Raw genomic sequence first — 576716 nt, 5'->3', positions numbered from 1 at the left:
GAATTAATATTATGGAAATGCAGAAGGAAGAGGATGACAGTGTTAAGGAGTTTTTGATTAAAGTAAGTGGAGTTATTGTAGAAAGTGAAGACGAGGAATCAGGTCAAAAGAAGAGGAAGGAGTAAATTATTTTGAAAATTCTGACAACACCTTGGAGAGGCTTCCGGAATTAGAGGTTATTAAAAAGGGTGAGAAGCTAGAGAAATATTTTGATTTATCAATAGTGGACAGGATAGTTAAAGCTGCCGCTACTAAGTGAAAGAGGACACAGTTAAGGTATGTGTACTTTCCACAGAAGGGGTAGGTTTTGATAAGCATGAAGTAGTGCAGGATTTACTAGATGAACCTGAGTCTGTAGTCAGAAAAGAATATATTGGACACTTTATAATTGAGGTGACAGTGTTTGAAAAAAAGGTTCCTTACTAATTGTTATTGGTTCTGAAGTTTGTGGAGTGTCCCAGAATTTTGTGAATGCTCTCCCTAAAAGTAAGCAAATTGTTATAATGCCTGTGAGTGGACTGAAAATTGTGGTGGCCACTGAGAAAAGTAAGAAGGTGGTTAAACAGGAAATATTGCTGCCAATCATAGTAAGTGGAGTACAAATAGAATTAAATTTTTTGATTATTAATGGACTTACTATTGAAATGTTGGTTGGTGTTCATTTCTTATACAAATATGAAGGGTGGGTTAATTTTGGGACAAATGATGTGATTATTAGAGTACATGGAAAACCTGTAGCTATTCCATTCATTGAAAAAACACAAAGTGTAAACGAACAACAAAGTGACATTCCAATACGGTACTGCAGGGCGGCTACATTGATCGAAGGCTATAACGGATACGGTGAAAGAAAGGAAGTGGAGCCTTCTGAGAAAATGTCAGGATTAGGATCGACGACAAATTAGAGGAAATAACGGATTTGACTGACGTACAAAAGGATGATTTGAGACAAATTTTGAACAATCATTGTGAAGTGTTTTCAGAACAACCGGGACTAGTTCGGAATTATGGGTGCTATTTGACTGTAATAGAGGATGCACATTCTTTCCGAAAGCCATTCGCTGTTCCGGAAGTACATAAAGAGGCATTTCGAGATATGATTCAGAAAATACTCGAATGGGGAATCATAGGGAGGGTAATTAGTGTATATAATAACCCATTGGTTGTAGTACCTAAGAAGGATGGTTCCATTAGGCTTGTTTTGGACGCCCGAGCGTTAAATAAAAGTATATTGCCAGAAAGTGATAGGCCTAAGAACAAAGAAGAATTATTACAAAAATTTAAAGGTGCTAAATTTTTTACGTCTATAGATGTAACGTGTGGTTACTGTAACCTACCTTTAGCAAAAGAATCTCGAAAGTACACAGCTTTCCTGTTTGAGGGGAGATGTTATCAATATAAGATTGTGCCTTTTGGATTAAACATTAACGTTTGTGCATTTGTTAGGGCAATGTCCCAGGTTCTAGGAAACCAACTGCTTAGGAGAATTATTGTTTAAGTGGACGATGTATTAATCTCAACTCCTACCTGGGAAGAGCACAGTATGTTGTTAGGAAAAGTATTAGACGCAATTAAAGAAGGGGGAATGAAACTGAAACTGGACAAAACAGTATTTGTGAAGAAAGAAATTACATTTTGGGACATATTGTTAGTGGCAATGGGATCATGCCCAATACAGAACAGATAAAAGCTATTAGAGATTATGCAGCACCGACCACAAGAAAAGAGATAAAAGGTATGTTGGCCTTTTTGGATTTTATCGAAAATTTGTACCTGGCCAGTTATTTAATGCACCTTGTCTGAGGGAACTCTTAAAGAAAAATATGCCCTATAAGTGGACTAATGAGTGTCAAAGGGCATTTTAAGAACTCAAAGAGGAACTGGTGAATAGTCAGATTTTATACCATCCTGATTTTTCCAAGCCTTTTTGTCTTGGATCTGATGCCTGTGGTTATGGTCTGGGGGTAGAATTATTTCAAATTGAAACAGTAGGAGAAAATCAGGTATAAAACAATAGCCTTTGCTAGTTGGTCATTGCGACAAGCTGAAAAGAATTACAGCATTTCAGAGTTAGAAGCATTAGCAATCATTTTTGGTTTACACAAATTTGAACGATACCTGTTGGGCCCTAAGGTTTTAGTTTTCAGTGACCATAGGGCATTACCTTACCTACAGGCGTGCCAACTTAAACACAGCAGATTTCGGAGGTGGGCCATGTGTATCCAGCAATTTTGATCTTCGCATAGAACACATTAAAGGCTCCGAAAACATTGTGAGGGATGCATTATCTCGATATTTAAAGGAGAACGAACAGGATGGAGATTTCTTAAGAACACGGGATTGCTATTAAGTTTTACTGGCGGTCATTCAGTTACAGGAAGAGGGACCAATAAAACTTTTTTTGTAAAAATCTCAGGTGGGAACAAAACCAAGACGACAATCTTAAGTTGGTAAAAAGCAGGTTAGGTTATTCTGACTTTCCTAAGTTAACAGAGTATTACCAGATACACAACGACATACTTTTTAGGCGAAGAAAGAACACTGATGAAAATTGGCGTATTTGTTTCCCAGAACAACACGTGGACTTACTTATTGGTTATATACATGGGAAATATGGACATTATGGAGCCCAGAAAGTATTGCAAAGATAAGTGAGATAGTAATTTTCGATAATATGTGGCGAAGAGTACAGAAAAGACTGTACTCTTGTGATAGATATCAAAAAGTGAGAGCAAAAAATAGAATTATTCAGGGGCAACTGTATTCAGTGGAACCTCAGAATAGGTTGGATTTATTAGCTGTGAACCTGTTTGGCCCTTTGCCAGTTTCAAGGGGAGGTTGCGAGTACGTATTTGTGCTAATAGATGGTTTCACTAAGTACGTGAGATTTTATCCTATTAAAAAGGCCAATGCTAAAGTAATTGTGAATAAACTAGAGAAGGACTATTTTATAAAAATTGGGGTGTCGAAAGCAGTATTATCTGATAATGGGCCACAATTTATTTCTTAGCGATTTGCAGTATGCTTAAGCAAAAGAAACATAGAACATATAAAAATTTCTGCCTATTTTCCACAGGGGCATACGTGTGAAAGGATCATGAAAGAACTAAACCGTCTCTGTAGAACATACTGTCACAAGAAGCATTCCGCTTCGGCCAATTACATAGAATATTTCGAAGAAGTGATTAACCATCTAAAATATGAAGCCACTGGTTTTGCTCAAGTAGAATTAATGTGCGGATGTAGACATAATAACCTCTTATTTGACCCGATAGTTGCCTAATCTTACTGAACTGGCACTGGAACATAAGAAAAAATCAACGCAAGAAAAGATCAGAAAAAAGGCTCTGGAGAGGAAAAGGAGACATGATGCGAGGGCAATCCCAACTAGTTTTCAAATTGGTGACCTAGTGCTTGTGAGAAACAAAGAGAAATCAAAACACTTAGAGCTGAGACGAAAATTTTTGCTGATGAATATGTGGGACCTTTTAGAATTGTAGCCAAACCTCATGCCAATGCTTACAGACTAGAGTATGTAAAAGCAAAAACTCATTGGGTTTAAGAAACATTATTGATTTAAAAAGGTATGTACTGAAGAATCAATTAAATAACAGTAACTAAGAAGCCCAGAGGGCGTTGCACTCTATATAATGCTAGGTGCTCCAGTTATTGACAAATACTATTTCCGTTTCTTTTCGTACTGTCAATCTTCGTCTTCTTCACTCAGAACTTTGACTATCGTCTTTCCTTCTCCCCTATCAGTAAATAGTGTACTAAAGTAGTACAAAGTATACAGAGAGTGAGTGTCCCAGTAGAAACTAATAAGTGACTAATCAGATGAGACAGAATTGCCAATTAATGACACAAAAGATTACTTTAAGTAATATAATACATACGTTTTTGGAACCTGTAAAAACGTTGCAGTGTAAGAAATGTGTTTGAGGCAAGATAGGGCCTGTTCAAGGAAGTAAAGTATAAAATGTGATGTGTTTTGAAAGCCACAAAGGCGAGCTTAAGATGTCTAATTTTCCCGAAGTTTTATGAAACTGGTAATGTGTTCAGAGTCTGTCTGCTTAACGAGTAAAAACAAGTTTTGTATTTGAGATGATTTGAAAGCCACTGAGGTTGGATTGTTTCAGTAGTATGTTTTCTTGAATATAGTGAATGAAGTGTGTTGGAGTGCCACACAAGTTGGCTGGAGTTAGTTTCAGTAATGTGTAATAAAGAGCCAAAGTAGTTTCAGTACTTTACTATAAGGCCTTTTTGTATTTTTCTTGAATATTGTGTACGAGAAGTACTGAGCCACAGAGGTGGCATAAGTTATGTTCAAATTTCCTATACAAGGACTCTTGGCAGTATTTGTCAGTAATTTATATGCTTTATAAAATATGTGTCTACGGTGTATTGCTGGAAGCCACAGAAGCTGGCATAAAGGATTTTCAACCTGTTACCACAATATGGTAAATTATGTATATAGGATAAATGTGAGGACTTTGCTCAAGCCACAGATGGTGGGAAGGATTTTTCAGAGGTTCTTATGAGGACTTTTCTGCAGTATAGATGTTCTTTGTACATAGTATTATGTAAGATGTGATTAATATTTCAGTCATTTCATAAAACTGTTTTTCTCTTTTTCTGAGATGTATATAGAAGAAGCTGCAGAACTGCAGGAAGTTAACTGAATGATTTTCAGTGCTCAATAATTTTGTATTTCTTTACGTAATGTGTAATGATGTTTTTCAGTGCCGCAGATGGTGGCAGAGATAATTTTGCAGGATATTTTATGATGTTGTATAGTCAGCAGAATTTGTAACAGTAAGTTGCTTAATGATTAAAACAGATTTTGGAAAAAAATTTCAGTAGTAGTGCCAATATTGGGTACTGTTGATTTTTTGAGTGACAGTTGATTCACTTTTTACTGAGATGATTAATACTGAATTTAACTACTGTATATAAGATGTTGAGTTCTGATGAAGTATGAATTTGTCTGAGAAAAAGGCTTTGTGTAAATAAGAAGTAAATTGTGGAGGACAGTACAGTTTTCGAAAAATTTTTCATGAAGTTCTTTGCTTTTGAATTGAGAGCAGCAATTGCTCACTGAATTATATATGTGTGTTAGGTTTGTATGTAGATATTAAGCGTGGATACTTAGGCGTACTGTATTTTGCGGGTACAGAAAAACTGTACAGAACCTGATACAAGACAGAGACAGAACTCCAATGTGTAACTAAGAGCTGGAATTATCTGGTCCAGTGAAGAGACATGATGTGACCTATATGTAAGTTTTGATTAGAAGTGATCTGAACCTATTTTATTCATCAGAGACAGTTATCAGAACCCCAACGTGTTGTCGGAGAAATTTTAGGTAAAAAAAAAAAGACAACCCCCATATCGAAGCGAATATATTCTGTTAAGGTTCAGGAAAGGGCACCCTACACAGTGCCTGAATTGTATTTCACTAAATTTTTGAATGCTGATAAGCGACGTAATAAAATTCCTATTTTGGCTTAAAGTCAAAGTGACAGATTAAGCACTCTTGTTCAGAGAAGATTGTAATTTCAAGAAAATTTCAGTGTAAATATTTTGCTAATTTAATTTTGAGAAAAATGTGATTTTGGAGAAAGATGGAAATTTTCTGTAAATTAATTGGCATGTATGCTATTCAGTCCTAGTCTTTGATATTCGATGTATTTATAGCAGTAAAGAATTCAATAATATCCAGTGAAGTTATTAGCGAATGCGAATGTGAAATAATCTGGGTTAAGTTAAGTATCAAAGATGGGTCAGATATGATAGTCGGATGCTTCTATAGACCACCTGCATCAGCAACCGTAGTAGTTGAGCGCCTCAGAGAGAACCTGCAGAACGTCGTGAAGAAGTTTCGTGATCATACTATTGTAATAGGGGGAGACTTCAATCTACCAGGTATAGAATGGGATAATCACACAATCAGAACTGGAGCCAGGGACAGAGACTCTTGTGACATTATCCTGACTGCCTTGTCCGAGAATTACTTCGAGCAGATAGTTAGAGAACCAACTCGTGAAGCTAACGTTTTAGACCTCATAGCAACAAATAGACCGGAACTTTTCGACTCCGTGAATGTAGAAGAGGGTATCAGTGATCATAAGTCAGTGGTTGCATCAATGACTACAAGTGTAATAAGAAATGCCAAGAAAGGAAGGAAAATATATTTGCTTAACAAGAGTGATAGGGCACAAATCGCAGAATATCTGAGTGACCACCATCAAACGTTCATTTCTGAGGAAGAGGATGTGGAACAAAAATGGAAAAAATTCAGAAACATCGTCCAGTACGCCTTAGATAAGTTCGTACCGACTAAGGTCCAAAGCGAGGGGAAAGATCCACCGTGGTATAACAATCATGTACGAAAGGTACTACGGAAACAAAGAAAGCTTCAACATAGGTTTAAGAGTAGTCGAATCATAGCTGATAAGGAAAAGCTGAACGAAGCGAAAAAGAGCGTAAAGAGAGCAATGAGAGAAGCATTCAACGAATTCGAACATAAAACATTGGCAAACAATCTAAACAAGAACCCTAAAAAGTTTTGGTCATATGTAAAATCGGTAAGCGGATCTAAATCCCCTATTCAGTCACTCGTTGACCACGATGGCACCGAAACAGAGGACGACCGAAGAAAGGCAGAAATACTGAATTCAGTGTTCCGAAACTGTTTCACTGCGGAAAATCGTAACACGGTCCCTGACTTCAGCCGTCGCACGGACGCCAAAATGGAAAATATTGAAATAAACGATATCGGAATTGAAAAACAACTGCTATCACTTAGTAGCGGAAAAGCATCCGGACCAGACGAGATACCCGTAAGATTCTACAGTGATTATGCTAAAGAACTTGCCCCCTTTCTATCAGCAATTTATCGTAGATCTCTGGAAGAACGTAAAGTACCTAGCGACTGGAAGAAAGCGCAGGTCGTTCCCATTTTCAAGAAGGGTCATAAATCAGATGCGAATAATTATAGGCCTATTTCGCTTACGTCAATCTGTTGTAGAATAATGGAACATGTTTTATGTTCTCGTATTATGATGTTCTTAGATAATACAAATCTCCTTCATCATAACCAACATGGATTCCGCAAACAGAGATCATGTGAAACTCAGCTCGCCCTATTTGTCCAAGAAATTCACAGTGCCGTAGACACTGGTGAGCAGATTGATGCCGTATTCCTGGACTTCAGGAAGGCATTTGATACGGTTCCGCACTTACGTTTAGTGAAAAAAATACGAGCTTACGGAATATCGGACCAGGTTTGTGATTGGATTCAGGATTTCCTAGAAGAAAGAACACAACATGTCATTCTTAACGGTTCAAAATCTGCAGATGTAGAGGTAATTTCGGGTGTACCGCACGGAAGCGTGATAGGACCTTTATTGTTTACAATATACATAAATGACTTAGTTGACAACATCGGTAGCTCCGTGAGGCTATTTGCAGATGACACGGTTGTCTACAAGAAAGTAGCAACATCAGAAGACTCGTACGTACTCCAGGAAGGCCTGCAGAGGATTAATGAATGGTGCGACAGCTGGCAGCTTTCCCTAAACGTAGATAAATGTAATATAATGCGCATACATAGGGGCAGAAATCCATTCCAGTACGATTATGCCATAGGTGGTAAATCATTGGAAGCGGTAACGACCGTAAAATACTTAGGAGTTACTATCCGGAGCGATCTGAAGTGGAATGATCACATAAAACAAATAGTGGGAAAAGCAGGCGCCAGGTTGAGATTCATAGGAAGAATTCTAAGAAAATGTGACTCATCGACGAAAGAAGTAGCTTACAAAACGCTTGTTCGTCCGATTCTTGAGTATTGCTCATCAGTATGGGACCCTTACCAGGTTGGATTAATAGAAGAGATAGACATGATCCAGCGAAAAGCAGCGCGATTCGTCATGGGGACATTTAGTCAGCGCGAGAGCGTTACGGAGATGCTGAACAAGCTCCAGTGGCGGACACTTCAAGAAAGGCGTTACGCAATACGGAGAGGTTTATTATCGAAATTACGAGAGAGCACATTCCGGGAAGAGATGGGCAACATATTACTACCGCCCACATATATCTCGTGTAATGATCACAACGAAAAGATCCGAGAAATTAGAGCAAATACGGAGACTTACAAGCAGTCGTTCTTCCCACGCACAATTCGTGAATGGAACAGGGAAGGGGGGATCAGATAGTGGTACAATAAGTACCCTCCGCCACACACCGTAAGGTGGCTCGCGGAGTATAGATGTAGATGTAGATGTAGATGTATATAATACGGTCATTAAGTTTAGATATTTGGTTAATTGAGGGAAACAAAGTTTGATTAACAGTCTCATGGTAGTTAAAGATTCAGCTTTTGTTTGCAATAAGAATCAAAAAATACGCTCAGGAGAAATTTTAGGTTCTTAGGGGGTGTGTGATGTCTTGAGTTAATGCACGATAACAATTATTGCAGTAAGTTACATTGCAGTACAGCCCGCAGTATTGGAGCCGGAGGCTGTGACGGAGACAGCAAGTTGTGTCCCACCTATGAGTCATATACACCTGCTGCTACTGCAGCGTGAGAACGGCTCCTGTGTCACTCCAAGCGACTGTATATTCATGCCACCTACGAACCTAAATAAATGATATTAAATATTATTCAATCATTTTCAAAATCTGTACACTACCTTCTGTTATTCAGGAAAATTTCCACATTGTAATTATCATAGTTTCGGAGAAAAAAAATTGCTAAAAAAGTCAAAAACCGACATTTAGGGAACTAAATTCAGTTACGAAATATAATAGTTTATCTTTTGGTATAATTGGAAACACACACAGAACTCTCAGTGTGTAGAATTAATTAATTGAGATTTTCATATTGTAACTTTAATTACTTTTCGTTTTCATAATATAAAAATCAGACAAAATTATTATTTGAGTCTAATATTGTTGTGGGAATAAGTGTGAGAAAATGAGAGTGTGTACATGGGACATTCGTCAGATTTAATTGTTGCATGATATACCGTCTTAAGTAACCTGCAAGAGTTACACAAGCCTGTCGTGGGAAATGATCCTAGGGAATTTACCCACTTTTCTGATGACGAATATCTAGGTGTGATTGCTATTGTAACAGAGCAGCCAGAAAGTCAGCTGGAGTAAAATCAGTATCTAAAGAATATTTCCAGAATTATCGCCTTTTCGTTTTCGTTTATTAAACATTACTTTAATATTTGTATGTCAGAATGACGTAAATGCGTCTGTGTATAAGGATTAGTGCAGGCCAGTTTTTGAGCGAGTGTGATCATGAGCGAGCAGTCTGATTGGCAGTAAGTATGGTCAGCCAATCAGAGTTGAGACGGTTCCCACTCTTTACCTGATAGTTATACTGGGAGTGAGGCTGCAAGAAGGAAGTCGCTCGCTAGCTCTGAACGCGGACGGTCATGTTGCTAGTGCCAGTCAAACTAATGTGTAAAATGAAGAAATAATTGGCTTCTCGCGTCCAGATTGTGTGGCCGTAATAGCAGTTGCATTTACGGACAGTTTTGTGAAGTTTGGAAGTTTTGGAATTGTTTTGTTGGAATGATATTCGCGTGTGAAACTTTGGCTTTCATAGTATCCGCGCGGCATGTTTCAGTATTCAGCCACTGAGCATTTTTGGCGAGCAGATTTCTTTTTTTAGAAATCCACAAGAAGGACCAAATTTAATAACTCAAGTTAGTGGTGAAATTAATGACTGTGAAAACGTTGTTTAACTGGTATCGGGTTTGGACAGATTTCTGGCTGCTGTGCGTGTGAAATGTATGTACGAATCACGAACCGGAAGGTAATAACCAATAGTTTAAATGTGGACTGAATAGTACCTTTTCTTTGGCTATTAAGGACAAAATAAACATTTTTGTGTTGAAATTTCGTATCTTATTTTGCAGAAGCCAATCCATTTTCTTACTGCCTGATAAAATTGAATTACAGTATTTTTCTACAGTTCTTTATTTCATTACCCGAGATGCGCAGCCTCAGTAATTGTGGATATTAGATGGTGTTTTTTATCAACGCTAGTTTTACATCATCTTGTAAGTATCTACGTTGCCGAGTGAAGGGACATCGAGCAGACGCCTGCACAGTGAACAAAACCCCGCCCCGCCGCAACTTATGTTCGTGAACAAAATCACATGGCGCAAACGTCGCTTCACTGGTTATTAACTCTGCCAATTCCCCATCTTCACGAACCGTTTTCGAACATGAGCTGCACGTTCCGATGCCCTCGCTGATGCCTTGCCAGTCGACGCACGTTAGTATAGGATAGTCGAGCAGGAACTAACGCATACAACTTCCGTCGCCGCGGCTGTACACCTCGCCACCAGGTGCCGAATCCAGCGCTCTGCTTGCAGCGTGCGTCAGTGCCCAGCGGCACCAAATACTGCTAGGTTTGGTGCGTCCTCTCTCGGTGACCGCAGTTACTTGCAGACAGCCATGCCAAGCTAATTTGATGACGATGATGACGTTTTGATTTTGTGGAGCGCTCAATTGCAAGATTATTAGCTCCCGTACAAATTCCCAACCTTTGCTCAGCCCAATCTCGCCACTTTCATGAATGAGGATGAAATGATGAGGACAACACAAACACCCAGTCATTAAGAGGCAGGTGAAAATTCCTGACCCCGTTGGGAATCGAAGCCGGGATCCCGTGCTCGGCCACGCTAGTGCTCGTCGCTATCCGCAACACCACTCTCCAGCTCACCTCCCTCTGCCCCCCCCCCCCCCCCCACCCTGTACAACACTCAGATACATTAGGTCGTGTCTCTGAAAAACAGCAGGAAATCTACGCATTGACCCCGATCTACCAAGATCCATACATCGACGCGGCTCAAAACACATTTGCAGTTTTCACATTTTTAATAGTGGACATCACTCTCTTTTCAATCCATTTATTGGTTTTTAAATTTCATTGCCAGACTGAATAAAAGCGTCTGAGTCGGAACGGAAACGAAATAACAACTTTAATCTGAAACGCGTTTCAGTTTATTCTGTAAACTTTTCCAGGGCTCAAAAGCGTTACAGACAGTTTTGTATAGCTGGCATTAATACCGATTACAAGTTATAAGCGAGTTTGCACCTCTTTGTGCAAGAAATTGCTGCTGAGGTTACGTACAGTAGAGCAACCATTCTACCAACGTTGCGTATCGCTTGCGAATTATTTCGTTACTTTACAGCACTGGAGTACAGTAATGTTCTGTGCTTCATATTAGTGAGCATATGTTCATATTTTCGAGGAACATGTACAGTACATAACCACGTGAATGTAATAGACATATTTTTCTGTCCAGAAGACAGTCTGTCAAATTTACATATACTCGGACAATTCTCTTTGTTATTGGCGTAGACATGCAGCTACAGGCGTTTTTGGGTAACATAGGATAATCACACTTGCGACTCTTGGTATCTCTTTGTAGCTATCCAATTCCGGCACAGTGGTTTGTATAAAATAAAAATAAAGAGAGAACGAAAATATTTCTTTGCAATGTAATGAAATATTGAATATTGAATACTCATCATCATTTTCATCATCATTGATTCGCAAGTCGCCGAAGTGGCGTCAACTAAAAAGGACTTGCAATACGGCGGCCGAACTCCCCCCAATGGGTCCTCCCGGCCAACAAAATTATATTTATATTTCAACCTCAAATTATTGTTATTTTGAATCATTCTTTGTAAATGTTGTAGATAAAACAAAAGGAAAGAAAACTGTAAAAAGATGATAAACCAAAATTGTAAGATGTACGACCTGTTTTAAACATCAGGTAACAGGTCTATAATTTGGCAATAAATAAATAAATAATAAAAATAATACGATCATTTCATTTCATTTCATTCGAAGAGTAATATACCTGACACCAGATTTAAAAAAATATAAAAACACAATTCCCGACAAAGTATTCGTGTTCAAACTTAAAAAAAAAACTGAAAAGAACAGAACGTTTGCTATAGTTTGCTGTAGCGTTTCTGTCACGCTTTAGGTGTGACCCAAGGCTCTATATTCTCTCCATTTTTGTATTATCCTTGCACTATTGATATGCCTAAATACCCTCCACCTGCCCACCTTCTCCAGTTCGTGAATGCACCGTATTTCCACCGCTGTACCCTGTTCTCCAGAAATACCCACGACCCGTTCAGTTTCATGTCTGGCTAAACCGTTCCAAGATGTAGACTACCATAGTACAAACCACCCGCAGCTACCACCCCATGACTTCTACCTCACCGTTTACAACCGTCATGTCCATGTAGCTAATACACTAAGATAGCTCGGACTAACCCTCGGCCTTAAACTAGCATGGAAATCCCATCTACTAACCATAAAACAGATAGCACACAACAAACTACACATTCTATACGACCCAGCGTCGGGACTGCATCCTTCCTCCATACTGCGCACTCGAACGGCACCTATAAAACCTTTACCTAATCTATCCTCTCCTATGCCAATGTCGCCTTCTTTTTCAGTGCACTGTATTGCTCCCTTGAAAAGCAAATTTGATGCATTTTGCAGATGATACAAGTTGGGAATAAAAATAGCACCAGCTCCTAATGCAAATAATGAAATATTCGAAAACAAACAGATGGTTGTAGGCAAAAGGTTTGTCATTGAGCTGTATCAAGTCTCCGTACAAACACTTCAGGACTTCCCGCAGAACTCCAAAAGCTATAAAAATAAGTTTCCCAAACAATGGAACACAAGAAGTAGAAAGTATTAAACTTTTGAGACCACAGACAGATCACGCCCTCAACTGGCAAACCCACTGATTAAAATCAGTGAAGCGCCCTGATTCAGCTATGTTTTGCAGTACGCATGATGTCCGCTCTAGGCGATTTAAAAATGAAGAAACTAGTTTATATTGGATATTTCTATTCACAGATTAATTATGGAAACATATTCGGGGGTAATCAACTTACAGGGTCAATACTTTCAGAATACAACAGCTTCTTGCAAGAATTACATCTGTTGTTAATTCTAGAACTTCCTACAGAGACCTCGTCAAGAAACTGGATATTTTGAAAACTACTTCGCAAAATATGTATTATTAATATGTCTTGGCATTTTCAATAGTTCTATTTTCCTAAAAAATAGTGACAAGTATGAATCTCTATAAAGACTTTAAGAGGTTAACATTAACACGCAATGGAGTCAAATACGTGGGCATAAATGTTTTCAAAAACCTAAGAGAGCATATAAATAGTTATATAGATAATGAGGTGGAGTTTAAGACTGAATTAAAGATCGTTTTCTTGTACTACTCCTTATACTCAATTGAAGAGTGTCTTTGTAGAAACTCTTAAACTGACCATTTTTGTGTATAACGTTTAGTCTCGAACTACCATTAGCACTGGAATAAAGTAATGTGCACTCATTGCAAATGGTTCAAATGGCTCTGAGCACTATGGGACTTAACTTCTGAGGTCATCAGTTCCCTAGAACTTAGAACTACTTAAACCTAACTAACCTAAGGACATCACACACATCCATGCCCAAGGCAGGATTCGAATCTGCGATCGTAGCGGTCGCGCGGTTCCAGACTGTAGCGCCTAGAACCGCTCGGCCACTCCGGCCGGCGTCATTGCTCTGAAGTTAAATTAAATGTACATCTCTGACTTCTTTCCACTTCGATCATGGGAAACCCAACCCTAACTTTTCTAACGTGACATGCTGAGAGCGTTGTATCAAGCCAGTCAGGTAGATGCAGTGCTTCTCGATTTATGAAAAGCATTTTACTAAAAACTACGTCTACGCTTATTACAAAAAGTACAATCGAAATTTCTGACTGGATTGAGAATATTTTTGATAGGTAGGACACAGCAAGTTACCTTAGAAGGAGAGTCATTAACAGTTGTAGAAGTAACTTCGCGTGTGCCCCCAGGAAGTGTGTTGAGACCCGTGCTACTTATGTTGTATATTAATGATCTTGAAGACAATATTAATAGGAAACTTAGACTTCCACTGAGGGTGCAGTTATATATAATGAAGTAGAGCATGAAAGAAACTGCACAAACATTCAGTCAGATCTACATAAGATTTCAAAATGGTGCGAAGATTGGAGACATGCTATAACAATTCAGAAATGTAAAATTGTACTAGGGAAATGTAATCAGTCTACAAAGGAGATGGTTTACAAATGACTCCTGCGTTCCTTCCTAGAATACTGCTCAAGTGTGTGTGTGTCTCATACAATATAGGACTGACAGGGAATACCCAATGCACACAGCACCAATGGTGGTTTGTTTGATCCGTGATAGAGTCTGACAGACATGCGGAAGAAACTGAACCGGCAGTCACTTGAAGATAGACGCAAACTAGCATGAGAAAGCCTGCCTACAAAGTTTGAAAAACCAAATTAGAATCATAAATCTAGGAATATACTAGAACCCTCTGTCTGTCGCTGTCGTAGGGCTCGTGAGGACAAGATGGAGTAATTACAACACGCGTGGTGGCATTTAAACTGTCATTCTCCCCGAGCTCCATTCGTGAATGGAATGGGAAGAGACCCTAATAAGTGGTATAGTGGGAAGTATCCACTGCCATGCACTTTGCAGTGGTTTACACAGTATAACTGTAGATGCAGATGTAGATCCCAGAGACTACTCTCCGAAGCTTCCAAGGAACGCTATTGAAGTAATGTAAATGTAAATCCCTGAATGCAGTGCACTTCACTCAATTCTTTGCATTTCATTTAGGGGTAGGTCGTCCATGAACGAATGGGTCCAAAGGAACGGTTTAGTTAAGTGAACAGGAAGGCAGAAGAAAGACTTCTAAAGAACGGTAGTTCACTCTTCACATCAGTCGAGGTCGGTCTTGTTCTCGGGAACGGTCATTCACTTCATTTCCGGTCAGAGTCGTATCCGGGAGCGATCGTTCACCGTTCCCTTCAGCTGGTCTCGTTCCCTCCTTGGTCTCGATCAGTTGGTTTCGTTCCTTTTTGTGTAGTCATTCGTTCCTCATTCCAGTTGAAGTTTTTTACAGTTTTATAACTTATGGACAGTGTCCTGAAAGGAGGATACAAGAATAAACATCAAGAAAAGCTAAACAACGATAATTGAATGTAGTCGAATTAAATCAGGTGATACTGAGGGAATTAGGTTAGGAAATGAGACACTTAAAGTGGCACATGAGTTTTGCTACCTGGGCAGCAAAATAACTGATGAAGGTCGAAGTGCAGACGACATAAAATGTAGAGTGGCAATGGCAGAAAAGACGTAAAAAGAAAAATCTGTTAACATCGAGTAAAGATTTAAGCGTCAGGAAGTGTGACTGAAGGCCACAACAACAACAACTCATATAAAAATTAAGTTGTATGGAATACATACACACTATTCTGCCAACAAAAAGATAAATCTTCTTACTTCTTCGTCGATTTGATCAACTGTAGACACATACTTACCATAGGGCAAGTTTTTTTGTTTTTGTTGTTGTTTGACGAAGCGAAACGAGCAGTAATTGCTTTTTACTCTCAGATTTTTTAAGCTTCATCTGCTTCATTTAACAACCAGTTTCTAAGATAACTCTTAATCATTTTTAATTGTAGTGTAAGGAAGTTTACATAAAACTTGCGATTTTCGGATTTCTGCCAAAAATAAAATATGACACTTACGAGAGGCTCTTACTTTTCACGTGTGGTTGTGTTTCTTGTTGGAATTCCTGGCTTGATTTCTTTGTACAAATAACGAGTTGCCCGTTATTTCGGCTCAGTATGAAAAGGGAAGCAGTGCCTGTCCATTTGGAATATCACAGAATGACATAAAATCTTTCTTTACCCTTTAGCTCTAAAAATATTGATCATAAGTAGCATGAAAACAAAATACTGTTCTACTTTCGAATTAGCAGCAGTCAGGAATTAAATCTATATTTGGATCACACCTCCTTGACTCTTGTGGAGAAAGGCGTGCAGCATTCTGCTGTATCCGTTCTCAAAACCTACCACAAGTATTAAAAAAGCATAGCTGTAACCCATACATTTCCACGTTCAAACTGAATATTTTCCTCAAGGTTATTCTAGTCTGTAGGGGACTTCCTGGAAAAAAGTTAAGCTAATTCCTGTGTTATATTGTCGATTACGCAACGTAAACTTGTATCTTGTCGTCTGCATAGGGTTGGTGTACATTTTTACTATTATCACTTTTCTTGCGTTAATTTCATGTATTGACTCATTCCATGGCCATGGATATTTGCTCCCCATTTTGGTCCCCGTAGGACGTGCAAAATAAAAATGTCTCATAAGACATTGCTGCAGTTTACCAGAGATACTGAGCAACCAAAGTAAAAAAACGTAAACTGAAGTAAATGAGACGACTCAATACACCGTGAATGTGGTAATGTCTCTGTGCTAAAAGATCTAAACCTAGACAGCAAAACTACGGTCCTAATCAGAGAAAGTTAAATTCAACGGAGAACTCTCCGACCATTCTGAGATAAAATTGATATACGGTAAGGAGAAGGGCTTTTCTCACTGATATCTGACTACGCCCTAGAAAAAGTATTCAGAGAATGGAGCACGATGATCCATAGTGGGATAAGACTAGGAGCAAAAAACAAAGGCATCAAAGTCCATTGCCTAGCTTTTGTAGTTGATATGGCCCTACTAGGCAAGAACTGGAAGAAGCTAAAGAACACAAAAATAAACAGAAGGGATAGGTGTTAAAGTCTCCTTCTAAAAGTCCAAAATAATAACAAACATAAAAAAGACAGAAACATTTTAAAAGCTGGAGGACAAAAAATAGAAATCGTCAAAGAATTCAAATTTAATGAAGACTGAGTCAGCTGAAGTGCCCTCGAGAAAAATGCAATGAAATCTGAAACAAATAAAATTGAACAGGCCTTCCAAGTCACCAAAAAAAGGTATAACAGGAAGTCCGTATCATGGAATGGAAGACACTATAGTACGTTACTCAAACTGGAAGTCCTATACGCAGCCGAAACACTGTCCATCACCAATCATGGGCTAATTGAAAAGTTGGAGATCAAAGGAAGGAAAATACTAAGAAAAGTCCTAGGCCCTAAATTCCACAAAAATAACCTAATCCACTTCAGGAATGAAATACTTACCGGACGCTGTGACCGAGAGGTTCTAGGCGCTTCAATCTGGAACGGGGCGACTGCTACGGTCGCAGGTGCGAATCCTGCCTCGGGAATGGATGTGTGTTATGTCTTTAGGTTAGTTAGGTTTAAGTAGTTCTAAGTTCTAGGGGACTGATGACCTCAGATGTTAAGTTCCATAGTGCTCAAAGTCATTTGAACCATTTTGAATGAAATCCTTTAGCAAATAAAAATTCTCATGACACAGTGAGAAAAAGAAGAATGGATTTTTATGGACATACACTCAGAAGGAACCCAAATAACTAACCCCCCCCCCCCCCAAAAATTAACTACTCCCGCAAAGAAAAGAAAAAAGCAAACCAAATTGACTGAAGGAAATGGAGAAGGACTTAAAAGAACTTCAAATCATAGGAAATATGCTCACAGAAAAGAAATGGAAAAGAAAGAGAGAGATTACACTTCGAGATCGAAATCGCTGAGCAGTAAAGGAAGGCAAGATCGGAAAGAACCAAACAATACCGGGCTAAAAGAACGGCACAGAACATTAAAAAGTGATTGGCCCAACGCACTCCAAAGCCTAGTGAAGGCGAACGAGAGTCGCTTGCAGGCTGGATTCTGGTTTTGTTTCAAAAAGTAAATTTTCAATAGAAATCCATTCCAGATACGAAAAGACATATCTCAGGTTATCTGACTTTGAGATGACAGAACTTCAGTGCTTAGCTGCGGACCACCCACTGATAAGCAGTCGATAGCTGTCGTGCGTTAGATGTTCGGTAAACATGACACCTCAATATTTGCTGAAATTCCCTTTTTTTCCAGATTCCACGGATTTATCCACATCTGACTTTACTTGACAGCGTGAAAATCTTCCTCTGTTTCGCACTACACTACTTCTCACAAATTTATGCGGTTAGGTTACAACGGAATGTTGTGGCGCAACAGACACTGATTTGATTTGCCAGAAGTAGTCAATTTCTCTACAGTTTGTTACTGTTAAGATAATGAAACCTCTTTCTGTAGTTGAACTGCAGAATTTCTCACAACCTCATTAATTAATTAGTTGCTTATTCATCCATAAATCTTTTACAAAATGAATTTTATTTCTAAGAGAATTGTGTAGCAACATTCCCGGCAAAGTTTTTGCTAATAATACACTTAAACAGTAGGTGATATACCCAAGTTCCCATACTCATCGGATATGTCCACATATGATTTTTCTTCAGATACTAAAACTTTTGTTGGTGCTGTGCTGTACAATTTCACCAAAATTAACGAATTTTGATTCCAAAAGAATTGTAGGGCAACTTCATCCACACAGCAGTCAGTACAAATATTACGAGAGATTCTTGGTAACCATGTCAAACATTCGCTGAGGCTTTTTGTTTACAGAGTTAACCAAATAAGATGACATGTGGTGGTTCTGGAATTCATGACATTTCTATTTGGTGTTCCATCGTGTAATTTTCCACAACTTTATAATTGTGGGTTCCAACAGAATGATGAGGCAAGAACCATTACATAGCTATCAGTGCAAGTTGTTGTATGGCCCTTGATAATCATGCCACCTGCACGCTTAATGACATTTACTGCTCTGCAGTTTCACCGAATCAACCAACATACTGAACCCCTACCTCGGAGTGGCATTGCACAATTTTCCGCAACTCCGTGATGTTTAGTTCTAACAAAACAGTATGGTAAGGCAATAAAAACAAGTCGACGTCAGGTGGCCAAGATATGTTTTGTAACCACACCGCCTTCACATTGAAAGACGTTTACTATTCTCTAGGGTCACAAAATTAGTCAACACGTGATTTTCCTTAGATGATGATTCCTTTTCCTGGAATTTCATTACACAACTTCCTACATCGTGATGAGGCCTGGTTTCAGAGAAATGACTTGGCTGTGCACACTCAAACGTAGACAGTGGCTGTTCTACGAGGCATTTTTCGCAAGCATGCCGTTTCAACGTGTGGTGATATGACTTGTTCTCCTTGCAACTCGTTTGTGGATATGCGATTTTTCTTAAGATGACAAAACGTCTCTATGTTGTGTTGCATGAATTTCCCAGCTTCAATAGGCTTGTTGCAAACAGAATGACGTGGCAACACCCGCTGAAAAGCACTGAATGGTGCCTGTATGAGAGATGTTCTGTAACCAAGACGTCTGAACATTTAGTGACAACTCCTGTGCTACAACTTAACTGAATTAGTCTGTTTCATGAATTTCTCTTGAACTTGTATTGCACAATTTTCTGCAATTTCACGATGCTTAGTTCCAACAAAATTGTGTGACCACACGCTTGAAACAGACTGTCGGTTATATTAGATATGTTCTGGAATCATACGACCTTAGCATTTAACGATGTTTTCTGTTCTGCAGGTTCATGGGCCTAATCATTATGTGGCTTCTTTTGGATGAAGTTTTATTTTCTTTTTTTTAATTTCTTCATCATCTGCATAGCAAGTTGGCATATATACTCCTACTATTGTGCTGCGTCGTAGTTTTTGTGTCATTCGTGACTATAATGATCCGTTCACTGTAGTGTTTTTCCGTGGTCATGTGTCTTCTTACTGGTTTGATGCGGACCACAACGAATTCCTCTCATGCGTCAACCTTTCCATCTCAGAGCAGCATTTGTACACTATGTCCTCAATTACTGATTGGATGTCTTTCAGTCTTTGTTCTCCCCTGCAGTTTTTAGTCTCAAAAGCTCCCTCTAATATCATGGAAGTTATTCCCTGATGTTGTAACACGTGTTCTAGCATCTTGTCCAATCTTCTTGTGAATGTTTTACTAATGGTCCTCTCCTCATCGATTCTGAGGACAATGTCCTCATTCATAGTCTTGCCAGTCCACCCAATTTTGAACATTCTTCTATAGCACCATATCTCAAACGTTTTGATTCTCTTTCCCTTTCTTTACCACAGACAGTGTTTTACTTCCATACAATGCTGTGTTCCAGACGTAATTTCTCAGAAATTCCTCACACATATTAACTTCGATGTTTGTCACTAGCAAACTTCTTTCTGCGAGGGATACCATCTTTCCTTGTGCTAGCCTGCTCCTTATGTCCTCTTTGCTTCGTCCGTCACGCGTTATTTTACTTCCAAGGCGACACAATTCCGTCACTTAGTCGATGTTAGGTTTATCGCTAATCTCACTTCTGCTCTCAGTCCATAGTGTATGCTTATTAGACTGTTCATCCCATTCAACAGATTCAGAAAGTCTTTCACATTTTCGCTGATGGGCAGCAATGTCACCAGCAACTCTTATGATAGATAATTTTACACTCTGGATTTTAAATGACGCTCGTGAATATTTCTTTTATTTCCATTTTGTGCTCCTTCGATATGTACACTGAACATAAGGGCGGAAGACTACATCCCTGTCTCATACCTCTCCTACCAGATGACTTTCTTTTGGTCTTACACTCTAATTGTTTCTTCTTGGTTGTAGTACATATTGTATAGCACCCGTTTTTCGCTATACTTTACCCCTACTTTTCTCAGCATTTCGAACATCTTGCACCGTTTTACTGTGTTAATTACATAATATTTTTTAGTTCCGTATCTTAATCTTATTTTGTCGTAGAAAAATGCATTGACCACCAATATAAAACTTTCATTCATAAACTCTGATCTCAAGACTGAAAAGGTTAGTACAATGTACAGTATTTGATACTCTGGCCGTATTAGCGGCAACAATCGACGACGACGATCATTAAATATAATTCTACCAACCGCCATACAGGGATGTCGGTTAACAAGTTTACTTTTGAGTTGTGCAGCGCTATAATGCCCTCGTTTGTTACGAGTCTCAAATGACGTCAAAGAGAAAGAAGGTGATAAGTATTCATGGACAAAAGGTTTGGTGGACAAGAGACGATGGGTAAATGAGAATTGTTGAGAAATATTGCTGTTGAATTTGATGTTGGATATTCGACGACGTCATACTGGAAGAATAATAGGAAAGAAACAAAAGACTTCTGTTTCAAAATGATTGTTTCTGATAAACAAATTATCGCTGTCTGTGTGCTTGAAGAGAGTGACGATAGCGATGATTTAGTAGCTGGTGGGAGTACGCACTCAGTCTGAAGATTACGAGACTCGCAGAGGTAAATAATGGTTGGTCTGGAACGCCAGGGCCGGCCGGCGTGGCCGTGCGGTTCTAGGCGCTACAGTCTGGAACCGAGCGACCGCTACGGTAGCACGTTCGAATCCTGCCTCGGGCATGGATGTGTGTGATGTCCTTAGGTTAGTTAGGTTTGATTAGTTCTAAGTTCTAGGCGACTGATGACCTCAGAAGTTAAGTCGCATAGTGCTCAGAGCCATTTGAAGCATTTTTTGGAACGCCAGGCGGAAACAACTTCGACCGAAATAATGCAGGTGAAACTTCTGCGTGATTGCTATACATAAAAGAGATGCAGGTCTGGCTCAAAGGAAACTTACTGATTATTTCAGAGCATTAGACTCACTGTGTTTTTTTCGGCATCTGCTCATAATTTATGTGAAAGTGGTGTATAACCATTAACACCCCCCTCCGACCCCGATTCTTTAAAGAATCGAGCTCCCACGTATAAAATAGCTTCAAACGTCTGATTACATTGGAAATGACCTAAAGTGTTGCACGTAAAACCTTTATGGCTGAAGACGCAAAACTTTGATTATAGTCATGAAGTCGTATCTCCTGAATTACGTTTCATACACTGACATAGGTTTGCAGGCACATTCAGTGGTACGTGGGGACACCGTCCTAAAACTGTGCCGCGAATAGAATTAATACTAAACAGGTAATAAATTACAACGTTATGGGCGATGCTGCAGTTGGTTGCATGAATATCGGAAATGTAGTAAGCAATAAACTTTTTTCCTGTCATTATTTTGTGGGGGAGGGGGAGTGTAGCGTCAGAAAGAAGAAGTTTCGAAAAGGTTTCAAATTAAGTTTAAAGTTTGTTGGAAGTGCTAAGTGTTTTCATTGCCAATTATTGGATGAATGCAATCTTTGTAATTTGTACGCCGTGAGTTACGCTGCCTGAAGACATAGACTGACGAAAAAGAAATTGCGACACCACAAAATAATTAATGCAGAATAACGAAATTATGGGAATACATTTGTCTACATAGCATATTTAAATGATTAACATTGGAAGATCACAGCTGAATGAAAGTGCAAGATATATCGCTACACATCTGAAATGCTGGTACATTGATAACTGTGGTAACCGCTATGATGTTGCATACAAACGTGCATACATTTATTTGTACAGGTACCGAGTGTCAGTTTGTGGGATTGAGTTGCATGCCTTTTACACTTGGTCGGTCAATGCGGGGACGGTTAATACTGTTTATGGATGACGCTCGGGTTGTCGTCCGATGATGTCCCATATGTGCTCGGTTGGAGAAAGATCTGGCTATCGAATAGGCCAATGCAACATGTCGACGCCCTGTAGAGCATGTTAAGTTACAACAGCGGTATGTGGGTGAGCATTATCCTGTTGGAAAACACCGGCTGGAATGCTGTCTATGGCTCAAATGGTTCAAACGGCTCTGAGCACTATGGGACTCAACTTCTGAGGTCATTAGTCCCCTAGAACTTAGAACTAGTTAAACCTAACTAACCTAAGGACATCACAGACATCCATGCCCGAGGCAGGATTCGAACCTGCGACCGTAGCGGTCTCGCGGTCCCAGACTGCAGCGCCTAGAACCGCACGGCCACTTCGGCCGGCTGCTGTCTATGAATGGCAGCACAACAGGTCCAATTACCGGGCTGACGTACGAATTTGCAGTCAGAGTGCGATGGATAGCCACGAGAGTGCTCCCACTGTCATACGAAATCGCACTCCAGACCGTAACTCCAAGTCCAGTGTGTCTAGCACGCAGACAGGTCCTCAGCTGACCTCCTTCTAAGCAACCTACGGCCATCATTGGTACCGAGGTAGCAGCTTTGATCAGAAAATACAACAGACCTTCACCCTTCCCTCCGATGAGCTCTCGCTTGATGGTGGTGGTTTGGGGTCAGTGGACTGCACGCTACAGGACGTCTGGCTCGGAGCTGTACTTGAAGTAACCGATTTGTAACAGTTGTTCTTGACTGTGGTGCCAACCGCTTCTCAAATTGTTGCTGCGGATACAGTACGATGGGTCAGAACCATACGCTGAACACGACGGTCTTTCTTTTCTGTATTACCACGTGGCCGTCTGGAGCCCGGTATTCTTGCGACGTACATTCTCCTGACCACCGCTGCAAGCAGTCATGTGCAGTGGCTACATTCCTACCAAGGATTTCTGCTATATCACAGAAGGAACATTCAGTTTCAAATGGTTCAAATGGCTCTAAGCACTGTGGGACTTAACATCTGAGGTCATCAGTCCTCTAGGCTTAGAACTACTTACACCTATCTAACCTAAGGACATCACAAACATCTATGCCCGAGGCAGGATTCGAACCTGCGACTGTAGCAGCAGCGCAGTTCCGGACTGAAGCGCCTAGAACCGCTCGGACACAGCGGCCGGCAACATTCAGTTTCTCGTACCTCTATTACAGGACCTCGTTCAAACTCAGTGAGGTACTGATAATAGCGTCTTTTTCGCTTTAAAGGCATTCTTCACTACCATCAACTCACCACGTCCAATCTCAAAGGTATCTAACGTTACGACCGTTACAGCATGTTTTTAAAGCCAACTTGATTCGCATCCTCATAATGTCGCTACTAGCACTACTTTTACGCAAGTGACGTGAAATTTAAACAGACATCGTCTTTCAGATGTAGACACATGCGTATCAAAATTGAAATTTATGGTAAAATCTTATGGGACCAAACTGCTGAGGTCATTGGTCCCTAGGCTTACACACTACTTAAGCTAACTTAAACTAACTTACACTAAGGACAACACACACACCCATGCCCGAGGGAGGACTCCAACCTCCGACGGAGGCAGCCGCTCGGACCGTGACAAGACGCCTGAGACCGCTCGGCTGCCCCGCGCGGCCACGCGTATGAACTTTTGTTTATGTCGCACATTTCCTTCTTGTGCTGCGATTTCTTTCCGTCAGTGTAGTTTCTGCCTTCAATTTTAGACATTGTGTAAACCTTCATGAGTAGATTGTGACAGCACTTTACATTTTTAAATTTGGTTAATAATTATGTGATACACTGAAAATCAAATTTGGCTCCTGCAAGCCATTAGACATGCAATGTACAGCTGGGATTAGGTGATCGGGTGATGGTTTTAGCCATTTAGTGACACAGGTTCGTGTATTTAACGTGATAATATTGCTTTTTGCTGGATTTCAGGATACCCAAATTTTCGATAGTGCAGATGACCTACAGTCGTATCTAATTCTGAGAAATGAGTTTCTACTGTACTGCAAATGTGAGCAGCTCTTAACGTCAGTTCTGCATAGCATATTGTCGTCCATGAGCAACATTCTTTCCCACTTATGAAGTTTCGAAAACCAGTATAAAGTGCTTAGTTTAAGAATAAGCTACTGTACAGGTACCGCTACCGTAGGGATGCCACTAACTACAGTATGCAAGGAGGCTTTTAACCAGTCATTTTTCCTGCGAACTGTACGTGAATGGCACGGGAAGTAAGTCGTGTAATGGTAGGTACCCCTTCCCATGCACTTCACAGTGGACTGCAGAGTGTAGATTGTGAATTTCATTTTCTTTAACAGGAACGGAGTGTCTAGAACTCGACACTGATGGACTGGAGCGACTGAGCTTCGGCCATCTAACGCCATGTTGTGCAACTCGCACCGCGGCTCCTGGCACCCAACGTGTGTGGGCCGAACGTGTTCTTGCTTGCCTGACTACACTGCTCTCTGTCGTGGTGCCTCTCTGGCAGTGGAAAAACTGCCAGAGACGTTATTTATCTCATCACTCATCCGCTACGCGTCGCACTTGTTTACAGTTATTCATACGTTTCTGTTATCAGACTAAGCCCTGCCCTTATGATGAATGAGTATTCAGTTCACGTTATCTGCACTCCTCCTTACGTACGAGGGACGTTCAGTAGGTAACGCAACACTTATTTTTCTCGCCCAATTTCCACTGAAAAAATGCGGACTTTGTTGTAGCACAACGCGGAATATTCCCGCTTCAGCCCCCACAGCTTCACGAAGTTCCGATAGGCGGCGGCGCTATACGTTGCCTTCAAACTGGCGTCTGTAACGCAGGTGCGATCCAAGCAGAAAGCTGTCATTGAGCTTTTTTTGCGGAAAACCAGAGCATCATAGATATTCATAGGTTCTTTCAGAATGCCTACGAAGACTTGACAGTGGACAAAAAAGTGCGGTCAGTCGTTGAGCGAGGCGTCTGTCATCATGTCGACAAGATCGTGCAAACCTGTCCGATCTCCCGCTTGCTGTTCGGTCGCAACAGCTGTCACTCCTGCAATGTTGAAACGTGCAGTCACTCTTATTAGAGGTGATCGCTGGATCGCAATCAAACACCTCCCTGCACAACTGGACGTTTCTTTTGGTAGCGCTGACACACTCGTGCACCAGAAGGGTACTTGCGAATGTGGACAACCATCAGCTGTAGAATGGAATGACGACAAGGACTCGAACCCGAATTTCCCGTTTATCATGAGCGCTCGCCTTTCATTTGACTATCTGTGCGCGACTGACAGCCAGAGCCAAACTTTCACATGTCGTCGACCATGCGTCTGTGAAGGATTTGGTCTGGCAGTTAGTCGCGCACAGATAGTCAAATAGTAAGGCGACCGCTCACGATTAGCGCGAAATCCGGGTTCGAGTACTTGTTGTCATTCCATTCTACAGCTGATGGTTGTCCACATTCGCAATTGCGAATACATTGAATGGATTTCATAACGGCTGCAGTCGCCGCAGTGCCTGTTTCTTTCGACATGCATGCATTCCACACCGTCTAACAGAAGACCACACCATCTCTCCTCCGAAGAATAAGTTCAAAGCCGCCCTCTCAGCCAGTAAAGTCGTGGCGACGATCTTCTCGGATTCTGAAGAGGTTATTCTGTTTGATGTCTTCCCTCATGGTGAAACGATGAACTGTGAAGTGTATTGTAGTACCATCAGGAAACTGAAGAAACGACTCGAGCTTGTTCGTCGCCATAAAAGTGCAAACTTGTCCTTCTGCATGATGACAACGCAAGGCTTCACACACTCGTAAATCTGCGCGCACGAGAGGAGCTGCCAAAACTTCATTAGACTGTTCTTCCTCATCCACCCTCCAGCCCGGATCTCGCACCTTCCGACTTCCATCTGTTTGACCCAATGAAGGACGCACTCCACAGGAAGGAGTATGTGGACGACGGGGAGGCTATTGATGCAGCAAGATGATGGTTCCCACGTCGACCGTTAGAGTGGCACCAGGGTGGCATAAAGGCCCTCCCAGTAAGGTGCCGTACGGCCGTCGCATTGAGCGTAGATTATGTTCAGAAACTGACCATCAGCGAGTAGGACTTGCGCACTAAGGGTTCCGTACAAACTTATATATGGTGTCTCTTCCTTCGGATGTGTCCGAAAGAATAGAAACAATTTTCGATCCTGCAGTCATTACGAACCGGTTAAGATACAAAAGACTTAATAATATTAGTTGCCAGTGCACACTGATTTAAACCAATGGGGAAAAAAACAACAAAGACTGCATATATGGTTCAAATGGCTCTGAGCACTATGCGACTTAACTTCTAAGGTCATCAGTCGCCTAGAACTTAGAACTAATTAAACCTAACTAACCGAAGGACATCACACACATCCATGCCCGAGGCAGGATTCGAACCTGCGACTGTAGCGGTCGCTCGGCTCCAGACTGTAGCGCCTAGAACCGCACGGCCACTACGGCCGGCCACCGCATATATAATTAAGGTGAGAACGACCAATTGATCATTTCAGTATGGATGCACTCCATTCTCGGGAGGCTTAGAGATTCGACGAAATGCAGCGAGTAATAATGAGTAAGGGGCACTACATTAGCAGGGAGTGGATAAGTTGAGAATTTGGGTCTGATAGGACACATACTAGCGTGGCCTGTACAGCTGCCAGGATAGCAGCCTCACAGTCACCCGCCGTACAGCCCGACGACCAGAAGTCACGGTCTGGAATGCCGTTTTATTTCACAGCACGACTCCTTTGGTTGTCATCCTCGGCACTCTTACAGCACAGCGCAACTTCGGCGACATTCTACGCCTCGTTTTCTTGCCCTTCATGGCAAACCATCCTGGGCTTACATTTCAGCAAGATAATCCCGGTCCGCACCCGGCGAGAGTTTCTGCCGCTTGTCTTCGTGCTTCCCAAAGCTACCTTGGCCAGCAAGGTCGCCGGAATTCTCTCTCCAACTGAAAATGTTCGGAACATTATCAGCCGGGCCCTACAACCAGCTCGGGATTTTGAGGATCTAACGCGCCAATTGGACAGAATTTTGCACTATATCCCTCACGACAACACCCACGCCGAATAAGTGCTTGCGTCAGGACCAGAGGCGGACCAACTCGTTATTGAGTTGCTACGTTTGTGAAGCTCGTCCTCTTGGACGAATCATCCTTTTTTTAAAAAAAATTGTAATCATTTGTTTGCCTGTACATCACATCTACCTATTTTCGACCAATTCTGATAATTCCTTCGTGGTTTGTCTTTTTTTTTTTTTTCTTAGAGTCTATTACAAATATTTTACCACTTTAAAATTACGAATGTCTTAATTGCAACATAGACATATGTTACATGGTTAAGTAGGGAGAAATACAGGAAGTATCATATTGCGTTCATTTGCTGTGTAACTACGGAGAATATAATGCTCTTATACATTTACATAACTGAAAGTTTATATAAAAAACGTAATACCTTATTAAACAACATACTATGATGACAGTCACAGTCCTAAGATGTTTGTTAAGATTTAATGAACTCTTCAGCGATTATTAATTTTGTAAGGTTTTTTGTAACAGTATTCATTTAATGTGACTATCTTCTGTAGTTTTCGTGATACTTAAAATATTAATTTCTCAGTAGATGCACCCCAGTGCCGTGAGTATACCGATATGATTGGTTTTGGAATATGGAATTATCGAATTACTATTGAATTCAGAAGCAATATTCTGTCTCATTTTGAACGCCACCATCTTTAGAGTAAGTTTCCACATCCACGGGCTGATAGGGGCGCCAGCCGTCTTCTCCTCACTCCACTGTACCTGGATAAAAACCAGCTTCCGTTCCCCCAACTCGCTCGTCGAGGCGGACGCTCTGGCGGCTGGCTGTGTCGGCCCACTCGCAGGCCCTTGCCTCCGCCAATGACTTTAGGACGATGATAGCTCGCCATCATATATACGTTACAGTACTAACTTGGAAACACTCATATAATCTGTGTCACAGCTAACTCACTGTGCTCATAATCAACGAAAATCACTCATTAAAAAATAATAATAATAATAATTAAATGGTATCCCCAAACACTGCGCCAAGGATAAGGTACAAGAGGTGCCATAACTCATTTGTAGTACACTTGACGCCCTTTAGCTTTTGTGCTTTTACAATACTGCAAGTGTGTTCCTACGTCGGAAGACATCTACATCTACCCTCACGGCCATTAAAATTTCAGTACCATGATGGCAGCATGTAAGAAATGCCAAACTGGCATGAAGTATTCTACACGCTTGGGTATGCAAATGATTAGTATATCAGCGCAACAACGTGGAGTAGGTAACACCATCTACTCTACGCAATACAATCGGAACATAACTTTCTTTAACCCCCTAATTATCTCCCATCGCGAAGTTTGAAATTTGGCTAAAAGGTGCCTACAGCCTTCCTTTGTAATGATGCAAAAGGGCGGCGGCCTACGACATCACCCTTGATCACGGCGATGCATTAACTAACAAGGAGTCCGACACGTGTGAAAAAAAGACCACAGCATCACCTTGGACGTGGCACACGATGAGAAGTGGAGGTCAAACTCGCGACGTCCGACGCTGAAAGCTCCCGGTTTATCATGGGTGGCCAAGGAACACATTTCAGACACACAGCCGCTCAGAGTCGATTCGGAAAGGGGATGGCATAAAGGTTATCAATGAAACCATCCCTTTCCCTGTGGCGTTGAGTCCCACACAGTTCGCGATCGGAAACGACAGTTAGCAGTGCGCTGAACAACAGGACGATGTTCTCGACAACCTCTGACACTGCTGACACCCCCAGACGCCTCAGGCCTTCTCTGCCTTCTCTGAGTACACTGTGGGGCAGCTCTTGCATCAGCTAGTAGGGCACGCGAAATCGGATTTTTTTTACCTTTTTTTCCTTTATTAAAACAACCATATATGTACATAAGCACAATAACAAAATATTTAAGTGCTGGAACTGATTCAACACGAATTGTATCCTACAATAGACTGAATAACACATTTCAATATAGTGCCATTTGTAAGCTTACAAAATAGAACATAAATAGTAAACTGACAATAGCCTCTTCAGTCCAGACAGAGACATAGAACCGAAACGCTGGATGGGTGTTAGGTTGGGTTGGGTTCTTTGGGGTAAGAGACCAAACAGCGAGGTCATCGGTCTAATCGGATTAGGGAAGGAAGTCGGTCGTGCCCTTTCAAAGGAGCCATCTCGGCATTTGCCTAGAGCGATTTAGGGAAATCACGGAAAACCTAAATCAGGATAGCCGGACGCGGGACTGAACCGTCGTCCTCCCGAATGCGAGTCCAGTGTGCTAACAACTGCGCCACCTCGCTCGATGGATGGGTGTTAGGCACTGCCTGTCTGCCAGCGCCTGGGACTCTGTCTCAGTTTGTCTCTGTGGAGGTTCTGAACGGTCCATAGTGGTTCCAACCAATACACGAGACCATAAATTGCAGTTGCGTTGCATTCCAAAGGTGTGCGAGCCTTACACTGGGTATGCAGACTCACAGCGTACTTAGTGAAGGACTGAAACCTGTGAAGGTGTCTACATTGTCAAGAACGTCATCTTGTTACTCATCGCACTGTGAACTGTCCTTCTCGACCGAGAAATGTGTGAGAATCAAAGACCCAAGGCAAGGGGTGGTTTTATTGACGCCCTTTATGCCACACAAGGAGCCACACGTAAAAAAACCGCGTGATTTCAAGGCTGGGCATCACGGTTTTGACTTCCACCGCAGGGGTATCAAAAGAAGGAGTGAAGTGTGGGTAGCCACCACGCGTGGTAGCCGTGCGGTCTATGGGCCCCTTGCCACAGTTCGCGCGGCTCTCCCCGTCGTAGGTTCGAGGCCTCCCTCGGGCATGGGTATGTGTTGTCCTTAGTGTAAGTTACTTTATATTAATTAAGTAGTGCGGAAGCCTAGGGACCGATGACCTCAGCAGTTTGGTACCATAGGTACTTACCACAATTATTAAAAAAAAAACGTGTGGGTAAGAGGGAAATGACTTTTTCATCGGGTGAGACGTCCACGGCGGCGCTCTCCAGAATTGTAGTGAATATTGGTGCCACCGTACACGACGCATGAACATCTGAGCTGTGGTGTTTTCTTTTTCTCGTATATGTCGACATGTTGCTGTTTGAAGTGGCGTTGACCCCGAGGGTGACGTCACAGAGCGCCACACTTTTGCACCATTACAGAGGAAGATAATAGACACATATCAGACAAATTTCAAACATCCACTTTGCAGTGGGAGACGCCGGCTTACGAGAAAGTCATCCTCCTGTTGTGTTGCGCTTTATAACAATGTTATTTGTTTTCTGTATGATTCATCACATTATCAGATTCACACATACACACATGTAAATATGTGAAATGGCTACACGTTTTCCACATGGAATTTCACGATACGGTGTTAGTGGGACACTGACATGTGTATAAAGTCTCCATGCGTTGTTGGTAGGACTACGCTCTAAAATTTCCACAATGTGTTGCTCTTCCTGCACAGGTCGCTGAACTAGATGTTCAGAAGAAATGTGGAAACTTGGAAGAGTCCGTGTTTACGCAGTGTGCTGAAAACTCGGGTAAAAACTCTACGAGCAGCAATGCAACGTGTCGGAAAACGCCGATGGTACTCTTCGACAGCAGCACGAATAGTCCGATCCCAGAAGCTCAGTGGGATAGTTTAATGGCAGAAAGACATCCCGAGCAAAGAGGTTGAATGCAAGAACATAAGTTCGGCTAGAATGAAACACCAAAGATGTTGGGCGGTAAGACACATACACGTGCTTGCTACTAGCCCATAACCAAATGTGCATTAAATGTGCTCCATCTCGGAAACCATTTGGCAAGGACATTTGTCTACGTGAGGTTTTTTGCTTCAAATGAGCGTTCCTGTCATATCCCTGAATACTAACCATTCCTCCTGACATACGCTGTATACAAGAAAAGATTATGCAGCGTGTTCCTCATTCAGAAATTGCATTTGGGTCTTCCATGTTTGTGTGAAAATAGTGCAAGAATGAGAAGCATCTACCAGGACGTGCCGCAATGCAGGATGGTGGCCCATCGAGCTGCTGCCACTGGTCGTGATCCTACAATCGTCGTACGAATATGGAGTCACCGGCTTCAGGAGGGCCATACGCAACGCCGTGCTGGATCTCAACGGCCCCATACGACTAGCGCCCGAGAAGACATACTGTCGCTTCGCTGTGCAGCAACGTACTGCCAAGTCGTGTTCCATGAGTCAGGAAACGGGCTTGTCTGCAACAAGGCAGATACCCACAACGCCTGGAGCGCCACGGACTGCCATCACGACAGCCACTGTCGCGGCATCCTCTGACGCGACGGCGAGGGCACCCAGCGACCGTACTGGACACACGAGTGGCACTACGGGGGAATGTGTGCGAAAGTGACCGAAAATTGATTTTTCGATTTTGTTTGCAATCAGTAGTGAACGTTATTGACAGCTACTTCCCCAAGTTTAGTTTTCGAAATCGTATCGGAAGTTATGAAGAAAGAAACTACATTGTTCTATGTTTTTCCAGCCAGGCCTCTTTTCGCAGCTGTCTGTGGAATAACAATTTCAACACGGACAGGAAATGCATTCCTGAATGTGTAATGAATGCTATCAAACGACCGTTTAGGTTCCTCGCAAATCGTGGCCTGCGAAGTTTTGTGCCGAACGAAAATACACTCGCCGGCACGACAGTGGTTTCTTTGGTTTGCTCTAGGAGGAGACTGAGTGAAACATTAGTTGACTTTATTTCAATACAGATATGAATGTTTACTTAACTTTGTACAATCCATTTCGACAGATATGTTCTGAGTATTTACAACTATCACGGAATATTAAAGAATCATTTGATGCAGACACCTTTACAGGACTCTTCACTTGAAGAATAGCTGAAGTATCGTGCACTTTAAGTTCTGCCTAAGACATTTAATACACTAGTGGCCAATCTAAGATGATGGTGCTATCTTGGTCATTAACTGCGACCTGGGGCGAGCGTTCGTCCGCTGAGTCGTAAGTAGACGAGCCGTTGCAGTGGCGTGGAGAAGTTGTAGGAGCCGTGGCTACGCCAGCGTTTCTCATTCGGCATGCGATCATTATACACCTCTGTTGTTTCGGGGCGAAGTGCCAACCTTGGTTTAGCAGCCCGCTCCTCAGACGGCACCACACTAAGGAAGTGTGTTCAAGGCAAAACTCTAAATTCAAATGTGTCCCTCGAAGTGCTCATCTGGAAACGTTGCCCGAAGACAACATTTTGATTATCCGCAGTTGTAAAGCTTGCAACATATGATCCTGTAATTATTTTCAATCTTGAGAACATGAGGAGAGTAAAACGTTATAGCGTTTGGGCTTCAGGGCTGGTGTCATCACTGTAACCATGCTTGTGGAGTCTCATCGCCATCGTGTGTCTACATCTGAAATGTGTAATCTGGATCTAGTAAAAAAAAAAAAAAAAACAAGACAAAAGAAAAGAAGTTACAAGACAAGGAAGATCCTGAGTACACTTGTCGAACATCTGGGAACGTGTAATTGAAGTTAATACAAGTTTATTCTTAATGTTCATTTTCCCAGAGATTACATGTTGTGACACTTATTTGCCTTTTTGTCAGGACATCTGTCATATAATGTCTTGATATTTGGTCATTATGTTTCTCAAGGTGCGACAAAGAAACACCCAGAGCTAAATTTTCAATTTTTATTTTAAGCTGAGTTATGTAGACGAAAATGGTGAAATTCCTGTACAAATTCTCACCGAAAATACGTAAAATGTGATAAACTCCTTCTTAACCAAAGATATTGAAGAGTGCTTATGTGTAATTTTCTATATTGGTCTACAAATAACACAGTTACACTTTGGTAGCGATACATTTAATGGGTTATGAGGAAAAGGAACAGTACTCATTACCCACGGTCGAGTCAAATTAATGTGACCATCACCTATGTTCGACGTCTACGTGCAATAACCACAAACAGACGACAACTGGCAGCACTAGTAGTCGAGAATATATAAAGCTTGTCGGGGGACCCGGAAAACACTGCAGTCGTTGTAATGCGAAAATGTAGCGATTTACCTGACGTCACGATTATTGGCTTTCAGTCCAAGGGTGGAAGCATTCCCGAAACGGTTAAATTTGTAAACTGTCCGCTGGCCGCCGTGACTAAATTATACAGCGCATGGCAAAATGTCGCTATCTAAAACCGACGCCGAAACAATTGTGGTGCTCCACAGACCTAGATGACAAGGGTGTGCCGGCCGGAGTGGCCGTGCGGTTCTAGGCGCTACAATCTGGAGCCGAGCGACCGCTACGGTCGCAGGTTCGAATCCTGCCTCGGGCATGGATGTGTGTGATGTCCTTAGGTTAGTTAGGTTTAATTAGTTCTAAGTTCTAGGCGACTGATGACCTCAGAAGTTAAGTCGCATAGTGATCACAGCCATTTGAACCATTTTTCTTGACAAGGGTGAACGGCAGCTGCGGATATGTGTAAGCACGAACAGTCGTGCAACTGTTGAACAAAATGAAATGAAATGTCGTGTGACGAGGGCCTCCCGTCGGGTAGACCGTTCGCCTGGTGCAAGTCTTTCGATTTGACGCCACTTCGGCGACTTGCGTGTCGATGGGGATGAAATGATGATGATTAGGACAACACAACACCCAGTCCCTGAGCGGAGAAAATCTCCGATCCAGCCTGGAATCGAACCCGGGCCCTTTGGATTGACAGTCTGTCGCGCTGACCACTCAGTTACCGGGGGCGGCCAACTGTTGAACAACTACCGCCCAGTTGATCCAAGGGATTACCAATAGCGTCTAGTCAGCGATTGTCCAGCGAAAGTTGCTGCGTATGGACCTGCAGCAGGAGCCTCGTTTATGCACCCATGCTGACTGCTGTTCATCAGCGACGAAGATTATAACTTATAAGCCAATACCGCAACTGGACTTCCACTGAATGGCGACAAGAGGCCTTTTCAGATAAATCACATTTTATGCTCCATCGGTGTGAAGTTTCTCAAAGCAAACACCCTGAAACAATTGCCGGAAGGGTCCAGAACGGAGGAGGGAGCGTTATAGTTTGGGGAATGTTTTCGTCGCATTCTCTGGGTGCTCTCTTTATTCTGGAAGTCACAATGCATCAACACAAATAAGCATCTATCCTTGGCGACCATGTCCATCCCTATATGCAGTTTATTTTCCTGGGCATGATGTCATCTACCAGCAGGACGTTGCAGCATGTCACACAGCTCTCAGTGTATGGGCATGGTTCTAGGAACACCAGGCTACCAAACTCCTAGGATTTAAACCCAATTGAGAATCTGTGTGTCCACCTCGATCGGGTTGTATGCGCCATGATCCTCATCCGAGAAACCTGTTGCAGCTGGCCACAGCGATGGGATCGGCATGGCTCCTGTCGGTACCTTCCAGAACCTGCAAAGGGCACACCATTTGATAACATGAGACTGTGCATTTCATGCACATTCCCTCTTTATCAAACTTTTCAGTCGAGTCGCTGTTCTGCCTACAGCACCACGATGGACATACTCTCTGAGGAGAACGGACATCGCCAGATTCCATTCGTTATTAGCTGCCGTGGGAGTGGCACGCAACCACTCGCTGTCAAGTACTATCCATAATTAGCATAAGTAGTGTTCCTGTATATGTCATCCAAGCTTTGCTCAACTCGCTGCCCACGCGGGTTAGAACCATATTTGCTCCCAGACATAACAGCACCCAACGTATCCCCACAATTCAACTACAAATTTAATGACCTATTCTCCCTACTATATTGTATACACACAGTAAGTAAAATTCCGTTATTTGCTATCCCTCCTGGTGTTAAAATTTTAATAGCCAGCAACGTATTTGTCACTTTTATAACACGAGTTTGAAAGAAACGAGCAGCCATGCCACGAATAATTTAATTTAATTTGTGGACTAACAGTCTTCCTGGATTCTTCCGGCAACCTCCTTTAACTGACCACGTGCTCCTTCTTCTACGAACCCACTGAGTGGGGATGTACAGTGGTAAAGTTCGCCTCGCACTAGAGAGGACAGCCTTCACAACCCCGTCTTACAAGCCGGATTTAGATTTTCGATGCGTTCACTAAAATACTACGCTAAATATCGATCCTTTGAAAATGACACAGTCAATTTCCATTACCATGGTTTCCTACTCCGGTCTTGTTCTTTATCTCTAGCCACCTCTATGTCTACGAAACGCTCAATTATAACCTTTTTCGATTAGTTTTCGAACTGGATAGTCGAGTGGCCCACGTAACTTATCATTCTCTCGTAATATTTGACCAACTGACTCCACTATCTCGAGTATTTCCTGAGAGTGAATCTAACCAGGAAAACATTATGCCAATCGGGTCACGTTTGATCCTCTACAAATTTCACGTAAGCATTAAGATAAACGATACAAGCGTGAAACTCATTTACCCAGTAACATTCAGCCGTCTATCTATTTTACTGCATTAACTCCTTCAAGGCTGTCCGACAAAGATAAATCGCAAGAGATTACGGGTACTCTGATACACTGCTGTTACAGCTCTAAGCGTGAGGAATTACTATCTTATCTCTTATTTGCCAATATAGCCTCATTTATCACACCTTGACGTAAGATTTAGAGTGCTGATCTCCTGAAGCTGTACAAAATTATCAAAGTGCTTTGGTAACTTCTTTGGGGAACAATAAAAATTACATCCTAATTTCAAAGAATGGTTTCTTCCTTGCCACTGCATTTTTATTTGTTTCTTGTCTCAGAAGCATTCGTATATCAAAGAGCTACATAGTAACTTAGTAACATGTGTCATATTAGCTAAAACAGAAACGCACAATAGGTTATGTACTGTATGGTTATCATTAAAGTGCAGCTACCCACGGAGGCCCATTGTGGGCTCAAATTATCGCATGGCAGTGCAACTTTGTGGATACGCTAATGCGTTAATGTGGAACCGATTTACAATGTAAAAAAAATTAGTATCAGCTTTGGGCACCAGCTGCAAATTTGGCACTGCACAGCATCTCGTCAACGTCTCCGGTGCTCATATTCAACAAAATGCGTAAGTGGCTATTAATAATAAAATCAATATTATGGCTTTCGCACTTGTGTGATCTTTTCTGCCCACGTCTTGTTCCTGATCCATTACATATGGAAACATTTCTGTACGTCTTTCTTGTATTCACAGAGCCAGATTTGCACCTGGTGGCCAAAGTTGGAACTAGTTTTTTCCAGCGTAAATCACTTTCGAAGTAACGCATTAGAAATATCTACTAATTTCGCTGTCAGACGATAACTGCAGCCCACACTGGTCCTCTGTGAGTAGCTGAACTTTAGTTATGACCACAAAATAGAAATAGATATTACACGTGTACTGACCAATATTTGCTCACAGAGAGTGCACTGGCTGAAGCTTTGGCCAGATCTTCGGCAGTGCATGTAGCTAGGCACAGACTGCATTGCAAGAGGTGGGCTGCAGCCTGTTCAATACCACACTCGCAGACCGTTGACTCCACTGTGTAGCCCCATCTGCATCTGTTAGGTCTGCAACTACTGAAACCTCTTCCAAGTCGGCTGAGTGTCCTCCAAGTGGCCCAGTCCTGTGTATGATCAGTCTCGTCCGGTACCAGTCAGTCTTAGCCGTGCTGGCTCCTGGAGCGCCACTTCTGAAGTCTTCCTTGCTCAGATGGTCCTGCAGTCGCCTAAGTTCTTCTGAAAAGGCTGTTCCTCGACTTAAATCTTGGTTGTGCTGGCTGCTGTCCGAACAGCGGGCGGCCTATAGAAGTTTTGGCTTTCGTCCTCTCTTTCCTTATTACACCTACATCTACATATATGCTCCACTAGCCACCAAGCGGTGTGAGGCGGAGGTCATTATTCACGCCAAAGTCAGACCCCCCCCCCCCCCCTCTATTCCGCTCGCGGATCGCGCGAGGGACAAACGACTGTCTGTACGCTCTAATTGCCCTTAACTTTGAATGTTGATCATTGCGCGATTTGAAAGTTGGTGGTAGTAATATATGCTCTACATCTTCGGCGAAGATCGGTTTTCGGAATTTAGTGAGCAGCCCCTTCCGTTTAGCGCGTCGTCTATCTGCAAGTGTGTCCCACTTCAAACTTTCTATGAGATTTGTAACGCTCTCGCGATGGCTAAATGTACCAGTCACGAATCTTGCCGCTCTTCTTTGGACCTTCTCAATCTCTTGAATCAGACCCAACAGGTAAGGGTCCCATACAGACGAACAATACTCTTAAGAATGGACAAACTAAAGTTGCTGTAGTTGTTGTGGTCTCCAGTCCTGAGACTGGTTTGATGCAGCTCTCCATGCTACTCTATCCTGTGCAAGCTTCTTCATCTCCCAGTACCTACTGCAGCCTACATCCTTCTGAATCTGCTTAGTGTATTCCTCTCTTGGTCTCCCTCTACGATTTTTACCCTCCACGCTGCTCTCCAGTACTAAATTGGTGATCCCTTGATGCCTCAGAACATGTCCTACCAACCGATCCCTTCTTCTAGTCAAGTTGCGCCACAAACTCCTCTTCTCCCCAATTCTATTCAATACCTCCCCATTGGTTATGTGATCTACCCATCTAATCTTCAGCATTCTTCTGTAGCACCACATTTCGAAAGCTTCTATTCTCTTCTTGTCTAAACTATTTATCGTTCATGTTTCACTTCCATACATGGCTACACTCCATACAAATACTTTCAGAAACGACTTCCTGACACTTAAATCAATACTCGATGTTAACAAATTTCTCTTCTTGCCATTGCCAGTCTACATTTTATATCCTCTCTACTTGTTAGTGTATCTGGCTGCAGCCCCTACGTTGTTATTGTGATCTTCCGTACAACATTGTTTCTTGCGACCACATCAACTTGATATTTTTATGCAATGTTTCATAAAGGTCAGCGCGCGGTCCGAAGAGACCCCCGGATATTTAGGGTCTGTGAAGTGTTAGCAGAGTTCTTTCCCAGGTAATCTCTAGGCTTCTGGCGGCCTCTTTATTCTTCAGGTGGAATGCATACGTTTGCGTCTTAGAAGAATTTGGCTTCAGCTGGTTCGTCTTCGAGTAGGTGGGCAACAAGTCTACGGTCTGTCACAGCTTTCGTTTGATACTGTCAGTCTTTACCCTGAGCGGTGATGGCGTGATCTTCTGCATAAATGAAGCTTTGAGTTTCTTCCGGTAGGGGCTGATGATTTGTACTGATACTGAATAGAGCTGGTGCCTGTACGCTTTCTTGGGGCAACCCGCTTTTCTTTGTCTTCTCCACCTACTACTTTGTCCTTGGAACTCTACGAAGAAACTTCGGTTCTGGAGAATGTTCCTGATGCTGAAAGGAGTCTGAGTCTGATTCTGGCTACTTAAAGGAAACTATACGTCCAGGATACCTTAAACTGATCAATAATCATCATAAACATTACAACAGCAGTAAGGATTCTACAAGTAATTTCCACATAAAAAGGCCATTTGAATATTCATTAAATATCTTCAAATAACATAAGCAACGGTCATTATACGTTGGTGATTGGGTCGGAAGGAAAACTAGCAACGTGAGATGTCACTTGGAATGTGTTCGGCCAAAACCTAAGCAACGAGACGTGACAGAAACAAGCCCTGATGAAATGGTGCTATAGAAATGTTAGTTAAACGTGCGTGAGGTGAAATTAAATCTGCACTATCGCCACCTCGTGAGTTAAAGAGATGTAGCTAGTTAAGCTACGGGAATGAAGCTAAGTGAAACCCATGCTTGATAAACTCGGCTCGAGCATAGCGTCCTATTTAAGGGTGCCAAACTTACCAAATTTAACACACACCATCGCAAAGTGGAGACAGCATCAACATCCGCCGGACTCTGCTTTCAGAGTTCTGCTTTGGCAGACGACATGCCATCAATGTTAATGGATATGGACGTTAATTTTGGCTCTAAAAAGTGCCTAATGTTTTGTCTCATGCATGTGAACTGCAGTTATGGTTGAACAGGATGATACAAGAATAGTTCTTGATTTCTTAATTAACTGAATGTCTCAGGCAACTATGATTTCCGTTGACATAATGACTGTAAAACGCTGTCCTGATTACTATTTTTCTATTAAAGATGACTAGTTTCGATCTGACAAGTAGATCATCTTCAGATATAAGGAAAAAATAGAATGTGGTGCGACAATATAAGAATTATATAAGAGCAACATTATCAGTAATACCGTCAATACTACTACAAATGACATTACAACATCACGAACCCGTTGATACTTTGTGCTGCAAGGTACAGATTGCGAGTGAAGGCAAGAAAACTACGTAAAAGTACGTAAAAAGTACAGATCATACAATGCGGTAGGTTACATAGTCAGTCTGTTGACGTGTGCACAAGTCAGCGTGCTCACATCAGTGACAACTACGTTTATACAGTGTAAAGGAGATTCTTTCATCATAAAATAAAGAGAATTATTCACATAAACAAATACAGCAATGAGAGAACTAAAAGCTATCCTGGATCGAGTTGCAGGAGTACTTTGTGCGTTCGAAAAAACGCTGGCGTAAGTGTGTAATATGTAATAGAGACTACTTGTCAGGGGATTACATTGATCTAGACGAAAAAATAAAATTATTTTCAAAAAAACCTAAATTCACGTATTTTTAGAAAATTTATGTCAGTCACTGCAGAAAGCCGTATACCAAGTGTTCATTCGATATAATCAGGGGTAATTTCGTTTACGACAGTAATTGCTGATCATTAGCAGCTGTATTTTGTTTATCTCGTACTTACTTGCCTAATTATCTGCTGCTATCCTACGCCAAGCCACTTTGTTTTGACGGCTTAGTAGAGGATGGAGAGTTGTTCAGTTTGCTTCACTGTCGTCGTGGTGTCGCCCCTCTGTGACATTCTGTCTCTTCGGTTCTTACACGCCTGCTTTTAGTTTTTTTGCGACCTTCCAGTTAGCTCGAGACTGGTTCCCACGTTCGAATCGCATCGTCTTATAGATAATAAAGCTGGCTACGTGGTATGTTAAAATGATGCCGAAAGGCACGTTGCGTTTCCACGAAATTCTCGCTATTCTGATCATATTGTTTCATCGCATAGCCGTGATTTTCACCCGACCGACAAACTCGTTGCAGCTGAAGGATGGGCCGCGCAGATGTTGGGAAAAGTAACTTTCATGTCCCCCATGTGTCTCACAGCCATTTGAAATCTTCTCGTTGTATTAGCTAAAGCTCTAAATCAGTAATCAATAAACAAATTACATTCGTTCAGGAATTGATACTTAAAGCCTGCCATGGCAAAATGTTTGCCACATTTCAGTCAGTGAGGTGTCTGTATTAGCCAATGTAAGCACGCACTGTTAGCTTAGGCAGAGCAGCTGTGGGCGTCTCGTGATGTAACGCGGGGTCATCTACGCGCGACATCTTCTTAACGTCATGACCAGGAGCTTTCTAACGACTAAATATGCACTGTATACACCCCCCCCCCTCCTCAGTAAAAAAAAACTGCTCAAGGCTTTTGAGTTAATTGTTGGTGACTCATACATATGAAAAATCCTTATATGATTACCTGGAAGATGAAACGCTGTACCTTGCAGCAATAAAACGAGACACAATACTGACGTCACATTCCAGATAGCGCAGCCAACGAGATATACGGGCCCTGCAACGAACTTGTGATGTCACACTAGTCGACTTTTCCCCCACACTTTGCGAACGCTCGGCCCCGTGCAGGGCCGACGGGAAATCAACATTTAATTGAACAGGTACCCACTAAATCTCTTGACTCTGCTGTGTGGTATCGAGAGTTTGCATGCATTTAAAAGCGCAGTCAAGAATTGTTAATTTCATCTGAAATAGTTACCCGCTGCTCACCAGAGACGGCTGCTAGCACTAGTAAGAGCGCAGTGTCGTATGCTGTGGCGTAGGCGCCAATGCCTGTCTTTCTCGTGGGCCTTGCCAGATAGTTACCTACTCACAAGAGGACGGCAGCTACTTGCTACCACTGATTTCCTCCAGATTTACGGTACCTGCAGGACTTGGCCAGAAATAAAACTGACAGAAATGGGAGTTCCAGATGGCCAAGCGTTAAAAAAAAAAAAAATTAGCATCTGGTCAGGCAGCAATTGGCATTCAACGACCATGTGATCCAGTAGCTAACTGTATTTTTTTTGTTTCATATCACTTACATTATAAATAAACAGAAATAATGTTCAATATATTGCATTTATTAATATTTTCATAAAGAGCATGAAAAGTAAAGGCAAAGGAAAATATTGACCGAGGATTCAAAAAAACGAACGATGAGCTTGCGGAAAAATCTCATCATCACTTTATCAAAATATGGGAAACTTAAGACAGGCTTACAAAAAAAAAATTGAGTAATGTGATGAAGCAGCCCTAACCGCAGGAGAGCAGATTTATTCTGTTAACTGACTCATGGGGAGGACAAGCAAATCGACAATTATACGACGAGATTTTTAGGGATGAAGAAGGATTTTCATCGTGCATTATTAATGTACTCCGCTAGTGCTACCCTGCAATGTGTATTTCCATTGTGTGGTAATGAATTTGATCAAAAAGCTTTTAAATTTCTCTTATCTCATAGACATTCAGAGAAGACGGCATCAAAATACATTCCATTGTACATCATCCGCTATCCTCGTCAATATTTGGAGAAAAGATGCGTTACGTGTGGTTTGATACCAAACTGGGCGATGAAAGAGAACATTTTATCAATGTAAATCAAGTTTTTTTTCTAAAGAAAATTAAAACAATTATGTAACAGTGAAATTGAGACGATTATGATATGTGCAAAATGCCGAGAAAATGATTGCTTTCCTGTTTTTACGATGAATATCACCCCAGCACGTGTAAATAATCAGCTGTAAAATAATAAAAGCATCAAACTTTATGGAGAAATTTCTCGTGTACGCCTTACAATACCGTACTTGAAACTTATTTGCAGTCTCAGATTCTTCCTTGCCTTTCCTTTTCGTGATTTTTATGAAAATATCAATAAACTCAATACATTGAGCATTTTTTCGATTTATTTGCAGCGAAACGTGGAAACTGAAAATAAACGAAAAATTTCCGCATAGGGGCTCGACCTAACCACCCGTGGATTACCGTTCTGTACTCTTTCAGCATCGGCAACCGCTGCCTGGAAAATACGTTTACATAAATGGCTCATACCTCGCTCGAGCCGCACCTAAAACGCTATTTTTAGGGTTCTGTAGCTCAATAAGTATAAACAGAGTCACTATGTTGTCTGTCTGTTTGTCCATCCGACCGCTCAGAACGCATTTATCAGGAACAGATAGATGTATGAATTTCAAAATTTATGTCACACGTTAAGGTCTATGGTCACTTGGTGGTGTAAAAACGCGAAACATCTAAGTCAATGTAACCAAAAGATACGGCCATTTATGCCACATATTTTGACACTCGCAGACTCACTCATCAAAACCTACAGGATACGTCTCTTTGTATAGAATCATCACAGAAAGGTTTCACAATACGAGTAAAGGAAATAATCCGAAATTGTTAATTTACAATTAAATCAGACGAAAAAAAAATGTTTGTCAGATGTTGTCGCAGTGTCTCTCTGTCCCTCTGGCTGTTAAGCTCCTTTTTCAGAAATGGTAGACGTATCAAGTTGAAATTTATTTCACATACTGGGGTCTATAGCCTTTTGGTGGCGAAAAAATGTTAAGCGTCTGAGTTAATGCAATCAAAAGATACGGTTATTTGTGGCACGTATTTCGACACTCGCAAACTCACACATTAAAACCTGTAGGGTACTTCCCCTTGACGTAGAACCATCAATTTTGGCCAGAATAAAAGTTTCACAGCACAAGTAAAATAAAATTTCAGAAAATTGTTAATTTATAAGTATATCACAAGAGAAAAGTATTTCTTTTGTCATTTGTGATTCAACTTCAAACTTGAAATTAGAACATTGTCCAGTCTTGCCAGTTATCAATATTGATAAAAGGCAACAATCGTCGAGATACCCGATTCCAGGAACGGATGACTTGTCTATACAGGGTGGTCCATTGATCGTTACTCACATAATAAGCGTCAAACGAAAAAAATACAAAGAACGAAACTTGTCTAGCTTGAAGGGGGAAACCAGATGGCGCTATGGTTGGCCCGCTAGATGGTGCTGCCATAGGTCAAACGGATATCAACTGCGTTTTTTAAAATAGGATCCCCCATTTTTTATTACATACGTAAACAAATATGAATGTTTCAGTTGGACCACTTTTTTCGCTTTGTGATAGATGGCGCTGTAATAGTCACAAACAAATGGCTCACAATTTTAGACGAACAGTTGGTAACAGGTACGTTTTTTAAATTAAAATACAGAACGTAGGTACGTTTGAACATTTTATTTCGGTTGTTCCAATGTGATACATGTACCTTTGTGAATTTATAATTTCTGACAACGCATGTTGTTACAGCGTGATTAACTGTAAATACCACATTAATGCAATAAATACTCAAAATGATGTCCGTCAACCTCAATGCATTTAAATACGTGTAACGACATTCCTCTCAACAGCGAGTAGTTCGCCTTCGGTAATGTTCGCACATGCATTGACAATGCGCTGACGCATGTTGTCAGGCGTTGTTGATGGAACACGATAGCAAATATCCTTCAACTTTCCCCACAGAAAGAAATCCGGGGACGTCAGATTCGGTGAACGTGCGGGCCATGGTATGATGCTTCGACGACCAATCCATCTGTCATGAAATATGCTATTCAATACCGCTTCAACCGCACGCGGAGCTATGTGCCGGACATCCATCATATTGGCAGTACATCGCCATTCTGTCATGTAGTGAAACATCTTATAGTAACAGCGGTAGAACAATACGTAGGAAATCAGCATACATTTAGATTGTCATCGATAAAATGGTGGCCAATTATCCTTCCTCCCATAATGCCGCCCCATACATTAACCCGCCAAGGTCGCTGATGTTCCACTTGCCGCAGCCATCGTGGATTTTCCGTTGCCCAATAGTGCGTATTATGCCGGTTTACGTTACCGCTGTTGGTGAATGACGCTTCGTCGCTAAATAGAACGCGTGCAAAAAATCTGTTGCTATCCCGTAATTTCTCTTGTGCCCAGTGGCAGAACTGTACACGACGTTCAAAGTCGTCGCCATGCAATTCCTGGTGCATATAAATATGCTACGGGTGCAATCGATGTTGATGTAGCATTCTCAACACCGACGTTTTTGAGGTTCCCGATTCTCGCACAATTTGTCTGCTACTGATGTGCGGATTAGCCGCGACAGCAGCTAAAACACCTACTTGGGCATCCTCATTTGTTGCAGGTCGTGGTTGACGTTTCACATGTGGCTGCACACTTCCTGTTTCCTTAAATAACGTAAGTATCCGGCGAACGGTCCGGACACTTGGATGATGATGTCCAGGATACCGAGCAGCATACATAGCACACGCCCGCTGGGCATTTTGATCACAATAGCCATACATCAACACGATATCGACCTTTTCCGCAATTGGTAAACGGTCCATTTTAACACGGGTAATGTATCACGAAACAAGTACCAACCGCACTGGCGGAATGTTACGTGATACCACGCACTTACACGTTTTTTACTATTACAGCGCCATCTATCACAAAGCGAAAAAAGTGGTCCAACTAAAACATTCATATTTGTTTATGTACTACACGAATATGTAAGAAATAATGGGGGTTCCTATTTAAAAAAACACAGTTGATATCTGTCTGACCTATGGCAGCGCCATCTAGCGGGCCAACCATAGCGCCATCTGGTTTCCCCCTTCAAGCTAGACGAGTTTCATTCTTTGTAGTTTTTTCGTTTGATGCTTATTTCGTGGGATATTTGGCCCGTTCACTATCAATGGACCACCCTGTATCCATAATTTAAGTTGTACGGAACCTTCAGTGAGCATGTTCTCTTCGGACGCGGCTACTTTTTTCTTTCTTTTTTCCTAAACACCCACTTCTGTCACTTTTATTTCCGGCCAGGCTCAGCATGTACCACAGATTTGGACGACGTCGGTGATGACGAATAAGTGCGGTCTGTTGTCAGACGAGTTCACTTCCAATCCGTTCCCAGTGAGAAATGGCGCTTAGCAGTCAGTCTCAGCCCGGTCTGTGTGTCTGACTGCTATACGGAGGAGCTGGGTTCATTTCCTGGTAGTACGAGGGATTTTTTCTCTAGGTGGGAGGTCTGGATGGGGTTCTCTCAGCCTGTGATGCCAGTTGAGGATCTACTTGAGCGAGAAGTAGTGGCTCCACATCTGGGAACTCAACAATGGCCTGGACAGCAGTGTGCTGATCTCACGCTCCTCCCTACCATGCTCGAATGACGTCAATGACAGAGGATGATACGGCGGTCGTCAGCACAGAGTGGTGTGACACGACCGATAGGCGCAAGTTCAGCTGTTGACGGCCAGTTCCTTGTTTGGCCAAGAGCGCCAAAGCTTATGTGGTACAGCATTCTTGTTGGTAATTGCAATCTGGTCCCAATGTGGCTGCGCTTTTCATTCACTTTGCGCTTGAATAGCGGTTCTTCTTCTAACGCATTAATAATAGCTTATCTAACACTCAACCACTTTCATACGACGCGACTACATAAAAATTCTTTGATTTCCGCTTAAGGGATTACGCGGAAATCTAATGTTTACTTCTTCTAGTATTTAGAGTGTGGTACAATGACTAAGTGGATAAGTATCACACTACAAACCGAAACGTGCATCATACAGTCATCAGTCCACCTTACGATTTATTTATTCTGTTACTTAGCGTTTCTTTCCCATCCCAGCAATGACATGAAAACAGAGTGTTTCACTAATATAAGTACAAACGAATGGGGCAGTAGAGGACATTGAAGCAAGAATATAATCCTTACAAACGAAGGTACAAAAACCGATGGTTTCTCCGACATAACGTATGAATAAGTGTAACCATGTCAATTTTACAACGGTGTTGGCACTGTAGGGCTCCAGCTAAATTTTAGGCACTGCTGTAGGAATAGCAACTCTGCTACGACTTTGTTGAAAACTATGGGCAACCAACAGGCGCTGAGTCAGCAGCAAGCCGATTTCATCAACAGGCCTGTTTACCTACCACAAGGCGGGCTCAGCCACACCTCACGATTCTGGCGAAATAGCTGAAGTGCAGTACAACTCTGAGACGGGCCAGCGGGTTTCTACATCATTGACCCACATGGGTGTCGATTCATACGTGGCTGGAAGCTGTGATTGGCATAACAAACGTGTCATTAACCAGCGTAAATATTCGTTGATACTAGCAGAGAGATGCGCAGTCTTGGCGGCACCCACCATGATACGAGCTCCACGCCAGTCACCACCTGGTTATGGGTCGACGACGGTCGAACCCAGACGGGCCGCCACCACTGCCATACTAATTCGGATTTCTAAGTACGCCACCTGTAGAGCTGGTGCCACACGACGGACGAGCCGCTACCAGGCCGTCTACAGCAGCAGCCCAACTTCTGCCTTGGAGGTCAACGGTTCTGCGCTCCCCCACCTGAACGAGCATCCCAGCACCCGCTATCGTTGCCCCCACAGACGAGCTCTTCTTCTGGGTCCCGATGCCTCCACGAGAATTCTGGAGACGAACACGCCACTGACACTTGCCGCATGCGGCCACAGCGCGTAAAATAAGACACATTTCGCTGAGCGGGGAAAATAAGTCTCAGCAAATCAGGATGTGGTCGTAACAGCCAGAAACACTACTAGCAATTGGTTTCCTCTGTGGTCAGTAGGTTCTGCAAGCCGAACGCCCATTTCGGCGTTACTGGAGCGTCATCGCACTATGAACGTCGTATCACAAGTTGAATGAAAGTCTTCTACCTTCGTCACCACCAACCAGCACCACTATCTCCACCCTCCACCACACTTCAATCTCTGCACCACGGTGGCCCTCGCTCCCAAAGCACTACAATACCTAAAAGAACATTTATTTCGAAACACCGCAAGTCAGTCATCAATTACAGAGTGATAAACTGCCCTCGCTTGATTTTACCATCATTCTAGATACTGGTAACTTGCATTTTGACAACAAGTGTATCGGTAATGGCAGACGATACATCTCATTCTATCGACTATTATGGCTTCGTTCAACTATTGGTAATCAATCGCCTTCAGAAAAGACTTTCTACAATCGGTTTGCAGGATTTCGACGCAGTCATGCACCGGACAGCATCCGTGAATGTTGATAGAAAGCAGTTCTTGTTCCAGAAAACATCGCTGCTGTGCCCACCATGATTGAAGAGGGCTGGTATGTCGCTTCTGTGAAGCAGATTCAGCTTTAATACGAGGGTCACTCCAAAGTAAATGCACACTATTTTTTTAAATCCATCTTTTATTCTAGATGTCTGAAAGTTTTACAGTGTATAGATACATCCTTTAGGAACAATATTTTCATTTCTCCACATAATTTCCATCCCTCTCAACTGCCTTACGCCATCTTGGAACCAGCGTCTGTATACCCGCACGGTAAAATTCTGGACCAACCTGTTGGAGCCCTGTTTGGCAGCGTGCACAAGGGAGTCATCATCTTCAAACCTTAATCCACGAAGAAAGCATTTCAGTTTCCCAAAGAGATGATAGTCACATGGAGTCAGGTCAGGACTGTAAGGCGGGTGTTTCAGTGTTGTCCATCCGAGTTTTGCGATCGCTTCCATGGCTTTTTGACTAACATGTGGCCGTGCATTGTCGTGCAACAGCAAAACATCCTGCTTTTGCCGATGTGGTCGAACACGACTCAGTCGAGCTTGAAGTTTCCTCTGAGTCGTCACATATGCATCAGAATTCGTGGTGGTTCCACTTGGTATGATGTCCACAAGCAAGCGTCCTTCGGAATCGGAAAACACCGTAGCCATAACTTTTCCAGCAGAAGGTATGGTTTTGAATTTTTTTTTTTCCTTGGGTGAATTTGCATTGTGCCACTCCATTGATTGCCTCTTCGTCTCTGGTGAAAAATGATGGAGCCATGTTTCATCACCTGTCACAATTCTTCCAAGAAATTCATCTGCACCATTCTCGTACTGTTCCAAAAGTTCGCTGCATACCGTTTTTCTTGTTTCTTTGTGGGCCACTGTCAACATCCTGGGAACCCACCTGGCACAAACCATTTTTAACGCCAACACTTTCAGTATCTGCAAACACTTGCTTCCCCTATCCCAACGTAGTGTGATAATTCGTTCACTGTGATGCGTCTGTCAGCAGTCACCAATTCGTTAACTCTCTGCACATTGTCTGGAGTGTGTGCAGTACGAGGCCTGCCGCTGCGAGGACAATCCTCAATATTGCCGTGTCCGCTTTCATCGCTTAACCTGCTTGCCCACCGACTAACTGTATGTACTGTGATCGACAGCAGCGTCTCCATACACCTTTTTCAACCTCTTGTGGATGTTTCCCACTGTCTCGTTTTCACAGCACAGGAATTCTATGACAGCACGTTGCTTCTGACGAACGTCAAGTGTAGCAGCCATCTTGAAGACATGCTGTGACGGTGCCACTCACGGGAACGGTTTGAACTAAGTTTGAAAACAAGCAGGAAGGATGTATCTACACACTGTAAGACTTTCACACATGCAGAATGAAAACTGTATTTTTACAAAAATAGTATGCATTTCTTTTGGAGTGACCCTCGTATATGTAATATGGCAGTACGCTTTCACATGAACATTCACCTCCGACAAAAATTTCTTACCGATCGATTCTGCACAATGTAACCATGTCAATTGGTGTAAGGAATTGATCAAAAAATTAGAACGAGGAATGCGAAATATGTATTGGAACAGAAGGCCAAATCCGGATATATTAGTATGAGGTGGAAACAATGCAAAAATCAATTTGGGTGTTCAAAGTGTGGTGCTAGGTTTATCCAATAACTGAATGCGAATTCAGGTTTTAGATCGGCCATGTTTTGTAAGTCACACTAAAATTATTTCCGTTGACAAAGAATATTAATGCCTTCTTTGTATGTAATCTTTGTATCTGACTGAGCTTTCTTTTGGTGAGCGTAGGCAGTTAATGGATCTAAATTCATTTTAAAAAATAATTATTGCAGGTTCTTCTTTTTATTCAGCATGTGAGAGAAAACTTGGTAGGAGATTAGCAGTGAATAAATCCTCCAACTTGCAAGGCCATAAGTTAATTCAAATATTCCCTTCAGACCAGCAAAGAATCTTCTTTTTCCTGGCCTTATCCCGTGTCTTCACAGAGTCGACATGTTACTCTGTCTGACAATGTTGGTGATAGAGTGTGATCACATGTCTGAATGTCCTTCCTGTCGTCATACCCTCCCCACCGGGATGGATACTGTACATGCCATCTGTTTGTATTTAGTGTTACCCTTGTGAAAACATGAGAAAATTTTGTCAATGTTTCGAATCGTGTTATTGTGGTGGCGCACGTGCCTCATTAAGGCTGTCTGACACACCAGCCTTGCCGTTATTCCGCCGGACGGATTTGATCCCTCGCTAGCTGCGTGCTAACGCATGCGACTATCAGAGCAGATGCATCAAAGAATAATATAAAATCCTTACCTCGCGTGAAATACGTTCAAATTTCCCATAAAATTAACTAGTACTTTCTATTGTTAAAATATTCTCTGAAGACTTCATCTAACTTTGGAGCATGCTAAAATAAATCATTCACTGAAAATATTCATCGTAACATTAAAAAAATCTGAATGCTAATCTGAGATATTATTTAACTGCTCAGGAATAAGTATCGCCAATTTGCAATCAACATTTAACTTTTGTTCATATTGTGACTTAACAAAAGCATATCAATAACTGAACTAATATTATCCACCAGTAACAAGAAATTATAGAGTTTCGATATTATAAATAAAAGTTCTTATGCCACAACAATGATCGGAGATTCCTGCGACAATAAAGTTTATTAACTTCTAGATGATGCCGTATACAGGAAAACGGAAGCAGACCCAACAAGTTGCCTCCAGAGAAAGAGCACTGAAATTCTACGCAGCACCTTTGATGCAAAAACTGGCAACAAACTTCGCCCCGAGCTGTTGCTCTGCCTTGACTGCATGAGTAGTCAAAAGGCCATAAGTAGGGCCTCCGACTTCGGCCCACAGTTATCAACATAGAAGCACCAACATACGGAATAGTCAGATACCTGACTGGTCTCCTAAGTCCCTCTGTGAGGAAAGCTAACATCAAATCTGGAATTCAATTCACTTTGTACAACTGCTACAAAAACTCTGCCTCAGTGAGAAGGCAATTATCACTGAGACAGAGCAATCGGGTATTTCAACCATCTATATGTTGCTGCTTCTATATCGACAACTATGGGCAGCAGTGCTATGCCCTTTCTATGGCCTTTTGTTGGTAAGTTGATGTAGGTCCCTTTTCAGCAGGATACCTCTTTAGGACTCCGTGGAATTTATAAGCAATAAATTCGAGATCAACCTGACGAGACTGAGTTCATGCTCACCTCAACTTACCTTTTGTTTTGTGGAAATTATTGCGAACATACGGACAGTTACCCTACGTGTCGTAGCGAATTTGTCCACGGAATATTTCGAGCAAAAAGCCACGGAGCAAGCCCATCAAAAAGCAGCCTTTTTCCGTCGTTATATGGATGACATTTTCGTTGTCTAGGCGCACGGTCGCAACAGATTAGGTGAATTTCTCTTTCATCTCATTTCCCTTCAGCTCGACACATAGTTTAGCATGGAGGTGGAGCAGGATGATGTCCTCCCATTTCTTTTCTTCCTGGTGAAAGGGATACCAGATGGCAAGTTGGTACACAGTGTGTACAGAAAGCCTACACACATTGATCTATATCTACACACCTCCAGTACCCACCACAACTGCCAGCAGGAGAGCGTCTTATATGTATTTGTTGACAGGGTGCCATGCATCTGCGATGAATACAGCTTTGCAACTGAGCTGTAGCACCTAGAGCCAACAGTCCGAAGATGGATACAGCAGCAAGCAGATAAGTCTTGTATTTAGACAGGCTGTACCTAGAAAACAGCAGGAAGAGAAAGAGGCTCACAAAACACTACCTTACATCTACATTTCTTGGCAGGAATTCCAGAAAAGTTGCTGCAACATGAGACGACACAATGTTAAATGTGTCTTTCACTAACCCCCCAAAACCTTGACTACTAGTTTCAGTAAAGGATGTATGCTTTCGCAAACTAAGAGTCTACCAAATCCCCAGCCAATGCAGCATACACTGGGGAAACTGTGCCTATGGCAGAAGAGAGGTGTTCTGAACGCACATGTCACACTGAATTACGCCAGATCATCAAATCAGCCGTGGCTCGCCATAGTATAAGAAACTGGAGATACTATATACTGCAAAAAAACCAAAATACTTAGACACTCTTCCTCTTCCTGGGATGCACGATCAAAGAGGTCACTGAAACTAGGGTCCAAGGCGATCTACTTAACAAAGGCAGTGTCCTGCAAGTGAGCCAGCCATGGAATGCTGTACCAAGTCGATAAGAAACAGAACATTCCAGTACAGTGATGTCCGCCATAAACTACGATGCCGCAAACGCTGGAGAACAGAGTTCTCAGCAGGGCGTCACTACTCCCTCCACTGCTACCACACACCGTGGTGGCTACACACGTAGTGAACGGTGCGAAGTAGCAGACTGAGTAATGGCTAACGTACACAGTACGTGTGTACATGGACAGAGCAGCAGTCATAAGGAATCGCCTGAGGATGGCAATGAGTCTGTTTACCAAAATATCGTAAAGAGCTTATGTGACCTGGCTGGACTCCTGTGATATCAATGTTGATTTAAGATTAACTAAGTCAGTAAATCTTCGTTCTTGAATGATTGGTGTTCCGCATATTTAACATATTTATTAAACTATATCTTCTATACACCATGAGCTGCACTATAAATGTTTATTTGCCAAAACATGTGTTCAGGTTGATAACCCATCATCAGTAGCATCTGATACAGAGGAATAAACAACCGTATCTACTTCACTTTCTACACAATGACAACTGCATACACAGTATCAGAAATATAAATCTACTAATATTACGTACCTCTATAGCAGTGATATACCTGTCAGTTAATACAACAGTGTATGAAATCTGTCTTATCACATAGTATAAAGGTTGCCATGTACGTCAGTGCTGTTAGTTCCATGTTTACACTATATGACTGTCATGTCAAATGTGATCAAGAACAGTCACTGTGTAACATTTGATAACAGTAGCATACATGACAACCTGTATATTATGTGACAGGACAGATTTCATGTCCTACCGTACTTTTAACACATAATAATAATAATAATAATAATATATACAAATATGTTTAAATACACTGGTCTTCATAAAAAAAAACTGCGCCCAGAAGTAGAAGGCACATTGTAAATACTGTTGGTAGATATACAGGTAGATAATACGGCACATACAAAATGAACACACTTTCAGCTTTGAAGGGCCGACAACTATACTGCTGCATGACAACAAAATGTATGTGTTTGTACAGTGTTGGCCCTCATGGTTGTGAATACAAGTGTCAAGATGTCATGGCGTGGGGTTGTACAGCTCTTAGATGCAGTCCTGTGATCCTCCATCCCATGCTGCTTGCACGTAAACACACGGTGGTTGGAGATGGTGTCCTGAGATGCTCTATGGCATCCTGCACATACTCAAGTGGGGAGGTATCGAGTGATGCAGTTGGCCATGGCAGAGTATCCACAGCTGCAGGGTATGCTGAAGATGTGGCAGCAATGTGAGGATGAGTGTTGAAATAGGAAGTTCGAGAATGGCAGAGACACTGGTTGCAGGACCTTCTATGTGAACCGTGCGCCTGTCATGGAGCCCGTAAGGAACACTAATGGTGAACAGGCACCATAGGATATCATTCCCCACAACATCGCAACAGGCTTGCAGGGCATGTTATAGGAGACAACAAACTACTTTTTGCGGAGCTCTTCACTGCGCCTCCAGACACGAACTTGGTAGTTGTCGCTTCCAAGGCAGAAGTGAGACACACCACTAAAGATGGGCTGCTGGCAGTCTGTAGTGCCTACCTCTGTCACTGCTGACACCAGGCAAATCAGGCGAGAGTGCGAGAGGGAGGCGTTGTAAAAGTCGGCGTCCGGCGAGCCCTGAGTGAAGCAGCTTCCTGCCAATGGTAGTAGCACTTAACACAATGTTGCAGAAAAGGCAGGACAGCCCACTGAATGGCCCCTATAATTGTCATTGGAAGTGATCTCGCATGGCGAACAATCTATTGGTACTCCCTCCTTGTGGTGCATGGGGGAGATCGGATCCTACATGTCGTGCATGTGTGGTTCCCTGCACCCATTGCCACCAACAAAGGCAGTGGTTGTGGCTTTATAAACAGTGTGGCATGCAGTACAAAAAAAATTCCTCCCAGCCTCCCACAGCCCCACTATATGGCCCCTGCTGAACTCGTCTAGCTGGACAGCCTGCTGTCAAAAGTGTCACCTGGGCATAGTGATGCTCTGCAGAGGCTTGCTGCACTCATACTGGCTAGCAAGGCCGTTTGGGGCCCTCTCATTTTAACTGATGGTCACAACATCATGGCCCCACACACGTCTCCCATGTGCACATCCAACAGTGCCAAAGTAATCATTGGCATACCTGATGTGCAACATATCCACCCACTTTGCAGTGGATCGATCGGATGCTTCTGGATGCGGCTTCTATTACAATTGGGGTATAATAACAATAATAATTAGTTTATATTAGTGTTCAGTTCATTGCTTTATGCTGAGGTGATAAAAATCATGGAATACCTTCGAATATCGTGTCATACCTTCTTTCGCCCAGCGTTGTGCGCCAGATTGACTTGGCATGGACTCAACAAGTCGTTGGAATTCCCTTCAGAAATGTTGAGTTGTGGTGCCTCTATAGCCGTCCATAATTGCTAAAGTGTTGCTAGTCCAGGATTTTGTGCATGAACTGTCCCAAAAATTTTCGATAAGATAAAGGTCGGTGAATGTGGACTGCCAAATCATTCGCTCGAATTGTCCAGAATGTTGGTGACATGGCTCATTGTCATCCATAAATATCCCGTCATTGTTTGGGAGCATGAAAACCATCGATGGCTGCAAACGGTCTCCGGGTAACCGAACATAACCATTTCCAGTCAATGTCGGTTCAGCTGGACCAGAGGATGCAGTCCATTCCATGTAAATACAGTCCACACCATCGAGGAGCCAACACCACTTTGTACAGAGCCTTGTTGAAAACTTGGGTCCATGACTTAGTGGGGTCTGCGCCACGCTCGGATCCTACCATCAGGTCTTATCAACTGAAATGGAAACTCATCTGACCAGGCCACGGTTTTCCAGTCGTCTAGGGTCCAACCAATATGGCCACGAGCCCAGGAGAGGCGCTGCAGGCAATGTCGTGCTTTTAGCAAAGGCACTCGCTTCGGTCGTCTGATGCCACAGCCCATTAAGGCTAAATTTCACCGCACTACCGTAACAGATATGTTCGTCGTATGTACCTTCATTTCTGCGGTTATTTAAGGGGACCACACCGTGGTTCAGGTCGAAAGCAATCGATTTTCGGTTTTCATCATACTTCGATATATTAATGTTTTATCTAAGTACTCTGAAAAGGATTTTGCTGAAAAAAATTTTTTTCGAGCATTTAAAGAGTGTGTTTATGTGCCACGCCCACTTTTCTGTCAACCACTTTTGCGCATATATTTTAGATCTTTATATCACCTACATTGCACGTCAGGGATTTTTTTTTTTTACTCCCGAGTGTGTTGGCTATCCTTGGAATGCAACGGTCGGTGTTCTTTTGTTTCTGCTATTTGTAAACAACACGCTTTCAAACACGCGGTTAGTTTTGTCCAAGTGTGATGCGAGTAGTTGTTATAGAAAATTTGCAGGTATACTATGGGCAGGCAATTAGGAGAAATAAAGAAAATCTGGATGCAATGAAGAAAGATGTTTAGGTCATATTCTTCCATAAGTCCTCTACTGATATAAGCCGTGTAATGGATTGTGTCCATCAGGAGAAAATTCGTGGTGCAACTGGAAAATCTTATTCTCACCAGCATTCTCTTCCTGCTTCTGTTATTACAGCAATTAAACCTATTTTCAGAGACTTGGCTCATCCTGACCTTCTAAGGAAATGTCTGCTTGGGCAGACACAGAACCCAAATGAACGTTTCAACAGCATAATTTGAAAACGCCTTCCTAAAAACGTATTTGTAGGCATGCATACAATGAAACTAGGAGTTCATGATGCTGTTATTAGATTCAGTTGTAGTAATATTGGAAAGTGTTGGATACTGAAAAAGCTGGGAACTAATTCTGGTGAAAATATGATCACTGGGCTGCAACATCGCAATAAAATGAGGATAGCTGATGCAGACAGGTCTGCATGTAATTGGCCAAGAAAGCAAGACAAACATCCAGGAAGGTGAAAAAGTAACTGGAAGACCTTCTAGAGGCCAAAGAAAGGCCATTATATGCAGCAGGACAGTTTTAATTAACTGTAAGTACCAAATTTAAAAAGTTTTTTCTTTAAGGTCAATTTCCCACAAACTAAAATTTTCAGTATATATGCCCCATTATATCAGAAACTATCATAGATAAATGAATGAAATTTTCAGAGATTCTGCATAACATAAAAAGCCACCTCTGGTACTACATTCATTAATATTCCCCCATCAGGAAGTTCACAAAAAAAATTAAATGCAGAAAAATCATAATACTTCTTTTTAATAAGTTTAAAAAAGTATTTCTTAAAAACTATAAAATGAATAAAGCAGATTTTAGTACAGTTGACTCTATTAGCATCATGCAACGGCTGAAAGCAAGGGGAAACTACAGCCGTAATTTTTCCCGAGGGCATGCAGCTTTACTGTATGGTTAAATGATGATGGCGTCCTCTTGGGTAAAATATTCCGGAGGTAAAATAGTCCCCCATTCGGATCTCTGGGCGGGGACTACCCAAGAGGACGTCGTTATCAGGAGAAAGAAAACTGGCGTTCTACGGATGGGACGTGGAATGTCAGATCCCTTAATCGGGCAGGTAGGTTAGAAAATTTAAAAAGGGAAATGGATAGGATAAAGTTAGATATAGTGGGAATTAGTGAAGTTTGGTGGCAGGAGGAACAAGACTTTTGGTCAGGTGAATACAGGATTATAAATACAAAATCAAATAGGGCTAATGCAGGAGTAGGTTTAATAACGAATTAAAAAAAAATAGGAGTGCAGGTAAGTTACTACAAACAGCATAGTGAACGCATAATTGTGGTCCCAAGATAGAAACGAAGCCCATGCCTACTACAGTAGTACAAGTTTATATGCCAACTAGCATCTGCAGATGATGAATGAATTGATGAAATGTATGATGAGATAAAAGAAATTATTCAGGTAGTGAAGGGAGACGAAAATTTAATAGTCATGGGTGACTGGAATTCGAGAGTGGGAAAAGGGAGAGAAGGAAACATAGTAGGCGAATATGGATTGGGGGGGGGGGGGGGGAGAAATGAAAGAGGAAGCCGTCTGGTAGAATTTTGCACAGAGCATAACTTAATCATAGCTAACACTTGGTTTAAGAATCATGAAAGAAGATTCTATACATGGAAGAAGCTTGGAGACACTGACAGGTTTCAGATAGATTATATAATGGTAAGATAGAGATTTAGGAACCAGGTTTTAAATTTTAAGATATTTCCAGGGGCAGATGTGGACTCTGACCACAATCTATTGGTCATGAAGTGCAGATTAAAACTGAAGAAACTGCAAAAAGGTGGGAATTTAAGGAGATGTGACCAGGGTAAACTGACTAAACCAGAGATTGTACAGAGTTTCAGGGAGAGCATAAGGGAACAATTGACAGGAATGGGGGAAAGAAATACAGTAGAAGAAAAATGGGTAGTTTTGAGGGATGAAATAGTGAAGGCAGCAGAGGATCAAGTAGGTAAAAACACGAGGGTTAGTACAAATCCTTGGGTAACAGAAGAAATATTGAATTTAATTGATGAAAGGAGAAAATATAAAAATGCAGTAAATGAAGCAGGCAAAAAGGAATACAAACGTCTCAAAAATGAGATCGACAGGAAGTGCAAAATGGCTAAGCAGGGATGGCTAGAGGACAAATGTAAGGATGTAGAGGCTTTTTCACTAGGGGCAAGATAGACACTGCCTACAGGAAAATTAAAGAGTCCTTTGGAGAAAAGAGAGCCAGTTGTATGAATATCAAGAGCTCAGATGGAAACCCAGTTCTAAGCAAAGAAGGGAAAGCAGAAAGGTGGAAGGAGTATATAGAGGGTCTATACAAGGGCGATGTACTTGAGGATATTATGGAAATGGAAGAGGATGTAGATGAAGATGTAATGGGAGATATGATACTGCGTGAAGAGTTTGACAGAGCACTGAAAGACCTAAGTCGAAACAAGGCCCCCAGAGTAGACAACATTCCATTAGAACTACTGACGGCCTTGGGAGAGCCAGTCCTGACAAAACTCTACTATCTTGTGAGCAAGATGTATGAGACAGGCGAAATACCCTCAGACTTCAAGAAGAATATAATAATTCCAATCCCAAAGAAAGCAGGTGTTGACAGATGTGAAAATTACCGAACTATCAGTTTAATAAGTCACAGCTGCAAAATACTAACGCGAATTCTTTACAGACGAATGGAAAAACTGGTAGACGCCGACCTCGGGGAAGATCAGTTTGAATTCCGTAGAAATGTTGGAACACGTGAGGCAATACTGACCCTACGACTTATCTTAGAAGATAAGATTATATCATTTGTAGACTTAGAGAAAGCTTTTGACAATGTTGACTGGAATACTCTCATTCAAATTCTAAAGGCGGCAGGGGTAAAATACAGGGAGCGAAAGGCTATTTACAATTTGTACAAAAACCAGATGGCAATTATAAGAGTCGAGGGGCACGAAAGGGAAGCAGTGGTTGGGAAGGGAGTGAGACAGCCTCTCCCCGATGTTATTCAATCTGTATATTGAGCAAGCAATAAAGGAAACAAAAGAAAAATTCGGAGTAGGTATTAAAGTCCATGGAGAAGAAATAAAAACTTTGAGGTTCGCCGATGACATTGTAATTCTGTCAGAGACAGCAAAGGACTTGGAAGAGCAGTTGAACGGAATGGATGGTGTCTTGAAGGGAGGATATAAGATGAACTTCAACAAAAGCAAAACGAGGATAATGGAATGTAGTCGAATTAAGTCGGGTGATGTTGAGGGTATTAAATTAGGAAATCAGACACTTAAAGTAGTAAAGGAGTTTTGCTATTTGGGGAGCAAAATAACTGATGATGGTCGAAGTAGAGAGGATATAAAATGTAGACTGACAATGGCAAGGAAAGCGTTTCTGAAGAAGAGAAATTCGTTAACATCGAGTATAGATTTAAGTGTCAGGAAGATGTTTCTGAAAGTATTTGTTTGGAGTGTAGCCATATACGGAAGTGAAACATGGACGATAAATAGTTTGGACAAGAAGAGAATAGAAGCTTTCGAAATGTGGTGCTACAGAAGAATGCTGAAGTTAGATGGGTAAATCACATAACTAATGAGGAGGTATTGAATAGATTTGGGGAGAAGAGGAGTTTGTGGCACAACTTGACAAGAAGAAGGGACCGGTTGGTAGGACATGTTCTGAGGCGTCAGGGGATCACACATTTAGCATTGGAGGGCAGCGTGGAGGGTAAAAATCGTAGAGGGAGACCAAGAGATGAATACACTAAGCAGATACAGAAGGATGTAGGTTTCAGTAAGTACTGGGAGATGAAGAAGCTTGCACAGGATAGAGTAGCATGGAGAGCTGCATCAAACCAGTCTCAGGACTGAAGACCACAACAACAACAACAACAACATACAGTAAAAATATTAAGGTCTTGCATCAAATAGTTTTTTCAGAAATGTGTCAAATACTTGCCTAAATTAACATGTGTTAGATAGGAAGGGTGTAGTCCCCTTAACGCAATGGTGCTTGCCTGTTAGCGCTGACAACTCTACGCGGACGCCGCGGCTGTCGGTCGATAAGTGAAGGGCGTCGGCCACTGCGTTGTCCGTGTGAGAGATAATGCCTGAAATACAGTGTTCTCGGCACACTCTTGACATTGTGGATGTCGGAAAACTGAATTCCCTAACGATTTCCGAAATGTAATGTCCCATGCGTCTAGCTCTAACTATCATTCTGCGTTCAAAGTCTGTTAATTCTCGCCGTGCGACCACAATCACATAGGAAACCTTTTCACATGAATCATCTGAGTACAAATGACAACTCTACCAATGCGCTGCCCTTCTATATCTTGCGTATGCGATACTACAGCCAACTGTACACGTGCACACCGCTATCCCACGTCAGGGTAGCATAATTTGCAAGAAATCGCATTTCAGAGAACTACGTCATTTGGAAAGCATTCGCCGGAAATTTTTAGAGGTATGTACCATGCCATTCATTTAAAAACTTTAGTAACGACAAACTGACACAAAACTCATAAAGTCATAACTTACACAATGTAAAACTGAAATGTGCACTCACTATTATCAGAGCTGCAATTAGCACAAAATTGTGAACCCAAGCCTGCTGACTATGACATTGTGAGCTTGTAAATGAAGGGAATACCATTTCTTTCTGTCGTTTTCAGTTCCGATCGGGTAAGTCTTTCTGTCATGCATTTCTTCATGGAGGGTCTTTCCGTTAATATCAGTCTTTACTCAGCTTCGTGCGGTTTGCTGGTTCTACCTATAGATTCACGAACTGTGTCATATTTTAGTATTTTACCCATCTTCTTGAACTGTAATTGTATACATCGAAATAATTAGCAGCCAGTTGCATAAAAGAAATTTTATTTCCTTAACTGGTTTCAGGCGCTTATTGCCCTTATTCATAAGGTTATAACTACTGCATTATTTATGAGTTTATTGCGACACGCCCTGAAGAAAGGCACTAGGCACCTGAAACCAGTTAAAGAAATAAAATTTCTTATATGCAACTGGCTGCTGATTATTTCGATATTTGATAGATTTGTTGTTGACATCAGGTACGGTCAGCCTTTTCCTGCCTAGAATGTTTTCTGAGGATGTAAGCGCATCCACGTGGGAAGTTTCTCGGGAAAGCAACTGAAAAGTATCATGTGTTAAGCATAAGATTGTAATTTTTCTAGAAGCTCTGCTATTTTTAAACTTTTTTCATGCTACTTTCTTCCAAAAATAAACAGAGAAACTTAGAAATTGATAAACATAAACGCTTACAGTAAAATATTTCTTGGGAAGCGAGGGCGGGGGGGGGGGGGGGGGGGAGGTGGTCGGGTCGATCACGTCCCACATGATGCTCCCCTCCCTCACCCTCACCAAACTCAAATACGCGCCCTCTTCAATTGCAGTAATTCTAGTTCTCCTTGAAAATTCCATTTTGCAGCTCTGCATTATGGACGTTTTTTTTCTGTGGTCTCATACCCAAGCACCAGTGTGGGAATTCGTTTGTTTTTGCAAAATCGATCCGTGCAGGACAGTACACCCTACCAATATGTTGTTCCACAAAGCCGCGCGCGGAAATGCGGTTTCTCAGGGGATTATCTCGGGTTCTATTGATCACAAAGATAAGGGATCCTGTATTTTGGATAGGGCTTGGCCTAGTAACCATTTTTGTACCTCTCGAAGGAACATGCGTACTGTAATGTCCTAAAGTACAGGGTCAAAATTGAAACATTACACACTTCCTTCAGCCCAGGTAAACTGAGTAACTCGGTTGATTCCTTTGCAGTAAGTGTGGTGTAGGGTGGACCTTAGGCGGCTTATACAAGCATCACTTCTTCACGGGCGGTTCCTTAGAAAACTCCGAAAAACCATGATTTTTGGGTACCAAAAGAAACAGTTGTGGGTATGTCCATTTCTATTCATGGTAAATCGTCGAAATTTTTGCTATATGTTCTTAAGATGAAGTTATCGTAGAAGCTTGAAACTTTTCTTGATTACCGTATTTATGCACTTAAAATATGCACGTAATATCCGTTTTCTGGCGTAATTATGGTTTTAACTGACGTAGTGAACACGCGGCAAGAGTTCTAGAGTTTTCGCAGGCGTTTTGAGATCATCAGATTACGCTTTCGATTAATATTTTTTACCAATAAAACTATATAACGTGCTGTCTCTCAATAATAGGTATTTCAGCCTATAAAATATGCCCAATGTAATACGGCATTACAAAAAAATAGCCAAGTAGAGTCATCATCTGCCTGAAAAGAACTTAAAGTGACTGCCAAAAATTACGTAAAACTGGAAGGACCAAAAATTCAGTAAAATATTTCTAATAAACTTTTTTACGATTTTAAGACACTTAATCATAAGCCTGACGTTCTCGCGTGTATTGTCATCGATGAACAAAGTAACCAGAAAAAAACGAAAGCGAACGATTTTGTGTTAATCTTATACTACGCATTTTAATTGTTGTTTACAAGTATCAAAGATATAAGATAGTACATAAATAAAGCGTCAAAATTTTACTGACCTGTGGAATTCGCTTGTTATGAGTAGAGCACCCTGCTGTAGCGGGGAAAAGAAGCGAACCAGAGGAAAAATTCTCCTGTCGGAACACAAAAAAGGCGAATATTTTTCTGTCTAAAAGACTTTGACAGAAAAGTGGGGAGCCGGTCGCCTCAATCATCATTCCGCATACCTCACCAAAAATTTTGGCATACTACATATTCGCGCTTTTATGTGCTGAAAGAGGGAGCAGACAGTACCAGTGAAAGAAAAAGAAAGATGAGACTGTGACGATGGGAGAGACAAAGTGGCAGTGAAAGATAAGAGAGATGGATGAAGACAATAACAGCGGGAGACAGAGAGGAGATACTGATGGTCAGCGAGAGTCAATGACAGTAAAAGAGAGAGAGAGGGGGACGAAATAAAAGCAATGTGTGTGTGAAATCTTATGCGACTTAACTGCTAAGGTCATCAGTCCCTAAGCTTACACACTACTTAACCTAAATGGATGAAGACAATAGCAGCGGGAGACAGAGAGGAGATACTGATGGTCAGCGAGAGTCAATGACAGCAAAAGAGAGAGAGAGGGGGACGAAATAAAAGCAATGTGTGTGTGAAATCTTATGGGACTTAACTGCTAAGCTCATCAGTCCCTAAGCTTACACACTACTTAACCTAAATTATCCTAAGGACAAACACACACACCCATGCCCGAGGGAGGACTCGATCCTCCGCCAGGACCAGCCGGAAATAAAAGCAAAGGGAGCAAAAGAGAGAGGACACAGTGGAAACGAAAAATACTGATGCTTAGAGGCCATTCATAGGGTTGGGGAATCTGGACCCTTCCACACTGGCAAACTTTAACACAAAGGGATTGGGGACGACGCATTTTTGACCGAAATTTTAAACACTTGGGAGTAGGGAAAAATTTAAATCGGACCTACCAGAATTTTTAAGCTAGCAAAGTATGGTGGAGACAGTGGCAGTGAGAAAGAAAGACAAAAACAGACACAGAAAATGAGAGAGACAACAGTGACAGTGGGACATAAGATAAATCAATGGGAGAAAAAGGAGGCAGTGAAACAGAGACATATGAAGACAGTGAGTGGGAAATGCTGACGATGACTGGGTAAATGGGGATATCCGTGGTAATTATTTTGAAAATACTGGTCCACACTGTTGTGGAAATCTGCAGTAATAATTACTTTGCAGCTAAATGTTAGAAGACAGTGTCAAAACATACACACGATGTATAGTAACTATTATTACTGTTTTAAGACACTATCATCACCCATTCGAGGTGGGGAGCCACAATGTTTACTGGAATGTCAGGTGTCCTGGAGAGAGCAGATACGTTTTTGATATCTGCAGGGGCTAAAGATGGCGACATGCCCTGGTTTTCTGAATAACTGCACGCACATCCTATTTCTGTCATATCAGAATATGCTCGATAGCTGAGTCATCCCTGTTTCGTTTACGGTATCAGTTGTAAGTTAGGCATTTACCGATATCTGTCACAAAGGAGAAGGACGCTATTCTGGGACACTCCACCATCTGGAACCTTCAATCCACGTTTTGACGCCTGTTTGTATTTCACATACAATATAAACAATTTTTCTTAAATATATTTACAAGCACAAATGCAACACATTCAGAAGGGTAGCACGTTAACGTGATTTAATACTGTTTACGTCTATATCTAAATTCTATAAACCACCATGAAATCTATGGCAGACGGTACTTTTTTTCTTTATTGTTAATTTCACACCTGATACAGGGAGGCCAGCAGCGGCATACTACGCCGCTCTGCGATCACAGATAAAACTACTGATACAAAAGAAGACAATCACAGAACAGACATGTTGGATATACAAACGTAGACCTACAAAATTAAAACATACGGAGCCGTTCACGGGCGCAGAGTCCAAAATAAAAATGTTCAGACACGTGGACACGCACAGAGATGACAGATGACACACGCGAACATTGGAGCACAAACGATTAAACACTGGAACACTTGAGCACGAACACGACGGCACACACAAACACTAGGTGATTATCTCCGGCGCGCGAAAGTTCACTATACGTGTACGAGTCCGGGGACCTGCCAAAAGGAGAAAAAGGGGGAGAGGAGGGAGAGGGGAGTGTGTAGATGCCAGTGGCAGAGGAGATGGGAGGGGGAGGAAAGAAGGTACTAGGGGTAGGGGAAGCCTGGAGGAGGAGAGAGGGAGGGAGGAAGGGAGAGAAGGGAGAAAGGGTGCCCTCAGGAAAAAACACAGGGTGCGGTAGAGGAGGATCAAATTGGTAGGAGGGATAAATGGAGGGGATGAGGGAATCATTAAGGAGGGGGAGTTGTAGGAAGCCACCTTGGGCGAGCGTATGGAGAGTGGAGAAATGGAGAGCAGGTGGGATTTGGGAATGCAGGCACGGCAGTGGACGAGGGTGGGAGAGGATGGGAGAGACAAGCGGGTGAGTGGGATCACGTTTTTGCGAGGTGTAGAGAATCCGTATCCATTCAAGGAAGAGAAGGAGGTGCGGGAACGGAACAAGGTCATATAGGATCCACGTGGGGGAGGGGAGACGGATGCGATAGGCGAGGCGGAGCGCATTGCAGAGGATAGGGCGGATAAGGGATTTATAGCTGTGGAGGTTGGTGGAGGGGTCCAGACCCCATGTGCGGCCAGATGGGGCAGGTGGTACTTCTCACTGTGCCATTTATTAGGGCATTTTCTCATTCCATCTGCGTATGCTTAGGGGTAATGATTGCTAAAACACCTCTGTGCGTGCTGCAAGTAGTCCAATCTTGTCTTACGCAGTTCGTGATAAACACGATGGTCCATTGATTGTGACCGGGCCAAATATCTCACGAAATAAGCGTCAAACGAAAAAAACTACAAAGAACGAAACTTATCTAGCTTGAAGGGGGAAACAAAATGGCGCTATGGCTGGCCCGCTAGATGGCGCGTTTTTTTATTACATATTCGTGTAGTACATATTACATATTCGTGTAGTACGTAACGAAATATGAATGTTTTAGTTGGACCACTTTTTCCGCTTTGTGATAGATGGCGCTGTAATAGTAACAAACAAATGGCTCACAATTTTAGACGAACAGTTGGTAACAGGTACGTTTTTTAAATTAAAATACAGAACGTAGGTACGTTTGAACATTTTATTTCGGTTGCTCCAATGTGATATATGCACCTTTGTCAACTTATCATTTTTTAGAACGCATGCTGTTACAGCGTGATTAGCTGTAAATACCACAGTAATGCAATAAATGCTCAAAATTATGCCCGTCAACCTCAATGCATTTGGCAACACGTGTAACGACTTCCTCTCAACGGCGAGTAGTTCGCCTTCCGTAATGTTCGCACATGCATCACTGACAATGCGCTGACGCATGTTGTCAGGCGTTGTCGGTGGATCACGATAGCAAATATCGTTCAACTTTCCACACAGAAAGAAATCCGGGGACGTCACATCCGGTGAACGTGCTGGCCATGGTATGGTGCCTCGACGACCTATCCACCTGCCATGAAATATGCTATTCAATACCGCTTCAACCGCACGCGAGCTATGTGCCGGACATCCATCACGTTGGAAGTATATCGCCATTCTGTCATGCAGTGAAACATCTTGTAGTAACATCGGTAGAACATTATGTAGGAAATCAGCGTACATTGCACCATTTACATTGCCATCGATAAAATGGGGGCCAATTATCCTTCCTCCCATAATGCCACACCATACATTAACCGGCCAAGGTCACTGATGTTCCTCTTGTCGCACCCATCGTGGATTTTCCGTTGCCCAGTAGTGCGTATTATGCCGGTTTACGTTACCGCTGTTGGTAAATGACGCTTCGTCGCTAAATAGAATGCGTGCAAAAAATCTGTCATCGTCCCGTAATTTCTCTTGTGTCCAGTGGCAGAACTGTACACGACGTTCAAAGTCGTCGCCATGCAATTCCAGGTGCATATAAATATGGTACGGGTGCAATCGATGTTGATGTAGCATTCTGAACACCGAAGTTTTTGAAATTCCCGATTTTCGCGCAATTTGTCTGCTACTGATATGCGGATTAGCCGCGACAGCAGCTAAAACACCTACTTGGGCATCATCATTTGTTGCAGGTCGTGGTTGACGTTTCACGTGTGGCTGAACACTTCCTGTTTCCTTAAATAACGTAACTATCCGGTGTTCGGTCCGGACACTTGGATGATGTCGTCCAGGATACCACGCAGCATACATAGCACACGCCCGTCTACATTTTGATCAAAATAGCCATACATCAACACGATATCGACCTTTTCCGCAATTGTTAAACGGTCCATTTTAATACGGGTAATGTATCACGAAGCAAATGCCGTCCGCACTGGCGGAATGTTACATGATACCACGTACTTACGCGTTTGTGACTATTACAGCGCCATCTACCACAAAGCGAAAAAAGTGGTCCAACTAAAACATTCATATTTCTTTACGTAGTACACGAATATGTAATAAAAAATGGAGGTTCCTATTTTTAAAAAACGCGGTTGATATCCGTTTGACCTATGGCAGCGCCATCTAGCGGGCCAACCATAGCGCCATCTGGTTTCCCCCTTCAAGCTAGACGAGTTTCATTCTTTATAGTGCTTTTGTTTTTTGCTTATTTCGTGAGATATTTGGCCCGGTCACTATCAATGGACCACCCTGTATATAGGGGTCCTAGATTCGTCACTTAATACTGGTTCTTGAAACTTCATAATTAGGCTTTCACGGGATATGATGTAAGAGAAGTTGACAAGTAAAATCCAGAGGTCAAGGTGAAAATTTGTACTGGACCAGGGTTCGTACCCAGATTTCTTGCTTTATGCAAGTGGTCACCTTAACTGCTTCAGTTATCTGAGCACGTTTCCATCCAGCCCAAATTTTCAACTTTTCACACGCGAACACTACCGACTATTGTGCTCATTGCTCGCAGCTTCACCTGATTCCAGGAAGAGTTCAGACATAGTCTGCAACGCACTGAAGGAATCATTACTCATGATCAAGGTGCATACAGGTATCTATACACATGTGGTGTCTATTCTTTAGAACGTGTCCAAAAGAATGGACAAAGTTTTTTGATGATTCAGGGCCCCTACATACACTGATCAGACAGAACATTGTGGCCACTTACCTAATATGTCCACCCTGGCACGGATAACAGCGGCGACGCATCGTGGCAGGGAAGCAATGAGGCCTTGGTAGGCCGCTGGAGGGGGGTGGCACCACCTCTGCGCACACAACTCACCTAATTCCCGTATATTCTGTGAAGAGGTGTGATGGTATCTGAAGCCACGTTCGACCACATCCCAGATGTGTTCAGTTGGGATCATATCTGTCGAGTTGTGGGGACAGTGCATCAACTGAAACTCGCCACTATGTTCTTCGAACCACACCATTACACTTCTTGTTGAAAAATGCCACGGCCCTCAGGAAACACTATCGTCATGAACGGATGTTAGTGGTCTGCAATCGCTGTACGATACTCCTTGGACATCATCATGCCTTGCACGAGCTCCACTGGAGCCACGAATGCAAACGTGAATGTTCTCCAGAGCATAATGGAGCCGTCGCCACCTTGTCTCCGCCCCACAGTACAGGTGTCAAGCAGTTGTTCCCCTGAAAGACGACAGATTCGCGCCCTCCCATCAGTATGATGAAAAGGTATCGAGATTCTACAGACCGTGCGATGCTCTGCCACTGCGCTAACATCCAGTGATGATGGTCACTTGCCCATTTCAGTCGTAGTTGCCAATATTGGGTCGTCAGCTGCAGAGGCGCATTGTTAAGTGTTCAGTGCATTGTGTGTTCAAACACACTTGTATTCTGTACAGCATAAAATCTGATGTTAGTTCTGCCACAATTAGCCACCTGTCCTGTTTTATCAGTTTTCCCAGCCTACGACATCTGCCATCTGTAATGAGGGGTAGCTGCCCAACCCCACGACGACTGGACGTGGTTTCACTTTGGTATCGCCACGTGGTGAAGACACTCACCACAGCACCCCTAGAACACCCGACATGTCATGCAGTTTCCAAAATGCTCGTTCCGAGCCTCTGGGCCATTACAATCTACCCTCGGTCAAACTCAGGTGGATTGCATGCCTTCCCTGTTCTACACGTGGACAGCACACTCACTGATACTACATGAACCGTGCGTGTGTTTGATTAGCAGTCATTCCTCGCTAGGTGAGACTGCTTTCGCCTGGACTGGTTTGTGTCGACAGTAGATCGTGGTCATAATGTTCCAGCTGATCAGTGTATACATGTTGTAAGAGAAATTGAGACTTTAGCTACAATTAGGCATTGAGATAAATCCAATGGCGACAAGTGAAAATTTGTCTGAGATCTGAATTTCTCTTACATCATGTACATATACAGCCGCTGAATCAAAAATTGGTGTCTGTTCTTTCGGACATATGCAAAAGAACACGCACCACACAAATATTTTCCCGTCATAGTTTATGCCTCTCTTCAAGTGTCCGCCATTTCAGTTTCTTCAGCACTTACTCGAGTCTCTTCCACAGGTCAGTCAAATCTGTGACCATTCTTCCCTGCTCTTTTTTTGTATAAGTTGAAACATCCCCTTAGAAAAATTTATGAATTACTGTGCTCGTAAACCTCTTACCTTATTTGATTTTCAAACAGCTGAGCAAAACAGAACGTACTCAGATATTTCTCTCTTTACTTATTCTGATCAGCACTAAACTGATACACAATACTTCTTTTAGCGCAACGCAATCTGTCAATAATCCCTAGAAAAGTATGGCCCTGACTAACAGTAACCTATACCTCTCATGAATCACTTACCTCACAGAAATCTTCGTTACTGAAACTACTGCAATACAGCGAGCGCCAATACTGTCGTTCATAACATCCAGTCTTAAAAATTTCCTTTTTCTGACGTACACACGTCCAGATCATCCGCTCTCAAAATTCTGCCATACCTCTCCCCACATCCACCACTGCTGGCGGCTCACCACCAACTACGCAACGCTATGCGCTGTTCACATCCAACTGCCCAACACTACAATAGCAAATATTCCAACAATGCAAATCAGCCACAGACTGTACACAGCACAGTCAGTGATTTTCATACAGAGCGCTACGTGGCGTTACCAACATAAAAACCTAAACAGCCTACTTACAAAGATTAATATCTCCCGCAAGTCCTAACTGGAATAGGTCACACACATTTCAGCAATATTCTGGCAGTGGTCTCAGGAGTGTTTTATAAGCAGTCTCCTTGATAGACTGGTTGCATTTTCCTAGCATCCCACCAACGAATCGAAGTGTACCACCTGCTTTACCCATGGCTGAGCTTTTTCTTTCACAGCTCAATTTCATAATTATGCAAATAGTTAAACTAGTTGATTAACGCACATTTGATAAACGAACTGCATTTATTAAAGGACGTCATCCAAACACCATGAGCTGAATTTAAAATTTTTATTAGCCACACCATTATTCAGGTGTATAGCCCATCAATGGCATCTGATACAGAGGAACAGACAACTACATGTACATCAGTTACTACAACATGACAATTGTATACATAACAGAAGAAACATAAGTCTACTTACGTTATGTGTTCAGCTTGATGTGCATCTAGGAAGCAAACGACTATGTGGGTACCTAGAACACAATTACATTTATACGATAGGCAATGAAATTCGTCCTACCACACAGAACACAGGATGTTGTGTATGTATACCTTTTGTATGTTCTACCCCATATATTAATTTGACATATATGAATGCATGTCAGATATGTATATGAATATGATCTTAGAAATAACAAAAGACATGTAATGTAGACTCTTTAACCTGGCAGGTGCATGTTTATACTATATGACAGTTATGTCAGATATGATCAAGAATTGTCAGTGCCTAAGATTTGATAGTAGTAACATGACAACATGTGTACTGTGAGGTAGGACATATTTCATATCCTATTGTATTAACATTCACTAGGCTGAAATTGGGTTCTAGGTATTCACATATTTGTTTGCTTTCTACACTGCCCAGACACATTAATGTGACCCCCTCTCAAAATCCTGAATAACCTCCTGCAGGAAGACAGTCAGTGATGTTCTAGAAGTACCCAAAGAGATGTGGAGCCAAGCCGATTCCAATGCCGTGGCTACCTTCACTAGGTTTGTCAGCTAAGGATCCATAATGAAAATAGCCCAATCGAGGTGGTGCCACAGATTCTCGACTTGGTTTAAATCCAGGAAGTATGGTAGCCAGATGTGTATGATAAACTCATACTGGTGCTTTTCAAACCAAGAGCATACACTGCAAGCTGTCTGACATGTTGCGTTGTCCTGCTGGTAGATGCCATCAAACTGAGGGTAAACAAAACTACATTTATGGGTGGACATGGTCCCCTAGTATAGAGGCATACTTGTTTGATCACCCTGTGAATGCCACGAAAACATTTCCCAAAACATAACTCCCCCTCCTCTGGCCTGGACCCTTCCAAGGACTATTGCAGGATATTCGCTTTCAGACACTTCACTCTGTACACACCAACAGCCATCTGTCTGAAGGAGCATAAAACGTGTTTCATCCGGAAACTACATCCGTCACCACTCAGGGGACGTCCAGTTATGGTAATGGCATGCAAATTCCAGCCTTCAGAGCCAATGAACAGCAATCAGCATGGGTGCATGAACCAGGCACCTGCTTCTGAGGCCTATACATAGCAACGTTCGCTGAATAGTCTTTGAGGAGACACTTTTGGTAGTACCTCAGTTGATCTATTTGGGTTTTTGCCTTCTCAACAGTTGCATAACTATTTGCCCATATGAGCCTCTGCAGCCATTGTTCACCCCTGTAATCTATGGCCTGTTGTTCAGCACAGTTACCTCGGCGCCAGTTTCGGACACTGCCATTTTACCATGAACAGTACTTGAACTGTGGCACCACACATTTTACCAACTTAGCGGTTTCAGTAATGCTTGCACCCTTGTCCCAAAACCCAATAATTATGCCCTTCAGCTGTCAGATTAATTGCTCCATTACTGCATTACGATACAACTGCACTGTTTTCCATATAGCCTGCCTGATATGCTTTATATGCCCTCCACTGCTAGTGCTGCCACCGGCCATGCGTGAGTGGTTATGTACGTTGACAAATATCGATGTTGGTTTCATAAAAGTGGCTGAACTGTGTAGATGCACATAAGCTGAACATCGTATAGTGTTTATAACCGACGTGCATGTCATTGATGTAGAGATAAATAATGTAAGAACATTTATGTTTCTGCTACTATGCATACAGATGTCATGTTTTAGAAATACACTCCTGGAAATGGAAAAAAGAACACATTGACACCGGTGTGTCAGACCCACCATACTTGCTCCGGACACTGCGAGAGGGCTGTACAAGCAATGATCACACGCACGGCACAGCGGACACACCAGGAACCGCGGTGTTGGCCGTCGAATGGCGCTAGCTGCGCAGCATTTGTGCACCGCCGCCGTCAGTGTCAGCCAGTTTGCCGTGGCATACGGAGCTCCATCGCAGTCTTTAACACTGGTAGCATGCCGCGACAGCGTGGACGTGAACCGTATGTGCAGTTGACGGACTTTGAGCGAGGGCGTATAGTGGGCATGCGGGAGGCCGGGTGGACGTACCGCCGAATTGCTCAACACGTGGGGCGTGAGGTCTCCACAGTACATAGATGTTGTCGCCAGTGGTCGGCGGAAGGTGCACGTGCCCGTCGACCTGGGACCGGACCGCAGCGACGCACGGATGCACGCCAAAACCGTAGGATCCTACGCAGTGCCGTAGGGGACCGCACCGCCACTTCCCAGCAAATTAGGGACACTGTTGCTCCTGGGGTATCGGCGAGGACCATTCGCAACCGTCTCCATGAAGCTGGGCTACGGTCCCGCACACCGTTAGGCCGTCTTCCGCTCACGCCCCAACATCGTGCAGCCCGCCTCCAGTGGTGTCGCGACAGGCGTGAATGGAGGGACGAATGGAGACGTGTCGTCTTCAGCGATGAGAGTCGCTTCTGCCTTGGTGCCAATGATGGTCGTACGCGTGTTTGGCGCCGTGCAGGTGAGCGCCACAGTCAGGACTGCATACGACTGAGGCACACAGGGCCAACACCCGGCATCATGGTGTGGGGAGCGATCTCCTACACTGGCCGTACACCACTGGTGATCGTCGAGGGGACACTGAATAGTGCACGGTACATCCAAACCGTCATCGAACCCATCGTTCTACCATTCCTAGACCGGCAAGGGAACTTGCTGTTCCAACAGGACAATGCACGTCCGCATGTATCCCGTGCCACCCAACGTGCTCTAGAAGGTGTAAGTCAACTACCCTGGCCAGCAAGATCTCCGGATCTGTCCCCCATTGAGCATGTTTGGGACCGGATGAAGCGTCGTCTCACGCGGTCTGCACGTCCAGCACGAACGCTGGTCCAACTGAGGCGCCAGGTGGAAATGGCATGGCAAGCCGTTCCACAGGACTACATCCAGCATCTCTACGATCGTCTCCATGGGAGAATAGCAGCCTGCATTGGTGCGAAAGGTGGATATACACTGTACTAGTGCCGACATTGTGCATGCTCTGTTGCCTGTGTCTATGTGCCTGTGGTTCTGTCAGTGTGATCATGTGATGTATCTGACCCCTGGAATGTGTCAATAAAGTTTCCCCTTCTTGGGACAATGAATTCACGGTGTTCTTATTTCCAGGAGTGTAGATATATATGCGGCTGTTTGTTTTTCTGTATCAGATGACGCTGACAATGGTTTATACATCTGAATACCAGTTTGCATAATAAACATTTTAAGTGCAGTGCATTGTGTTTAAAAATATGTCCTTTAAGATATGTTAAAGCTGTGGAGCACCAAGCGTTAAGTAATTGCATTTATGTATTTAGCATATAGTACTACATACCAAGTACATTCAAAAATACAAGAGGAAAAACATAAATTCTGACTTTAGAAGATTAATTTAGGTGTGAATTTGATTCCATATGCTAACTGTGCTAATTGTGCTAAACGAACAATAGTGATGTGACAGCCAGACTAAGTTTCACTGTAAGAGCTCTTGGTTGTAATACACGAATTACGCTAAAAACATTTGAAAGTAAGGATTGTTGATATCTTGTAGCACATCATTTGACTTCCCAATGTTGCGGAAGTATTCTACAGAAAAATCTGCAAAATTGGTTTTAATAATGACGACAGAAAATAACATGACAAGCTATGTTGTACTCAAATGCGCTAGTGATTGACTTCTATGTTACTATTTAGTGGAAAATAAATTATGAAGTTCGATATAAGCAAACGAAAATACAGGCCAAGTGCAGCCTATTGTCTCAGCTCCGGCGTATCGGACAGATTGTCATCTATAAAATTTTAGTATCTACGGATGCAGGTGCCGATAATGGACTTGAAGATGAGGATAAAAGCCATTGTACACGAGCGACTTTCTTTTCTCAATTGATTATTCGTGGTAAGTTAGTCTACTGCCGTGACCCTGACGTATCATTCCTGTTCTAAGTCTCGCCTGTTGCGAGTGGTCGTTTTCGCTTAAAAAACTGTGTTGTGAGGGCTGTCTTACGGCCAGTTTACCACCTGAACGGCGAAAGTGAGGTTATGAGGAATCATCAGTTTTACAAAAAAATCGAAATATAGTAACAGAAAGTGGTCTTGTCGTGTTATAAATTCTCCACACTGCTAAGAACTGAAACAGGAAAAGTGTCGTCCAAATATATCGAAACATCTACGTTCATCTTTCCGAGAAAATATATGGTTACAAACACGTCAAACAACATTTGGAAAGCAATAAATGGCGCCTTTTTTAATTAAAAATTGGAATACATAGTATTCAGTCATGGATTGTTATGCTTGTCTAATAACTGCACTGTCGATGGAAAGTTATATTTTAATCTTCCTCCCTTCTTCCTTCACAATATTTTTTTGTACAGTTTTGTGAACCTCCTTTCGGATTTTTAGTTATTTCTCAGACAACTTAAGGCTAAACAGATAGTTCAGACAACACCAGTGAGAGTTTACAGCTGTACAAAGATTGTTTCTCCAAACCTTTTACGACTACACGCAAAATGGAGGAAGGAGTCAATGATATGTGGATGAGAACAGTTACACAGTTTACAACAAGCATATTATCATTTGGTGAGAAAGATACAGTATTAACTAGGTGCTGCTACTTAGCACCATAAGATAATATGCTTGTCGTAAATATAAGTGGAGATCCAAAAGTTTCTGTTCGAGGGCGTTGGTGTAGAGCGACTCCGATGCGGATGTGTAAGCACTAACGTGTAGGTAATACATTGGTGTGGCATTCGTGTCTATCTGACGTGTGTGCGACAAATGCGAAAATGTGGCGATGTTATTACCAAATCACCCGAACATGAACAACGTGATGTTATTATTTTCGTAGTGCCAAAGGACAAACGCCAGTAGACATCTTCGGAGAATGAAGAACGTGTATGGGACTGCACGTCCGTGAAAAACCACCATTGTGGAACTGTGCACCAAATTCTGTGCCAGCCGTGATTTGGCACAGGTCGCCGGTCGATCTGGGAGTCCAGCTACATCCAACTCAGGTGGGAGGCACTCAAGCCGAGTCTAGAGTATTAATCTCTCCCCATGCGATTCACAGCTTCGTTCCCTCAAAACGGTCTTGAAAGATCAACGATTTCTGCTGGACGAAGATGAACAGCAGGCACTTGCGACCTCCTTCACGCAGCAGGACGTGGTGTTTTAGGAAACGGTTATCTTCAGTCTGGTGAGTCGTTGGGATGATTGCCTCAACGCTCACGACGATTGTTCCTGATTGGCATACAGATTTTGGGCTGTACGGCCATCGAAAAGAAGCTTTTTGATCGCTTCTTATAGTATAACTGTTTCCAACCCACATTCCATTTATTCCTTTCTCCCTTCTGGCATCCCGTCCCACTTTTGCCTGTTCACCACATTCACCACTTATTTTGTCTGTATACCGATGTAGTCTGTGCCGTTACTCACATGTTTACTGTTTTGGTCTGTACTTTTAATATTTGTGTATAGGTAATGTAATACGTATAAAGTACATTTGTCCATAACTTTTTTGTGTATTTCATTATGCTTGCGATTTTTCTATAGACATACAGTTGTAAAAGGGTCACATATCTTTGTAAAAAACCGAGCGAGGTGGCGCAGTGGTTAGCACACTGGACTCGCATTCGGGAGGACGACTGTTCAAAGCTGCGTCCGGCCATCCTGATTCAGGTTTCCGTGATTTCCCTAAATCGCTCCAGGTAAACGCCGGGATGGTTCCTTTAAAAGGACACGGTCGATTTCCCTCCCCATCCTTGACACAATCCGAGCATGTGCTCAGTGTCTAATGACCTCGATGTCGACGGGACGTTAAACTTAATCTTCCTTCCTTTGCTTCATCTTTGTAAAAACAATCTTTGTATAGTTATAAACTCCCATTCTTGTTCTGAGGACTATCTGTTTAATCTTAAGTTGTGCGAGGACGGTTTGAAAGGCCGTAAGCCGGTTCACAGCTAACTACAAAAATATTATTGTGGAACATCAGTTTTGTGTACTTCAGTTTTAAATGTGTGTCTGTTCCTCCAAGAATCGACGGAATATTCCATGAGCGCCTTTTTACTTTATCGTTTGTTACTGTTATCTTCCTAAATGCCAAATAACATAAAAATTATATTTCTCGTTAAACAGGACGGATTTATTCACTGTTGAAACAATTTCATGAAAAAGTTTATCTATGTTCTTATTTGTGTATAATGTAGGCTGTTTCTTTGTCCAGATATTGTAAAATGTAAATACGTAATTGCTTTCAGGTATTTCGTCTCTCTTGTACGAGAACACTAGCAGGAAAAATACCATATTCTCGTGAAATCTTTGAAGCGTGTCACGAAAGTTAAGCAAACAACAAAACCAGCAGAAAAATGCTCCTATCAGAGCACAAAAAAGGCAGACATGCTCATGTGTACTTAAAAGGCTCTAACTGAAAAGTGGGCTACCAGATGCCTCATTCTACCTTCCTCAGGACCTTTTGGGCGTGCAGCTCACTTCACAATCCCACACGCTTCCCTGATTGTAACTCGCTGACACCCACTAGTCAGTCGCTCACACTCATACACTCCGACTTGCCCACTCTCACTCACTCTTTCATCCGACTCGCTGTCATCGTCTCTTTGTGTTTCTGTAACTGCCACTGTCTCTTGTCTCACAGCCACAGTCTCCTCTGCTCTGTCCTATTACTGCCTCCTCCTTGCTCTCTCTTACTGCTACTACTCTCTTCATTCGATCCCATCGCTGATGTCTCTTTCGCTATCTTTCTCTTCCTCGCTGTCATCGTCATAGACCGTCTCTCATTATTCCTGGCTCTCACCCACTTCCACTTTATCCTTCTCTTTATTCCTCTCCCATAGGCACTGCTTGCTTCACTCTTCTCCTAGCACTGTTCTGTTACTGTCAATTAAATTCCACCGGCACTGTGTCCCTCCCTTTCTGCCATTGTCCCATTCGCTCTTTCTATACCAGAACCACAATCTTCCAGTATTTATTGCCGTTTCGTCTCTCTCCCACTGCCATTCTCTGCTCCTCTCCAAGCATAAAAAACACTAATATGTTCGCATGCCAAAACTTCTGGGCAAAATTTTAAAGGTGTTGAGGCAGGCAGAATGCGGCAGGCAGCTGGTACACCACTTTTCAGTCAGTCTTTTGAATCTTTTAAACAGGACCGTATTCGCCTTTTTTATGCTCAGGTAGGAGAACTTTTCCGGTGGTTTCCTTCTTTCCCCTGCCACAGTAGCGCATATGAAGAGATCTTTTTGGATCAGTATAATTTTAATAGTTTACTTATGTGAAAGTGAAGTAACGCAAAATTAATTTTACATCTCAGACCGGATTTTACGTGCAAAAAAATTTTGCACTTGCTTCAATACTAAAACTACTGCTTTCAAGATCTCTTCTGATGATAACTGAGACACTACAGCAAATTTCTCCGTGCTACATCACTTCATAAACTGCATTCACCCCTCACGTCAGATTTTACGTGCATGGTTTATGTGTAGCAGCAGGGTAACTTTTATCTCGGAAACGGATAAAGATATTGTAACGTATTACTCTCTTTACGACGTTTCTCATCGAGCCATATACGTTATCTCGCATTTCTAGCTGCTTCTCTCACACAAATAATGATATAAATTAAGAAATTCGAGGTCGCCACCAGACCAAGCCCTTCCTAACCATTTAGAAAAGAACTGAGCTGGAAAATTATTAGTTTAATTACTTTTATAATTTAATTACAAGTATGCAAATTTCTTTAAGTGCCCAGATAAATAGCACTCCATGTCGTGCATAAAGCAACTTGATTAATTCAGGATTGGAAATCTGAGTAAGTGGGTAAGATCAACACCACAGAATTTATCTTTCACGTAGATTATTTATTGTATCTAAGTATTTGGTTGCACATCCTAACTACACATAACTGGTGCCTGCCTAGAAATATTAAAGTAAGAATTACGTGAGAATTCAACAGACCACAATTTAACTACAGCAAGAAGAAACACATAAAACGGGGGTGGGAGACAATGATACTATCATCTCCTTTGCATTCATACCATAAAAATATCTCAGTGAGATTCGCATTACGATTCTACGCATGCACTATTCTGGTCAGAGGTTTAACGATTCCCCGAGGCTGTGCGATAATTATTCAACAAACTAATTGCGCCTGCTGCTTGCAAACTGCCGAACTCTTAGAGCACGTGGTGCATTCCGAATCAAACTGTTGTGCTACTTTGTAGAAATCACACGAAAGAACAGATATTCTTGCAGACATTATAACTTATTAAACAAGCAAACTGTTAAAATAAAGCCGGCCGGTGTAGCCGCGCGGTTCTAGGCGCTACAGTCTGGAACCGCGCGACCGCTACGGTCGCAGGTTCAAATCATGCCTCGGGCATGGATGTTTGTGATGTCCTTAGGTTAGTTACGTTTAAGTAGTTCTAAGTTCTAGGGGACTGATGACCTTAGAAGTTAAGGCCCATAGTGCTCAGAGCCATTTGAACCATTTTGGTTAAAATAAATCCTACTGCGGTGCCGTGGTGGACCAGAAGGGTCATTGCTTACCAACCACGTGGCACAAAATCGACACGCAAAGACAAAAGCAAATTCCACAAAATATAAGATTATAAATCATTAAAAATCATACTCGCTTCGACACAGTATTACACTAACTTATGGTTGAAGTGATCATAACCAGCTTTTCCTAATCAGATTTACCGTTTGAAATTCTACTTCATCGTTGTTCAAATGAACAAAGTAACTTCCACACTTTTAAATCAAACTCCCAAAAATCGCCTATTTAAAGCAATCTAATTATGGCACATTCGGAAAAATAACTTGTCTCATACGCTTCTGTTAAGCTGAAGTTCTTGAGTATTTCAACAGTTAACCATAACGAAGTCCTAACTCAACCTGTTTCCTATCAACTGAAACCCCCCTTAAGAGCTACGATCCGTAATCACGAAGCTTTCACCGAAGAGTGCCCCTTTCTCTTTCGAGATTACGTAGCTCGCCGTGCAGCGGAAGCTACCGGAGGGGTAGCCCTCCGTCACCAACCTCACTCACAAAAACAGCCTTCGACTAAGATGGATAAACATCTCTATTCAGGTATTGGAAACCTAAGTTGGTCATCCTGTGCTCTCCTTCGAACCAGAAGCAACATCGTCTGCTCCCAGCAGACGATGACCAACTCAGCGTTTCCCACAAAACAAAACCGAAACCTCACATTAAAACACACATATAATATTAAATAGGCCTTATTTGAGTGCTCAGTCTTTATGGAAGAGTTCATGAATTGAGCTAAAACCAAGTAGTAAAGTGAATAAGTTGTACCGAATTCGACAAGCGTCTTATGAAACGACTTCACAAAGACGTTTCAATATCAAGAATTTTTCATTGTTGTTCGAGATTAGTATCTTAACGAATATATCGTAAAAATTACAGCTATTTTGGAATCCGCGACTCGGTTTTGGTACCCAAAAACCACGTGTTTGGATTGTTACTCGATAACGGATCAAGAGTTTTGAAAACGGGGAGATGGTACTTCCAGATAAATCACTAGAGATTAAACCGTTAAAATGGTACATCCATAAACCCCTTACATGTAATGTAAAAGAATTAGCCGATTTGTTCCATTTGCCTAAGCTAGAGGATATTAAAAATTGACGCTGTACTGTAGCATAGTTACAGTAACTCGGTACATCTATTGAGTATACAAATCATTCCTAGCCCAAGGACTATCCATAACAGTTGACCATCTGAAAAAAAAAATATATTCATACATGGCGTTTTCGAACATATTTGGTAGTGCATGCTGTCGCTTGCGTACCGATGAAGACTGAGAAGTCACAAGAACGCAATTTATGTATAGAGCAATACCGTCTTTTGCGACTATAATAACAGTCTTAAGACGAAACGCATTTAGTTTTATTTTAAATCATCTTCAGTGGTCACTATAACAACAAGACTTTTCTTACAAAACTGTTTGCTAGGTCATGAACAAAAACCTCGAACTTTCGATGACTATCTCCGCCATCGTCGTCAGGAGTTCACTGACTGCTCGGGCTGCTACGGTTTCTCGCTTACATAGGCGTGATGACATCATCAGCAGCCAATCAGATAGACCCAATGTGAGTCTATCTGAGAACGTTTTATTCATGGATGCCGTCGCGAAAGACTCCGAGGACACAGGTCATGAACAATTAACTTACTATTATAAGCAGTAGCCAATTATTATCGTTACTCATTTTTTTGGTTCCTTACTCACGTATGTGTAGAAGAAAGTTAAGAATGATGTGAGAAAGACAAAAAGCATGAGTAATGATTGTAATTTAATATTTTTCATAGTGTTAAAAGCATGAGAAATGTTCATGATCCTAGCAGAGAAATTTGTAATAAAAGCCATATTGTTACAGTGACCACTGAAGATGCTTTAAAGTAAAGCGAAAGGCTTTTGGTCTGAAATAATCTCCTATTATAGCCACAAAAGATGGTATTAACCTACATAAGGTGTCTCTGCTAAGGGTCTTCAGGAGCATTTTCTCTGGTATTTCGGCAGATATTTGCAATTTCGTTTTTGTATTGAGTACCTGTAGTCAGCCCAAAGAAATATCGTCCACCATGTCTTTCATGCGGCGCCCATTGTCAACGGAAAATCCAAGTTTGTTTCCCGAGACATACAAAATTATTTTTAAAGCGGAATTTTTACGTGCGCATTCGACGAAGCGGTCCCAGGTTAGCCTAGTGCGATATTCGTTGTATCGATATGTATTAGCAGAGACAGCAAAACCCGAAGAATAGCCGATACTTCAGCAACGACTGAGCAGCGCTTTTGTGTGACGGTAGCAGGGCAGCGCTACTCATCCGCTGCTGGAATATCGATTATTCTCCGAATTTTGCTGTGCCTGACAAAACTTATCACTAAATTGAATATCGCACTAGATTAATGTGGAACCACTTTATCGAATGGCTGCGTAAAATTGCGGTTTAAAAATAATTTTGTCTGCACTGGGAAACAAACCAACACTTTCCGCTGACACTGGGCGGCGCATGAAAGATGTGATGAGCTCTGTTTGTTTGGACTGAGGCCTGCTAGACAATGCAAAAACGAAATGGCAAATATCTGCCGAAATACCAGAGAAAATGCGCCTGACGAGTCTAGGAGTGATACCATATACATAACTAGTATAACTGCGACTGAGGAAAAAGGGGTCCTAAAAGAAACAAGTCGTTGTTGTTGTTGTTGTTGTTGTTGTTGTGGTCTTCAGTCCTGAGACTGGTTTGATGCAGCTCTCCATGCTACTCTATCCTGAGCAAGCTTCTTCATCTGCCAGTATGTAATGCAGCCTACATCCTTCTGAATCTGCTTAGTGTATTCATCTCTTGGTCTCCCTCTACGATTTTTATCCTCCACGCTGCCCTCCAATACTAAATTGGTGATCCCTTGATGCCTCAGAACATGCCCTACCAACCGATCCTTTCTTCTAGCCACGTTGAGCCACAAACTCCTCTTCTCCCCAATCCTATTCAATATCTCCTCATTAGTTATGCGATCTACCCATCTAATCTTCAGCATTCTTCTGTAGCACCACATTTTGAAAGCTTCTATTCTCTTCTTGTCTAAACTATTTATCGTCCATGTTTCACTTCCATACATGGCCATACTCCATACAAATACTTTCAGAAGTGACTTCCTGACACTTAAATCTATATTCGATGTTAACAAATTTCTCTTCTTCAGAAACGCTTTCCTTGCTATTGCCAGTCTACATTTTATACCTTCTCTACTTCGACCATCATTAGTTATTTTGCTCCCCAAATAGCAAAACTCCTTTACTACTTTAAGTGTCTCATTTCCTAATCTAATTCCCTCATCATCATCCGATTTAATTCTACTACATTCCATTATCCTCGTTTTGCTTCTGTTGATGTTCATCTTATATCCTCCTTTCAAGACACTATCCATTCCGTTCAACTGCTCTTCCATGTCCTTTGCTGTCTCTGACAGAATTACAATTTCATCGGCGAACCTCAATTTTTTTTATTTTTTCTCCATGGATTTTAATACCTACTCCGAATTTTTCTTTTGTTTCCTTCTCTGCTTGCTCAATATAAAGATTGAATAACATCGGAGATAGGCTACAATCCTGTCTCACTCCCTTCCCAAGCACTGCTTCCCTTTATAACTGCCATCTGGTTTCTGTGCAAATTGTAAATAGCCTTTCGCTCCCTGAAGAAACACGTCAACATGTACAAAAAGACAAAATCCTTTAGTATAACAGGAGTAAGCTAGACGAGAATAGCTTAACTTCCGATGTTAGGACTCCACACTCTGCACAATCAGCTGACCAACGACGTCACTGTCCCATTCGCGACTTACTGATTTACAGGCAAGTATATGATAGGTACCCACGAGGAATAGCCGATTTTGATAAGAAAGTTGCTCGAGTAAAACTGGTGTAAGGGACTTGCGCATGCCGTTCGGATTCGAATAGTATTTTATCGGCACGCCGCAGGCCCCAAATTTCTGCGGCCTTGTAGGTGCTAGCTGGCAGCTTCCTCGTGCCCGCGGCAGGGAGGAGAGCGGTGGGTGTGTGGTGGTGGGGAGAGGGAAGATGAGGTCGGCTGCCGGCTGCGGCGTTTGACAGACAATGGCCGGGACCCGCTTACCTGCACCGTTAGCCCAGGACCGGTCCCAAGGAACGGCTCTTAGCCACCCACCGCTCAGACCCGTCAGCTGCGCGACGTCTTCTTAGCGCAGAACCCTCTCTTCACGATTTCGTGTGAAGTTTTAAAAAGTCTGCACAAGGTCAGCATTAATTTTACTGAGCACACTAATTCGTCAAACATTCAGTATATTGAATCAACCCACCCACCAGCTATATGATTGTCAATATTGTCCGCTGGCAACGAGATTTTTCAAGGTAATATTAGCTGCAACAACAGAAAACAACGAAAAAAAAAGAAACTGGTCAGAAAATTACTGAAAAAGAGGAGCAACTTGTCGCACGTTAATTTAGTGACTGAAATCAGAATCACGTTCCCGAAGGATTTCATAAACTACTATCGGATGAATCCTACGTTGTACAACAAATTGTTAATGTCTATCGTAATGTCGAAGAAAGTACCCGAGCCAATGATTAATCGCTGTCGAGGAGAGATTAGAAACAACTTCCATACCTTTGGCAACAGGCAGGTCATTCGAGTGCTTGAAGTTTTTTTTCTGTAATATCTGCAAACACAATTAGTAAAATTGTATCAAAGCCTGTGAAGCAGTAATATCTGTTTGAGAAGGATACGTTCGGGTAATTAAAGAAAAACTTTTTTCTTGTTACTTTTTATGATAATTAAGTGAAATTTAAATGCATTTCGTATACCTCTTATTAGTCATTGCAGATATGACTTTTGTCTGAAATAGGAGCGTTTTTCCAAACTCCGACCTAATTCAGCTACCTGTATTATATTTTCAAATTAATAACGCAAGCAGCGTCATAGAGAATCTTCCGTTGACCATCCTAAAGTGGTGTATACAATGGTTATCCTTGGACAGGCCTATAAAAATTGTTTTGCGTTTAAAGAGTGCTTGTAAAATTGAATCTGAGGTATGATATGCACAAACACGAATTGATAACATAAACAAGGGCAGACAAACGCCGTATGGCTGGTTTGCGCGGTTCAGTTAACACGTGAATGAAGAATATTGTCAAACTGCCAATACTTGACTTCACACGTTCATTGTGTACTGACAACACAGTGCTTGTCAATATTTCTACTACTGACAATACGCACTCTCAGACAGTCAGTATATTGGTGGTTTGACAAAATCAGTGGGTGTGAGGGCCCCTTTAGCCGTGGTGTTCCTTTAAACATTCAGTCATCCATTTATGGCGACTTTCCGCTTCACCTGCAGACATCAGTTAATCTATTTCTCCTGACTTTTCATCTCGACTCATATCTGCTTTTGACGTTGAACACATCAAAAGTTAAATTAATATTTTGTAGCTGAAGTTGGAAGAGACCGATTATAGACCAGTAAGATAGCGATTTCGCAACCAGATTTTAAATTGTAAGACGTTTCCAGGGTCTGGTGTGCACTTTGGCCACAATTTATTGTATGTGGACTGGGGATTAAAACAGAAGAGATTGCAGAAAGCTAGAAAATTGAATAGAATAAATTGAGAGCACCATAGTTGCTGAGGCTTTCAGAATCAGAATTTGAAAATAATTGACTGAAACAGGGGAAAGGAACACGATAATCGACGAAGGGCTAGAGTTGAGATAGTGAAGGTAGCAGACGATCACATAGGTAAAAAGATAAGGCCTAATAGAATTCCCTGGATAACACAGAAAATATTGGGTTTAACTAAAGAAAGGAGAATATATAAAAAGGACAAAAATTAAGTAGGTGAAATAGAATACAGACGTCTAAAATAGTCAGAGAACGAGCGTGGTGAAGCAGATGCAGGAATCCTACATCGCCGTTCTAGGCAACGTCCTAGTGGAGGCAGTTTGCCTCTGATCTCTTATGAAGTGTCAAGTGTGTATTCGTGTAGAGTGGATGTCAGTGACGAGTGCTTGCACACTGTACTGTTAGGTTTGTGTTCTTACGGATGAAAGGAAGCCGGCCAGAGTCTACTGTGCTCGCTTTAAGTCCGCATCCGACGTACGGATCACCGTAATCAGCTTCACATGTCCTCTCTTCATGAGACACTGCAGAAGGTTTGTAATTTAAGGCAGGGCACTGGCTCAAATATTGGTGACCAGGAACTTTACATCAACACCTCTTTCCCCATAGTCAGCTATATACTGACGTGAAAACTTTCCAATATTGAAAACGCCTAAAATATGAGATTTGCAGAAAATGTAAAATTGCTGAGCAGGAATGGCTAGAGAACAAATTCAAAATTATAGAAACATGTATAAGTTGGAGAAAGATAGATGCTACCTACAGGGAAAATATAGAGACCTTTGAAGGAAACAGACGAATTGTATCAATATCAATAGCTCAGATGGTAAGCCGGCACCAAGCAAGGAAGGGAAGGCTAAAATGTGGAAGGCATATACAGAGGGTCCATACAAGAGCAAAATTGAGGGCAATGTTATACACTCCTGGAAATTGAAATAAGAACACCGTGAATTCATTGTCCCAGGAAGGGGAAACTTTATTGACACATTCCTGGGGTCAGATACATCACATGATCACACTGACAGAACCACAGGCACTTAGACACAGGCAACAGAGCATGCACAATGTCGGCACTAGTACAGTGTATATCCACCTTTCGCAGCAATGCAGGCTGCTATTCTCCCATGGAGACGATCGTAGAGATGCTGGATGTAGTCCTGTGGAACGCCTTGCCATGCCATTTCCACCTGGCGCCTCAGTTGGACCAGCGTTCGTGCTGGACGTGCAGACCGCGTGAGACGACGCTTCATCCAGTCCCAAACATGCTCAATGGGGGACAGATCCGGAGATCTTGCTGGCCAGGGTAGTTGACTTACACCTTCTAGAGCACGTTGGGTGGCACGGGATACATGCGGACGTGCATTGTCCTGTTGGAACAGCAAGTTCCCTTGTCGGTCTAGGAATGGTAGAACGATGGGTTCGATGACGGTTTGGATGTACCGTGCACTATTCAGTGTCCCCTCGACGATCACCAGTGGTGTACGGCCAGTGTAGGAGATCGCTCCCCACACCATGATGCCGGGTGTTGGCCCTGTGTGCCTCGGTCGTATGCAGTCCTGATTGTGGCGCTCACCTGCACGGCGCCAAACACGCATACGACCATCATTGGCACCAAGGCAGAAGCGACTCTCATCGCTGAAGACGACACGTCTCCATTCGTCCCTCCATTCACGCCTGTCGCGACACCACTGGAGGCGGGCTGCACGATGTTGGGGCGTGAGCGGAAGACGGCCTAACGGTGTGCGGGACCGTAGCCCAGCTTCATGGAGACGGTTGCGAATGGTCCTCGCCGATACCCCAGGAGCAACAGTGTCCCTAATTTGCTGGGAAGTGGCGGTGCGGTCCCCTACGGCACTGCGTAGGATCCTACGGTCTTGGCGTGCATCCGTGCGTCGCTGCGGTCCGGTCCCAGGTCGACGGGCACGTGCACCTTCCGCCGACCACTGGCGACAACATCGATGTACTGTGGAGACCTCACGCCCCACGTGTTGAGCAATTCGGCGGTACGTCCACCCGGCCTCCCGCATGCCCACTATACGCCCTCGCTCAAAGTCCGTCAACTGCACATACGGTTCACGTCCACGCTGTCGCGGCATGCTACCAGTGTTAAAGACTGCGATGGAGCTCCGTATGCCACGGCAAACTGGCTGACACTGACGGCGGCGGTGCACAAATGCTGCGCAGCTAGCGCCATTCGACGGCCAACACCGCGGTTCCTGGTGTGTCCGCTGTGCCGTGCGTGTGATCATTGCTTGTACAACCCTCTCGCAGTGTCCGGAGCAAGTATGGTGGGTCTGACACACCGGTGTCAATGTGTTCTTTTTTCCATTTCCAGGAGTGTATAAAGAGATGAGGGACTAGGTGGACATGAGGTGAGAGATGATTAGGATGCTGCAAGAAGAATTTGACACTGGACCGAAAGGTGCAAAATCGAAACAAGGCCCCTAGAGTGAACGACATTATCTCAGAATTATTGAGATCCTTGGGAGAATTAGCCAAGACAAATATATTCCACCTGATGTGCAAGGTATATAAGACAGGCGAAATACCCTCAGACTTAAAGAAGATTCTAATAATTCCAGTCGGAGGTTCGAGTCCTCCCTCGGGCATGGGTATGCGTAGTCCTTAGCGTAAGTTAGTTTAAGTTAGATTAAGTAAGTAGGGACCGATGACCTCAGCACCTTGGTCCCACTGGAACTTACTACAAATTTCAAAAAAAAAAAAATCCTGTTTCAAAAAAGGCAGGTAGTGACAGGTATGAATATTACCAAACTATCAGTAATGGTTGCGAAATTCTAACATAAATTGTTTAGAGAAAAATGGAAAAATCTGGAACAGGCAAAGCTCGAGAAAAATCAATTTGGGTTCTGGAGAAATGTGGGAACATTCAAGGCAATACTGACCCTTCACAGCTTACCTTAGAAGAAATATTAAAGGAACTTAAACATACGTTTATAGCATTCGTAGACTTAGAGAAAGTTTTTGACAATGTTAACTCGAATATACTTTTTGACATTCTGAAGATAGTAGAAAGGGAGCGAAAGGTTATTTACAACTTGTACAGAAACCAGTCGGCAGTTGTAAAGGCCGAAGAAAACAGTGGTTGAGAAGGAAGTGAGACAACGTTTTAGTCTACCCCTGATGTCACTCTGTACATTTAGCAAGCAGTAAAGGAAACCAAGGAGAAAGGGAAATGGAGTCCAGGGAGGAGAAGTAAACACTTTGAGGTTTGTAATTATGGCAGAGACAGTAAGATAAGTATCAACAGAAGTAAAATGAGGATAATGGAATGTAGTTGAATTAAATCAGGTGATGCAGAAAGAATTAGATTAGAAAATGAGACACTAAAAGCACCACATGAGTTTTGCTATTTGGGCAGCTAAGTAACTGATGATGGGAGAAGTAGAGAGAATAAATAAATGTATAAATGTCGTGTGAGAAGGGCCTCCCGCCAGGTAGACCGATCGCTGTGTGCAAATCTTTCGACTTGACGCCACTTCGGCGACTTGCGCATCGATGGGGATGAAATGATGATGATGAGGACAACACAACACACAGTACCTGAGAGGAGAAAATCTCCGACCCCGCCGGGAATCGAAACCGGGCCCTTAGGAGCAGTATTCAAGCAGTGGGCGAACAAGTGCACTGTAACCTATTTCCTTCGTTTTCGGACTGCATTTCCTTAGGATTCTTCCAATGAATCTCAGTCTGTCATCTGCTTTACCGACGATTAATGTTATATGGTCAGTCCATTTTAAATCACTCCTAATGCCTACTCCCAAATAATTTATGGAATTAACTGCTTCCAGTTGCTGACCTGCTGTATTGTAGCCAAATGATAAATGATATTTCTATGTATTCGCAGCACGTTACACTTGTCTACATTTAGACTCAATTGCCATTCCCTGCACCATGCGTCAATTCGCTGCAGATCCTCCTGAATTTCAGTACAATTTTTCATTGTTACAACCTCTCGATATACTACAGAATCATCCGCAAAAAGCCTCAGTGAACTTCTGATGTTATCCACAAGGTCATTTATATATATTGTGAATAGCAACAGTCCTACGACATTCCCCTGCGGCACATCTGAAATCACTCTTACTTCGGAAGACTTCTCTCCATTGAGAATGACATGCTGCGTTCTGTTATCTAGGAACTCTTCAATCCAGTCACACAATTGGTCTGATAGTCCATATCCTCTTCCTTTTTCGTTAAACGACTGTGGGGAACTGTATCGAACGCCTTCCTGCATTCACCTGACCAGAAGGCTTGGTCCTCCTGCCACCGAACTTCACTAATTCCCACTATATCTAACTTTAACCTATTCATTTCCCTTTTTAAATTTTCTAACCTACCCGCCCGATTCAGGGATCTGACATTCCACGTTCCTATCCGTAGAACGCCAGTTTTGTTTCTCCTGATAACGACGACTTCCTGAGTAGTCCCCGCCTAGAGAGCCGAATGGGGGGCTATTTTAGCTCTGGAATATTTTACCCAAGAGGGCGCCATCATCACTTAACCATACAGTAAATCTACATGCCCTCGGGATAAATTACGGCTGTAGTTTCCCCTTGCTTTCAGCCGTTCACAGTACCAGCACAGCAAGGCCGTTTTGGTTAATGTTACAAGGCCAGATCATTCAAGTATTAAGTTTACTGAAGAAAAATGTACTGTGGGTGGGGACAGACGATTTTTTTGATGTGGGATAGGATGCCCTAGTTAACTTTGACATTTCACACCATCCAGACATATCCAAAGATTTTTGCCTGGTGACTGATGCGTCATTTTCTAGGATAGGAGCCTACTTATATAAAGTAAATGAAGAAGTGGGATGTAAGATATTCATTCCGCTAGCTATACGTTGCCAGAGTCTGAACGTGTCTAGTCTGCTGCCAAGTTGGAAACTGTAGGAGTAGTATGAGCGTTTACAAAATTCAGTTATTATATTTATGGAAAAATATTGACGTTTACTGTGATCATCAGGTGTTGAGCTACCGTGTGTCCGACAAATAACTCCATGCACACTTAGTGTGTTGGTCTTTGTTCCGACAAGAATATAATTTTGATATCATTCACATTTCAAGAAAAGATAACAGCTTGGCAGATGCTCTGTGACGACTATCACAGGGGATACCGGAATACACAGAGCTTATAGAACAATCCACTGATTACCATGTTTTGCTGCTGAATGATAGCAATTACTGCGAATAATACTTACACATATGTAGAAACGTGGGTGATTTACAGAATGCAGAACGGCATTGGTATAAAGTTAAGACACTACTTTCACTAAATACTACAGTTAAGCTAAAACATCATTACTGGTTACAGAATGATATTCTATTTTATAGACACGACACAAAATCTGACACATGGTGTATTTGTATTCCAGCTGTATGAAAATATATTAATTTGCTACACACATAACACATGGTGTCACTTCGGTGCATCTGAAGGTATCAGAAAGATCAGTTTATATTGCTATTTTCCTGACACGAGAAGAAGCATAGAGCAACTAGTTCATCGATACTGATCAGTAGGTAATACTAATATTGTGCTGCTCCACTGGAGCATTAATATGTTTGTGCTTAGAAGAGAAAATGAAGACCCTAACGTGTTTGTATGAGCCAACTTTCCCAAATATGAACAATAAGCTGTGATGTCTGCAGTATTTAGTAATAAAACTGCGTGGCTTGTAACCAAATGTATTCTTCCAGTGCCTCTAGGAGCAATAGAAGACGGAGTGACGTTAAGTATGAGTGCTATAAATCGAAACCATTTGTAAATATTAATTTGTTGCTATTAATACAAGGTAGCTCTAAAAGAATACGTTGTTTTAGTACTCTTCAAAAGCACCTAAACATTAGCTTCTTAGAGTAAGCTGGTGTTGAATGAGTGCAGTTTTCATAGTTCCTTACAAGCTGTAAGTATGTGTATCGCTCAGCTTTGAGGGTAAGTATTCTTTTAATGTCACTTTGTTTTTCAGAGTTCCATTTCTTGAATTGATGTAACACTCTATGCAAAGGTAAAGTTTTATTCTATAAGTGTACAATGTTGACCTGATCGGTACAGAATGCTATCCTTAAACAATGCAGGAAAGCATAAAGTCAGAACAGACTCGTACATGAAAGACATTCAATGATTGTAAACCCACTTTCGCCACAGTATATGGCTACGATTCGTACACAAATATGTAAACAAATTTGTACTACAAATATATCGTCTAACTACGTTTTATTATGAACTCTTGAGATATGGGTGAAACACCGAAGTGCAGGGACTGTAAAAAACAGACTAATGATCAGTGATATAGCAAACTCGCTTTCTAAAGACAAGGTTACTGCGTCAGTGAACCTGTGACGCTAATATAAGAAACATATCTACAGCAGTTACGGCACGGTCAACTTAACACTGAGTTAAGGCGTGTAGATGGGGACTACAAAACTAGACCACGGGCCCACGCTTTACGACAAAGTTGCATTTACCGCGGATGAACTCAGTAAAAGGCCATCCGCTCCTGGTGCAGTGCAGAATGACGGTGATGTCACCCAAGCGTGAGACGCGGCGATCGATCGCGCACTTCACCGCACTTCACAACACTCACACGACAGATTCGACGCGCTGGAGGCACTTGCTTGTAGGGATGAGAACAACCGACCAGTTAAAACCGATACCGGTATTTTAGTTCTGAATAATCTGTATTTTCCGGTATTTGTTTTTCTTGGCTATAAGATCTTTTAAATTTTTTTACCGACAACAGAGTAAAAAACCAAAATATCAACTAACCGTAGCAGCAGTACTAAAACTTTTCATTTTGAAATGAATCTTTTTTAAAAAACGAGTAATCTTTATTCATAGATTTTGTATTGGTTTGAAATATTGCGTTATTACGGAAAATGGGAAAAGCCACCAGCGCTTATTTTAATAACAATGCCGACAAAAAAGAGCAACAGGCACATGGCATAAGAACTGGTATAGCATTCCTCGAGCAATACTGTCCCTGTTGCCTGCAGTCTCGTCGCCGGACATTCGTTGTATTGCAGAATGGCACCAATCCTAGTCTGGAAATATTGTTATAGAGTGAAGGTAGGAAATTATGGTAACTGTACTAAATTAAAAACTTAACAGTTAATTCACAGTATATGCTGAAAATAGAAAGTAGCTGACATGCTACCTGTGACTACATAATGTGCCTCTTTGTGCTTGCAGCCCGTGAAAACGAACAAATTAAGTCCTTCAACCTCAGTTTTTTAGCACTGACTACTCGTAATGTCTAAATCGTGGTATGATCTCCAATTACAACATGATTTCTGAGCAGAGTTTCAAAAAATTAGAATCAAGAGAAGAATGTTGGCAATTTTTTGTAGCATTCAACCACTTACCACTTTTCGAGAAAAGCCGCGAGCAGTAGATGGACTATGTTTTCTTTTATTTGCCTGTTTAATTTAATATTTTGATTCTATGTATCTCGGAGCTGAGAGAGTCAAAAGTGTTCAATTCTTGTTCAATTTCTACGTTCATTACAGGAAGGAATAGGAATAACAAACCGAAAATCGGTTATTTCAGAAATCGGCTGTTTTGAGCGGTTTTAACAGTCAGGTTTTCTGGCGCGGAAAAAAGGAAAAACGATATAACCGAAAACATATTGTTTCAGCGATAACCGCTATCCCTACTTGTGTTCTAGCTCTCTACAAGCTGGAACGCCTTATTGTCGCTGCATATACTCGATGCGCCGTCATTATTGCTCTCAACTACGTGTTTGAAAACAATAAGACTTGCCCAGCAGAGACATTAAAAATGTCCATGTTGTGTACATTACCTGCAAAAGTGATTCTGACTCTATGAGGTCGTTTATCACAAACTTTGTTAGTTTAGACACCACGTATCGGACAATGAGTGAAGCAATTTCCACGGATCGGAACGTGGAATGTCAGATCCCTTAATCGGGCAGGTAGGTTAGAAAATTTAAAAAGGGAAATGGATACGTTAAAGTTAGATATAGTGGAAATTAGTGAACTTCGGTGGCAGGAGGAACAAGACTTCTGGTCAGGTGAATACAGTGTTACAAATACAAAATCAATAAATAATAATGAATAAAAAATAGGAGCGCTGGTAAGCTACTATGAACAGCATAGTGAAGCAAAAACACTATGATGATGGCGTTTTCTTGCGTAAAATATTCCGCAGGTAAAATAGTCCCCATTTGGATCTCCAGACGGGGAATATTCAGGAAGTCGTCGGTATCAGGAGAAACATAACTGGCGTTGGTGTGTATAAAGTACGGAGAGCCACTCCGGCCCCCATGCTAAACACAGATCCATCTGATGTGTTATAAATATGTTTTGTTCTTTATGTTTATCTACAAAATTTTACTTGTGTCCTAAGAAGAACCTCTTTCAGTGTAACCTGTGTAGGGCCTCTACGTAACAGAAATTCCGTCGTTTCATTTAACTAGGTAATGTTGAACGGTCTGAGTTAACCATAACATGCATGGGGAACTGATAGGATGCTACCGTTTACTGTTCCATTTGATGACCTTCATGTTGAGAACCTGTTCATTAGGGTTCTACCACATCCTTCGGTCCATCACACCTGGTCATCTTCTGCTGCAACATCCAACCCGTCCTATAACACAGCCTCTGATAAACTGGACCGTACAACGTTCGTGAAACAGGAACGAAACTTTTTTTTATTGTGACTGTTCCGTATACAATACTCTCGTGACGATATGTTGTCTACAGAAACAGATGAGTGATAAACACCTTTATGGATGACATGACATATGAAACATTCGTATGTGAAGAACTCCAAAACTTTCTAAAGTCAAATACATTGGCTTGTATCAAATAATGTGAACTGTGAACTAAGGCTAGTCGCCTTTTCAAAATAACTGTATTTATCAAACTATCGCTCAGCAAAGTGTACCGTATTACTTGATTCTGAGAATGTAAATGAGACGCCCTCTAAACCCACAAGACAGGACAGGTAGTTTATGTCGTGGGAAGGGGCCGAAATAAGCGGCTGTCAGTTACACTCGATCATACAACCTTTTTTTTATCAAACATTACAAGAGCCAAGAAAAATTTAAAAAAAAAACACACATCTTTAGTTTTGGAACTTAATTACCGGCTGAATGCGCCGCACAATCTCATACCTTAAGGGCAAGACCACTTTAATTTATAAACGGCTGAAAGCCAATAACTTAAAGCTCAACCAAATCAGAAATTTAAAAGGCAAGGCCTTACCTTAAAACAGACCCTTAATTAGGCTTAAATTCAAAATCGGCTGTAGGCCCAACACTTCAGACTCAATAACGTTAATTTTAAAAATTCCAAAGGCTTTACGTAAAACAGTTCTTAAATTAGGCTGAAGGCCCAAACCATCTGATGCCTTAAGGGCAAAACAACCTTAATCTAAAAATCGGCTAGAAGCCATACAAGTACAAATAACAAAAATAAACAAGAAAAGATAGTACACCCAAGGGCATTCAGAAGTCCCGAGGGTCGGCCTGGAATTCAAACACTAATGCTCGCTTAGGTGATACAAGCAGTCGGCCCAACCATTGTCGATCCGACGACAACCCAACAGACAGTCAACGGACAAGATAACCTCCGCTTCACCCTACCAGCACACAACAGGGAGTTCAATTGAACAACATAGAAGGTATTGGCGCCCTACACACCGTGCTGGACAGCGACAACACGATGAAGAAAATACACTGCCTGAATTTACATCAACGGCCAGGGCAGGTAACCGGAACGTTACCGGTCACAAGGCAGAAGATTCCGCTGGTGCACTTCAGTTCCAATAACCAAGTACAGTTAAACTCTATGGGAGTGTGGCTAAAATTTGTCAAGTTGAAAACACACGTTGTTGCTCATGGGAATATCCCAACAGCGAACAACGAACTCCAAACGACACAATGTGAACAGTCGTGACTTGCTGGTAGTAACTCAAAACTCAACTTTCATGTCCAGCATCGGTGAGCCACGAATCTCGTAGCAATGGGAACAGCACCACACACTCCGAAACCGCATAGATGCCACCAGCGGTCCCGGCCAAACCACACGCCATGGAGATTTCCTTGCTGCTCCACGCCAACTGACCAATTGCCCAGGCGTGGAAACGGTGAATGGACCAAGTATACGTCCGCCGATGGGACGACCAACCGAACAGCTAACCAACGAGAAAGCCTGCATTCTCATATAACCAACAGTCGTCCCGCTCCAATTGGACAGTTCATGTGTGTCGCCAGCGGTCGGCGAGCACTGGCTGTCGGCGCCTCACCAGCGCTTCGTCCCGACTGCACTGCTGGTCCGTCCCGAACTGACTGGCAGACACACGACGACCCGAAAATACTGTCGGTTGCTCCAGAGATGGTACGACAGTGCACTTATCGATAAGCGCTGCTGCTGCCGCTCACGGGCAAGTAAGGTTGGAAGTTAGTGACGCCAGTAAATGAAATAAGAAAACGAGGCGGTAGTACGTAATAGAAGATAACAAACAATAAATGGGACAAACGCGAGCCATGCACGGCTCAGTAGTCATTTCTGTTTCTTGTAATTACTGTTGCCAGACTTTCTTTTTGGCCTGTAAGGGACAAATGTTCAGTTGGGGGAAAAAAAACGGGATTTCATCCTTTTGCCCAGGGCAAATGAAATACAAAATTATTTCTTATGATTTATTGTTCTTTATTATATTTTCATGAAGAATGTTTTTGTTTGACTTAACGTACTTAAAGAAACCAATGCGTTATAATCATAGATGACAATAGTCATTAATTTACTTTTTATCAAACTCTGGGTACATATATTTCATAGGTCCATTTTAATGCCATCTGTGAAAAATCCTTATCGAGCAAGGTGGCGCAGTGTTTAGCACACTGGACTCGCATTCGGCAGGACGATGGTTCAAACCCGCGTCCGTCCATCCTGATTTAGATTTTCCAAGACTTCCTTAAATCGTTTCACGCAAATTCCGGGCTGGTTCTTTTGATGGGGCATGCCGACTTCCTTCCCCAGCCTTCCATAATCCGATGGGAACGATGACCACGCTCTTTGGTCCCCTCACCCACATCAGCCAACATGGGAAAGAAACTTTTCTACGAAGCAGTTGGAACTAGGTATACTGAAGATGGAAGATAAGATGTGAAAAATACTAGGGATCTCATTCTTGAAAAACCTTTCCATGATTTTCTTTCGTTTCTCAATCGCACCCTTATGTTTGTCATCAAAAGACTGTGCCATGTCCAGGATTCTTCTCATTTGAAATTCTTCACACAAAGAGTCCACGTTCAGTTAATCCATCCTGAGAAGTTCTGCAGATTTTTGAAAATAGTTGTAATTTATTGGTGATTTTAAATTTAAAAACAGTGTCTTGGAAAAGATGTTTTCTGAAAAATCATATCGCGGTGACAAATATCCTACAAAATGGGTGTAGAGCTGCAGAAAATCGTTCCAAATAGATTCTTTTGCATCAGTGCTTCATTCACCTATTATTTCTCTTGTCTTACTTCCGAAAATGTTGTCTTTTATTCTTTGCTCAATCTTTTTGCGAATCCCGTGCATTTCAGCACGCATATAAATAACTGACGGAGAGTGATTGAATCTTCTTCAGTATTGTTTCTGCCGAAAACATTACGTTACGCAGAAACGACAAATGCGCCAAAGTTCTTTCTCTTCTTCTTCTTCTTCACATGTGATTATCTTTTCTTACAGACGAGGACATTCATTGCAGAATTCCACAAAATGATATATTTTAGTGAAGGTAATATTTTAATACTCTTTCGATAGTAGGACCAAGAAATGAAAATATCGTGGCAACATATTTTATTATTCCTTCCCAATGCACCTCATTCGCTTCAAATTGGGGTTACAGGTCAGCTCTTGGCTTCGCAAATCTATTGAAATGACTGCAATTTTTCATTATCAAACTTTCTACATGCACTTCCAGTTTATCAGTGCTGTATTTAGCAGCAATGTGTAGAATACGAAAGGGGCAACCAGTTTTGACAGTTTTATCATTTTCAGCTAAAAGAAGTGGTTTATGCCGAAGTTTATATTAGTGTTGTCAACGGCAAATGCCGAAACTTTATTTAAAGAGAATCCATTCTTCTCCAGTGTGTCTGTTAATAACCTCGAAACTTGATATGTACATTCATCGTTCCATTCTACATATTCCAGAAGACAGTTTACAATCCCAGTATCATAATAAAAGACTCGTAAGCAATCTGGAAACATTTATATATATTTTTTATTACTTGCATCTGTCGCTATAGGAAAGTATAGGTTTTTTCGTTGGATGGTCTTCAAAATATTTTCTCGGATTCTTTGGCCAATAATACACAAACAACATCTTCCGCTTTTGTTCTTCGCAGCGGAAACTTTTAGCAATTTTTGAATCACTGTAGATTTGTGATAATAATTTGTGTGAATAATCCGTACTAATGTGAGTAAGAGAATGCTTTACCGTGAGATAAACAGATGTGAATTCTTCAGCAGTAATCTTGTCCCTCTCCGTAGCAGATGGTTCAGGCTTCGAGAAATATCTGGATAAGATACTTGATGCTCTATTGTTGACAACAATCATGTGAGATTTAGTAGTAGCATGTTGGTTTTCATCAGCAAAGCCTCCATGAGCACACGAGAAACTTTTATCGTATAGGTGATAGTACGCATCGTACGAGTTCTTTTTTTTTTTACGTGTTTTAACCAGGAATAACTATTTTCCCAGTTCGGATTATACTTAGTAAACCTTTTGACTGCCTTAGAAGGTATTACGCCAGTTCAAGAAGAATTACCTATGTTATTGTCACTTAAATCACTCATTTTCTCAATTGTTTTTGAAATAATTCACAAGCGTGACACGTTCAACACACAGCAGTTCTCATAAAACAATGAACGAACTTTTAAACCCAAAACGACAGTTACGAATGGAATTAAAAAATCTTTCCAGTATTGTTAACATCCGTTGACATAGCAATTACACGAGTTTGCAAACGAGCAAAAATGTTAAACAAAAAATTGTAGAAAGAAAGTGAGACGGATAATGAACAAATAGAAGAATGTAAAACAAACAAGAAAAGGCAAACATAGACACTTGGCGCCGCGCTTGAGAGTGGTAATCGGTGAACATCGGCCCCGCTCGGTACTATCATAGACTGATAGCAGATCAAGTCGTATCTTCAGCGGTACGTGCGTAGATAATAGATACTTGCCAGCTGCAACGCGAAAGACTTCGCAATAACAATCGAACAAGGTTGAAATACGGGACAGAGCCTGTCCTGGCGGGACATTTAAAATTATGCCAGAAATACGGGGCGTCCCTGGAAATACGGTGCATCTGGTAATAAATAATATCTGTAATGTGTACGCAAGTATGAGCAAATGTTTATGTAAGTAGCCCTGAGCCACCAAAATAAAAATTCCAGCCGTTCAGACTAAGTCACAATGCCTCATTTTTACTGGCAGAATGCTAAATAATATGTGATGATTATCTGCTTAAAAAAGTATCATTGCAAGAAGACTGCATCATAGGAAATAATTCTCGAATACTACTCACAAAATGTCACAAGTACTAGTTGACAAACTAATTTCACATCTAGTTCAATATAACTCCATAGTTACTACCATGTAACAATACTGTAAAGAAGGGAGTATTGTAATAAACCACTGGCGACAACATCGATGTACTGTGGAGACCTCACGCCCCACGTGTTGAGCAATTCGGCGGTACGTCCACCCGGCCTCCCGCATGCCCACTATACGCCCTCGCTCAAAGTCCGTCAACTGCACATACGGTTCACGTCCACGCTGTCGCGGCATGCTACCAGTGTTAAAGACTGCGATGGAGCTCCGTATGCCACGGCAAACTGGCTGACACTGACGGCGGCGGTGCACAAATGCTGCGCAGCTAGCGCCATTCGACGGCCAACACCGCGGTTCCTGGTGTGTCCGCTGTGCCGTGCGTGTGATCATTGCTTGTACAGCCCTCTCGCAGTGTCCGGAGCAAGTATGGTGGGTCTGACACACCGGTGTCAATGTGTTCTTTTTTCCATTTCCAGGAGTGTATTTTTATAAGGAATACATTTCAAAATCTATAGATTTTAATTGTAAGTCTAATTAACTGACTATTGTGACAGTACCTTGTAACATTTGCATTGTTAAAATTTTATACAATGTGCGGCCGTGTCAGTTGTGTGTGTGTGCCAGCTTTTGGTCATATTCAGAACTAAACTACGTGTCAGATAATGTGATGAATGTTTTGGAGATTTATTAAATCGAGGTGATAAACTGAAAATGTAGTGTTAGTCATTTTCTGAAGATCATAAATACGGTTCTGTTAAACTGAAGTCCAAGGCATTGAAGAAAGCATCGAGCGGATACAGTCACACATTGTCAGCTTGGTAATTAAAACCACTGTATCATTTTGCTACCATTTTATCTGTATTCGTGGATCGCTTGGTATTTAATTGGAAGCAAAGCACAATTTATTGATTTTAAATGTAGCTACAACGCAGTTGGTAGTAGCTTTGATTACAACGACGGCTTGACCGAAACTGGCCTTAGTACATAAATACACATTACAGTTTCCTTTGGTAGTTCCGTAAAGCCGTTATTTAAGTACACCGAAACTGCACACCGCTATTTACATAACACATTTTAAAGGAAGAGGCGATGCTGTCAAATTAGGAATATTTCTTGCCAGAGTCTCTGCGTGCCCTCTCGGCTTGAAACGGTCGTTCACTCAAGATCGATGCAGGCGAGACAGAGGTCACTTCGTCCAGGGCGTGTGTGCGCTGTCCGTTGTCTGCCAAACATGGTAGAGACGAGAGCAAGCGAATTTTCTGTCGGCAGTCTCGTGGAATGGCGGGTCGGTATTATCCCGTGGGGATAACGCCGACTGCAGGCACATCACAACAGTGAGTATAAAAACAAGCACATAATTGTGGTGCAAAAGAGACAGTCACAGTTGCAAAAAAATGGATGTTTATTTAGTGGGCGATCGGTTTCGGGCTAACTCCATTCTCAAACCAACCAGTGTTTGCCAAGTAGAATGTCCGTCAAAATAGCAGTAAAGAAAGTGTGTGTACATGCGTATGGTCTCAGCTAATGTTCGTTAACGAATGAATTGCTGTCCCATTATACCCAGTACGCTGGAGTTATACACCCACATAATTCCTGCCTAAATGAGTCTCTAATGAAAAATGTTATTAAGAAATTTACTGATTGGCGGGTATGTAATCACCAAGGACCTAAGACGAAACCTGTTTCCGCAGCAGATTGTATATGGCTCGTTTCTTACTGCGTCTTGCGTCAAGGTGACGGTAAAATTTCTACATTGCGTGACCGAGACTGGAGTCCAGTGTCGGTCGTACAAAAGGGAAAATTTGAGGTCTGTCCTTCATAAAGAAGTATATTCCGAATGGTTGGTATCCGCATAAAAAGTGCTACTAAAGTGGAGTTGATGTCTTCTACTATTGCTGAATGCCGTGCCCGCTCGATGTGTACAGTGGTTATAATTGAATTATAGATGCTTGTACGCCTCCGAAGCGTAGTGGTAGCGTTACCGCCTACCACGCAGCCGGCACGGTAGCTCAGCGTGTTCGGTCAGAGGGTTTAGCTTCCCTCTGTGACAAAAAAAAAAACTGAGGGAACGAATCAACGATCAACCTGAACGGGCGTCATCGGACATCCGCCACGAACAAATTCAACGAACAATCTAGAACAAAAAAAAGAAAAAAAGAAAAAAACGCGCAGGGGGGCCGGGTTCGATTCCCGGCAGGGGACTGGGTGTTGTGTGTCCTTCAGTTTTATCATCATTGACTCGCAAGTCGCCGATGTGGCGCAACTAAAGAGGACTTGCAATACGGCGGCCGAACTCCCTCGAATGGGGTCTCCAGACCAACAATACCATACTCTCATTTTTGTAGCTGCTTGAGAGGGCTCCACGAAACACGAGTGATCGTAGGGCAACGACACTTTGAGGAAACATTTGTGTGGACATGCGTAAGAGTAAGCTATTGAAAGAAATACGATTCTGAATTTCGACATGAGAAGGTTCAAACCTGGTAATCTTGACGGTTACGCAGTCTGGAATGATCAGCCAATGATTCAGTTTGTTTCCGGGAGAGGCCAAACGACTACCACAAATTACCGAAGTTACTGTTCCATTGTGGTGTCTATGCCACATCGCTGGCCATGTTTATTACATTTTTGTTCCTATGTTTTACTGCACAGTGTAGGAATATTTTGCTACGAGAGATTAAAAAGTATATTGGATCACAAGGCAGACTCATCGAACGACACGCCAGATGGTCGCATAGCGTGACATCGACAGAACGAGCAAGAGCTGTATCGTACTGGAACGGAGAGAGACATTGGAGATTCACTATCACGCTGGGTGCCAAGAAACGAATTTTTATCATTTATATTTAGCTCCAAACGTGCTGATGATGTCACTTGCACTGAGAACTTGTTAACAATAATTGCAATATCACTCAACTCATCAGTAAGTGATGATTACAGATTTTACTTGCTCATAGTGCTTATTGATGGGAAGGATGAATCAGTCACAAGGGCGACCTGAGAGGGCAGGCACCAAACTGCTGATGTAGCTCACTATTGATCTACGATCGGTTTCTGAAGAGGTAATACGTGAACCTGTGTATAAAATCTGATCTCATGTAAACTCGCAACAGTTTGTTCAACAATTTCCTCGGAAGATGTGCATGTGCGATGTTGTGTTGGGCAAAGTTGCCTCGGAGAACATATTTGTGCAGTCTCGTTCGACTTCTAAGATGGTGTGAAGCATTTTGTGTCTTTTGCGTTGCTCGTGAACTGATGATTGGTGGCAGCTAATCCTGTTATTAGTCCGCTGCTCGTGGTCTCGCGGTAGCGTTCTCGCTTCCCGAGCACGGGGTCCCGGGTTCGATTCCCGGCGGGGTCAGGAAGTTTTCCTGCCTCGAGATGACTGGGTGGTGTTGTGTCGTCTTCATCATCATCATTCATCCCCATCACGGTCGGAGGAAGGCAATGGCAAACCACCTCCACTAGGAACTTGCCTAGTAAAGCGGTGCGGGTCTCCCGCATCGTTCCCCTACGCTCTGTAAAGAAGCATGGGACTTCATTTCATTTCATTTTTCAATCCTGTTATTAATATTAACGATAGACTGGCTCTAGAAATGGTTTTACTAATTTTGCAATTGGACAAATGAAACAAAATTAGTTGGCATCCTAGCATTTTAAGGTTATTATTATACGAGGTGCATTCAAGTTCTAAGGCCTCCGATTTTTTTTCTCCGGACTGGAAAGAGATAGAAACATGCGCATTGTTTTAAAATGAGGCCGCGTTCATTGTCAATACGTCCCAGAGATGGCAGCACCGTACGGCAGATGGAATTTTACCGCCAGCGGCGAGAATGTGAGAACTGTTTTAAATACTTAAAATGGCGACGTTTTCCTTAGTTGAACAGCGTGCAATCATTCGTTTTCTGAATTTGCGTGGTGTGAAACCAAATGAAATTCATCGACAGTTGAAGGAGACATGTGGTGATGGAGTTATGGATGTGTCGAAAGTGCGTTCGTGGGTGCAACAGATTAATGAAGGCAAAACATCGTGTGACAACAAACCAAAACACCTTCGAGCTCGCACAAGCCGGTCTGACGACATGATCGAGAAAGTGGAGAGAATTGTTCTGGGGGATTGCCGAATGACTGTTTAACAGATCGCCTCCAGAGTTGGCATTTCTGTGGGTTCTGTGCACACAATCCTGCATGACAACCTGAAAATGCGAAAAGTGTCATCCAGGTGGGTGCCACGAATGCTGACGGATGACTGCCCGTGTGGCATGTTGCCAAGCAATGTTGACGCGCAACGACAGCATGAATGGGACTTTCTTTCCATCGGTTGTGACAATGAATGAGACGTGGATGCCATTTTTCAATCCAGAAACAAAGCGCCAGTCAGCTCAAAGGAAGCACACAGATTCACCGCCACCAAAAAAATTTCGGGTAACCGCCAGTGCTGAAAAAATGATGGTGTCCATGTTCTGGGACAGCGAGGGCGTAATCCTTACCCATTGCGTTCCAAAGGGCACTACGGTAACCGATGCATCCTACGAAAATGTTTTGAAGAACAAATTCCTTCCTGCACTGCAACAAAAACGTCCGGGAAGGGCTGCGCGTGTGCTGTTTCACCAAGACAACACACCCGCACATCGAGCTAACGTTACGCAACAGTTTCTTCGTGATAACAACTTTGAAGTGATTCCTCATGCTCCTTACTCACCTGACCTGGCTCCTAGTGACTTTTGGCTTTTTCCAACAATGAAAGACACTCTCCGTGGCCGCATATTCACCAGCCGTGCTACTATTGCCTCAGCGATTTTCCAGTGGTCAAAACAGACTCCTAAAGAAGCCTTCGCCGCTGCCATGGAATCATGGCGTCAGCGTTGTGAAAAATGTGTACGTCTGCAGGGCGATTACGTCGAGAAGTAACGCCAGTTTCATCGATTTCGGGTGAGTAGTAAATTAGAAAAAAAATCGGAGGCCTTAGAACTTGAATGCACCTCGTACTTATGCATTTAAACCTACCCGCTTGCCACATTATTATGCACTGTTTAAAGCATAAGCGTTAGAGCTCGCAAACGACGGAGAAGAAGCCAATTGAAGAAACGTGTACAAGAAGCGAGGTAAGCAAATTGGAAATTGGCTACAATTCAATTACGAGAAGTGGAGGGGGAGGGGGGGGGCGGACGCACTGGTCTTTCGTATGTAAATCATACTTAGTATCATTCCCCTGTGTACCGTGATAATTTTACACTGGGGAAAACGATAATGTTACACTAGGCATCCCTTGTGCGTGGAAGAATACCTTTAAACAGCGGTTACTTTTAATAGGATGTGTTATTGTGTTACGCTTGGCATCCCTGTGCGTGGATGTATGATCAAAGTGGCAGACTATTCGTACATTTTGAACAAGAGCTTTTGTAGCACTCGTGTGATAGTCTTACACCACGGCTAAGAATCCTGGACGAAATGTGCGATCTTCAAACAGGGCACAAGCTGTGTCACGACAGGTGACAATTCCATGGTCCATCGTTCGAAAAGTGCCGCGAACAACTGTGAAATGGTATCCGCAAAAACTTTACATTATTCACCAGTTTTTGACTCGTGACGCAGAGATTCGAGAAGACTTTGCAAGGGTTGAAGTTGACGACATGTGGCCTTGGCCTTGGAACGTTTTGTGGAGTGATGAAGCGTACTTTATGCTTACTGGGGCAGCGAACACTCACAACTGTCACATCTGGGGATCGTCACCGACAACGAACGTTCATGAATTTTTCCTGCATCGTGAACGCATCAGTGTATGTTGCGGCTAATCGGTACAGTTTACGGTTCGTCCACTTTTCTTTGAGGGACTCCGACCCCAAGAACCTAAGATATGCAGCGTGAGCAGCACACGTTACTGTGATCTGCGTCGCGAAAATGTGAAACCTGCTCAGAGGGAGAAAAGTGCTTTGAACTTAACTATGTTAACGCACGGTGGAGCTCCGCCTCACTTGCTCGTGAGGTAAGTCAGTTACTCCGTAACAAATTTTGAGACAACCAAATCACTGGCCGATCGTTCCAAATTGCGTAATCTCTATCACCGGATTTTAAACCTCGCACGTGGAAATTAAAATGTTTCTTTCAATGGCTTATTCGTTATTTCTCTTCAGCATGTCCTTGAAAATGTTTGCATAAAGTTACATTGTCCTACGAACAGTTGCTTTTCATGGGAGCCTCTCAAGTAGCGAAAATTTAATTATAGCCACCCTATATATCGTCAGAGCTTGAATTACTGCTAAATCACTCTATAGCAGTGACACAAGTTTCCTGACGCACATTTTGCTGTCAGGAGGTGCAACACACGCCGTTGGGCCAAAACATCACGGCCACCTGATTAATGTTGTGATGGTCCACCTTTGCGACGCAACACAGCAGCGAGTCTGCGTGCCATCAACTTGACAAGTTGTTCGTAGGTTGGTGTGTGGCACCAGACACCTACGCACAGGTCACGCATTTCCTGCTAATTACGCGCCAACGTTTTTTGGGCGCGAAGCTAGCACCAGATAGCATCCCAGACGTGTTCCACTGGGTTCAGATGAGATGACTTTGGTACCTCCTCAAACCACTCTAGTACGATTCCGGCCCTGTGACACGGACAGTTAACCTGCTGAAAGATGCCACAGCTGTTGGAGAAGACATCATTTATGCAGGTCGTCCGCAATAATATTTACGTAGTCCATAACTCTCATGGTACCACGGCGCAATGCGGGTTTCGAACAGCCCTTCGCCTGGATGACGGGGTATCTGGACATGACCGTCTACCACGTGGTTATAATTTAAGTGCAGCTACTCATGTAGCTCTAGTGTGGGCTGTAATTGTCTTATGGCAGCAAAACTTGGCAAATAGGCTAATGCGCTAACGTGGAACCGATCTGCGCTTGAAAACAAATTAGTTCCAGTTGTGGCCACTACGTGCAAATCTGGCGCTATACACTGTATGACGGTGTGTATCCACACTAACATTTGACAAGCCATAATGTGAGTGAGATCAGATTAGAGATTAGATTAGATTAGTACTTGTTCCATAGATCATGAACACGACACTTCGTAATGATGTGGAACGTGTCAGATTAATAAAAGGTGTCTATGCAAGATATTACATTACACAAAATATTACATGACACTTAATATTTTTAATTTTTTTTCTTTTTTTTTTGGAGGGGTGGCGTTGGGGAAATTACCCACTTAGTACATCCAAATGTCATGTAATGAATAGAAGGAGTTGCCATTAATAAATTCTTTTAATTTCCTTTTATAGCAATGTGTATCTGTCAGACTTTTGATGCTATTAGGTAAGTGACCAAAGACTTTTGTGGCAGCATAATTTACCCCCTTCTGAGCCAAAGTTATATTTAACCTTGAGTAGTGAAGATCATGCTTTCTCCTAGTGTTGTAGCCATGTACACTGCTATTACTTTTGAATTCGTTCGGATTGTTAATAACAAATTTCATAAGTGAATATATATATTGTGAGGCTACAGTGATGATCTCTAGCTCTTTAAATAAGTGTCTGCAGGATGATCTCGGATGAGCTCCAGCAATTATTCTGATTACACGCTTTTGTGCAATGAACATTCTTTTACTCAATGATGAGTTACCGCAGAATCTGATGCCATACGAAAGTAGAAAATGAAAATAGGCGTGGTAAGCTAATTTACTCAGATGTATATCGCCAAAATTTGGAATGACCCTAATAGCATAAGTAGCTGAACTCAAACGTTTCAGCAGATCCTCAGTGTGTTTTTTCCAGTTCAACCCCTCATCAATGCATACACCTACAAATTTTGAATATTCTACCTTAGCTACCGATTTCTGATCGAAGTCTATATTTATTAATGGTGTCATTCCATTTACTGTGTGGAACTGTATATACTGTGTTTTGTCAAAGTTTAATGAAAGCCCATTTGCAGAGAACCACTAAATGATTTTCCGAAAAACATCGTTTACAATTTCAGCAGTTAATTCTTGTCTTTTGGATGTGATAGCTATACTTGTATCATCGGCAAAAAGTACCAGCTTTGCATCTTCGTGAATATAGAATGGCAAGTCATTAATATATATTAAGAACAGCAGAGGACCCAAGACCGAACCTTGCGGCACCCCATTCTTGATTGTTCCCCAGTTTGATAAAATCACCAGTTTTTTGCATATTATGTGAACTGCTTACTTCACCTTTCTGCACTCTTCTAGTTAGGTGTGATTTAAACCATTTGAGCACTGTCCCATTCATACCACGGTACTTGATCTTATCTAGAAGTATTCCATGATTTACACAATCAAAAGCCTTTGGTAGATCACAAAAACTCCCAATAGGTGACTTCCGGTTACTCAGAGCATTCAATATTTCATTAGTGAAAGTGTATATAGCATTTTCCGTTGAAAAACCCTTTTGGAAACCAAACTGACATTTTGTTAAAACTTTACTTTTACAAAGGTGTGAAGCTACTCTACAATATATTACTTTTTCAAAAATTTTGGATAAGGCAGTTAGAAGAGAGATTGGGTGGTAGTTGTTGACATCAGACGTATCCCCTTTTTTATGCAGTGAATAGTATAGCTATCTAGAAAGCTATCAGTGAAACTATTTTATGTTAACGGTAGCAATTAAAGTGCTACATTGAGTCAGTATTGCCAACTGAAAAGTCTGAGGGGAGGCCCTATCTCATTAAGCGGCTTAAAGAAGATGTTCGGAAACACGTACGAGCTTGGTGTGGCGCCAATCCCGGTGGAAGCTACTGAGGAGGCTGCTGTTGCTGTAGCTGACCAAGCAACACGTGCACACAGCACACGAACAGCCGACCATCTTCGCCGCTTCCGAGATGCTCGTTATATCATAGCTGTTAGATCAGTATCATCAATCACCTACCTCTTGTACTTTATAATGTTACACCTGCCATTGCGATTCTTTATTTTCACTAGCGCTTCAGTTTCAGTTTTCAGCAACATTTCATGCCGTAGAATGAGGCCAACCGTACCATCTCAGCGGTTCATTATAGGTCCTTTATTAGATTTTTCTCCTGTGTTGTTCGTTGCAGAACGTTTTCTTTCCTTAGTCGATCCGTCCTCCTTATTTTTCATACACTTCTGTAATACCACACTTTAAAGGCTCCTCATAGTTTCATTTCTGTCTTCCTTGCTGTTCACGTTTTACACTCCTATAGCAAGGGAGAGTGCTGTATTTTGATAAAACTGGTTTCTAACCAGCACTGTATTAGAAGTTTAATGTACTATCTTAATCCCTCTGCAAAATTAAGGTTCTTTCTAATGTTAAAAGATGTTCCAAGGTACAACATGGTCGTGAACCTAGAAACAGATACGGGATTGAAACATGAAAGCTTTGCAATCGAGAAAATCATGTCAGTACTGTATTTTTACGGACTTCCAGCATCATTAAGATGATGTAGGAACGCAACAGTTTCTTTAGCGAAATAAATGGTTGGAATTCCGTCGTAAGCTGCATTAAGAAGTATTCTTTATTTATTGGTGGGGACTAGTTTCGGACATCGTGGTGGGCGGATGGCATAAGAAAGGACACAATGTCCGAAACTAGTGAGAGCCAACAAATAATGCGTCTTACAATGGAATTCCACACATTCATTTCAATACTGTATTTGATAGCGCGTCTGTTACATTACAACTCAGTTGCACACGAATAGTCAGAAACTAAAATCAAATTAAGTAGAGTTATTATCAAAAAGTTAAATACGTTTTGAAATAGAAGCTATTAGAAACTAACTTAAATTTTCATTTTCAAAACAAGTAAAAGAAATTAAAGCAACCTAGTTTACTTGCAAGTATCACTTAATCCATGGTAAAATACTTTATTCTGTGTCAGGGTACAAGATGATGCACGGCCTACAAAGTATGGCATACCTGTCCACGAGTTACATAAATAGGTTCAAAAATATATAGCATTTTACTCATCATAAGTTTCTGTACCTAAAGAATTAACAATATATACGAAATAGCTTTAATATATTATTAAGTTGTGTATAACATGAAATATTTACAAATGCTGTGCAAACATAACCTCATGTCTAACAACAATAAAAACTGTAGGAAATGGCGGAAATTGCTTAAGAAGGTCTCTAGTGAGCTCCCTTCATGTGATTCTATTATCAGTGACTAGCCTAAAATGCCACCCAAAAGACGTCGTATGTTCCTAGGTAAACTATCCTCTAGGTACAACACTCTCCCCTCCTATGCAACCAACACAGTTTTTAATTAACTTTTGCCTGGTTTAAAAGAATTATATTTCTAGATGTTAGCTACTGCTTTTTAACAGAAAAAGATTTATTTCTTGCTCTTTCCTCTTTACCTGTTCAACGTCCAGGATAGCAGATTTCATCCACCTCTTCAAGAGTCTCCTCTCCAAGTTAAATATTTATCTATGAATTATATCCAACTATCAGGAATTATTTACAAGAAGGATCAATGAATGTAGTGAGGTCGATGGGAATCAATTCAAACATGTAAAAGCAAGTACCTGGCATCTCACCATAATACAAACATGAGGACTGACTTACCTAAGAACTTTGGTCATAAAACAGAGACCATTCTCAAATTATTTGTCAGTTCCTGCTGTTTAGTTGTGGAACAAACTAGCCAGCATTCTCTACACAAGTATAACATCCCGAAAAGACATGAAATGATGCAACGAACCCGTAAGATGACTTGTAGGGAGGGCTAATAGTCAACTATGGTTTACTGGTCCAGTCATATTAATGTGACTGCTACCTACGTTCGACGTCAACGTGCAGTAACCATTCATAGACTGCAGGTGGCAGCACTAGCAGTGGAGAGTGTGTGAAGCGTGTCAGGAAATGTGGAAAGCTGTGCAGTCGTTGTCATTATATGGAAACAGAGTGATTTATCTGACGTCCAAAAGAGCATGATCGTTGGCTTTCGGGCCAAGGGTGGCAGCATTTCCGAAACATCTAAGTTTGTAAATTTTTCGCCTGCTGTCTTGATTAAGTATACTGTGCAAGGCAAAATCACGCTATCCAAAACTGGCACCAAAGCAACAGTAGTGCACAATGCTCGTGCCTTCCATCTACCCCTCCTACCAGATCTAATCCCTCCTTCTTCACCCTCTCCTCAGGGCTCCCTCTCTCCCTCCCTCTCACCCTCCCCATCTCCTCCTTTCCCCACCTTCTTTTTCCTTTTCATCCCCCCCCCCCTAGGCTTCCAGCTCCCCTCCACTGCACCCCTCCCACGCCCCTCCTGGTTTCCCCCTACCGTCTCTCCCCCCTTTTCTTACCCCATTTCTCCCTTCACCCAGTGGTAGGTCCCCTTCAGTGCAGTGATTTTTAACATTTTCGTAGTGTGTCAGTGTTACTCCAGTGCCGTGTGCAGTGCTACGTTCCATCAGCACCAGCAGTGTCGCCAGCATCATTCATCTGTGTTCCCACTGTGGTGTTTCTTTGTTTTCATGTCGACTCACAGTGTTCATTCTCTGCATGTGTGTATTGCTCCCATCTATGTTGTTTTTAAATCTACCGTTTCTACTCATATATTTTTGTTCTTGTTAATTCATCACTTCATACGATTCTATGTTATGTGTTATTTTCTCATTTGTCTATGTTTTCTCTGTAACTTTCTTGGCTGAAGAGTGGCATATTGTGCCGCTACCAGCCCGCCCCTCTTTAGAGAGGGAAATAACAATAAAGAAAAAAAAGGGCACAATGAGCCATAGATGACAGGGGTGAACAACGACTGTGTACAGGTGAACAGAATAGATGTGCAACTGCTGAGCAACTGACCACACCAAGGGGCTGCCAATATTGTCTCCTCAATAACTGTTCAGTGAACGTTGCTGTGTATGGGAGTCCGCAGCAGGCGCCTGGTTAATGCACCCATGCTGACTGCTGTGAAGGCTATGAATCACATTTCATGCTCTATCGATGAGATGGCCATTGATGTGTACGGCGTGAACATCTGAAAGCAAACAAGATGCATGCATGTCCGAAGGGACTACGCATCTTACTTCTAAACAACTTACTCCTTAACTGTGAAACCTAGAGCAGCTGGCCACAGCACTGGAGTCGGCACGGCTCCACATTCCTGTTGGTATTATCCAGAACATCGTTGATTATCTTCCTCCATGTTCTCGCAGCAAAAGGTGGTTATTCAGACATTTGACAGGTGATCACATTAATGTGACATGACCGCACGCATACCACTTGTCTGACCCATTCTTGAGAACAATTCGAGTGTTCGGCTTCCTTTTATCGTTCTCATAATTTTTCTTTAAAAAAAGTATGTCAAAATGCGAATCAAATTCTCTCTTGCAGTTATGCACTTTTCTCGTTTTTTTCCAGTCAGTAATATCATACCTCGTTGCTATTTGATGGGACAAAAGAGGAGATTGAAGAACTACTAGCATTATTCACTTTTTTCCACAAATATATAAAATTCACAATAGAACATGAAGACAACAAAAGCATAAATTTCTTGAGTCTTAAAATCACCAACAACTAACAATACTATGAGTTCAGCATACAAAGGAAACACACATACACAGACATAACACTGGACAACTAATCATGTCATCCCAGCTCATAGAAACATGATCCATTTAGGTACATGTTACAAAGAGTATACTCTCTTGATTTAGAAGAAAACAGTCTCAGCAATGAGCTAATACAATAAAAAGGGTTGCCATAAACAATGGCTACATAGCCAAAACAGCTGACAGCTTAGACTGACAAATACACAAAAGTAAGACAACAAATGGCCACACCGTGAAAGAAGAGAAAATATTGCCAATATCCCATACCTGGGCCCCATATCACAAAAAATTACAAACCTTTTGGAAAAAGTATCAGGCCCCAACTGTCCTGTCTACTAAGTAGGGAAAACAGGCAGATACTTCAAAACACGTTTTCAAGAACACATAAACTCATTCAGACTCAACAACTTCAAAAAATTGGTTACAGCAAAACACATGTTGGAAACGAAACATGTCATCAACTGTCTAGAAAACGAATTAGTAGTACTGCATAATGAACCCAATGGTAAGACCCTTAATCTGTTAGACTAACTGGACATCTACCTCCACAAAATAAAAAATAAAAAACATTGTATATGTTAAATGAACAAACACATTTCGCAAGCCACAGTTATTACAGTAATTTTAAGGCTGTATTCTAAAGTTATTCCCTGCATATGTCAGTTGTTTAGTATTTAGATCTCTGGCGCTAGGAATAAATTTATCTTTGATCACAAGTTGAACATTATTCGGGTACCGCGCACCGCGGAATTTGAATCCGCGCCAGACATCATGGACGTCGAAGACCCCTAGAGGTCTCTGCACCATCGCGCCATAAGCTGTGGCGGCGCGCGCCTCCTGGCCCGCTTTTAGTGTGGGGGCGCCACAGTGGAACACGTGGTTCCAGCGGCCAATAGCAGCGTCTCCGATAGCGTACTTAAACGCCGGCCACTCGCTCAGCCAGTCAGTCTAATCTCGCTTACGTCGGTTTACACCTCACTTTGCGCTAGGCTGCTTACTTCCTGGTTCGTGTACGAGTTTGTTTCCTTGTGACTCTGTTGTTCGGTCTTGTTGTATTCGTTCCGTCCTACGTTGGTCGTGTCCGTCCTCTTTCGTTGTGTTGTTGTTCGCGGGCCTCTCCGCGGGTCCCGCAGCGCCTTTCGTCATTGCTACCCCGCGACCGTCCTGATCGCAGTTACAACAATCATCTGTGAAGTGTTTACAAAAAACAAATGTGCCTCTTGAGTGGAATGATATGCATGAATAGAATGGAGAAACCAATGTATGATGGTGTTAAAAAGTTCAAAACTCTTTTCTTGGATTATGTGGTAAGTGTACACTGTTATTTTTTCCTACTGTTTCGCACATATATTCCGCATTTGATTTACGAAACTCATAACCTAACATCAAACCTTTTCATGACAGGAATATGTATTTCACCTCATTCAAGAGAAAAAAAAATCATGTATTAAGACACAAAGCTGGGAGGATATCAAAGAAAAGCTCATCACCACAGCCGAACGGATAGCACCTAACATAAAAAGTAAAAAACATGCCTGGTGGTCGCAGGAATGTGATGCCCTCATTGAAACAAGAAAACATCATGGCAAAACTGGCAATCACAGAAAACAGAAGAAAGCAGATTGAATTTCATTACAGTTAGAAAACTGGTAGATCAAAATATAAAAACGATTAAGAAGACACATGAAAACAAAACTCTCCTCCAAACTGATGAAGAGTGTACTAAAAACAACACAAGAAGCTTTTACAGAACTTTCAAACAAAGGTTATCAAGATACAAAGCACCCACCCTCCAATTTCGAGATGTAAATGTGACCATCGCTCACAATAACACGGAAAATTGCAAAATACTATCAGGCTACTTTGAGAAACTCTTGAATTGTGAACCCATCCTTGAAAAGTTGAATCCATCCCAAATAACAGTGAGAAGCCGGATTCAGAACCACTGACGACTGAAGAACTACAGAAGGTCATTTCAGAACTTAAAAACAACAAAGTGTCCGGATAAAACCAAATATTGGTCGAACTACGGAAAAAGGCTGACAAAAATGCAATTACATCCCTTCAATGTGTTTTCGATAAAAATCTGGAAAGAAGAAGAGATCCCCACAGAATGGAGAACAGCTCTCATCCACCCTATCCACAACAAAGATTTGAAGACAGATCCCAACAATTACAGAGGAATATCACTGCTGGATATAACATACAAGATTCTTTCTAAAGTCCTTTAGAAAAGGGCAGAGCCGCAATTGGACCCACAAATCGGAGAATACCAGGGAGGTTTTAGAAAGGGTAGTTCATGTTCGGAACAGATACTAAACCTCAAAAACATCATGGCATACCAAAAATTAAGGGCAAAGACATTCGTAATCTACTTCATTGATTTCAAAAAAGCATATGAATCGATTGATAGAGAATCTCTTATTATCAGTGCTGGAAGAAATTGGTTTGGATAAGAAAACAACTAATATTATAAAAGCGACCCTTACAAATAGATTTTCGAAAGTTAAATTTATGGACGAATTATCAGCACTCTTTGAGATAAAAACGGGAGTGCGACAGGGGGATGCGCTCTCACTGTTGCTGTTCAATTGTGCGCTTGAGAAAGTAGTCAGAGAATGGAACACAAATAATAAGAGTGGTATAAGACTGGGTTGCAAAAAGAAGAACCTTAAAGTAAATTGCATTGCTTTTGCAGATGATATGGCCCTGTTAGCTGAAACAATGGAAGGAGCACGGGAGCAAATCCTTGAACTAAAGAAACAAGCAGCTAAAATAGGTCTTCACATCTCCTTTGAAAAAACTAAGATATTGACAAACTTCAAGAATTCATGTAAATACCTCAAAGTTCAAGAACAAAAGATTGAAATAGTAAAAGAATTCAAATATCTCGGAGAATGGATTAGTTGGAATGCCGGGGAAAGCAAAGCAATGGAATCCAGAAAAAATAAACTTGAATTGGCCTTCCAACTAACAAAAAATACATACAACAAAAAAATCCCTTTCATGGGGGTCCAAAATTATACATTACAAGACAGTGATTAAGCCAGAAGCACTGTATGCAGCAGAAACACTACACATGGATTTCAAAGGCCAAATGGAGAAACTTGAGCTAAAGGAAAGAAAAATTTTAAGAAAAATCATAGGAGCGAAATTTCAAGACAACGAGATTACATACAAGAAAAATGAAACTCTCTAGAAGAAAATTGAAAAACTTTCAGATACTATGCGAAAAAGGAGGATAAATTTTTGTGGTCATCTTCTCAGAATGAATTTCAACAGATTAACTAAACAAATCTTTGACTTATTTCGTAGCCGCAAAACGAAACCCAACTGGTTTAAAGAAACTGAGAAAGACCTAATAGAATTACCGATTTCAGAAAATTCACTTATTGATTGAACAGCTAAATTAATTACTAAAGGTGAAAACATAAGGTTCCAACACAAATCTACTCAAAAGTCCAAACCCTGCATCTCGGAAGAAGAGAGGAAAAGAAGATTAGAAAGAATGAAGAAATACTGGCCCCTAAGAAAAGAACAACGCGCAAAGAAATGATTGATCCAGCGTACCCCAAAGAGGGTGAAACGAAAGAAGAAGAAGACAAGTTACAACTGATTATGGACTCACAGGGTCCAAAATCCATCGTGTATTCGATAAAACTTGAAAATTTGTGACTGAAGGCTTTTTCTAATTCATACTTCCAATTTTTTCTTCCACCTGTATTCATTAGCTGTATTCTTCCCCATGTTCCTTTCTATCCATCTCCCATATTTTCTCCTGAGTCCATTACTACCATGACCCACAGCCTACATACACTACCTGAACAAAAGTGTCTGGACACCACCATGTAAAGCGGAATTGCCCACTAGATGTCAGAAGATGTGCACCCTGCAGTACTGAAGGAATCGGGGAGTAGTGTGTTGTTACTAGGAAAGCAGCAACAGATGAATGGGTCGGTCAGGAGAGTTCAGTGACTTCGAACATGGTATAGACAGTGGATGTCATCTCAGTAACAAAGCCATTCGCGACACTTCGGCCTTTCTAAAGCTGCTCAACTCGGTTCTTGACGGTGTGATTCCGAAGTGGAAAAGCGAAGAGACAATCACAGCAATAATAAGACCAGCCAAACCTCCTGTAGTGACGGACAGGAACCGTGGTGCATTGCGTGGATGGTCATACCAAATCGCGAAAGAAATCACTCATAAGCTCCAAAGTGCTACCAGCAACCCAACTAGTGCAATGACTGTTTGCAGGGAGTTAAAGAGAATGGGGTCCAATGGTACTCCAGTCACAATAGCGACGACACTGGGCAAAGGATAACTGGAAACGAGTTATTTCGAGTGATGAATCATGCTACATCGTGTGGAAATCTGATAGGAGGATTTGGATTTGCCGAATGCCTGGAGAACGTTAGCAGCTATCATGCGTAGAGCCAACAGTGAGTTGTGGCAATGGTTTGCATACACTAACATTCCTGAAATGGACTGGCCTGCCTATAGTCCCGATCTGAACACAATGGATTACCTTTGGGATGAGTTAGAACGCCAACTTCGCTCCAGACACCAGCGCCCAATAACACTACCTTCTCTGGTTTCGATTCTTGAGAAAGAATTGGCGCCGTGCTGGGTAGCCGCGCGATCTGAGGCGCCTTGCAACGGCTCGCGTGGCTGCCCCCGCCGGAGGTTCCGAGTCCTCCCTTTGGATGACCTCAGCAGTTTGGTCCCATGGGAACTTACCACAAATTTCCAAAATTTCAAAATAATTGGCTGCCGTTTCTTCACAGACGTCAAACACTTCATTCAAATTGTACCCAGCAGAGCTCAAACCATCATGAAGGCGAACGGTGGACGCAACCAATATTAATGTTCACTGATCGATGTCTGGACACTTTCTATCACCTAGAGTGTGTCGGTTCAGAATGCAAAACTATTTATCATTTTAAGGAAATGCTTAAGTTCTTACTTTCATCACGTTCGTAAGTTTTCTCCCAAAAGACGTATATGTCAAAAAATGAAGCAAGTTCTCACTTCTACTTACGCATCTTTTGCACTGAGTAATATCATATTCATTCTTTCTCCTCTATTCAGTAGCTGTATTCTTCAGCGCATTCCAGTTTCTATCCATATCACATATTTTCTCTCATATCCATTGCTTCCATGGTTCACAGTCTAGATACCCCAGTCGGCAAACTGTTTCTTTATCCCAGTCTTCGCAAATAATACCCATTATATTTTTTACTATAATTGGTATGTTTCACTATTTTTGTCACAACTATTTCTTTGTCTTAGATTCCTACACTAAATGTAAGATCTCTTGAGACATGTGTGTTATAATTGATGTAATGATAAAATATAAAGTTAATTTTAAGAGTTGGCCGTAGAGTCTCTAATCTTGTCAGGACGAGTTAATCAGTAAATAAATAATCAATAGAGAAACTGTGAAAAACTTACTGTTACATGGACACTAGGGGATGTAAACTCGGTCTTTCCAAAAACAAATGCGCCGTATTAATCACTGGATTTCATTAGCGGTTTTTTCTCAATCATAGCAAGAAAAACATCAAAAATGAATTACGTGCGGCAATATTTCAAGCACGTAATAGTCAGTTTTCAGGTAGATACGAATTAAGAACAAATTCTGGTACAACACGCTACTTAGGGTTTATCGTGACGAGAAAGATGAACTATTTTCTTGAATGTCGTCATAAACCCCGATCTCTGTCTAATCTTACTGATACAAAGCGTCACTCCAACAAGACATGAAATGCTAATGAACAAACGACTCAACATCTTCCTACTTCATATTCATCTTCCACCACAACCACTACCACGACACAAAAGGAAAGAAACTTTTCACACTGTTAAAGCTGTTTGTCATGGAGTGTAGTAACTAACTCCACAATCAGGTACACAGTACCGGCGATGCTGACTGGCAGATGTGTCATCCTATGCCAAATGGCGTCATTCAGATGTGGTATGGAGAAGCATGGTGTCAGCACATCGTTTTCCCAACCGTAGTCGGCTTTCCAGACCTTGAAGCCGCTGCTTCTCATTCAAGTAACTCCTCCATCGATCCCCCAAGAGTGCGTGCAACCCGTTGCAGACCTTCCACCTTAGAAAAATCCCGTTCGGGACGTCAAGGCCGCTCAACTATGGAAGCAGACTGTAACGTATTAGTTTGCTATAAATTATTGACCTTGACATATACCTTACAGGAAGTTTAACCAAATTTGATCAGTTCATTGGCAGTGGGCAAGCGGTTTACTGAAGAAATGTTTTGACAGGAAAGAAAAAAGTCCGGAGCTCTTGATCAGCTTTAAGGGGAATGAGATGCAGAAATGTTTCGATCAGTGTAAAGAAAGAATGTAGATGCGTGTGGACTGAAATGAAGTGGTCACTAGCAACTGAACATACATGAAGGGCTTATTTCAATAGTGGTACAAGTTCATTACCTCCACTTTTCTGCCTATAATGCTTCTAAAATTAATGATCCAAACAAACAGAAAGAAAGGTTCATCTTTAGCAAGAAGCCATATGCCTGAATATTTCTGGTATCTCAACTGCAGATTTTTCAGCGCTCATTTAACTTTAGGACTCTGTTTCTCCAAATGAACAAAAATAGACTTTAAATAAGCCCTTCACATGATGTTACAGAGAAACGGGAAATTTTGAAATCTGTGTTAGTAGGCCTGGGCGATTGTTAACGCAGAATAACATACAGAAACCAGCTCACGCTATATTGCCGTTTAGTTAACATGGATACCTGGATTGGTATGCAATGTGCTTTCACCATCAAAGCTTTTTACAGAAACAGTGAGTGCGGAGGCTGAAACGTAGAGAACATCGATATCACTTTAATTTAAGGCGCACGAATACGTTCTATCAACACACGCAGTTAACACGTTTATATGTATGTTACTTTGAGGAAAGAGGTTCAAGAATAGAAAAAAAAAAAAATAAACCCCCCGGGCTATGTGCGAACCGTTCATACGCTAGACAATATCGAAGCCTTTAGAGATGCTATCATAAGGAAACCACATCGCCTAATCTGCGGTCATGCTTCATCTTTACAGTTGCATAGGACTGAAGACCACAACAACAACAACAGCTCAAGCGTTCGAAGAATACTGGCACAGGACTTAGATTACCGTCTATACAAGTTGCAGATCGTCCAGGAAATGCACGGTCCAGTCACATAAATGAAACCCCTGCTTATGTTCGACGCCTACGTGCAATAATCACTCAAAGACGGCAGGTTGCAGCACAAGCAGTTGGGGGGGGGGGGGGGGGGATATATAGGATGATTCACGAAGATATGCATATATTTTAATATGTTATTCTACAAGTAAAACTAAAGAAAAAAATTCATATAAACATAGGTCTGCAAACGTTTAGTTCCGGAGCTACGGCTAGTAAAAGATTTCGCCTGAAATTTAGCAACTTCGCTAACATGAAGCCATCGCAAAACTGTACGAGGTTAAAGTAAAGCACAATTTCCATTTATTTTGTTGTTATTGATCTGGTGAATCTAATAAAATATATCCCAGACGTGTATCTGCAGTAGTTTTCCAGAACGTCCAGAGAAGCAAAGACGTAATTTCGTAAAATTTTAAATGTATTAACTTCTTGGCCCAATTTGTTGTTTTAAACTCCAGAAAATTGCACCAAGTTTTCAACAGAAGTTGAAGAGAATTTAATTTTGTAAAAGTGATGGTAATAACGTTAATTGAAACTGTATGAATGTGTCAGATAATCTGCTTTTATTAATACCATAGCACACGCTAATAGTTCGTGCATTCGGAATCCTCCGAGTTGGATAACGTACGCGATATTTGTTAACTGCAGCCGTAGCATTACCATCAAATTTGCCATAAATAAACACCATATTGGCGTATTTCTCTGTCATAAATTTGAAAGGCATCCCTATTTCATATACAACAGTTACTATGTGATTTCACTTAAATACACTATTATTATTATTATGTTCTTTCACAGAACAATACAGAAAACTAACTCTTTTCACGATTAGTAAACAACTGAAATAACTAACGGTTGCCAACAATGACATAAACGTTTCTTCATTCTTAATGGAAAGTAAACAAATTTACTTGTATAATAATCTTTGCTTCTCTGGATGTTCTGGAAAACTACTGCAGATACACGTCTTGGACATGTTTCATTAGATTCACCAGACCAATAACAACAAAGTAAATGGAACTCGTGCTTTACTTTAACCTCGAACATTTTTGCAATGGCTTCATGTTAGCAAAGTTGCTAAAATTCAGGCAAGATCTTTTATTAGCCGTAACAAACATTTGCGGACCTATGTTTATATGAACATCTTTCCTTTAGTTTTACTTGTAGAACAACATATTAAAATATTTGCATATCTTTGTGAATCACCTTGTTTAAAGCGAGTCGGGAGGACGTGGGAAATAAGTGCAGTCGTTGTAATGCAGAATCGGAAGTATTTGTCTGATGTCCAAAAGCGCATGGTCATCGGCTTTCGGGTCAAGGGTGGTAGCATTTCCGAAACAGCTAAATCTGTAAACTGTTCGTGTGCCGCCTTGGTTAAGTATGGCACTATCCAAAACTGCCAGCAAGGCAACAGTGGTGCACCACAGGCCATAGATGACAGGGATGAACAACAGCTGTGGAGATGTGTACATGTGAACAGACGTGCAACTCCTGAACAACTGACCACGTCAAGGCGATACAAACGGTGTCTCCTCAACGATAGATCAGTGAACTTTACAGTGTACAGGCATTCGCAGCCGGCACCTGGTTCATGCATCCATGCTGACTGTCGATCATCGGCGACAAAGCCTGGAATTAGCACGCCAATCGCGCAACTGGACGTAGTCTTTTCAGATAAATCACGTTTTATGCTCTATTGGACAGATGGCCGTCGGCCTGTACAGCGTGGAACGTCTGAAAGTGAACACCCTGCAACAGTCGTCGGTAGGGTCCAGGCCGGAAGGCATTCCGTGGGCGATCTCATCATTATGGCTCAGTGGGTCAACACAAGAATGCATCAATCCTTGGTAATCGTGTCCACCCGTACATGCAGTTTGTTTTTTCTCTGCACGATGCTATCTATATGTATGGCAATGCAGTGTGTCACACAGCTTGCAGTGTACGTGCGGGGTTCGAAGAGCTCGAGGACGAGTTAGCATACTCCCCTGGCCACCAAACTCCTCGGATTTAAACCCAATCGAGAATCTAGAATCTGTGAGACCACCTCGATCTGGCTGTTCGCGCCGTGGATCCTCAGCCGAGAGACATAGTGAAAGTGGCCACAACATTGGAGCCAGTAAGGCTCCACATCTCTATCGGTAGCTTCCAGAACCTCGGTGACACTCTTCCTGCACGTCTCGCAGCAGTCAGCACCGCAAGAGGTGGTTATTTAGGATTTTGACAGGCGGTCACAGTAATGCGATTGGACAGTCTAAAACCTCAGTATCAGCTAATGTGACAGTTCTGTGAACAAATGCTAGAAAGATGAACGACGTCAATGAGTTTATTAGCAGCTTATACATTCATATCTCAGTGGGTTTATTAATAAACAAAATTTTCGTTATTGGGCACAAGAAAATCGTACTCATCAACACCAACGTTCATTGAACACCAACAAAGTTACCAACGGGTGTGCTGTGTCATCATATGGCGTAATAGGCCCTAATTTTTCTAAGCATTAAAACGGCCTTGGGACAACAGTCAACAGTCACATAGAATCGGTAAGTCGCATTACCTGAAACCTTTGTTGCGCAAAAACTACAGAAATTTCCACAAGTGATTGACAATGGCATATGTTTAGCAACACAGACTGGAAGATGCCACTGGTGTTAGAGTATACTCAATCAAATGTGCCACTGAGTGTTCCCTCTGAAGGTGCAAGTACCCCCCTGCAGTCCAGATGTACAGAAATGAATTGTCCCCGTGGAAACGGAAGGAAGGATGGCCCTCACATGTAAACTGTAGCTTTGTGCCCTGATAAACTTTGTAAGTAGGCTGTTTAGGTTTTTTTATTGATAACGCCACCTCAGTATGAAAATCACCGGCTGTGCCGTGTGCAGTCTGTGGCTGCTTTGCATTGTTGTAATACTCAACCATTGTAGTGTTAGGCAGCTGGCTGTGAACAGCGCGTAGCGTTGCGCAGTTGGAGGTGAGCCGCCAGCAGTGGTGGATGTGGGGAGAGAGATGGCGGAGTTTTGTAATTTGTCATGATATCAAGGTAAATACATTGTTTGTTCTCTATTAATATCTTTCATTTGCTAACTATCCCTATCAGTAGTTAGTGCCTTCCATAGTTTGAATCTTTTATTTAGCTGGCAGTAGTGGCGCTCGCTGTATTGCAGTAGCTTGAGCAGCGAAGATTTTTGGTGAGGTAAGTGATTTGTGAGACGTATAGTTTAATGTTAGTCGGGGCCATTCTCTTGTAGAGAATTTTGAAAGTCAGATTGCGTTGCGTTAACAAAATATTGTGTGTGGAAAGTCAGATTGCGTTGCGCTAAAAAATATTGTGCGTCAGGTTAAGCACAGTCCTGTAAAATTGTTCAAAGGGGAAGTTTTATGTAAAATTATTCAAAGGGGAAGTTTCATATGTCGACCCTTAGCCTAGGATACCTCACTGGAATCTTCTGATTTTTTCTTGTAGTTTGTATAATTAGTGTAGATTTTGTTTATTGCTAGCGCGTAATTGTAGAGAGAATCTCCATTGTAGTTGTAGTTTTTCAGTGTTGTATAGTAAAATAGTTGTGGCATGCATGTAGATTTGCACCAAGTATTTCGCAGCTGCAATTAACTAGATATTATTTTCAGTGTTATGTTAATGTGTTCTCTTATTTTTGCTCTTCAAATTGTGTTTTTTCTGTGTTGTCGTGTGAAATACTGTGACAATAATGGCGTGTGAAAAGCGTAACACTAGGCTCCAAAGTAAATTGAGAAACGACAGCGAAGACGAAAGCAGTATGTTAGCGCCGCAGAGTAATGAATTAACTAATGTTAAAAGTAGTAATTTGGTAATTGCGCATAGGGAGATGGAGCGGGTTGCAAACAATAGTGTAGACAGCGAAACAATTAGAGAACAGGGAAGCATTATCGATCGATCGGTCTGCAATAGCTCGGCTCAGGAATCCGAAATGACACGAGACGATCTCACAAATACTGTAGATTCAGGTTTTGGATCCTCACCGTTTTCTCAAATAAGTCAAGACACATTTTCTGCTTGTCAAAATGTGAATGTTGCCGGTGAAAATGCACTGCAAAAAAGCATAGAGAAACAGATTCCAGACACTAATACATTATTATTTCAATTAATGCAACAAATGGAACAAAATCAGAGAGAAATGAAACAAATGGGACAAAATCTTCAAAAGTTAGACACAATGGAACAAAATCTTCAAAAGTTAGACACAATGGAACAAAATCTTCAAAAGTTAGACACAGTGGAACAAAATCTTAAAAAGTTAGATACCACACTTGAACAAACACGTGAGGATTTAACTAATGAGTTACATCACATTGAATCGAAATGTCAAAAAGTCTGTAATGACGTAAAAACACAAATTTGTGAACATTTCCAACCTATTTTTTCGCGGCATGAAAATGCACTACAGAATCACGAAGCAGCCATAAAAGAACTGCAAACTACTGTTCATGAAAATCATGAGACCTTGCAAGCTAAATTTGACTCAGTTGCATCTACCGATTCGGTTACGCAACTTGCAAAAACCCAGGAAAACTTAAAAGACACAGCAGAAAAACACACTGAGGAAATAAGTACATTATCGGATAAAGTAGCCGAACTTTCAGATCAGTTCACTAACTTATCTACGAGGGTAGATGATGATCTGAATGACACAACACCTGTAGCCTTCACTGACACAGAAGAGTATGAACAAATTAGAAAATTCAAACAAAATCAAAATCAAATTAATACGCAACACCAAAGAGAAATCCGCGAAGTACAAGATCAGCTGACACAGGTAATACAAGAATTACGTATTTCAGAGGACACTCGCGCCCCAACACGGGAAGAGGGACATAGAAATACGGAACAACCACAAAATAATAACACAAGACACTTCGGAAATTATGAAAGAAATTGGCAAGGCACACCGAATTTTGAGATGGAACCGCCGACACGACGTAACAATGACCGGTATGCTACTCGCCGACACGATGATTTTGACTATAAGCTGTTCATTACTACACGTAAATTTAAAACATTTAAGAATTCTGCCAACGACATTCATCCACAAGCATGGCTCCATCAATTCTCTCATTGTTTTCCTCCCAACTGGTCGTTAGAACACAGATTAGAATTTATGTGTGGCTACTTAGAGAATGAACCAGCTGTAAGAATGCGATCGGTCATTCACGATTGCCACAGTGAAGGAGAATTTTACCATGCCTTCCTCTCCGCATACTGGTCTCAAGCCACACAAGACCGAGTAAAACATGGCATCATAATGATGAAACATTTCGAACAATCTGAATTCTCCAGTCTTGTGAAATATTTTGAAGACATGTTGCACAAAAATCAGTACCTGTCAAACCCATACAGCCCCTCAGAACTCATCCGCATTTGCTTAATCAAATTACCTGAACATTTAAGACATATTATTTTGGCAGGACGTTGCAAAGACGACATAGAAGCTTTTCAGGGACTGTTACAAGAACTGGAAATTGACACTGACAATCGCGGAACGCAGGAGCACAACAATTACAGATTACATCCGTCGCAATTACGCGATGAAAGAAATAATAACTGGACGCGACAAGGCTATTCTCACAACACAAATCGTGACCGAAACAGACACCACCCGTATAACAACCGTTGGCAGAGTAGTAATAATTACAGGGAAAGATCTCCTCTCCGCGATAATGACTATCACAGAGATAATCAGAGAAACAGACAATATGGGAACCAAAACAATTATTATTACGAGGGACAGAATAACTTTAGACGCAACGGTCCAGCGCGCAGTTACGATTCCGGGAGAAATTCTCCACCACTTAACCGACAAGAAAGAAACCACAGAAACTACCGACATGACGACAGACGATGTGATCGTAACGACAGACCTGAATTGCATCAGAACTGGCGGGATTCAAACAGAGCTGGGCCCTCTCGGCAAGGCGAATTTGTAGAAGTTCGGTCTCCTAATCCGAATAACGACGCGCGCCAGCAAAGAAACAGACAATGACTCGCACAGCAGGCAGCCGCGTGCGCCCGCTGGCTCCGAGAAAAATAACACAGACGCTAACCTTGAGAAAAATTCCAGTATTCTTTACCGACGTATACCACTTGATAATTGCGTTAAAGTTGAAACTCTGCGTACTAGGAAGAGTAAAGGTTTACACCACATTTCACATGTAAAACCGTTTATTGAAAGATAATCTGCTTTTCTTTTAATGCTGCATTTTGGTTTATTTGAAAATACATTCTGAAATTAAAGTGCTTTCTGAGAGATACCAGATGACACAGAGGTTAGTTTATTTGACAGCTACACGACTATATCACGACGCTACTAATGTGTGACACAATTTACCTTGTTGATTTTGCGGTGTATCTGTTTTATATCTGCACAGTTTTCTGAATTCTTCTGGAAAGAAAAACATGTTTTAGTAGTAACTTTTGTGGTATAGCTACAATGAGACAGCCTTTTTCGTGGCACAACAATACGTTACAGGACAGTACGTTCCTCATCACGGCAATAAGCGTAATAACTAAGATATCTATACGCAAAGCATTTCACTTTTGTGTATCATGAGGTAAGTACATTGACTTTTGTGGAACTCAGCTTTCGGAGGACGATATCTACGACACTTACACAGAGATTGTCTTACAACAAGACGCACAGTTTAGCGCTACAGGACACGTATTTGAGTGATTAATTTTGTACTTAAAACATTTATTTTTAAAGATTTTTAAATTGCAAAGAACGTTTTCCGAGATATATTTCATTCCATTGCTGTAATCTGTAACACCTGAGGGTATAATTACATTAATCCTCAGGGGGGTACACGCTTACTTTGTGTACCATGTGTGTGGCAACCACAAGGAACCCTAGCTAATATGGTATTTGCTTATACAACTTTACACATCGGTACCATATTTCTCCAACACAGTATTACACAGCTATCAGATCATTTAACTGAGAGAGACAAACATTTTTTTTACTACGTCAGTGACAGATGTTTACGTAATTACACAGTTGAATAACTTCATACGTATGAAATTGTATTTTGTCTGTACTTTGTAAACTGTTCATATTTTTTCGGAACCATTGTGATACAATGTGAGCTTTGAATGATGTGTTTGGTATGGAATCATGATTTTAAAGTACGTTTGAGGCAGATGACACTTTTGAAATGAGCAGAGAATTTTTTTTAGGTTTTGAAACTATTGGAGGAAGCTACGACGATTTTGAGATTTGACTGAGGTGTTATGATGTTATTTTTTACGACGACGATGTGTATTATGTTGTTGAGGTATGTTTATGATTAGTAAGCTAATGTTATATGAAGAATTTGATTATGCTATGTATCTAATGATGAAGTATTGAAGAAGCGTCGACGAATTTGTATATGTGTAATAAGGTAAGGAGTAATGAGTAGCGGTTAGGAACTCTGCCTTGTGAAGACGTATGTTGGAAACCGAGAATCGTACTTTTAGAATTATGAAATGTGTGTAAATGCGTGAATGTATCACAATGCCGACGAAAATTTTTTGGACACTGTTATATTCATGGGATTTTGTTTTTACAGGTTTGCAACGCTAATTCTTGACCTGTGAAATATTTTTATTTAAGACTGCCATTGTAGCGGAAACTGCTGTCGTAAATATTTCCGTACGAAAGTTAAGTGACCACCTGCACGTAATACATCGTGGGCACACAGCTGTGTCAGACACCTGGGCGACAGCCGCCCGAACAAAAAAAAAACCAGCAGCACAGGTAGAAGAAAAAAGAGGCCATTATCCTCGCTTGACGTTCCTTTGTAGAAAGCATCGCAACATTTCACGGCTATTGTCGTGCTAGTTGAGAGAAATGCCATATGGCGACAGAAATGCCTAATGAAATGACGAGAAATATTTTTACATCTGCACACCTGATTACGACAAGCGTCTTTCTACGAGAGTTGAGAGAATTTCTAACTTATGAAATGTCACATGACTACTGAATGATTATTTTATGCTTTACTTTGTACATAGTTGCTTATTTCATTTGATATCTAGTTTCCAGCTGTGTTGCAGCATAGGTTTTATAAAAAAAAAAAAAATTCATTTGCTAATGTGGACACTTTCTGTCAACAGATCTATTAAATAATTATTTTATGACCCACATTCTTCGAAAAAGGAGCTCTTGGAATGGAAAGACCAATAAGAAGGGACTAATAACAGGAACTGCATACATAATTTTCTTTTCAACTACTTGTTAATTTTTTTCGTAGAGTAAGTTTTTGTGATGCATCACTCTAGTGTTAAGATGTCACGTAAGTTTTAAACATGGCCATTTTTACTGTAATATTTTTTCTGCTTGAGCTATGTCATGTTTAGGTATAAGTTGCTGCTGTTTGCCAGGCATAGTGTTATTGAATTTGACTTTGTATTATTCTGTTAAGCCAGTTTTACTAATGATTTATTTTTATATTTTTATTGTTTGCTGCACATTGCCTTAGATTAGTTGTAATATTACAATTGCTTTGCTAATTTCTTAATACTGCTTGATTCGCAAATCTGCGTTTTTTTTCATTGCTGTTTATATTAATTGTTTTATGTGATGCTGCATTGCCTCGTCCCTTGGTATATATATCTGAGCTCAGTAGATTTAAGTTAGCTTAAGAGGGGGTAGACTATATAAGAAACTAACTATGATGAATTGGAAGAAATACATTGAAAATCTATAAGAAAATGGTTTGGCCAAAACAGTATTTTGAAATAGGATATGAACCAAAAAAAAAGTAGGGTTTAGGGACAACAGGTTTAGGTAGGATTTTCTTGGAAATAAATGATGAAGTAAGATAATGGAAAATAAATAATGAGGTAAGAAATATGTGAACATATATATATACAGAAAGCATGCTTGAATAGGATTTTTTTGGTGGAAACAAATGTGGAAATAAGACGAAAGATCTATGGAATGAAGTTTTGGGTTGGACTGCAGTACCAAAAGTTACACTGAAAACGAACCCTGTCCTTTCCATTGTGTTATCCCACTATGTGTTTGTGTACCCTTGTGTATTTGTTTTCTTCCTGTCTTTGTGTAGTTTCATAGAATTTTTTCTTCTTCTAATACTAAGCTACATTCACTATGATGAGGAATACTGTGATCCTCAAATATAATTTGCATTGATAATATGTTATTTACTTTGTAAAGATGATTAGACATTTATCTGTTCTGTGTTAATGCTTAGGTGTGAAGTTGATGTTTCAAAAGTTATTCTGATCTTTTATGTATGAAATTATGTCATAATTCCTGTAACACTGATGTATATGTTTATTTCTATTCTTTTGTAAAGCCCCTATTACCGCAACTGTTATTTGTATTGTTATGTTCTTGAATGATGTGTTTTGTACCTTTGTTATTGTGTTCTTATGTTATAAAATTGTAATTGACACCAGGTCATCAAATTAAGTAACTTGTAAGTTACATTTCACTGCACACGTTTCTATTGGTCATAGTATATGGACAATATGTGAGAAGTAGGGACTGTTAGTGTTTGCACGTGTGTTAATAATTCAGCAAGGGACTGGATAACAGCATTGCTGGTTCTGAGGACAATTCCAAAAACTTTGTGAGTGCACAAGTGGTGGTTATGGACTTGCTACATTATCCGCAAGACTCTTCGATGGTGATTGTGCACCTGCACAGTCGCAACAGATGGCTGCTGGCCGTCTCTACAAGGACTACAGTGGGTCTGCGTCTTTGCTGACTCACCAGTACCATTATCTCTACAAGGACTGCAGTGGGTCTGCACCTTTGATGACTCACCAATACCATTATTTCTACAAGGACTGCAGTGGGTCTGCACCTCTGGTGGCCCACCAATACCGTAATCTCTACCAGGACTACAGTGGGTCTGCTCTGTGATGACCTACCCACCAATACTCTTCAAAACTTCGACTGACTCCGCTGTGGGTTTGATCTCTTGTGGCCCATTACCTGTCAGCATGTCGAGAGTCAGCACTGTCTTTCCGTTGGAAGGACAACGATACTTCTTCAAGACTGCATGGAAATCCACTACTTCCGTGTGCATTTTCTTTTACTGCTCAGACTTTGAGAAAAACACTGCAATGTGATGAATGATCAGGACTGTCTTTATGGACTGTGAGAAAATTTTAGCTTTTGACCAACATTGTATCAATAAGTGTGTGCATTTGATTTCTTTGTTATTGTAATTGTGAAAAAAAATTTTAACAAATATGTATTGGCCAGTGCCCAACAAAATTTGTAAAATTTTTTGTGGGGAGCATGGGGGCTATGTAAGTAGGCTGTTTAGGTTTTTTTATTGATAACGCCACCTCAGTATGAAAATCACCGGCTGTGCCGTGTGCAGTCTGTGGCTGCTTTGCATTGTTGTAATACTCAATCATTGTAGTGTTAGGCAGCTGGCTGTGAACAGCGCGTAGCGTTGCGCAGTTGGAGGTGAGCCGCCAGCAGTGGTGGATGTGGGGAGAGAGATGGCGGAGTTTTGTAATTTGTCATGATATCAAGGTAAATACATTGTTTGTTCTCTATTAATATCTTTCATTTGCTAACTATCCCTATCAGTAGTTAGTGCCTTCCATAGTTTGAATCTTTTATTTAGCTGGCAGTAGTGGCGCTCGCTGTATTGCAGTAGCTTGAGCAGCGAAGATTTTTGGTGAGGTAAGTGATTTGTGAGACGTATAGTTTAATGTTAGTCAGGGCCATTCTCTTGTAGAGAATTTTGAAAGTCAGATTGCGTTGCGTTAACAAAATATTGTGTGTGGAAAGTCAGATTGCGTTGCGCTAAAAAATATTGTGCGTCAGGTTAAGCACAGTCCTGTAAAATTATTCAAAGGGGAAGTTTCAACTTTAATAAGAGTGAAACGTGGCAGAATAAATGAAGGTCAATTTTGCACCTTTCATAAGAGTTTTATACATCATAATGGGGAAGTGAATATGACACCTATCTTACTTCAGCGGTAATGAGTAGATCTACCTATAAGTATGTAATGCAAAACGGATGACACTCAATCAACGATCCGCGCGACTGCTACGGTCGCAGGTTCGAATCCTGCCTCGGGCATGGATGTGTGTGATGTCCTTAGGTTAGTTAGGTTTAAGTAGTTCTAAGTTCTAGGGGACTGATGACCATAGATGTTAAGTCCCATAGTGCTCAGAGCCAGCCAGTCAATCAACGATGTTAACACACCACTCCTACAAAATGCATGCCAATGATCAGAAGGTGAAACAAGCAGTGAGAGGAAACGTTCTGTGTGGAAGCCAGTGGGGGCAGATGCAGAGGCCACACCCTGGGAGGTACTACAGAAAGCTCTTAAGGGAGCGCATCCAGTGGCGGGTCAGCGACTTGGCAGGTGACGCATACTGCAAGGGGAGTAATGGGGCCACCAGAAGTAGGACAGAGAGAAGCTTTAGAAAACTGCGTTTCGGAATGCCAAAGGAATACACACAAACCAGTGACGCATTCAATCACGTGAACTGCAAGTGGTATACACGTGATAGACACACGTAACTTTTTAGGCGTCTGGAGCAGGCACAAAACGTCCGACTGGCGGAAGCGCACCGGGAAGGAGTACAATGCCCAGATTTCGACGCAGTTTAGTGATAGGACCCTTGCGATTGGTGGAGAGAGTTCCCACAAAATAAGAGGAACGCTCCAATTGGTATAAAAAAGCTGTGACATGGAGAACTAAAGAACCCAGATGGGGAGAGAGTTCGGCTACGAGAAAGACGTGAGCGATATTTTCGAGGAGACTCTTCTCTGAACTGGTGTCTAGTGCAGAACGGAGCGAATAATGCTCTGTACGATGCAGAGGAGAAATTTGTGTGGACGCTGCGTTCACAGCGGCTAACCTCCAACTAGAAATTAGCTGTAGCGTCGTTGAGCTCCTACTGTGGAGAAACGAACCAGCCAGTTAGTTAATTGTACTTGCGAGAACTGAGAGGGCATTATAATACGCACGCTGCTCCTACCATGCTCGTGTATATCGCCATAGTCTGAGACTAGGGATGAGGTAATGTTTTCTCGCATATCGAGAAACAGAGACAGTTTCAGCTGGAAAAGTCAGCAAAGGTTTAATTAGTTTTATAGGAATTTCGGTGGGCGAGAGCAGCCAGGCAGACGACAACTCATCGCGGCTAAGGTAAATACTGCATACAGAGGCATAAATTTGTTGGTTTACCAGCTTGTGTCCACTGTAAACTCGAGCCACACTGAGTAATCTTTTGCTCGAGTTGTCACAAAACTAACCATCCTCCATAGACTTGATTCTCATCCTAAAAATATTACAGAACTTTGAACCAGAATCGGATGATTTATCGTGGTACACTCGTAATCGTAAGAATAATTTTGTAAGGAAACTTCTAGTTAAAAATTTAATATTGTTTAGGCTTATTTAACTTTCTGAGTGTTACAATTTAATACTGTTGTGTTTAGGATTAGTTGACTTTCATTGGCCGAGATGCATCATTTTGACAAACTGTCTTAACATTATCACATTGTAAACTGTGTAAAAGTATGTATTTCCATGAAAAAATTTCAATATTAAACCATGTCATTACAGCTTACACAGTTGTGTACAGTCATAGAATAAAAAACCACCTAATCATAACCTTACAAGGGGACTGTCAACTGAATTTAAATAATAATGCTTAGAACAAACACTGAATCAAGAGAGGAGAAAATTAGTGCAGATATTCTTATCAACGTGTAACAATCGTGGGTCACTGGGAAATAAGGAATGGAAATGCTCTAACAGAATAAACCGAATTGCTAAGATGTGTCCACCCTTGCTAATCGAATTTAAATCGCGAAGCCGCGCGGCCGCTCCCGCCGGAGGTTCGAGTCCTCCCTCGGGCATGGGTAGGTGTGTTGTTCTTAGCATAAGTGTAAGTTAGTTTAAGTAGTGTGTAAGTCTAGGGACCGATGTCCTCAGCCGTTAGGTCCCTTAGGAATTTACACACATTTGAACATTTAAATCGCGAAATTAAATTGATAGTGACGATTACATCAGAAAGTAAAAGCAAAGTCATGGCCAAAAGATCACTGGAAAGGTGCAATTAATATGAAAATACGCACCTATTATCCGGTATGATTTCTGTACGCCACTTCACCGCGTAACTTTCACCAGTTATATGGTACTAGGCGAGGCGAGCTCACGGGTGGTAATGGACTTTGGCACGGCAGAGCCCATCTTCTCTCCAGAATACAAAAGGCGAATGCTGAATGTCTAATCTAGACTACTGAACCTCGCCTGCTGACTCTCGAACTAATGCCAAATATCAAACGTCTGAAGCTGAAATGCTGAGAACTTGTGCTGTCCATTCCTTCACGGTGTGAGTCCACCAAAACTGCCATTCAAGCCAATTCGATGCGGTGTCCCTTATTATCCCAATCAGATTTCCTCTAACAACTATCACATGGTAAACCGTCGCTCCCGAGATTTACGAACACCGACCAACGAAAGGCCATCTCGCCAAAACTTTCTGTAAATTTCCTTTAGCTATGTTTAAGATCGCTGGCGGCACGATACGAAGACCTGCCCACGGCGGCGATCTGTGTCTCCTACACTATAGCAAGATGTTATCTCACACTTGAGGCAACATTCTACTGCATGTGTATTGAGGTAACAGTGATACACGCGAGTCGACTACTGTATTCGACGCTTTTCGGGAAGACAGAGAACCAACTGCCTCTAAACTCACTTGCATCTGCGTTAAAGAACGACATAGAGTGGATGGACTAGTCGGTTGATATGGGGTTGTAAAAAGGTGCGATTTAATGGTAGACTGCTGATGTATTCTAGGGAGAGGGAGGGGGGAGTTGCTGCAGGTCATTTGATCATTTTTTTCCTGTTGTTCCGTCAGGATGCATCAGATGTGTGACATAGCCTGCATTCGACTCGTATACAACCACTTATTCTGTGTGGGTCTTAGAGCAGTGTCTACTTGCGGTCGTTAACAGTAAACCTCTCGGTCATCAGAGGATTTCCATCTCAAGTGTGATGAAACGTGACTCATTCCTCTAAACAAACGAAGATTTAAGCGATGTACTCCATTCCCCAGTCGCAAGTGTAAAATCGATACTTTAGTTTCATAACTAAGTTAGCGATCGGTGTTTGTGAGACACTGGAATCCCCTGTGTATACATTTTCTTGACAGATCTGCTGTTTACAGAGTTAGTGGCAGCATGACTTGTAAGTTCACATGTCGGACACTGCTGCTATGCATTTATCTGTTTTCTTGTAAGAGGCATTCTCCGTTACTAACGGTCATTTTATATAGGACTGATGCGGGCATAGTATAATTTCTGAACCCTGATCGGATGTGGACAGCGTATGCCATATTGTGCTTGTATCACACAGAGCCACTGTTGTAAGCATGTAGTTTTCTAGTTTTACGGTTCGATACCATAGTTTATTGAAGAGAAACCTGCAAGAAGGATGTATATCATGCGCTGGAAATATATTTCTTACATTGGGACATTAACAGCGCTGCATTCCACACGGCTGATAGGTCGGGAACTCTTGCAATCTAACATTATAGTGTGGAACGTTGTAGCCTTAGGAGTGCGTGTGTTTATGTTCTCTCTTACCAATACCTTCCAGGTACTGAACCTAGACTCTAAAAACAATACTTTAGAGATGATAATGTATTTGATTTACGTAAAATTCTTCGAACTCCATCCGTCTGGAGCTCCATCATGCATAAAAATCACCCGTTACTTGTTCTTCTTAACCGTCTGCTATTACATCACACACTTTCGAATCTGTTACTACACATCGATAAGGTGTGCTAACCTCATCGATATGGGTGCATCTGGAGAAATCTTGTGAACTTGGATGGGCGAGGACTTGGCTGGCTCCATTCATTCACAAGACGTGGAATGTAACGGTCTACTTCTTGTCGGTTGCAGATGAAATCGGTAACAGTGCTGCAGGGTGGGTTGGTCAATGACAGTGTGAGGGGTCTTCCAGTCTCTAATTTACTTAAACCTAACTAACCTAAGGACAACACACACATCCATGCCCGAGGCAGGATTCGAACCTGCGACCGTAGCGGTCTCGCGGTTCCAGACTGTAGCGCCAGAACCGCTCGGCCACCAGCGGCCGGCGCTCGGTGTTAGAAATATGTAGAGCTCTGTCTGGTATACTTTGATGATGTATGTGTTCGAGAATTAACAATAAATGGACGTATTGCACTGTCATCTATCTACATTCGCAATGATACTCGCAAAGTAGAGAGGGAGGGTGGTTTAGCTATGATACTGAAATTGGGAAACATGCTCTCGTAGCATTGTTTGGTGTTGAAATTATTGTAAAATTGCTAAAATTGTTCGCATTGTCAACTGTGATGCTTATTATTAGAGTACATTGATGGTGTCTTTTCCACCACATCCGTCCACTGATAAGCTGTTGGTTACCACAAAATGATTGACTGACATCACTTGTTTGAGATGGAGAAAGAGTTTTGGTGGATGGACAACACTTTCTGGGGATAGATAGCACCGAAACAGTGATTGCGCACATGACTGCAATGTGAGGAATCAGTCGAAATGGAACGCAGAGCCATCAGCTATTCCGTCATTGTGACAGATGAGTTTAAATGTAGAGATCGTCAATCACTTTAGGACAGCAGCTTGGAAACTCACCACAACGCCACCAAACTCTTCCAGATTCCTCATATTGAAGCTGTCTTTTATTTAAAATCATCCAGTGTGTGTAGCATGTTATGGCAGCCGGAGTAACAAGATAATTTACACCGTGCGACGTATATTTTTCTGCAAGAGGCAATGCATCAGAGTGTGCTAATGTCAGTTTAGAACCTGACACATACCTCGAAGTCCTGGCGGAAAAACAAAATGCATGGCAGTGTACAAAGCATGTTAAAGAAGAAAAAAACTATGTTTCAAATAACTACACAGGGTAACATGGAATGTCTCTTGCGACTTACAATATGGTCTATGGCATGCGGTCATCCTCCTACAATACAGGTGATGAAACTTTAAATGCATTCCATCTCGATGCCATAAACTTTAAATGCATTCCATCTCGATGCCGTATCATATTTCTGGCACTCTCATACCTCAAAATGAGTCACCTTCCTCGAACCTGTCTGCTACAGTAAAACTCCAATGTGGTTTTAGACAGTCTCTACACATCCTCACACTTCAGAATGTTATTGGATCAACACCTGTATATTTAACAGGACTGTCACATGTGCTCGTTGCCGGCATGTATGCGGTATTTGTTTTCGATATATGGGACGAGAGAGATGTGGTAAAAATCTTATTGAGCTTGTAACCTCCCCACGGGTAAATCATATGTCTAATAACCTCCAAACAGTAAAAATTTCCTAACCTCCCAACCTTAAAATTTAATTACTTATATAATTCACATTAAGCGTAACCTCCCAATAAAAAAATTCCGTAACCTACCAATAATACAATGTGACTAATCTCTCAATAAAATTGTGGTTCACTTACAACCTTTCAATAATTGACTGTGAATTTAAACTGATAAATTTTGGACGTCAGCAGCGCTGCGTCTTGGCCCTGAAAGATCATTCTGAATAAAAAAGAGAAATTCTTACCTCAATGAAGTCGCCGGATAACGCATATATATCTGCTCTTATAATAAATTTTTCTGGCACAGCCCAGTGCAATGCTCTCTGTTAGATTTGTCATGTATAAAAGGAAAAAACTGATTTCTTTTCTTTACAATAATCGAGATGATCAAGGATTGGAGAAATTAGTAAATTCTTTAAATTGAAATGAATGATTGTCAAAAGTTACTTTTCATGAAAAAGATTATTATTAAGAGATTTTTAAAAAAAAACATTTACATGGAACTTGATATAACAATATTACATATGCGCGAGGCTGCTTTTACCTTATACTACAACGCTCAGGCTCCGCCATCGCTCCCCACGACCGGCCCAGCCAACTCTATACACACGACTGCCCACTACTACTTACTCTACACAGTTCGTACTATTGACAACACTGCTCTCTGGTCTGAGATTCTCTTATACCTTACATATCGCAGGCAGCGCGTGAGCAATACATCGAAATTACATCTGCTCGAGTGCGCTAGCAACAAATTCTTTAATCATGGACCTCTTACATAACCCTCCACTGGGGGGCGGGGGGGGGGGGGGGGGGCAAAAATTTGGCAGCGATGGTGAGTCAATTGGACTTGCCATGGGCAACAAATTTTTCTATAATCTCTTTAGTTACTAAGTCTACAGTCACAGAGTATATACAATACTGATAAGTGCAGAACATATTAAGAAATGAAATAGAGTGCACACGCACTGAGTACAGAACATATTCAGAAATGACAAAGTGTATACGCAATGAGTACAAAATATATTAACAAATGACATAAAGTGCACACGCAGTGTAAAAGTCTTTAGCATTTTTACATAACATATCATGGAGTGAAATAAAGTGCACACGCACTGAGTGCAAAATATATTAACCAATGACATAAAGTGCACACGCACTGTAAAACTCTTTAGCATTTTTACGTGAATTAGAAATATGAAGGAGTAAAATAAAGTGCACACGCACTGTAGAAGTCTTTAGCATATTTACATGAACTGAATACAATAATAAATGAAATAAAGTGCACACGCACTATATAAGTCTTTACCATTTTACAAGAATTTAAACATATTGAGAAATGAAATAAAGTGCAAACGCACTGTATAAGTCTTTACATTTTACAAGAATTTAATCATTTCGAGAAATGAAATAAAGTGCACATGCACTGTATAAGTCTTTAGCATATTTAGGAGAACTGATCGTATTAACAAATGAAATGAAGTGCACTCGCACTGTAGAAGTCTTTTGCATTTTTAAAGAACTAGGAAAGGAATGGGTAGGATAGCATCATGGTTGTAGCACAGTGGGTTGCACGTAGCTGCACTGAAAGTCCATATCTTTCTACAGAAGCACAGCACCAAGTGAAGGTAACAAATTTCGAAGTAAGTTCAACAGCGACAAAAATGTAACAAAAACCTCTATTAGATCTGGGAATCGGTCCAAAAATATCTACAGCGGCCATATGTCTCAATTTAATCGGTACAATGGGATGTAACGGAGGAATATGTGAAGTCCTGTCTGATTTAGCTTTCTGACAGATTTTACATGACGCTAAAACTCGTCGAATACGTTTCTCCATGTTCGCAAAATAACAGTTCCGTCTCATTATAAGAAAACATTTTCTAGCTCCATAATGTGCGTAACTTAAATAAATATACCAAATTAATTTGTTAACAAGTTCGTCAGGAATACATAATAACCAATTGTTGCTGTCAGGGTGAGAGCGGCGAAACAGAATATTATTGCGTACAGTATAATGGTTTCTAATGGTAACGTTATTCCTATCTTGCCAAAGGTGTTTAATTTCTTTCCACACGTTGTCTTTGTTCTGTTCTTGTGCTTTGTCTCGTAATGACGACGAAATGAAATTTTCAAATGCAACCTGTTGAATATACATGACGCTAGAATTTGCTTGGCAGAAGTTGGTTGCGATGTCTTGCTGATTGTTGCTGAGAGAACGGGATAGTGCGTCTGCTACAATATTTTGGGTACCGGGAGTGTGAACAATTGCAAAATTAAATTTCTGTAAATGTGTAAATTTAGCGGAAAGTAAAAACTGTATAGCTCTATGATCTGTGTAAACGGTGGTGTGTCTTCCATAAAGAAAATGCCTAAATCTGGTAAATGCCCATACAACACATAATGTTTCAAGTTCTGTAACAGAATAATTGCGTTCAGCAGGTGACAGAATTCGACTTGCAAAAGCGATGTTTTTAATTACTGTAGTACCGTCTTCTTCAACTTCCTGAAAAATGTGTACGCCTAAAGCGGTGTTAGAACTGTCGGTGGCAATGGAAAAATTTCTGGTAGGATCTGGGTGTGATAAAAGTTGTGCGTTCAACAAGGCTTGTTTCAGATTGACAAATTCAGACTGCCCTTGGCTATCCCGGGACCAAATAGTGTTTTAACCCTTCAGTTGGCATAATCTAGGGATGTCTAAAGCAGAGTAATGAATAAATTTAAGGAAAAAGTTAATTAAACCCAGAAAGCTGCGTAATTGTTTCTTGGTCGTTGGAACAGTAATGTCACGTAAAGCTTGAAGTTTTTCCGGGTCAGGCGCAATGCCTTCTGCTGAAATTACATGTCCAAGAAATTTTATAGAAGTTTTGCCAAAGTGTGATTTGCAAAGATTAACTGTCAGTCCTTGTGCACGAAAAGTTTGCAACAGTTGTTCAAGAATCAGATTGTGTTCAGACCAGTTAGCTTCTGCAATAAGGATGTCGTCTACATATGTTGTGATTCTCTCTTTAAGTTCTGTCGGAAGTATACAATTCAAACCGCGAATAAATGCTGCTGAAGAAATTGTTAAACCGAACGGTAATTTGCAAAATTAATAAGTCACAAAAACAGAGAAATGCTGTGTACTTTCTGCAGTTTGGATGGAGCTGAATTTGCCAAAATCCCGATTTCAAATATAATGTGGAATAAATAGCAGTACCATGAAATTTCTGTAAAAGTTCTTTAGTGTCTGTGGGCAATCTGTTTCATTAATAATAATTTCGTTGACATGACGCTAATCAAGTACGAGGCGAAGTGATCCATCCTTTTTGTTAACAATATGGAGCGGGTTTATGTATAGACTAACTGCCGGTTCAATAATTCCTTGGTCTAACATAGCTTGTAATTCTTTCTTAACTTGCTCTCTGTGAATATATGGAATGGGATAATGTTGGGCTTTAAACGTGTCGTGCTGTTGAACTTGAAATCCATACATGAAGCCGGACATAGTACCAGGGACGTTGTCAAAAACTGGAGCTTGCTGTAAAAGAATATTGCGTAGTTGAGTACGTTCGTCGTCTTTATTTGCGCTGCTTTGTTTTACTTGACCAGAAATCATTTGCATAACGTCATAGTCGGCTTCGTCTGGTGTACTATAGTTGTGTACGTACGTATCTGTGAACAGTGTGGAATGACAGTCCGTGTTACGCGATGTAGAAAAGACCTGTGTTCGGTTAACTGCCTGTTCATCTGCAGATAAAGCATGCTGAAATTCTAATGCCAGTTGTACATTCTCATCCTTTAACATTAAATAGGAATTTTGAAAGTCAATAATTGCGTCATGTTATACCAGAAAATTTGTACCTAAAATAACGTCTGTTGTCAATAAGGGAACAATCCAAAAATTTGATAAGTGTGTCTGTAACTTTACATATACTCCTTTACTAGATACTGCTCCTTTTACTTTAGTTCTGCCTAATGGTAACGTAGGATAAGTATTCTCCTTGTTACATTCGTTGAAGATTTCTTCATTTATAACTGACATAGGTGATCCAGAATCGATTACTGCTGAGAATGTGGATGATCCAATCTTTACTTCAATTACAGGGTGGAAAATGATTTTTTGAATAACTGGTTTTTCATGCAAAAGAGTGTCTCGGATGTCGTCAAAAGTAATAACATTTTCGTGAACAAGAGTCTGTGTGTCAAAAGTATTGCTTACGTTGCTGGAAGATTCAGTCTGTACTGTATCTAGTCAAATTCTTTCTGACGTGCTGTTATTTGCGGGAGGATGCTGTGGCATCTCGACTATTTGTACTGTTCTGTTATTTCTTCCTGACGTATTAGGTTCGGGATGATACCGATTGTCTGGTTCATTCATAATAATCTGTTGTGGATGATTCTGCTGCTGGTAAGACCGACTGTTTCGCTGAAAACTGTGCTCGTTACTTTTACGTCTGTCATAATAATCATTGCTATACGGCGCGTTGCGATACGAGCTGAAATGATGTGTCTTCTGTACGTAGTGATTTCCTAGTTGCTGTGCGTTACTATTTGGTGTGGCCGACACTATACGTGTAGGCGGCGAGACATTAAAGCTTGGTTGACCTTGTAAACCACATTGTTGGTTAGGTATACTAACCGGCTGGTTTTGTTGCTGTTGTGGGGAAAGGTCTCTATTGTTACCAAAATGCGTTTGCTGTTGCTGATAATTTTGACGGTATTGATAATTAAAATTTTGTCTGTTATCAAAATTCTGGTGGTTGACATTCCTAGATCGTCTATCACCTTTGCTATTAAAATAGCGTGGCTGGTCGTAATTACTGTATGCCTGTTGGCCTTGGTTATAACGTGAAAAATTTTTGTTTATGAAAGAATAACCTGATTGCTGAACTTCCTAAAGCTGTAGCAGATCTCTAAATGCCGAAATATTTTCTTTCTGCTGTCCTGTTAAAAGTGCTACTCTTCACGATCGTGGTAATTTGGAAATACATAATTGAATAAGTGCTGATTCGCTGTATGGCTCACTTAAGTATTGGTTTTGTTAGACCATGTGTTCAAAAAATTGCGTGACAGTGGGAAAATTTGAGTTCTCATAATTCGGTAAGCTAATTAATTGATCCTTGATTCCGCGCTGTGTCGTCTTCGACCAATACGCTGACAGAAAAGCATTCTGAAATTCTTCTACCGAATAACATTGTCTCGCGATCGGTCTCATACGAGTTGCCCGTTCGCCTTCCAAAAAACTGCAAATAAATTTGTGTGTTACGGGCCAAGTTGGTGGAAAAGCAAAGCTAAATTGTTGTATCCAATCCAAGGGAGGAATCTGCGTTCTGTCATTCTTAAATACCTTAAATTTTCTCACGGATAGAAAGTGCTTATAATCAAAATTATCGTCTCTGTATGTCTGAGCAGGTTCAGGATTGTATGATAATCTGTTTGTCTGTGACTGTTTGGAATCTAAGTCACGTACACTCTGTAAATTACCTAAATTACACTGGCTGTGTGAATGTGACAAATGTTCCCAATGTGGCGTATGCTGTGACGTGTTAGAGGCTGAAACATTTTTCATTTCTGTCACTTCTTGCTGTAAAGACGACTCTTTTCTACGCAATGTATTATTGGACGAACTTATCTCACTGATTGTCTGCTGTAAATTTTGGAATTCGGGTGTTTGATTGAAAGAAATTGGTGACGTATCGTCTGATTTGGTGTCATTGTTATTTTCGATAACGTCAATACGACTGGCCAATTCACCAAATTTTTCAGTCATTGCGTTTACCTGATCGTCATTTTTAGTGTCACAAACATTAATTTGTTTTTGGATTTTATGAGTGGTTTTGTTCAATTTCTTAACGTCTGCTTTAATGGTTCAAAATGGTTCAAATGGCTCTGAGCACTATGGGACTTAACATCTACGGTCATCAGTCCCCTAGAACTTAGAACTACTTAAACCTAACTAGCCTAAGGACATCACACAACACCCAGTCATCACGAGGCAGAGAAAATTCCTGACCCCGCCGTGCTTTAATGGCATCCGGATCCTGTATTCATTCCAATTGTTCAAGTCTGCTGGTCACTGTCTGAAAGTCTACTGTATGTGTTTCTGTTTTTATTTTAAGACCAGAGATTTCATCATGCAATTCGGTGTTCAACTGTTTGATAGTATTGATTTCGTCTGATACTGCAGCAAAGTTGTTGTCTGCGTATGTTTTTGCTTTCGTAAACAATTTACGCTTATCTTCCTGTCTCTGTGTAGTAATTGTTTCCATGACTTGTATCTTTACTTTATTCTGTTCCTGTATAAATTTACGGTAACGCGTTTCACTGTTCTGTAGGTGGTGATTAAAACGTTCGTCAATTTGGCTGTTTTGTTGTTCAACTTTCTTATCGACTTTCGCATCCAGTGTGCGTGAAAGTTCTGCTGACATTAATTTAAACTCGTCGCGTAACTGTGTTGCGTTTTCAGAACATTGTTTAGCGACTGCACTAATTTCATCTCTAAGTAATTTAGTTGTGGCTGCATGTGGATTACTTAATTCTTGTGCAACAGATCTAATTTTTTCACTATTGTTCCTAGCACAAGCCTTAATTTCCTCACGTAATTGTTCTTTAGTATCATGACATTGCACGACAACGGCTGTAATCTTTTCATTAAGTTGTTTGAAATTGTTGTCTTGCTTATCATTCGACTGTTTAAGATTTTCATTAAGTTGTTTGTTCGATTCATTCAGGTTGTCCTGTTTTACATTCAACTGTTTAAAATTTTCATTCAGTTGTAGCAATACTACCATAACTTGATCCATGCCAAAATTAGCTGCTGTATCCTCTGTGCTGTGTGATGCTGTATCTGCATGTGTCACGTTTTGTGTAACCATTTGGTCATTGTATGATTCACTAAAAGGTCTGCCAATCGGATGTGCACTGTTGGTCACTACATCGGACTCAAACAAATCTGACGTATTTTGAGTACATTGTTCACCTTTGTTAGAAACAATTATCTGTTCGCTACGTAAATTTTGCAAATCAGGTGTGTCAAGCAGGGCAGCGTTCATTGTAACGGAACGTGCCGCGTCATCAATTGTTAAATTTACTGTGGACATAATTGAATTTGTTTGCTCATCATTAGGATTACAATCATTACTAGTGGTCGGTACGCACTGATTATTTGTACTTAGAGGATTATCATTATGATACTTAGTGTCGTTAGTATTATCAGTCAAATTATTCAAGTCGGCTTTTTCACTCATTGCGCATCGCGATGTACTGTTAGCAGTTTTTCGCGGCATTTTCACAAGTCAAAGTTAAGCACAAAATCAAGCAAAGACAAAGCAAAAATGGAACAAATACAATTAGAACAAAGAGCAATAAATTGCCGATGATCTGTGGAAGAAAGAGTGACAAGTTAGTAAATGCGTTGCGCCAGATGCAAACTACCTTTAATACAGTAATAGTGTAAATAAGAGCAGATATATAACTGACTACTTCTCATAAATTCACAAAAATACGATCCTGGCCGGTTGTCGATAAGTGTAACCTCCCCACAGGTAAATCATATGTCTAATAACCTCCAAATAGTAAAAATTTTCTAACCTCCCACCAGAAAATTTTAATTACTTATATAATTTACATTCAGCGTAACCACCCAATAAAAAAAAATCCGTAACCAACCAACAATACAATGTGACTAATCTCTCAATAAAATTGTGGCTCACTTATAACCTTTCAATAATTGACTGTGAATTTAAACTGGTAAATTTTGGACGTCAGCAGCGCTGCGTCATGGCCCTGAAAGATCATTCTGAATAAAAAAGATAATTCTTACCTCAATGAAGTCGCCGGATAACGCATATATATCTGCTCTTATAATAAATTTTTCTGGCACAGCCCAGTGCAATGCTCGCTGATAGATTTGTCACGTATAAAAGGAAAAAATTGATTTTTCTTTACAATAATCGAGATGATTAAGGATTGGAGAAATTAGTAAATTCTTTAAATTGAAATGAATGATTGTCAAAAGTTACTTTTCATGAAAAAGATTATTATTAACAGATTTTTAAAAAAACATTTACATGGAACTTGATATAACAATACTACATATGCACGAGGCTGCTTTTACCTTATACTACAACGCTCAGGCTCCGCCATCGCTCCCCACGACCGGCCCAGCCAACTCAATACACACGACTGCCCACTACTACTTACTCTACACAGTTCGTACTACTGACAACACTGCTCTCTGGTCAGATTCTCTTATACCTCACATATCGCAGGCAGCGCGTGAGCAATCCATCGAAATTACATCTGCTCGAGTGCGCTAGCAACAAATTCTTTAATCATGGACCTCTTACAAGCTCTCTATCAGATGAAGTTAGTGGAGCTTTTATAGTTCGTAATTTTTCTCTGTTGGATGGTACAGAATAACGATGATAGAATGTTGGGCTGATAGACGTGAATGGGACCTGATGGTCGCGCATCTGCTTCAGACTGTAGTATCTGTATATAGTTTGGGGACGCTTCACAATGCGCCCATTTCCACCGAATGGTCAAAACGCGGTCCTGCCGTACTAGCTCAGGTCGCTCTGTTTCTACACAGGTTGTAGAAGGTGGTGGATGTAGCTTTCTCCGACTTCTGCTCAGTTCCAACTTAAACTGGAACGATTACATGTGCAAAGCTGCGGAAATGGCAGCAGTCGCAAGATGCGTAGGGACTGACTAAAACCACGTTGGAGTTTTATTGTAGCAGACAGGTTCGAGAAAGGTGACTTGTTTCGAGACATGAGAGTGTCAGAAATATGATATGTCATCGAGACAGAATGCGTTACAAATACTGGAGAAATATCTAGTGGCGGCGGCGTGAGGGGGTTGCAAATAACTGTTTCTTACCACGCTCCTTAGACGAATGACTTTCAAAGTTCGGCAATTTCATTATTAGGGTGCACCATCTATATTCAGTGTCACGGTATTTGTCTGGGAAACTAATTGTAGGTAATGCCATACCTCGATTTATAAAGGCAGTATGGCTTTTAACATGGATACTTGAATACACATGTAGAACCAAGACCGCTTGAGACAGTAACATTCAATAGTTGTGGGGATCGGGTTTTTTAACATGTGGCAGTTTCTATGACTCGATGGTAGCACTTGCAAGAAAAACTTATAAGACATGTTCACCCATCGTTGATTTTAGGTTACTATTATTTCGTATCACCATCAATATATTATTCATGAAGTATTATACTTGGTAGTAGAGGATGCGTGATAGGTTCACCTTGAGCATCAGAGTTGTACCCGTGTTCCCGGGTTCGATTCCCGGCGGGGTCAGGGATTTTCTCTGCCTCGTGATGACTTGGTGTTGTGTGATGTCCTTAGGTTAGTTAGGTTTAAGTAGTTCTAAGTTCTAAGGGACTGATGACCATAGATGTTAAGTCCCATAGTGCTCAGAACCATTTGAACCAATCAGAGTTGTAAAATAAGTGTTTGTGTTCCGACATGCACTGGTAGCTATATTTCTATTTCCAGAGTCACAGCTGTCAGCCGGGTGTATTTCCAATACTTTGCTCATTGCCAAATGTCGTTCAACTGAGACTGCCATCGTAACATCTACATCTACATCCATATCCCGCAAACCACCTGACGGTGTGTGGCGGAGGGTACCTTGAGTACCTCTATCGGTTCTCCCTTCTATTCCAGTCTCGTATTGTTCGTGGAAAGAAGGATTGTCGGTACGCCTCTGTGTTGGCTCTAATCTCTCTGATTTTATCCTCATGGTCTCTTCGCGAGATATACGTAGGAGGGAGCAATATACTGCTTGACTCCTGGGTGAAGGTATGATCTCGAAACTTCAACAAAAGCCCGTACCGAGCTACTGAGCGTCTCTCATGCAGTCTTCCACTGGAGTTTGTCCGTTGGATCTTCTCTATCTCTTCTATCAACCCTATCTGGTATAGATCCCACGCTGCTGAGCAGTATTCAAGCAGTGGGCGAACATGCGTACTGTATCCTACTTCCTTTGTTTTCGGACTGCATTTCCTTAGGATTCTTCCAATTAATCTCAGTCTGGCATCTGCTTTACCGACGATCAACTTTATATGATCATTCCATTTTAAATCACTCCTAATGCGTACTCCCAGATAATTTATGGAATTAACTGCTTCCAGTTGCTGACCCGCTATATTGTAGCTAAATGATGATCTTTCTTTCTATGTATTCGCAGCACATTACACTTGTCTACATTGAGATTCAATTGCCATTCCCTGCTCTATGCGTCAATTCGCTGCAGATCCTCCTGCATTTCAGTACAATTTTCCATTGTTACAACTTCTCGATATACCACAGCATCATCCGCAAAAAGCGAAATGTGAATAACAACGGTCTTACGACACTCCCCTGCGGCACACCTGAAACCACTCTTACTTCGGAAGACTTCTCTCCATTGAGAATGACATGCTGCGTTCTGTTATCTAGGAACTCTTCAATCCAATCACACAATTCGTCTGATAGTCCATATGCTCTTTGTTCATTAAACGACTGTGGGGAACTGTATCGAACGCCTTGCGGAATTCAAGAAACACGGCATCTACCTGGGACGAATAGCGCGAGCTGGGTTTCACACGATCGTCTTTTTCGAAACCCATGCTCATGCCTACAGAGTAGATTTCTAGTCTCCAGAAAAGTCATTATACTCGAACATAATACGTGGTCCAAAATTCTACAACTGATCGACGTTAGAGATATAGGTCTATAGTTCTGCACATCTGTTCGACGTCCCTTCTTGAAAACGGGGTTGACCTGTGTCCTTTTCCAATCCTTTGGAACACTACGCTCTTCTAGAGACCTACGGTACACCGCTGCAAGAAGGAGGGTAAGTTCCTTCGCGTACTCTCAAGTTTAGTTGTAAATACAGGGATAGAATATATATGAGGCCGGTTTTTTTCCTAGGACGATTCTGTCTATGCTTGCTTGGCGTGCAGTGCTGGTGACTTGTGGCAGGAATGATCACGTTTCCCGTTAACTGTAGGAGCCGTCCGAATGCAGAGGCCTGTTGGAGTATATGAATGTATCTGGCTTAACTGTTGTCCTCTAGACGGCCGAATAGCGAACTAGTACTTAGTGTGTGTCGGATAGCTTTCATGATCGCGTGGAAATTTGAGAAGACTGAAGACTGGACGTGTGTTTGCGCTCGACCGTTATTGCCTCCCATGTAAATTGTCCGGTAGACTGCTTCTGCACATTTCGCTCGTTTATTTAGTTGAGAGAAAATTGATTGTGGTGTGTGCATCTAGCATGTGTAAGACACGTTTACCAGTTCTCTAGACACGAGAAACACCTTAGTTGACATTACAAATTATAGGGGTGATTAGGAATCTACTACATCACCTGCATCAGTGTGCAGTGGAAATATCAGTTTTCTCTACTTTTCTCGTGTTTCCGCGTAAATGTCCTCACAGACATGCCAAGTTTCTGCTTAGTGGTTTACAGCATGCCCCACCTAACTAAAGTTTCAGGTTTGTAGAGAAATAATTTCCAGTCTATACCTTCGAAATTATGTTGCGTGAGCGGTGGGTAGGGTGCTGCTGTGTGCTTGATATCGAAAAGTACCGCGAAAATGGTCTAATATTATGGCAACATGCGAAAATACGTATGTGCTTGTAATCCCAGAGTCTGGAGATGGGCGTACAAAAGCGAGCAGGCAAGCAGGTCTGGAAACAGTAACACGTTTGTGTCAAGGGGAACGAGCCCGAATTTGTAGAACAGTTCTTAGAGTGACTGTGGCACACTGAAGGCACTCTGTCACATGTTGGGAGTGGATGACCGCCAACCTCACGGGGAAATATCTAGTGCCACGAGTATATCTATGGTGCTGTCTGTCTTAGCAATATATGTATGAGTGGTGTAAAAGGGGCGATTTTTGTACGGTGTAGGAAACGAATTGTATGTTTACTAGTTCGACATGGTACATGGCGATATTTTGGGTTGGGGATCAGTTTCATGCTCTACTATTCCAGCTCCTATCCTCAGTGGGTGAGCAGTAATTGAGTAAGCGTTTTTCAGTATTTTGAGATATGTAGGGGCACTTTGCAAGGTATAATTGTAGGTGCAATTTGGCGATCTATGTAAAACAGCTTTTTGCCACTGAATGCCTCGTCCGCAGAAAGAAACAAAAAGGCGGACCGTGCTTCCACACTGGCGGCACCAGTACTTTGGCAGGTAAATTCGAAAAGAGAACAGGTTCTGTTAGGGCAAGAATTTCCATGCAATCAAGCCTAGACATCATGAAAACTCCTACAAAAGCGCAAGTTAAGGTTTTCTGGGACACTATGCAATTTCTGAGAGTTCGTTATAGATACTCAGATTCATTCCAGAACCACAGCTGTGAAGATCAGACATTACCTGTACATTGATTGGTGCCAGACTGTAGCAGCAATCGTAATATTTAATTGTAGTTACACTGGTAAATATGTTCCTGGCTTCCAATATTCTTGTGAGTCTTGTATGTATTTGATGATCTGTAGACAACTTTCGCAAGGTTTAACTATCAGTGCAACGTAGCAATCTGTGCAAAATTGTTTTGCTGCCAAAAGTCTTGTCTGCAGAAAACAACAGCGGATGGTGCTCCCACGTCGCCAGCATCAGCACTTTGATGGGTAATTTCAGTGACAGGTGGGTTGTCCCATTAGGAATGCATCCTGAGCTATCCTAGGAAGCATTGCAACATCCCTCTTGGCACTGGATCCAGATTGCAGCAATACGTCATCATGCCAGCAACGGTACCTAGGTGAACACATATTTCGACAGGAATTTCTCATGTGTCAAGTATGAAAGGGATGTCGCTGCCTCATCCTTGCAGGACCCAAACAGTCGCGTCGTAGCTTCATGGGGAGTGCCTGTGCACCCCGACTCTGGCGTCGGCGTCGGGTGGCAGGATGTGTTTTCTATTAGTGATCTTTTGTTAAAACTATATTCCATCTACATCTACATATATACTCCAATAGCCACCAAGCGGCGTGTGGTGGAGGGCACTATTCGCACACTCGCAGATTGCGCGGGGGACAAACGACTGTCTGAACCCCTAAGTATGAGCTCTAATTTTCCTTGTCTTTGAATGGTGATCGTTGCACAATATGAAAGTTAGTGGTAATAATATAAGCTCTACATCCCCGGCAAAGATAGGATTTTGGAATTTAGTGAGCAGCCCTTTCCGTTTAGTGTGTCATGTATCTGCAAGTGTGTCCCACTTCAAACTTTCAATGCGATTTGTAACACTCTCGTGATGGCTAACTGTACTAGTCAAGAATCTTGTCATTCTTCTTTGAACCTTCTCAATCTCTTGAATCATACCCAACTGGTAAGGGACCCATACAGTCAAACAATACTCTAAGACAAATAGGATGCCACAAATTAAAAAAAAACCTATCCCATAAATGTGAAGAATATCGAATTAATAAATTTGCATAATTTTTTTTATATCAACGTGGTGTTAGTGGTACAATAGTTAAGGGGAGGGTGTGTGTGAGTGGGTGAGATGGAGCATAACAGCGGATAAAGTGCAGAACACTAAGTTAATTTGAATAATTTTTATGTAAAACGCAGTACAATGGTTTAAGGGGGTGGGTAACAGAAGGATGCGCCACAAATGGCGTTCAAAAGCAAGTGAAATTCGGAAAGTGTACCAGAAAATGGTGGGAGGGCATAACTGATTACTTAATTTGGCATCAAAGGCGGTACAATAATTTAAGGAAATGGTGGTGACATGTAAAACCACATAACAGAACAATATGTTAAGTGCTGACAAAGGCCCAAGCATTAGGTTGAGACAGCCAGAGTATAGTGTCGAACATTAGGTTATGCAACATGTTTGCCCCATATAACTGCTTCTAAATGTTTCCAAACAGCTGAGTATGATGAGCAAGAGAAATCCAACCCCTCACAAACTCATTTTTTTATAAATAAACAATATACCCTTTCCATATATTCCATACATTGCCTTGAATCCTCTAAATTGTTGAAATAAAGAATATTCCATGCACAGCAATCGATTTCCCTGCAAATGAGCGATCAACAGAGTCTTTTTTCCGCCATTTTCCGTGATGGAGGGAGGGTGGGTGGGGAGGGGGTTTACCAGAGATAGAGAGGTGAATTAAGTAGTCTATCAAATTGATAGTAGTGACAGGCTCTATTCCAGTAACTCAGACCTGAAAGTGTACCTCTAGAGGGGGAGGTTTCCTGAGGGGGGAGGGGAGCAGGAGGGGCTGGGGGTGAACAATAGGTTAAGTAAGACTTATGTCTGTCCTATCCAGCATAGGCTGAGTCCTTTTCCAGCCAATTCCTAGGAAGAGGTGGCAGTCAGATGACTTAGTGGAGGTAGCACAAGTGCCCTTTTTCCCACCATTTTCTTAGGTTAGTTGAGGTAGATGTGGCATGTTCCATGTTCCTGATGGAACTTCCCACCATTTTCTGAGGGAGGGTAGGGTAGGGGGAGGGGAGGGAAATTACCAGCGGTTGAGAGGTTAATTAATTGATCAATTTATTTAAGTACTCAACCAAATTGATAAGAGTGAGAGGGGGTCCTATTCCAGTAACTCAGACCTGAAAGAGTACCTGTAGCAGCGAGAGGGAGAGGGGGTTGGGGGAGCAGGGGGGACAATAGTCTAAGTGCCTGTCTATCAAAATGAAATGAGGGTGACATGGAAAAGCACTTAACAGAACACTAGGTTAAGTACCTGTGAATCAAAGGAGAACAACAGGTTAAGTACCTGTCAATCAGAGAACAATAGGCTTCCCCCTGAGTGCATACCTGCCCCTGATGTAGGCAACTTGCACTAACAAAATGTGCTCGTACATAGTTTCCTCCACTACTGCCGTAATGGCTGTACGATACGTGAATTTCATCCTCCGACCGATAGTACAACCATATCAGCAGCATATTGGTGAGGCATTCGTCTAAATGGACGACAATTCGCGCCCCCATCATGCGCATCTTATGAATGACTTCCTTCAGGACAACGACATCGTTCGACTAGAATGGCCAGCATGTTCTCCAGAAATGAACCCTATCGAATATGACTGGGATAGATTGAAAAGCCTGTTTATGGATGATGTGACCCACCAACCATTCTGAGGGATCTACGTCGAATCGCCGTTGAGGAGTGGGACAATCTGGACCACCAGTGCCTTGATGAACTTGTGGATAGTATGCCACGACGAATACAGGCATGCATAAATGCAAGAGGACGTGCTACTGGGTATTAGAGGTACCGGTGTGTACAGCAATCTGGACCACTACCTCTGAAGGTCTCTCTGTATGGTGGAACAACATGCAATGTGTGGTTTTCATGAGCAATAAAAAGGGCGGAAATGATGTTTATGTTGATCTCTATTCCAATTTTCTGTACAGGTTCTGGAACTCTCGGAACTGAGGTGATGCAAAACTTTTTTGATGTGTGTATAATACCAACTAATTAAGCTGGCTGGGTGAAAAAGAATGAAACACAAGGCTGGCTACAGCCTGGTGCGTTTAGAGACAAATGTCACACATAGCAAGAATGTCGATGGCTTTTGTACATCAGTTGTTTGGCAACTGTCTAACATTTCATGGCCTCCCGTATCCCATGATCCATCAGTGAGCGAGTTCTTATGGGGTTACCTTAAAAGCAAAGTATATCGTACTTGGCTAATTACAATAGATAAATTGAAATCTAGCATCCGAGAAGCAGTTCCCGAAATTGCTGTTCAAATGGTTCTTCCCACCCTGTGCAGTTTACGTAAGAGAGTGCCGGAATGTTCCCGCAAAAATAGAGTTCGCCTGCAGCATCTCTTTTTCAAGAAATAAATTTCCTTTATGTATCTTCAAATTACACATTTTTACAATTATATGACATAAATAATTCTATTTAAAACATTTTTTCATGACAATGTTAACTTTTTGAAATTCCCATTTCTCTGAATCACCCTGTATTTGTTAAGTAAACAGCTTTGCAGCATGATTCTTATTTCTCTTATACCTGCATTTGCACGCGTTATTTCTGGCCCATTGCAAGAAATATGCCTGTAGAAAACTGGTCGTCCGTTGCCACTAAGGTGTTCGACAGTGGTTACACTTTTCGCAACGTAAGGACACAGTTCAAGAAAGAAAAACAGTTGCGTAATAGTGCGTCACGATAAACAATTTCTTAGCAAACTGGGTTTTAAATGGAGGTGGTGCAACTATAGTATTACATTTCCTGTTTCTTGAGACCTCTGACAATAGCGGCTTATTTTCACTCGGCGTCAGAAATCTACCTGTCTCTTATCAGCCCAAGGTGAAGTATTCTGCGAGGCGGTGACGTAAGATTTCCGTTGGCTGCCTGCATATTCCACTGTTTGCAGAAGATCTGCCACGTTATCTGTTTTTCTGGCAGCTAGCGTTTTTATGGAGTTTCAACACGCTACTTGACGACACACTGACTGTTGTGTCATCAACTGTCAAATCGTCTGCATCCTAGCGTCCGTTCTGAAGTGTTTGAGGCAGTAATTAGCAGTCTCGGAATAATACTCATATTGTAACATACTAGGATCCCATAACATTCTATCATAATTTTAAGTACCTATCATTAACTGGGTTTACGTGGCAACTCAGCGCCCCGTTCATGCTGCCGCCGGTACAGCTATACAAATTTGTTGCTAACGGTCGTTCGCTTATATCCTCCTGCGGAGAGAGCTGTGACTTCCGTACCGTACTATTGCTGTTGACTCGTCGTCACCGATTTCTTCCAAATTTAATGGTTTAGCCAGAAATGAAAATGACCGAACTGGGAGGTGTAGATGACCGTTTAGAAAATATTACAAATAAAAAAAAAAAAAAAACATTTCTGGCTCGGGTCAGGCGACGCATGAGGCAGTTATGTTAGCATAGTTTCAGGGAGTGGTTGGCACAAGTGAAAGTGTATAGCACAGTAATTCAAGGTTCGTGGGGTCCAGTCCACTTGCGGAAGTGCTTTTTCCTTTTCTATTTCAATTTTTTCGTTTCTTACGCTGCCAATAAACCCGAATAATGCTCAGTCTATTGTATTTATTAACATTTTGGTAAAAGCCACGAAAAGGAAAGTCACAGAAATATCTGGGATTGAAAATAAATTTCTAAGAAAGGATTGTACTTACAGCGTCCACGAGGATTCAGCAAAGAACTTTCCAAGAATGGATTGTAATTAAAGCTTACAGGACATCGTATTCCCTTGGTTTCATTTTGACCTATAGTTGGCCTTCCAGCAGCCAACTTCGCTGATCTATAATAGGCAATATCTTTGGGCAAAACACCGCATCTAATAGACAAATAGACTGAACCTGTTCAGAAGAAGCCAACAGGAATTGTTAGAGACGGAGCTTTACTTCATCTGGGCGCGGATCACGAAGGACGACGAACATGGCTTAATTAATGTACCCATCCCGTTATTCATTTTCAACTACTTCAAGAAATGTTGCAACATTTAAATCAGGATGGTCAGACAGGGAAATTAAAATTCATTCATTCAGAACATGTATCCTTGTCCTTTTAAATATGGTGCCACACAGATACATCTAGACTGACGAGCAAAAAGGACTGTCTGAAAACAGCTGCAGGAATGTACAGTCAGATCGTGATAAGACTGGAACTTGACACCAAGAGTGCTAACTTACTTTAAATGATCAGTGAAGAAAAATTTAACACTTCACAAAAATGCAAGAACAAAGAATTCATGAAATTCAATGAGTAATAAGTGGAATCAGTCCACTGATTCCAATACCTGATTGTCACAGTTTGCAGGGAAATGAAATGGAATGATCACATAGGCTCATTCGTGCGTAAAGCAGATGGCAAACTTTGATTCATTGTAGGATAGTGGGAAAATGCAAACAGTCTAAAAAGAAGGTTCCTTAGAAAACGTTCGTGCGACTGATCCTAGAACATTACTGAAATGGATGGGACCGATACCGAATGGGAGTAACACGAGGCATTGAACGTATACAAAGAAGGCAGCACGAAAGATATCTTTTGCTACACTACACCATATGAACTGCTATTCTCAAGAGGTTGCGGAAAGGCGTGGCTGTTTTGCAAAAGTGAACAAGTACGACATTTTGAGCAAAATATCTTTAGAACCGTAAGATTCACAATTGTTTACAAACAGTTAGTGGTATAAACACCTTGGTACGAGCATTCTTCTAATGGTGTACAACAAAGTCCAAGTGACCTCCGTGAAATTTTTAAATGAAACCATTTCGATTTTGGCTGCTAAAACATTATTTATTGCGACTGCGATTTCGACATGTTGTCGTTTTCGAGCATTGTGAGACGCTGTAACTCAATAATATAAACCTGCGACATGCGTCTAAGAGCAGATGCATGGGTTGCTGTGAATTTATCATCTGTTTCGTATACCATATACGTTACAGAGCTGGTGAAATGACGACTACTGCATGAAATTTAAACACTGTTTACTTCATTATTGCACCAGCTCTACAACACTGTTACATTGTTGTTGTTGATGTCTTCAGTCCACAGACTGGTTTGATGCAGCTTTCCATGCTACTCTATACTGTGCAAGCTTCTTCATCCCCAAGTAACTACTGCACCCTACATCCTTCTGAATCTCCGTAGTATCTTCATCTCTTGGTCTCCCTCTACGATTTTTACCCTCCACGCTGCCCTCCAATGCTAACTTCACGATCCCTTGATGCCTCAGAACATGTCCTACCAACCGATGCCTTCCTCTAGTCAAGTTGTGGCACAAATTCCTCTTCTCCCCAATTCTGTTCAGTAACCCTTGATTAGTTATGTGGTCTACCCATCTATCTTCAGTATTCTTCTGTAGTACCACGTTTCGAAAGCTTCTATTCTCTTCTTGTCTAAACTATTTATCGTCAATGTTTCACTTCCATACATGGCTACATCCCATACAAATACTTTCAGAAAAGACTTCCTGACACCCAAATCTATACTCGATGTTAACAAATTTCTCTTCTCCAGAAACGCTTTCCTTGCCATTGCCAGTCTACATTTTATATCCTCTCTACTTCGACCATCATCAGTTATTTTGCTCCCCAAACAGCAAAACTCATCTACTGCTTCAAGTGTCTTTATTTCCCTACTTCCCTCAGCATCACCTGATTTAATGCGACTACACTCCATTATCCTAGTTTTGCTGTTGCTGTGTTCATCTTATATCCTCCTTTCAAGACACTGTTCATTTCGTTCAACTGCTCTTCCAGGCCTTTTGTTGTCTCTGACAGAATTACAGTGTCGTCTGCAAACCTCAAAATTTTTATCACTTTTCCATGGAATTTAATTCGTACTCAATGTTTTTTTTTTTTGTTTCCTTTAAGGCTTGCTCAACATACAGATTGAATAACATCGGGGATAGGCTTCAACTCTGTCTCACTCCCTTCCCTACCTCTGCTTCCCTTTAATGCCCCTCGACTATTATAATTACCATTTGGTTTCTGTACAAATTGTAAATAGCCTTTCGCTCCCGGTATTTGACCCCTGCCACCTTCTATAACGTATAGGGTACATGAAACAGCTGATAAACTCACAGCACCTCATGCTACTGCTCTTACACGGCATGTCACAGTTTTATACATTAAGTGGGTTACATTCCACAACGTTTGGAACTGACATATCAAAATTATAGTCGCAACCAAAAGCGGAATGACTTCATTTAAAATGTCAAAGTGGCCCAACACTCAAGGAATGAGTGTCGGGAAGTAGATGCAGGAATCCTGCATCGCCGCTATTTGCACAGTGCTGGTTTAAGTAAATAATGTGCCATTGTCTTCAGAAATGTTCAAATGTGTGTGAAATCTTATGGAACTTAACTGCTAAGGTCATCAGTCCCTAAGCTTACACACTACTTAACCTAAATTATCCTAAGGACAAACACAAACATCCATGCCCGCGGGAGGACTCGAACCTCCACCGTGGACCAGCCGCACAGTCCATGACTGCAGCGCCATTGCCTTCCTGCGACCTGTTATGCTCCTCAGTCCTGAGCTTAGATTTTATGGACGAAAACGTTAATATGGTGATCAATGCATTGTTCGTGGACAAAATAAGACTGAAGTACTAATTTTTTTAAAAAAAGTCGTATGACACAAAAATTTTAGAACATGTTCAAAGTAAATTCCATTAATGTTACAAAATTATTGAAATACATGCAATACTGGGAAAAATCAATATTAAACACCAAAATGAGAAAATATGCTAAGCGTAGACCCATTGATACATCGAAAACAATATATCGCTATATTGTTATGATGAAATAAACACTCACAGTGTAGGGAATATTATCATACTATAGTGTGGTTAAGGTGACCATACGTCCCGATTAATCGGAATTGTCCCGTTTTTTGAGGCTCAAAAATTTGTCCCGACTTTTTTTTTTTTAACAAGCAATTTGTCCCGATTGTCAAGGATTATTTTCAGACATTTACAAAGTGGTTAAAATATTTTCTGAGTGTCGATTTTATAAACTATGAATTGAAACTGACATTCCGTACGTTGGTACCCCCTGATAATGTACAGCTTAAGCACTATAATTGTTGCGTACTCTTATTTTCTTTGCTTTTGCTTGCCATTGTTGTCAGCACTCAGTATCAGTTTCGTGAAGTGCCAGCACGTCGTGGCGATGCCGAAACGAAAATCAAAGTTTTCGGAAGAGCTTCAGAGGAAATTTCCTTGCTTCACTGCTACAGACAATGACTGTTCAGCAAAATGTAACGTATGTAACTGTGCTGTATCCGTGTCTCGTTGTGGTGCTACAGATCTCAAGCATCATATGGAATCAGAGAAGCACAGGACGAATCTTCGATTGGCAGGTTCCACGCAAAAAATGACGAGATATTTTGTAACTTCAAATACACAGGAACAGAAAAACGTAGCTGCAGCAGAAGGAGCCCTGTCATTCCATGTTGTTAAACACCACCAAAGCTATCGTTCTAATGACTGCAATGTTCAACTAAACAAAAAAAATATATATATATTTCCTGATTCTAAGATTGCAGAAAATGTTTCGTGTGGAAGAACAAAGTGTGAAGCAATTATCAACAATGTTATAGCTCCGCATTCCCAGAAACAGGTAATAGCTGTTCTAAACAGTGCAAAATGCTTTTCAATATCTACTGATGCTAGCAACCATGGGCGTCAGAAAATTTTTCCTGGACTAGTTCAGTATTTTTCTGTAAGTGAGGGTGGACTGCAAACGAAATTGCTTGATCTTGATGAATTGCAGAACGAAAAGTCCGAAACAATTTCCAATTATCTTTCTCATGTTCTACAGTCATTTAGTATCATCTCAAAGTGTGTTGCATTTGGTGCAGACAATAGTAACCGTAATTTTGGGGGGTTAATGAAGAAAGAGGGTAACAATGTTTTCACACATCTGAAAGAAAAATTAAAAAACTCTAACATTGTTGGCATAGGTTGTCCAGCACATGTGATGTTTTACCTGTTGACATTGACTGCATTGTCATGAAGCTGTACAGCCATTTTCATATTTTTTCTATCGTGTTGCAGAACTCACTGAATTCTGTGAATTTGTTGGTGTCACAAAAATTTACTTTCCTTTTCCAAAACAAGGTGGCTTTCATTGTTGCCAGCCATAGAAAGGATCTTGAAAATGTATGAACCTTTGAAATCTTACTTTTTGTCACAGTCTAACTCAAAGTGCCCTGCAATCTTAAAGAGTTTTTTCAGTGATCCTATAAATGAATGTTATTTACTTTTTGTACATTCACAAATGAGCGTTTTCCGACAATCCATTATGAGCATTGAGAAACAGAATAATTCCATATGTGAAGTATTAGCAGTCTTAAATAAAGCTTTGACAAGTCTAAATTCAAGGAAACATGAAACAATTTGTACCACTAAGTGTAAAAAAAACTGCTGAATGATTGTGATGACAAGTCTGTTAAGAAATTTGACATAGCAGTATCAACGTTTTATGATGCTTCAGTAGACTATTTATCCTCATGGTTACAGGGAATAGCTGAGTTTTCTGCATTCTCATGGATGATGCTCACAGAACCACCAGAATGGTCAGTAGTTGCAAATACTTTAATGTGGCTAAATGAAAAGGGCATTCTAGTAAATGACAGCCTCTTATTTGATGAAATAGTTCATATACAGTCATTTGTAAAACAACAAGTGGAAACAGACAGTGAACAATGGAATCAGTTGATGGCACATGAAAAATGGTGTAGGTTTTTCAGATCATGCCAGTGTAATGAACAGTTCAGAGAATCGCTTAATATAGCGCAGTACTTCTTTTCACTTCCTGCCCACAATGCAAATGTTGAAAGAGTTTTCAGCTTACTATCGTCACAGTGGACAGATGAGAGGAATAGATTTACGGTGAGGAGCATTAAGTGTATTTTACTGACAGTAAATACAGTTGCACTGACTTCTATTCATACCTATTACGCAAACCTGAGTTGCTGAATGAAATTTCATCTTTGAAGAAATATGGTTGGAGTGTGGAATCCACAAAACCATAAATTCCTTGTGTTCACTAAGAACTTTTTTTGTAGTGATTGATACTGTATGTCTTTCTACATTCGGTGTTATAAATATTACATTTTTTAATAAGTAAATTTCTGAAAACTTGAAATGTACTTTTTTCCAGTCTTTCCATTCTTTGTTTGGTTTTGTACACACACACACACACACACACACACACACACACACACACACACACAAATATCAGTGAAGGCTATATTTGCAGAGGAAGAAGAAATGTTAGAATTAAAAGTGATATTTAACGAGAAATAAAAATTGTCCCACTTTTTGGCCAAGAAAATGTATGAAAGTCCCACTTTTGTCCGAAGAAAATATTGTCACCCTAAGTGTGGTCTAAACACATTCTAATCCAAAATTACTGGAAACAGCGAAACTACCTTCATTTTTCGAAGGTGTACTGACACTCCGATAAACAACTCTTTTAATCGGATGCTCGGAATACGAGAGCCGAAAACAAGTGATGCGGTGAAAGTACATGGTGTAAAATAAAAGCTATAATCAGGCCGCAGCAAGGTTGGATGGTTCCCTAAATAAACAATTAAACTTGGATCAACGTATGTGCTACGTAGGGATTGGGGAAGTTATGAAGTTTCAGGTGAGTATCTGTGTGACTGTGGCGAGTGCTTGTACAATACAGTGTTGGGTTTGTATTGTTGAAGGGGAGGGAGGATCTGAAATCCTGTGCTGTCATACAGCCTACTTACTCCTCTTGAATATCACCAAGTAGGCCACCGTCGGACTGTTGCCATCAAAAGTGTCACATGTCCGCACTTCAGAACATTGACGCAAACATTGGTGATCAGGATCTTACGTCTCCTTCCACTGCCGCCCAAATACTGGCAGGGGAAATTTTCCACCACCGGGATTCGATCCGGCTTACAAGTACATCCGAGTCGAGCGCCACCAAACAAGGTGGTGGTTAGTGTTTAACGTCCCGTCGACAACGAGGTCATTAGGGACGGAGCGCAAGCTCGGGTTAGGGAAGGATTGGGAAGGAAATCGGCCGTGCCCTTTCAAAGGAACCATCTCGGCATTTGCCTGAAACGATTTAGGGAAATCACGGAAAACCTAAATCAGGATGGCCGGAGACGGGATTGAACCGTCGTCCTCCCGAATGCGAGTCCAGTGTGCTAACCACTGCGCCACCTCGCTCGGTCCACCAAACAAGCGTGCGTCTGCGGTTAGTGCCGTCCATACTTACAAGGAACATGGCGCGGCTTTCAACAACTATTCTATGCTAAAACGTGATGAGGGGCAAAAAAAACGGCCACACGGCTTTCGAAACTAAATTTTAATAAGCTGGTGACATTCATCAATACCGCATGACCTAACAGTCAGTGAGTTTACATTTCAATTGTATCAGTAATGGTACTAATAGCAAAGCTGTGGGTAACGTAACTACAAGCAGCGGCAAAGGGAAGCACTGAGAGGAAGAGCATTCAGATGGCCGAGACGTAACGCGCAGAACAGAAAACCCGCAACATTAACGAATCTGTTTTTTAAGGTCTCTTACAATCGCAGTATCCCATCTTTTGCAACTATAATGAAGTCTTACTTGGATCGAACTCGTTTCGCTTTGTTTAAAGCATCTTCATTGGTCACTGTAACAATAGTGGGTTTGTTTTAAAAAAATTGAAAACGGATAAATAAGACTGTCATAAGAAACAGTTTGGATTTATATTTCATGAAAACGTACCTTGCCAACGGCCTTGCCGCCGCAGTGATAACAGTTCCTGTCAGGTCACCGAAGTTAAGCGTTGTCGGGCAGGGCTAGCACTTGGATGGGTGACCATCTGGTCTGCCGAGCGCTGCTGGCAAACAGGGTGCACTCAGCCCTTGTGAGGCAAACTGAAGAGCTACTTGACTGAGAAGTAGCGGCTCCAGTTACGTAAACTGACAAAACGGCCGGGAGAGCGTGTGCTGACCACATGCTCCTCCATATCCGCATCCAGTGACGCCTGTGGGCTGAGGATGTCACGGCTGCCGGTCGGCAGCTTTGGGCCTCCGAGGCAAGTTCGGGCAGAAAAAAAGTACCTGGGATGGTGTGCAGTGTTTTGTATTCGAAATGATGTAGTGACGAATACCTGTTTCATACTGTCCCGTTTTTTTTGTGACAGTCGCGATTTTTGTAGCTATGTTTCAAAATTTTTCGAAGGTAATTCGAGACTCATATTTTTTCCGGGCTAAACAATAATGAAACGATTTATTCCCAATTAGATATTTATTCTACTTGTATGTTTTATTATTAGTTGATGAAACTGATAAAGAGCTGCTACTGTTCCCTTAAGTACCCAATAACATTATTGTGCACAAGGTACAAAGCTGGCTTCCCCAGCATATGTCATCTGTGAGCGTGCAATTATATCCGAATTATTGTGTGCTACATACTCTGACGCTATGCCACGTTATTATGTGAATTATGATTAATCTTTCATGTGCTTTTGAAGAATACAGACATGCTGAAGAAAATTCACAGCACTAATAAATACAGTACGTCTGCTCAATTCCTTCATCTTACAAAATGACATTAAAATATAAATTAATATCCTTTTTAACAAAAAAAGTGATATTTTTCATTTATTACATTTAATTAAAATCTTGATTTGCAACAAAAATTTTGTAATGTGCCCCGAATTTGGATGTTCAAAATATCTTCACTTTACATGTTATGATACATCGGAAAAAAGGTTAAAATCATAGTCTATGTCCTTTTACTAAAATATTAAAATAATTTGTTTTAAAAGGGTTTTATTACTTTATTTTTCTTAAGTCGGAGGAGAGCGTCTAGATTCTATGGTGTAGTGTAATGGGTGTTTGTCTTAGGGGGGGCGTGGGGGGGGGGGGTGAGAATCAGGAGAGGCAGGGTGCAGACGGGGGACGGGGCCTCCAACATTATATGTACGTCACTGGCCACATGGAAACATAATAAAACAGGTATCCTTCCTACATTCAGTCAACAGATAGACAGAAAGTAATTTTAGTAACAATGCACATTTGATTGCATAGTACAGACGTGGATGTGAAAGCAAAGGCAGAAGTTTATTGTCTCGTCAGAAATGTAGTCGTTGGGCATGATATGCTATGCATCGTGAGAGTGGAGAGAAATGACAACGATTACATGTAGTCGATCATCATTGTAATCGCCTGCACGATTTACAAGAACTGGAAATAATTTTATCCAGAATGGTTGTAAATTTGAGCAACGGATATCCAGAAATGTGACAATACTCCTCGTTCACTGACATCAGTATAACATTTGATAACTTTCGTTAGAAACCAAATTACGTCAGTAGAAAGGCATCCGAAGCGAGCACATAACAGAAATTTAAAAAAATTAAATTATTATCCTACATGACGGTGTAACGGAGTTTCTCTGTGACAGACTTGTTAACGCATAAATGAAACGTCGAGTGGTTCCTTAGACGCTTGAAAGCATTTCAATTTCACAACAGTCACGATTTCAGTGTTAGCATCGCTACCTACTCTAATAGTCCGCAGCTCGTGGTCGTGCGGTAGCGTTCTCGCTTCCCGCGCCCGGGTTCGATTCCCGGCGGGGTCAGGGATTTTCTCTGCCTCGTGATGACTGGGTGTTGTGTGATGTCCTTAGGTTAGTTAGGTTTAAGTAGTTCTAAGTTCTAGGGGACTGATGACCATAGATGTTAAGTCCCATAGTGCTCAGAGCCATTTGAACCTACTCTAATAAACAGCATTTGGTTTCGTGAGACTGAACGCACCGTTTCAAACGTTTCCACCACTACTTGGCAATCCGAACCATATCACTAGCAACCGCAACGCTAAACCCCGAGATCACAGAGTCGGAGCTCACGCATATGTATTAATTTTTCCTTCAAGAATTTCCACAGAGTTTGTAACTTCTGCGCATTTAGACACAACTTGCAGGTTCATGAATTACGAAAGTAAAGGATCAGCTTGTCTTAGCTGTTTTAAACGCACAAAACGGAAGATTGTACTATCCAGGTGTGAACTACTACTGGAAATTTAACATATCCGAACAGTTCTGTAACGGTTCTCTTCTTGTTATAAGTTCATGATAAGAATACTTATTGGTTTGAATGATATAAACAAATGGAGTCTTCTTTGTTAGTTGAACTGGATTATCTGTAACATGCTACTCTATTGTTTAGGATATTTGGAACTGAGTAGATGAAATACTTTAAAAGATATTAAAAATGTTGACTCAATGAAGTCTGGTTTTACAACCCAAGTATTCACCGCTAACACATGGTTTTTGTAGCCTGTCCTCACTATCGTCCTGGTAAAGATACGTATAAAACAGCACAAAATACACCCTTTTAAGTCTCGATCAGCAACTTTGTGTTTGAAACGGAATAAACTTTAATGGTTATTGCTCTTTCGGCAGACTTGTCTCTCCTGGAAATTTGTTGGATTCGCCAGGAAACAGAACATCAATTGAAAACAAACACAGGCCAAACGTCGTATTTCGTTTCGCTTGTATATCAATGCACCTGAACGAGCTGATATTTTCTCCTCCCGCGTTTTAGACGCTCAAACAAAACCTAACGATTCGCCTGACAACACAGCTGTAATGTATCAGACGCTCGAATACGTCTTACTGCAGCTTCTCGGTCGAACGGACAAACCGCACTGCGCCGACATCTTAACGTAAACAGCGCCGCCGCCATCGCGCATGCGCATTGTTCGACAGACTGGCGCGCATGCGCACGAACGCCACCGGCTCCTTTTCGCATCATTCGGAGTCGGTCTCTTCTAGGTTCGTGTTGGCGTGAACGCAGTCAGATCGTTGTGTGGTCTCGTGGTGGTGAGCAGAGTTGGTCTGCGGGTGATTTGCGCCAGTACGTGAGTGTGTGTGTGTCTGTGCTTGTAGTGGTGGTGGCACGGGATCGACTCTTCATCGCTGCTATTTTTGCAATAGAGTTTTGTCCCAGGTAAGTAAACAGCCCGTTTCTGAAATATATGTGTTTGCCGTTCGGGCAACGTTGTTTCATTGGCTATAAATTCACCTAAGTTATAAAATTAGTTTCTCAAGCCATCATAGAACGTACGACTATTGGTACTAAGCGAATTTCCCGATATACGCGCGCTGGCCGGTATTTGCACCGGCTGCTAGCATTACGAAACGGTCGGTTGGGCGCAAGCACAAAAAGCACAGGGCGTAGCAACTCAAGACAGCCGGTAACCCCGTGGCCTAGATCGGGGTCGATGGCTCAGCAGCTCTCTGCGAAACAGGTTCTAAATAAAGTTACCTTTTTGGTCGCCGCAACACGTGTCCACGCCATGGGTTTCCCGAGTTTGGGAAAAAAAGCAGAAGACAGACCCGGCTGCTTATTGTTGCAGATCACAAAATAGTGTAAAAATTAAAGTTAAATTGTCTTAAAATTATCATTGTTAGCATAAGGGCAACGTCACCACGTGGCTGTAGTAATCAGGCTAGCGCTGCTTTTAGAGCATTAAAATTTGTTACATTCTTCCTATGTTTGGCGTGAATGTAACATTTTTCTGGTGAGACTGCACTCTGTGTACTATGTGCACACACTGCTATTCTCAAAGAATGAGCATATGAGAAGTTAGGAACAGTTTTGTGGCTACGTTGCTCTCAACGGCTTGCACAGCCTTAGGAAACTTTTCTGCGTGAAATTGATTCTGGCCAGAAAAAGTTTTAAACCGATACTTGTTGAAATGGCAACGAAACGCTTTGAAAGGAAGGGTGACTAGTTTTAACAAAAGCAGGTAGTGCGCTATTGAGGTAGACATCAATTTCTCATGCAAACCGCAGAAAGTGTCCATAGGATTTTCCTGGTTTGATAAGGTATTGGAGTTTGACGTTTTTAATCATGCATTGTGTTGTCAGCGGAAGTACCACGCTTCCACGTCATATCACAGTTATCATTAAGATATTACAGCCGTAATTTTTACTACTGGCTACGTATTTGCTGCTTGAATGGAAGGGAAAGTAGGAAGATATATTCGGTCGTAGAAGCAAAGGACCTCATAATTTTCATCCTCACATGTGTATTGCGCCTCTACATTCGTACACTTGCAGCGCGTTAATGCCAATGAAAGAAGTCCCCACAAATTAAGCTGTTCCTGAGTCTGACCACATTTCGCCTTCCATTCATTTCGAGCCTAGTTACACCTTCGTGCGTAAACTTGACAAGCGCCCTGTGAGCTAAGATTTGTAGAGGAATCTGTCTCCCGCCATAAATCCCGTAATGAACAACTCTGCAAGTAGTCTTTCGTACAAGTTATGGTGGTCCGTAAGCGGGCTCGTACGCTAAAGCTCACAATTTAAATTGCCAACTGCTGTAGTCATACAGCGCATGCTAAGACCGCTTTATAATTTAATTTCAGCAAAAAGGGCCCACAGCAGTAAACCTCGAAATACTAAGGGAATACTTGACTTTATTGTTTATTTTTTAAGAGAGCGTAACAAAAGAATAAATATATAGCTTCGTGCGCTGCCGAATGCAGTCGACGATGTCTGATTTGATCATTGCGAGATTTTGCACAATGAAACAGAAACCGTTAGCACAGGTAGCGTTAAACTGTTAACGGAGCTGTTTCTTCACTGAAGCTTAATGTTAAAATTTCCTGTTTGTTCCGCGAATCACGAGATAATTTAAACTTGCTGAATGTTTAGTTTTGCAAAAATGTGTGGGTGTAACTTGGAGATGGAACTATCACCGTACTAGATGCTAATGAAGTCTCGTTTCTGGAAATTTTGCCTTTGATTCTTTCATGTATTTATAACGTGGGGATTCATAGAGGCTGTAAGTTTCGCGTGCTCAGGTCTTTATAATTGGGCGCAGATCCTGAAGGTGAAGGATAATGACACTTTCAAACATTTTGCCGAAAGCATTTATATGTTTGGACACAGTAATTTCTAAAATTTTCTTCTAACATTCGGTGAATACAGTAACTTGAGATCTGAGTCTCGAAAATAACAAGAAATTACAGGCTTTGTTTAGTTCGGTATATTTTTCAGTTGCATTCGTGAGGTTTAGCACACGTAGATTGGGTTTGCATCCGGACCAGCTGTAGAAAACAATTGCAGCCAGAATGAGGCGCCCGTTGCAAACCGCAGGAAGTTATGATGAAGATACTCTACTTGCCAAACATCAGACGGGCTTTGCCGAATGTAGGTGGAAACTTCAGAACAAGAAAATATTTCTCCAATTTACAAGCTCACATAGCTATAGTGTAAGTGAAGTACTGAAAACCGTGCTTGAGCATTTCTGTTTTATACCGTGCAAATTTATTTTCTAGGTTTGATGCTGTTACCAGTTTTTCAGTCAGGTGCGCGAAACGTAATTTCCTAATTTTTGGACAGTGATATAGATCTGAATTAGTTTTTGCGAGTTATGAAGCTATATACTTAGTAGGAATGTTTCAAATTAACAGTAATAGACTGTGTTCAAAATTTGTGGCTTGTTACGTCAGGCTGTAAGTTGCCAAACATTTCGTATTTTTAGAATAAAAGCTTTTTTTTGTGGCATTATGGATCATATTCTGCCGTCAATGTATTTGGCAATCCGATTACCTGGACATTTAAACAGCTCAGTAGGTCAGTTTCGAGCTTTACTGCTGCTCTTCACAAAGTGCGTATTTCCTCTTCCTGCGTCTCGATTCACAATCCCGTCCTCCCCATGAATGTTGCGCTCTTCAGTCCGATGACTGATTTGATGGCGCTCTTCCAAGTCTACCCTATGTAAGAAAGTCTCTTTGTCTCTGCGTAACTACTGCAACCTACAGACGAAAAATATATATGGAAACATACAAACACATGATCGTGCATAATAGGCCTACGATGTAGCAAATCCGTTGGCACTCGAAACAGCTTCCAGTCTTCTCGGAGTGGATAAATACAGGTCCTGTATCGTTTTCAAGGGAATCGTATCATTCTCCCTGCAAGAGAGCGGCAGGTGGATAGCCATCACGCATCCTTCTCTCCGAAGTAGACCACAGAGGGTCAATAATATTGAGATCTGGCGATTGTGATGGCCAGGGGAGACGCGAAATTTCATCTTCGTGTCACAAAACCGGTGCCGAGCGATGGGATCAGGTGTTGGGTCGCCCTTGAACACCATAGGGGAACATACATACTACCATGGGACGGACTTTATCAACCCACGTGGTGACATAATCCTTGGCGGTAACCCGTGGAGTATCACGACAGTACAAATCCACCGAACCACCTCCATGTTTCACTCTTAGTACGTAAACTGGGTCTGAAGTTGAAAACCGTGTGAAACAGTTCACCCGGTCAAATGACTTTCTTCAATTACTCCGTAGTTCAGGTTGTATGGCTTCAACGCCACGTTTCACTGCTACGGCAGTTGCGTCATTAACAAGTCGTTCTTTAATTCTGGCTCGCCTCCCAATGTTACAGCATGCACTTCTTGCGCTGTTTCGATATTTTTGTCCAACCCCTGTACGTCCGTTTCAATCTTCTTACTGGGCGTTCGCACTTCCCTCCATTATCAAATTGATGAACCCATCATGCCTCCCGATCTACCCTACAACCGATCCCTTCCTTTAGTCAGGTTGTCCCATAAATTTTTCTCCGATTCGGTTCAGTTCTGTTTAGCTAACCATCTACTCTTCAGGATTCATCTTTACCAGCACGTCTGGAAAGCTAATTATACCTTGTCTCAACCGCTTATCGCGCGCGTTTCTTTTTCGTAGAAGGCTACTCTCCAGATACGCTCAGAAAAGATTACGTAACATTTATATTCGATGTTAAGGTTTTTCAGAAACGGTTTTCGTTCTACTGCCAGTCTTCATTTTATATCGTGTCTACTTAGTGCATCATTGAGTTCGTTCTACTGTTAAACAAGAGATATCTTTTACTTCATACAGAGTTTTTGTCAAAGTGTAACAGCTAACAGTAATGAACGTAAAGTTTCATTTGTATCGCTGTAGTATCCTTAGTTGCTTCAGTTACTGAAGGTATCAGAAATGCGTTACAGCAAATACTAAATCGTGCGTGTTCATTTTTCCATATGAGTTTAGTTTTGTTCATTTGAAACATCGTGGGTGGTTTGGAATTAAATATATTTAATAATATTTTTTTCTAAAAAGTTGGAAAAGATTGTAGTGTGTTTTTAACTTTCAGTAGTCACATTTCGTAATGAACTGTTTTTAGGTAAATGGCAGTTGCACAGAGTTTGTTCGAACTGTCGGAATTTTGCGGATGCAGATAAGCTAAAATGTTTAAAAAATCATTTGCAATGTACGGGACAACCATTTGCAGTGTTTTATGAGTAATGAAAATATCGTGCATGAGCGCAGAAGTTAGTTTAAAATAGTTGGCTGAGTACATTGCCGACAATGTAAACTGCAAAAAATGGTTCAAATGGCTCTGAGCACTATGGGACTTAACTTCTGAGGTCATCAGTCCCCTAGAACTTAGAACTACTTCAACCTAACTAACCTAAGGACATCACACACATCCATGCCAGAGACAGGATTCGAACCTGCGACCGTAGCGGTCGCGCGGTTCCAGACTGTAGCGCCTAGAACCGCTCGGCCAACCCGGCCGGCTGTAAACTGCAGTTTTTTTGACGCCGCTCTTCTAAACTTGTAGTGAAAACGGTAAAAAAAAAATACTGATTGCTACTTGTGGCAGTCCTGATAAAATTAAACAACCGCTGTTTCCCCTGCACTGTATGCCCTTCTCTAGCTATACATGGTCATTTTAACCATTGCGTTAAGTTTCCTACATTAACAACAAAGTGCAAACCATTGGCATAAAAATTACTTTCAGGAATATAGAACAGTTTAACTCACACTTTTGACTAAAGTATATAATATGTCTTCGATTGTGACATTTCGTTGATATTACCCAAACGCACATTTCAACCATGCTATTTGTTGCCAAGAATAATAGGCAAAGGAATGCGGTTCTAAAAGTGTGTGCTGATGGATCGTAGAATTATATTTTTGATGTAATTTTAATAATTCGGTTAGGTCTCGCGTTGGAGAAAAGGCAAAAGTGTATGTTGAGATTGCAACTGGCGGAGTCAGGTCTGCTGCAGGTTCTCCCCAGTGTCGTCATGGCAGGTGGCTCTGGCGGAGCGGGAAATGCGAATACAGCCCCACTAATGAGAGGTAGCCGTTGTTGTTTGCTGTGTTATACTGCACGTTGTTTCTTACGGTTTCCTTTCCTTGTGAAACGTGTACGTAATTGTTTCAGTAAGGATCTTTATAAAACATATTAAGACGATTTAAAATTAGATAACATCCAACACAGTGGTTCCTAAATTCACCGAGAACATGAGAACATTATCCTTGAGTGTAGTAAACGAGATGTTAGCTAGTAAAGTAACACCCCCCCCCCCCCCGCCCGTAACCCGACCACCGTCATTTTATTTTTTAAACGACGAAACATAAATCACATTTAGTTTTCTAGATTTCCAGACAAAAGAAATGTACTGTTTATTTGTAACGATCTTTTTCTTATGGGCTGATGGCGCAATTCAGTGCATCATGAGTGCTACCTACGACTCCCCAAAAGAAAGCTATCCACACTGAGGGTAGCAAACTTTAACAAAACAAAAACTTCTCTCTGTACTGACATGTTTCATCCACGCCCTACTGCCCATTTAAAATCAACCAATTTAAAATGTGTGTGCAGATAAATTGTGGCAACTATGTACAACTTGGACAAGGCATTCTCAAAAGATATTTATAGAAGCATGGTACAAAGTAGAAAGTACGTTAATGCCAGTATTTGAAAAACAAATACTAGCATAATCAGCACTACATTCGTATGAAATAGTGATCATAATAAGGATCTATTAAAAGTAACTTAGTTTCGTGACTGAAATACAGTAGTGCGCTTTTGCTTTTACCTCATGGGAAATTCTATTTTACACCTCATGGACAATAACCTCCTTGTTAAGAACCATTGATCGAAGGCGAGCTGGCGTGTTTGCTGCAAGGAACGTTGATACCGTAGAAGGTACAAGATAAGTATTTTGCTACAAGATGGGTTTCTTTCGGCGTATGGAACGCGGAAATAATGACTTCGTAAGTGCCTCTTTGCGTGATGTAGTAAAGTCTGTGTCTTAATGGCTGTTACGGGAGCTATACGTAAGCGGCTTAACGTCACTAGTCTCTCGATTAAATGCTCATTCTTGAAATTTTGTAATTAGGTTTTCGCCGGATAACTTGCTTCTATGTTCAAGCCTCAACAACTTCACGTTTTTCAACATTCCCATGATGCTCTCCCGCTAGTAAAACCTCTGACCAATTTTCCCGCCCTTCTTAGTACGTTCAGTACACATTGCTCGACGTATTTGGATTGGGTCTCTCACCCTTAATCAGTATTCTACGATGGGAAGCACCAGTGATTTGTAAGCAGTCTTTGTGGACTGATTGCATTTTACCAGTCAACAGAAGTACTTTTTCCTTTTCCTTTCTCATCTGCATGGGGTCGGCCCGATTGCGTGATTACAAATGGATTTGACATGGTTGATTTTAAGGGAGGTAGGACGTCAAACGGACCGACTTCGAGCAGGAGAGGCACCAGCATTTTAATTTCCACTGTCTATACTTTTACAAATAAATTCATAAAACTTTGTCAGCATGACTAGGAGGGATTCTTGATTCATACTCATAGCATAACAAAATAAATTTTTTTTGCATGTGGAAGTTCATCATTTTTTCACTTAGGCCTACTGTTGGCTGCATTTGTCGCTATAGGTACACTTTCCTTAGCAAGTACGAGAGCTGCTTAGATGAATTTTGCACAGCACACAAACCATACTAGAGGTGTGTGTGACAGAATTTATTTATGAAAAAATGAATGTTTAGAAAAAACGCAAATTTTATAGTTAATTGTCTCAATTTTAACCACAGTGTTTAATAGATTTGGGAAACTCTATCAGAGTTTCATAAATCTGTAAGGATGGTTTGTATGCTGTGAAAAATTCGTCGAAGAATCTCTTACTTATGAAGAAAAGTCTACCTATAGCAACAAATGCAACCAATAGTAAGTGAAAAATGATGAAATTTCACAATTAAAAAAATTATTTTGTTTTTGAACTTCCACTGCTGTGAGTATGAATCTTGAACCCTTCCTGGTCATGCTGACAGTTTCATGAATTTATTTGTAAAAGTATGGACAGTGGAAATTAAAATGTCCTGTCGTGCCTCTCCTACTCAAAGTCGGCCCGTTTGATGTCCTACCCACTTAAGAGCTGGCCGGATGCCCTTCATGTCGCCACTCTGTTACCCGTACAATATCGTACATTGGTTGACCAACGTTGGCGTGGTACCAAGTCAAAAGCTCTTGGCTGTCAAGAAGTACCGTACCCACTGGATCTCCTTGACCCTTCGCTTGGTTTACAGAATGTCCTGTGAAGAAACGGCGAGTAGGGATTCGCATATTGATGCTTTTGAATCCATGCTGGTTGGCGTGGAGGACCAGCTGTTAGATACCTCACCGTCCAACCTCGAAGTACGTTCTAGGATTCTATCACAGACGGACGTCAGTGAGACTGGACGAGTTTTGTGGTTCGCTTACGCCACTCTTCTTGTGGATCTGCACTTTTTCCCGTTCATTGCCTAACGTGACGAAGCAGTTTCTATATCTACGTCCCACGGTACCCACTGTGCGGTTTGGGTACACTAATTTCCTTGTATTTCGTAGACCGTTGTTGCGGAGGTAGGGCGGGTTTCAGTAAATTTGCTTGTAACCCCGAATCGTTCCAATATTATTTGTGACCAATATTTTAGATATTACAGGAAGTAATATTTCACTACAGAAACGCGACCATTTATTAGCCCCATTGTTACGGTATTCTGCGACGACCTGATACCGATCTTTGTTTTGTTGATGTGCCCTCCAGCACACCGAAATTACATCTGCATTTTTCTAGTCACCCGGGGCGCTGCTGCTTCAGTGATGTACGTACTGTTGCTATACTGCGTTCATCATACGAATTAACCTGTTGTATACCTTGCACTATGTAGTCTTCCGTGTTTGCTGGACACGCTTGGATTTCGCTTCACGAGGAGCGGATGCAAAGCCGTCTCGAGTAAAGTCCAATACGATGGTAAGTATATGTTTTACGCTGTGCGTTAAAAGTACAGTGTGTAACGTAAGAGAACTGCACGAATTTCACAGTATAGTTAAAATATTAAAGTCACTAAAGGCATTACTAAGTCAGTCGTCTTGTAATCTCTAAACTGTCCCATATCAGAATCCGATGAATACATTTTAGAAGTGGAACTGCCATCTGCTGCGTTGATAAAGAGGTGATCAAGAACAGAATCCACGAAACCATCCAAGCGCCACATTTTCTTTTTTATGACGTGCGGTTTTGCACCCCGCTAGCGTTCGGCAGTGGTAGCCTATGTGACAAAGGTTAGTTTCAGTACGTCTGGCAGATTAAATGTGTCATTTCTCGCTACAAATCGCTTAACCTGGCTCCAGATCAGTTATATTGGGTACAGATTGCAGTGGTACGTTGGTAACGTAACGACAGTGATACGTGCAGGCTTCACAGCTTCAACAGTACTGTATTGGCCTACAGTGGTTACCATGTCCTGCGTTTTCCAAGATGTTATCGGCCTACGCTCAAGTTTCACGTCGTGATATGCGTTGTCTATTACAGTAATGCTAGAGGGCTCCAATTTGGGCAGAACATTTCTAAACCACTTCAACACTTCATCCATTTCTTCGTGATAATCTCCTGTTTCGTTAGATTCAAAATTAAATCACCACTTCCACAAAACCACAATTATCTGCCTATATGCACAATAATTAACCTCTTTCCTTTTCCTGTCGCCTTTTTTTTTATCCCTGTTAGACGTGCAACAGAAGGTTGCCTCTTAATCAGTAACGGTTGTCATTCCTTTCAGTGTGATATGTCCCGCATTAATCCAAGTCTCATCAACGTAATTAATATTACATTCCTCACGTCTAAATTCGCGAATCTGACGAAGACAACGTCTCCTCCACAAAGAAATATTATGTCTGCTACTATACTCCTTCCTTTCCTTTTTTCAAACTGGAAACCACTGTCACCCATTAGTGTGTAAAATGTCGTCCCTTTTAAAACTGGGCAAGTCATCGTCATTTACCTCGTTTCTGAAGAAAAACGGGTGCATCTTTGACCGCATAACACTGTTCAAAAAATCGTCAGACTTTTGTAAGACACACGGCTGACGTTCCTGCGTCTTCGCTGGAGTGGACAGGTTGCCGGTATCCTGGTTTTCTTTCCGCGCACTCACTTCATGTGACACAGAAATATCAGTAATTTCAGATGTCATTTCTACAATCTGCCGTATCGTTTGCGACGGGTATGTACACGTGTTATAACCACTCGGAACAATCTGTTTCTCGCTACTTTTTTATGGTGTTCCACGCACATATTTCAATACCGAGCGGGAAGTATCGTCATCCAGTTTCACACTACGCATCAACAGCACGACAATCCGCACAACAGTACAGAAACTGAGATTGTACACGGTTTTTAAATAAAACTACATAGTCTGTGTTGTGAAAACGTCGATGGCTATTAATACATTAGAACATAAATTATTTACAGTAACATAGTAGTAAGATATCTTACATGCAAGTAGGACCTGCTTCCAAGAGCGTACCACCATCATGTGTACGTGTGCTAGGACTACCGACTGGTCATCGCGTTTGTTTGTTTTTTTTTTTTTTTTTTCATCAGGTTTATTCTTAACGATGAACAAAGAAGTGGGACAGCTTCTTTGTTGTAAACTACATGTACTCTTAAGACAAACGACACTCCACGAAGGAATTACACGAATGGCAGGGAGATCGGTAGATATGATGTACATGTATGGTCAAACAAAGGTTTAAGAGTTCGGAACAATCGGAGGATTTATTCCAGAGAAAGAGTTTCGAGAATTGTGCAAATCAACAACGCGTTGGCTGTCCTTTGGCCTTTATGCAAGTCGTTATTCGGCTTCGCATTGCTCGATAGTTGTTGGATGTCCTGAAGGATATCGTGCCAAATTGTCCTCCGTTTCGCACATTAGATCGTCGAAATCCCTAGCTGGTTGGACGGCCCTACTCTTGATGTGATACCTACAGCACGCACCTGAAAATGCGACCGATTAGCTCATTCTCTTGAGGGGCGGGGGGGGGGGGGGCTGAAAGGGAAACTAGTAAGGACTTGTTGAGGAGATGGGGTTCGTGAAAGGGGAAACACACATTAATTTATCTCGCGGCACTGCCAACATAGTGATGCGTGCACTTTGTACCGATCACCAGTATGGTGTAAATACCGCATGGAAGCAATATGGATTCGTGAAGACTCATTATTAGAGCCCTAATTTCCGTGCACTATAATAACTTAAACATGCGTGCATTCATCAACTGCCACAAGATCAAAATTGCACAATGAAGCAAAAATGATAAAAATAACTCAGCATCAAAATTCAGTTTTATATTTACTACACGTTGGCGCGTGCTTCTATCCAAAACGTTGGCCAACGTACACCAGTTCCATTCCGTGGGAAGTGCACGCACCTGTGGTTTGACAGCACAGATGTGGAACAAAGTGAACATTCCCCCGCTCACTTATAACGCGGCGGCTGAACACTCCCCCTGCATCACGTACGCATTTGAGGTAAAAATAAAATTGCGCGTACAACTATCATAACACGGTCAGTGCTTAACAATTTCCTCACTTCATTTTCGGACACGATCTCAGGTTGCAATACTGGTGAGTGCGATGAGTACACTTCAGTTCTGCACAAATTTATACCGATTTTCACGCGTTCATTGGATTATGAGCGGTAGAGTATTTGTTACAGTACGGACATTTTGGGAAGTTAGTGTTTTATGTCAAAGGAGTGCAGGTGCAGGGGAGAGAGAGAGAGAGAGAGAGAGAGAGAGAGAGAGAGAATACCAGCGGTGATGTGAGAGGGGGACTGTTTGTCTCAGTTTCGGAGCTGTCTACCGAAGAGTTCGCGCTCATCGTACAAATAAGCTGCAATAGTACAAATTTCACGCTGAAGAAACATAGATGAGAGACTGCGGATTATACAGATTTTAGGTGGCGTCAGATAATTCTATATAAATAAAGTTACTATTACTAATAATTGTTCGTTTCGTAACGTAAATTTTCAACGCCAGACACTACACCATGACTCACCAACACTTTCCTCGCATCTTTAGTGTCACAACGGTAAGATTTAGACTATGACGCCAATGGGAAAAAGAGGTTCACCCATACGAAATGCCCCGACTTGTTCTGACATGCCACGGGAAGCACAACTAAAAATGTGGATTTTGTACTTCCCTCGGCCACTTTCTATTTGGGTGACAACGAAAGACTTTTCCTTTGTCAACTAACATAGACATGAAAATGGTTTTGGCCTATTGTTATATTTTACACACAACTGTATGACACAAAACCCTTCAAAAACTGTCAATTTTTCAGTTTTAAAATAATGACTAGTTCAACAACATTACCATAAATTTTACATAATCACTTTTGTGATAATTCACATAAGAGAACCTATTATGCCTATGCAAGTTATTGCAACATCTCCATTTAGGCTAGGAAAATTACTTGTATCGCTTATAAATTTCTAAATACAAGATATTTACAAAAATTCGTGGACAATAGCATTTATTCGCTAGATTGGTCAATACACGCAGTTGCATGGAAATTTGGGCTCTACTGGTTAGACACGGCCAGTTTCAAATGCGGCGCCTATTTGTAGAAAGTATTGTGAAAATAATTCTGTTGGAATACATCGCAATTCATAGAAGAAAAATCGCGACAGCTGACAGATCGGTGAGGCTGCGAGCAGTCTGAAATAAAAAGAATGCTCACACAACCTGCGTCAAACTACGTATGGCCTATCGTAATTATTCGTGTGGCCAACAGTAATACCAGCAAAACAGTTCATAGACTTTATAATGTAAATATTTTATGGTAAATGTATACGATTTGCACACACGTTTGGTAATAAAAAACAAGTCAGTGTGAAGGATGAGCTTGCATATTTCTGCGAAGGTTTTCAAATCTGCCGGCCGAAGTGGCCGTGCGGTTAAAGGCGCTGCAGTCTGGAACCGCAAGACCGCTACGGTCGCAGGTTCGAATCCTGCCTCGGGCATGGATGTTCGTGATGTCCTTAGGTTAGTTAGGTTTAGTAACTAGTTCTAAGTTCTAGGGGACTAATGACCTCAGCAGTTGAGTCCCATAGTGCTCAGAGCCATTTGAACCATTTTTTTGAACCGGGCAGTATGGAAGTGGTTGGCTATTCCTGTCCAATGCCGGTCGGGCCGAGATGTCATCTCGCCGCCACTTTGACCGGAGCCTATAGCGGATGTCTTGGTTTCCTTTGAAAACTTCACGGATTTCTCGGCACTGCTATGGCTTTTTCTAACATGTATTTAGTTTTTAGTGACCTCGTCAAGGGGTTAAATAACAATTTCCGATACTTAAAAGAAAATCGCCGACAATGAAACCAGCTAATTATTCTTCCTTCTGTTGCAGTCATAACGCAGTGTTCAGAGAGCGTGTAGGATGCAGCATACTGTTCCCTGCGCTTACCATAGAGTGGAAAAATGTGAATTCAACCGCGAGCTGTTGACCTTTCTCCCGGTCCAGAATGTCGCAATAACATTTCCGGACGCCGCCTCTGTCGCAGTCGTATTTCTGGCACCAGAGCGTAGAGATAGCTCACTGAAAAGCTTCTGTATAGAGCCCCTCAGCTTTTGTTCCTAGTTGTGCATTCCAGGGATAGCCCTCCGAAACGATAAATGATTATTAACGCAGTCTTTCATCTTTCTGCAGCATTATTACTCGTACAAAGCGACAAATGTATTTTCGACTGCGCGTTATATCCGATCTCCTGCAAGTAAAATCTGCACAAGTATCCAGTCAGAGCATAAAATTTCAAAGTGCTTCAAATGTTGGCACCTTGTTTTTTCATGTGTGGGTCGACAGCCTGAACGTAATTTCTGAATGCTACAACCCTTTTAAATGTCCATCATAGCCTGAAAAATTCTCTATAGAACATGACCTTTGTTGCTTCATTATTAATTACATTACTGGACACGAGAGACCATTTTTATTAACAGAACGACGGTATATTTTGTTTGAACCATTTTTTTTTCAAATCTTTGTTAAGTAGAAGAAAGTGCGCAGTGTAGATCACTAGCAATATTTGGTTTCGTTCTATATTTCTTTTTCAAGGCTATAGCTGATGAAAACGCCCTTTAGCACAAATAAGTGCTTGAAAACTGTAAGTATAGTTGCAGTGCTTGCTTTGTTGTGCTGGGATAAGCTTTCAGACATATTACCCAAAATAATGTTATTCATCTTCCTAGTCCCCCTGCAGGCCTGGGGGGTTAGAATAGGGTCTCTCACCTTTCGGCCTTTGTGATGGTCCCCTGTAGGGTTTGACCTCCATTTTTCCGAATTTTCCCGAAGAGCGAGCCAACTGGGGAAGGACGGCTTACATAGTGCATAGTGTCCATCGTGCATTGAGATCTTTAGCCCACTTTGTCTGAACTAAAGTCCTTCCCTTTACCACCTCCCGTCCATGTTCGTCCGCATACACCTCCATGGTGTACACTTAGGCAGCTGATTGGTCTGGACCTTTCGCATGAGCCTAAGGACTTAGTTACTCCTGCCGCTCTCCGCTGTCACTTCCTCTCGATTCTTGGCGTGTTCCGGGACTCTGAAGTGGTTTACACCGATGGCTGATAGTCATGTTGGCTTCGCCTAGTCCACAGAGGCCATTTTGAACAGCATTCCTTGCCCGATGGCTGCAGTGTATTCACTGCAGAGCTGGTGGCCATCTGTCGTGCACTTCAGTATATCCGTTCATTCCCTGGGGAATCGTTTCTCCTGTGTACTGACTCCTTGAGCAGCCTACAAGCTATCGACCAGTGCTACCCTCGCCATCCTTTGGTAGCGTCCGTCCAGGAGTCCATCTATGCCCTGGACCGATCCCGTCGCTCAGTGGTGTTTGTGTGGACCCCAGGACACGTCGGTATCCCAGGCAACGAACTTGCGGACAGGCTGGCCAAACAGGCTACACGGAAACCGCTTCTGGAGATGGGTATCTCTGAACCTGTCCTTCGTTCTGCTTTACACCGTAGGGTTTTTCGGCTTTGGGAGACGGAATGGCGTAACAGTACACACAACATACTGCGTTTCATTATGGAGACTACGAATGTGTGGAAGTCTTCCATGCGGTCCTCCCGCAGGTAATCAGTTGTCCTCTGCTGGCTCCGCATTGGCGACCCACGGTTACCTTATGCTCCGTGGAGAGCCGCCTGAGTGTCGGTGCTGCGCGCGGTTGACAGTGGCCCATATTCTGGTGCCCTGTCCCACTTTGACTGCCCAGCGACGAAATCTTGGGTTACTGGACTCGTTGCCGCTAATGTTACCTGACAACGCCTCATCAGCTGATATAGATTTACATTTTATTCGTGAGGGTGGGTTTTATGATTTGATCTCAGTTTTAGCGCATGTCTTACGTCCCTCTGTGTGCTCCACCCTAGTGCTTTTAGGGTGGAGGTTTTAATGTGTTGGATAGCGGCTGGCTTTTCCTTTTTATTCTCGTGGTCAGCCAGCCATTGTAATCTGCTTTCTTGTTTGTAATATCTTCTCCCTGTTTCTTGCGTCTTTCTGTGGTTTTCTTCCTCTGTTTTGTCCACCGTAGTGTTTGTTCTTCTGTCGTTCTTTTGGTTCTTACTTTCTCCTGTTGAGTAGTACGTCTGCTTTGTTTTTTTGTTCCCCTGGGGCAATTGTTCTACACTGGGAATAACGGACCGGTGACCTCGCAGTTTGCCCCCCCCCCCCCCCCCTTCAAACCAACCAACCAATCGGAGCTCCACACACAATTCACTTAATCTCTGAAGTTCAAATAATCTAACATATTTCCATGTGGGAGCCAGCTTACTTAAGGCGACGTTGAGTTCGTTTGGAAGTGTCAAATCTGCCAAGACTTGACAGTGTATAACAAAGTGATTTGAAATAACATTGAGATTCTTCTCTTGCACGAATCGAGAGAAAGACCCAAGCAATAACGAGTTACCATCTGAGCATACACTGAGCTGATTTTGCTACGACAGTTCATATTTACGGAAGAAGTTAGATATCGTTGTCATTGTATGACTTGCTTCTGAAGTAGTCGTTAGCTCTGTAGAAAAACTTGTATTTGTTTGGTTGTGTATGTGTCGAACGAAAACTAACAGTCAACAGTTGACGACAGCAGTACTCTCGTCTAACTATACTGTGAAAAATTGATTCTTTCACGGCCTACACGACCTGATTTGTTATGTCTTAGGCCATATCGTCAGTCCCACGTTTCACAGTTTGAAAAAGAACGGTATTTGTGAAAGTTTTTCTGGCCCTAGAACAATATCAGTGCGTTTCTGCGACAACACGACTTCCCTTAACCTTTGCGATGAGTAGCGGTAACTAGGATCGCTTTTTCAGAAGACTGAGCAGTGGATCTAATACTATCCAACTTCATACGTTTCAAACTCGCACATTTTGCAACAAAAGTACTATCGGCTTACCTTTTAAAACGCTATTTGATCCACAAATGCCGTTAGAGACAAGGTGTCATAGCATCGTTGCTGAATGCTTCATAACTAGCAACACTTTGCGGCTAGTCAGCACCATTGTTTTATACAACAGCAAAACCGTATTTCATGTAATCATCGCGTTCTTTGCGTTTCTTCGACAAACCTGTGACGAAGTAAAGAAAAAAATGCTTTACAAGTTGACAGTTCGCTTTCACATCAGACACACGACTAACCTGCTTGTTTGATCGATACTGACAGAAGAACTCAGACCAACTGAGACTCGAGCACAAACTCTGCTTAGAAACAAAGCCACTACTGACAATAACTACTACTACTACTGCGTCGTTGAAGCTCTGAGAAATTCTATTCAAAAGGCAGCTGGCACAAAGTGTTCCGAATCGGGCCGGCCTGCGACGATCGGCCAAGTTTTCGCACGTCCACTGTACTTCTACCAACGAAATACAGCGGTCGGATTGGCTACGGTAAGTACCGCCCTTATGTTCAGGCTGATGATCTAAGACGAAAATGAGTCTGAGTACACAGTAAATACTGAATACATAGTTGGCAGTTCGTCGTAAGTAATAAAACATTTGTTTTGTTTTAACAACATACAGCGTTGGTATCATTCGTCCCGGGTGCACCCCCTTTTATATGCCTCCACCCTTGACGGGGGGGGGGGGGGAGGGGGGGGGGAGCGGGCACAATTTGAAAAACCAATGCTTTAGGGGGCAATGAAAACCGCCGTACTGAAGTGCATCCTGCACTTAGCTTTTTATCTTAGACGACAGTTGACTATGCGTTTCACAGTGTGAGTCATTTACGTGGACTTGTGGACACGAGTCATTAACGCTTCCTTTTAGGAAGAGCTTGTGCCCAGCTGCCGAACAAAGCAAGCTCGACACGTCAGCTGTTGCTGCTGCTTCTTCGTACGCGTCATCTTAGCGTAGTCACGGTCTTAATTGCACCTCCACTGTACGTTGCTGATGGCACTCAGCGGGATTGTGGCAGAGTAGCTTCTCCCGTTGACGGTAAACACAGTCGCCCTTTGTCTTGGAAATCATAAAATAAATACTGCTATTGGAACAAATTTGTGCCGCATTTCGCTGTTGGCACATTGCTAGACGTAATGGTAGTTCTATTCCAGTGCCACAAAATAGCAAAAAGAACCATTTTCCTGTCTGATTCGTGTTACGGTGATGCTATTGCCTTAGAGATGTTTTAATGCAACCTTTTATGCTAATGTGCCTTGTTCAATCCTCTTCAGATTTTCAGTATAGTATCACCAAATCAAGCGTACGTACTTGATTAATGATGAGACTCCACATTGATAACAAGGGGCTGTGTTTGAAGATACTGTTAAGCTGCTGCTGCTGCGATGATCTTCATTCCAAAGACTAGTTTGATGGAGCTCACCATTCTAATCCTTCCTGAGCAACCCTCTTCATCTCTGCATAATAGTAACCAATTACATCCTCCTTACTCTAATAAATCCATGGTCACCATCTAAAATTACCCCGTCTACCCTATTACAAGTAAAATACGGAGATTTTGAAGTGAATATATGTTCAATTTTCAGGAAACAAATGATTGGCCAAGTACAAGTAACAATTTATTTAATTCCATTCGGCGATCGCAAACAAATTGTCGTGATAGTGTCGTTTCGGTCCATAATAACCACCTTCAGTTCTAATTCAAAATTGTAGAGGTAATACACTGTGTGGTTATAATTAAACTTCAGACAGCCCCCCACCCCCTAGGAAAAACGAGTGATCGTGGGACAATAAAATGTTTTGGAAACATATTATAAGGACATGCGGAAGAGAAACAACAAACACTTGAAAGAAACATTTTAATATCCACGGAACAGTGTAACATTTAATTGCGCACCCTGTTTAGTCTAGGTGACAAGTCATGGGATAGCGATCTGCACATGTGCAGAGGGCAGTAGTATCGCGTACATACAGTATAAAAGGGCAGTGCTTTGGCACAACTGTCATTTATACTCCTGGTATTCATGTGAAAAGGTTTCCGACATCGGTATGGTCGCACGACGGAAACCGACTTTCAGTGCGGAACGGTAGTGGGAGCTAGACGCAGGGGACAATCCATGTTGGGAATCATTATGGAATTCAATATTCTGCGATCCACAGTGTCCAGAGTGTGCCGAGAATACCAAATTTTAAGCGTAACGTCTCACCACGGCGTCCAATTAACGACCGACAACAGCAGCGTCTGTGTAGAATTGTCATTGCTAACAGACAAGCGACACTACGTAAAATAACCGCAGAAATCAATGTGGAACGTACGACGAACGTATCCATTAGGACATTGCGGCGAAATTTGGGCCATGGCAGCAGACGACTGACGCGAGTGCCTTTATTAAACAGCCGCCCGCATCTCGTGGTCGTGCGGTAGCGTTCTCGCTTCCCACGCCCGGGTTCCCGGGTTCGATTCCCGGCGGGGTCAGGGATTTTCTCTGCCTCGTGATGGCTGGGTGTTGTGTGCTGTCCTTAGGTTAGTTAGGTTTAAGTAGTTCTAAGTTCTAGGGGACTTATGACCACAGCAGTTGAGTCCCATAGTGCTCAGAGCCATTTTTTTTATTAAACAGCCCAACATTGCGTGCACAGCTTCTCCTGAGCTCGTAAGCATATCGGTTGATCGCTAGACGACTGGAAAACCGTGGCATGTACAAATGAGTCCCAATTTCAGTTGCCAAAAACTGATAGTAAGTAATATGTGGTACAGACTCCACGAAGCTGTGGACCCAGGTTATCAACAAGGCACTGTGCAAGGTAGTGGCGGTTCCATAATAATGCTTTTACATGGAATGGACTGGGTCCTCTGGTCCAACTGAACTGCTCATTGACGGGAAATGGTTTTATTCAGCTACTTGGAACCATCTGCAGCCATTCAATGGATCTCATCTTCCCAACGGACGATGGAATTTTTATGGATGCCAATGCGCCATATTACCGGGTCACAATTGTTCGCGATTTATTTGAAGAACATTCTGGGCGATTCGAGCCAATAATTTCCCCTTTCCCTCCGTTCGCCCGAAATGAATCGCATCGAACATTCGTGGGGCATAATCGAGAGGTCAGTTCGTCCAGAATACCCTGCACTAGCAACACTTCCGCAATTAAGAGCGGCTATAGGGGCAGCACGGCTCAGTATTTCTGCAGGGGACTTGGTGTGTCAATGACACACAGTTACTGCTCTACGCCGAGCTAAAGAAGGTCCATGAATTGTCACCTCAGTGTACGTTCCAGGTTACAAACGTTGCTCAATGCGACCACCATCTGCGTCCGTGACAGCCTGGAAGTTTGTACGGATACCATTTCACAGTTCGCAGAAGTTTTCGAACGGTGGACCATGGAATGGTCAGCTTTCGTGACACAGCTCGTGCACTGCATGAAAGTCACACATTGCGTCCAGCATTCTCAGCCATGGCAGGAGCAACTTCAACAATTTGTGACACAATTGGATGTCGGCCTCTCCAAGGAGCAATTTCCATAACGCCAGTCTATTCTAACTTCCCAATCACATTCTTTAACCCCGCTACGGAAAGAGGACCTTTCCGTATTGCTTTAATGGGTCGATACTAGCGAAGGACATTAGCAATATCGCTGTTTCGATTAAATAGCCTTACTAGTAAAACCTTCCCCCCCTCCCTCCTCCCTTCTGCAGATACATGTTGACTGTCTGCTACTGCCAATCACACTGATGCTTGTTTAAACTCAGCGTCGCCGCATTAGTACCGGCGGCTAACGTCAAGTCATGATTCTTGACACTACTTACTACAAAAATCCTGGGGAGCACAGTGTGAACGTTCCTTACAAACGTTGCGTATACGCTAAATACTTTTCCGTCTACTTTGGCTCAGGCAGCGAAAGTTTAATTATGACCAGCCTGCATTATCCTAGTATCATTAAGGATAAGGTAGGGCTTTTTCTGTGTTTAATCATATCTGAAAATGGTCATTATGGACCCAAATCGATATTACGCCAGTTGGTAAAAAGTTACTTGCATAAAGGAATATTGCACTTGCTGCATCCCTTTTTATTTGCTGTTAATGTAGTCGCTTGTGAAAGATTTTCTTGTCATAATTGAAACACTTATTAAAAACGTAACTGCAGAATTTTTGGCGTTATTCGATAAAAAGCATTTTTCTTAGAAACGCTCAAGTCATGTGGTGCTGCAAAGAATGATTCCTAAATCCGCAGTAAGAAAAAAATTGGAATATCGCTGAGCACCGTCTAATTGCGAGATTATCGGCCGATATGGCCGGTCGCACTTAGGCGGCGCACAAAATACCGGGCAGTATGCCGGCCGTGGTGGTCTCGCGGTTCTAGGCGCGCAGTCCGGAACCGTGCGACTGCTACGGTCGCAGGTTCGAATCCTGCCTCGGGCATGGATGTGTGTAATGTCCTTAGGTTAGTTAGGTTTAAGTAGTTCTAAGTTCTAGGGGACTGATGACCACAGCAGTTGAGTCCCATAGTGCTCAGAGCCATTTGAACCATTTTTTTGAACCGGGCAGTATGGAAGTGGTTGGCTATTCCTGTCCAATGCCGGTCGGGCCGAGATGTCATCTCGCCGCCACTTTGACCGGAGCCTATAGCGGATGTCTTGGTTTCCTTTGAAAACTTCACGGATTTCTCGGCACTGCTATGGCTTTTTCTAACATGTATTTAGTTTTTAGTGACCTCGTCAAGGGGTTAAATAACAATTTCCGATACTTAAAAGAAAATCGCCGACAATGAAACCAGCTAATTATTCTTCCTTCTGTTGCAGTCATAACGCAGTGTTCAGAGAGCGTGTAGGATGCAGCATACTGTTCCCTGCGCTTACCATAGAGTGGAAAAATGTGAATTCAACCGCGAGCTGTTGACCTTTCTCCCGGTCCAGAATGTCGCAATAACATTTCCGGACGCCGCCTCTGTCGCAGTCGTATTTCTGGCACCAGAGCGTAGAGATAGCTCACTGAAAAGCTTCTGTATAGAGCCCCTCAGCTTTTGTTCCTAGTTGTGCATTCCAGGGATAGCCCTCCGAAACGATAAATGATTATTAACGCAGTCTTTCATCTTTCTGCAGCATTATTACTCGTACAAAGCGACAAATGTATTTTCGACTGCGCGTTATATCCGATCTCCTGCAAGTAAAATCTGCACAAGTATCCAGTCAGAGCATAAAATTTCAAAGTGCTTCAAATGTTGGCACCTTGTTTTTTCATGTGTGGGTCGACAGCCTGAACGTAATTTCTGAATGCTACAACCCTTTTAAATGTCCATCATAGCCTGAAAAATTCTCTATAGAACATGACCTTTGTTGCTTCATTATTAATTACATTACTGGACACGAGAGACCATTTTTATTAACAGAACGACGGTATATTTTGTTCAGCAATAACTAATTTGATTGTATTAGTGACGTTAATAAAAGCAGATCTTCGAACAGCTAGGCATATTTTAAGTACCATATGAATTGACAGGAGGGATCACTTGTTACCATAATGACATATGACGGTTAGAGCCATATTGTTTTATGTATTAACGATTGTTGTAGTTTATTAAACTATTGACATTAATGGGAAATCTTTTAGTTAACATAAAAATTAATGAAAACAACTAGATCACATTTACCACTGGCATAATTTTTAACACAACATCGCCATACTTCACGCAGCAATATAAAGTATAATTAATTTTCTAGTGTAGTTATTTAAGCATTTTCAACTTACTGTTTCCGTGAATAATAATAATAATAATAATAATAAAACAACAAGTACAACAAATACTAGAACAAAATAATGTGCAATCAGAAGAAGAAGAAAATACAGTAATGGACTCAAACATCCCAGAGCAAACAAACAAAGAACAACACACATCAATTAAACAATCAGAGGAAAACGACATCTTAAGACAGCCACCAGAACAAGCACAAATAGAACACGAAGTGACACACATGTTAGATATAGAAGAGAAATTTCAGCTGACATATATAGAATACAAAGACACAAATACAGACATTAGACCATTCTTGCATAGACCACCAAATAACCCACAAGTCGAAACAACAATAACAACTATCAACACAATCATACACAACAAAATAAATGAAAATACAACAATGGAAGAGTTGCAACTACTGGTTTATGTAGGAGCACTCACTACAGTAAATATACACACTAGGCAGATATCAGAACCAACCAACACACAGAAGAAACACACAAAACCAGCATGGCAACACAGGCTACAGATCAGAATAGAAAAACTGAGAAAAGACATCGGACAGCTAACACAATTTATAAGAAATGAAATATCAGACAAAAAACGAAAACGGTTAGGTAAAATCTCACAACAAGAAGCAATAGAGCAATTAGATGAAAAGAAGCAGAAATTACAAGCTTTGGCCAAACGATTTAGAAGATACAAAAAAAGTGAAAATAGAAGGAAACAAAACCAAACATTCAACACAAACCAAAAGAAATTTTACCAGACAATAGATAACACACACATTAAAATAGGCAATCCACCAAACATAACAGACATGGAACACTTCTGGAGCAACATATGGTCAAACCCGGTACAACATAACAGGCATGCACGGTGGATACAAGCAGAAACAGACTCATACAAGATGATACCACAAATGCCTGACGTGATAATTTTGCAACATGAAGTCACCCGAGCAATTAATTCTACGCACAATTGGAAAGCCCCTGGAAATGATAAAATAGCAAATTTCTGGCTAAAGTAGTTCACCTCAACACATTCACATCTAACTAAATTATTTAACAGTTACATTGCAGACCCATACACATTCCCTGATACACTTACACATGGAATAACCTATCTGAAACCTAAAGATCAAGCAGACACAGCAAACCCAGCTAAATATCGTCCCATAACATGCCTACCAACAATCTATAAAATATTAACTTCAGTCATTACACAGAAATTAATGACACATACAACACAGAACAAAATTATAAATGAAGAACAAAAAGGCTGTTGCAAAGGAGCACGAGGATGTAAAGAGCAACTGATAATAGATACAGAGGTGACATATCAAGCTAAAACCAAACAAAGGTCACTACACTACGCATACATTGATTACCAAAAAGCTTTTGATAGTGTACCCCACTCATGGTTACTACAGATACTGGAAATATACAAAGTAGATCCTAAATTGATACAGTTCCTAAACATAGTAATGAAAAACTGGAAAACCACACTTAATATCCAAACAAACTCTAATAATATCACATCACAGCCAATACAGATTAAGCGTGGAATATACCAAGGAGACTCATTAAGTCCTTTCTGGTTCTGCCTTGCTCTGAACCCACTATCCAACATGCTAAATAATACAAATTATGGATACAATATTACTGGAACATACCCACACAAAATCACACATTTGCTATACATGGATGATCTAAAACTACTGGCAGCAACCAATCAACAACTCAACCAATTATTAAAGATAACAGAAGTATTCAGCAATGATATAAATATGGCTTTTGGAACAGACAAATGTAAGAAAAATAGCATAGTCAAGGGAAAACGCACTAAACAAGAAGATTACATATTGGTTAACCACAGCGACTGCACAGAAGCGATGGAAAAAACAGATATCTATAAATATCTAGGATACAGACAAAAAATAGGAATAGATAATACAAATATTAAAGAAGAACTAAAAGAAAAATATAGACAAAGACTAACAAAAATACTGAAAACAGAATTGACAGCAAGAAACAAGACAAAAGCTATAAATACTTATGCCATACCAGTATTGACCTACTCATTTGGAGTAGTGAAATGGAGTAACACAGACCTAGAAGCACTCAATACACTTACACGATCACAATGCCACAAATATAGAATACATCACATACATTCAGCAACAGAAAGATTCACATTAAGCAGAAAGGAAGGAGGAAGGGGATTTATCGACATAAAAAACCTACACTATGGACAGGTAGACAATTTAAGAAAATTCTTTCTAGAACGAGCAGAAACTAGCAAAATACACAAGGCAATCACTCATATAAATACATCGGCTACACCACTGCAACTTCATAACCACTTCTACAACCCTTTAGATCACATAACATCAACAAATACGAAGAAAGTAAATTGGAAAAAGAAAACACTACATGGCAAGCACCCGTATCATCTAACACAGCCACACATCGATCAAAACGCATCCAACACATGGCTAAGAAAAGGCAATATATACAGTGAGACAGAAGGATTCATGATTGCAATACAGGATCAAACAATAAACACCAGGTATTACAGCAAGCATATTATTAAAGATCCCAATACCACAACAGATAAATGCAGACTTTGTAAACAACAAATAGAAACAGTAGATCACATCACAAGCGGATGTACAATACTAGCAAATACAGAATACCCCAGAAGACATGACAATGTCGCAAAAATAATACATCAACAGCTTGCCTTACAACATAAACTTATAAAACAACACGTTCCTACATACAAGTATGCACCACAAAATGTACTGGAGAATGATGAATACAAATTATACTGGAACAGAACCATTATAACAGATAAAACAACGCCACATAACAAACCTGACATCATACTCACCAATAAAAAGAAGAAATTAACACAATTAATCGAAATATCCATACCCAATACAACAAATATACAAAAGAAAACAGGAGAAAAAATTGAAAAATACATCCAACTGGCTGAGGAAGTCAAAGACATGTGGCATCAGGATAAAGTTGACATCATACCAATTATACTATCAACTACAGGAGTCATACCACACAATATCCACCAATACATCAATGCAATACAGCTACATCCAAACATATATATACAATTACAGAAATCCGTAATTATTGATACATGTTCAATTACCCGAAAGTTCCTAAATGCAATATAACATGTACCGTACAGCAAAAAGGAAGTGACGCTTGATAAAGGTCCGCGTCACTCCATTCTTAACCAGACTTCTAAAAAGTCTGAGAAAGTAATCAAATAATAATAATAATAATAATGCATACGATTGTAGTTCTCTCTGCTGATATATATTGACTGCCCCTATGTCACCCTTAACATTCTTTGAGCGTTTCCTGTTCAAGTATTAAAAAACTCCTGTGTTTACGTTCATCGATGGGGAAGGAAACTTTGCGTTGCTAAACACATTAAGCAAGTGCAGATCCTTAAAAGCAGTTTGTCAACATCAGTTCAGTTAAGACGAGTTACAAAATGCGTTTCTGTATGAAGTAGGATGTAGCCGACGAGTTTCTTCGATAAAAAGTCAGTGTGTTCACTCTTTCCCTCCCTCCCTCCACCTCTACCGCACGCACGCTTTCACTGATGCAACTTTAAGTACTGTAACAGCAAAGTGCAAGGATTTATTTTCTTCGTTTGTAACAGACGTTAGAATACGGGTACAGGCCGAAGCTGGCCATTAATGTAACACATCATAAAATCAAGGTCATGTTGTTTAAGTAATTGACAACTTCATTCAGATGTACAGAAATGTAAAAGGGTGTACGAAACAAAAGTCAGAAGAGTGTTGTATGACAAACTTAAGTGAATCGCAATTGGAATGGGTAACTCATATCTGGGTATAACAATTTCTAGGGCGTAAGAGTCGCATCGTGACGGAGGTATTCGTGACACATTTCGCTCCATTGACAGGATACCGGCAAAACAGTGCAGAAAGGATTACTGTGAGATTGAACGCACAAGTGTGTGAAACATCGTGACGGAGGTACGAGGTGTGGCTAGAAAAAAACCGGACTAGTACTGGTGAAACAATAAAACGAATGCAATAAGGCTGAAAGTCGCGTGGCCTGTCACGTGACTCTCGCTCCGCCTACTGCTCGAGTTTCATCTGCCTCCTGCACTCAGTCTGCCCGTGGCGTCTGTTTTAAGTAGTTGACGTTTTGTCTGTGCGTCGGAAAATGTTGAGTGTACAGAAAGAACAGCGTGTTAACATCAAATTTTGTTTCAAACTAGGAAAATCTGCAAGTGAAACGTTTGTAATGTTACAACAAGTGTACGGCGATGATTGTTTATCGCGAACACAAGTGTTTGAGTGGTTTAAACGATTTAAAGATGGCCGCGAAGACACCAGTGATGACACTCGCACTGGCAGACCATTGTCAGCAAAAACTGATGCAAACATTGAAAAAATCGGTAAACTTGTTCGACAAGATCGCCGTTTAACAATCAGAGCAGTGTCTGAGTTAACAGGAGTTGACAAGGAAAGTGTTAGGCAGATTCTTCATGAAAGTTTCAACATGAACAAAGTGTGTTCAAAAATGGTTCCAAAGTGTCTCACAATTGAACAGAAGGAACGCCGAAGAATGATTTGTTCTGACATCCTGGAAAACATTGAAAGTGATCCCACCTTCTTACAAAATGTTATTACTTGCGATGAATCGTGGTTTTTTACTTACGATCCCGAAACTAAACGCCAATCGATGCATTGGAAAACTCCTGGTTCTCCACGAAAAAAAAAGCACGAATGTCAAAATCGAAATTCAAGGCAATGATGATTGTTTTTTTTTTTTTTTTTTTACATCAAAGGGATTGTGCACATTGATTGGGTACCAGAGGGACAAACAGTGAATCAGCATTACTACATTAGCGTCCTGGCTACCCTACGTGAGCGAGTACGGAGAAAACTGAACGATTTGTGGAGAAAAAAAGTCATGGATCCTTCACCAATACAATGCCCCAGCTCACAGTGCGTTGTCAGTGAAGACGTTTTTGGCAAAACACAACATTCCCATCTTAGATCATCCACCCTACTCACCTGATTTGGCCCCCTGTGACTTTTTTCTTTTCCCTAAAGTCAAGTCAGCTTTGAAAGGAACTAGATTTGAGACTGTTGAAGCAGTAAAAGAAAAAGCGACGGAAGTAATGTATGGACTTACCGAAAATGATCTGCAGCATTGCTATGAACAGTGGAAAATTCGTATGGAGCGGTGTAGAGACCGAGGAGGAGAGTACATTGAAGGAGATAACATGAAATTGTAAATAATTGTAAATAAATGTTTTTTCCATCATCAGTCCGGTTTTTTTCTAGCCGCACCTCGTATTCGTGACACATTTCGCTCCATTGACAGGATACCGGCAAAACAGTGAAGAAAGGATTACTGTGAGATTGAACGCACAAGTGTGTGAGCCCTATCTTAAATAGGGCTTACTGGGGCGGGGGAGGGAGATTATTGAGCGTACATAAAGACAAACTCATATGGCCTCAGCTTTCCCAGAAGTGGATCACGGACACCTGAATTAGCATACGCTTGAAGACAAACGTTAATCATCTGGGAAAACCTACATGCGATGTTCCAGGAAGCAGTATTAAGTGGGGAAGCCTGGAATCTATAAGGGGCATTAGAAATACCTTGAAGGCTGTAAAATGAAATCACCAAAGTTATCAGCGGATACAGTATGTTATCTGTTCAGATTCTCTCAGCTCTCTCTCCTCAGTCTCCAACCTCTGTACCCTGTCCACCCTCTGGTCCACCGGATTCAGGACTGTCTGCGCTTGCTCCATTTGGGGGGCGTCTCTGTGGCGTTGCTGTGGCTCCCAGGACACGTTGGTATTTGTGGAAATGAGGCGGCCGATATAGCGGCCAAGGCTGCAGTCTCTCTTCTTCGGCCAGCTATTCGATCGATTCCCTTCGCCGATCTACGGAGCGTTTTATGTCGTCGTGTTGTTCTTTTATGGCACGCACATTGGTCGACACTTCCCCATAATAAATTGCGGGACGTGAAAGCTCTTCCCTGTGCTTGGACCTCTTCCTCCCGAACGCGTCGTCGGGAGGAGGTAATTTTAACTAGACTCCGGATAGGGCACTGTCTTTTTAGCCATCGACATCTTTTAAGCGGCGATCCTCCCCCACTCTGTCCCCACTGCTCTCAGCTGTGGACGGTAAGACACCTTTTAATTGAGTGCCCCTATTTTACTCCGTTACAAGCCCGTCTACAGCTGTCGCCTGATATATCGTCCATTTTAGCAGATGACACGCGCTCGGCCGATCGCGTTCTCGAGTTCATTAGTGCCAGTGATATGACGTCAGTCATTTGAAGCTCTTTTTGGGGACAACCAACCCCTTTCTGTAGTGGATTTTTAAGCTTTCCTTCTGCTTTAAGTTTCTCCAATTTTTTGAGTTTCGTTCCCATTGCTGCTGCCTTCCATTTTCGTTTTTTACCGTTTCCCAAGTCACAGACCGGGCGCTATTGACCATAGCAGTTTTGCGCCCTAAAACCAAAAAAAAAAAAAAAAAACGAAGTTATCGCAATGCCTTTGCGTAGTCTACGGAAAACGGTGTGGTGTAAGTGCACTGAAGCTCAAAACTCGCCGCTGGAGGGACACGTGCGCTAACCCACGTGACGATCGAGCGAGCACGTGCACGCGTCGACCGTGCACTGCACTCAGAACAACAACACGGAAAGCGCCATGACCATGATTGTCCAGGAACTTCGAGGTTATGCTAAGTATCTTACAAAATAGACTTTGCCAATATACAGATAGAGCTACGTGACGAGAAAGATGGATTTCGTTAAGAAACAGGGACCAGATATCAAATTGCCAGCATCTAATGGATTATGGAGAAGGCAAGAGAATTCCAGAAAGATGTCTCTGCATTATTGATTATGCTGAAGCCTTTCATTCGACCACAGTAAATTTTGGGAAGTACTGAGAGACATAGGAGTACCAGGTCGCTTCGTCTACCTCTCACGGAATTTATACTGTACGAAGCCATGGAAAGAACACCAAGTGGAGCAGCTAAGTGCGTCAAGATTCAGAGGAGTTAGGCATGGCTGAATATTGTCAACTTAGGTATCAGTCTGTATGCAGAGCACGTTGAGGAATGCCAGGTTAGATGAAAAATAAATCGGAATTAAAATAGCCGTGATAAATATACGAGTAATTCCTCTGAAATGGCCGTTTGTAAAGATCCCTCAACACTTCCGTCCGCGTTCTTTCGTACAGTACGATGATTTTCCGTTTTCTCTTAATGCGGCTGAATCTTCGATACGGTAGCTCTTGAAATACCAAACACGTTGGCTCCTTCGGTTATGGAACCACGCACCATACGAGCTAATGCACTCAAAACTACACAAAACACTTCTGATCACGACTGACGCTAGGGACATTCAGGACATGGCACAGGTACCGTTCGTGGTCAAATGCAACAGTGCAACCTGCAGGTTTGACTAACATCTGCCTTTATGTTAAAGCATTTTGGTCCAACCTCTGCATATTAAATACACATACCCAGATACTGGAAACGATATGAGGCCACAAAAATTATGAGCTGTTATGAAGTGTTGATAACAGTTAAGACATTAGTTTTTTACTCGGACTAAGAATGTCAGAGTAACTTGGCATCTTTACGTACAGAAATAATTCAGATGTCAAAGAAGCAATGAATGACAGTAAAAAAAGAGCGTTCTGAGAATTGATTTCTTGTGTCTAGCATGTTACCGAGTCAGCCATCGAGATTATAACAGCATTTTCAGACTGCAGTCTAAATTACGGTCTAAATTATGAGCAACAATTTGGACGGAAGAGTAACTTCTTAGAGGGAGGGGGCGGGAGCGAGATGATGACACTCGTCAGTTAAAACTAACTTCTGTAATGTTGTAGCTTCTCCGGGAACAGTCACAATCTTCGTACTGGAATGTTCCGCTAAAAATTTTTCTGCTCCATCTATTAAGTGATGGTTTTGTTCACAACTAAGACAGCACTTCTACTTAAGACCTTGAGAACTCAACTGCTACTTGTAAAGAAATTGCGTGTGACAGCCGTGCTGGCACCGCCTTGTAATTGCTAGAACGCGAGCACTTCGTCAGCTCTTCGTCCCTACTGACCTCCAAGCAATATAAACGTAACTGCAGTGGGTCAATAACAGTAATCAGACAACTTAATTGCCACATGCGACGCAGTTACTTACTTGTCGCAGACTACGTAGGCTGATACTGGTGCAGCTCTTGGAATGATACCCAATATATTTTGTGGTCTTGTTCTTGCACCGTGTACATGCAGTAATTTCGCATACTGCATTACATTGTCGGAGGCGGCTGCATTTTGTCGCTTACACTTTTAACAGCGAAATCCCTCATATAACTGTAGCTGGCATAGTGCCTACCAGACGAAACAAAAATATTTGAGCTATTCCGTACTGTCAGTGCAGTTAAAACGTGTAACTCAACCAAATTACTTTCACTGGCAGGTGGTGTTGTTTTCGCCGTGAATGATGTATGCTCAGATTCACGACCAGGTGCTGGATACGTGGACTACGAATCAGCATCCCTCGCCTGTTTCTCCGTTATTCTGATTGATACGTCTTTTTGTCTGGCGAAGCTGGATAAGAGTTTGGTTGTTGGTGGTAATTGTGTTTCTAGGTGGGATGATGCAACGCTCTTGAATTTTTTGCCGAAAATCTTCACTGGAATAAAGGAAGCGGCCTAAAACTAGTTCGTGACCTTGGCTAATTGCTAAGGGTGATCTGCTTGGAAAGAGAAAAGTTAAAAATGTCTGAGAACTAATACTGAATGCAGGTTCCAATGTAATGAGTCCTTGTTGAATTTTACTACAGGGGAACTATTTAAAGCAGAAGCCTGCACTCGATCGTTGTTCGTGTTTTACTGGCGCGTCTGCTCCGTCGCCCAGACTATTTAGACTGCTGCAAAACACAACGCTCTCCTTCCCTCTCAATACAATAACGCTCTTAAGGTGAGCCATTCTGGACAGAGGACTGAAAACCAAATACCAAATTGCTAGTCGTGTGCGTGCTGCTTCCTCGTCCCGATCAATGACGAAGCGTCACAAGATGCCTTACGCACGTCCGTGGCCGGAATACTCCCGCTCGCAATGACATGGCAAATGACATTACATACTACATCACTTACTGAAAAAAGTAAACTTTCGGTGTTGGGGTGTGCCCCTATTAATGAGATCTCGACACGGCACATATAACAGAAAAGGGGATAATCCAAAAATACCAAATTTGGAAGTTTTCGGTTATTCACGCAGCCTCGGGTCTTAATTTGCTTGGGGCCTGTTTTATTATTGCTATTGTTATTATGACATTGTTTTTATCACATAGTTACTTCCCTTATTTTTGCACAATTACATGACCAATGCGTTACTTCCTGGAAGCTGACCACTAATTCGCAGAATTATCCTTTAACCATATTGTATTTCGTATCATATGTTTGCAGTTTTCTGTACAGATTAACAATTTAATTTTTTTAGTTTTCATTCACTTTTTTTCTATGGACGCTTCTCATTTTCCTCGGTTAGCCAAACGAATTTTGTCCTACCTAATTGATAAGATCGACGCATTTCGGTGCCTAGGTGTACGTGATAAAATGTCATACATTATAGTGCATTCTAAAAGCAAATACTCCTAGTAATAACAGAAGGCTTCGGGTTTCATTTTGTATGTTTCCAAAATTCGCCGAAATTTGGATGTATAACTTGGAAACCGAATAATATACACCTGAATAATAGGGGGTTTGCTGTATATCATAGCATAAAATACAGAAATTTAAACATTGCTTCTTTGATAAATTTGCCGCATACGTTAAGTGGACGCTGCTGAGTCGCGTCTAAACCACAGTAGGAACTGATGAGAATCGTCTACGGCAAGCAAACAGCATGGTGTTATCTCATATCAAGCGAGATAACAACGGTTTAAATTGTATTGGCACGATTACACAGTTCCCAAGAGGTCTAATCAGTTATTTAATAATGAACGGGGAACGTCGGCATGCGTCTAACTCGTGTGATGTATGCCTCTTAAGGCTTATCTGCAGATGAAAATACATTTGCGCAAGAACAGATAAAAAACAGATCAGTATTTCAAAGTGCAGCTGAATTGACGGGAGATGCCTCACATGTGTGTGTCCGTGCCAAAGTTAGAAATCGTAGGCGTCGAAATGAGAATCCTTGTTTTATTCTAGACACGTTACTCGTTACAGCTTAGTGTGTCAAACGGCAATCTGATAGAGCTTACAGGTTGTTTTGTATTTAACACATTTCCTTAGGCGTATATAAACTTAGGCTAATTTTTGCATCCATTTGGCAGTTTCTAGAGACATTGTCGTTACTTTGTCAACATGAACCTTGGACGACGTTTCGTCATTTTTCTGGAAGCAACACTAGCTTCACAGCTGCCTTCGGTAAACGCCTGATGGAAGCCGAGTGACTCGGGCCGATCATGGGGTCAGTCTAGTTGACCTCCCGTCGCATTCCGCAACCAGTTGTATCATCAGCTGCCAACATGTTGGCCCACTGTGTGCGCCTTCGCGTACCATATACGGAATCTTATACTGTGTTCTTTGGGAACACATTTTCATATACACACACCTATCAATTTCAGGAAGAGATGAGATGAAATGCGCGATGTAACAGGGTCTACCGTCCTCGTTCTTCAGAGCAAGTTTGCTTTTTCTAGGGAAATAGCGGTCGCATCAGAGAAATTATAAAAAGTAGAATGTCTACCATGTGACACTAAAAAGAACGCATCAGATTCTGTACTTTCTAAGCAACCTCACAGTGTGGTGGTGGTGGTGGTGGTGGTGGTGGGATACTTTCATCATCTCCCTCCCACCCCCACCCACTCCGTATTCCAGCCCCGAACAGTACGCCGGAGAAAATCTGTTGTACGACTCCTTGATAGCTCCAACATATTTTTCCCGTCAGTCCGTTTCGCCACGTATTTGTGGAAGTAACATTTGAAAGGAACATATCTGGACCTATCTTTAAGGAGAATGGAGGAGGAGGTAGAGCAAAGAAATGTACAACTTAATGCAACTATCCTACAGAAGATAAAAAGGGAAAGAAATCTGGTTTTAACGCTTGTAGCCCGTATGCCAGAAGACGGGGGAAGAAATCACTTCAAGCAAACACTGGGGACTCCATAGGACGACGAACGCAGCGCTGGATGCACGACCTGGCGAAGGAACTGGAAGCTCTGGTGATTGAGCACGCATGGTGGAGCCGAGCACAAAACAAACGAATGGAGGTCCGTTTGTGGAAGCAGCGTATAGTTTCCAAGGCCTGTAGTCACTGGCTATGTACGTAATACGTTGTCTGACGCTTACGAATTTTTATTAGCTGTGAAAACTCATAGAATTTAAAATTGCAAAACGCGGGGCACCTGCAATACATAATTGATGATGTATGAATAATTTACCTCTGTTACATGCTTCCCACCTTTTTAGTTTTAAATTCAGCTACTCTGATAGCTTTTAAAAATTCACAAGGACAAATTTTGAGGACTCTGTGGAGTTAGGAATCTGTATGGGGCTAGGAGAAATTTTTATCGTTTTAAGTCGGTTTTAAAAATGTTACATTGAACTTTTTTATTTAAATTTCCTAAAATTACTTTTATGTAGTTCAGATATCGGCTTACGGTTAGCCCTAGATATGTTACTATTTCACAAAGATCTGACGCTAACAGCATACTTCCGTAGTAATGGGTCTTCTCTTTTGTTTTTATAAAATGTTACATATTTACATCGACGGTCAATAGCGAATCTTGCACCAAATGTGAATCATATGCTGGTATGCCTGCATTTCATACTAGTTTTGATATTGCAACCATCCTACATGGAGTGATCCCGGAGGCTTTCTCAGTATTCAGGAATATGACAATCGTTCGAACCAAGAAGTGCAGTAAACATGAACTCTAAAATACATACCTTAAGATATATGAACACTTTATCTTCACTACTGTGAAACGCATTCCTTCTACAGAAAAGGTACTCACAGATCTTCGTGTTTGCATTTTGGAGCCGAGGTTTAGTAGACAGCCGTACAATATTGAAGATTCCTCCTGGATAAAAATATGGCGTTTGTCTTTCATCGCTATTTTTATTTTTATTTTCAATAACCGGTTTCAGGCTAGCTGCCCATCTTCAGATCATATAATGCAGTTACAGAGTAACCTGTCAGTACAGAACTATTGGTTCCCTGTCATAACAGCGAACCAGTAGTTCTGTAACTGCAATATATGATCTGAAGACGGGCAGCTAGCCTGAAACAGATTGTTGAAAAATAAAAAAAATAGCGATCAAATAGTGAAATTCCATATTTTTATTCAAAGAACGATCGCGGCTGTCCCAGTAAGACAATCGTGCCTAGTTTTCATTCCTCCTGGAACACGGTATACATCATTATTTCCGATCACGGATGCCAAACATTTTATTATTTATTGCGATTACAATTTCCAGTAATAATCATCAGGCAGAAATCACCAATTCAAATACGTAAGCAGTAATAAATACAGCTGGTAGTCGGACAAGAGTGCGAACGGTGTCAGTCACAGAATATACGAAAAAGACAAAACCAAATAAAACCCACGATTGTAAAATATTTCTCAGGTTCGTATGGTCGCACTTGACCTTTGGATAACAAATGACCCACACATGTCATGTGGGTCCATACGAATGTGAAAAATATGCTCAGCTTGACTTTCCTCGCACGATATCCTGCGAACCAGCCAATTCCATATTCCTACATTGCCGGAAAGCGTTTGACACAGTGTGTCCCACTGCAGAGCATTAACAGATGCAGTAGGTTCGAAGGTAAGTGAGTAGCTCTAAATAGTTTTAAGTAATATAACGCAGAACGTTATCCTCGACGGCGAGTCGTCAATGGTATCGTCAATATTGCCCCAGGGAAGTGGGGTAGGACAAGTTTATCTGTATAAACAGTTAATCCGACAGAGCCAGTGAGCAGAGATCTGTGGCATTAGCCGATGTGCACGGAAGGGTGTCGTCATTCACTGACTGTAGGAGGATACAAGATGACTTGAAAAAAATTATAGTTTGTGTGATGAATGGCAGCTTGTTTCAGATGTAGAGAACGGTACGTTAATGAAGGTGAGTAGGAAAATCAACCCTGTAGTATTTGAATACAGCATCAGTGGTGTGCTGCTTGACACAGTCACGTGTTTAAATATCTAGGCGTAATATTGCAAAGTGATACCAAATGGAACGAGCACGTAGGGACGGTAGTAGGGAAGGCAAACGGTGGACTTCGGTTTGTTGGGAGACTTTCGGGAAGGTGTGATTCATCTGTAAATGCCGGGGGGGGGGGGGGGGGGGGAGGAGGAGGAGAGTATACATAAGTGCCGACCCATTCTTGAGTACTGCTGAGTGTTTGGGATCCCCACCAGGTCGGCTTAAAGGAAGACATCAAAGGAATTCAAAAGTGCGCTGCGAGATTTGTTACCGGCAGGTTAAGTCAACACGCGACTGTTAACGGAGATGCTTTGTGAACTCATGTGGGTATTCCTGGAGGGAAGACAACGTTCTTTACGTGAAACACTATTGAGAAATTCAGAGAACCGACATTTGAAATGACTGCAGAACGATTCTCCTGCTGCCGACTCCAGATTTGCGTAAGGACAACGAAGATAACGGAAATTAAGGCTCGTATGGAGACACAGTCGTTTGTCCCTCGCTCTTTTTGCATGTTGGCAGGAAGTAAAATGACCAGTGGCGCTAGACGGTACCCCTCGCCATGTACCATGCAGTTGTTCGCGGAGCGTGTGTGTTGATGTGCACTTCTTATTCACATTCTGGCTTCTTATCAAAAGTCCGAATAACCACATGCAGGAACAATCTATGCGGTTCTGCAAGGTACTGACAGGGATTGAAGAGCCATGGCATGAAGAACTCAATCGACGCGACGTAAGCCACTAACCTTCCTTCGTAAACTCTCATTTTGTTCACTAAACGGCAGCGCGGGTCTCTATAGCATACAATCGAGGAGGAACGCATTATCAACTAGATCATGTATTGCTCCCTGGATCTCATGCACGAATAGAATGAACCAAGTTTTAAAGATTCGTGTGTGGAAAATCTTGATTCCTACAGGGCAAACTATCTTTCTCCAAGAAAATTCTAATACACAACCATAAGCTGTATTCCATAATCCGACTCGCGTCACTGTGTAGGCATCTGAAGTGCATCTGGCCGACCGCCTGTCTTAAAACACGTTCGAAAATTAGAATTCTGATGAATCGGTTATCCTTCATCATTCAGAATATTGTTTGAATCCAGACTAACAACCATTCATCTATTACACGTAGATTACCATTTGCGCCAGTAACAGCCATTCATATCGGTTTGGCTCCTTCCGCTAATTGCACTCCTCGGCTAGGTTCTGTCGCTTGGTAGATACGTACACTGTTACATCGTGACTACGTGATTAATAGCGCGGTGGTCCACCTTTGCAACGCAGTACGGCAGCGATTCTGCGTGATATCGATTCGAGAAGTCCTTTGTAGGTTTCCGGAGGTATGTGGCACCTGATGTCCAACGCACAGGTCACGCAAATCCCGTAAACTACTAGAGAGTGATTTGTGGGCAAGGAACTGGCCCCAGATGATCAATCGAGGGTGATTGTAATTTAACCCGACCTAAAAAAAACTTCAAAATTTAATACCCATGCGTGATGTTACACAGCGTTACACAAACTAAAGAGCTAACATATTTATCGAAAACAACTGTTCACTCTAAAAGGAATTTGATTACTATTGTTTTCAATTTTTCTTACAGTGTAATGAACACAATTGAATAGTGTTTCCACTTAAACTTTATGTAGAATCGCAATGACTGTAAAGTACAATTTAGATTAACTTCAGAAATTAAGATCTTCACTAATTTCTCGGTTTCCCTATCTCCTAAATTATTTCTTACTTTTGACCAAACAAGCCTGTATGTGGAGGAGATACTGTCAGTGGCTGCAGTGATGGCATTGCTAGAAATGAGGCACTAAGTAGTTCCAAAAATGGATTAATATTTTGAATGAATTAATCATAGGGACTTTAAAGTATTTAACCAAGTCGGTAAAACACGAAAAATACAGCCTATAAAAAACCCAATTTGATCCTCTGGAATTTTTAATACCTCGATTTTTCTTATCTCTTGTTTCATCAGGTTCAGATCGAGCGAATTTGAAGGCCATGACAACATGAATTTATTATCATGCTTCAGAAACTACTGTAGCATGCTCCTGCTTTGTGACACGGTCAGTTAGCTGGTGGAAAATGTCATCTCCTTTTGGGAGAACATTAAGCATAAGGCAGGCAAGTCGTCTGCAGCGACGTTCATGTAGCGCACCTTAGATTCCTTCCACAGGCTCCATGGAAGCCCAGGAAAGTCTCCCATAACATAGTAATGCCCCCACCAGTCTAGGTCCGTGGCGCAGAGCGTGTTTGGAGCAACGTTTTGTCAAGATGACAGCGTATCCTCTGTAGCAAGAAATGTAACTCATCCGACCAGGTGACATGTTCCCACTCATGCACAGACCAGTTCGATCCCGTCCCCACTGCAATCGCAATTTACTACGTATTGGGTTCGACATGGGATCAGCGTAGCCCAATGTCCAACAACGTGCGCTGATCAGGGTGGTCGGAAACATTTTCACCCGCACCAGCATTTCACACTTGTCGTCCGACGTGCCACAGACGCTGCTTAATAGAGCGGGCAAGCCTCTAGTTTCCACGACCCCTTCTTGAGACACGGACGCCCAGTGCCTTGTCACTGACTCGTGGGTTCACCGTCCTCCATCCACTTTCTTTAAATGCTCACAACGATAGTGCGCCAGCTCACGACCAGCTTCGGAATTTCCGAGATGTTCGTTTCCAGGAGCCGGGCCACAATAATCTGCCCTTTATCAAAATCACAGCTGGCCGCTGTGGCCGAGCGGTTGTAGGCGCTTCAGTCTGGAACCGCGCTACCGCTACGGTCGCAGGTTCGAATCCTGCCTCAGGCATCGATATGTGTGATGTCATTAGGTTAGTTAGGTTTAAGTAGTTCTAAGTTCTAGGGGACCGATGACCTCAGATGTTAAGTCCCATAGTGCTCAGAGCCATTTGAACCATTTTTTTGATCAAAATCACATATATCAGTGGATTTGCCCATCTGCGACCCCTGTCATCGATGCAATGGTTCCCGATTACCAAGCCAGTCACCTAAATATTTCAACTGAGTAACTCCCGATTTCGCTGTATTTAGATTTTCAGATATTTAGATGCCAGATTTTTAGACGTTTGTTTCCGTAATTGGTATATGGTAACATGCTTCTTGCCCTTTAACTATTGCTATTTGCTGTATTGTTGGTCCTGATATAGAATCGCCAGGTTGTCTGTAATAGCTAAGCCGATTTTATGTCACCTTACCTCACATGAACAGTATTTTATAACAATGACGTTGCACACAGTTCGGTAGATTGGACCCATTGTCTCCTGTTTCAGGTAAAAGTGATCCAACAGAATTGAAGCCAAAAATATTCTGAGCAATTTACTCGAAGACAAAATCATGGCACACAAGTGAAAGCCTGCAGACGTACGATGGCTCGTGCGTTGGGTCAAGGCAGCCGCTCGGTTTTTACTGTGGGCCACCTCTCACTGTCTTTTTGTACTTTTTTCCCGCGCCTGGCACCTTCTACAGCAGCAGTGAATTAACGGCGAAAATGCTGACTCATTTGGGACGCGAATGCTCGGAAGGCCGAGTGTTTGTTCCCCTGTGAGAATCTGTCTTTGGAGCCGTTGGTCACAGTCACCATTCAGTCCAGCCTTGAGTAACATCCTGTTGGAGTCCACGGTTGTGGCACGAGGTGGTCATCGCTCGAGGTCTTTTTGGTCTGTGTTTCACGGACTCAATTTGTTGCTGTGCCGACGAGTATTTTTGTAACCTGAGAAGACTCGTTGGCGTACACATGCTTAGAAGTGCTATTAGTTACTTTTTAAAACTTTTTTGCCTTATTGTGATACTTTATTTCAACGCACTGCATCCTTGGTATATGAGACATAATAGCGAACAGCAGAAAACGATTACGTCTTTTGTTAAGTTTTCCGCTTTACCGCTAAGAAATTATAGAACGATGATGCTGCAAGTAGTTATTCGGGTATGGTCCCGTTGTCCAGTTTCTTACAGTCTAGACTGATGAACCAAAACGTTATTACTACTGTCCATCCCGAGATAGTTTTGAGCAGGTAGTTCGAGAATCAACCCGTGAGGGTAACGTCTTAGACCTCCTGACCTTATCGAAGCAGATAACGTAGAGAGAGGCTGTGATAGCATCTGTTTCAACGGGTCTGCCAAAGAATATTAAGGAAGGTAGGTAGATACTTTTGCTTAGCAAGATCCAATTTCAGAGTATCTGAGCGGCCAGCATCAAATATTAGGTGATGAGGACGAAGACGTGGAAAACAAATGGAAAAAAATTCAAAGGAATCGTGCAACATGCCCTAGACAAATATGTTCCGAGTAAGATTTTAAGGGATGGGAAAGACCCACCATGCTATAATAGCTGTGTTAGAAAACTGATACGTAAACAAAGAGAACTTCGTCATATTCAAGGAAAGTAAAAAACTAGGTGACAAACAAAACTGGAACGAAGCGAAAATGAGCGTAAGGACAGCAGAACTTTGTCAACCTATCAGAGTAAAAACCCGAAGAGGTCAAAATCATCTATTTATTCATTCAGTGACCTTACTGGCACCGAAACGAAGATAGAGAGAGAGAGAGAGAGAGAGAGAGAGAGAGAGAGAGAGAGGGGGGGGGGGGGGCACTGAAACGAATATAGAGAGGGGGCCGAAATACTGAATTCGATCCTCCACAACTGTTTCACCGCGGTGATCGTAACACGGTTCTTCCTTTCAATCGCCGTACGAACATCAGAATGGCAGATACCGAGATAACCGATCACTGAATAGAAAACTACAATCGCTTCGTAGTGGAAAGGCGTCAGGACCCCAATTACACGTCAGAACCTCTTTAAAAAATATGTTATTAATATAATTCTGCTGCAGTTAACCAATTTTTAGGGTGGGCACAAACCTGTCGTCTGCTTAAATTGGTTCAAGAAATACCGAGCTAAGTAGCGTAGTGGATACTACATTTAACTCGAATTCAGGAGACACGGTGTTCAAAACCTCTTTAAACTATTAGTTGTGGCTTTCTGTCGTAACAGTAACCCCGCGGACCAGTCGAATCAGCGGAGCTATTTTAGAAAGATGTAGGAACTTCCGTGGCCAGGATTACTGTAGACTGTGTTGATCTAATTAAAAGCTGAAAATAATAAATAGCTTCCTGAAGGAAGGAAGGAAGGAAGGAAGGAAGGAAGGAAGGAAGGAAGGAAGGATCTCGTAGGAAATAATAAAACGCTTAACTTCTTATTTGTCTGCCCCCCCTTCCTTTTTGTCTTCTCTCTTGTTTTCTTTCCTGTAGACACCAACAAGTTCTCTGGAACAGTTTTCTGTAAAGCCAAAGAAAAGGGGGTTGTCAGCTGATTGGCTTCCATTTTGCAAGACAGGTAGTAAGACAATGAAGTAACAAAACGAAAGCACGTGCATGACAGTCTTGCAACAAAAACACCAGCATTTCATAAAGGGAATCGTTTCATCTTGTTAGTGAGTGCTAAAAATGGAAACTGTAACTCAGAAGTTCGATCGTGTGTATCGGAGGGGAGTCCAGTAAGAGATTCTTCAGACTGACGTAATGTGCGTGCGCAAACTTTCACTTATCAATCGCCACGGTGTAATCGCTGCAACTTGAACTACAGCTAGATTAACACAGTGTTGTTTACTGGATCTCAGGACGGCTTATCAGAGAGATACTGGCACTTTCGATTAGTTATTACGTTGACAGATGTGCTAAATTTGCACCTCGGGACGGTGGATAAGCTTATACAGAAAAATATACTTACAGCAAGAGAGAATTTGATGAACTGGAATGTTCCACTTTACGCTTGCATTTTTAATGTTGTATCGATATGAATGTATTTTCTAAGAGCGAATACGTATGGAGTTCACCGTTTAAAAAAATACCTTCGTAGTTCTGACAAGAAATGCGCTATATGTAGGCTACGATCACAAATTTAACCAATGGTACTAGTTCACTGTCATCCGTTCTCACTCGGCTTAGTGTACCCCCATTATAATACAGACGCTGAACTCCCAAAAGACATTCTAAAAACTGTAATACACTATCATTGTGTAATAAACTAAAAAACTATTGTTAATTACCACTTAAACATGTTTAAAAGCTGACACTACGAATCGTAATACATCGCGTCATAGTATCATAGTCTAGCAGTACAGCAACTACACATACGTAGAATGTATTCTAGGTTACACGTGTGAAGAAATAATAAACGTATTTCGGAGTAAGGACGTTCCTGCCACTTGAGGGCTAAATTTCACCGCTTATTTGTTTTCAAGCATTACCTCAGTTGACCTTTAGATATTCAATTTATTCTGAACGTTTTATGGTAGAAAAACCCGACACTTTGAATTGAATCAAGGACATCTTAACTAACAACGCAGATCCCTAGATCGCTGACAGCAACAAAAGCTCATGAAAAAATCCCCCACAACGGTAAAATACTTATGTTAACCGAAGTCCTACTGGATAGAAGTCGATACACACTACCACGGTTTTGGGATCTTAGCCCTTTCACCAGGTATATCTGAAATGTTAATCCTTATTTTTAAATTTCTTAATTGTTTAATGGAGTAATTACAATGTTGTTTTACTTTAGATATCAGGACTTCAGTCAGTAAAAGTATTTTAACTATGGCGAATTTTTTTCACCATGAACATGTTGTAGAAGTTATGGATGTCCCACAAATAAAAAATTCATAGTAACAAAAGTGTGACGTATGGCGAAGTGCTGCTCGGCTCTGCATTTGCTGAACAGCTCGAATGAAAATCCACCTAGAGACAGCAATAAAAGCATGGCTCAAGTTCCTGACACATCGACGAAAACGATGATTGACTGGGTCTACATTTCGGGAGCATTCCTGAAAATACGGTTAATTTCGACACTGAAAACTCTAAAACTACTGCCTGCAGCTACAGCTCTTAACATTTCTCACTTAAGTTTCCGTGAAGAATTAGGAAAGTCATTTTGAGTACAGCCAAAAGGTAGAGTGTTACGGCGCTGTGACTAGCACATTGGACCTGACTCCCCTTAAATTCAGATTTGAGAGAAATGTTATCGGTTTTTGAGCCACGTAACCAAAATGATAAAATCTAGAGCTTTCACCATTATGCACAGTCATCGCCCTTAAGAGTTAAAACCTCTCACAGGTAGGGGGCGCAACTCACCATTCTGTGAATGCGTTACATCGATCCACCTCTGGAACGTCCTGGACCCAAGTCCCTGCTTATCTGGGCGGCCAGAAGGTTTGACGATGACAGCACATGCTGGCGAAAGCTCGGAAGTATCTAATAAATTGATGCGGCTTGAAAACAGAACATTTAATCCAGTTGGGTTGCTGTGAAAGTTTCAGGGGGAAATTGCTCTGGAGCATGTTGCCGATTCCATACGAATTATCCACTCAGCTATGTTGGTTGCTCACTTTCCTTGCATTCGGTGGCTTCAACTCTAGTCATCAACATAATAATTTGTCTGGTGCATAGATTTCGTATGTACTCGTTCTTCCAATCAGAGCACGAATCTAAGGGTAACTGACTGATGCTGGTACTAGCATTGCAATGTTGCTCTAGCCCTTCTCTATCTCCTTTTATATCATTCCCCGTTTCTACTAATTTTGTGTCAGAACATGACTGTATTCACATTAAATAGTTAATTTTATGATGTCACATGCAAATACATGTTCGACGTTTGCAACGATTGCAGTAATGTTTTTTTTCCCCCAGTGTGACAGTAACTCTTCCACCTTTGCAACATGCTGGAAGGACTCCAGCCTCAAGGTACTTCATATAAATGAATCGTTGCACGTTTTGCGTAAGATACACGAAGGGAAAGTAATGGACGAAATTGTGATACAAATTGGAGGGGGGGGGGACTCTTTAGCTATGTTGCGGTGGTTTTATTTATATACACGGTCCGGGGAAATGGTGATCACCGTGTACGTTAGCTGTCAACGTGCAATAACCTCTCAGACTGCAGGTGGCAACACTAGCAGTGGATGGTACATAATGCGTGTCGGGGTTACGTGGAACAGTGCAGTCGCTGTGGTAATGCGGAAAAGGAGGGATTCATCTGACGTCATAAAGGGCATCATTATTGCCTTTGAGGGCAAGGGTGGAAGCACTCGCGAAACGGCTAAGTTTGTAAACTGTTCGCGTGCCGCCGTGATTAAAGCATACGGTGGATGTCAGAATGGTGCTATAAAAAACCGGTATCTAGGCAATTGTGGTGCACCACAGGCCACAGATCAAAGGGGTGAACTGCGGCAGCGAAGACGGGTACCGACGAACAGCTGACCGCCCACGTGAATCAAGGGGGCTACCAGTTCGTGTGGTCTCCTCACGGACTGTTCAGCGAACAGTTCGTGTGGTCTCCTCACGGACTGTTCAGCGAACGTTGCTGCTTGTGGATCTCCGCAGCAGGCGCCTGGTTTATGCTCCCATGCTGAGTGCTCTTCATCGGAAACGAAGTCTGGAATTTGCGCACCATACAGCAAGTGGACGCCCACTAAGTGGCGACAGGTGGCCATTTTAGAGAAATAACGTTATAAGTCCAATCTGGAGGTGCATTGTGAAACGCCTGAAGGCAAATACCTTGCAACAGTCGTCGGAATGGTCCAGACTGGAGAAGGAACCGTTATGGTCTAGGAGAATGTTTTCGTGACATTACCTCGGTGATCATCATTCTGGAAGGTTCACTGGATTGGCATACGTATGCATCTATTCATCTGTCCTCGGGAGCAATGTCGACCTCACTAGATGCGGCTTGTTTTTCTTCGACGCGATGGCATCTGCTAGCACGACAACGCGCCATATCGCACACCCCGCACTGAACGTGTGTGGCTGGAAGGGCACCAGGATGAGTTAGCCACCAAGCTCCCCGGATTTAAGCCCAATCGAGAATCTGTGGGACCACCTCAATTGGGCTGTTAGCGTCATGGATGCTCAACCGTGCAATTCTGCACAGCCATCCACGGCATTGTAGTTGGCATGGCTCCATATCGCCGTCGGTACCTCCCAGAACCTCACTGTCACACTTCTACGCACTTCGCAGCGGTTCGCGATGCAAAACGTGGTTATTCAGGCTTCTGACGGGTTGTCGCACTGAGGGGATTGGACAGGGTAGCTGAAAGTGTAACTGCTTATTGTATTGTATTTTATTTTACTCGACTGGTAAATTATGCCGGCCGAAGTGGCCGTGCGGTTAAAGGCGCTACAGTCTGGAACCGCAAGACCCCTCCGGTCGCAGGTTCGAATCCTGCCTCGGGCATGGATGTTTGTGATGTCCTTAGGTTAGTTAGGTTTAACTAGTTCTAAGTTCTAGGGGACTAATGACCTCAGCAGTTGAGTCCCATAGTGCTCAGAGCCATTTGAACCATTTGACTGGTAAATTATACACCTTAGCTAATTTATTTAATCTCCATTTAACTCGACATAAAGTTGATAGACGTGCACTATTCGTGACACGCTTGCATCATCTCTGTCCAGAGCTTAGCATAAGCGCTTTGTGCCAGCATTTTCCGTACTGCCGTGCCCACATAATTCTTCCGTCATAACCTGTAATTAGAGTAAGGTGGTACGTGGAAATACATGTAATTTTGTTACGTGAGGGAGTATTAGCGGTGTTAGTGACACGTGTTTTATGACAACTATCATATAGAACATATGCAAAGACTAGTGTGGCATAGTACCATAACTGAACTTTTGCACATTAAGTTTTTGCTAATCCTGGTAGCTTTTCGATATGTTATTGAAGCAGTGAATTCCTATTGATTCCGTTTACTAGGATGCTTGAAAATAGTCTGAGACAGAAATTGTATAATAGTACAAGTGATGAAGAAAAAATAAGTTGCAGGCGGTAACAAATTATTTAAATAATGTGTTAAATATTTCTCTATACTAAAGATCTTACTGGCTACATTTTGAGCTGTTTGGTTTGTATTGATATGTAGTACCTGAAGATAAAGCCATAAAAGGCGTTGAAGTAGACTGCAAGTAGAGAACCCACTGAGTGCTCAAAAAAGGGGAAAAAATACAGCTAAAGCTCCCATTATCCAGCGCCATCGAAGCAACAAGACTTTCTAATTTAGTTTTTCCGCGCTTTTCCGTAAATCGCGAAAGTTAAATGCCGTTAGGATTCATTTCAAATGGTCTGTTTCCTACTCCTTGAGTCTGGGATTATGCTTCGCCTCTGAATACCTCAACGTCAGTGGGATGTTAGGTTGACCTTCCCGAAAGAAGTGAGTGGACGGACGGACACACACATCTAGTGGCCGAGCAATCTAACTGATAACGGCCGGGGATAAGCTGCGCAAACAGCCTAACCGCGTCATGCAGAGAGCTTTCTTGTCACCACGTCGCGTGGAAGCGCTTCAACTGCATCCGCTAAGGAGCGACGGAACAGCCGCAAGGCCTGCTGGAGCGCCTATCCTCTGAGACTTTCTCGTAGCACGCTTCCAATTCGTTGCAGTTTTCCTGACCTCTCCGAGGCAGAACAGCGGGTAGACTCGGCGCGAAAGTTAGTTTCTAAACTTCAGGATAAAACTGCTTTGCTATCTAGATACTGTCGTCAAAGTTAACTGCCTCGCGAGTTTACATCCGCACCACATTACATAGACTTCTGAGAAGTTTCTAGTAATTACTGTTTTGTGAACTAAACTCTTTTTTTTCTCGCTGCAAAAAAAGCTGTGAGGAATAGATACAGCATTCATAGAAAAAACGGGTGCGAATACTAAATACTCAGCGACATTTGGCCCCATTTAGTGTCAAACTACTTTCACATGCTGATGTATTAGATCCACCAATTCATCGCTGAAGCTAAACGACAAAGTGATTTTGGAAGCTGTTAGCACTGAACCAAAGCTGCGGTATAGTTTAATCTGCTAGAGAGCGTGTGTGGTCACCTTTTTCTGTGATATATCGAGTAAAACAGCTGGCGAATATGAATCAAACCTTCTGAATGAATTAGACGAAACAAAAATAACTGCAGAATCAGAAAAAGCGGGGACAAGTGACATTCCTAAAAGGATTCTTCGGCAGGGGAAGTACAAATTGTTTGAACATCCAACGTATTAACAAGATTTTCGCGGTAGGAGACGACCACCTATTCATTCAGAGATACTTGTGGCTGAAAGCCATTTAGAGTTTGAAGAGTTGTGTTGTGGAGACGTGCACTGCATCGATAGTATCTATGTATTTAAAAAAAAATGGTCTATTGGTCCAAAAGGAGACTAAGTCAAAAAATAAATGCATTTTATGTTTATAAGTAGTAATTCCAGAACTGTGGTTTGCTAACGCCGTACAAATCTGTCGGAACATCACAGGAACTTTCTATACTTACCTTCATTGAACAGTTGCCAAAACAGCGATGCATACATTTGTCTGCATTCTTTTCTGTTTAGTCCTCGGTTCCTCCAGGTATCTCCAGTCCCCAGGGTTGCCAGGCTCTTCGCCAGGACGTTTGTTTGCTTTCTTCAGAGCTCTCTTTGCCTGTCTTTCTTTTGGCATGCAAACTTCATGTCCAACCACTGCATTGTTCTGCTCTTCAGCTTCTGTAGGATTGTTAGTTGTTGCATCAACAACTAGATTTCCTGACTCTTTCTTTTCCATTCTCCTTTAAGATTGCTGCCTATTTCTTTGTCATTACTCGTCTTTCAGATATTAAAGGTTTTCCTTTTCCCGTTTGGTCATGATCCAGATTTCTGAACCGTGCATGACTGCTGGGCATATAAAAGTGGTTTGTATTGTCACTTAAACTTACCATCTCCCCAAGAGAAAACGTGCATTTCATTCCCTCTGGTATTCTTTCCTTGGTTTCGATTTCTATGCTGTTATTGCTGGTAAACCAAGGTCACAAGTAGGGAAGTGATGAACTCTCTTGAACCTCATGCCATTTATCGCAACTTCTTGCGGCCCCTGTCTTCTTCCGGATTGTGTAAACTCCATTTTATCTTGATGACTCATCCTCATCGCAACTTTCTGTACATAAGTCTCACTTTCCTGTTACATCTCTTTCGTCATGGTTTGGTTCGCTTAGTAGTACTATATCATCTGAATGTGAGAGACAATTGAAATCACCATCCATCTGCATTCCAACCCGCTCCTGTTTATCTACATTCCCGTACTACTTTCTCTAAGACGACACTGAACAGAACATACGAGGGAACGTCCCCTGTCTGAGACCTCTGTCTCAACTTTTCTGATGTAACCCCTCGAAACGCACTGCTGCTCTTGACCCCTTCGTGTAAGTTAACGCCATTCTCACTAGGTTTTCAGGGATTCTGAAGTCACGCAGTTCATTGTATAGACTATTCCTGCGAATGTCATATGCACGTTGAAAATCGACGAACAGATTGTAGTTACCTTAACCATATCCAAGGATTTCTTAACAATTGCCTTACACTCTTACAGTGAAAATGTGATGCGTTGTCGATCGGTTTGGTGGAAAGCTAGCTTGGTATTCCTGTATACTACATTGATATCTATGAATGGTCGTAAATTTTTGACGATAATTATAGATAACTTGTACGATACATTCAGCAACGTTATCAGTATATTGTTTTCAATTTTCTGCGATAATTTGTGCTGAAACTATTAAGCCACGTCAGGCCAGTGGTTTATGCTGGGGTCTTATCCCGAGCACTAGTCCAACAGTTTCGTAAGGTGGGGGAAAAATCTGCCAGTATTCACTGACTGTACAACGTTAACATGATATCACTTTAATGCCCGTGATAAGATAACCTATCTCCTCTGTAACTGCGTCACTTTCGATCGCGGAAGGCTTGTAGATATCACGGAGGCTGCAGTCCATTTCGTGATGCCGTCACTGTGCTAGGCAACGTGATTCCTTGCAGATAGATGCAGCTACACTCTATCAGGTATCGAAGTCTGTTATACTTTAGATGCACAACGTAAGTGGTGATATGAGAGCAGAAGGGAAAAGAAATTCTAGGGTAGAAATGAAACACTTGCTTCACTGAAACGGAAGTACGGAGAAAAAGGAGAAAATTGTCTGTGTGCTGTTCTACTACTGTTTCCGAAAGTAAGCAACGTAAAAAGCCGTAAATTTTTATCGGTATGGCGGGACGAGAAACTAATTTCATTAGAAGCGCTAGTGCTAAGCACCGTGATTTTACTCCAACCAAAAACTGTTTTTTGCAGTCACGTAAAAATTTTATCAGCGGCTTTCCGATTGCTTATGACGCCGCCACTTGAGGTCAAGGGTTGTCGTGATAAAAGACGTTATGATTTGAGATATTTCTCAATTTCATGTTAACTTAGTTGAAGTTCACTGTCTACCAGTCTATGATGTTAGATATGGTTTCATTTATTTCTCTTGTAAATTGATAATATATTAATTACAATCATATATAATTCTATACTACATATATTATTAATAAATATAAATACCGAGCGAGGTGGCGCAGTGGTTAGCACACTGGACTCTTATTCGGGGACGGCTGAATCCCGCGTCCGGCCATCCTGATTTAGGTTTTCCGTGATTTCCCTAAATCTCTCCAGACAAATGCAGGGATGGTTCCTTTGAAAGGGCACGGCCGACTTCCTTCCGCATCCTTTCCTAAACCGATGAGACCGATGACCTCGCTGTTTGGTCTCTTCCCCCAAACAGCCCCAACCCAATAAATATATTAGTAAAATATAATATATTAGTAAAATATAATATAGTGTAGACTGGGTTGTCCAGTCCTTGATTGAGCGTACGATGAACCACGCGACAACTGGACGGAAATGAATATTCATTTCTTTATTAACATAAACAACGAAGTGCAACAATTAACGCTCGAAGTAACTGTTATTGGCTACATAACATAGCACGTAACTTTCCGGATGGGAGGGGGATGGGGCAACGGTGGTAGTTTGGGGGCTCATTGTGAATGGGCAGCGCATATTATGAGAGGTGCAGTTAGACAGCTGAAACCTATGCACAAACGTATACAGCGTTTCAGCGCAGATATCTCTGGAACATGTGCAGATACTGGAAAGCTACTTTCACGGGTAAGAGTGTAAGGCAGGGGCTCAAAAAGTAAATACTGGGAGATATTCTGAAATGTGAGCAAATATAAGTTTCAACACAAACGTACGTAGTTTCAAGTGGCCACCCCGTGTTATTATTTCTTACGTAATCAATAACATGAAAAATGACAAAGAACTGCGTTGGTTACATCACAATATGTCAGTTACATCCTGAGAAAGTGCAAAACTAAGTTGACGATTAAAACAAAGGAAACACGCCGGTATTGCACGACGCTTACCTCTTGGCATGTGCAGTAGCGGCGCGTTTCATTGCTTTGCAGTTTCTCGGCATGTAATTGACATATTGCGGCGCAACCAACGCCATTACTTTTGTGATTTTTTTTATGTTGATTGCATACGAAATAATTGAAACTAATATTTGCTTACGTTTGAGCGTTTTATAGTATCTGTAGCCCATGTCTTACATTCATATTACTGAAAGTAGTTTCTCAATATATATATATATATATATATATATATATATATATATATATATATATATATATATATATATATATGGTGAGTCACCTAACGTTACCGCTGGATATATTTCGTAAACCACATCAAATACTGACGAACCGATTCCACAGACCGAACGTGAGGAGAGGGCCTAGTGTAATTGGTTAATACAAACCATACAAACCAGCAAGTACTTCCTCTTCAATTCAAATGGCTCTGAGCACTATGGGACTTAACATCTATGGTCATCAGTCCCCTAGAACTTAGAACTACTTAAACCTAACTAACCTAAGGACAGCACACAACACCCAGCCATCACGAGGCAGAGAAAATCCCTGACCCCGCCGGAATCGAACCCGGGAACCCGGGCGTGGGAAGCGAGAACGCTACCGCACGACCACGAGATGCGGGCCTCTTCAATTCAACAGGAGCTTCATATGAGCATATTATATAACCCGATAGGAAGAGAATCCCCGCGAAGACATGTTTGCTCGTGTTTTTTTATGTAGTGCAACCGATGGAGGAAAAAATGCAGTTCAGAAACCCGTGCCTCTCAAGCGTTCTTTATCCACGTATAAAGACACGGAAAAAACATACTCGTGAACTGATACTTTCACTCCGACCAGTAGACCGCTTTTTAGTACGTAACGTATCGAATGATCCGTTGCATTATTATTTATCCCGGTTTTTTGCTGCACGATTCAGTTGTAACATTTTCAACAGCTGAATTTACGACAAGCAACAGGCCAACTAGCGACGTGCTGGCAGGAGCGACTGAGTGTACGAAAAAAGAAGCGAAGTGTCGCCAGCAATGTCAACATTTCGTTCGCAGTTGGTTCACTTGGAACCTCTTGTTTTGACAATTAGACTTCATTGTTCGTGTCTGTATTGTTCTGTAAATCAGTTTAAATGGAAGAATTACTGAATCAGGGACAGAATGGCGCCTTCCATAAATGAAAATTTGCAGTAAATTAAGACTTCATAACAACTGAGATGCAAAATCTTTCAAAAATTAGGTTTGTACAAAGAGTTGACACGTCCTTATTGGGCAAGATGTACTGACACTAAGAAAAATAACATTGTTATTAACACCCAACTGTGCTAAGAAGCTAACACGGCTTTTATTCTTCAAACACAATCACAATCGCAGACCCGTTCGACACGATACGAAATGAAACAACCTGAATGTAGTTCTAGGGAAGGCTAAAACTAGACTTAATTTGTCGCTTCTATTTAAATTAACAACTTACAACGCTAGTACGTCTCATTTTACAACAACTTGTGTGTGCTGTTTGATACAGTCTAGACGATTAATTATCTATGCATAACGCTGCAAAAAGACAAGAAATGAAAAGAACACGATCGGCAGTAGGGAAAGCGAATGGTTTGAGTTCGGTTTACTGGTGAATTCAAGGAAAGTTCAGCTCACCTGTGGAGGAGGCAACTTACAGAAAACTTCTGGGACCTGTTCTTGAAAACTGTTAGTGTGTTAAGTATCCCCACAAATTGGGATTAAAGAAAGACATGTAAGTAATTCAGAGGCTGCTAGGTTTTTACCGGTATGTTCTGTCAGCACCATTGTGTTCCGAAAATCCTATGTGATTGAATGTGAATACGTGAAGGTAAGACACCGTTGTTTCCGCGGAATACTATGGATAAAATAGAGATAAATGTTCGTTGAGGCAGACTGCAGAAAGATTCCACTGCTACGAGCATGCATTTTGCTTTAAGAGCCTCGGAGACAAGACGAGAATTACGGAATCATACGAAGCATTAGACACAATCGTGTTCTCTCAACTTGCGAATGGAATAAAAATTGAATGTCTGACAGTGGTAAAAGGAACTTACCGCTGTGCACCGTATTGTGCTTTGCGGAGTATGTATGTTTGTATGTATGTATGTAGATGTAGGTGTCTGTGTAGCATCCAAATCAGGTTGGACTGACTGAAGAAACTGAAAGTTTGCGTAGGTATGCGATTAGGTAAGAATTGTTGTCGGTATGGCACTCGTTGAAAAATTTCATAAATTAAATGTGCAACGACATTGTGGTTCGGAATGCTGGGTGATAAAAATACTGATGTTGTGATAATTACTCTTTGTTGCAAGCGGAAAGAAAAGGGGAATAAAAATTAGTTCAAGGAGCGTCAAAGATCACTCACAAAAACGTGGTACAGTTAGAGTATCTCGCATCCTGCAGCTTGAATCAGCCAGTGTGTGTTTCTGCGTCGCCTGTAATTGGGGTCAATTTTTCGTGCTCTCTACTGGGCTTCGTGTACGCTAGTTGTGTAACTTGTTTTCTTGCTTTTATAAGACCTCGTGCTCCTCAGTGCCCTATTAAGGTTGATACATTACCCTTTGCGTAGTTAGCACTACGCAAGATAGTTCGGTGGTGCAGAGGAATCAGCTTGTGTTAGGCGACTCGACGCGGGAAGAGCACAGAAATTGTGTGTGCCATGACTGTCGTCTCCAGTTGTGGAAAGCGGAATCTACAGGAGGAGCATCTTTCTGCATCAATTCATGCGGCAAGTAAGTCGCCTGACAATCTACTGTATCTGACCTTTTCTCATTCAGATCTTTCACCGCAGTTTCGATGTTTCCAAAATTATATAACACATCTATAAGAAATTGATACAATCACGGTCGAAGTCAATATTATTTACTTATTCATGACAGCAAACTCCGCGACCCCCCCCCCTCCCCCTTTCAAAAAATCGAACAGTGGCAGATGGCAATGTGCTTACAATCCTCACATGTTATTTTTGTTAGTGGAATGATAGCCCCACAAAGCATATTAGTAGGCCTACCAATTCCACATCCCACAAAACGGATAACAGTAATTAGTATGCCTACGAATTTCACATACACAACACCGCCCAGTGATGCCTTATCAGCAGTCGGAGCACAGACTGAGAGTTTTAAGCGAAGAGAAAATTACCAAAACGATTTTTAAAAACTTCACCACTTTTATATAAAAGACCAAAACTATTCATCGTGTTCCTGAATAATGAAAAGAATTTGTGAACACTGTATGGTTCTGCTCTCGCAAAGCTGCTTAGAGATTGCATTAGTATATTCAGACAGGGGCTAGACCAGAAAAATACATTTTGTTCAACGAATATAAAGTTTATTTCGAAATCAACCCCTTTAGTGCTGAAACCATCGCAGTTAGTCAGCGTGTAGTTTATTACCGAGTCAATACGCACCCAGTTGATAGGTTAATTGAGGAGGTAGAGATGGGAAGAAATAGCCACAGGGCTTGGAGGCTCTCGAACCGCATCACTATTGATTGTTTCAAGACACAAGTCCACAGCAACATACCTGCAATCTACTCACTGAAAGCGGCAAACTGAGGAAAAGTTTATACAAATCTAAGTCAAAAAATGAAACATTCAACGAACAGAGGAATGGCATCCTACATTATTCGTTCATCATGAATGATAAAAGAACACGTAACAAATGCAAAAATGTCGAAGCCGCAGGCTTAGACAGCATCTGTATTGAACGACTCAAGATTTCGTCTCATCGGCAGTGACTCGTAGACGTTCCAGACGGATGTAAAATTGCAAAACTATTGAGTCATTGCAGTCTTGAACATGGTAAAGACTCGAATAGCCCCAAGAGCTACAGACCTGTATCCCTGTCAAGTCCTCTTTACATACTTATCGAGTGAATGATATGAGACTCCGTTCAAAATAATAGAACCAGAGCTTATACCGGAACAAGGTGATTCCCGACCAGGGAAAAGCTGCACCTTCGAAGTATAACACCTAACGCATGTTATTGAAGATTGTTCTGAAAACAAAATATCGGGTGTAGTTCTCATCGATCTGACGGCAACATATGATACAGTCAACCACCGTCTACTGCTAAAGCAGCTCTATGAAATATTAGAATGTCAGCTACAGAGCGGAAGATTTTTTGTTGAATTCCAAGGCCATGGAAGCAGCTGGAAGAACCAGAAAAATGACCTCCCACAAGAAAGCTTTCTAGCTTCCATCCTCAACGTCTGTACCAAAGGCCAATCCTGTCCACAAGGAACAAAGAGTTTTATCTATGGAAACGACCGTGCAGTAGCACATGACCTAAAGTAAATATTCTGAATTTTCGCCGTTCATCATCTAAGCGGAACGCTTCGGAAAATCCGGCTGTATAGTCTGAATCTGACCGCACTGCGGAAGTGTCGCTGCTGAAGCCTGGTCCAGGGATCTCCTGCTTCAGTTTTGCGACTGTCCGCTTGGCGCACGAGCTGCGGTTGCCTGGAGACGTGACTTTAATGGTATATCGCAGCTTATTCTAACGGGGGCGGGGGGGGGGGGGGGCGGCGGCGGCGGCGCCGCCTTGCGTAACGGGCTCCGGTGAGTGGGTGGTAATCCGTCAGCACACTCGCTCGGTGTTGTGCAAGTTCCTGTTGTGCAACGCTGCGTTTCCTTCGCCGCCGCCTAATGAATGTGTCTACCTGCGTCTACCTGTGTCACAGGGGAGGGCCTTCCACTGGACACATTCACCTAAGAACACCACTGTGGGGGCGTGGCGGTCACAACGTTGCAAACCGTAATCCACAGAACGAAGGGGCCCTGATACTCAAAGCAGTAAACTTCCGCGGCGCCAGTGATGATGTAACCAAAGTTTTCCCCTAAGGCAATGCCAAATACTGCCGTTGTAAAAATATCGAGACAGTAAATATTTTACTCACGGGCTGGAAAGGTGTTCTACTGGATACCAGGGCATGCTGCGATGGCCGTTGAATAAAGAATGAAACCTTTTTTTTCTGAAGGCAGGTTTCTTTTATTCAGGATTGCAGTATACCATATTATTCCCGCCTCTTTTGGCTACAAAATCCTGTTTCTCAACATAATGTCTGTTTAGTACGACGCTCTCGCGCCACCCTACTGAGAAGGGGGGGGGGGGGGGGGGCAAAGGAACCAACCGCGGTGAACAGCGTTGGTGATTCAGACTGCGAACTGCTACCTTAGCAGTTTCATTGAGCAGATACATGCGTTTAAATCTGGAGACGGACACTTTGTCAACGCTGATTGCTACTTAAAAGTATGAGGAGTATTGCAACGCAGCTACAGCACTGTTCCATACTAACAAGCGGAAATTAATTTTATCCTGCGATTGCGTGGACAAATGCCTTTGTATTCACCTTGAACGGTTCTGGTTTGCATTACATGACGGTGACTAGAACATTGCGTAACAACGAAGACTTGTTTTCCAATATATTCGAGACACCCGGGTAAGATAATTTCACGAAGAACGTACTGAATAGTCCACACAAACCTTGATTCGGGCACAGCCCTTTTCATTCGTATTTCTTATAGAAATGATTATTAGCGTGCCTAGTAAAGCACCGCGTTTTTCAGACCAACATTACATTTTTTTTTTAGGATAAATGCAATCGACCTTCGTTTGAGGTTAGCCCCTCAAACCATCGCGTGTAGGGTGCTTCGTAAGATTTAAATCTTTAGTTCCCTGTCCCATTTTTGTAGGGAGCCGGAACGTTGTGGCGTTATGTAGATTTGTTTAGCTGTGTTCCGGGGGAACAGACAACGCGAGTTGGGTGGACCTTTGGAGTCACCCTATCTGAACAGAAGAGCCGTCCATCCGCCCTACCCTGTGGAGAATGGGATTCACGCCAGGCGTTTACTTTGCAGACTACAATAGGGTGGCTGACGTAAGCACGTCGGAAAGTAAACACGGTTTGTTGGCTCTCGGCTTTTCCCAGACAACGGGAAGGCCGACATTCCTGAAGGCGTGTCTTAATAGTTAAGTGGGCAAGTTCCCAGTCACTGCGTCGTGTGATTAACGTCTCAGGCATAATGTCATGCTTATAATGCAAAAACTTTACGTGAAAAATATGGCTCTTACGTGGGCCAGTTGGATTGTTGGGTATCATCTGTTCGTTACAGAGAAACCGGTCGTAAAGCTGAAAATACCGTTCGTTAATCTATACTGAAACGCTAAAGAAACTGGTATAAGCATGCGTACTCAAATACAGATACATTAAACAGGCAGAATACGACGGTGCGGTCGGCAACACCTATATAAGACAACGAGTGTCTGGCGAAGTTGTTAGATCGGGTACTGCTGCTACTTTGGCAGGTTATCATGATTTAAGTGAGTTTGAACGCGGTGTTATAGTTCGCGCACGAGCGATGGGACACAGCATCTCCGAGGTAGCAATGAAGTGGGTATTTCCCCGTAGGACCATTTCGCGAGTGTACTGTGAATCTTAAACATCGTTGCGGCCGTAGAATTATCCTGCAAGAATGAGACCAAAGACGACTGACGAGAACTGTTCAGCGCTGCAGAAGTGCATTACTTCCACAAATTGCTACAGATTTAAATGCTGGACCATCAACAAGTGTCGGCGTGCGAACCATTCAACGAAACATCATCGGTATGGGCTTTCGGAGCCGAAGGTCCTTTTGTGTACCCTTGGTGACTGCACGACACAAAGCTTTACGCCTCACCTCGGGCTGTCAACACCGACATTGGACTGTTAATGATTGGAAACATGTTGCCTGGTCGTACGAGTCTCGTTTCGAATTGTATGGAGCGGATGGACGTGTACAGATATGCAGACAACTTCATGAATACATGGGCCATGCATGTCGGCAGGGGACTGTTCAAGCTGGTGGAGGCTCTGTAATGGTGCGGGGTGCGTGCACTGGAGTGATATGGGACACCAAATACGTTTAGATACGACTCGGACAGGTGACACGTACGTACGCATCCTGTCTCATCACCTGTATTCATTCATATCCATTGTGCATTCAGGCGGGCTTGGGCAATTCGAGCAGGACAGTGCTACACCCCATACATCCAGAATTGCTACAGAGTGGCTCCAGGAGCTCTCTCTCTGAGTTTAAGCACTCACGCTGGCCACCAAACTCCCCAAACATGAAAATTACTGAGCATATCAAGATGCCTTACAACGCGCTGTTCAGAAGCGATCTCCACCCCCTCGTACTCCTACGGATTTATGGCCAGCCCTGAAGGATTCATGGTGTGTTCCCTACGTAAGACATTAGTCGAGTCCGTGCCTGACTAGTGGCAAAAATAAACCTCGCCTCCCCCCCCCCCCCCCTCCTAACTCTAACCTATTTGTTTTGAATGATTTGCCAATACGTTTATCGATGCCTTTTCTTCTGAGTGATCTGTTGGTTTGAAATAAATAGCCAAAGAACGTTTTTCTCCTAACCCTTTCTCCTTGCTCTCTCTCTCCCCCCCCCCTCCCCCCCGCCCCGCCCCGCCCCGCCCCCAACTACTGCTAGACTAATGTAAGTTTCATACAGGTTTGTGTCTCATCTCTGTTCTGCTTCAGTAGCGTGTTATTTCGTTATCGAATATCTAGAACAATTGATGCAAGTAGGTACTATGTCAATCTGGTCACAATTGTCCCGAGTAGCGGACAATGCGTGCATGCAAAAGCGATCATGTGAGTAACTAAACTTAACAGGGATTTACAAGAAAGACAAGAAGGGAAAGGGAAAGGAAAGAATTGGTGCAAAACTCCTCGCTTCCAGCCGCACAGAGCATTGTGGTAACGCAATGGCGGAAGCTGAAAATTTGTACTGCACCAGGACTCTAACCAGGACACTCCACTTCTCCAGAACGGTTGCATTGTCCGCCTTGGCCATCCGCACCTGCTTTCTGTACGACCAAAATTCTTAACTTATCGCAAGCTGCAATGCAGCGTCCGACATCCGCAACCCCATACTAGCAAATTATTGATTCCTGTTGGGGTTTGGACGATATTAGTTCCTCCAGAGTCTGTATGCGACTAGTGGCTGAAAGGACGAGGGATGCTGCAAGCGCGTCCGGATGGCCGAGGCGTGTCAGGCAACCGTTGTAGATAAGCACAAGTCTCGATAGGCACAAATTTTCAACTTTCGCCACTGCATGACCACAATGATCTGTGCGGCTGAAGTCACAAGTTTCCCCAATCTTCCTTTCCCTTTCCTTCCCCTTGCTCTATTTCATATAAATGTATGCACCAGCTGCGTCATCGTGATTCGTGACTTCTGTCATACATGTCTGACGGAACTAATACTACTTAGATATAAACAGTGTTATACTCTGAAGAGCCGAAGAAACGTTTACACCTGCCTAATATCGTGTAGGGCCCCGCGAGCACGCAGAAGGGACTGTCGGTCTGCCTCAGCGAAACGGCGAGCAGTTAACTCGCAAACTCGCCATTTTCATAAATATTTGTATTATTTAAATTTCGTTCTATGATATTTTATTTAATTGCGAATTTATGTGGCGGCCCATCGGCACCAACCGACTGCCATGTCATACTCTGCCAGTGGTGTCACTGGATGCGTTATGGAGGGGCGTGGGGTCAGCAAGCCGCTCTCGCGGCCTGAAGCCGCTAGTACTCGGCCAAGTAGCTCCTCAATTGGAATCAGAAGGTAGAGTGCACGCAGTTACAGTTCTTCCACCAAGGAAAAACACCTGGCAGTACCGGGAATCTGACCCGGGTTATCCGCCTTTCAGTCAGCCGCGCCTGCCACTCCGCTGCGCATTTACATTCAATATTTAACTGTAATTGTGCCTCACAACAATTTTAAGTGATGTAAACAAATTGTTATTGTTAAAGGGAAGATGTTTCGGTTGCTTACGATGAATCGGTGCCATTATGTTCCATGCGGCAAGACGATGAGCAACCTGCACTGGAACATAATGGCGCGGATTCTTCATCGTAAGTAACCGAAACATCTTCCCTTTAAGAATAATTTGTTTACATCACTTAAAATCGTTGAGAGGCACAATTACAGTTAAAAAGACGTTGGCTCAAATCTTGTTCTGTTGTAGGGCACCACCACCTCAAGAAAATTACTTCAGGTGGGGAAACAAATGTCGAAATCTAATATAAAACGTGAACTAGCCATCTGAAAACGAACCTGTCGCTACGAAACCGGTAACGGCGCTGTTTAAAAAATAAATCGCATTGTAAAAAGTGGCTGGCTGCTGAAATCTACTGTGCAAGAGTAAACCTGTACTTTGTACACAGCCACGAGTTTAAAATGTGAGTTTTTGACAAAATAGCACCAACCTGCATGTAGCGGTGGACATGATCCCAAGGATACATACTTGCGTTGATGTATTGAGCCTTGCAGAATGACAGAATCACCCAGGGATTACCACGAGAACATTTCCCAGAACAAAACGCTGCCTCCTCCGGACCTGTCAGACGATTGTTGAAGGGTGTTAGCTGTCAGTCCGATGCAGCATGAAACGTGATTCAGCCGAAAAGGCCACCATTCGCCACTCAGCGGGTGTCTCGTTGCGGTAATGGCGTGGCAAATTCCAGCCTTCGTCGCTAATGAACAGCAGTCAGGACGGGTGCACGAACCAGGTGTCTGTTGCGGAGGCCCGTACCAGCAGCGTTCGTTGAGCAGACACTGTTGGTAGCTTCTTGGTTCATGTGGGCGGCCAGTTGATCGTCTACGCGCCCGCACTCACCCTTGACCTCTATTGCCCTTTGTGCAGGATAGTTTCATCGGCACCGGTTTTGGAGAGCGCCATTTTGCCGTGCACAGTATACTTTAACCACGCCGACACGCGAGCAGTTTACAAACTTAGCATTACGGTATTGCCTCCACCCTTGGCCAGAAAGCCAATGATTGTGTCCTTTCGGACGTCAGATCAACCTTTCCATTTCCGCAATACGGTAACGACAGCACCATTTTCCGCTTCCCCCGACAAGCCTTGTAAGCCCTACATTTCTAAGGCTGCCACCTGCCGTCTGAGAATGGTTATTGCACGTTGACCTCGAGCATAGGCAGTGGTGACATTGTGACTGGACAGTATATACTTTTCTTACAAACATTACGCAGAACGTTCCCTGTAGTCGTCACGTAAGAATGGTGTTGGATCATCACGTTTCACTCTGTACTATTGCAGAACGATCACTGAAAGCTGTCACACACATAATGTACGCAAGTATGCATAAGGAGCTACTTAAAGCGGAACGACCACAAGCTAACTGCACGTAAGGCAAATGCCAAACTTAGATTAATTGAAAGAATGCTCAGAATTTAATCCAAAGGTGTCATTTCAGAAGTCTCTCGTTCGACCAGTACGACAACATTGCTCGCCAGTCTGAGATCTGTACAAGATTAGATTGAGGAAATAATCGGTACCGCGGAAGATAGAGGAAATAAAGAAGATCCAAGAGGAGAAGTCCCTCAGGGTGCTCAGCATTCGTTTGCTGGGTACGGGCTTGGCGAACCCGGGGTCCTCGAGCTGTGGACTGGTGTGCGCCGCCAGTCTGCTGAAAGCTCTGGGCATGCTTCAGCGACCACCATGTGGCGCAACGGTGGAACGTTGTGTGTCTTAGGGACCGGGAATCTTGACTTGATAGCCTGGGTCGCGAGGACGGTACATACCTCTATAAAAAACCCTTCAATCTTAAGGTGTGCTGCGCGCCGATAAGATGCATGGCTGTTGAGGTGGAACAGTCGCTAGCGGGCAACCTCTGGGGAACCTGCCGCACCTCAGTTGTACAAGGCTTATCCAGGTATGCGGGGCTCTGTCTGGATGGACATAAGTTTCCCTAGCTGCTCGTGGGACGACCATGGATACCACGAATTCTTCCTCTTTTCCTCCTCCTAATTTTTCGCTGGCCAGTGGGATGGGTGGACCGCTGGTAGCCACTACAGCCCAATCCAACAAGAGGGCTAGGTTAGCCAGTCCTCCTGACTCAGGCGTCAGCAAACGTACAGCAGTTCAGAGTAACAGAGCACATACTGACAACCAGAATGTGTTTTTAATAATAAAAAGGAAAGAGGGTTCCTTTGAAAAGGTTTCGCCATTCTATATCCAAAAGGGTCTAGAAGGAATAGCTGGAACTTTAAAATCAGTGAAGCGTTTACGGAATGGGACACTGCTTGTTGAAAAATCAACTGCTCAGCAAGCAGTTAACCTTCAAACAGCTAAAAGCTTGGGGGAATACACTAACGATACAGAGCTTCACAGCACCCTGAACTCCAGTAAGGGTGTTGTTACCTGTCGGGATCTCGTTGACATTCCTGTAGAAGAATTAAAGAGTGAGTGGGCTCAGGAGGGAATTGTTGACGTTCAGAACATCATGAAAAGGGTGGATGGGAACCTGGTGAAATCTGACTCCTTCATTCTTACTTTCAATACCCCCAAACTCCCAGAACACGTCAAGGCAGGATTTCTTCGACTAAACGTCCGGTCGTATGTCCCAAACCCAATGCGCTGTTTTAAGTGCCAGCGTTTTGGACATACAACTCTAGGGTGTAAAGGAGAAGCGATGTGTGGCAACTGTAGTAAGGCTGCCGATGACGGAATTGACTGTTCGTCGCCTGTCAGATGTATAAACTGTTCTGAAAGCCACCCTGTTTGGAGTAGGGATTGTAGAATCTTCCTAGAGGAACGTAAAATACAAGAAATAAAAACAACTAAGCGTATCCCCTACAGTGAAGCCAGAAAGATCTCTAAGGCCATGCAGCCCCCCACAATCGTTACGTCTTTTGCTTCCACTGTTCAGAAGCCGCCTCCACAAGTCGATGCATCTACACAGACGGAGGTTGTTAGTGTTGGCACGAACACCTGCACATGTCAGTGCACTTGCACGGCAGCAAGTGTATCAGAGCCTGTAGCCCCTCCTAGAACAGCAGAGAAAGGTACAGTAGCTAACATTGAAGAGCCCCAGGCATCTCAGATTGCTGAGGCTGTTCCAAAGCCCAGCATGGTCATAAACACCCCAGCTCCAGTTCCAGCAAAGCCCTCTAAACAAAGGAAAGCACATCTGAAGCAGCACCAACAGATTAAATCGGCTGGTAAACCCTCGGATCATGTTAATGTGGTCCCACTAGACGCTTCATCCGACTCTTCCCCAGAGCTGATGGAGTCTGAGAATATGGGGCAATCATCTCGCCCCAAGACTGAGTCTCCACCCGCTGCAGTCTCCCCACCTCGTCGGAAAGAGAGGCAGAAAATACAACCACCGTGATGGCTCCTATATTACAATGGAACCTGCAAGGGTTCAGGACACATGTGGAGGAACTACGAGCCGGCCGCTGGTGGCCGAGCGGTTCTGGCGCTACAGTCTGGAACCGCGCGACCGCTACGGTCGCAGGTTCGAATCCTGCCTCGGGCATGGATGTGTGTGTTGTCCTTAGGTTAGTTAGGTTTAAGTAGTTCTAAGTTCTAGGGGACTAATGACCTCAGCAGTTCAGTCCCATAGTGCTCAGAGCTATTTGAACCATTTGAGGAACTAAGACTATTGATTCAGGATAGGCCTATGTGTGTGTGTCTGCAAGAGACAAATTTCAGTGAAACATACACCCCTGAGCTACGTGGTTATGTCCTCTACAAAGACGACGACCTAAGTGGACAGAGAGCTCGAGGAGGAGTAGGTATCTTCGTCAACACCGACTACCACTCCTCGCCTCTCTCCCTCACGACGAATTTACAGGCAGTTGCAATATTAGTACATGTGCGTCATATGCTAACAGTACGTTCGCTTTACCTGCCCCCACATGATGTGCTCGACGAAGAGGCTCTCAGTGATCTTCTTACACAGCTCCCCCACCCCTTCATCCTCTGTGGTGATTTTAATGCACACAATATGCTTTGGGGCTCTGTGAGTACTTGCCCCAGGGGTAGAGCAATCGAGAGGCTTCTTCTGTCTTCCAGTGCCTATTTGCTAAATACAGGTCAAAGCACGCATTTTTGCATTGCAACTGGGTCGTTATCTGCCAATGATCTGTCGCTTTGCTCTCCAGCCATCGCCCACGCTGCTGCCTGGGAAGTGGTTGATGACTTGCACGGCAGCGATCACTTCCCCATCTGGATTCACCTGCCACATGCAGTGGAACCGGAAAGGAAACCGCCTCGATGGGTGCTCCGTAGAGCCAACTGGGCACTGTATAGTCAACTAGCCCAGTTTGAACATCGGGTCAGTGTCCAGGAATGGGTGGATGATATTACTGAGGTTATCCACCGCGCCAGTGAAGCGTCCATCCCACAGTCTACGGAACAACCGACGCGGCAGCCTGTCCCTTGGTGGAGCGACGAATGCCGCTCTGCAATCAGGGCTAGGCGGGCAGCTCCTGGTAGGTTCAAATGCCGGCCAACTGTAGAGAACCTTGCAGCCTTTCGGGTGACGAGGGCAAAGTGTCGTCGGATTATACGAGAGAGCAAGAATAGGATTTCTGGGAGAGGTGGGAGGTGCCCTATGGCTGCTATAATGTGGAATGGCACTCTCCAAACGACCCCAAAAGATATTTTCCAGTCTATGGCGGCTCATTTTGCAGCTATTACTGCAACCGCCAGTCAGAATCCAGCTTTCCAGCCCCACACAGTGGCTGCTGAGAGGAGCAGTTTTGACTTCCGCTCACCCAATACAGAAGAGTACAACTGCCCACTTTCCATGTGGGAACTGGATTCTGCATTGTGTGGGGCTCGTGATACATCCCCTGGTCAGGATAGAATCCACTATAGCATGCTGCGGCACCTCACAGGGAGAAATAAAGAAATCCTCCTCCGACTTTTTAATCTTGTTTGGATGTCCGGTCACTTCCCCGACTCGTGGCGTGAAGCAATTTTAATTCCCCTTTTAAAACCTGGGAAAGACCGCACGTGCCCAGGTAGTTACCGTAGTGTTGCCCTCGCTAGCTGCGTGGGAAAGACCTTGGAGCGGATGGTCAACCGCCGCCTTGTCTGGATGTTAGAATCCAGACAACTCCTTAGTCGCTTTCAGTGTGAGTTCAGGAGGTATCGCTCCACCTTTGATAATCTGACCCTCCTGGAGGCGGCTATACAACAGGCTTTCCTGCGCCAGCATCACCTGTTGGGAATATTTTTTGACATTGAAAAGGCACACGACACTACTTGGAGGCATCATCAGGCAGCTCCACGAATGGGGTTTTCGTGGATGTCTTCCCAATTTTATTCGGTCCTTCCTGTCTCCACGTTATTTTCGGTACCGAGTCGGAGACGTACTGTCTAGTCGCTTTGAACAAGAGAACAGTGTCCCTCAAGGTAGTGTTTTAAGTGTGACGGTCTTTGCTATTGCTATTAATAGTATTACGTCTGTTGTGAAAAGTCCTGTGCAGTGTTCCTTGTTTGTGGACGATTTCTCTGTATTTTGCTCTTCTTCAAGCCTTGCAACGACGACTCGTCAGTTGCAACTCACTCTGCGACGTTTGGATGAATGGGCACAGAAGAGTGGTTTTAAGTTTTCAACTGATAAGTCGGTGTGTGTTCTTTTTAACCGTTCTCGTTCCATTTTTGACTTGCCTGACTTTTGATTCTAAGCTTACGTGGCTGCCACAAATTAAGGAAATGAAAAAACGGTCTCTTAAGGCGCTGTCTATTTTAAAATGTCTTAGTCACCACACATGGGGAGCAGACAGGACTTGTCTACTCCGGTTTTACAGAGCCTTCGTGCGGTCCCGGCTTGATTATGGATGCACGGTGTATGGGTCTGCCCCATACCGAGCCTCTGTGCAGAGGCAGGTGAACCGCCACTTCACCTCCGGCGGCGTCTACTAATGGTGCGCCAGGCCTATCAAACATTATCCACACCATACACACCTGCATACCACACTGTTGCTCGGCCTCCACTGGAAAGGCTTTTTCGCAACCGGCAACGAGCAACAAGGCCCTATGGGATTCGTGCAAAGGATTGCCTTTTAGAGATGGGTGTGGCCGGTTTTAATGTTTCACGTCGAGGTTGGAGCAGATATCCACCTTGGCTCCTTCAGAGGCCCACACTGATTTTAGATTTGGCAAATTTTAAGAAAGACAGTACATCAGATTTTACTTTCAAATCTTTGTTTTTTAACATTTTAGACAGGCATCATTATTTTACAGTAGTCTACACTGATGGATCCCAACAGGGGGATCTCCTTGGCTGCTCAGTCGTGTTCCCCGACCGTGTCATCAGGATTCGCCTTCCCCAGGAATACACTGTTTTTTCCGCAGAACTTCACGCGATCCTGAAGGCATTGGAGCAGATACGGTTTACTCAGGGCAAACACTTCCTAATTTGCTCTGACTCACTGAGCGCATTACAGTCACTGCAGAACCTGTACCCAGCGGAGAAGTTGGAACAGCTGATTTACGACCAACTGTACATCTTCCAACGACAGGGCAAGCAAGTGTCCTTTTGCTGGGTGCCAGAGCATGTGGGCATACGGGGAAATGAACAAGCTGATAGAGCTGCCAAGGACGCCTGCAGAGTACCGGAGGTGACACAATGTTCTATTCCTTTGCAAGGTGTCGTTTCTGTGCTGTGGCGGAAGTATATGCAATTGTGGGAAGAGGAATGGCTGGCGGTGAGGGAACATAAGCTGCGGTTGGTGAAACCCACCATCCAGCCGTGGTGTTCTTCCTGCCGGTCACCTAGGCGTGACGAAGTGACCCTTACACGTCTTCGCATAGGGCACTGTCCTCTAACGCATAACTTCTTACTACGGCGAGGGGAACCCCCTCTGTGTGATGCCTGTGGCGTACGAATCACTGTACGCCACATTTTAGTTGAGTGTGATTTATATCGTTTTGCCAGGGCGGAAGTTAATATTAGTGGGGATCTGCCCTCGATTTTAGCCGATGACGAGGCGAGTGTCAAGAAAGTTTTAATGTACTGTGATGTTTCTGGGCTTCAGCCAAAAATTTTAGGTTGGAATTTTTAGTGTGTTGCCGAGTGGCTTACCACTCCTTTTTATTCTTGTAATAGGCCAGCTCCAAACATGTGCTATGTGTTTCATTTTAACCCCTTCCCCTACGTTCTCCTGCAGTTCTCTTTATGTGCTGCTTTCCACTTTGCTACTGTTGACGTGCAAACTGCCTATGTAGACTTTCACCTATAATTTTAGTCCTATTGCTGCACTTGCTGCATTTTAGTGACACTCGTCCGTTGTTGTTTCCGTTCGGGCGCTAAAGACTACACTGTTGAGCGCCCATCACACCATATCCATCCATCCACAAGATGAGAAGCGCGTTTCCTTTCAGGTTCATTTAGTAAGCGCGAAAGTGTCACGGAGCTAACTCCATTAGCAGTTTCTGTAAAAGAGGCATTCCACATCACGGTGTGGTCTTCTGTTAAAATGCAGAACGTATGTTCCTAGAAGAATCAACCAATATATTGTTCAAACAAATTTCGGGCTTGCAGCCGGTCGTCGTTCAATACTTCGCACGATATTTCAACTGGGCACCTGCCGCTATATATTGCGGAGCGGAGAACTTTATCGCTAGTCTGCGATGGCTCACCTGCAGATGACTGGCAGGTGCCCAGTTGAAATATCGTGCGAAGTATTGAACGACGACCGGCTGCAAGCCAGAAATTTGTTTGAACAGTCAATTCGCCGGGAAAATTTTAAAATTCACAACCAATATATTGTTTCCTCTTGCGTATATCTCGCGAAAGACCATGAACTTAAAATTAGAGATTAGAGCTCACACCGAATCTTACCGACAGTCATTCTTCCCTTGAGCCATTCACGTCTGAACAGGAGAAGGGAACTGAAAACACAGTACCCTCCGACACAACTAGTGAGGTGACTTACGGAGACTTCAGAGGTTAGGCCTGAAGACTGTTCCTGTCCGTTCCGACAAATATGGAACGACAGGTCACAGTACGCAAGAATTGGTTTAGGGGGCTCCCTGGTGGGTCCCGTCAGAGACCGGCACAGCGGGCTCGTGAATACAAAGGTAACGTAGCGTGTGGCATTGTAGCCTTCGTGTTGGAGCAGACAGTAAATGGCGCGAAAACAAGCAGATAGGCTCTAACTAATTTGCACCCGTCAGCCAGGTGCGCCTCGCGAAGGCGGGCGCTCTGTGGCTATATTACATTGCTACACGCGTCGCACCTACTTCAGTGACGCATCAGTAAAAATCTTCTGATGATCCAGATAATTCTAAAGCTGTTACTGTGTTTGAACGATACTGGTCAGCCTATTTGCAAGAGCAGGCAGACGTTGTACCAGCTAATAAAGAAACGTTCGATGGCAGGTTTCCTCTCTGGTTGATTGTGACTCGTGAGGCTCAAGATTGTTTCAGCTTCAACGAGCTATGGAACATACATTGTTCATCTACTTTGCCATATTTTTAGATAGACACCCTAACTAGTATAGTTCTTCACACTGTGTAAACAAGGTACATAAAAATTTAAGATGGCAAGCAAGGAAATACTCTGCTCAATGTGTTCAGGTCGTAGTGCTTCAGACGGTCCGAGGGGCAGTGAGGCATAGGTGAGATCATTATTTACCTACTCTGATTCTCCGACGGGCTTTCACACCAATCGGCAGATGTGCCCAAGTAGACATAATAATGCAGGTCCTCAAGAGTGCTAATGCTTCATTGAAAAGTCTTGCGTCAGTGGATGAAGCGTACGAGGTACCAAAATACTACAGGTTCAATCTTTCTGCCATTGATTTAGACAAATCGATACAAGTGTTTCGGGTAGGGCAAAATGTTTTAATATATTGGAATCTGCTGAAGGTGCAGAAACAACCAAAACCGGGTTCTGTACTCAAAAATGAGTACAGCAACTAGTTAAGAAAATAAATTTCCCATTGCTTTAGAAAACACGACGAACGTGGAATTTTTACTTCGGTGCGTTCTTGCCTCCTCCTCTTCCCTCCTTCCTTTCCTCCCCCTCCCTCCTCCTTTCTTTTCATTTCCTTTCCTCCCCCTACTCCCCCCTGATTTTCGTTTCCCCCTCGCGCCCAAGTAGTTAGTGAAATACAGCGCCATCAGGTCGCTAGACAGACTTCTGTGGGACTAAAAAAAGAAGGTACAGCTTCCCGTGGGTCGGCTTTTCTTGCATTAGCGTTTTCGGTCGACCGCTTTCGGCTGCATCTGTCACATATCCTGTCTGTCTTAACTTGTACTGCCGCTTAATGATGACGTTGGAGACAGAAAATTTGTGGAAGATAAAAACTGGACTCTAACGTCGGACCGTTGCCTTTCGCTGACTACCGACTGAGCTATCTAAGCACGACCTGCTTCCATAGCCTTGCTTCCGTCGGTACCTCAATCCTGCGTTCCAATCTGCACAGAAGTTCTACGTATCTTGTGGGACTAGCACTCCTGGAAAAAAAGGATGTTACGGAGACACGGCTTGGTCACAGTCTCGGGGAATGAGTCCTGCTTGGATAACTTGGTCGGTAGAACACTCCTCCCTGAATCGCAAAGGTCCCAGGTTCGGGTTCTGGGCTGGCAGACAATTTTAACCTGTTAGAAAGTCGAGTAATCATTTCGTTCGACGGGTTTTCGCACTACTTTCCGTTGAAGGCGTCCTTAGTGTAAGCATAAAGTTACATCTGATGTAGTGTTTACAGTTGCTTTGTCAACTAACTTTTTCAGTACCATTAGTTTGTACTTGAAACCGCCATTTTATCCATTTTTTGGAAATCAGTGTCTTTAGCATGATACTGCAATACCGACGGCTAGTCGTACACTGGAGTACTTTCAGCATGTAGTGCATTATAGCAGTCACAGCGTTCAAAGCAACAGTCAGGGGGAAGATTGTGCGACATGATCATAGGAAATTGTGACATTTTTTATAGTGATTGTAGTGAGATCATTGATAGTGGAGTATTGATGAAGTTGAGTTTTTGATTGTACTGCTGCTGTTGTGAGCGGTTTCGAAATGAAATCAACGGAGCAATATGTACTTCTGATATAAATACATTAAATTTTAGGCCCATTTTTGCTTGTTACTTACCACTATAATTTTAGCATTATAAGTTTATGGAAGTTTAGAGATTTCGATGGTGTCTAGGAAAAATTCAAAATTGCTTTCAAATATATAACGTTAAGTGATTTTTGGTTGAAAACTTCGTCCCAATGGTTCCAAAGTGAAACCACTGTTTTAAAACAATTGATAGTTTACTTATTACCGGTTTCTTCTTGTATTCGGTGCTTACTATGATTATAAAGTTCAGGCTGAAAAATTTTAAAATTACATTTTTTGTTGTTGGTACCCAGACGGTTAAGCAGTTATACGACCTTCCAGATAAAAGTAATTCTTGAGTGGGTTTGCGTCTCATTTTAATCGTCCTGTGTTCTTGACAAAACTTGGAGCTGCTTCTAGTGGACGACGCACATTTCGTTCCGCAGTTTGGGACGGAAGCAGTCGTCCATACATTACGCCTAATGTCGCGGAGGACGTTTCTCGGTCGGAGATAACGCGCACTCACCTCGCCGTCGACTGGTTTAGCAGCTGCCGCTGGCGGGCACAAAATGTATTATGATAAGAAGCGCCCATAGCACATGCGCAAAATTCATGAGGTCGGTCGTGAGCAGAGGTCACTAAAGGGCACACACGGTCCCTGGCGCGTGGTGCTGGGATGACCTCTGCACCTGTCACGCGGCCTGATCACAGTGTGCACTCGTCCCTGTAAGCCCATCTTCATACTGATGCTTGCGGAACCTGGGGTATTCAATAGAAAATGTCGAATCAATACACGTTCAGCTTATTTTATTTGATCAACCAGTTTCAGCGCCTTATAACACCATCTTCAGGTCCCCTGACCGACGTGTTGAAGAATCTCACCTCTGGTCCATTCAGAATAGGAGCCAGCATTCAGCGAATGGTATCCGTAGGTTACTTCTTAACACAATTAGCCCTTCGATCACCACCTGCCAACAAGTGATAGCTGTATCAAAAATCTACAGATGCCAGTCACTGAACGCCCCTATGTTGACTCGACCTACCTACACGTCGGTCATGAGGCGAGATATGGCTTAACGTAGTGCTGTAACTTGTTGCTCAAACAAAAAACTGGAAATTTAGACGGCTGAATGTGTTCTGATTCGACCCTTTCCAGTGTCTACTTGGGTGGCTGTTAGCTGTGAGTTAGAATTTTGATTCTCCTACAGCCCACTTTTGTTCAACTGACAATAAACGAACCAGTGAAAAATTTCATCTCAGTCCAACAAATTCGAGGCGAGCCTCAAATGCTTTGAAATTGGAACATTTCCGTTAAAACAAATTGTATTCTTCCTTATCTCCGTACACTTGTCTTTCATGAGGGTAAGCTGTTTGATACAGTCAGGCAAACTCAGCAACTGTTTAAAACCAAGTTTATATTACTGAAAAGTTTATTCGAGGAATTCGAAAAAGGACAAATTTAAGAAACATCAAATTTATTTTCGACAAGGCACACATTGCAATTTGAGAAGCTTTTATTTACAAGAATCATTTTACAAAATTCATTTCTGTAGACTCAAAACATGGGCACTGAACATCATTTATTTCGAAGAGAAGATTTTGTAGCAGTGGGAATCCTCTACGGTATCCAGTAACAATCTGTAAAACAAATTGTATTAAATCATATTTATTATTTCGTGAAAGTCTGTACCATAATGTAATAAAATCCTAATATCCACCAGTATTTAAGGTCTGTCAAACAACCGTTCTTAATCCCACCATCATAAAAAAAGACCTACAGCCTGATTTTGTTGAACGACTCTAAAGCCGCGGCTTCTAGCGAAAATGTTTTGCAGTACAAAATTAAACAATGTTAAGTATCCTACAAAAATGTCATTTTTTTTTCTCTAGAACTAATAGTTTCTTCGTTGAAGGAATGGAGAAATGCATTTAGTAAAAATATTGTTTCATCGGTGTAAAATTAATGTTGATCTTTACATGAAGCCTATTAACAGCAAATATTACAGGTATGTACCACGTTTAAGTGCAGTAGAGTCGTATTAAACTGTTCCGGGGATGTTTCAGGGTGAGGGAATCATGGGTGGGCGTAGAACTGCGACGGTACGTAGTTAGCTCGTTTTTGTTTATACTCTTCCGTCCGTCATAGGTCTCCAAATTGAAGACGGAGCGGGTAATTCGGCACGCATCTACTCCAATGAGTCAGAAACAGCAACGGAGTGAGTAATGATGTTACTGGCCTTCCTCGGCGTGCCATGCCAGTCACTGGCGACCTAGCCCATACACATCCCCAGGGGAAGTATTTTCCACGAAATGCGTTAGTATATGGAATGCATGTATGAGTTACAAATAACACTAACGCAAGAAACACATACAGACACAATCCAGGTAAATCTCTGCAGTGTTCGTTCTACGCTGACAGAGGGCAAATTGGTTCTTACTCATTGTTTCCTGTCCAGTTCTCTTATGCGAATGGACAAAATAACTGCACACAACTCCTGTTTATATAGTGGAGTTATTTTCAGTTTCTTAAATGAGCATTTTCTGGGGATGTTAAGGGAGCTATTACATAAAATACATTGCTGCAAACAATGACTGAGAAATGTTTAATTTGGGTGGTATCGTCAGTGACCTATGTGGTGGTGGTGGTGGTGGTGGTGGTGGTGGTGGTGGTGGTGGTGGTGGTGGTGGTGGTGGTGGTGGTGGTGGTGGTGGGAGAGGGATTGGATTTATGAATGTAACACCTTGCTGCTATCTATTGTGTCAGCGTGTTTTAAAGTCAGGTAATTGTGTCGTAGACTGTTGGTGGTGACTTAAAGAATGACCAGAAAGTTACTGCACTTCTCTCGCCATTGTTACTAATAGGTTGCTTTAATCTTTCGCATTCAGAAATTTCTTCCACTTACCATATATCCAGTGTATCTTTCAAGGTGAGTGTGAATATACAGGGTGTTACAAAACGGTACTGCTAAACATTCAGGAAACATTCCTCACACACAAAGAAAGACAATATGTTATGTGGACATGTGTCCGGAAACGCTTACTTTCCATGTTAGAGCTCATTTTATTACTTCTGTTCAAATCACATTAATCATGGAATGGAAACACACAGCAACAGAACGTACCAGCGTGACTTCAAACACTTTGTTACAGGAAATGTTCAAAATGTCCTCCGTTAGCGAGGATACATGCATCCACCCTCCGTCGCATGGAATCCCTGATGCGTTGATGCAGCCCTGGAGAATGACGTATTGTATCACAGCCGTCCACAAGAAGAGCACGAAGAGTCTCTACATTTGCTACCGGGGTTGCGTAGACAATAGTTTTCATATGCCCCCATAAATGAAAGTCAACAAGGTTGAGGTCAGGAGAGCGTGGAGGCCATGGAATTGGCCCGCCTCTACCAATCCATCGGTCACCGAATCTGTTGTTGAGAAGCGTACGAACACTTCGACTGAAATGTGCAGGAGCTCCATCGTGCATGAACCACATGTTGTGTCGTACTTGTAAAGGCACATGTTCTAGAAGCACAGGTAGACTATCCCGTATGAAATGATGGCGGTGAATCGAGCAAGTACAGTACATACTGACGAAACTAAAATGAGCTCTAACATGGAAATTAAGCGTTTCCGCACACATGTCCACATAACACATTTTTTTTATTTGTGTGTCAGGAATGTTTCCTGAAAGTTTGGGCGTACCTTTTTGTAACACCCTGTATATGATAGAATGGGCTGACCATGTAGACGTCTAGAACAGTAATCTGCTGTGCTGTATTGCTTATCTTCAAATATTTAAATTTCTGTAGCACTTAGGAAACGTACTTGCATTGTAGAACGGCTGGTGTGGTGCATTGGATACCCTTATGCTGCGACAGGTATTCCAGACAGTGAAAGTGAAGATAGCTTAAATCGACATTGTCCAATACATATTCGCAGGATGTTACACTTGGAGCAGGCTCTTCATTGTTGTAGACAGTTGTTTCCAGCTGTGAAGCTGTTACATAACAACTCACTAAACTGAATATAACTCCACGACATAAACACGTGCCCAGTGGAGTTATTTTGTCCACTGCCATAAGATAACTGGACAGGAAATGGGAGGTATAGTCAGTGAACCGAAAACGGAGCGGCTCTCTTGATGCTGGAAGTTGTGTATCGTGGAAGAACACTACAGCTGCCATACAGAATGACTAAGAACAGATTTCCCGTTTAGCAATGTAGAGGTGCAGAGGTTTATGTGGATTCTGTCCATATGTCTCTCTTGCGTTAGTGTTAATGGTAACTCATATCTGTATTACATACATTGTTAACGAGTTTTGCGGAAAATAACACCCCTCCCTTGGCATGTCTGTGCCCGGGGTCGCCAGTGATTTATAAGCCGCGCTGTGAAGCGTCGGCATAACTTCGTGAGAATGCCTGCAGTTGCTTCTTGTGACGTTGTGGGTAAATAGTGGGAAACAACCTGCTCGACATTGTTTGCAGACCTATGAAGGGGAGAGAGCTGTATGAACTCAGTCCGGCGAAACTACTTCCTTCATACTTTCACACCACACGTCCCATGTAAGGCCCCCCCCCCCCCCCCGCCCTCCTTCGTCCTGTAGGTCTCCTCCTTCGCTTCATTTAAAGATAAACATTAATTTTATATCATTAAAACAATACTTTTAATAGTATATTTTTCCATTCCCTTCAACACACTCATAGTTCTAGAGAGAAATCAACAGGAATTTTTTTGTGTAAGGAATGAATGTAGTTCAGATATTGTGCTGGGAAATATTTTCGCTAGAAGTCGCAGTTTGAGTGATCCAAGAAAAACAGTGACATTGAAACCCCCTATCGCAACCAAACGCTCACAAGCGGAAGGTCAGGAGTTTTAGTACGTTGTTCAGTACGCTCCATCCTAGCACTGTGCAAAAGTTTGCCATAACACGAGTTTTTCTCCGAATAGACCTGTTTTGGCCTTCGTTCACTGGGCTGTAACGCCGCTGCTCGACGGCGGTGTTCTCCTGTAGTATTCAGCAGACATGTAGAATTTTTGAAGCCAGGTTTGTGGTAAACGCGTGCGCTGTGCATCGTACTGCAACAGAATTTGTTCCGTCTCACTATGTATTAAAAACTGTGCGGAACCTGAGCAAAACCGGCAATCCTTTGTGTATGTTCTTGTCTGGTATGCCTGCTGTCGTTGCGACAAAGCAGCGACTGTTGAAGGGGTACTAGATGGTTAGAGCAGTGCGTCGCGCGCCTTCCGCCCCGCTGGGGCCAAATAAAAAGCATCGCCGCCCAACGGGAGCGCGGGTGTCGCACAGTAACTACGTTAACGAGATAAAGTGGTGCCTTGCGCCGGAGGCAGCAATTACGTAGGCTTTTATTCAGTCCCGCGGCCACTTGTCACTATGCTGCTCACGGTGGAGACAGGTCGTAAAATTTAACCAACCGTTATCGTTACCAGTTACGTATGCAATGCCAACAGTAGCGCCACAGCCTGTTCGCTAAATACTTCAAAGAAACTAATAACTTGATCTCTGTGTTAAGGGGAGAAGGTACCTTCAATCTTTACCTTGTTATTGACGGTTTTCAGTGTACGTTTTCTTACAATGTATTAACAGTAAAACACTCAAATATTTTGCAGCTGACAATTTGTGAATGCTATTCAAACTTATTTTTGAAAAATGTTTATAACAATAACTTCTTCGAGCAAATTCTTAAAACAAGTCGTATAATCCTAATAACATAGCTAGAAAGGAAAGAAAGACATATATTTATTCGCGTGTACTAAAGCCATAGATTGTTAGAATTTCACTGCTCTGGAGTAAATGGTTTCAGAGGGTAGAAAAAACAAAAGGTGCTGGAAATGGAGTCGAGTTGTATTGCACTTGCAGTGTCTCCTACAGTACATTCCTGCTATGCACTCATCATTCATATTCACAGATTTTGTCAGTGCATTTGTCTTAAATTCCTCTGCCACTGATTTGGAAGGAGCTTGCAATAAAGAATAACATTTCCAAAATTTTGTAAGTGTGTTGGTAAATTCATGTTAGCACATAAAGTAATGCTTGCTGTTAAACCGCCGAACTTTGGAGATCGATTTCGGCATTCCTTTGCTCAAAAACAGTGTTACGTTATTATTTGAAGAAACAACAGAATAAATGGAAAACAACACTGTAGACAAGTATCTGAATGCTCAAAGCAACGGAAAAAGTAGCCCTAGGCTTATGAAATCATAGACAAGTTTCAGAGCAACAATTGGCGTGCCTCTGCAAGCTGCCATTTAAACTTATATTTGGGGCCCTTGAATAATGATTTGGTTTGAACTACTTTCGTTTTCTCACAAAGCATACTTCCAACAATCACCAATAAAAAAAAAATCATATATTGTTTTCGAGATACCTTCTCACCTGAAGTATGTGCTGACAACCACGTAACAAACTGTTCACATAAGATATCAAAATAAAAAAAAGTTAAGTGCATCCAAGACATCTAATCTTGGTATGATTAATAATTTATCATTTCCTTTTCAGTTTCGAGGAGCATCGCAGTTCGTGCAACGCGCCAGTAACGATACGCCGCCGCCAGATTTAGGTGAGATAAATCATCAAAATGTAAACAATTAAGGCTTTCTGTCGATCTTCACTACACTGAGAAATGAGTACTGAATTATGGAAAACATCTGCTGCTCGTGGGCGGTGACTCTTGTCGACGTTATCAACAAAATTTCCGGAAGCACTTACAGTCTGAAGCTCGGCTCTCGACCCTAGAGAGATCAGAAGCAGTAGGCAGCTGCTCCGCTGAGGCATTCCCCAGGCTCTAGACATCCTATGTTACGACTCTCCCCGGTGCTAGACATTCTTCACTCTGTAACTGTCGTCGCCCGTAATCGGATTAACGGGGAGCTGGATGCGGGTGGAACTCTCTCGTCCTTGTCTGTACTGACCCACGTACCGGCCAACCCCATATATTTTTACTTCTCCTTAAAACTATTCCTCAGCTCCGGCAGTGTCTCGTTTTTAGTTCCCCTCCCCGCCTCCCTAAACACACATTTTCACTATCGGACTGACTCCAGATGAACTAAATTCTCACTGAGGGAGTGACCACCTCATGGTTTCACCCTCATCCCCAAAACTCACCGAGAGGATTCGATGCTGTTACCTGTTATCTCTTCTTAAACATGGCATTTATTTACGGGATATCCGTTCAGAGTCCTGGTTGGATAGAACCCTTTTTAGGACACAAATGTCATCCTGGATCACAGAACACAGTCTGTGAAGTGTTACTGGATGTCCAGCAAGAAAAATTTGGCAAGACAATCTTCCACAAACATAGGCTAGATCTTCTGCAAACCAATTGGTAACAGGATCTTTTGAATGTCATCAGTAACGGAACGAAGCTATTAGAGGATTTGTTCATTCTTTTCCTTTGACGAAAATGTAAAAAGTCACCTAACGAAAACACACATGTAAATTGGAACACTGTTTCTTTAACCGATTGCGATAAGCAAACTACCCTGCCCATGACTGCACCGCCGTTATTTTATGTTATTAAGATAAATTTTACTCATACCAGTAACACAATCTTCTGATCATTTGTACAAACAGTACAATAGTGGTCCTGTTATCTGGCTCCTTCGGTAAGAGAACTGTTTAGGAAAGAAACGAGTCCGGGTTCGCGTCCCAGTAAGGCATATAGTTGCAATCACGAATTTCTAGACCAGCGTGCGCGCGCGCACACACTCAACTGCAGATAAAGATTCATTCTAGTTTGTGCTGCCTCCCAGGAATAATTATTTTTTTATTTTTCCTCTCATGTTCAGAATTACAAGTTATGTGGAATAATCTTCCTCAGAAGTCGATTTGTGTTACGGCGTACCCTACGCACGGCCTCTACATCGTGCCTGTGCGTTGAGGAAACTCATTGGTCATAGGATGGCGTCTGGCTGAGCAGGCGTAAACGGATACCAAGCGAGCAGCTACCGGAGCCTTCTTTGATAGCGGAAGCCGGCGGAAGTCTGACTCAGGGATACGCCGCCCAACCAGTGCTTTTACTAGTGTAAGCGCATTTTCAGCGACAAGCGTGCGAAGCGTTGCCCAAGGTAAGCAAAGATGCTGTGGACGCTAAACTGCCGAGTCGTGTTTGTTTTGTAACTTCCTTTGACGTCTTAAAGAAAGCGCAGTAACTGTTGCTTTGTTCCGCTTCTACCAGTACTGCCTCCCCCCCCCCCCCCCGCCCCCATCACCACCTTCGATTCTTTAAAGAATCGAACTATCATGTAAAATACACCGTCAAACGTATGATTGCAGTACTTTACAGTATGTTACGCATACGACGTTAACTGTGTAAAACCTTTATGGTTTAAGACGCAGAACTCCAATTACGATGCTTTTGTTAGTTTCGGATTATTCTGCGATAGTTTAATCATAAAATCAAAACCAAAAATAGGACTTCATATCCACTGAACCATGTGATACAATGATTTAATTTTGCGGCTGCATTCAGTAATATAGGTCGATACTGTTTCCAAAATGTGTTGCGAATAGAATTGGTAGTAAAAAGATACCTGGTGCTGAAGTTTGAGTATATGAACCGTGGAAGTGTGGCAAGTGATTAGCATTCATATCTCCATTTTGTGGGTGGTGCCAGCGAGAAAAAGTTTCGTGAAGGTTTGAAATTGTGTTTAAAGTTTTTGGGAAGTCGCCAAGTTCTCTCCTTTAGATACTGTAAGAATATGGCCTGGATAATTTGCGTGCCACGAGTTTCGCTGCCACAAACGTAGTTTCTAATTGTAAAACTTGACTTACTGTTTTAAACGCGTAACATGAGTTTATGCGTGTCAACGAGTTGATTGACAGCATTTAAAATTTTCAAATTCCATCAGTGATTAAAAATCGAAGTTTTGGTGTTCCTGGAAACAGGCGACCGTTGTAGCCAGTGTATTGATAGTCTTCACGCCATTCTGTACTGAAGCGATAAAGATCATCCGAAGCAAGCAAGTAAGAAATTTACACATTGCCTTCTTTACACCTCACGAAATATTTGCGCATTTGTACATCACTTACACAACATGTGTAATCCACAAACCACCGTACGCTGAGCCGCCGAGAGTACTTGATGTACTACTATCTCCCCCCCCCCTCCTCCCGCCCACAGAATCTTCCTTTTCCCATTCGCAAATGGACAAATGGTACACGTGGAGTAAATCACATTCTGTCGGAGTTACTAAAACCCTGGGAGGATATTGCATCACAAAATTATTCGCCCTGGTACGCAAGATGAGACGAATCGAAATAGTCCGACTTAAAATGTTAAAATACAGATTCCAAAGAAGGCAGGTGATAACAGGTGCAAATATTAACGAGCCATCGGTTGACTGAACAGTTAATGCAGCATGGTGATGCGAATTCCTTACAGGAGGATTGGAAAACACGAATAACTCGACTGAGGAAGCTGAGTTCGGGTTCTGCAGAAATTTGGGTACACTCGAGGTAATAGATGCACTAAGAGTTAACCTAGACGCAGAAAAGGAGGCCAGCATTAATAGCATTGTTGATTTATAGACGACTTTTGACAACGGGGGTGGAAATACACTGTCCGAAATCTTGAAGATAGCCGGGATAAAATGCAGGGAAAGAAGTAAAACTTTTAAAGAAACGAAATTGACATGGAAGTGATACGGAAGCAGTGGTTGAGAAGGGAGTGAGACATGATTGTAGTATATCCCCATTGTTATTCGATCTGTACATTGAGCAAACAGTAAAAGGCACCAAAGAAAAATTTGGAATGGTCATTAACTCGGGACAAAAAAATGAAAACTTTGAGATTTGCAGGTAACACATTAAAATCGGAGGTAGCAAAGCGGTTCGGAAGATCAGTTCAACTTAATGGCTGTTATGTTGAAAAGAGGTTACAGTAAAGCATTTATGAAAAAGAATGTTTATTAAAATCGAATGTACATTTAAATTTGCTGAAGTCTTTTCTGAAGATGAGCCTGGAATGTACCCTTCTTTGGAAGTGAAACGTGGACGATAAACGGTTGGGACAAGACGAGAACAGGTGATTTTGAAATGTGGTTGGTACAGGAGGAAGTTAAAGAGAGACAAGAGGCACACTGCTGGTAACCTTGCACACGCTCCATAAAGCGCGCAGCAAAGCGTGGGCAGAAGTTAACGGGAGGAGTTGCGGTTCAAAGGTGTCACAACCGCGCGTCAGCATTTGCACGCGAAGTTCTCGTAGCGTCGAGAGCTAAAATGAAATCAGAGATTCTTGTGGCAGTTAAAACGGAAAGAAGAAAACGGTCTTTATGGATGTAAAGATGAATGAGCATTTTGGAGTAGGGGGAAGCTTGATATTTCTTCAAAAATGACAGTTTGGAAAACGTATCATTGGGCGTAATATGAAATACCGAATTTCGTTGTGTAAATAGATATATTTCCTGTAAATAAAGTGGCGTTTTATTTGATAAATCTATTTTAGCTGTGGACTAGCGACCAGCCCTGACTTCGCACTGGTCACATCTGAGTTATGGCGTCCCAGCTAAGATGATTACACAAAGTTGCGCAGAACATAGAATATCTTCCTGGTTTCCTCCCGTTCCGTTTTCTGCTGCGGTTCGGATAGCACGTGCTCCACACTGTGGAAGCGAAACGGCACGTCAGCTGGAAACTTACTTCAAAGTTGAAGCACGCGCGACAGTGTGGTTCGTGTGGGCAAAACGTCTAAATTGTACACAGATTTACTGTGGAATTCTGGCGGTGTGTGTGGACCAACTGCAATGTTACCGCTAGCCGTAGCAGAAAGGCCATCGATATCAACCACAGACTACAATATCCAGTCAGTCGGCAAGACCATCATCTGTCGGTAAAGAAATGTTCCAACGGTTCAACGTTGTTACCAACAAAATCTCGAAAGGTACTTGACCGATTTACCTCAAATCCTTAGGCGGTATTCTGGTATACATGTGGACGGGCACGTGCTATATATGTTTTAGACAATATATCGGTTTTCTTTTAAAACTGATCGCTAGAAAGAACCTGCTATGCAGTGAAAATGTGCCATTTAGTTTTTTTTCTCCGCTTTCCGCTTTAGGAACGATAAAAGTGCATTTATACCACTGCTCTAATTTTCTCTCCCATGCATATTTTCTTTCTCCTTATAAATAATATTGAACAATAATTGTGTACAGAACCATGTGCTACTATTTTTTTCGCAGTGGGTTTAAACAGAAATCAGGAAAGTCATATTTATGCATTGGCGGCTTATGATTAGAGCGTTACTACGGAAGCAGACTACACCCATGCGAAAACAGTCGTTCAAACTACTACCCTGACAGATCAAGCAGCAGGAGAGAGAGGAGGCGGATAATATCAGGTCGTATATGCAATCCCATACATGTATAAAAATGGCGCACGCGTGGCTTGAAAACGAAGTCTGTCTAAAACCACACTTTTTCTACGTAAGCATTCTCACTGCCAGCACCACTTCCCTTAGAGGCCTTAATGGAAAGTCTTTATTTGCTGTACGGTTAATGCAGAGTATTTTTTATTTTTAATTTCCTCCACTGATGTTGCGCCTCTACTTTGACGTCAACGAATTTCGTTAAATAGTGTATCGTGTGTAACTGATGTCAGTTGGTACTTATGATGTCAAAAAGAGACAGTTTCAGTAGATACTGTTCAGTCAGAACACTCAGGTGTAGTCTGCACCGGATTGCCAGTCTGCCTTCTTTCTCCTCTAAACCGCGTTGTTAGCACACCGTGAAAGCTGTAAAGTGAACAGCTACAGACATCGTCACCCTTCGAAAGCGCACACGCTTCGGCTTCTATCTGCAGCGTTCGTGTATCATTGTAAACTCATTTACGCATGCCTCCAGACTTGCGTTCGGTTCCGTGCATCATGTAGCAGCAGAGAAGGGATAGAGAGTTTAAACTTTCTGCGCAACTCCATGCAGAAGGAACGTGTAAATGGACAAATATATCAAGATTAACAAAGGCGACCTCGTGTTAGGCGACTGAATCTGTTATCACGTGTTACCCACATTGGTGTGTACTTGCCTACAGGGGCGTCATTGCTAAAATCGATGCACGGTGTGTCAGCGGGTAGTTGCTATTGACTCTAGGGCACAGGATGGTTAGCACCTGGGCGTTGTTGCTTCGATCCGTGACGTCTGAGCGGCGGCACTGACTGACAGTTGTGGCCGGCTGTTCCTCTCCTGTTGTTGCTCAGGGAGAGAGAGAGAGAGAGAGAGAGAGAGAGAGAGAATGAGAATATTTCAAAGGCGTTTCGCAGCAAGCTGCTCATCGCCTCCTCCTAAACCGAGAGTCTCTTGCCTAACTCAACAGCTCGCGTTGGGTGCGCTTTACGTGCTAGCTTGTAAATCAACCGCCAATCATGTGGTGACGTCAGTGACTGATTATGGCGTCGGTGCAGTTCCAGTAGAAAGAGTATGCGAACGACAGTGCATTCGCAGAAACTGTTCAGCAGACGATGTGTTGCTGCTGTCGTTTCAATTATAGCGTTTCAGCACGGAGTCTTAATGGGTATTCTTTGATAAATTTCTCCAGGTAAAATATAATTAAAATAGATTTTTTAATGATTTGCATACTGTATGGTTATTTTGTAGACGTGGAATGAAGAAAGCAAACAATCGATAGCTTATCTGGAAGAAAATTTGGTAACATTGGTTGTTTCAGTATTCAGTATGAAGCCTAGTTTTAGCAGTTCTGCTTCCTGTGAAGTCTCTCCGAATAACTACGGCAAACTACATCCATGTGAACCTCCTAACTAAATTCATCTCCTGGTCTCTCTAAAATTTTAGCCCCCACACTTCCCTCAAGTACTATTCCTTGGTGCCTCAAGATGTGCCTTTCAACCGATCCTGTCTTTTGGGTAAGTTTTGTGATTATTTTTCCCCAAATGAATTCGGTAGCCCTCATTAGTTACTGGATCCAATCTGACATTCTTCTATGACAGCATGTCTCTTGTCTGAACTGTTTATCGTCCATTTTTCAGTTCTGTACAAGATTACACTCCAGACAAACACTTTCAGAAATGACTTCCTAACGCACATTTATATGACAGTTCGCTTATTTGTCTTTCTAGAAAAGCTTGCCATGCTCTTGCAATTCTACATTTTACATACTACGTGTTTCTGCCATTCTGTTACATTGCGCCCCCAAATGCCAAAAACTGTAGGAAATTTTCTATGTTCGATTTGGTAATCTTAACTGCCCCAGTCACCTGATTTAATTAGATTACGTTCCATACCGATTTCGTTCGATTACATTCCTTTACCTTTGTTTCACTTTCGCTGATTTTTCTTTCTTAAAACTACTTCTTATGGCACTAGAAATTCCGTTGAAATGATCTTCGAATTGCTTTCCGTTTCTGATGGTATTAGTATCATCAGCGGCGAACCTAATTCTTTTTACTTGCAGAGCTTTAACTCCCTTTCCCAATATCCCTTACGTTAAGAATATATGCAGACAAATACGATATATACATTTGTAGCGGTTTCAGTGGGAGTGAGCAAAGCAAAAATTTGCACGTAGCAGTCATACTACGGGTCGGGAAAACAAATGGCTCGAATCGTGCATGATTGTAAGTAAGGGAAGATTGTGACGCACGTTACTTCAGAGCCGGCGCTGCCATTGTCATGTCACATGCCCCAGAACATTAGGGGACTACTGTTTAAGACTGTTTCTTTTTCATTTCTGTCGTGTAGACGCAACAGTCGTTTCATATAGCAAACGTTGCAATGCTCTCGTGAATAATTGTCATGTAGGCATTTTAAGACTTCTTTCTGGTCTGCAGTAATACAACGCAAGTGCCTTCGATAATGTAACTTCCTCGTTATTCTACATTCCGAATAACCCAAAGACTAGTAGTTGTAACCAAGCTTTATTTTTTTTAACAAATATTTTCTTCACGCAACATGAACGAAGAAAGCTTTTCTAGTTGGTTTGATAGGAAATCTAATGTCAAATTACGAAAATAAAACTCCTTCAGTAAAAGTAAGAAGTTTAACCTAAAATCATGTGAAAAAAATAGCGAATTTCGCTTGAACGAGACCATTTACGAATGAAATGATTACTTCAGTTGAAAATATAATTAGAACGATTAATGCTCATGTAAATGACGCTACCCGCATCTTCTGATAAAAATGCTTCCATCAGACGGTAATGTTTGGGTCAACTGATATGGCGGACGTTGGTCTCAAGTTGGTGACTTCATGAGAACTGACCCTGTTATACACGCTAAGATAAGACAAAAGCACACACTACAGAGTAATCCAAATGGGACGGAAACCGGTAGATGTGATGTACATATACAGACAAACGAACGATCACAATTTCAGAAGCGCCCAAATTCTGAATTAGCTGGAGGGACCTGCCTGTAATGGTCCAAACATTATCAGTTACGGAGACTTCTGGTGACCTTGCTCTCCAGGCATGTACTCGACCACGAATCTTAGTGACCAGAGCAGAAATGTTTTCAGTGGTGAGTTCCGCTTCAAACTGAGCCTCAATGATCAGCGAATACGTGTCTGGAGACGCCCCAGACAGCGGAGTCATACCAACCGAACCGTCGTTCGTCGACAGCCCGACTACCAGGAGAGATGGTTTTTTAAAAAAATCTTTAGTACAATAATAATAATAATAATAAAGAAAATACAGTAATGGACTCAAACATCCCAGAGCAAACAAACAAAGAACAACACGCACCAATTAAACAATCAGAGGAAAACGAAATCTTAAGACAGCCACCAGAACAAGCACAAATAGAACACGAAGTGAGACACATGTTAGATACAGAAGAAAAATTTCAGCTGACATATATAGAATACAAAGACACAAATACAGACATAAGACCATTCTTGCATAGACCACCAAATAACCCACAAGTCGAAACAACAATAAAAACTATCAACACAATCATACACAACAAAATAAATGAATACACAACTATGGAAGAGTTACAACTACTGGTTTATGTAGGAGCACTCACTACACTAAATATACACACTAGGCAGAGATCAGAACCAACCAACACACAGAAGAAACCCACAAAACCAGCATGGCAACACAGGCTACAGATCAGAATAGAAAAACTGAGAAAAGACATCGGACAGCTAACACAATTTATAAGAAATGAAATCTCGGAAAAAAAACGAAAAAGGTTAGGTAAAATCTCACAACAAGAAGCGACAGAGCAATTAGACGAAAAGAAGCAGAAATTACAAGCATTAGCCAAACGACTCAGAAGATACAAAAAAAGTGAAAATAGAAGGAAACAAAACCAAACATTCAACACAAACCAAAAGAAATTTTACCAAACAATAGATAACACACACATTAAAATAAACAATCCACCAAACATAAGACATGGAACACATCTGGAGCAACATATGGTCAAACCCGGTACTACATAATAGGCATGCACGGTGGATACAAGCAGAAACAGACTCGTACAAGATGATACCACAAATGCCTGAAGTGATATTTTTGCAACATGAAGTCACCCGAGCAATTAATTCTACGCACAATTGGAAAGCCCCTGGAAATGATAAAATAGCAAATTTCTGGCTAAAGAAGTTCACCTCAACACATTCACATCTAACTAAATTATTTAACAGTTACATTGCAGACCCATACATATTCCCTGATACACTTACACATGGAATAACTTATCTGAAACCTAAAGATCAAGCAAACCCAGCTAAATATCGCCCCATAACATGCCTACCAACAATCTACAAAATATTAACTTCAGTCATTAGACAGAAATTAATGACACATACAACATAGAACAAAATTATAAATGAAGAACAAAAAGGCTGCTGCAAAGGAGCACGAGGATGTAAAGAGCAACTGATAATAGATGCAGAGGTGACATATCAAGCTAAAACTAAACAAAGGTCGCTACACTACGCATACATTGATTACCAAAAAGCTTTTGATAGTGTACCCTACTCATGGCTACTACAGATATTGGAAATACACAAAGTAGATCCTAAATTGATACAGTTTCTAAACATAGTAATGAAAAACTGGAAAACCACACTTAATATCCAAACAAATTCAGATAATATCACATCACAGCCAATACAGATTAAGCGTGGAATATACCAAGGAGACTCATTAAGTCCTTTCTGGTTCTGCCTTGCTCTGAACCCACTATCCAACATGCTAAATAATACAAATTATGGATATTATAATACTGGAACATACCCACACAAAATCACACATTTGCTATACATGGATGATCTAAAACTACTGGCAGCAACAAATCAACAACTCAACCAATTACTAAAGATAACAGAAGTATTCAGCAATGATATAAATATGGCTTTTGGAACAGACAAATGTAAGAAAAATAGCATAGCCAAGGGAAAACACACTAAACAAGAATATTACATATTGGATAACCACAGCGACTGCATAGAAGCAATGGAAAAAAACAGATGCCTATAAATATCTAGGATACAGACAAAAAATAGGAATAGCTAATACAAATATTAAAGAAGAACTAAAAAAAATATAGACAAAGACTAACAAAAATACTGAAAACAGAATTGACAGCAAGAAACAAGACAAAAGCTATTAATACTTATGCTATACCAATATTGACCTACTCATTTGGAGTAGTGAAATGGAGTAACACAGACCTAGAAGCACTTAATACACTTACACGATCACAATGCCACAAATATAGAATACATCACATACATTGAGGAACAGAAAGATTCACATTAAGCAGAAAGGAAGGAGGAAGAGGATTTATCGACATAAAAAACCTACATTATGGACAGGTAGACAATTTAAGAAAACTCTTTCTAGAACGTGCAGAAACTAGCAAAATACACAAAGCAATCACTCATATAAATACATCGGCTACACCACTACAATTTCATAACCGCTTCTACAACCCTTTAGATCACATAACATCAACAGATACGAAGAAAGTAAATTGGAAAAAGAAAACACTACATGGCAAGCACCCGTATCATCTAACACAGCCACACATCGATCAAGACGCATCCAACACATGGCTAAGAAAAGGCAATATATACAGTGAGACGGAAGGATTCATGATTGCAATACAGGATCAAACAATAAACACCAGATATTACAGCAAGCATATTATTAAAGATCCCAATACCACAACAGATAAATGCAGACTTTGCAAACAACAAATACAGTAGATCACATCACAAGTGGATGTACAATACTAGCAAATACAGAATACCCCAGAATACATGACAATGTAGCAAAAATAATACATCAACAGCTTGCCTTACAAAATAAACTTATAAAACAACACGTTCCCACATACACGTATGCAGCACAAAATGTACTGGAGAATGATGAATACAAATTATACTGGAACAGAACCATTATAACAGATAAAACAACACCGCATAACAAACCTGACATCATACTCACCAATAAAAAGAAGAAATTAACACAACTAATCGAAATATCCATACCCAATACAACAAATATACAAAAGAAAACAGGAGAAAAAATTGAAAAATACATCCAACTGGCTGAGGAAGTCAAGGACATGTGGCATCAGGATAAAGTTGACATTATACCAATTATACTATGAACTTCAGGAGTCATACCACACAATATCCACCAGTACATCAACGCAATACAGCTACATCCAAACTTATATATACAACTACAGAAATCCGTAATTATTGATACATGTTCAATTACCCAAAAGTTCCTAAATGCAATATAACATATACCGTACAGTTAAAAGGAAGTCACGCTTGATCAAGGTCCGCGTCACTTTCCATTTTTGACCAGACAACGTCTGAGAAAAGATGGTAATAATAATAATAATAATAATAATAATAATTATTATTATTATTATTATTATTATTATTATTATTATTATTATTATACAAACTTAACCCACTTCCTTAAATGATTAGTGGGTCCTAATTTTATCCATACATTAATTGCAACTAGATACAGATTTGATTAACTTGTGAGCTACAACTTTAACTAAATAACAATGTGCAACTAAAATTATTAATATTAAATGTATATTACCTACGCTTAACTAGACTGTTTCCTGCAGCATCACAGTTGTCAGTAGTCTATAAAAACCTACTTTCAGAGCCTTGTCCATCGAGCTAATCGCGATGGGCGTGCCCCTGACACTGGCTGTAGGTTCCTAATAGCTAATTTTCTATTCTAAGTCCTAACTTGTTCTAACCTAAGTCCGGTGCTTTGTCTTATGTCGGTAATGTTGTACCCCACTCCCCCTAATCCTGTACGCGGCGGATTCCAGACTATGAGGCAAGTCTGCCTGTCCACGCACTGGCGGTAAGGGAATAGGGTGCAAAATTCAGTTTTTGGTGTGTTTAAAGTTGTTAAATTAGTTTATGTCCCTCAGGTATTCCTTTAAAACTTTTCGTGATTCCTCATCTGTCAATTGGTTAAGAGTTTGAATAGTGTCTTCTTGTCTTAGTAGGTGGTATGTGTCATGGTCAGTAGTAATTGGTCAAGTAATGTGGATGGTACATCATTGAAAAGGGGGCAATCCTAGACCACATGATCGGGGGTACCCTCTGATTCACCACATTCACACGCGGGTGTTGCGGTGACACCTCTTCTCGTCGTCTTCCCTGTCATCCTCATAGGACAGCTGTACGTTTTCTATTTTCCGCGGCACGGCTTGCTGCGTTTCATGGCAAGCTTTCATTTCAGCAAGATAATGCCTTCTCGTTTCTACTGCTTGTCTTCTCGCTTGCCAAACCCGTTGTTGGCCGGAGAGGTCGCCGCATCTGTCCACAGTTAAGAACGTTTCGAGCATATGGACACAGCTCTCCATCTCGGGATTTTGACAATGTAATGCGTCATCTGCATAGAATATGCGAAGATATCCCATACGAAGACATCTACTAAGTGCCAAGCCGAATAACTGCTTGCATAAGGGCCAGAGGTGAACTAACGCTTTATTCACTTAATCAATTTGTGAAGAGCTTTCTCTTAAATAAATCATCCAAATTTTTCTGAAATTGTAATTATTTGTTTTTCTTTACATCACGTCTACAGATTTCCGTCCCACTCGTTGTTTCCTTTCCACTTAGGGTACTTGCATGGAAAGAAAGGGTCCTCTGCAGTTTGAGTGGCTCACCCGAAAGCCACGTTTTTCACACGCTTGTGACAAACTTTCGGTTTTTTGTCCTACGACGCCAAGTCATTAACCATTTTGTGTTGGGTCCTCTAACGGTGTGCTATGGTACTGTGGCGCAGGGATTTCAGTCTCTACGGTTCTACTGACACGTACCTGCAAATAAACAGAGTACAGTATTATCAAGCAACTTCATTTTTTTTTCGGGGTTGGTAATTATAACAATCACTACACCTGGTATGCCGTCATTGAGTGCTGCTAGGAGGGACTATGCCGTCTACGGACCTTTGCGTTGGTATCTGTTCCACTTTGCACTTCATCCTTTCTTTGACGTCAGTGCAGGAGTAAGGCGTCAGAGGCGCTGTATTACCATAATGCGACACAAGTAATACATTTGTCAACAGAAAGCTAGGGCGGATGCGAGGCTGCACCGTCCCACGGAGTGGGCGTCCGCGTGGGACCACGTACTGTGTGTACTGTGTAACGGACCAGCCGCCCACGATGCCGCCCAGCGAGGCAGTTCTCGCCGAAGCAGATACGACCGCTTGTGTGACGCGCTGCGTACCAGAGACGTGGGATGTTGTGTTGCTCTTCGACCTATAACAACTTAGGTTCTCGTTAGTATCGAAAGTATAGTCGGAAGTCGTAACCGACTAAATTTGTGACTTTAATAAGGATTACTTGATATGGATGCGGCAGCATATCATGTTGGATGGAGAGTGATACAGATGCAAAAGGAACTTCGCGTGCGCCCCACCACCAGGGAAGTGTGTTGGAGCCCCTGCTGTTCGTGCACATTGATGGCCTTTCACTAAATGAATAACCTGATCCACTGTCATCCGATCTCAGCTGCAGGTTGCCTATCTGTTTCCAGTCTGTTGTGCATTACCGAGAGGTTTGCTATTGCAGTTTCATTGAGCACCTTCCGGGAAGAGCCGGACAGCTTCCCCCTGCATACATCTAACAAAATGACCACGACGAGAAAATTCGAGAATTTTGAGCTGATACAGAGGCTTCCGACAATCATTCGTAGTGGAACAGGAAAGTACCAGGAGTACCCTCCGGCAAACACAATCAGGTGGCTTTCGCATTATGATGTAGATCGTATAGCTACAATATCAATGAGTCGCAATTGGATCGGTAAATTCATACAAATACCTGGGTGTTACACTTTATAAGGATATGAAATGGAACGATTACATACTCAGACGGAAGGAGAGCAGCTGGCCGACTGCGATTCATTGATAGAATACTGGGGAAATGCGGTCTGTCTACAAAGGACGTCGCTTACGAAACATTCGTGCGACACATCGTAGAATATCGCCCAATTGTATGGAGACCCGTAACAAATAGGAATAACGGAGAATCGTGTACATAGAAACGCAGGACGAATGCTCCCAAGTTTTTTCGACGTACGGAAGAGCGTGTTGGCGAAAATTAGCAGGGGCTTGTAGAAAAATTATGTGAAAGTTCTTTGTTTCAAGAAGCAACTACTTAAAATAAGAGTGTCGAACTAGGTATTGGTGTTGAAGAACTAGGTATTGGTGTTGAAGAACTAGGTATTGGTGTTGAAGAACTAGGTATTTGTGTTGAAGAACTAGGTATTTGTGTTGAAGAACTAGGTATTTGTGTTGAAGAACTAGGTATTTGTGTTGAAGAACTAGGTATTTGTGTTGAAGAACTAGGTATTTGTGTTGAAGAACTAGGTATTTGTGTTGAAGAACTAGGTATTGGTGTTGAAGAACTAGGTATTGGTGTTGAAGAACTAGGTATTGGTGTTGTAGTGGTCGCGAAGGCAAAATCAGACTAATTTCAGTGTGAAGGTACGTTCATTATGTGAGCTCAAACTGGGGGTCCGTCAATACCTCACCAAGTTTAATTTAAACGTGAGGGCTCACGGGGCCTACAAACATCTTTTTAATTCAGAGAACATAAGTCATTATGACAGACAACATTCTGTTTTATGTAATTAATCCCGAGCCTAGTCATTAATGTGCCCACCAGCCTTTGACCTGTCTGAACTGAGCCGAATGCTTCACCTGTGTGCAAGCTTGGGATTGCCCGATTTGAAACAGTTGCCGCAGAAGCTTTGGATTTCATTTGGGTAGTTCCCTACCGCGCCTGTCGAAATCACTGGGTGTCACTTTGTGAGCCAGGCGTTAAATTCCGCAACGCATGTAAAGCCGATATCACTGTATTCTACTTGAATTTGTATCAAAACTTTTAAAATACGTACGTTGAGCAGTTTGCTGACAAGTTGAAATACCTGTGCGAGTACGAATTATCAATTATTGAAGGAAGCTAAATTGAAATTTCCAAAGAATAATTCTCTTAGTAATTATATAAATCAAGAGATTGAAAAGCTGTGTAATCATACTGTTCATAAGAAGATATATAGCTTTCATCCGCAAAGCAAATGTAGGTTCAGTGGCATTTAAGATATATAATAACAAGATTTTTAGGGATCAATCAAAACAGATAAGACTATTTTCATCCAGGCTTTTTTTGTCTGTCTGTCCAACCAAGTACTACTCAGACTTGGCACGTCTAAAATAAAGGGTTCTTAATCACGTGTTAAAACACTGTTGATTACAAATTGAGCATGGTTTTGCTATCGTGTTTTAATCAGTTTTTAAAACGAATAAAAAATTTTCGTTTGTTTGGATTTTTACCCGACTGCTGTGCAAACCTCAACGTCAGGGGGAAGAGAGGTATGTGTCCCACCATATTTCACCAAAGGGGGAAGGGGTATCAATTTCAAAGAAAACCTCTCACGTAATTAACGTACTTACTGTAAATGACGTCCCCTAAGACTAGAAGCCCTGTAGTAACTGGTACTCTCGGAAGTTTCATTCGCCATGCACTTCAGTGTTTTGCCGACACTGTAAGGACTTTTTACGGTTGGTTCGATCAACACGCCAGTATTACGGAAATGATCCGTGAACTCAAATGGGACTCCCAGAGGAAAGACTGCTTTCTTTTCGCGAAATAGTATTGAGAAAGTTCAGAGAACAGTGCATTGCGGCTGACTGTAGAACGATTATAGTAACGTCAACATAAATTTCGCGAAGGACCATGAAAGAAAGCTGGGGCTCGTACAGAGGCAGAGTGTAGATTTTTCCTGGTTCCGTTTGCCAGGGGGACAGAAAAGGGAATGACCAGTAACAGTACAGGATACCCGCCGCCATGCAACGTGTGGTGGCTTGAGGAGTGTGTACACTATCTGATCAGAAGTATCCGGACACCATATTGGAGGATATTAATGTACGTTTCCGCACTTCACAACCATGACAGCTTTAACTCTGTTGGGGACACTTTGAGTGAGGTGTCTGAAAGGGCGCCGAGGCACAGCAGCCAGGTCTTGAAAGAGCCGAAACCAGAAGAGATTCTGACGTCATACGTTCGCTTCGGGAACGAAGTCGACGTTCTACCTGCTACCGAAGGTGCTTCATTGGGTTCAGGTCGAGAATGTTACTTTCGGCAAACTAATACCTCACAGTGTTATTTTGACCGGGTGCGTCATGCTGATATAGTCAGTGATCGTCTCTGTGCAGCTCCTATACTTTAGAAAGTACACAGTGCTATAAAATGACTTGAGTTTCTTCCACATGCAGAGTTAGTTCTCTTAAGCGCAATAAGGGAAACCGTACACAGACCATCAGCAACGCCCCCTATACCGTGACATCACGTCCTCTGTACTTAACTTTTGGCGTAACGCGTGAACTGAAATCCTTTCATGGGATTGCCACAAGGTATGGCGTGGTTCATGACTCTAAATCACTCGTTCCAGTCATCCACTGTCCAGCGAAGTTCTTTACACTAACTCACGCGTCGCGTAGCGTTGACAGCAGAAGTTTGTGGCTATTACTAGCTGCTCGACCAGTCATGGACGGCCAGTAGCACTTTGGAACTCACGAATGATTCCTGCTGCCGATGTCAACCGATGTTTTACAACCACCTTCGGCAATGATCGACGGTCCACGTACATCGCATGTACGGTAGGCCTCGCATTGATTTAAACGAGTTCCTTCGGGTTCCGCTTCACAATCAATCACAAATACTCGGAATTGCGACGCTTTAAAAGGGATGAAATGGTTCCTATGCATTTGTTGCTCAGGTGGCAGCCAATGACCACTTCACATTCCAAGTTTCTGAGCTCTCCAGATCGACCTATTCTTCTCCAACTGCTTCTCCACTGACAGCAGAAGAGTCTACGCCTCTCCTGACATATAGTAGTAATTTCCGAATTAACAGCGGTGACAGGATACTTTTGATCAGATAGTGTGTGTGAAGGTGCTGAAATAGCCTACTCCGCGAAAGTGAATATGATATGCGGAACGGTCTGCGCTTTGTGTGTGTGTGTGTGTGTGTGTGTGTGTGTGTGTGAGAGAGAGAGAGAGAGAGAGAGAGAGAGAGAGAGAGAGAGAGAGCAACCTGAATATGTGGGCTGTTATCTGCTCTCGAAGCTAATTAAAATTAACTGATACAAGAGCAGAGCTGATACTTGTTGCCATATGCTGACGGAAACGCTGTAGCTGCCGTGAAGGGTTAGCTCAGTGGAGTGTAGATAACCCTGTTATCGCTTCTCTCTCGTATTTTTAAAGCGTGGATTACGCGCAACGTGAAGGCGACGCTTCGAGTGAGCTGTGCAGTCTGAGGAACAGCTGCTGGGGCAGAGATAACGAGAAACGCATCTGCCAGCGCTCTTCCAGAAATATCCAAAACGTGAACTGCCACACGCACTGTTAGCTTTTAAAACTTTCCTGTACACGTCGAGAAAGATAGTCAGGAAAAGGGCACGTACGAAGAGTAATTGGCAGTAAATGCAAGGTATTCTGAATCATCCGTTTCTAATTATCTCGCCATCAGCTTGGCGCGAAATCAAAATTTTCTTTACCATCTTCTTCGTGTATAACTTAATGTGAACTTCAGTAAAAACTCGGCGGTCATTTGTTCTGGTTGGAGAAAGCAGAATCATAGAGGTCGTGAATGTCTCTGTAAGTTGATTCCATTTATAGTGCGTAATCTTTCGTAAATCTTTCACAAACGTTGCCTTACGAAGTGTGTTTTCACTATCAGCAACTTCGAAATTAACAGGAGATACCGAAACGGGAAGTTGGAAATAACTTTCTGCTTGTATAACATCTGAACCCTTTGCGAAAATTAACTACTATAAACGAAATAAACTGAAAGACATCAGAGACCAACACGACTACACCGCTAATTACACCAAGAAAGGTTGGAAACACTCGGATACGTATAGCAGAATTAAGGTATATCTTCGTCCAAAAATACCTTGTAACTCCTGGTCACTCCTCACTTTTATTTTTTACAGTATGTTTGCTGACAGTCGCCCAAAGCTGTGAGACGTAACTTAAACTGATTACGTGGCTGTCGCCTGTCTGGATACCGTTCCTGATGCAGAGTGCTGGTTGCATTAAACGAATCAGTAGGGACAGCTGAATCACCCTGCATGACTGAAGTTAGTCACATTTTTCACACAGTTGGGACTATAGAAATAAATGTTACAATAATGAAATAGATCTATCTTGATGGAAACAAGAGTAACATGAAGTTGCATCTCAGTAAATGGAAATGTGCTATACATAATAAATTATGTTGCTGGCTTCAGCCCCATTGAAAACAAACTTAACTTAAATAATAAATATAGGGACCTAGTCGTTTTTGAAGATGAGCAGTCGTATGTTTATGGTAACAGTGGAGACAGCCACACAGGTTTGCTGCCAGATCCTGACATGTGGTCGCCGTTGTTAGTTTCGAAGTAGTTCCGCATTATGCACTCTCGCGAAAGAGCGTGTCTCGGCGGTGTCTGAGTTCGACGCTGTCATATCGCTTCGTTACCCCTTACCACAGACTGACAGTGAGGGCGCCATCACACGAGATGTGCAAACGGATACAGACTACCGAAGTGTTAATAGTGTTATATAATAGGAAAATAGTCCGGGAACATGAAGGTAATGAGGAACGTTATAGCAAGACGTGCCTTTTCCCTAATAGCATCTCATATGTTGTTGACTCATTTGTGTTATAGTCCTCTTCTGTGTAGAGTAGCATGTTGTTTTTCAATTTAGTTTGTAAAGTAAAATTCAGAATCCAAACGTAGTACCATAAATAATCAGTGACATTGTATTGATCTATTTGTAAATTAAGCACAAGTCTCGTGCATGAAAGTACACATTTTAAAACATGTAAAAGCTATGACCATTAGTGCGGAACTTACAAATAAATTCTGTACACCACGAGACGCTAAATATCTGACACTTTTGGTACACTTTGTAAACAGGTGCACCGGTTTGTAGTTACGCATAATCACTTCGAATAGCCTATGTCCACTAAGCAAGTAACTGCAGTTACAATTGAAACATTTCTAGTAATTTAAAGTTTATTTCCTGCGAGAAATGCAGCATAGCTAAAACCGAGAAAACAGTTAACAATAAAGGAGCAAAACCTCCAGAATGTCTCATAATTGGAGAATCAAAATTTAGTGACTGGTTGCGTTGATTTCATAATTTGTTTCTAGAAGATTCTTGGAGAAACCGTTTTTTGATTGTTTTCAGATCATTTCGTTCCAGGAGTGTTAGCCTGTACGATGTTGGCATCAGTAGCGAAAGAAGGCGCTACCGATCTCTAAGCTTCTCGGAACGACAGACTACAAAGGAATAGAGAGAGTTGTTCCACAGTAACATCTGGGGTCTGAAGAGCGGCCCATGATGAATGAATGAAATGCACCGAAACAAATTTATCATGCGGGATGAAATCAGTGAAAAAGCAAAGATAAAGACATCGTTACTCCCACATATCCATGGGACAACGTCTGGTGATAATTTTAGGAAGTGGTAGTTGGGAACACCACTGATAAGTGTTAGGTCTAGAACTGTGCTTAGATAACCTGATTTTGAGATACACAGAATTTTCCCAGTGTTGGACAAATTTTCAGTTGTCAAGACGTATTGATTCAGTACCTTAAATATTTTGTGACAAATGCAAGTGCGAGGCAAAAATAATGACACTTTTATGTTTCACTATCCGGTTAGGAGAACTTAACTATCTCACATTGTTCATTGCAAATGAAGCTTTATACAAAAACCCGAAAATCACTTGTCACTACGTCCTGAAATGAAGAACAGAGCCTTAATGTAATAAATGTTTCAGTAAATGATTATTGCATTCATTTCTGCAGCTTGACTTCGGATGACATTCTCATTACCGCATTACACTGAGGCGACAAAAGTCATTGGATAGCGATATGCATATATACATATGCTGGTAGTTTTGCGGACACGAGCTAAATAAAGGGATTGCTTTGTGGAGCTGTCATGTATACTCATGTGATTCGTGTGAAAAGGTTTCCGACGTGACCATGACCGCATGACTGGAATTAAGACCTTAAACGCGAAATTCTAGTTGGAGCTAGAGACATCGGACATTTCATTTCGTAAATCGTTGGAGAACTGACTGTTCAGAGGTCTATGGTGTCAAGAGTGTACCGAGAATACTGTGTTTCAGGCATTGCCCCTCACCTCGGACAACGCAGTAGCCGACTGCTTTCACTTAACGACAGAGCAGCAGCGTTTACGTAGAGTCGTCTGTGCAGACAGACAAGGAAGACAGTGTGAAATACCCGCAGAAATCAGTATGGGGACGGACGACTATCGTACCCGTTAGGCCAGTGCGGAGAAATTCAGCGTCCGTGGGCTACGGCAGCAGACAAAGTGGGTTCCTTTGCTGACAGCACGTCGTCGTCTGCAGTGCCTCTCCTGGCATCGTGCCCATGTCAGCTGGACCCTAGACGACTTCAAAACCGGGGCTCGCGCGCATCATTCCAGTCGATAAAAACTGATGGTAGGGCTCGAAAGTGGCGCAGGCCCGACGATGGCGTGGACCTGGTTCCAACAAGGCACAATGCAAGCCGATGGTGGCTCCGTAACGGCTGTGTTTACATGGAATGGACTGGATACACGATAATGTCGGCTACTTGGAAACAATTTGTAACCATTCATTGTCTTCTTATTTCCAAACAACGATGAAATTTCTATGGATGACAGTGTACCATGTCACTAGGCCATAATTGTTCGCACTGAGCGATGTGGCGCAGTGGTTAGCACACTGGACTCGCATTCGGGAGGACGACGGTTCAATCCCGTCTCCAGCCATCCTGATTTAGGTTTTCCGTGATTTTCCAGCCAAATGCCGGGATGGTTCCTTTGAAAGGGCACGGCCGATTTCCTTCCCAATCCTTCCCTAAACCGAGCTTGCGCTCCGTCTCTAAAGACCTCGTTGTCGACGGGACGTTAAACACTAACAACCACCACCACCACATAATTGTTCGCGACTGGTTTGAGCACATTCTCGACAATTCGAGGGAATGATTTGGCCACCCCGATCGTCCGACTTGAATCCCATCGACCGTTTATGGGACGTGATAGTTCATGCAGAAAATCGTTCGACGAGAACATTTCCGCAATTATTGATGGCTATAGAGGCGGGGGTCTACCTACGGCTTGCTGATTCTATGCGAGTTGCCGCACTACACCGTGCAAAAGGAGGTCCGCCACGATATTAGGAGGCATCCCATGACTGTTGTCACGAATTACAGAATTTCTCCCTCTCAAAAGAAAGAAAAAATCATTCCTGGGTGCCGTGTTAAGATTAGAGCGCTGTGTTTGAAAATGAATTGGTCTCATTTCAAAGAACCGTGATTAGATGCTGTCTATCTTGTAGATAAGAGTAGCGGTTGCCGGTATTTTGCAACTGAATTTTATTGTTGTTCTTAGCCAACGTAGTGTCGCAGTGTTTTGAGGCGTGGTCGGTGGTTTTTCTCTCCTCCTCGCACGCGGATTCTGTTAGCACTGTAGACACACTCGCCGTATACAGTTATTCAAAAATGGTTCAAATGGCTCTGAGCACTGTGGGACTCAACTGCTGTGGTCATCAGTCCCCTAGAACTTAGAACTACATAAACCTAACTAACCTAAGGACATCACACACATCCATGCCCGAGGCAGGATTCGAACCTGCGACCGTAGCAGTCGCACGGTTCCGGACTGCGCGCCTAGAACCGCGAGACCACCGCGGCCGGCTATACAGTTATTAAAACGGTTAAGACATGCTACAGAAATAAAATAAAAATTTGTCTAAAAAACGAGGGATCCTTAATTCCTGTTAACAAAAAAGTGTATATATTTCTTCTTCCTAACTTGAGAATCCCATCTCACTGTGTTACTCCACGAGAGCCGCAGCGCTATAGACATCGACGCTGACGTCGATGCCCCGTTTCTCGACTTCAGGAAGGCATTTGACACTGTCCTATACTGCCGTTAGTGAAATAAGGAAACAGCTTATCCTGTATCGGACCAGATTTGCTACTGGATTCTTAACTTACTTGCAGACAGAACTCAACATGTCGCCCTTAACGGAGCAAAGTCGACAGAGCCTCAACGTAAATAAATGTAACATACTTTGGGAAGATAGCAAAAGAAATCCACTACTGTACAACTACATAATTGATGACAAATTATAGGAAATAAGATTTTAACCGTACTCTTTCAGAAATGGAAATATTTAGTTCCTGCACTTGAAAGTATTCCAACGTTATCTTAATTGAAAAAGTGTCAAGACTGATTTACGCAACTGTTGAAATATGTATTGCTTATTAAATTAACCGCTGTTCACAAAGCAACTATTTTGTATCTTTATTTTTACATAAATATAGATATGCGATTCAGGTAGCAAGAGGAGAACCGCACCGGAAATGACAGCGGAGAAGCCCTCGGACGTTGGCGCGCCAGGTACATATAGTCTGCGGCCGCGAGCTCGCCTCCAGTTCACCACCGGCAATGGAGGGTGAAGCTTTGACAATGCCAGCCACTCGTGCTGGCGAAACGTCAGAAAAATCATTAGATGAACGTCGGCCGAAGAACCCGAGACAGAAGCCAATAGGCAGTTTGTCAACAAGTGGCCACGAAAGCCTTAACAATTTTGTATAGATATGCGATGTTTGTGCACAATACTCGTGTACATAATCATCGCAAATTATCTGAGAGCATTCCTCCTGAGCGAAGTAGGAAAAGCAGATGCCACACTGAGACTCATAGGAAGAATATTAAGGAAATGTAATTAATCCCGGGGGAAGAAGGCCCGCATCTCGTGGTCGTGCGGTAGCGTTCTCGCTTCCCACGCCCGGGTTCCCGGGTTCGATTCCCGGCGGGGTCAGGGATTTTCTCTGCCTCGTGATGGCTGGGTGTTGTGTGCTGTCCTTAGGTTAGTTAGGTTTAAGTAGTTCTAAGTTCTAGGGGACTTATGACCACAGCAGTTGAGTCCCATAGTGCTCAGAGCCATTTGAACCGGGGGAAGAAGAGTACAAGGCGCTTGGTCGACCGGTTCTTGAGTACTGTCCATCAATCTGGGATGCATACCAGCTAGGACTGATGAAAGAAATAGAGAAGATCCAACGAAGAACGACTTGTTTCGTCACAGGATCGTTCAGTCGGCGCCAGAGTATTACAGAGATGCTTGACAAATTCCAGTGAGAGACATTAAAGAGAGTTCCGTTGTGCATCACGGAGCAGTGCTCTGTGGAAATTTCTAGAGAGCACTTTCCGGCTTGAGTCGGACAACATATTACTTTCTCCCACCCACGTTTCGCGAAACGACCACATCGAGAAAATTCGATGAACTAGAGCCGATGGGCTTACAATCATGCTTCCCACGCGCTATTCGCGAATGGAAGGGAGAAGGGGGATTGTACGGGAAGTATCTTCCCCACACACATTCAGGTGACTTGCAGAGTATTGATGTACAGTGTGTTCCACAATTCATCTTATACTCTTCTGCACATTGCGGAAATTGCGTAGTAGATAGTTTTACATGGGAACCCATGTCCGGAAATGAGCTAAGGGTCCCTGGACCGGAAACGAACGAGTCGAAAGTTAAAAGCGAAAACCGTTCTGTTACAGTGGAATACTTGTACCGGTAGTGTTATTTCTAAGAATGTAGGGTATGCGAGTTTCAGAGATGACAGTACGAACTAAAACAAGAAAAAATGTAAACATCGGCTCTAAAACTTGTTCGATACAATGATGTTTCACATTAACGAAGATGAAAGTACTCATGGCTCGTGAGGTATGCATTTTAGAGTCCATGTTTACTAGATATTTCTTCTTGTCTTGGCCCATACTACCACCTTTGAAAGTTGCATACCCACATTCTTAGCAACAGCTGTACCGGTACATGTATTCCACTGTCTGAGGTGATTTTCGATTGTCACTTTTCGACTCGTTCGTTTCCGAACCAGGGACCCTTACGTGAAATTGATACATTCATCCTCCTCCATCATCCTTGAAAGCTTGTAACATCACCCTGTATGTACATAAACTTACAGACACCGGCGCCTATAACTTTGGCGCTCTGTAGCGTTGTCGGATGACGTTTTCGGACGTGGATCGCTTTGTAAAACTTGATCTACGAAGTCCCGTGTATAACCTCTGTAAGTGTGTAACATGACTTGTGAAATGGCCTACAGATATAGACCTTAGTCCTCTCTCGTACGGTGCATGCTCTGAGTTGCTGTGCTTAAGACTCCAGCCAGAGTTTGCTTGTAGATATCGCTGTGTCGCCTGAATATTGAGCACTTCGCTTGTTTCCTTCCTCCCCCCCCCCCCCCCCCCCATCCTTCCTCCTTCCCTTCTGTCAATCGTGTACGTACACGCACCTCTGTGGTTTTTGCTGAAACAGTATCTACAGGCGACTCCGTGAACGTTAATTTCTTCCGTAGCGTTGGTCCTACCAATCGAAACTGGGTAGGTACCTCAATCACTGTTAAATAAAGGCGACATTTTTCCATTTCAGGGTGTATTTCCTTAGATTACTTCGGTACACAACTAGTTTAAACTTTGTAAGTCATTGTTTATCGGGAACAGATTGCGCTATATATTAAAGTGGTAGGTTTTTCACGTGACATGCCTTTGTTCTCTTCATTGCGCCAAGTGTAGGGATTTTTAGCAGTTGCGGATGACAGCAGCCATACACGGCTCTTCTCCCTTTGGTAGAGTCGACGTAACATGGACGCCGATTCTCCTCTACGCTGCTGTTCAGGAAATGTCGAATAGACAAGCAACTGAAGGAAAACAATGACTGTCGGCTTCTTCGCTTTGTGTTATCTATTCTTGGCGTGTGCGTTTGCTGACGTAGCTTGGATGTCGGTGGTCGATGAAATCCGGGTGGAGTGTGCAGCCGGGTCACCATATGCAGAGCTTTTAGCGGCGCAAGATACCCGCACCTACACTTAAGACAGAGCCGTACTTTTTTTAGCAAAACAGGCGACACGGTTTGGAGCTCGTGGAGCGCCAGAACCTCTATGGGCTGACGTTTTGCCCCTACCACTCAAGTCACTGAAACGTGCAAGTTATTTTAACTATCGACCACGGAACGTACGAGAGGACCTCATAAAGCTACCATCTCAAGGAAAAGAAAAAGCTCCGACTATGAAACTTAGTGACGGTGTCAGGTCTTTATAGTAAATTCGCTATTGAAAGCAACACATTTCTTCCAGCGGTGGGTGACGCGGTAGACCTAGGTCCTATAAGACTACATTTTGGCTGCTAAGCAAATGTTCCACCGCGAACACCAGCTCGTATTCGTTTCGAAGATTCTTGCCACGCATTGGCTCATTCAGCTGGGGAAAGAGGAAGTTATTTGATGCTATGTCAGGAGAATAAACATTTGCATAAAGATTAGCGTTATCAACAGCGATCCGAGAGCCAAAACGGAAATACGTTAGCATCTCATTGGTTCCGGGCAAGTGTATTCTATTCAAATGAATCTTTTCTGCCAGACGTGACTGCCAGAACACACAACTCGTGGTACGGCGACCGTAGAGAAAAAATATTACAAGAAACAGTATTTCAGCCGCCTACGGGCATTGAAGTAAATCAATGTATGAAAATTTGTGGCGGATCAGGACTCGAACCCGGATGTTCCAGATCTCTAGAGCGATTGCCTTAACCGACTCTGCCATCCGGACACACTTCACGGCCGACTTATATTCTCAACGTGTTATGCGCGAGAAGCGCCCCCTTCCATTAGCCCCACAGCTCGTAACATTCTCCAAGTCCCGCGGAGTTTCGGAAGGCGGTGCATCCGCACTGAAAAACATACAGCTAGGTTGTACTTAAGCAAAAAAGATAGAAGCAAAATCTCCAATGTGCCACCAAGCAGCGGCAACTTAAACCAGGCGCCATCCCTACAGCCCATATTTCCATTTTAGCAAAGGTGAACCAAGCGCCATTTGCTTTGCAATAGTGCTAAATCATTCAGACGACGTCACTGAACATAACACAACATTGTTTCATTTTTTCCTAGTGTTGTAAAATCTCAAACAATGTTATCACATGCACCTGACAAGGAATGCAGGTGAAGAGGAAGGGAGAAATGAACCAGAAGTTGATAAGATTTGCAAAGGGCAGAATAGGTTGAAAGATTAAAACGATCACGTTTGATCTTGAGAAGACAGCCGTTGCCGAGAATACCAAACATTTCATTCTATAAAAGACAGTTGCGGGTGTGTAACTATATAGTTCATTCTCGTACGACCGGGAAAGGGTTTTGCTGCGTTAGGGCCGAAGGCACCGCAGGTCGGGGTCACAAGAAGTAGGTTCGCGTCTCATGAAGTATTTTCAGAACAATGTGGGGGGAATAAAACCATGCTAATTTTGTGGGAGGATTGATGCGGTGGCCAAAACCGAAACAACAAATTAACCTTTATGTCGAAGGCTGTTACGGAAAATATCCATTTCTTGTTTCAGTTGCTCTAAGGTCCTGATTCCAGGGCAAAAATTTTTGCAAAAATACCAGATTGTGATGTTGAACGAACTTCGAAAATTTACCTGCACTTGTACGTACCAAGTGTCAACTTGTAGAAAAGAAATTCTCTTGTTGTTACTTAACAGACACCAGTGATTTTGCTGGATTTTATAAAATGCAAAACCGCATCGTGAACCGTAATATTTGACACCCCAGGAAATTTATTGCACACAGATACGCAGAGTAATGTTGAAAAAGAAAGATTGATTCAATGTACATAAAAACAGACAATAAAGATGGAGTATATGTCATTGTGGACCTACAGAAGAAGCAGTGGAGAAAATCAACGAACACAAACTTGTACAGATCCTTCGAACCACTACGGTGTCAGTGGAAAGCCAGATGTAGACCTAAACTTGTAGATCTGACATCCATGTTGCACAGCGACGCCAAGCAGTTTCTGCTGTCCTCTTGAAGATATCGGTGGCCGATGACATCGAATGATTTGATGGTGTAGTCGATTTTGAAGAAAATTCATAAGGATGCAAAAAGGTTGCGTAATGTGCAATGTTGCGTAATGTGCAATGTTGCGCAATGTGCTGAATATATGACGCATATTACGTCTCTCCATATTATACATGGTCCAGTAACATTCATATGATACCCGCCTTTGTTCGACGTCAATGTGCAACAATCACTCACAGAAGGCGAGTGGCAGCACTGGCAGTGGTGAGTATATAAAGCGTGTCGGGGCACGCGGGAAATACTAAAGTCGTTACCGTAACAAGGGAACGGAGCATTTATCTGACGTCCATAATGGCATGATCATTGTCTTTCGGACCAAGGGTGTGGAAGAATTTCCGAAACGGCTAAGTCTAAAATATTCGCGTGCTGCCGTGGTTAAAGTATACCGTGGATGGCAAACAGTGCTGTCCAAAACAAGCGCCGAGGCAATCTGACCTCAGGACAGGGTGAAGGCCGCGGAGATCTGTACGGAGGAACAGAGGAGCAACTGTTGAGCAACTGACCGCCCAAATGGATCAAGAGCAGTCTCTCCTCAACGACCTTTCACCGAAGGTTGCTGCATATGAGCCTCCGCAGCAGCCACATGGCTCATGCACCCACGCTGACTGCTGTTCATGGCGACGGAAGCTGAAATCTGCACGCGAATACCGCAACTGGACGTTCATTGAGTGGCGACAGACGGCCTTCTCAGATGTATCACGTTTGTGCTCCATCGTACTGAGAGCAAATCCACCTGAAACAATCGTCGGGAAGGTCCAGGCCGGAGGAGGCAGTGTTACAACCAGAGGAATGTTTTCATTTTATTCCGTGGGTGATCTCATCATTCGAGAAGTCACAGTGGATCAGCAGAAGTATGCATCTATCTTTGCGGACTATGTCTACTTCGACGTGTCGTTTTTTCCCCTCGGTTACGATGGCTTCTACCAGCAGGGCAGTGCAACGTGTCACACAACTCGAAGCGTACGTGCGTGGTTCGCACAGCACAGCGATGAGTTTGCCGAATTTCCCGGGTCACCAGTCTCCCGGATTGTCACACATCTCGATTGTACTGTTAGCACCATGGATCCTCACTCGAGAAATCTAGCGCACTTGCTGTTGCTCCGCATCCCTGTCGGTACGGCGTTGTCCTTTTTTTTTATTTTTATTTTTTTTTACCCCTGCATGTCTCGCAGACGTCCGCGCTGCAAAAGGTGGTCGTTCTGGCTCTCGACAGGTGGTCACATTGTGACGGGACAGTGTGATGCCTCCCTAAAACTCGTCCATCGTGATTCTGCAGTTCGTTAGCAGGCTGTACTGCAACATTTCCGCCGTTTCCTAGGTTCGACGAGCTCTTTACATAGCAGTCGTGGAACCAGGGGATCACTGCCTTAGTTGTGTTTAAGATGTCGTGCAAGACGTTAAAAACTGATCCATTACTGATTCCTCATACCGTGCCGACTGTTACAGGCCGAACTTATAGCATTATGGCATTAACTTCTTTCGTTTGCCTGTTCGTCAACGAGATCTTTTACTGTTTCGTTGTTAGTCATTAGACCTGTTCGATAACAGTGGAGACGTCATCGCCACCTTACCACTTCGTCACATGTTCGGGCGTTGTTGCCGTACCTTTCCGTCAACTTGGCATTCAATGCTGGAGCGCTGTTCCCCTTAAAATGCAATAAAGGAATCACCGCTCCAAACGCCAGGTTACCAATGTGCTGCGCCATTTGTTTGGGCTGCAGTTTTGTGGCACGAGGAATTCAGTGTGTACCAGGACTCGGCAGTCCTACATACTGAATTCCTCACGCCACAGTACTGTACTGTAGCATGCTATTAAAGAAGCCCAAACAAATGGCGCCTGTACCTGCAAACAAACAATATTTAATTACTTAAGTTACTTACGTAAAATACTGTTGCTTACGTCGCACATTTCGCACATTTTAGCTGACAGCACGTTAAGTAACACGTTGTACTCAAGATTTTGTGTGTGCTCAGTTTTGTTACTGCGGGGTGCGTTCGTCTATAGTTTTTGTACCATTTCCTACCTACTGTCTGCGTAAATTAATGCTTTGCATCGTACTTTGGCGGTGATGCCTAAGGTGACTACGTTGCCTAATTAGTGATATTATTTTGCGGTGTCTAGAAATAGTGTTCTTTATCTAAAATACGTTTCATTAGTTTAAATAACGTTTCGTTGCTGACCCTTGTCATTTATTGTGTTTCTTCCCTATTCGAACTTTCCCAGCTTTTTTTGTTACTGCACTGGTCTGGTACGGCCTGCCAGGAGTTCCTCTCCCATGCCAACCTTTCCAGCTCGGAGCAAATGACTTCTTTGCTGCCTATATTCTACGGTCTCGCCCTACATATTTTACGTTCTACGACTCCTCCAGAGTAGAAATGGAACGAAAAAGGTGCTATGAATATGTCCGGAAATATCGTTGGCACGGTAGACGTCGCTGACTAATGGCAGTTCGTTTGAACCCGTGTCCTGTGTTCCTTATATACTACATACTGTGGGACTGAAGCCGCGTACTGTAAGCAGCAGGATGGTCCAATATTCATGTCGGGAACAAGCAGAGTTTGTGTACGGCCAAGTACATGGAAATGGTCGAGAGGCGGCACGCCTGTACCAAAACATTAGCCCCACGGACACCAACCACATCACACAACATTTCAAGCCCTTTTTGGGCGTTTGTGTGATCATTGGTCCTTTCAGACAGACGAACGTGTAGAGAGGCGGCGGACACTGCGTACACCAGATTTGGAGGACGGGTTCTGCAGGGTATTGACAGCAATCCTAGTACAAGCTCCAGGCAGTAGCCCGCCAACGTGGTGTAAGCCAACGTACGATTGTGAGTATCCTGCATGGCAACAACATGCAGTTCTGTATTTTGATCCGGGACGATTTGTTCTCGTTGCACGCACACCGTCCATTTCCGTAGCCAAGTTCATAGGAATATTTCCCCCCAATTCGTTACTGCAGTACGTCGATTTCATTAATGTTCACGCCGTAGATCATTGCTTTTGGAATCCACCGATTTCTTCGCTTTTGTTATGCATGTGTACTGTTCAGGAGAGTTTTCCTGTTAAAAAGTTAAGCTGCTGCTGAAGCATTACCAAGCGAAATTGCCTCGTGGTGTGTGGCATTCGCGACTTCGTGTTTACGAGTCGGACGGGCGATAAGGTTTATCGCATGCAGCTCTTGAAACGCCCATTGTCTGCCATTCATAGCCTTGCCACCAGTAGCGCGTAGCAACAGCTGAAGCTGTTTGCCAGCTGAGCGAGGGACTAAATCTTAGACACCAGTCTTTCTGCAGGTTCAGTATCCAGAATGTCTCTCTAGATCTTTCAAAACTATTCCTTTCTGCCTATCTGCTGCACTAAATATTTTCCAAAATGTTTTCAACCCTTTCTCGATTAAATTTTATATATCATTGAAAAATAAAAGATCAAACACTGTAATCGATTATGATCAATAACATCCATCAATTTCAAATAAGTTTTGTTTGCCGATTTTCATAATCGGTGGTAAACATCCTCACGAACCTATCTAGATCAATATTTTTCTGTGAATGTAGGATATTTAGCTTAAATTTTTAAGTGATTTTTCGGGATAGCAAATACGTAAAACTATAACAAATCAATACTAAAACACCTTTATTCTCGTGACATAGACATGACATACTACACACAAATTATCGACATAAAATTTCAATATGGCTTTCACAAATCACATACCAACGTTATCTACATTCTGTGAAGCTGTCAGGGGAACAATTTATGCACAAACCAGCAGAATTACTATAGAGGGTAGTAATGTTTCAAAAACAATACCTGTTATCAATAAGAAAATGCTATTACGTCAGCCATTCTTAGAACTGAGAAATATTTTCGTTTGATTCTTTTCGAGATACAGACGCACTGCCGCAGCTATACACACTCGCCTCCGTATTTGATAACTCGCTCATGTCCACCCCATGATCGATAGTATTCCGAAAGCTTCTCGCTAGGACGTAACATTAGGAAGACAATGTATGTAGACGTACCAAAGTTCAAATCTGCGTATTACTTTAGCCGGTCACACGTGTCCTGTCAACCGCGAAAGGGTTAATGCGTAAATGTTTTGCAGCTACAATTTTTCCCCTCTCCTACTACTTCCGCTGTCGCTGTGTTTGAGCACACGTCGCGCTGACACCCTCTTTTTGTTTGTTTCAGTTTTAGTGTTTCCTCGTTGCACACTTAGTTTGTTCACGTAATGTAATGGCGTTTTGTCATAGCAAGTTTAAAGTGCTAGCTCGTTTAAAGTGTGTAGAATTTAATAGTTTTTATCGCTATTCATTCCTTCCGTTGTTTTATAAAATGAGTAAAGTCCACTTCTTTTGACCGTTTTGTCTCACAACTGTCGTCGTGTAAGGATGCTTTTCCATGTTCTCTGTAATTTTAGTTACAATAACCTAAGTTCATTTAAGTTTCTGTTTACAGGCAGTTGGTCCATATCCCTTTACTAATGATGTATACAGAGTTTTTGTCTTCCAGCTATTTAACTACGTCGAGAAGCGATTGGTTTGGTGATGTGTTTATTGCACGCCACCATTACGCCTTTGCGTTTTATAAGTCGAACCTCGCAGTCTAAATTTTTTACTACGAAATTCGATTACTGTTTTTGTGTAATGCAAGTCACTTGTTTCATTTTGCTTCATATTACCACGGTCCGCCCTCATCTAGCTTTTCCGGTCTCCAGTGACGACTCCGCACTTGACTCTAAAAGAAATAAAAAGTAGCAGGTAATGGAGCCGTCTTCAGCCAACTAGGAATTTCAATACCCGTTACCATTAAAATCTGCATCTACATGACTAATCTGCAATTCACACTAAAGTGCCAGGCAAAAAGAGTTCTTCGAACCACTTTGACTACTTTTCTACCGTTCCAGTCTTAACAGCGAGTGGGAAAAATGAACACTTGTACGAACTCTGATTTCTCTTATTTTGCTATGATGATCATTTTTATAGTATGTAGGGTGGCCACAGTAACGTATTTTCATATTCAGAGGAGAAAGTTTGTAACTGAAAGTTCGTGAAAACATCTCGTCGCAACAAAAACCCTTTATTTCAACGATTGCCATCCCAACTCGCTTGTCATATCCGTGATACTCTCTCCCCTATATCGCGATAATACGAAACGAGCTGATCTCTTTTGAACTTCGTAGATGTCTGTCAGTTCTTTTTCGTAGGTCTAGCTTCAAAACTGCCTTAACAGCATTTGTCTGAAAACCCTTCATCGTCTTTTTCACCCCGTTAGGTTTGGAATTTTGAAAAATCCCTTCTTAAACGTCGCTTGCAGTTTAAGACCCACACCTTCTTCACATTTCAAGTTTCTATCCTTAGCGTTTTGGGCTGTACAATGACGATGTGTCAGTAGGCCGGTCAGTCACGGCATTGTCTTATATGTAGAGAGATTATATATCACGTGTTTTAATGTTCCTCGGCTCTGGTCCTTGTGATGTGCCCCTCTTCCGAACATTTAGTTTTCAGAGGGTTAAAGCTCAACTATTTTACCACACATTCCTTCTTTTGAGAGATACATTACAACTCGTAAAGTTCCATCTCCTTCATACAATCGTTGGAATGTTTAATATTGTTTGAATTCACCTCTTTAAGAAGAAACTTTTCGACTGCGCGTACCCGATGAATCCCTGGCTTTAATTATCTTCCTTCCTAGAAACAACTACTCCTCACTTTCCTTTGCAACATTCGATTTAAGTATTTGCTAATCATCGTCTGCTGCTTCTCTATCTGCTATCTTCAATTAATACTAATTCTAAAGTAGTACACCCATGTCACTGACCATTCCTGCCAAGCTTCTTCTACTTTCAGCGTGAGGGTTTGTTTCCTGTACAAACATTGGTATTAGTGTCTGTTTCTCATCCACTTCCCACTTCCACCCTAAGATTTTCTTTCCCTTCCTTCACTGATTATTGTCAATGCATTTGGTACAAGAATAGGAATAACCTGAAAATCTGCCTTGACCAGATTGTTTAAACTCGTGTGCCTTGGCTTGCTTGTTGTAGCTAAAATTAAAAGAAGAAAATGTGTGACGTAAAATAGTTTTTATTAGTTCTCTATTATTTTTATTTCCACTAGTCAGTTTCAATTTTTTTCCGTCATTTGTTCTGGTTGTTTCTTTGTCCTGGAAGCCCTTAAAATAGTGCATCACGTTACCAAGCGTACTTTTCTTTCTTATCATGTCTTCCGCTTTGTCTGTAACGTCCTTCTTAATCTGTTGGCACCGCTTCTTGCCCTCAGTCTAGCAAACATTTTTCGAAATTTGTTTGACGCGTCTGACCATGTAAGAAAGTTGGACAACAGCAAAGAACTTAACACACAACTTCCTTTCAGTACTGAACACACTTATTTTTGTACTTCCTAGGGGCTTCATGTCCATTGCCAGCAAACTAGGGCTTCTCGTCCTACTGACCACTACATGTTTAAAATGTTTCTTTGCTATTTTTACTGATATCTTTGAAAACATTGCCCCGGACCAGTACTCCGTAGTGGAACAATATTCTTATGGTTCCGGTATTTTGGTGGAGATAAATTATTTTAACTACAGATTCCTCCTCTTAACTGGTATGCTGCTTTGTTTCTTTATTGGCTTCTTAGTCTAAACCACTCTTTGGCCAGTTTGGAATTTTTTCCAGAATATTTTAGTGTGTCGACTTAATCCGCACAGCCAGTCACCATTCGTTTTATACAAGCATAGCCCTGCGTGTAGGGTTACTTCAGACACACGTAACTCATTACTGTAGAAAGCTCAAAGCTGCGTAATTAAAATTTTTCGCTCTTCTTTCTTCCTAACCGTTGTCTTATCTAGATTAACATGCATAATTTTCTTCATGTTACAAATTATTAGAAAGTTAAATCACAAAAATTAATAACAGATTAATTACGAAGTTGGGATCTTGTTTTGTTCAGTGTAACCTAACAGGCAACTGCTGGGATTCTGGCGTGCGGGCGCATTATAATGCCTCACATTTAATTCACATTATAACGTGTTAAAAGATTTCAGAGTTTCTGTTTGGAGCAGATGAATATAATATGTCTTCACATTTCGTTCGCATAATGTGTTAAAGTGACTTTAATAACAAAATTTTCCACATGTCAAGTTCGGTAACGTCGTCGTCAGAAAATGCATATTCGTAAACTGCCCGTATATCACCTTAAGTTGCTGCAGCAAATAAAACACGAGTAGAAACATCGCGCCGGTCGTCCAGAAGACACTGCCGCAGCTTCATAGACCCAAGCGTTCACGAGTTGAATGAAATCTAGGGTACACACGTGTCCTGTGAAGGACGCGGCAACCTTGCCTGGCCGCTCCACGTGTTCCTACCAGGACACTACGTTATCTGCGTATCGTTCGCTAGCGGCGGAAGATAGTGCGTACTTTAAGCCCTTCAGCAGTGAGCATGCGCACGAACTCCATTTGTGTAGCGCGCAGGCGCATACTGGCTGGCTGCATTCAGGCCGGGCGCACTCGGCGGAGATAGTAGTGCTACTGTTCAGTCGGTCGGATGACGATACAAATCTTTCTTACAAGGGGGGAAGGATCACGGATTTACTTAAAACTTTGTACACCTTTAGTAGGCCATCAAAGCAACAAAATGTGCAAGTAGTAAGGTGCACGACTCTGGCGTTTCCGTAAAAATCACGAGAGAAGTTTTACACGTCCATTATGTAACTGATGTATTTGCGCGTAGGTGCCGGACGGTGGTTCATGGTAGTCAAGTGTTATTGCTCGAGCGTCAATGACAAACGTGTTTGAGGCGAACGTGTTTTCCCAGTCAAACTCACTTTGGTAGTAAATTCTGCGATATTCAGAAAATTTGCACCCACACTATTCGTCCTTGATATGTTAGCAACATCTCACCGCTTCTCAGGTTAACTGACAAATGGGGCCTGCCTCTGTGTCTGCAGCTCGAAGCGTCGAAGTGCAAAGTAGTTCCGGGCACCTTACTAGATCGCATGTGTAAGGGATTTCGCAAAACACGAAAGGCATACATTTTCAGGAAAACTATACATTTCTTCATTTACTTGCCATAGTTATAAATACGTTTGTTTTAATAATTAAATTTAATTAAAAATAGTAAGTAGGCAAATAACACGAAATTCACTAAAACTTAGTGCAAATCTACGTGGTTTATTAATTATATTATTCCTCAAATGTCATAGAAATTAAATAATATGACCAGTGATGAAAAAATATATAGATTAAAATGAAGTTTGTGCGGAGTCGAACCGTCGCTTCGTACACGTTCCTCTTGTGTGGGTCGAGGCTTAATCACTTGACCTCCATGAACTTTGTCGGTCACCTACGCACAGACACATCAGTTACATAATAGAAGCTTAAAACTTGTCTTCCCATTTTCTCGGAATTGCCAGAGTAGTGCACTTTACTACCTGCAGATTGTTTTAATGGTCTTCTAAAAGTGTACAAAGTTTGAAGTCAATCTGTAATACCAACATCGTGGCCTCGACTAACAGGTTTTGTTTATCATTTCGTTCACTATGAGCCCAACTGATAAAAATTTATTCAGTTTGAGGGTTTGTTTTGATGTGTTATGTACCAGTGGATTTTGATTTGTGACACCGGAAACATAAAGTTTCGTTCCGTTGGTACAATTCCCAACACGCCTAAATCAGATGAATGACACACACCCGTCCTTCTGAGCTGCTTCTCTCCGTGAAGTCACTGAATGTTTGAAACTTTACTTGCTGCCACTACGAACATCAGAATACGTTTAAAATGTTAAAGAATTTCCACTTCCCTTGAAGGCCAGAAATCAAGAACACTGGACTGAACAGCAATCTCGTGGTCACGAGATGAATCTCCTGCCTCGAACTATCTTTGATCTCGCCGGAGAGTTGGCTTCTAGCTGAATCAAATGGCTCTGAGCACTATGGGACTTAACTTCTGAGGTCATCAGTCCCCTAGAACTTAGAACTACTTAAGCCTAGCTAACCTAAGGACATCACACACACCCATGCCCGAGGCGTCCGTAGCGGCCGCGCGGTTCCAGACTGTAGCGCCTAGAACCGCTCGGTCATTCCGGCTGGCCTAGCTGAATCCTTTGTTTCACGAGTTACCGGATGATTATAAATAAAGTCCAGCTACTCACGTGGGCTGTAGTTATAATATGGCAGCGAAACTTAATGGATATGCTAATGCGTTAAATTGGAACCGATTTATGTTGGGAAAAAAAGTTCTAATTTTGGCCACCGGGTGCAAACCGGGGAAAGTACAGCAGATTCACGAAGTCACCAGTGCTGATGTTGAACAAATTGTGTAAACGACAGTTAATAATCAAATCAACATCATTCCTTGCATTCACAGCGCCGGATTTGCACCTGATGGCTGAAATTGGAACCAATTTCTCCCAGCATAATTCGGTTCGGCATTAACGCATTAGAATATCTAAAAGGTTTCGACGCCAAATGAAAATTCCATTCTACACTGGGCGTCGGGGAGTCAGTGCAGTTTAATTATAACCACCTGGTACTTTGGTTATCGTATCCTCCTTCGTTCTTTATTTTCTTCGCCACAATTTGTTTTTTCGTTCGAAAAATCTTATTTTTAACAGGTTTCCGTAAACTCATGGGGCGTTCGTGCTCATGTTGACATACCGGAAACACGCAAGTTGCGTGATAGCCGACGAAGTAGTGCTCGCTGTAGACATAATCTAGATCTCTCAGCGTGCCAAAACCAACCGAGAGCGGAGGAAGCGAAGTTGGCGCGTGCGCACTGCTCGCTGGTGTAGCCGCTAGTCGAATCACTCTGGCACTCGCAGTAGCGCAGTCCCTGTCAAGGCCGCGTACGTGCCTGAGCGCCACCTGCGAGGAGCGCCCACCACGCGTGGGTGGAGCCGCCGCCAGCGGAAGGGGCCGCACTTGGCCAGCCAACCGTGCGCCACCGCTACCTACCACCGCCCAGCCCACTCCTCGAGGCACTCCGGCACTGATCTACGCCGTGCCCCGTCACTCTGGTACAGTCGCTACCTCGACTCGAAAGATCGTACTACACCAGTGTTTCCTTGACTGTTCCGCGGCACCCTGGTGTTCGCGTGAAGCGAACAAGTGCTCAGGGCAAAACTGTTAGCAACATGGCTTTTTGCGACGTTTTGACGATATTAATTTTTAAAAATTAACGATTTCTGTACGTTATTAGTTCAGATTTAAAACTGAAGTTACAACTGAATAAAACAAGGTGTTCCACCAAAACGCCAGGATTTTCAAATGTTCCTTCAGGGGAAAAATGTGTGAAACTCTGTGCTAGACGGTGGCACAATCTGATATCTAGCTTGGCTACAAAAAGTACGTGTTAGTTTCTAACTTGCGTTTTACTAACGTAAGAAATATACATAACTTATTTACCATCATATGTAATTAGAATGAAATTTTCACTCTACAGCGGAGTGTGCGCTGATATGAAACTTCCTGGCAGATTAAAACTGTGTGCCGGACCGAGACTCGAACTCGGGACCTTTGCCTTTTGCGGGCAAGTGCTCTACCAACTAAGCTACTCAAGCACGACTCACGCCCCGTCCTCACAGCCTTACTTCTGCCGGTACCTCGTCTCCTACCTTCCAAACTTAACAGCTCAGCTGGTAGAGCACTTGCCCGCGAAAGGCAAAAGTCCCGTGTTCGAGTCTCGGTCCGGCGCACAGTTTAAATCTGCCAGGAAGTTTCATCATATGTAATGTCTACCGCCGAATGACTATGGCAAATCGTGCTGGCTACTATATAAAGACGATATACGAACTTCATAACACAGCTCCCGTTGTCACATAAATTGAAGCATAATAGTGATTCTGCTGTCGTCGTATGCAACCCGAAATTTTATCTGTCCTTAAAAAAACCACGTGAGAAATTTTCATACGCTCTCGCTCTCCACGCTCAAACTTAATCCTACGTCCTACGGAAATGAACAAACTCACCCTCACCGCGATGAAGAGGCATTTAATGTAGTTAAATTTTGTAATAGTGTAAGATTCCGCTGGAGGCCACGGTTTTCGAATGATTTAACGAAAAACTGACAAAAAGACCTTCAAACGCACCTCCACCGACACTCATCCCTCAGGATTTTTAGTATGTTGTTCGCGGGACTCGCTTCTACCACTTTACAAAAATTTCCGACTACACGAACTTTTAGATATTAGACATTTTTTGCTCTCTAGTGATAGTACTGTTAAACTTGATTGTTTCCTTAGCATTAATTTAAACGTTCCCGTGATGGTAATGTACGAAAAAACCTTGTATAAAACGTTACGTTAATCGTAATTACGGTGACAATTCGATCCAAATTTAACCCGTACAAGCACAGTAGTTTCGTACTCACAAGGCGGACAGATACAACAATAGTTATTTTAGGCTGTTAAAATCCGCAAAATTGTTAGGTAAAATTTACACAAACGTCAATGTTAAGAATCTAAAAGTGCCGATGGCGTAGTAAGGCTAGTCATAGAAGACCAAATAACTCGTGCATTGGCAGATTTTTTGTACATTGATAGGAGGAAATGCCGTCAACAACATACTAGAAATCCTGACAGGACAGGTGGGCGCTGAGTGTGGGAGTAGGGGTACGTTTTGAAGGTCATTTTCGTATGTTTTTCTTGAATAACTCGAAAACACCGTCCTGTAGCGATCGACAAAATTTGACTACATGAAATTTCCTACAAAAAGGTCCTGTTATTTTGCTGTAGGACTAATAGTTTGGGGATAGCGAAAGAGAAAATACGAAAAGGTCGCGGGTGGTTTATGAAGGCCAGTTATAACATAGGTAGGGGCAGCTGAACGATCCTGTATACTACTTACCTGTTCAAAGGTAGGCGATGTAGCTCTCAAAGCAAGGTCGTCCCAAATTATTCACTGGAGATAATTTAGACTTTGCTGTCTTGTTCGGGGGATTCAGTACTATGACACTCAATGCTCCCAACCATTATGGTGTTGACAGGGCGCCTGCTGTGGCATAGTGAAAGGAGGGTTTGGCTTCAGGATCTGGCAAAAAACGTACGGACACCCAGCTATTAGGCTTCCACCTGACAGTGCCATTCCAACCTAAGTGAACTGATATGGACTCAAATTAAAGGTGATGTTGCCAGCAATAATTTTGAAAAGATTATGCTGTCTGCAGTCGAGGCACTCAGCAATGAAGCTTTTCGCAAAGTCACATCTGAAGATAGGATCAAAGCTGTCAGACATACGCAATACATCATGAGAAAACGCATGGCAGTATGGCGCTATTTTTAAAAAAATGTCGTCATTAAATAACGCCAATGACGGTCTCTCTTCAATCACCTATCGTTTTTCCATTGACATGGTAGAAAACTTAGAGGGAGATTTAGTTGAACAGTGTGTGCAATTCAGGTAGCTTCAATGCAAAATCACACATTGTCGTAACTTTTGAATATTCATCAAAAGACAGTCATCAACGACGTATGACAGTACTAAAGTAGTGCATTTTGCTTCTGCTATTTCTTCCAACCCTATAATGTTCCCTCACCGCGATGAAGAGGCATTTTTTAAGTTGCAAATAAGTAGTACGCTTGCCTAGAAAACGTAGTAACTAGTTAAACGCAGTGAAGCCAAATGGATGGCTGGTGAGGTTTTGGCGCGAGAGCGCAGCATTATACAACACATTTGAACTCAAATCATCTCGTGTTAGAGGTCTGAGTGTTTCGGTTTGTAGCAAATGGAAAATATGATTTATTCTTAAGATATCGTCAACATAATGTTTTAGCTAAATCCATTGACGAAAACGTTTCCGACATGTGGAAGATTCGTAACATCGGGAAACCTTAAAAATTTGCCATTGCCAATAAAACTGAAATCAAAACAAAGAGCATCTCTTACAGAAGACGCCGAGAGTTAGAGCGAGTTGAGTGAAATGTTTGTGCGTGCTCTGTGCGGGACATGGCAAATCAGCTTCGTATCTCCACATGTTCCTGCCAATTGTGGATCCTTAAAGGCCATTTTGAACAGACTGTGCTTCTAATTTCGAATTACATTCGTCTCGTAAGACGTCCTCATATCAGAAGGAATGTACGTCCAGAGCACAGTTGAATAACTTCAGTTAATCGCATCTTCCATCACTGCTTAATCGAAGTACTTTACCCAATGGGTCACTGATTTAGCTCCTTTTTTGTACGTTTTTCGTAATGCGAGTATCGCCTTGTTAGAGGTTGCTTCCTATCACCTGAAGGATATACTACTTTCCTACTTGACGTCCTGAGCAAGAGTGACCGAGCGCACGCTAGAGACTTGATGCTAGCCGCCGAGCGGCGATAGTCTCGACTCGCGGGTCGAGCGATACTCGTACGGACCGCGGTCGACATCTGCAACCTCTAAAAAGTGTGGTGTCGAACGTTGATACCAACAAGACTTGTCATAATATTTGGGATACATAACCTATTACTGCAGTCGTCACTTTTGACGGTTCCGCATATGTTGGTTCCAAAATGGGACTTGGTCAGTCACTTTTTCCTCTCTAAACCAGTGTCGAAATTTCGTTTTGTGGAGCGAGAGAAGTTGTCACACAAAGAAGTTCCTACATTGCACGAAAGAACGTAAGGCGCTAAGTCAGCACTCCAGCGGAATGCTGTAAACAGCTGAAGATTTCAAAACGGCTTCAGTGTCGGAATCGTCACATGAGTCCGGAGACGATTCTCGCGAATGTAGAAGGAAGAAACACGTACCGTTAACTGAATTGTTCTACTTACGGCAGCTATGGTTATTTATATTCGATAATGATAGATTTTCTGATAAGAAAGCTTTCATCTATATCTACTATGAAGTAACCGCAAAAAGGGTCTTAATGCAGTAGTTTCCCTCCTCATGGGTTTCATAACGAAAGATGAGGCCTCTAGTGGGAAAACTTTTTATGCTTTTTCAAAAGGCTGTACAGGAAGGAAAATGAATCGCACAAGTGTTCAATTTTGGTACACTTCAGTGATAGATTTTCAAAAGTTTTACCCATGTTCTGAACCTGTGGACATTCGTAATATGCTTGGGACATCGATTTTAAATGTCTGGAATTACGAAAAAGGAAACATGACAGTGCCTACTTATCACCAATGGTTCCCACTACAACAGAAAGCAAGGAAACACCTGCCTGTTGAACTGTGCGCTCTAGACGCATTTCACCGGGAGGAGGTCACTTTAACTAGGCTGCTCGCCTTTTTAGCCGTCGTCATTTGATAAGTGGCGCTACCCCACCACTCTGCTCACATTGCGACCAAGTTTTAACTGACCGCCGGTTCCTGGTCGAATGGGTGCAGGGGGGTGTTGCGCTTTAATTCTCGCGCGCGACAGCTTGTTTGGCTAACTGCAATGCCAATTAACTCAGAAATCAGCACAACCTATCCTTCAACACCCTTACAAGTTTTTCAGACTGTCCCTGACCACGCTGTATTTCCTGAGGCAACACAGATCACAACGCGCAAACTATACAGTCGACTTCATACTGTACCTGTGAATCAGGCGACTTATCTTTCAGTAAACTTTCCTAAACTTTTTTTCGCTTGCATGGTTAACGTCAAATATTTAACGCAGTCCTCATTTGTAAAGTAACCAGACGTTTGAAGCTATTTTATACATGGAAGTTCGATTCTTTAAAGAATCGGAAGTACTGGTGTACTGCTACAACACACGAGGAAATGTTGCTGCGAGCATTCGATAATAAATGGCTCGTGTGCGTCGAGTCTTAAAACGGCTGGTGGTCTCGACTGGCATTAAACAAGTCCGTAAAATGGTGAACAGAGATTCCTCGAAAACGCTTGGGAAACTCACTGCACTAGAGCAGCAATTACAAAAACCAGACATTCGTTCATTAGTCGTGCCCCGTAGATCAGACAGAATGAGAACTTTTAAGAAATGCTTAGTCAGAGTAAACAGAAAGAGACAATCAGATCATAGAAACTTGAATTGTATACTATATGCTACCACTATACGGATTTGCTATTAATGTTTGACTGCTAAATTTAATCTTTGAATTAGAAATGAAGCTGCTACTGAAGAAAAACTACTGGTTCGTCTGTTACACTAGATAGCTGCTGTTTGATATTGACAGCCTGTGAGTACAATGTATTGTTTCAAAGAAAACATTTAATATGTATACGGGTACCTGTAAATACGGGCTCCTATTTATTGTATATTCCTACTTGTTCTAGTGCTGTACACCACGTAGCTAACAGATTTCTTATGTCGTTGAATCTAGACTTTCACATAATTTTTAGGTATAGTATCATTACTACAAATGTAATTTCCATAGCTTACTTTGATAACGAAGTAGATCTAAAACACATGAAATGTATTCGAAGTTGCGAATATGAACAACCATCAACTTCATGACAGTTAGAATCTGTGCCGGGCCGGGACACGAACCCGGATTTCCCGCTTTACGTGAGAGGTCGCCTTAACCGCTTTGGTTCAAATGGCTCCAAGCACTATGGGACTTGACATCTGAGGTCGTCAGTTCCCTAGAACTTAGAACTACTTAAACCTAACTAGCCTAAGGACATCACACACGTCCATGCCCGAGGCAGGATTCGAACCTGAGACCGTAGCGGTCGCACTGTTCCAGACTGAAGCGCCTAGAATCGCTTTGGCTATCCGTGCATGACTCACGGCCGGACCGAAATTTCCATATGTCGTCGTTCCTGCCTTCCAACCTGTACTCCTGCGCATATTACGCAATTCCCATACAATCGCTGCGTCGTATCGGCGGATAAATATATTGCCGTTCCCGTGTTGCTAAGAACAACTATGTAATGTTCCTTCCGACACGCATCTCCGTTGGAACATGCATCGTTCTTCTTAATACAGACAACGCAATATCGCACTAATTGAAAGTGATTGAATGAGCGGCGGCGTGGCGACTTCAATCTGTCTTCGGCTTTTACGTTCTTCTAAGAAATTATCTATCCGTAGCGATCTGTCTTTCTCATTACAATAATACGAGGGCAGTTCAATAAGTAATGCAACACATTTTTTTCTGAAACAGGGGTTGTTTTATTCAGCATTGAAATACACCAGGTTATTCCCCAATCTTTTAGCTACACAACACTATTTTTCAACGTAATCTCCATTCAATGCTACGGCCTTACGCCACCTTGAAATGAGGGCCTGTATGCCTGCACGGTACCATTCCACTGGTCGATGTCGGAGCCAACGTCGTACTGCATCAATAACTTCTTCATCATCCGCGTAGTGCGTCCCACGGATTGCGTCCTTCATTGGGCCAAACATACGGAAATCCGACGGTGCGAGATCGGGGCTGTAGGGTGCATGCGGAAGAACAGTCCACTGAAGTTTTGTGAGCTCCTCTCGGGTGCGAAGACTTGTGTGAGGTCTTACGTTGTCATGAAGAAGGAGAAGTTCGTTCTGATTTTTGTGCCTACGAACACGCTGAAGTCGTTTCTTCAATTTCTGAAGAGTAGCACAATACACTTCAGAGTTGATCGTTTGACCATGGGGAAGGACATCGAACAGAATAACCCCTTAAGCGTCCCAGAAGACTGTAACCATGACTTTACCGGCTGAGGGTATGGCTTTAAACTTTTTCTTGGTAGGGGAGTGGGTGTGGCGCCACTCCATTGATTGCCGTTTTGTTTCAGGTTCGAAGTGATGAACCCATGTTTCATCGCCTGTAACAATCTTTGACAAGAAATTGTCACCCTCAGCCACATGACGAGCAAGCAATTCCGCACAGATGGTTCTCCTTTGCTCTTTATGGTGTTCGGTTAGACAACGAGGGACCCAGCGGGAACAAACCTTTGAATATCCCAACTGGTGAACAATTGTGACAGCACTACCAACAGAGATGTCAAGTTGAGCACTGAGTTGTTTGATGGTGATCCGTCGATCATCTCGAACGAGTGTGTTCGCACGCTCCGCCATTGCAGGAGTCACAGCTGTGCACGGCCGGCCCGCACGCGGGAGATCAGACAGTCTTGCTTGACCTTGCGGCGATGATGACACACGCTTTGCCCAACGACTCACCGTGCTTTTGTCCACTGCCAGATCACCGTAGACATTCTGCAAGCGCCTATGAATATCTGAGATGCCCTGGTTTTCCGCCAAAAGAAACTCGATCACTGCCCGTTGTTTGCAACGCACATCCGTTACAGACGCCATTTTAACAGCTCCGTACAGGGCTGCCACCTGTCGGAAGTCAATGAAACTATACGAGACGAAGCGGGAATGTCTGAAAATATTCCACAAGAAATTTCCGCTTTTTTCAACCAAAATTGGCCGAGAAAAAAAATGTGTTGCATTACTTATTGAACTGCCCTCGTAATAATAATAATAATGGCGTGGGACAAGGGCCTCCCGTCAGGTAGACCGCTCGCCTGGTGCAAGTCTTTCGATTTGACGCCACTTCGGCGACTTGCGCGTCGATGGGGATGAAATGACGATGATTAGGACAACACAACACCCAGTCCCTGAGTGGAGAAAATCTCCGACCCAGCCTGGAATCGAACCCGGGCCCTTAGGATTGACAGTCTGTCGCGCTGACCATTCAGCTACCGGGGGCGGGCCTCATTACAATCATTTCGAGCTGGCTTCTACTGCGCATACGTGAGTAGATTCGCAGCTGAATTCATTACCACACCACCGCCACCACCATCCGTCACAGGGAATGTCTGTATCTGAAGTGCGGATCGCACTCTGTAGGCAATGCATAATGAGTGAGAAGAAACGGTGCATAAATCAGACTCGGCTATTTCGTGTGCAATGTATGTTGTCCTCGTATCTCAAGGTGGCGGTTGAGCTGCGTGATCGATGAGGTTTGACTAAAATCAGAAAACAGCTGCTGCGGAGAAGTTTGACAAACAATCAGCGCTTCTAAGACGGAAGTGCGAACCGAGTGACGTACGTATCGCATAATCAGATTGGTTCTATTTGTTGGCAACCATCTCATTAGGGTAATAAATGAAACATAATTTATGCTTGCCCACTCCCTCAGTTTTTCAGCACTACCCTTCATACACGTGCGTGAATTGGGGTTAAAACACTCTCTGGTTCATTTCCCATTCTATCCATTCTGATTTTCTTCAAAGATTCCGTAGAGTTCTCCAGCCCCCTCCAGAATCCGGGGATTCTGTCGGTTTCTTCCAGTTGTGTCATATTGCACCATCCGTTTAGAGAGCAATGGCCTTCTAAAACACCATCACTTAGCACGTAAAAGTTATACTTTAGTTATAACAGGTCCTGAGTAACGATGCTTCCGTAAGTATTTTCACCCTCCTTCACTCTCGCCATCTTAGTCCTCTAAAACACAGTTGTTTGGCAGTTCTCTACCTCATTCCCCCATCTCAATACTGACGAAACGAGAAGAGGTTGGGAGTTTGAGGCGACACGCCATAACTATAGTGTTTTCTCTTTTAAAAAAATTATAAATATTGTAGGTAGACATCTCCTGTACATGACGAGGCCATTAGTTTAACTGTTCTTCTATATGCGCGTTATCAAATCTGTAGTCATTTGTCTTTAATTGCTAGTTGCCTGAAGACATCCCTCCTGATCAGATTCAAAATTTCTCTACCTATTGAAGATAGTGTATTTCTCTCCGCTGTCCATGTTTTTGCATTGTATAATACGGCTGGACGAATGCTGTTGATCTAAATTTTTATCTTTGTTCTAAATAACTAGGTGTTGATTCTCGCAAACAAAAAAACAAGTCTACCTGCTGCTCGTATCTTTTACGTTAAACAGAGCTCAAATGAACAGCGTGTGGTGAACTTCTCATCCGGATACTTAAATCTCTACACTTTTTTAAAACTTAATCCACCTGCAGGCAGCGGAAGCTTACATTCTTACATCGCTAGTATCTGCAAATATCCAGCCAGTTTTTCATTGCTCTGCAGTCTTTCACCTACGCTTATATGATGTCTTCTCCTATGGTTTACTGCTCGTTTATCGTGCTGGATAAAGATGTACCTCTGAAGTTTCTGCAGTCTGTCTTTCGGCTATTCGTGTGCACAGGTAATACCAGATCTAGTCTTCAGCAATATATTGTGTTCTCGATCTTACGTACTAGATCAAGTACCCCAAGACCACTGAATCTCTGCTCAAAGGATACCTAGCAAGGAAACCTAAACTAAAATTAAGCGATGTAACGGTTACTAGGAGGACAGTAACGATGTTGCTCGGGTTATTCCTGGGCAAAAGTCATAATTTTACACATCATATAAGGGGGGGGGGGGGGGGGGCAGAAAAGATGCAAACGTGATGCGCAAAATTATAAACATAGCAAATAGACAATGGTGACTTCACTTTAAAACAATTAGGGCATGGCACCAATACGCATTATCGTCAGTTCCAGGATGTGTTCTGATGCACCTCTTTCACACATTTACTTCCAATATATCATAATTTTCTTGTAGTCTTCATTATCTAATAAAACAAGAAAATGATTTTAATATTTTGTTTTTACTCATATTTTGCTGGATAAATTTAAATATCTGGGAGGAAATGTGTGGGAGTGATAGAACACATGGTGTCAGCCTTTTGTACTATCAGAGACGCATACAGTAATATCTCCAAACGCAAAGTTCTGACACGACAAACCGACTTTGAAGCATGCGGTACGATTTACGGCGGAGATGGTAACACTAAGAAGGAATGGTGCAGAACTAGGAAGAGAGAGAGAGAAATGAAGAAACTACCACGCCCTAAAAGAGCTGGTAACAGGTGGATACAAAGACCTAGGGAAGAACGATACTTACGCTTGTTGCCGGACATGGGATCAGAAAAAATTTGGATAGAATTGCAAAAAAATATTGGAAACAGGGAGGACAACTGCAAAGACAGAAACAAAGTCGTCGTTGAACTGTTGGGATCAAGGTGGGAGGGAACGAAAATAGGATATACACATACACATCGACCAGTACGCCAGAGATTCCCACAGGAGGATACAGGAGGATCGTCACCCACGGAGAAGCGGGAGAGAAGAAGAAAAATCCTCAAATAGTGGAAGAGGATAAGAAAATGCGATTCATGTAGTGGCCGTTCTTCGCTCTACAGGGGCCGTAGCACTAGAAGTTACGTGGTGACTGGGCGTTACTTAGGGGTTCTCAGACGGCCAGCCGTTATAGGCGAGGGGTGTGTCAGTTTCCGGTAAGGTCGCTCGCTTCTCTAGTACGTAATTGCGAAATCTGTTTGGTCGTATTCGACAGAAAGTTCAAACTCATCACTCGGTCACACTCTTCAAGGTTACGTAACGCTGTCTTATCGACGGAGCTGCAGACGTTACACAAAGTACAACACAAACGTTATCGCACGGTTGTCGCCTCGGTTTTCGTTGAGTCAGTTCTGAGCTCGAGTGGCGAAATACCGCTGCTGTATAGCTACGTCACTGCGGCGTGCGCGTCACGTGTCAGCGCTGCCAAGTCCCGTGAAATCACATTCGCGAGAATCGAGTGAAGCTGACTCATAGTTCACTGAACGCGTTTACAGGGAGCGCTACTCGATTTCCACTGCAGCATTGTTCATTCAGACTCCGCGCTATACAGCACTGTGTTATGCGTGAGGACGCAGCTGTACATCTCACTTAGAGGTGCCTGGCGGAGGGTACATCTTATTGTGCGAAGGAGACAGTGATCAAAAGGATTCTTTTTAAAAAAAATGATTTTTATTTTCGAAAAATAGTGCCCTTAAACATCAATCCATTTTTGCATTCGATGAAACCGGTCGGTCCTTAAACCAGTGATACCATTCTCCCTGACGCACATCAGAAACAAAGTTATTCTAATGTTTCACCGCTTCATCTGATGACGAAAGCCCAAAAAGTCCTTCACGCATTAGGCTCAAATCCTTCAGAGACAAAGAAACCACAAGGTGCTTGGTCAGGGCTGTATGTTGGAAATACCATGGTGCTGACTTACAGGGCAGCGAGGTACTCAGTTCCGAGTTTTATTGTATGCGACGATGCTTTGTCGTGTTGGAAAATATTTTCTCAGAAGTTCGCAAAAATTCGAGGTAAAGGGTACAGCTATGTCCTAACTCTAATATAAGAATATCGCCCACTTCCTAAAAAAACCTAGAAACCATCTTCTTGCCAGCACTGCGAATACTAACAAAGATTCATCAACAGTAACGATATTTCAAATGAAATCTGAAAATCCCACCTTGGATTTTTTCCTGAGTTTTTCTGCGGTTTTTCATTAGGAATCAGTTCATGTAGAGTCCATCGACAATAGTGTTTCCTTAAGTGTAACAAGGGACGTAAAATGTTTGGATTTGACTCATAAAAAATGGTTCAAATGGCTCTGAGCACTATGGGACTCAACTGCTGAGGTCATTAGTCCCCTAGAACTTAGAACTAGTTAAACCTAACTAACCTAAGGACATCACAAACATCCATGCCCGAGGCAGGATTCGAACCTGCGACCGTAGCGGTCTTGCGGTTCCAGACTGCAGCGCCTTTAACCGCACGGCCACTTCGGCCGGCATTTGACTCATACCGTTGCCCAGTGTCGCCAGAATAAATGTCTAAGGTCCTACTCTATCTTCAAGCATTGACCGAACAGCGGCAATATTTTCATAAGTAACAGCTGTTCTTGGGCGTCCTTGACGAAATTCATCACTAAAAAAAAAATCTCCTGAAATCGATGTACCAATAACAAAAAATTTTGCTTTAGACGAGACTTCTTCGCGTAATGATTTGCAAGCTGATCTTCACATTTTTGAAGTTAATTGCTGTTTAAAACCTGAAAAAAAAAATACAGCCCGGAGATGATTTTGTCTCATTTGTTTATCGGCGCGTGCGGTATCTTTAAATGTTGAAAATATTATAGCCCGGAAATGGTTTCTTGCATTCATTTTTTCTGTGCATATGATATCTATAACTGATATTGACAAACTATTACAGCAAATAGAACAAACTACACGGTAGGCAACTTGCAGAACATTGAAAGTAACTGTAAAATATAAAGGTCACTTGTTTTTACAACCATGGCATTCTAAACATTTTACTAGTTTCCCTCGTGCCATTTATTGAAAATGCTGCGGAAATAATTCCCTGACCAGCTAACATTTACCGACAATCTCCCGTACAGCGAACAGCGCTATGTGCCTGGTAAGCTGCGCGGATCACTCCTGTTCAGAAGAGGAGTTACAACGTAGGAGGCACAGAATTACACTGAAGACCCGAAGAAACTGTTACAACTGCTTAATATTGTGTAGGGCACCCGCGAGCACGCAGAAGCGCCCGCAACACAACGTGGCATGGACTCGACTAACGTGTGAAAGTGCTGGAGGGAATTGACGCCATGAATCGTGCAGGGCAATCCATAAATCCGTAAGAGTACGAGGTTGTGTAGATCTCTTCTGAACAGCGCGTTGCAAAGGCATCCCAGATATGCTCAATAATAATGGTCATGTCTGCGGAGTTTGGTGGCCAGCGAAAGGGTTGAAACTCAGAAGAGTGTCCCTGGAGCCACTCGATAGCAATGTTGGACGTGTGGGGTGCCGCATTTTCGTGCTCGAATTGCCCAAGCCCGTCGGAATGCACAATGGATATGAATTAATGCAGGTGATCAGGCGGGATGCTTACCTACGTGTCACCTGTCAGAGTCTTATCTAGACGTATCAGGTGTCCCACACCACTCCAACTGTAAGCACCCCACACCATTACAGAGCGTCCACTAGTTTGAACAGTCCCCTGCCGACATGCAGGGCCCATGGATTCATGAGGTTGTCTGCATAGCCGTACACGTCCATCCTCTCGATACAATTTGAAACATGTTTCCAGTTATCAACATTCCTATGTCGGTGTTGACGGGCGCAGGCGAGGCATAAAGCTTTGAATCATGAAATCATCAAGGGTACACGAGTGGACCTTCGGCTTCGAAAGCCCTTATCGATGATGTTTCGTTGAATGGTTCGCACGCTGACACCTGATGGCCCAGCGTTTAAATCTACAGCAATTTGCGGAAGGGTTGTACTTTTGTCACGTTGAATGATTTTCTACAGTCGTCGTTTGTCCCGCTCTTGCAGGATCTCTTTCCGGACGTAGCGATGTAGGGGATTTGATGTGGTTACCGGATTCCTGATACAGGAAGATCCCCACTTCATCGCTACCTCCGAGATGCTGTGTCCCATCGCTCCTGTGCCGACTATAACACCACGCTCAAACTCACTTAAATCTTGTTATCCTGCCATTGTAGCAGCAGTAACCGATCTAACAACTACGCCAGACACTTTGTGTTATTTGGCGTTACCCGCCGTAGCGCCGTATTTTGCATGTTTACATATATCTTCATTTAAATACGCATGCCTATGCCAGTATCTTTGGCGCTTCAGTATATATGACGACCAAAATAGTACCTTGGCTGGAGGGCACTAAAGCATATTTTGAGCTCAAAATGTTGAGGATTGGGTTATTTGGGGGAGGAGACCAAACTGCTACGTTATCGGTCTCATGGGATTAGGGAAGGATGGGTAAGGAAGTCGGCCGTGCCCTTTCGAAGGAACCATCCCGGCATTTGCCAGGAGCGATTTAGGGAAATCACGGAATACCTAAATCAGGATGGCCGGACGCGGGATTGAACCGTCGTCCTCCCGAATGCGAGCCCAGTGTGCTAGCCACTGCGCCACCTCGCTGGGTCAAGATGTTGAAACTCGCTTAAAATGTCCATAACGATTCACTAAGATGTATTTCCTGATGTGAGGGTAGTGTTGATCCTCCGTTGCTTTTACATGTACTGACACACGGATGTCGATAACGCTCACGCAAAAGCCATATGATTTAAAACTACCTCTGACATTTAATAGCACGAACAAGTCGACGCTTGTCCTGTGGAGGTGGTTGGCCAATTTTCCTCGGTGAAAGCGTATCCTTGTCGTTGAGAAGAGATGTCGCTTGTCGCATTTCCAGTTCCTAAACCACCATCATCTCAGTGGACCAGCTTGCAGATCATCTTTAACGAGTGACTCACACCCCCATTCTTCAAAGAATCGGACGCCCATTTTTAAAAATCACGTTTTATGAAAAACTATTTTTCGCACATCTCAATGTTCGACATCGTATCTCACGAACTGTGTGTACTACAATGGTATAATTGTGCAGTTATATTCAGTGGTATATGCGGATCCTGTGTGCAAAATGTGAGGCGAATAGAATTAATAGTAAAGAAGTAATAAATTAAGAACGTCTTGCCTAATGGTGAAGTTACAACGAAAATGCAGTAAGCGATAAACTTCGGTCGTAGTTTAGCCCTTGACACTGTTAACCTTTTGTCGTAAGATTTTAATTTTCGTTGAATGGATTATGACAACGCATTCAATTTTTTAATTCGCCTAATAATTGTATGAAGTACTGAAAGTAAAATTTGTTAGCAAGAATTTAGATAAGCAACCTGCAGTTAGGAACTTAGGCCTGCTTTAGTGTTTCAGTAAGGTAGATAACGCCGTTCCGGAAACTTGAACCATGCACTGTGACAGTGCTGGTCACGTCATTCGTCGTAATAAATATGCCAAAAAGAAATCTATCGTAAAACTGAAGCTATACCGTCAATCAGTCACACCGAGAAACCTCTGCTATAAATAAATAGAAAAAAGAGAAACATGTGTATGTAGGGTTCGTGCTGTTAGGGTTCCGTACCCAACTAGTGATAATGTATGCAGCGATTAAAAATTTCGTGTAGCTAAATGGTCTGGTGCAAGTCGTTCTATTGGACGCCAGTTCGGCAACGTACGTATCCATAACATATCCCAGTTGTCCAACTGGCGAAAGGGCACCTACAGTTTAACGGTGACATCTTACATTGAGAGGTGGAGGCTAGGTTACGACGACAGAAAAATACATGGTCAGCTTAATGTTTGCAAACTGCGTAACACACTGGGTGTAACGGATATAACCGCAGATATTTTTACATGTGGCACCTCAATATGTTAGCACATTGGTGTGCTGGTTGTTTTTCCTGTGTCGAGCACACCGCAAATATGTCGCATAATTTACAACCTGATGTTTTCTACATGGTCGTACTACACCTAGGCTAACCGTTTTGCGTCCACATGCCCACACTTCAATACCTGACTTCCTGTCCAGGGGAAAAACACGCATTAACGGTTTGCTTTTGCCACATAGGATCTAAAACACATACCTTAAGTACTGTTAGCACTCCATCTCCACTACTGGGAAATACTCCTCTCCTACGGAACAAGTGGTCATAGTTAATAGGTGTGCATTTTTGAGCCCATGTTGACTGGACTTTTTTCTTTTATATTGATCCATACTACCATCTCACAAAATACGGAATAAAATTTTTAAACCCTTCCGTCAGTTTTATCAATCGTCGTGCGAACGTCGAAATGGAAGATATTGAGATAACCGATCGCTGAACTGAAAAGCAGCTACAATCGCTTAGTAGTGGAAAGGCTTCAGGAACAGATCAGATACGTATAAGATTCTATAAAGATTATGCGAAAGAACTTGCTCCCCTTCTAGCAGTAATTAATCGTAGATGGCTTGATCAACGAAAGGTACCTAATGACTGGAAAAAAGCGCAGGTCATTCCCGTTTTTAAGAAAGGCCGTAAGATAGATCCACACAATTATAGGCGTCTATCGTTGACGTCAGTCTGTTGTAGAATTATGGAACATGTTTTATGCTCAAGAATTATGACGTTCTTGGAAAATGAACAGCTCCTCTATAAAAATCAACATGGATTCCGCAGTTAGAGATCCTGCGAAACAGCTGACTCTGTTCCTCCAAGAGATCCGCAGCGAAGTGAAGAACGGCGCTCAGGTTGATGTGTTCGTTTATTTCAGTAAGGCATTTGACACCGTCCCGCACTGCCGTTTAATGAAAAAAATGCGAGCTTACGGAGTGTCGGAATAGACCTGCGATTGGATTCAAGACTTTCTTGTGGATAGAACTCAACACGTCGCTCTTAACGGAACTAAATCGACAGATGTAAAGGTAATATCCAGAGTACCACAGGGAAGTGTGATAGGACCATTGATGTTCAAAATATATATATATAAATGACGTAATAGAAAACGTCGGATGCTCTTTAAGGCTATTCGCAGATGATGCAGTTGTTTATACCAAAGTAGCAACGTCAGAAGATAGTAAGAATTTGTAGAACGACCTGCAGAGAATTGATGATTGGTGCAGACTCTGGCAGTTGACCCTGAACGTAAATAAATGTAATATATTGCGCATACATAGGAAAAGAAATCCACTACTGTATAGCTACGCTATTGATGACCAACAGCTGGAGACAGCGTCTACCGTAAAATATCTAGGAGTAATTATCCAGGTGACGTTAATTGGAATGACCATATAAAACAGTGGGAAAAGCATACACCAGACTCAAGATTCATCAGAAGAATCTTAAGGAAATGTAACTCATCCACGAAAGAAGTGGCTTACAAGGCGCTTGTTCGCCCGATTCGCCGGGGTTGTTCATCTGCCTGGGATTCCTATCAGGTAGGACTGATAGAGGAGATAGAGAAGACGCAACAAAGAACGGCTCGTTTCGTGACGGGATCGTTTAGCTGGCGAGAGAGCGTTACGGAGATGCTAAACAAACTCCCCTGGCAGACGTTACAACAGAGGTGTTGTTAATCACGGAGAGATTTACTATTTAAATTTCGGGAGAGCACTTTTCAAGAGGAGTCAGACAACATATTACTTCCCCGACATACATCTCACGTATTGACCACGAGGAGAAAATCCGAGAAATTAGAGCCAATACAGAGGCTTACCGACAATCATTCTTCCCACGCACTATTCGCGAGTGTAACAGGGTTGGAGGCATCAGATAGTGGTAGTGGTACCGAAAGTACCCTCCACCACACACCATTAAGTGGCTTGCGGAGTATGATGTAGATGTATCAGCAGAGCATCCTTTTTGAAACTATCAAGACTGTGTCGATGTGATAGGAAGATAACAACGCCTGTAGCAGCCATAACTTGCTCCAAATCGTTGACAAAAGATCACTGCCTCAGTATTAACAGGGAAGATAGATTCTTTTTTATAATTCTAGTAGCTCAAAGATGGAAGAAAGGAATATTTTAATATCCCGTCAAGGATACTGCCATTACAGATGGAGCGCAAGCGCGATTTTGGGAAGGAATTTGGCCGTTTCTTGTAAAGAAACCATGCTGGCATTCCTGTAAAGCGATTTAAGGAAATCACGTGAAACAGAAGTCTGGGGATGAGAGTTGAACCTCCGTTCTGCCGAATATCAATTCAGTGTCTTATTGCTGTACCACCTCACTCACTTCAGGGATAAGCGTAGAAAAGCTCGCTGGCACGGGCCTTCAGAGTGAACTCCCCGCGCAGCGGGCCTTGATTAGCTACCAAAGCGTTACGTAAGTAGTGGGCGTCTGCGCGGGCGGTGAGGGATCTAGTTGCTCCGTATTGGCTGCGCCTAGAGAACGAGAAACGCAAGACTGCAAACGACACGATGGGGCGAAACTGCAGAAAACTAACCATAGCTGCATGCCATGTACAGGTCTGCGCATGGTTCAGAGCTATATTCTGTAAGTTTGCGTAATATACTTGGCTCGACACAAGAAAACTTAAATTGCACGGTAGGCTATGCTGTTTATGAACTGTACGCGGAGGGAGGTGGAAGTTACTGACATCTTACAACCACCGGCAGTGCGACACTTCATAAAAAATGGACACGTATTCAGAAATGGGGTTCAGATCTGTTCGATGATTCTGATTGATGAAGTGGACTTCTGTTTGAGATGGAAACGCATTCCTTCTATAACGGAGATTTTTGGTACCGCTGATACGGGTAACAGCAGTATATTTTGGTGATGCGGAGTAATCATTCTGTGTCTGTAAACGGACGCTGTCATTAATGCCAGGATGAGCAAAGGAGACTCCAGAGTTCGTGTGGGGGGGGGGGGGGGGAAAGCGAATCTTGCAAATGACGTTTCGTCATAAATCATGCATAGTTAGTACTACTTCTAGACAACACGATTGTTTATGTTAACCGGAAACAGAGTAAATTGTTTTTCAGAGAATCAATAATTTGTTCTCTGCAAATTAACTTACCTTAATTTTGGAATATCACGACATACCGAGTTCTGTAGAACTGCGAATAGTTTTGAAGAAGTTCATAGAACAAGGTACGTATTATTAACCGTAGACTTAGGTTTATCCTCTAACAGTCAAGGATAGAGCGTTACAAATATGATTGCCTGAATCCTCTGTGCGATCTGTTACGTGTCTAATTTCATCTGTATAATATCCGTGGCGTTGATACGTACAGAGTGAAGTAGGGATGTGCTTTGCTGGTGTTGAATTCGATTTCATCATCGTCTAAACATCGATGTATTCAATTTAACGTCAACTTTCAATCATGAATTTTTGAGAACGGCTTAAGAGGGACATACGAATGTATCCTAGATCAAAAATGTTAACGGTTAAGTACAGCAATAATTAACATTACATATACCACAACTTTCTGTATACTGACTGTAAAAACATTCAGGGAAGTTGTTCCTTCAATTTGTTGATTTGTTCGTGGTGAGCGAGGACAGTCATTCAGAAGACTACGATGTGGCTGTATATATCTAAGTACAATTTTTGTTGCTTTGGATAGGTAGTACCGACGATGTGATAACATACGTAAAATGGATGTTGGTAAAGATGTAGAAGGCATTCAGATATCATCTATTGCGGTGGTAGGTCCACTTGTGCTCCAGTGTGCACATTATTCTTTACTTGCGCTGTTTCATGATGATCACACCTGAGGTCAATTTTAGGTTCTCCATTTCGCTGTTTCTTATCAATGTGTTGCCCATCCCCACTGACGATCGTTTCGGCAGCTACAACAAAATTGTTGATGGTTTTGAATGACTTCAGATATGTTAAAGGATCTTTAAAGTGTGTTCTTATATCTGGCACAGAGCAACATTAACATTGCTAGTATGTAAACATGTCCAGTTGGTTCTAAGCACTTCTTGACTTTTCTTCCGATGTTACTCTTCAGATTCTCTCCAACAATCTGTATTGGTTGTATGTTTGTTCCATTGATACTCAACATACTAGTTACTGACATCACTTTTACTGCTTGCATGGGCCGCAGAATGACACAGCCATGTGCCAGGTCTGCAATTACTGTGGCTATTAGCGTGGATGTTGCACTAGCATAGTTAAATATGTTATTAATCATTGGAAATAGCTGCAAAAACTTTTCAATCACCCAGAAAGTTGAATTCCATCTAGTAGGTACTGCTCGAATTATAGGTCTCATTACTATTACATTTTTCAAACCACATAACAGTTCTTTTAGTTTAGGCAGCTTCTCAGTCTTTCAGTAATTTTTTACCTCTTCTCTCCTAAATTGAGCATGTAAGCAAAAGGCGATGTAGGAATGTTATTCTTCCAAATGCTGTAACTTCACCTTTAACTACTACACTGACTCGTTGTCAGACGTCTTCAGAAAAAGAATCATTTTATTGATGGAAAAATTAACAGCGGTAATACGTAGCGTATTTCTTTTAAATCGAAAGTTAGTATTTTAAAATAGACATTACAATGTTCCAAAGCCTTCAGTGTCGATATTGAAATACAGGTATTAAAATTGGTAACATCGATCTTTATGTACATATCAGTGATTACGGATAGTGTTCAGCGTATTGATGTGCGGTAATTTCTGTCGTGAAAGACGATTCGTGAAATTTTCGTAAACGGGTTCTGGCGAGATGTACGATGTCTGTCATAGAAAGTTCCCCTTCTGTTACCTTTCTTTGCAAGTCAAACAAGCAAGTGTCCACTCACACCTTGTATCAGTACGATCGATGTCTCTTGCAAGTCCATTCTGATACGGATCCAGTACACTAGAGTAGGATTAAAGTATGGGCTGTGAAGATGTTCTGTGTGCAGTCTCTTTTGCAGATGTACTGCAGTTTTCTAGTATACTACCAATGAATCATAGCCTGCTCTGCTCTGGAAAGCACTTGAGAATCTGCACAGAGTTTGCAACAAATGCGCTAATTGTTCTTCCGCATTAGTTACACCTGTCTAATTCCAGAAAAATGAACTACTTGGCGCTGTCGTCCTACAAGACAGTAGTACAGAATTGATACGCCTGTCCCTGTATCGAAGAATAGCATTCTGGAAGACCTAGGTCGAAAAAAGTAACCTGGAGTAGAAGACATTCGCTTAGAATGCTTGAGATTCTTGGGGAACCAGCCACGGCAAACTTTCACCCTATATGCAAGGTAGATGAGACAGGACACCACTGATTTCGAGAATAATGTTAAAATTTCTATTCTGAAGAAGGCAGGTGCTAACAGGTGTGAATGTTACCGAACCATCAGTTTAATTAGCCACGGTTGCAAATAGTTACACGAATTAATTGCAGAACAGTGTAAAAACTGGTCGAAGCTGACCTCTGAGAAAATCAGTTCAGGTTCTGTAGAAATGTAGGAACACGCGAGGCAGTACTGAGCCTACGAGTAACCCTACAAGACAAGTTAGGTGTGAATACGTTATAGCATTTCTAGAGTTAGAGAGAGCTTTTGATAATGTTGACTGGACTACGACCTTCGAAATTCTGAAGATAGCAGAGAGCGAAATGTTTATAAAACCAGGAACCATACAGTTTGGAGAGTCAACGAAAATGAAAAGGAAGCAGTAGTTGGGAAGGGAGTGACACGGGGTTGTAGCCCATCTCGATGCTTCTAGAATATTATTTTCACTCTGCAGCGGTGTGTGTGAGGGGGGGGGGGGGGGGGTGAGTCGTGCTTGGATAGCTCAGGTAACAGAGCACTTGTCCGCGAAAGGCAAAGATCCTCGCGATGTTGTTCAATCTGTGGACTGAGGAAGCAGGAAAGGCAAACAAGAAGGAATTATAGTAAGTAATTAAAGTACAGGAAGAAGAAATTAAAGCTTTGCCGATGACATTGTGAGACAGCATAGGACTTGGAAGAGCAGTTGAATGGAATCGATGGTGTTGTGGAAAAGTAAAACAAAGGAAATCAGATTTAATCGAAGTAAATCAGGTGATGCTGATAGAATTAGGTACTGAAAAGAGACACGAAACGTCGGTTAGTTTTGCTGTTCGAGCAGCAGAATAACCTACGGTGGCTGAAAATGTTGGCTGGCAATAGCAAGAAAAGTGTTTTTGAAGAAATTAAATTTTTGAACATCGAATATAAATTTAAGTGTTACGAAGGGTTTCGTGAATGTATTTGTATGGATTGTAGCCTTGTGCAGAAGACAATGAACGATAAGTAGTTTAGACAAGATGAGGATATCTCTTTGGAAATGTGGTGTTTGCAGAAGAATTAGATGGGTGGATCGAATAAGTAATGAGGAGATACTGCATCAAGTAGGGGAAAAAGGAAATCTGTGACACAACTTGATTAAACGTAGTGATCGGTTGATAGGAAACATCCTTGAGGCATCAAGTAGTCTTCAGTTTGATAATGGAAGGAAAAGTGGGGGTAGAAATTGGATGGGAGACCAAGGTTTGAGTACAGTAAGTAGGTTCAAATGGATGTACGTTGTAGCAGTTACGCAGAGAGGCGTGTGCAGTATGGAATAGCCCAGAGAGCTGCATCAAACCAGTCTTTCGACTGCAGACCTCTACCATAACGTCATAGTATTCGATAATCCTAGTTCCATAGTATCGATCTAGTTGAGTTTTTGAACTGACTACTACTTTTCCGAAATTTTTAACTACTCCTATTTCAAGGTTTTTAACCTTAGCGATTCTTTTCGTTGCCTGTAGGACCCAAACTGCCGATCATTGCAGTATTGCACCAGCGAAACGTTACTCAGCAAAACCTTGGCCACAGCATCCTGGTGTGGCCCGGATGAACAGTCCGCAGGTGTGGACTGCCGAGGGCGGAGTCCGCTATTTGTGTACGCCCAAAGCAAGCGCCTCCCATCAATCAGTGGAAGCGTCTCTGACGCCCACATTCGTCTGTTCAGTTGGCGGTGCCTGCCGTGCTGCCGTTCCTACGTGTCCTGTTACACCTGTTTCTGCGGATGCCGACACACCACTCCGTCATTGTGGAGCGTAGTTTTTATTTGACTCGTTTTGAACGATGAGGTAACGTGGAGGAATACATCCCGACTTTGTGAGAACATCCATGTAGATTGTGAAACCACCATTTGCAACCGATGTTCTCCCGCAATTCGTTAGATACATATTGTTTCTGCTATTGGCGGAGAGCATCAGTGAGGAATGTCTTTTAAGTTCATTACAGTGAAGATAATTGTATAAAATATTTCAGTGGCTACACTCATTTTGACTTACCAGTCATATTCAATAGCCGAAGAACGATTCTTGGTCCAAAGACATTCAGCAAATGACGCGTAATTCACACTGGAAAGACATAGCTTGCACGGCCCTCGTTAGACTACTATTGTCCATGTATCTGGAACCGGTTACGTAACTGGATTGTCGGATGAGGTAGAAAAGATTAAGAGAGCTACATGATCCGTCCGTTTCCCATAATCAAGGTGAATGTGCCATGGACGCTCAACAAACTACAGTATAGCAGTCATGTCACTAAAGGAGTCAATGAACATAAATAAAACTGTCTCCGACATATCTCCCTCATAATGACCACGATACAAAAATTGGAGCAATTCTGGCCTGAAAAAAAAATCTAGGAGTGGAATAGGAATAGCAAGAGGGAGAGGGCGGGGGAGCGATTAACCCGTTGGGCCGCAGAAAGTCTTCCGTGAGCAAATCCGAAATCTTGTAAGTTTTCTCCACCCAGAGCTAAGCCAAGTTAAACCAGGCAAGCGCGCCACCTAGCAATGAGAATGACAAACAGGCAGCGAGGCGATAGTGCATATAATGTGGCACACCCTGGAAGCTATTGCTTCGCCTCCTTCGGGCGAGAAGCCCGAAAAGTTAATTCAGCAACATGACCTAACTGAGGATCATAACGTGATGCTAACGTACAGCGGCTTCGCCTCCTTCGGGCGAGAAGCCCGAAAAGTTAATTCAGCAACATGACCTAACTGAGGATCATAACGTGATGCTAACGTACAGCGAACGAGTAAATCTTCCACAAGAACACTTGTCAACCCGCTAACATGCCAGAAAGCAACCACTGAAAACCACTGTCTACACACAAAGGTGTGGCGAAGAACGCTGATCAGTCCAGATAATGACATGAGAGGTCATCCTCGGGTAGGCATAACTTCATTGCCTCAGATGGACAGTAATAAATGCTCAGGCTTCCAAGCTCACTGCCTATTCAGTTACAGTGAGCCAGCTACAGTGGCGACCTTTTGACTTGCTGCCGGCCATTCGCCAAATGACTTTTACTTTCGAGATTGCTGCATGCCAGGTGTGCCAAACCTGGTCGCTGTGAGCTGCCAACATCTTATCCGCTGATGGGGACTCTTACCTCTGGCTTGCTGAGAGCCGAACTGGTGGTGTTTGGTGCACTATCAACCTGCCTTTGTGCCTGGCACCCTAAAAGCTGCTGTCTCAGACTTGCATCTGTGAGTAGATACCTGACTCTGGCGGAGAGGCGGTGCTCTAACTCTTTACTGCCTTCTACATTCCGTGCAGAACTGCTAGTGTTTGTTCTGGCGCACCCCGTAGTGCCCTAGTAAAAAGGAATCTACGATCTGGTGGTCGACGCAACAATATGAGCAACGCCTGCTGCCCGCTATCCTGCACGGCAGCGCCGTGTTCTGCGTGCTGTATCCACTGCCCTCGCCACGGCCAATGGAGATGATTCTATTATTAAATCGAGTAAATGTACCAGGTGTACCGGTATGAAATGCGGTTTTTTTTTCGTGAAAATGAAACACTAATTTTGAATTGAAAAGTAAAAACATTTTATTCAAAGCACTGACCATTGCTTTCTATACATTTTGTGACCACCTTTCTGACAATTTGTGGACACCACGCCAATATAAATGTTCTTTTGAAGCAAACCAATCACACACTCAATTTTCGACTTCTTCCTAGGAATCGAAGTGTTACTCATCCAGTGCGTGTCCCATTGATGAAAACAAATGGTAGTCGGAAGGGGCCAAGTCTGGTGATTACGGCGGGTGGGGTAGCAGCTCCGAGCTAAGTGTTTTGATTGTATCCTGAACCAGTTTTGCTTTGTGTGCAGGTGCATTGTCGTGTAAAAAAATTACTTTGCCATGTCTTCTGGCCCATTCTGGTCTTTCTTCGATCAATGCATAGTTCAAATTGATCATTTATTGTCTGTAGCGATTAGTATTCACAGTTTCACCGGGTTTTAGAAGCTCATGGTACACCACACCTTCCTGATCCCACCCAACACAGAACATTGTCTTCTTGCCGAATCGATCTGGTTTTGCAGTCTACGTTGATGGTTGTTCTGGATTAACCCATGATTTTTCCCGTTTAGGATTCTTAAAATAAATCCATTTTTCATCGCCAGTAACAATTCCATGCAAAATTGATTTTCTTTCATGTCTTTGAAGCAAAATTTGACAAATGGTTTTTCGGTTTCCACCTGTCTTTCATTCAATTCATGTGGCACCCATTTTCCACACTTTTGGATCTTTCCCCTTAGCTTTCAAACGGTCAGAATTTGTTCGTTGTGCAACATTTAGCATTGCTGCCCTTTGCTTCTGCCGCAAAGTATCATCTTCATCCAATATTGCTTGCAATTCGGCGTCTTCGAACTTTTTTGGTGGTCTTCCTCGTTCTTCATTTCTTACATCAAAATCATTATTTCTGAACCGTTGAAACCATCTTTTGCATGTTGCTTCTGATAGAGCATGATCACCATATGCCTCGGCAAGCATTCGATGCAACTCTGCAGCACTTTTTTCAAATGAAAACAAAAAATTAATGCTTTCCGCAAATCATCACTTTATAGTACAAAGTTCGAAATTGTTAACAAAATGAAAACATATGATGTTGTTTGTTCCATGACTTGATGTATACTAAATATCTTTGACAGATGTCATACCAACCAAACAAAAAAATTAAGGCTCGTTCACATCAAATGTTCCCTATCGACATATTTGTATCTTAACGCTCATTTCATACCGGTACACCTGGTATGTCTTGCTAATGCTATTTCATTAGCGTACAGAGCGTCAACTGGCCGTCATCACCGCACTACACGTTTCGCCATCTGCAACCATGATTGTCTTCCCAGGCCCTTACAAAGCATACTGCTGCAGTGTTCCCTTCGTCAAATACAACACAGTGACTTGCGGAGAACAGATGTTGACGACGCATATAAATGTAGTTTTCTATGAGTCACTCCTCTTGGCGTTTCGTTAGCTCATACCATCGTCTTTAGATACAGAATTACGATTACGTTCGGTTTGTCGTTCGCGAAGAGCACAGACGACTCTCATTACAACACCAAGTAATGTGGCGAACAAGTTGTGTGCATATGGATAGAGGTAAAACAGCAAAAGAAGTACGTCGCGTAATAAGCGTTTGCTTGTGGTTGTAATTATAGGTGTGGCGTTCCACTGTGTTACCTTATTACATAAGCGTTTCTCGTGATTTTCCATGTGGAGACAGTGTGAGCCATCGAAACGCGCAGTGAAGTGATTAATGGCTGACGCAGAAGATACTTCAAACAGCAACAGTACTCAGCAAGTTAACTTATGGTGGGTAGTGGACGGTGCTCCTGTAGCATTCATTACTATTTCTGCGTAAATGTATGTAATTTTTGCTTGATTACGTCATCCGTTATGACTATGCTTGTCGGCGAAGATATTAATTCGCTGCTGCAAATGTTTCTCCCAGCGCTTGTGTTATCACGAAAAGTCTCTCGTCTGGTAGTGCTGGCGAGCAGTACGTAATTTTCGCTACTCTCGTAATTGCACATATTACACCGTTTCTCTCTCTCTCTCTCTCTCTCTCTCTCTCTCTCTCTCTCTCTCATTACCGACTTAGGTCTTGTGTATTATGACCGCTCCACAACGAAGAATTGTTGCTAATAAATAACATATAACAGATTGTTGCTCACGTATTTTCTGTTTGTGTTTTATAGTAGACATCTTGCTGTGGCGTTCAGTATCACTAATGACTTGAGCTGCTGTGTTGTTGACTTCGGATGCCAGAGTAAACAAGAAACATCGGACGTGCACTCTTAAGTAAATAAGCTGAAGCTAAATAGTTAAAAATAAAACATCAAATTACTGACTCCAAACTTTTGGTAATACCATTATCTCCCCCGTCTCCCTACCCCACCCCATTTTTCCTGTTGCAGCAGTGTACCGTAGCTCGTTGGTAAAGCGAAGCGGTCCTTGCAATTGGTAAAAAGCGCAGGTCATTTCCGTTTTCCAGAAGGGTCCTCGAACAGATTGGCAAAACTATAGGCCTGTTTCTCTGACGTCGGTTAGTAGTAGAATTTTTGTGGCGTATCTTATGCTTGCATACTGTGACGTTTCTGGTTTAAAATCTTCTGTAGGAGTGGACATGGGTTCCGAAAACGATCGTGTGAAACTCAGCTTGCTTTCTTCGTCCAGGAGACCCAGAAATCAGCAGACGCAGGCTTAACGTCCAGAAGGCGTTCGACAAAGTTCCGCACAGCCGCGTAATGAACAAAATACGAGCGTGCGAAATGTCATGCCAGCCCATTTACTCGACTGAAGACTTTCTAGCAAACAGAACACAGCATGTTGTTATCATCGGAGATAAATCTTAAGCGGTAAAAGTAACTTCGGGGATACCACAAGAATTGCGGAACAATTTCTTTTTACAATATAATTTATATAAATGACCTAGGGCATGATTTGTTGTACACGCCAGGAAATTGTAGCGAAATGCAGGAAGACCTGCAGAGGACAATGCTTGGAGCAGGGATTTTCAGTTGACCTCGGACATAAAAAAAAGTAATGTATTGAGTATAGGCATAGACCCATTATTGTAAGACGATTGCAGAACAATTGGTGGAAGAAGTTACTTTCATAAAATATCTTGGATTATGCCTACAGAGCGATTTAAAGTGGGACGACCGCATGAAACAAATAGTAGATAAGGCAGGTGCCAGGTAGAGATTCACTGAAAGAATGCTCAGGAAGTGGAATCCACCCACAGAGGAGGTAGCCTCGAGTACCGCTTGTCGGTCTGGGATCCGTATCTTATAGGGCAGATAAAGGAAACAGAGAAGATACAAAGAAGAGCAGCACGTTTCGTTGCAGGTTCATTTAGAGAGCACGAAGCCATCAAGGAGATTTTAAGCTAACTCCTGCGGCAGACGCTATAATAGCGCCGTTCTGAGTCACGATGTGGTTTGCTGTTAAAATTTCGAGAGGGTGCTTTCCTTGAAGAGTTAAGCATTTTGCTGATTACTCCCATGTGTACCTCGCGAAAACATCATGAAAGGAAAATTAGAGATATTAGAGGTCACGCGGTGACTAAACAATCACCTCCCAACGAACCATTCGCTGCTGGAACAGGAAAGGGAGAAGTGACAGTATTTCACAAAGTAGCCTCCGCCACACACCGTCAGGTGGCTTGCGGAGTACAGAGGTAGTTGTACACTGGCGATTGGTCCTTGCGACTAACGACTGTCCGTCAAGCACCACATGCTCTGTAATTTCTCTGATAATCCCCCTTTCTCCGGTCATTCTTGCTGACTGTTTATGGGAGGAAGTAATACGTTGGCTAATTCATTACGGAAAGCACGCTCTTGTAATCATAACAATGGTTGTCACCGCGATGCGTAACCCCCCTGTCTTGTAAGGTCTGTCACCAGAGTTTCACGTGCACGACCATGATGCTGTTACTAAGAGAATCGTGACGAAACGCGCTGTATTTCTGTGGAACTTGTCTATATCGTCGATAATTGCTACTTCGTCTGTCCCACACCCACGAACAGTACTTTGGACCTCGTCAAACGAGTCACTTTCCTAGTTAATGAATGAACATTACTTAGCATTCTTCCCAAGAATCTTAGCCTGACTTCATCTTTCCGTAGAAGTGGTTACATGTGGTCGTTCAAATTTTGGTGTCTCTGGACGGACAGCAGTGTAATCGAACCGTCATATTTGTTTCCTCATCTATTTATGCGTATAACGTTACATTTATTAACTTTGAGTGGGGAGGCGGGGCAAATCACCAATCCCTGGTCCTTGGGATTAACGACTGTGGGTAAGCAACAGTATGCGCTGTAACTTCTCTGATAATCCCCTCCCCCTCTTAATTTTCGCAGATTCTCTGCCGTTATTTTCATAATTCGTCTGTTTTCTGGCGCTGCAACTTTCTTGTATAAATATAAGTGGCGTCTTTTCTTTCGGAAACGTACGAAAACCACACTTTTTTCATCCTGCAATGAATGGCAATGACGATCAGTGCTCACTTCAGTGCAGATGCACACAAAGCTCGAAACCTTACGGGAATCTGCGACATGCTGTGAGTAAAGTGATGCTAATAAGCAGGGGCACTGCACCAGTTCTCTGTGGTGTAAGTTTAGAATATGTGTCTGACGGATGGTGTAGTGGTCATCGCGTCTTCCTAGTAAGCGAGAAACCTGTTAGATTCGCGATCCGGTGTAAATTTTCAACTTGTCCCATTGATATAAATCAAAGCTCACCCCTGATAGGATCAGGAACAGGAAAGGTCATCTGGCCATATGGCCTGAATTGGGTTCTAAGGGAGGTACACCCTCTTACAGCCGTACACAAAAAATCTTCGACAGTGCAGGTTCAGTGATCGAAAGCACAAGAACACCAGGCAAGTGGGACTGTAATATGTCAAAGTGTTTACTCCACTGTCAAGGGGTCACTGAGCAGGAGAACCACACTGTAGTAGCCATATCACCCTTCATAGCCGCAAAAGGCATGTCGTCCAGCAGAGGAAGATGGGTCGTTAACAGGAAGTGCAAACATGTCTCGACTTTGAGGCGTTCTGGGAGGATGACTGATCGCCATATGTGGACGCCAATAATCTCTGCCCACACGTTAATGGTCAACCGATGCTAAGGTTCACTGCCACCATACCATTTGGATTCTCCGTACCCCTCAGGTGTTGTGATGTTTGACAGTAGCCACCTTTTCCATGGTAGCTTCATATGTGAATAGGATGGATGTTAGAAGTTCCAGCGCGACAGATAAACGACGAAACCGTCTTTGCAGAGGCAAGTTCATAGGTAATAAGGTCTGCATTCGTAAGGGTATGTACAATGGCAGTTGCCGTGGTGAACATTTCACGCGGTCGTCCCCTTTACCCCGTGCTGGTGGGCCACCTCCGTGGTGTTGGTACTGGGGCCACTGACAAAGATATTTCATCTCCATCTTACAGAGGTTGTACTGCCCTTGGAATGAATTTTCGACCGTATGTCCACTCTTCTTCTTCTGCTGCTTATCCTCGCTGGATTCGTTTCCAACCGTTCATTCCAGTTTCGCAAAATCACCCTGAATACCTTAAAGAGGAAAGGCCCTTAGGATACACTCAGTTACTTTCACGCCTGACGATTTCGTGCTGTTAAGAATGAAGTGTTGAGTTATTGCTACAGTCCTGAATGTAGTAATAAATCCTTTTCCATGCTCGGTTAACGTCGTATCTTATTCAATAAGCGACATTTCGGAACTGTAGCCTCCTGAGGACACATTAGATCTCAGACCACTGGGAAACATACAGTTGCCCTTGCTAGTAATTAATCACTTCGTCTTGAGAAAGGTGGATTGTGAACCCCTGTTGTATGCATACGGTAAAGGTTGGCATGGTATAGAGCTCACGATTCGCTTATTTAGGGTCGATCATGCTTGTCTCGTGCTAAAATTGTTTGAATTTTCTCCAGCTAATGCGAAAAAGCTTCTGAGAGAGACTTACGATCTTGCAAATGTGCTGAACAAATCCTGCATGACATTTTAGAAAGCCAGCTGTGTCGAAAACATAACTGTGTGTTAGACTGTTTCACGTCTGAAATGAGTGTGAAGTAGATCTGACCTGGTGCAATTTAGACTGTACTGAACCATTCTGGGAGGCAGGTCTCTCGAGTAGCCATTGTGTTAGAAGTATGTGTTCCTCAAATTTATCCACATACTGTAGTGTAGCGGCTCTTAAATTAGTAATCGTGACGTGGCTGTTACATTGCGTACGTCACCAATTGGTCGCCTTCTGCGTAGATTCCGCGTGGCGTCGTACTTAGTCTTACAGAATTGTCTACTGCGTACGACCTACGTTAATCAGATTAATGAATCTTGTTAACAAAACGCATTTTCTTCTGTAATTAATGTAGATCATAATATCAAAGGTATCTGGATGTCTGGAGGAATGGCAGCTCATTTCTTACCAAAATCCAAAACCAGAGGTGCTACTGATGTTGGGACATTCCGATCTGGAGCGAATTCGTCGTTCTAGCTGATCCCAAAGGTGCTCCATTCGGTTCGGATCGGGCTTCTCAGCAGGCCAATCAATTTTAGGAATGTCACTATCTGCAAACCGTTCTCACGGATTCTGCTTCATAACAGGATGCATTGTTGTGCTGCTACAATCATAGTATACGGACTGTTCAACTGAATGCAGTCTACGTTGCTACGAATTAAGAGCACAGTACAGCACACGGTAACCACGACACACACACACACCCATATCGTAACCCATCCTCCTCTGCACGCCTTGTCGGCAGTACCCATGATTGCTGGTAACGTTATCCCGGCATTTCGTCAAACCCATACTTCAGATTGCAGCAGGGCGTAGCGTGATTCATCACTCCAAATGACTCGGTCCCAGTCTATCAACTGTCCAGTGGCGTCGTGTGCTGTATACCATCTCAAGCATCGCTTAGCATTCACTACACAAGTGTGTCACTTGTGAGGATGTGTTCGACCATTGTACCCCGTTCTCTCGAACTCGTTCCGCACAGTCATTGTGTTAGCCAGACTGCTAGTGGCACTTTGGAACTGACGAGTAGTTCTTTCCGCTGACTCCATTCAATTTTTTTACAACTACCCTTTGCAACGTTCGACGACGCGTAGCAGTCAGAGGTGGACTTGACTTAGCTGTAGTTGTTCTTTGGCGTTTCCACTTTAGTCACATCACCAACAGACGACTTGGCCAGTTTTAGGGGACTTGAAATGTCCTTGATAGATTTGTTGCTCGGTTGACATCCAAAGACTAGTCAATGGTCGAAGACAGAGCTGTCCTTACTGACTCATGCGGTGGAGAATTTCGCATTACATAAGAGTGCCTGGATACTTTTTGATCAGAGTATGTATACGCATTTTCTCCACCACAGTGACCAATACTAGTCAAGCCAAACTGTATCTTAACATACACGGCTAAACATTCTCGTGTATCGGTTCAAAAAAATCGTCCTAGGAATTCAGTATCTTTCCCATCTCAACACTCCGATGAGACGAGACCTGTGGGTGCCAGTGCAGGTGGTATCGATTTGGCTCCGTGACCGCCGTTTATCACTTATTATTATTATTATTATTATTATTATTATTACTGTTGTTATAATTGTCGCTAAACAGCAATGTCATCAGAGCTCTTGACCACAGAAAACACAGTTGCCGGTTGCACAACATATAAACCAAACACAAAAGCTTATACACGTTTTTCACCATATGTTTTCCTATAGAGTATGTTTTGTCTGACAGAAAACTGAAGTGTTGCGCCTCATCCGCAACGGGATGGTACGGAACTCTGTAATGCTTGATTTTGATTGATGTATCTCTAGCAGTTGGTTTTCATCCCAGGTGCAGCGCATACGAACACCCTGTAAACGTAAATTTTTCATCAAGGTATTACACCAATCTCCAAACAGTTCAGGAATTTTGGGATTAGCAGAAACATACATTTCGGTTACGTGAAAACTGAGACGTCGTGGCTAATGGAACCCAGTAGGTAGATATATTGCAGACCTAGATGCTGCAGCCTCAAGGCATTAATAGAAACGAACAATATCTATTTTATGGGCTTGCCAACCCACTCCTTTCCCCTTCTCCAACCGCTTATTGCAAGCTACTCAAAGTGAACATCGAGAACATTCCATAATTAAGGTAACTGGGGAGATTCTCTCTTGTGAGAGATCCGCGCCATTCGTTGAAAGTTCCTCTATGGTTATCAAAGTTCCTAGTAAAGGCACTCCATGTAAGGTTTTTCGTGTTAGGTAGATACCGGTAATGTGTCAGTTTTAATGTCTGCTCTTGAAACAAAGATGGTATCTGGAACAGGATGTTGAATTTTTGCTCAATAATTCATTGAACTGGTGCGTTAGCGTCAAAGACCTAACGAGAAATCAATGACTTAGTTATAAATCACTGTTAGGCCTCTACCTAGCGACTCCCTATGCCATTGTCAGTAAATCTATATATAAATTTTATGTCGTACTGAAAGGTGCAAAATTACTGTGCCATGATTTCAATTAATTTAATTTTCAAGCGCGCGCACGCACAGACCAAAAACTAACCCCTCCAAATTAACGAAATTTTCTTTTCATTGTCTCAATGAAAGCATCTCATAAGGAATTCAGAGATACGATAAATGTCACTGTGCATTGTTGGAATCATACCTGCCAGTTTCGTGTGGCTGAAATTCGTGACCTTCCGGGAAAGCTTACCAGGTGCTCGCCCGAGCGTCTGGAATTTCCGGTCTGACGGGAGTGGAGCTCTTCTGCCTCGGTCCAGTCCCTCTGCTTCGTATCTATTCTTCAGAAAACTCGATGATCGTTGAATTTACCAACAAGTTGTGACGATTCGTAGTCTTTTCCCAAATAGTAATTAACTCTAACAGTTGCCGTTTTTATTCATCGCACCGATCGTCGTTAACTATGCCATACGTTTAATTGAGGATATTTGCGCATAGTAATGTGAAATCGAGCTGTATGCAACCACCTTTCCGTTAGCGACCAAGACCGGTAATAAACTCCAGCTACAGGATTTGATAAGCTACCTTAGTATCGAAAATGCTCAAAAATTTAACTGCGGTCTTCACTTTTAAGACTGATTTGATGCAGCTCTCCACACTATTGTATTCTGCGCAGGCCTCTTCATTTCTGAGTAACTACTGCCTACTTACTGAGCCAACACCTGGTCTACTTCTTCAGTTATCTCTCTCCCCCACCCTCTCCGCCTTGACGATTCCTTGAAGCCTCAGAATGTACTTCTATCAACCGATTACTTCTTTTAGTCGAGGTGCTTCATAAATTTATTTTTGCCCCCAATTCGACTCACAACTTACTCCTTAGTTATCAGACCTACCCATATAAACTTCAACATTCTTCTTTAGCGCCACATTGCACAGTTTCTGTTCTCTTCATTATCGTCCGCAACGAACTCGCGGACAGACGCGAAACCTCTTCTGGAGATGGGCATCTCTGAACCTGACCTACATTCTGACTTACGCCGTAGGGTTTTTCGGCTTTGGGAGACGGTATGGCATAACAGTACAAAAAAAAAACTGCGTGTGATTAAGGAGGCTACGAATGTGTGGAAGACTTCCATGCGGGCCTCTCGCAGTTGTCCTCTGCCGGCTCCGCATTGGCCACGCTTGGGCGACCCAGGTTACATCTTGCGCCGTGAAGACCCGCCTGTGTCGGAGCGGCGCCCGGTTGACAGTGGCCCATATTCTGGTGCCCTGTCCCACTTAGACTGCCCAACGACGAAATCTTGGGTTACCGGACTCGTTGCCGCTCGTTTTATCTGACACCGCCTCATTGGCTGATTTAGTTTTCGTTTTATTCGTGAGGGTGGGCTTTATCATTTGATCTAAGTTTGAGCGCATGTCCTTTGTCCCTCTGTGTCCTCCACCCTAGTGCTTTTAGGGTGGATGTTTTAATGTGTTGTAAGTGTGGTTGGCATGGCTTTTCCTTTTTATTCTCGTGTTCAGCCAGCCACTGTAATCTGCTTTTTTGTTTTACTTTCTTCTGTTTGTAACGCCCGTTGTTTTCTTCCTCTCTTTTGTTCCTTTTAGTGTTCATTGCCTTTCCTTCATTTATGTGGTTTTTCCTTTCTTTCTGTTTTGTGTTAGGTCTCATCTGTTTTATTCTCACACTTATGGCATTGTTTTATTAGGAACAAGGGACTAATGACCTCGTAGTCTGGTCCCTTTCCCCCCCCCCCCCCCCCCTCTTTTAAACCAACCAACCAAACTCACGAAATTGTATGACAATAGCGCTGCAACTGTGTTTCCAAGTGGAAGGTCGATTTAAAGGCTGAAATGAGTCGGTAGAAAACTAGCAACGTTCGTGACGCCCATTAACCTCTAAAACAGAAGAAAACTTGCCAAAAGTGGTAAAAAAAGTTCGTTGAGATAATTTTTCGAGGGCTTGCCGGAGAACGTAGCATCTTACAAGGATCCGTGCAAAGCATTTTAACTGATGATTTACGAATGAGGCGAGTGAGTGCAAAATTTGTTCCCAGACTTTTCCGAGATAAACGGAAGGAAACTTGTGAGTGTGCACGAGTTGTGAAGGATCTACTTCATTCAGTTCCAGACTTCTACGCCGATATATTATTACTTGAGATGAAACTTTGTCTTGCATATTGCCTTCAGAGTCAGTTATAAGGGGAACAACTGTAAACGCCGTAGTTTGCAGCGTTTGCGAAACGATGTACAAAGAAAGAAACCAGAAATATGGGCAAGTGGGTTGACTCATCAAGACAACGCGCCGTGAGACACCTCGCTTTTGATTCGCGTGGTTTTGGCCGGGAAACGTGTTCCTGTCCACATCCGCCTTAGTCATCTGATTTAGCACTATAAGACTTCTGGCTCATGATAAAAATTAAAACCATGCTTCAACAAAAACGTTTTTGACACCATTCCTAACGTTGAGACGGGCCACAACAGAGCAACTGAACGCCCTTCAGAATGCTTTGACGCGGATCCATTGTTGGGATAGGTGCATTGTTGGCCAAGGACTACTTTGAAGGAGATAGTCAAATTATTACTTTGTTTCTAATAAAATTATTCGCCGTATTTTTTGATCACATCTCGTATAAGGACGACTCGAAACTGTCAGAAATCCATAGCGAATGCATCTCCATTGTATCACTAATATTTTCATATCACAGTTTCGTCAGATTCTAATAAAAAAGATATCAAAATGGTGGTTACATTAATTAGTACGGTCATGAGCGTGGACTCTTGCTATTTTTATTGGGTGACAAATTTTTTGCTTGAGGTGAAGTTCTAATCATAACAAATGCAAAACTTGTTTTTTTTTTTTTAATGGAGGGGGGGAGGGGGGGAGAGAGGAAGGTAGTGATTCACATGTTATCTCGAGCAGGAGTAATGTTGTTAGGCCCTCTGCGTACCGCGCAAGGGACCATTTTCTGTGTCTAGACACTCCCGGGTAAAAGAGGAAGGCTGGTTACATAATGCTGAAATTCACAGGGTTTTCGTGAACTTCAAAAAAGCTTATGACAGCATCCAAATGGGCACAATCACTAGTGTTTCGAAAGAGTTTGTTTCTACAAAAGTTAGTCCGTCTAGTACAAATGTGTTCAGAGGAAATCTATTGCAGAGTCAAGATCATTACAGGAATTTCAGGACTTTCGAAGCCAGAACTGGTCTTATACAAAGAGATGCATCGTCACAGATAATTTTTAAATTAATTTTAGCAAAGATCGACAGAACACAGCAAATACAGGCTAGCCGGAGGAATAATACTTGTAACAACGCACTAAATAAGCTTGCATATGCGGACGATGGTCCAGTTAGTGATAGCATAAGCAAAGAGGAGTTGCAGCTTACAGAAATATTGCAAGCAAAGCAGAGTTGCAAATTAACAAGAAGAAAACAGAGAAAGTGCTCGTGGGCGAGGCACCTGTGGGCAATTGATGAATTCATTTATAAGAGCAGCCATATTTAAATATTTGGAAAGCATATGCAACTAACAAAATGAATGGAAATTCAAATTAGGCAAGCGTCGCAACGGCGAATACAGCATTTTTGGTTTGCAGACGTGCTGTGCAGTAGAGCAGTTTCGAAGTTTTAAAAATCAAACAAGACCAAAGTCTACTTCTCCCGGTAGCTCTACATGGGTCTGAAACATTAAAAGTAATGAGCAAAACTGCTAATCTTTCAGAGTAAAACGTTTGTACCAAAGAGGGACTTCCAGTCGCAGGGCAAGACACAAAAAGAAAAAAGGGACTCGTAGAGCTACATTCACAAGCCAGCATTGGCCGACGGGTGAAGAAAAGAGTGATGTGGGCAGGGCACCTAATTAGTATACGGCAGCGATGTGGCTGAGAAAAAAGTGGGCCACTAGTCAGAACAGAAATGATTGGTGGAGGAATGTAGAGAACGCATACGCTCTCAAAGTCCAAAGCCAGTATTCAGGAGGGAGTGGGGGGGGGGGGGGGGTGGTAGTAGTAGTAGTAGAAGAACAAGCGTACACCACAATACTGAGAAGCTTCACGCATTTTCGCCTTTTTCTGACTTCTTTTCGACCGTTAGAACAATGTATTTGCATTTTACTGTCATCTTCCTAACATGTGTACGAGGCCTGTTTAAGAAATTCTGGAATCGTAATTTCGCGTCTGTGGTATGTTGGAGCGAACTGCGGTTAGCATCCCTGCACACGCCTGTGTTTAATGTGTAGCTGCCAAAAGATTCATTGTTGTATGTCTGTCAGTTATTGTTCAGTGCTGTATTGAGTAGAAAGTTATGTCACACATTTTGCGAATTTCGAGATGGCAGAGTTAGAGGAGCAACGCGTCTGGATTAAATTTTGCGTTTAACTCACCGTCTTTACAGACACACACCATACGATACAGAAAGACTACGGCGATGAGTGCTTAAGCCGTAATCGGTGTTACAAATAGTCCACATGGTTTAAAAATGGCCGACGTGTACCGACAACTGTCAGGAATGTCAACGAAATTGTGCATGCCGATCGAAGACTGACTGTCCGAGATACTGCAGAATAATGTAACATTTCAATTGGGTCATGTCATGAAATCCTTACACAGCATCTTAGAATGCATTCCTTACACACTCTTGGAAAGCATCGCCAAGTTCATCCCACGGCTCATAACTCAAGACCAGAAGGACCTTCGCCTCGCAATCTGTGAAGAACTTTTGGATCGCGCAAATGAGGACGAGATGTTCCTTAAGAGAATCACAACTGGTGATGAGACACCTGTCCACCGTTATGAGACAAAGATTGTCTTCACAGTGGGTCGGGAAAGGTTCTCAAAGACCATAAAAGCTCGTTAAGTCAGTGTCAAAGCTTTCTTTGACATCATTCATCCCTCTTTGTGAGTGCGTAGAGCACAAAAAACGAAATAACTGTGTTGCCTCATCCTCCGTGTTCTCTAGATCTGGCCCCTACGGACTTCTTTTTTTAATTTTCAAAGTTGAAAACCCAGTTGGAAATGACGAAGATTTGCAACTGCAGGCGAGGTAAAAGAAAATTCGCAGATGGTGCTTCGTGCGATCAAGTAACAGGCTGCCAATATTACATCCGGAAACGTCGTTGTGGAGGAGGAGAGTATTTCGAAGGAGACCCTGCACAATTAGTAAAAGATAAACGTAGAAAAAAATTGTGGACAAAGTTTCGCAATTTTTTGAATAGATCTCGTAAACAATCCGTAGTTTTAGCAGCAACACGAAATGTGGCATACTTTAATGCTTACTGTCAGTGATCCATTTTAAAAGCTACAATCTTATCAAGATCTATCGGCGGCCAGAAAAGTTCAGTAAATTTCGGCTCCTGCTGCTGATGTTAGTGTGCTATGTGTGCGTATCAATACAGAACAGGAGTTCTGATGAGAGCCGTTCCAGAAGAAAACGAAGAAATCCTAAATCATTTTCTTTCGTTATAAGTAGATTGAAAATTGTCAACCTTTACCTCTTAGGGAAGACACGGCAGCCCTATAGACAATAAAAAGGTCGATGACATGTTAAAAGGTAATGTTATTTACGTTAACATGAAATGACAAAAATATATTCCTGCGTCTGAAATTCCACAAGTTACTAAACATTTTACGGTGGCGGAGTAGTTCGGAAGGCTTCGGCTGAAATCTGCATTCCTGGTCCACCAGAGCCTGCCCTTTCGTCAAAGGGCTCACATGATCGCTCGCCTGGAGTAGTACAAGGCGGGGAACACTACACCGCCTCGTTAGCAGATTGAATTGTCTTACAGTACAAAGTGAGGAGATGGAAACAGCGCGTACGCATCCCGTAGATACGAGCCGAGTCTACTTCGTACACGCTACGACGTTGTCAGTGCCAAGCGCGAACTGGCTCGCCAGTGGGCAGTCGGCCGTTAAGGTGTGTGCCGCCGCTGTTGCTTCGGTCTCTCGGGAAGTGGTATTTCTGTCGCGTTGGCGGCCCTGCGCGGCGCCTGTGACGCGCGGTCAAGGCTGGCTGCGCCGCGCACACGGATTCTGCGACCTCCGCTGTCGACACGCACTTACGTAAAGAACGCGGCGCACCCTTACGCATACGCACGCGGCCGCTACTCTAGAGTCGCTGCGAGGTGTGTCAGTTGGTGCTTACGGGCGCACTTAACAGGGGATTACCCGCAAACGATTTACCAGTCACTGACGGAGCCGCGGTTTAGTTGGTCAAGCGGGTGCCAGGGGATAAATTTTGGCTTCGATGGCGCAATTCTTCAGACATTCATCCGAAGTAATATTTATAATTTCTTAATTTTGTGTCTTAGTAACATGACTGTTGAGCTACATAAAAAATTGCATTCAGCTCATAACCAGTTTCTGTGCAAAAAACGAAATAATCCGTAAAAAAGACTCATTTAGAGCTGGTAACGACTGTACTTGGATATTAACCCTGCAACATGCGCGTGGTATATCGTTATGAGATTAGGGTGACTTCTGTCCGTCATTTGATTTTTTAAATTCCTCTCTGGAACGGTTATCAAATGACATCGTTTTCCTATCTTTGTAGATGTATGATGATGGAAATAAAACATAAATTTCCAAAACAAAATTTCAGTAGTTTATTTCGACACAGTTAACCCGTATAGTATGCAAATGACACACACACACACACACACACACACACACACACACACACACGCCTTTTATACTTAAGAGACGATTTTCTAGTCGACTTTGCCTTCTGGTTTCCACTCGTGTAGCGTCTTCAGAAACCTTCCCTGAAATTGCAGTGTAACAGTTGATTTTATGCCCGGTAGAACACGTGGACGCCATCGTGATTCAATGGGAATTTGAGGGAGAGAACATCTGAGTTTGATGTTTCATTTCCCAGCTCAACCTCTGCAGAAATTCCGTTCTTTCCACTGGTTTAGGTGTTCTATAATCTTGCTCGGTATATGTATAGTGTACTCATGACATTAAATATATTCTAAATAACAACCATATGCCATATGTTTCACGAAAATTTTTTTAGTCAGTTGATCAAGTAAATTAACTCCAGTTTTTGTCATATTGCAAAAAGTTAAAATTTCGGGTTTCAGATAAATATAAATGGTATCACTGACGAAACGTAAATATCAAGAGAATAGCTTGATTCATTTTAGGGCAATATGAAACGACGATACAATTCTCTTCTAAGGCAAAAGAATAATAATATTGAGATCTTTGCTTATTAGATGAAAACTCGTCGGGATCTCCATTTCTTCTAAGCGATCCAACATAAGTTAGTCCCTTCCGTTGTAGTAGCATCTTAGCCAGTCGTATACTGCGTAACCAGTGGCACCAATGTTCCGGTGTGTCCCGCTCACAGGCTGAGCAAATCTCTTCTACATCTGTAGGGCCACTGCTTTACTTGAAAGAAACACTCACTAAGTGCCAACAAAGTTATGAAATTTACTCGCAATTGAGCTCGAACCCGAATTTCCCAGAATCGTCATTTTGCCCGTTGAGGCGTGTAACACTTAGGTCGAATGCATTTGTCTCCTTCAAACCACCTGAGAGGAATCAAAGTAAAGTTGGGGGCGATGGGGTCGAAGACCGTATTTCATCTAGAAGCTTGCGTCGTCGTGGAAGCGTGCTCGGATAGCCGAAGGTGTTAAGGCGACCTCTCGCAAGAAGTGGAAAATCCGGGTTAGAGTCGAGGTCTGGCTAAAATTTTCATGTCACCAATAGCTTATACCTTCATACCTAATGCAACCAATGCCACAAGCATTCCACATTTGCTAATAAATTTCATAAATTTCTAAGTTAGTTGTTTATACACTTCTAGCAGCTACCAAAGCAAATTTGGGAATGCTGCGTTTTAGGAAGATAGTCTGAATTAACGTTTTCCACAAAAAGAAAGTAACTGTTCATCGACAGTCAAGCATTCCGAAAAATTACTAAAGTCTAAAAAATTTCTCTTATTGGGGTTAATGTATCAATATCTTTTCGAAGGCTTGTGCCCCATACGATTCAAAACGTAAATATCTCAGCAGAAATCTAAACCTTTTTTTCGCTTATATTTAGGTAACAGGATTCTAAGCTAGTTAGCCCACAGCATGCTAGTGTTTCTTCTAGGACTTATTACGGTTCCTGTTAGAATATCCCGAAAAGTTGCCTTGTTTCAGACTCAAGATGTGGGTCTAGCATCTCTGTCTCAAATTATGCTTGCCAGATCTCTTAAATAAATGTGTGCAGTTAACTATAATTTTGTGAACACTGCTTTCTAAGAAAAGATGAAGTAACTTATTCAGAAACCATTGCTGATGCTTCCTTTTGGGGTCAGAGAAATGAGCTGTTACATTCTCTGACCTTGTTCTCACGTGTCTGTTAGGAAGAGACTTAGAAAGTTTTGTTTTATGCTCTTCCTATGATAACAGGAATTATATTCATCTGCAGATTGTTCAGTTTCAGTATCATGATAACTTTCCATTAGTTGAAGTTCATTTGAATCAGATTCTTAATTATAAGATATGTCCCAACGAGCTCATTCACACCTCAGGCTCTGAAGACTTTTACATCCTTTACTTCGGATTCGCTGTCGCTAATCCGTTTATCTGTTTGGGTAAATTACAGTACATATAGAAGATTGTATAAGTAATCACTTTACTTAAGATTGATGTTATATACCAGATCAATAAAAAATTCTATTGTACTTACTACAAATTTAATATGAAATACGTCTATAAAAGATAACACCTACCTTTAGAAATTGTTACATAGTTATGTAGCAGTGGGCGATTCTACCCAAACTCGTTTCATCGTCCTGCTATCGTCTTAGGTGCTCATCTGACGCTAAATTTCTACTTACTTTCAACGAACGTATTTGAAAGTAACTGAGTGCGGGAAACTTGCAACTCAAACCTAATGGAAATATTAGAAACCTGAAACCGCTGCATGGCAGGCATCCACCCAGAGGTTAAGCACAACATGGGAGGACTCAAAATATGTGTAAAAAACGAGGAATGTCGAACGGAATTCCCTCTTCCACGCCGACGAGTATGGGTTCCCAAAACATACATCGCGTAAAAACCCAACTCGTACTTCCCTCAAATGATGACATGAATACCATGGATGAAGGCAGTCGGGTACAGTATTTTTTGATTTCTAGAACGCATTTCTCACTAGTGCACCTTCACTTAGTAGCGTATGCGGTATCGAGTGAAATTAAGACGGAATTCAGGATATCTTTGTGGAAAGGACGCAGCATCTTACATCGAATGGAACGTCGTCGATAGATATAAAAGTAACTTATGGTGTATCTCGAGAAAGTATTCGCACCCTTGCTGTTCCTGTTAATATATAACCTTGCAGACAACCGTTTATAAACTGTCCAGTCATATTGTGACCACCAGTCAAAAGCCTGAATAACAAACCCCCCCGGAGCACGCACCGCTGCGAAACGTACAGGAAGAGAATCGGTGATGTTCTGCAAGGTAGCGACAGCGATGAGGAGCCATGCTGCCGCCATTGCCTTGGCCAGCTGCGCAAGGTTTCTCGGCTGAGGATCCATGGCGCGAACAGTCCGACCGAGGTGGTCCCACTTATGTTCAAATCCGGCTAGTTTGGGGGCCAGGGGAGTAGGATAAACTCAACCTGGTGCTCTCCGAATCACGCAAGTACGCTGGCAGCTGTGTGACACGTTGCTCTGTCTTGATGGTGGATGCCATCGTGCTGAGGGAAAACAAACTGCATATCGGGGCGGACATCGTCCACAAGGATAAATGCATACTTACCTTCATCCGTTGTGCTTTCCCGAATGACGGTATCACCCACGGGATACCATGAAAACATTCCCCAGGCTATAATACTCCTCGGATGCCTTCGCCGCTGATGAACAGCAGTCTACATCTACATTTATATTCCGCAAGCCACCCAACGATGTGTGGCGGAGGGCACTTTACGTGCCACTGTCATTACATCCCTTTCCTGTTCCAGTCGCGTATGGTTCGCGAGAAGAAAGACTGCCGGAAAGCCTCCGTGCGCGCTCGAATCTCTCTAATTTTACATTCGTGATCTCCTCTGGAGGTATAAGTAGGGGGAAGCAATATATTCGATACCTCATCCAAAAACGCACCCTCTCGAAACCTGGACAGCAAGCTACACCGCGATGCAGAGCGCCTCTCTTGCAGAGTCTGCCACTTGAGTTTATTAAACATCTCCGTAACGCTATCACGGTTACCAAATAACCCTGTGACGAAACGTGCCGCTCTTCTTTGGATCTTCTCTATCTCCTCCGTCAACCCGATCTGGTACGGATCCCACACTGATGAGCAGTACTAAAGTACAGGTCGAACGAGTGTTTTGTAAGCCACCTCCTTTGTTGATGGTCTACATTTTCTAAGGATTCTCCCAATGAATCTCAGCCTGGCACCTGCCTTAATTTTATATGATCATTCCACTTCAAATCGTTCCGCACGCATACTCCCAGATATTTTACAGAAGTAACTGCTACCGGTGTTTGTTCCGCTATCATATAATCATACAATAAAGGATCCTTCTTTCTATGTATTCGGAATACATTACATTTGTCTATGTTAAGGGTCAGTTGCCACTCCGTGTACCAAGTGCCTATCCGCCGCAGATCTTCCTGCATTTCGCTGCAATTTTCTAATGCTACAACTTCTCTGTATACTACAGCATCATACGCGAAAAGCCGCATGGAACTTCCGACACTATCTACTAGGTCGTTTATATATATTGTGAAAAGCAATGGTCCCATAACACTCCCCTGTCGTACGCCAGAGGTTACTTTAACGTCTGTAGACGTCTCACCATTGAGAACAACATGCTGTGTTCTGTTTGCTAAAAACTATTCAATCCAGCCACACAGCTGGTCTGATATTCCGTAGGCTCTTACTTTATCAGGCGACAGTGCGGAACTGTATCGAACGCCTTCCGGAAGTAAAGGAAAATGTCATCTACCCGTGAGCCTGTATCAGTGGGGGTGCATGAACCAGGCGCCTGCTGCGAAGGCCATACAGGAATGCTCACTGAATGGTAGTTAAGGAGACTCTTGGTAGTCCGTTGGTTCATGTGGGCGGGGTCAGTTGGTAGTTGCACGTCCATTCGCCCGTACACATCTTAGCAGCCATCGTTCATCCCTGTCATCTGTGGCCCCTGGAGCGTCAGAGTCGCCTCGGAACCGCTTTTAGATGGCCCCATTTTGTCATGTACGGCATACGTGAACCACGGGGGCATGCAAATGTCTACAGAGTTAACCGTTTCGCAAATGGTGCCATCTTTGGCCCGAAAGCCAATGGTAGTGCCCTTTCGGACATCGGATAAGTCGCTCCGCTTCTGCATTACGACGACGACAGCTGCACGTTTTCCGCGCCCCCGTGACACGCTTTATCTCCCCTCGACTGCTAGTGCTGCCACCTGCAGCTGTCAGTGGTTATGCACGTTGAAATCTACCACAGGTGGAGGTCACATACATGTGACTGGGGCGTGCATTATCTTTTGATTAAATTATCAGTTTGTCACAGCTGGAATCAGGTCCTACAAATACGTTGGTTTATTCCATTTCACGTCCCCGCAACTTATTAATCATATCGGCTCTGGTGTAGGTAAAGCAGGGTTTAGACTTCCGATCATTGGAAGAATACTGGGACAGATCATTAGAAGAATACTGGGAAAATCCAGTGTCTACAGTGGAGGTGGCTGACAACACTTAACACGGACCTTCCTAGAATAGTGCTAAAGAGTGTTGGACCCATAGAGATACGACTAACAGGGGATATTGAAAACAAGGAAAGACAGCAAGAAGGGTCACAAGTTTGACTCGCTGGAGACATCTGGAAAAACATGAGCTGTCACAGGCTTAAAAGTATTTCAGCTACCCGCGAAAGCTTGCTTACAAAGTTTCAAGAAGCAGTATTCAAAGAACCTAAGACTACGTTGCGGATCAGTGCGTATCGCGCACACGCATTTGAGCAAGGACCCTTCCACATGCGCGGACGGAACGTGAAGAATGCTTAAAATGGCTCTGAGCACTATGGGACTCAACTGCTGTGGTCATAAGTCCCCTAGAACTTAGAACTAGTTAAACCTAACTAACCTAAGGACATCACAAATATCCATGCCCGAGGCAGGATTCGAACCTGCGACCGTAGCGGTCTTGCGGTTCCAGACTGCAGCGCCTTGAACCGCACGGCCACTTCGGCCGAAGAATGCTTAATGTGTGGTGCAATGAAAAATAAAGTTGAAATACGACTCGGTAATTGTCGGTCAGTTAAGGGGGGTAGGACGTCAAACGGGCCGACTTGGAGCAGGAGAAGCACCACAGGACATTTCAATTTCCACTGTCTATACGTTTACATATAAATTCATAAAACCTTGTCAGCATGACCAGGAAGGTTTCAGAATTCACTCTCATAGTAGTGGAAGTTCGAACAAATAACTAAATGATTTTTTACATATGAAATTTCATCATTTTTTCCACTTACTAATGGCAGTATTTGTTGCTATAGGTACACTTTTCTTCATAAGTAAGAGAGATTCTTCGATGAATTTTGCACAGTATACAAGCCATACTTAAAGGTGTATGAAACTCTAGAATTTTCCAAATCTATTAAAAACTGTGGTAAAAATTGAGGTAATTAAATACAAAATTTGCGTTTTTTCTAAACATGAAGTTTAAAATATAACAGGTCATTCGTTTTTTCATAAATTACATAAATTCTAGAGTTTCATACACCTGTAAGTATGGTATGTATGCTGTGCGAAATTCATGGAAGAATCTCTCTAACTTATGAAGAAAAGTGTACCTATAGCAACAAATGCAGCCATTAGTAAGTGGAAAAAAATGATGAAATTTCACACGTAAAAAAATTACTTCTTTATGTTTTAGATCTTCCACTGCTATAAGTGTGAATTCTGAATCCTTCCTGGTCATGCTGACAATGTTTTATGAATTTATTTGTAAAAGTATAGACACTGGAAATTAAAATGTCCTGAGATGCCTCTCCTGCTCCAAGTCGGCCCGTTTGACGTCCTACCCCACCTTAAACTGAGTGTTGATATTAGCTCCTGTCAGTTCACTGTTCGTGATGTTAATTCATGTTGCGCTATACTGGGTCAGTTATTCTTATTACATTTAGCATTTAAAAAACTTGAAATCAAAATTCAAACTCGGTAGAGCTATCGAGCTAGAGGAGCGGAAACAAATATCAGCATTTTAGGCTAATGCCCAGGTTTTGTTTTCAAAGAACTGCAGCCTATTCGTTCTGCAGTCAAGTTTGTGCCATTGACTGTAATGGCGGGCGACATGTACGCCACAGGAAGCGAGGTCGGCGAGAATGAGTATGTTGAAGTGGAGATGACACGACTTCGTAAACAATTGCCGTGACTATGTTTCCGTGCCGGCTGGAGGCTGGTGGCTGGTATCCGCGATCCATAAGACGTTTCTAAATTTACCTTCGGGTGGCCATGCTGCACGCTGGTGAATAAGCAGAAGTGGCGGTCAGCGCGCAGGGTCCTGGAATACGCCAACAAACTCTAGGATGAGTTTATTTCGTTAGGAGAGAGGCCAGATTCTTTCACTGCTTATCGCGAGCTAAGGCTCCGGCTTGTAGTTGGGAGCTGGTAACTGCAGCAGGCTTCGCCTTCTCTACAGACGTTACATGTTTAGAAATAGCGTATTCCGCTAAAAACCTGTCACACAGCCTAGCGAAATGATAATTACCCCTTTATGCTTCACGTATAGTGGTCGAAATCTGAATTAAAACTAAAGACGTGCGTAGTATTAGTCAAGAAATTGTAGAGATCAGAACTAGTGGGATAGATTATGGAGCGAAAGTAAATTTACGAAAGCAATAGATGAAAGTATAAAATATCAGTTTATTTAAAACTGTTCTGGTAGTTTGTGCTTGTGAATTCTTAATATCTACGGCAATTCTCGTAAAATTTAAAATTAAAAAACTTGTGACGCATGCAATGCGTAATAGTACAGAGTGCAGATAGTAGCTGTCGTTGAGAAAAATCACAACAGCTCATATAACTTCAGTGAAATAAAATTGTTAGTGATTAAGGTGAACTCTTCGCGCATCAGTTACCTTTCCACGCGACCAACCTTTTTCGTTCGAAATAAGCACATGTTTTCAGACTATCTGTAACGGGTTACGAATGTGTGTGGGCTAGGAGAAATTATTTTATGCTTTTTAGTCTGTTTTAAACACTTGTTCTATTAATGTTTATTTAAATATATTGCATTTTAATCTTGTGTATCACGAAATTTTTCAATCGATTTCAGACATTCTGATCAGATAACAACGCCGACATAAGTTTAATTTCAGGTTTTAGTTTGTCTTCACCTAAGTCAAACAGTATATTCCTTTCTCTTACGTATAACTCGTGAAAGTACCGTGATTGTAAAAATTAGAGAGATCGAGGCTTAACTGCAATTTTACCACGTAACATTCGCGCTTGGAACACGAAAAGAGGAAACATCATCGATGCACACATACAAGACAAGACAGTTAATATAGAAATGATCATACAATGTAAGCTTTCACGGCCGGTATTGTCTTCACCTAAAACTTCCGGGCTGATAGGCCGTGGTCGAAGTATAAAACTGTCTCCTGACGTTTCGTCTCCGACTGCGGGAGACATCCTCGGAGTTAAAACGGCGTTTTACCTCCAAGGATGTCTCCCGCAGTCGGAGACGAAACGTCAGGAGACAGTTTTATACTTCGACCACGGCCTATCAGCCCGGAAGTTTTAAGTGAAGATAATATAGAAATGTCACCCAGTTCTGAACGACGTTGCGAGTTAAATCTGTAGTTCAGTGGACGTCAAACAGAGGCCCGAATATACCGAGCGAGGTGGCGCAGTGGTTAGATACTGGACTCGCATTCGGGAGGACGACGGTTCAATTCCGCGTCCGGCCATCCTGATTTAGGTTTTCCGTGATTTCCCTAAATCGATCCAGGCAAATGCCGGGATGGTTCCTTTCAAAGGGTACGGCCGACTTCCTTCCCCGTCCTTCTCTAACCCGATGAGACCGATGACCTCGCTGTCTGGTCTCCTTCCCCAAAACAACCAACCAATCAGAGGCCCGAATAAAGTATTCGTGCGGCCCACGGTTCTCAGGCGTATTTTATAATATGCATCTAGCACCTAACTGCCGAATCCAAAAACATCAGCTGACATTAACAACCTCTTACGAGACTACTACTTCTGCTGAGAGAGGTACAGAAGTACATAGACAAACAAAACCGTAAAACAGCGATAAGTCGAATTGTGTTTGTAAAGCGCCGAAAATCGGACATCCAGGGAGCATAAACAGAGTACAGTTCGACGACGGCATTTACGCACTAATAAGATCACAAATCAGTACTTGAGATACTTCACAAATAAATAGAAGCGAAATGGGTATAACGTAATACAGCGAGGAGCCAAAGACGCTTAACATCGTGTAGGGCCCCCGCGAGCACTCAGAAGTGTCGCAACACGACGTGGCATGGACTCGACTGATGTATGAAGTAGTGCTGGAGGGAATTGACACCATGAATCCTGCAGGGGCGTCCATAAATGCATAAGAGTAGAAGCGGTGGAGATCTCTTCTGAACGGCACGTTGCAAGGCATCCCAGATATGCTTAATAATGTTCATGTCTGGGGAGTTCGGTGGCCAGCGAAAGGGTTTTAACTCGAGAGTGTTCCTGGAGCAATTCTGGACGTGAAGGTGTCGCATTGTCCTGCTGGAATTGCCCAAGTTCATCGGAATGCACAATGGACATCAAAGGATGCAGGTGTTCAGACATGAGGCTTACGTACGTGTCACCTGAAGAAGTTGTATCTAAACGTATCAGAGGTCACACATCACTCCAACTGCACGCGTCGCTCAGCGTACTGAGCCTCCACCAGCTTGAACAGTCCCCTGCTGACATGCAGGGTTCATGAGGTTGTCTCCACACCCGGACGCGTCCATCCGATCGATAAAATTCGAAACGCGACTCTTCCGACCAGGCAGCACGTTTCCAATCATCAGCAGTCCAATGTCGGTGTTGACGGGCCCAGGCGAGGCGCAAAGCATTATGTCGTGCGGTCATCAAGGGTACACAAGTGGGCCTTCGGCTTAGAAAGTCCATATCGATGATTCGTTGAATAGTTCGCAAATGTCTCTGATGATGATGATGATGATGATGATGATGATATCATCATCATCAGAGCTCGCACCGAAAGATTTAAGTATTCGTTTTTCCCACGCGCTTTTCGAAAGTGGAATTGTAGAGAAATTGCTCGAAGGTGGAGCGATGAACACACTGCTGGCATTTAACTGGGAATTCTATAGGAATCATGTAGATGTGGATGTTATCTGTAACTGGTCACTGAAGTCCACGAATTCTTTGAACCGATACACTTAAACTCTCCCTGAACAACTTCAGAGTTCAGATGACATTACATTTCATTACTATCCCTCGCCCGGCCACTGTGTTGGGAAAGAATGGTTTGTAACATAGCTCCATGAAACTGTGAGCCATATGCATTGCAAATGATTAGATCATTAGTTTTTTTGTCCTGTACGCAGAGTTCTTGTCAGCTTTTTTGTGCTGTATAGATTCCGCCTCCAGGTTATGATACTTACGAGGGTCGTTCAATAAGTAATGCCCCACATTTTTTCTGAGAACATATTTATGGTTAAGAGTCAGAAATTGGTGACAATATAAACATGTCTCCTCCATGTCCAATTTTTCTACGTAGCCTCCATCACGTTCTATGGCCATACGCCACCGCTGTGGAAGAGCGTGTATTCCCGGCTGGTAAAAGGTTCTGTAGGCGTAGCCACGTTTTCATTGCATGACTGACACTCTCGTCCACTTCAAAGCGTGTTCCCCGTAGAGAATCTTCAAGCAGCGCAAAGAGATGGAAGTTAGAGGGTGCCATGTTTGGACTGTGGGATGGATGAAGCAATAATGTCCAACCCAATGTGGCGATGTGTTCATCATCATTTATTCCTATCTAGGTGGACGCCAAACAATAATTTCACACTCTGAGGAAGTTGGTGATTGAAATTTCATGAGAAGATACTGCCGCAATGAAAAACTCCTTTGTTCTAGTTATTGCCGCCCCCATTCGCGCATCACATCCATAGGGCACACTCTCCCCCGTTTCGCGATGATAAAAAAGAGTTGCTTTTTTCCCCCTCGATGTTCTTCGTCGATCCGATCTGATGTTGTGGATCCTACACCGCACAGCAATACTCCAGAGGAGAGCATACAATCATAATGTAAACAGTCTCTTTAGCAGACTTGTTAAATTTTCAGTATTTTGTGCTAATAAATCAGTCTCTGGTCTGCTTTCTGCAGAACACTATCTCTCTGATAGGTATGACAATTACGAATAATCTTAATTGTAACTAAGTATTCAATTGAATTTACAGCCTTTAGATTTGTGTGTCCTCTCCTGTAACCGAAATTTAACGGATTCTGTTTAGTACTCATGTGGATGATGTCACACTTCATTATTTAGTCAGTTGCCACTTTTCCAACCATCTTTTCTAAATCGATATGCAATTTGTTTTGATCACCCGATGACTTTATAAGACGGTAAATGACAGCATCATCTGCAAACAATCGGAGGGCTCAGGAACAGCAAAGGGCGTTTAACACTTCGTTGGGGAGCACCAGATATTACTTCTGTTTTACTCGATGACTTTCCGTCGGTTAGTACGAACAGTGACCTTTCTGAAAGGAAATCAAAATTAATAACATAATTGATTTATTAAGTTCGCTGCCCCAGTTACTTTTGTGTGAAAATACCTTTACAACAATCCAAACACTATTAATACGCAATCAACATAACGTACAACATGAAATAAATGGTCTGGTTTCTGCTACGTGGTTACGTAGATGTATTGTGATGTGGTTGCGTCGTTGCGGGAACAGCTCAACATAGCGACATAGTGCCGCTCTTCCGTTGCGTCTAGTAAACACACAGACGAGGTGCTTTGACACCAATCAGAGCAGAATGCGAGCTTGAGGACGAAGAGTAAAGTGGGAGTTACAGCTGTCAGAAAATACCGTAAACTGTAAACAAGCTAGTCGGGGGCAGTTTCTGAGCTACCATTGTGTTAACAATAACAAATGACAAATTGTAAGATTGTCACATCTCATTAGTGCCATCTAGTAGTCCATTGAAAAAACCTGTAACAGTGAGACGAAGTATTAAAAAGTGTATAGCATCTTGATTGGCGATCAACATCTTTACATCAGCGGGACTCAGAAAACGTGCAATTAAATAATAAACGTTTTTTGTAGCGCAAGCTCCAGCCATGTGGCTTTCAAGCGGAAAAATGGACTCCAGATGGTGTTACCGGTATCGATAGCACTGAAAGGCACGCAAGTCTCCTGCAATACGAAGTCCAGTACATTACATAATACTAAATTACCGCTTTAAAACGCAGTCTTTGCGTATCGAAGTTTCATAGTACATCTCACTCCCTTTACGTCTTTCTGCATTTAGAGTTGCGGCTTAGAACATAAATCAAGAAAATGCTCATAATTTCTATCAGTATCCAACTTAGCTATCGCGCACTTGCTCTTACAGAATTTACTCCACATTGCGTTTCCAGGAAAGCTGACAACGTACTGCTTGAACACTATCACCGTGTAGTCACGAGCTACAACATCCGCTCGTGTACTCCAAATATTGTTCTGCCAGACAGTTGTGTAAACATTCGGCCACCGAAGTACGTCTTGGAGCCTTACACAAAATGAGTCAGTCGATCGTCTAGATTAAGCAACAAGTGTCGGCAATCCGAAGACAGGGTTGAAGCACAAAGTGCAGCACTACAATCAGTACGTGTCCCACTAGAAGTGACAGCAGCGTGTAGGCTGGCGACATTACAGCGTGAACTGTCAACGTTGACGCACAAAACACGCTGACTGTGAGGCGGCTGACGTATGCCTCCATGCTTTATTTACATTGGGTTTAAACTTAGGATGAACAAAAGCCCACTCGGCGATTTGTTGTTCGGTGCAATGTACCTACAGCAGACAGCACTGGAAAGCCCTAGTTAAGTATAAGATATTTCGTTATTACTCTAGCGCGGATGAGTCGATAGGTACGGTAGAGCACCGATCTTGTCCACTTCTCTTTGCCAATGTTCCGTCGTACATGATTAACTCGTGTAGTTCTTTTTTCAAACATCATTGGACATTAGCTTTCTCTGGTTCGGCAGTCGTTCTAATGTGGTCCTTGTCGTCCGTATGCGCCGTGAAAATGCATGAAGTTCTTTGGTGTTCTGCAATGAAACGAAGGCGCGGAAAACCGCTAAAAAGTGGCAAGAAACACTGCTTAATGTTGCCCAGAATATATAGAAAAAAATCCATCGCCACCGATACGGCGCATTTCGGGCTTTTTAGTCGCATTAGGCGGGAAGAGGACATAACCTCATCATCGGGAGGGTTTATTACTCCAATCCTGAAACCGGGAAGAGACACTAAAATGTTGGCTAATTATCGAGCAATCCCTCTAACGAAAAAATTATTCTAAAGGATGGCCAATCGACGACTGTGTTGGTGCCTGGAAGCCCTCGTAATTTCAAAATGGCTTTCGGGCATTCCTGTCCACCACAGACCAACTGAAACTTCTGTAATCTGCAGTGTGCAAGATTTTTGCGTATCGCCAACACGTGACCGCTGTGTTCTTTGAAATGCAGAAGGCCTAAATCACCACCTAGCGCCTTAACTTGTCTGCTCTGCGTGAGTGGAGTTTCCGAGGGTGTTAACCATTTTATCCAGAACTTCATGTCCCTCATACTTTCTCAGGTCCGGATAGATCCAGTACATACACAAAACTGGGGTTCCCACAGGGAATGCTTGATCGTCACAGTCATCTTCATCATCATCACCGCCACCGCAACCAGTGGTTATCGTTACTGCAGTGGGAGCCACTGTATGACGACCCCTGCATGTATTACAGCTCTACACCATTGCGCAACGCCGAGTGCCAACCTGTTTCTAGACACGCATTTTACTACTAGATTACGAGGCCAAAAATTTCCATTAGTTGGATATTTCTAATTAAAAATGCGTATTTTCGCGCCTAATTTTCTTGTATTCAAAGATCACCGCCAGGCTACTTGAAAGCGTTGTCGTCGTTCTGTTTCCATATCCATGAGCCTTGCGCTTCTTACATTTCGGTGCTACGTGGTGTTCAGTTACCATTGTGCTAGCTCGTGCAGAGCTGGTTGTGTGTTCAGCGAACCGTGATGCCCTCAGATTCGGCGCTCACTAGAAAGAGAACATTCGTTTTTTGAGTCTGTTTTGCGCGCGAACTGCCTTTGTGATCATACTTTGTTATATGAACGATGGAGTGGTCGAAGACAAAGACAAAAAATGGTTCGGAAGAAATTGCCGAACCACTGAAAGGTCTAAAAGGGGCCGTGAGAAAGACTATAAATAGTTTACTTGCCTTCGTCAGGCGGAAACTGAGCGAAAAGGCATGAGCTTTTATATTTCTCTCTTTTTTAACAAGGAAAAAAATAATTTGCCGCATGGTCTATTTCGAATGTAATATCAACCAAAAAGCGATTTTGGTAGCTGGAGTCGGATGTTTTTGTTACTCCTGCCATTGCCCCCCTGCGGGTTCGGGGGTTAGAATAGGCCCCCGGTATTCCTGCCTGTCGTAAGAGGCGACTAAAAGGAGTCTCAAATGTTTCGGCCTTATGTGATGGTCCCATCTTTCTAAATTATTCCGAAGAGCGAGCCAATTGGGGAAGGGCGCCTTACATGGTGCCCTGTATCCGTCGTGCATTGAGAACTTTAGCCGGCTTTTTCGTCGTTGCAATGGTGTCCCGCTCGTTTTCCATCTCTTGGGCGAGGATACGTCCCTGGGTGCGATTACCACGCTGCACTCTGCAGTGTTGCTTTTAACTGCGACGACGACCTTGGACATTTTTGCACCTAAGATCCAGCACGGTCGCCAGTCCGTTGTGGTGGGGCCGCCATGTACCCTGTTGGTTGTAGCCCCCTGACAACACAGGGATCGCTCTACTGATGCCTGCGCCGTTAACTCCCCACGTATGCCAAGGAGTAGATGCCCATCTCCCTGGGGCATCAGGACTCCCGGCAATGGCCATCCTGCCTTTACTGCGGCTGGGTGGCGCCCGTGGGGAGGGCCCTTGGTCGGAGTAGGTGGCATCAGGGCGGATGACCCACAATAAAGCGTGGTACATCATCTCTCGCTGGCGGCCAGCCACCAGCAGTCTCTAAGCGTTCGAAGGCTCACTTTAAAGCTGACGTTTATGACCCCAAGTCGTTCCCATCCCTGGCCACACCATGGGAGGAACGAAAGGCAATGAATGACAGTGACGTGTATTCGCCCAGGTATCTCGTCTGTACCAGAGCTGATGGTGACTCGTTTCTATCCGTGAAGCCTCAGTTCTTTGTAGAGCATTTAGAGGACAAGTTTGGGGAGGTGGAGGGCTTGTCCAAAATGCGCTCTGGGTCAGTTTTGATAAAAAAGGCATCCTCTGCCCAGTCACGCAGGTTACTTGCTTGTGAAAAGTTGGGGGATGTTAACGTTACCATCACCCCACATAAGAGTTTAAATATGGTCCTGGGTATTATTTTCCATCGGGACCTACTTTTGCAGCTGCGCGCCAATTTAGTGCGCCGAGGTGTACATTTCGTCCGGCGCGTTCATCGGGGTCCGAGGGACAATCAGGTTGCTACCGGTGCCTTCATCTTGGCCTTAGAAGGTGATACATTACCAGAGAAGGTCAAGGTGGTCTACCGATGTGACGTCAAACCCTATATCCCTCCCCCGATGCGGTGCTTTAAGTGCTGGAAGTTCGGTCACATGTCCTCTCGCTGTACTTCTAGCCTCACATGTCGAGATTGTGGACGCCCATCTCATCCCGATACTCCATGTGCTCCGCCTCCCGTCTGTGTCAACTGTGGAGAGCCTCATTCCCCTTGCTCGCCGGACTGCAGTATCTTACAGAAAGAACGCAAAATCATGGAATATAAGACCCTGGACCGACTGACCTACACTGAGGCTAAGCGGAAATTTGAACGGCTACATCCCGTGCGCATGATGTCATCTTATGCCTCCACTGTCACTCCTGCTCCAGCTCCTTCAGCTGCAAGACATACAGTCAGCTCTCAGAGTCACTCACCTGCCCCCTTGACGATGGGGGCCCCTTCTCTCGCTTTTGCTCCCACACCATCTACCTCGGGAGCAGCACCCACTAAACCACTGGGGACACCAGTCCCCACTTCTAAGCCGGAGAAGCGTAAGTCTTCTTCGGCTTCTCTCACTCGGAAGGGATCCCTTGGGTCTCTCCCTTCCCAGGTTCCTACCAGCGGCACAGCAGACACCAACCAGTGGCTGAAGAAGCCATAGGTCGCTGGTCGACGGGCTTCGCGATCCTCTTCGTTCCCGGAGACTGACTCCAATAAGCCCTCTCAACAACGGCAACCAAAGGAACAGCGAGAGAAAACCACTTGCACAGGTGCTCCATCGGAGGCAGCAGGTGACCCAGCGGCGTAATCTGCCTTCCCAGTCCCGTCACGCCTTTCTCCGCCATGGACAATACCATCCTCCAGTGGAACTGCAGCGGTTTCTTCCACCATCTAGCTGAGCTCCGACAACTTATCAGCCTTCACCCTTTCTTCTGCATTGCTCTTCAGGAAACTTGGTTTCCAGCAATACGAACCCCCGCCCTCCGTGGCTATCGGGGTTATTATAAGAACCGAGCAGCTTATGAAAGGGTGTCTGGTGGCGTCTGCCTCTATGTCCTTCACACTCTGCACAGCGAGTATGTCCCTCTCAAATGGTTCAAATGGCTCTGAGCACTATGGGACTCAACTGCTGTGGTCATAAGTCCCCTAGAACTTAGAACTACTTAAACCTAACTAACCCAAGGACATCACACACATCCATGCCCGAGGCAGGATTCGAACCTGCGACCGTAGCGGTCGTGCGGTTCCAGACTGTAGCGCCTTTAACCGCTCGGCCACTCCGGCCGGCTGTCCCTCTCCAAACACCTTTAGAGGCTGTCGCTGTTCGGGTGTGGACGCCACAGGCTGTTACCGTCTGCAGTCTTTACCTTCCACCGGATGGTGCTGTCGCGCAGCATGTCCTGGCTGCTCTGATAGCCCAATTGCCGCCACCTTTCTTGCTACTGGGCGACTTCAACGCCCATAACCCTCTGTGGGGTGGGCCAGTGGCGACAGGTCGAGGTGCCACCATTGAGCATTTATTAGCACAGCTCGATCTTTCGCTTTTAAATGATGATTCCTCCACACACTTTAGCGTGGCGCATGGCACGTACTCCGCCATTGACCTTTCCATCGGCAGCCCTAGCCTCTTACCGTCTGTCCAATGGCGAGTGCATGACGACCTGTGTGGTAGTGACCACTTTCCGATCTTTCTGTCACTGCCACAGCGTCAGTCTTCTCTGCGCCCTTGCAGTTGGGCTATGAATAAGGCTGACTGGGTTTTCCTCCACTGCCGCTATCGAGCTTCTCTCTAGTGATGACATTGATGCGGTGGTTCAATCGGTCACCACGGGCATCGTTATTACCGCCGACTCTGCCATTCCTCGCTCTTCTGGGTCCCCTCGGCGGCGGACTGTGCCTTGGTCGCCTGAGATCGCTGCAGCGATTAAAGATCGCCGGCGTGCGCTCCAGCGTCACAAGCGACATCCCTGCGTTGAACACCTCATCACCTTCAAACGGCTGCGTGCGCGGGCCCGCCGCCTTATCCGCCAAAGCAAGCAGGAGTGCTGAGAGCGGTATGTGTCCACCATTGGCCTCCATGTCACTCCATCGCAGGTCTGGGCCAAGATTCGTCGCGTCTACGGCTATCGGACCCCTGTCAGCGTCCCTGCGCTCTCACTGAATGGAGCAGTTTGTACTGATTCCGGCGTCATTGCAAATTGCTTGGCAGAGCATTTTGCTATGAGTTTCGCTTCTGCGAATTACCCCCTGGCCTTCCGCTCCATTAAAGAGCGGATGGAACGTCGGATCCTTTCGTTTCGCACCCACCATCCAGAATCTTACAATGTTCCACTCAGTGAGTGGGAATTTCGCAGTGCCCTAGCCGCTTGCCCTGATACCACTCCTGGGCCAGATGGCATCCACTGTCAGCTGCTGAGACACCTTTCAGTGGACTGCCAGCGACGGCTCCTCGACATTTACAACCGCATTTGGGTCCAGGGTGAGTTTCCGTCGCAATGGCGGGAAAGTATTGTTATCCCCATTCTGAAACCTGGGAAAAACCCTTTGGAGGTGGACAGCTACCGTCCCATAGCCTCACCAACGTTCTTTGCAAGTTGCTTGAACGGATGGTGAGCCGGCGGTTGACCTGGGTACTGGAGTCACGGGGCCTTCTGGCTCCATCTCAGGGTGGGTTCCGTGAAGGCCGCTCCGCCGCCGACAATCTGGTGAGCCTGGAGTCGGCCATTCGTACTGCCTTTGCCCGCCGTCAGCACCTGGTCGCTGTCTTTTTCGACATGCAGAAGGCGTACGATACGACATGGCGCCATCACATCCTTTCTACGCTTCATGGATGGGGTCTTCGGGGCCCTCTGCCGATCTTTATCCGCAATTTTCTGTCGTATCGTACCTTCAGCGTGCAAGTCGCGGCCTCCCATAGTTCCTCCCGAGTCCAGGAGAACGGTGTGCCCCAGGGATCTGTTTTAAGTGTCTGCCTGTTTTTAATAGCCATTAACGGGCTCGCTGCGGCCGTGGGAAATTCTGTCTCCGCTTCCCTGTATGCTGACGACTTCTGACTTTACTACAGCTCTACTGGCGTTGCAGCTGCTGAACGTCAGCTACAGGGCGCTATCCGCAAGGCGCAGTCTTGGGCTGTAGCGCATGGCTTTCAGTTTTCGGCTGCCAAGACCCGTGTTATGCATTTCTGCCGGAGCCGAACAGTCCATCCTGAGCCGCAGCTTTATCTTGCCGACGAACTCCTTGCTGTGGTAGAGACCCACAGGTTTTTGGGGGTCGTTTTTGATGCTCGGTTGACTTGGCTGCCTCATATTCGGCAGCTTAAACAGGCGTGTTGGAGGCATCTAAATGCTCTGAGATGCTTGAGCCACACCAGCTGGGGCGCCGACCGATCTACCCTGTTACGGCTCTACCAGGCGTTAATCCAGTCCCGTCTGGATTATGGGAGCCTGACTTATGGCTCAGCATCCACATCTGCGTTACGGGTGTTGGACCCAATCCTCCACAGCGGGATACGCCTTGCCACTGGTGCCTTCCGTACCAGCCCTGTGGACAGCATCCTAGTGGAGGCGGGTGTCCCTCCATTGCGGTTCCGACGCCAACTAGTACTGGCTGCTTATGCTGCCCATGTTTTTAGCTCGCCCGGGCATCCAAATTACCGTGTCCTGTTCCCGCAGTCAGTCGTCCATCTGCCAGAACGTCGGCCCCGGTCGGATTGTCCGATCGCCGTACGCGTCAAGGAGCTTCTCTCCGGGCTTGGGTTTTTCCCTATTCCACCTCCTTTCCGGGAACCTCTGCGTACACCCACGTGGTGTGTTCCTCGCCCTTGCCTTCGGCTCGACTTGGCACATGGCTCGAAGGACTCGGTCCCTCAAGAGGCCTTCCGCCGCCGCTTTTATTCCATCCTGGCCACGTATCAGGGCTCTGGCATTGTTTACACTGACGGCTCGATGGTTGCTGGTCGAGTCGGTTATGCGCTCACTCTAGGGGACCATTTCGAACAACGTTCCTTGCCGGCTGGTTGCAGCGTTTACACTGCTGAGCTGGTCGCCATCTTTCGAGCCCTAGAGTATATCCGCTCCTGCTCAGGTGAGTCCTTCGTGATCTGTAGCGATTCCCTGAGCAGTTTACGAGCTCTCGACCAGTGTTTTCCTCGTTCCCGTCTGGTGGTGGCTATCCATGAGTCCCTGCATACTCTTGCGCGTTGCGGCCGCTCTGCGGTCTTCGTGTGGACCCCAGGCCATGTTGAGATCCCCGGCAATGAGAATGTTGACCGGCTGGCGAAAGAGGCGACTAGTACACCATCTCTGGACATTGGCCTCCCGGAGACAGATTTGCGAGCATTCCTACGCCGCAAAATTCTGGACCTTTGGGACACTGAATGGCGCGCCCTGCCTTCACGCAACAAACTTCGGGCCATCAAGGGTGCTACCGGTGCGTGGCGCTCCACCTTGCGGGTCTCTCGCAAGGAGTCTGTTGTCCTCTGCAGGCTGCGCATTGGGCACACATGGATGACGCACGGCCACCTATTGCCACGTGAGGACCCACCTTTGTCGCTGCGGCTCCGTTTTGACAGCAGTCCACATTTTATTGGACTGTCCACTTTTAGCTGTGCTCAGGCAGTCGTTCGCACTGCCTGACACGCTCCCTGCCCTTTTAACAGATGACTCGGCTATGGCTGACTTAGTTTTACGTTTTATTCGGGCAGGGGTATTTTATCATTTAATATGAGTGTTTATGTTTTATTCTATTGTTTTGTGTTGATTCTGGCCTTCGCCTACGGTTTTCAACTGCGTTTTTAATGTGTTCTCGGTGGTTGGCTTTTCCTTTTTTTTTTTTTTGTTCCTGTGGTCGGCCTACCACCGTCACACTCTGTGTGATTTTATTTCGTTTTGTCTGATCTCTGTCGGAGTCTTTCTTGTCCCGTGTCGTCTGACGTCTTCCCTGTTGTTCGTTTTTATTCTCTTTGGGCGGTTTTAATTTTTTTTGAAAAAGGGACCGATGACCGTCGCAGTCTGGTCCCTTTAATCCCCCAAACCAACCAACCAACCAACTCCTGCCATTGAGTTATGGTCACATTTCCATAGAAACTTTCACTCCATGACACACTTTTCTTTATACTTGACCAAGACATTGTCAGTTTTCATAGATTTAGCTCTAAAAATGTTTTAATGTAACGGAGTGTTTTTATAAAAAATTGCGTCCGATATTTCAGCCATTTTGGAACTGACTTTCTGAAAATACAAACTCGTTTTTTATATCTAACCGAGAATCCAAATACAAAATTTTCATTGATTTAGGGTTTAAAAATGCTGTCATAATAAAATATTTTCATAGAACTTTTCCTCCCCTATTTCACACCCTGAGAGGTTGAATTTGAAAAACACCATCTATTTTTTCTAACCGACAAGTGAAATACCGATATTCGTTGATGTAGCTTTTAAAAAAGCTTCAGTAGTTCAACAATTTATTTAAAAAAAATTACCCACTGTTCAACCCCGTAGGGGTTGAATTTCCAGAAATGTTGTGCTTTAATAGCGACATACTTTCAAAAAGAAACTACTATCCCCTGTATCAGCCCCTTGAGTGTGGAATTTCGAAAAAAAAGATGCCTGTAGTGTAAAATAAACTCTCCAATTTTAAAGTTTCTGTCCTTAGCAGTTTGTACTATGTATCATGAGTCAGCCAGGACATTTCTTTATATGATAGATTAATCTACCATATTGGCATTACCTTCCTTGAAACCCTTGAGTGCTTAGCGTTGTCGCTATGCACATAAGGAATAATAAGAGATATAACAGATACCGAAATCCGAAGCATTTACTAACGTAACTGAAACAAGATTGTAAATGCCCGGACTTTCTACTGGTTATGTTGTTCTTACGTAATTAGTGACTTGGTTCAAATTTTACCTCTAAATTTCAATGAAGCATCCATTCGCTGGATTTTCTGTCCTTAGTTCCGGTATAAACGAGATTTAAAAATTAGGTCTTTAGCTTTCGCTGACAATCTTGTAACATCGTCTGCAGAGAACGATAATGGCAGAAAAAAGCAAACTCTTAAGTGTCTTATACAGACAACACAGAGTAAATATAAAATATGGTAGGAATTTATTGCACGTTGGAAAAATTTAAGTTGTCCACAATTGCAAAACTTCGTAACGTAGTGAAGAAAGAACGACCATATTGGAGAAGTAAATAAATTTATTGCAAAGAAGATAAAAATGACTCGCCAGTCGCGTGGAGATGTATAAAGTAGAACTTTCTGCTCGAGTAAATTACATCATTGTGTTACAGTTCTAAAGTCAATATTTTCTTTAGCCGCCGAGTACATGGATTTCATTAATAAAGAAGAAATAGGAATCATCGGCAACAAAGGAAAATGAGAAAAATAACCTACCACTAAAACGGAACCGTGCATAGCTGCAAGAAAATACAGGAATTGAACTGAATTGTAGGTGGTCCTGGGATAACTCAGAATATTTTACGTACATTGCCATGCATGAATGAAAACAAGTACGCAAGAGAATTTTCTAAAAAGCCAACCAGAAACAAATTTTTCTTGCTATAAGAACTCAGAAATGATCTGAAAAAGATGAAGGTCGAAAACCACGCAACTCTAAACAGAGAAGTTTCGCAAGAACATTTTGGTAGTAGATCTAGAGGAAATCCGAAAGAAAACTGCAACATTGCAGTCAAAAGATCGGAGACGACAGTCTGATCGAATGAAACAGTATTCGAAAAACCGTAAGTTGAACCAGTAGTAGTTATTAAAGTGACTTGCAGGCGGTTCTAAAGCTATTTCTACGTTGCAGTGCGTATAAAAACAAATAACTGTTCCGACACACTTGACTACCGATGAAAGAAAATAATAATCTCTTTGGTCTTGCTATTTGCCATTGTTCACGCAACTGTAAACATAATTACGAAAAAATCAACTATTGCACATAACGTTATTATATAACTCAAAATTGGCTTTCAGCCACTTCTCTGCCCAGCCGCTGCCTATTCAGCGGGTTATATTATTGTGTGTAGTTCATAATCCAAGACGATAGTTCGTTAGTTTTGTAAATCACTGTGATAAACACGCTAAGAGACAGCTGCAGATTTGTTTCCTTTTGGCAATAGATATTTTCAGTATAATTTTCTCATTTGGTAGCTTCAAGCAAAAGCGGCTAGTTAATTTTCCCGCTAATAAAATTCCAAATTTCTTGTTGCTTAGTTGTTGACCAAAGGTTGAATTACTGCTACCAAATGCACATTTAGATATCAGTGGAAAAATAAGTATGTTCCAGTGTTATTTACAAGTATCAGTTTTGGTTTTCTTCTGTAGAAGTGAAAAAGTTTTTTTGTGGCGAGGAAGTTGAATTTGCCGTAAAGCAAGCGTACACTCTGCTCTAAAGTGCATTTTGCGTCAGTAACCTTATTAGTACTTTTTCATGATGCACTCATCACATTTTGACAGCCGTCACACTCTGTATGGAAACGTGTTGATACTGATTTCAAGCAGTTACGCTTGTTTTCAAAGTGCAGGCTGCATTCAGCGCTGCGGTTCCAATTCTGTCTGACCTCATACAGTGCTTGTGACATGTAAACGATGTAGTTTCCTCTGCGTTTAATCGAATATAATCTAAATTTGCTAAATATATTTCGCCCTCCATCAGCTTTTTGATACACCTTCCAGATTTTAGAATGAAGCAAATAGAAGTAGAGAGACTACACCTTGCTCTTTACCATCAGGCGAAGATTAGGCTTCTACACCCCCCTCCCTCCCCCCTTCTTTTTACGCTGGTTACTTTCATATACTTAGTAAATCAGTGGGAATTAATATAGCAATTTAAAATTGAGGTTTACTTAAAATAGTTTCGTAGAAAAAATGTAAGAAATATTTGTAACATTAACATAAATGAGTCCTGACAGAATTAATTATTAAAACACACAAAAGTTGCAAACAATGCACTGATACACTAAAAAATCACCCCTGAAGAATTACGGTAGGCCCTCTACTACAATTAAATTATTATTATTTGGATACATTTTTTCACGTTGCTATGTTGCACATTCTTATGTAAAAAGTCACATGTGATGCATTTACAGGTGACCACAGGGAGTGGATGATGGTAAAGGAGAAAAAGTACAGATAGCAGTGTACAACAGAAGGCCAGCATGACATTCGAATCCATAGACCGGTTCTGCGGTTCGCCGTTTTGGGTGAGTTATAATCTTTCCTTTGCTTAACTTACAAATTATCAGAACTTACAGTGCTGATAATACTAGACATTAATGATTTCCCATGAATTATTCGTAACCTCGTTATCTTGTCAATGCTAGACATTAATGCATTTCCCATGAATAATTTGTTACCTTGCTATCCATATCATATTTGCCCAGCCTGTTCAGTTTGGAAGTGTAACAAGCTGCTGAGAAAAAGTAAGCCCTAATTAGCAATTTTTTTTGTGCGTTTCAGTTGTGAAAGTATTAGCATATGGTACGTTTGTTTACGGTACTTTAGTCAAGTGTCATTGGTGATAATGTACATCTTGTCTTCTATATTATTGGAACAAGTCGGTAATTTACAGGGGTCAGTTTGGGATGTTTTCATCCGTTCGGCCGATAAAAAATATCTAATTGCGTTACTATACTTATTTTTACTTCGAAGTATGTTCGCTTTAGACTTGTGTAGCTATCCCAACTTTTGTTAGTATAGTCGTATTATCAGCTGTAATGCCAATTAAATCTCTTTGGAAACAAAAACTTAAGAGCAGTTTTTGATTAAACGAAACCTGTACCGTGAACGTGATTTCTCGTTGTATAGCTAACGTTAAATAATGGGTATGATAAATATCATTTTGGAGAAGTGTGATATGTCTAATTTTTTTCATGTAGAAACCTGCTTCGATGAATGAATTGGGATATAGATCGCCTTAATCAGTTCAGCAGGGATTATAGAACCAGTCCACGATTGTGGAGAAGGGGCCTGAAACTCATAGCTGCTTTGAGATTATTAGAGTTACGAGTAGGGTAGATGATGGGACTCATTCGGCCTGTGAAGACGGTCATGGGATACGTGTATATTTGGACATTTGCGAGTGGCGCACAAAATTCTAACGTGGATTATAAACATAACTTTTGGCAGCAGTATTATTCTCGTTCAAAAACAATCGTTCCTTAATATCATTGTGTATTTATGCGAAAAAGATATAACAGGCATATTTTCCTATGTTAAAAACATGATTCGGATTGTTATTCTGATCGATTATAGTAGTATTTACGGTCAGAATTCTCACAAAATACCTGTTACTTTCATATAATTGAAGCTTTAAAAAGATCATGAAGTATCAAGGTTCGGTCACGTGATCGAAAAAGCTCTGCTACTGGCTGCAGTTCTGGTGACGTCACAGACTAGGAGTAAAACGAAGCTATACGCATGTTACGGGAGTGTTAAATGAAGTTAAGAGGTTTTTACGTATTTTTTCTCCATACAGTTTAGCTATTTAGTTATGGGAAACACAGTCAAACTTTTAAATAACAATAGAAGGAATTTTGTGAACGCTGATAGTAGAAACCTTGCGAAAGTTGATGAGTTTATGCTCCAGGCGTTAAGAGCGGCGATATGTGCAACGGTGGAAATTCTTTTCCCTGCTCCTTGCAATATCATTAAACTCACTCAAAACTAAGGAATGTTAGAACTTTTTCAAATGAGTTTGTATATTATAACAGGATTGTAGACTACCAGTCATACGATCCAAAGCACAGTAAAATTATTCTTGGCAAATTTTTTGTGCTGGTTTCTTCTATAAAAGAACCTAGGTAGAGACACGCATTCTAGCAGGCGCTCGCTGGCGTAACGAATAGTGTATCTGCCTGCGGTTCAAGAAGTCACGTGTTCGAACCCAGGAACTTTTAAAAATTTTACACGAAATACGAAAACAGCACTAGTGACAACTGATTGTAGCAGTTGTTTCGATGGTGGAATGTGTTGTATACAGCTTCACATTAATATTAATCTGAGAAATGGGCAATAGAGGATAAATGCATTTACTCATTCACTTTTTTTTTTGGAAAGCATTGCTAGTAGTGTATATATACGCCCACAGTACAAAAATGTGTAAAACGATGAGGTTTCCTATACGGAGAGAAATAAAGCAAGCTGGCAGCAAGCAAGATGCAGGTGTAACAAACGTAAAGGCTGTGTTGTTTGTGCGTCAAAACTAACGTCACTGTCTGAAGCAGACTTACTTTTTCTTTATACAAAATGACGAAAGTTTAAAAGTTTAAACCATAAGGATCCTAACTGTACAGCACGAAGATAGTTCGTTTCTAATAAAGTAAAAAAAAATTTTTTTGATCACATTTTACAAAATATCTTTTTGAACGCGACTTGGGTGAACGATTGCAAATGTAAGCCCAAGTAAACAGCGAGGAATACGCAGTAATACTGTTTCTGAACGGGGTATTGAAGTTTCGTACATCTGAATATGAGAGGATTGTCGGGTCGGATTTGAAATAGCGACCTATGGATATAAAATTCTTCAGTTCAGTGCTCTACCACCTGAGATACCAAATTACGAGCCTGATACAAGGTACGACAATTTTCACTGAGTTTTATTTTGTTGAATGACGCTGTCCTCCCTTGTAATAGTGGTCCCATCGGATTAGGGAAGGATGGGGAATGAAGTCGGCCGTGCCCTTTCGAGGGAATCATACCGGCATTTGCCAGAAACGATTTAGGGAAATCACGGAAAACCTAAATCAGGATGGCCGGACGCGGGTTTGTACCGTCGTCCTCTCCAATGCGAGTCCAGTGTGCCAACCACTGCGCAACCTCTTGGTGTGTAACAGTGGGAAACCATATGTCGGAGGTTTGTTGTTTTTGCGCTCCAAAACAAAAACAATGTAGGGTCATACGCGCCCTTGTCAAAACTATAAATCACGAAGACAGAGAGGAGTTAAATGACTACACGTCAATCCCAATCAACAGAAGACAGCTAAAAATAGGTATGTGGAGAAAATTCTATAAAATACGCCATAGGGAAACGGAGGTCCAGAACTAAACATTAAATGGCCTTCGACTTTTGCTACGACGGATAAAAAAGCAAAACTCTGTCGACAGCCCGTGCGTCGTTCGCTGTAACGGCTGATAACTTAGACGGCAAACACAAACGTGAACGAATGCGGTTTTAAAAAAAGGGCATTACGTCAGGAATTGGCGGACAGTTAAAAGTTAGGTAGAATGTGCGCAAAGTGGTGGGGAGCACCATTTAACAAATGGCGATGGCTAAGTGCCCAATACGCAACCTAACTAAAATGACCTCATCGCGGCAAGAGGGCCGAGTGGAGGTCGTCCAAGTCGCCAGAAGAGGCTTAATAATCCGGAGCTTGTTGCCATGAACGGAGGACCAGCGTTCTTGATGCCAAAGTGACACCACCTGCTGGCAGACGGCGACACAGAGATCACCTGAGGGAATGTAAGAACTAGCGGGCTGAGGTACGAGGACTGCAGACTTGGCAGCAGCCTCGTTTCCTGTCAGACCGCCGTGACCAGGGACCCACATGAACATCACAGTGGCTCCATCAGGAGTGAGCAAGTGACAGCTTTCCTGGACCAGTTGCACTAAGGGATGGACGGTGTACACCACACAAAGGTTTTGAAGGGCGCTGAAAGAGCCTGAGCAGATGACACAATTGAAAAGCGTATGTCGCCGTATGTACTGCGTGGCCAGGTACACGGCGAAGAGCTCTGCTGTAAATACTGTGAAGTGTGCCGGAAGTCGATAGCGAAAAACGTCGGCGCCAGTGACGAAGGCCCACATGACACCACGGTCAGTCGAACACCCGTCAGTGTAAACAAAGGTACTATCGCGAAGCTCCATGCGAATGCCGTGAAACTGAAGGTGATAGAGTGAAGCTGGAGTGATGTCCTTAGGGAGCGAATGAAGGCCAAGACGAACACGACCCGCCGCAATAAGCCGAGGTGGTGAAGGGTTCACACCCTCTGGGAAAGTTGCAGGTAGCGTGAAGTTAAGCTGCTAGAGTAAGAGCCAAAAGCGAACTCCAGGAGGTAACAGAGCAGAGGAACACTCCCCACACTGACGACCAAAGGAGATAACAAAGAAAAAGGCATAGGATGGATGGCCACGCATGACAAACGGCACGCATATCTACTGAGGAGAAAGTCACGGCGGTAGGACAGCTGTAGTTCGGCAGCTTCTGCATACACACTCATCCGGGCAAGAGTAAAAGGCGTCAGTGGCCAAACGGATGTCACGATAGTGGATCGTATTGAGACGGCGTAAGAGGGACGGACGGACGTGCAGATCCATAAATGAAACACCCATAGTCTAGTTTCGAACGGATAAGGGATCAGTACAAGCGGAGGAGGGTGTTTCGATCTGCACTCCAGGACGTTTCATTGAGGACACGTAGGGCACTGAGGGACCGCATACAGTGGGCTGCCAGGTAAGACGCGTGGGAGAACCGAGAAAGTTTCCTATCGAGCATGAGCCCCAGATATTACGTGGTTTCAGTGAACGGAAGACAACATGCCCAAGATGTAAAGACGGTAGACGAAACCAGTTGCACCACAAGATATTCATACAAATGGTTTTGCCAGTAGAAAAACGAAAGCCATTGCAAAAATTCCATGTGTAAAGACCATCGAGACATCACTGAAGACGCCGCTCGATGAGACAAGTCCGTGTAGAACTACAGTAGATGGCAAAATCGTCAATAAAAAGGGAGCCGGAGATTGCGACAGCAAAGAGGACGACATTCAGGACGGAACCCTGAGACACACCGTTTTCCTGGATAAAGGTGTCCGACAAGGCAGAACACACACACGCCTTCAAAACTCGGTCTTCTAAAAATGCCTGAAGGAAACACGGCAGGCGGCCACGGAAGGCCCACGTGTAGAGACTACAGAGAATACCGGTCCCCCAGCAGGTGTCGTAGGCTTTCTCCCATTCATGACATGGGTAGAAAAGTGACGAGATGGTCAACAACAGAATGGCGCGCTCGAATTTCACACTGGGCAGTGGCTAGTAAATGATGAGACTGGAGCCACTATCAGGGCGCTGATGAGCGTGATGTCGAGCGCCCCATCAACCCAACTAATAATATAATAATAATAATAATAATAATAATAATAATAATAATAATAATAATAATAATAATAATAATAATAATAACCCCCGTGGAGGCCCGGGAAAAGAATAGGCCTCCGGTATGTTCTGCCAGTCGTAAAAGGCGACGAAAAGAACAAACCACTAATAGGGCTAACCCCCCTTTTAGTGTGATTACTTGGTTCAGGACAGAACTAAAGAAGCCTCGAACAAGCGCCGTCATGGTCGGAGACGACGCTTGAACCCTATGCCCGCCCACAATGGTAATGACACTGCTAGCCAACTGGAAAATGATTTAAATCCAAATAGAGGTGTTTTGCAGGATATGCTTCCTGCAACCACCCTAGAAGGAAAACAAAGACAGAGGATGAGATGGTCAGATGAAGTTAATCGACACCTCATGTTCTGTTATTACCAAGCAACAAACCTAGGAACCAACACAACTGGATACAGATCACAAGTATACACAACATTTATTACCAGATACCCAGAATTAAAATTTTTAACAGAACGACTAGCTGATCAGATCCGTGTATTAATCAAAAATAACAGGATACCCCCGTCAGAATTAGAAAACATCAAACAACAAGTACAACAAATACTAGAACAAAATAATGTGCAATCAGAAGAAGAAAATACAGTAATGGACTCAAACATCCCAGAGCAAACAAACAAAGAACAACACACATCAATTAAACAATCAGAAGAAAACGACATCTTAAGACAGCCACCAGAACAAGCACAACTAGAACACGAAGTGACACACATGTTAGATATAGAAGAAAAATTTCAGCTGACATATATAGAATACAAAGACACAAATACACAAATACAGACATTAGACCATTCTTGCATAGACCACCAAATAGCCCATAGATGAAAAGAAGCATAAATTACAAGCATTGGCCAAACGACTTAGAAGATACAAAAAAAGTGAAAATAGAAGGAAACAAAACCAAACATTCAACACAAACCAAAAGAAATTTTACCAAACAATAGATAACACACACATAAAAATAGACAATCCACCAAACATAACAGACATGGAACACTTCTGGAGCAACATATGGTCAAACCTGGTACAACATAACAGGCATGCACGGTGGATACAAGCAGAAACAGACTCGTACAAGATGATACCACAAATGCCTGAACTGATAATTTTGCAACATGAAGTCACCCGAGCAATTAATTCTACGCACAATTGGAAAGCCCCTGGAAATGATAAAATAGCAAATTTCTGGCTAAAGTAGTTCACCTCAACACATTCACATCTAACTAAATTATTTAACAGTTACATTGCAGACCCATACATATTCCCTTATACACTTACACATGGACTAACTTATCTGAAACCTAAAGATCAAGCAGACACAGCAAACCCAGCTAAATATCGCCCCATAACATGCCTACCAACAATATACAAAATATTAACTTCAGTCATTACACAGAAATTAATGACACATACAACACAGAACAAAATTATAAATGAAGAACAAAAAGGCTGCTGCAAAGGAGCACGAGGATGTAAAGAGCAACTGATAATAGATGCAGAGGTGACATATCAAGCTAAAACTAAACAAAGGTCGCTACACTACGCATACATTGATTACCAAAAAGCTTTTGATAGTGTACCCCACTCATGGTTACTACAGATATTGGAAATATACAAAGTAGATCCTAAATTGATACAGTTTCTAAACATAGTAATGAAAAACTGGAAAACCACACTTAATATCCAAACAAATTCAGATAATATCACATCACAGCCAATACAGATTAAGCGTGGAATATACCAAGGAGACTCATTAAGTCCTTTCTGGTTCTGTCTTTCTCTGATCCCACTATCCAACATGCTAAATAATACAAATTATGGATTTATTATTACTGGAACATACCCACACAAAATCACACATTTGCTATACATGGATGATCTAAAACTACTGGCAGCAACCAATCAACAACTCAACCAATTACTAAAGATAACAGAAGTATTCAGCAATGATATAAATATGGCTTTTGGAACAGACAAATGTAAGAAAAATAGCATAGTCAAGGGAAAACACACTAAACAAGAAGATTACGTATTGAATAACCACAGTGACTCCATAGAAGCGATGGAAAAAACAGATGCCTATAAATACCTAGGATACAGACAAAAGATAGGAATAGATAATACAAATATTAAAGAAGAACTAAAAGAAAAATATAGACAAAGACTAACAAAAATACTGAAAACACAATTGACAGCAAGAAACAAGACAAAAGCTATAAATACCTATGCTATACCAATATTGACCTACTCATTTGGAGTAGTGAAATGGAGTAACATGGACCTAGAAGCACTCAATACACTTACACGATCACAATGCCACAAATATAGAATACATCACATACATTCAGCTACAGAAAGATTCACATTAAGCAGAAAGGAATGAGAAAGGGATTTATCGACATAAAAAACCTACATTATGGACAGGTAGACAATTTAAGAAAATTCTTTATAGAACGAGCAGAAATCAGCAAAATACACAAAGCAATCACTCATATAAATACATCTGCTACACCACTGCAATTTCATAACCACTTCTACAACCCTTTAGATCACATAACATCAACAGATACGAAGAAAGTAAATTGGAAAAAGAAAACACTACATGGCAAGCACCCGTATCATCTAATACAGCCACGCATCGATCAAGACGCATCCAACACATGGCTAAGAAAAGGCAATATATACAGTGAGACGGAAGGATTCATGATTGCAATACAGGATCAAACAATAAACACCAGGTATTACAGCAAGCATATTATTAAAGATCCCAATACCACAACAGATAAATGCAGACTTCGCAAACAACAAATAGAAACAGTAGATCACATCACAAGCGGATGTACAATACTAGCAAATACAGAATACCCCAGAAGACATGACAATGTCGCAAAAATAATTCATCAACAGCTTGCCTTACAACATAAACTTATAAAACAACACGTTCCCACATACACGTATGCACCACAAAATGTACAGGAGAATGATGAATACAAATTATACTGGAACAGAACCATTATAACAGATAAAACAACGCCACATAACAAACCTGATATCATGCTCACCAATAAAAAGAAGAAATTAACACAACTAATCGAAATATCCATACCCAATACAACAAACATACAAAAGAAAACAGGAGAAAAAATTGAAAAATACATCCAACTGGCTGAGGAAGTAAAGGACATGTGGCATCAGGATAAAGTTGACATTATACCAATTATACTATCAACTGCAGGAGTCATACCACACAATATCCACCAGTACATCAATGCAATACAGCTACATCCAAACACATATATACAACTACAGAAACCGTAATTATTGATACATGTTCAATTACCCGAAAGTTCCTAAACGCAATGTAACATACACCGTACAGTTAAAAGGAAGTCACGCTTGATCAAGGTCCGTGTCACTTTCATTTCGAACCAGACCTAAGGTCTGAGAAAGGAAAGAAATAATAATAATAATAATAATAATAATAATAAACCCCGTGGAGGCCCGGGAAAAGAATAGGCCTCCGGTATGTTCTGCCAGTCGTAAAAGGCGACGAAAAGAACAAACCACTAATAGGGCTAACCCCCCTTTTAGTGTGATTACTTGGTTCAGGACAGAACTAAAGAAGCCTCGGACAAGCGCCGTCATGGTCGGGGACGACGCTTGAACCCTATGCCCGCCCACAATGGTAACGACACTGCTAGCCAACTGGAAAATGATTTAAATCCAAATAGAGGTGTTTTGCAGGATATGCTTCCTGCAACCACCCTAGAAGGAAAACAAAGACAGAGGATGAGATGGTCAGATGAAGTTAATCGACACCTCATGTTCTGTTATTACCAAGCAACAAACCTAGGAACCAACACAACTGGATACAGATCACAAGTACACACAACATTTATTACCAGATACCCAGAATTAAAATTTTTAACAGAACAACGACTAGCTGATCAGATCCGTGTAATAATCAAAAATAACAGGATACCCCAGTCAGAATTAGAAAACATCAAACAACAAGTACAACAAATACTAGAACAAAATAATGTGCAATCAGAAGAAGAAGAAGAAGAAAATACAGTAATGGACTCAAACATCCCAGAGCAAACAAACAAAGAACAACACACATCAATTAAACAATCAGAGGAAAACGACATCTTAAGACAGCCACCAGAACAAGCACAAATAGAACACGAAGTGACACACATGTTAGATATAGAAGAGAAATTTCAGCTGACATGTATAGAATACAAAGACACAAATACAGACATTAGACCATTCTTGCATAGACCACCAAATAACCCCCAAGTCGAAACAACAATAACAACTATCAACACAATCATACACAACAAAATAAATGAAAATACAACAATGGAAGAGTTACAACTACTGGTTTATGTAGGAACACTCACTACACTAAATATACACACTAGGCAGAGATCAGAACCAACCAACACACAGAAGAAACCCACAAAACCAGCATGGCAACACAGGCTACAGATCAGAATAGAAAAACTGAGAAAAGACATCGGACAGCTAACACAATTTATAAGAAATGAAATATCAGACAAAAAACGAAAAAGGTTAGGTAAAATCTCACAACAAGAAGCAATGGAGCAATTAGATGAAAAGAAGCAGAAGTTACAAGCATTAGCCAAACGACTTAGAAGATACAAAAAAAGTGAAAATAGAAGGAAACAAAACCAAACATTCAACACAAACCAAAAGAAATTTTACCAGACAATAGATAACACACACATTAAAATAGACAATCCACCAAACATAACAGACATGGAACACTTCTGGAGCAACATATGGTCAAACCCGGTACAACATAACAGGCATGCACGGTGGGTACAAGCAGAAACAGACTCATACAAGATGATACCACAAATGCCTGAAGTGATAATTTTGCAACATGAAGTCACCCGAGCAATTAATTCTACGCACAATTGGAAAGCCCCTGGAAATGATAAAATAGCAAATTTCTGGCTAAAGAAGTTCACCTCAACACATTCACATCTAACTAAATTATTTAACAGTTACATTGCAGACCCATACACATTCCCTGATACACTTACACATGGAATAACCTATCTGAAACCTAAAGATCAAGCAGACACAGCAAACCCAGCTAAATATCGCCCCATAACATGCCTACCAACAATCTACAAAATATTAACTTCAGTCATTACACAGAAATTAATGACACATACAACACAGAACAAAATTATAAATGAAGAACAAAAAGGCTGTTGCAAAGGAGCACGAGGATGTAAAGAGCAACTGATAATAGATGCAGAGGTGACATATCAAGCTAAAACTAAACAAAGGTCACTACACTACGCATACATTGATTACCAAAAAGCTTTTGATAGTGTACCCCACTCATGGTTACTACAGATATTGGAAATATACAAAGTAGATCCTAAATTGATGCAGTTCCTAAACATAGTTATGAAAAACTGGAAAACCACACTTAATATCCAAACAAACTCTAATAATATCACATCACAGCCAATACAGATTAAGCGTGGAATATACCAAGGAGACTCATTAAGTCCTTTCTGGTTCTGCCTTGCTCTGAACCCACTATCCAACATGCTAAACAATACAAATTATGGATACAATATTACTGGAACATACCCACACAAAATCACACATTTGCTATACATGGATGATCTAAAACTACTGGCAGCAACCAATCAACAACTCAACCAATTACTAAAGATAACAGAAGGATTCAGCAATGATATAAGTATGGCTTTTGGAACAGACAAATGTAAGAAAAATAGCATAGTCAAGGGAAAACACACTAAACAAGAAGATTACATATTGGATAACAGCAACTGCATAGAAGCGATGGAAAAAACGGATGCCTATAAATATCTAGGATACAGGCAAAAAATAGGAATAGATAATACAAATATTAAAGAAGAACTAAAAGAAAAATATAGACAAAGACTAACAAAAATATTGAAAACAGAACTGACAGCAAGAAACAAGACAAAAGCTATAAATACTTATGCCATACCAATATTGACCTACTCATTTGGAGTAGTGAAATGGAGTAACACAAACCTAGAAGCACTCAATACACTTACACGATCACAATGCCACAAATATAGAATACATCACATACATTCAGCAACAGAAAGATTCACATTAAGCAGAAAGGAAGGAGGAAGGGGATTTATCGACATAAAAAACCTACATTATGGACAGGTAGACAATTTAAGAAAATTCTTTCTAGAACGAGCAGAAACTAGCAAAATACACAAGGCAATCACTCATATAAATACATCGGCTACACCACTGCAATTTCATAACCACTTCTACAACCCTTTAGATCACATAACATCAACAGATACGAAGAAAGCAAATTGGAAAAAGAAAACACTTCATGGCAAGCACCCATATCATCTAACACAGCCACACATCGATCAAGACGCATCCAACACATGGCTAAGAAAAGGCAATATATACAGTGAGACAGAAGGATTCATGATTGCAATACAGGATCAAACAATAAACACCAGGTATTTCAGCAAGCATATTATTAAAGATCCCAATACCACAACAGATAAATGCAGACTTTGTAAACAACAAATAGAAACAGTAGATCACATCACAAGCGGATGTACAATACTAGCAAATACAGAATACCCCAGAAGACATGACAATGTCGCAAAAATAATACATCAACAGCTTGCCTTACAACATAAACTTTTAAAACAACAAGTTCCTACATACAAGTATGCACCACAAAATGTACTGGAGAATGATGAATACAAATTATACTGGAACAGAACCATTATAACAGATAAAACAACGCTACATAACAAACCTGACATCATACTCACCAATAAAAAGAAGAAATTAACACAACTAATCGAAATATCCATACCCAATACAACAAATATACAAAAGAAAACAGGAGAAAAAATTGAAAAATACATCCAACTGGCTGAGGAAGTCAAAGACATGTGGCATCAGGATAAAGTTGACATCATACCAATTATACTATCAACTACAGGAGTCATACCACACAATATCCACCAGTACATCAATGCAATAGAGCTACATCCAAACGTATATATACAACTACAGAAATCAGTAATTATTGATACATGTTCAATTACCCGAAAGTTCCTAAATGCAATATAACATATACCGTACAGTTAAAAGGAAGTGACGCTTGATCAAGGTCCGCGTCACTTTCCATTTTTAACCAGACTTAACGTCTGAGAAAGTAAAGAAATAATAATAATAATCTGGGGAGCCACTATACCAGCCAGGCATGAATCGTACGTTCCATCAACTTGCAAATAACAGCTGTTGAGAGAAATTGAGTGGTAGCTACCTAACCGGGCGTAGGTAAGGATATGGCAAAGACTTCACGCCAGCGTTTGACAAACACGCCCTCCACCCGGAGAGCGGTTGTACGTATTAAATAGAATGTGCATGTCCGCAAGAGAAAGGTGCTGCAACATTTGAATGTGAACAGGGTCTGGGCCAGAAGATCGGGATGAAGCGAGAGCATGATCTAGCTCCCTCATAGTAAAGATAACATCGTAGCACTCACGATTCCGAGAAGAGAAAGGTATCGCTCGAGCCTTCTCTGCTCGTTTCCCATGGAGGAAGGTAACGTGACAGTGGGGGAGCTCGAAATCTCCGCAAAATGGTGGCCCAAGGTGTTGAAGATAGCAATAAGGTCCACTGTAACATCGTCTGCTACTATCAGGCCGGAAGTTGGGGAATGGATCTTGGTCCTAGAAATCTGCCGAAGGTTGGCCCACACAACAGAAGAGGGAGTGGAACTGTTAAATGAAATCCAGCTAACTTTTTTGCTATCCCAAAGAAAGTGACGACACTGCACGCATCTGTTTATAATGAATGCAGATTGCCATCCTAGGATGACAGTTACAAATGCGGAGAGCACGTCTCCGTGTGAATTGCGTCGCGGCATGCCTCAGTCCACAAAGAGACCGGGACACGATGTGGTATAGAGGAAGTGCGAGGAACATTCTGTGGCGCTAAGGATAGCGTTAGTAAGATATTCCACCAGTTCATCACAATTGGGGAAATGTTGTTCTTCGAAAGTCGCCAGGGAGGAGTAAAGCCTCTAGTCGACTTGACTAAGCTACCATTTGGGTGTGCAAGCAGGTGGGGTAGGAGTCAGCAGACAGATAACACACGGGAAATTGTCGCTCGAGTATGTGTCAGAGGGAAAATTTCAAGTGAGGAAGGAAAGGCGGACTGCAACAGCTTGAAGACGGGTAGTCAGGGAGATGGGTTGACTATGAATTTCATCCAGTATGAGCAGCATGACTCCATGAGATAGAATGCCGACCTCGAGGGGAGGTCAAAACGGACTGGGAAGAAATGCGAAAAAAAAGCGGTTGTGAGGATGCCATTTTGTTTCCTGAAGGCAGAGAACAAGTGGACGCTGCGATTCTAAAAGCAGCTGTATATCCTCTTTGTTGGATCGAAGGCCGCAAACGTTGAATTGGAGGAGAGTCATGAGGAGGAAAAAATGAAGGCATCTCACCTCGGCGGCGGCCTTGTACCAGCATGCGAAGACACGCTGCTACAGGGCACAGAGGCAGGAGGATCCTGTTCCGTGAAGTCCACACAAGTGACTGCTTTCCTCTACTGTCGGCAGAATAACGGTTGGCTGTGCGCACTGGTGACACGGAGGCCGGTCGGACGAGAGTCTCACGTGGCGACACCGTCGAAGAGGATGTTAGAGTCGGTGAAGGAGAAACCTTCTTCGAGAAGGCAGAAGAAGAATCAGATGTTGGTTGGCTGAAGGGACGCAGGAAGTCTTCACTGGAGTATTCCTTCTGTCCTTTCCGGTCAGCCTGTCGTGTAGCTGGTGACTTAGCCCCGTGAGGCGAGAGTTTGAGGGCTTGCTATACAGCTGGAAGAAGAGACGGCGATGCAACTGTGACACTGGGCGATTTCATAACCTCAGAGCTGAATTTGAGGTCGCATATCTGCGTGGCCATGCCCTTCATGGAGCGAAATCCAGCAAGAACAGTACTGAAAGTGCCAGATATAAGAATGCAGGGTTTGCAACTAACCAATAACTTGTGAGCGACTGGGTAAGGTACTTCTTCCTTTACCAGGATCTCCTGGACAGCCTTCTCATCCAGATATACGGGACAATCTCCTGGACAACCCGCTCATCGAAATATATGGGACGATCTGGAGAGGCGGCAACATGGTCGCCATTGAAGCAGGGAGGAGGAGGAGGAAGATAATCGCACTCGTGCGCTTCCTTACCACAGGTTACACATTGGGCTGGGTATCGACAAGAAGTCTAATGTGCTTGAAATCATGACACTTACAGCAGCGCAGTGGGTTCGGAATGTACGCTTGGACTGTGATAATTTCATAACCTGCTTTGATCTTGGACAGAAGCACCACTTTATGAAAGGTGAGAGAGAGTGCGCGCATGGGCACTAAGGAGGCATCTACCTTTTTCATCAACTGATGGACGGCACACTGGTGAGAGAGGTACTTTTGGATTTCGGCCTCAGACCATCGAGCAGCGTAGTGTAAACAACACCACAGGAAGAATTCAGAGTCCTAGGGGCCTCGACGCGAACAGGATAGCCGTGGAAAGGCGAAGTGGCGAACAGTTGTGCTCGCGATTCAGAAGTAGTCTCCAAAAGCAAAGTTCCATTGCGTAAACGAGAGCAGGATTTCACAGGGGCGGCAGTTGCATCCATCAACACCTTTCTGACTGAGAAACAGATTTACAGTTGCAAAGGACTGACAGTCTTCAGTACGTGAAATCACGAGGAACCTTGGTGCGGCTGGGAAGGTCTTTGAATAGGTAGCTTCATTCCGTTTATATGGGTAGACGTGGTCTACAAAGAGGATGATTGGCTGATTGCGAGAAAATCCCCCATGATTGCCAGCGCCTCCGATGGCGCGCTCCTTCCAACTGGGGGCCTTGTTCACAAAGGGGGTGCACCCGCCCTAGGTGATTGGCCCCTCTGCCAGGTGATCTGAGGTGTGAACATTCAGCAATTTGGGAAGGTAGCAGCTCAGGCAACCATACTTTCCTGGGCCTGGCCTGTACCGGGGGGGTACGTGAGACCCCTACCTGTCGACATATGGTTGGAAATTATGCTTTACCCAGTCACCTGTTACGCGTCAGACGCGTGGGCCGGACTTGAGGGAGCGCACAGGGAGGAAGAAGGAAGAGGTTCCTCAAACGCCGAAGCGGAGGAAGGATAGGGGAAGGGAACGAAAAAAGAAAGAACGAACGAAAGGCAGTGGAGAAACTGTTCTGGTATCGGTGACTGAATATGCAGAACACATTCCCAATAACATCCCAGACATGTTTCCTAAGGAAGGGGAAAACAGCAAGAGGATAGACATGCAGCACGGAAGGGAAAAGATGTTGCAAAGGTAGCCAAGCAGGAACCCGCGAAAGAGCGGTGAGCCCTCTTGGGGGAATATCTCTGAGGTAAATTAACTTCACAATGCACCTCATTTTTAATTTAGTGAACTCGAGCGTCTACAATTTGCCTGTACAGTCTAATCACATTTTACGCATGTTCTCATTCTCTGGAACACTCTAAAACAATATTTCACCAGTTATTATAGACGTATTTGTTCAATGTGGTCCTATACATTTGTAAACCAATTTCCGAAACGTAAGTTCCAAAACAACACATCACTGTGAATTAGCATTACAGACCGGATATTAAAATATGCATGAAAATGTGCATGGAAATATGCTTAAAAACTGCCTGAAAAGTGTCGAAATATGCAAGATCAAATAATAAAAAAACATGGTAGTTGCTGCGTGCATTATATCTCGAAGTCGAACTTCTGCGTGTCAGTTACGAGGAGAGTGCCGGCCACGCGAAAAATCAGTACATTTAGAACGCTAATACCATCTTCTGACTACTTTCTGGTAGAGGTTAGGAAGGGGCCTTTCTGAGATTATTTTCTAAAAATTTGCAAAATGGGGACGAACGCTGTGTTTCCTGTTCCTTCTTTGCTATTGTTGTCGGTAACAAGTGGAAGCGATACGAGTGAGTCGTAGCGGAACAATCGATATGTTGGACTTACATACAGAGATCACATGCAAAGGGCACGCTCAAAAACTCCGTAATATGTTGTTTAAAAAAAACAACATAGTCACGAATTTTTTGAACAGCATTAACTTTTAATTAATACAACTGGACCAAAGCATCATTTACAATTTATTTTAAATTTTTCTACTACTGTAAACATAAATAACCAAGTACTGTTCCAAATGTTCGGTGGTAAGATTGGGTCTTCGATCACTCAAAACATTTTTATAAGCAGAAAAGGACCTTTCTACATAAACTGAAGTAGCTGGGCAGTATTTGAATTTGGGTGCTATGTTGGCACTTAGTGTTTCTGGTAAAAGTTCACCCGTCCTGTTAATAAAACTATCCATTTGGCAGAAAGGTTCAAAGCCTGGGTTATTGTATCAAATATTTTCAAACTTTTCTTTAAGTTTTCGTGGCAACGAGGAGTTTACTAAAACAATTTTATTCATTAACTGAATAGATTAATTCAACGCCAAATCTTGAGTTTCAAGCTTTTTAATGCTTGCAGGTATATGGGAAAAATGAGAGAGCTGATCACAGCAGTCTCTCTCGTAATACCGGAATCAGTAAAAGCTTCCATGCGGTGGCAAACTGCCAAAGCTTCTGCACCATCGAAGTCGTTTACTACCCTTCTAATGGTCGCGAAATGTTCATTGTAAAAAAAAAAAAAAAACCAGCTTTGACCCACGTACCCCAACGAGTTACCACTTGTTCGGGAGGTAAAGGCACATTTGGTAGTTTTTCTTTGTAGGTTTAATGGGAGCAGGAGTCTTCAGAAACACTTTCTTTGTGGATGAAACCAAATTATTTACATTCACAAACGTGGAACTTACTTCTTTAGCAAAGCGACGCACTCTGCGAACCAAATTTCGATAAAATACTCGGAGGGCTTTTCCTTCTTTGATCATATAGGGAGCGGCATCTGAAATAAACACAAACGCCCTTTCATGCAGAAGATTCTGGAAATATTTTTCTAACACCTTAATTCGCAAATCTGGCTATCGTAGAATGATTTACTTCTTTGCAGGCCGCTAAATAGGAAAGAGGAGGCTCTTCCTTTAAAGCGCAGTGTAACTGCCACAAGTGTCTATAGTTCCTTCAGCTGAAATCCAGATAATGCTATCCTTGAATGCATTGCGTATTTCTTCCAGAACACTTACGTAAATTGTCGGTATGTTATTTTTACGCATTATTGATTCATCTGGTATATTTTGATTTAAACAATATTTGCGCAGGAAGCCTTTGAAGATAGAGTTTGTAAGTTTGTGAAGATGAATATTGCTAGCAATGAATGCTTCACATAGCTCCATGTTAAACCGACCTTTTTTGTTACCTTTGGACAAATCTTTGCTGCTGCAACTTGCTGTTGTCAGAAGTTGTCGTCGTGGTCCTTTCCTCTGCACTCCTGCGATATGAAGACTTGTCTTGATATGCTGGCCTATTTGAAACACTCTTTGCACGAAACGTTTTTCTCGCAAACCCGACAGTATAAAAAAATTCCGTCATATGTAAATGTTCCAGGATGATCAGCTATCCACGAAACGTAGTTTCTTTATTCGGGCGACATGGCGCACAACACGTTACACACTACAGCGGTAAACACGTTAACTGTGAACAAGTAAATAGAAAGATAAACTGAAACAATGGACGTGTGACTAAAAGCTTGCTTAGTTTAATTTAGTTGTTGCCGTCGCGTACGGTATGACATCGCTTCAGATTAACCGGGGGCGCGGGTGCAGTAGCATTGACTCTTGTCTACCTTTTCCTGTTCCTCATCTGTAATGATTTCGCTAGACAGTGGCCTCTCGATTAGCGATTGAACGCAGTTCTAGGTCGCGGTCAATCTGTGAGACATCAGAACCAGATCGGGCTAGAGACCGCCCGTCTAATTAAAATATTGTAAACATGGAGCGAAAATATGCATCGCCGCTAGTTCCTAGTTAAAATATGTAATAACCGGTGAAAAGGAGCCAAAGATGCAAATGCATGTAATCCAGTGCCTATTTTACGACAGTAGGAGAAGCGAGCTAGTCAGTGACGTCATAGGTATAAAACACCTGAATGGAGCATTTTAGCGAGCTTTCAAATTATTTGAAATTCTTTTCGGTTTTTATACAAGAGTACTAAAATTACAGAGGAAAAAAAACTATATTAGGAGCCTAAAATGACAACAATTTAAGACGATTTTAAGAAAACAAATACCCTATTATCGAGAATTTTCGGTTGCTTCAGTATGTTGTGCGTAAAATATTTCATATAAGATTGTAAGCTACAGCTGTGTATTCTATAAATGTACACAGCAATATCTTCTTAGAAAATCATTTCTTTATTATTGTCGAGTAGGTACTCAAGTTATTACTACGTTATAAACACTTTTTATGTTTATTGACCCGTTTCTTCTAGGTCAAGAATTAAACTTCAGTACTGCAATATTTTGTTTACCGCATATTATAACTGTCGTATGGGATTCCATTTAGATTCCAACTTAAACAATTGTTACCCCTTCATCATGCGATTTTTCTTCTTCTCAGCAACTATAATTTGACACACATTTATGACAGGTTACAGAAAATAGGAAAAATGTTTTTAAAAATCTTCCACTTACAGTTTTTGACACTTTGTACATATTCAGTTCTGCGCATATATAGTGGAATTAAGTGATAAGTTTTATTCTTTGACACTTTGCACATATGCAAAGCGGATCATTCATAATCGAACCAAGTGATAATTCAAGAGCAAAACGCTGAAAAATTTCTAAACTATAGACTTAACAAAAATAGTGAAAAATTTACTAGGAGTGTCTTTGCGTGCAACTAAGTGACTTTACATCCATAAAATGAGGTGGAACAGTTATTTTCCTCATTCAAATGAATATTTTCATATTTTTCTTATAAAACAAAATGTTGAAACAAAACTATCAAAATTGCAACAATAGAGGAAAAAACTTAAATACATTGTAATCAGAATAAGTTTAAGAGATTTCATTTTTAGTAAAATGAGGTGAAACAGTTATTTGTTTTATTCAAACACAAATTTACATTACATGTTTCACCTGAAACAAATGTGTAGCCTTTGCACTCTGGATTTTTCATGTTCTTTTCTAATTCCAAATTGGCCATTGGTTGAATGGATCCAGTCGTACATCTTTTAATGGTAGTGAAGATGATTTAACTTTCATTCTCTTGCCCTCTGTTGGGTCCAAGCTGCTTGGTCTTCCATGCTTTCTTGGCCCCTGGCCTACCTGGCATAGAGTGTGGGCTAACTGAATCCTAAACCTCTCTTGATTCATGGGTGTGTGTGTTGGTGCTCTTTCAAGAAACATTCTTCAGTACAGTATCCATTAATTTATTACCATTGTATCAAGCAGGTTGAAAAAATAGACAAAGATACCATCTCTTTGATCTTATCTTGATATGGTGTCTTCCTATATTGTTGTCAAGCAAATAAACATTTCCCATGTGGGAATTATATACAGAGACTGCTGCTGTACAAGGCACCAATATGTGCTCCTTTTACTTGAATCAAATCTTCTCACTTCTTATTTTGGAAGTTCTCCAACAAAATTGGAGAGAAAACTAGCATTGTTGTCAAAACAGTAGAAATGTCAACTGACTCAAAATTTGTTGTGAATTCTTCTGAATAACTGAGTAATTCCTTTTTGAGTTCTTTTTGTCACTGAACTTGCAGTTAGGAATTCTATTGCATTGAATTGTACCAATACACAAGAGTTCCTTTCTTGAACAAATACACCGCTAAATCCAGAGAAGTAATAATATCAGCCAAATAACATCATTTCCATTAGCTCCGATATCAGGTTGCTCCTCAGCTCGAAATTTAGGGTCATTTTGCTGTCTGCTGGAAATTTTCAATTTGTGAGCAAACCCCAAGTCACCACAAAGCATAGTGTGTTTGGAACCCCACTTGTGTGGTTTATCTTTGTGTGCTGTGTTGCCTTGATAGCTCAGTTCTGTTCATCAATTGAAAGATGTTCACACATGGGTACTGAAAGACGTCTTTGGTTCAAGTAGTCTAATATTGGCCTTACTTTGTGCAGTTTGTCACTTTCAGGAGCTTGGGGGGGGGGGGGGGGTGTGGCGTGTCTGATCGCTTCAGGTTGTCACTGAAAACCAAAGTACTATGCAATCTCTTGAAGTACTTGTGTGACGGTCTGTTTTACCTACTCAATTCCAAATACATCATTCAATAGATCATGGATGTTGGCTGGTGGAGTCAAAGCACTGATGATGCATATGCTGTAAAAAATTTATAGATGTCATAATTTGTACAATCAAGTGGCTTGTTTGGATTTTGTTGAATAGCATATAAATTTGTTTCATCCACAATTTTTGATATAATTTCATCAGTGAGAAAACATTTAAAAAAATGGTACGATGTAGATAGCTCTAGAACTGATAGCTGTAATTTGTTCTTTCTGTGAATGGGAACTTGTCAGGAGAGGAAGGAAAACATTGCTTTTTCCATAAAAACTGTTGTTTTTTTAATATTTCTTCTTTTGGCAACAGGAATTTTAGTTCAAATTTCCAGAAGAGATGGAGAATTTCCTTCGAACATTTCCTGTAGCTGTATTGGATATATTTCAAATTGGTTCTGTTTGGATATCAGTTCCAGGGTCACTATCGCTATCTGGAGATTCAAGGTCATGGACATTAATTGTTGGATCTTCGTCAGAATCGTCAAATTCCAGCTCATCTTCACTCTCTGAAGGGCAAACCATCGCCATGAATTCGTCTGATGTCAGAACCTTAAGTTTTCCATTATCCCAATACACAGTGGAATCCATCACAGTAATTTATTGTCAACAACTGTACAGGAAACTGAAACAAAAAACATGTAATTGGAATTTGTATAATGTAAGAGTTGAGAACAAACTAGAACCATGTCATATACACTGCTGGCCACCGTAAATGCAACACCAAGAAAGACAAGAGGTAGCACAACAAAATTTATTTTGTAGATAACATGTTGACCAAGTATCAAATGATTACGTTTACAGACGTCTGTGACATGTGGTTCCTGCCAGAATCAGTAGCCAGAGTAGCCGCCATTGTTGGAGATCACCGCTGCCACACGTCTCGGCATTGAGTCAAAGAGACGTTGGATGTGTTCCTGGGGTACAGAAGCCCAAGCAGCTTCCACACGTTGCCAACCCCCCAGGGGGTCCACAACTCTTTTGTGGATACGTGCGTGGCGAGCACGGGGCCCCGAGCCATTGCAGCCTTCTTTCTCTCCCGGGCTGCATTTCCTTTTCCTTCCCCTCCTTTCCCCTCCATGCTCCTTTCCCCTCGCCCTCTCCTCTCCCACTATTGGTGTCCTTGCTTATGTTGGCCCCGCTATCCTCCTGGGTCTGTTGGTTTAACTCTCTGGCTTTGTTGCGTACTTATCTCCTCTTTTTGGCATTCCTTGGTCCCCCTCTGGGGTTTGACCTCCATTCCAAAATTTCTCTTCCGTAGTGTGAGCCATTTGGGGAAGAGCACCTTACCTAGTGTCTCCGACGTGCGCCCTCCTAGTACATTCCACCTTTTCTTTCACGTCGTGGTCTGATGCTAGGGTGCATAGCCAGCACGGTAGCCAGCCCGTGTGGTGGGGTCGCTATGTACCCTTTTGGTTGAGCCCCCTGAACACACAGGGATCACACTTCTGATACCTGAGCTATGACCTCCTCATGCATGCCTTGGAGTGGTTGCTCGTCATCCTGGAGCATCGGAACTCCCGGCAATGGCCGCCGTGCCAGACGGCCCTTGCTGTGGCTGGGTGGCGCCCGTGAGGAGAGCCCCTGATCGGAGTGGGTGGTATCAGGGCGGACGCTATGCAGATGAAACGCATAAGGGTCCAAAACTCTGGCCGTTCTGCGGCCGTCTCTCTGCGTGGTACTGATTCCTCAAGTGCTGCTTCTCTTGCCCCTCCGGCCTTCCCTTCCATGGCTACCCCCTGGGAAGAGGGTCAGGCCCGTCGTCTAGGGGCAAAACCTTTCCCCCGTTATCTAGTTTGCACCAGGACTGATGGAGATACTTTCACCAGTGTCAAGCCTTTATTCTTTGTGGAACACATTGAAGACAAGTTTGGCGAAGTGGACTCCCTGAGCAAGATGCGGTCGGGTTCGTTGCTGATTAAAACTACTTCAGCTGCCCAATCTGCGGCCCTTCGTGCCTGTACCCATCTTGGCACAATTCCTGTGTCTATTACCCCTCACCAGTCTCTAAATATGGTACAAGGTGTGATTTTCCACAGGGACCTCATCCTTCAAACTGATGAGGAACTTCGGGACAATCTCGCACGGCGGGGTGTTCACTTTGTTCGGCGTGTTCAGAAGGGTCCTAAAGATAACCGTATTGATACTGGTGCCTTTATCCTGGCCTTTGAAGGGGATACCCTTCCTGAGAAAGTTAAGATTATGGTCTATCGCTGTGATGTGAAGCCGTACATCCCACCTCCTATGCGGTGTTTTAAGTGCTTGCGTTTTGGCCACATGTCTTCTCGCTGTTCCCAGGACCCTCTCTGTGGTGACTGTGGACGTCCACTCCATGAGGGGAGTCCCTGTGTTCCCCCTCCTGTATGTGTAAATTGTCGTGGTAGTCATTCTCCACGTTCACCAGATTGCCCAGTTTATAAGAAAGAAAAAAAGATCCAAGAGTATAAGTCCCTCGATCGTTTAAGCTACACAGAGGCCCGTAAGAAATATGCACGACTGCACCCTGTGTCTATAACATCAAGTTACGCCTTGGTTACATCTTCCCCCCTTCCCCCCCCCTTCCTTACCCCCATCCCGGACCCCACTCCTCCCCCCCTCCCCTGCGGCTCCCACACCTTCTCCTCTGGGTGCTGCTCCTCCTCCCCAGCCGGAGAAGTGTCCCACTCCTTCGGCGTCTGCCGGTCAAGGGCGCCTCTCCCGGGATGCCCCTTCCCGGCACCTTCCAGGTCAAAGGTCTGCTGCCGCGCGGCGACCGCGAGAGCCGCGGTCTGTCGGCCCCCAGGTCGCCCGGTCTCTTTCTGTTCCTGATCTTGCTGCAGCTGGCTCCTTTATGCCACACAGCCCTCCTCGATCTCAGCCTGAAAAGAAGAAGAAACATAAGTCCCGGGACAAAGAGCCTCTGGTGTCACCGGAGGTCCCTTCCCAGACTTCACAACTGGATTCTGACCTGTCGTTTATGGATGTCGCCCCCTCCTTGTCTGTGACGGGTGGGGACCCGGCAGTATGACTGGATTTAGCGTGTTCAGCCCTCATTTAAACCATCGTTCTGTGGTTCTCCAATGGAATTGTAATGGCTACTATCGACACCTTCCGGAATTGAAATCCCTTCTTTCGTCCTACTCCGCAGCTTGTGTGGTTCTCCAGGAATCACATTTTACTGATGCTCACTCACCGACCCTCCGTGGGTTCCGTGTTTTCTGTCGCAATCGGGTCGGACCCTTGCGGGCTTCTGGTGGCGTTTGTACGTTGGTCCGTACCGACATTGCTTGCACGTGGATTCCTCTCCAAACTACATTGGAAGCGGTTGCTGTTAGGGTCCACTTAGACTCTGCAGTCACCGTTTGCAATCTTTATCTCCCTCCTGACAGGGCTCTTACACCTGCTGCCTTAACCACCCTTCTTCAGCAACTTCCTCCTCCCTTCCTCCTCCTTGGGGATTTTAATGCTCATCATCCTTTGTGGGGCAGTGCCTTTCCATCTAGACGAGGTCTTCTTATAGACCAATTTATTGCAGACCACGACCTGTGCCTTCTTAATGATGGCTCCCCTACTCATTTCAGTGCTGGTCATGGTACCTTTTCTGCCATTGATCTTTCTCTTTCTTCTCCCTCTCTCCTCTCTTCATTACACTGGTCGCCACACGACGACCTTTGTGATAGTGACCATTTCCCGTTGATTATCACGCTCCCTTCGCGCTCCTCGATGGACAGGATACCTCGTTGGTCCTTCCACCGCGCCGATTGGCCTCTATACACTGCACAGGTCGAGTTTTCTCCCTCTTTGTCGGGTTGTATTGATGACGTCCTACGTGACGTGTCTGACGCGATTGTTCGCGCTGCTAACCTTGCTGTCCCGCGCTCATCTGGACCATTTCGTCACCGGCAAGTCCCGTGGTGGAATACGGCCATTGCCATTGCCATCCGTGATCGCCGCCGAGCTTTGCAACACTTTAAGAGGCACCCATCCGTAGCCAGCCTTACTACCTTTAAACGCCTTCGCGCTAAAGCCCGTTATTTAATCAAACAGAGTAAGCGGATATGTTGGGAACGATTCGTTTCTTCCCTTGGTTCCACTGTCCCTCTGTCACGGGTATGGGCTACACTTCGTTCTCTCCAAGGTTGCCATCGGCAGTCCACCCTACCAGGCCTTCACCTCCCAGATGGCATTTGTACGGACCCATTAGTTATCGCCGAACATCTTGCGACCCATTTTGCAGTGGCATCGGCGTCAGCCTCCTATCCCGCTGCTTTCCTTCATCACAAACAGCAGGCTGAAGCTCTCACCTTATGTTTCACCACTTGTGAGTCAGAATCTTATAACGAACCTTTTACTGAATGGGAATTTCTTTCTGCTCTATCTTCTTCTCATGATACGGCCCCTGGCCCAGATTCCATTCATAACCAACTGCTTCAACATCTCAGTGCTCCACAACGGCAACATCTTCTTCGGGTGTTGAACCGTATCTGGCTCCAGGGTGACTTCCCTTCTCAGTGGAGGGATAGCATTGTGGTTCCTGTCCTTAAGCCTGGTAAGAACCCCCTATCTGTTGACAGCTATCGGCCAATTAGTTTGACCAATGTTGTTTGTAAGTTACTTGAACGGATGGTAGCCCGTCGGCTCACTTGGGTCCTCGAATCTCGGGATCTATTGTCCCCTTACCAGTGTGGCTTTCGAGAGGGACGATCTCCAATCGATCATTTACTTCGCTTGGAATCCGCAGTTCGGCAGGCTTTTTCCCAGCGCCGCCATTTGGTTGCAGTGTTTTTTGACCTTCGCAAGGCCTATGACACGGCCTGGCGCTATCACATCTTACTAACCCTTCATCAGTGGGGTCTTCGGGGCCCACTCCCGAATTTTATCCGCCAGTTCCTGATCCATCGGTCATTCAGAGTTAGAGTTGGTACTGCTTTTAGTTCTCCGCGGACCCAGGAGACGGGCATCCCACAGGGTTCTGTCTTGAGTGTCCTTCTTTTCCTCATTGCTATCAATGGACTTGTGGCCTCTGTCGGTCCCTTGGTCGCCCCTGCCCTGTATGTGGATGATTTCTGCATTTGGGTTAGTTCCTCCTCGATGGCATCTGCAGAACGGCAGCTCCAGGTGGCTATACGGCGTGCCTCTGCATGGACCCTCTCACACGGGTTTCAATTCTCTCCTTTAAAATCGCGGGTGGTCCACTTCTGTCGCCGTACTACGGTCCACCCTGATCCAGAGCTCTATCTCGCTGCACAACGATTGCCTGTGGTTTCACAGTTTCGTTTCCTGGGTCTTCTTTTCGACAACAAGCTCACTTGGTTGCCCCATATCAGACTCCTGAAGGTAGGATGTTTCCGTAAACTCAATGTCCTTCGCTTCCTTGCCCACTCCTCTTGGGGTGCGGACCGTTCTCTCCTCCTCCGTCTTTATCGTGCTCTAGTTCTGTCTCGTTTGGACTATGGTTGTCAAGTTTATGGTTCAGCTGCTCCTTCCACACTGCACGTGCTGGATCCAGTCCACCATCGTGGTATCCGTTTGGCCACCGGTGCCTTCCCTACTAGCCCTGTTGATAGTCTCCTGGTTGAAGCTGGGATCCCACCCCTTTCTGTTCGGCGGTCCCAGCTTCTGGTGTCTTATGCCCTCACTATCCGTTCTTCTCCCTCTCATCCTTCCTATTCTATCCTGTTCCCAGACCATGGACGTCGCCCACCCGACTCCCGCCCTCGGGCGGGTTTACCGGTTGGGCTGCGCCTTGCGTCTCTTTACCGTGATTTTCAACTTCCTTCTTTGTCCTGTCTTCCTCGCTCCCTCCCCTCCACCCCTCCTTGGTTAGTTCCTCGGCCTCGAATTCGGATGGATCTCCGCCGCGGTCCGAAAGATTCCATCCCCCCGGTGGTGTTTCGTTCCTTTTTCCGCAAAATTTTATGGGAGTTTCGGGATGCTGTTGTTTTTTACACTGATGGCTCTAAATCTGCTGATCATGTTGGGTATGCCTTCACGTCCTCTGTTGGAACGGAAAATCATCTGCTGCCACCTACATGTGGGGTGTTTACTGCGGAATTGATGGCAATTTCCCGGGCCCTTACCTTTATTAAACAATCCCAACACAACCGCGTTTTGTTATGTACGGACTCGATGAGTGGCCTTCTTGCTATTGACCGGTGTTTTTCGCGCCATCCCTTGGTCTCTGCCATCCATGACCATCTCGCTGATATTCACCGTGCTGCTTGTTCCATTGACTTCCTATGGGTCCCTGGCCATGTGGGTATCCCGGGAAATGAGCTCGCTGATCGTTCGGCTGGGGGAGCAGTTACTTACCCCCCGTTTCCTGTAACCCCTCCTGCAGCGGATTTACGGCTTCACATCAAATCCCACTTCGCGCAGTCATGGGCCAATTCTTGGGAGGCTACTCCACTGTCTAATAAACTTCGTGCAATTAAGGTGACACCAGGCCCATGGCGTTCTTCCTTTCGCCTCTCCCGAAAGGACTCGACCACACTGTGTCGTCTCCGCATTGGTCATACCAGGCTGACCCATGGTTTTCTTTTGCGTGATGAGCCACCCCCGCTATGTGGTTGTGGAGCCTTCCAGTCAGTGGCCCACATTTTGGTTGAATGCCCCCTTCTTTTGGCTCTGCGTACTAAGTACAGACTCCCCCACACTTTACCTTTGATGTTGGCTGACGATTCCCGGATGGTCTCTCTGGTTCTCGGTTTCCTCCGGGAGAGTGGTTTTTATTCTCAGTTTTAAGGTTTTTAATCTCCCTGGTGTTGGGGCAGGGCGGTGAGTGTTTGGGTGTCTCCCACTGTAGGCAGTGTTTAGAGATTCCCGATTCACCTCCCTGACCGGAATCCTCTTTTCTTCCCCTTTTACTCTTTTTACCCTTTTTTAAGGCTTGGTTAGTCTTTTTATTCCCATACGTATTTTCTGCATTATAGCAGTTGTACCTTTTAAGTCACAGGTGGTCTTGCCTATGCTGCTTCAGCATAGTGTTGGGTTCGTTCTCTTGCCGACTTCCCTCATTTGTTTTTACCAATGACAACGTGACTGCCCTTTACGTTTTTTCCCTTTTTCCGTTTTATTGTTCTGACTTTTCTGAGATGTCCCGTTAGCAGAATGGAGTATATTTGAAACAAGGGACTGATGACCTCGCTGTTTGGTCCCTTAAACCTCAAACAACCAACCAACCAACCAACCAACACGTTGCCAAAGATCATCTGGTGTGGCAGCTGGGGATGTAATCTGGGTCACTCGTTGAGCAACCATGGACCACATGTTTTCTATCGGCGAAAGATCCGGAGAGCGAGCCGGCCAGGGAAGCAATTCCATCTGGTTATTGACGAAGAACCTTTGGACAATGCGTGCCACGTGTGGTCGCGCATTATCCTGTTGAAATATGGCTGTGGCCGAGCCTTGAAGGTAAGGAAGGACAACTGGCTCCAGCACCTCGGATATGTAGCGCCGGCTATTTAAAGTACCGGCAGTGCGTACTAGAGGTGTGCGAGAGTAATATCCAATACCGCCCCATACCATAATACCCGGTGCAAGACTAGTGTGGCGGTGCATAATGCAGCTGTCCAGCATCCTCTCTCCACGGTGTCTCCACACTCGAATCCGACCATCGTGGTGCTGCAGACAGAAGCGTGCCTCGTCAGTAAAGACAACGTCATTCCATTCTGCCGTCCACATCCGTCTGTCATCACACCATTGGCGACGGAGACGTCTGTGGTTCTGCGTCAATGGTAGACGAAGCAATGGACGTCTTGCGGACAGACCACTCTGCTGTAAACGTCGTCGAATGGTATGCGCAGACACTGGATGATGCGTTACATACGCAATGTGCTGTGCTATGGTTCGGGATGTCACTGAGCGATCCGTCACTGCCATGCGCACAATTTGCCTATCAGCACGTGCAGTGGTGCACCGAGGTGAATGCGATCGACCACGTCGGTCCGTCGTACCCTCCTGCATCCAACGGTCACATATCCGCATTACAGGTGTTTGGTTTCGTCCAACACGACTAGCGATTTCTCTGTATGATAATCCACAATCTCGGTAAGCCACTATCCTTCCTCTGTCGAACTCGGATACTTGATCAAAAGATGTTCGCTGTTGTCTACGAGGCATAACTGATCGTCTTGTGAAACAACCACAAGGTAAACACACGTGCCGAACGTACACTCGTCGAAATCGCCAAGCCTTAAATGGCGCTATGAGGTGGCGCCACAGGCGCGCGTGATGTGCGTCTGCGCTGAAATTCTAATCAGTTGCATATCTCATCGCTGCAAACTCATGGTGTAAATTTCACTTGATTCGGATGCTTCCTTCAGGGTGTTGCATTTACGGTGGCCAGCAGTGTACTTTTGCAGATGTGCATACAGAATAATATTACTTATTACATACTTGTTAATTAGCACAAATATACATGAACACGGACACATTCACCACTGTAATTGAATCACGAATATATATATATCAAGTTGACAGTGGTATGGACTAGTGGCAAATTCTTGCGCACAGTTTTAGATATGCAGCATTGCACTTGTGTAAAGGGGTCTTCAAGGTTAAAATGGCAAAGACACTGAGAAAATTTCATTTCATTCCACTTTGCAGATATGAAAAGCTGTGTAGTGAAGGGTCTTTGTCATACACTGACATTGTTACCAAAACACTGGAGGTTTTCTTTTTTTACACAAACCACATTCTTGAGCTTAATAGCCTCCTATCTTAAAGGGAACTTGCAGTGTTTACAGAGTAACAGATTCTGAAAATAAAACAATATCAGCAAGGTTAATTTGAAGTTAGCTATTTAATGTTAAGATGAACATTGCATCAATAAAAATGTAGCTCATAGTGAATGCTGTTCTCGGGCACACAGTGAGTAAGTTGCTGTTCGTAACCAGCTGGAAATGTGAAATCTGTCAAGCAAGTGGAAGCTGCTCTGAATGGGTGTGTTAGGCAGAATGGTGAGAAATGTTCTAGAGATATCAAAGGTATTGCAGGTACTATCCTCCCAAACAGTATAGTGCGAGTAGGTTGTCATTGGTGGTTGCATAGGTCCATTACAGAGGAGGCAGGGACCAAGGAGAACTCAAAAGTATTACGCCCATAACTCTAACCAACCAGTTGGATGTTCTGTCTTCCACTGAAACTGAACTTGCAGCCAGAGTGCACAATTGATCTGTTGAGAAACATTCTGTGCTCTGTGTCAAGGGGAGGCAAATTCAAAAGTATTGGGATGTGTTAATCATCAGCAGTTCAGAACTACTGCAAATAATTTTACCCTTTAGATAAATAACAGCAAGAGATGGGAGGAATCACCATGTGCTTTCTGTGTGTATATCTGGAGGCCTCATTTAACATATTGAAGAGGCTATTCTGGAATTCATTTGGGGAAAGAAGGTGCTTCCAAATTCAGAATGTGGTGCATGTTGGAATGAATGATGTCACTGGGGACCTGAGGTTATACTTCGATCTTTTCAAGCCTCTCTGCCAGTTGCTGAAATGGTCAGTGTTCCTCATGAAGTTTCAGCAAAGAGGATTGAGAAGACCAGTTTCACTCATAGGGTTTCAAAGAAGTTGACAACGTGTCACATTGTACCCAGAACTGCTCAGGGACCTTTGGTTCTGAGCTTAGTAGGCTTCAAGCAAACACTTCCAAAGCTCCGTGACAAGTTTAGCAAGAACCTCCTGCACACCCGCCATAGGGTGGAGAATTTTAGGGTCCCCCCTTAAGTGGGTCGGAGATGCACTACGTGCTGGAGGCTACTACCTAGGTGACTGGCTGTGTGTGGAGTGCAGGCAGTGTTTCCTGAGTTAAGAGACTCACCAATCACTTAGAGCAGATACCTGAAGAGCTCGTCCATGATAGAAATGTTAGTTGCATGTTTCCTGGGTCATAATTGTGACCTTATGCTGTTTGGAATGAGTCTGTTTCACAGTTACAGAACATCTCAGTAGGAAATAAAGATCTTGAACATTAACATGATTCTTCCTGGCAGATTAAAACTGTGTGCCCGACCGAGACTCGAACTCGGGACCTTTGCCTTTCGCGGGCAAGTGCTCTACCATCTGAGCTACCGAAGCACGACTCACGCCCGGTACTCACAGCTTTACTTCTGCCAGTATCCGTCTCCTACCTTCCAAACTTTACAGAAGCTCTCCTGCGAACCTTGCAGAACTAGCACTCCTGAAAGAAAGGATACTGCGGAGACATGGCTTAGCCACAGCCTGGGGGATGTTTCCAGAATGAGACTTTCACTCTGCAGCGGAGTGTGCGCTGATATGAAACTTCCTGGCAGATTAAAACTGTGTGCCCGACCGAGACTCGAACTCGGGACCTTTGCCGTTCGCGGGCAAGTGCTCTACCATCTGAGCTACCGAAGCACGACTCACGCCCGGTACTGGCAGAAGTAAAGCTGTGTGTACCGGGCGTGAGTCGTGCTTCGGTAGCTCAGATGGTAGAGCACTTGCCCGCGAAAGGCAAAGGTCCCGAGTTCGAGTCTCGGTCGGGCACACAGTTTTAATCTGCCAGGAAGTTTCATATCAGCACACACTCCGCTGCAGAGTGAAAATCTCATTCTGGAAACATCCCCCAGGCTGTGGCTAAGCCATGTCTCCGCAGTATCCTTTCTTTCAGGAGTGCTAGTTCTGCAAGGTTCGCAGGAGAGCTTCTGTAAAGTTTGGAAGGTAGGAGACGGATACTGGCAGAAGTAAAGCTGTGAGTACCGGGCGTGAGTCGTGCTTCGGTAGCTCAGATGGTAGAGCACTTGCCCGCGAATGGCAAAGGTCCCGAGTTCGAGTCTCGGTCGGGCACACAGTTTTAATCTGCCAGGAAGTTTCATATCAGCGCACACTCCGCTGCAGAGTGAAAATCTCATTCTGATTAACATGATTCTTTAAGTTCTGAAAGGTAGGATAATGTCATTACTTTTGTATCAGCAGTATGGTAACTGTGGTTTGTTGTGCTGAAGTGTTGGGAAATGTAGTGTTAGTGCATAAAAATGGTACAAAAAAATTACTTGTTGACACTTTCTGAAATCTTGCAAAAGTCTTTAAATCAAGTTATTAGATGCTAAATTGGTATGTAACTAAAACATTATGGTATGAAAGACAACCCATTCTACACATTGAATAACAGAATAGATATATTCACAATATACTAAGCTACTGTGATACCACAGGAAGATAACTAAATTCAAAAATGGAGGAAATGGTAGGCACAAAGGATCAAATATATCAGATGATTTTTCTGAAACTGGTGAATTTGCTGCTGATAAGTCAATGGATAAAAAGCCGCAGCACATTGCTACCAGACACAGAAAGGCTGCAGAAACTCATATTGTAGAGATCCAAATAAACAAAAAGTAGCAAGCACCAAAAGATAACTGTGAACACTCCAAATGAAACTGTGTGTGTGTGAAATTTGTTGATGCCCAGATGCATATGACATGGATAAATTCACAAAAAATGTTATGCCTGCCTTGCATTTCAGTTTGCTCTCATTATGTGGAACAGTGAACTAAATTTCTGGAATGCCGTGTGTGTGTGTGTGTGTGTGTGTGTGTGTGTGTGTGTGTGTGTGTGTGTGTGTAGGATGAGGCACTATCACACTGATATATAACTGTAAAAGAGGCTTATATTCTATAGATTTTTAACTGTGAAGACTGATTGTAAGTATAATACATAATGTTACCTGAAAATTGTGTACTTCGTAGTCAAAAACACTAAGTAGTTAGTAAGAAAATCATTGTGATTGTTTTTCTTTCTTTTTAGGATACCAACTTAACATGGCACACAGAGGATCCTGATTTGACAGATTGCTTCCAAAGGACTGTTCTTGTTTGGGTACCTTGTGTTTTTCTCTGGACTTTTTCTGCTTTGGAGACCTACTACCTGTTAAGCAGCAAAACAAGGAATGTTCCATGGAACTGGCTGAATGCAACAAAACTAGTATGTAAACTGTACAAGACAATCATGCAGTTTTGTCATGTGCACATATGCATATGTGCAGCGTAATGTACAGTGTAATGTTGTTTTTTAATTTTTTCAGGTCATTACATTAATTTTAGTTGTACTGACAGTCGCAGATCTGGGGAATGCATTTCATCTGATTTCACTGAACGAGGATGTGCATCCAGTAGACATATTCGTTCCTATAATCAAAATTATGACATTTGTAAGTACAAACATAACTGTAATAGTAGTAACAATAGTAATAATTCATGTTCATGCATAGGTTTTAGCAAAGCTATTGATTTAATGTAGCCTTCATTGATATGGGTAGCTACTGTATTGGTTTCTGCTCTAGTGGCGAAATTTCAGATGTTTTCATGGGACATTCTGAAGTATAACAACAAGACACACAAACCACAACATGAGGAGCTAATATGAGGGACAGGGGTGTAGAATGTACAACTAAATGCTCATTCATTGTGAACTTGAGATTATTGCAGAGGATTATGTAAATGACAGGATAAACATCAGCTGAGAAAGAGCTGAAAGAAAAGAACTTGGTGGAGTCTTCCAGAGAAATGTTCCAGACAGAGAAACAATGGGAAAAAGTTAACAACCATAAACACCTTTCAGTAATAATATACTGTACTCTTCAACAGTTTTCTTAGATGATAAAATCTACATACATAATTTGTAATTCTTCTTACTGAGGAAAATTGCTTGAGAAAAGAAGCTTCATTCCTGCCCAAATAAATATGACAACATTATTTTATGTGTGACTATTTGCAATGCAAGAACATTATTATAATTTTTTTTATTTCAGTTAGTGCCATTAGCACTCAGTTCTACAAATGTTGTGCAAGTCAGTTGCTGTGACAAATGAGAACAGCTCACTAATTTTTATTCTTTTCATATTTTTTTTTTTTGCAGTGCCTAGCTGGTGCTCTCCTCTTCTACAACCGTAAAAGAGGCATGCGAACATCGGGATTGCTGTTCCTATTCTGGTTACTCCTTGCAATTTGTGGTGCAGTGCAGTACCGTGCACAGATAGCATTAACTTATGAAAACACAGTAAGTTAAAACACATATCAGAAAAGTGTGTGAGATATGAAAGTTGTTTGCTTATTGCTGAGACACTCTTACGTCTGTCATGTATTTGAACTGGCAACTGTGATATGGTAGTTTTAGGAATTTAATAATTGATTAAAGGGAGGAGTGATAAAAGCTTCTATGATCATGGGGTTAGAATGTCACTTTGGAGGTGTTAATTGGACAATTACTGAAGGGGCACTACAGATGCCCTATTGTGAAAGCAAATGCAATTGATTTTGACCATATGTATTTTTTCTAATGACTGATGATACCTGCCAACTGGTTTTTCAGAGATCTTGCAATTACAGTTTTATCTGTGAACCACCACCATGTCTGTTTAAATGAGGAATGACATGTATTAAGAGGGGTAGTTAAAGTTCCATTTATCACTTCAAATGGAATAATAAATTCATTGATTTTCTGCTTGCCTGAAGGTGCATATTTGCAATCCTGGTACATAATGAATGAAACCCCCATGCTACAGTGCCATAGTATGCTATTGGAGAAACCAAAATAAAATGGTGTAGCTCATTGATAAAGTGTAGCATCGTGCAGTACCCTAATTTATTCTCTGAATTTGAAGGGTAACAATGATGCAGGAGTCAGTGTTGAGTCGGTGGAGGTGTCGTATGAAAATGGTTGGGCGGCACACACACTTTGTCTGGTCACACATCTCAGTGACAAAGAACCAAGTGGTAGACTATTCCTCTGTGAAGAACTGGTAACTGCAAGAGAAGTGGTGTATGTCCCTGGTGCTTGAAGACTGGTGGAGCATAATCTACATGATTGTGAAAAAATTGAAAATGGGTTGTGGATCTGATTCAGTATTTGCACATCTTGAACATTATAAAATTTGCAGCTCTCTGTGTTCCACTGTTGTTTCCAACAATTCAAAAGCCCACTGAACTAAGGCTGTAATGGAAATGTTGCAGCTGTGTCGGACCAGTCCAACTAACTTCTTTAGGCCCTAATCATTGTGGAAGAGCTGTCATGTTCTGGTACAAGAGAGAGGGAGAAAGGGATTACAGGTCATTCTGCAGTTCCTGAGTGGTTAGGAACAAATGCAGTAGACAAATTTTCCAGTGGTGGCAGTTAATTGTTTGAATCAGTGCCAAACGTCAACCACAAGGCACCTATAAGAGGCACAGGTTTTGGGATTTGATATAAGGATACTTGTGACAGGAGACTTGAGGAACTCGAGGGTCTGAATAACGCTCTTCTATTGCATTCAGGCTAAGCTACTACACTGGAAGGTACTTATAAATATTAAAAAAAAGCAAACAATTGAACCATTGGCACAACAGAAGTTTGTGTCAGTGTTCGTGGGAGAGAGCTAATAGAGGTAGCAGTCAGTAGCAGCTTTGTAAAGTGCAAACACTGGGAGAGAAAATAGACCAAAAATGGAGCTTATCCAAGGCTGGCAATGAGATGAAAAGTAGTTGGTGTCCCAGTGATCTTGCTGAGAACTCTTCTGAATATGAAAATCCAGAGTCCCTAAAACGTTGCCGCAATACTCTGTTTCTCTCTATCTGCTGTCAACCCGTCAATCCCCCAGCATTTTAAAGCATCAGCCAACCTGATTTGGGGCTCTGCACCTCCATACTGCCTCAGGCCAGTCACTTTTATATACCTTTCCTTCCCTTACTCCATGAGTTGGTATGTTCCTGCTTTTTACACTAATTCCAAATTTGGTAGTAACAGCGTTAAGCTGAAAGTAAAAGGTCGCTGCTTCTCCTAATGTAGCTAACAACAACAACAACAACAACAGTGTTAAATGTTACTTTGCCCTACCATAGCAGTGGAGACATCCGCCTCAGGAGTGGGGACCACTGTTCCAGCAGTTTGACACTATCCCTGTCTCTCTAATCTTTAGGAATCTGACACTGCTGTTCTCAGTACATAATATCAGGCATGATCCTTAGGCAGAAACTCATTATGAAGGACAACTAAGTAGCTTGGTATTTCGTGTTATTAGAGGTAAATAAAGTATAATACTTCCTGAAATGCATTTTTCTTCATTAATGGGGATAAAATGCACGAGGTAAAATTATTCTTACGTTACTGTTAAACATTCTGAAATCTTAAAAGAATCACTGGGTTACCCTTAGACATGAAGTAAGAGTAAAAATGTAGGTAACTTTATCTGCATGTTATAGGTGACCGTTAGTGATAAGAATTTTACTAACAAACATTGTCTATTCCTTCTATTCAGAATTTTAGCTGCTGAAGTGCTGAAAAAAGGTTCAGAAATTTATATTTGTCTTCATAACGTGTCTGTAACAATTGAAATAATCGATAGTTTAAGAAGATGAAGAATAAGAAAATGGTACTACCTGTGCTTGGTTTCTGTCTTTGGCGTAAATTTGAATCCTAGGTCATACGATAACAATAATGTTTATTTACTACAAATTACAAAACAAACAATTGAATCTATTGAAGTTTAAATAAAATAACAATAATGGGAAAAGGATGGGTTGCTACTCTCCAAATAGACCAGGTGTTGAGTTACAGACAGGCACAATATAGTACTCTGCTAAACATTTAAGCTCTCTGACAAAAAGGTAATTGTCTCAAAACAGAAAACATATGCACACAATCATCGTCATTGTAATAATAATAATAATAATAATAATAATAATAATAATAAACCCCGTGGAGGCCCGGGAAAAGAATAGGCCTCCGGTATGTTCTGCCAGTCGTAAAAGGCGACGAAAAGAACAAACCACTAATAGGGCTAACCCCCCTTTTAGTGTGATTACTTGGTTCAGGACAGAACTAAAGAAGCCTCGGACAAGCGCCGTCATGGTCGGGGACGGCGCTTGAACCCTATGCCCGCCCACAATGGTAATGACACTGCTAGCCAACTGGAAAATGATTTAAATCCAAATAGAGGTGTTTTGCAGGATATGCTTCCTGCAACCACCCTAGAAGGAAAACAAAGACAGAGGATGAGATGGTCAGATGAAGTTAATCGACACCTCATGCTCTGTTATTACCAAGCAACAAACCTAGGAACCAACACAACTGGATACAGATCACAAGTATACACAACATTTATTACCAGATACCCAGAATTAAAATTTTTAACAGAACAACGTCTAGCTGATCAGATCCGTGTAATAATAAAAAATAACAGGATACCCCAGTCAGAATTAGAAAACATCAAACAAGTACAACAAATACTGGAACAAAATAATGTGCAATTAGAAGAAGAAGAAAATACAGTAATGGACTCAAACATCCCAGAGCAAACAAACAAAGAACACGCATCAATTAAACAATCAGAGGAAAATGAAATTTTAAGACAGCCACCAGCACAAGCACAAATAGAACACGAAGTGACACACATGTTAGATATAGAAGAAAAATTTCAGTTGACATATATAGAATACAAAGACACAAATACAGACATTAGACCATTCTTGCATAGACCACCAAATAGCCCACAAGTCGAAACAACAATAAAAACTATCAACACAATCATACACAACAAAATAAATGAATACACAACTATGGAAGAGTTACAACTACTGGTTTATGTAGGAGCACTCACTACACTAAATATACACACTAGGCAGATATCAGAACCAACCAACACACAGAAGAAACCCACAAAACCAGCATGGCAACACAGGCTACAGATCAGAATAGAAAAACTGAGAAAAGACATCGGACAGTTAACACAATTTATAAGAAATGAAATATCAGACAAAAAACGAAAAAGGTTAGGTAAAGTCTCACAACAAGAAGCAATAGAGCAATTAGATGAAAAGAAGCAAAAATTACAAGCTTTGGCGAAACGACTTAGAAGATACAAAAAAAGTGAAAATAGAAGGAAACAAAACCAAACATTCAACACAAACCAAAAGAAATTTTACCAAACAATAGATAACACACACATAAAAATAGACAATCCACCAAACATAAGAGACATGGAACACTTCTGGAGCAACATATGGTCAAACCCCGGTACAACATAACAGGCATGCACGGTGGATACAAGCAGAAACAGACTCATACAAGATGATACCACAAATGCCTGAAGTGATAATTTTGCAACATGAAGTCACCCGAGCAATTAATTCTACGCACAATTGGGAAGCCCCTGGAAATGATAAAATAGCAAATTTCTGGCTAAAGAAGTTCACCTCAACACATTCACATCTAACTAAATTATTTAACAGTTACATTGCAGAGCCATACATATTCCCTGATACACTTACACATGGAATAACCTATCTGAAACCTAAAGATCAAGCAGACACAGCAAACCCAGCTAAATATCGCCCCATAACATGCCTACCAACAATCTACAAAATATTAACTTCAGTCATTACACAGAAATTAATGACACATACAACACAGAACAAAATTATAAATGAAGAACAAAAAGGCTGCTGCAAAGGAGCGCGAGGATGTAAAGAGCAACTGATAATAGATGCAGAGGTGACATATCAAGCTAAAACTAAACAAAGGTCTCTACACTACGCATACATTGATTACCAAAAAGCTTTTGATAGTGTACCCCACTCATGGTTACTACAAATATTGGAAATATACAAAGTAGATCCTAAATTGATACAGTTCCTAAACATAGTAATGAAAAATTGGAAAACCACACTTAATATCCAAACAAATTCAGATAATATCACATCACAGCCAATACAGATTAAGCGTGGAATATACCAAGGAGACTCATTAAGTCCTTTCTGGTTCTGCCTTGCTCTGAACCCACTATCCAACATGCTAAATAATACAAATTATGGATACAATATTACTGGAACATACCCACACAAAATCACACATTTGCTATACATGGATGATCTAAAACTACTGGCAGCAACAAATCAACAACTCAACCAATTACTAAAGATAACAGAAGTATTCAGCAATGATATAAGTATGGCGTTTGGAACAGACAAATGTAAGAAAAATAGCATAGTCAAGGGAAAACACACTAAACAAGAAGATTACATATTGGATAACCACAGCGACTGCATAGAAGCGATGGAAAAAACGGATGCCTATAAATATCTAGGATACAGACAAAAAATAGGAATAGATAATACAAATATTAAAGAAGAACTAAAAGAAAAATATAGACAAAGACTAACAAAAATACTGAAAACAGAATTGACAGCAAGAAACAAGACAACAGCTATAAATACTTATGCCATACCAATATTGACCTACTCATTTGGAGTAGTGAAATGGAGTAACACAGACCTAGAAGCACTCAATACACTTACACGATCACAATGCCATAAATATAGAATACATCACATACATTCAGCAACAGAAAGATTCACATTAAGCAGAAAGGAAGGAGGAAGGGGATTTATCGATATAAAAAACCTACATTATGGACAGGTAGACAATTTAAGAAAATTCTTTATAGAACGAGCAGAAACTAGCAAAATACACAAAGCAATCACCCATATAAATACATCGGCTACACCACTACAATTTCATAACCACCTCTACAACCCGTTAGACCACATAACATCAACAGATACGAAGAAAGTAAATTGGAAAAAGAAAACACTTCATGGCAAGCACCCGTATCATCTAACACAGCCACACATCGATCAAGACGCATCCAACACATGGCTAAGAAAAGGCAATATATACAGTGAGACAGAAGGATTCATGATTGCAATACAGGATCAAACAATAAACACCAGGTATTACAGCAAGCATATTATTAAAGATCCCAATACCACAACAGATAAATGCAGACTTTGTAAACAACAAATAGAAACAGTAGATCACATCACAAGCGGATGTACAATACTAGCAAATACAGAATACCCCAGAAGACACGACAATGTCGCAAAAATAATACATCAACAGCTTGCCTTACAACATAAACTTTTAAAACAACAAGTTCCTACATACAAGTATGCACCACAAAATGTACTGGAGAATGATGAATACAAATTATACTGGAACAGAACCATTATAACAGATAAAACAACGCCACATAACAAACCTGACATCATACTCACCAATAAAAAGAAGAAATTAACACAACTAATCGAAATATCCATACCCAATACAACAAATATACAAAAGAAAACAGGAGAAAAAATTGAAAAATACATCCAACTGGCTGAGGAAGTCAAAGACATGTGGCATCAGGATGAAGTTGACATCATACCAATTATACTATCAACTACAGGAGTCATACCACACAATATCCACCAGTACATCAATGCAATAGAGCTACATCCAAACGTATATATACAACTACAGAAATCAGTAATTATTGATACATGTTCAATTACCCGAAAGTTCCTAAATGCAATATAACACATACCATACAGTTAAAAGGAAGTGACGCCTGATCAAGGTCCGCGTCATTTTTCATTTTTTAACCAGACTTAACGTCTGAGAAAGTAAAGAATAATAATAATAACCACACTACCACTTTGCATACACATGGCCACTGTCGCTGGGCGCTGGAGCCAGACTGTGACTGCATTTAATGTGAGTAGTGATATGCTGGGGTTGGATGCTGGTGAAAGAGATGACATGGGGTGGTAGGATGGGCTGCTAGGTGCCAAGTTGGGAGGCTGTGATGATGAACAGGGGGAGAAGGAACAGTGGTGACAGAAGAGAAGTAGAGATGAGGAATAGACTTGCAGGTGCATTCGTGGGAAAGAAAATGAGTAGTGCTGGAGTGGGAGGAGGGAAGGGCGAAGGTAGATGGAGGATTGGTGAAGGTTGAGATGCTGGGGGAGGGGGAGGGGGTAAGGGAATGAAGCATACATTATAGGGAAAGTTCCCACTTGCGCATTTCAGTAAAGCTGATGTTGGTAGGAAGAATTCACATGGTGCAGGCTGTGAAGGAGTCATTGAGGTGAGGCACATTGTGTTGGGCAGCTGTTCAGCAAGTGGATGGTCCAGTTTTCTCTTGGACATAGTTTGACAGTTGGCATTCATGTACACAGACAGCTTTTTAGTTTTCATTTCCATGAAGAAAGCAGCCTAATAGTTGCAACTTAGTTTGTAGGTCACATTACTGCTTTTACACAAAGCCCTGCCTTTGATGGAGCAAGAGACAACTGTGACAGGACTGAAGTAAGTGGGAGTGAGGACACATGTGACAGGTCTCGCATCTACATCTGTTTTGGGGAGATGAGTCATGAGGCAATGGGTTGGGAGCAGTGGTGGAGTAGGCATGGATAAGGATACTGTGTAGTTCCTGTGGCCAGTGGAATACCACTATAGGAAGTGTGGGGACAAAATTTCTCATTTTGGAGCAGTATGAGAGAGAGTCTAAATCCTTGTGGAGTATGTAGTGTGTTCTCTTGGGTGGTACTACGTCAAGAGAGGAGTGCTCCTTTGGGGCTGGACTGTGGGTATGTGAGGTATGGTAGGTAATTGGCGAGACAAGGCTTAGGAGACCTGTTTTTAGACGACATTGGGAAGATAATTTGGTCTGTGAAGGCCTCAGTGAAGTTCCTGGCATATTTTAAGAGGTGCTGCTCATGATTACAGATCAGGCAACACGTGGCTAGGCAGTATGGGAGGGACTTCCTGGTGTGGAATGGGTGATAGCTCTTCAAGCGGAGGTATTGTTGGTAGGTTTTATGTGGACTTAGGTACTAATATAGCCATCCTTCGGTTGTAGATTGATATAGAGGAAGGTCTTGTTGGGTTTAGGAGGGCCACATGAAGTGAATGGAGGAGAAGCTGTTGAGGTTCTGGAAGAATTTGGTTAGGATGTCCTCACCCTCGATCTGGATAATGAATATCATTGAATCTAATACATATGAGGGGTTTATGATTTTGGTTGGCTGGGAAGGATTCTTCCAGATGACCCATCAGCAGGTTGGTATAGGATGGTACCATATGAGTGCCTATTGCTGTACCATAAGTTTGTTTGTAGGTGGAGACTTTGAACGAGAAGTAATCGTGAGTGGTGATATAGTGGGTCGTGGTGACGACAAAGGGGGTTGTAGGTCCGGAGTCAGTCGGGTGTTGGCAAAGGTCGTGTTCAATAGCAGCATGAACATTGGGGATATTAGTGTGCTAAAGGAACATGAACTGTGGAAAGTTGGTGGAGGAAGTGGTTGGTGTCTTAGACACAGGAGGATAGGTTATGGGTAATAGGCTGAAGGTGCTGGTCCATGAGAGCAGAGATTCTCTGTGGGGCACAGTAACTGGCCACAATATGGTGTCCTGGATGGTTGGGTTTGTGGATGTAAGGTAGCATGTAGAAGATAGGAGTGAGGGGAGTGGTGGGGGCGAGGCAAATGAGAGAGTGTCAGATAAGAGGTTATGGAATGGGCCAAGGGATGTGAGGGACTGACGATCCTGCTGGATTTCAGGCGTGGGGCCACTGGCACGGTTTGTAGGTGGACTTCTCAGTAGGCAGAGTCCCTCCAGCAGGTAATCTCCACAGTTCATAACAGTGGGAAAATCTTTGTTGGTAGGTAGGTAGGTTGGTAGGTAGGTTTGTAAGGTCAGGATTAATATTTACATGGTGGATAGCATTTCCTTCTGAGGCTGTAGGGTTGGGTTCCATATTTAGTGATTTTGGGACTCATTGCAAGGCAAGGTTGAGAATTTCTGGAACCTCAAAACATGCCTCATCAATATTCCCAAACATAAAATCTTACCTGCTGACAAAGGCCCCACCACTGTGGCTTTTAACTGCAAGGTTTACTTGGTGGAGGGGCTCTGCCAACTATCAGATACATTCACCTAGAAACTCTGCCACAATGTCCCCATGCTTGAAATATAGTAGGATTTTTGGTTCCCCCTCAAATCCTTAGATCAGTCCCAGAACATCTCTCCTGAGTCCCTCTCATGCTTCATGATTTGCTTCTTAAAGTCAATAGACCCAACCACCCAGGAAGCCCCTTTGTGGCTTGTGATAGGTTACTGTGCAATGTCTGCTCTAATTGATAAACACCTTCAGCCTCTTGTACATAATCTACCCTTCAATATATGACACTATCCATTTCCTCCACCAACTCCCCACAGCACTTGCTGACCTGCTCATCACTGACAGTGCCAAATCCTTCTATACTGTCCCCAATGCTCCTGACCTTACTGCTATTGAAAACTTCCTATCCCTGTGCCCCACTGACCCAAATCTATGGCCTCCTGCATAGCCACTATGACCGACTATATCCTCACTCATACAAATACCTTTCCTTCAAAGGCATCAGCTACAAACAATTCGGTGGTGCAGTGATAGGCATCTTCCTATGCCAACCTATTAACAGGCCATCTAGAGGAATCCTTTCCAACCACCCAGAATCATAAACTACTCACCAGTTCAGATTCACTAATGACATCTCCATGATCCAGATGGAGGGTGAAGACACCGAATAAACACTCTGCCAGAATCTCAACACTTCTCCACCATCCCCATTTGCTTCACCTGTTCATCCTCAACCCACAAATCACCTTTCTCAATGGTGACCTCCAACTCTAGGATGGCTACGTCCACGTCAAACCTACCACCAATACCTCCACTTCAATGCTTCCACCTGTTACATCCTAGTGGTGATGACATCGTTTCCGAGCCACCACAGGATGCCTCGCCTGTTGGGCCAGTGGCCGATTCTCCGGCAAGGTCCCGACAGTCACAGAGGGCGGGCCTATTAGTTATAGGGAGCTCCAACGTTAGGCGGGTTATGGAGCCCCTCAGGAAAATAGCGGGTAGGTCGGGGAAGAATGCCAGTGTGCAGGGGGGGGTCTCGTCCGTAATGTGGAGGAGGCCCTTCCGGCAGCTATTGAACGCACTGGGTGTGACCGGCTGCAGATAGTAGCACATGTCGGAACGAATGACGCCTGCCGCTTGGGTTCTGAGGCCATCCTTGGTTCCTTCTGGCGGCTGGCCGATTTGGTGAAGACAACCAGCATCGCATGCGGAGTGCAAGCTGAGCTTAATATCTGCAGCATAGTGCCCAGAGTCGATCGCGGTCCTCTGGTTTGGAGCCGTGTGGAGGGTCTAAACCAGAGGCTCAGACGACTCTGCGACTATAATGGTTGCAAATTCATCGACCTCCGTTATTGGGTGGAGAACTGTAGGGCCCCCCTAGACAGGTCAGACGTGCACTACACACCGGAAGCAGCTACTAGGGTAGCAGAGTACGTGTGGCGTGCACACGGGGGTTTTTTAGGTTAGAGGGACCCCCCCTTGGGCGAAACGATAAAATACCTGACGGCTTACCAGAGAGAACATCAGCATCGTTGATAAAGAACGTCCGTCCTCAGAGACCAAAAACAGGAAAAGTTAACGTAATATTGGTAAACTGCAGGAGTATCCAGGGCAAGGTTCCTGAATTAGTATCGCTTATTGAAGGAAATAGTGCGCATATAATATTAGGAACGGAAAGTTGGTTAAAACCGGAAGTGAACAGTAACGAAATCCTAGACACAGAATGGAATATATACCGCAAGGATAGGATAAACGCCAATGGTGGAGGAGTATTTATAGCAGTAAAGAATTCAATAATATCCAGTGAAGTTATTAGCGAATGCGAATGTGAAATAATCTGGGTTAAGTTAAGTATCAAAGGTGGGTCAGATATGATAGTCGGATGCTTCTATAGACCACCTGCATCAGCAACCGTAGTAGTTGAGCGCCTCAGAGAGAACCTGCAGAACGTCGTGAAGAAGTTTCGTGATCATACTATTGTAATAGGGGGAGACTTCAATCTACCAGGTATAGAATGGGATAGTCACACAATCAGAACTGGAGCCAGGGACAGAGACTCTTGTGACATTATCCTGACTGCCTTGTCCGAGAATTACTTCGAGCAGATAGTTAGAGAACCAACTCGTGAAGCTAACGTTTTAGACCTCATAGCAACAAATAGACCGGAACTTTTCGACTCCGTGAATGTAGAAGAGGGTATCAGTGATCATAAGTCAGTGGTTGCATCAATGACTACAAGTGTAATAAGAAATGCCAAGAAAGGAAGGAAAATATATTTGCTTAACAAGAGTGATAGGGCACAAATCGCAGAATATCTGAGTGACCACCATCAAACGTTCATTTCTGAGGAAGAGGATGTGGAACAAAAATGGAAAAAATTCAGAAACATCGTCCAGTACGCCTTAGATAAGTTCGTACCGACTAAGGTCCTAAGCGAGGGGAAAGATCCACCGTGGTATAACAATCATGTACGAAAGGTACTACGGAAACAAAGAAAGCTTCATCATAGGTTTAAGAGTAGTCGAATAATAGCTGATAAGGAAAAGCTGAACGAAGCGAAAAAGAGCGTAAAGAGAGCAATGAGAGAAGCATTCAACGAATTCGAACATAAAACATTGGCAAACAATCTAAACAAGAACCCTAAAAAGTTTTGGTCATATGTAAAATCGGTAAGCGGATCTAAATCCCCTATTCAGTCACTCGTTGACCACGATGGCACCGAAACAGAGGACGACCGAAGAAAGGCAGAAATACTGAATTCAGTGTTCCGAAACTGTTTCACTGCGGAAAATCGTAACACGGTCCCTGACTTCAGCTGTCGCACGGACGCCAAAATGGAAAATATTGAAATAAACGATATCGGAATTGAAAAACAACTGCTATCACTTAGTAGCGGAAAAGCACCCGGACCAGACGAGATACCCGTAAGATTCTACAGTGAGTATGCTAAAGAACTTGCCCCCTTTCTATCAGCAATTTATCGTAGATCTCTGGAAGAACGTAAAGTACCTAGCGACTGGAAGAAAGCGCAGGTCGTTCCCATTTTCAAGAAGGGGCATAAATCAGATGCGAATAATTATAGGCCTATTTCGCTTACGTCAATCTGTTGTAGAATAATGGAACATGTTTTATGTTCTCGTATTATGACGTTCTTAGATAATACAAATCTCCTTCATCATAACCAACATGGATTCCGCAAACAGAGATCATGTGAAACTCAGCTCGCCCTATTTGTCCAAGAAATTCACAGTGCCGTAGACACTGGCGAGCAGATTGATGCCGTATTCCTGGACTTCAGGAAGGCATTTGATACGGTTCCGCACTTAAGTTTAGTGAAAAAAATACGAGCTTACGGAATATCGGACCAGGTTTGTGATTGGATTCAGGATTTCCTAGAAGAAAGAACACAACATGTCATTCTTAACGGTTCAAAATCTGCAGATGTAGAGGTAATTTCGGGAGTACCGCAAGGAAGCGTGATAGGACCTTTATTGTTTACAATATACATAAATGACTTAGTTGACAACATCGGTAGCTCCGTGAGGCTATTTGCAGATGACACGGTTGTCTACAAGAAAGTAGCAACATCAGAAGACTCGTACGTACTCCAGGAAGACCTGCAGAGGATTAATGAATGGTGCGACAGCTGGCAGCTTTCCCTAAACGTAGATAAATGTAATATAATGCGCATACATAGGGGCAGAAATCCATTCCAGTACGATTATGCCATAGGTGGTAAATCATTGGAAGCGGTAACGACCGTAAAATACTTAGGAGTTACTATCCGGAGCGATCTGAAGTGGAATGATCACATAAAACAAATAGTGGGAAAAGCAGGCGCCAGGTTGAGATTCATAGGAAGAATTCTAAGAAAATGTGACTCATCGACGAAAGAAGTAGCTTACAAAACGCTTGTTCGTCCGATTCTTGAGTATTGCTCATCAGTATGGGACCCTTACCGGGTTGGATTAATAGAAGAGATAGACATGATCCAGCGAAAAGCAGCGCGATTCGTCATGGGGACATTTAGTCAGCGCGAGAGCGTTACGGAGATGCTGAACAAGCTCCAGTGGCGGACACTTCAAGAAAGGCGTTACGCAATACGGAGAGGTTTATTATCAAAATTACGAGAAAGCACATTCCGGGAAGAGATGGGCAACATATTACTACCGCCCACATATATCTCGCGTAATGATCACAACGAAAAGATCCGAGAAATTAGAGCAAATACGGAGACTTACAAGCAGTCGTTCTTCCCACGCACAATTCGTGAATGGAACAGAGAAGGGGGGGATCAGATAGTGGTACAATAAGTACCTTCCGCCACACACCGTAAGGTGGCTCGCGGAGTATAGATGTAGATGTAGATGTAGATACCTAGAAGTTCCTTCCAGAGAGCCACCCAAGGTCATTGCATCTGTAGTGATGAGCAGTTCCTCTCCAAATATGCTAAGGGTCTCACTGAGGCCTTCACAGACTGAAATTACCCTCCCAACCGTGTACAGAAACATATATACCATGCCTTGTCTCTTCAGTCACCCTCCGTGACACCCACAGCCTGGCAACAAAAGAGCACTCTTCTTGAATGGAGAAACTAAATCAGATTCTCTGACAGGGTTCAGATCCTCTTTGTGCCCAGAAATATGGATCATCCTCCCCATCACTCCTACAGTGTTATTCTGCCACCCACATAAGCTATGCGATATCCTTGTCCCTCCCTACCCCACCACTGCTCCACAATAGATAAAGATGCAAGATTTACTTTATACACTGTTCCACTATCACTTGGTGCAATCCTGCCACAAGCATTTCCAACCCCATCAAAGGCAGGAATACCTGTGAAAGCAGCCATGTGATCTGCAGAATAAGCAGCCATTGTGCTGCTTCCTATGTGGGGCCTGACAACTAACAAGCTATCTGTCTGCATGTCTCTTGTTATTCACCTTCCCTGCTGCCACTCCAGAACTACACATACCTTCTATCCCACCAACACTCCTACTAGTCTCGTCCCCTACTCTACTTCTCTCGTCTGCCATCCTCATTGCCGAGAACAGCCTCCTGACTTCGCACGTAGAAACCAATCCTGTCCTCTCGACGTATCTTCATACTCCCACTGGCAGCACAGTATCTTCCCCACATCTGCTTTGCGATCCCTATTTGTACCCACTCCATGCTGCCTCCTTACCCCCACAACCTACCCCAGCAGACTGCTGCTCATGTCAGATGCTGTGTGTGTGTGTGTGTGTGTGTGTGTGTGTGTGTGTGTGTGTGTGTGTGTGTGTGAGATGTTGAGCAATGAGCAATTGCTTTGTATGTCCCTGCCTATGACTCAGTACCTCTTCTATGCTGCAGGAAGCAATCTATCCATTTCTTATTGTTGTAAAAATGAAATAAAATTATTTTTATTGTCTTTATTATTGACTATAAAAGGAGATAATATGATTTGTCCCCCCCATGAACCATGGACCTTACCGTTGGTGGGGAGGCTTGCGTGCCTCAGCGATACAGATAGCCGTACCATAGGTACAACCACAACGGAGGGGTATCTGTTGAGAGGCCAGACAAATGTGTGGTTCCTGAAGAGGGGCAGCAGCCTTTTCAGTAGTTGCAAGGGCAACAGTCTGGATGATTGACTGATCTGGCCTTGTAACAATAACCAAAACGGCCTTGCTGTGCTGGTACTGCGAACGGCTGAAAGCAAGGGGAAACTACGGCCGTAATTTTTCCCGAGGGCATGCAGCTTTACTGTATGATTAAATGATGATGGCGTCCTCTTGGGTAGAATATTCCGGAGGTAAAATAGTCCCCCATTCGGATCTCCAGGCGGGGACTACTCAAGAGGATGTCGTTATCAGGAGAAAGAAAACTGGCATTCTACGGATCGGAGCGTGGAATGTCAGGTCCCTTAATCGGACAGGTAGGTTAGAAAATTTGAAAAGGAAAATAGATAGGTTAAAGTTAGATATAGTGGGAATTAGTGAAGTTCGGTGGCAGGAGGAACAAGACTTCTGGTCAGGTGACTACAGGGTTATAAACAAAAAGTCAAATAGGGGTAATGCAGGAGTAGGTTTAATAATGAATAGGAAAATAGGAATGCGGGTAAGCTACTACAAACAGCTTAGTGAACGCATTATTGTGGCCAAGATAGATACGAAGCCCACACCTACTACAGTAGTACAAGTTTATATGCCAACTAGCTCTGCAGATGACGAAGAAATTGAAGAAATGTATGATGGGATGAAAGAAATTATTCAGATAGTGAAGGGAGAAGAAAACTTAATAGTCATGGGTGACTGGAATTCGAGTGTAGGAAAAGGGAGAGAAGGAAACGTAGTAGGTGAATATGGATTGGGGCTAAGAAATGAAAGAGGAAGCCGCCTGGTAGAATTGTGCACAGAGCACAACTTAATCATAGCTAACACTTGGTTTAAGAATCATGATAGAAGGTTGTATACATGGAAGAACCCTGGAGATACTAAAAGGTATCAGATAGATTATATAATGTTAAGACAGAGATTTATGAACCAGGTTTTAAATTGTAAGACATTTCCAGGGGCAGATGTGGACTCTGACCACAATCTATTGGTTATGACCTGTAGATTAAAACTGAAGAAACTGCAAAAAGGTGGGAATTTAAGGAGATGGGACCTGGATAAACTGAAAGAACCAGAGGTTATACAGAGTTTCAGGGAGAGCATAAGGGAACAATTGACAGGAATGGGGGAAAGAAATACAGTAGAAGAAGAATGGGTAGCTTTGAGGGATGAAGTAGTGAAGGCAGCAGAGGATCAAGTAGGTAAAAAGACGAGGGCTAGTAGAAATCCTTGGGTAACTGAAGAAATATTGAATTTAATTGATGAAAGGAGAAAATATAAAAATGCAGTAAATGAAGCAGGCAAAAAGGAATACAAACGTCTCAAAAATGAGATCGACAGGAAGTGCAAAATGGCTAAGCAGGGATGGCTAGAGAACAAATGTAAGGATGTAGAGGCTTATCTCACTAGGGGTAAGATAGATACTGCCTATAGGAAAATTAAAGAGACATTTGGAGAAAGGAGAAGCACTTGCATGAATATCAAGAGCTTTGATGGAAACCCAGTTCTAAGCAAAGAAGGGGAAGCAGAAAGGTGGAAGGAGCATATAGAGGGTCTATACAAGGGCGATGTACTTGACGACAATATTATGGAAATGGAAGAGGATGTAGATGAAGATGAAATGGGAGATACGATACTGCGTGAAGAGATTGACAGAGCACTGAAAGACCTGAGTCGAAACAAGGCTCCCGGAGTAGACAACATTCCATTGGAACTACTGATGGCCTTGGGAGAGCCAGTCCTGACAAAACTCTACCATCTGGTGAGCAAGATGTATGAAACAGGCGAAATACCCTCAGACTTCAAGAAGAATATAATAATTCCAATCCCAAAGAAAGCAGGTGTTGACAGATGTGAGAATTACCGAACAATCAGTTTAATAAGCCACAGCTGCAAAATACTAACACGAATTCTTTACAGATGAATGGAAAAACTAGTAGAAGCCGACCTCGGGGAAGATCAGTTTGGATTCCGTAGAAATACTGGAACACGTGAGGCAATACTGACCTTCCGACTTATCTTAGAAGAAAGATTAAGGAAAGGCAAACCTACGTTTCTAGCATTTGTAGACTTAGAGAAAGCTTTTGACAATGTTGACTGGAATACTCTCTTTCAAATTTTAAAGGTGGCGGGGGTAAAATACAGGGAGCGAAAGGATATTTACAATTTGTACAGAAACCAGATGGCAGTTATAAGAGTCGAGGGGCATGAAAGGGAAGCAGTGGTTGGGAAAGGAGTGAGACAGGGTTGTAGCCTCTCCCCGATGTTATTCAATCTGTATATTGAGCAAGCAGTAAAGGAAACAAAAGAAAAATTCGGAGTAGGTATTAAAATCCATGGAGAAGAAATAAAAACTTTGAGGTTCGCCGATGACGTTGTAATTCTGTCAGAGACAGCAAAGGACTTGGAAGAGCAGTTGAACGGAATGGATGGTGTCTTGAAGGGAGGATATAAGATGAACTTCAACAAAAGCAAAACGAGGATAATGGAATGTAGTCGAATTAAGTCGGGTGATGTTGAGGGTATTAGATTAGGAAATGAGACACTTAAAGTAGTAAAGGATTTTTGCTGTTTGGGGAGCAAAATAACTGATGATGGTCGAAGTAGAGAGGATATAAAATGTAGACTGGCAATGGCAAGGAAAGCGTTTCTGAAGAAGAGAAATTTGTTAACATTGAGTATAGATTTAAGTGTCAGGAAGTCATTTCTGAAAGTATTTGTATGGAGTGTAGCCATGTATGGAAGTGAAACATGGACGGTAAATAGTTTGGACAAGAAGAGAATAGAAGCTTTCGAAATGTGATGCTACAGAAGAATGCTGAAGATTAGATGGGTAGATCACATAACTAATGAGGAGGTACTGAATAGGATTGGGGAGAAGAGGAGTTTGTGGCACAACTTGACCAGAAGAAGGGATCAGTTGGTAGGACATGTTCTGAGGCATCAAGGGATCACCAATTTAGTATTGGAGGGCAGCATGGAGGGTAAAAATCGTAGAGGGAGACCAAGAGATGAATACACTAAGCAGATTCAGAAGGATGTAGGTTGCAGTAGGTACTGGGAGATGAAGAAGCTTGCACAGGATAGAGTAGCATGGAGAGCTGCATCAAACCAGTCTCAGGACTGAAGACCACAACAACAACAACAACAACAATAATAATATGATTTGTGGCAAATTCCTGTTTGAGGATTTGGTGCCTATGCAATTTGTAAATTAATGACAAAGTACTCTGTGTTGTGTGAGTAGCATAGTTGCAGTGTTAGTAAAATCCTCTGTACATGTTTTACAGTGTTAATTTTTTTATTTTTTTGCAGTTTGAACCAGCATTTTCATTCATTTCATATATGATATATTACCCTCTAATATTGGTGATATTAGTCCTGAGTTGTTTCGCCGATGCCGCTCCAAGATTCTCTGAATATCCTACGGTTGAGGTGAGTATGAAAAAGATATGGGCGCGCACGCACGCACACACACACACACACACACACACACACACACACACACACACACACACACACACACACACACGTTTCATACACAGCACTAACCAAACCCTACAGATTTCTTCCACACTAATACGATTCAGTGTCACGTATACAGCTAATGTGGTCAGAGAGACTGACTTACATTAGGTAAATGTTGCATAACATTACGTACTTGGGTACCAGAGTCATAAATATTACACTGACAGTCAGTATGGAATGTAGCACAGCACAGTGGTCAGTGCCTTAATCTTTTGTGTGAAAGAGTATATGTTTGTATCTTGTGAAATACAGTGGAATCTTTCTTTTATTTCTAAATGTAATTGAAATACCTTAATTATTATTTTTATTCGGGCATAATCTGCATCACTTCAGGCTGGGGGCTGCCTTCATAGTCTCGGATGTAATTGAATTTAGCATATGTTAAAATTCAGGAGTAAGTAAAGAATACGTATTTTTTTGTTTTCTCAAAAGAAATTCCTGCCCCAAGATACAGACCTCCAAAAATGACACTGTGAACATCATTTTGAAGATGCGAATTTTGGAAAAAATTTTAAAATGCTATATCTCTGTAACAGTTCTAGATAACTTTTTTTTTTAATTTGAAAGGTAATTACTTTATAATTACAATGGTATCCTTCGTTTGGACATGTCTGTCAGAGTTCTTTTACTGTCGCCTTCTGAATTTTTTAATAATGTATAGAAATTTTTTTTCCAAAAGTGCCAATCCAGAAAAGTTAGATATTTTCTTCTGTTGATTAGTACCACATAGTATTGTATTATCTGCAAAGGAGAGCTTCCACTTTTAAGTTGGACAGGCTTTGTTTCAAAAAGAAAATCATTTTTTTTTTTTTTTTTTAACTTTCAAGGGTAATGTATGTCTTCACTGAAGTTGTTTCTTACTAATTTCTTTGTTGCAGTGTTTAATTCTATTGTCTTTGTTGCAGTTATTTCTTATCACTTTCTTTGTTGCCGTTCTTACTTTTCACTTTCATTGTTGCAGATATTTCTTAACTTTGGTGTAGTTTCTTGCAGTTTATCATGGTTGTTCATTGCAGGTTTCTGTATTGTAGTTGTTCAGTGATAATTTGTTTACTGAAGAGGCTTCTAAGAAATCTGAGACCATCCAGTGAGTTCTGTGTTTTCGTGAGGAATTTGCCAGTTGACGCAGTTGCAGTATATTTTGTGATTAGGACTGTTTGAAATGTCTTCTGACTGGAGCCATGGGAGAGTGAAGTGTGTTAACTATCTGCATATCCATAAAAGAGTGATAAGACAAACGAACACAAAAAAAAAACAGACTTTGTTCAGTTTGGGAATAAGTGTTCTCATTTGTAGACTGTGTTGCAAAGTGAAGATGTTTCCAGTGATGACTATTTGTGTTCTAAAAGTTTTGACAGAATAACAGCATTGGTAGTATCTGAAGAAGGTGAAGCCTCCCATGGTGCAGATTCTGCACCAATACAGAAAGGATTAAATACCCTGAATCAGTCAACAACCGGTACAGAGGTCGGTGCCAGTCCTGTTAAGAAACCGTGGTCATTGAAGTCGAGTCGTCATCTCTATGCATCAAGAAAGTGCAGAGAAATTACTAAAGCTGTGGATGAATACACTGCAGCAAAATTGACCACTCTCTTCAAAGTAGAAATTCCATCTTAAGAAGAAAATGAACCAAAGCACTCTTGCAATGAATTTTTCACAAATATAAATTCAGCTGTTGAATACTGTGCATACTACAGTGAAAATGTGCAAGTTCCAGAGACATGTTCAAAGAAAACAATGTTGAACCGCATTCCATCAGTATCAAAGTGCATGGTAGACAAATCAAGAAATGTGAGTCTGTAAGAGGAGTCTTTTTGAAGACCAGACTCCAATTATGGTCATCCTGTAGAAGCAGCACAAGTTCAAATAGTGCAGTCAATTTATCTGGAAAAGAAATGGGACTATTCTCACCAGAGTGCCAACAAAAAGACACTATAACTGTAACAGTCGAAGGCCAAAAAGTTGCGAAAGTGAAGAGGTACAAGATTCGCAGTATTAAAGAAACTTTTACAATTTATAACAGCAACTATACAGCTTCACATATTGGAAGATCAAAATTTTATGCACTATGACCTAAGTGGGTAGTTCCACTCCCACCTAGAGACGTCTATTTATGTGTGTGCTGCACAAATTTTGAACATTGTCTGATTTGATCCATTATAAATGGACAACATCAAAAGAAGTGGCTTAACACACACAAAAAAACCACACTTGAAAAATCGTGACTGGTAGCAGAAGATTTATTTATTTATAAACAAACCTATTTGAACATTGTGGTGGTAACGTTGAAGAACTTACTGAAGCGTGTGACATATGACACCTTGATTTATCGTGTGAAGTCATTAGAAGTCTGTGATGTACAGTGAGACACTTGTTTGTTTCAAGAATGTGGTGACTGCCTGGAATGGGAGGACTGTCTTTACAGACACTTGGCTGAGAAGACGTAGCAGATAACTCTGCTGAAATTACATATGTGACATCAGAGGAAAAATCAACTAGTGAAGGTAACTGTTACCTTTGACAGTTTCATTGATGAACTTGGTAAATGGTCAGTGAAAGCAGTAACACACCAGCATCTGAAGAAATTGCAACAGCACCACATTGCAGAAGTGAAAGGGTGTGTACAGACTGAAGAACTATGTTCAGTACTTCACTGTGATTTTGCTGAGAACTGGTCTGTAATCCTACCACAAGAAGTACAAGGGTATCATTGGAGTAATGACCCGGTTTCAATTTTTACAGGAGTGACATATTTTCAAAACAAGACCACAAATGTCATAATTATAAGTGATGACACAGGACATGACTCAGCATGCGCTTTGCTAGCAATGGGCAAAATTCTTCAACTGCAAACAGGGAGTGAAGATATTATTATTTCTAATGGTTCTCTTAGTCATTTTAAAAATCATTACCAGCTGTTAGAATTGAGTAAGTCGCTTGTGTCAACTGACTGGGTATACAGTGCTGCTGGTCATGGAAAGGGGCCTTGTGATAGTGTAGGAGGCTTGCTTGAAGAACCATGCTACAAAACATTACCTTTCCAGACCAAATACAGCAGCAATTCAGAATACTGGGGATTTTATGAGAGTTGTGAAATCTTCTACATCCACAGCCCTCATTCACTTGTTCAAAGAGGAAATCGAAGAATTCTGTGAGCAGAAAAAAGAACAATGGTCCAAACAAACTACTTCTGTGAAAGGACTTCAGAAGACACATTTTTGGACTTAAATGATGAGCGAACTCCTATTGCACGCACTTTAAAGAGCAAGAAAGAAGAAATTTCATTCTTTCGGTCAACACCGCAGAAACAGCAGGATAATATTCAGATTAACAACCTGAGAAAGGGATGTTTGTGGCGTGTATGTATGACTGTGACTGTTGGATTGCAGATATTATAGACACCAGTTATGAGTTAAATGAAATTGTAGTGAACTTCATGCTACCACATGGACCAGCTGCTGGATTTAGTTTTCCAGCTGAAGGACAGCAACAACGCCATCAGTGCTCACTTCCTGTTCACAATGTTTTGAAGACTGTAAGTGCTCCAGTTCCTATTGGTACAACAGGAAGGCATCACTTTATATCAAAGGAAGATACTGAGGGAGTGGAACACATTTTTAGTTCATTGACTGGCTAATTCCAGTGCAAAACAGAGTGGTAAGAAGTCGTATTAATTAAAACCTTTAAGTCTTTGGACCTTTCACATACATTTTGGAACCATTCAAAATGCTTGAAAAATTAATCACTTTTGAATACATTATGGGCACAGCAGTGATCAATGTCTTATAGATAATTACTATTAAAAACAGTCTTGATCACGATTTATTTAACAAAGTGACCGGTTTCAACCACTACTGTGGTCATCTTCAGACCATTGAGTAGGAACCTCTTTCTGTTGAAGAAGTGATTCTTCAACAGAAAGAGGTTCCTACTCAATGGTCTGAAGATGACCACAGTAGTGGTTGAAACCGGTCACCTTGTTAAATAAATCGTAATCAAGACTGTTTTTAATAGTAATTATCTTGAAAAATGAGTCTGTTACTCATCTTTCAAAACTAAAATTATGTTAAATAAGGCTAGGTTTGGATTTTTATGAGCCTGTTATGTGATGATGTAGTAATAAAACATGTTTTATGTATGACAAAAATTTCAGTTGTTTATAAAACCTGTTCAACCTTAAAGTGGAAGCTCTCCTTTTCAGGGAATGTACGAGGGTAGTTTTTTTAAGTAAGGGCCATTTTTATTTTTAAAAAAGATACAAATACTTTTGTAAAAAACTTTTATTTTCTGATTCTACACACTTTTACCTATTTTTCTACATAGTTGCCTTGTTTATTTAAGCACTTGTCATACCGTACAACTAAGTTTTTAATTCCCTCTTCAAAGAATTCGGCCGCCTGCTTTGACAGCCAAGAGTTCACAGCCGCTTTCACTTCGTTGTCGTCATTGAAGCGCTGCCCGCCAAGATGGTGTTTCAGGTACCGGAAAAGGTGAAAATCGCTAGGAGCAAGGTCGGGGCTGTATGGTGCATGGTCCAAAACTTTCCAGCCAAAAGAATCAATCAAATCCCGAGTCTTTTGAGAGGTGTGAGGCCTAGCGTTATCGTGCAGGAGCAAAACTCCTTTTGTCAGCATGCTGCGCCTTTTGTTTTGAATTGCTCTGAGGAGTTTCTTTAGAGTTCCACTGTAGGCATCAGAGTTGATTGTCATTCCTCGTGGCATAAAGTCCACTAGCAAAACACCGAGCCGGTCCCAGAACACAGTTGCCATAATCTTGCGCTTTGACAGCGTCTGTTTGGCTTTGACCTTGACGGGTGAGGTTGTGTGTCGCCATTCCATCGATTGTCGCTTGCTTTCGGGAGTGATATGGGATACCCATGTTTCATCTCCAGTGACAGTTTGACTCAACATGTCATCCCCTTCGTCCTCGTAACAAATCAAAAAGTCCAATGGAGTGGCAAATCTCTTCCCTTTGTGGTCCTCTGTGAGGAGTCTGGGTACCCACCGAGAACACAGTTTCTTAAAGTTTAGGTTTTCAGACACAATTTTGTACAAAACCGATCTTGAAACTTGTGGAAATTCCAAAGAAAGAGTGGAAATTGTGAATCTTCTGTCCTCACGAATCTTTGTTTCGACTGCAGCCACCAAATCATCAGTGATCACAGAGGGCCGGTCTGAGCGTTCGTCATGGACGTTTTGACGGCCATTATTAAACTCTCTAACCCATTGGCGCACTTTACCTTCACTCATTGCATTCAAGCCATAAACTTCTGTTAACTGACGATGAATTTCTGCAGCTGATAGGCTTCTCGCGGTCAAAAAACGTGTCGCTGACCGTATCTCACACGCGGCGGGCGATGCAGTAATCGTAAACATTATAAAGTAGCACAGCGATGCGTACACGTCAGCTACAGAGCTGCAACTTGCATCAGTGTGAACGGGAAGGATGCCGGCAAGTGGCGCGGTGGCTTGTTGCGGCGTCCGTGCGAACATACGCGCGAACGGCCCTTACTTAAAAACCAACCCTCATAGAACTGTATGGTACTAATAAAATTTTATGGATTGGCATTTTTGGAAAAAATTCTATAAATTATAAAAATTCAGAATGCTATAGTAAAAGAACTTTGACAGATAAGTCCAAACAGAGGATTTCTTTGTAGTGATAAAGCAATTCTCTCTCAAATAAAAAAACCCAACAAAATATCTAGAACTGTTCCAGAGATACAGCATTTTAAAATTTTTTCCAAAATAGACATCTTCAAAATAGTATGCACAGTGTCATCTTTGGAGGACTGTATCTTGGACCAGAAATTTTTTTGGAGAAAACAAAAATACATGTTCCTTACTTAGTCCTTCATTTTAACATACGCTAAATTCAATAACAACAGAGACTATGAAGGTTAAGATTTTTTTGTAGCCTGCCTGAATTGATATGGACTGTGCCTTCAGTTAATTGATTTAAATGTAATTTTATTAAAAGTTATAATACTTTGTTACTTCATTTTCATTATTGTATTAACTTATTTTATTTACTTTTATTTTTCCTCATATCATTCTTTCTTCATTTGGACTCTGCCTGCATCGTCTATAATCTCCCAACAAAGTGCCAATGAGGACTGCTCATTGGTTGGTAAAGTGGCAGTTCATGTAGTCAGTGTGAGGATAGTTTCAGGTAGCCAATGAATGACTGCATGAAATTATAATTTGTTTTTTAGTGCTGAAACTGATTTTTTTTTCTGTCTTGAATTTGCTCAAAGGGGTTAGCTTTAATCACTGTGAACAAAGCGATCATGAATTTAGTTTGGCCACTGACTGTTACTGCTTTTTCTCATATACATTGCAAATCTTGAGTTTGTGGTTAGGTTAAGACAGGGCTACAAAATGCGTTACCTGCCACAGTTAAGTCATTGGTCACTTAACGTTGGCTGTTGACAGAGCATCTTGCATTTCCATCATACCACGTGGCGTCTGCATCCAGCATTGCTCCGACACATTAACTGTGTGTGTGAAGTGACTTGCCGCCAAGTTTGTGTTACCTGTAACTGATCGGTAGCTGGCAGCCGATGTGGCAACACAGTAGCAGCAAGTGACAGGCATCAGCTATAAGTAATTTTGATTGGACTTCTCTCTCGTCGTCACACCAAGAATGACACAGACAGTTAGCAGTTAAATTGTTTAGTTTCTCTTCTGTTCTATGGTCCATATCAAGAATTACAGCTTTTGCAGTATTACATGACAGCAACTGTTTTAAAATGTTAAGCACCACCATCATTATAAAATGCCTTTGCCACTTCTATTGCTCATTCATTCAAGAGTACATTGCTGAAGCATTTCCGATCTACACGAAACCTATTCGCAGTTACGAATACAAACAACCATCAGCTGTATAAGGGAATGATGACATGAAAATTTGAGCCAGACCAGGATTCAAACCTGCATTTCTTGCTTTACATAAGCGGCCGCTGTACCTGCTTGGGCTATCTGTGCATGACCCATGGCCACACACAAAGTTCTGCATTTTATTGTTCCTGCATCATGACTTATGCTCGACACATATTACATTATTCCCTTATAGGACAGGACATTTCAGTTGAAAGTCGCTGTCTGTTATTGTCAAATGAATACAAACTTTTGCTACTTTTAAACATACCGTATGTGATGCAGTTAAACTGTTTTCTTCAAGACTTGATGGTTCGGGCAACTCTTCCATTACTTTTTTTTTTTTTTCTTATCCACTCTAACACATCATTCATTATGAGATCAATTTCCCATTCCTCATTGAATACACAGTTTTCAATAGTCTTTCTTTTCAATATTCTCAAGAACTGTAATAGAAAAATAGCCACAGTAACAACCAGAATCACATGGAGTAATAGCCACAGTGATAAGCAAAACGGCAATCGGAATTATAGTGCAATGTAAAGGAGAGTAAATCTGAATAAAGAGGGGAGGGCAAGGAGACCAAGGAAAGAATGATGCTTCTTCTAAGTTGTATAAACAGTCTGAGATGCTCCAGAACCATTCCCCTGGCCCCCTTTCCCCGATGATAGCTGATAAACAAATGAACCTTATGGTGTGGCAGGGCCTCAATGACACTGTGTGAGTAGAGTTGGAGAGGGAAACACTAGGTAGAGGGGAGTTGCTCATTAGTCATCCATTGCCAGTCCTATCTTACTGTCTCTAATCACCGTAATTTACTGTTACTACATTCGCAGAAATCTTGGTTTGAGTATTTACGTTTCAGTATTGGATATAATTTTCCAAGTATGGGAAACACTTCTTCAGTATCAGGTGGTTTTTAGGTCATTCCTAATGAGCATTCTGTTTCTGCCATATCACTGTTCGCTTCAATTCTCTTCTGTTCCGGTTTTCCCACAGTAAATGTTTCACTACCATACAATGCTGTACTCCAGACGTACATTCTCAGAAATTTCTTCCTCAAATTAAGGCTGATATTTGATATTAGTAGGCTTCTCTGACCATGAGTGCCCTTTTTGCCATTGCTAGTCTGCTTTTAATGTCCTCCTTGCTCCATCCATCACTCGTTGTTTTACTGCCTAGGAAGCAGAATTCCTCAACTTCATCTACTTTGTGACCATCGATCCTGATATTATGTTTCTCGCTGTTCTCATTTCTACTACTTCTCATTACCTTTGTCTTTCTTTGATTTATTCTCACTCCATACTGTGTACTCATTATACGGTTCATTCCATTCAGCAGATCATGTAATTATTCTTCACTTTCACTCAGGATAGCAATGTGATCAACAAATCATATCACTGATATCCTTTCACCTTGAATTTTAATTCCACTTCTGAACCTTTCTTTTATTTCCATCATTGCTTCATTGATATACAGATTGAACAGTAGGAGTGAAAGACTAAACCCTTGCCTGACACCCTTTTTAATATGAGCACTTCGTTCTTGGTTGTCGACTCTTATTATTCCCTCTTGGCTGTTGTACATATTGTGTGAGACCCATCTCTCCCTATAGCTTACCCCTATTTTTCTCAGAATTTCAAACGTATAGCACCATTTTAAATTGTTGAACGCTTTTTCCAGGTTGACAAATCCTATGAACGCGTCGTGATTTTTCTTTAGTCTTGCTTCCATTATTAACCGCAACACCAGAATTGCCTCTCTCATGCCTCTACCATTCTTGAAGCCAAACTGATAGTCATCTAGCACATCCTCATTTTTTCCATTCTTCTGTATATTATTCTTGTCAGTAACTTGGACGCATGAGCTGTTAAGCTGATTGTGTGACGATTCTCGCACTTGACAGTTCTTGCCATCTTCAGAATTGTGTGGATGATGATGTTTTCAAAAGTCAGATGGTATGTCGCCAGATTCATACATTCTACACACCGTGAATAGTCGTTTTGTTGCCACTTCCTCCAACGATTTTAGAAATTCTGATGGAATGTTATCTATCTCTTCTGCCTTATTTGATCCTAAGTCCTCCAAAGCTCTTTGAAATTCTGATTCTAATACCGGCACCCCTATCTATTCTAAATAGACTCCTGTTTCTTCTTCTATCCCATCAGACAAATCTTCCTCATCATAGAGGCTTTCAATGTATTCTTTCCACCTATCTGCTCTCTTGTCTGCATTTAACAGTGGAATTCCCATTGCACTCTTAATGTTATCATCCTTGCTTTTAATGTCACCGAAGGTTGTTTTGACTTCCCTCTATGCTGAGTAAGTCCTACTGACAATCTTTTCTTTTTAGATTTCTTCACATTTTCCGTGCAGCCATTTTGTCTTAGCTTCCCTGCACTTCCTATTTATTTCATTCCTCAGAGACTTGTATTTCTGTATTCTTGACTCTCCTGGAACATTTTTGTAGTTCCTCCTTTCATCAATCAATTGAAGTATTTCTTTTGTTACGCATGGTTTCTTTGCAGTTACCTTCTATTGCCTATGTTTTCCTTCCCAAATTCCGTTATTGCCCTTTTTAGGGATGTCCATTCCTCTTCAACTGTACTGCATTCTGTGCTTATTCAGTAGAGTTGTAATGGATACTACAGTCCTCTTCCAGAGTTGCAGTACCTTATTTCGTTTGCTGTGCAACTTGTCATTTTTCAAGAATCTCATTTTATTGATGCTCACTCACTGATCCCTTGCAGATTTTGTGCTTTGTAAGAACTGGATCTGCCCTTTAAGGGCTTTGAGTGGAGTCAGCACATTGGCCAGTACGGGCGTCGTTAGTATGTGGATCCCCCTTCATACTGCATTGGAAGCTGCTGTCATCCAGGACCATTTGGTCTCTGTGGTCATGGATGAAATCTCTCTCTCCCTCCTGACAAGCCGCCTATGCCCTATGTCCCAAGTGCCCTCCTTCAGCAACTCCTTCCTCATTTCCTCCTCCTTGGGGATTTTAATGCTTGTCACCATTTGTGGGCGGTGCTTTTTCGTTGTCTGGATATCTTCATAGAAAAGGTTCGTGTGGAACAAACCTTGGCTTTCTTAATGATGGTTCATGTAAACATTTTAGTGCCATTTAGGACACATTCTCTGCCATTGATCTTCCAATCGCATCCTCTCCCATTCTCTCTTCCTCACACTGGTTGCCGCACAATGACCTCTGCATTAGTGACCTCTTCTTGTTAATTCTCTCATTCCCTTGCCACCTCCGGATGGCAAGTTATTCCACAGGGCTTTCTATTGGGCTGATTAGCCCTATATACCTTTGTCAGGTGTATTAAAGAAGTAATTTGTGACGTGCCAGATAAAATTATTCGTGTCGCCAGCATTGCCGTATGCTACTTGCCGTGCTAGTTTCGCTGTTAGCTGATCCCGTGGTAGAGCACAGCCATTGCCATCACTGTTGAGCCTTGCAACACCCTAAGTGGCAACTGTTCACCACCAGTCTTTCTATTTTCAAACTCCTTAGTGACAGTTACTCAATCAAACAGAGCAAGCAAGTGTGTTGGGAATGCTTTGTATCCTTCCTAGGTCCTTCAGTATCTTTGTAATGGACGTGGACTACACTCCGCACCGTCCAATTTTGCCAGGCTTCCATTTCAGACCTTGCCTTCCTGGGTGGCCTTCGTACGGATCTGTCAGTCCTCACAAATTCCTTGTGTCCCATTTTGTGATGACTTCTATGTCAGCCTCCTATTCGACTAACTTCCTCCTTCAGAAATAGTGGGCCAAAGCTTCCCATTTATGTTTTACCCCTTGTCAGGTGGAATCTTGTAATAAAGCTTTTACTGAATGGGAACTCATTCTGGTCCTCTCCTCTTCACACAATGCAGCTTCTGGCCCTGATTCTATCAGTAACCAATTGCTTCAACACCTTAATCCTCCATGCCAACAGTACATGTTCTAGGTGTTTAGCCATATTTGCCTCAAAGATGTTTCGTGCTCTCAGTGGAGGGCTGCTAGTGTGGTTCCTGTCCTTAAGCCCGGTAAGAACCCATGATCCCTACACAGCTACTGGCCGATCAGTCCGACCTACATCCTCTGCAGGTTATTTTTGTGCGTGCGCATGTCCCTCTTCCCCCCCTTGCGCCCTTCCCAATCGACCATCTTGATGACTGGAATGTCCTGTGTTGTGTGATCTTCATTGCCTTACATTTGAAGATTGGTCACTCTCCCCACATAGACTACTCCTAGGTGTCTTATTTCTCTGTACTCATGAGTGTGTAGGTTATTTCTTTAAATTTTTCATTGCTTGTCATTAGCCCTCCCATGAGTTCAGCCTGTCACCTGTTAAAGCTCATTATTGGAGGACTTCCCTTAGAACATACATATGGAATCATTAGTGCGTCATTTCGTTTGGATCATAGTCTAATATTCTGCAAGCTGCCTTCTGATCCCCTTTCTTGGTTTTGATTTCACAGTTGCGTTAGTGAGGTTTGGACAGTTTCCAGTGCAGTAAATAGTAATCGCACCTGCCCTGGCTAGTCTGTCATCTTGTTCAGGTCCACTAATTCCTGACTGATTGGAGACACACAGAATATTTACCATGTTGCTTTCTCTTAGCTTCAAAAGGACTTTGTGGCATTCTGCAACAAAATTTGGTCGCATTGCATGGGCTGATAGAGCTTTCGGAGCTTCTTGGCTGTCTGAATAAATGTGTTTGCTATGATCTTCGTAGCATCTAAGCAAATTCTCCTCCTTATATACCTTGATCATGGATATTTCTGCCATAAAGTAGTTACCAGATCCCAACATATCATGCTGACGACATTGTAATTCTGTCAGATGTTCTGAAAGACTTGAGAGAAGTAGTGTCTTGAAAAGAGGGCACAAGATGAACAACAAAAGTGGAATGAAGGTAATGGAAGGTACTTAATTCAAATTGGGCAGTACTGGGGGAGTTACACAAGGAAGTGAGATGCTAAATGCCGTTAATAAGTTTCACTATTCGAGAACAAAGCAACTAGTGATAAGAGAAGTAGAGAGGATATAAAATGCGCTGACAATAGCAAGAAAATCTGTTTTGGAAAACAAGAATTTGTTAACATGTAATAACAATTACAATAACACGTGTTAGGAAATATTTTCTTAGGGTATTCGTATGTAGTGTGTCATCGTACAGAAGTGAAACATGGAGGGTTCGCAGTTTAGACAAAAAGGTAAGAGAAGCTCTTGAAATGTGATGCTACATAACAGTCCTGAAGATGAGATGGTTTGATGGAATTAGGAGAACATAAATTTATGACACAACTTCACTATAAAAGAAGAGGTCATTTGACAGTCACATACTGAGGCATCAAGGAATCTTTGATTTTGTAATGGTAGGAAATGTGGAGGGTAAAAATTCCAGAGGGAGACAAAGTTTGAATACAATAAGCAGATTCACGTGGATGTAGGCTGCAGTAAACGCAGAAAGGAAGGAGCTTGCACAGGATAGATTCATGTAAAGAGATGCATGAAACAAGTCTTTGAACTGACAACTGCTGTAATAATGGCCAAATAGATAAATTGGCAGTTGATGGTAAACATAAAAGGAAGGTCCGCTAAAGAACTACTACTTTGAGAAACGTGCATAACACCATAGATCGATCATTCCGGATAAGCAGCTGGTTGTCCTGTATTATTTTAACTAAAGTTTGTCCCAGACTATCTGCATAAGTGTGCCACAGCTAAAGCCATGAACATTGAAATCGCCACACAGCACTAGGTAGTTACATCTGGTACAACAGTTCGTTCTGCTCTGTTTTGCTGCTTGTTTCCAGTGACCAGCATCCAGATATCATTCATTATCAGTGATAATGTCTACAAACAAACTTGCTGTAATGACAGTGACAACCTTGTGTTGAGGAGCTTAACCCACACTTTTGAGAAAGCAATGTCTTTCTGCAGTAGGTGGGCAACATCAGCTCTACTAGAGTCTGGGATACCAAACCTGAGGACACAAACCAACCTATTGGCTGTACAGTTTGAACTAAATTTCAAAAAACCAATCTGCACAAATATTTGCATTTAGTATTCTCTTAGCAGACTTTCTCTGTTGACACTGGTTGACTGGGCATTTCATTGACAGAGCTTGAAGGTCATTGTTCAAAACAATGCTTAGAATTCTGTTCCTTAAATCTGTGATGTCTAATTCTAGTCCAGTAGAGACCAGCCATAAATGATGTTGGGCAGCAAATAACATCTGCAAGTAGGTATAATTTGCTTAAGGTATCTTAGTTGTGCCCCTCAGGTGGAAGTACAGTTCTCAAACCTCCTGAGACTGGAAACCATTACATCTAATAAGTTGTCTATCGAATGGCTCTGACTATTAGTGTGAATATTGTTGCTTCCTAGAAAGAGACTATCGTTTGTTATTGTCTGTATTGGTAGCATCTGGAAGTACCAGTTGCTGTTGGGTAGGGGTGGTTTTTAAGTACTAGTGCAAACAGGGAAGAGTCGTGTTCTCAAACAGGTTGATGGGGAGGAGGGAATGATGTACAATTCCATGTGTCAAATGAGTCATCCTAAGAGTGCGGACTTCATACATATTCATGGCAATTGTAAACATGAGCAACAGCTGCCATACCTGCATTACTGTTTTCACTGGATGTGACTTTGGCTTCTTTGAGTGAGTGATGTGTTATAGGATATGGAAAGATGGCTTCCTCCACAATGAAAGCTACTTTAGAAAAGTAGTTAGGCAGCTTGTTTTCATCTTCCCCATTTATTACATTGCTCGTGACTGTGGAACTAGCTGCTCATATACCAGAATCTTGGGGTACATTTATGCTGGAGCCTCACTGCTAACTGCTTGGTGCTAGTACATGACACCTCGCTGCTCACCTTGAGCCTTGGTACATTTTTGCTGAAGCCTCATTATTGACACATCACTGGTTGTGCATGCCTCGCTTCTTGCCAGGGACCTCTACGCTGCAGCTGTTCACATGGCTAATTGAGTCGATTACTTGCAGTATGCCAAGCAAAAACGTTCAGTGTGTCATCTGATGACAGTAATAGTGGCTCATTCACAATAAAAATGTGGTTATCGACAACGAGAAATAAAGAGGTGCTATGGATGGACTCTTTGAATGAGATACTTTCATGGTTCTAATAACAGCACAAAAATTATTCTACACACTTTCTCAGGCAGATAAGACTGTCATAACTAATTTTCCAGTTCATTTTAAATAATATTGAACCAGAATAATGTAAGATATGGAATGTGACCCAATGTTATTAAGTGAGGAATCTAGGAATATACTACAGATTCCTATACATCAACCTTGCAGAGATTGTGAAGAGAAGATAAATCTAATTACAGCTTGCATAGAGGTATGTAGAAGTAATTTTTCCCATCCTCCATACTTAAATATATGTTTACAGTGGGAATTATCACCTATGATGCACTTCACAGAAGTTTACAGGGTATGGATGTAGATGGAGATCTAGAAGTAGGTGTATGCTGTGTGATAAACCAAGCAGTGAGGAACACAAAGAGACAGCACTGCTAGAGTGACCCTGTTATGGCTCAAGTTTCAGGATGTGATACAAGACAAGCTTGACAGCATCACATGGTGAGGATAGTAGTGAGCAATCACAAGGCAGTTTAAATAGGCCATTAAGAGTAGATGGGCTTTGTTCACCGCCACAGCTGCCGCTGCCGCATTACCACCACCACCACCACCACCACCACCACCACCACCAGGCTATGGCAAGTAGCAAAGTGGCAGCATAAATGCACACTTAGGCATCTATAACATTGCCAAACAGAAATAATATATAGTTGCTCTTCACATCTAGACCACTGCAGACAAATCTGCTTGGGGACTTCTGCAACTGTAAGCGCTGGGCATGTTCAGTGACCACCATGGAATGCAGTGTCTCATGGGGATTGCGAATCTTGGTTTGACCACCTGGATCATGAGGACGATATAAACCTGTATAAAAAAAAGTCAGTCTTGACGTGTGCTGTGTGCCAATGAGGTGCTTGGTTGTTGCAGAACAGAGTTAATGGGCAACCTCTGTGGAACTTACTGTGCCTCGGTTGTGTAAGGCTAACCCAGGCAAGCTGGGTTATGTCAGGGTGGATGCTTGTCCCTTGATGCTCTTGGGATTTCCATGTACTCTAAATCCCTTTCTTCTACTACCAGTAATTTGAGTGCTCAAAGGAGACCTTGCGTGGCCAGTCCACCTGAGACAGCTGTGCATATGGATGACAGTAGTAGCAGTAACTTAAAACATCCTGCGATATATAATGTGTTTGTTGCTGTTAAATGTGTGACAGATGCATTTGAAAAAACTATCTCCTTTCTGCATCCAAAAGCTCTACAGGGACTTGCAGGACATCATCAAATCTGTCAAAAGGCTTCAAAATTGTTCACTCCTGATACACTGAAAGCTACCTGACAAAACAATGTGTTAAATGCCAAACTACTTACAGAATATGGAGTCTACATGAGCTGCACATTGTGGCAAATTGTTGTAAAGGAGTTGTAACATGCCAGGACATTGGATATAGGTGTGAAGGAACTCTGACAGATTTGGGAAGCAAAAGGGTCACTGAACTACTGAATTTCATGGAAAGTGTTGATGGTGAGCTCCAGAAGTCAACACTTTTTGTCTTAACATTAAGTTTACAGAAGTTCCCTGAATATATTGCAGTAAGCTTTCTGCTCCTTAAGTTAGGCCCTGTGTAACTAATCCAATGCACTGCTTTAAGTGTGAACACTTCTGTTGTACCACGAAGAGTTGCAATGGTCACGCTACATATGGGTGAAGGGACTCCATCAATGGACCAGGTATTCAGTGCACTGCCTCACTGCTGTGTGACAGTTGCTCCCAAACCCATCCAGTTTGAAGCAAAGAATGTGCTGTATTCCCAGGAGAGAAGAAAATCCAGGAGATGAAAGAGGCACAGTGCATCTCATACTCTGATGTGAAGATGTTAAAGGCCTTCCAGCCACCCTCTTACGTGCAGGCATTTGGTTTGCTGTTGAAGCAGACTTTACAGAAAACTAGTGTTGGCACACAGATGTTGACAGCTGAATAGAGCACGACGGATCTACCTGTAACTGAAGATGAGAAGAGAGTGGTAAAGTTTTGAAATTTTGTGAAGAGCCTAGATTTTGGCCGAAACTTGTAGGATGGAGATTGGAGAATAGGACTTTTGTTCGGTAAAAAAAAAAAGTTTTACTGCATCGCTATAGAGCAGTATTAATAATAATGAGGGCACACTGAATAGAAGTGGTGTTGAGCCAAGCATGTAGGAAATAAATAGCATTTTGCTATGAGCCTTATACTGCTCAATCTCTCTCTTCTTCAGTAACAGTAATCACGCCTTCTATTGTCACTAACAGTATGAAAAGAGCAGAATGCTACTCACCACATAGGAGGCATTATTGGCAGAGAGGCATTTTATAAGAAGACATAACAACTAGCAGTCATTTTGCACCCCCCAGGGGGTCCACAACTCTTTTGTGGATACGTGCGTAGCGAGCATGGGACCCCGAGCTAATGTGGCCTTCCTTCCTTTCCGGGCTGCCTACCTTCCCTTTCCGCATCCTTCCCCATCCCCCATCTTTGCCCCCCCCCCCCCCCCCACCTCCGCCTCTTTCCTCCCCTTTCTCCCCCTGTGGGAGTGTGTTTTGTGCCTACGTCCGTAGACGGACGCTCGAAACTGTAACAAATTCTTTGCTTTCTCCGCTTGCAAGTCTTCGTCCTTCCTTTGTCCTTCTCTTTTCCTTGCCTCTTCTCTTTACCCTTTTCTCTGCTGTGGCGTTTGAGACCTCTCTTCTTTCCTTTCCCTTTCTCTTTTTTCCTCCCTGTACGCGTCTGAAGGCCGACCCATGCATTTCCATGCGTAGCTGGTGACGGAGTAATGCGTAATTCCCCACCCCGGGTAGACAGGTAGGACACGTACATACCCCTGGTAATGGCCAGGCCCAGGGAGGGGTGATTACCCGAGCTGATACCTTCCGAAAGTGCCGATTGGTCCCCCCCCGTCCGGTTGTCGGGAGGTGTGACCTGAGGTGTGAACAATCACCTAAGGCGGGAGTGCCCTCAGAGAGGGCCCCCACAAGGAAGGAGCACGCCATCGGAGACGCTGGTAATCATGGGGGATACTTTCGCAATGGTTTCCTCATCTTCTACTATGTCAGCTCACAAGTGTAAGTTCAATGAGTCTCAGCGACAGACAGTCCTTCCATCGTTGCCACAGTTCCTTGTTGTTTCTCGGTCTGATGAAGGTCACAACTTCTCCACGGTCAACCCTTTCATTATTCAGAAAAGTGTCGACGCAATTGCAGGTCCTGTAAAGTCTTGTTCCAGATTACGAAATGTCACCTTGTTGTTAGAAACAGTCAGTGCCCTCCAGGCACAAAAATTGCTGCATATTTCACTGCTACACACCTTCCCTGTCCGGGTGGAACCGCATCGTACTTTAAATTCATCACGTGGGGTCGTTTATACACGCTCCCTCGACGGATTGTCCGACGAGGAAATTCAACACTACCTGTCTGACCAGGGCGTAACGGCTGTTCATAGGGTTATGAAAAGGGTTGACACGAACATCATTCCAACCCATACTGTCTTCTTGACATTTGACAAAGTTCAATTCACATCGAAAATCAAAGCAGGCTATGAGATAATTTCCGTTTGCCCTTACATCCCAAACCCTACACGTTGCTATCGGTGTCAGCGGTTCAGTCACACCAGCCAGTCCTGTTCCAATCCGGCAAATGTGTTATGTGTGGCAAGGATGCCCATGAGGGTGCTTGTCCACCTCCATCCCCTCGTTGCGTCAACTGTATGGGTGACCACGCTGCTTCCTCTCGAGATTGCCCCATTTTTAGACGAAAAGCTCATTCAGGAAATCAGAGTGAAGGAAAAGGTGTTGACCTTTGCTGCTCGAAAATTATTCGCCAGTCGACAGCCCACCGTGCCTCAGACAGGAAAATACAGCACTGTCCTTGCCTCTCCTCGGCCAACAAAGGAGGCGGCCACGCAGACTTCTGACCTTACCTTTAGTGCCACGGTCGTCAGATCGGCCAGCGCAAAGATCGCCCATTCCACCTCCCCACTTTCGCCTGCCCATTCTATGGCTCACCCTTCATCGGGTTCTGCTAAATCTCGAGCCCAAAAGTCAGACACCAAGGCTTCGAAAAAAGAGCATACTCGTAAAAAATTTTTACATACCCCAACTTCACAACCATCGGTTCCTCCTCCATCTACACATCATGTTTCCAAGAAGGCTAGTAAGAAACCCACTTCATCTCCTCCTCCGCCAAGGCGTGTCGCATCTACAGCACCACCTGGCGGTAATCGCCCTCGGCCGTCTTCTGTGTCGCCGAGGCACACTGCTGGCGGCCGATCAACCGGACAATCGCTGGTGGCAGGAGCTGCTCCTGAACAACCTATGGATCAGGATCTTCTGCTTTCGGCTGAATGCCATTCCATGCTGTTGGTCGCAAACTCTGAGCAGTCGCTGAGTTGACGGCAACCTCGGTCACATTCCTCCATTTTCTGTTCACCCTATGTCCATTATCCATTGGAATATCCGCAGCCTTCGAGCCAATCGGGATGAATTGTCGATCCTCTTATGGTCCTACTCGCCGGTCATCTTCTGTCTTCAGGAAACAAAGCTGCGTCCCCATGACTGCTTTGTTCTCCCCATTTTCAGTCCGTCCGATTTGATCTCCCCTCTGTTGAAGGCACTCCAGCACATGGAGGACTTATGATTCTTCTCCATGATACTCTCCATTATCACCCAATCCCCTTAAACACTTCCTTCCAAGCTGTCGCTGTCAGTCTTTCCCGTTCTGGATACACCTTCTCTCTTTGTACTGTATACATTCCATTGTCCACACCAATGGCACGAGCTGATCTCCTTCATCTTCTTGGTCAGCTTCCACCCCCCTATTTGCTGGTTTAGGACTTCAATGTCCACCACTCGCTTTGGGGATCTCCACATCCTTGTCCGCATGGCTCACTATTGCCTCAACACTGGGGACCCTACATTTTTGTCTTCCTCCACGACAAATTTCTCTCATTTGGACCTTTCGGTCGGTACTGTTCCGCTAGCTCGGCGCTTCGAATGGTTCGCCCTTGATGATACACACTCGAGTGACCACTTTCCATGTGTCCTTAGACTGCAGCCTCAACTGCCATATATGCGCCCGCGACGCTGGAAGTTTGCCCAAGCCGATTGGACACTTTTTTCGTCTCTAGCGACACTCGATGACTGTCACTTTCCTAGCATCGACGATGAGGTCACACATATTACAGACATTATTCTTACAGCTGCAGAACGTTCAATACCACGCATCTCCGCATTGCCCCGGCGCCCCCCAGTTCCTTGGTGGAACGCGGCATGCCGTGACGCAATACGTGAGCGGCGATGTGCTCTTCGTGTTTTCCGCCACCATCCTACTTTGGACAACTGTATCCGCTATAAGCAGTTCCGAGCGCGATGCCGTCGCGTCATCCGCGATAGCAAGAAGGAAAGCTGGAAATTCTTTACTAGCTCATTTAACACCTTCACTCCCTCCTCGGAAGTTTGGAGTCGGATTCGACGGTTCTCAGGCGCGCCTAGTTTCTCCCCGGTCTCTGGGCTCACTGTCGCGCATGATACATTAGTGGACCCCGTCGCAATTTCTAACTCATTGGGTCAACACTTTGCTGAGATTTCGAGCTCTTCAAATTACCCGCCAGCATTTCTCCCGAAGAAACGTGCAGCGGAAGTGCGACCTTTTGCTTTCTCCTCTCAAAATCACGAAAGCTACAATTCTGTTTTCTCCATGCGGGAACTCCAACATGCACTCTCTTCTTCTCGCTCCTCCGCCCCAGGACCGGATGGTATCCACATCCAAATGTTGCTGCATTTATCATACCATAGTCTGCTTTACCTCCTTTGCCTTTATAATCGAATTTGGACCGACAGTACTTTTCCCAGAGGATGGCGGGATGCTATCGTCGTTCCTGTTCCAAAACCTGGAAAGGACAAACATCTCCCCTCTAGCTATTGCCCCATTTCTCTCACGAGTAGTGTGTGTAAGGTTTTGGAGCATAGGGTGAATAGCCGTTTAGCTTGGTGGCTGGAGTCCTGCAGTCTTTTAACACCTGCCCAATGCGGTTTCCGAAAGCATCGTTCTGCAGTTGACCATCTTGTTGCTCTCTCCACTTATATCATGAACAATTTTCTCCGGAAACGCCAAACAGTAGCAATATTTTTTGATCTGGAGAGAGCATACGATACCTGTTGGAGGACAGGCATCCTCCGCACACTGTTCTCTTGGGGCTTTCGAGGTCGGCTGCCCCTTTTTCTTTACGAATTTATGGCAGAGCGCACATTTAGAGTGCGGGTGAACACTACTCTCTCCCGTACTTTCTACCAAGAAAACTGGGTACCCCAGGGCTCCGTGCTGAGTGTTGTACTGTTTGCCATTGCCATAAATCCGATTATGGATTGTGTCCTTCCCGATGTCTTGTGCTCCCTCTTTGTGGACGATTTTGCGATCTACTACAGCTCTCAACGGACCAGTCTTCTTGAACGACATCTTCAAGGATGTCTCGATCGCCTCCACTCTTGGAGCATCGAAACCGGCTTCCGTTTCTCTCCCAGTAAGACCGTTTGTGTTAATTTTTGGCGACGTAAGGAGTTTCTTCCACCCTCCTTACATCTAGGACCGGTCAACCTTCCATTTTCAGACGTCGCTAAATTCTTGTGTCTTATGTTTGACAGAAAACTGTGCTGGTCCTCCCACGTTTGCTATCTTTCGGCTCGCTGTCTGCGATCCCTCAACACCCTCCGTGTCCTGAATGGTACCTCCTGGGGAGCTGACTGAGTGGTCCTTCTCCGCCTCTATCACGCCTTAGTGCGCTCGAAATTGGACTATGGAAGCATAGTTTACTCCTCTGCTCGGCCGTCTATTCTTCGGTGTCTCGACTCTATCCACCACCGTGGATTACGTTTAGTGTCTGGAGCTTTTTACACCAGCCCTGTGGAAAGCCTTTATGCTGAGACTGCTGTCCAATCGGCGAGCTTTCCTTCTGAGTTGTTATGCTAGCCATTTGTCTTCCATGCCTGCTAATCCGTCCCATGACATTTCTTTCGACGCCTCCTTGGATGTAGGGTATGCAGGCCGCCCATCCTCCCTACTACCACCGGGAGTCCGCTTCTGTCAACTGCTCCATTCTCTTTCCTTCCGCTTTCCTAAAACCTTTTTGACAACTTGGGGTACAGCACCTCCTTGGCTCCGTCCCCGGATCTGCCTGCTCCGTGACCTTGGTCAATTTCCCAAGGTTGGTACTCCTTCACTTGTTTATCATCGGGCATTTGCTGCTCTATGTGCACAAATGAAGGAACCCACATTTGTTTACACTGATGGCTCGAAAACATCGTTAGGTGTAGGGAGTGCCTATATTGTTGGCGGCACCCCAAATTGATTTCAGCTTCCCGACCAGTGTTCGGTTTATACTGCGGAGCTTTACGCTGTTCTCCAGGCTGTCCAATACATCCGCCGCCATCAGCGGATACAGTATGTTATCTGTTCAGATTGTCTCAGCTCTCTCCTCAGTCTCCAAGCTCTCTAGCCTGTCCACCCTCTGGTCGACCGGATTCAGGACTGCCTGTGCTTGCTCCACTTGGAGGGCGTCTCGGTGACGTTCCTCTGGCTCCCAGGACACATTGGTATCTGTGGAAATGAGGGGGCAGATATAGCGGCCAAGGCTGCAATCTCTCTTCTTCGGCCAGCTATTCGATCGATTCCCTTCGCCGATCTATTGAATGTTTTATGTCGTCGTGTTGTTCTTTTATGGCACGCACATTGGTCGACACTTCCCCATAATAAATTGCGGGACGTGAAAGCTCTTCCCTGTGCTTGGACATCTTCCTCCTGAACGCGTCATCGGGAGGAGGTAATTTTAACTAGACTCCGGATAGGGCACTGTCTTTTTAGCCATCGACATCTTTTAAGCGGTGATCCTCCCCCACTCTGTCCCCACTGCTCTCAGCTGTGGACGGTAAGACACCTTTTAATTGAGTGCCCCTATTTTACTCCGTTACGCACCTGTCTACAGCTGTTGCCTGATATATCGTCCATTTTAGCAGATGACAAGCGCTCGGCCAATCGCGTTCTCGAGTTTATTAGTGCCAGTGGGATGACATCAGTCGTTTGAAGCTCTTTTTGGGGACAACCAACCCCTTTCTGTAGTGGATTTTTAAGCTTTCCTTCTGCTTTTAGTTTCTCCAATTTTTTGAGTTTCGTTCCCATTGCTGCTGCTTTCCATTTTCGTTTGTTACTGTTTACTAAGTCACAGACCGGGCGCTAATGACCATAGCAGTTCTGTGCCCTAAAACCAAAACAAAAAGTCATTTTGCAATGTGCCAGTCTGCCTCGCAGTACTTCCTCTATGTGGCTAGTAGCTACCTATCCTTTCAATATTTTTGTTATAAGAAATATTCAGTCACAAATTTTACATCAGTTATTAAATCGTAATGTGTGTCCAAATGTCTCGTTCTTGCAGAAACCGTGTCCTGAAGGAAGTGCATCATTCCTCTCAAGAATTCTCTATACATGGTTTGACAGATTAGCTTGGAAAGGTTTCAGAAAGCCACTGGAAATGAAAGATTTGTGGAATATGAACCCAGAAGACACTGCTAGGGAAGTGCTCCCTCAATTTGATAAGCACTGGGAAAAGACTCTGCAAAAGACTGCTAAGTATGTTACCTTTCTTTCATTTTTAATGTATGGTTCTTTATTTTCATTATAGTTCAGTTCTTGACTGAAGTAACCACTTTTTTCACAAGATAACTTTTTTTTGTCTTAAGAAATTAAATCTGGTTGCTTAGTGGAAGTCTGTGTGTTATTGACATTTTTTTCTGTGTTTTGTCTTTATGTGCATTTCAAAAGGAAGTTCTGGACACATTTTGGGTAAGTAGGAACTTTCTGTTTAATCTATGCATGGTATGTAAATACCACGTGATCATGCAGAAGTAGTGTCTTTTTTTTATATATGGAATTTGCACTGTGTGTGTGTGTGTGTGTGTGTGTGTGTGTGTGTTCCCCCTTCCTCCCTAAACATGAACACACATCCTCCTGAATGAAATCGAGAGTCTTTCCCCATGGCATCACTCATTCAGTGTAAGGAAAGACATCACTTTTTATATAGTTGCAGTGCTGAACAGTTAATACACAAATCAGCAGGATGACAAGAATGGTAATTTTTCAGTCTTTCAAAAGCTGTGGCACAGTTGTCAAAACCTTGTTTGTTTCTCTTGTCAACTGCTCAGTGTATCGTCTGCATATTGAACAGCCATTTGCTCATGCTGAATTTTTTTTTATTACTCCAGGTCTTTCCAATATTACATGTATCGGTACTGTAATGTAATGATGCATGCAGAACGGTTCCTAGGACATAGCAGCAGAGGCCACCTGCCCATTAGATTAACCATCCAGGATTGCATGTACCTTTGCTAAGGTTTGCTTAGGTAGTTCCTGGCACTGCTTTTCGAACACAGTCTGACAGTAAGACATGAAGTGGACTGCAAATTAACACTGTCCTAATCAGGTTGCAGAAATACTTTTTATGGATGTCTGATGAAAGTGCTACATTTACCTCTTGTGAGGGTGAGAGAGATGTGCATGCTGCCTTTAGTAGACAGATGGAGACTCTCACCCTTGGTGTGTGTGTGTGTGTGTGTGTGTGTGTGTGTGTGTGTGTGTGTGTGTGTGTGTGTGTTTTGATATTATTATTGTAGTTGTGTGTAAAACAATCTTTTTGTTGTTCCAGTGCTCGTGCTCCCAAAGCATCATTTCACAAAAATGCTGCTAGTGTTGACTTTGTGGGAACACAATCTAAAAAGAAATACCAGGCGTCTATCCTACCAGCTATTTGCAAGGCATTTGGTCCTACATTTCTTTTTGGTGCGAGCCTCAAATTCGTACAAGATGTTCTCATGTTTGCGAATCCCCAGATATTGAAGTAAGTCTGCTTTTCAGTCATCTACATGTTAATGTAATGCATATAATGGTGCAATAAAGTTCATTTTGAAACCATACTTGTAATATAATTAGATATCAGTTATCAGAAATTATGAATCATTTTCAGAAATTGTGAATCATTTTCAGAAATTGTGAATCATTTTCAGAAATTGTGAATCATTTTCAGAAATTGTGAATCATTTTCAGAAATTGTGAATCATTTTCAGAAATTGTGAATCATTTTCAGAAATTGTGAATCATTTTCAGAAATTGTGAATCATTTTCAGAAATTGTGAATCATTTTCAGAAATTGTGAATCATTTTCAGAAATTGTGAATCATTTTCAGAAATTGTGAATCATTTTCAGAAATTGTGAATCATTTTCAGAAATTGTGAATCATTTTCAGAAATTGTGAATCATTTTCAGAAATTGTGAATCATTTTCAGAAATTGTGAATCATTTTCAGAAATTGTGAATCATTTTCAGAAATTGTGAATCATTTTCATAAAATACATATGCTTTTATTAAAAACAGTGATTAAGCTGTAAACATAATTTCAAACAGTTTGAAAGTGTGCTACACTGCAATTAGAAATGTTTGTTAGACATTTGTCATGTGCGCTACCGTGGTGTCACATTGATAGTCAGCTGCACTTTGGTTGAGGCTCGTATAACACAAGGAGACAGATAGCACATGTCAAAAACATTACCTGCTGTTTTAAAATTGAATTAAAAATAGTCTTGATTAAAATATTTGTTGGCAGTGGTAACCTGCTTTTGGTCAAAAGTCATGATCATCGGACTATATATTTGATGATGGCAGGCAGTGGTAATGAACAGAGCAGGTATCATGGATGCACAGTAGTTGAAGTTTCTGGTAATTGTTGATAATACTTTACCAGATTTTGAAAAATAAGACAATGGTGCCACATGTACTGGGTGAGCAAAAGCTGCAGTGCAGGACTTGTCTCTAAACCCAAATGGGTTGTGGAATAAATCCTGCCAAAAAAATCAGAGCAACACACTTGATGCATTTTTTTTTAAAATATTACAAAATTTGGTTTTGTGGTGTACGTATCTCTACATATCAGTAATTTCCTCTTACTCCAACAACTGAAGAAAGTTTCTCAGGTGAAATAAACATACCCCTTAGTAAAAATTAGTTCTAGTGTTCTGCAGGACTCTGTCTCTGGCCCATTTGTTGCCACTGTTGTGGCTATCAGTGACATGTGACGTGTCCCATTGTGTGCTGCGCATTTTTACATCCCTTGATAAGAGGACGTGGGAAACACTTGGCACTGCATTTAATTGTTTTGCAGCCAATATACTTGGTTGTAATTCAGACGACGCCCAACAGCTTCTCTCAGGTTTGCCAAAAAAAAAAAAAAATCAGACTTCCAGGAATTCATATAGATGCCTAATTGCCTAATTGGATTGGGAAGAACATACCATAGAATTCGCTAAAAGATCTTAGTGGTATCCCACCACATGTAGAACCTGAGAGATGTGTATAGTAGTAATTATCTATGTATGACATATTTTGGGTCTTTCAATGACATATCTCATATGGATTACGTAGATGACATTTGCCCCTCATAAAACATGTCCATATAATATTAAATGCTGCCTCCATGGAGCATTGTTACCCTCTTCTTAGCAGGCTTTGAACAAAACAGTTGTGACTCTCTCTAATTATATCTCGGCACTCTTTGTCAGGAACATTATTGATGAATGTGTTGCTATGGAAGCAGTTCACAAAACAGTACCAGACATAAGACAAATATTGACATCCCAAGGCACAAGTTAGTGAGAACAGGAAACTGCCACAAAGTGTAAGCCTTCAAAATTGTCTGTGTTTTGCTGTTTCAAAATAAAAAGATAGATTTGGCTAATAGAAAAACCGTGTTTTGACTTACAAAAATTCTTATTTTCACATTTAAAATGGTGACTGCAATCTCTCATTTGATCTGAACAATGTTATTTTTAGTATTTAAGATTGCAGCTGTATCGTTGGATTTGACTAGGCAACTGTTATGTATATCTGCAAAGCTTATTTTGGGTAAAATAGTCAGTGTTTATAAATAAGGATTTAAGGTTGCCCATAAGCTGCAACTCCATTGTCACAATGCACTGTCTAACAGTTTATATATAATGTTCAGAGCTGTAAGTTGAGGAACGAACCACAAAGGTGTTCAGAATTATGTAACAAATAATTTTAATTTGATTTAGAACTGTAGTAACACAGTCTCAGCAATCATTTTTTAAACTTTCAGTGTGATCCTCCGTGAGTTACTACCTCACAACACACAGTGGATTAGTTTGTAACTCGTAGTGTGTAATTTTTTACAGCAGTGTTTTGCAAGTTAAAGTGTAATCTGAAATATTTGTAAACCTAAACTTTCTTACCCATTCTGCTCGATATGTTCTCAGGTTGCTCATCTCCTTCGTGGAAGGAAATGAGCCTATGTGGAAGGGATACACTTATGCAGGTCTTATGTTTGCAACAGCAGCAGTGCAAACACTGGTGCTGGCACAGTACTTTCATCGTATGTTCATCGTTGGACTCCGTGTCAGAACTGCAGTGATAGCAGCAGTTTACAGAAAAGTAAGAAGCAACTATTTTCTTTTTTATGTTGTTGCAAAAATCCTCCTTTCTTTAAGAGCAGACGTTTGCCATGAAAAAGTGAGTGAGTAACGGTGATGCAGCAGTTAAAGTAGAATTTAAGTCCTGTGAAGAAACAGTTTTTACTGGTGCACTGTACTTTTAATATTGATGTTATTGAAATTTTATTCATCCGTATGTGGAGACCAGGACGAGAGCTAGAAGAGTTGAGCTGTTTTAGTTCAGCTTTAGCATTATATGAAGCCTGTCGTGGACAATACAAAAATATCTTCCACGTCATCAAATTTTATATGTACTTTCATATTTCCCCTTACAAATTACATAAACTTACAATGAGAAATACCGATTCACCAAAATAATGAAAATAGAAAATAAAATGCACATACTTTCAAATGCGTGTAGCCACAGGCCGGGCAAGTTCGTTCATATTGAATCAGAGTGAGTTGAAGAAAATGGATTCCAGTTAACTCTTAATGTTCATTTTGTTTATGACCTGTAGGCTAACTGACTGACTGCTCATGCAAACAAAAGTCCATGATAGTTAATGCACAGTAAAACAACAGTAACTACAGCTGTTTGGAGTTAAAAAGTTGTGAAGGCTCAGAAAAGCCATCATATTTTTTATACTTTGCAAGAGGCTTACAATATCTTACAGATAGTGGCAAGCAGGATTTTTGTTCATTAAATACTTAAGACATGAAAATATGAAAGGATACTGGAGATCACTTCAGAAATTGATATGAGAAAATACTCCAGGAAGAATTTGGTGTGATAAGGGTGTGGAAACCTCTCCCATTTAGAGGAGGAGGAGGCTACTTAAGACACATGGAGCACTGGTGGAGCTTGCAGTTTAAGCAACTGCAGGTTTCAATTATGTGTAGTATCAATCTTCTATAAAACAGCATTCAAATTATCTTTAGAGCTCTTGTTCTTTTGCTAGTGAAGGTAAGCATATACACTCTCTTTTTCTCTTTTGTATCTTCACAAATGTTATGTTCTCATTTATTGATTTATTTTTTTTGTTTAAAGGCACTTCGTATGTCGAACTCGGCAAGAAAGGAATCAACAGTTGGAGAAATTGTTAATTTGATGTCAGTGGATGCCCAGAAACTAATGGATCTTACCACCTATCTGAATATGATTTGGTCTGCTCCTTTACAGATCGCACTAGCCCTGTATTTTCTCTGGGATATCTTAGGTAAGCAAACAGTTCATTTTCTTTGTATAGACATATCTAAATTGACTATATAGACACTAATAAAGATCTCCATTATTTATTTGGATTTGTGCAAATCTAAATTGCAAGAAATCAAATGGTCAGTTACTGACACTTCTGTAGGCTTCCTTCAATCTTGTTCGTTAGAGAAGTTGCGTGCCTTCTTGGCTGCTTGAAGTTCTATTACACATGGGCAGTGTGGAAAAAGATATGTGACAAACCATAATAAGATAGGATAATTTTGCTACTGAGGAAAAAGCAAGAATGTGAACGTAGTTTCAGAAACGTTGTACGCTTTCTTTGGACTGTCCTTTTCCAGGACTAACATGAAAAATAACAAAAATTACAGTAATGGTAGTTAATAACAAATGCTTTAAGATGAAGTAAAAAAAAATGAAAATAAAAAACCACAAGGGAAGTGAAGGTTTTACTATTTATGCAATTACTGAAATAGTTATAAAATGTAAGAAACACTGCAGAAAGGAAAAGTGCTAGAAAGAAAGGAAAAAGAAGGTTGTTCTGCAGTTTCAGCTTTCAGTTCTTTTGTGGAGAAGGCTCTAGATGGATACAAGAGCATAAGCATTGTGCATATATTGACAGTGATGTGCTACTCTGACATCTACTGTGACCAATGGAATGCAGTCACTTTCTGTTTAGGGAATGCCTGGATTGTACTTACAATGCAGAACTATGTCATAGACAACACTTGGCATAGAGTGAGGGAAATTTATCCATGTTTGTTGCTTGAAGACTACATTTAATCTTTACAGAAACACACCAACAAAAACATTTGAGAGAGAGCTGAAACAGTAGGTATAAAGATTCTTTAATTTAGGTAGGAGAAAAGCTTAACCTTAATTTTCAGTTTTCAGAACTGTTAGGAAGGTGAGCAAAGGGCCAGAGAGAACTTTAATCAAATTACATAAATGAAATCAAGCTACATAAATAAATAAATAAGTCAAATTACATAAGTCAGACAACATAATTGCCATGTATGAAAATCACTACATTTTCAAGTTTTGTGTAATGCCTTCTGTTAACTTCAAATTTAAGTTATTGGTGTATGTGCAACCTCAGCTGTCAAAAATATAAAATCCAGATATTCATAGACCGAGCAAGGTGGCGCAGTGGTTAGCACACTGGACTCGCATTCGGGAGGACGACGGTTCAATCCTGCGTTTGGCCATCCTGATTTAGGTTTTCCATGATTTCCCTAAATCGCTCCAGGCAAAGGCCGGGATGGTTCCTTTGAAAGGGCATGGCCGATTTCCTTCGCCATCCTCTAATCCGATGAGACCGATGACCTCGCTGTTTGGTGTCATCCCCCAAACAACACTAATACACCAGATACTCGTACAAAGACAGCCTAATGTTAGAAATCAAGCTTCCCCCCCCCCCCCCCCCCCCCCCCCAAAGACAAGTGCAGGTACAGAAGCAGTATTTAGTAGTTTTACAGTAGTGTGATCTCACTTCACGAATAATGCATATGAGGCTGGAATCATTTTCCGAATTTTGTTTCTGGTGAGTGTGACGTCGGTAAAAAGCATGAGAATATATAGTCATTACTTCTTGGGACAATGTTTTTAAAGATATGAAAACCTATTATAGTAAGTAATTGTGGCAGACTAAAACTAATAAAGAGAGCTAGCATATATTTCTCAGTGAATTATTCTTGTCCTCCATTTTGTGTGGACAGAGCTATTCACAGCCTCAGCTGTTAAAGGACTACAGTTGTACTTCATACTTTATTCAGAGATGTTACCTTTCGTCATGTGAAGTTGACTGCGTGTTCTTGGTTTGGACATTAGCTGTTGCTGTTGTTATTTCTGTTTAGATAACACCATAATAGTTTCAAAAATGTGGAATAATACATTGGACATTGCCTATAATAATGTGTTCTATTACGTCAAACAGTGATACCCATCTTATTACATTATATCATACCAAGGTTTCCTACGTCTGTAAAAGGTTTTCTGAAGATCTGTTATTGACTAAAATGCACACCCAACTTGTTTCACGTTGTTTCCTTGTTAAAACATTTTGATGTCTTAACACTGAATAGTAAATTTATGAAGTTATGGAAAACGATGTATGTCTTCCAAATCTGCACTCGTGGAAATGGGATGGATGGGAGACGTAGCATCTAGTAAGTGTGGCACTGTACGTTATTACCTACAGTGCATTTAAAGAAAACAAACCTTCCAAAACATGAGTACAATAAACTGTAACAAAATTAGCATTTAAAAACAGGTAAACAAAAAGAGCCATCAATTTCTTTTATTAAATATTGCGGTAATCCAGATGCAAGTTTCATGTTTATCTTATATCAGTGATAGATGCTTTCTGAGAAAGGCTGAGAGGCTCATCACATTCCAATCAAATATTGGCCTTATGGTTGTGTACAAACAGCAACCCATGTAACCACCATACATAATGTATTTATGTGGAATTAAAATATTATTTCCTGTAATATCTTGCTAGTACTATACAGGGTGGTCAGAAATTCATAAAGTTCTCTTCACAGATGAATGTAGGTTCACAAGGAATTGTGTTCTGAATGCTCGAAATAGCCGTGTCTGGGCGGATGAAAACCCTCATGCCACGTATTTTCAGGGATTTCAAGGCAGGTTTGGAATTAACGTTTGGGCAGGTATTCTGGATGGTCATGTGATTGGACCATACCTCCTTCCATCCAAGCTCATGGGTCCTCCATATTTAGTCTTCCTACGACACTTAATGAACCCATTCTTGGAAGCTGTGCCATTGAATGTCCATCAGGAAATGTTGTTTCAGCATGATGGAGCACCACCTCACTTTTCACTGGCTGTCTGGAGACATCTCCACAGATGATGTGGTGAAAGATGGATGGTGGTCCAACTGCATGGCAGCCACGATCGCCGGATTTAACTCTTATGTATTACATCTTGTGGAGTCGTATGAAGAGCCTAATTTATGAGGCTCCTCTAGAGACAGAGGAAGATCTGGTGGTATGAGTTCCGGCCGCTGCACAAGACATTGAAGACACACCAGGTGTGATAGAGAGAGTGTACCAGAACATGCTTCAGAGGTACAATGTGTGTAACAACGTTGGTGGTCGTCACATCGAGCCACTGTTGTAATGCATTGGTACTTTGCGGCTGGTGCTGTAGATGCTGGGTTCTTGTTGTTGTTGACTAATGTCAAGTGTATGTTATAATGCAAATGCATAAGTAATAATGGAATGAGTCGGTATTCTTTTCAAATGGATTGCAACAATTGTACTGGGTCATGCCTAAGTACATTCCTCATGTGGGTGTGGATGAGATAATCATCTGCATTGAAACTGTCGTAGAACGGAAACGATACGTTTCCGGATATGGGTTCGTATTCAAAATATTATGTGCTCACTACCCTCTACATGTCCTAGAAGTTTGTAACGGGGATTTGCGACCACCCTGTATATCCATAGCAAAAAGTAAAACAAGAGGACTAGACCTGTATGTTGCAATAACTACTCCTGTTTATAAGTCTCATATTTAATCACTATACAAACTTTGTTGGGTCTACCTACTGTCTGTGCAGCTTGTGCATGTCACATTTACCATCCAATTTTGAGTGACTGGATCAGGTAAAATTCCTGTGCTGTCTTCACAAAAACAATAGCACCTGTATCATACTCTTGTTGTTAACTGAGAAAAATCAATCGGTTACATGGCTTACACAAAGTTGGTGACATAACACATTCATCTTGGACAATACACTTTCATAGCAAGAATATTCTTTCTGGCTTATTTACCCCCAATGCTACTGTTTGTACAGGACAGAATGAAACTATGTGATGTTAGCCCATTTCACTATATCAAATGCTGATGTAAAATACTTTGCTTTTAAATGTAGTTGCAGTCAACTGCTGATACATCCACCTTCCATGTGAGATTTCCATCTACTCTTCTCTGAAAATTTGGTGTCATTCACTGCCTTTACAATACAGTCATTGTGATGGAGTAATGTAACCCCAAATAAAATCATGTCAGAAACTGAATATTTTGTGCTAAATTTCAGTGGAGTCAGAATGTTAGCAGTGAACCATGAACTCATTTCCACTGACACATTGTGTGCATCATTATTCATTTCTGATTTGAATCTCTAATGGTTATACATATATTTTCAGCAAATTAAACAGCTTTCAAGCTTTTATAACCTAGTGTACCAAATGATTTAATGTGTTTGTAAAATAGCTGAAATATGGTACCCTGAGGAGTGACCCAATGAAATGGAAGTTTCCCTAACTCTTTTCTGGTTAATGCTGGAATAACTTACTCAAAAGCCATTTTGAATTTCTTCAGCCAGTCACTCTCAAGACCTCATTTGTACTGAGAAGTTACACTCAGGTTCTTTCATGTGTGGATGTATTGTGAGATGTGAATAACTTTACAGTTTATTATTCACTGTTCCATAGCCATATCAGCTATAGTATTTACTATGAGGTCACACGACAGGCTGCAATAAAATACTACTACTGCTACACACATCTAGGAATTATGACAATTTTCAATCATTGTCTTCACTTGCCTCACGTATGTGAAAGAAAACATGTTCACAATTATAATATGCACAGTACGGAAAACATAGACATCCCAAACTGTTTTCCAACAGTGGCTGTTAAAATGTTCAGAATTGGTGAAATTTTGAGAAAAGATGTCACAAAATTTGCATGAAAAACCCCTATACAGTTTAAATTTCTTCTTTGTCAGTGAAATGGCAAATTGGACTGCCTAAAAATTCAGAAATGAGGTGAACATGTACTTGCTAAAAAGTGCTCACACTATTTCATTAAGTGTTACACTATACTTAAGGCTAATTTATTCTTGTATTATAATGCATCTGTAAACTTAACTGTGTAAAACTGAAGCAGTCTAGCCAGTCTTGACTGGTGAATGGTGTAACTGTGGTAATTAATGGTAAATGGTAATAGTGTTTAATCTACTAAGTTCACAGGCTATCTTGATCTGTGTGTCTGTGTATACTTTTTCCCATCTAGGTTTCATTACAGTTGTAAACCAGTAATGTTTATAAACATTAAATTAAAACATTATATTTGGTTTCTGAATACAGGTCCATCCGTGCTTGCTGGTCTCGCAGTCATGATAATCATGATACCGCTTAATGCCTATGTAGCAAATAGAGTAAAAACACTTCAGATGCGTCAAATGAAATATAAAGATGAAAGGGTAAAACTTATGAATGAAGTCCTAAATGGGATGAAAGTTTTAAAACTGTATGCTTGGGAGCCATCATTTGAACAAGAGGTTTCAAGAATAAGAAATAAAGAAATCAAAGTACTGAAGCAATTGGCATATCTCAATGCAATAACATCATTTATATGGTCCTGTGCTCCTTTCCTGGTAAGGCAACATAATTAATTTATATATGACATCAGTAACTTAACATTATTTTTACATTTATATTGAGGGAAAATGATTCAAAATCAAAGTACTTGCTAAATACAGAAAGTTTTTCAGGCATTCACATAGTTTGCACATATGCTACTGCATACTTTTGCTTGACATAAAATTATATGGTAGAAAGTGGATAAATTTTCTGAACTGAACAGAAATGATGAAGTGGTTGCTGTGTGGAAATGTGTAAAAGTAAAGGTTGAGGTTCTTTGTATTTACCTTGCTGTCAAGATAATTTTGTCAATTGCTATAGCTTTTTGAAAAGTGTATCACTTGTGAAAACCTTTTAACAGCATGCAGGTGCAGAATTATATTGAAACATTCTTGCGAATGTGAACAGAGAGAATTAAGGATTGTGTGTACATGCAAAGATTGTACAGCAGATTCAAAGGGTCTTCTACTTCACTGATTTACTCATTCACTGATCCATTCATCAGTGGATTCTGTTCCATAGTGGCTGATATGAAGCAGAACATTGTGGAAGTGGAATGATCTGTTATGTACTATCACTTACAGTTCCAGCAGCATTTGGAAAGCGGTGTTCAATGTTTTCTTAAAATGGATAACAGTTTTTCTTAATGGAAACAATAATAGCAGTAATGTGTGTTTTGTGACCCATTAAAGCATATCATCAGTACCACAATTATTTAACTTTTTAATAGAATTTTATGCACAATTTGTTAAGATGCTCTTAATATTACTTACCAAGTCAAAAAGTTTGAGTTTTTTGATCTGTATCAGTTTTTAATGAAGGTATGTACAGCTCTTTTTGTAGAAAAGCTTTGTAGAATGGAAACTGTAAGACCACTCTAGTACTGTATAAATGGTTCTCGGGCGAGACGTCGGATGTCATAGTGAAAACTCCACAATATTTCATCAGCGCAACTGGCCAACATCTTCAGGTGCGGCGAACACACTATTAAGGCATGACTATAGCCCCCTATTTATGCCAGTCTTAGGCAAGAAGTGCACATGCATGAAGGCACCAAATTCGATGGCCAATAGTGACGATATCAACCGATAGCTGGAAGGACAGCAACGACACCTGCAAGACGAAGAACGAAAGACTTCAGCACACGCACAGAGGCTGCTGCTTGTGGTCTGCACTGCCATCGGCTGCCCCAGCGACCTCTGTCAGAAGCCGCAAGCAAAAATCCACATCCACATTGGCGCGTGACCATCCTCCCGTTCTGAACAAAATACTTGTGTTGCTGGCGAATCGTCATCCGTCGTATGACCAATAGTACTCCTCTCCACTCGATATGACTTCAATATGGCCACTGCTGGATCCCAAGCTGTACTGAGCTGAAAGCCCGTGTCTCTTTTTACAAGATTCGTCGAGCTACATATTTCCACTGCTTCCTTAATAACACTGTCCCAGTACGAACTCGTCGACACGAGAATTTTGGTGTGTTGATAATTCATAGAATGGCCTGTACTGAGACAATGCTCGACCACTGCAGACTTCTCTGGTTGCTCCAGATGAGTGTAGCGTTGATGTTCAGTACACCTCTCTTCTACAGTGCGACAACTTTGTCCGATGTACAACTGCCGCAGCTACAAGGAATCTCATAAACACCGGGTCTTCTTAGGCCAAGGCTGTCCTTAGATGAGCCCAAGGAGCTCTGAGTTTTGCCAGCGGATGAAAGACACATTTAACTTTATACCTCTTCAATAATCTTCCTATTTTTGAAGACACTGCCTAAGTATGGCAAGATGACCATTCCCCTTTGTTCTTTGCCTTCTTCAGTTCCTTCCGTTGGGTAACCCGCTCCAGGTGTAAGGCACGGTGAATCTCCTGTTCGGAATATCCATTTTGTTGGAAAGTGGTATGCAGATGGAGTAGCTCATTGGATAAGCTGTCTGAGTCTGATATGGCTCGTGCTCTGTGAACCAACGTCCTAAGTAAGCTACTCTGTTGCGTAGGATGGTGACAGCTAGTGGCCTGTAAGTATAATATAACTCCGTGTTTTGGTTTATGGTACACTGCGTGACCTTATGTGCCATCTTCTTTTCTCTGTACCAACATGTCCAGGAATGGAAGTTCGCTGTTTTTCTCCATCTCCATAGTGAACTTGATGCTGGGATGAAGCGAGTTAAGATGCTCGAGAAATACATTCAGCAGTGCCATGAGGCCAGAGAGCAAAAGTGTCATCCACATATCGCCACAAACCCACAGGTTTCAAATCCGACGACTGGAGTGCTGTCTCCTCGAAGTCTTAAGACTTGCACTATCGTATATACTCCCAAGTTTTGACGTAGTCTCACTTTTTACTCGAGTACCATTGCAGGAATTGTAGTTGCTCATTAGTGAGAAGCTCGATAGGGAACTTTTAGACTTATTCCAACATGTCCTCACCTCTACTTACTTTCTATTCAATGGACAATACTTAGTGTGTGAAATGCTTGTGAGATTCTGCTGATTATAATATTCAAAAGAATAGCATCTGCTAAAAAAGCCCAAACTTTTTGAAGTGGTAAAGAAGTATTTTAGTAACATATTGTTTGCAGCATTGTATTTGTCACAATCTCTTCAATAACTTCATTCTCTGACATGGTTAATAAAGTATTGGGTTTCAGACTTGTTGCTGTTATTGAAATCAATGGTGCTACTATGTTACAGCCATTTTCGCCATGTGGAACAGTGCTATGTGAAATTAAGCATGGACGTGAGGAAACATTCACAAAAATGTTTGAACTTTTGAAGCAAACTTGCTAAGATAATACTCCGTGTGAACGACAATGTTACAGATGATTCAGTTTAGAACTGGTCATCAATCACATAGATAGTCCTCAACTACCTTAACTGTAAGCAATGAAATTTAAAGAATCCATGCTTTTGATAGTGCTAAGGCATTGTTAGAGAATTTGCAGAAGTTGGACTGTTGCTTTGTCAAGAGATTTCAAATGAAAACTTGAATGTGCATAAATGTACAAAAAGTATGCTACAGGTTTGATGACAGAGATCAAAACAACATACAGTTAATGTTTGTGAGGAATTTCTTGAACAATCTGATAATCCAGTACATTCATGCCAAGGATCATGACAGGCAATGAATGTGGTTTACAGTGACAATATTGGGACAGATTCCAGTCATCACTGATGTCAGCAAAGAACTGTTGCACTGAAGAAACTAGACAGAGTTTTGATCCTTTTTCTAAGTGATGCCCAGGTTTTCAGTTTTTTTTGTGTGATAGTATTTATACACTATCAAAGTACACTTTTGTCACTAGAAATTGTATTTTGTTTTTGTTAATACTAGATTGTAACATGTACTGCCCCCCCCCCCCCCACCCTTCCCGGACATGGTTTTTCTGTTTAATAGGTAGTCAGAGTCCAAACGAAGATTGTTGATGGGGATTTTCAAACAATATTGATTTACTGATTATTACAAAACAATTGATAATTATTGCTTTTAGCAGTGATAAACTATGGTAGCTGTGTTTTTTTTAGTCATGGATTAAATAATGAAATACTGGAATTGTTCTTTTATAACTCTGCTTGTGAAAGTCGAAGCTTTAATGATTTTGAAGGAAAATTCTATCCTTGACTCAAAATAGCACACTGGATATTGTTTCAAATATAACATCAGCAACTTCGTTAACGCTGACCCTACGTATGCAGAAAATAGAAATTATTCCCATCATTTATGTAATTTGACTGTTATAACACAGCAATACATGCAAGTTTTAAGACACTTCTAGCATTATCTTATGCTGATTTTTTATTTATATATATATATATATATATATATATATATATATATATATATATATATATATATATATATATATATATATATATATATATATTAGTGCAACAGTTACAGTGAATGACGGCAGCAGCAACAATCAATATGGAAATATATTTACTCTGAAGATGTGGTGAAATTGAACAAATATTAATGAGAAACTTTTTCCACAGCTTGTGCAGACTTGGTGAAATTTTAAAGCTAAACAATTCACAAACTTGTCCTTATGAATATATAAATTCTTGCATTACTATTCTGAAGTGAGAAAACTAAGAGAGCCAGTGAATGGTCCATAAGCAATTAAAGATAGTCTTATTTGCAAATGTAAGTCATCAGCAATAAAACTCCAAAGAATATTTCACAGTTTAAGGACACGTTTGTGTGTTGTGGTTATTGGTTCAGGTTTACTATAAATTACACAAGTATTATGTGAATAATGTTCATTAAATGTTTTTATGACATGCATTTTAGGTATCCCTAACAACCTTTGCCACATATATTATGTGGGATGAGAAAAATGTTCTGGATCCTGAGAAGGCATTTGTATGCCTAACCCTGTTCAACATGATCCGTATGCCCTTGACCATGCTTCCTATGTTAATAGTGTTTGTCGTACAGGTGAGCCTGAACCAGTCTTAATTGTAGGCCTTCCCCGCCATTACGCTTCTATTTGCTTTTTCTTTGTTTCAATCTTTCTTTCTCTTTTTGATTTCTCATGGCACTGAATATGTCTTGGAATTGTTTCACACCACCCACATTTATGTTGGTTACAGGGGGGTGTTCATGGTTATGTGGAGGTTGTAGTAATGTGTAACACTTGCTTGTGCTTAAGGATTTGATTGGTAAAGTGGGAAAGATTTGTAACATTTTTTTAGTTGGTTTTCTGATAGAATACTGTACTATAATTCTTTACAGGGATTGGTTTGTTAAATGTGGGTAATGTTTGGAATATTCACAACATTAGTTTTGTACCTTAGTAATATCAGAAGAGTCCAACAACATATTACTCTGTATAAAACTGTTTTATTAGGTTAAATGCTTGTATTCATTTAAAGGTGATGTAAGATAAACTAAGGTCAGTGGCTGCACTAGTGGTTACATCACAGTGGATCTCTTGTATAATACATAATAAATATTCTTAATACTTACCTAATGAAATCTTTGTTACTCCCGCATTTTTCTAAATTGAAATGTGCTGCTGCTCCTTCCAGTAAGCTGTTTTTGTGTGCATAATTTAGTGGCTCCCAGATAACAACTTAAATAATTAAAATCACATTCCAACAAGTTCACACATTTTGCACTTCATCTGGCATACTGAAAGTGATTGAAATTTTACCCCCTCCCCTTTTGCTTCCAAAATTTAGTATACCATCCACAATTAAGATTCTGATTGGTGTAGAACAAGGGAACTTGCTAACAATGGAACAGCTTCTCCATGTATTTCATCATTTTTATAGAACAATGTAGGAGATCATCGTTTTCCCTGGGCGATTATCAACAGTGGATTTTTACATTACAGTCCTGATCCATTTCTCATTTCCACGTGAGAAAGGAGTGGTTTACTGCCAGCCTTTGGTCCATTGTGACATAGACTCTGTTATTCTCAGGAAATGTGGTACATGCAACTGGAGAGCGAAGAATACTGGAGCCAAATTACTTGATTAGAAATTTGTAAACAGGGCCATGAGATTTTTAGAAAAAGATAAAGAAAGACGTCAGTCTTCATGTATTGCCAGAAAATACCAAAGGATATTTGACTTTTGTCTGCTCTGTTTAGGTATCTCTAGTCTCCTTTGCGTCATTCATACTTTCAAAGGAAGAAAATGTGCTGGACTCGAAAACGGCATTTGTATCATTGTCATTGTTTAACATTTTACGTTTCCCACTGTCGATGCTTCCTATGCTGATTTCCAATTTGGTGCAGGTAAGGACTTACACTTTTAATTTTCAACTTTTCATTTCCTTGAAAATGACTGGAAAGATTTTATTTTTGGTTTTTGCTTGTTTTTGTGAACAGCAGATGTGTACATTTTTCAGAATTGTTAAACTGAAGCCGTAATTTTTTAACTTTTTTTTTTCAAAATTAATTTTTGTTGCCATATTTTATACATTTTTATTTTTTCTCTTTGAAATTAAGGTTGCATTTCTGTCGAGAGGAGTTAGAAAGTGTGCATGGAGTGGTGTTCAGATCTACATTCCTTGATTGTGTGGTATTCTGAGATGAAGTTGCGAATGCAGTGACTTCTCTCTTGCCTGGCATTTAGCATGCTTACTGAGCTTGAGGATAAGAATCTGTTTAATCCAGCTTAAAAGAATTCTGATTGAATTGCCGTTTCTCTTAAAAAATTTCTGAGCCAGCTTGTAGGCTTGGTATGTGACGAACTTTGCAAAATCATTTGTGCTTCATATCTGTGTCATAAGAGATGTAGACAAGAGCCACCAGGAAATCTGTGTAAGGTGACAGGCAGCTGGATTTGCTTGCTTCTTCCATAAACAAAATTGCTATGAAATTCATTGTATTTAAATACGCTGTGTACTGATAGAGGACTTAAAACTGTAGATAAAAGTAGTGTGTAGCTGCTGTTACTGCTCTCTCTTCTTGTTGTAATTTCTTACTGAGGACTGTGATGCTGTTTGGCAACTTACGTTTGGTTCATTTCTTTCGTTAATTTCTTCAACAGTGTTAAGTTTTCTCACTGTTTTATCATTAACTATTTAAATCTGTGTTTCTGCTTTACTTACTAAATTTGTTAAAAACCTATGACAATGTATTTCAAAGTCCATGTCATTGGTCTGTCCAGCCTACAGTTCCTGCTTTATGGCTGCTGTAGTTAATTCATGTGCACAGTATCAACCAACTACTATTTTTATGCCCATCACAGCTCAGTGGTGTCTCTCTTTCCATTCACTTTACAATACCTTAAATAATGTCTGCGTGCCTCACATGTTGCCGCTAATTTTCTTCACATCTTCATTAAAAAAAAAAAATCTTGTCTCATTTGTGCATTTGCGGGCACTGTAGTGGAATAGAACAGCAATATTTACTTAAACATGCTTCTTAATTGCGTTCTTCACATTTTGTTATTACAGTTTCTTGTATCTTGTGCTAAGAGTGGAAGTAAGAGCAATGTCATATATTTTCCCTGTAAAGCAAACTTGAAAGTTTTGTTTCTATATTTGATGTAACAGCTACACTTCTAATCTAAAAATTTCATGTCAAGCAGTGGTGTTTAATTTATTAGGTCTTGGCTATGCACTGTATAGTTCAGGAACCTAGAAGTCTTATTGTAATGTAACTTCACAATTATTTCACCCACTCTCATCCTACAAAATGTTTCTCAGTGCCCTCTACTCAGGAAGGTGGCCTAGTGAATATCTTGTGTAACTTAGTAGCAGGAGATTTATCAACAAAAATAATAAATTTTTGGAAATATAATTGAATAGGTAAAAAAATCTACTCACCAAGCAGAGGCAGGAGAAAAAACATACAAAGGTTATGGAAATCTGCAACCTTTCAGAGTCCAGTGTCTCCTTCTTTTGGCAGAAGGATTAAAGGGGAAGGAAGTGGGATGAAGGAAAGATTGCACATTTCTTTAACCTGTTGCTACTTGGCATGTAGACTTCTTTATGTATCACTTTACTTGCAGAAACCTGCAAAAAATATGGGATTGCATTAAAATTTGACTACATATTTCTTCTGTGTGCTCTTGGACAGCAGTGATAACTATTTCTGCAGTTTTAATGAACAGCAATGTGTCTTTCTGCTGTCCTTGTTGTTACTGAAACTTTGTCTGTCTTCCACTATTGAAGACATTGTAGACACATTTCAAGTGCAGTTACATAATTTAGTAACAGAAGTCTTTTGTCATAACTACACCCAGAATTTTCTGTCCAGACTACATGATCTCCCACAAAGGTTGAATTGTTGTCAGTTCAGCTGCTGTTCTTGACAATATTTTTAATTGACTTCTTCCATGGCACCTGTGATACACAATTCATTTTCAGGGATTCTCTCTTTGGTATAACCACATGCAGCAGTGGAACTCTTACATCAAACTTCCATGGCAGATATACATTTTTTTACTTCTACATGGATTGCTGGTGAAATTATTTCATTGATATGGTACTCTGCCCACAAAAACAAATCGTTTCTCTTTGAGTGTATCACCTTTTTTAGTTACTATGTGTAAACTCATATATATACAAACACCAATTTCAACATTTCCAAAGAAAAAGCTATTATGTAGACATTTTCAGCTAAGTGACAGACACAAAATGAGAGAGAAAAAAATGGGACTGACAGTCAAGATGTATTGACTGGAAAATCCCATCTGTGTCGAGAGTCCAAAAACACTTACACACCTACATCAGTCGTGGCATACGGTACTGGTGGAAACATTTCCTTGTAGTAGCCAATTTGGTTTACAGTTACTAACATAACTGTGGGTTCAGGAGCAAGTGCTGCACCAAATTTCTGAAAGAAAGAAAAAGAATTGCTTGTAATATTCAGTACCACAGATACAGTAGTGGTTTGAATGAGAGGATTTACATACTAATTCATTTCATGCTTGCTCTTCCTGTTATATTAACATTATGTAACTAACTCTTTGGCAATTCTAACACATATAGCTATGTGTATGCATGTATGTGTTTCACTGTTACATATTGTAAGTGATATTTACATTCCTAACTTTGACTGGACTGTTTCACAAATACAGGGTGAGCCAAGATAAGCTGAATTTAAGTAATCAATATATGACAAAAAGACAGAAACATATTTATGTGCATTTCTGTCTCCACAGTTAATGCTGGTAGTGTTGAACTATACAGTCCATCTGTAGGCAGTGTGGATATGTGTTACGAATATTCTTTTATGTGGAGAACAAAATATTTTCCAACATTGAGTATCAGTTCCCTTACGCAGTTCAGTTTATCTCGGCCCACACATTATTTCTTTTACATATTTTAGTAGCAGTGTATTACTATAGTGTTACATTGAAATCTCAGTACAATGACATCATCAGACCAAAAAAGCTGTAAGGAGACATGCAAAAGCAATTCTCATTATGGCAGTCTTGCAGGTAATTAAACAATGCATTCTAACAAAGTTAAAGAAATAGAAGTATTGAGTCACAAATTATTGAAAATTTTAATATTAAAAAACATGAATGCGCAAATTTTTGTGTTACGCACAGAATGAAATTAAATATTTCGAGTTTTGATAGTATCTGCTTTCTAAAAATGTTAATTGTGGTAGTTACATTTAAATTGTTCAAAATAATTTTGAAACAGTTTGGTCTTAGTGGATTGCACAAAATGTTAAATCAAGTTTAAAAAGTTGAGTTGTTGGTATTGGTGCAGTATGTTTTTCTGCTGTGCTAAGAGTCTTTAGCCCCACCTCACCTCTCTCTGGAAGATTCATTACACACAGCTCTCTTCAATTGTTTTGCATGAATACAAAGAACAAAAAATTTTCTCTTGCTACATATCAATTTAGTTGGTAAGAAAACCAGTGTGCAAGACAGTAATGTGACTGCAGAAGTTATTGCAGTTGGAGATAATTATAGTCATACACTACTCTTCAGAGAAATGGAAACAAGCAGCTTGAGAGATGTAATAACACTGAAATTTATTCCACCAATTGTGGACATGACACTACACAAATTATTAGATTTACAGACCTGCACATACACTGTGACTGTGGAAAATCAGTACAGAGTAGTGCCACCACGTGCTGCAGTCAGAGCTGCTAGATACCTGGCATGGAATCAGAGTGCCTGAACATGCTGCTGGGGAATACTTTGCCACATGGTTTATCAGTGCATCCATAAAGCATCAGCTGTGGCTGCAAGAGGACCTGAATGAACAATTTGCTGACCAACCGTATCCCAGTCGTGTTCGATGGGTAACACATCGGGCAAACTGGCAGGCCAGGGAGGCAGTGGTACCCATTGTTCTTTGAAGAAAGGTATATGTGTCTTGCTATATGCAGCCAGATATTGTCTTGCTGAAATATGGCGTGAAGAATGACCTGCAGGAGGAGCAGTGCCATGGGGTGTAGAAACTCTGTTGCGGCAGTAGCTATTCGTATTGCCCTCGAGACTTAGGGGACGAGATTGCGTGTTATAAGCAATGGTCTCCCACACCACGTCCGTTGTACTGCCCAGTAATACTGTTTGCCTGATTGTGTTCGCTGCAGTGGCACTCAATGTGTTTGTTGCCATAACTGTATGACAAGTTCAAGCCACACTCATCCAAAAACACTACATTTTGCCACCCAGCACGCCACCATCATTGTCTGTGTTCCCATTGCAGTATGTGGTGTTGGAGGATTTTGGTCAGTAGAAACTGATGCAGTGACATGTGTACTACTAGTCCAGCCTGCAGATGACAACATTGAACAGTTGATGCAGATGTGTGCACCCCCGTTGTAGTGCTCGGACCTCATATCAACAATGTGGAAGAAGGTGCTCTGTCTGTTATGGCCAAGTGGACAAGATGGTGGTCATCTTGTGCTGTGGTCACATTGTGTTGTCCATTACTTTTTTGGCACTTTTACGGCCCCCTTCTCTCTGTTGGTTCCACATACACCTCACTGTATCGTGTATTGTGCCCTGTACAAGATGCAATTTCATGGAATGACAGACTGGCCTCCTGGAGACTAATCATTCTTTCCCATTCGAACACTCGCACATGTCGATATTCCACCTGTGATCTTGGCAATGCATAGTGACACTTCATTATTCATTTACCTCTCTGCCATTTAAATCACTTACTATGGTTCTGCTGTTCTACATCTGCTCTTAACATGGTGTGTTGGAGACCATTGGTTCAGAGTGTTTTACTTTTTTACAAACAGTAGTGTAGTTATCATTTAACCGTCAAGTAGTATGGTGGTTTGAGATGAAATAGATGGTGCTCTTGGATCAGATCCTGTCTGCTCCCTTTCCGATGGAGTTAGTGTAGAGATATAGTGCATAATGATACTTAGCATCAATAAATTTCATTATTTAATAGTATGTTAAATCACAAAAATCCTTTGTGTGGAAATTATGTATAACCATTAGCCGTTAGTAGCCTTCAAATTCATATCAAAATACCTACACAAAATTAAATAAGAGTATGGTCCTTTTTGATAAAAATGCAAAATAATACAAGCAGAAATATAATTTTTCTGTAAATGGATAATAGTATAGTGCACCTATTGCACTATACTGTTTTATCAGATACATATGAATTGCATTTGGCACAAAATTCATTTCCATTTGCGTCTTTTGGAGGATCACACAAGTTAAATGTTCTTAATTTAATTTGCAAATTCTGGTTGGCTGCGACAGGGAATCGTTTCCGCAGCTCCTCACCTTTTCCCAAGACTTCTGCAGTTTCCACACGAAAAGCTCTTGCCTCGCAGTATTCGAGCATTCCTTTTTCCATTAAGGGTTTGGCAAAAAAAAAAAAAAAAAAAAAAAAAAAAAAAAAAAAAAAAAAAAAAAAAAAACAGTTGTTTCCAAGCCATTTTTGGATCAAAACCTTGAAAAAGACTCATAGCAAAGTTAGTAACATGACTAGTACAGTAGGGTGGGAAATTACAAGGAATCCAATAGCTTATGCGAAAACTTTTAAGTACAGTGCCAAGGACTCCTACATGATAAAACAGCAGTCACTCCAGTGGCTAGTGCACAACTGGCTGGTACGTTTCCTGCTTGGCTCAACTTTCTACAATGAGAGGGTAAGTAGAATGAAGGGGACATTGAACCTTTCACTCATATCCGATCCCCCGGAATACCGTTTGATAGTTAATTGAAATGCATTCACATTGCAACAATAGAATTTGAGGCAGGAATAAATTATTTTGTACTGCTACTGGTATTATTGTTATTTATGCTATTGTTGTACTGAGATTTCATTGTACATTGAAAAATTTTATATTTATTGTAGTTCCTTTTTTCCACACCACACCAGTAATAAATGCATGGAAAGTTGTGTATTTACTTTGTTTTATGCAGTCATGTCTTTCCCTTCCTGTAGTTTTACGTACAAGATATGTATGCAATTTTGGTTAATTTTTGAAATCTGAACTATTCAAAACATTTAAAGGTAAGTCATTGGGTAGATATGTAGATGTCGATTTGATTGAATTGATGAACATTACAGAAGTAAGCTGTAAAGATTTTATACACTGTTCAGCCAGAAAATTATGCGCATTTGTGCAATAGCACATTGGTTGACCTTTGTTGGGAAAGCAGTTGCAATTCACTGTAGGATTATTTCTAAAAAGGCTTACTGCGGGATAGTAAGTGAATGACCTCTCATGATCCCACACAGGTAACACAATTCCTGCAGTTCGCAAATGGTGCTTTGTTAGGTCTGACATGTACCTCAATGAATCTCAGATGGAACACTGTTTGGACACCTTTGTTTTTGTGAAAACAACTACAGCACAGTGCCACAGACACTAACCATGAAGAGATAAAATTGGCCTGCCATAATACACATGAAGTTCATATCTTAATGGAACAACCACAGTTGTGCCAGATGCGCGACCATGTAACATGCTACCTTTACTGACCTGCATATATTCCTCATTGAACATAGAAAGCAGCTATTTTCCTTGAAGACTGTACATCCTGGTATGGCCAGCAATGTTACAAATGTATAAGCAGTTTCTTTCACGTGACAGGACAACTCATTTCTGTTGTGAGAACCAATTAGACCTTCCTATACCATATGGCAGTCATAACTGATGGTCATTGTATCAACAATGGCTGCAAAATTTTCTGCTTGTAACAGTTTCCTTGAACAAAAACACTGGATGTCCAGGATGGAATAACAATATTAAAGAAAGAATCAGTTACCGATAAAGTTACTTTTTTCTCTATCCAATTAGATAATATTAATAATAATAATAATATAATATAATTATATATATATATAATTATATGATATAATATAGTATAATATAATATAATATAGTATAATAATATATTCACCATATAGAGGTGATGTTGAGTCGCAACAGGCAGAATGAACAGATTGCTGTATGTTCAACCTTTTGGACAAAAGGCCTTCTTCCGAAGTAGAAAATGCGCATGCCTGGCCACTGTCTCAGGCTGCTGTGTCCCACCTGCAGACTATATATTGCGTCGTGGTTGTTGGGGATAAGAAGGCAGGGGTTGGGGCTGGGGCTGGGGGTTGTTGGCAAAGAAACAGCTGAGCAACCAAGTTACCATATTTGCTTCCTAACACAATGTGCTTCTCTTAAATGACTGCTTGCTTCACATTCTGTGCCATTTGGATCCTTCCTACCAAAACCAGCTTTCTTGAATTGCACAGGTGGGAAATCTCTCCGCACTGTAGCCATTGTTCCTGTAACCCCAGTGGCCTCTACCTACCCTCTTCCCTGCTCCCATTCCAGCACTACATATGCCTTCTATTCTGCCAGTGCATCTTTTTCCTTTCTGTGCTTCTCTCCTCTCCTCTCATCTCTCCATTTCCCATTCCCCTTCCACAGCACAGCCTCCTGTTTCTGCACCTAGCAGCCTCATCTTCTCCACAACAAATACCTGCACACTCACAGGCAGTGCAAGATCTATTATTCCTATCCTGTTGTCCCTCCATCTTTCGGCCTCATACCACCTCCGAGTCCCCATCGCCTGCTCCATATTGCTGCTCATGTCAGACGCAATTGCACTTGTAGTCCACAGTTGGGCCACAACAGCCAGAGGGAGAGAGAGAGAGAGAGAGAGAGAGAGAGAGAGAGAGAGAGAGAGAGAGAGAGAGAGAGAGAGAGAGAGCCCTCCCCAAGTAAGGCTGTTTAGCAGTCTTTTTATTGTGTATGTCTGTGGCTCAACACCACATCAGTCATGAGTTTGAATCTATGCTTTTCATAATAGTGTTGTCAACCGAGTGATTGGAAATAATAGCATCTTTCCCAGTAAGGTATACTGCCATCATATGCATCAGAGAGGTCTCATAGTGCATCACTTACTGTTCGCGACATAGTCGTGTTTATATCTGTGGTTAACTGGTGCTCCTAATCTTCTGGCTGTTTAATGTAAATGAATGAAACATAATTAGCTGATAAGGTTGGTTGGTTTACTGTAATAGACAGTTCTGGATAAAAAGAGTAGTAGTTTCGAATAATTATTCTGGAGACGACGTAGACCACCAATCGCTACAAAGTTGAAGCCGTTAGTGATGAATGGGTGCTCTGAATATTTATTGTTGTGTGTATTGTTCCTGTAATCATTATAGGAACTAAAACTGGAAGAGAACTACATACTCTTTGTGTGATATTTTAATCAGCAAGCAGATCCTGGAATAAAATGACTATGACCTGAACTGAGAAAGCGGGATCAAGCATTTTGTTGCATTGCTTAGTAAGGGTATGGAAAGCAGTTACATGGGAGGAGGAAGGGGTTAAAGATTGGTCTCTGAACTTGATGGTTGGAAATCTTTGTGTGTTATCAGGTGTTGATGTTATGTATACTTCTGTTCAAACATTGTGAGAGTGCCCCCCCCCCCCCACCCCCCCCCACCCCCCCCCAAACCATATATTTCCAACTGCAATCGTATTTAGCTATGCTCTAGTGTTCAGATTCATGTTTTGGGGTAACGACTGCTTCATTCTTAGTACTTCATGAATGTGATAATCCATAATAAAATTCAATTTATTTATGATTAAAAAGTTGTTGCCTTAACTTGAAAATAACAATACAGGAAACAGTTCATTTGTACTTGTTCCCTTGAAATGATGGACTGCTGTAAATATCAATATTTAAGGCCCTCATCATGTTCCACATCGTGGTGCGTGCCTGTGAACTAATCAATAGAAGACACGATCTGTAATATATATGTGTAAATGCTTTTCTTCTATTGAAATGTACAGAAACTGGGAGCATTAACTGCACATTTCAGAGCATTCTATTCATTACTTGGGGCTTTGTTATGAAATTAGTTGGAAGTATTTTTAATTTGTAATTGGTGTTTGCCACTGTGTGATAGTAACTGTGTATCTCTGATCTCCAGGCAAATGTGTCAATAAAGAGAATGAATAAGTTCATGAATTGTGAAGAACTGGACCCCAATAATGTTACACATGATTATTCTGACAGTAAGTACAACTTCAGTGATTCAGCATATTAAGTTTGTTAGGCTATAGGATTTATTTAAATATGTGCTATTATTTAGAACGTAAGAGGAGTTCTAGTCATTCAGCCATTATCACATCATATTCCCTCAATTCCATCATGAAGGGAGGTCTTTTGGCATGTGGAAAGAATAGAGATATACATTAACAAGCAGAAGTAACCAGTGCTGGCTACTGCTGTAAAGTTTCCTAACAAAAACTAGCACTAATCTAATCAATCCGATAGTTACGGTACTTACTTCTCGATTAGCTCTACATGTAGGTTATGAAAAAAGCAACTACTTCAAAAAGCACTTACTCCTTTTCCTACACTACTCGATTGCCATTACTATTTTATTCTTCAAAGCATTAGTCTATACCACTGGTTCCAACTTTTCCGAGACCATAATCCCGAATATTATCAGATACCAGCCAGTACTTCAAATACAGCTTAACACCCAACTAAATATTAGGTTCAAAAATGGTGTCCAGATTAAGAACCCAAAATCTTAGAATTTAAGTGTATTATTGTGGTAACATTTTTTATTGTTTCTGTTTATTGACTTGGATTTTGATCTTTTACTGTCAGTCATCAGTTACCATGAATTTGCAGTCTTCTTACTCTGATAAAAACAATCTATGGAAATACATCTTAGGTGCTCGATCACTGCCTTGTGAACATGTCATTGCAGCATATTTTTTTTTTCATTTTTCTGTTTGTCACAACACAGAGACAACTACTGTTCTGGATACAGAATGAAGTAGGCAAGTGCTGCACAGGAGCTTTGAATTCGCTCATGTCATGTCAGGAATGTGTTCAGAGAGTGGAGAGAGATTGGAGGGCCAATCCCTAGAAACCTCAGCTCACTAGTATGAGGGAAAGCTGAAAAGAAATGCATATAAATTTTCTGTGTGAAAGGTCTTAAAGCGTTTTAAATTAAACATTTTTAATATTCTACATCTTTACCCTTCATGTTTATTTATTTGCAGCCGTTACAATTGTAGTCTCTAACATTGCAGTGTGCGACATAACTGTTAATGTGTGAGAAATAACTTGCTGTAATCCAGTTCGAATTCGAAGAGTTCATCCACAAGTGGAGCACCTTTTCCTTCAGTATGGCAATGAATGATCTCTCTCTCTCTCTCTCTCTCTCTCTCTCTCTCTCACACACACACACACACACACACACACACACACACACACACACACACACACACTGCAACATGTGCGTCAATCCGACACCTCGGGTTCATCACCACCAATCACTCTCCAAGTGATCCCAACATCGCCCCATCCAATGGTTATCTGTTTCCAAAACTTAAAGAACATGGACGTAACTTTGATAGTGATGAAGCAGTGCAAGCAGAGGTGGGCTTGTGCATCTGTCAACAAAGTCAAACATTCTACAGTGACTTTATCAACAAACCATTTTCTCCATGGGCAAAATGTTTGTTGCCAGGGTGACTGTTGAGAAAAAGAATGTGGACATGAAGAATAAAGAGTTCTTGCATAAGAAATGTGGAGGTACTACTTTCCCGTGTCTCATACATCTGCTCCCCAATCATAATGCCATTGGAGACTGCATTAATCACCCAACAGTCAGTTGAGACGATCATGCTTCTGTGAGTATTTGTTGTGAAGAGATATCCTGGGAACTAATATTAAATGCTTACCTGAAAACTGCTTAGAGCAGGTAGTTAGGATGCAAGCTCATTAGGAAAATATATTAGATCCAATGGCAACAAATGGACCTTACCTTTATCAAGGTAAAATGGTATGGGTGTTAACATCAAAACTTATCTCAGTGACCACAAGAAAATTGTATCAGTGATAATCAAATAATAAACAGCAACTAAAACAATTAGTAAGATTTGTACAACTAGTAGACTAAATAACGTATGTACGAGGTTACTTAGTAGTAGGGAATCTACATGGTATACATTCCAGAACTCAGCAATAATTGCACAGTACACATGAAACACGGCATTAAGCTGTGAATAAAGGGATTCAAAAGGCAAACGTATGAACTGCAGCAAAATTTTATCAAAGGACGTTTCAGAAAACCCAAAGAAATTCTTGCCACCTATCTTTTGTTACTTCTATGTTGTCTTCTCTTTTTTGAATACTTAATTCCACTCCATTGAGCCACTTCTCCTTAATCTTGCGCTGCCATATTCATCTTGTGCATCTTCCTAGACAACCTCTTATAACGCATTGCCTTCCAACATCCATACGATATGAACCTTTATCCCCTCAATTTTATCTTGCAAAGGTTCTCACATGTTGTCTCCCTAACATTCAGCTCTCATCTTTTTGATTTTTGTTACACAAGACAGAAGACTGACTTCACAAAAACTTCATTTAGTTGCTTGGACATTAGTTCTTCTCTTGGCATTCTAGTCCAGGTCTGTACAGCACTTAACAAGATGGTATATTGTTTGATGTGATTCCCATATCTTCCTCCTTCCTTCCCCCTCCCCCACCCCTTCCCCCACCCCTTCCCCCACCCCTTCCCCCACCCCTTCCCCCACCCCTTCCCCCACCCCTTCCCCCACCCCTTCCCCCACCCCTTCCCCCACCCCTTCCCCCACCCCTTCCCCCACCCCTTCCCACACCCCTTCCCACACCCCTTCCCACACCCCTTCCCACACCCCTTCCCACACCCCTTCCCACACCCCTTCCCCCACCCCACCCCTCCCCCCCCTCCTCCCCATGTTTGTCTTCCATAAAAGGCTACACTCCGGACGCACATACCTTCAGATCAGATAACCTAACACATTAATTTTATATTCAGTGTTAACAGATTTCTCTTGCAAAAATACTTCTCTTGCTGTTTCCAGTAAGCATTGTATATCCTTTCTGCTTCTGACGTCATTAGTCATTTCGGTGCCGAGTTAGGAAAAATAGTCTATACGAGAGTGAGTCAAATGAAAACCTTATTGTTTTTTTAAATATTATTTACTGTGCAGAAGTGGTACAAATGCAAGTCCTCCAGCCCTTACAAAGTGCATAAATTCCTTTAGAAAAAAATTCTTTTGGTAGTCCGCGCAACCACTCATGCACCACGTGGCATACCTCTTCATCAGAATGGAATGTCTTTCCTCCCATTGTGTCTTTGAGTGGTCCAAACATATGTAAATCACTTGGGGCAAGGTCTGGTGAGTATGGTGGATGAGGAAGACACTCAAAATGCAGGTCTGTGATTGTTGCAACTGTTGTATAGGCAGTGTGGGGCCTTCATTGTCATGTTGCAACAGGACACTTGCTGACAGCAATCAACATCACTTTGATTTGATTGCAGGCCACAGATGGTTTTTTTTTAGGAGATCTGTGTATGATGCACTGGTGACAGTGGTCCCTCTAGGCATGTAATGCTCCAAAATGACACCTTTTTCGTCCCAAAAGAGGGTCAGCATAACCTTCCCTGCTGATGGTTTTGTTCGAAACTACTTTGGTTTGGGTGATGAGGAATGGCACCATTCCTTGCTCACTCTTTGTTTCTGGTTGGTGTAAGTGAACCCAGGTTTCGTCCCCAGTAACAGTTCTTGCAAGGAAGCCACCACCTTCTCATTCAAAGTGCCGAAGCAGTTCTTCACAAACATCAACATGTCGTTCTCTCATTTCAGGAATCAGCTGCCGTGGCACACATCTTGCAGACAGCTCGTGAACTGGAGCACATCATGCACAATGTGGTGTGCTGACCCATGACTAATCTGTAAACATGCTGCAGTGTCATTCAGTGTCACTCGGCGGTTTTCCTTCACTACAGCTTCAGCTGCTGCGATGTTCTGTGGAGTCACAACTCATTGTGCCTGACCTGGATGAGGAGCATCTTCCACTGAAGTCACACCATTTGTGAACTCCCTACTCCATTCGTAGACTTTCTGCTGTGACAAACATGCATCACCGTACTGAACCTTCATTCATCGATGAATTTCAATAGGTTTCACACCTTCACTATGCAAAAAGTGAATAACAGAACACTGTTCTTCCCTGGTGCGACTTCTGGTGTTGTCTCCTCAAATTCATACTTGTTTTTATACACTTTCTTCAGTTTAAATTTGGAGTTAAAACCAACAAATATTGTGTTGGGTCCACATCTGCCCCCTGAAAATGCCTAAAGTTCAAAATCTGGTTCTAGAAATCTTTGCTTATCATTATATAATCTATCTGAAATTTTCCTGTGTCCCATGTCTCTTCTACGTATACAACCTTAGGCGATTCTTTTAAAACAAGTGTTAGTGATTATTCAATTATGTTCAGTACAAAATTGGATGCTGGCTAATATTACAAAGCCAGATCAGTCATTGTCCAGATCCCCCCCCCTGCCGTGTTTAGCGAGGGGATCGTCAGTTGTAGCTTTCCATAATTTCATAATTTGTTGTGCGTGGCAGTGTGTTTTATGCCTTAACTGATCAGCAGTAGCAGTCAACAGAACTGTAATCAAAAAATGTAAGTCTTTTTTCCTTAAATTGTGACTTAGTTATTGTTTTTATTGGCAGAATATCCTCTTGTCATGGAAAATGGTACCTTCAGCTGGGGCCCTGATGAAAGCCCAGTATTAAGAAGCATTAATCTGCAAATCAAACAGAGTTCATTGGTAGCTGTTGTTGGAACTGTTGGTTCAGGAAAGAGTTCACTGGTTTCAGCATTTCTTGGTGAAATGGACAAAATTACTGGCAGGGTTAACACCAAGGTAAATGTTACCATTTATTGATAAAGCAGTGTGTGAAATAAGTTGCTGTACATAGTTGTTCCAGTTACTGTTTATTTGCGAACACTACTTTATAAATGTTACTGTTGCAGGGTTCAATTGCTTATGTACCACAGCAGGCATGGATACAGAATGCTACTTTGAAGGACAACATTCTGTTTGGTAAATCCTTAGAGCAGTCTTCATACCTTCGAATAGTAGATGCATGTGCGCTTAAACCTGATCTTCAGATGCTACCGGGTGGTGACCAGACAGAAATTGGAGAAAAGGTAAGGATGATTTGAAAGTCAGCAGCGAGTTAGATAAAAGAAGTTATTACTTTTATCAGAAGCTTATTAGTTTGAAAATTTCTTGCCTTTGTTATTCCTTAATTGTTTCTTGTTTTGTTATTTGAAATAGTATGACAGTGGTCACCACACTTCATAAGAATAATGATTTAGTTTTGTTCAGCAGAGTAAGCCAAATGTAATAGTTCGTATATTGTACCATCAATTCGTTCAATCAATTTTATTCAGCACTTCAGTGTCATATCACACTGTTTTGGAGAATGGGTTACCCTCTGCAATTGTAAGGTTTTTGTTCTACATGTACGTTTATTTTATTAATTTGTCAGGGATAACTGAATCTTCTTTCACTGTAATTTTATCTTCACTAAAGTGCAATGACAAAGTAATTATTTCAATATAATTTCAGTACTAATTATCACTTACATTTTGTTGGGATCTATGGCTTTAATGAAATGTTGCAATGATAACTTATTTGTTATTACTGTTTATTAGTTTCAAATTCTATTATATCTTTGGTAAAGAATTTTTAATCAATTATTTTATGATTTCATTGATAGTGTTTGTTTATTAATCCATAGATAGCAGTTCTGATGCCACATAGTATTCGGCATGTAGTAATTTGTAGACTGCCATCCATAGAAAATTAATAACTTTCAGTGCATCGTTGATTAATTGATGTCTGTACAATCAGCACAGCTTTCCATCTACCAGATGCTGCCCTATTGCACTTTAGTTAAAATATTCAGTTGGTTACAGCTGCACCCTGGGACAAGTATCTGGTGTCCTCTTTATCATCATGGTGCTACTTGTTATAGGTGAAATGAATTCTAAATTATTTTAGCAGAGCACCCTACCACTTACGTACATATTTTCAGTCCCCACAGGGAGGCTCACCTGTTAATGCTGACTACAGTGAAATATGTGGTGCACTGTACTTCATGAGAGAGAAAATTTATTTTATTGCATGTCACTATGTATTCATATGTTTCCATGAGTTTTTATCTGATGCTCTTGTCTTTCAATTTCTTGCAAGTTCATATATTTTCTGAGTAGTTGATGTTGGTTTATCTCTGATCATACCAACAAAACTTCAGGCTTTGAAGGGGGGGGGGGGAAATCTTGAATTGTAATCATATCCTGTTCATACTTTGTTCACTACTTCCTTCCTGGATGCAAGATTTCCTTTGGCCAACCACTCTTCCCTGGAGTCCTTGTACATTATATTTTAGTAAGTAAAGGATAAAGGAGACCACCTGCTGAACAGTGGAAGCATTTTGTTGTTAACAGGCACACATGAAAGAGAAGGTAATCTTGCTATCTTTAGGAATAAATCCTTTCTCTAGCTGGAGTAAGGAAGGATGTATTTTGAAAGCTAGCAAATTTTCCTTCTGTTTCATGTCTATACTTAGATTACCCAACACTTTTGCTATTTGGTGTGGTCGCCTTTACTGCCAAATTATTTAAATTCTGTTAGAGCTTTCCCACTACATGTTAAAGCATGTAACAGAAATATATGACTTTTAAGGCTGTAGTAGGTTCCAGACACCCTCATTACAAATTTTTTAAGTCCACATAACTTTCCAAACACTTTCCAGTGGGTCAGTTTGTTGGATTCTGCTGGTGTCATTTTTTAGTCTTTACTGAAAATCGCTAAAATGGGAGCTGTGTTCCTGCAAAGCTGTAGACAGTGATAATCACTTCCTAAAAGTAATTTTCTACCTTTCACTAAATTATTACAGAAAGCAAATAAAAAGTACGATAATATCTCAGAATGTTGGCCAGTCATATTCAATGTATTCTGCTCTTTAGGTGCAATGTCACACTAATCTTTCAGTTACTCTTGGTCTTAAAATTTTGCTAGTTTCTTTTACATCAAATGATCAAGTTTTTGTTACTGAAAATAAGTCATTCACTATCTTGTTCCCAAGCTGTGATGTTCTTTTAATTTCTACATTTAGCAGTCGGTATCTTTCGAATGCGAGCCTTGCTTAAAGTAAACTGTAAGTCTAAAGAATTCAACATGCACGATGATACAAACTGATAAAAGATGGAACAAGACATTATCAGTTAACAAAAGCATCAATCTTCTCACGTCACTAAAAGGAAAAAAGGACAGAAATAGTAAAAGGACATATATGCATCATTGAAGGAAAAAATCTATTGAGAAAGCTAATAAATAAGACACAGAAGTGCTGACCAGTACTTAGATGTGAAATGTTTCAGAATACTGATATCACTCATATAAGAGTATTATGTGTGAACATTATTTGGTGTTCTAGAACTAACAGTTCCTTCCTTTAGAGGAGAGGGCATAGGTTGGGGAGGGTTAAAAAAAGAATGGCAGGTCACTCAGACCCCAGGATAAGAGGGCTCCACATGTAGTGCGCTTACGCACATAGAAAGTCAAGAACTGAGGCAGGTTTTGAAGTGTTACAGTACTTACTTTATCTGGCTTGAGATTAGTGTTGCATATTGTATACTTCAGAATAAGTCGAAATTTCTTTCTCTATATATATTTAATTCACAGCTGTTTGTTCCAGTTGAGAAATGTTCTCTTCTTCTTTCAGGGTATAAATTTGAGTGGTGGTCAGAAACAGAGAGTCAGTTTGGCTAGAGCAGTTTATAGCAATGCTGATATATATTTTCTAGATGATCCTCTCAGTGCTGTTGATAGTCATGTTGGAAAGCACATCTTTGAAAATGTTATTGGACCAACAGGATTACTGAAAAAGAAGGTAAGTTTCATTTTGATCTTTCTGATGATGAATTTCGTACACTAATTAATCCGCTGATGTAAAGACCTTCCCAGTGATGTGAGTAGATGTTAAAAAAAAAAGTCTGTAGACAGTGTGTAACTTTGGATTGATATTCATTTGTTTCTGGGTCACTATCAATTTTAGGTGTGCTAATACACTGACATTGTTGTAGCCATATTATTTCTACATTAATGTGCCTCAGTGATTATGCATGTACACAGAGGAAATAAACTTCCCAATACTTAAAACTAATAATTTACAAAAAGGAAACGGTGGAAAATTTGGGCTGGAATAACAATGTTATGAAAAAGGATAAATCGTGTCTTAACAATCGGAGAAGGCATTGAGTGGCAGACAGGCACATCGAATCTATACTGAGACGCATTATAGTGAATAGAGTGAACAGTTGGTATGTAGGTTAGTGATAATTGTGATAAGTTGCTGTTTGAACATATTGGATCCTGCTACCTCTAATCCTTAGAATACGATAGTATCGTTAATAAATACTTCCCATCACACTGTTCTTCACTAATCCAATAATGGGCAAATTAGCACTAATAATGTTTCCTAATTTACTATGAAATATTCAGGTTATCATTTGTTTCACCTGCATTTCCTGATACTGAAGTGATTAGTAATATTACATAAAATGTAAAATTGTAGAGTGTCTAGTGAACAACTATTTCTTTATAGGACGACGGTTCAATCCCGTCTCCGGCCATCCTGATTTAGGTTTTCTGTGATTTCCCTAAATAGCTTCAGGCAAATGCCGGGATGGTTCCTTTGAAAGGGCACAGCCGATTTCCTTCCCCATCCTTCCCTCACCCGAGCTTGCGCACTCCGTCTCTAATGACCTCGTTGTCGACAGGACGTTAAAAACTAATCTCCTCCTCCTCCTCCTCCTCCTCCTCCTCCTCCTTTCTTTATTGGTTGGGTTAAGAGGAGTGTAGCTATTTTCATGTTTAGCATCAACGTTAAAATGGACTTTGTTTTGCAGACACGAGTGCTGGTGACACACAGTATAACATTCCTGCCAGAGGTAGACCTCATTGTAGTTCTTAAAGATGGTGAAGTTACTGAGATTGGTGCTTATAAGGAGTTGCTTGAAAAGAAGGGTGCATTTGCAGAGTTCCTTGTGCAGCATCTTCAGGAGGCTGCCACAGATGAAGGCGATGGAGGTGAGGTACAAAATATAAAATGCTGGCCTGTGTGAATTGGCTCATTGAGAACCATAAGTGGGTCATGTGTTTACAAATACTGATCTACTCTCTCTCTCTCTCTCTCTCTCTCTCTCTCTCTCTCTCTCTCTCTCTCGTGTGCCTGTCTACTGCTCAGTAACAGAAATATGCAATGAGTGGATACTTCTAGTTCTTGTTCATAGTCCTTTAATACAGATACTTGGGGACTCCACAATTTCCTTTCTTCCTTCATAGAGCTTGAAGAGATCAAACAACAGTTGGAGACTACAATTGGTGCTGAAGAACTATCACAAAAATTGAAGCGAGCAAGGTCACGAGTTTCAGAAAGTCACAGTGATAGTGGCTCAATTGGTGATAAAAATTCACTTTCAGTGTCAGGATCAGTATACAGGTACAGATTTTTATACCCCTATCATTTTTGTTTAATATAACAAATCCTTGTTTTTTTTTTTTTTTTTTTTTTTTTTTTGCTAAATATCTGAATAAACGTACCCAAAACAGCAATTCTTAAATTGTAATTCATGTATCATGTCATTCCAGTAGGGGAAAAAATTTGTTCACCAAAAATGGTTTTAAATGATATTTGAGAGGTAGGTTGTTCCATATTTATGCTTCGTGGGCGAAGAAAAGAAACATCTGTATGACACTTTCAAAACAAGAACATCTGGAGCAAGGCTCACAAACTTGTGAATGTATTACCTTTGACACCACCACTTTCTGAATCTTTAGGAAGTATCCTGTGTGGAGATAAGGCAAATGCAAAATGAGCAAAATAAGTAACTGTGATACAGCTGTTAGTGGAGAGTAAAGAACCTTTCTCATGTAGGGTTCTTTTCAATTTGTCCTATTGCAGACTATTTGAATTTCCTCTGTTTACTATTTTCTGTGTGCCAGTGGTCTTTAATCAAGTAATTACTGCTATAAAGTGCATATATGCACTCTTATTCTTGCTTACAGTGGTCAGTATTGCTTTTTTCCTTATTTTCTTTTTTATGTTAATAATTTCGTGAAAATGTTAATTTGCTTGCTTAGGTTCTTCATAACACAAAGCTCAAATTTTGAGCCCTCTCATAGAATCTGGACATTATTAAACTGGGCATTATTTTTCCCTGTGTGCAAGCAGACGTAGAAACTCGATCTCTTCAACTTATATTTTGGCCATGTACTCTTTTGGCCATCTTAAGAGTGAGCTACAACAGTCATATCCATTGATTCAAACATGAGAGTTGTGCAGTTCCACTTACTGCTACAGAATACACAAGGGCCAGCAGTGTTGTTTGATGGGAAAGATCTTTGCATGAAATGTATCAGTGGTTGGACACCTTTTCATTGTTGATGCCTTTGTGAGTTTATCCAATAAAGTGCTGAATTCTGTGCTTTGTCCAGATTGGAAACAATATCTCTAGTAAATGAATTGTCCACTAAACATATTTCCACTGCTTCCATCACTACCAAGCACTAGAACGAAGAAGTAGGCAGTAGATCTTCAACATTGCCACGTGGTATAGAGTAGCCAGTGCAATGCAGTACTCTGACACAGCTGATTTCATTTGAATGTATGAGCCAGAAGTACCTTTGGTGTCCCTGATAAATAGGCTGTGGCAGATCACTGTGTCAACGCTGGCCATTCTGCTAGGACAAAGTTGAAATTCTAGTGTCAGCATCATTATTCTGGGACTTGGTAGTAAAGGAAGATGATCCAATTAACCCTTTCGCTACTACAGATATGCGCTCTGCATTCTATTCTGAGGCAGCTTTTGTCATGGTCGTGTTGCTCATCAAATGCTGGTATTTATGCTGAGAGACACTGTTCTGGTCAATGTGAAATACCTACTGTCAGATTTTCGAGAACTATTAGGAAAAAAAAATTAGTTTTGCACGACTTACAGTCCAATATCTTCACTCTATAAAGAACTGAATTTGTTTTCGTTATCCATCATACATACTGCACTGCATCAAATTAAGTAAACCATTGTACAAAATTTTAGTGTATCCAGCGTATAAACATTACCTGTGGCTGATGTTAGCTCAAACATTCCAGTGAGTGAAATAAAGGTAAGGTATTGAAATTTCATTTAAAATTGAGAGCAGAATGATAAATCATTTCGTTCTTGAGTTATCAGGTTTTATATGCAAAGGATAGTCATGTATGATGCCCCCAATCTTGGCCTTGTGCATCGTGAGTCGTGGTCATGACTATCGTCACACCTCATAAACAATCTAAGATACCAAAAAGAGGTTTTGTTGCAAATGATAACATGCAATGAGGTATATATGTTTTCTGAGAAATACTCAAAACTCTTTTATTCACGGAGATATGGAAGTAACTCGTCCACAGCAGTGAGAGGTCGGCAGCTCAGGATGCATACAGACATCCATAGCCCTGTACGAAAACCCAAATGGTGCAGACATGCATGTCAACAGCATCTGGAGGAATGGCGTAGCAAGATGTGTACACACACCCACAGAAGCAAAAGGGTTAATCGAGTGAGTGGTTTGAACCTGGTCACAGCATGTAATCAAAAGATTTCTTCGATAAAAGTGCAAAGATGGTGCTGCAGTGCATCTCCTGTTGAAGTGTTGCCATTATGAATTGCGAATGTAACCATAGATTTGCTTCGTACAAAGGATTACATGTCCTGAATATTAATTCATCAGTTAATAAAGTATGAAAATGCACTTACACTGCAATGTGTTCTTCTCAGCCACCAACATTTGTGTTATCCAATGTTATCCAGAGGGCAGGAGAGAGATTCCCCACTCCACAGTGACAGCTATAAAAGGAAGAACAAGATAGCTCCATATTTCCCCAAAAGATGATAAACATTATGGCTTTCCACTTAACTCACTAAACTTCCTTATATCTAAAAGTTCATGAAAATCGAGTGTTTTGGAAATATGTTCTAAGAAGCAGTGAAACTAAATTCAGTATATTTTTGTTTTAAATAATACTTAATGTTCTGAAGCAATGCTAGATTTAATTTGGGAGGTAGTCCTCATTTGCATGAAGAGCATGACCTGATGAAAATCTTCAGCTGGATCCCACCTCAATGACTTGAGTGTCTGTAACTTAACCCCAGTAGTCCTACAATGTAAAGAGATCTATACTTTCACACAGAATCTGAAAAAGAAACACAATATATTCCCATGATTCTGAAGATATTACTTGTATGATGTTAATAAAGACATTTACAAAAGAAAAAGTCAATTTTTTCCACAATTTATTTAAGAACAGTAGCCATGCAGTGCAGAAAAGGGAGGGAGGGTTTCACAATGGAAATTAAAACTGGAAATTTTAAGCATTATCACAGTAAAACAATCTATGAATGGATTAATAAAACAAGTCATACTATTTTTATAAATGCATGGCACAATTAAGTGTATTTAACGATGGGAGTATTGTTGCTCCACACGACTTAAAATGTAATATGCTCTGGAGGTCCAGCTTATTGGAGAAGTAACATCCTCTTCAAATGCCAAAATAAATTATCCTACATTTGCAATCAAACAGCCTTCAGTGAATAACAATTTGATTCTGAGAGGTAGACATGCCGAGAGAGTACATAACTGAGATGTGTCTATTGATATCTAAGCCCCATTTTCTTCCCACCATTATGAAATACAACTTTTATCACTCTTCCACTCAATTCTTCACAACTGTGTATATTTTCCATTTGTATAGGTAGTTTGTGTACCTAAAACTTGTTGGGACCACCCAGACCCAAGCATCTTCATTCAGGATGGTCCCTCCAGACACTCCTGAAACCATATTAACAGCTGGATGCTGTCCCCATTTATTAACTTGTTTCAGTGGCTGATGTAATCTCAAACAACCACCCATTGGTATTTTAATAATTTCATTCTCTTAAAATAATGCTTGTTTCTTATCCTATGCAGTCCAAAATGTACTTAAAAAATTATACTTAACCTATTGTCTCAAAGATATGGAATATGTCGCAAACTGCTTGGTATCCTCCCCACTCCAATTCAGTGGTGCAGTCCATCCCTTCTGATGAAAAGGATTTCCCCTTTGCATAAATTGCATCTTATCTCTTACTTTTACTGGAAGTATTAGCGTATTTACTCGATCGAAGCCGCACTTTTTTTCCAGTTTTTGAAATACAAAAAACTGCCTGCGGCTTAGAATCGAGTGCAAAGTAAGCGGAAGTTCTGAAAAATGTTGGTAGGTGCCGCCACAACTAACTTCTGCCATCGAATACACACTGCTGGCCATTAAAATTGCTACACCAAGAAGAAATGCAGATTATAAATGGGTATTCATTGGACAAATATATTATACTAGAACTGACATGTGATCACATTTTCACGCTATTTGGGTGCGTAGATCCTGAGAAATCAGTAGCCAGAACAACCACCTCAGGCCATAATAACGGCCTTGATACGCCTGGGCATTGAGTCAAACAGAGCTTGGATGGAGTGTACAGGTACAGCTGCCCATGCAGCTTAAACACGATACCACAGTTCGTAAAGAGTAGTGACTGACGTTGCTCAGCCACCATTGACCAGACGTTTTCAATTGGTGAGAGATCTGGAGAATGTGCTGGCCAGGGCAGCAGTCGAACATTTTCTGTATCCAGAAAGGTCCGTACAGGACCTGCAACATGCGGTCGTGCAATCACGATAAGCTACAATCCGACCTTTATCAAAGTCGGAAACGTGATGGTACGCATTTCTCCTCCTTACACGAGGCATTACAACAACATTTCACCAGGCAATGCCCGTCAACTGCAGTTTGTGTATGAGAAATCGATTGGAAACTTTCCTCATGTCGCACGTTGTAGGTGTCGCCACCGGTGCCAACCTTGTGTGAATGCTCTGAAAAACTAATCATTTGCATATCACAAGCATCTTCTTCCTGTTGGTTAAATTTCGCATCTGTAGCACGCCATCTTCTTGGTGTAGCAATTTTAATGGCCAGTAGTGTATGTAGCGCTACACAGGCCTGTTTTGCAGGCACAGATAAATACTGGCACCAAAACCTCTGCTTCAGTAAAAAAAAAAAGTGGAAGACGAGCTTTTTTTCTCCACCCTGACTTTCGACCACTGCATTTTCATACATTATCCAATAAAGTAAATACAAATTTCGTATTGTTCATCTTCTAGCAACATTTCAATGTACTACGAAAATCCGACTGGCAAGACTGTTTGGGCTGTTTGTCAATATGGGAAACTCTATGTTCTGAATTTTTTCCTACCTGTGAGAAGAGATGGTTGCTACTAGGAACTTCTATGAATTGTGAATCACATGCAGTATTCTCTTCACCATAAGAATAATACGAATATAAACATTTTGTCATGTATTCTTTTGTGTTTGCTGCTATCTCATTTAAATCCTGTCTGCCTAATAAACTATGAAACTAGAGTGAGACAACAGCAAACGCGGAAGAATACACGTATCGTGTCATGTTTATATTCGTATTATTCTTATGCCTAACAGTGATACAGTCAGAAATGAAGCACGGCAATTGACTAGAATTTTAAATCTAAGATGTGTCTAATTTCTGTGCAGAATGTAATGTACTAAAGAGGTGTCTGCAAAGATTTTCAAATGGAGAAAAATTTTCACTAAACTCTTGTTCAGAACATCTTCTATCATACGCAGTCTATTATTTGGTTCTTGTTGATCATTATCAACGAAAGCAGCAGTCTAAGTAACAACAAATAGCAGTCTCTTGCCATCGCTTCGCTAATGAGACGATTCCGCCCCCCCCCCCCCCCCCTTCCCCTCTTTCCTGTCTCTCTCTCTCTGCTTTTTTAAATTGTAAGCGGTGGTATCGTGCATGAAAGTAAGCCATGCGGCAAGCGGCGACAGCCCGTAAGCACTCATTATCAGAATGCGACAAACAATGCATGACACAGTACAGTAATGCATTTTCGGCTTAGAGTGACGTAAACACCTATAACAAAGAGAACGGCACTTATCAGATCAAAGAAAAATAAGCAATCAATTCAAACCAGACAAAGCATGTGAAAAAGGAAGGGTACCCACATAAATACGGGCAGAGCGCCTGACGTGTAGCAATGGCTACCTGGTAAAGCTTAACTGGTAACCTTAAGACTCGAACCAAACTACTGTAGCTGTATCGTCATTCATTTGACCTAAATTGTGTCTCATATTATAATGGACCAACTTTGTTTCGATTTGGAAGTGTGGCCTAAAACTTTTCTCTCCCCTTGAATTTAGAGTCTCATTTTTCAGGTGCGGCTTAGATTCGAGTAAATACAGTAGTTCATTGCTTTCCTGGACATTCTTGCAGCTCATTCAGACCTCGCAATTGGAAATTGGAGAAAATTTTTGTGTGATTTTTTGTGCCCACGCATCTTCCTTTTTCTGCACTGGCAATGGTTGTAACAAATTATGAGGCAGACTTTCTTTGCACACACACCCAGGAAGAAATGGTTCCTACATCCATACTGAAATTTGCTGTCTTTGAGTAAATGTAAGAGCTGAGCTGTTGCCGATTTTTCAGATCTGTTACCGTGAATTTTTACTTACTTGTAATGAAATATTCAAGACATAATATTTATTTTATAAATTTCCGCTTTGAGAATTACATAGACAGGGAATCATGTTGACTCAGAAATTGTAAAGCAGAAATATTGAACTTCCACACTCAAAACAACTTCCTACATTCATAATATTCAAATCAGAGCCTTGACCATCATGAAAATAGGTTGTTAATATGTTGCATTGGTATGCTTGTTACTCAGTTAAAAAAGTTTATCGGATACTCAGTGTGATCAATCTGAACTGTTCTGTGTTGTGAATTATATCTGTTGTGTGTGAAGTAATCAATAATGAGCATTAAAATATGATTGTGTACAGTATTTAAGAATGACTCAGTTTGGAAAATTCTGGACTTTATGTAATTTAATTACTTGCAGGCAAAACTCAATAGAGAGTAGCACTGAGAAGAGTAATAGCCTTAAAAGAGCCAATAGTGTTGAGAAGAATAATGTACTTGTTAAATCAGTGCAGCCTGGGGAGAAGCTTATAGAAATTGAGAAAGCAGAAACAGGAAGTGTAAGTCAGTTTTCACAATTTTTTAAAATTTTCCCTAATATTGATGATAGTTTAATAAAAAAAAAAAAGGTAATGCTGTCACCAGTCTGAAGTTGATGAGAATACTACCACAGTGCTTTGCTTGGCATGGTGCTATAGATGATGGTACAGCCTTGCCTTTTTAGCTGAAACAAAAGATGTTTTTTTTAAAAAAGTAATCTGATTTTGCAAAACAATATGTTCTTAATGAATTGTGACAGTTTGGGTGAATTTTGAGTTAAACATTTAAACTAAAAGTTCACCTAGGTGCCAGTGAAGTTGATGGTTTGTATGGTAGCTATTAGAGGTCTCTGTAGTGCAGCAAGTAGCAAGGCCCTGAATAAACAAAGTACCACCAACTTGGCAGTGGCTGCGATTTTGGATCCAAGTGATTATAGCAACAGTACTCACAGAACTGTTAAACTCTCATTTATCAAGAACTGTACAGGCTTGTGTGTACAATGCGATACCCTGTTGGGTAAAGTATACAGTGAACTGTGGTTTTGAATTGTTTACTTATTTCTAAGGGAAATAAGAAATTCATTATTTTACTTGCTTTAGAAGTCCAGTGCTGAAATTGTGGCATTTTATTTTTGTCTTAATAAGGATGAAACATCCTTGCGGTTACTTTTTTGATAAGTATAATGGGCAATAAAAAAGTTTCCAGTTAAGACCTTTGCTGTAGCATATATGCAGCGTAACAAGGTAAGTAAGCACTGACATGTGAACAAGGGATTAATGTTGGCCATCCGTCTTTCCAGTGTGCGTGCCGTAAATGTGGACACATGAACTATGGCGATGTTACTGCCAAATGTGTCCAAGCAGGATGAATGTGCTGTCACTCTTTTCCTTCTTGCTGAAGGACAAACAGTGGTCGACATTCATTACACAATGAAGAATGTGTATGAGGCACCATATCTGTTGAAAACCATTGCCGTAGAATGTTGTACCAAAATCGGTGCTCGTTGTGATTCGACACAAGATGCTGGTCAATCTGGGAGGCCAGTCTCCTCCATTACAGACAACAAGAAGTGAGTGGCTGACAGTGCTGTTAGGGTGGACCAGTGTGTAACTGTTAGTGTACTAGCAAAGGATCTCTGCATAAGCTTGCAACATTATCTGACAGGAGTTCAGCTTCCATCAGGCCTGCAGCCAGTGGATTCCCTGGGTGCTGAATTCCAAACAAAAAACAAGCCGGATAGCTGTTTGCCTGATCTCTCACCCAAGCAGTTATCATGCCTTTGGTCTCTTAAAACGGGGCTTAAAGTGTCAATGGTAACTGTTTGATGAGGATGCATAGCAGGCTGTTATGGACTTGTTCACGCAACAGGACACATTGTTTTACCAAATGGATACCTTCATCTGGTGTGTCGGTGGGATGGTTGCCTTAGTGCTCACGCCAATTGGACCTGTTTAGCATACAGATTAAAGTGTGGATGGCCTTTGAACAAAAACTTTCTCATTGCCCCCTTGCAATATATTCTCTAGAGACAGTACTATTATATACGCTACCCTTTCAATTTGTTTGAGGGAGTTATTGGGAACTGCAGACCATATGAAACACACATTCATCCTCTAGTTTACACATTAATCTTTTTCTTTTTATTGTTGTCTTTAATATTTTTTCTTATTGTTGCAGATTGTAACACTTTCATACTTACGTAATTACCAATTTAACTTAATTAGCCAATAATATAGGAAGTAAATTAACTGGCTTGTGGCTGCTTCTTAAAATATCACCGCATTTCTCGTACCTATACTGTTATATTTCCTCAAAATAATGTACAGTGCCTTGTCAAAAATATGGATACAATTTTCTATGTGACAAGACTGAATACTGTGAGAGAGTTTCTTAGGCTGATTTACATGTATCTCCAGTATTGGAAGCACTTAAAGTACTTTAAGTCCAAAATGTGTTTTTTTTATTGATACAGGAAACTTTTTCTATTATTCGAGTGATGATTAAAGCTGCTTCTGATGCACATTCAAAACTGCCAGTTGTGTAAATTTTGAGATGGGTTACTCCACGAACTCATTCAGATTGACTGTTCACTTGCTGAAAATGGTACATAACATAACACTTGCTTCTGCTTAATTTGTTTCAGAGTTACTCCAGCTAAATAGTGCAAGGACTGTTCTTACTTAGGTGAAATGTTTGTATGTCACATCTAATTTGCACTTACAGGAATGATCATGTAATTATTGTTTCCCGACTCATCACAAGTAAACACCCATCCTTCACTGGTCATCTTACCTTCAAATGTCTTCGTGCCAAAACCTGTTATTAAATAAAACAGAGCAAGTGGGTGTGTTGGGAACACTTCATATCTTCCCTACGTCGTGGATGTGGGCTACACTCCACACCCTTAAAGATTGTCAGCGACAGTCTTCCATTCCGGGCCATGTCCTTCCAGGTAGCCTTCGTATGGATCAGCAAGTTTTTGTGGAACACTTCACAACCCGTTTTGTGACATTGTATCAGTGTCAGCCTCTAGCTGTGTTTGTCCTCCAGAAACAGCAGGCTGAAGCTTACCACTTGCGTATTACCCTTGCCAGGCAAAATCCTACAATGGTCCTTACACTGAATGGCACCTTTGTCTGGCCCCTCTTCTTCAGACAATTCAGCCCCTGGCCCTGATTCCATTTGTAACAAACTGCTTCAATGCCTTGGTGGTCCTCCACGACACTCCAGGGCACTTTCCCCTCTCTCAATGGAGAGACAGTATTGATGGTTCCTGTTCTTCAGATCAGCAAGATCCATCATCCCTTGATAGTTACCAGCCATTCTGACTGATATCCCTTGCAAGTTGTTTGAACAGGTAGTGGCTCATTGGCTCAGTTGGTTCCTTAGGTCTTGGGACCTTTTGTCTCCTTATCAATGAGACTTTTGGTAGGGATGGTCTCCAAATGATCATTTACTTCAATTGGAAACTGCAGTTCGGCACCACTTTTCTCTACACCACCATCCTGCCGCAGATTTATTTGATCTCTGTAAGCCCTGTAACACAGCTTGGCACCATTACATCACACTTACTTTCCGTCAGTGATGTCTCTACTCTTAAGTCGAGGGTGGTGCATTTCTGTCACCGTACTATGGTCCATCCTGATCTGGAACTGTGTCTTGACTCCTAACACCTGATTGTTGACCCCAATCCCATATCTTGGGTTTTCTTTTTGACAACAAGCTTACTCGGTTGTGCTGTAACTGCCTTCTGAAGGTTGGCTGTTTTCGTAAACTCGGTGTCCTTCGCTTCCTTGCCCACACTTCTTGGGGCACGGATCGTTAGACTTTTCTCTGCCTTCATTGGGCATTAGTTCTGTCTCCTCTGGAGTGTGGTTGTCAAGTTCATGGATAAGCTGCCTCTCCACACTGCTCCTGTTGGACTTCGTCCACCATTGTGATATCATTTAGTCAACAGTGCCTTTCGAACTAACCCTGTCAGTAGTCTTCTGGTTGACGTTGGGATCCCTCTGCTTTACGTTCAGCCATCCCAGCTCCTGTTTTATGTGCTCTCACTATCCACTCTTCCCTTGCTCACCCCTTGTATTCTGTTCTTTTTGTGGCATTGGGATGTTACACACCTGCTGCATGTCATCCCATGGGTTTACCTGTTGAGCTCCACCTCGCTTCTCTCGTCTAAGTTTTCATCCTGCTTGTCCTCTTTCCCACATTCTCTCCCAACTACTCCCTCTTGGTTAGTTCCTTGGTGTCGGATTAGGATGGATCTCTTCTGGGATCCATTGTGTGTTCTGACTGCTTTTCCGGGAGTTTCAGGATGCTGTTGTTTCTTATACCAATGGCTGTAAATCTGTCAATCACGTAGGATATGCCTTCATGTCTTCTGTTGGCACGGAACACCATCACAAGCCTAACATGTTGGGGGTGTTTACTGTGGAACTGATGGTCATCTATAGGACCCTCTGCTTTATTAAATGGTCTTCCCTCACCAGAGTTTAGTTATGATGTTGTTGTTGTTGTTGTTGTTGTTGTGGTGGTGGTGGTCTTTAGTCCTGAGACTGGTTTGATGCAGCTCTCCATGCTACTCTGTCCTGTGAGCTTCTTCATCTCCCAGTACCTACTGCAACCTGCATCCTTCTGAATTTGTTTAGTTTTACCCTCCCCGGTGCCCTCCAATACTAAATTGGTGATCCCTTGATGCCTCAGAACATGTCCTACCAACCGATCCCTTCTTCTAGTCAAGTTGTGCCACAAACTCCCCTACTCCCCAATTCTATTCAATACCTCCTCATTAGTTATGCGATCTACCCATCTAATCTTCAGCATTCTTCTGTAGCACCACATTTCGAAAGCTTCTATTCTCTTCTTGTCCAAACTATTTCTCGTCCATGTTTCACTTCCATACATGGCCACACTCCATACAAATACTTTCAGAAATGACTTCCTGACACTTACATCTATACTCGATGTTAACAAATTTCTCTTCTTCAGAAACACTTTCCTTGCCATTGCCAGTCTACTTTTTATATCGTCTCTACTTAGACCATCATCAGTTATTTTTCTCCCCAAATAGCAAAACTCTTTTACTACTTTAAGTGTCTGATTTCCCAATCCAATTCCCTCAGCATCACCTGACTTAACCCGACTACATTCCATTATCCTCGTTTTGCTTTTGTTGATGTTCATCTTGTACCCTCCTTTCAAGACACTGTCCATTCCATTCAACTACTCTTGCAGGTCCTTTGCTGTCTCTGACAGAATTACAATGTCATAGGCGAACCTCAAAGTTTTTATTTCTTCTCCATGGATTTTAATACCTACTCCGAACTTTTCTTTTGTTTCCTTTACTGCTTGCTCAATATACAGATTGAATAGCATCGGGGAGGGGCTACAACCCTGTCTCACTCCCTTCCCAACCACTGCTTCCCTTTCATGTCCCTCGACTCTTATATGTTTCGTTATATGTGGATTCAATGATTGGCCTTCAGCTTATTGCTCAGTGTTTCCCCTGCCACCTCTTGATCTTAGTGATCCACCATCTTCTTGCCATTTTGACACTGCTGCTCATTTAGATTATTTCCTTTGGGTTCCCAATCACTTGAGTATCTTCTCTACATCTACATTTACATGGGTAGTCTGCAAATCACATTTAAGTGCCTGGCAGAAGATTCATCGAACTACTTTCACAATAATTCTCTATTTTTCCAATCTCCCTTTGTAGGTCGGTGTCAACAAACTATTTTTTTGCATTTGAAGGAGGAAATTGGTGATTGAAATTTCATGAGAAGATTCCACCACAATGAAAAATGCCTTTGTTTTAATTATGTCACCCCAAATCCTACATCATTTCAGTGACACTCTCTCCCCTATTTTGCGATAATACAAAATGTACTGCCCTTCTTTGAACTTTCTCAATATATTCCACCAGCTCTATCTGGTAAGGATCCCAGACCACGCAGCAGTATTCTAACAGAGGATGGGCAAGCATAGTGCAGGCAGTCTCTCGAGTAGATCTCATACATTTTCTAAGTGTACAGCTAATAAAATGCATTCTTTGATTAGCCTTCCCCATAACATGTGTGTTTCTTTCAATTTAAGTTGTTCATAATTGTAATTCCTGGGTATTTAGTTGAATTTATGGCCTTTGGCTTTGACTTATTTATCATGTAACAGAAGTTAATGGATTCCTTTTAGCACTTACGTGGATGACCTGACACTTTTCATTATTTAGGGTCAATTGTCAATTTTTGCACTATACAGATACATTTTCTAAATTGTTTTGCAATTTGTTTTGATCGTCTGATGACTTTACTAGTATATAAACGACAGGGTCATCTGAAAACAACATAAGACAGCTGCTCAGATTGTCTCATAAATCATTTATATAGAGAAAGAACACCAACGGGCCTGTAACTCTACCTTGGGGAATGACAGAAATCACATCTGTTTTACTCAATGACTTTTCATCAGTTTCTATGAACTGCGACCCCTGTGACAGGAGATCATTAATCCAGTCACATAACTGAGGCGATAGTCCATAAGCATCCCTTGTCAGTAGCACTCAATACTTTATGCAGGTAAAGAGCTAGTTGTGTCTCACAAGAATGATGTTTTCTAAATCATGTTGAATGTGTGTTAATACACAGTTCTCTTTGAGGTAATTCATGACATCAGAATACAATATATGTTCCAAAATCCTGCTGCATATCAATGTTAATAATATGGGCCTGTAATGTAGTGGATTACTCCTGCTACCTTTCTTTAATATTGGTGTGATGTGCGCAGCTTTCCAGTCTTCAGGTACAGATCTTTTGTTGAGCGAACAGTTGTATACGATTGTTTAGTATGAAGCTATTGTATTGTCATATTCTGGAAGGAACCTAGCTGGCGTACAGTCTGGATTGGATGATTAGGATTTGTTATATGTTATATGTTGCTTCACTGCTCCGAGTATATCTCCTTCTACGTTACTCATGTTTGCAGCTGTTCTTGATTTGAAGTCTGGAATATTTACTTTGTCCCTTTGGTGAAGGAATTGGCAGACAGTCTGGTTGGGACAGTGGCTACATAACCCCCTCTGCTCCGTGCATTGCCCCCCCCCCCCCATCTAATAAACTTTGTGCCATTAAAAGTCTTCCACCACACAAAGTTCTTCCTTGCACCTCTCCCGGCAGGAACCTACCATTCTCTGCCATCTTCGCATCAGCTGCACGAGGTTGACCAACGGTTTTTAAACTGTGATGAGCCATCCTGCCACATCTCCCCCTTTATAGTTGTATCAGGACTGCTCCAGACTTTTGGTGTCAGCAGGCAACCCTTGCGTTACTACATGTGTACTTGGTTTACTACACGAAAGTGGTTTATCCTCCCAGATTTTAGTACCTGGCTTTCCTTCGAGAATTGGAGTCCAGTGGTTATCATTGGCATTGGATTGGGAAGCCTTTGGAGTTGCCTCCCATGTCAGCCAAGTTTCCCCCTTCCACACATTTTCCCAGTGTTTGGTGCCATTTTGTTCTCTGTTTTCTTATGTTTTCTTCCACAGGTGTTGTCCCCATTGGTGCAATCGTGATATAGTATGGGAATCAGAATGGGTCAGTTGTGGTACTAGCACACTATTGTGCCTAGGGGGCACCCCCTTGCTCTGCCGCCCCTTGCCCCCCGCCCCCTCTCTCCCCCGCCCCCTCTCTCCCCCGCCCCCTCTCTCCCCCGCCCCCTCTCTCCCCCGCCCCTTGCCCCCCCCCCCTCTCCCCCCCTCTTTACTCTTCCTGCTGCTGTGACATACCTTATGCCTCTCTGTTTGCCCATTTTCCTGTCCACAAATGAGCTCAACTGTGCTCTTTGTGCTGTTCTTCCCTTAGTTCCTGCCACCATGGGTTGTGGGCTGACCACCTCGCTGTTTGGTCTCCTAGCCTTCCCTCCCCGTTTACCTCTTCCAATCAACCAACCATCAAAATGCATGCCTACCAGGATGAGGTAGTCAACAATTACAAAATTAAGTTGCCAGAGTTTATCATTGGCTCACTAGCATAAGAATATTTCCCTACCTATTTCATTAAATTAGTTACAAACGACATGACAGATACTGCACAATGACCGGTGACCACACATCGTTGAGGAACAACACATTTATTAAATGAGTAAAGTACCATGAAAGACATGAAATAGTGTTGAAATCAACAGATATCGAGAGAAAGGCGCTTGTTGATACGACGGCTGTATGTAAAAGTGTGGTGTGGTAAGAATAGCAAATGCCGAACAATCACTAAATTGTCCCAGAGTATCTATCAGCACAATACCAATTACTGTCAGTGCAGGGAACTGAACTAATCATCACTCTCAGAAGAAATGATAGGCACGCGTATAACACAAGAGCATGCCAGCAGCCACAGACGGAGCTAGGACAGTACTCACTTGGGCCGGAGTATCTTGTGGTGTAACACAGGTTTACACACTGGGCTGTGTGGCAGGCAGGTGTAGAGACAGTGTACCATGGGCGAGTTTTAAAACTTCTCTGTAAGCATCTGAGTGCAACGTGTCACTATGTGGGGTGTCGGTCACCGTGAGGGTTCGAAGTCAATGTTGAGGTGCTGCGAGGAGAATGTCAAGAAACTGAGACCAAGGCTAGGTCTCAATAGGAGCCTTGCTATTGCCTTGGACCTGAAACCACCCAGTGGAATTGATAGCTTAGGGCAGAAGTAAACATGTATAGGAAAAAACTGAGTGCTTTGGCAGATTGCCTTAGTGACCTGGAAATGTTCAAAACTGCAATGACCAATGTGTGGTGAGGGGCCATCACAGATTCAGTGGAGACAACTGGAACTAGCAAATTGTTATCTACAGTGACTTGTTTGCGAAGAGTGATATGGTTGGAAATTGTCAAATGGTTTCTCACATTCTTTGGAACATGAGATACATCAGGGATGCAATACAGTTGGTTTATACCATTGTTATGATTAATCTCAGGTTAATCAGGTGTAAAACAAAGCTAAGAAATGAAATTTGATATTAAAATGTGGTAAGATATGGAATTGAAAACAATTGCATAACACTGTTATGAATAAAGTAACCTTAAGAAAACAGTAATATTAAGCAAAGTGAGCAGGAAGAAAAAAATAATTTGCCCTGAATCAGGATCAATCTCAGTTCATATATTCTAGCAGAAACATACAGAACTGTGGTTTTCCTTCCATTTCAGTGTAATTGGATAGATCAAATATCTACTCACCGTGCGGTGGCAGGAGAACATGCGTATAAAAAAAGGTTTTAAATGTGCAAGCTTCCGGAGCCAGTGGCTCCTCCTCCCAGGAGAAGGGTTGAAGGGGGTAAAGGAAAAGGACTGGAGAAGTTTACAAAATGGGTTAGACTTCGGAAAAGTCACCCAGATCCCTCAGCTAGGGGGGACCCACCGGACAGTCTCATCCCATCCAGTAAGTATCCTGTGTGACTCGGGATTCTGACACTTTGGACACACACTGTAGTTACGGTTCAGACGAACACGTTTCATCCAACGTGTAACAAGTTTTTTCATTCTGTCACTGAACACTACTTCTGACTTTCATCAAATCCAGGACTTGACAATTGCCTTTATCTCATCATGTGAGGTGTAATGATTACCCTTGAGGTCTGTCTTGAATACAGGAGAAAAATAAAAATTGCAAGGCTTAAGATCAAGAGGGTAAGGAGGATGTGGAGTAGGTTCGAGCTTTAGTTTTTGCAGAGCCTCTTCAGTTGCGTGCGAGGTGGGTGGACGATTATTGTTATGTTGCAAGATTATTGGCACTAGTCTGCCTCTTAACATGACGAACTGGATGTCAGAGATGTTTCAGAGTCTCCATGTACTGAGCTGTATCAGATAATCGGACTCATAAACTCGGTGAGCATCTCAAAACACAATCAAAAGAAATTTTTTTGTGGATATTTGTGTTTCGAACTTTTTTGCCAGAGGAGGAGATGGATATTGATATTCAGTGCTCTGTCTTTTCTCTTCTGGTTGTAATGATGGACCTGTGACTCATCTCCCATCGCAGTATTCAAAAGAAAGTTGTCTCCTTTCTCACAGTAGTGCAGCAAAAGTTGCTTACAACACCGCAATTGATGCTGGTTCCATCCATTGTTCAATGATTTTATGGTATCCTAATTTTTCAATAATAAAACTGACACGTTCCTTGGATATTCCAGTATGGTTTACAAAATGCTTCAGAGTGGTTTATTGGTCATTTTGAGTCAGATTGTTGATGAGTTTGCGATGTATATCATCTGTGGCAGTGATCAGACATTCAGTGTGTGTTTCATGAACAATTATGGATTTTGCAGACCTGCTATGGCAAAATTTTCTACTCACCGGTTTACAGTAGACCTATTGACAGCACCACCACCGCGATGAAGAGCCTTTAAATGTTGATGAATCTCACTAGGAGTGACTTTTTCAGCAGTTAAAAGTCCATAATGGTATGCTTTTTAACTCATGTTCACAGAGAAGTAGAATGCATCCCAGTACTTTCAGTACTGTAAAGCCACTGGGTGCATGCAACACATTCAAACTGCCCATGCACATAGAGGGGGAAGTTACCTTACACATGCCACCTGCTATGTTTTTAAGGTCATTTAGGTCACATTCTACAAACATGTGTTCCTTACTTTCCAGCCTACTGTCGCACTTCCCAAACATCACAAATTCTGTGAGGGCGATTTTTGAGTTGCGCTAGTAGAGCATTTGTGTTTAAAAGACAAAGGTACTGGGTGAGAGTCCTAGTCTGGCATGTAGTTTTAATCTGCCAGAAAGTTTAAAGTGATTGTATCTGCTACAGAGTGAAAACTCATTCTGAAAGCAATCCCCTAGTCTCTGAAATTTCCTTTCTTCATAGTGTACTAGGCCTTCAAGGTTTGCAGGAGAAATTCTTGTGAAGTTTGGAAAGTAAGATAGAGGTACTGCCAAAACAAAGCTGCAAGGGCAGTTCATAAGTTGCTTGGATAGCTCAGTCGGTGGAGTATTTGACTGCAGTAGGCATAGGTTCTGATTTAGTGTCCCACTCTGGTACATAGTTTCAATCTGCCAGAAGTTTCATATTCTTTGTTCTTGGAAACCCCACTCATTTAGCTCTTTGCACTCTGTAATGAAGACAGAGGGTGCCTTCATGCATTCTTATTTCAATTGCCACCACACAGTCAGTGAGCATGTCACAGAATGAGGCCACTGACTGTCAATTTTTTTAGGGTAGGTATTAAAACAAATGGTGTGCTTTCATTCAAATATATTTGCATAAGCAAACTTCAGTGTGTATTTTTATCATCATTTCAATTGGACTGTTAACAAATGGATCATTGTCACTTTTGTTTTCACTTAGACATTCCTCTAAAGCTCTGCAATCTGTTCCTCTTAAAGTACCATGTGTGAAGAACCAGCCGTTTCGCACCTACTAACTTAATGTGATAATTAAAACTTTTCTCACAACACAACTGCTACAGTTAGATATAGTTAACACAGGCTTTCTTGAATGGCAGTACTATCCAGCTCTGATGATTAGTACAGTCAGATTTGACAACGAAACATATGAGAGCTATGAAAAATCATGTTGAATGAAGTGGAAAACAAAATTCACAATTTCGGGCATCACTTGCCGTTGGATTGGAAAGGGTTTAAACCTCGGGTAGTCTCCCTCTCATGGCTGTATTTTCGTCCTCACATTCCCTTGCCTGATAATATTCACACTGCACCTGCCATGCTCAAATCTTGTAGTTAAGTCCCCCCTATCCTCTTCTGTCTCTTTCTGTCTCACCCCTGAAAGCTACCTCTGCCAATCTCCTTGTCTTTCCCTTGTGTTCCAACACTCATCTTGCCCCCATACATATTGCCCCTCCTAGTTGCTGTACACATTTACTCTTGGACCACTCCTGTCACACTTAACACCACATGCTGATCAGCTAATCTCACCACACCTAAGGGCGGATGAGTAAGATTGATCATGTGTGTGTCTCTAAAACTAGAAAAAGAGCAGTAACCAGAGAGACCACGTCGTCTCGGGACTGTTAGACCACGTCGTTATATGTTTCTATGCACCAGTCATCAGTTATTTTCAGCTGAGTGGTTGCCATTCTTCATTCCTATTGTTTCCCTCCTGGAACTTGTGTTATTGTAATATTGCTTAGTGTTCTGTTCCTGCTATTTTGTTCAGTGCGAACAATGATACTTCAGTTTGTATCCATTGTTAACAATGATACTGTCATGCAGGTGTAATTAGTTAATAATAATTAATTTCTTTGAAACTTATCTCTCTTACTGTGTAATGTGTAAAATAAATTATATCTTTCCAGGTGAAATGGGCAGTTTACTCACATTACCTGAAATCTGTGGGCATATTTCTCTCATTGGCCACAATATTATTTAACTTTGTATTTCAAGCATTTTCAATTGGTACTAACATCTGGCTATCTGTCTGGTCAAATGATGCTGATTATGTTGCTAACACTTCAGATACAGCGAAGAGGGATCTCTACTTAGGCGTATACGGAGCACTGGGTTTTGGGCAAGGTAAGTTTTTTACTGAAACAATAACAACAAACTGTTTTAGGGTCTTAAGGATTGTGCGTGATTCTCTTTACATTTTACGGTATTGGGTGTTAACCTAAAAGTTGCCTCCATTTCTGCCCTGTGAAGGAAATGCTCAGTATTGCTCTTTCCTGTGTGCATATGTTGATCAGCATTGTATAATTACAATAATCCATATATATTTGAGTAAGGTTGCATGTAACACACAGAAATTATTGAGGTAAAATGCACAATTTCAGTTTTAGTTGAGAGAACTGTGAAAATTTAGAGACAGCATGGATGGCCAGTACATCCTTTTCAGGAGGCAACATTTCTAATATTCTAATACTGCCGATAGAAACACTGAAAGTGGAAATTTATAACATTAGATTTCAGAACTTGGGTTCCTTCTGCAGAGAAAAAGTCATACTGTCACCTAGTCAGCTACCTTGATGGAAGTTCTGTCTCTCACATACTTGCACTCTCTCATAGGTTACCTAAGAATGTTTTTGTGTGTTCCATACAGCTGTGTAAATTTTTCTTTTTGTACAATATTTTGTTAGTTTTAGCTACATAATTCCTTTTTCAGACATATATATCACTGTTCGTTTAATCAAGTCATAGGAATGTGTAAAAATGTAATTCCATAACAGCTCTATATTTGATAATCATAGTTTATACAAAACAGGAAAATGGCAACCACCTGATTGGGAATCGTCAAGTACATGTTATTAAATAATACAGCTGAATTTCCAGGAACCCGATATGGTGATGTGGATCACACACAAATGCAGTTAAGACTATTGCTTTTCTGTTGTATTTCATTCTCAACTGTATGAACCAGTCATTATCTATTTAATCGTAAGTAAAGCTCGTGTATATTGCTTAAGTTCTGATACTGGCTTTAACAAAAATAGTTCTTTCATTTCTCAGATTCTCAATTCTAAGCACCCATGATTGATGAAGAACTTAATCATTATTTATCTTCGGGAAGGTGGGAAAAAATTATGCTCTTTGCGTGGGTGAGAGAGAGTGTTAAGACTCAATTTTATAATAGGAAGAAACAGGATTAAGCTCATTTTTAGTTGTGAAGGAACTTTTGATATTTATCAGGGTTATGCTTCACGTAGCTTTATCTGAAATATTGATGTTCTATACCTAATAACTCAGTTGTATACTTGAATCTTGTAAAGATGTTGTGACTTACCAAACGAAAGTGCTGGCACGTCGATAGACACACAAACATACACACAAAATTCAAGCTTTCGCAACCAACGGTTGCTTCGTCAGGAAAGAGGGAAGGAGAGGGAAAGACGAAAGGATGTGGGTTTTGAGGGAGAGGGTAAGGAGTCATTCCAATCCCAGGAGTGGAAAGACTTACCTTAGGGGTAAAAAAGGACAGCTATACACTCACGCACGCGTGCGCCCCCCCCCACACACATACACATACACATACACATACACATCCATCCGCACATACACATCCATCCGCACATACACATCCATCCGCACATACACATACAAATGTCTGCTTGTGTGTGTGTGTGTGTGTGTGTGTGTGTGTGTGTGTGTGTGTGTGTGTGTGTGTGCGCGCGCGAGTGTATACCTGTCCTTTTTTCCCCCTAAGGTAAGTCTTTCCGCTCCCGGGATTGGAATGACTCCTTACCTACTCCATTAAAACCCACATCCTTTCGTCTTTCCCTCTCCTTCCCTCTTTCCTGACGAAGCAACCGTTGGTTGTGAAAGCTTGAATTTTGTGTGTATGTTTGTGTGTCTATCGACATGCCAGCGCTTTTGTTTGGTAAGTCACATCATCTTTGTTTTTAGATATATTTTTCCCATGTGGAATGTTTCCCTCTGTTATATTCATTTGAATCTTGTAAACATGTAGACACAAATTGCTCCCCAGCTGCAGCATTTTTGGGGAATTGCAGTACTGCTTGGGCTGTTTGGTTTTATTCTGTAAATTGCCATTACTAATATACCTGGAAGAAGAGCTTTTAACACATGTAAATAATGTTTAACCACGCTTGTTTTGCATGTTTGCTATTAAAATTTCAAATGCAAAATTCTGACAATGGATAATCAAAGGGTCAAATGAGCAAGTGTTACACTATTATTGACAAAGGGCAAGTAACTTGTTTTATTTTCTGATCACTTGCTAGACCAGAATTCAGAGAAACTGTCACCGAAGCTCCAGAGGTGTTGTGTGTGTGTGTGTGTGTGTGTGTGTGTGTGTGTGTGTGTGTGTGTGTGAGAGAGAGAGAGAGAGAGAGAGAGAGTTATGGTTAGATGTGCATAGGCTACAATTTAGGGAAGGGGATGTCACTTAAAGCCTTTAAAGCTACCATTAAGAAATCAGAAGTTTCAGTGGTCTAAAAGGCGAGATTAAGACTCGGTGTTCCTGTAATTATGGATAGTATAGTCAAAGTGAAAGTTAATTTTAGCAGAAATCTAAGAGTGAAAATGATGAAAAAAGTTTGTGCTTTACTAATAAACCAAGTATATATTTAGGATGTGTGCCATATGTAGCATTAATTTTCTCTTTCTTCAGTAAGGCAATAATTTTAGTATACTTTTTGTGGTAGAATCTGTATGTATCTTAAAAAAGATATTCTGGAAGTACGAACATTAAGAAAAATAAGCAGAAGGAAAACGCTCTATGCAGCAAACGATGAGCACTAGAAAAAATTCATAGGTCATGTTTGAGAGACTCTAAAAACTTCTCGTTTGCTGGTAATAGACTTCTTATTCCTTGAAGAAACTATACTTATGGGATTAAAGTATTAATAAAATATATATATAAAAAACAAAGCTGCTGTATCTTAACAAACGAGAAAGCGATGTTATGTAGATAGACACGATAAAACACACACACACACACACACACACACACACACACACACACACACAAATTTAAAGCTTTCACAACCCAAGGTTGCGTCATCAGGAAAGAGGGAAGGAGAGGGAAAGACGAAAGGATGCGCTCTCTCTCTCTCTCTCTCTCTCTCTCTCTCTCTCTCTCTCTATATATATATATATATATATATATATATATATATATATATATATATATCCATTGCAGTGAGTTCTTAAAAGTGAAATATATGCTGCAGTTACAAAACATCAATCTTGCTGTATACCAGACTACTACTTCCCATTCTCTGTGATCCCTTCAGTGGTGAATTTTCAGCATTACATCAAATTTCATTTACTTCTTGCAATCAAGGGGACTCCCACTATGCGGCGTACCCTCCACCTCAGTGTCCATCCTCTACCCCCTGCCTATCCCGGTGGTAATCTTTCACCTTCTGTTGTCCTCATTCATGTCAGTCATACCAGATAAACCCATAGTTTTTTTACTCGGCAATAAGCCACTCCTCCCCCTCCCCCTCCGCTACTAAGAGATCAATATCTCTCTCCCTCCACTGCACTTTTCTTTGGGCCATTTGCACTGAATATGGCCTCCCGTCTTTCTTATCCTAGATAGCAGTGGGTGACCCTCATACAGTTACGCCCAATCTTATATCTGTGTCCCTGTTATGCTGCAATCACAGTGTGGTATGGTGTCGGGACCAGGATGGGTCAGCACTCCGTCGTTTGTAGTTACTCTGTGGCATTCTCTTTTCTCCAAATCCTGTTCTTTATTCTTCCTGCTGCCCTGACGTTCCTTATGCCCCTTTGTTTGCACATTTTCCTTTCCCATCAACCATCAACTGTGCTGTTCTTGTTGTTCCTGTCATTGTTTCTGCCACCCTAGATCATGGGACTGATGACTTCACTGTTCGGTCCCCCACAAATGTCCAATATTACACCTTGGCATTGTCATATACTTCCTCCAAATCCAGATACATGATTATGAGGTATTCATCTTTTTCCTGTTACTCTCCATTATCTGTCTTAGTGCAGATATAAGATCTTTTGTTCCTGTGGTGCTTCTGAATAAATGTTGTTTCTCTTCATGCTAGTTTTCTAACAAATGATCTTAATTTTTTCACAGTAATCTTTTCCATTGTCTTAAGAGCATTATGATAAAGTGATTCCACTATAATTATAACACTTTCTCCTACTTCCTCTTTAAAAGTGGTTTTATAGTCCCTTTCTTAACAATTATCATTAAACTTTACATACTACTCGTACTTCGTGAAGAGGATAAAAGTTATACACAACAGTTTACCAATAACAATTAATGTATTTCACATGTACATTTGATTTATTTGTTGATCTAGAAATCATCTCATAATGCTAATAAATGATCTAGTAGAAATCATGGGAATCTGGCAAACAATGCTGTTGTCTGTAAGAAAATAATGCCATGGTGCAGTTTCTGAACATAAATAAATGTTACATATTTTGCATACATAGGAAAAGAAATCCACTACTGCACGAGCATGCTATTGATGATAATTTGCTGGGAACAGTATCTACCACAAAATACCTGAGACTGACTGTTCAGAGTGACCTTCAATGGAATGACCACGTAACACAAATAGTAGAAAAAGCCAATGCCAGCATATGATTCATGGGAAGAATCTTTAGGAAATGTATCTTATCCACGAAGGAAGCGGCTTACGAGGTGCTTCTTTGACCAATTCTTAAGTATTATTCATCTGTCTTTGATCCTTACCAGATATGAGATAGAAAATATCCAGTGAAGAGCAGCATGTTTAGTCAAAGTATTGTTTTGTCAGCGAGAGAGCATTACAGAGATGCTCAACAAACTCCAGTGGAAGGTGCTACAAGGGAGGCGCTCTGCATCACGGAGAGGTTTAGTATTGAAATTTAGAGAGATTACTTTCCAGGAGAGTCCAATAATATGTTATGTGCTCCCACACATCTGGCGAAATGACCATGCAGAGAAAATTTGAGAGATTAGAAATAATACAGAGGCCCACCAACAATCATTCTTCCTATGTGTAAGTGAAACAGGGAGAGCAGTGGGGGTAGGGGGGGGGGTCGGTGGGGGGGTCAGGAACTAGTTAATGGTACCAGAAGTACCCTCCACCACACATTGTAGGGTGACTTGCAGAGTATTGATGTACATATGCTAGAACCATGGATTTTCAATCTTTGCTTGTAAATAATCTGATAGGTGCAAGTAATAACGTGTCTCTTTAAAATTTTCTTTTAAGTCTTCGGTGATTTTATGATTTATTGCCGTATACATCTGCAGATGGAATACAGATCTGTGAATCTCAGATAAGCAGGCGAAGTCTGTCAGCATATTACATCAAACATTATTGTTGTGAAAATCGCATCTCTCCTGAAATTGTATTTTATTTTTAGCAACAAATACATTTAAAGAACAAATATATTGAGAAGTGAATGTTCAGTTCCCTCAGCAGACCCCTGCAAGATGTGTAGTCATCTAATATTTAACACATTCTTATTGCTTGCTGTTGCCAAGCAAATAGTTAATTTACTTCAGCTATATCAAGTCTTAACATCAGCTGTATTGACTCGTGAGTCATAAGACATTAGAGGTGTGAAGATAAATAAAAGAAAAGCCATAATCCTTGGCTTCAGTTCATTGCAATGAAGGATGCCTCTAAATGCAAAATATATTTAATTGAACTTTCAGATTATTTGCTTTGAATTGACTACATTTAACCCACTATCTAGCTAGACTAAAACAAACTTCACACACAGCACTTAATTTGGTTCGTGATCATAAATTTATTTCTCGTACCAGCACTACAGACTCATTTGTTCGAAGTTGTGTAATGTGATTCTTCATTATGGTGATATTTAATTAGCATGAATCATAAAGTAATCAATATTTCAAGCATTTTAAATTTTTAGGACAGAAGGTAGATAAAAAGCTTGTTAGGAACTTTCACATTTGGGATTTTGTGCAGAAACTATTTTGTTGCCTTCATTACAAGAATGATGCTCTCAATCGTTCAAACTGGAGACAGAAGTTTTTCACTGTTACAAAAGTATGTAGATGGTATTAAAATAAGCTATGAAGTGCCAAATACTGAGAACGCTTCATATGAGAGTATTTTATAGTGTGCCTTTGCTCTCTAAATAGCATTTATAAGGGCATTGTTTGTGTTGTTGCCCCGGATGATGATTACACGAATATTTTGTCAGGATTTGTAAGCGGTGGGTCCTTGAGCTGTGGCAGTACGCGAACACAAGAAGTAAGTTTAAACAGTTTTATTAACAAAGGTGGATTATAAAACGTGCACACTATGCGCACCCATCATCACTGTCTCAAATCCTAACACCAGCTAATTACCGTCATATCGAAAGGCTCCATGGTGAGCTAAGAAAAGAGACATATTCGTACCCGAGGATGCGCTAGTTAATACTGCCCACTACAGACAGCGGCCAGTCGCGTACTCTCCATCGCAGTGTGGCCAGACCAGTGTCTACTGACCAAGCGAATCATCAGCATTGCAGATGGGTCGTCTGGCGACCGCGCGTTAACGTACTGCACGGCTGTGTGCAACCCGTAGACCCTTACATCACTCTACCCAGAGAAAAAGAGCAAAAAGCTCAAAATGACCTCCTGAGCATTATGAATCTATTTTGCCGTTTGTGGCATCAGAAGGCATTGCAACATGTATTTCATTTGCAGACACAGTAACATTCGATACAGAGAAGCGTGCCTTCAAGATGACAATTTCATACATGACAAATGCTGTTGACAAAAGACAAATTAATAAAAGCAATAAAAACACAATACACTGACAATCAAGTATGCATTAATATTACTGGAGGAATCAAAGGACTTAATTAAATTATTGTCTTCAGCAAAACTTGATAAGGAATGCTTTTCATATGTTAATATGTATGCATCATTGTAACAAACAGGTAACATTCTCGTTAATGGCAAATGTCCAGTTGCATGAAATGTAGTTGGCGACACACTAGACATATCAAATAGTTCACATGATAAATCACACTGTGTGACATTCAAGAATAATCCACTATTGTTCTGTTTTAGTGTAAAGGGTAGCTCAGTTGTATCATAGTTATTACATGTAAATGTGACATCGAGGGTGGAGTTAAATGAGAAAATTATACCTTCAGAACATTGTTTAAGAAATGGATGATAGAGGCATTAAAATTCTAGGGCAATCATCTCTTAGGGGATGATTCATAAACAATTCTTTCTCTCAGCTGTATACTCTACTGTCCAAGAATACTGCCAATTCAGGGCAAATTAACTTATGACTATATTTACACATATGCAAATCATTTTCATTTAGGGGCACAAAATATCTTCGATCCTTGATGATCAGTAAATAACCATTCAGTACATACTTTACATAGATACCTGCCTGTCTCCATTTCACAAGGTAATTATATACATTTCAAAATTATGCTTTGATCTAGCAATGGGAATAGAAACAATGGCAGTTAATTCATCTTCAATCATTAAAGAGTGTGTGATGGTTAACTTGGAGTAAGCATATAAATTGTGAGAGTTAACAGGGTGAATCATAGTATATGTTGCATCTAGCTTTCGTTCAATTGATAGTAGGATCTGTAAAAATTGTTCTGGATGTAGCTGTACACTGCTCAATCATTTGAACTACTTTCTAAGACTGTTCTTAAGTTAAGGGCATCAATTCTAGCATTTGATGAACTATCAGTAATCCTTAACAAAAGTGTGTTTAAATCTAAGTGTGCACTCACAGCATTTAATCCTTGGAATAGTTCTTGGATATTTGTGTTCGTTTCGTTTCATTACAAATTACATGGAAGTTTGAGATAAATTGCTTTACGATCTTTTCAATGAAAACTGTGTGGTTAGTAATGGTTCTTTGCATATTCTTTAATACTATAATTTCATTAGAGAAGTTAGTTGAATCTGTACTGGACTGTTGTTCAACAGCTAATATTTTGCCTTTAACTTCCAGTAGATCTCGACTAGTTAAAGTACCAATTACAGTATGAATGATACTCCCTCCAAAATCAAACCAGGCACGTTTATGCCTAATTAAAGTTTTGTGTGGCAAAAGCTTTAAAAAACAGTAATTCTCTTGTTCATAATTAGCAAATGTAGACTCTACCTGCAGTTTGGGTGTGATCCAGTTATTATATCCAGATGTTCCCATTTCCAAAATTGTATCATTACCCTTAACACAATGAATTGGATCAATTTGCTTCTTTATAGACTTGAACTGTTGCTGGATTTTACTCATATTGTACTTGAGGACAAGTTTTGTATTACTTGTGGAAACTACCGTGTCTGATCGTGGTTCAAACAAAACACACGTACTCTGTGGTACTATTACTACAGCATTAGTAGAATAATCTATCATAGCAAGCATTAGAATAAAAATGAACATGGTTAATTAGTTCTAAATATTAGTTAACAATGAACATAAAATCAATGAGTTTTTTGTGGTAACCTGTGGAATAAAATGTTCAGTATCACTTGTGCACTCGTGCACTCGTGCAATAGCTTCAATACTAAATTCTCACAACACATTCACATAAGCACATGGCTGAAATAAACACACACATTGCACACTCACACACTTCACCCATTTATGCAGATTGTAGGGGTGTTTGGAACAGGATTGCTCGGAATGTGGCGATGCCTCGGCCTTGAAGTCTGGACTGCGACCTCGCGATTCTCGCTTGCTGCATTTGAGAACAGCAGGTCTGCCTCTCGGTTGGTCCTCCTCATCTTGCAATACTACAGGAAATCTACCCAGAAATAGCTTTACACGATTCACATGAATGACAATCGAACAAAAGGGCAGTTCGAGCTTTAGAGTGACTGGTGACAACACCTCCAAGATTGGATACAACACCTCCAAGATTGGATACAACACCTCCAAGATTGGATACATCACCTCCAAGATTGGATATGGTCCTTCACAAAAGTTCTTAAATTTTTTGACTTGACTCTTCTTTAACACCATGTTACTCAGATACTCAAGATCCCCAACTCGATACTGTGGCACTGCTGCGGTCGTGTTGTCTTGCTTGCTGAAGAAAGGATTGATGATTCCACTGTTTCACTCCCCTCCATGCTTCCTTTAGCTTGCTTGCTGGATCCCTTATGTGTTTATTGCTGATTCCGGCAGTCGATCGTGCAAAGTCCAAGGGTGAATGCATTCTTCTTTCATAGACTATCTCATATGGACTTTGATCAGTTGAGCTGTGCATTTTGGCATTGTAACAACTTACTTAGTATGGTAAAGAGACATCCCAATTGTCATGTTTGCTCACATAATGGCTAATCATTTTAATAATTGTTCTGTGGACTTGCTCGACTCTTCCATGTCCTTCGCGGTGTGCTGGTGTAATCCTTAACTGAGTTATTTGCATGAGCTTACAAGGCTGTTTAAGTAACTCACTCATAAAATTCATTCCTTGATCACTAATTATACTTAATGGTGATCCAAGCTTAGGAATCCATTCTTTCACAAAAGCTTTAGCTATAGTCTCAGTGCTCTAATCAGGTATTGGTATCATGAGAGGGTATCTAGAGAAATGATCTAACATTGTGAATATATATTTGTTTTCATCTGCCGTCTTAGGCAATGGTCCTATGACATCTAGTCCTACTCGTTCAAATGACTCACTTGTTTCTGGCAGTTCTGACAATGGTGCTCTACTTTTTCCTACATTATTCTGTCTGTTACAGGAATCGCATCGTGAAACAAACTTGAAAACGTCAGCTTTGCAGCTCGGCCACCAAAACATTCGAGCTATTTTAATATTTGTTTGCTTTTTTTACCACAATGTCCTGATAATAAAGAATTGTGTTGCTCTCTCATGATTTGCTCTTTCATACTTTCTGGAATAACTAGGCGGTTTCCTTTACTAGTTATTTTGTACAATAGTCCATCTATTTTGACAAAACGTCGATCATTTTTCCATAATTTGCATTGTGGATCTTCTTCCTGAGCTGCCTTTAACTCTTCTTCTCAACTCATTGTAACACAAACATTGACTTTTCGACTCATTGCATCAGCATTCACATGTTGTGAATAACCTTAAATTGGTACTCACTCAGTCGTAATGCCCATCTTGTCAGTCTGGAACTTGGATCCTTTAAGCTCAATAACCATTTAAGTGCGGCATGATCTGTAATAACTGTAAATTCTCTTTCCGTTAAGAAACATCTGTTATGTGTTACACCAAATCACAAAGCTCGTTCTCAGTAGTGGTATAATTACATTCTGCTTTATTTAATTGTCTGGAAGCAAATGAGATTGCATGCTCGTGACCATCAACTTCTTGAGACAAGGTTGCACCTACGGCAAAATTGGATGCATCTGTTGAAAGAATAAAAGGTTTACTGAAATCCAGATAGCCTAACACTGGGCCTGTGGTTAGAGCAGTTTAAAGTTCTTCCATTGCCTTTTTGAATTCTATTGACCAATTAAATGTGACTCCTTTCTACAGTAGCTGTGTCACTGGACGCGCTATATTCGCATAACCGGCTATAAATCGTCTGTAGAAATTTGACAATCCCAAGAATGATTGTAGTTCTTTCAAATTCTGTGGTTCAGGGAAATTCTTTACATCTTCAATTAATTTTGGATCAGGTTGAACACCTTCACTGGTTATAACATGACCAAGATAGTTAACTTTACGTTGTGCAAAATGACATTTATCTATTGATAAAGACAGGTTTGCACTTCTTATACACTCAAAAACAGCTTGTAGTCTCTAAGTATGCTGCTTCGTGTTTTCACCAAAAATTATTACATCATCAAGGTAAACAAGTGCCTGTGTTGGAGGCTCCTCGTAAAACTGAATCCATCAGGCGTTGAAATGTACCTGGAGCATTACAAAGTCCAAACGGCATACGAAGATACTTGCATACTCCTGTTGCTGTTACAAATAAAGTTTTTGCTGGATCATCTGGATGCACTGTTAACTGGTGATAATCACTTGTTAAATCACATACTGAAAAAATTCAACATCTGCTCAAGTAATCCAAGGTTTCCTCTAAATTTGGTAAGGGGTAAATGTTGGGTGTGGTCACAACATTCAAAGATCGGTAATCAACACAAAAACGGAACTGTGGTTCTCCAGGAATTGATTTCTTCTTTACAATTACAACAGGTGAACACCACGGTGGGTCTGAAGGATCTCTTGGTTTTATAATTCCAGCCTCTAATTGTTCTTTAACCATGTCTTTTACCTACTCTCTTTGACTAAATGGTATTCGGTAAGGTTTCTGTGCATGTTCTCGGGATAAATCTGCATATTCCAACAAAACAGGCACTAAAATCTTCTGTTCATCAACTGTCAAATGTTCTATCTTTTTCCAAAACTTGCGCTTCAGTTCATTATTAACTTTGTCCCCTCATTGCAATTTTGTGGTACTGTTACAAAAATCTGTGTTTATAACTGAGCATTTGTTACCTTGTCTGGAATCTGTATTATGTCACTTTTACTTACGTTTCACACTTCAGCAACTTTTGTTCCTCGTGGTAAAACAACATCCTCATTGCTCATATTTGTTATTGTAACCAGGACCTTTGCGACATTCTGTCTCACCATTGTAGCGACACCTACACTTCTAGCAACATAACAATGCATTGTATGCAGTAACTCACTTTTCTCAGATCACTCAATTAATAACAAAGTTCCTTCCTTGCATCGGGGTGACTTAACTTCAACTTAGATTGTCTTTCCTGCTCCCTTGGGAATTTGCTGAGGCTGATCAATTTGTACATGGACTCAGACAGTTTGAACTGATGCATCATTTGGGCGATCCATTCCCATGACGTCAGTATTGCTGCTCCTTTGAGTACGATCTGAAGAACGATTTCCTAGGTTGTAGTTACTACAGCTTAGTCCGATCTTTCTTTCTGCGACAAATATCTCTGCCTCGTTAGCGGACAAAAAATCAAATCCAAGTACACCGTCATAACGTGTTTCGTTATTTGAAACTACTTGCACCCTTGCTGTGTATTTATCTTCATCCTCATCCTCATCTTCATCTCCAACTTGGCCTTGGCCAAGAATTAATTCTACATCAACTTCTCCATGGTTACGTAGCTTTCCTCCGTTTAACCCTCGCACTTTTAATAGTGGCGGTTTCAATTTATCCTCTTCATCTATGCAACACTGCATTAATGAGGTCTGACTCGTGTATCAGTAAGTAGTTTGATGTTTCTCCCACGATATGCAGCACCTATCACGAAGTCATTTTTGGTCTGATTTTTGCTGGAACTAACAGGAATCACTGTCTCTGGCACGGAGCGGGTGGAGTGGTGGCCCGTACGTCCCCGTACTCATTTAAAGATCTGGCAGATAGTCTGTTTACATTACCTTTCTTCTTGTTGCGACAATCTCTCAAAATGTCCCACAATGATAGCAGATTCGATTCTCTTTACAATCCTTACGCTTGTGACCCTGCTTACTGCATCTTAGCATTTTACTGTTCTGTTGGAAGTTCTGCGTTCTTGTTTCTGCATCTCATTCGGTCATCTTAGTGCGTCAAGGAAACCAACAGCTGATTCTACTGCTTCCTGAAACATTTTACATCATGCGAATCGAACAGCTTTGCTTATTTCCTCTCCGTGCAACCCATGAATGAATGTATCCAAGGCTCTCTGGTCAGCTTCAAACAGCTGAATGCGATTTTCATTTTCATCTTTTACTAACTCGTATGTTTGAACATTGAAGTTTTGAATTCTGTTGGCAAACTGCTAGATAGATTCATCTCATCACATTCACAAACTGTGAAGCTGCTTTCTGTAAAATCTGATTGCATTTTTATGTTTAAATCTCTGAACAACAATCATTCTAAACTCATTGTAATTTCTGTTTTCACGCAAGTAGGCTCCGCACTATTGAAATCTTGTGCTGCTCCCTGAATTCTTAATTTGGCAACTATTAGCTTATCAGAATCTGTCCATGATACTAACAGGGAGGCACCTTCAAGTTTACGAAAAAACGCATTCACATCATCTTCGGGTTTCCTGCTAAACACTGGTACTGATGGCAATAATGAGAAATTGTTTATTGTTGTTGTACCTGAACTGCATGAACTATTATTTGACTAGTCTCTCGGAATGTTATGCTCGCTTCTTTCTGCTTTTAACTGCCAAATCTCGTCTTGCAGTTCATTAATAACAGTTTGTAAATCGACAACGTTAGTCTGACTGGCTTGTGACATTTCGTCAGTCACTCAAATGTAAAATAAAAATCCATCACTGCCTTTCATATTCTAGCCAAACTGGAGTAGCTCAACCTGAATTCCATACAAGTTGGCTGGCGAGCGCATGTTAATGTACCGCACAGCTACGTGCAACCCGTAGACCCTTACACATTTAAATTATTACATGTGAAGCTAGAGGAGTCATTGTTGTACACACGCAAAAAAAATGCTGTTTTACAAAAGGTTGTACCAAAGGCTTCACCTAGAATGTCCTTGTAATTGGGTCTACTGTTTCTACATTTCCATATGCAGAAATCTTCATCAGTGTACCACAAACAATTGGATGTTCATTAATTGGTGAAAAATACGAAAATCAATTATTTATTTTTTTATTGAATATTTGACTAAAGAGAATTATACCTTACATTTCTTTACATGTGCAAAATTTTGAATTGCAGTGTCACTCAGTATTAAAAATACACTTCTGCTCTGAACTGACTAATTTAATAGGCATTATGAAGTAAACAGCTTTTCTCATTGATTTTGCAGCATTAACACAGCTGTGTAGAGCAGCATCAACAGCAGCTGGTTCTATAGTAGCAGCAGGCAGGATGCATTATCACCTGCTAACAAACATCTTGAAAAGCCCTATGAGTTTCTTTGATGCCACACCAACAGGCAGAATAATCAGTAGATTTAGTAAGGATGTGGATGTTGTGGATAACACTCTGGCAAATAATTTTAACTCCTGGATTCATCAGTTTTTCTTGGTAATCATTAAATTCTCCAGTTAACAGTGAGGGGTCAGTCTTTCCTAAATGTTTTGTGCATTTTACTGTCAAAGGGCTGCTGTTTTTGTCCATTGTTGTCATTGTGTTGTTTTGTTTAGGTTAATCCTTTGGCAATAAATTTCAGATACTGGCTGTGGCAACTTACCTTGTCAATAATTCAGTATTTATAACTGACATTAGCCTAAGCTGAAAACTGAGCACATATGTGTTGTGAAGAAAGGCTGCTTTTTGTGAGTCATGTCTGGCCATAAGTGTGTTATGGACAGTAGTCTGGAAAAAGCTAATGTTTGGATTCGCTGGCTTTTTCATATGGTGATTGTCATGTCGCATTGAAGTATGATCGATAGTCATTTCTAATGTTGCAAATGTTTATTAGCTGAGGGTTGCTTTTTGTCCAACGTCATGTTTTAGCTAAAGCTTAACAGGCTTAAAACTTTGATAATACCAGATTACATCATTACTCTGTAATGAGCCACTTAAGACTTTGAGCTACATATATCAAAATAATAATAAATATCCCTGAACAACCTTTGAAACTTAATCAATAGAGCAGGGATTCACCCTATGTAGTTATTACGTTCCCCTCCTGGATTTTTTAATTACCATGGTTCTTAGTTTATTCAAAGGTGACTCCCGTCTTGGAAATTTTATTGGAAGTATTCTTCTTTCAAGAATAACAACTCTGATACACAGTCAGCTGCAGGAAAAATAGCTGGCATAAAATGTGCTATTTCCAAAGATTGATAGAAGTGTTGCCTTATTCTCCTTCACCACTGCAGAAGGGTTGAGATTTGTGGCTAAGTGTTTGCTTGTGTTTTGTGAGTTTCTTTGATACACATTTTGTAATAATGTGGTTGCTTAGCTTGGTACGTAACAAACTACTCATTGGGAAACAGGATATCTATTTGAGGGCATGCGGGCATGTTTAATTTACTATTTTCCTTTTACACATAATTCTGTAAATACTATAGTGGAGGAGAGTTTTCAGAGATATGAAATGAATCAATTCGTTTATAATTTTTATTCACAGTGATCATTCTTGGTAAGATAAACTCTACTGTGTGCGTGTGTACTTTGGGTAAATAATTGGGAGGACACCTATTGGGCAGTAACATTGAAACAATGTTGTTACCTACATTCTTGTTTGGAATAGTGCTGGTCTGCAACATGTTCAGCATCTTATGTATTGTGTGATATTTTAATACATTTTTATTTTTGGTGTAGGGACTTGATAAACATCTCAGTAGCAGGTAAGAGTAAAATATCTTAATTTTTCTTCTTTACTTTGTTTCTGATATTTGTTTAATGCCTACTCATTTCTGATATTAAATGCCTATTCAGTGAAAAATTTTGTGAAGTTTCTGTAATTTGTGATTACGTCTTAAGAAAAGTCTATGAATATTATTTTATTTGGATTGTTTGTCTATTCTGTTCATTGTGTGTGTTCTTTGTGTGCTTGTTTCAGTAATCTTTTTACTCCTGTCATCATTGACTACATTTATTGGTGCTCTGAGTGCTGCTCATATCATCCACTACAGTTTGCTTTCAAATATAATGCGGACACCATTATCATTTTTTGATATAACACCTGTCGGAAGGATTATAAATAGATTCTCTAAAGATATAGACACATTGGATACTGTTCTACCACATAACATAAGGGGTCTGGTGAACTGCTTTTTCGGGGTATGTGTATAGGTTTATTACTGCACAAAACTGAAGCAAACTGGGTACATACTCATAAGGTACTAAAATGATTTTTCTTGGCAGTTTTCAAGTATAAAAAGAGTTATAAAGTTTTCAGTGTTGTTATGATAGATGTGTGACAATAATGCTGGTGTTCAGTGCTAATATAAAACTTGCTTCAGCATAACCAATGATGACAGTGAAAGGAGAAACTGAGAAGAATTTCTTACAATCAGATGGTGTTAATAATTGTGTGTCACGAAGATTATTAGAAATGTTACAGAATATTTATTATGCAAAAACAATCCAGACAGAATATGGTGGCAAATTGTATCTTGTGGCTTTTTTAAATACTTTGAGTCTGAATTATTCTTAATCCTATAACTGCTTTGGTTGCTGATTTTAAATCCTACTCTCAGTTCAAAGCATTTTCAGCACCTCTTCATATATGAGCAAATACTCATTCGTTTCACACCCATGTCAGTGTTGTAAACACGTTGTAAACGTGCAGGATTAAAAAAAGGCAATAATATATAGCATGTATGTGTCTGGAAGACTTGCCCCTTTTCCTACTGCATCTTAATTTTCCAGTTTTCAATTATGATTGATTATTGGGCTTGAGGGATGCTGAGAGGCGTTGTTAGCATTTGTTTATTCCCACTGGAAATTAACTGTCCTCAACAGTTGTGTATTAATAATAATAGTAATAAAACTGACTAGGATTTCAGACTAAATTCAGTGGGAGGTAAATGTTCACCAATTTTGATTTTCAACATAAGACAGCATGTTAAAGAGTCAGTCACATACTTTTGGTGTCTGAATGTTCAAACTCTACCAAAAATAGTTCACTGTCTCATATAAACTGAGTCAAAATAAACGCAAATGATTGTACATCCAACAGCTTTCTGACTTTTACGAAGTTTGAGAGATCAGGAATTAAATCGTACATCCCCCATACACATCTCACTGTGCATCACTTAAATTGTATCGTACTGTTCATCACCACTGCTGTCTACCAAAAATACTGACCTATATCACACAGCATGTGCAATGATTTATACTTGTGATCCCATGACATTATCATTATTGAGACAGCAAAACTACATTTTTGCTTGCCATTTTAATGCTTTACACTGTACCTAGAAGCCTTGCACATCAAATTACACAAATCTTTAACTTAAGTCTCATTACATACTCGCACACTATATACTTCTCTGAATCTTTAAAATATTACTGATTTTTAGCTACAAAAAAGAATACATAAAGGTGTCTTGCTTAAAAGTTTTGCATTCTTTCATGATATGAAGGGTGGGTTAGTAGTTTTTATGTTGTTCTGTCTTTGGGATCAGATGTTCATATTAATGTAGGCTCCTTTGTTTCAGCTCAAAGAGTTCTTTAAATTGCTATGCTTAACTTTTTTTAAAATAAAGAATCATACACTTGGCATTGTGACTGAGGTTCAGATCTCACATTGGCAGGCTGCTGTGGTTAATGTGCACATAAAGGAATCTGATCATGTGTGTCCAGTGGAACCAGCCACCTTACATCCTGCAAGTTTGGCAGCCATATCTACCTCCTGATAACACGCATGAAAGTTTGTCATGTTACTGATTTTACACCTTCAGATATAGCCACCTTCCATTTCTACTCTCTCTTACACACACCTCTGCTGCAATCTACCATTTGTTTTGTATGTGTAGAGTTCCCTGCAGATGCATTTCCAAATTTTACACATATGATGTAGTTATATTTGTGTGTTACATCAATAAACTTCAGATTTGGAGTTAATGCCATGTAAGAACATTACCAGAATCTAACCTTCCAGTAGTCTTTTGAAAGATCAAATTGCTGGTTTGGTAATTCATGTTGTAAGTTCTTCATTTTTGAAGTTCAGATTTCTCCTTCATCCCATCACTGCCAAAAGAACTGATTTTGTGTCCTGTCCAACTAGAAATCTGAGTGCGATAGTTGGAATTACTATTCACTGCAAAGTTGCACAAGGAAGGAGGCGGCCAGGGATCTTACAAAAAAACTGGTACGATATAAATTAGACTGTTTCCTTTCATCATCCAGTGTCGATTGTGGTACCAGTATCTGCAGAGGCTGCAATTGACAGTGAGCTACATGTAAAAAATGCCACTATGGCAAGGCACTAAATTACTAACTGCAGTGAAAATACTGGGTAATTTAGGTGTCTTTTTGTGGCACTCATGCTTATGTGAATTAAGTGAGAATTAACATTTCTGTTTTACCTAAAAAACAAACAGCTAGTTGATAAAGAATTTCTACATCTACAAGGTTCTCTGAAAATCACACTTACGTGCTTGGCAGTGTGTTCATCGAACCACCTTCACAATAATTCTCTGTTGTTCCAATCTCGGACGGTACGCAGAAAGAACAAACAACTATATCTTTCCGTGAGAGCCCTGATTTCAGTTATTTTATTATGATTATTATTTATGCCAATGCATGTCGACATCAATGAAGTATTTTCGCATTTGGAGGAGAAAGTTGGTGATAGAAATTTCATGACAAGATTCCGCTGCAACAAAAAATGCCTTTGTTTTAATGATGTCCACCCCAAATCCTGTAGCATTTCAGTGACACACACTCCCCTATTTTGCGATAATACAAAACGTGCTGCTCTTATTTACACTTTCTCGATGGACTCTGTTAACCTATCCAGTCAGATCCCAAGGGAGTACAGACAAGCATAGTGTAGGCAGATTCTTTAGTAGATCTGTTACATTCTCTAAGTATTCTGCCAATAAAATGCAGTGTATGTTTTGTTTAATGTTGTTTGTAATTGTAATGCCTAGGTATTTAATTGAATTTATGGCCTTCAGATTTGACTGATTTATTGTTTAGCTGAAGTTTAATAGGTTGCTTTTAGAACTCTCGTGGTTGATGACATACCTGCCGTTATTTAGGGGCAATTGCCAATTTTCACTTACACAGCTGCCTTTTCTAAATCATTTTGCAATTTGTTTTGATCTTCCAATGACTTTATTAGATGGTAAATGACAACATCATCTGCAAACAACCTAATCCGACTGCTCATATTCTCTCCTAATTCCTTTATATAGGTAAGGAACATCAGAGAACCTATAACACTACCTTGGAGAATGCCACAAAATCACTTCTGTTTTTGCTCGATGACTTTCTGTAAATTACGACAAACTGTGACCTCTGTGACAGGAAATCATGAATTGGGTCACATAACTGAGATGATATTCCATAAGCACACAATTTTACTACAGGCTGCATGTGTAGTACAGTGTCAAAAGTCTTCTGGAAATCTGGAGATACAGAATCAATTTTAAATCCCTTGTTAATAGCACTCAGTACTTTGTATGGGGAAAGAGCTAGTTGTGTTTCACAAGAACGATGTTTTCTGAATCAGTGTTGGATATGTGTAAATACACAATTCTCTTCGAGGTAATTCATAGTGTTAGAATAAAATATGTGTTCCAAAATCCTGCAGCATATTGACATTGATATGTGCCTGTAATGTAGTGGATTACTCTTATGTTTTTTGAATATTGGCGTGACCTGTGCAGCCTTTGGGTACGTATCTTTTGTCGCGCGAATGATTGTATATTATTGGTAAGTATGGAGCTATGATATCAGCATACTCTGAAAGGAACCTAACTGGTATACAGTCTGAGCCAGAAGACTTGATCTTGCTAAGCGATTAAAATTGCTTCACTAAGTAGAGGATACCTACTTGGAGGTTACTCATGTTGCCAGTTCTTGATTTGAATTCTACAAAATTTACTTTGTCATCTTTGGGGAAGGAATTTTGGAATGCTGTGTTAAGTAACGCTGCTTTGGCAGCACTGTCGTTGATAGTATTTCTGTTGCTATTGCACAGAGAAGCATTGATTGTGTCTTGCTGCCAGCGTACTTTACACGACTGGAATCTAATTGGATTTTCTGCCAGGTTTCGAGAAAAAGCATTGTTTTGGAAAATGTTATAAGCATCTAGCATTGAAGTCCGCGATAAATTTTGAGCTTTTGTAAAAGATTGCAAGTTTTGGGATTTTGCATCTGATTAAATTTGGCATGCTTTTTTCATTGTTTCTGCAACGGTGTACTGACCTGTTTCGTGTACCAAGGGGGGTTGGCTCTGTCGTTTGTTAATTTATTTGGTATAAACCTCTCAATTGCTGCAATGATATTTCTCTGAATTTGTCACAACTGGTCTTGACTTATCCGTATGTTGTTAATTTGGGAGGAGTTGAGATTGTCTCTCAGGAAGGCATCAAGCAGAATTTTTATCTGCTTCTTTTAATAGGTATATTTTTCATTTATTTTTGGAGGATTTGGGGCTTACAATTTTTAACCTTTCTATGAGAATCTCGTGTTCAGTAATCCCTGTATTTGTGTTGATCCTCGTTATTAGCTCACGATTATTTGTTGATAAGGGGTCAAGTTTGTTAGCAGAACAGTTTACTATTAGAGTGGGCTCGAACTAAATGCTTGAAATAATTTTCTCCCTCAGCCCTCTCTCTCCGCTCTCCCCCCCTCTCTCCGCTCTCCCCCCCTCTCTCCTCTCTCTCCCCCCTCTCTCCCCCCTCTCTCCTCCCTCTCTCCTCCCTCTCTCCTCCCTCTCTCCCCCCTCTCTCCCCCCTCTCTCCTCCCTCTCTCCTCCCTCTCTCCTCCCTCTCTCCTCCCTCTCTCCTCCCTCTCTCCTCTCTCTCCTCCCCCTCTCCTCTCTCTCCTCCCCCTCTCCTCTCTCTCCTCCCTCTCTCCTCTCTCTCCTCCCTCTCTCCTCTCTCTCCTCCCTCTCTCCTCTCTCCTCCCTCTCTCCTCCCCCTCTCCTCCCCCTCTCCTCCCTCTCTCCTCCCTCTCTCCTCCCTCTCTCCTCCCTCTCTCCTCCCTCTCTCCTCCCTCTCTCCTCCCTCTCTCCTCCCTCTCTCCTCCCTCTCTCCTCTCTCTCCTCCCTCTCTCCTCTCTCCTCTCTCCTCCCTCTCTCCCCCCTCTCTCCCCCTCTCTCCCCCCCCTCTCTCCCCCCTCTCTCCCCCCTCTCTCCCCCCTCTCTCCCCCCTCTCTCCCCCCTCTCTCCCCCCTCTCCCCCTCCCTCTCCCCCTCCCTCTCCCCCTCCCCCTCCCCCTCCCTCTCCCCCTCCCCCTCCCCCTTCTCTCCTCCCTCTCCCCCCTCTCTCCTCCCTCTCCCCCCTCTCTCCTCCCTCTCCCCCCTCTCTCCTCCCTCTCCCCCCTCTCTCCTCCCTCTCCCCCCTCTCTCCTCCCTCTCCCCCCTCTCTCCTCCCTCTCCCCCCTCTCTCCCCTCCCTCTCCCCCCTCTCTCACCTCCCTCTCCCCCCTCTCTCCCCTCCCTCTCCCCCTCTCTCCCCTCCCTCTCCCCCCTCTCCCCCCTCTCTCCCCTCCCTCTCCCCCTCTCTATCCCCTCTCTATCCCCTCTCTATCCCCTCTCTCCCCCTCTCTATCCCCTCTCTATCCCCTCTCTATCCCCTCTCTCCCCCCTCTCTATCCCCTCTCTCCCCCCTCTCTCCCCCCTCTCTCCCCCTCTCTCCCCCCTCTCTCCCCCCTCTCTCCCCCCTCTCTCCCCCCTCTCTCTCCCCCTCTCTCCCCCCTCTCTCCCCCCTCTCTCCCCCCTCTCTCCCCCCTCTCTCCCCCTCTCTCCCCCCTCTCTCCCCCCTCTCTCCCCCCTCTCTCCCCCCTCTCTCCCCCCTCTCTCCCCCCTCTCTCCCCCCTCTCTCCCCCCTCTCTCCCCCCTCTCCCCCTCCCCCTCCCCCTTCTCTCCTCCCTCTCCCCCCTCTCTCCTCCCTCTCCCCCCTCTCTCCTCCCTCTCCCCCCTCTCTCCTCCCTCTCCCCCCTCTCTCCCCCCTCTCCCCCCTCTCTCCCCCCTCTCCCCTCCCTCTCCCCCCTCTCTCCCCTCCCTCTCCCCCCTCTCTCCCCCCTCCCTCTCCCCCCTCTCTCTCTCCTCCCTCTCCCCCCCTCTCTCTCCTCCCTCTCCCCCCCTCTATCCCCCCTCTCCCCCCTCTCTATCCCCCCTCTCCCCCTCTCTCTCCTCCCTCTCCCCCCTCTCTATCCCCCCTCTCCCCCCTCTCTCCCCCTCTCTCCCCCCTCTCTCCCCCCTCTCTCCCCCCTCTCTCCCCCCTCTCTCCCCCCTCTCTCCCCCCTCTCTCCCCCCTCTCTCCCCCCTCTCTCCCCCCTCTCTCCCCCCTCTCTCCCCCCTCTCTCCCCCCCTCTCTCCCCCTCTCCCTCTCCCCCTCCCCCTCCCCCTTCTCTCCTCCCTCTCCCCCCTCTCTCCTCCCTCTCCCCCCTCTCTCCTCCCTCTCCCCCCTCTCTCCTCCCTCTCCCCCCTCTCTCTCCTCCCTCACCCCCCTCTCTCTCCTCCCTCTCCCCCCTCTCTCTTCTCCCTCTCCCCCCTCTCTCTCCTCCCTCTCCCCCCTCTCTCTCCTCCCTCTCCCCCCTCTCTCTCCTCCCTCTCCCCCCTCTCTCTCCTCCCTCTCCCCCTCTCTCTCCTCCCTCTCCCCCCTCTCTCTCCTCCCTCTCCCCCCTCTCTCTCCTCCCTCTCCCCCCTCTCTCTCCTCCCTCTCCCCCCTCTCTCTCCTCCCTCTCCCCCCTCTCTCTCCTCCCTCTCCCCCTCTCTCTCCCCCCTCTCCCCCCTCTCTCTCCCCCCTCTCTCTCCTCTCTCTCCCCCCTCTCTCCCCCCTCTCTCCTCCCTCTCCCCTCCCTCTCCCCTCCCTCTCCCATCCCTCTCCCCTCCCTCTCCCATCCCTCTCTCCTCCCCCCTCCCCCCTCTCTCTCTCTGCAACCCCCCTCCCCCCCTCTCTCTCCCCTCTCTCTCTGCAACCCCCTCCCTCTCTCTGCAACCCCCCTCCCTCTCTCTGCAACCCCCCCTCCCTCTCTCTGCAACCCCCCCTCCCTCTCTCTGCAACCCCCCCTCCCTCTCTCTGCAACCCCCCCTCCCTCTCTCTGCAACCCCCCCTCCCTCTCTCTGCAACCCCCCCTCCCTCTCTCTGCAACCCACCCCCTCCCTCTCTCTGCAACCCCCCCTCCCTCTCTCTGCAACCCCCCCTCCCTCTCTTTAGTAGTTTTGCATGCTTCTGTCTCGGAGTGCTTTCTTGCTGTGCTGCACAATGTGCTCAGTTTGTGTTGCACCAATCTTGTTACTGCTTTGCTGTGCACTGAGTCCTTTGCTGTGGTGCATGACAGATGTTTTTATACTTAGCTGCCCTCATGCTTGGGCACAGAGAATTTCCATTGTATGTGACATATGTTAGTTTTTTTCTCTGTTTGAGTAACTGCGAATAAGTTGGAAAATATTTCTTTGATCTTCTTCTTTTCAGTATATTGTTGTTCTTATAACTATGAATAGCTCTAGAACAGGACAGTTTATTCTTAGTTTTAACATCACTTGTTTAGTGGAATTTATAGTGATTCTCAATCTAGCTAATGTATATAGGCTTGATAAGATAAAAATTTCTGAGAAAAATAAAAGTATTGTTATGTCAGGGGTAATACAGAACAGTGAAAGTTTTCTCGCTCGCTGTTTTTTTGATGTTTGTATCTGGATAGACGCTGTGATTAATAATAGCAGTTCCATTCATACATCTATGTTCTGTGGCTTAAGTTCCAAGGAACTGGGGTTGATTGGTTATCTTGTTCATTCATTCATTATGTCCAGTAGATCATATGAAGGATTCTGGAATGAGATGACATATTCATTAATAGATGAGTTGCAACCCATAGAAACCTGGCTTTTACATGGTATTGACATTAAACTGTCAGTATACTGTTTAATATTACTTGTGATTAAGCTGTTAAATGTACCTTAGTAAAGTATTAGGTAAATTGCAACTCTCAAGAAAGCTGTTGCTTATTTTCCAATGGTAGTTGAACTTACTTTGTTTTGAAGAGGATCTTGTTAAAGACTTCTGCATTAATGCATGTTCCTCCACTACAGATGCTAGGCAGGAGGGCACAGTCTACATGAAAATTACTTTTCACTCTGATATTATGACTGTGCAAATCATAGTTCAAGTGAAATGGGTTGTTACTTTTTAGATCTGTAGTTACCTACTTTCCACCATGATCTTACCACCTAGCAAATAAATAATTTTTGTACCTCAGGTGCACCACCCCAGAAAATCCCATAAAACAACAAGGAGTGGAAATATGACAAGCCAGCCAACACATTTGTATTTGAGTAAACACAGTGAGAGATACTTTTATGAGCAAAACATACAGAATGGAGTTTGTTGATAGTTCTTATCCATTTGTGCCCCAAGGAATTTTATGCACAGTGTTTCAAATTTTTTTTGTGGAACCATTGTTGTCAACTGCTGTTAAAGCACTTGATTAGCATGTCTGTAGCACCAGCAGAGTCCAGAGACTTTCAGCCAATCTTAAGCCATTGGAAAGTCATTTCAGTCAGTTCATAACAGGAGTGGAACCTGTGGAGACCCTCAGGAAGTTCACATTGTATATTCACCAATTTTAAGTTTAGTTTTATTCCAAAGATGAAGTTTTTTCTCTGAAGTGAAGAGTCCATTGTAGCAAAAGGGTTACTATAACATTTTGGTTTTAAGAGTAGAATAAGAGGCTTTCACAAGGTCACAGAGAACACAAGTGCGGCAATTTTTCTTTTTTATCACTACATAACGAATTTTTAATGTCGCATGTAGCTTTCTCAGGGGGAATCCTTTACAAAAGTGTGAATGACACGGGTAACAAGTTTAGCACAGAAACTTGGTCATTCCTCTAAAAGCTTATGCACTTACCCATTTATACAGTAAATTCTTATGATGTATCTGTTCAAAAGCATTTGTAGATTTACGTAACATAACATTCACAAGATATGTAAAAGCAGATTATTTGGTCTAAGTAATTGACCCTGAAGATTTATTGGTGAAAACATTTACTGTACCACCTTAGAAATTCAGCATAGTTTAGTTCATAACCAATACAGAACAGAGAGAAATATTATAAACAATTGTCAGAGTACATCAAAATAACAACTTTGGGGATAACCATTGTCATGTATCTGGAGCTGAAATAGCTATTAAGGACCTAGCAAAGGAAACAAGACAAAAAGAAGAAGTTGCAAGACAGATCTTGAGAACGAATATAATCCAAGAGTACAGTTCTGGAGCATTCTGAGAAGCAGAAATTAAATTTTCCTGGCAGTCGTGTACCTTTTTCTCTGGACATCTGTGATACAATGCCTTGATATTTAGCCCATACATTTCTCACAGCATAGAGAACACACAGAGCTAAATTTTCAGATGTTTTAAGATTAGATTCATAGCTACAGGTCCTGAAATTCCTATACTAGTTGCTAACAAAAAAATATTGAAACATTAAAGCTTTCGTACCACATAAAATTTTACTACTACTTCTATAATATTGTAGGCACACTTCTTGATAACAGGAGAGTATGTGTTACAAGCACATCCCTCCCCCTGCGGGTCCGGGGTAAGAATAGGCCCGAGGTATTCCTGCCTGTCGTAAGAGGCGACTAAAAGGAGTCCCTCCCCCTCAGGGGGGTAGTTAGCGCCTGCGTCCGGAGACGGACGGTTCCACGACCTCTATTTGCGGTCATTTTGCTTTTTCACTTCTCGTTTCTTCCTTCCTTTGGTTGGTTCCTTTCTTTGCTCTTCTCCACCTCACTGTCTTCCTTACTCTTTCCCCTGCATAATCTCCTTGCCTTCTCCTCATTGCCTTCTCCTCATTGCCTTCTCCTCATTGCCTTCTCCTCATTGCCTTCTCCTCATTGCCTTCTCCTCATTGCCTTCTCCTCATTGCCTTCTCCTCATTGCCTTCTCCTCATTGCCTTCTCCTCATTGCCTTCTCCTCATTGCCTTCTCCTCATTGCCTTCTCCTCATTGCCTTCTCCTCATTGCCTTCTCCTCATTGCCTTCTCCTCATTGCCTTCTTCTCATTGCCTTCTTCTCATTGCCTTCTTCTCATTGCCTTCTTCTCATTGCCTTCTTCTCATTGCCTTCTTCTCATTGCCTTCTTCTCATTGCCTTCTTCTCATTGCCTTCTTCTCATTGCCTTCTTCTCATTGCCTTCTTCTCATTGCCTTCTTCTCATTGCCTTCTTCTCATTGCCTTCTTCTCATTGCCTTCTTCTCATTGCCTTCTTCTCATTGCCTTCTTCTCATTGCCTTCTTCTCATTGCCTTCTTCTCCTTGCCTTCTCTGGTCTCCGCCTCGGCGTTTGAGACACTGTCCTCTTTCTCTCTCCCTTTCTCTCTCCTTTTTCCTCTTCTTCCTTCCTCTTCTTCCTTCCTCTTCTTCCTTCCTCCCTGTGCGCGCCTGAAGGCCGACCCACGCGTTCGCACGCGTAGCCGGTGACGGGGTAACGCGTAATTCCCCGCCCTGGGTAGACATGTAAGGCACGCGCGTACCCCCTGGTAAAGGCCAGGCCCGGGGAGGGGTGATTGCCTGAGCTGATACCTTCTGACCATGCCGATTGGTCCCTCCGTCTGTTTCTCGGGAGGTGTGACCTGAGGTGTAAACATTCACCTAAGGGGAGAGTGCCCTCTGAGAGGGTCCCCACAAGGAAGGAGCGCGCCATCGGAGACGCTGGCAATCGTGGGGGATTCCTCCGCAATGGATTTCACTCCATCTCTCTCGACTTCTGCCCAAAAACAGAAACGTGACCAGCTACCACCATCTCTCTCGACTTCTGCCCAAAAACGGAAACGTGACCAGCTACCACCATCTCTCTCGACTTCTGCCCAAAAACGGAAACGTGACCAGCTACCAGTGACAAAAGTACTACCGCCTGCCCCACAGTTCCTCGTCGTTTCTCGATCTGAGTACGGAAAGGATTTTTCCTCTGTCAACCCTTTCATTATCCAGAAGGGCGTCGATGCCATAGCCGGATCTGTCAAATCTTGTACCAGGTTGCGTAACGGTACCTTATTACTCGAAACTGAAAGCGCCTTTCAGGCACAAAAACTGCTTCGGGCCACACTCCTGTACACATTCCCTGTCTGGGTGGAGGCTCACCGAACTTTGAATTCGTCTCGTGGTGTGGTCTACACTAGATCCCTCGACGGCTTGACTGACGAGGAGATTCAATCTTACCTCGCTGAGCAGGGCGTGACGGCTGTCCATAGGGTCATGAAAAAGGTCAACAATGCCCTTGTACTGACCAGGACACTTTTCTTGACCTTCGATAGTGTTCAGCTGCCATCGCGCATCAAAGCGGGCTAAGAGGTTATTTCTGTTCGCCCCTATGTCCCGACACCTATGCGCTGCTACCAGTGTCAGCGTTTCAATCACACTCGCCAGTCTTGTTCCAATGCAGCTAAATGTGTCACTTGTGGCAGGGATGCCCATGAGGGTGACTGTCCACCTCCGTCTCCTCGTTGTGTGAACTGTCAGGGTGACCATGCCGCATCCTCCCGCGACTGTCCTGTCTATACGGAAGAACGCTGTATCCAAGAAATTCGGGTCAAAGAGAAAGTGTCCACCTCGGCTGCTCGCAAGCTATTGGCTAGTAGGAAGCCCACGCTGCTCCCAGCGGGGAAATACAGTACTGTCCTTGCCTCTCCTCGGACTACCAGGGAGGTGGCAACCCAGACATGCGATCTGACCTTCAGCACCACGGTCGTCCGTTCGGCCAGTGCTAAGATCGCGCGGTCGACGTCTCCTCTTCCTCCCATCACCCCACCAGACACCCCACAGACACCCCACAGACACAGCTTCTGCTAAGACGAAGACCCAGAAGTCAGATGCACGGGCCTTCAAGAAGGAACCGTCCCGTGCAGACTTCCTACGTACCTCGACCTCCCAGCCTTCGACCGGTACTTCCACCAAACGACCTTCCAAGAAGGCAAATAGGAAGCACAGTTCTCCTTCTCCGCCACGGCGCATTTCTTCTCCTGCGCCACCCAGCGGTTGCCGCCCCAGGCCGTCATCCGTTTCGCCTGGCCGCACCGCTGCTAGCCGAACATCTGGCCGTTCACCGGCGGAGGAAGCTCCCCCTCCCGGCCATCTTCCCAAGATGGCCGATGAACCTATAGACCCAATGGACGCTGACTGTCCGCCTACTGATAGCGGCGGCAGTGCTCGCTCGAAGCCAGGCCCTCAGCGGCCTTCGAGGTGACCCCTTCTTTCATCTTCCCTTTTTTTTTCCCTTACGATGGCACTTATTCACTGGAATATTCGCAGCATTCGCTCCAACCGAGAGGACTTGAAGTTGCTGCTCCGCTTGCACCGTCCGCTCGTCGTCGCCCTCCAGGAAACGAAGCTATGCCCTTGCGATCAAGGCGAATTCGAACATAAAACATTGGCAAACAATCTAAACAAGAACCCTAAAAAGTTTTGGTCATATGTAAAATCGGTAAGCGGATCTAAATCCCCTATTCAGTCACTCGTTGACCACGATGGCACCGAAACAGAGGACGACCGAAGAAAGGCAGAAATACTGAATTCAGTGTTCCGAAACTGTTTCACTGCGGAAAATCGTAACACGGTCCCTGACTTCAGCCGTCGCACGGACGCCAAAATGGAAAATATTGAAATAAACGATATCGGAATTGAAAAACAACTGCTATCACTTAGTAGCGGAAAAGCATCCGGACCAGACGAGATACCCTTAAGATTCTACAGTGATTATGCTAAAGAACTTGCCCCCTTTCTATCAGCAATTTATCGTAGATCTCTGGAAGAACGTAAAGTACCTAGCGACTGGAAGAGAGCACAGGTCGTTCCCATTTTCAAGAAGGGTCATAAATCAGATGCGAATAATTATAGGCCTATTTCACTTACGTCAATCTGTTGTAGAATAATGGAACATGTTTTGTGTTCTCGTATTATGACGTTCTTAGATAATACAAATCTCCTTCATCATAACCAACATGGATTCCGCAAACAGAGATCATGTGAAACCCAGCTCGCCCTATTTGTCCAAGAAATTCACAGTGCCGTAGACACTGGCGAGCAGATTGATGCCGTATTCCTGGACTTCAGGAAGGCATTTGATACAGTTCCGCACTTACGTTTAGTGAAAAAAATACGAGCTTACGGAATATCGGACCAGGTTTGTGATTGGATTCAGGATTTCCTAGAAGAAAGAACACAACATGTCATTCTTAACGGTTCAAAATCTGCAGATGTAGAGGTAATTTCGGGAGTACCGCAAGGAAGCGTGATAGGACCTTTATTGTTTACAATATACATAAATGACTTAGTTGACAACATCGGTAGCTCCGTGAGGCTATTTGCAGATGACACGGTTGTCTACAAGAAAGTAGCAACATCAGAAGACTCGTACGTACTCCAGGAAGACCTGCAGAGGATTAATGAATGGTGCGACAGCTGGCAGCTCTCCCTAAACGTAGATAAATGTAATATAATGCGCATACATAGGGGCAGAAATCCATTCCAGTACGATTATGCCATAGGTGGTAAATCATTGGAAGCGGTAACGACCGTAAAATACTTAGGAGTTACTATCCGGAGCGATCTGAAGTGGAATGATCACATAAAACAAATAGTGGGAAAAGCAGGCGCCAGGTTGAGATTCATAGGAAGAATTCTAAGAAAATGTGACTCATCGACGAAAGAAGTAGCTTACAAAACGCTTGTTCGTCCGATTCTTGAGTATTGCTCATCAGTATGGGACCCTTACCAGGTTGGATTAATAGAAGAGATAGACATGATCCAGCGAAAAGCAGCGCGATTCGTCATGGGGACATTTAGTCAGCGCGAGAGCGTTACGGAGATGCTGAACAAGCTCCAGTGGCGGACACTTCAAGAAAGGCGTTACGCAATACGGAGAGGTTTATTATCGAAATTACGAGAGAGCACATTCCGGGAAGAGATGGGCAACATATTACTACCGCCCACATATATCTCGCGTAATGATCACAACGAAAAGATCCGAGAAATTAGAGCAAATACGGAGACTTACAAGCAGTCGTTCTTCCCACGCACAATTCGTGAATGGAACAGGGAAGGGGGGATCAGATAGTGGTACAATAAGTACCCTCCGCCACACACCGTAAGGTGGCTCGCGGAGTATAGATGTAGATGTAGATGTAGAAATTGCCTTGGCACACTACACCTCTGTGCGTTTTGACCTACCCCCTGTGGTAGGTATCCCAGCTCATGGAGGGGTTATGTTGCTGGTCCGGGATGATATTTACTACGATCCCATCACGTTGCACACCGGCCTGCAGGCAGTTGCCATCCGCATTACTCTCCCCACTTTTACATTTTCCATTTGTACCATTTACTCTCAATCGTCGTCTGCCGTTACCAGGGCAGACATGATGCAAATTATTGCTCAGCTACCTGCACCATTTTTGTTAACTGGAGACTTCAATGACCACCATCCCCTTTGGGGCTCTCCAGCATCCTGCCCGAGGGGCTCCCTGTTAGCAGACCTTTTCAACCAGCTCAATCTTGTCTGCCTCAATACTGGCGCCCCTACTTTTCTTTCGGACACATCTCACACCTATTCCCATTTAGATCTCTCTATATGTACTCCCCAACTTGCACGCCGGTTCGAGTGGTATGCACTTTCTGATACATATTCGAGCGACTACTTCCCGTGTGTTATCCATCTCCTGCAGCATACCCCCTCTCCGTGCTCATCTAGTTGGAACATCTCCAAAGCAGACTGGGGGCTCTTCTCTTCCAGGGCGACCTTTCAGGATCAAACATTCCCAAGCTGCGATAGTCAGGTCGCACACCTCACGGAAGTCATTCTCACTGCTGCTGAATATTCCATCCCTCACCCTACTTCTTCTCCACGTCGCGTACCGGTCCCCTGGTGGACCGCAGCATGTAGAGACGCTTTACGTGCTCGTCAACGTGCTTTACGCACCTTTAAACGCCACCCTACAGTGGCGAATTGTATCAATTATAAACGATTACGTGCACAGTGTCGTCGTATTATTAAAGAAAGCAAGAAAGCCAGCTGGGCTGCTTTCACAAGCACCTTCAACAGTTTTACTCCTTCTTCTGTTGTCTGGGGTAGCTTGCGCCGGCTATCTGGCACTAAGGTCCACTCACCAGTTTCTGGCTTGACGGTCACGAATGACGTCCTTGTGGCCCCTGAAGCTGTCTCCAATGCCTTCGGCTGCTTTTTCGCAGAGGTTTCGAGCTCCGCTCATTACCACCCTGCTTTCCTCCCCCGCAAACAGGCAGAGGAGGCTAGGCCACCTAACTTCCGCTCCTCGAATCGTGAAAGTTATAATGCCCCATTCACCATGCGGGAACTCGAAAACACACTTGGCCGATCACGGTCCTCCGCTCCAGGGCCTGATTCTATTCATATTCAGATGCTGAAGAACCTTTCTCCTGCGGGTAAAGGTTTTCTTCTTCGTACTTACAATTGCATCTGGATTGAGGGACATGTTCCCGCATGCTGGCGCGAGTCTATTGTTGTCCCGATTCCTAAGCCGGGGAAGGACAAGCACTTGCCTTCCAGTTATCGACCCATCTCGCTTACCAGCTGTGTCTGTAAAGTGATGGAGCGAATGGTTAACTCTCGATTGGTTTGGCTGCTCGAGTCTCGACGCCTCCTTACCAATGTACAATGTGGATTTCGTAGGCGCCGGTCTGCTGTTGACCATCTGGTTACCTTGTCGACCTTCATTATGAATAACTTCTTGCAGAAGCGCCCGACCGCGGCTGTGTTCTTTGATTTGGAGAAGGCTTACGACACCTGTTGGAGGGCGGGCATTCTCCGCACCATGCATACATGGGGCCTTCGCGGTCGCCTCCCTCTTTTTATTCGTTCCTTTTTAATGGATCGACAGTTCAGGGTACGTGTGGGTTCTGTCCTGTCAGACACCTTTCGCCAGGAGAATGGGGTGCCACAGGGCTCAGTTTTGAGCGTCGCTCTCTTCGCCATAGCGATCAATCCAATAATGGATTGCCTCCCAGCTGATGTATCAGGCTCCCTTTTCGTGGACGATTTTACCATCTATTGCAGCGCGCAGCGTACGTGTTTCCTGGAGCGCTGTCTTCAGCGTTCTCTTGACCGTCTTTACTCCTGGAGTGTCGCCAATGGCTTCCGTTTTTCTGCCGAGAAGACGGTCTGTATTAACTTCTGGCGCTACCAAGAGTCCTTACGACTCGGTCCCGTTGCTCTCCCATTCGTGGAGACGACAAAATTTTTAGGTCTTACATTTGACAGGAAACTTAGTTGGTCTCCACATGTGTCTTATTTGGCTGCCCGTTGTACCCGTTCTCTCAATGTCCTCCGTGTTCTCAGTGGTATGTCGTGGGGAGCGGATCGAACCGTCCTACTTCGCCTATATCGGTCGATCGTCCGCTCCAAGCTGGATTATGGGAGCTTCGTATACTCCTCTGCACGGCCATCCATCTTATGCCGCCTCAACTCCATACAACATCGGGGTTTACGACTTGCGATCGGAGCGTTTTATACTAGTCCCGTCGAGAGTCTTCATGCTGACGCTGGTGAGTTGCCACTCACCTACCGGCGCGATATACTGCTTTGTCGGTATGCCTGTCGGCTACTGGCAATGCCCGACCACCCGTCTTGTCGTTCCTTTTTTGATGACTCTCTCGACAGTCAATACGGGTTGTATGTCTCCGCCCTGCTACCCCCTGGAGTTTGCTTTCGTCGCCTACTTCAACACCTTAATTTTTCACTCCCTGCCACCTTTCGAGTGGGCGAGAGCCACACGCCACCTTGGCTCCAGGCTCAGGTTCGCGTCCACCTTGACCTCTGCTCGCTCCCGAAGGAGGTTACCCCCGGTTCAGTCTACCACTCCCGTTTTGTTGAACTTCGTTCGAAGTTCATTAATATGACCTTCATTTATACAGATGGCTCTAAGACCAATGACGGGGTCGGGTGTTCTTTTATTGTCGGGGCACAAAGTTTCCAATAGCGGCTCCATGGCCATTGTTCGGTCTTCACAGCTGAGCTCTTTGCCCTCTACCAGGCTGTCCTTTACATCTGCCGCCACCGACATTCTGCATATGTCATCTGCTCCGATTCCCTGAGCGCTATCCAGAGCCTCGGTGATCCATACCCGGTTCACCCTTTCGTGCACCGGATCCAACGCTCTCTTCAGCAGCTGGTGGACGTCGGTTCTCCGGTTAGCTTTATGTGGGTTCCTGGCCATGTCGGTATCCCTGGGAACGAAGCTGCAGATGCCGCGGCCAAGGCTGCGGTCCTCCAGCCTCGGACAGCTTCTTGTTGTGTCCCTTCGTCAGATTGTAGCAGGGTAATTTGTCGGCGCATTGTATCGCTGTGGCATGCCGATTGGGCTGCACTTCCAGACAACAAGCTTCGGGCCTTGAAAGCTCTTCCCGTGGCTTGGACGTCGTCCTCACGCCCTTCTCGGCGGGAGGAGGTAGTTTTGGCCCGGTTGCGAATTGGCCACTGCCGGTTCAGCCATCGCCATCTGCTGACGGCTGCGCCGGCCCCGTTCCGCCCATGTGGGCAATTGCGGACGGTCCGCCACATTTTAACTTCGTGTCCGGATTTTAACACCCTGCGTCTCGATCTTGGCCTGCCATGTACTGTAGAAGCCATTTTAGCGGATGACCCACGAGCAGCTGCTCGCGTTCTTCATTTTATCAATTTGACAACCCTCTCAAAGGACATTTTATTATGCTGTTTTCTTTTGTAATCCTATGCCTGTCAGTATGTCTTTCATCGTGTTTTCCGTTTCGTTGCTGTTTTAAACTTGTGACTCGCGGTGCATTCCTAAAATAGTCTGGGCGCTAATGACCGTTGACGTTGTGCGCCCTAAAACCACAAAAAAAAAAAAAAGAAAAAAAAAAGAAAAGCACATCCCTCCTTAAATATATATTACCTAGTTTCTGCTGTTCACTTAACACAACATTCTTATTTCTCATTTTTTGCAGATTAGTTTCTACTTTTTGAAGAAGCATTTTATCATATTAACACTTTAACTGCTGGCAACATTTTGGCCATTACTTTTTTTTACACATTATTTTAAAACATTAAAGTTAGTATATCTGATCATGCATGAAGTAGTAAAAAAATGGTTTTAACCTGATAAATATGATGTGATCAAATATGGTGCACATGGCCCATTTTAAACTTATGATGCAATTAGCAGCTTTGTATGGCCATGTGCATCACTCCTGTTGCACACTCATATACCTGAGGAAGAGGTGAAAGCTCCAACTAGCTGTTACATAATTGCTTTAATGATCAAATTAAAAAACTTACATTTTTACGTATTTGTGTAGTGCAAAAAAAAACAAAAAAAAAAAAACAGTCCATGCAAGTGAAACTCTGAGGACAAATTTGGCATTTCAGTGACACCTGCTTGCTATGTTTGATAGCATGCTTTTGCCCACCTGCTTTGGAGAGTTTGTGGTAACAGCTGTTACAACGTTATCTCATTGGAGTTTCAACCTCTTTGTGATTGCCATTCATTGATGTCTCCTGATCATCATCAATCCCAAGTAATGCATTTGCAATAGTCTTGCGGAAAGCAAAGACACTCATGTTTTGTTTTGTAATTCAAATGTACAAAGTATGAGCATTTACAAGAATATTATTGAACAGTAATTCAAAGGCCACTTTGCAGTACCACTTCACTGAATTCCCCAAGCATGAGCCATAGGTTTTCTTTTGATCTGAAAGATCAATGAAGAGTTTGGCTGTGTTGTAATCCTCAATTGTGTTTCGTTTTTTCACTTCACCTCTCCTTGTTTTCATTGCCACAAGCTCAGATTTGTGCTTGGTTGTCAAAAAAATGAAGTCTCTTGTCGCACCACTTTCCAACAAAAACCTTAGAGTTGTTTTCCACAACTGCCATTTCCCCATTCAAATTTTTTTGTGATGATAGTTTTCAGATTTGCCCTTCTATTTGCATGGAGTGTTCCCACTGATGGTTTTTGGTGTAAAAGTTATCTACATCGAGTGTCCTTCCAGAATTCAAAAGCGACTCCATCAACTCTAAAACAGTTGCTGTTGTTACGTCTATAGCATTAACGACTTTTCCACAATACACTTTAACATTCCAAGTATATCCACTTACAGCAAACACTTTGTATAATTTCACTCCATATTTGAAACAATTTTCTAGGAACTGTACTGACAAAATTGTAACCTTCCATGAAATGGAACAATTGTTTCATTGATACAGACAGCTTCACCTGGAATGAAAGCTATCTGGAATTTGTGTCCAGACGATTCACAAGCTTCCTAATTTTGAACATCTTGTCATGTTCATCTATGTTTCCATTGTCACAAAAATGTATGCAGCAGAGGTACAAATGAAACATATTTTGGGACATAATAGAAGACACTCGGGTTTTGTAAAGTGGATTGGCACAAATAATCCTCCATTCTTGGCTTATGATCAAGATCCATCACAATATAAACCCCATAAAGTTCCTCAGATCATCAATGCTTATATCACTCCATAAAGTCAGTCTGGGTGGTGGTGGTGGTGGTGGTGGTGGTGGTGGTGGTGGTGGTGGTGTTTCTGCAATATCTTCAGGTAGATTGTCCTAAAGTGCATTGCTTACTCCACAGTTACCAGGAAAAAAAATTGTTTAGGTTTCTCTGTACGTCAGACTACTTCATTCATGAAGTAGGGAGCCCATTAGCACAAGAGATCTCTTCAGATGACAGCTCACTTTCACTGTCTTCATCAGTGGAAGATGAAACTTTGTTTTCCCCATTTGTAGACATATTATTTGTAACTTGTTCGTGTACCTTTTATTTCTTCCAATGAATTAACTCATCTTCATTACTACTCTGACTCAAGGAATGAGCGCAGTAATCTAGGTCAGAGTCACTACCACTTCCAAACAGTGATTCATCAGATAAACTTGATTCCTCCAACCAGTTTCCAATTATCTCCTCTTGTGAACCTATTCTTCACAGAACATCCACAAAATATTTCTGAAAACACCCACTACAAACACCATGTATCCAAACAAAATGTCAGTGCCAGCAATCAACATGTACTGACGCTGCACTGTAAACAGGTAGCAGTTGCCTGTCATCCATTGTTGCCACTACAAAACCAAAATCACAATACTTTTACCACTGGCTGGTATAATGTGACACCCATTTGATTTCAGTGCTGGTGTGATCGTGTATGTAACACAGGTAAATACTCGTGAACCCTCGCATGATTGAATATGATGCACATGGCGAAAACGGAAAAGCATTGAAGGTGTTAAGGAAAGAAGATAGTCTTGAATTTAGCATATTCCAATTACAGAATGTGCAGTGATTTGGTAACACAAAAGTTGGGCCTGTTGAGGGAACTCTGCAATTGCTCACCTGAATTATTGTAGGAGAGCCACAGAAAGCCTGAACGAGAATTGCTAGACAGTTATGCAAACATAACTTACACAGAATTAGAATACATTGTCATTATCACTACACCTCCTTGCCTAAGTCCTATTCATGTTAATAATGCATTTGATAGTGAAGAACATCATGCGGGTCTTGATGAATCTCTCACATGTGTTGTATAGTCAGGCATAAATATTCATTTGCTGTCGTCATGCTAACTAGTGTTTGTGTATGTGTTTGTCAGTGTCTAACTCTACCACTTTATTATTGCTTTTGAATATTCAGAATGGACGTGGGTTTTCTACACTCATGAGCCAAAACATTATGACCACCTGCATAATCCAACTTTGGGTTGAAATACATCACTTATTCTGCATATCATAGTTCCAAAAGTCTATTGGTAGGCTTATGAAGATATGTGGCATTAGATGTGTATGCAGAGGTCATGTAATTTGTGTAAAAATCACTCCGCTGATTTGTGTATGTGACAATGGCACTGGGTAGAGACTCTGATGGGTTCCAGTGGATTAACATCAAACAAATTTGGTGGACAAGACTTCAGTGTGAGTCCACTATCAGGTCTTCAAACCACTGCAGCACAATTCTTGCATCGAGACACAGATAATTATACTGCTGAAACATCACTTCGCCATCAGGGAAGACATCAAGCATGAAGGGATGCAGATGGTGGCACGTTGTCTTTGATTACTATGACAGGTCCCATGCAAGTGCCAGAGAAATACTGCTTCCACAAGTCTGCGCACGTGGCATGGTGCACGTTTCAAGCCACTGTGCACCTGGATCCCGGCGTTTGTGTCGTCGTCCATCGACCAGGTGTGGCCAGAAATGTGATTCATCTACCCAGCTGATACATTTCCATTGATCCATGATCCCATGTTCACTGCAGTTGTAACTGACAGTGTTGTTGCGTCAGTGTGACACCACACAGGGGTCATCTGCAGTGGCACAAAGTTCCAGAATGTGCGCTGAATGGTGTGTTCAAAAACACATGTGCATGCACCAGCATTGTGCTCTTGTGCCAGAAGTGCCACAGGTTACCATACACCCTACATAACCAAGCAGAGTAGCCTCTCAACCCCAAGTTATGTTGAGTCTTGTATCTCCAGCCGATTACCACTCAGTGGTAGTTTCACTGCCATTCTACCACTTTTCACGGGTGTTCACATCTGTAGCACATGAGCATTAGACCAACTTCAACATTTTTGAGATCTCGTTCACAGGCTCTGGGTAATAATCGTTTGCCCTGTGTCAACGTTGCTTATGTCGGAAGATTTCACTATTTGCAGCCCGTATCATTACTACAATGATTCCTCATCTGCCTCTGCTCTGCTTATAGACTTTCCTTAAGCATGTCATGTTCCCGCATTGCCACCATGCGGCATTGTCATGGTGGGCAGTGATCATAATGCTTTGGTTCATCACTATAGACCCAGAGATCATCATCCAACTTTTCATGTACCATCAAGTATTTTGGCCTTCCATTTTTAAATTTACTATTTAGGTTACTTAGAAACCTCTGTTTGACACTTCTATATGCAAGAACAAAAACTGAAAACAACTACAGCAGAAAATTAAATATAGGTTCCATTAACATTTAAGTTACATGTATTGCTGTATTGTCGAAAACGAAAAAGTCTTCTTTTCTCCTGGTAGAAGCATAGATTGTGCAGTCTTAAAATGTGTTGGATTGTGTTGGCATTCATGTTACCCATGGTATTAATGTTGCAGGTGATAAAAACCTTGTATTAAAGTTCTAGCAATCACTGCATCTTCCATGGCTTTTGAAAGGGGTAGTGATATATTGTTGCTGATCATATACATATTATTTGTGTGTAGAAATTTCTGGGGACATAAATTTATTCTATGAATGCTGGAGATAGTTTTTCCTTGCAGCTCTTGTCTCCTACTTAACTGATCTGCTGCCACTGCTGGGCTTATGGCATGCAGCCAGAACAATGCATGCAGCGATGTTGTACGGGGTTATGCGTGCACCGCTCATGTTCTTTGATACAACACCCATTGGTCGAATAATGAGCCGCTTCTCAAAAGATGTTGATGTCTTGGACACTACGATGCCCCAGCTGATTTCTGATTGTCTCTATTGCTTGTTTGAGGTAATTTTTTTCTTTTTGCCCCCTTCTGTAATCAGAAATTTTAAAGTTTTTCGGTAAGTTACAAATTAATGGGATCATTTTCAAAACAGTAGATAGAAATATGTGTCTGAGTTTTCAAAAATAGAATCAAAATAAAATACACCTTTTTTTTCTTACATTATTGCTTCAGTGTTAGTTAATGTAAATGTGTATGTGAATTGTGTTGGTGTTCGTTGCAGCTAAATGAAATGCTTGGTGCTAAGTAAATGTTGTTTATATTATACGAAAAATGATGTGGAGTGGTGAGTAATGTGCTAAAATACAATAAGCTCAGACACCCTGCTAAACATCTTCTGAAGTGCATAGAAGATAGCAGACTCTGATGACCCCCCCCCCCACCTGATTTTTTTGCCCCCTTTCTTTTTAAAAGGGAAAAATATTGATAACCACGCGGTAGAAACCTGCTTTGTTACTAATGTCAGGAAAGACCGAATAACAAGAAAATTTAAAGCTTACGTCATGTATGACAAACACCTATTATAAGATGATATCAACAGATTGGTTTTACCATTGCAAATATTGTAAATTGTAATCTATACCTTTGTTTCTTACTTTGTAGTTAATTGCAGTAAGTTTGTTGTGCATAACAAATGGGATATTAATGTATTCTGCCTATTCCGTATTAGCAATGAAATAAGTTTTATTAATAGCAAATGTATGAATAAATGAATCTCGAAATGTAATATCTGTAGTACTACTGTAGATGGAAATACTTCAAATATCTGTGTGAATGCATACAGCAGAGACCGTGCTGGATATGCAACTCTGATACATATTACGTGAATTGTGGGGAGGAGGGGGTGGGGGGGGAGAAAGGAAGGGAAAGGAAAGGAGTTAATGATATCAGTTTCATCGAGACTTTGTATGGAATTGGCAGTGCTGAGTGAAAATGTGTGCTGGACCAGGACTGGAATGAGGGAATCTCCTGCTTACTCGGCAATTTGGTTAACCACTGCGCTACCTGCACTCAGTTTTTGTCACAATGTGTGGATATCACTCACCGCCCACTGATTCTGCATGAATTCCTGATGTAGCTGATATCATTCAGTCATAACCTTTCTTTTTTCCTTTCTTTTTTCCCCTCTACTGTTTTTCCCCCCTCTCTTGTGTTCCACCCACCACCTTGTGTTCCCCCCCCCCACCACTCTTGTGTTCCCCCCCCCCACCACTCTTGTGTTCCCCCCCCACCACCACTCTTGTGTTCCCCCCCCACCACCACTCTTGTGTTCCCCCCCACCACTCTTGTGTTCCCCCCCACCACTCTTGTGTTCCCCCCCACCACTCTTGTGTTCCCCCCACCACTCTTGTGTTCCCCCCCACCACGCTTGTGTTCCCCCCCCACCACGCTTGTGTTCCCCCCCACCACGCTTGTGTTCCCCCCCACCACGCTTGTGTTCCCCCCCACCACGCTTGTGTTCCCCCCCACCACGCTTGTGTTCCCCCCCACCACGCTTGTGTTCCCCCCCACCACGCTTGTGTTCCCCCCCACCACACTTGTGTTCCCCCCCACCACGCTTGTGTTCCCCCCCACCACGCTTGTGTTCCCCCCCACCCACGCTTGTGTTCCCCCCCACCACGCTTGTGTTCCCCCCCCCACCACGCTTGTGTTCCCCCCCCCACCACGCTTGTGTTCCCCCCCACCACGCTTGTGTTCCCCCCCACCACGCTTGTGTTCCCCCCCACCACGCTTGTGTTCCCCCCCACCACGCTTGTGTTCCCCCCCACCACGCTTGTGTTCCCCCCCACCCACGCTTGTGTTCCCCCCCACCACGCTTGTGTTCCCCCCCCACCACGCTTGTGTTCCCCCCCACCCACGCTTGTGTTCCCCCCCACCACGCTTGTGTTCCCCCTCCCCACCACGCTTGTGTTCCCCCCCACCACGCTTGTGTTCCCCCCCACCACGCTTGTGTTCCCCCCCACCACGCTTGTGTTCCCCCCCACCACGCTTGTGTTCCCCCCCACCACGCTTGTGTTCCCCCCCACCACGCTTGTGTTCCCCCCCACCACGCTTGTGTTCCCCCCACCACTCTTGTGTTCCCCCGCACCTCTCTTTTGTTCCCCCCCACCTCTCTTTTGTTCCCCCCCACCTCTCTTTTGTTCCCCCCCCACCTCTCTTTTGTTCCCCCCACCTCTCTTTTGTTCCCCCCCACCTCTCTTTTGTTCCCCCCCCACCTCTCTTTTGTTCCCCCCCACCTCTCTTTTGTTCCCCCCCACCACTCTGTGTTCCCCCCCACCTCTCGTGTGGGTTTCCCCCCCCCCCCACCTCTCGTGTGGGTTTCCCCCACCCCACCTCTCGTGTGGGTTTCCCCCACCCCACCTCTCGTGTGGGTTTCCCCCACCCCACCTCTCGTGTGGGTTTCCCCCACCCCACCTCTCGTGTGGGTTTCCCCCACCCCACCTCTCGTGTGGGTTTCCCCCCACCTCTCGTGTGGGTTTCCCCCCACCTCTCGTGTGGGTTTCCCCCCACCTCTCGTGTGGGTTTCCCCCCACCTCTCGTGTGGGTTTCCCCCCACCTCTCGTGTGGGTTTCCCCCCCACCTCTCGTGTGGGGTTTCCCCCCCCCCACCACTCGAGTGGGATTCCCCCCCCCCCACCACTCGTGTGGGATTCCCCCCCCCCCCACCACTCGTGTGGGATTCCCCCCCCCACCACTCGTGTGGGATTCCCCCCCCACCACTCGTGTGGGATTCCCCCCCCCACCACTCGTGTGGGATTCCCCCCCCCCCCCCCCACCACCACCACTCGTGTGGGATTCCCCCCCCCCACCACCACTCGTGTGGGATTCCCCCCCCCCACCACCACTCGTGTGGGATTCCCCCCCCCCCCCCACCACTCGTGTGGGATTCCCCCCCACCACTCGTGTGGGATTCCCCCCCCACCTCTCGTGTGGGATTCCCCCCCCTCCACCTCTCGTGAGGGTTTCCCCCCCCCCCTCACCTCTCGTGAGGGGTTCCCCCCCTCCACCTCTCGTGAGGGTTCCCCCCCCTCCACCTCTCGTGAGGGTTCCCCCCCCCTCCACCTCTCGTGTGGGTTTCCCCCCCTCCACCTCTCGTGTGGGTTTCCCCCCCGTCCACCTCTCGTGTGGGTTTCCCCCCCGTCCACCTCTCGTGTGGGTTTCCCCCCCGTCCACCTCTCGTGTGGGTTTCCCCCCCGTCCACCTCTCGTGTGGTTTCCCCCCCGTCCACCTCTCGTGTGGGTTTCCCCCCCGTCCACCTCTCGTGTGGGTTTCCCCCCCGTCCACCTCTCGTGTGGGTTTCCCCCCCGTCCACCTCTCGTGTGGGTTTCCCCCCCGTCCACCTCTCGTGTGGGTTTCCCCCCCGTCCACCTCTCGTGTGGGTTTCCCCCCCGTCCACCTCTCGTGTGGTTTCCCCCCCCGTCCACCTCTCGTGTGGGTTTCCCCCCCGTCCACCTCTCGTGTGGGTTTCCCCCCCCGTCCACCTCTCGTGTGGGTTTCCCCCCCGTCCACCTCTCGTGTGGGTTCCCCCCCGTCCACCTCTCGTGTGGGTTTCCCCCCCGTCCACCTCTCGTGTGGGTTTCCCCCCCGTCCACCTCTCGTGTGGGTTTCCCCCCCGTCCACCTCTCGTGTGGGTTTCCCCCCCGTCCACCTCTCGTGTGGGTTTCCCCCCCGTCCACCTCTCGTGTGGGTTTCCCCCCGTCCACCTCTCGTGTGGGTTTCCCCCCCCGTCCACCTCTCGTGTGGGTTTCCCCCCCGTCCACCTCTCGTGTGGGTTTCCCCCCCCGTCCACCTCTCGTGTGGGTTTCCCCCCCCGTCCACCTCTCGTGTGGGTTTCCCCCCCCGTCCACCTCTCGTGTGGGTTTCCCCCCCCGTCCACCTCTCGTGTGGGTTTCCCCCCCCGTCCACCTCTCGTGTGGGTTCCCCCCCCGTCCACCTCTCGTGTGGGTTTCCCCCCCGTCCACCTCTCGTGTGGGTTTCCCCCCCGTCCACCTCTCGTGTGGGTTTCCCCCCCCGTCCACCTCTCGTGTGGGTTTCCCCCCCCGTCCACCTCTCGTGTGGGTTTCCCCCCCCGTCCACCTCTCGTGTGGGTTTCCCCCCCCGTCCACCTCTCGTGTGGGTTTCCCCCCCGTCCACCTCTCGTGTGGGTTTCCCCCCCCGTCCACCTCTCGTGTGGGTTTCCCCCCCGTCCACCTCTCGTGTGGGTTTCCCCCCCGTCCACCTCTCGTGTGGGTTTCCCCCCCGTCCACCTCTCGTGTGGGTTTCCCCCCCGTCCACCTCTCGTGTGGGTTTCCCCCCCGTCCACCTCTCGTGTGGGTTTCCCCCCCGTCCACCTCTCGTGTGGGTTTCCCCCCCGTCCACCTCTCGTGTGGGTTTCCCCCCCGTCCACCTCTCGTGTGGGTTTCCCCCCCGTCCACCTCTCGTGTGGGTTTCCCCCCCGTCCACCTCTCGTGTGGGTTTCCCCCCCGTCCACCTCTCGTGTGGGTTTCCCCCCCGTCCACCTCTCGTGTGGGTTTCCCCCCCGTCCACCTCTCGTGTGGGTTTCCCCCCCGTCCACCTCTCGTGTGGGTTTCCCCCCCGTCCACCTCTCGTGTGGGTTTCCCCCCCGTCCACCTCTCGTGTGGGTTTCCCCCCCGTCCACCTCTCGTGTGGGTTTCCCCCCCGTCCACCTCTCGTGTGGGTTTCCCCCCCGTCCACCTCTCGTGTGGGTTTCCCCCCCGTCCACCTCTCGTGTGGGTTTCCCCCCCGTCCACCTCTCGTGTGGGTTTCCCCCCCGTCCACCTCTCGTGTGGGTTTCCCCCCCGTCCACCTCTCGTGTGGGTTTCCCCCCCGTCCACCTCTCGTGTGGGTTTCCCCCCCGTCCACCTCTCGTGTGGGTTTCCCCCCCGTCCACCTCTCGTGTGGGTTTCCCCCCCGTCCACCTCTCGTGTGGGTTTCCCCCCCGTCCACCTCTCGTGTGGGTTTCCCCCCCGTCCACCTCTCGTGTGGGTTTCCCCCCCGTCCACCTCTCGTGTGGGTTTCCCCCCCCGTCCACCTCTCGTGTGGGTTTCCCCCCCCGTCCACCTCTCGTGTGGGTTTCCCCCCCCTCCACCTCTCGTGTGGGTTTCCCCCCCCTCCACCTCTCGTGTGGGTTTCCCCCCCCTCCACCTCTCGTGTGGGTTTCCCCCCCCTCCACCTCTCGTGTGGGTTTCCCCCCCCTCCACCTCTCGTGTGGGTTTCCCCCCCCTCCACCTCTCGTGTGGGTTTCCCCCCCCTCCACCTCTCGTGTGGGTTTCCCCCCCCTCCACCTCTCGTGTGGGTTTTCCCCCCCTCCACCTCTCGTGTGGGTTTTCCCCCCCTCCACCTCTCGTGTGGGTTCCCCCCCCCCCACGCCCACATCTCGTTTGGGTTTCCCACGCCCACATCTCGTGTGGTTTCCTCCCCCCTCCCACGCCCACATCTCGTGTGGTTTCCTCCCCCCTCCCACGCCCACATCTCGTGTGGTTTCCTCCCCCCTCCCACGCCCACATCTCGTGTGGTTTCCTCCCCCCTCCCACGCCCACATCTCGTGTGGTTTCCTCCCCCCTCCCACGCCCACCTCTCGTGTGGTTTCCTCCCCCCTCCCACGCCCACCTCTCGTGTGGTTTCCTCCCCCCTCCCACGCCCACCTCTCGTGTGGTTTCCTCCCCCCTCCCACGCCCACCTCTCGTGTGGTTTCCTCCCCCCCTCCCACGCCCACCTCTCGTGTGGTTTCCTCCCGCCCTCCCACTCCCACCTCTCGTGTGGTTTCCTCCCGCCCTCCCACTCCCACCTCTCGTGTGGTTTCCTCCCCCCCTCCCACGCCCACCTCTCGTGTGGTTTCCTCCCGCCCTCCCACGCCCACCTCTCGTGTGGTTTCCTCCCCCCCTCCCACGCCCACCTCTCGTGTGGTTTCCTCCCCCCCTCCCACGCCCACCTCTCGTGTGGTTTCCTCCCCCCCTCCCACGCCCACCTCTCGTGTGGTTTCCTCCCCGCCCTCCCACGCCCACCTCTCGTGTGGTTTCCTCCCCCCCTCCCACGCCCACCTCTCGTGTGGTTTCCCCCCCCCCTCCCACGCCCACCTCTCCTGTGGGTTTCTCCCACGCCCACCTCTCCTGTGGGTTTCTCCCACGCCCACCTCTCCTGTGGGTTTCCCCCCTGCCCCCCAATTCAAATTACATAATATCTATTAGTGTGTTTGTTTTTAAAATAAATATGATGATAGTAACAAAACAAACAAAACTTACAATTTCTTGTAATATAGGCCCACAGAGTTAATAAACTTTTGAACTAATGTCATGTTAAACCTTTTAATGATAAAATTTTTATTGTGCTACTGCAATTTGTTTTTTTGTGCCATTTCAGCCTTAATAGTTGCTGTTGTATTAAAATTTAGAAATAAGTAAAAAATAGCATTCTTGTAGGACTGTGGCTCTCTTGATGTTAACTTAGTCCATGGGTGTTACTAACAACAGGAGGAGATGCTTTAGTTACAGGTAAGTTGTAGTCGGTTGTTACCTCTGCCCAAATGAAACAATTTCCAAACTTCTCATCGATAGTAATCATTGACGATATCATCATCAAAAATGGCAGAGACCTACAAAAATACTATTTTTAACCCATTTATTTGCTGTAATATAACGTCAATATAATATCTGAAAATTTCTCAAATGTCGAAATTGCAGTAGTGCAATAAAAATTTTACAACTAAAAGCAAATGTGACATCATTTAAAAAATAAAAAGAGCTGCAAAAAAGTGAGGCCATGTTTGTTAGTTAACAGGTATGATGTCTTCCACATGAATTTAATGCAGTAGCAGTTCCTTCAGTAATAAGTGGAATAAAATCAAAATATGATTCCTACAATTTTTTGAATTCTTTTTACTTTTATTCATTGTTTTCTAAGTTTATTGCATGATAACCACATTCATCTCTCTACCTTTTCCAGATATTTCGTACTCCTTTTTTGTTTTCTGCTCAAAAGCAACTCCAGTGTATGTTACTGCATGTCCTGCGAATCATTATGATGTGAAACTTGTCAATTTTACAGTTAAGGTGCAAGGAAACCATGACAAATAGCATAGAGACAGTATTTTATACAGGGTGGTTATAGTGAAACTGCCCTAGAAAATATTTATAAGACTGAATTAAAATTGGCCATTGTTAATCAAAAAGAAATGTCATTACGTTTGAATGACCGAGAGCAGTAGACATATTTAGTGACCAGTAGAATGCAACAAAATGGTGCCCACATTAAAAAAGTGTATGTTCAGTGTCTAATGTTATGCACAGCTTTATTCCTGGAAATTACATGTGGAACAGTTTCCACCAGACTGTAATTAAGACAGAAAGGGTTTTTTGATAAAATATCCCATGATGGCAAAATGGTACGAAACAGGCTCTGTAGCAAATGAGAATCATTGCATTCATTAACAAAGGTCAGTTCTTCATTGTAAATATTTTCCATGCCAGTTGTATTTTACAAGATTTCAAGAAAACTAATCTATGCTGTAACTCACTTATTATTGTAACTTTGATTAGTGGTATGCAGAATGAATAGTTAACAGAAACAAATTGTGTTCCTATGATTTGTTTGTGAAATGTATTAACTGTGGCTTCTGTCCCTGTGTGAATAAATTTGTGGTAGTTAACTGTGTGCAGATGAGTTAGAGAATGTGATGCTTCTTTGGCATAAAGTAGTCACAGTAATTCGAAAAATTCTGTTATGGGCTGAATTATGTGACAATTCATGGAACCCATGTTGTAGGATAAGGTGCTGGGCACATGCCAATAAAGAATGTTTTGTTAGTTTACACTGTGTAATGGTATTCACACAAACTCTAAGCTGATGCTTAGAAGAAGAAGCCATAGTTTTGTATGATGTTTACTAATAATTACAGTGGCAAAGCAACAGCTGATGTGTGAATTGTTAAAATGCTGAATTGTCCAAAATTTGTTTAGTCTTTAGCTCAAATAATCTCTGCCATTCTGTAACTGGCATTAGTGCATAGTTACCAGCACTTGTATGTGAAATGTAAGAAATATTTACTATTAGTTAATGTATTGGATCTTTAAGCTTAAACATGGGTCTTCACTTTCACAGCAGTTCCTTTCTGTTAAAAATTGTGTTACAGCTTTAAAAAGGAGGCTGTGTGTTGCATTTTCAAATATTTGATGATTTTTCATTGCTCCAAAATGTGGTTCCTTGTGAGTATGTCCAGTCATAGTTTGCTTCAGTGAAATTATCCTCTGTTGTGAATGTGCTAAATAAATATTATTATTATTATTATTATTATTATTATTATTTACTAATGTATTATATTACTTTCTTCTAAAGAAGTCAAGAGTTTATAACTGACTGAGAAAAATGAAAACTCACCAGGTACCCAGTCTATAGTCTGAGAAAAGTAACAGAAAACAATGTTTTAAAGTTAATCTTTCTTGATTCTTTAAGAGTGTATAAAACAAGGAAATAAAAAAATTGAAATACATCCTTCAGAGAAATATGCAAGCTTAGTATTATAGTAAATGTTATCACAACTTGCAAATTGTGTGTAATTAACAGACATTTGTAAAAGATTAATAATTGAACTACACATTCATATTTTTGTTTGTTACTTTGATTTATGTTCATTACTGACACACATTATTTTGTATATTTTTATATTTCAAAACATTTGCCTTTGCATTTCAGGTACTGGCAACCATAGTTGTTATCAGCTATAGTACGCCAATATTTATGGTAGTTATTATACCAATTGGAATTTTATACTATTTTATACAGGTAAGTTATTTTAAACTTGTTTCTTGATACGTAAATATTGGTTACTGATTTCAGAATGAGATTTTATTTTTTTTTTCAGCGTTTTTATGTAGCAACGTCCAGACAGCTCAAACGTCTTGAATCAATTTCCAGATCACCAATATATTCTCATTTTGGGGAAACAGTAACAGGTATGTTATGTCATAGGTATGATATGCTCTCCTCATTCCTTCTGTGTCTTCAGAACCTCTGCTACGTCTCAGCAACCCAAATGTTAATCTAGGTTGCCTCTGCGGATCTCTGCATCCTATGAAATACACCAACTGTTATCAGTATCTCATTTACAATAGCTTTCATTTCTTCCTTGCATAAAGTTTATCCCTTACAGCATTGCCAAATTCATGCTCAGCAATCCATCTCCCAGCACGTGAAAGTCGATATCAAAGATCTATTATCTATTTGCTTCTGTTTTGGGATTGTTGCCGATGTTTGTTTAATGATTTTTCTGACAGTTCACCAGCATAAGTGGCTGGCATTGTCAAAAGTTCACCCTCTGTGACAGATGTGAACCTTTAAACAATGCCAGCCACTTACACTGGTGAAATGTCAGAAAAATCATTAAACAGGCACTGGCTGAAGATCTCGAGACAACAGCCAAAATGCAATACATCAGCAAGTGGCTCTGAAAGCCTCAATAATTTTGTGCAGTGTCAAAGCTTTACACAAGAACATCTTTCAAAACCTGGTCCATAATAAGATTTCCTTCCATGTTACTAATAGTCTAACCATATTTACCAAACGACCACAGTGGAACACCCATTCTTAATAAAGTATAACCCTAGATGATAAAATATGTATATAATCTTTGTGTGTGTGTGTGTGTGTGTGTGTGTGTGTGTGTGTGTTTTGATCGTATGAATGTACTATTAAAAGATAATTTCTCTGCCTATACAGTCCCAGGGAAAATTTGTATCACACACACAATGAGACTACCTGAAAATGCCATCACTCACAGTATCTAAAGCATCATAAACAATCACCAGTAGTAGTCTGTGACATCACTCATTCTTCTCCTGTAATTTTCTATATCCAAGCCACATTCACATATTCTGACAGATTGTGCAATCTCTTTAGTGTTCCATATCTTTCTATACAGTCTTGGGCTGAACAGGTTCTGAATCACTCCTTGAATTCTCACCAAGTACTTTGTAGACTCAGCAGTTTTCAAGTATCTGTGACACTGTTAATTTCATCCTCCTAGAGTTGTCCTGACAAAACTCTACCATCTGGTGAGCAAGATGTATGAGACAGGCGAAATACCCTCAGACTTCAAGAAGAATCTAATAATTCCAATCCCAAAGAAAGCAGGTGTTGACAGATGTGAAAATTACCGAACTATCAGTTTAATAAGTCACAGCTGCAAAATACTAATGCGAAATCTTTACACTCGAATGGAAAAACTGGTAGAAGCTGATCTCGGGGAAGATCAGTTTGGATTCCGTAGAAATGTTGGAACACGTGAGGCAATACTGACTCTACGACTTATCTTAGAAGCTACATTAAGGAAAGGCAAACCTACGTTTCTAGCATTTGTAGACTTAGAGAAAGCTTTTGACAATGTTGACTGGAATACTCTTTCAAATTCTGAAGGTGGCAGGGGTAAAATACAGGCAGCGAAAAGCTATTTACAACTTGTACAGAAACCAGATGGCAGTTACAAAGAGTCGAGGGATATGAAAGGGAAGCAGTGGTTGGGAAGGGAGTGAGACAGGGTTGTAGGCCATCCCCGATGTTATTCAATCTGTATATTGAGCAAGCAGTAGAGGAAACGAAAGAAAAATTCAGAGTAGGTATTAAAATCCATGGAGAAGAAATAAAAACTTTTAGGTTCGCCGATAACATTGTGATTCTGTCAGACAGCAAAGGACTTGGAAGAGCAGTTGAACGGAATGCACAGTGTCTTGAAAGGAGGATATAAGATGAACATCAACAAAAGCAAAACGAGGATAATGGAATGTAGTAGAGTTAAGTCAGGTGATGCTGAGGGAATTAGGTTAGGAAATGAGACACTTAAAGTAGTAAAGGAGTTTTGCTATTTGGGGAGCAAAATAACTGATGATGGTCGAAGTAGAGAGGATATAAAATGTAGACTGGCAGTGGCAAGGAAAGCGTTTCTGAAGAAGAGAAATTTGTTAACATCGAGTATAGATTTAAGTGTCAGGAAGTCGTTTCTGAAAGTATTTGTATGGAGTGTAGCCATGTATGGAAGTGAAACATGGACGATAAATAGTTTGGACAAGAATAGAATAGAAGCTTTCGAAATGTGGTGCTACAGAAGAATGCTGAAGATTAGATGGGTAGATCACATAACTAATGATGAAGTATTGAATAGAATTGGGGAGAAGAGGAGTATGTGGCACAACTTGACAAAAAGAAGGGACCGGTTAGTAGGACATGTTCTGAGGCGTCAAGGGATCACAAATTTAGCATTGGAGGGCAGCATGGAGGGCAAAAATCATAGAGGGAGACAAAGAGATGAATACACTAAGCAGATTCAGAAGGATGTGGGTTGCAGTAAGTACTGGGAGATGAAGAAGCTTGCACAGGATAGGGTAGCATGGAGAGCTGCATCAAACCAGTCTCAGGACTGAAGACCACAACCACCACAACCACAACCACAACAGAGTTGTCTGTTCTAGTGAGTAAAATATCTCAAGGATCCCCCCCCCCCCCCCCATAACTCTCCCGATCATGTACTGTCTTCAAATTTAGAGCCATTCTCTATAACCTGTGGATAGTCGGTCAATAATGCAAGAAGATACATCTCGACAAGCTGAAGAAATGCATGCCCTACCAGTACTTAAACTAGTCTTCATTGTGTACTGAAATGAAAAATCCTACTTCTCCCAAAAGTTGCAATTGACCACTCACCAAACTTTTAATGTATTCCATCCCTCAGGGAGATCTGTATTTGTTTACTGGGTACCGTACGGGCTCAGTGAACTCGTTTTTCCTCTTCAGGGCACTGCTGAGTGCTGCCTGTCATGGGGATCGTGGCTTCACTGCCTGAATTATGAGAATGGTACAGATCCCTATAGGAAAATCGGCAGTTTCAAGGTATGCTGCACACTGATGACCTGCATTGCATGGCTGTTGCGGAGCAGTCATTAGCGGGCAACTGCTGGGCAACCTGCCATTCAGTTGTGTATAAGACTTGTCCAGGCAAGCAGGTCCCTGTCTGGCTGGACACTTCCATTTATAACTGCTCATGGGACTTACACACAGCCTAAATCTCTTTCTCCCACTCTCAGCAGTTTGGGTAGTCCGTTGGGCAATATTAACACCCAAACATGAAAGAGATCTTGGGTGGTTTGTCCACCTGAGGTGTCTGTGCCTTTGAATGCATCCTGTCTTAGCAACAGACCACATTCTGCAGTCAGTAATGTATTTAACATTACAAAGCATGTAAAAGGTTCATTTGAAAATTTGTCACCTCTCTACGTCAATAAAACTCGAAGAGACACTTGCAGGGCACATTAAATCCATCAGGAGAGTTCTTAATGACACACTCCTGGTAGAGAGACTGCAGACTAACCAGGGTAAAAAAGTTATTGAATACTAAATTATGTGGAGAATACGGTATAAAATTGAGTTCCACACTGGTTTAAATTGTTGAACAGCAGCTTTAATGGACCAGGACATCATAGGTAGTGCAAAATGTTACGAAAAGGGTTGACGTTGATGTCCAGAAATAGGCATCCTTTATTCTGACATTCAGTTTACCAAGTTTCCTGAATATGTTGCAGCTGGCTTTCTCCCATTTAGAGTTAGTTCTTGTGTACCTAACACAATGTGCTTCTTTCAGTATGTACACTTTGCTCATACTATCACGGGATGCAATGGGCAGGCTACATGTGGATGATTCTGTTCTATTACCCACTGTTGGGCATCCAGTGTATGCCCCACTCAAGTGTGTCAATTGTTCCCAAGCCCATCCAGTTCATAGCAAAGATAGTGCTGCTTTCACAGAAGGGAAGAAAATCCAGGAGATTTGAGTGATACAATGACTCTTGTACAATGTAAAAGAGATATTTCAAGCCTCACAGCTGCCCTCTTTCATGCAGTTGTCTGTGTCACTGTTGAAGCAGCCTGTGCAGAAAACTAGTGTTGGCGCCCAGACCTTGGTAACTGATAATGGCACCTCTACCTGCACCTGTTTGGTGCAGCTGTAAACCTGTATTGCTAGCCCAACAACCCAACTACCCTCCACAGTGTTAGTGGTGGCTGTTAGGACTACCGTATTTACTCAAATCTAAGCTGGACTCGAATCTAAGCCGCACCTTAAAAATGAGACTCGAAATCAAGGAAAAAAAAATTTCCCGAATCTAAGCCGCATCTGAAATTTGAGACTCGAAATTTAAGGGGAGATAAAAGTTTTAGGCAGCACCTCCAAATTGAAACAAAGTTGGTCCATTATAATACGAGACACAATTTAGATCGAATGAATGACGATACAGCTACAGTAGTTTGGTTCGAGTCGTAAGATTAGCTATGCGTCAGGCGCTCCGTCTGTATTTATACGGGTACCCTTCCTTTTTCATGTGCTTCATCTGGTTTGAATTGATTGCTTATTTTTCTTTGATCTGATAAGTGCCGTTATGTGTTTACGTCACTATAAGCTGAAAATGCATTACTGTACTGTGTCATGCATTGTTTGTCGCATTCCGATAATGAGTGTTTACGGCCTGTCGCCGCTCGCGGCATGGCTTGCTCTTGTGCGCAGTTATTTACACTGCTGCTTTATTTGATAGTGATCAACAAGAACCAAATAATAGACTGCATATGATGGAAGATGTTCTGAACGAGAGTTTAGCGAACATTTTTCTCCGTTTGAAAATCTTTGCAGACGCCTCTTTAGTACATTATATTCTGCAAAGAAATTAGTCATCTTAGATTTAAAAATCTAATCAATTGCCGTGCTTCATTTCTGACTGTATCACTATTAGGCATAAGAATAATACGAATATAAACATGACATGATATGTGTATTCTTCCGCGTTTGCTGTTGTCTCGCTCTAGTTTCGTTGTTTATTAGGCAGACAGGATTTAAATGAGACAGCAGCAAACACGAAAGAATACATGGTAAAATGTTTATATTCGTGTTATTCTTATGGTGAAGAGAATACTGCATGTGATTCACAATTCACAAAAGTTCCTAGTAGCAACCATCTCTCCTCACAGGTAGGAAAAAATTCATTACGTAGAGTTTCCCATATTGACAAACAGCCCCAACAGTCTTGCCAGTCGGATTTTCGTAGTACATTGAAATGCTGCTAGAAGATGAAAAATATGAAATTTGTATTTACTTTATTGGATAATGTATGAAAATGCAGTGGTCGAAAGTCAGGGCAGAGAAAAAAAGCTCGTCTTCCACTTTTTTTTTTTTTTTTTACTGAAGCAGAGGTTTTGGCACCAGTATTTATCTTTGTGCCTGTAAAACATGCCTGTTGTAGCGCTACATATATTCGATGGCAGAAGTTAGTTGTGGCGGCACCTACCAACATTTTTCAGAACTTCTGCCTACTTTGCACTCGATTCTAAGCCGCAGGCGGTTTTTTGGATTACAAAAACCGGAAAAAAAGTGCGGCTTAGATTCAAGTAAATATGGTATTGATATTTTTAAAAAATATCAGGAAACTGATTTATCGGTATTAAAAACAATCATTGGCCCTCAATATATTGAAAAAAGTATTAATATATTGATAGAAACAGTATAACAAATATCGGCTGCACATTGTAAAGACAATGCAAGTTTTATTGCTGTATATTTAGGTACTGATTTATTGTGAGATGTTCTGTACATCAACAAGCTAGCAGCTTGTCTATCCCCCTTAGAGCAAGAATCAAAAGCAAAAAGATACACATCCCACTTGCCGATAACCACTTCGGTAACAATGGTAACTATATGAAAGTGGCATAATAAAAAATGTCAGTCATTTGGTTTCGTCACACATCAGATTTGACCAAGAACACTTCATGTCAACTTCTGTTTTTTTCATTTCCACCACTGCCAGTGACATAGCAGTTGTAGTGTCGAAATTGTGTGGTGAAGTTGGAGGTTGCAGTATCTGTTGGTAGCCCCAAGAGCCAATTATATCAGCATTTCCCCATGGCTTTCATACTGCAGTGGAACATCAACGGATTCAGGACACCATGTGAAGGAACTCGAGGTACAGTAATGTGTTTCTGTTTCCAAGAGAGACATTTTAAGTTCACTGACACTCGTGAGTTACGTGGCTACATTCCCCAGAAGGACGGCCACATCATGGGGAGAAAACTATAGGAGTAGTGGTTTTTTTTTTTTTTTTCATCAACAGTGCCTACCAGTCCTAGCTTCTTTCCCTAACTACCAGCCTGCAAGCAGTCACTGTATCACTACGTGTGCGTCATCAGTTGACAATATCTTCACTTTACTTGCCCCCATATGAGGTGCTAGACGAAGTGTCTGTGAGCACCTTACTCATCTCCCCCATCCCTTCATCCTTTGCTTTGAGGCTCTGCAGCCACCTACCCCAGGGGTAGAGCAGTTGAGAGCCTTCTCTTGTCCTCCATGCATGTTTGTTGAACATGGGGCAGAACTTGTATTTGAGCACTGCTGTAGGATCGTTCACTGTAATTGATCTCTCTGCTCTCCAGTCCTTGCACTCACAACTCAGAGGGAAGTGGTTGATGACTTGTCTTTAAGTGACCACGTCCCTGTCTGGAATCACCTGGCAGACAGAATGATGTCCAAAAGAATGCTGCCACAATGGATGCTTCATGGTGTAGACTGGACAAATTACAGCCAACTTACAGTGACGACATCCAGCCATGGGTGGATTGTATTACCCAAATGATCCACCATTCTGCTGAAGCATCCATTCCGCAGGCTTCAGGCCACCTGAAAAAGGCAGCTTATCACATAGAGGAGTGATGTATGTCATACAGGTGGGCAGCTTTGCATAGGTTCAAGTGTTGGCCAACTGAATTAACCTAGCAACCTTTTGGGTTGCAGGGATAAAATGTTAGTGAATTATGAGGGAGAGATGGCAGAAATTGTGGCAACAGTGTCTGATCACCATAAATCTTTCTACTAAAAGTACAGTTGTGTGAGAAGCCAGCAAGAGGATTTCTGGGAGAGGTGGGAGGTGCCTGGTGGCAGCTGTAATATGGAATGGAAGACTCCAGACCACCCCGCAAGAATTGCTCAGACTGTGGTGGCCTGTTTCGCCACAGGTACCACCACTGCCAATGAGGGTTTAGGTTTCCACTGCTACAGGGTGGCTATTGAGAGGGGCATTCAGATTTCAGTTCCATCACTGATGAATAATAAAACAGTCCCTTCTCCATGTGAGAGCTGGATTCTACCTTAGGTGCAGTTCATGTTAACCTGAATTGTGCGCCAGGTCACTTTTCTTACGCGTGGTGACAGGGCATTTTAGCTCCACTTTTAAAGCTTGGGAGGGACTGATGTAATCACCTTAGCCTCTTTAAGTGCGGTTTCAGGAGGTTTCACTCCACGTTTGATAACCTGGTCCTCTTTGAAGCAGCTATACAACAGGCTTTCCTGCACTGACATCACCATCTGGGCAGACTTTGACACCGAGAAGGCCTACAATACTACTTGGTGGCATATTATCACTGGAAAGCTACCTGAACGCAGTTTTCGAGTATGTCTTCCCATGTTTTAAATCCTACTGCTTTTGCCATTGCTATTAATATTATCATGTCCAATGTTAAATGTCCTGTCCAGTGTTCATTGTTTGTTGACAGCTTCTGTCTTTCGTTCTTCTTAGGGCTTTTTTTAACAGTTCCCATTCAATTTTAAACTTTCCTAATTTGCAAACGAGGGATATTATTCTTAATTTTAAGGATACGGTGTAGTTTCTGGGCCTCACATTTGTCTTGAATCGTAAGTGGTTGCTGCACCTTGGGGACCTAAAAGACTTGCCATGGAAGTACTCAGCACTTTAAAATATCGTACCCACAATCCATGGGGAGCAGACTGAACTTGTCTGCTCTGGTTTTACAGGTCTTATGTGATCTACAATCATTGCAGCATGTGTAATCAACAGAGACATTGGTCCAGCTCATATAGAACCAACTGTACTTTCTACAGTGGCAGGACAAGGAAGCTTCATTTTGCTGGGTACCAAGGCATGTGGGGATTTGAAGGGACAGACAGACAGACAGACAGACAGAGCTGCCGATGAAGCCTGCAGAAAACGTAACATTACAAAATGTGCTAGTCCTCTGCAGTCTGTCATTTTGTTGGTGCATCGCAGATCCATGCAATTATGGGAGGAGGAATGGCTGCGAGTGACAGACAATAAGCTGGGGCTAGTGAAGCCAACTGTCCAGCCATGGAGGCCCCCATGCTGGTTGCTCCTATATGAGGTGGCCCTGACCTGCCTCTGAATTGGGTACTTCCTCTAACAAACCCTTTTTATTCCAGTGAGAGGACCCCCATCTATGATGCCTGTGGTGTGCTTTTCAGTGTACACCATATTTTATGTGAGTACATTTTATTGTGTGACAAGCTGGCAGAAGTGCTTTTAGAAGGGGCTGCCATCTTTTTTTATCTGATGATGCGAGGAGTGTGGTCAAGCGTTGAAAATTTTGTGATATGTCTGGACTCTGGCCTGAGGTTGGAGATTTTAGTGTCCTGCAGTGTGGCTGGCTCTTCCCCTTTTATTCCAGTGGGCAGTCAGCTGCAAGTATCTGCTATATTTTTTTAGCTTACATTTCCATGCAGGCACTAAAGTCTTTGCTGTCATGTGCCCACATAATAATAATAATAAGTTTTCTAATCTGTCCTTGAGTACTCTTCTTTGCATCCACTTATCAAATTGAGCATTTCACTGTGAAAGGTGTATTCATTCATCCAGCACACAACATAGGCTTTCATTCAGCACATGTTATTCCTCTTCTGTCACACTTATATTTTATCCCATCAGATGCAGGCCATCCAGAGTGGAGCCACATTGTCTCTAATCTTAGCTGTAAGTAATGTGTGACTTTTAATTTTTATTTGGGATATGACCTTATCCCATAGATTTTTTGACCTCAGTCCTAGCTAGCACCTTCCTTACACTTACCTCCACCCTTATTCTCATATAAGTTATATTCAGTCCCCTCTCCAAAATTGTTATGCATGAGTTTTTATGTAATAGATTCTATATGTAATTCCATGTTCATCTTGTATTAGGTGCTTCAACCATCCGAGCATATGGTGTGCAGCAGCGGTTCATCCGAGAAAATGAGAATAAGGTGGATGTGAATCAAGTGTGTTATTATCCCAGCATTATTGCAAACAGGTATGATTAAACCAATATTTTGTAAATATTGAAATTATACAGGTCCATTAAATAATCACACCTTTATCCCTGTTTTGATATATTTATTACATCCTGGGACAGTTTCCATTAATTTTGTTATCTATTTAAGTAATTATATAGTATTCATTCTAAATACACAAGGCTCTTAAAGTACCCTTTCTCTCCAAAAATCTTATGAAGAAAGCATGTTCCATGCCTTAAGGTAGATTCACTAATACAACTTGTGATTGTAGATCACTAGATAATATGTGCCATTTGTTCCATTTTCATGTTCCCTCATTCATTCCATCTTCTTATACAAATGCATTGATCTCTAACTTTTGATCTAAGAAGTACTAAAAGAGTTAAAACTTGTTTCTTAATCAATGGAAAATCGAGGATGGAATAATGACAGTATTATGAAAAGGATAGATTTCTACTCACCATGTCGAGGAAATGCTGAGTCACCGACAGGCACAACAAAAGGACTGCTATAAATGTGAGCTGCTTCTAACACAAATAACACACACATTCATGCAAGCACAAATCGCACACATGTGACTGCTGTCACTGACCACCTGGCAGACTTTCCAAATATGTATTGTAAACATAAAAAGAGGTTTTGAAGCAAATGGGTAATGTTCACAACAATTATGCAAGATGCTATGGCTAAAACCTAAGTTGAACTTGTCCTGTCTCGCTCATTCCAGCAAGTTGTCTAATCAAACTATTTCTGGTTTTCAATCTTTGTTCTGTGGATTCAAGGTGTTTTTTAAAGGCGAGTAAGTGATCTAGGTACAAGCAAAGGTCTTTTGGGAACAGACTGTTTTTTCTTTGTACCACAAAAGCAATGTGTTGAGTTCCCTACTTGCTGTGCAGTTGCTTAGATGGAAACAACATACTGAAGTTTTCTGCAGGTTTGGGCTTAACCTCCACTGCTTGTGATAGTTACTTAGGGTAACTAGATAATTACTGCATATTCACTCACCTTGCTCATACTCCTTAAATCATATTGCTATCACCATATGGTAAACATAACAGAATTTTTCAGAGTTCGTGTCTGGAACATCACTTGTATATAGGTTGAAGAGAACTAAGGCTAGTACTGATCCCTGCGGTAATCTGATCTTGATGGTGAAGAATTTACTAGTGATATCTTTGACTGTAACTTAAAGTAGCAATTTTTCAGAACACACTCCAATAAATTTGTCATTTTGAGACTTGTAATAGTTTCCTTCAGTTTGAGAATTGTCAAGTCAGACAGTGTCATAGGTTGCTGTTAAATCTATAACTGCCACAGAAGTATTCAGTCAGTTCTGAAAACCAGCTTCAGTATATGAGGTAAGGGCCAGAACTTCCACCCTCATGGATATGTCATTACATTCTGTTGTAGATACGCGTTTCTAGTAGCTTATAGCACAAACCTATCAGTGGCCTGTGGGTTTTTGTGTGGCCCAACAAAACAGTCAGAATTTTTGTGTAACTTTCCTGAAATGCAAAGTTAACCAAACATGCAATTATTTTAAAAGGTGTACCCTCTGCTTCCTCAAAGTGGCCCCCAAGCCACAACTATTGCCCAACCTTGCTTTAGAGCAATAACTGAGTGGGTCAGTTTGTGTTTTTCTGTGTTTTAAAATGGCAAGTGTTTCAGATATCTTAAACTGGGTAGAAACTTGGTCAGTGTTCAAAATATTTATGTAGAATTGTTGTAAATAGTAGCATGTGGTCCCAGGTGTTCAATGAACACTCTGAATAGCCTCTCAAATCCAGCAGCGTTTCTGACTTTAAGCATTTTTGTGGCCTTTTCAAGTTCGTATCTGTGAACGGAATAGATAAGACTTTAATCTTCTTTGGTTTCAGTATTCAGTTCACTTACTTACTTCTTCAACTTGTCTTTCAACTTATGTTCGAGGGGAACTTACACTGCTTGTTCTTTTATACGTAGGGCCATCCGAGGTGCGGACTTTAGAGTTTCCTCACTGTAAACTGAGAGTACAGCTCCCAGTGTATGTACAACAGATCATGCCTTCTGATTGCTATGGGTGAAGTTTAGATTTTCTGTTAGTACTTTGCCATCTTTCTTTGTGTTCTTTATTAATTGAAAGCTGTATTTCTTCTTCCAGCTCATGGTCACCCACCTTACAGTATTTCTTCTGTAGTGCTCTTTGTCCAAATAATATATTTCTTCCTGAACTCCCAAGGTATGTTGGGTTTTTCCGCTGTGATCAGTTTTCCAGTGGGCTGAGAGTAAATTTTTGCCGGGGACAGTCCATTCGTACCCATTTCAGTCTGCTTTCCTTATACTCCATCTTGACTGCTGAATAGATATTATTGGAGGAAGTTGTAATTCTGTGTTAGGTATTACAGGTTTATGTGGGGTCTTTGGGGAAACTCAGTAAAACTGTACTTGGTTTTGCAAAAAGAGTTCCTTCATGTTTTGTTGTTACTAAGCAGAGGTCTGGATTTGTTTGTTTGCCTTCTTACGGATCAGGTGGTTTTCAATCCTTTGTCATCAAAAGCTAAGTAAAGTTGACTCTTGCCCATTCCATTTGCTAGCATTTGAAGTTTTTTTATGGTTGCTATTGTATCCCCTATCAGTATAGTGACTGTTCAAGTCACCATTGTATAAAACTTTGTCGTTTTGGGTTGCCAGGGGTGGGTTTGACTAATTGGCATTAGATGGTTTGCAGATCAATATTATTGTAATTCATGATTTTCATTTGTTATGTTTTCAATGTTACATTGTCTAGTAGAGATGATAAAACTGTACTTCCTAATGTCTTCTTACAGGTACATTATGGAGCCATATACATCATATGTTATACTGGCTACAATTCTGTATTTATGTATTTTCTCTCAAACTTCAGTTTGTTCATCTAAGTGCGTTTCCTGCAGTGCTATAAGATGTATATTACTATCCATCTAAGTTACTCACATTTATGTCTACTTAGACCTTCTCTGTTTAGTTGTGGGATGTCTATCTGAGGCCTGATAACTTTACTCTGGAGATTCTTATAAGTGCTGCTGTTTGGTTTCTGTTGCTGCCTCTGTAGTTTTCGAGCATGGGAGAAGCAGAAGCAGTACCTTGTGCAGTCACCATTTGTGCAGTCTTCCAGATGTTCTGCTTGTGCAGACCAGGTTACTGGGTTGCACAATCATGAAGGTTGTGTACACTTCAATGGCCCACAAAGGAGCTATTGTGTTGAGATATGCCTCTGACCACACCATGTTTGAAAGTCCCTGTTTGTTAGAGGATCAGTGTGGATTGTCCAACATGTTTTGCAGGGAATGGTGTAACAACATATCATGGGGACGAACCAGAGAAAAATGCCATACCCTGTCAATGATGATTGATTTCAAACTCAACAGGAATTGCTGTGAATGCATGGCCCTCTCTCAGTACCCAAATGTACATTACTAAGGGAATTGCATGCAGTGGACATCTTTACTCGAGTATGTCACAAATGAGTCAAGCAATGCAGAAATTTGAGAGAAGCTGAAGGAATGCTTGTGGTCCAGTCATACTAGTGATTTTACCCCTTTTCAAAATTATGTGAGGCTTGGAGTGCATGAACAGCCCAATCAGCCTTTTCATCTACAATGTGTGGCACATGTAGTCCAGGCTGGAGGTGGTTCTGTGATTTCTGAGAGTGCTTCTTGTACGACGACATGGGGCCCATTCATTCAGGTTACATGAACTGGGATGTCCATTTCATAACCCTCGGTGACTTAGTGTCGTACTTTCTTCAAAATATGTGTGATGGGTATGATATGGATATACTGGAGTTCAGACATAACAGCACTACTCTCAGAGTTGCATGCATAGGTTCTTGATCTGACAAATGCTTCAACATGTTATCGTCCTTTGACTGGCCTGCTAAATCAAACAGTCTTGAGCCCATAGAAAATGTATGTGTATCCATTTTTAATTGGGTGAATTGTAGTAGTCAGTGTACCTGCAGTCTTATAGCTCTAAGAGATCTAATCAGTGAGTACCTTGAGCTAGATATTGTGTAGTTAGATAAACTTTTGGACTTGTTCTCATAGAATTGAGCCCATTATCAATGCTAGGGATGGTGTTAGATGGTGTAAGAGTGGTTTCCTACAAGGGTGATTATTTCATCAGCTGTGATTATGTCAGTGACTATACCTACGCAGTATTATTATTTTCCCATTATTTGTCACACTAATGAAACAACAGACAGATGACCTTACTGATGTCATCTCAGATAGATAACCAATTCAAACACTGTAAACTGTAGCTTGGAATGTCAACAATGTAAGGAAAAGGATATATTTCTAATCATTGTGAAAATGACCAAACTGAGCTGCAACAAGCACAACAAAAATATTGTTAACATTTATCTTTTGGCCAAAGCCTTCTTCAGAAAAGCACACACACACATTCATTCACGCAAGCAAGCACATCATGCACGTGATGGCCGTCTCCAGCAGCTCTGGCCAGAATGTAGCTGTCACATTGAACAGAAGCAGCAGTCTAGAGAGGATGGGGAATGTTGAATGTTAAGAGATAGCAGTCTAGTCCTTGTACGCTCTGCCAGACAGCATTCTTCTCTTTCCCCAATCGGACCCTGCTAACAGGTGCAGCGTTGGGAGGCTACGGGCAGGGAGGTGGAGGAGGGGGGCAGAAAAGGACAGTAGTAGTACAGAAGGGTGGTGCGGTTGGCAGAGGGCGGCACACAATTGGGGGGGGGGGGGGAGGGGGGGAGAGAATGTGAATAGGGAGAAGGTGATAGGACAGAGGAGGCTTAAAGTGTTGGGCTGGCGGTGTGGGGATAGTTGGTTGAGACCAGGATAGCTTAGGGAGTGGAGATGATGATGTAAGGATATGCTGTTCAGAAAATTTGGCAGTGGAGGAGACCACCCCCCCCCCCCCCCCCCCACACACACACACCTACCTACCTTCATACCTCTTGACACTGCACGTGGCAGTCTTCATAACTCCCTCTAGTCTCTGCATGTTCCTCCAGACAGCACTGTCCCCTCCATCCACCTGTACCATGATATCCCTGTCCCCTCCAGACAGCCGCTTTTGTTCAGCGTGTCACTTGCATTATGGTGCGAGCTGCCGGAGACACTGGTCATGTGTCCGTAACATGAGCTAGCTTGTGTTGTGTTGTGTTGTGCGGTGTGGTGTGTGTGTGTGTTCCTTCAGTAGAAGGCTTTGATTGAAAACTAATCAATAATGATCTCTTCGTTGTGCCTGTCTGCAACTCAACATGTCATCTGTACAGTGAGTAGTAATGTATCCATCTCTTTTTATCACAGATAACCCATTTGTTCCTTCTTTGTGGAAGTTTCCAAACTGTTGAGTTGTTAAGGAACTCTGTGATACACTATTCCAAAAGTTGCACTGTAGAGAGCCCCTTGGTGTTTGAGTAAAGAGGCAGATGTGCTTATGACTCATTCAATGTTGTTCATAATTTATTTTAATCAAACAGCTCTCTGACACTGCTCAGCAAGAGAAGGCTGATTAGTATTGTACTGTCTGACTTTAGTTGATGAGTCAGGCAAATTGGAGCTCTAAAAGAATTGCTGTCAATTAGTACTCATCCTGCAAAAGTAAGCATTGTGTCCAAATGACTTTTTCTGAACGTAAGGACAGTGAGCATTACTAGTTAAATTTTCAGTACAATTTTCTATGCTTATGAAGCATTCCAAAATCTTCAGCTCAGTTTTGAAGGGAATCTGCTTGTAATGGAATAGTAACTATTGTTACGCAGACGGGTCAAGTTACTGTGAAGACAGTGTCTCGGCTTTACGATTACAAAGGGTGATATATTGTGGAATTCTGATAGAACATAGACGGTCAGGAAGTGAACTCCTGGAGACTATAAACTGCTAACTGCAGTTGTTTGAGTAACCATGAAAATAACATAGAGCAGAGGAGGAGATGTGTGGTTAAAATTGCTGTGCGGAATGAAATATATGAAATGGAGTGCTCCAAGTGAACCTTAAATACATGATACAGATCTATGATTAAAGGTATTACAAAAGTTGTGCTGCCATTTATCAGGATCCAGGTATATACCACCAAAGAAATGATGGTTGGGAGAGAAGGATGAGACTTCAGTTCATCCATTAATGATATGTAAAACTTGGGGCATGCTTTGTGGGAGGTATGAGACACGAACTAGTCATAATAAAATTCTGTACATCATGTTCCAGCTCCTTGTAAAGCAAAATTAAAAAATCATACTGACTTTTTAAAATTTAGTGTTTTATAAAAATCCTTACTGGAATTGAGATTTAATTTTAATACGCCTCTCAAAAACTGAAGAGTGTATCTGCCCAAAAATTCATACTTTTGCCATCAGTAAATGCTGAAAACTTGTGAGGAGTCATAGCTTTGCCTTGTCCCTAGTTATTTTTTCAGTGGATTTCCAGCATTGGTTATCTTGCTAAAATACCATGATAAAAGTTCTCACAGGTGCAGTAATATCATGGTCAACTAATATATTGTTTCTGTTCCACACAGGATGTTCCAGCATTTTGTTTTTATTTATATTATTGTGTTTTATCAGTGTAATCACATGTAACATTTTTGCAACTTTCAAATGAAAATTATGCCCAAAAATAAGGTAACAGTTGTGAATGCCCACTGTAACCCATTATACAGATTTTTTTATTTATTTTACAACAATCATTCAATAAATAATGCCCATCCCTCTTCTCTCTCTCTCTCTCTCTCTCTCTCTCTCTCTCTCATAAATAGGAAAGTGCACGTTTTAGGTGCTTCATGTTTTCTGTGCATGTGTGTGAACTTTCAAACACCAGGCACAGCATTATCTATCAAAATGGTGTCTGCACAAGACACTAATTACCAGGTGTGCTTTGAATTCTTCAGTGTGGGAAAAGAAACTGTAATGACCATCCATAAACATTTTTTGCAGTGTATGGTAATGATGCAGTATGGTTTAGCAATTGATAATCTTACAGAAAAACCAAAACAGAGCTCCATGAGTGGTCCCATTTGAGGTGTCCTGTCACAGCCACTGCTCCCAACAGAATGAACTGTGTGGGTGCCATTATTGGTACAGACCATAGCGTCCCAACTCGAAAATTGGCTCTACAGCTATCAATGAGCTTTGGAAATGCATATGCAGTGGTTCAGATTCTTGGATATTCGAAGGTGTGAGCAAGGCTGGTTCCATGAATGCTCACAACAGACCACAAGATTCAAAGAAAATGTAATTTTATCTGAAATATTAAAGCAATTTGGGGCTATTGGTGAGGCCTTATGGAAAGTGGTTGGAAAGTGGTTACGTCGCTTTGAACCAAAAACATAAATTCAGCCACTGGAGTGGCATCATCTGCAATCACCAAGAAAGAAGACATTTAAGAAGTTTCCCTCTGCTGGCAAAGTCATGATGACAGTCTTCTGGGTCATGGATGTGTTGCCAAAAGGTAACCATTAATTCAGAGGCTTAAGTGAACTGAGGAACAGTTTCTGTTGTGTTCAGTCTGACAAGAATAAATAAAGAAATCATGCTAATACATAATACACACCCAAACACAAGTCTCAGAACCCAGGAACATGTCATCAAATTGAGTTGGACATCATTGCCTCTTCCCCTCGTAGCCCGGACCTGACACACACTGAATTCCATCTGTTTATGTAATTTAAAGGTGGGAAAATATAGATTACACTTCAAACATGATAATTAAGTCACACAATTAAAAAAAAACCTATTGTGAGTATAGAACAATAGCTTTCACATGATGAAGACCAAGTAAGAAGATAGTACACATAAAAGTTGTGTTGTTTCATACAGTCACCATATTGTAACTCTTCATAAAACAAACATATTTTGTGAAAAAAATTGTGGTGCATTTATTTATTGAAGGGTTCTTTTATATTTGAGAATCTGAGGAGGAAGTTATACTCTCAGGCACATAAGTGTTCATTACGTTTTACATAGATACAATTACAGTTTTGACCAGTACACTTCATTGTAGAGTGTAGTATATCCTTGTTCAGGAAAGTGGAAAATTTAGTAGCATAGAAATCTTTCTTTTTCTTGTCCATGAATGAAATGATATGATCATTATTTGATTGTTCTCTTACTTTTCTGCCTATGTGCTTATTTTCATTAAGTAAAACATGTTGTGTGCTGTTTCAGGTGGCTTGCTGTCAGATTAGAGATGATTGGCAATTTAATAATACTATTTTCATCACTGTTTGCGGTCTTGGGTCGTGATTCCATAAATGCTGGAATAGTGGGACTGTCTGTCAGCTATGCACTCCAGGTATGCACCTAGCATTATTTTAGGAAATTAACTCTATTCTTTTGTTTACTGATAAAACTAACTTCTGGTGAAATTTTTTAACACCATATGAAAGTGATGTTGTTTGAGCTGCCTATGCATGTAATGCAAGGAAAGAAAAAGGAACACAACAATCAGAAAGGATTATCGGCACATGTAAGAAAGCTGTAATCTCTAGATAGAAACAAGTGGGAAGTGGGATTGTACCTAACTAAATAATGAGCCTTTGATAAAATACAGGATGTATAAAAAATTTTAGGGATTTATTTCAACATTATTACAAAAAGTTCATATGAAGATGGGTCCAAAAAATCCTTTGTTAGGGAGGTATGAAAGGAATTCCGTGTAGTGACTCCTGGGTGTGTAGTTTACATCAAATGTGTATTTTTACTCACCTTGGTGTATGCAGTTGATCATGGCATTTGTTTTGTTTGGTTATTCTTTGGTCACCAGTAACTTGATAACCAGTTTCCGAACACTTTAATTGGACTAAGGAGATACACCGTGTGGCCTGCACGACCAACCGATTTGAATCTTATGTTTTTCTACATTCGGGACTCTAAAGCCCTTGGTGTGTTAAACTCCCATAACCAGTGCCGATGTTGTGATGAAGAATATTTCAAAATGAATTTGACCAAATACACAGTACACAGATAGTTTAGCGCAGAGTGCAGAACGTGGTCTCAGGAGAGTCATGGAAGCAGTAGGTGATCACTTCAGGCAATTTCTGTAAATGCAAATGTGTTTCATTAATGCGTCTTTCTTGCTCCATGAATAATAAAGCTTTTCATAACTCCCTAATAAAGGATTCTGAGACCTGTGTGCATGAGAATTTTCCTTCGTCCATGTGAACTTTTGGTAATGTTTTGATGTCAAGAATAAATCCCTCAAGTTTGACACATTTTCTGTACACCCTGCCAAAAACAACCTCAGAGCAAGCATTTTGTCAGAAGGTATACTCCAGACAGTGGAGAAGAAATTTTTCAAAATCTAGGGGTTGAACTGTTTTTTCGTACATGCATTCTTGACATCAATGGGAGCAATGCGTTCTAACAAGTATGTGTGCTGAAAACTAACACACAAAATGCCAAAAAACCCGTAGTTCACTTCTCAGTATTACCTTAAACAGTCCAGCACCTCTCGAGTACTGTACACAAGTGAATTAACAATTGCTAACTGTCGAGTGGCACAAAAGATTGATCTATGGAGTCAAAGCAACTTGAGGAATTCTCAATGAGCTGTTCAGGATCTGGGGACCCTAAGCTCCTCTCCTCCACTTTACATCAGCTGCTGTGAAAATCAAAGGAGGGGGGGGGGGGGGGGGGGAAACCAGAATTGAAGACTATTAAATGAATCTTACCATGGAACAAATGAATGTTTAAATCAGTGTAGTCCTCAACATTTGCTACATGATTTCATTCACAAGTGAATCGTCCAATCAGACATGTCGAAACCTGCCCTGAATTTTTTATACAGGAAGAATACACAATAGAAATACATGACAAAGTCTGCTAAGATGGACTACTGGAAAAATTATTGCAAAATACTGCTTTGTACAGCCCTTCCCACCTAGCACACAAATAAATAAGTGAGCATAAGCAGTGGTGGCAAGAGTATAACAACACACAGTGGGTGAATCCACTGGAATTTCAAGTACTTGCAGCATACCAAAAATATAACATATTATTAACTTGTTTGTATCTATTGGTTAACATGAATACCTAAACTGTTGCAAATATAATCATTACAAAAGTGACTAACTGAGACATGTGGCAACTCATGACATGAGTTTATAGACATCATCTACACTTTAAGCCAGATTTAAATTTGTTGAAATGCAGTAGTACATGCTCCTAGATCATTTTATAACAGTTTGTGCTAAGTTCTTATAATAATTTTAGAATTTTGTACAGTTTAGTCACAATGGAATAGTTACTTGTTTACAGTAGTCACAAAGATGCATAGTGTCTGTTTAGTGACAAAACAAACATTTTCCTTATGCTAGGCACACCTAACAAATGAAACAAATTTTGGATCAAATGCTGAAAACAACAATCTGGTATTTTTTGCAAGAGGGGAGGGGAGGGGGGGGGGAGAGGGAGAGAAAGAGAGAGAGAGAGAGAGAGAGAGAGAGAGAGAGAGAGAGAGAGAGAGAGAGAGAGAGAGAGACTAAATCTTCTAAATAGTTCTTTCATACATTTCTGAGTTTAGTTTTAGAGCCTATTTCTTTCTTTCTTGTGATTGTTCCTTCTATGTGTAAACTTCTCATTGAAATTTTATGAACAGAAATTGGTTTATGTGCACAGTGAAATTTAACTTCTTTTCCCTCCTTTGTTTAATCAAAAATTCACATTTTATCATCACTGATAACTACTGTAGTGGGAAGGTGGTGGCATTCCGGTCTTCTTGCCCAAACCACAGTGCCCTGACTTGTCGGTTATTTTCGGTTTCTTCTAATGTTGCCATATTTATCAAAACGTTAACCCAATGCAAATGATTGTTGAAGAAATTGACTAGAAAATCTCACAGTTGTAATTGTCAGGACAATTAGATGATGTTGATTGCATACCATGTTCTTCATATTTCATTTTTCCATGTTTCGAGAATGTTAATTGGTTTGCATAACTACAAAAATCTAGAAAACACCCCCCCCCCTCACCCACACCCACACAAAATAATCAGGAATTTTATGTGGAAAACACAATGAATATTAATTCATTTTGATTATTTCCACTGTTACTGATTATTGATGCTGTAAAAGGAACTATCTATCTGTTGTTAGTTTACATGTACATTTATAACCACACTCTGCAAACGACTGTGAAGTGCATGGCTAAGGGTGTTTCCCATTGTATCACATATTGTGGTTTCTCCCCATTACATTATTATATGGAGCACAAATGCCTCCGTGCACTTAGAAATTAATGTAATTTAGTCTCTGTACTTCGTGTGGAACTGCATATTAAATGAATTCAAAATTTAAGAGAATTGCAGTTCTCAATAGTTGTGTTCAATAAACTACCAGTTAAGTGAACTTTGCTTTCCAAGTTACAGTCATGTTGTATGGTATGTTACATAAACTCAGGCACCTCATCTAAAACTGTGTGCCAACAGTGTTGCACTTGAACAGTCTGCTCCAGCTCCATTGGGGGTAAATGTTTCTCGAGCTGACTGACATCCAATAAAACAGGCAGTTTCCATTATTGTTCTATGTTCTTGCAGACACTCTTAGTGTCACACACTTAGTGACACACTTTGACAGTGTGTTTGCTTGGGATAACCTTGCAATGTATGTATTTAAAAAAAAGCCAAGTTTTGACAGGTGAATTATGCTATTCCCTAATCAGTCCTAAAGACAAGGTATTAATGCAACATGGGCATAAAGTGGTACTACTTTAAATACCACCTGCACTTGTAAATACACTGCCTGACAAAAACAGTTCAGCACCTAGGAGGGGAGGGGGAGGAGGAGGAAAGAAAATGCAAATTTGTGGATTGAGAGGGTGTGTGATATTCCAATAATTACAAAATGAAATCCAATTTACAAAGAACTTGGCAATATGAACCTGCTTACCAGTATGGCATTGCACTCTTTCTGGCCTAGATGCATGCACTGATTTGGTTGGGAATGGTGTTATAAAGCCAATGTATCCTCCTGAGGCAAGCTGTCCTGCAATGGTTGTAATTGGTTCATGATATTCTGGGTATTGTCACTGGAATGGAGTTGATGCTCGAGCTGGCACCATCGGTGTTAGATCGGGGACAGATCTGGGGATTTTCCTGGCCATGAGAGTACCTTTACATCACACAGCCAGTTCATAGAGACAATAGTATTGTTGGAAGGTGGCCCCCACAATACTGTTGTATGAAAGGTAACACATGAGGATCCACAATGTCCATGATATACTGTTAAGCCATCGGAGTTACCTTGGTCAATAACAGCTGTGACCTGAAGTAGTATCTGATGGCTTCCCACACAGTGGTGCCAGGAATAATGCTGCTGTGCCACTCCAAAAAATTAGAAGAATAGGGCCTCTCCTCAGTTGGCTGTTGTACTCTCCATTGATGGTCATTTGGCATAGTGCAGTTAATATGATACTAGTCATCAGCAGTCTGTACTTCCCCAACATGGCACCACTCCAGAGACAGCTATTTGTGTTGCGGTAGTAATGGCTGTCTGCACATAGGATGTTAAGTCCTTAGTCCAGCTGCTGCTAGTCTATGACAAGTGTTCTGGGATGAGACGGAATGCTGCAGAGAGTCAGTTGCTTGTTCTTAGATGGCAAGTGCTAATGTGAAGGGGTTATGATGGGCTCAGTGCACAAATGGCAATCCTCCCTTGTGGTAGTCAGATGTGACAGACCGGAACCTTGACAACGAGTATGTCTGTCCTCATGTTCCCATGCAGTCCAACATTGGATCACTGTCACATCAAAGTACCCTACAAATTTGAATTTGCACAATTCGACCAGCCTACCAAATGAAGACCCACAGAGAGACCCCTTTCAAACGTCTCAGCTGCTGGTAACACTCTCTCATGCGAGTACAAGGTATCCCTGTGTCCTTCACAATAGTCATTAAACATCTGATGCAGTTCATGCCTCATACACTGAAGCATGACAGAAACTGGTATAGGCATGTGTATTCAGATGCAGAGATATGTAAACAGGCAGAATATGGCGCTGTGGTCGGCAACGCCTACGTAAGACAAGTGTCTGGTGCAGTAGTTAGATTGGTTACTGCTGCTACGATAGCAGGTTATCAAGATTTAAGTGAGTTTGAACGTGGTGTTACAGTCTGCGCACGAGCGATGAGACACATCATCTCTGAGGTAGTGATGAAGTGGCGATTTTCCTATACAATCATTTCACGAGTGTTCAGGCATCGTGGCGGTTGGAGGAAAATCTTGCAAGAATGGGACCAATGAGAACTGAAGAGAATTGTTTAATGTGGCAGAAGTGCAATCCTTTTGTAAATTGCTTCATATTTCAGAGCTGGGCCATAAAAAAGTATGTGTGTGAACCATTCAACAAAACATCATCAGTCATCGGAGCCAAAGCTCCACTCGTGTACTCTTGATGACTGGACAGTGCAAAGCTTTGCACTGACCCCGGGCCTGTCAGCACTGACATTGAAGTGTTGATGACTGGAAAATGTTGCGTGGTGGACGAGTGTTGTTTGAAATTGTATTGAGTGGATGGACGTGTATCAGTATGGAGACAACCTCATGAATCACTGGATCCTGCATGTCAACAGGGGACTGTTCAAGCCGGCGGAGGCTCTGTAATGGTGTGGGGCATGTGCAGTTGGAATGATATGGGACCCCTTATATGTCTAGATAAGATTCTGACAGGTGACACATACGTAAGCATTCTGTCCGATCACCTGCATCCATTGATGTCCCTTGTGCATTCTGACGGACTGGGGCAATTCCAGCAGGACAATGCGACACTCCCATACATCCAGAATTGCTACAGAGTGGCTCCAGGAACACTATTCTGAGTTTAAACATTTCTGCTGGCCACCAAACTCCCCAGACATGAACATTATTGAGCATATCTGGAATGCCTTACAACGGGCTGTTCAGAAGAGATCCCCACCCACTCATACCCTTACGGATTTATGGACAGTCCTGCAGGATTCATGGTGTCTGTTCCCTCCAGCGGTACTTCAGACATTAATCTGGTCCATGCCAGGTTGTGTTGTGGCACTTTTGCGTGCTCGCGGCGGCCTACACGGGTATGAGGCAGGTGTACCAGCTCATTGGCTCTTTAGTGTACATACCATACCAGGCCTGGTAACAACACTTAACACCAACAGCACAATGCAACACACTCTGGTAGCTGTTTTCCTTGTCGTGCAGAGTTCCAACTCTCAATCATGCCTATGGTGTGTTCATGTTGGAAATTATATTGACATGCAATCATGTCTTCTGGGTACTTTGTTTGCCAAGGAACTCCCACTAATGCCAGTAAGGAATTTGAGAAACAAACACAATTGAAACGAAACACAGGAATGGAAAACAATCAGTACAATCAGTAACGGTTGATATTTTTCAAATAGGTCAGTTTTGGTCTGTATTTTTGAGTTTTAGTCTGTAAATTCAGTATTTTATCATGCATTTTTTAAAATTATTGTAATGTGAAAAAAAATTGAGGTTGGTAATGTAATGTGTTATGTGTCACATGGATTGAAAAATTAGAAAATACTATTGAGAAGGCTCAGAGTTACTATTTCCATTGATTGTTTGATTGTTTGATTGATTGATTGAGTTCTTTATTAATCTGTGAAACAATTTACTTCGTGTGGATTTTGTCATTAGCAATGTGGACAAATTAACAGCTTGAAATTTGTTACGCACTAATCCACAAGTTTTTACACACACACACACACACACACACACACACACACACACACACACACACACAGTCTTCAATTCAGGAACCTGCTCCTATCCAGGATCTCCTTTACCATGTTAAACAGGTTTCTCATTTTATTAGTATATAGTTTGATGGCATTGTACAATACATTCTGAGTTTTAACTTTATTTTAATGAGTAAATAACTTTATGCACCAGGGCTGGGAATGTTATTCAAATGATGTGAAGTGATTGAAATCATGAAGACATTTGAAAAATCTTAAGATAAGTCTCAAATTTTCAATGTATTGGGCCATTAGAGCAGTAAAGAAAGATAGATGTTTCTACTTGAAAGCACATGCAACAATGTTTGGTGAGACAGAGTCCCTCAAAACTAAACTACCTTCTGCCCATCCTGGATGTAACAGCAGGGTTGCCATAGGTTCTGGAAATCAGGGAATTTCAAACATGTCAGTGAAATCAGGGAAACTTAAAAAAAAACACTGGAAAAATCTCATTTTTTGTCTCTGTAGAGGAAATGGTTTGTCTACTGACGTGTCATGCATTGCCACTGGCTGGGTGCAGCTGAGTCCATGTGCTGGTTCCCTACTCTCTTATTACTACTGCTTCTCTCCTTCCTACCATTCCTCTCAGCTTGCAGTCAGTGCTACCACTGCTTCTTGCCACTAGCTTAGAAGCTGCCGAGGAGAGGCAGGGAGACATGAGTAGTAGTTTGTTCAGATCCGATTTCAGAGAATATAGACACAGTGTCCAGGGACAGTGGTTGTGTGCATGAGTTGTGACTGTGTGTGTGTGTGTGTGTGTGTTTCTCATTTTATGACAAAAGTTATGGCTGAAAATTTAGTTATGGGAGTGCGATTGCCATTTCTACGTGCCTATCTGTGGCTCAGCAGTGATCTTTACTGTAAGTTGCTACCTATCCTCCTCATTATTATTGATTTCAGAGTATTTGAACACGTCATCTGTTGCATGGATTGATCACTGTGATCTCATTTCATCAACATATTGTTTGAAGCTTGTGAAAAGCTGTCCACACGAGTGAATTTCCACGATGGGCCAGAACTACAGGCCATTTCTGTAGGTATCTGTAATGGACCATGCCTGCTGAGCCAAAGCTATTCTGTTCCCTGTAATGTGCAGGCCCTGCAGGCTGTGTGGCTGTGTGTGTGTGTGTGTGTGTGTGTGTGTGTGTGTGTGTGTGTGTGTGTGTGTGTGTGGTAATGCAGCAAATTTTCATGGTTTATTCATGGACCCAGTACTGCAATGCTGCAATGCTCCTCAGCAGGCCATGGGCGATGAATTTCAGGAATTGCGACTGTGTCACCATAAGTACATTGTGCAGTGTAGTGTTTTATAGAAATTTTATTTGTTGTAGTACATGTTGGCATTTCAAAAGTAGTTTATATGTAAGCGAGTATGGATGATACGAAGAAGAAAATTGTCAGTTGCTGGGGGTTCGTCCACTATGTACTCGTATTTCTTGAAATAAAAATCACAAATTACCTGTAAAACAATAGATATAACACAGTGGTTAATAATGGACAATAAACAAACATAGCAGAACCAACATTTTATTGGCGGTCACCTAGTGTTGGTTTACACAGTTCTTCCCCACCTTATACACTTCTTTCAAGATGCCTACCTTTTTGGTGGGGTTGTTTATAGAATCAGTGAAGGTATTTTAAGTCTGTCTTGTTATTCCAAGGAAATGCTTATTTGTGTTAGCAAATGTATTTTCTTTTATTTAAATAAAATAACATCAGTGGTCTTCATGAAACATGCATTCCATTTAGCTTGCTTTCTCCATTAAAAACAGTCCATTACAAAAGATGTTGATGTTGTTATTACTTCAGATTTTTGCTCACATCAGGAAATGCTGTCTGCTTGCAATTTTTTTTTTTTTTAGATATTTCCTCATCTGCACTATTGTTTCTTGTATGATAGCTGCAAAGGGAGATTGCCAACTTACAACTTAACTTCACTTTGATATCTAAAAATTTGTCAGGGACAAATGCTAAAACTTGTCTGGGAATCAGGGAAATATCAGGGAATTTCACAAGGGGAAACTTGTGGCAACCCTGAACAGTGGAGGTCTGATTTAACCTCCTGGACATACACTATAAATTCGGCTTCATTCTGATGACAAGCTGCTTTTAGGGCACAGATAATCTTGTTCTTGAAAGGGGTTAGAAGGACCTTTGCTATTCAACCAGCTTATGAAGATATCAAAGGAACATTTCTAGGGAATGTTTACTGGAAGTGTTCCTTCTGAGTTCACCCTTTCAACAACAGAGGCAAGATATTTAGTGTGCGATGCTTTAGCTTCATATCTTAAAAAAGCATTTGGTGGAAGATGTTGGAGGAGCACATTTCTGTCTTTGTTTTTATGACTCTGCAAATGCAGTTGAAAGAGCTGCAAACTGTGTTAGTCAACTACAGTGTTACTGCACCTGAGAGTGAGAGTGCTTTGGTTGGCTTATCATGAGGCAGCACGTGTTCGAGGTTGGTAACATATGCACAACTGACTAGAAAGCATTGGCAGTGTGATGAGTTTTTCTCTGTCAACACTAGACTTGTTTACTGAAATGTCACTACATGTTACCAATAATGGCAAAGCGCAGTAATATCATGCTTTAGTAGTGGCTAAATATTGCACTGATTCCAAACAAATGGTTGCTACATTCTTCATTAGTAAAGCCACGGCTGATGATATTCACTCTAATAATATATTATGTTATAATATGCCACTTTCTTGTTCAAAGCTATTACTCCTGTAATTCTGTGAGAAAAACGGTTGTGTGATGTTGACACATGTAATTTACACATAATCTATAATGCATTCGAAAAAGTGTGAAAATGTTGGACATAATCTTGGTTCTCAAATTTATTTATTTTTTGCACCAAATATATGTTTTGGAAGAGCTTTAAAATAAATGCAGTACGATATGGTACTTCCAGATTTTGGTTTATGAAACATGCCTTCTCTACGTGTCTGACATAAGAACAAGCTGAAGAGAGGCTTCTAGAACAACAGTCAGATGTCCTCTTCTGTTTGTGCAATGGCACAGAAGCAAGCTGATGAGTTATTTGAAATACAATGATTTGTCAAAGTGTCAAAATACAAAACTGTGAAAGTGGGAATTGGTGCGTGAAAAAGGCAGATTTCAGGCAGGTGCAGTTTTTTGTTCAACCATGAATAACAAACACACACTTCTATGGATCGAAACACTTTTATGGATCCAAAAATGCAGTTTTTAAAAAAAAATTGATTTTTTGAACCAAAAGATCATAAACCTCCCCTTAAAGAAGGTAATATTGAACAGGCATTGGACAAAGTGAAAGAAGAAGAAAAGGAGAAAAGACTAATTGTTGACAGATTAATGGGTGATGCAAACAAGTGCTTAAAAGAAAAACTAAATAAAAAGGATTTGGCAGAAATAAGTGTGACCCAAGCATTATTGAAGAATGACACTAAAGCTAGGAACAAGTGACAGAAAGCAGTTAACAAGCAAAAAAGCAGTGTTACAACATTTTCTTCTAAGGAGCAAAAACAAATTTCTTAATGACCTGATTTTGTAAAGAAACCTACAGGATTTTCCACATTACATCGAAACCTGAAAAGTTATAAACGTTTTGTTTGTATTACTCTGCAGTTAAGTTTTTTGTAGTTAGTTATATTTGTGCTGTATGACAGCATGTCAGTGTTACTGAAATGAAGTGCAAAAATTTGAGCCAGTATTTAGTCTGGTTTCCTATGTGCAAATCAGTAGACAGTTTTTGCAAGCAAAAGTGGTCAGCAACTAACAAATTTTAGTCTTAGGTTGCTGTCCATTCCTACAAAGGCAATGGAATGTAAAACAGCATCTGGTCTGCTTTCTTTATCAAATGGATAAAATTTCTCCATCTGCACCCACACTCTGTTGTCCATGCGAATAATTCATACATTGAAAGCAAAATCAGTGTTAAGAAAATAAAGCTCATGAACATCAGAGAAGGAAGATCCTATCAGACAGAGACTACTCCAAATTAGAGCTGGACACATGTACCAAGAAAACAGCAAGTCTTGGAATACTTGGAAGGATAATGAAATGGCTTTCATAAGTCAGTGGAATGTGAAAGGCTTTTATGATTGCAGAATAAATGAATCTCTGTGCACAGGGCAAACTCATTGTGTTTGTCTCCAGGATGTATATATTTGAAAAATACCAACAAATCAATGCTGTGAGTGTCACAATATGAAATAAGCAATGATTTTGATGATGACATAGCCAAACGGGTGACTTTGGGACTATTAATGTGCAAAACTCCTGGCAAATTTTACTTACCATCACAGCAAACTCCAGAGCATCCAGGTGTAGAGTATTCAGTTCGCAGAGTACCTGTGTACTGTTAAATGAGGATGACAGTGATGACAAAGCCTGAAGCTTTGTGTACAATTAAAACAAATATGTCATTTAGAGTGCACTTGTATGCGTGTATCTCATGTTTTATTGTTGGAAGGTGATGTGGACCCCACTCCCATCTTCAGACATCACTGAAACCTTTTCTGTTGTTTGCCTTGTAACAAATCAGCAACCAGTTTTCTGTCCATTGTTTGCTGAAGTTGGAATATTGCCAGAAGGAATGCAATGTCAGTGCTACTTTCCTACTGCCAACACATTTCAATAATACCATAGCTTCTAAACTGTATCACTGACAAAGAGAATTAACTTGGTTTATTATGCTAGGACAATGATAGATAAACATTAACATTTTCTAATGATCAAAAAGAAATCGGAAGTTGTAGATAAACTGGAAGAGAGTGAATGTGCTGTAAAATATTCTCAGCTCATAGGATCTCGTGCAGTGACAGGTGAATAAAAATAAAGAAAAAATATAAAATTTCATATCCAAAACTGACAGCAGTGCCACACTGTTACAGCATAAGCGTTGCAAAACTTCAACTTATGAAGAACTAGATGAAGCAATGCACTTGTGATTACAGCAGAAGAGAGCAATGGTCTGGTATTAAAAGAGAAAGCAGGTGAGTTCTGTGAAACTCTGAAGGCAGATAGAAAATTTAATGCCTGATCAGGATGGCTTACTTAGTTTAAACATTACTATGGAATTTGAGAAACTGCTTTTTAAGGCAAGATAATTAGAGTTAACAAAGAGACAGCTGATCCTTTTTGCAGTACATTCTTCACTTAAATCAAACAGAACAGCTTTCTCCTGTAACTTATTTACCCATCTGATGAAACTGGACTGTATCAGCCTGGATAGCCATAAGGGTTACCATGTTGGCATGGTTTGGGGAGGTGTGTCAAGCCTTGACCACACAGACCTGGGAGAGTAACAATATGGGCGATGTGATGGCCAGCCTGGATGTGGTTTTAGACAGTTCTCACATCTGCCTATGTGAATAATGGGCTGATACCCATGTCCCACATCAGTTGCACCATTCAGAAACATCTAAACAGGCTTTGCAAACTTTCTTGTAGATAACAAGAAGTGTGGACAGTTGGTGGAGACAAATTCTGTCCCAATAGGCAGAAAGGTGGAGGCAGCAAGAGTATATGGCCACCCTCTACCATCAACACTGCCAAATCCAATAACAAACATGCTGACACAATGGAGATGAGGGTAAAGCTCGGAAAATGGATGATGAAACTGGACTGTACTGGAAGAGCACACATCTCAGAATGAGGCGCATGCTAACTTTGAGTAATAGAAATACACAGGTAATGTGTACTATCTCTGATCTGCATTAACAGACATAATTAGGAAATTGCTGTAGTTGCTGTTAGTGTGGGTGCATCACTGGAAATAATGATTTGGTCATAACATAGGTCACTGCATGAGTCTGAAAATATAGAGCCTCTTGGAATCATCCTTAGCCACAGCCTTCATCTGTCTTTGTTATTAAGATATTTTCAACCCATGCCCTGTGCGTGCTCGGCTGTCAAATCACCAAGCATTGAGTTAGTAGAAACCTTTTCATAGAAGCCTTTTATCTCATGAACAGAGTACAAGACACACTTCTCGTCACTGTAACATGATCATTCGCAGTCCTTGACATCAGTATTTTCTTGTCTGATCATGTGAATGTTCCTTATTGGTAAGGGTGTGGTCTAATCCCAGTATGGATTTGCCTTCCTGAAATAGCAATGTTTGAAAGGAGGCAGAAAAAATGCAACAGAGTATGTAGTACAAATTTGTTAATCTAAGCTGAATCGCATGTATGTAGATTTCACTGCAGAACAATTCTGTGGACTCCTACTTCATGTGAAACAGTATTAACAAACGAGAACTGTAATTTCCCACCTACTGTTTCGGTCACATGGAAGGGAATCATTTGATACAAAATGTTATTCACATTTTAGTGCTTTTGCTGCTTCAATAAACTTCAAAATCATTTGACTTCGAAAGGAAAGAAAATGCAATGGTATCTCATGTTCTCATTTTTAATTGTGTTATAATTTTTTGTACAACAATTTTATACGAAGGCTGCCATACCTTTTTTGTAACTTAGGCGTTTTGAATATGTACAGATACTGCTGTGAACTGAAAAAATATTTTTCTGTATGTTGATAAAATATTCTTGTCATCATTACAGGTAACACAAACTCTAAACTGGTTGGTAAGAATGACGTCAGATGTAGAGACAAATATTGTGGCAGTGGAAAGAATAAAAGAATATGGCGAAACTCCTCAGGTATGCTCAAAGATGTCGTACAGCCTGCTCCGATGTTCTGAAACTTGGTCTTGATATAGACTGAAAGATATACTCCTGATTGCAGGAAGCATCGTGGGAAGTACCTGCAACACAACCACCTAATGACTGGCCTTCAAAAGGGGAAGTGCAGTTCAAAGACTACAAAGTTCGCTACAGGGAGGGTCTCGATTTGGTATTGCATGGAATTACATTCAGTGTGTCTGGAGGAGAAAAGGTAAAAATCCCATTTTTCCTATTTGTGAGATATTAATATCTTTAAATTTTACTTTGTAAATTATCCTACCAGATTTATTTATTATGTGGATTTTTTATATTTTGAAAGATAAGTGTTTGTTAAAAACAGGAACAAGTGGAAAAAATTAGCAAGTATTCATTTTCCTGTGACAAAACTTCTGGCAAGACGGAAGTACACACACACTTCATTACAGGATTCCTAGCTTTCAGAACAAAGATTACTTTCTTCAGGGAAGAAAGAAAAACTTGTTGGGGGTTGGGGTTTGGGGGGGGGGGGGGGAAGAGGAGGAGGAGGAGGAGTGGTCTGAATAGAGTGGAATTATGTCACTCACAACATAGGCAAAGTGACCTACCTGTTATGAGAAAAATAGGAGGGAGGGTCCGCCATTCACTGCAGAAGTGACTGCCGCTCCTTCACCAGCCTCAAAGCAGGCACAGTAGTATTAGTTAAGTAGTTAACAGTAGCTCCAATGTTCAGCTGTTATGGAGTCCCATAGGGAAATATTGTCCAGGGCTGGAAAGGATTCCAATGTGTATTTGGTGTGTTGGCCAGTGGACATCATCATAGAAGGGAGGATTTTCTGCCTGTGGCTGTCGAGGGTGTAGAGTGCAGTTTTATCACTGTTCTTGACCATGTCAGAATACCTGTCGCTTGGATTCTGAGGTCACGCCCAGTTCCTACGGGTTGCTAGTGGAAGTGGTGAAGACTGCTGGTCTCACTCGTGGAGTGCAAGCAGAGCTCACAATTTGCACCATTGAATCAAGAGTCGATTGGGGTCCTTTGGTTTGGAGCTGAGAGGTGGGGAGGAGGATCTCAGACAGATGCTTCATAGGTTCTATGAATGTCATGGCAGCAGATTTCTGCACCTGTATCATGGAATGGAGAATTTTTGGACTCCCCTTGACAGGTCCGCAGTGCTGCTACACAAAGGAAGCAGCTACTCGGGTAGAATAGTACTTGAAGAGTCCACATGGTGGTTTCTTAGGCTAGGCTGTTGTTGAAGATCCTCTGATAAATGCTCGCTAGTTGATATGCAGAGAGAAAAATCATTTCATGTACAAAGTAGATGCACTTTGACTATCAGAATTTTAACAATAGATTATTGAAGTATTCGTAACAATGTCCCTAAACGTACTTTACTCCGCATAAGGTGGCACACTCCAATTATTCTTGGAATCAGGGCTGGCTGAAACCTGAAGTAGAAGGTTACAAAGTATTTAGCCAGGCATTGAACATGTATAAAATAGACAGATTAGAAGCCAATGGAGGGGAGTGTTTATTGCTGTCGACAAAAATTTAGTGCCTATCGAGGTTGAAATGAAGTCTGACTGTGAAGTTATCTGGAAATGAGTAGCAGGCCTAGGTGTCTCCTGTAACAGAAGTGGAATCATTCAAGGAATGTTTACGTGCTACATACTGCGTGTATTAGTTGGAGGCAACTTCAACCTACAGAGTATAGACTGGTACGTCCATGGATTCACTGCAGGTGGTATGGACAGACAGTCTTGTGAAGTTCTTTTGAACACAGTTTCCTAAAAACTGTCTTGAACAACCAATTGCCCAACCCACATGCCATGGAAATATTTTAAACCTTGTAGCTACAAACAGGCCTGACATTATCAACAGTGTCAGTATAGAGACACGGATGAGTGATCTAGTTGTCGTCAGTGTGATGATGGACACTAAAATTAATATATCCATCAAGAAGGCTAGGAAGGTATTTATGCCAGAAAAATGAGATAAGCAGTTGTTAGTGTCCCATTTAGACAGTGAACGAACATTATTTGGTTCCAATATCATGGACGTAGAGGAATTATGGGCAAAGTTTTAATGGATTGTAAATCTTATTATGAAAAGTATGTGGTAAGTAAGTGGATTGAGAATGGAAAAGATCCTCTGGCATTTAATAATCAAATTCAGAAAATAAATGCACAAAGCATGCAAAAACTTCTGCTGTCATACATTAATGAAAGATCTTGTTGTGAACCCAAGAAAATTGCAGTAGTACACAGTCACTAAGTGGGCTGAAGGCTTCGATCCAGTTTTTCGTTAACTGGACTAGGCTGGGAAAAAACAGTGAAAGGGAAGCTGAAGTTTAAAATTTCACATTTAAGAAATCGTTCATGTAGAAGGATCATACAAAAATACGGCCATCAGACTGTTGTGCAGACTCTCGCATGGAGGACATAGAAATAGGATTTCTTGGCACAGAGAAGGAAGTGTAAGAGTTGAAAACAAATAATTCAACAGGTCCAAATGGAATCACAATTTCATTTTACAGAGAGTACTCGGCAGCACTACCTCCATACTTAAAAGCTTATGTCAACAAATCGATACAGATCTAGAAAGCCTCTCTTGTGTGAAACTCTCCATATTCCTAGAAACATTTGACACTATTTAGATTGCATCTAGTTAATTTTTAAGATATGTAAAATGTTACTTAATGATGGCATAGATTATGTTCCCAACTCTCTGTAACTGAACTGTTAATAATTAATCAATATTTTTGGTTTGTTGATGTTTGGCAACCTATTTGAGATAGTGAATAAATTTAAATTGCACCAAAATTCTGTGTTAAATCTGTTACATTGTATTTTGTGTGTGTCTCTTACTCTTGGATATTTTTTTACTGAAACTGTTTCCTTAGAGAGCATTACGAAATGGAATGAGTGCCTCAGGTGTAGTGGGGAAGGTGAATGCTGGACTTGTTTTATATTTCTTTGGAGGGGGGGGGGGGGATGGAATTTGGGAAAGTGTACCTCATCTATAAACAAGACTTTGAGTGTTTGGGACCCCCTACCAGATTTAGATAAAGGAAAACAGTGGGGAGGTGTCTTGCTAGACTTGTCATCAGTAGGTTTGATTGGCACACAAGCTTTATGGAGACATTTTGTGAATTTGTGTGGGAAACGACATTCTTTTTGTGAGTCACTGTTGCGGAAATTTAGAGAACTGGTATTTGAAGCAGACTGCAGAGAGATTCTACTGCCGCCAGTGTTAATGTTCATTTTGCATGATAGAAATTAGGGCTCGTACAGATACTTGTAGACAATCATTTTTCCGTGTACCAGACGGAGACTTGAACTTGGGACCTTTGCCTTTCGTGGGCAAGTGCTCTACCAACTGAGCTACCCAAGCACAACTCACGCACTGTCCCCACAGCTTTACTTCTGCCAGTACCTCGTCTCCTACCTTCCAAACTTAACAGAAGCTCTCCTGCGAACCTTGCCCAACTAGCAGTCCTGAAAGAAAGGATATTGCGGAAAATATGGCTTAGCCACAGCCTGGGGGATATTGGTGGAGCACTTGCCCGCAAAAGGCCAAGGTCCTGGTAGAGCACTTGCCCGCGAAAGTCAAAGGTCCCGAGTTCGAGTCTCGGTCCGGCACAGAGTTTTAACCTGCTAGGAAGTTTCATATCAGTGCACACTTCGCTGCAGAGTGAAAATCTCATTCTGGAATCATTTTTCCATCGCTTTGCTTGTGAGTGGAACTGGAAAGGAAATGTTAGTAGGGCTACCCTCCACCATGCACTGTATGATGGCTTGTCAAGTACATTGAAAAATGTTTGTTGTTTAGTATTATATGTGCACATTAATAATATAACAAATATTTGAAATTTATGCTGTTGTTACATGTAAATAAATAAATAAATAAATAAATAAATAAAGTGTTACCTAATTTTCTAAGTGTTCTAGTTTTCCTGTTTAAGGTCGGTATAGTGGGCAGAACTGGAGCAGGCAAGTCTTCACTGACATTAGCACTTTTCCGCATCATAGAACCAGCTGGTGGCTCGATTGAAATTGATAATGTCGATGTAACCAAGCTGGGATTACACGCTCTGCGGTCACGTCTCACTATCATCCCTCAAGATCCAGTTTTATTTTCTGGGACATTACGTCTCAATCTTGATCCTTTCAAGAAGCATTCAGATGAGGAGGTATGGCGTGCACTTGAACAGGCTCATTTGAAGGCTTTTGTGAAAGGTTGTGCTGCAGGCCTCAATCATGAGGTTACTGAAGGTGGTGAAAATCTCAGGTAAAATGGCAAATTGTTTTATAATTTTTCTTAAAACCTCCACATTGTAACTATAGTAGTTATTGTGATAGTTTACACCATAAAAAAATCTGCAGTAACAATAAGAAGTTGTGTTTCCTATGAGTAGTCATGGAAGTTGTAATTACCACCAAGAAAAAGCTCAAGCTGCAACTGTGGAACTTCTCCACATAATCACCCTTCAGTGAGACATGTTCACCCCAATAATGGTGGTTTGCACATACTTGACGGTCATGGAAGTTTGCATTTAAGCTGTGCTGGAAACATTTCATTACGAAAATAACCTTGTAATCATTCTTGAAATGCCTACAATGCAGTCATGTCTTCATCAATGGAAAGAGAGAGCAGACACAGCCTGCTATATCAGGAAAATGTTGGAGTGATTGAAAATAGCCCAAAGCAGCAGCGTGTGTGTCTGTTCTGTGCATAATATACTGGGGATTGTTGTGAAACAAAAACACCACATTGAGCAGCTTCGTGCAACACTTCATCCTGACAGCCCTGTGCAACAGTGTCAGGAGGTTCTGGAATATGCTCCTATGTCATTTAGCATATTATAAACATAATTAGTTAATGCTGCGTCCTGACTGACTCAAAAATCACTCAGCATCACTTTACCCCATGTGGTTGGGTCTTTGCCATTTTTGGCAGTGAATGCACTTGTTTACACTGCTTGGTGTGATCCTTTCTCTTTAGTGACATGCACAGCACTCGTCTGTGTTGGTAAGATGCCTAAGAAGTCAAATGGATTGGCCGGACACTGTTGCAACATTTCTGTTGCTGTTTTGGTTTGGTGTGCTATAGTAATGTGGCATGGGAATTTGAGTGTTTACCATGACTGCAAACATTTACCTACAAACAAACAAAAAATAAATTTTGTATCTGTATTGTTTTCAGGTGATAATGTAAAACCTGATGACTACTACTCATATGCACACAATAATGTGAAAGAAGTTGCAAATTGTGTTGATCAGTCTACAAACATGATCATTGAATAAATATTATTCAAAAATTGATCAGTTTAACATCTTAGTCAATCCATGGATAGTTTGCTTGTGATCTGGAAAGCTTACTAACTTTTAATTCTGAATATATTGGTTTTTACTCAAAGATACTCTTTTACACAACGATATTTGGTCATTCTTCTTTGTTAATTCATAACAAAGCTTGAGAACTTATTAACCTTTCATAGGGATTTCACTGTAAATAACAAATATTTTCCTGTAGTAAAATATGAATTAATGAGTCAAATTTGTGGTTTCAGTGTTGGGCAACGCCAACTGGTTTGCTTGGCCAGAGCCCTACTGCGAAAGACAAAGGTGTTAATTCTTGATGAGGCTACGGCTGCTGTTGACCTTGAGACTGATGATTTGATACAGGTAAGCGATAGGCCATTAGCTCTAGACCCGTTGAGTTGCAGGCAGGCACAATGGACACAGCTAAACATTTAAGCTTTTGGACAAAAAGACCTTCATTTGGAAACAGGACTCACACGGGGACTTTCTTGTTCAGAAGCTTAAACATTTAACAGTCTCGTCATTATGTCTGTCTGCAACTTAATGCCTCCATTATGTGGTGACGAGTGATCTGTCATTTTCATAATATTATTGTTACACTGTGCTAGAGTTGAATAGAATGTCTATATGTATGATTTCGCGCGCGCGCGCATGTGTAAATCAGTTAGTTTAGATCCTGATGGAGGGAAGAAGGGCTCTCAATATTTTTTCAATATAGACTGCTGTGTCTCAGTTGCATTGATTTATGTCACTTGCGTATGCCAAGGGAGATCTAGTATTTCATATTCAAGCTCATCAAATGGGCCTTGGTCATTTCCAGCTTTGCCAAGGGGGACATGATCATCTTGGACATTGATTCACTACTGGGAACAGAATTTGCATATCTTTTAAATGTGATCATGTGCTCACTTATGATTGAAAGTTGACTACATAAACCAATACAGAACATACAGCGTTCTTCACATATTTAAAAAAAAAAAAAAAAAAAAAAAAGCCTCCGATTGTTCTCCAGTGGTAAAAGTGTCCTGTTTTAGGGAACAGTGTAAATGTAGACTAACTCAAAGCACAGTACATGTTTCTGTTAGTTGATAGTCAAAAGTTGTGTATTCCTTGAGCTCCCATTTTATCTTATCTTTTTGAGCATTCATGGAAGTATTAGTCTAAATGTTCATAAATTCAAATAAATATCTTACAGCATGAATTGTGCAAGACGGTCTACCAGATTAAGTTATTTACTAATTCTGCAGAACAACTCCTTGTCAGAGCATAATAAAACTAAATGCCAGTAGCCATCATATATAGTAACATTAAAACGACATCTGCAGGTGTTCCATCTTATTACATAAGTGAATGACCAAGGTCCTGCAGACCCTCGGCCACAAGGATGGACTTACAAAAATGTAATTAGAGTGGTTGTGGTTTCATGGTCTTCCTATTGTTTACCTAGCTCCAGTTACTATTTACTGAAGCAGTGATCAGTAACTTCAAGGTTACAATATTAATTAGAATAGCAACATATTTGATAGCAGATTAGCTAATATGAAAATAAAGTGTCAGTTTGCGGGCTAAAACATTGAACACTGGCAGAATTAATCTTTCAAACAGGACATGCTCAGACTGAAGGAATATTGTAGTACAGAATATAAAAACCTTTTGCAGTCACTGCTTACATATTCTCAAATGGTAGTTTGATTAGTTATAAAATACTTTTTTAATCATTTGTCATTCCTAAAAGGAATTAGAGGTTTTGATGCATGTATCTGTGCACAGTAATGGTAACTAAGGTGAAAAACCTTTAATAGTCTATTGCAGATGCATTATTGGTCACAAAGCTTTCGGCAAATATAGTTATTAGTGAGCTGTAATTATATGAAAAAGTTTTGCAAGGTACAAGTGTACATTCTTGAAATTTCCCCAGTTTTAAGCAGCATATCCAACTGACCTGATTTTTTCATATTATTTATTGGTGGACTTTGTGAAACAAACGTATTTGTAATGGAGCTGTTAACTCAAAAGTCACTTGTAGTTGCAGCTAGTTTTATTTTTTTGTGCTACTTGTCACTCTCGCTTGAAACGTGAAAAAAATTATCAACTGAGGATATGCTTGTTGATTTACTGTGAGTATGTGTAGATTTTTAATTTTTTCCCCTTTCTTTCTTCCAGCAAACAATACGCACAGAATTTGAACACTGCACAGTCCTGACAATCGCTCACAGGTTAAACACAATCATGGACTACAACAGGTAATAGCTTATATATGTCCTGGCATGTAAAAGATAGGATTTTATCTGTGAGGAACCATAAGAGTTGCATTTGTTTGGTCTGCAGTGTTAACAGAATAAGAAAGTTGGCAGAAAATTTTATTTATTCTGTGTTAACTAATGAAATAGCAGAAACTGTGTCATAGGCTTCCTGTAATGAAGTGGAACATCTGGAATAAGGGTGAGCTTCAATTGACACAGATTAAAAGATAAACAATGAGCTTAATTTAAAGTTATTTGTTCATTGCCTTGTAACAAATTGCACCACCCAAAATGCAGCCCCACTATGAATGCTGTTCTTGAACATGGGATGAGGTGGTTGATGTTCATAACAAACTGTAAAACACCTTGACTACTGTTGAAGATTGACAACTGCTGCAAATCGGTGTTTTGGGAGAGTTCCCAAGAGTTGTGTACCTGTGATATCTGTACCAGGAGTACCTCAGGTACTATCTTCTCCTGTAGATTCTGTCTCCTCTGCAGAAAGTACAGGATGTGTCATTTCTTGTCCACTTGACTGCGAGTGGCGTATCAATGATACGTCTCTGCGTCATGTACCTGGTGGATGGGGACAAGGGAGAACTCGGGGTGTTGTACTGATCCCCCTAACCAACAAGTTTGAGGTGCTGTCTTTCACTAAAACTGAAACTGAGCCAGTGGGACTCACTTCACCTGTTGTGGGGAAATCCATTTTGTTCTGTGTAAGTAGGAGGCAAATGAAAAAGGTTAGGGGGTCTACTAATTGTTGGCAGTTCATATGTATAGTGAATGATGGTAGCATGGGACAGGAAAGGACACCAGGTGTGCTTAGTATCTACACCTGGGTGCCTCATTCAGCTTGTTGAAGATGTTATTCTAGAAACTATTGAGGGAACAGAGTGCAACCAACTGCAGATTGTGGCGATGTTCAAACAAATGATGCCTGTCATATGGGCTCAAGAGGTTATACTGGGGTTGTTCCAGTAACTGCCACAGAAGTTTGAGAAAACCAGCCTTGCGCAGGAAGTTTCAACGAAGCTCACAGTCTGCACCATTGACCATAGAACTGATCATGGCCCTTCGGTTATGAATCAAGTGGAAGGAATGAAGCAGAGACTTTGAAAGTTCTGTGACAAGCTAGGTTGCAACTTGCTGAACTTGCGCCATAGTGTTGATAACTGTAGGTTTTCCCTAAATGGTTCAGGTGTGCACTAAAAGTCAAAGGCTGCTACTCAGGTAGCTGACTATGTGGGGTGCACACAAAGTTTTTTATTTGTTTATTTTTTTTATTAGGTGACTCTCCATCCAATCCAGATAATGATAACTGTAGGAAACCCAGAAATATGGGTGTAAGATAGAAAGAAATGCCTCCTACAAGTGAGAGTATTAAAATCCTAATGGTAAACTGCCAGAGTTCGAAGCACTTACGAAAAGCAGTGAAGCTCTCATAATAGTAGGTATAGAAAGGTGGTTGGAACCTGAAACTGATATCAATGAGATTTTCGGGAGAAATTTAAGTATGTGTCGAAAGGATAGGCAAATTGGAAATGGAGGAGCATTTGAGTCAGTACCACACCTATGCTGTCAAAAATACAATAGTGTGGGGTATTAAGTGAAATTTAAAAGTGGATTGAGGACTTCTTGGTAGGGTGGACACAGTATGTTATCTTGGACTGAGAATCATCAGAAGTAGAAGTAGCTTCGGGTGTGTCCCAAGGAAGTGTGTTGGGACATTCACTGTTCATATTAGTGACCTTGCAGACAATATTAATAGTAAAATCAGGATTTTTCCAGATGATGCAGTTATCTATAATGAAGTACTGTCTGAAAGAAGCTGCATAAATATTCAGTCAGATCCTGATAAGATTTCGAAGTTGTGCAGAGATTGGCAGCTTGCTTTAAATATACAGAAATGTAAAATTGTGCACTTCACAAACAAATACCTGGGTGTAACACTTTGTATGGACACAAAATGTAATGATCACACAGGTTCAGTTGTGGGTAAAGCATGTGGTAGATCAGTTTATTGGTAGAATACCGCAGAACTACTATCAATCTACAAAGAATATTGCTTACAAATGAGTCATGTGACTTGTTCTAGGATATTGCTAAAGTGTGTGGGACCTGTGCAAGATATCAGTGGCAAGGGGTGTTGAACATACACAGAGACGGGCAGCACGAATATGTCACAGGTTCATATAGTCCATGGGAGAGCATAACAGAGACATCGAGGGAACTGAACTGGAAGACTCTTGTAGATAGATGTAAACTATCCTTAGAAAGTCTATTGACAAAGTTTCAAGAACCAGCTTTAAATGATTACTCTAGAAATTTATTACAACTGCCTACATATCATTCACATAGGGATCATGAAGATAAGATTAGAATAATTGCTGCATACAGAGAGGCAGTCGTTCATGCTTTCCGCACTCCATATGTGAATGGAACAAGAAGAAAACCTAACAACTGGTACAGTGGAACATACCCTCTGCCATGCACATCAAAGTGCTTAGAAGAGTTTAGATATAAGTGTAGATGTAAGTAAAAAAAATTTCTGTTGGTTCTTACTATTAAATCACTACAAATTAGATACAATGAAAAAAGGTTTGTTGCTAGGTCTCACAATGTTTGTTTGTATGGTATCATAAAAATGATATTTACAAGAAGTGACAGCAGATACAAATGTCAAAGATGAGTGACACCAATTTGTGATGGTTGACCCATTGATTTCACTATCAAAGTGTTTTCCATTTGAGGGTAATAATGCTGTACTCTGTTGTTCATTTCCCTATTGACTAGTATTCTCACTCCTGCTCCTAGGAAGCTCCTGATTTCTACTATAACGTTATCCATCAAATTCCCCTTCCTCCTGCTCCTACCCCTTTGCAAGTCACTCCTCCTCACGTCTCTCTCTCTCTCTCTCTCTCTCTCTCTCTCTCTCTCTCTCTCTCTCTCTCAGCTGAAGCAGGAAATTTCTCAAGAAAAAGGTCACATGTATTAAATGATAAAAGAATAATATTATGTGCACATGTTGTCTGCTTGTTTTGAATGGAGATGATACATTGACACATTCTGTTGTATTGTAAAACTTGAATTATGATTTTTAATGGCTGGATTTACTTTCTTTACAGAATAATTGTTTTAGACAAAGGAAAAGTTGTAGAATTTGATTCACCTCAGTCACTGTTAGAGAACAGGACATCCATCTTCTACAGCATGGCTAAAGATGCAGGCTTAGCATGAGTTCACTAAACAAGAATGTATTGAGGAGAAGAAGAGAGAAATGTGTTCCTCCAATTCATAACGTGCATCATATCCAACTGCATCTTTCAAGAGAATCATGGTTAGCAGCAAACCATGATGACTTCCAGAAGAAAGCATTTAAGCACACAAATATACTATGTTGACAGTATTGTTGTTGGTTTTTGTTCAGGATACAGAAAACAGTACAAAATCAGGAATCAGAGATGCTACTTGGTATCCATCAGTTCTCTTCATAAGTGTAAATTATTATTTAATCTTATGCTGTACAGGATTTTTTAATGGAAAAACTTATCACGATTGTCAAGAAACACGCCCTTTTTCTCAGGTTCATCATAGCACATTATTTTTTTTTAAAATATTTCCTTAATCAGCTTGTCGATTCTCCACTTCAGCACATATTTTTGAGAGCAATATTTCTAATATCAAAAATTAATGTTTTTTACAATGATATCATTTCCATTGCGATTTAAACTTTTGACATCCTTTGTACAAGATGCCTTTGTTTTGATTTTCTTTTATATTTATGATTCGTTGATTCATTTACAAACACACCTTTTGTAACTGGTCCTCGTTATTTTAATGCCATCTCCTCTTTTGTCATTGATTTTTGTGATGTAAGCAAATATTTCTATTTTTTTATGGTTGCAGTGGCAATAGGAGGTGATGTCGAATTTACTTTCAGTACTTAAATTCCAGTGCGCATCCAAAGCAGTAAAATGGCACTGTACTTCATTGTTTTACACATTTGAACAGTTAATTGATTCATTCCATAGTTCATTGTAGTGAGCAATTACAACATTGGAAAGTGTAATTGCTCATTTCCATAATGAAGTGAAACAAAAATGTGAGAGCTTGTTGCTGCATGACTGTGCTGCTGTGCCAGATAAGATTCATAATCATCTCCCATTTTTTATTGTAGTACTTATTACAATTGTACTTATTTATTTTGTGTTCATCAGTGTTAGTTTTGCCAGAGACACATTACATCACAGGACATTTGTGTAAATGTACATGAATTATTATTATTACTATTATTATTCCTGTCAGGCAGTCATAGTGAACATATATTTGTGATGTATGTTGTGTGCTTGAAAAGTAAAACTGTATTCTTTGGTGTGTCAGAAGGAAACAAGTGCCTGCTGCATGTGATACAGTGTGTTTGTGACAAGATTTTGTCATGAAATTGTGATAGACCATGTACTTCATAAACTGCCTTAAAGGAATGCCAGTAAATTGTGATATCTGAAAGCTGTGTATGTAACTGTTTTTATACAATTCATTCTCGTTTTAGAAAATATTTTCTCTGAATTGTCTATGTATATTACACACATTTGATACTTCTGTTTCAAATAAAAAGAATGAATTCTTGAATAAAGATTTTATTTCTTTTAAAATGTTTAATCTGTGAAGAACAGTCACTAACGGGTTTCACAACTGCCTGTAGAAAGTTATGTGAATCAAGTAAATTAAATACAGAAAATCTGAATTAATTCCAAGGAAAATAGATAGGTTAGTTCCTGCCTTGCAGAGATTTCAGAAAAGCCATAAAAACAAACATAATTCTCAAGGAAGAAGAGCTTTATCTGTTCACAATCGCTACTTCTTGCCTCTTTGGGAACAATGAAGTTGTGGTTGAAAATTAGGAAATAAGGATCCAAGTTAAGAGAGACCCAGTAGATAGCTGCAGTACAGATTGACTAAAAAGGGCATGGGATTCATGGTCTAACAATCATTGTTAAATACTCATTGACTGGATAGATTTAAAACTGAAATGATAAAATGGAACAGTGCAGTAAAAGAACTTGAGAAAGAAGGAATAACACACTTGAAATATCGGAGAGAAAAAAATTTTAGGCAGGAAATTCATGACAAGATAATTAATGTGGCAGAAACCCCCCCCCTCCCCCTCCCCCGTCCCAAGAAGGCAGAAACAAGTTGGTCTGAAACATGGAAAAAACCCATCCTGAGAGAGTGCAATAAGGCCCATGTGCTGATGGTGGAAGTGGAGGAGAAATATAATATAGAATTTGATAAGCACCCAGTTAATGCTACATTCACAGTGCTGATTTAACTGTTGACTGTGGCATGTTAGTCAACATACCGTATATACTCGAATAATCCGCGCACCCCGATTTTGAGGAAGAGGAAAAAAAAAAAAAATATTTTTTGTTTTATTTACAAAAAAATTGTTCCAATGTTAAAATGTATTCAAAAGTATGTATAATAACCACTGATTTGAAGCAACGCTGCTGTACAGGTTGATACAGCGTTAAAACTCAACCAATTCAGTGGCGTGCAGCTGGCCAGCCGGCGGGCAGGCAGCCAGTGGCGTGCAGCTGGCTGGCTGGCCCATTAGACAGGTGGGCGGCCGGGGATCATTATCACTGCCAGCCGGGACACTATGCATACCTACAATAGCAAAAAACGAAATGTGAATTATCGTGTTTAAGAATTTGTTAATACAGTATGTGCAATAAAATATTTTAGTCAATACCGGTACGTTTCCTCTCTTACCACTCTATTCATCACTTCAATCGTCATCACTAGCGGGAGAATCATTGTCTTCACCATCTTCCCGTAGAGCATCGTCCTCTGTTCCATCCAGTGAATTTGTGATTCCACATTTTTTGAAGGATTTTTCCACCAGTGGTTGTGGAATGGGGTCCCATGCACTTTCACCCATTCACAAATCTCGGACAAATCCAGCTGTATGATTTTTCCACTAGGTGTGAACTTATGGTTTTCATCAGCCATCCATTGCGTATATCGCTGTTTAAGTGCAGCTTTGAATGGCCAATTTATACACACATCTAGTGGTTGTAGGATGGATGTTAGGCCTACAGGTATAATGACCAAGTCAGTTTTCCCTTTTTGTAATTTGTCTCGCACTTCCTTAGTTGTATGTCCGCGGAAGCTGTCAAGGACCAACATGTTGTGTAAATTCAGTAATGCAAGAGGACGACGTTGCCAAACGTGTCACCCAGTCAATTATAAGTTCACTGTCCATCCACCCTTTCGGATTTGCCCTCGCTAATGCCGATATGCCTTTTACTGATATTTTTGGAATAGTTTTCCTTTTAAATATCACGTAAGGTGGTAGCTTTCATACATCGCCAGTTACACACACATCATCACTGTACATCTTTGTTTCTCACTGCCGCCAGTTTGTATCATGATGCTGGATTCTCCTTTCCTGTTCACTGTGTTGTCGAGCGGCATCTCAAAATAGACTGGCATTTGATCCACATTACCAATTTGCGATAATATATTGCCGTTTAGCTTGGTGGCTGGAGTCCCGCAGTCTTTTAACACATGCCCAATGCTGTTTCCGAAAGCATCGTTCTGCAGTTGACCATCTTGTTGCTCTCTCCACTTATATTATGAACAATTTTCTCCGGAAACGCCAAACAGTAGCAATATTTTTTTATCTGGAGAGAGCATACGATACCTGTTGGGGGACAGGCATCCTCCGCACACTGTTCTCTTGGGGCTTTCGCGGTCGGTTGCCCCTTTTTCTTCACGAATTTATGGCAGAGCACACATTTAAAGTGCGGGTGAACACTACTCTCTCCCGTACTTTCTCCCAAGAAAACGGGGTACCCCAGGGCTCCGTGCTGAGTGTTGTACTGTTCGCCATTGCCATAAATCCAATTATGGACTGTCTCCTTCCCGATGTCTCAGGCTCCCTCTTTGTGGACAATTTTGCGATCTACTACAGCTCTCAACGGACCAGCCTTCTCGAACGATGTCTTCAAGGATGTCTCGATCGCCTCCACTCTTGGAGCATCGAAACCGGCTTCCGCTTTTCTCCCAGTAAGACCATTTGTGTTAATTTTTGGCGTCATAAGGAGTTTCTTCCACCCTCCTTACATCTAGGACCTGTCAACCTTCCGTTTTCGGATGTCGCTAAATTCTTGGGTCTTACATTTGACAGAAAACTGTGCTGGTCCCCCCACGTTTCCTATCTTTCGGCTCGCTGTCTGCAATCCCTCAACACCCTCCGTGTCCTGAATGGTACCTCATGGGGAGCGGACCGAGTGGTCCTTCTCCACCTCTATCGTGCCTTAGTGTGGTCGAAATTAGACTATGGAAGCATAGTTTATTCCTCTGCTCGGCCGTCTATTCTTCGGCGTCTCGACTCTATCCACCACCATGGATTACGTTTAGTGTCCGGAGCTTTTTACACCAGCCCTGTGGAAAGCCTTTATGCTGAGACTGCTGAACCTCCGCTGTCCCATCGGCGAGCAGTCCTTCTGAGTCGTTATGCTAGCCATCTGTCTTCCACGCCTGCTAATCCGGCCCATGACATTTTTTTCAACGCCTCGTTGGATGTAGGGTATGCAGGCCGCCCTTCCTCCCTACTACCACCGGGAGTCCACTTCCGTCAACTGCTCCATTCTCTTTCCTTCTGCTTTCCTAAAACCTTCTTGACAACTTGGGGTACAGTACCGCCTTGGCTCCGTCCCCGGATCTGCCTGCTCCATGACCTTTGTCAATTTCCCAAGGATGGTACTCCTTCACCTGTTTTATCATCGGGCATTTGCTGCCCTATGTGCAGAAATGAAGGAAGCCACATTTATTTACACTGATGGCTCGAAAACATCGTTAGGTGTAGGGAGTGCCTATATTGTTGGCGACACCCCAAATCGATTTCGGCTTCCCAACCAGTGTTCGGTTTATACTGCGGAGCTTTACGCTGTTCTCCAGGCTGTCCCATACATCCGCCGCCATCAGCGGATACAGTATGTTATCTGTTCAGATTCTCTCAGCTCTCCCCTCAGTCTCCAAGCTCTGTACCCTGTCCACCCTCTGGTCCACCGGATTCAGGACTGCCTGCGCTTGCTTCACTTGGAGGGCGTCTCGGTGATGTTCCTCTGGCTCCCAGGACACATTAGTATCTGTGGAAATGAGGGGGCCGATATAGCGGCCAAGGCTGCAATCTCTCTTCTTCGGCCAGCTATTCGATCGATTCCCTTCGCCGATCTACGGAATGTTTTATGTCGTCGTGTTGTTATTTTATGGCACGCACATTGGTCGACACTTCCCCATAATAAATTGCGGGACGTGAAAGCTCTTCCCTGTGCTTGGACATCTTCCTCCCGAACGCGTCGTCGGGAGGAGGTAATTTTAACTAGACTCCAGATAGGGCACTGTCTTTTTAGCCATCGACATCTTTTAAGCAGTGATCCTCCCCCACTCTGTCCCCACTGCTCTCAGCTGTGGACGGTAAGACACCTTTTAATTGAGTGCCCCTATTTTACTCTGTTACGTGCCCGTCTACAGCTGTCGCCTGATATATCGTCAATTTTAGCTGACGACACGTGCTCGGCCGATCGCGTTCTCGAGTTTCTTAGTGCCAGTGAGATGACGTCAGTCATTTGAAGCTCTTTATGGGGACAACCAACCCCTTTCTGTATTGGATTTTTAAGCTTTCCTTCTGCTTTCAGTTTCTCCAATTTTTTGAGTTTCGTTCCCATTGCTGATGGTTTCCATTTTCATTTGTTACCGTTTCCTAAGTCACAGACCTGGCGCTAATGACCATAGCAGTTTTGCGCCCCCAAAAAAAATAACTATCCACTTCTGCTTGAGGAATTGAATTAGGTGCGATGTGGTACAGTTATTAGGTAACAGTTCGAAAGGAAACATAACAAAATATCCATTTACCTCTTAAGCATCTTCATATTAACATTTAAACATTATATGCTTGCATTACTCCAAAACAAAAAAGATGTAAGTGTACTGTACATATAGAACAGTGCTGATACATTACAACAGTGTCTCAATGTGACGAGTACCAACGTTGTTACAGACACTACGTATAAAGCATATTCTCTCCATCCTACCTGGTATTTCTATTATTTCTAGTGCAGCAGCCAGAATTCGTGCCAGCTGATCTTCCTCTGTATCACAAATTAAACTTTACATGCGACCCCATAAGAGCTAAATCTAGTGATCATGGGGAGCAAGTGGTTGGGACAACTCGGTGTATTCATCCTTCACCATATCACCTGTTGAGATGTCTCCAAATCGCACGTGAGAATTGAGGTGGTGTGCCATCATGCTGAAGCCACATTTTTTGATGGTTGTTCAGTGGCACAGCTTCCAACAAAAGATCCAGTATGTTGTGCAGGAAGATCTAATAAGCAGGAAGGAAGTGGAAGGAGGTATTTTCCAACCATATGACCATCAAGAGTACCCGCCCACATGTTAATACTAGACTTGTGCTGAAAACCCTGCACATGCATGGCACAAGGGCTTACGTCTGCCCAGACGGACTGTTTCATGAATTCAGAACACAGTCTCTGGTAAACCTACATTCATCTGTGAACAGAATTTGATGTGGAAACAAGGGTGTTTCGATGCAGTGGTGCAGGAACCCTGTGTGGTAGGCAGTGCATTGTGAAAAATCGGCTGAACTCTCTGTGCATCATTTGTAAGCAGTGTGGATTTAATGTTGCTCATACAGAAAATCCCAGACGATACTGTGACTAATACCCATTGCATGTGCAGTGAGTCTGGGTATGCTCTGAGGGGTTCTCTTAAATGTGATACAGTACATAATCTTCAAATTCAGGCGTGTTGTTGTCTCCAAGCACCCCAGTCCTGTCTCCTCAGGGTGAAGGTACCCGTTTCTTGGAGCCACTGCGTAAGTTGGGCATAAAGTTTGCATGCTATTTTGCAGAAAATGTTTGTGACTACAACCGACTTGCAGTTCTCCCATTACCTCGAGCTTCACCATACACAAGCAAAAATACATACTGAACCATGTTTATTGTATCAAAGATGCACAGGCATTGAATAGGTCTTGCAGCAAGTCAGATGTTAGGTGACACCAGTTTATTGTCTGACATAGTACATGTCATCCTGTCTATTCAATCACATACCAGGACAAGCAGCTCTGAGGCTTTTCTCTCTCCTTCAGCAGATGTGGACATGTTATACATCTGAACTGAAGCTGCTATAGAAGGGAAACTGTACATTTATTGGCATGGCTTCCTGTTCAAAATATCACATACTCTCTACCCTCTACAGTTCCTAAAAATATGTAATGGGAATTTTTGAACACTTTGTTTATTTACACAGGGTGTATACGACCCAGGACAACCGGGAGATCCGGAAAAAACCCGGGAATTTTTTCATCCGGGAATTTTTTAGAATTCTGGGAATTTTTTGTTTTAGTTTTCAGTTAAATTTTTGTAATTTTGACTGGTAAGAACTGTTACTCTAACAAAGGATATTACTGTATCCCGCTACTGCAGAATAATACTGCAGCATAAAACATGAATGAGAGAAAAAAACGAAAATAAAACTTAAATTGCAAAGGAAATGTGCCATATAAAATAACACAGTGCTCGTACAAGTGCCTGCCAACAACAAAATGCGTCAGGCTTTTGGAAGACTATGCAATGCTTCATAACAACAAATTGCCTTCGATGAGCATGACGTCACAACTGTTTACATTAGACTCATTTAATCAGTTAAGAGCGGGCTCATGTACACGCGCAGTTGTCACGTATGAGTACTACCTTTCCCCGCTTCTGGTTACAGAAGTGTGGCTGTTGGCTGTGTAAGCAGCAGTAGCAGCAACCAGCCACATGGTACCTGGAAAAATTTTACTAGCATGCCCAAGCTGCCAGATTCACATGTGTGCAGCAGGCCCGGATCTAGTAGGGAGTGAGGGCAAACCAGGGTATCTGAACTGGGCGGCAATTTTGGGGGGAGGGAGCAAATTCATATTCTTGAGGGTGGGGGGGGGGGGAACAAACAAATAAACTTGTTTCACAAAGCACCTACCATCCAGCGCACGTCGGCCTATTGATTATTCACATGATTTTGAAACGCACCCCTGCTGTTTTTTTTTTTAACACATTCTAAGTTGAATTCTGAATGAGTTATAAGTTGATTCTTTGAATGCATGCATAGTGTACGTGATGTCTCTGGCAGGGAATCCTTGTCACATCTAGAAATAAATTTTCCTGCAGGCAAAACGGGACGGGGCTATACAAGCTGAGCGGAATAAAGCTGAACTGGTGAATGCCAAGTGCTGCTTGTTTATGTGGTTGATTCGGTTTGCAAATTTTGAGCGTTGTTATAATTACTAGCGAAATCCGTAGATTCAGACTACCAGAGAGGGAATAAATGACTAACAGGTAAGAAAGATTACTTATTATCTTCCCAGTGTATCCAAGAAAGTGAAATTTTGACAAATTTTTTGGCCAGATCGCTACATGAGACAGGGCCAGTTGTAGTCCCCAGCTAGCAGCCACTTAAGTTCCATTCTGGGAGTAGCGCAGAAAATGCATTGTACGAACACGTAATAACGCCTAACCAGAGAATAACCACTGGATAACTAAACCTGTGATTGTGGCAGGGTTAGTGAAGTTAACCGGAGTATGAGTTTTGACAGTGGTAGGAATAGTTACAGAATTAGTGATGACAAGACTGTTTGTTAGAATGAGGAACGAGAAGACACGGGGACATCACACAAATTATGGAAGAATATGATGATTCCAAATTTATACAAAAATTTCATTCTACTACTTTTCAGTCTCGTGCATGAGAAACAAGCTTTTTGCTTGTAGTAGGCCAAATAGGTATTTCATATTGGTACTTTGTGAATTATTTTCTGATGTATTATAAAAATGATCATGATTGCCAAAACAGTCTCGCTTATATGGTGTGTGTTACAATTGCTGAAATATCAGACAGACCTATTTTGTTTTCTCCAGCACACAGTGACAAAATAGACGTAATCAGATCGAGAAACCACACCAGTCTTGGGTACTATTTATAACAGCTTTACCAGTATTAGCCAACATTTCTATTTTTCATGTTGCAAAACGTTTGATGACCTTTGATAAGGTAATAGTCCTTTCACAGAAAGGAAAGCACGCCATGTAAAGCTGTAGCAAGATTAGAGAGAAAAATCGCTAGGACCTAAAGATCGAAGAAATGTGTGCTGTCTTGCCTGTCTCTTGTCTTTACCGGTTTTAGGTTTCCTATATTTAATTTTATGTCACTCAGAAGAGCAAGTTATTAGCTAATAGGCAATAAAGAGTCCAGTTTTTCTGAAGAGTTCTTGTTCTCCTGGTTACAAATAATGCCATTAAGTATTAATTGTGAGGTTTTTTTTTTTTTTTTTTTTTTTTTTTTTTTTTTTTTGTAAAAAAGAAAAAAAGTTTGATGGCATCCATTACAAAATATACACGTTTGAGTTCCACGGAGTGAAATACAGTGATGTGCGGTATAACAATGTTGTTCGAAGATGCATGGGACCTCACTGCACACTTAAGACCAAATAACATGTCTTATATTACCTCGAAGATATATCTTTTATGTATCAGACTCTTCAGAAAGATGTGTGGTACGAAATGAACTTATATTCGAAAAGTTTTTTTTTACATTCTGATGGGCAGGGCAGTCTAACTTATAGTTGGGGGGAGAGGGTAGTTCCCACGTGACCCATTTTTTGTGATTTTTCTGTTTCCTCTCATTTACTGCTCTCACATCAAATGAAAACAAGACGGATTTCTGTGGCTGGGAGCTATCAAGTGAATTAAAATACATTCACATAATTATGGAAGGGTAAACTATGTTTCTAGTTTTAGATTTTATTTCCACCTTTCTGACAGTCAAGCATCAATTGCCTTGCAGAACAATGAAGTTATTTTTGTCGGTTTGATAAATAAATTTGGCTTTTATTAAGCTTTCCTGCCGAAGCAGCCAATTTATTCCACACTATTGGCTAGTTTCAACTGTTTGCTGCATTTCAGGTGCATGTTTTCATCTTCTAGCACTTATAGCATTATGCCATAATAAAGAACCAAATATGAGAATACAGTACTGGTACTCCAAGAAAATTTACGTCCTGAAAACCACACTGAAAAGCTTCATATCTGGTCGAGGCCTACATCATTGAGAATCTGGTGAACTATGCATTTTAGTATGGTTCACGAAATTCTGATGCTCTTGGAGTATCCTCTGATGTCTTGTTTCTTTTATGACATAATGTAAGATCTTTTAATGTTTTACACGTATGAACATATGGACTTCCTACATCACCGTAGCTGCGCAAGTGCGGTGGATAGGCGCGCTCTGACAATTACTGAAATGAATCTATTTCTAACAGGTCAAGGAAAAATATTGTGAATTGTTGTTCAGAAAGTGTTATTTTCAAAATAAATTTCCTTTTACGCAAGATGAACTATGTGCGAGAATGTACGATGGATTTCTTAAATCAGAGTGTTTGGTCTCTTTTAAAAATCAACTCTTTGATAATGAGCCATTTAGAAGAATTTCGACCCCAGAAGATCAGAGATTTATGTCAGTATTAAAAATTTTACTGGCGAATTTGTGTGATGTATCTTAAAGTGTAACATGCACTAAACAGATCAACATAATAAGTGAAAGCTTAGCTTCTCTTGTAGCTTATTAATCTTTGAGACAAATATTATATGCGAAAGCTTTGCTTTTCTTGTAGCAACACTATGTATATTAATTTAACCACTAACTTTTACTGCTGGTGAAATTCCAATTTATACTTTCGTAATATGAAAATGTGCAGCGTACATGTTGCTGCACATCAAAGATCTTTCCAAAACGTGTTTTTTTTCCCCCTGAGCAACGTTTTCTTAAGTGCCCATAAATTCTACGCTGCTGTATAAAACCATATCCTATCAAAGGATAAGTTCTACAGTTCCGAGGTAAAGTATACTGTCACATAACACGGCAAAATTGTATTTTCACCAGGGAGAAAATGTATTTTTAACCAGGATATCCAGGAAAAATCCACAATTTTTTCTCCTTGTCCACATATACACCCTGTTACAGAAACATGAAGAGATTTTATTTTTGTTAAAATTGTTTAGTATTTGAAAAGTAACAACAAATGATGCATGTGATAGTGAAGGGTTGTAGTATTTGGCTTTGGAGGGACAAAGTACTTTTATATTATCAAATGTTTGCAAACTTTTCTTGAGATATTGACAGACAAGCTGAAAAATGGCACTCACTATTATGTCAAATAAAGTGGCAGTAGCAGTTGTGAAACGTTAAAGATGAGCTTTTTGTGCATATGATTCTTACTTTGGCATCCGCTTTGACGATGCAGCTATTCTTCTCGGAATACTTTGTGCAGTACTTCTTAATACCTTCTTGTTTTGTAGTCATTAGGAAAATGATCAATTGTCAATTGTATGACTTGCAATGTAAGACAAAACAGGACTCGAATGTCAAACTTAATCCATTTTACTGGTCAGGTTTTCCATGAGAACATATTCCTGTACATTGGAGTAAAGAAATTATGTCTTGCCCACTTATAATATTTTCTTTCTCATTATTTATCAAAATATTTATAACAATAAGTCCTGGATGAAGTAATACATAATATAAGAGAAAGGTAATCATTCACTTATAGCGGATTGATGCTTGGAGCACAGAAACATTTACAGAAACAGTATTCACACTAACTTTCAAGTACCAGTTGTGTTTGTACTTTTGCTAAGATCACATACCCAGATGCATTCTCCCATGACCATGGAAGTACTGCTTATTGATATTTGATTATTGAGAGTAGTTGCTTGGGCTGGAGGAGGAAGGAGGGGGAAGGAAAGAGGGCAGGTCTTTAGACAGAGGACTCTGCAGCAGCATGGAAAGATGAAGAGATTACAGAGGGTACAGGAAAAACTGTTGTAGGAAGAGGGAAATGGGGGAAGTGGCGGGGGGAGGGGGCTTAGGAGAGAAAGGTGAAGATGAAGAAAGGGAGAGGAGAAGAGAGGGACTGACCACATGGGGGAAGGGGAGGAAGAATGTTGGGAGAAGGAAGTGCATCACATGAACAGAGGAGGAGTCGTATGAACAGAAGAGAGAAGAGAAAAGGCAAGGTGAGGCAGTGGGAACAGTTTAGCGGAAGTTTAACTAAGGGCGACTGCGAGAGGCTTGTTGCCATGGGGCAGATGACAGCTGCCAGTTGGTTGGTATGCTTTATGTGGACTAATGTGGTTTTTGAGCCATCTGAGAGGGATCAACATATAGGAAGGTGGCTCGATGAGTTAAAAAGGACCAGGTGAAATGGATTTGGTAGTAGCTGTTGAGATCATGGAACAAAGATCTGAGATTCTCCTCTCTGACAGTCCAGGTCATGAAAATATCATCAGTGAATCTGAACCATATGAGGTTTCAGGTATTGACTGGATGGGAAGGATCCTTCCTGATGGCCCATAAATAAGTTGGCATAGGATGGTGCCATGCAAGTACACATGGCAATGCCATGAATATCTTGGTAGTTTTTTCCTTTGAAAGTGAAATAATTATGGGCCAAGGTGTGGTTGGCATGGAGGATTAGGAAAGAGATGGTGGATTTAGTATCAGGCCGACTTTGGGAAAGGTAGGTGTTTGTGTGCAAGGGTGTCGCATCCACAGTGACCGACCAAGAGCCTGCTGGTAATGGGACAGTAACTGTGCAGAGATGGTGAGGGAAGTGGAGCCCTCTACTCATCTTCAGTGTAATGACAAGTACGGAGACCTGTGGAGTTAAGTTTGTAGAATTTTGGGAGTAGGTAATGTGTGGGGAGGTGTTATTGGTGTGAGGAGGAAGATGGATTCAGATGTCAGATTTTGGAATGAGCCTAAGGCGTTGAGGAGCTGCTTGAGGTAACATTGGATGGGATCATGCTTGTGAGGTTTTTATACATTCTATCCCACTCCCTCTCTTGTTCTCATGAATTAAAATATGAAGAGACCAAGGATTTTAGAAGATACCTTTATGTGTAGTAGTTGACCCACTACTTTCTAGATGTCATGATTACAAAATGATTCCTTTGGGGGAACACAAGAAAATAAATTATGTCTCTATTACTTAGTTTAAATCAGAGAAATAATGAAACAATCTTACTAGAAATACAGCAGACGCTTGTAAAATTAAGATAGGCACTGTTGTTTTCTAAAGTTGTGAAGTTCATCTGATTTATTTCTTCATTGATGGTCCTCGGTGTCGACGTACTGCATTGTGATACTGGCTGAATAATGGGGAGTGGAAGTTCAACACTGACTACTTTAAATGATGTAACTGACAGGTGCACATTTAAGTTTCACAGTTCTTTACTTTCACTGTTCACAGCCCCTCAATAATACACAGTTATTTGGCCAGTGCACTTTTATTTAACTTTCGATAAGTCTCATTAATAAGTTGCAAGCAAACATCAACATACTGCTACAATAGTTTACTGTCGTACATATACGAGCAGTAAAAACCTAACCCCACAGTCCTTGCCGCATAAGACGGTACATATTGAACAGACACTGTCATTGTTTTAACACGACCTACTACACTTATTTCACAGTTAAGTGGATGCATTGTTGCTGACCTAACCAATATGGGCTCCTCATCTGAAACTCGGCCATGAACTGATTATCTCGAAACCAAAAATCAGGCCCTTATATATAATCACAATAATAGGTACTGGAACTACACATTGTTTGATGTTTAATTTACAGAAGTTACAATTGAAACATACTTCATTCAATTAGCTGAATATATATAAAAAATTGTTCCTTTTAACAGTTTCTTCTTCTACAAAGGTTAGGCCGAATTATTTGTTTAAATGATGAAATTAACAGATATAGTTAAACAAACAATACTTTTGACAAAACTGATAATTACTTTGGAATTAATGAAGGACTGGCTTTGCTAACATGTTTTCGAATAGAGCCAAATAGATCCTTTAAGAATACTACTCCAAATGTTTATAATTAGTACAGAATTTATATTTGTTTATAAGTCAACAATAGAATTTAAGTTACGAAACAATTACTGATTTCACCCTATAACAAAAGACATGAACTAGGAATAGTTGAAATAAATTAGAAAATCAATTACATACTTAAAACTAAGCACCAAATTAGATCTTGTGTTATATTCTTTAAAATTGAGGGCCAACCTTTCTCTTTTATGAAAATGTAGATTATACTCACACATGTTAATGGTGATTAGTTAAAAGTGGGAAAAATGAATTTAAGGAGGCAGATGGCAAAACAAGAGGGGACGTAAAAATATCCCAGCTTGCTTCATCACAAAGTGAGGCCAACATGAATTCATTGAAGACATTAAATTTCCTGTTCATTCAAAAAAATTTTTTTTAGTAATAAAATCTATTTATGTAGAAAATTAATGACATTTTAACTATAGTATGAGTGAAAGAACTTGTGTGTAGATTGACACAGAACCAGTGAAGTAAAAATTCTGTGCATCCTGCATCTTTATTTACATATGTAAGTTGATTCCTGGGTTTTCCTTTGTGTATCAGTGAGATCACATGTGTCAGACAAAAAATTTCTTTGACATTTTCATTTCTCATATTTCACTTACAAATTAAACATGCCGTTTGCATTGTTTTCCCATTATTTTTTCTATGGATGTATTCGAACTTGAATTTTTTTATATTACATACTTTTGAACAGTTAAGAGTGCTGTGCAAAACGGAATTCATTCTGTATCACCAGTTGTGAATTACATTTGTTCTTTTTACAAATTTTAGTAGTAGTATTGCTGTACAGACAAATCATTCCCCATAAGCTCGGTTAATGTCTGTCAATGTGTATTTTTGATTAATTTTGGAATCTTTAAGAGTGTTGTGTATAATGTATTTCATAATATTCAAAGATTGTGAGCTGCAGTTGTGGATTCTACAAATTCTTGTAGCAATATCGTGTTCAAAATTTGTTTCCTCTCAATTGCAGAGTAAGTACTTTATAAGTGCAATATTTCTATGCAAGTCTGTTAGTGAGCTTAACCAAAAAAACAAAAGTTCCTGGCCAAAATTCTGGATAGCAGCCGAGAGAAGGTAAGGTTGGATTATAATTTGAATTTCAACTTATCATTATGTCAGCACCACTGCATTTCAATTCAGTCTTCCTATAACATTTCATGTGGACAGCAGCACCAGTAGTGGTGGTGGTTTAGCCCAAAAGCAATTCATTTGACCATTGTAGGATAACATTTTTGTGGCATGGCAGGTGGTATTTTTATGCACAGCTGTGTGAATGGTAAACTAGATGTTGCTACACAGCTTTATTAACTTGCCTTTGTAGACCTAAGACAGCAAATTAATCCAACCATTTTTGCTTTTTACAACAATGTTGCCAGGTGGGATATATAAAACTACAGACTAATAAGGTAAGCTGTGAATCACTCTTATGCCTGGCCAAGAGAAACTGATTCTGCTGATTGTCAAACAAGAACTAGATAAGTTAAAAGTATGTAGAAAATACATTATTGTCCTAAAAAATGACAGAGGTTGGGTGGAATACCAGCCAATATAATCAAGGATGTATATAGTATTATTTCACATCCATTGGCTGATATTGTCAAAGTCCTCAGGATGACAATTTTTCCCATATGTGTTTAAATTATTGACATAAAACACTATTTGCTAACACAAAAGATATTACTTTTAAAAATAAATTAGGCCACAGAAACAGAAGAGCATAAGGAACACTTATCAGTAAATTTACCGGAAAGGTATGCTCATCATAAAGTTTTCTTTTCAACTTTTTTTTATGACACAATCAAAACTGGTTCTGGCACTCAGTGCCTATCTTCAAAAGCTATGGCCAGCGTTTGGATAACAAATGTACATGCAAGTTTGAGTTTGCCCATGGATGTAGTTTTTTTTTTCAACAGTGCAGTTTTCTGTGACCTGAAAATAATTCTTGTTTGGTGAACTAATCATCATTTACGTAGAAAATACAGACATACAGGGTCAAGGGTAGAATGTTACTGTGCGACAGGCAGGAAGGAAAGAGTAATTGTAACATCAAATGGAAGCATTTCTGAATGTAAAACATTTACCTGGGCCCTGTAATGTTCTGTTATACAAATGTGTGATCTACAACTAAAATTTGTTGTTCATTCTGTCTTATCAACAGATGACACCTAAGTCTTAATTGTGTATCATGCCTTAGATCAATTCCTGACAGCATGAAAAGCTACAGAATCTCGATTACTGATTTCATCAGAATGAGCAGAAACTGAATATCAAAAAGAAATTACGTAGTATCCAAGCTTGTGTTTTGTTTGAATCTACCAGTAATGAATCTAGCAGCCTACCTTTGAATTTCTTCGATGTCTTCTTTTACTCTAAACTGGTGCGGATTGCAAACACTCAAGCAGTACTTGAGAATGGGTTGCACTAGTGTCCTACATGTGGTCTCTGTTACTAATGAACCACACTTACCTAAATCTTCTCATTAAACTGCAGTCAACCATTCACCTTCCTTACTACAATCCTTACATGCTCATTTGATTTCATATTGCTTTGCAACTTTTTTCCTAAGTGTTTAATAGACGTGACTGTGGCAAGCAGCACACTACTATGCAGTAATTGAAGGTTACAGGATTGTTTTTCTGACACATGTGCATTAACTTACACTGCCAGGAAGTTTCATATCAGTGCACACTCTGCTGCAGAATGAAAATCTCATTCTGGAAATATCCCCCAGGCTGTGGCTAAGCCATGTCTCCGCAATATCCTTTCTTCCAGGAGTGCTAGTCCTGCAAGGTTCACAGAAGAGCTTCTCTGAAGTTTGGAAAGTAGGAGATGAGGTACTGGCAGATCTGAAGCTGTGAGGACGGGTTGTGAGTTGTGCTTGGGTAGCTCAGTTGGTAGAGTACTTTCCTGCAAAAGGCAAAGGTCCCGATTTCAAGTCTTGGTCCAACACAACAGTTTTAATCTGCCAGGAAGTTTTTGATCTCAGTCTGTCCCATCTGATGTGGATCCCACTCCACACAGCAACACTCCAGAAGAGGGTGGACAATCATGGTGTAAGCAGTCTCTTTAACAAGCCAGTTGCATTTTGTAAGTGTTCTGCCAATAAACTGCAGTCTTTGGTATGCTTCCCCCACAACATTATTTATGTGATCGTTCCAGTTTAAGTTATTTGTAATTGTAATTCCTAAGTATTTAATTTAATTTACAGCCTTTAGATTTGTGTGATTTATTGCATAACCAAAATTTAGTGGATTTTTTTTCCCCCATTAGACTCATGGACAACTTCACACTTTTTGTTATTTAGAGACAATTTCCGCTATTCACACCACACAGATATCATGTCTAAATCATTTTGCAATTGGTTTTGATGAGTGGTGACTTTACAAGATGGTAAATGACAGACAGCATCATCGGTAAACGATGTCCAAGGGCTGCTCAGATTGTCTCCTACATCATTTATGTAGATCAGAAACACCAGAGGGCCTATAACACTTTTTCTTAGGGAATGCCAGATATTACTTGTGTTTTACTCAGTGACTTTCAGTCAGTTACTATGAACTGCGACCTTTCTGACAGGAACTAACAATTCCAGTCGTATAACTGTATGCTCCTCTTGATAAGTTTGTCTCTGAACACCTGCCGTAGAGAACAACATATTGGGTCCTCTTATTTGAGAAGCGTTCGATCCATTCACGTATCTGGGAACCTATTCCTTATGCTCGTACCTTCATTACCAGTCTGCAGTGGGGCACCTTATCAAATGTTTTTCGGAAATCTAGAAATACAGAATCCACCTGCTGCACTTCATCCATAGTTCGCAGGATAATACGTGAGAAAAGGTCAAGGTGAGTTTTACATGTTCAATGCTTTCTAAATCTGTGCTGATTCCTGGACAGAAGCTTTTCTTACTCAAGGAAATTTGTTATATTCAAACTGAGAGTATGTTCCAGAATTCTGCAGAAAACTGATGTTAAGGATTTGATCTGTAATTTTGCAGGTGCTTTCTTTTACCCTTCTTCTTTAATCGTGTCAGAGGTACACTAAAATGAACATACAAAAATAAAATGTCGTGTGACTATGGCCTCCCATCGGGTAGAAGTCTTTCGATTTGACGCCACTTTGGCAACTTGCACATCAATGGGGATGAAATGTTGATGATTAGGACAACACAACACCCAGTCCCTGAGCGGAGAAAATCTCTGACCCAGACGGGAATCGAACCCAGGCTTTAGGATTGACATTCTGTCACGCTGGCCACTCAGCTACTGGGGGCAGACATACAAACAAAGAAAACTATACAGTATTCACCCAGGATTGGGCAACTTTGATAGCATTGGAAGCATCAGATGTTGAGTCCTTCATGCTACAGCTGGTTGGGCATGAGTTACATTTGAAGAGATACCGGGTTGTCTGCAATTCACTGCATTTGCACAGTGTTGTGTTGGCAGTTGGAAGTTCAATTTAAGGAGATTGTCCCTCGATCATGCGACATTGGTCCATAGTCTGTTTAAGGACTTCCAGATGAACCACTTCTCCATGTGTCCAGGTGGCAGGGATTCTTGTGGTGTCCTCCAGTTTGACAGGTGTTGGCATCTTTCTTTCCACTTGGTGAGTTGGGTAGCCGCAGCTGAAGGGCTGTGCGGTTGTTAGGAAACTCTTCCTGGACTTCAGTCTTTGCTTGGCAGGTTGATGTCCAAAGAGTGGATGTGAGGTCACTGTATTTGATTTATGCCTCTCGGTGTTAGCAGTGACCTCTCTTCTGATGTCACATGGACCAATCCCAGCGAGACATTGAACTTTGTCCATGGCGGTTGGCCTTAGGCAGCCTGTAATAATCCTGCAGATTCCCCCCTCCCTGCATTCGCTTGGGACTTTGCACTGGGAGATTCATGATAAATGCAAGCTAAGTAAGGAACCAATGCCGTAGAGTACTCTTCATAAAACCAGATTGGGATTCCAACCAGACCTTATTTGCTTTCAGTTGTTTCTCTACATCAGGGATGCTTATTACTATATCCTCCATATGGGAGCCTGTGTGATGTTCAAATGACAGTGAGCTTGTATGATTTTCCTGTGTGAACAATTTCTTAAATGCAAAATTTAAATCTTCGGCTTTCCTGTTGGTATCTTCTACTGCCACACCAGAATGGTCAATGAGTAACTGGATAGAAGCCTTAGACCCGCTTAGCAATTTTACATAGCACCAGAATTTTCTTGGGATCTGGGAAATATATTTCGCTAAGGTTGGTAGTTGTATGCTTCGCCCATTGATCGTTTTACAGATGCACGAATTTCTAATAACTTTTGCCTGTCGTCATTTGCACACTCTTTTGACTAAAGAAAGCAACAGCCTTTGCTTCCTCAGCATTTTCCGAATTTCTTTGTTAAGCCATAGGGGTATTTTCTGTCCTCAATCCACTTACTTGGCACATACTTCTCCAGAGCATGATTTGCAATCCATTTAAACTTTGCCCATAATTTCTCTATGACCATCATACTGGAACTAAATAATGTCAGTTCATTGTCTAAGTGGGATGATAACCACTGATTAACTGCTCTTTCTAACAGAAATACTCTCATAGCTTTTTTAATTGATTTATTAACTTTAGTAATCATAGTCACTACGATATCATGGTTACTAATACTTGCCTCTATACTGATGCCATCGATAAGGTCAGGCCTGTTTGTAGCTACACATTCTAAAATATTTCCTTTACATGTGGGCTGCTGAATTAGGTACTCAAGACAGTATTTAGAAAACTTGATAAAAAGCGTTTCGCAAGAGTGTCTGTCGGTATCCACTACAATGAATCCATAGATTTACACTTGGTAGTCTCCAACTAATATTGGAAAACCTGAGTATTTCTGTGCTACTGACTAGAATGATACAGCAGAATTGGGTGGCCACTAAAAACGTGCAACAATTAACTTGATTTTACATAGACCTGTTATACATGACCAGGGTCAATGTGCTAAATATCTCAGAACTAATTACTTTAGGTTTCAGCCAGCTCTCAGTGCCGAGAATAATTTCAGCTTGTGAAATTTTCTGGGCAGCAATAACTTTGGGAACTTTGTTATGAATAATTAAGCAATTTTCTGATAAAATTTTGACAATCATAGTGACATTACTCTGAACACGGTTTGACTTTGCGACCTGTGTGTCGACTGACGATTGTTCTTCAGAGTACGTCAGAATACTGCCTAGCCTACAAAAAACCCATGTGCGTTCCTCAAGTACTCAGCTACCTGAGTAGCTGCTCCCTTTGTGTAGTATAACTCTGACCTATCAATGGGAGTCCTAAAATTCCCTGCCCCATAATGCAGGTTCAGAAATCTGCAGCCAAGACTGTCACAGAGGTGATGTTGCCTTTCATTGACACCCTCAACTTGGCTGCAGACCAAAGGACCTCGATAAATTGCAGACTCTGTTTGCATCCTACATGCAAGGTCAGCAACCTTCACCACTTCCTCCAGCTGCCAGTATGCACTGAGGATGTCCTCGGAACCCAAGTGACAGGAGTCATCAGTGCCGACGGGACCAACAGCTCGCAGATGACTGCACCCCGCACGCTCAAAAGCCGAGGGCCGGGCCACATCCACATCTTGTAAGAGGTCTCCTGGCAGACATACTGAGTGCATATTGGCTTTCTTTCTGGCCCTGAATGCTGTTTCTCTAAGAGGCTCCATAACACACTTAAATTGGCACTCCCAATAACTAGCAAACTCATGCCCCAGTGTGCATGCCAGCACACTGCTGAAGGAACGAGTTACCTGTCCACTCACCAGATGAAAGGGTGAGGCCAGACGACCAGCCTCTACATTGGCCCTCTGCCTCGAGTGACACGAATGTGTTCCCACCCACCACTCACCCTTCCCTGTGGGCAGACCCACCATGTCGAATACACTGGAAGGTGCCTCAGCAGCGGAACCCGTGGGCAAAACAACCAACACCTGAGGTGTTCCATGCAATGCACCGAATTCTCTGCCACAGCTGCAACCTAAGGCAGCAGTCTGAAGACGATTTACAGTATCAAAAAACACATCCAGCTGTTCGTGAACTGCAGCCAGCTGCTCCTGCGTTCACACACAGCTTGCACACATCCTACCCATCTTAGTATTACTGACTCAAGAGTTCACTATGAGAGCACAGACAGAAACCTAGATATGCAACTTGCTACCCTCCTGAAGTGTCGCCAATAAAGGCTGACACATTGTGAGGTGTGTAGCTGGCTGTTCAGAAGAAATTAAAACTGTGGTACAGACTGCCTTACTCTACACTTTCCAGTTACAATGACGTGAGATTACACCTCTTACATAGAAAACTCACGCACAGAATTTAGGAAATACACTACTGAGAAAGAACAGAGAAACCTAAATATTAGGCTGGTGCGTTTTGAATAGAAGAGATCGTTGAGCCATTTTCGGAGTGCATTTTCATTTGGAAAGGAAGTTAACTGAAGGTCGTTCAATAGAGCATGGAATAGATGAAAATCTGAGGACACAAGAACAGATGAATAAGGTGGGTGCAGAATGACTTTACAACCCAAATCCTGTGTAGTGTTTTTTTCCAATCCGTAGTACATTAAACAGTCGCTGTTTCGCCAGATGCATAGTACGGTATTATCTTCTGTGGATGAGTGCACGTCTTTGTACAGGGAGTTTCTGCTTTGTTTGGACTTAACTAATCCATTCTTTTCCTTGAGTTAGCATAATGACACCATTTCTTGTCACCCGTAATGATACAGGATAGGAATGGCTGGTGCTGTTCATGAGCCAGTTAAGCAGAGGCGCATATGGCCATCCCCTGATTTTTGTGGTTTTGGCTTAGAGCATGTGGTTCCCATACACCCGAGTTTTGAAATTTCCCCATTGCATGCAAATGTTGCACGGTGATGGAATAATCAGTTCAACATATTCGCCAGTTCTCGTGTATGTATTGTGACATGCATGATCAGTTCATCATATTCGTCAGTTGTGTATAGTGACGTGTATCGTTGTGGATCAGTGCGTTGAAATGATCTCCATCAAACCCCGAAGGTCTTCCTGAACGTAGAGTGTCACTAATGTAAATCTTCCTTAAAACGAGAAATCCGTTTTCTTGTTTTGACCTGTCCAATGGCATTATCGCCATAAAAATCGCAAATGTTTCTAGCTGCCTCCACTGTTGTCACCATCTACTGAACTTAAGTAGAAGAAGACATGGGAAACATTCAGGTTTCTCCAATTGGGACTCCATTTTTTAGCATACACTATCTCCAAATGACAATATGTAAACTCATATAGGAACAGTGAACTACAAATAAAAAATGACAATCAATAAATAAATCAATAGCAACGGGAATACCAATAAGCAAAACAAAAATTCTACAAACTTAAGCGCCCGCATAATTTTCTGATCTGTAGGTATGTACCCAGCGTCAGTTGGAGACTGATTGGATTACTAGGCTGAAACGAACTGTTCCTAGATCGTCAAAACAATCAAACGAATACCTAGTGTTCCACAGACTGCCTGAATTTACACGCAGTTACAAAACGCAAGATTAATCCACTTAAATTCTAAAACATGCTCAAAATTTAAGAAATACAGAAAAAAACTTAATATGTAACTTGCCACTCAAACGTAAATTAATGGCAGTAAAAGGAGACAGCGTGAGAGAGACAAACATAGATACCGGAAGTGAGAGGGCCATGTTGAATATGAAGTCTTAACCACAAAGAGAGCCAGGGTAAAAGGATTTAGAACAGAGGTGCTCAAGAATTCGGCTCGCGAGCTGTATCCTGTCACAACTGCGTTAGCGCTCAACTTAGCTGCACATTTCGCCCACCACCAAGGCATGCTGACACAGCTTAAGGAGGTGAGGAAAGGGGGAAGCAGAACGCGCCACGTTTAATAGCAACGCAGTCACACTGCATATAATTTGTCCTCCTTCACATTTCTAAACATTATAGATCACAAACAAAACAAATTTTCAATATTATTTAATTATTTTTGGCATGCTGAAGACAATTTTTCTCTGGCAAAAACTGTCAGCAGATTTAGATGCAGACAATTTCACAGATTTTCGCACTCAGGTTTCAAAGTAATCGAGACTTATTTAGTTTCAAAATCGAAAAAAGCTCTTTCTCAACAAACGTATCGATTGAAATATTGTAGCACTTTTGTGACCTCATTATGGAGACTTGGAGCTCTACCTGAGGAAAGTAATGTAGAAGTCCTAATAGTTTTAACGTAAAAAGAATTGTCATTAAAACTGAAATTACCTTGTAGGTCAATCAGTTACATCTGCACATGGACAGGGGCGCTTTCAACTGATAGGGAAATGGTCTCGAAAACAGTGTCCTCAAAACGTTTAGGAAGCTATCCTTGTAATTCTTTCAAGGTCACAATGAATGCTTCTAACCTCGCATTTTCTTTAACGGCTTGAACTTGGGGATCTGGACTGCGTTTGTCAGAGCATGTCCTTCTATAAAGCGATTCTCTTTTTAAATGGATACCTAACAAATCGAAAGAATTTGTTTCTCGCCCTAAAATGCCTTACTGTGAGCAGTGGGCAATCAGCTTCACTCAAAACGCGAGGTCCGCAGTCCATTCTGGATGTTCTAATTTTATTTCCAGTTCTACTGTATCCCTCATAAATTCAACAATAATGAGCTTTAAAACGAAAAATCGTTCCAAGCGTGCCCCTCTCCTTGACACAACATACTTTACGATAATGTATATAAAGTCTCGTTCAGTTCCATCGAAAACGGTTGCAACTGATACTAGAATAATGCGTGCGACTTCAGGTATTTTACTATTCATATCCCCAATTTCTTCACATGGTGCATGTCTGCAAATATAGAACAGATGTACAGAACAATGAATTCCATCTTTCGACCGTTGTAATATTTTGCTCTTTCATTGCCAACTAAATCTTTAAATTCTCTCTACATGGTATTGTAACGTCGTTTCATAGCCGATTTGCAGCAATGGTCGCTTATGCGACTGCATAATGTCTATTGACAATTCTCATCCCTCTCTTCTGTCTTTCCCATTCATTTTTAATGTTGCTACGATAGACTGCTGCTTCTTGTGCAAACAGCCACGGGTCCTGTGAACGTTATTCATACCACGAACAAATAGCGAAAGATAAAATGCACTGACACCACGATTCTGCCGAACTGGAGAGAGTGGTGCCGACCGAAAAATGCCGCGCCCCAGCACTAAAGGAAATGTCACTCTGTACCGGCATTTCCGAAAAGAACCGAGCAAAGCCGAGGCAGGCCGAGCATTGGCCAGCGCACGCGTCCGGAGTGAGGTCCGGGACGCCGTGGAAGGCCGTGGTTTAGGATGTTCCGTGTTAAAAGCGCGAATATGTTTGCATGACAAAAAAGTTTGGTGAGGAAGATGGAATGAGGGATGAGGCGGCTGGTTCCCGACATTTCTGTTAGTCTTTTAAAGAGGAACATATTCGTCCTTTTTGTGCTCCCACAGGAGCATTTTCCGCCGATGTTTTTAAATTTGTGTTTAAATGTTCAGAGTGGTTCGTCCTCCTTGAATATCTATAAATTTTTACTTTAAGAGCTTATTTCACGCAGGCCTGTCGAAAGGAAACAAAACTGCACAATCACGAGGGGCAACTAGGCAACCACATTGCGTTACATCGCGTTCGGTTCATCAAATTGCTTGAGACTTTCGAGTGATCAGCGGTCGATTTGCCTACACACGTGCGGTCTGTTGGCAGATCGCGAGACCTTGCGACTGAACGCTGCGAACTGTTGTTCGTGCGGGGGGCCCCTTGTGGGTTGCGGTAAATGACGTGGCTCGCGGGGCACGGTCATTCACTCCGCCTCGCACTGAAAAAGAAAAGATTCCTTCATCAGCATCCGCCAAGGAGGCGGCGAAAAAAGGGACCATACGTTTCTGATCACCTTGAGCGATTCAGTGTTCAAGATCTAAAAAGTTTAGACACATAACGAAGTTCTTACGGATTCATCTGTCGAATGGGTCCACACGTTACGCTCAACCAGCTTTTTGTTCTATTTCTGACACCGTCGTCGAACCAACCGTAAAAGCGAACTTTAGATACACGCATTAATTCTGATAACACCAACCGGTTAACAGTTTTCCCCCGACAATGCTTGCTGAAAAAAGTTGTACACTTTGAACGTTTATCAAGCTTTTTGTCAATGGGGATGAAGGACGAGCGCTGCTGCACTAGGAAGAGGAAGGAAATCGGTTTTGGCCTATTCAAAAAATACTTCTCGGCATTTAGTACAAGTGATTCATGTAAATTACAGGAAACCTAAGCGAGAAAGGCGAGATCGGTTACAGTCTCGTCAGTGTCCGCAGCTGGTGGTCTTGCGGTAGCGTTCTCGCTTCGCGGGCACAGGGTCCCGGGTTCGATTCCCGACGGGAATCCCGACGGGATCAGGGATTTTCTCTGCCTCGTGTGTTGTGTGTCATTCATCGTCATTGACGCGTAAGTCGCCGAAGTGGCGTCAATTAAAAAGAACTTGTAAAACGGTGGCCGAACTGTCCCGCATGGGGCATCCCGGCCAACAATGCCATACGATCATTTCATTTCATCTCGTCAGTGTCGTGAAGATGGAGAGAAAGTCGCGCTGCTTCGACTATTAACGTGCGCGTTGACGCTGTTTTCTTGTAAATCGGAGTTTTGTTGAGAGAGTGATACAGTCATCCGAAACATCTTCACAAAAAAATGGTTCAAATGGCTCTGAGCACTATGGGACTCAACTGCTGTGGTCATAAGTCCCCTATAACCTAGAACTACTTAAACCTAACTAACCTAAGGACAGCACACAACACCCAGCCATCACGAGGCAGAGAAAATCCCTGACCCAAAACATCTTCACAGATATGTAGTTTTTGAGCGTGGCGAAATCCTGGAGAACGTTACCTAACTCCATGCGTAATGCCAACAGTGAAGTATAGAAGAGGTGTTGTTATTCTATAGGGGTTTTTTACGTGGTTAGAGTATGGTTCTCCTATCGTACTTAAGACAACGCTAAGTGTGGAAGCAAATGATCACATTTTACAGCATTTTGTAGTGCGTACTGACTGTGAAGGTTGTTTTGAAAGTTCTGAGATTTAGTCTGATGATGGCAGTGGCCGGAACCACGTTATAAATAAACAAATATACTAAGCAATCTCAACGCCTTTATTCACAAAACAAATCTTAAGTAACATCTGGTAAGCCCCAAGCAAACACAGTGACCTCTAATGTTGTCGATTGATAAAAGCGTTTGTATCATCTAGACCCAACACCACAGTCAGATTGTTCCCCGAAAATAGTGTCGCCTGCAGCAAAGTATCGTCGTTTAGACGATCATTAGAAATACAGAAGGACTTGTATAAAATCTCCACTTCGCGTCATGCGAATAAATGTAGAGAAATACAAGATAATGGCTAATACAAAGTAGTAGAAAGATGAACGGAAGTCTCAAACCTCTTTGTAGGAGTTGTGGGAAGGTTGGTACATCTCTAATGAAAATCGTACGCAACATCCTAGTCCGACTAATTCCAGCTGACTACACTAGCACCGGCCGCGGTGGTCTAGCGGTTCTAGGCGCTTCAGTACGGAACCGCGTGACTGCTACGGTCGCAGGTTCGAATCCTGCCTCGGGCATGGATGTGTGTGATGTCCTTAGGTTAGTTAGGTTTAACTAGTTCTAAGTTCTAGGGGACTGATGACCTCAGATGTTAAGTCCCATAGCGCTCAGAGCCATTTGAACCATTTTTGACCACACTAGCTTTTGGAACTCTCGTGAAGTAATTTATCTTCTGCTTTTCAATTTCCTCCTCACTTCCAACGAGATGTCAGTGAAAAACGTCAACTGTCGTACGTGCAAAGTTCTGAAATGATGCTAAGGACAGTTTTAGCTGTAGTTCAATGTTAAGTGCACTGCCTCCACGCAATTCACGGTTACGCACAAACTCTGACACCTATATTATTCTTTTCGTATGCCATGTTGCTTATTTCATAAAACAAAATGCGCCCACCGTGCAAACTAATCACTCTACATCTGAAAGATCGTGTCTGTTCGAATTATGCGCTGGCGCAAAAGATGCAGATCAGGGTTTGCCTTAAATACGCGCTGAAACGTAACACCTCACTGCGTTTGAACGAACTCCTGTAATATGACTACGAAAAGCTGGATGCTCCAACTTGGCGGGAATGTAGCCACTGTACATGATTGCTGGCAGGGATGCTCACGAGAATGTACGGTTGCAAGAAAACTGGTCTCCGGATGGCCATGTGGCACTATCGAGACGAAAGACCACCACGGTTCTGGAGAATCGTA

The 576716-nt window shown here is 42.0% G+C and overlaps 1 protein-coding gene across 5 annotated transcripts; it reads left to right on the top strand.

Moving 5' to 3' along the window:
* Nucleotides 1–160678: 160678 nt before the first annotated feature.
* Nucleotides 160679–550890, top strand: LOC126194752 (multidrug resistance-associated protein 1). 5 transcript variants are annotated; one of them, XM_049933031.1, is made up of 32 exons: nucleotides 160679–160853; nucleotides 235113–235173; nucleotides 334126–334239; nucleotides 366259–366435; nucleotides 366536–366661; nucleotides 367369–367509; nucleotides 385120–385239; nucleotides 407763–407956; nucleotides 409029–409220; nucleotides 411650–411824; nucleotides 412872–413040; nucleotides 418153–418442; nucleotides 424026–424172; nucleotides 433277–433361; nucleotides 437880–438073; nucleotides 438184–438360; nucleotides 440946–441113; nucleotides 442132–442312; nucleotides 442568–442724; nucleotides 449240–449378; nucleotides 461167–461383; nucleotides 499124–499344; nucleotides 508027–508116; nucleotides 508196–508286; nucleotides 517343–517451; nucleotides 525596–525722; nucleotides 538715–538813; nucleotides 538899–539048; nucleotides 542779–543104; nucleotides 544387–544501; nucleotides 546302–546381; nucleotides 549510–550890. In XM_049933031.1, the coding sequence occupies exons 3-32, from the start codon at nucleotides 334195–334197 to the stop codon at nucleotides 549619–549621; spliced, it is 4614 nt and encodes a 1537-aa protein (XP_049788988.1). In that variant the 5' UTR covers nucleotides 160679–160853; nucleotides 235113–235173; nucleotides 334126–334194; the 3' UTR covers nucleotides 549622–550890. The 5 variants fall into 5 exon arrangements, with proteins under 5 accessions (XP_049788988.1, XP_049788986.1, XP_049788990.1 ...); XM_049933029.1 differs by lacking the exon at nucleotides 499124–499344 and adding an exon at nucleotides 475023–475243; XM_049933033.1 differs by lacking the exon at nucleotides 424026–424172 and adding an exon at nucleotides 422720–422866.
* The last annotated feature ends 25826 nt before the right edge of the window (nucleotides 550891–576716 follow it).

Source organism: Schistocerca nitens, chromosome 7, assembly GCF_023898315.1.
Source record: "Schistocerca nitens isolate TAMUIC-IGC-003100 chromosome 7, iqSchNite1.1, whole genome shotgun sequence".
In the NCBI taxonomy this organism is placed as follows: domain Eukaryota; kingdom Metazoa; phylum Arthropoda; class Insecta; order Orthoptera; family Acrididae; genus Schistocerca; species Schistocerca nitens.
The sequence above is the reverse complement of the archived record's forward strand: the minus strand, read 5'-3'. Positions and strand labels throughout refer to the sequence as shown.

Coding starts and splice junctions, on each gene's coding strand:
- LOC126194752 (XM_049933031.1), top strand. CDS start 334,195: ATGACATTCGAATCCATAGACCGGTTCTGCGGTTCGCCGTTTTGG. Junction 409,221..411,649: donor GCGAATCCCCAGATATTGAA/GTAAGTCTGCTT, acceptor ATATGTTCTCAG/GTTGCTCATCTCCTTCGTGG. Junction 441,114..442,131: donor CAGGATTACTGAAAAAGAAG/GTAAGTTTCATT, acceptor TTTGTTTTGCAG/ACACGAGTGCTGGTGACACA.